The sequence below is a fragment of the Stegodyphus dumicola genome, chromosome X1, assembly GCF_044657685.1.
Source record: "Stegodyphus dumicola isolate Sdum_Otavi_A_Nest chromosome X1, ASM4465768v1".
Lineage (NCBI taxonomy): Eukaryota > Metazoa > Arthropoda > Arachnida > Araneae > Eresidae > Stegodyphus > Stegodyphus dumicola.
In genome coordinates, this window is record NC_140780.1 from 217051752 (window position 1) to 217539338 (window position 487587).

At 32.9% G+C, this 487587-nt stretch overlaps 1 protein-coding gene across 2 annotated transcripts; it reads left to right on the forward strand.

Annotated features, from left to right (window-relative positions):
- Positions 1 to 64342: 64342 nt before the first annotated feature.
- On the forward strand, positions 64343 to 481949 carry LOC118188321 (neuropeptide F receptor-like). 2 transcript variants are annotated; one of them, XM_085808476.1, is made up of 6 exons: positions 64343 to 64445; positions 229546 to 229642; positions 389323 to 389374; positions 421149 to 421218; positions 421698 to 421767; positions 474532 to 481949. In XM_085808476.1, the coding sequence occupies exon 6, from the start codon at positions 474534 to 474536 to the stop codon at positions 475788 to 475790; it is 1257 nt and encodes a 418-aa protein (XP_085664602.1). In that variant the 5' UTR covers positions 64343 to 64445; positions 229546 to 229642; positions 389323 to 389374; positions 421149 to 421218; positions 421698 to 421767; positions 474532 to 474533; the 3' UTR covers positions 475791 to 481949. The 2 variants fall into 2 exon arrangements, with proteins under 2 accessions (XP_085664602.1, XP_085664603.1); XM_085808477.1 differs by lacking the exon at positions 389323 to 389374.
- Positions 481950 to 487587: the final 5638 nt, after the last annotated feature.

The following is a 487587-nucleotide window of genomic DNA, read 5'->3' on the forward strand; positions in this document are numbered from 1 at the left end:
CATATTCCAGCGCCAGGATTTCTTCTGGGCGAGCTTCTGAAGTTGTAATATATTTTTATAGCGTTTTGGTAAGTCCCTTAGTAATAGTGCTGCAATAGGTCTGTCCTTTCTATTTTCATGGATTACTCTCTATTCGGCTACGATCGCGAGCGTTTTCTTGGCGTGCTAAATTAAGCATTTTTTTGGTTTTCTACTTTTAACGTATATGCCTATCTGAGACGATAACTTTCGCTGGATAGAAGTTTCTACTTTCGTGAATTTTCTTTAATTCTTTCCACATTTCCTAAGTTGTTGTTTTGCTTGTTACATTTTCTATCTTGTTGTCTTCTACGAGTAAAATGGTGACAGCTAGTGCTCATTCGTTTGTTTTTACCCACTTAGCAGTGATTTTGTTTGGTGCATCATTGTTGTGGAACTTTTTGTTTTCAAATTTAAGCGATAAGAAGTTTAATTTAAAGTTTTTTTTTTTTTGCTCGCTAATGTAAATGCTAAGGATTTATTTTACAAATTTAAGTTGTAATTGTAAAAGTGAAATTTAATTGTGTAATTTTTAACGTTTGATTTTTTTAAAAACATTTAAGTAGAAGATTAATTTTTATTAAGTCTACGTGTTTTAAAATTAAACGCGCGTTTGGTAAGAGGGAATTACTTCCTCCATTATTATTCAGCGGTATTTATTTGATTTCTTGCACTCAAGTATTGTCCATTATTGCACTCCAGTAATGAATCAATTAAATTTTTTTTTGAATTTTTAAATTTATTTAATTTTGCTTAAGGTTTGGTAAATCGTTTTTTAAACTCGTTACTCCCCTCCTTGTGTATTTTTTTTAAGATAAGGCGTTTTTGCCTCCGACAAATAGCTCAAAATTATACTTTTTATCATTACTAAGCATAGTGTTATTCAGAATTTACCTACTATTACTTAAATAGTTCTATAACAGAAAGCATTCAAAACATTAAATTTTTTAATTATTTAAAGTTTTTCTAATAAAGTATTTTTACACTTTCATATGCTTCATATAATAATTACTTTGTGAACATTACAGTTTTATGATCTGTTACGGCTGGATTAGGATTAAATTTCTTCCTCACAAATTAGTGATTAAATTCTGATTAAATGTAAGTAAGGTATTAAACATCTTGAAAATGCAAAAAGATTTGATAAAATAGATGCTTGTTTTCAACTGCATCCGGCACCTTATTTTCTAATGAGTTTACAAGCCAATGCGTTTAAATTAAGAATGCACTCCAATAGTCAAGTCGTCAAAACTTATTGATAATTAATATTGCTGAAATGCTTTACCTATAAAATGAGCATAAGGGGATAAGTTAAACTGCTTAAACATCTGTATTCATATTACTTATAATATGCTTAATACAGCTGATTGAATTAGTTTGGCGTGATGCGTAATGTAAAACCAAACAAATAAATATTAAAAATTGGAAAATGAATATATACGCAGAGCCGGATTAACACAGATTAGTGACTATGCATAGCGATCTTCCAAGAGGCTCAGTTTCTTACTTTCGTTATTTTGAAGAGAGGAAATCAAGCTTATGAACAGTAAAATGTTTTATGTTAATTAACCAATCATTATGATTTTATCCTTTATTATCCTTTCTCCTTTTCACAGTCCTGAGAAGAATACGAATTAATTGCTTTGTGTATTTAAGGTTTTGAATGTTTAAATTAGAGTTTCTAGCAGCCGCGTCTTGCTATTAAATATAATCGTCAGTTCTGTCTGAATTGTTTCTCAGCTTGCGAGCGTCTTTCTAACTTTCCAAAATGCGCATCGTTAAATACCTGAGGCAGATTAAGTAAATTTTCTTGTGTTTCTAGTCTCAGACTACGTTACCTACATTTGAATTTAACGTTAGCTCATGTTAACTGAAATACCCGCATGTAGCGGGAATTCATCTGTCGCAAGAACTGTACCTTCCTGTTCATTTAAGACTTAAATAAAAAGGTTCATGTTTTAAACTTCTTTGAGACTTTGTGATTTGTTTCAGACTACGCCGTATAGTCCTGAAGAACCTTCAATCCAGAAGGTTCTTCAGGACTTTGAAACAAATTTCTAGATACAGTAGAACATTACAAAGTGTTTACAGGATGATTTTGTCGCCCTCAAAATCTGGACTCTAAACTCAGGTTTTGTGGTCTTAAGCGACAATCAGGCTTTATGCAATCGGCACAAACTGTTTTGTATTTTCCGCGTTCTGCCTCAAACCGAAATCACGCTAATTCGTTACTAAGAAATATTGTTTAATGCGTGTGAGCACAGTTTCGGAACTCAATGCATTTCTCATTGTTTATATTTCAGAGTAAAACAAATTTTTTTTTCTTTGGCTCAAACAATCAGAAAGTATTTTTAATCAAAAGCACATTTTTAAGTTGATTTCCACACAACATGATTTATGGCATGCGCTATAAGATTTAAACAATGAAATATGTATTAACAGTTCCGAAGTTTAATGGTTCAGAGAAAAAAAAGTGATCATGTCATGTTTTGTTTGTAGAAAGCAAAAGGATGTTTGATTACCTTGCAGTGTTACATATAGCAAATTTCAACATATCAGAATAAGCCATTTTTTCCGAATGGAGCTTACAATAATTTTTAACATGTCAGCAGTCTGAGTATAAGCATTAAAGTTAAACAAAAACAAAAACAAAAACAAAGGTACTTTTACTTCACATGCTGTAAAATTTAACATTTAATGCATGCAAGAACTTGTCAATGTATTGCTTACATATCTGTCCTTTTTCTCGCGAATATAATCATTGAAAATTTAAAACACGAAGCACATTTTTTTACTTCACTAGTCTTTATTCTTCTTATCTGGTGACCCGGGAATATTCTTTACTTTAGGGTGCAAAAATATAAAATGCGGTGATGAATTATTCGTTCAAAATTTTGTCATGAGAATTCCCATTTTGTTAAAGGGAGGTGTCGATTATTCAGCGGCTTTGACATTATTTCTAACCCCAAACCAGGAAAAGGACAAGCAAAAATAAAATATCAAATATAATGCTGAAATTCTTAGTTCCTATTGCTTAGATACACTAGCTACTAGAATCAGTAAGTTTGGATTTATTCCACAATCAAGAAATAGTCCAAAATATTTAGCGGATGTTGCTAGACTATTAATTTTTTCTTAACTTAAAGATATGCTCAATTTTCTACACCTGCATGTATATAAACTCAATTTCGTAGATGGCTAAATGTTTTGCTTTAAAAGAGCTTGTTAGCTTGTTCCACTGAAGGTAATACAAGTTCAAAAATTAGTATAACTCTCCCTTTGTAGCTGTCTTTTGCATGTTTCTTCTACTTAAATTTTATTCATAACTGTGTGTATGTGACAGCGGACTGGTATGCATATATATAGACATAAAATTGATTTCAAATTAAAGTAATATAAATCATTTAAGTCGCGCGAAAATAATCAAGAAAAAATAATTAAATCAAAATTAGATTATTAAAGATAGAGAGCCCTTCAACAGAAAGTACACATATCAAAATTAAAATGCAAAAAATTCAATATAATTAATAAAGAAAATTCAATAACGTTAATAAAACATAAGAAAAGTTTTGATAATTCTTTGGTCTTTTACAAGGAGCGTCCAAAGAATTTTTAACAAACACAATATTGAATTATATCTAAACGATTGCTAATAGTGGAAACATTTAAATATAAAAATTAAAGAAAATGCCAATAAAATAATTTAATTAAAATAAAATAATAAAAGTGCTTTAAAAGTCCAACAAAATAAGTTATAAAAATTTTTATAATTTAATTAATCATCAAGATGTAACCTGCTCCTACGTAATCCCAAAATAAAAATTATAAATATTTCAAAATGATAACAAAAATATTTCTCGAGTAAGTAACCAGAATGATCATGGATAAATCAAAGGCAGTGTGTTAATCAAATATTAATAGAAAAGATTATTAAATGAATCACGATTGTTTAGAACATTGCGTTTGATTGGGTACATCAAACGCAATGTTCTAAACAAATATTAATTACATTTGGCGATAAATATTTGGTGACTGGGTCTTCTAATTCCCAGTCACCCTTTAAAAGGGAATAAAGGTGTTTTCTCCCTACTTTACCTTCGTGGTATAACTGGAAGCACGCTAAACGTTTTGGCTGTTAAACCAAAAGATGCTTTTATACAAACGTAGTGTTATGTATTAAAAACGCAATGGATATAGAACTTTTTTCATCAATGCCCATGTGGAGAAACTCATATTTTAGAAGTGGGGAGAATTTTCCTCGTTCCAATAAGAATCGTCTTTCTTTCTTTTTTTTTTTTTTTTTTTTTTTCACAAGATCGCAGGAGCAGAGTAATTTGAAGGGCGATTTTTTATTATGACGGTATCTAACATTTTTTAATTTGCTTATCAACAATCCTTTGTTCCTCAAAAACACTGTATGGGACTGTTATACAGGTATATCATCTGGTAATGTACACTTATAACTGGAAAGCAGATATATTTTCCGCGGTTTATTTAATTAAACAGAAAACAGAGTTGCGAAATTCTGTGCTCGCGATGTGAGATAAATCTCCTGCTCCCCACCTACTGAAATAAAATACAAAACGTTCTCAGAGTAGGGAACTAAGCTCATAAATCTGCTTAGAGACGAGCTTGGAGTCAACACGCATGTGACTGACAGATCTACTTCTCAGTGATTCGAAACATTTTGCTTGGATTATTCCTTTATGTACAGAGTTCGGGCATATCGCCGCTTTAAGGTCGACCTGCTTTTCATCTACAATAATTGTAAAAGCAAAAAACGTCTGACTTGTAATACTCCCGAAGAAGGTTTGCTTGGAAAAAGGGATTCTTTCTGATTTATTAACTCTCATCCCGAATTCTTTAAACATCTAATATTTTTTTCATCGACAAATAAATCAATGTATTCAAAGCACCTCAAGTTTAATTAGCACACAGTGTTTAAATAGAATATGTGAGAGATGCTGAACGGGTTTTTTTTATAAGATTTGTTCGCTTCTACTTTATTTGCATATTCTGTATGCAAATTCTTGCACAGCAAATTTTTTTGTGTTCAGTAGCGTAGATTTACCACAAATAGTTACACCTAGTGGTACTGTAATTTGTACAGCGTACTTTTTACAATTATCCTCATTGTTTATTTTAAAATAAGCAAATATTTTAGAATTGGAAAAGTATAACTTAAATAAAAATAAATAAACTTGCGGAGAATATGCATCTCTATTGTATAGATCTCCAGTAACAAGTTTTAGCATATCTTATATTATACAACTTATTTTAAGTGAAACAATAATCTAATTTATTTAAATGGAAAAGATTAAGTACGAAGGAATCAAAGGAAAATGTTTAAAAGATGAATAACGAAATTTCTAACAGTCTTCTGAGAAAAGATTAATTATGCTGGCCTCATCCAAAACAGCATTTCAGTTCACGCTATCAAGGCTCCGTTAAATTCTTGTGTATTATCTGAATTCATCTAGAGGTAGATATGACGTTCATAAGTTTTCAAAGGAAAGTGTTCTTTCACTGTACAAAACATTCCTTTAAAATCTAATTTTTTAAAATCCTTTCAGTGCAAATTAAAATTTTCGCCCTCATTTCTGCATGCCTTCGTGGTGTAACGGTAGCACACTCGGCGCATATTCTAGAGCTTCCGGTTTGAGTCCTGGAGAGGGCATTGCTCATTTTTCATGTACTCCTACTTCAAAATAATGTAATGACTCTACACTGACGCCCGACGATAAAAGACCTAAATGATAACTATTTCCTTCAGGTTTTTAGAGTAGTCAAATCAGTGATTTTTTTTCCTGGCCAACGTTAAACATTTATTCGGGCGAACGCTGATACGTGTCAATTACAGTAATTCCTTGACTTATGTAACACGTGTCTTACTTAAATCACTATTTCGTAAGTGTACAAAAGCTTTAACTTTCAATCTAAAATATACAAAACAAAAATATAGACTCCGTAAACAATTCCTCCTTTTACCAATTAGCATTTCTTTAATTTAAATAATACTCATGTGTATAGTTTAGACATTTGTCTTTGTTGTTTATTTACCCTTAAAATTAATTCGAAGCGCAAAACTGAATGCTTTAGGAAGAAATTTAAAAATAAAAGTGTAAAATTACTTTAGGAAAAAAATTAAATAATTCAGCTGAACAGAGACGCAGCAATTAAATCAAAATTAGCTCGATATATAAAACGACCTATTTCTATGATGAATGCCATAGTGAAGGATAAGTATGCATTGTTAAGATATAAAATATCGTTCAGAGTACAATCATTACCAAGAACTAGCTGGATCTAATTTCAGAGATGCAGAAATTGCTGTCATACTGGATGGGGGATCATACACAGAAGCGGATACTATTGAGTTTTCTGTTTATCTCGGGGGAAGGTTCTTCACTTTGCGTCACACAGTGCTCCTCATTTCGTTTACAGTCGTTTGAGACTTCGGACCACATTTCTTATCTAAATTTTTCTCTCTCAGGCGAACCGGATAAAAATCGTTGGAACAAAATATCAATCAGAAAAAAAATGGTGAAAGTTCAACAAGAATTTTCTAATGACCATTCTGATTCAGAAATAAATTCTCATGAAAAATCCAATTGAAAATTTCATTCTATTTTAATCGATTATGATGGGATAATTCCATTTATAACAAGTGAATTAGATTCATCAAATGACGGTTATTTTACTCCTTTAGTTGGAAGTTCGAAAACATTTCGCCTTCTGGTTACGAAGAAACAACTTCATCAGTTCCTTATCGCTTCGATTACAAATATTAAATTCTAATGAAACGACGTTAGCCTTGAAAGAGACTTTAAGGAGGAAGAGGGAGTAGCTGTGTTCCAGAAAGAAAGCAAAGACGTGCAGCAAGCCTTTATCCAATAAAGAAAACGAAGACAAATTAGATGATTTGAAAATGAAGAAAATCAATCAAAAAACGAAAAATGGCAAAAGATAGTACAGTGTGGAAAAAAGGAAATTAGTTAAATAAATTCACTAAATAGTCTTTACTTTCAAAATATTTTACGAGAAGTAAGAGGACCAACTATTTTTGATGACAGAAAAGCACCCGATAAGAAAATGAGTAGCCCAAGGAGTCGTTTTGTCAATGAAAAAATATTGCGTCATATTCAGAAGCCGAGGAGTGTTAAATGTCGGGAAATCTAAATTGGAGCTGGTCACTTGATGAGCTGGACGCTTTTCGTGTTCTATGTATATGCCGTGGTGCTTCAGAATGTTTTTTCTGAATATTGCAGCAGAAATACTAACGAAAAGTTCTTCAAATTGGAAATAATATCCTTTAGTTCAGCATAGCCAAACTAAAGGAATTATAATCCCTATTTCGTTCAAGAGTACGAAAAATGAACTTCTAGCAAAATTCTCAAGCATGATAATATGCCTCATAAGCCATACCAGGAAAAAGAACAAAAGTGTCATTTATGAGTTCAATTCATTCAGCGCTGAAATTTGCAACAAATCAGGCTAAAACAAATTTCCGAGGTTGCAAGTTTTTGAAATGTAAACAAATTTAGAAAATACAAGTATATTATAGATCAAATAAACAGAAAATATTTCGTCAAGTCTTCAAGCCGACATAGGCCAGTACATGTGCTTTTCACTATCCTTGATCTGCCTAAGATAAATCCATATATCATCTATAAGAAGACTATTGGCAATGAAAATATTGATTGTCATGGTTTTCATTTAGATATGGCAGAGCAGCTATGGACAAATTATATTTGATCAAAGAATGGGAAGCCTAAAAGATGTTCCATCTACAAATAAGCATAAAAAATATAATATTAACCAATGTAAAAAAATAAAACTGCAAATATATATGCAAGGTGAAGTAAATATGCATTTGAAACTTGCATAGGCAGATTTATTGTATTAAACAACTGCACAAACCGCAAAGACGAATAATATAAGTAATCTATTTCTTTAGTTATTCTCTATATACTTGTATTAATTTTTTAAATTAATAAACAAGGTTTATAGAATCACAGTTTTGACCGTAAATCTTTAATTCACGAAAGGGGTTTTCTTACTAAGTAATAGAAGGTTTGAGTTTTGTATCTATTACAAAGGGTGAATTTTATATCATGAGCAACTGAAAGGTATGGGATGCTTAACAAAGCAGATGGATCTCTTTAAGGATTCGTCTGCAAAATTTTTTTAGCCACTCCTGGCTTTGCAAGCTATTCCAGACTAAAGTAGCCATTTAAGAAGATATGAGGGTCATTTTAGAAGATGTTCGCTGTGCTATATAAAAGATTGAATTTCCTCCAGACATAATAACTTTCACCGCATTTTATAACTTCCACTCATCTTAGAAATAATGTTTTTTTAAAAATTTATTTTTTTGATGGTTATATATATCTTATGCAACTCACTCCTATAATTCATAATTTGCTAAAATCTATATCATACCGCTCTTTGGCACGTTTTACTGAAATATTTCAGATGCTTATGTGTTTAATATAGCTGAAAACCCTTTAAAATAAGCTTTTTTCCTAACAAAGACAGAGCACGATATTGCAATCACTAGTTTATACTTCAAACTCTATACTGTTGCACTGCTCTTTTAGAAGAAAGGCTTTTGCAAACCTTATACCGAAACACTTGAGGAATAGACAAAAATTGAATCCAAAAGTAAATTTTAATATATTTTAAAACCGTCAAACTAACGAAGGCAATGATATCCAAGTAACTGAGGAGCATCCGTTGTGTCTTAGTATAGGCTATCTTATTACAGGGCTTGGTTTGGTTATTTGTGATTAAGCACTTGAGGGCTATCTGTCTATGGGAAGGATGTCCTCGTGGAGGACTGTCAAAGGGAAAGTGGCTCGTATACACGTTGCACTTGGGTAAAACCACGAAAATGCACTAGTAGCCAGCTCGTTCACTAGGATTTGAAGCCCAACCCGAACTACCAGTGTTCAGCCACTTTATCGTTTGACCGCAGCTCGGTCTTTTATTCGAGGGAGAGAAGATTTATTTACATTCTTAGCAAGAGAATTTGCTCTTTTTAGTTGCTGAAAAACAGAGCTATGTCTTAGGTTTTAGGATACTTTATTATTAATTAATTTCCTTATGTTTCCATTGCAAGAGTAATCAAGTTTAGTAAAATTAATATCTTTCAGAATATGTAAAGGAGCATAAAAGATACCATAATTAAAATACTAATCAAAATAAGTACATTGTAATTTTTGTCTAGTTTTATTAATTCGCACTCCCGTAACTTCCCGTATTAACACTTCCCGTATGAACGCGATTCTGCCCATGAAAGTTTTTATGTCCGCAAAGATTAAATTTTTGAACTTCTCCTCTTTTTTTTTTTTTTTTTTTTTTTTTTTAAATAATAATTTTAGTAGTTTGGAAAAAATCACTGATTTGGCTGTTTTAAAAACCTGAAATAAATAGCTATCATTTAGGTCTTTAATTTATGGAAAATCTTTATTTAGAAATTACGAGATTTGTTAAACGCACTGACTTTTATTAGGATTATCAAAGCTTAACTAAGGAATACAAACAGCTTAATGAATAAATTTCATGAAAGGAGGTTCCACATAATATACTAGGACTTCATATAGCAAACACGCATAGTTTTTACGCATTTAAGATTTATCGTTCTTTCTGAATTTCTTGAAATTCTAAATCTAAAATAAAAAATTACGAATATCATTTAGAAAAAATATTGGTTTGAAGAGCAGATTTAGTACAGTTTATACAAAAACTTCTAAGGCGGTGAAAAGTATTTCAATGTAGTATTTTTATTTCATTGGAACAGGGCCTTATTACATACCTAAAATATATTGCAAATATTTTTGAGCATTTTTATCAGAAATATTGTGAATAAAATTATAAAGCTTATAAAACCTATTTAGATATAATTTGCTAAAATGTTTGACTATTTATAATTTGCTTTGAAGGAGTTTAAACAAAATTACAGTTTTATCGGAATTTTTTGTTTACTGAAAGAACTGTTTCCTTTGAAAAATTATATACGTTATAGCCACCACTTGATGAATTCGGATAAGACGCAGGAATTCAAGGGAGTCTTGATTGAGTGAACTGAAATGCTGATTTACACGTGGCCAGAATGATGACTCTTTTCTAAGAAGATTAATAGAAATTCCGTTATTCAACTTATAAACATTTTCCCTTGATTTATTCGTGTATACTCATTTTCCATTTAAATAAATTAGCATGTTGTTTCACTTAACATAAGTTAAACTTCAAACATATTGCTGGAGAACTGTACAATAGAGATGCATATTTTATACAGTTTTATTTATTTTTATTTAAGCTATACTTCTCCGATTTGAAAATGTTTACTTACTGTAAAATAAACGATAAGGATAATTGCTTATTTTACAGTGATAATAATTGCTTCCATATTAGAAACATCTGCCTATGTAGTTTGAAGACAATTCAGCCAAGATTTAAAGGGATTCAAAAGGAGTTAATAGTGAACCGCACTTACATTAAATGGGCCCACTAGTAGCTGAGTGGTTGAAATCACTGAATACTAGCAGTTTCGGCCTCGCTCGGGTCCAAATCCAGGCATAAGGGCTGGCTGCATAGCTGGATTTAGTAGTTTTCTCCATGCGCGATGTGAATTCCCGTAGAAAGTTTCCCTCTGAAAGTCATTCACGTGCCCAGATGTTGATGCCAAACACTCAACTGCACATCTTTGGTTCGGAAGGTCTATCAATATTGATACTATCAACTACCAAAGGTAGAAGTTTTTTTTACCCTTCGCCATCTTCTATCCTGTCCTCCTGGACTTAGTGTGTTGCGCTCATTTTACTTGAAACGCCCTTCTCTGGGACACGAAGTTCTGACAGCCGGAACACAGCATGAACTTTTCATTCTAATCTCGGTATACAGCGGAAGTTGGAGTTATTGATAATATTCAACCCTTGATTAGGTAATTAACTTGTTGCAATCGTTTGCGAGATTGAGTCCTTGTGAACCAGAGATGTGCATTTGAGTGTTTACCATCAAAAGTCAGAGCTCGAATTAACACTCGAGCCAAGTTTTCGGTTTTATCCGTTTCGTGCACTCTCTGTGAATTTTCCCACTTAACCGATTGCGCAACTTTTGGCCTCGTTCATTCGCTCTCCCAACACTTGTAAGTTCAGGTTGAAATTCTAATATTCCTCTTTTCTTTCTTTTTGTTTTCTCAGAGTTGAATGCGACCCTATGTTCCATGGTAATTATTGGTCATCTGGATAAGTACTATTACCCCTCTTAATTTGTAAAAACAATTTAGAATCATCCTGTATATATATATATATATATATATGTTCTGTGTGTAAAATATAAAAAGTACGATGGCTTTGCTTTACGCGAACACGCAACCTTTAATTAACTTTCTGCAATTTAGGATCTTTCCCCTAGACCAGTACCTTCTAGAATATGCTAGCCTATTACTTAACCGCTACTATAAATACTGAGTACGATCCTGAGACACCAGTGCAGAGAACACACTGATTAGCTCAAGAGGATAGCCCTATTGATGGATACGTTTGTTACGTTTGTTTAGAAGTATTGCGAGGCCTTCCAGTTTGGTAAAATCTGGAATTGCAAATGAAATATAATAACGGTGAAACCATAATTTCTGAAACTGTTACTCGTATAATATTTATGGTGTTAAAATATAATTTATCAATATGGAAATCAGTATAATAAATATTTATGTGCATTACATTTAATTATAAGTAATGATTATGTAAAAGTTTTATTTTGTGATATTCTGTGATAACAATAACCTTCCTTGAAGAATTATGATTATGTGAACTCTCAAATGAAAAGAGTTTTAGAATGAAATGCTGAAAAATTCAATAGGACTCTAAAAATTAAAAATTTATTTTAAAAATTTGATATTTATAAATTATGCTTTACAGGATCAAAATTTTATGATTTATGTTTTTTTCATTTACTAGTGCTTTAACGCTTTCTCTTTAATAAGGCTTCTCTGTTGCTACGTCTTTTTCTTCTTAAAGAGAGGGATATGTAAGGAAAATAAAGAATATATAAAAGATTAAATTAGCGACGTAAATTTCCCTTCTCTATTTTAAAAATAGTAATCCCTCTCTCTGCACTGCGTCATTTCGAAGCTATTCTATGTCATATGATTCTTACGTAATTATGATGATGTAAATAGAACTAAAACTCAACCAGCCAATCGTAATTTTACAGCAATATTAACTGTCTAATCAAAATGGTTTGAAAACCAAAACTAACTCAGTTTGACTTAAGATTTCATCCTGAACATTACGCACTTGCTTGCTATGCTTTGGCCTGGCCGCATTACAGTCTGTCTGCTCTTTCGTTCTTATTCCAAATTTATCTAAAATGTACAATCTCTTGGAATAGGCACAATTAATGTACCCATTTGATTGTGGCCGCAACATGTTTGCTAAAATAAAAAATTAAGATTGCTTCTAAGTTTGTTTTTATTACATATGTACATACATGTGTATGAGTGCGTGTCCACAAAAAGAATCAATTTTGCGTATATTACATAAAAGTGTGAGTGATAATGGTCTTTTGTCACACGGCCACAGATTCCGTTTGACGTTCATTTGGTTTCACTACTTGGTTTAGATGTCATAACTGAAAAATAGTCTCCCAGAATGTCACAAACACCAATAAAAGATTTCTTTCCATTTGGAAATAAAAAGGCATTGCTGACATGTGATCGAGAAACCTTTTCTCCTTATTTCAAGAAAGAAAACATGTTATAAATGTATTTGTACTTGACAACTTTCCATTACAAAACAAAAAAAAATTCTTATACCTTAAGGAGTGTGACATAAAAAGATAAAATGTGAGGAAGGAGATAGCCTCAAAAGCACATTAGGGGAGGGGACAACACTACATATCTCAGCTTAGCAGTTAAAGCTAGTGAATAAATGCCTCATACACTTCAGATTAAATTTGCTACAGCGTTGACTCGGGATTCCCTCTTTCGATAAGCGTGGACTCAAACCCTAAACCTTACATAAAAAAAAGTTTGTCATCCTCGTCATTTACATTCACTCTTGTTAAATTACACTTTCCTCAGGCATCGTGTCCTCTATGAACTATAACAGGACACTTAGAGAATTACCCTCACTAAAACCAATTCTGAATATGACTGATAGGACGATTAGTAGTCCATATGATGAAATATGAGGATTCTCAGATGAAATATGCAAATGTACCTTGTAAAATTATTTTTGGTTCTGGCTTTAAGATGCTCAGACTGGGTTTCCTATTTAGCAGCTATTATGATGATGTTATTAATAGCCTAATAACAGCTCTGCGTGAGATGATTAAAAATGGTATTACCCAAGTTCAGTGGCGATCTCACCATTATTCGAAAGTATGGTTCTTTGTGTTTAATATAGGTAAATGCCCTAAAAGCAACCAGTTTCTCAGAATATTTATGACATTAATGACAAAAACTTTATCTTTCAAAACGATAAGGGAAATGCATCTCACTTCGCATTATTGTAGATTGAAAAATGTAAAGAGATCTTTATGATGCGTAATTTTCAAAAGTAACTCAACGAAATTACAGTTCTCAGTTTCATCACTACTGACATAAAACAGCTTCAAATTTATGGTTTTCATTTTCATAACAATGACGACATATGTTTAATTTATGCTATATCAAATTTTAGGCCATCTTCAAGGAATTTAGTTGCTAATAGACATAAAATAAGCCACAGTATTGTAATTGGTTTTAGAGAGAATAAACATAACGTACTTTGCTAATGTAATTATCATTAATTTTTTCAATCCTGTTAAAATTATACTCTATTAACTTTTATGCCATTTTCAAAGCCCCCAGTTTCTAAAGGCTTAATAGAAACTGCAGTTAGTTTCTGGTGAAGAGTGACCTGTTTTGAAAATGTAAACCTGTGTCAGATTTCCAGTCCTAGTAGATAAAAATTATTACGTCTGAGTGCGATGGAAAACATAAATTATTATCAGGAACTGAAATAATAAATATGACGACCGAAACCTAGATGAAATCATCATAAGGTATTTCCTCTCTCTTTTCTGAATACCTTCGTGGTGTAACGGTAGCACACTCGACGCGTATTCCAGAGGTCCAGGTTCGAGTCCCGGTGATGGCATTGCTCATTTTTCGTGTATCCTACTTTAAAAATCCTAGTGACTCGACAGAGGCACCCGAATTAAAAGGTAGTGGATGGTGATTCTTCACCACCAGGAATTGGCGATTGGGTCCATCAATCCCCAGTCGCGCTTTAAAAGGGGAGTATATAAAGAGAGAGAGGTCCAAGTTCGAGTCCCGGCGAGGGTTCGGGTTCCATACTTCAAAAATTCTAATGACTCTACACCCTAAGATGAAAACCCAGTGTTAAGGAAAAGATTTGCTATTCCTTGTAGAATACTGCTTTTTTCAATGGTTTCGATAATCGCTAAAAAAAATCCCTCTTTCAGAAAACAAAAACGCACTCTTTACTGTGATTGTTTCAACCTGGGAAAGCGTTTGAGGTGTGGTGTGGACTAGTGAATGATGTAAAATTTTTCACTCGTATTCGATCAGTAGATACATAGCAACTTTCTCTCGTACGAGTCAGCATTAACGTTCAGTATGCTCACCTTTAAGCATCTCTTCTCAAATCGGGTGGTTTTTGTGCACTTTTCTTTGCAATTTTTGTAATAACTTGCAATAAGATGCATTAATCACAAATTTTTTGACTGAAACTCTATCTCTCGGAATAATTTCGTAATTGAATAATTTTGATTTAGTTCAGTTTTATTCTAACTCATTTTAGAAATTTTGGTTTACAAAATTTAAAATATTTATTGGCTGAAGTGTTATGTAAATACGTATGTGTCAGCATCACGTAAGAATTATGTGAGAAGGATACATAATGATGCAGTTAAGGGCTACTTGTTATAAGCATCTACTATTTTCAGGATGAAAACGGAAAGTAACTCAGTAAAAGGAAGAGTTATAGGGATATTGCAAATTGAAGTTTGCATTTTATTCTGTCTATTTTTAGCTTGCGTAACCAATATACAAATGTAAGGTAGGTAATAGCTTCCGTCCAAAAAATACATAGCGAGTTTTTAGTGCGTAAGCATCAACTGGGCTCCACAGAAGGCGTTTTAATATTTTTAGAATGATGTCCGTGTGATGATTAAATTATCCATGATAATGCTTATATAAAGCTTCCAATAATTTCCATTTTTCGTATTTAAGCTTTCGGCATTCATATAAAGATTTGGTAAGATTTTGCGTAAAACTGGACAATCGGAAGTGGTTCTTTACATGAAGCTTATATAAGTTTTTAATGAAAAATAAAATTAAAATGTATTCCAAAACTTCCATTAGTCTTTAAGATATTTGTATCGATGGGAAAAATATATTTAAATTTGGCTTAAATTAATAAACTGGGACTTACTTTAACCTCTGAACACATTTTGTGAAAAACTATATTAAGAGATTATCAAATCTTTTCAAATCTGATATTGAAAGTGAATTTGATACGAGGTTTTAAACTAAATAAGATTTAAATAATTCTAGAGTATAAATTCAGACTATTATATTTTTGAAAATTTTAAAAAAGGTTTTCTTTTCTATATTAAATATAAATTAAAATAAATTAAAGAACTCTTTTTTAGTTATACGTAACTATCAAAAGTTCTGTTAGTTTGGAAACGCTTATAACTTATTGTTTAAAAACGATAACTTAATAATTTGCACATTTATTTGAACTGATTTTGCATTTATAAACCCTGTGGGCTTTATATGATGATTTAGACGCTGATGCTTAAATAAAATATCAGTCATTGTGGCCAGTTTAAAACTTCAGTTAATTATTGATATTGTCGACATTGTAATTTTTATGCAGTTACAGTTAACGTGACGTAAATGTGTGTCGTTCCTTGAATAAATACACTAATATCTTTACTCTTTCGGGAATATTTGAAGAAAGAAGGGGCAGCAGGAGGTAGCACTCATGCCAGTCAAAGAAGCGAGAGAAGAATGCGTATTTTTCAAATAAAGATTTGTTCAAGTGACCGTCCTACTTATTTTATTTTTGTTAGTTAATTTGGATTATATATAAGGTATTTTAACCGCTTTCCTAGCGTGTCACTTTGTGGTGTAGTGGTTCTGCACGCTGGACCGATATTCCAGAAGTCTGTGGTCCTATTCTCGGCGAAGGCGTTGCAAAGTTTTCATCTCTTCTGTTCCAAAAACATCCTAATGTCTCTACAGTGGCGCCCGAACTAAAAGGGTGTTGGATGAGGTTTCTCCATACCAGGATTTGGCGATTGGTCCCCTGAAAACCCCAGTCGCCCTTTAAAACCGGGAGTATATAAGGCATTTCTCCCATTTTCTTAGCGTCTCTTCGGGGTGTAGAGGTCAGCACGCTGAGCCGGTATTCCAGACGTCCGTGGTTCGATTTCCGGCGAAGGCGTTGCTAATTTTTCATCTCTTCTGCTTCCAAAAATATCCTAATGTCTCTACATACAGTTGGCAAAATGAAATAAAAAAGTAATTAGCTGAAATTTTATTAAAGTGCCCACATATTAACGTTATGTAAGAATCGTGTGAAAGGATTTGCTTTGAAGTTACACAGTATAGAGCAATAAATTATGTGCATGTACTATTTTTAGGACAGACAGGGAAGAAAATAACAAAATTCAAAGCGTGAATTAAGGATCTATTGAAGATTAAAGACAGTATTTTATTTTATCTATTTTTACTACAAATAATAATAATATTTATGTAAATTATAACAATATATTATATTTATCCTGGTGTTATCGGAAGCATACTCGAGGCGTATATGAGAGTTCTAGGATTCGAGTCCCGGCGAGGACAGTGCATATTTTTCATGTCTCCTGCTTCAAGGGAAAATTTTAATGACTCTACAGGTGGCGTCCGAATTAAAAGGTGGTAGACGATAATTCGCCAACACCAGAATCAGGCAATTAGGTCTCCTAATCCTTAGTCGCCCTTTAAAAGGGGGAGTATATAAAGTAGTTTCTACATCCTTTCCGCCTGCCTTCGTGGTAAAATTGGAAGCATATTCTACGCGTATTCATGAGATCCAGTGCTAAAGTCCGAGCGAGAGCACCGCATATTTTTCGCGTCTTTCAAAAATCTTAATGAACCTACACAGTAATAATTTTTATATAATATTATATATATATATATATATATATACTCTTATACTACAATAATAATTTACATATATTATAATAACGTTTATATATAATAGAATTTAAAGTAAATGCTTCTCTTCCTAGGAGGCAGACAGAAGTTTTTTACACCTTTCATAGAATACAACATTTGAATCCGCTGGGAAAGGAATTGTAATAAAGCTAGAAATTTAGAAAGCAACCCATAATCTCATCTCAATGCTCCTGAATAAGTAAGAGAAGTCTAGCTGCTTTCCCGCCGGTCTTAAAAGGGTAATTTGTCTTTTTAACGGAAAATTGTAAAAAGCTTTTGATCTCGCTATTTTACAGCCAGTTTAACTTCTGTCATCTCTGGATAACCTATTTTGCAATCTGATTAAAGGAAGTCTAATTAATGCAAGGTTACTACAACACAAGGTTTTCTTTTCCCGTTCAAGATCAACTAGTGTGACAACGTCGACGTTCTTCTCCAAAGAAAGGTTCCTTCTACTTCTATATGCCATCCAGAGCTCGAATTCTGGCAAACGGGTTGCTGTATGGCGGTTTCTTTATTTTTCCTGTGTGTAACGTAACTCCGGATGACAAGAAAAAAAAATAAAAATAAAAATAAAAAAGGTATTCTTTATTGCGATAAATCCCTATTTAGTATCTAAATATAAGATAACGGAGACAAATTATAATTAATATTAACACGGAAGTTCAAGTTCTACAGAGATGGATGTTTAAAATTGACAAATTAACCTAAGAGAAAAGGTACTTTTTGTTATGGAATTTCCAAAAGCACTAATTCTTATTTATGTTATGCATAAATAAGAATTACGACCACTACAAGAATTCATCCTTAAAGTATCGCAGATATCGGGCCACAGGGAAACGCAGTTTTTGGCGTCTTTAGCTACTTATTCACTGGTGAACCTGTAGGGCAAAAGAAAAGATACCAAAAGTAACTTACATCTGCAAATATTTGCTGCAGGTAAAGATTCATTTTCTTCCCATTTAATATAATGATGCCTTTAAAAACTAAGCACAGATTTTCCTTCTATTTTTACAAACTTTATGTTTTCTCTTTACTTCCATTCGCATTAAATTCATTCGAGAATTCTCTAAATAAAAATATATGGGAAAGCCAAATAATAATGAAAGTTCTTGATTGGTATTAGTTTTTATTGAATTTAGTAATGAAAGCACTTTAAGAGCAACTACAAATAAAGTGGCTTTATTGTCATTTAACAATGTCAAAAGTATGATTACGTGTCGATTTAGCTAATAAATGTAAGAAAAGTAATTAAATAATTACTTTTCTTACTTTTACTGAATAATAGGATGTTCGGACGCATTAACGATAACGATGTGAATAGACTAAAATGCATCTTTAAAATGATGCTTAGTGATGTTACAATATCAGCATATTTTCCTCCAACAGCCAAACAGGACAATCTCAAATGATAAGGGTATGGCAACTTGAAATATTAATGGATATTGAAATAGCCCATACACAGTGTTTCATAAACGTATCTGTAATGTGGAAGCATTCAACAGGAAAGCAAAATTTGATGTAAAATTAAAACTGTGAAATTAGTTACCTTCAGTTAGTTATAAGGATTTTCTCCTTCCTCAAAGTGTGACTTCCTGGCAAAATTGGAAACACATACGGCTAGCATTCGGAGAGTCCTGAATTCAAATTCTGTGGAGGAGTATATTTTCCTATATCCTGCTCCGATAAATAATACCTAATGGCTCTACAGTGACGCCAGACTGAAACATGCAACCAACAATTCGTTATCACCTTTATTTAGCAACCCGGATCACCTTCTTCCTAACCCACTTTCGGAAGGGGAAGAATGCAATGAGATTTCTCCTTTCTCATGGTATACCTTGCTGGTGTAATTAGAAGCACGTAGACTAGCAATTGGCAAGCCGAATTCGAACAAGGACAAGGTTTATTTCCGTGTTTCGACATCTAATTAATCGCTATCTATAATTAATATGTAATATCGAGATAAAGAATTTTATTTTATTTGTGCAACACCAAGCAGCAGTTAGGAGTGGAATGCTTGATGCAGCTATTATAAAGTTTTGGTATCATTACTTTCAGACCAATTTCGATAGACATGCTGTAGAGACATTAGGTTATTTCTAAGAAGAAGACATGAAAGATGAGCAATCCCACGCCCACACTCGAACCACTGATCTTTAGAATACGTGCCGAGTGTGCTGGCCATTACACCATGAAGGCATGCTAAGAAGGCGGGAGAAAAATCTTATAATGCTTAGTAATTCAACGAACACGGAAAAAGGAAACACATCGCTTTAATACTGTGATTCAAGATTTAATACAAACTCGCATCTATCCAAATAATGCCCCTATTGAAGGTAAAGAGAAATAAGAGGATACCATAGTATCAATATTGTGTGTGGATTATGTACTCAGATTTGGAATACGGTACAGGAATTCTATATGAATCTTATGGCACTTAAAATAAACTTAATTATCACTCTTTCAACACTTAGCATAAAAATCAACACACAATTCAAAATTAAAATGCACCCTTCATCTTTTAGAAAACTGCTAAGATAAATTGAAAATAAGAATCATATTGTTCAATTATAAAATAATGTTTCTTTAATTTAGTTAAAGGAAAATTATTATATATTTATTATTGGTAACATATGTGATAATAGCAAAATATGTGAACATGATGGCAATGCGTTTTATAATAACATGGAGTTTCATAGGCAGATTAATAGAACTAATAAAAAAAGTTGAAAGTTTTATGATACATGCATTAGTTTTGCCTCTTAATGCTTCGAAAGAACGTGTAAGGCACTTAGTAACATTTTTGTTTTAAAAATATATGTTTGCTAGAAGGTAAATGGCATGTATTTCTTATTGGAGAACATTCACTTAGAAAGAATATATGATGTCAAATTTCTTGCGCTTTGACGAAGATAGATTAATTTGCAGGGAATCTCGTCCTGAAAAATGAGCAAATAATAGGGTATATTGAACTTAGAAGTTATTGAATCATAAGATAAGATAATATAACCAACATGAATGATTATGCCTCCAAAATGAATGATGCTCTTAGAAAGCCAGGTTTAATTGTGATCGATTGTATGTTAGTAAGAAGACGAATAAGTTGACTTTACAAAACGTATCTAAACGTGCATAAAAAATTAAATGATCAATCACAAGTGATAGAGATAATTGAAACAGATAATTCATCACTTTGAATTATATTAAAACATATACTAGTTGAACAAAATGCTTGAAGAAATAATTTATTACATGCCTTAGTAAAGAGCAGAGAATGCAGTAAATATACGCAAGAAAAACATTAAAAAGTATTTAAAATGAATGTAATGCATTTGAGAATAAAGACTGCTTTACAGATGTGACACTAAGCTATACTTATGTGTTAATACATATGTTGTACCACACATACGCGCAAACATATATATATATAATAATCATTAATGTCGATTATCTCATTAAGTGGCTAGTAAAACTATTACAGTTTGGATACTTATACAAAGTTTATTCCCTAGGGAAATGAATTTAAACTATGGAAATAAAACTTGTCAAAGCTGCGTTTGAATTATAAAAAATTTAGAGAGGGAAAATAAAAATTAAAAAAATAATTATGGTTAATTCGATGGTAAAAGGCGGACTTTTTAAGGGGAATTAGTACTTCTCAATAAAAATCACCAATAATCAGCAAATCTGATTGCTTTTCGCCTCTTTCATATATGTGAATGAAACCTTATTCAAATGCAGTTCAAAAACGCTAATAAATATTTAAATTTAATTTTAACTTAATTTATTTTCAAATACACAAAAGAATTTCTCCGACGCGGTCTGACATAAAGAAATTAAAAAGATCAGATTGCTAGGCAAAACACTAATAATTACTGATCGTTAGAAACTAAGTCGGTAAAATATTAAACCATAAAATATATAAATATCGTTTAATGTAGACTAGAGTTTTTGTGATCCACGGTAACCTGAGGCTCCATGAAGATCACTCAAGGGTTCCGCGAAACTTATGTGCTTTTATCATTAAATATAAGAAAGTAGCTTAGAAAAAGCAATAAATATTATTGTCTCTATTAAATAAATTTTAGAACTAACCTTCGCTTACACTTACTAATCTGAATAGTCGATGCAGATGCGACAACCCAACGTCGTTAACTGTAAAGGGGCCGTTGGCCTAATTTTTAGTATTCCACAGCAGGCACACGCTAGGAAATCCTCCAATCGGTGATTTCCCAGATCATTTCTTTGTTGATCGCTACACAATCCCACAGATCTAGAAATACAGGGAATCCCCCAGCTTTAAAAATGCAGAGGGATAAGGTATACTTGAATATAAAAGGGTGCTGGGATTAATTTGGATAATAGTCGCTTGGCTATATATGGCTTATAATATACAAATTGATTAAAAGTTTTTAATTTAGTTTTTTGTTTATTGATAAACTTTATTGGTTATTATAACATCACATCACATATTCTCTTGCATAAGATTAGAAGTTAAAAAACACTGCATCTCGATAACTTAAATGAAAATTATAAAGAAATCCAAGCAGAATAACAGAAAAACATTTATTGTTCGATAATTACACGCGCAGATACCACGGGACTCACAGCGGGACCACATATAGTTACCATGCACAATATTGTACCGATGGAGCAAAGTCCTTGAGAAGCGTAATTAACGGGCTATACAGCTTATTAAAACTATCGCCAAAACCTGTTCTAATAAGCACTGCATGACGCACTGTTAGGCAAATACTGCAAAAACATTATCACTAATTTATATGATTTTTCTTGATGAGTCGTCAAAGTCATTAATTTCATACAATATCGGCCGCTGAATAATAATTCAAAATACTTTTTTTTATGTGGGGGCATGGGGGTGTACATAGTCTTCTTTATATACTGAAGCCAAATGGTTATCTCTATGAAAAATATTAACTCGTACTTTTTAGCTAAGGTACGAGGTGTGTGCTTTTTTTCAGAACACAATTTATAATTGAAAAATCGATTATTTCATAGAAATTGACTGCTTTAAACTGTCTATTTAAGAGGCATTTTTACAAAGCGGAGTGAACATCTCATTAGAATTTAAAGCGTTAACTTCATGAAAAATAAGTAAATGTATTTTTTGCGCACGCAACAATTCTTGCCTTCAGGAAAAAGAATTTTGAACATTTTGTCTGCGTTGTAACGACTTTGATTGCTTATCAACAGTAAAAGGTTTTTCAGAAGAGAAAGGAGTTGAAATAAGAAAGGATGAAGAAATTATTCATCACCTGAGAAGTTTTGAGTGAAGCTCTTAATCAGTATTTTCAAAATGAGCCGCAGATTGAATATCCAAGTGAATTACAATTAAAAACCCTTTTACTTGAGCTATTTCAGGTGTTAAGCAATCATCAGGTGCAGGTGTTATTAATCATATTGCAGGTGTTATGAATCAGTGCAATATTCATAAATTTGCAGGACTAGTTTTGAAAGTTTAAACATAGAAACTACTTCTTCAGCCGCAGAGGTGCATTTTGCACTGAAAGTTCTATGTTTAAACCATCTAAACTATTTCTGCAAATTTAAGAATATTACACTGATTCTTATTGCTTCTTGAACACCGGCAAGAAACCATTTATCGTCAATGCAAGATTTTCTACCATGTCAGCAGAAGGATGCGCAAGTTTGGAGTTGTAAAGAAAACTTTGGAGTTTTAGACAAATAATTTTAAATTAATTTTTGGGGAATAGTCAAGGAAATAGAAAGTAGGGAGAGTTCCAGTCAAAACTCTTAACTGGAAATCTCTGCTTTTGAGACTCTATGAATAATACATAGTACACCAATTTAGTAGATTAAACTCAAAATATACAAATTGTCAACTAGTAAGAAATTCTGCGTTGCCCTCCTCTCGGTTTCGGATAATGTGATTATAACATATAGTTTAAAGTTTAAATTAGAAAGTTAAAGCCAGATTTTTTAAAAAAAAGAATTATAAATTGGGTAGGAAATTTTATATTTCATAATAGTTTTCATAAGTAAAATTAGTTCATATTTTAAGTAATCTATTTCAGTACATTTTTTTAAATTCTAGTAATTAAGTATTATCTTACCAATAGCTTTTCTTGATAAATCGGTGTGTCACTTAATTAGTTTAATAGTTGTGAGCTTAAAATCTCTTCTTTTATCAAAAGGTTTAATTTTATTTCAGTTAATGACTTGCAGATCTAGATAATTCATTTGTTTTTTTACCTATATTTATCTTATTAAGAACGTCGTAAATAAGAAATTTCACGCTTATATAATCTAATATACTCTCGAAAATTTCCTAAATGCGGCTCCAATTGTCCTAAAGTTTGGCCACTCCTAGATATACCGAGTTTACTCGCGTAATATTCGCACGTTTTTTGCCAATTTTTCATCTTAAAAGTCTAGGTGAGACAATTATGAGGGGAAATTCAGTACAAATACTTGTCACTTTCGACGATTTTTTTTCTGCTTTAAAACGAGTGTGCGACTATTACGCGAGGGCGACTGTTATGTGAGTAAACATGGTATACGTATACAATGACTTCCTTCAAAAAGCGCACTTAAGATCATTCTTTATTATAGATAATTTGGCATTTTAACATACAAATATCTAAGAACAAGTTAACAAATGTTATCGACTGGCTTAAAATGTACATTTAAAGAGCTATACATGGAAATGCACACGGAAAGAGATAAATGAATTTATTGCTCTGCTCGAGCTACCGGCAAATAGCTGTTTAAAATCTTCCCTTGGACTTTTCATCATGAAAAATCTCTTTGGTTGATTAGTTAATTCATATCATATAATTTAAAATATCTACAAATCTTCAAAGACAGTTGTGATGATTATATTGAAGTTTTGTGCCATATTACCTTTGATTCCTATCGCCGTTATTTGCTCAGATTAACAATGTTAACCCAACAGGTTACACTGTACTATTTATGTTTGAGTTTTTGTTAGTAAAATGTTATTTAATTTACACGTTTCTTTTCTTCCTGCTTTCGACCCGCTGATTCCAGAATTTATACCGATCGGAGCGATAAGAAGATTTACTACGAAGTTAAAAAATTACGAATAAGTTATAAGGTATTTTTCTCGCCTTCTTAGTATGCCTTCGTGGTGTAATGGTCAGCACCCTCAGCGCGTATTCGACAGGTCCGAGGTTCAAAACCCAACGAGGGCATTGCTCATTTCTTTAGATTCCTCGCATTGAAAAATTGTAAGTTACTCTACAGTGGCGCCTGAAGATAAAAAGGTGGTGGATAATGATTCTCTACCACCAGTTTCTGGCGACTGGGTCCCCTAATCCCCAGTAGCCCTTTAGAAGGGGGAGTATATAAGGTAGTCCTACCACCTTCATAGCATGCCTTCCTGGTGTAATGGTCAGCACACTCGGCGCGTATTCGAGAGGTCCAAGGTTCGAGCCCGGCGAGGGCACTGCTTAGTTTTCATAGTTTTCATTACTCCTGCTTGAAAAAATCCTAATGTCTCTACAATGGCGCCCGAACTAAAACAAAAGGTGGTGGATGATCATTCTCCACCACCAGCATTTGGCGACTGGATCCCCTAATTCCCAGTCGCCCTTTAAAAGGGGGAGTATATAAGGTATTTTTCCTGCCTTCGTGGTGTAATGGTCAGCACGCTCAGTACGTATTCGAGAGGTCCGAGGTTCAAGTCCCGGCGAGGGCATTGCTCATTTTTCATGTCTCGTGCTTCGAAAAATCCTAATGCCTCTACAAAATGTATATGAGAGTTTTGGCATGTTAGCAGCAACTGCCTTTTCGAGTAAAGTTTTGCTCTTTTGGTGACTTCAACGTTAGTCTTGAATTGAATATTACAGGCTAAACATAGATTTGTGTGGGTAAGCGTACGTTACAAATGTCATTCGTTATCGAGACTGTGTTCTATGCAGTTGTGAGGGCATCATGTCGGAGATAAATAAATTAGAAAGTGGGCTAACTGTTGAGTCTGGTCCGGTGGGTGCTTCAGTAACCACGGTAGCTGAAGTGTTTGATGTGGCTCAGAATTTAAGATTTTGAACTCTACCTATTTTTTAATCTATGATTTTTAACATACAGGATAACGGCATCCGCTAAACCACAGCTCGGATGAAAAAGTGTGTTGAGTGGTCATAACAGACGATCATTGAAGAAGATTGTGAGTAGAATTTAGAGGACTAGAGCAGCAAAAGTGACTGCTTAACTGAGTGTCTCACTCATAAACCCTGTCTGCACTAAAACATTATGAAGGCAGCTCTACAAGAAGAGAATATTTGGACGAGCTGCAATTCAAAAGTCATTCATAAGTGATCAAAATGCCTGTAAGAAGCATGGAGGTAGGAAAGGGAGGAGGGGCCATTCCGCGCTAGAAGTGAAGCACTGCTTTGAAGCTTGGGTCACCAGACGGGGTGTTCTTTGTTTACATTCAGAAGCTCGCTTGACAAGATTCTGATAGTATTTCGACACACGACAGTTCCATAGAAATCGAAAAAGGGACACTCTCGCATGAAAGAAACATTCATAGTGTAATGGATAATAGCAATTTGTATAGTTTATTGACATTTACGCAAAAATCACATCTTGGTTATTTTTCGATAACTAACAACAGCGATTTGGATATGAATTTGTTTTATAAAATTCTAAGCTGTTCCACTACAAAAATATAGATTTTAAGAAAATTGCTAAAAGAGATCTGCCAAAATTTATTTTCTAGAAGATTTGAAAAGTTTGAAACTTGATGGCTAAATGTAAATATAAAATTATGTATGTTAAAATATTTGTAATTAGGCACATAGGTCAGATTAAGTTTTTATTAAATAGAGTAACGCATGCAAGGGCTATCTGCCTAAAGAGAGAGATGCCATCGTGGAGGAATTTTGAAGAAAAACTAACCTTTGAGTGGGTATTAAAAATAATACTTATAATTTTCATTCAAATTATATTCATATATATTTTTTATGTAAAACTTTCGGGTGTATGCTAAATTAGTGTAAATTACTTTACACGAAAAATATAGTGAATGCACAGAAATTAAAGATTTGCACATGCCGGAAATGATAAATAGGAAATATGTATGGGTATTTATGCTTGTGCTTGCAAAAAGCATGTATTTGCCTTTGACAAAATACTTAAATATTCATTAAATTATTTATAAATGTATTTGAAATGAAGAATTTATTCACTTATAAACAACTGTGAAAGAACTGTGAAGAAATCAAATGATTAAATGTATCTAATTTATAATGATTATAAATGTTATCTAAATATATAATAACCTTAATATTGAATTGTAAACATAAATTGAAATCCTGTTGACAAATACGTTATAAAACTATTTAAGCAAGAATTGTTCGTATTGGAAAGCAATCTGTTAAAAGGTATTGTAAAGCAAATGCTATGAGATGCGCACTTAAGAACGTAATAAAGAGTTTTGGAATATGTATTGTTGAAATGAAGGGTAAAAAAAATCTGATAAGTATAATTAAAAGAACATTACATTTTATAATAACTCAGTTACAAGTTTTAAATAATACTTCAAAAAAAAAAACTTATTTTATTCCCTTTCAGAAATGTTCAGAGAAAGTCAAATACTATTTAATACCTATTTAATTATTAGGAATTAGCGAAATACTTATTTAAAGTATTTCGCTAATTACTAATAATTCTCTAGTTTAAAATGAACCGAATAGAGCATTAATTATAAATTGACTTACATTTTTCGATTTAAAAGAAGCCAAAAACTCATGTCATATTTAAGAAAGTATTTTAGGAAGAAGCTCTATAAATAGAAAAGAAATAATGCATAATTTTAATATTAATAATACAATGAACTTTGATCTTAATTTTTGTACCTTAACCGAATAAAATCGAATTACCTTAATTTTTTTTTCTAATGTAATTAACGAAAACTTGTGAAAATATTTCATTCAAATTAAACCATTCTGAGAAAACTGTCCTGTGAAAAGTATAGCATTTAATTCCGTTCAGAATGAAATGTTGTTTAAAAATATGTTGTTTTCACATACTTAAGACTCTGAAGTGTTATAGAAAAAGAAAATATATACATTTATATGTATATTTGCGACGTAATTACAAAATATTTACACCCGAACGCGTCAAATCCCATAGAACTCAATGGTAAATGACCCAATGTTTTGGTCACCACGTAGGGATCGCCGGTGCTTCAGAGTAGGGTACGGAGAAACTTGTTTAGGGCGACTCCATCTTACTTCCTACCTCCATGGTAAGAAGAGCAAGTGGCGCCAGAGTCATAAAACCTGGACTGTGGTGCAATAAAAAACCGTCATTTGGTCGGATGAGTCTTGCGTCACACTGTTCCCGATTTCTGGCCGAGTTCTGGTCTGGCAAGCGCCGTCCTAAGGGTATGCTAGAGACTATTTGCTGCCGAGAATGAAATATGGCAGGCATCCACTTCGTGGTATTCCATGGGTCCCATCATTACTGTGCAAGATCACATTACTGCCAAGGATTATGTGACCCATTTTGAACACGTCTATCCCACAGTACAAATTTTGTTCCCCAATAGTGATGCCGTGTTCCAAGACGACAGAGATCCGGCGCATTCAGCTTTCAGTCCAAAATTGTTTTTCTGGGCCAGAGGGTGAACGTTTACACCTACCATGGCCACCACAGTTACTAGGTATCAATATTATCGAGTCAGTATAATATGATCAATTTTCACAGTAAATTCCAATTAAATATTTATGTTGCTACATTTGATAAAAACAACGAAGTCCAATAAGACATAGACGGTATACTTCCTAATCGTCAAACGTCCAGAAGATTCATTGGTTAGTCATTAGTACAGCTTACGAGAACACAGAGGTACTTACGATTTTTTTATTATTGATAAGGCTAGAAATAACATAATGGAAAATAAGTTTCTGATGAAACAAAAGCTACCACTAATTCGACTGTGTATCATGATTTACACACGATCTATTTCAAGCCTGTAAGTTTAACAACCTTTAATTTGAATTCTGTAAATAAGCAAACTGAAGATTAACTTTAAAAAAAAAGTTTAATTCACTCAGTCTGAATGCTGTTATAAGATACTTGTGGTGACCAAAAAAATAATAAACTAAGATTTCCAGTAGTCCTAAAACAAATTGAAACTGATATTCGTTTCTTTCGCTGAAGTTATCTTAGACATATTGACAGAGTTTCTTTTAATTAGTAACTCTGTAGACGTTGAGAGAGCCTTTCTATCATATTGGTGTAAACAAAAAGTTGTATATTAATGACTATGTAAACTCCAGATATTGTTAAATATCATTTGGTTTGTACGAGTCTTCCTTGCATACAGGTTTATAAATTCTGATCTTTGACCTTTAATAAGAAGTGACATTGTATTACCTTTTTGAACAATGTCTTCGTACTATAAATTATACCAGAAAAATTAGATAAACCTGTAAAAGAATTCTATGACTGCTTAAGTCATTAATTTGATAACGTGAATTAGGCAAAATGTAACATTTGAAACATGGCGCTAAGGTCATGTAGTTTAAGCCGATTACCCTATAGTCAAGTTTGCTTTCTTCATCAAATAGCGATGGAAAGGATGACACTGATGATGGAAGTTAGAGTGTTCTAATTTCAATATTGGTCATTTTTCTCTTACTGTTACCCCATGCATAACCTGAGCACATTTACCTTAAAACACTAACGAAATTTCAAATGGTATCTTCCTTTAAAAAGCGTCTTTCTTCAGATGAGGATCTTCCAAGCTCACGACTCGAGAAGCTACGGACCTTCCATTCATCAAACTACAATCTTGGATAACTTATAAAATAAGATACGAAATCAAACATAGATAATATGACATATTTTGTTTTCTTTTTCCTTTTTTTAAGCCGTAAAACCAACAAATAAAGATAAAAAATGTTCGCGATGTGAAGTAAGTTGTTCCAGCAAATCACTTGAGTATTGTGAAGGGGAAGCCATTACTAATTAATTTTTAAACATTTAATTTAAAATTACAGAAAACTGTTTCACAATTAAATAGACAAACAGATTTATAAATATTATGCCTATGTAAATTTTTTAGAACAACTTTGTCGCCATCACTATGCTTGTGTAAACGCAACGCATTGATTTGATTTTAAATATGTTTTCTCCGAGTGGCAACGAAAGGATATATTTTCATATAATAAATATAAAGGATATAAGGCGATTTGGACGGTAATGTTGTTTTGAAGTCCGCATAGTAATTTTGAATTTTCAGTTGTATCGTCTCAGTGATATGTAAGTAATGCGAGAATAAAGATTTATTAGGATAAGGGAAGAATATTTCTTAAAGAAAGTAAGTTTAACACTTATACAAATACAAGTATTTTAGTTTGCAGCTCTAAATAAAACACTGAAGTCATTGTTGAATGTCAAATGAAATGATTTCATTTCATTTGCGGTTTTGCAGCTGAAGATGATGGTTCGGTAAAACCATCGAAACTAGTCTGAAAATTTTGTAGGTATAACGCTGATTTTTGTTGTTTGACTTCTGAATTAGAGATGTTTTAGTATATAATTTTATAGAAGTAACTGGTATTCATGTTACAGAGGAGAAATTCCGTGAAAACATTCAAGCATATCTTCTGGGAGTTGAGGAGGGTTTATTTTAATTAATAAGTTATTTCTTATGTTGAAATATGCACTGAACCGCTACTGATTCGTCTATTCCAACAGAATACGTAAATAGATGAATTTTAAATGAGAGACTAACAAGTTTGGGAGCGTAGTTTGGCGAAGTCCGTTTGTTACAGAGAAAATCCTTTGTCCTACTGTGTCTGCCTACTGTTTCCACTAGCTGGTGAGTTTGTCTTTCATTGAAAATAAGTTACTGTCGTGGAAAAGTAGAAAATATTAATTTTTAGATTTAAGTTATGTCTTGCAATTTGAAATCTGGATTTCAATTTACAAGCAGATTTTAGCAATAGTGATGTGAAACAGGGAGATTTGTTAAGAACTGTTTATAAAAGATATTTACTATATTATATTACGATATTTACTACGTATTCATGTTTTTTCAAATAAAAAAATAGCATTATATATTTAAGTCAACAAAGTTAAAGAAACATGCATTTAAGTATATAGAGTTTTAACTGTTTTTCCTACATTTGTTAGGCCCACCAGCGGCCGAGCGGTAAAGACGCTGAACACTGGTAGTTCGGTCCGAGGTTCGAATCCCGCGAACGGGCTGGCTGCATGGGCGTTTTCGTGGTTTTCCCCATGTGTAACGTGTATACGAGCCAGTTTCCCTTAGAAAGTCCTCCACGAAAGGCATCCCTCCCCTTAGGCAGATAGCCCTAGTGTGCTTTGCAAAAATTAAATACACCACACCACCTACATTTGTTATTAGGCAGATATTCCTCGTGTACATTGCTATAATCAAATAAACCTTGCATTTCTTACATTTTAAACTAATGTTTTATTATTTATCTAGCTAATTTTGTTACCACATAAATAAAAACCAATATTTCAAAAAAATTAAATACAGTTTTTCAGAATTCTAGTCAGATAAAATTAGCGTGAATTATAGGAACATATTGAATCTTACCTTAAACAAATTAAATATTTCCTTTCTTTATTTATGAAGCATATTAGTTACACTAGTGAAAAGCATAATTTTCCAATTTTAAGAAAAATTAAACCTGCATTGGTACTGCTAGTAATCTAAAGTATTTCAGAAAGTAAGGGTCTATTTTTAAATTTGTCAAATGCCAATGAGATGAAATCTCATTGGCATTTGAAGTAATAAATTATAATAAAGTTTAAGACATGGTTATAAAACATACAAAATTACAGGGACTGTGGATTCTAAGGAAAGTGCTATTACAGTAAAACACCGCTACAATGAATCTGGTTTATAACGAGCCTCCGGATATAACGGGTTTAGTCCCGTTAAGTTCACTATACTCTTCATGTTATTTTATGCTGTTATTGCGAATCTCCAACACTATGAAAATCGGATGTGCCGAGCAGTATGTATGTCGTCGGTTGAAACATTTCCTTCAAGCTTAAATGAAAAAATTATTAGTCTTTAAAATCGTTAAGGACTAGGATATTAGGATCCGCATTTCATCTATAAAGGAGCACACATTTATTTCATTTTCCTTTTATCTTCACTATCCAGTTTTCCTTATGTTCTAAACACAGGCTATGCGATACAGGTGTGACATCCAGTCTAGGGGAAAATAGGCATATCTGATGACACCCTCTTTTGTAGATCAATATTAAACGAGAAACGTAGTCCTCGGATTCCATTCAAATTCTTTCATCGAGATGCCAGATATAACTAGCATCTCATTGAAAGAATTTGAATGGAAAGGCTGATACTATTATTTCTAAATTTTTGTTATTTAGGGAAAGAGGAAATAGGGAATGTTATGAGCTTCCTCATTTACAGTCGATTCTTCTAGGAAATAAAAATTTTGATCCTTACCGGTGCAATTTTTTAGTATAAATTATCTCCACGTTTTAGCTCTTGAATAGATCTTTCACAAGACGTAAGTTATTCTTTGTAAAGTTAGTGAATTCTTGTGTTGCAACCATAGATAGCTTGGGGTAAATGAATGATTGCTTAAAGAACATTAGAGAAGACATGCGAATGACGAAATTATCTTCCTTATCATATTTTCCCGAAGAGCAAAACTCTCACATATTCTTTGGCAAAATGGTCTTTACTTTGATTTCGTATCAAAAATTCATTTCCATGGTGACCTGTAAACATAGAGTTTCTGCACTCAAGATAAGTTTAATGTATAGAATCATGAAGAATGAAGAAGAATACGTGAAAAATATGCAGTACACTCGCCGAAACCCGAAACCTGGATCTCGAATACGCGTCGAGTATGCTTCTAATTACATCACTAAGGCATGCGGAAAGGAGGGAGAAAATACCTTATGTACTCCATACGCCCACTTGTTGTACCTTATATATTCCCCCTTTTAAAGAACAACTGGGGATTGGGGGATCCAATCGCCAAATCCTGGTGGTGACGAATTATAGTCCTCCACCTTTTAGTTCGGTGCCACTATAGAGAAATAAGCTTATTTTGAAGCAGTTGACGTGTAAAATGTGTAATGTGCTCGCCGTGACTACAACCCTGGCCCTTTCGATACGCACTGAGTGTGCTACGTTACACCACGAAGCCATGCTAGAAGAAAGAAGAAAATGATTTATAAATACTATTTGAAATTTACAAAATGGATGCAGCCAAACTAACACCTACCAGAAATATAGTTTATCCAAATCTGAAATTCTTACGATAAGAAAAAATATAACTCTGCTTATGAAATACGAATTGGGTATGAGAAACTGTTTAGAAAAGTGAAGGATAAAATGTTAAAGAATACTAGATACTCCAGAAACTGATAGATTGCGGCCTTCTTAAACGGCGAAATATGCTTCGCCGTTTAAAAAAGCCGCAATCTACCAGTTTCTGGAGAAATGTTTCAGATACTTTGTAGAGAGTAAGGAGAAATAGGAAATTGAATAATTGTGCATAATAATAATCGCAATTAATTTTTAATTAGATTTAATATTAACTTCTTTTGTGAGTGGTGGCAATCATTTTTTTATTCATCATTCACTTTTTACACGTTTTTGTGAGATAATCCGTTTCTTTTATTCGGATTGGATATAGTTCCGGTCTGCTGAATTTTGTTGAAACGGGGTTCTACTGTATTCTAAAATTTTCCGCTGTTCTTATCTTCTACATTCAAGAATTTTCTGAAATAATCTCTACAATGAATTAAAAAAATTAATATTGTGTGGACAGAAATACAAGTTAATTTTTTTTTCAGAAATCTAGATTTGCTAAAGAAATTGGATTCAAATTTCTGATGTCATTGTGTATGATGAAAAAGGTGAAAGAACTATCTAGCTTAGAAATTTCTGATAAGTAGAACATATGTCATGTGTTACAAAATTGCAAGAAATGAAATCTGTAAATTCGGCTGAGAATCCTTTCGAACGGGAGAAATAGAATCTTCGGCTGGAGTTATAAGTGACATAAAGCTTGGAGATCAAGGATCAATAAAAAAATGCGTAAAGCGGTCTCCGTGCCTGTTTATTAGTTAAATGCACTCAAAATAAACTGCCTTTTATTAAGATAAGAGGCAACCTGAAATTTAAACGAATAAAGCTAACGGTTGTCATGTATCTGAAAAATGATTTAAATAAGAAATTCACAAAATTGAAGAAGAAACCTGAGGTGGCGTTAACGCATGAACAAGTAAGTTAAGTAAGTTCTCTTTTTCTAAAAAAAAAAAAAAAAAAAAAAAAAAAAAAAAAAAAAAAAAACGAAAAACCCGGTTCTTTGAATTCTGATGGAGAAAAACTTTCCTAAATGAACCAGATGGGTTTCTTTCATGCTTCTATGACTTGATGTTCGTCCAAGGACGTCTAATGAACACTAGAATGGCGAAAAAATGTGCTGCACGTAGAACCGCAACAGCTGTCACTTTGACCGCCATGCGAAAACTTTTATTTTTTGTTTAAAAAATGGGAAGATTCCTTCAAATCGTTCTTAAATGATGCCCTAAGAAGAAAAAGGATGAAAAGGGTATTTAAGAACAAAACTGGTTTATAATTAATTAAATAAAATTATTAATATGGTTATACTTAATTAAAATGGGTGTTTAAAATTATTTAATTGATTTCATATGTATGGTTTAATACATTTGTGTGTATACATATATATATATATATAAATTATTTCCTAAACAGTATTGATTTATTGATTATATTATCTCCTAAGTTTAATTAAAATAGAATTATTTTAAAAGTGTGCATCCATACTGGTAAGTTATATTTTGAAAGATGTTTTGAAGTAATTCGCACTAAATGGATTTAAGTTCATACAACATTTTATATATATATATATATATATATATATAAACCTAAACGTACAATGGATAAGTAGTTGAAAATGTAATTAATTGTTCTAAGTGTTTAAATAAAGGCTTTAAAATAATATAAAAATGGCATGAAAAGAAAATACGTAAAATACATATGACGAAAACATGCGATATTATCGGTAAAAAATGAAGCAGTATTTTTTAAGTTTTGGAAAGAGAAAGTACCTTTAACCGAAGACCTTTTTATAAAAATGTCAGTTTTTAAATTATAAAAATGCTGCATTATCTTGAGATATATTCTTTTTCTGAAATGAAATTTTACAACTGTTCCTTTTTAAATTTCTGAATGATGCTTTCAATAAATGAATGTAAGCGCAAGAATATTTTAGCTTAAAACATATGAGCTTTAAAACATTGATGCATATTTTTGTCTAAGATATGTATGATTATCTATCTCAATTGTTTGAAAAATCAAAGTTAGTATATAACAATTTTTGCGTAATGAAGAATTCTAAGTTTAAAATGATCCAATTAATATCTTCTACATCATTACCGAGTATAATTATTGCATATACATATCTGTTCTGAAGTGTATCTACTACAATAATGTTAAGCAGTCTTTTTGCTCTATTTTCTTTTCTTTTTTTTATTTTCGTGCTAACGTTTCAATAGCATTTATTGCTGCAATTTTATATTGAGTAACCGTTCCTGTAAATAATCTTTTATTTATTGCAGCAAGACGAAAATCACTGTAACATACATGATCAGCGAACTAAAAATCCTTATCGCGTTCTGAAACATTTAAAATGCACTTGTTCCTGGAATATATTTTAGATGTCCGTTATACTTTCATTTGAATGTAAGTTGATGAGAATAATACATAATATTCCTTAATATATTATCAATGTTGTATCAGTATTTTTCATAATGCTCAGTATATGAAAGGCAACTCCAGAACATTTTGCCACAGTTAGTATTTCCCTTCTGAAAAGAATAATAGTTGGAGTTAAGGTTCTTTATTTAGATTTATCATCAGTTCTGTTACGTATTGCTTTAATTAGAAAATGATTTGTTTGTTTCATAACAACTTCGGTTAAACTTTGTAACAATGCCGGTTGTTCTTTATTGCGACTGCTGCTTAAAATGATTTGTTACTGCGGATTGTTGCTTAACATGGCTTGAGAGTTGTAGTAGTCGCGAAGAAGTTAAACATCCAGTAAATATTAAATCAATTATTTTTTAATGTTCATAACATATGTTTACAGTGAATTATCAGCATGGAAAATTAAATTTATTACTGTTTACGGTGAATTACTTTTGCATCTATATAAGATACAGAAAATATTATTTTAAAATATATTTGACAAAGCAAGCCTTTCTCGCTGGTTAAAATTGCAGCTGAACAAAATCTTTAGCTGCATTGAATGGAAAATGTAACTGAGGATTCTAAGTATTGCTTCTTCTGAGATTTTATAAATCAAGACACACAGAAAGAAAAGAAACTGTTGCTTTCTTTTAACTTAATTTCTATAAACCTTTTGAAATGGCTTGAGTTTTAAGATAAAGGTTAAGGGAAATTAAAAGCTGAGACCCCATGTTTGAGAAGAATATTGCAATAAAACACGAAAAGAGTTCTAGACCAGAGAAAAAAACAGGGGGAAGAAAGGAAACCTGTTTGCTCGTCCGTCATTGATAAATACGTGATGCTATAATAAAGTTTGGAGTAATGTTTCGATTTCTAGTAATAAAGGCGATTAAACAAGATTTATATCCCCATTTGCTAAAGAATGTTAGTGCTCTTTCGGTATTAAAACATTTTGTTTCCTTCGGTACGTAAGCAATCTTTTGGGAAGTCAAAATTGTATCCTATTTATAAATTACACTGTAAAAAAAAATCTGTAAAGTTACTAAGAAAAGTCGTGGAAACTGGGATGCCATGGATTATTTGAGTAATCAAAACAGGAATTTTCTTAGTAACTTTACAGAGATTATACCTGTAATGGTTACAGATGTTTGACATGTAATGTTACAGGAAGTTATTCTGTAGGCATAACAAAGTTTTTGTATGTTGATTACCGAAGCATATGCCTGTAAAGGTTACAGATCTTTGATCTGTAATGTTACAGGAAATTATCGTGTAAGTATAACATGTTTTTCATATGTGATTTACCAATGTAAACATCTGTAAAGATTACAGGAAATAATAGTGTAAGTAGATCGTAATTTTTGAATGTGAATTACTAAAGGGAATATTTGTAGATTACTAGTGTTCTGCTTGTAAGGTTATTGCAAGTGATTATGTAAGAACATGTATTTTCATGTGAAATTTTAAAGGATATATATGTAAAAGTTGCAGATAATTTACTTAAAAGTTCTTCCAAATAATTATGCATATAGAACATATTTGTCTTATACAAAATACAAAAATGATGTATTCCTAAATATTAAATATTTTGATTGTAATATTGCTATAAATAATTACACATGTAGAACATATGTTTTATGTGAAATGTCTACAGCTACTGCTTGTAACAAAATATGCTGCATTTATTTATTTGTGGGGAAAGGGAAGTTATGTAACTTTAAATATTAAGTTTTTTTTTAAGGAAAAATACCTTAGATTTTCTAAAAGATATACATTTTCTTTCAAAATATTTTCAATGTTAAAAAGAAGCTCAAATTTTATGTTTTTCTTACATCTGCATTACTTTCCTTTATTGAATTTTAAGACATCTCAAAGTTACATATGCATCACGAAATAGCTGGAAAAAAACTTGTGTATTAGACTTAATGGTTTTTTGGCAATAAATTAGTAATGTTCTAGAATTCCCCCGCTGAACACTGGTAGTTCGGTCCGAGGTTCAAATCCCGCGAATGGGCTGGTTGTATGGGTATTTTCATGGTTTTCTCCATGTGTAACATGTATATAAGTCAGTTTCCCTTTGAAAGTCCTCCACAAAGGCATTTCTCCACTTAGGTAGATAGTCCTAGTGTGCTTTGCCATACTTAAGTAAACTAAACCAAATCATTCTCCTTATACCCAACAGTGTAATCTAAAGAGACTGCAATTGGATATGATTACAGTAAAGAAATATTTTAATGAAATTGTTTCAATAAACAATTCTAAATATTTTTTCAAATTCTAAAAAAAATTACTTATGTAACTCAACAATGAACTTAAATTCAGTTATCACAAGTTATCCAAAATTATTTTCATGCTTAATTGCATTATTCATTTTAATTACAACATATAATTCTTTTAGGCATAAATGCTTTTAATCTCTTCTGCTACTGACCATTAATTGAAATAATAGATTAATTAATCGGACAGTTGTACAGGTATTTTCCCAGATTTAAAACTTTATTAATAAATTACATTCTTCTCATTGAATACAAAATTGAAGAATTAGTTAGTCCTAAATTTAATTTTTCAAGTATTCCTTCTACTAAAACATTTATTGCCTACAGGCAGCCAGACAGTAAGCTGAACACTAGCATTTGGCTCTAGATTCAAATCCTAGAGAATGGGCTGCCTGTGTAAATGTTTGTGTAACATGAAGTTTTCCTTAAAATATTCCTTTCCTTGGACAGATGGCCCTCTCTTGCTTTGTCATATTTCAAATAATCAATTCAAGCATTTAATGTAGGTATGACTTCACAACTTCGTCCCAAATTCTAACTGAAAAATTGAACAGAATCCCCTGATACTGTGTCTATAATACATGATGAATATAGAATGATCTTAAAAATTTAAGGAAGAAAATATAATGTATTTGGAAATGCCTTGATCCTATAATTATATTTTTCTCTGCTATGCCTAGAAAATTAAGAAAAGAATGTAAAAACTGAAGATAAAGAATTCAGCATTAATAATTGATATGATAGTAGTAATAAACTAAAAATTTTTTAATGAAAAATTGATAATGCATAATGGCTCCTTAAAATTTTAATTTTCTATCCTACTATTAATGGAACTAATTTATCACTATAATCAAAATGACTCAGATTTTCTTTCTTTAACTGATGTCAAAAATACGATGATTATTTCAAAATTCCTGTGGATGATTTAATTGTTCTCAAAATGTTCTATTCATTTATTAAATGGTTCAGATTAATGTTTTTGTTATCATTATTTCAAACGACTTTTTAAATCTTCGGGAAAAATGTTTAAATCTTCATTCAACAAAATTATATTTTTAGATAGATTTTTATGGAATAAAAAATTCTGTAAGATAATATTCATTCACACAAGATATTAACTTAGTATTTGCTCATTACTTTACAAGTATTCGATGAAGCCTTTTAGTGTAACATACAGGTTACATAAGGAACCATTTCATTTTAACGTAATATTCCATAATCATATATTTTATTTAAAAAAATATCATATTTTGAAAATATTGGATATTGCAATGGATTTCGACTCTTTATTCCAATACACAGAATATAGAAACAAAAATAGGTTTATTTTTATTTGAAAACTATCCAAAAGGAAAATAAAATAAAAAATAGGTAAAATTTATATTATTGTTATTTTTAATTAACTAGTTGTGAAGGTTCAGTCCTCTTCTTCTTAGGATTCAAAGCATGGCTCCTAAATAAAGAAAAAATCACATTCGTTAGAAGTACATAACATATTCTAAATTTGTTATGTGACATATTAATTTAGAATCTCTTCATAATAATTGCATGCACTTGCACATATTCCAAATGATTTAAATCTTTTTTTAAATTAAATAATTAAATTGCAAACAAGATTCCTTTTGGCCCTTTCATGAAATCATAAATTGTATCATCCATTTTTGAAGCAAAAACAGTACAAATTTAAATAATTCATTTTGCAGAAAATAATTTGAAGTTTATTAGATATTTACTATATTTATTTGTAATATAAAATAAATCTGTAAAGTAGTTTTAATAATGATCAGATTTTTTTTAAGATTAATTTCTCTAGAAATTGAAATGTATTAAGGTAGCACTTCTCAATCTGTGGATCATACAGCTTGCCCTCATGGTCCTCCGAAGTTTCCAAAGGAGACAAAAAAATTTAGTTGAAAAATCTCAGAGTTTAAAAAGTTACATATGACAATCATCTATCACCTTTTCTCGTAAGATAGACATTTTATGAAATTTATTATTGGTTACTCTACTTACAGACTTCCCACTCAGTCTCAGCAGTAAAAGATGGATTTAAAGCATTATAACTGTGGTACTTACCACCATATATCCAAATATACTATCATATATCCACTAAGACTGTGGTCTAACCATCATATATCCAAATATAGAAGAGCCATGCAAGAATTACAAATCATCCTTCTCATTAATAATCTTGAAATATTAGAAATATAACTTTTCTTCAATGGACTTAATTATGAAATATAACGGATTTTAATTATATATTAAAATATAAGTGTACTAGTAGTAATATATGCTAAAAAATTGCTTTCGAAGGGAACAGCAGCAAGGTGATTCACAAATTATGATAATTCACATAATCTCTATTCGAAAAAAGTTTGAGAAACGCTGAAACAGGAGAATAATTAAATGATGGTTAATACTGGTAATTTCAGCCATATGCTTTAAGCTTGATGATCAACATAAAAAAATTCTCAGAAAGTGTTAGATCAAAAACTACTTTTCCACATAATATGAACTTATACGTAACAGCATTTAATACTTAGCTCACTGGCAAAATATACAAAATTTTGAAATGCAAGTATATATATATAAGGCCAATAATATAGTTATCAACAATTAATGCATGAACTTCAATACTTACACAATTAACAAACACATGAACAATGATGTTACATGCATTCATCCTCTGAATTAACTAGTCAGTTTGGGTATTTTCTATCTTAGATGTCGCAAAAATTGATCGTGGATTTAATATTTTAAATGTTCCTCTCATAGACACTTTAATACTTGTATTTTTTACATAGAGTGTCATCTTTAGTTTTACAGATATTCATTTGTTCACTTATTACGATTAAGTTTTACAGACAGAACAGATGATACCTGATTACATTAAGTGGTATTTAAGACAAACTTACTTACTGGTACTTAACACAGTTGCTAGAAAAATATTACATAGTGAAAGACAGGGTACAAAGTCAGAATCTGAAAACTTATTGACTTACACTAAGCTATTTAATGCTTGAAATATTTATGATTAGATAATATCTTTTACATCATCAATATCTAACAGTGATATGATATACTTTAAGTATACAGTAAAACCACTCTATAACTTTTCCATAATTTTGTACAATTTTGATATTTAATGGAGGTGGTTACTTCAAAAAGCATGATTCTCAGTGATAATTAATATCAATGTTTGTATCACCAGAATACTTGACATAATCACTTAAAGAGGTATAGTTGCTAAGGAAGGTTTTTCTATACTTCAAACAATGGTTTACATATTTTAAAAAGTATATTTTTCTGACACTGTTATTTAAAAAGTGTATAACTCCTTCTACTCTTAAGCATAAAAATTTAAAATTTTTATGCTTAAGAGTCATTCATTTAGTTGTAACTTACAGGAAGATATCTTAAATGCCTAAAATGTTTTAATTTATGAAAAACAGCAGTTAGAGTATATTGAAGGGTGCTCCCTGTATTATCAAGGGAGCGCAAGTTTGTGCAATTATCTGATGTTTTCTTAAGTGAAAATAGGTCGATGTGTACATGGATAATGTCAAGGGAGTGCGCGATGCCAAGTTTGTACAATTCACAGATTTTTTTAAGTGAAAATAGGTCGATGTGTACATGGATACCGAGTATGTGCAATCTGTCTTCGTGTAGCGGCGGTTTTTGGCACACAAATCGTCGCTACACAAGCCAAAATAACGTGGTCAAAGAATCGCACAAACTCGGTATCCATGTACTGCCAAAAATCGCCAAATTTTGCCAAGGGGCACCCATAAATATGCTTTTACCAAAACAAGCTTTAAGGCATACTGGCATACTGTCAATTACATTTTAAATTCCAGTGATTTTTCAACACTAGTTCAAATACTCTAAGCATATGTTTGCATAAGTTACATAACTTTTGCATCAGCAAAATTTATAACTTAGCAAATATGAACTATGAAAAAAAATATTTGAGCTTACCTTGACCCTTGGATTTACTAAATCTATGACACTTTTAACGCCAAAGAAATTCGATGACCGAAAATACGCGATGATTTATTTAATCTGGTTTTAAAATGGGTCATTTTAAGTTTGGCTATATCAACAACATATTACTCAGTATTGTTGGATAGTGAATTTGTAATTCTTTTTCATTCTTGAAATATATACACATGACAGAATTGGAATAAAAATTTTAGGTTTTTCAGATGAACTCATAGATTGAACTAATTTGTTGAATTTTATCAAGTAGTTCTTAAAAATACAACCAACGATTAATTAAAACCAACTGCAATTCAAATGGATACTCTTTGTCAAAAAGGAGCAGTAGAACTTATTTTAAACATTCAGCAATAAATAGTTTTCTGAATATATTTTTTAACGTAACGGCAGTTTCAAACATAATAAAGAGAACAACATTCATTCTAATGAGGATAATTTTGAAAATAATTCATATTAAAATATATCTGAAAGAGATTTTTAAATGAAAAGATGACACAAAATAATTATTTTCAAAAAATACATGTTATCTCAGATATAGAAGAAATTTGGCATTGAGCTGAGTATTGAAATTAATATATGCAACTGACATATCATTACTAATATTTCCATGATTTGATATTGAATGCTATAGCTATTAAATATTAGCAAATGCATTTTATAATGAACTTTGCACCAAAATTTATAGTAAATTTATATGTAAATTTACATTGTAAGTACTAGAATGAATGTTGTACCATTTTATTAATATTTTACTTTTCAACAAGCATAAAGGAAAAAATAGAATTTTTTTTCTTTAATGTTCCTAGTATGTTACATCATAGTTAAAAATATGTCAAAGTCACGGCATTTCGATTGCCTTTTGTAAATGTTGGTTATAATGTAACTTAATAGATGCTTTATAAGTTGGTAAAGACTGTCCTGGATTAAAACTATCTTTAGCACAAAAAATAATATACATTGAATACTTTTACAAATATGTAATTGCTATCCGACTATATAATCTTTTAAGGCGAACTTATCGCATGTATTAATGAAATGATATTCCATTTTTAATGTATGTTAAGTTATTTTGTAGAATTTTTTAAATATATTACATTTATTTTTTCTTTTTCGTTGAGATTAATAATAACATACATAGTGTAATAATGCTCTGAAAAATATTCTAAAGCAGTTCACGCTGGGATTAATGATAACATGTATGGAATAATAATGTTACATCTGTCAACAAAATGAAAAATATGAATATTCTAACGCGATATGTTTTAAAAGATACATAAATATTTAACATGAGAAATTATTTGACTATAGATAGAACATTAATATTAAGCTTATTTGTTTTTAAACTAACATATTAACAAATTTGTTTCTGTTTATAAATATGAGCAGTTTAACTGCAGACACCTGCAGATGTAACGAATAAAAGTTGTTATTTTACTAAATGGAACACAAGCTCTGTGATTTGAACTCTAACAATAATTCAACACTATTTCGAACTTACCTCGACCATAGCAAAAATAATGGCTAACATGGCGACTATCGTTGAACTCTCCCGCTAAGACGCTGTTTTTCCACCTTCTTCCTGATTGGTTCTTCTCTCTCAGCCGTTTTAAGCCACGTGATCACACGCTACGGACAAAATCCAAGCAAAACGTCTTGAAAAACTCCTGTAGAGTTTACAGTTTCGTTTGGTTCTGTGTTCGTTACAGGTATTTCCTTCGTAATTGTTCGCATTTCTGTAACTATACAAGACTTTTGTCTGTAAACTTCGAGGTTTTTTTTTACAGTGTAGGTTTGATTCGGTGCTTTCATTCTGTAGTGAGAGTTGATTACTGATTACCGGAGTTTCTAATGATTATGTCAAATAGTCTGCACTGATTAAATAACTTGTAAGGAATTTAAAGTACTCCTCTCTGCTGTTGTAGTTTAGATGTCTGCATATCATTCTAGTAATCTGAAGACTCAGTTTTATCTCCGTGTAAAATCACCATGAGTGTTACAAGATATCCCTCTTCTTAGTTTTTCATGTCTTAAAGTATCAAAATTGTGCAGAGTATGAGGAGTCAGGAAATAGGAAACCCAAAAAATGAACTGTCCTCTGGCCCACAGTCGAACAAACAGGGATCTCCGAACAACAGTCTGGATACTGTAACCGCTGAACCACAAAAGCTCATGGAAAGAATAAGTGTAATTCCTAACATTTCATTTAAATGAGATTGAGAAAGCAAGTTAATTTCCAGCTGAGTAATCCGAGTTGGTGAAAGATTTCCCTCGTACTTTAGTATAGGTATCGTATGTAGGGCTCTCCGAATAATTGTAATGAAGTTCTAATAGTTGTACCAAAATAGCACAAGGAGCGAATTAATCTTTTATACGTTTTTGTCTCTAATTACTGTCTCTAATTTTTAGATTTATTAAGCTGAGAAATGGCTACTTCAGTGCTTATATTATAACGATAAAAAAAAAAAAAAAGGTTTCAGATTTTAAATTACGTCCAAAGGGGCGTTTCTTAAAGTTTTGTGTGTTACCTTTATTTATTAAATATCATGTTTTTTGCACTTAAACCATAAAATTCAGTACAATAGCAATGTCGCAAAATAATTTTAAAATGAGCATATCTTTAGAATTTCCGCTACACAGTTCCGCGCGCTGGAGATAAAAAGAAATAGAGTGTTGCCATTGCTCGCTTTTAAATCGTTCAATTTGTTGCTCAAAAATTCGTTAAAGTTTTACAAAATATGAAATCGATCATAAAACAAATTCCAAATTTCAAATTTGGTCTTCCAATGCCCATATTTGTAGGAGGATTACGTCATTCAAAATTCGATGGCTCTGTGTACTGTTATTTTATCACAATGCGAGAAATATACATATATTTATACAAATTTTCATTACTTAATTTCTTCAAATATAATGCAGGATTCTAACGTTTGGTGGCAACATTTTGAAAAGTGAAACGGACATTTATAGTGAACCAACGCAAAATCGCAAAACGAAAACAATAGTCCTTCTAGGACAAACGCCCTTTGGATTAAAAACAGTAAAAATAAAACCGGACATTCATACATACGTACATACTTAGAAACCTCAACTTAAGAACCTCGAAGAAAAATATAACTATTCTCTGTTTCAGAAATTTATTTCTAGCCCTAAATTTCTAAATTCCTTTTTCGCGGTTTCTTACTTTTATGTAAAATATATATGCTCATAGAAATTACTGTTATTATCCTAGGATGGCGCTTCACTGCCTAATTAAAGGACGTAAAATTATATGTGCGAAAGCTTATATATTCGACAAATTAGGATGGTAAGAAAAAGAAAGAAAATCTGCAAATGTATGCTTGAAAATAATCTGATGGGTTTGGTTTTGGTTTATTCAATAATGGCAAAGCACTCGAGGGCTAGTTGTCTAAGAGGAGTATTTTCTAAGGGGATGAGGTTCGTATACATGTTACCCGCAGGGAAAACCACGAAAACGCCCATGTAAACCAACTCGTTTGCCTGGATTCGGATCTACTAGTGTTCAGCGACTTTACCGCTTGGCCTCTGCTGGGTGGATCGTATGGGAGTATGGTTTAAATAGGAAACAAATATGGCGTACAAAATCAAGTTTATGTAGCTAAAACTTTATCATCTAAGCTCAGAATTTTAAAACGTGAAATTTAATAATTTTCTTCAAAATTTGCTTGAGAAATGATGTTTGATATACAAACTTATCAGGTTCAATGTTCCGTCTTACCTTCTTCGGGAACATGCAAGGACCTGACTCGGAACAGAGAGCTTACTAAAGCTATGTTCAATAATTGTGGGAAGTAGACAGGATACACAAGAAGGGTATACAAAACCCTTTATTTTTCTCTATTTACAATAACTTCCGTACTTCGGAAATACACAGACCCGCTACTTGGGGTCAAAACGTAAAAGTATAAAAATAAAACTAAACTCTAATTTAACTTTAAAATAATAAACGTGGAAGATTGGCCTTATATTAACAGGAAGCCGTATGTAGTACAGAGAACTGTGAACACTACAATACGTTTAAAAATTATCAAGAGGATTAAAACCTCTGGCCTGGAAGGCAACCAGCAACTGAGTAAAACTTCTAAGGGAAGCGGCCTACTTCGATTAACTGCTTCCTCTCTCTCTCTTGGCAAAAAGCCACAACTTAAATACTTGGCGTTCGCCAGACAAACTTTGCATAAATACATTAACGCTTATAATTCTGGCCGGAAGTAGAAAATAAGAAGTGATAGTAAAGATTTAAAATAAAATAAACGTTAGTAAAACTTAAGATCCTTACATACTTATCCTAATAAATTTTAAAGCTGTAATGCTTTTATTGTATCGGTGTATAATACGAGTATATCAAATGTAGAAAAGCATATGTTTGAAAAAAATGACCACTATTTTTATTTACGGAGAGAAGAATTATTTTTCTCTAAAAGACTCTTTGGGTATTAAAATTAAGTAAATATATAAAAATGTAGTTGCTCATAAATTATATAAAAAATTGGAATGAATTTTGAAGAATAGTAACTACTGAAAAGCATTAAAAGTCATTTTAATGCTAACACAAATTATCAAAGTAACACAAACACAAATTATCATTTAGAAAGCATTATAAAGTTGTCCGAAAAAATAAGAGTCTCTGCGTTGTCAGCAGTTTGTTAAATATCAAGAAAAATTTTATTTTCCTATGAAAGTGGTGTCCGTGTGAGCATAACTATTTGTAACCAACACTTACGTCCACAGAGCTATGTTAAAAATATAAGAAATAGCTAAGATGTTCTTTCTGCAAAGATAGTTCTCTCTCCAAAGATTACAAAGACAAGTACTCGATTAATATTTTATCATGAAAAATATGAAAACAGAAGCATACCTACAAAAATTTGTTCTTCTCATACATGAATTTAAAAAGTACCGCGGAATTCTGTAATGTCATAAATTATTATTTCTTTAGCGTGATGGTCTGCTGGTCGGAGCAAATATAATAAATAGCATCTGAGCAGATATGCCATAGGTCTGAGCAAACATAATGAAATGCGAAGAGGTTCGGATGCGTGAAGATGAGCTTTTTGGTCACTGTTAGCCTATTCAAGAGAGTTACCAGCGTGGACAACGATAGATGACCCATATGGACTCATATGGCCATTGATCGTTATTAAATTTGTAAGATATATTAAATATAGTGCCTAACTAGATCATATTGTCAAAGGAAGTACCACCTCTATCTATTATAATATTATTATAATATCGCGTACAGTGCTTTATAGAAGAGATTTAATCATTTCTCTCAATCAAGTCCAGGGATTCAGCTTAACTTTCATGAAAGGGAGATGCTAATAGCAAGATTTCGTTAATAGCTTCACGAAGGTTATGAAAAATTTCTATCGTATTTTGGCGACTACGAGATGAACATCACTTTTGCCACCAGTTCACTTTTACTTTCACGTTTTTAGGAGGCTAGGAATATTCTTTTACTCGCAATTGAATAACTGATGGGGAATTATATAATTGAGGTATCAATTTTATTCAATTTAGTACTTGCATCCAGAAAGGTTGTAGATTGACTTTTTCCCAGGTAATTTCTTTACAAATGGTTTGACTTCTAAATGAATTATAAGTATCCTATTTTCATGATACATGGAGGAATGATTTGTACATGAAAAAAGTTTCGGGTGGTCTTGTGAATTAATAAAAGATTATGATTTGTAGAAGTTATGACTTTAAATGCTAGTTATGCGCAATCGAAAGAAATGCGAATGTGAAATGCATAATAAGAAGTAATAGAGAAAAGGCAAATCAATAGCGAGAGTTAAGAATAAAGCTAAAAATATATTAAGACACATGTTCAAGAGATGATGAAAGTTATTGTCTTTGCATACTGATTGCCTAGAATTATAATGCAATAAGGGAGTCCTCTCAACATTAAGAAATCTCTCTCAGATTGTTAGAGTTAAGTACATCCAGTTTAGAGCGTTATGCTACTGCTTTCTTATGCGACGTTTGACACCACCCACAGCAGGAGTCTATGGATGGTGCTCGTCAGTAATCGGCTAGATCGTACACGAGACACACAAGGGTACACGGAATAAAGTATATATTTTTTGTTTTTCTGTGATAAGCGTTTATAATTTAGTTCTCAAAATCCTTTATAAGAAAATAGTACTTAAGGCTGATTACTTGGACTGAGTATATAGTACACATACAAAAAACAGTAATACACGCTTTAATTCTATTTTAAAACAGAAGTTCGTAATTCTATATATGATTAATGATCTTAATTAGATTTTCAACAAAAAATTCCTCCCTGGTGAGAAGTTCATAAGATTAGACTTCCCGAATAGTACGGTGCTTAGAGTATAGTTAGCAACATAATTAATGCATAGTTTGGTTTGATATGCGTTATTTTATTATGGCAAAGCGCGCTAGGGCTGTCTGCCTAAAGGGAGGGATGCCCTTGTGTTGAACTTTCTAAGCGAAACAAGCTTTATAAATGTTACATGGCTTATAGTTTGGGCTCATGGAATAATAGCCACTGTATAATCTGGGACATAGTCCTATAGTTTATCGTGTTCAAAGACCGTGAGACCATGGCACGAAATTCGAATTGTGAGATTCAGAATACCATAAAGTTGTTTAGAATTGATCATACGTTTTTATGACTAGTGGTCAAAAGGTGTGTTTTAATCAGAAAACCTGGAAAAATTACGAAGGTGAGATTACTTACATAATATGGAATTAAAATGATACCATATAGACTGGGAAGACCTCAAATGTGATATATACTTTGTAAGATTCCAACCTGTGTATCTTTAAGTTACAGTTTAAGTGAGCAACCTTAAGAATTGATAAACGAATAATCGCTTGTGTTCTCTGTTTTGTTCTCTGTCTCTCATGAGAAGGGTTAAATACCCTTTATTATTCCAAATAAAGTTTAAAAGATGACTCCTTTCTTGGAGTTACAATAAAGCCTCCACTCGGGCTTGAACTCAGGAAACTAAGAACTAAAACTTAACTAATCTAACTAAAAAGATATAAGCTATCAAGATTCTAACAGGAGTCGGCCCCTTAAAGCTAATTAACGGCGAAGCTATCGAGGGCCTAAAGTACGACCGATCATAATAATAGCTTAAGAGAGAGAATAGCCTAAAAAGGCGAACGCGCGCTAGTCAGAATCTGTGGCTCTCTAACGAAGTCAGTAGAACTTCACAGAAATAGTACTTCTCATTTGCATTCAAACGTGATTCTGAAAATACGCTCTGCCCGGAAGTTGTAAGCTGAAATTCAGGAAAATAGGAAAGTAACTTTTAAATAAAAAAATTAACTGTTATAAAAATTAACATAAACCTTACAACTTAGAAATTAAACTCTGCGGTCCTTCAGATTAGGCAAGTGCTGCAGTTGATCCGTACATGTTGTAGACAGACTGTCTTTTACAACATCTTACGTTGCAATGTCTTACGTTGGAAGCCAGGCTTAGAAACCAACTCAGAAAAGAGATATGTACGAAAATAAACTATGATCTCTTCTAGATTCGAACATCGAATCTTCTTTTATTATCTGATAATGGCAAAACATTACTGGCTACATGCCTTAAGAGGGATACATATTTCACAGAACTATTTTAAAGGGAACTGTCTCGTATTCCTGTTGCATATGAACAAAATAGCGAATATGCCAATACCTCCAGCACGTTTCGTAGAACTGGAATCCGGCTAGAAGTGCCAGCACATAGCAAAACGTTCAGACAGTAGGGAGATCTTCGGTATGCTAGACCGATATGCTGATCCTTCTAATAAAAAGGCACGTGAGGAAAATATCTTCAGGTTCTTCTAATCCATTTTATTTCTTTCAGTCTTTCTTAATATTACAGACGCAATTGCTTGCAATTTATAAAGTCAAGAAGGCCCCCAAAATATAACTTATTTGAAACTACAAATTCATATGTTTTCTCTAAACTTATTTATTGAATCAGTTGTTGTTTATTGAATCAATTATTGATTAATAGGAAAATAAAAATGCCTTCATTTGCTTGTATACGATGAAAATTTAAAATTTTAGCACATTAAAAATCATAAGGTTTCGTTATTATGCAAGAGATCCGTAAATTAAATTGTAGAGTATAGATTTAGTTTTACTAACCAGTTATTTTATATTAATTTGCTTTCCTGTCCTTTTCGTTTCCCCTTTTCCTGCTAGAATGTAAATTTCTAGCTCGCGTGTATTCAGATATCGTAGAAAGCATATAGTATTTAAAGGAATGTTTCATAGGGTAGAATCAGAGCGTGTTCTGCCAGCTAAATGCCACTTTGCTAATTTGATTGTTTGAGAGCAGCATTTTGTGGCGTTATGTTATTCTCGTCATTAGGCTTGTCACGCAGACTTTAGGTCAGAACCAATTTGTACATTACTATAATTGTGCAGCCGTTAGGCTAATTTACATTACTTATTTAAGTAAAATTCATTACCTTTGATTTAACCCGTCAGCACATGCACATCACTACGCTACGTTAGTACACGCGCAGGACAAATTTTACCCCAGTGTTTGTTTTTCGGAGTTTACCCCCCCAAACGTATAAATAAATTAATTTTCTTTGTTTAAAATGAATGTATAAATGACTAATAGCTTTATGAATTCTGTTAAACCTTTTTTTCCAGTTTTAATTCGAGATAATCTTACTTTAAGTTATACAAACATTTCCATACTGGTTACCTAAAGTAAACCATAAAAATCGAAATTTATGCAAAATTACTGACTTATATAAGATACATATATGATTTCTTATATTAGAAAAATCAGTTTTCATATGTACATATTTTTTAAACATAAGTGTTTATTATAAAGAGTGGTTTGATAAAGCGAGAGGAATATGAAAAGGATGCATTCTTATTAGCTTTTTTCCTTAAAACTCAATATAATGTCATACATATTATTCATATCAAACAATAGATTCTAAATACGAATATTATAAAATATAAATAATACATAGGTTTTCCGACTCCCCTACCTGAGTTTATTATTCAAATAATCTCGTTTTGAATAATCCTCACATATTGCGACAACATATTTTTACAAACAATTTCTTAGGATGAAGGTCTGCTGCATCTTCTATTCCTGCCAACCTTTTTACTCCAATTTTGAGTTTTTCAAGAGAGATAGAATTGCAACCCTTTTTTAGGACATGTTTTTTTACAAGCTCTAATGCTAAATCTTTGAGAAAAGCTCTTCGGTTCATATTCGCTTGGTCATTATTTGATCGATGAATAATAAAAGCATTTATAAGCGCAATGTTCATTAGACCGAGAAATACCGTTAGAGGCCAGCAGCGGCATTTTCTTGAAACAGACTAAGTTCCACATAACTCATCAACAGGATAAACATCACCTTTTGTAGAGTTGCAAAAAGTTATCATTTCGAGCTTAAGCTGCTCTTTAGACAATGGATCGGTTTGATTACATCATGCATGGATGATAGAACAAGAACCGATTTATTTCGCAGAAATTCTTCTGGAATTTCACTCTTATCTTTTCGAAGTGTCCCAAAACATGTCAATTCGTGCTTTTTCAATAATTCGTTGGCCAAAGGAATGCTCATCTACCAATTGTCCATAGGTTATATTTCTTTCAGTGCCACTTATGGGTGTAATAAGTCTTTGTACAACATCCAATGCCACATTTGATTGTCTATATAGTCCGACAGGCTGCTGTCGGAAATATTAATGCACTCAGAGTCAGAATCTTCAATTTCGCTATCAGTTTCAACACTAGCGAGAAGAACCCGCAGTCGTTACTGTTCTCGCTCGTACGCACTCATCTCAATGAAAGTCTCCCTAGAAGTGAAACGTTAGTACACGCGCGGGGTACCTACAATTCCATTGCACATTCATTCCCCGAAAGCACAAAATCCCAAGGACAGGAGAAAAATTCCTCTGGACGACCCCTTCCTAACCTTGATCTTGAAAGTTACATGAAGTACTAGAAAGGTAACGTACGACCTTCCCTTATTTTCTAAGAAAAGACTATACGTGGGGTGGATTTTACCCCAGCGCGTGTGCTGACGGGTAATAATACTGGCTTCTGTAAGCAAGAGTGGTGCCTTCTCTTTTATTTGAGTTAAATAAAAGTGTCCTTTACACCCTTTCTGCAGTTTCTATGGTACTTTGCAAGACATAAAAATAATTCACTTAAAGTCTTAAAAGTTTCGTAAATTTAATGCTATCAAAGAACATGAGACTTTATAAAATAAGCATTTAAAAAGCGATACCATAGATATCTGGCTTTGATGTGCCATTAATAAGCTGTCAGTGAACGTCCTCAAGATGAGTAGTTTATATTTTGATAAATATTTTGATAAATATTTCAAAAACATTTCTAACAAGTGCAAGTCTAGCCGTCATCTTTCGCTCTGCTCGTAAATTTATGTCATCAAACCTAATACACCTCAACGGGAAGTGGAATCGGTTGATAGACATTGTTATTTGAAAAATAGTTATTCCGCTTCCGTCAGCTGACCACAAATCTTTGCTTTGAGAAGTGCTGCTCTCAGCACTCCAGCGCAATATGATAGGAAAAACAACGCCTTCAATTCAGCTACGTTTGTCTCTTGTGCATCACGTTCTGTAGAGAATTTGTTTCTTATTGATGAAATGTAAATGTTTGTTGATTTCACCAAATCTTCCATTATTTTTTCATAAAAAATTTGCAATAAACACTCAGTTGGATTTTTCAAATTTCTAAAGCTTTCTTTGATACCAGGTAAATGTGTCACTATATTATGCGGCCGTGTCCGAACGTTTTTCGAGAGTAATTTTTTACTTCAAATTGTTCCATCTTTTCAAACATAAAAATCATCTGAGGTCAAAGAAGATATGCTCCCTAAATCATGTGAATCATAATATTACAGGTCAGAATCAGTTTCGTAAGCACATTCGGAAATATTAATGCACTCAGAGTCAGAATCTTCAATTTCGCTATCAGTTTCAACACTAGCGAGAAGAACCCGCAGTCGTTACTGTTCTCGCTCGTACGCACTCATCTCAATGAAAGTCTCCCTAGAAGTGAAACGTTAGTACACGCGCGGGGTACCTACAATCCCATTGCACATTCATTCCCCGAAAGCACAAAATCCCAAGGACAGGAGAAAAATTCCTCTGGACGACCTCTTCCTAACCTTGATCTTGAAAGGTACATGAAGTACTAGAAAGGTAACGTACGACCTTCCCTTATTTTCTAAGAAAAGACTATACGTGGGGTGGATTTTACCCCAGCGCGTGTGCTGACGGGTAATAATGCTGGCTTCTGTAAGCAAGAGTGGTGCCTTCTCTTTTATTTGAGTTAAATAAAAGTGTCCTTTACACCCTTTCTGCAGTTTCTATGGTACTTTGCAAGACATAAAAATAATTCACTTAAAGTCTTAAAAGTTTCGTAAATTTAATGCTATCAAAGAACATGAGACTTTATAAAATAAGCATTTAAAAAGCGATACCATAGATATCTGGCTTTGATGTGCCATTAATGAGCTGTCAGTGAACGTCCTCAAGATGAGTAGTTTTCTCGAAATCCTACATGATCAAAATTTTAATTAAAGAATTTTTCATGTTGTTTCAAGGAACATAAAAAAACAATATATCTAGAGATATGCACTGGAGAAGTGAATTATGTTTGTAAATGAATTATGTAATGAATGCAATAAGTAGTTAAATTTAAGATTGCTATAAAATGAATAACGAAAAAAAAATAACGATTATTACTTGAGCTGAGAAAACAAAAAACGAAACAGTGCTAGTGTTAGAAAACTTGTAAAAAATTAAGTCTCGATATTTTTGCTTTGAATTAGCGGTGCCTTCCGCACATCGCATTTTTTCAGAAAAAGCACATCGCATTTTTTTCAGAAAAACGGTAAAGCTGGATAGATCTGGAAACTAAAATATAATGAATTTCTAGAGAGCATTTTCAAAATACTTTTATTAATGAATTATACTTTAGGATATGATAGGCAATTTCCGCTTTATTATCGCTATATGTAACATTTAAATTTCATAAGAAAACGTTTTTGAAGAAAAGTAACGATTGTAATCATATTACAGGGGGAGGTAATTTATGTTTAAGAGCTAAATTAAATAAATTCTTTGTTTTGTATTGTTAAATTGTTTCCGTAAAGATTTGTCGTTATTATTCTCATAAAAGATATTGAAATTTTCATGTTCATTGAATATTTTAAGCTAAGTATTAATGTTCTTCTATCTTGTGATGGTAAAAATAATATACACATTTATCTGAAAATATCCTTGAAGGCAAGTATATTAGGCTGCAGGAAACTGATTCGCCCCTCTGAGCATTGCTGCTATACTAGCCACCTGTATTACTAAGACAATAGTCCGATCATTTATCCTTCTAGGTATCTACAATGTAGCTGTTGATCATTTGTCTCTCTTCTGCGAGAGTTTATCGATTCAACAGCTGGCACATATTGTACACCGCTATTTAACCAGTTCTACAGATTTCTTTGAGCTAATGATCCTTGTTCTTAAAAATTACTAATATAAAAGCTGTAATATAATTGATGCAAGCTAAAAATGTCAGCAAAAATAAGTACAATTGCATTGCTATTACAAAGCAATAATTTTACAAACAGCTTCCCGATATTATTCACACCGAAATCATTCACGATCTGCTTATTGTGGTTTCATTAATAGTAATTTGTCTGCATTAATCTCAATTTGTAACAACGAAGAAAAGTTTCTTGCTGATCCTCTAATGAGTTATATAAAAAGTTGAATTAAAATTTATTTGTTTATGCTTAACCGAATACTTAGAAAGCAAAGGACTATGTACTACAAACAGGAAGAGTTTGGTTGAAATTAAGTTGATGAAAAATCGGTCTTTACGTTTCTTGCTACATTGTTCACATAACTAAAGAAAGCAATGCTATTATATTCGAAATAAACAGCGCCAAAATTTTAAACTAAAATGTTGAATTTATTTCGCATCTAATAGTGTTCACTTTTACCCCATTCCGCGCTATTGAAAAAGTCAAAAAAAGAAGTACTCATAAATGCCTTACATTTTGGATTCTATCCGGGAAACGAATCGGTGTTCGCGTGCTTTTTTAGTTTATTTCTGGTTTCATCCGTATTTTAAGTTTTCTATTGAAAATCTGCAGTGACTACGTTTGATTGCATTTATATGACTTTCCAAAGTTTCTTCTTCATTATTGATTTACTACGTATACTTCAACATCTATATATGCTTCATTCCCAGATTATCTCGTTTAATAAAAGTCGACAGATTTAGAACCTGTGCTTGGAAACTCCAATGGATTTCGTCACCTTCAAAGGGACGTTTTTTAACCTCCGTAAAAAAGCCAGCGGCCGAGAGTTAAAGTCTCTGAACACTGGTAGTTCGGTCTGAGGTATAATTCGGTGAACGGTCTGGCTGCATTGGCGTTTTCGTGCTTTTCCGCATGTATAATGTGTATACGGCCGTCCAGTCGGTATGGTGGTCAGGAAAGCTGACTGCGATGCCGAAGGCCCTGGGTTCGAATCCCAAAGAAGGCATAGTTGTAACTGTCCGTTCCTTCATAGGAAAGGCGATGGTGGCCCATCTATTAGGTGCCTCCATAATAAAGAAACCACCACATACAGCCTTGTATAGATTAATGGACTGGGTTTCATTTGTAATTGTTCACAATCTGCTATTGGAAAACAAAAATGCGTATACGAGCCATTTCCCTTAGAACGTCTTGTACGAAGGCATCTCTTCCCTTAAGCAGATAGCCCTCGAGGCTTTGCCATAATCACATAAACTAAAAAAAAAACATAAACTCTCCGTAAAAAGAAGTAAAATCTCTCTTACACAGAGTCACAGTCACAGAGTAAAGTTTCTCATCAGCTGTGATATGTATATAATGTTTTATATACGATTAATCAAAAGAAAAGACTTGAAAATATTCGTTAATTAAAAGATATATATACAACCATTCATTCAAAATCTGGCAATAACCAGCAATTCAGATATGAGGGATATTTTAAATAGTAATGATTTTTTTTTTAATTTTATCTTGTAATCGTTTCTTCATAAAAGAAAGACTGACTTTACGGTTTCTGTCCACTAGCGGCCGAGAGGTAAAAGCCGCTGAATACTGGTAGCTTATCTAGAGGGGGGCGGAGAAAAACGAAAACGCCCATGCAGCCAAAGGGCTGGCTGGATGGGCGTTTTCGTTTTTTTCCCCATGTGCAACGTGGATACGAGCCAGTTTCCCTTAAAAAGTCCTTCACGGGCATTCCTTCTTTCCGTGAAGTGCCTAATGGCGGAATACGAGGACACGAATTCTTTATTTATTTTCCTGTCATTCTGGAAAATTCTAGATGCAAAAACAACACAAGAGAAGTAAAATAAAAGAAGAAATAAAATTTCGAAATATTAAATCATTAAGTAATTCATTATGACTTCCATCATATTGGATGACTTTAAGTTTCGTCATTTAAATTCTATTCCCTACGTCTGGAAATAAATAGATGATATAAAGGTTTCCCTAAGTAAAATTTAATGAGCAATATTTTAATGAGCACTTAATACACATTATTCTTTCTTGCGATCAATAATACTTTTAATCATTGTTGCTCCCTTCTTGTAACAAAATCAATAAGGGAAAAAATGTATCTATTGTTTTCAATTTCGCAAGATCAAAACTTCAGAATTATTATCCGTATTCTTACCTTGAAACATATGTACGAATATTCTGGAAGTAGAAGTGCATCTAAAAAAAACGAAAGTGAATGATAAAAGTTTTGCTTCAGTTTGCAAGAAATTTGTACTAAAAATCAGATTTAGATTTTCTTATTTAATAAAAGGACGCACTATGAGACCAAGTTTCTATCAACAATGCAATCCTAGAGAAATAAAATGAAAAACAAACTTCAAGGGAAGTTACATTAAGGTTTTCGTTCTTTAGAAAACGACTGATGGCTTTTTTCATATTCAGACTGATGTCATTTAGAAAACCGTTGCACTGAAAAGTAGGCAGATAAAGCTGCGAGCACCTTATTCTAAGCTAAAATTTACTTTGTGTGGCGTCTTAAAATGATATTATGTATGAAATGTCTCGTAAATATTAAATATTGTCGCCAAGAATATGCATCTAAATACGTGTGAAGATGATATCATCAGCATTGTAAAAGTAATTTAACGAAAAATGTTTTGCAGATGAAGTCAATTTCTAAATTTTATTGTTTTAAAGCGTGGATTTTTTTGGCATCATATCGTTGTCAGATGTTATTCTTGAATATTTTCTAGATGCATTTCCTCAGTATTGAAAAAAGTATAGTTTAGTCATGTTTAGCCTTGAAAAACATATAGTTTGAAACACGTACAATATCTGGCTGGAACTTACTTATCATAATACGTTCTGCTGCTTTGAAATGTTTTATCTCACCCTTTCCCAATTATTTATATAGATCTTAAAGTATATAATTAATTTTTTCCCTTGAATTATGTATTAATTTATGTACAGCTTTACAGATTCCCTTATAGTTTTGTATATTAATAACAGTCAAGTTACTTAGATCCTGCTTGTTAAAAATTTGTTACGAATGAAAGCACGGAATTTGTTAAAAATTTTCGCACAATGCGAAACGGAATTTCAGAAGACAGTTTTGCTTTTAGAATAGTTATATACATAGCAATTTGTACTTTATAGAAAAATGTGTTTTCAGTAGAATCTTTACCTTCTACATCGTAAAATGCCACTGACTTAAGAGGCAATGATCTTACATGAAAATTTCTCTTTTATTAAAGATCCTATAAACGGTTTGTTCCTTAAATATTTTCAAGCGAAACAGTTATGATATTATACAAAGTTTTATAAACTCATTAATTTCTCCAATCGCTTTGCTTTTCTTGAAATCACTGAATTAGCACTATGAAAGATAAGTAGTAAATTTTCTTTCGTAAATATATTATTTTTGTTTACATTCTATTTTATTCTTTAGATCCCCCCCGGGGGTCGACGTAGAGAACTCTGCGAAGCTACTGGTTAGGATCTGTATCTAGGCAGTCTCGGCCACGGGGGTATAAAATTTATGAACTTGGTGGTTCTGAAGGCTCTGGGAAAGGTCACTTATTGGCCGGCCCCGGAGTCTGGCACGTCCTAGCGCGGCGTGGTTCTAGTAACCCGGGGGTCTCCCCCGGGGTCGCTGGGTAATGTCCCGCTGCGACGGGCTCGCCCAAGCGACTGGTAGGAGCATTAGACGACCGGTGCTGCCTGGGGTGCGTCCCCAGGTGGTGCGCTGCTCTCCTGGAGGGTAATAGTGGAGGTTGAACCACCATGATGTGCCCAAAGGGGGAGTGGACACGGAATGAGATTGAGTTCTCGATACGGGGAATGCCCTAATCTTCTTCTTCTTCTTCTTTATTCTTTAGTATTTCGCAGCTCTGATAACTTAAAATAAACTTGCACTTCTCGAGACTCTTGAGGATTCTGAATCAGGAAAAAAAAACTTTATTATTATATTAATTATTCACGGCTGCCAAGAGCGCTTTATTTCCAGTGCTTAATAAAATTTTATTTTAGACGTGCTAGAGAGGAGGAAGCTGTTCCGGACTTGTTTTTTCATATAAATCCAGAGAATATATGGCCGTTTGTCTTTAAAATCACAAGCAAATTTAATATATAGGCTAGAAGGAGAGAAAAAAGTCCCTCCCTTTTTTTTCTTGATTTAGATAACTCATTTAAAGGAACGGGTACTTCTCTGGGAGACATTTTAAGGGTAGCTGGTTCGTATCCATGTTGCACACTATGAAAAGACTGAAACTCCCATGCAACCAGTTGTTTTGCCTATATCTGAGCCTGGTTGAACTGTCCTGGGTCAAGGACTTAACAGCTTAGTCACTGGTGAACCACCCCAGTTCTATTTTGCCTTTTACTTTGACGGACTTTGGTAGATTCAAAATTCGGAGTTTAGCAGGTTTTTCATGACACTCTTTCATTCAAATGTCCTACAAGTCTGGTTAAATTCTGCTGAGTTAAACCTGCAAACCGTAACCGTGTTGTTCTATATTATGTATAGAACAATATTCAAAATAACCATTTCAACCTAAACCATAAAATTCTGGTGAAACTGACAATAAGTCATGTGTTCAATATTGAATTTGGTAAATGTGACAAATATGCTCAATATCAGTATAACATTTCTCAGAGAGTATTTCATGATAGTATAACATGCAAGAAATGAGGTGTGCTACAAAGCATATAACAATTCAAAATTTCAAATACAAAATATCTAGTGTCTGCGTTGTGTTGTTAACAATAAGGCAAAAGCCAATTCTTAAATTCTATGGTCCAGTTGCCTAAAATTTATAAAATTAAAACAATGCAAATAGGTAAGAAAAACAATCTAACGTTTATTTTGGTGACTTTGCTATGAAGTTACATTATGGTTAGTGACATGACAGTATTACACTTACAACCTTAGGTGGTGGCTGGTCAACTATGTTACAGAAATTAGCTGGATTAACAACTATAAAAAATACCTTTAAAATTATATAAAATTTCACAATTCGAGGATAGGGCCTTCCTATAATAAAATTTTTGTTTAACTGGATACTGGTTTACAATCATGGCTGGTAACAGGTATCAGGAGAAAATTTAACTTCTCTATGTTTCTGTAAGAAGAAAAGAAAGCATGAGATTAAATTAGTTGAAAGCAACTGCTTTGGAGGCCAGGCTCTCCTCCTTTCTGCCGCTTCCATCCAGCAGGCCCCCGGTCTTCTCAGTCCCTCAGGTTAATTTTTTTTCTGGATACACGCATCGGTTAGAATCAGAACTCCTTCCTCCTGGCTGTATCCACGTCGCAGGTTACTGGCTGAAGCTCCTCAGCTGTATTCTAGCTCTGGGCCTCCAAACCATCTCACTTCTCATGAATTTACTTTGCAGGCTAAATTAAGTTCGGTCTCGGTCCCGCCTCGAAGCTCTGATTTCGCTGTCGCCTCGAAGTTTTGATCTCGTCGCAGCTCTCTTCCTCCAACTAGTATGCAGCAACCGCTTTTGTCCATTGGCGAGATCTTGAATAATTGGCGAAGAACGGTGATGTAAAAGTCGCCGTGCACGGCAGCCCTACAGAAAGAAACAGTGAAATCTTCAAGGGAAAGACTTCTCCGGCTACTAGATGTTGGCACACAACGCTGTCCAGCAGTGCAGCCTCCAAGCCCACTGCGCGAGGTCAAAAAGCTCTTCACAGAAAGGATGGGGGGAAAACTAGCGTCTTATCGGGGTCTCGATCTGGCAATTGGAAAGGCGTAATAACGGTCACAATTTTTCTCACCCCCTTAAGAAATCCCCCGTATAACATTTCTGTGATGGAGAACCCTGAGCAAAAGGGTGCAGAATATGCTAAACAGCACACGTGGTGAAGTAACTGGCAAAGGAATTCGGGGCGCAACATTCCCCAAATAATGTCAAACGTCAATAGTATTGCATTATATAGTGGTCTTATGTGTCATGATGGATATGGAATTTCCATATGCTTTATAATATCTTGAAACATAATGCTGCGAAATGGCATTGCTTTGAATTCGTCCAGCAGCACTGAGCCTACAAACTGAAGATTAAAATTAAAATTCTCTCTTCATTTCTAAAAAGGAGGTCTTTATTTTGAAAAGACCTTTCCGTCAGGAACTATTTAATGTCTGTAATGAGTTTAAAATTAACAACTGGCATTAGTTGACTTATAGAAAGTTCTCATCCTTGATTTTCCCATTTCATATGACCTGATTTCACACATGCACATTAACTATGGCTAGATTTCAGGAGTTAATTATCATTTCAATGAAATGTAATAAAATTACAGCAAATACATAGGATTGTAGAGACATTAGATTATTTTTTAAAGCGGAAGTGATGAAAAATGAGCAACGCCCCCGCCGGGAATAGAACCACAGACCTCTGGAATACACGCCCAGCGTGCCGACCACTACACTACGAAGGCATGCTAGGAAGACGCGAGAAATACAGTATATACTCTCCCTTTTAAAGGGAGACTGGGGTTTTTAGGGGACCCAATCGCCAAATCCTGGGTGTGGAGAAACATCATCCACCCCCTTTTAGTTCGGACGCCACTGTAGAGACATTAGGTATTTTTTTTGGAAGCAGGAGCGATGAAAAATGAGCAGCGCCCTCTCCGGGAATCGAACCGCGGACTTCTGATAATGTAGGGCGTGCAGAACGCTACATTACGAAGGCATGCGAAGAAGGCGGGAGAAATACCTTATAAGATCAAATATAAGAATTACGGCAGTCGATAGTCTGAAAAGAAAGCCAGAGTTTCTTCTCTCTTTATTTCTCCCACTTTTAATTTTTTTTTCATTTTTGCTAAACTAGCAAGACATTTAAGAATTTTTCCTTAAACTTCTTCGTATGTTAACAAGCTATAAATGAAGTCGCAAATATGGTTACGAAAGTTATTTTTTCTGTTTTATTTATTTAAATTTTTCTTTAAAAATTGCATTTCCCGCTAGCTTGGTTACATTAAGCTGCAGACATCCAACCTAAAATAGCTGTCCTTTTGTTCCACAGGCAGTAACAGTATAGTATAATAATATATCTGATAAAAGGATAATCAGTTTATCTTGCCATCATGCAAGGATATCTGTGAAGACTAGTTTAACTTTTCTCGGAAATGTCTAGCTAGTTGGGACAAGATAACTTTTAACAGCTTTCTGAAAACAGCAAAATAAAATTTTTAATTTTATTGAAACTTATTTTATTAAAATTCCGGTGTTGTGTCCCAAGATTTTATTGATTGTTTCATGAAAAATATTAATAGATATGGAAATAGAAATGCAATGCGCAGATATGTGAAAGTTTGCATGATGTGCTTATTCATATTTGCAGCCTAGTAAAAAGAGGCAGGACAAGTCTGGAAAAATGGAAGGATACCAAAACTGCTCTAAATGATCTCACAAGTATAGCAGCACCAAACTAGCTGTACAATCCCAATCTAATTCTAATGGGTCAAACTCTAGAAACCGGATATGAAGTTCTCCACCCCTCTTTTCCTAGAACCAAACCCCTTGAGAGCGGTTTGTGTTTTAGGCGTCCCCATACAGTACAGACACTGTACACATACAAACAAACATATCTTCTTCGAAATTAAACCCAGTACGATACGATAACAATACGGCAGCCAGCATTGTTAACCACTATATCGATGAGGGCGGCGCGTAAATATTGTAGCTTTTTCTTACCTTCTGATCTTATGAGTATACATATTCACTAGCGAATTATATAATTAACATTATTAGCATGCTTAAAATAACAGAGAAGGATAACGTCGCCATCCTATAAATTTCGTTTCATTTGGGATCTAAATATCAAGTGTCTGTAAACAAATGTTTTCCTGACGTAGACTTCAGAATTCTAAAAAACTGCGGTCATTAGTAACTTTGCGAATACTTTCGAAAATTCTGTGCAGATTTTAAATGACATTGTAAAACATTATTTCCCAAATCGGGTATTTGAAGAGTAAATTAGTTGCAGCATATTTGACCTCAGCGAGTTTCTTTTCCCTTTCAATTTACTCGTATATTTAAACACAGTGCTTTTCTTCATTAGTACCACGCATTTCACTGCTTTTTGGACTCATTCCCGAAACCGTGAAGGAATTCCTATTTTTATAAATCGATAAAATCCTTAATGTCGTGCAAAAAAAAAAAAAAAAAAAAAAAAACACGCTACCTTCAAAATAATGCATCCGTTTTGATTTTATCGATAAGTGCGTTAGCATAGAATTCCACTTACATATTCAATAGAGGTATAGCCACCTTAATTATCGGGATTCGCAGCTCCATTTAACTGCCTTTTTGAAATTTTATTCCACGTTTTCCACCTTCATGTAAGTCAAAGAAAGCTCGACTTAAGGATAATAAGTATACTTTAACCTAAGAAATAAAAAGAAAACACAATTTCTGCGTCCCAGTTGTCTTAATGTCCCAATAACTGAAGGCAGTATAAGGCTTTTGCATTAATTTACTTAATGAGTTCATATTATTTATGAGCAGATCGAAACCTAATATTTCTAAAAGTACACCGCAGATTAAAAATTGGTGTTAAGTTAAAAATAAATATTCATTAATGTTTACAGAAATTAATCTTATTTAGAGAATAGACGTTTTCATAATGTAAGATAATCTGGTAAGAAGGTGGTGACTTAAATGTTGATAATGCAGGAGAACAATGTATAATTACGACCTAGGATAGATACTCGTAAAAGTGTATAGAAAGGAGATCTTTAATTTTTCATTTTTGGTGCTTACAAAATCATCCTTTAGTGCTGAATACAAAGCTCACTTTGCTAATAGGTTGACTGGGACTGAAACTGAATTTTCAGTTTTTATTGCAAGAAACGAATCCCTTTCTGATTCTTAGTATGCCATTAATGAATGAGCTAGATACATATCTTCAAATTAACAGTTAAACCAAATAAGTTTTTGAATTTTAATTTTGATAGAATATCATGTAGGTACAAAACGAATTGCATAATACGCTAACAGTTTTATTACATCTCTTAAGGTATCTAACTATTATCAGTGGAGGAATGGGAAGGAAATGGTAGTCATTCTTTTCAATTTTTGTCGAGCAAATGCTAATAATTGAATCTCAGAAATTCTTAATAGCTTATAAAACATGTGATAATAAAATAGCGTAGTATTTATGGTACGAAAATGAGTTTACAATCATCAGTGATTATGAAAAAGTTTTACATTTTAATTGTGACCTTCAAGTACATTTAATATATGCATACATTAGATTTTTCGAATTCCTTCTTCTAGTTTATAAAATTAAAATGTAAAAAAATGACAAAAAGCAAGATGTTTCGATTTTTTATAGTTTTACTTTCTGTGCAAAGAAAGCATTTTTCTGAATGAATATTTCACGACTAAAGATATATTCCATTACTTGTCTCTCACATAAATGAAATGCAAAGAACTTCCGTTAATTCTAATTCGGATAGTTGGAATTTCCTGTGTTTCAGAGAAAACTTGAAATACCAAAAATCAGAAGAAGATAAATTTTTCAAAATGCTTTAAACATTATATTCTTATAAGTTTAAACTGCCCAGCGACCCCAAAATTTATGCATATAAATTTGATTTGTCATTTCATTTGCAAAAGTAATATTCCGATTCAAATTAAAACCTTGAATTTCTGTTTTAGAAGCTTGGTAGTTGTACATGTTTCATACCACTGGACTGCGCATCAAGTTCTGAACTATAGGTATCTTTAATGATATTATCTCGTGGGTTGCCTTCACCATATTCTCTTAGTATGTCAGTAAGTAATCTTTTATAGTTTTATACCAATTATTCTGAGATTAATTAAAAATCGTATTATGTATGTTAATCAATTTTTTCTAAATTTACTTCAGAGAAGAAAATTGCTTAACTTTCTGAAGAATATAATAATATTGCTTAAGCTTTTGGTTTTGAAAGCGTATGCTACCAGTTTCAGAAGCAATCACACATAAAACACGATCCATGATTTCCTAACCAGCATGTCTGATTTTAATAATTAATATTCATAGCAATAAGAAGGGAATTCGGATTCATAATAATAAGAAGGGCGACATACATTAAAAAGCTATTGTGTTAAATACTGGTAGAATATGTCACCATAATTAAGTTACTTGAAGGAGAACAACTTAGTATGTGTAAACTTCATATTTAAACTTCTACATAAAAACAAAAACTAGTTCTCGTAACATATTTACCAATAATATATAGCTGTGGAAACTTATATTTTCCACAAAAGTTCTGAATTAATCAATACTTAAGAATTCAAAATGAGATGTAAGGATCTGAAAACTAACACTTTCCGAATTAAGCTACGAACTTCGATCATCTTCCTCATTCGCGTCTTGAATATCCCATCCGCACTAAAGATTGCTGACGAATATAAATGTACAAAGCAAGAGATGGTTGGACTTTTCATGGGAAGAATGGGGTATAAAGTGTTGGAAAGAGAGGGGGCGCTTGCATCGCAAGGGGAGGAGCGCAGTTTTAAAGCATCACCCGGAGGCTCTAGAGCCACACCGCGGTCTCAGGACTCTCACTTTCGGACTCGTCTCTCTTCCTACTGCGCCGAACGAAGTTCAAGAGCGACCAGTTCGCGCCAAGTAAGTCACAGGTTTCTTCGAATGCTGAAATTATTTCAAAAATATCATTGCCAGGTAAAACTACTGAGTTAGAATGAAAAGTCTTTCCTTTCTGAAAGTTTTAGCAGTTACTGACATAATTGCTTGCCTTCAGGATAAATTTCAGAAATGGAGTTTCGGAAGCGCAATTAAAGGAAAAACTTTCAGCAACAAGTGCACCATGTACTGAATATTATACTGTTCGTTTTCTGCATTATTTTAGTTTAATTTAAAAGCTGGCATTAAGACTGCAGAGATTTTACTTTAGATTTTTATTTTTTGATAAATGTAGCTACTTTATAACTCCTATTTCAATTAGTAATATTGATAAATTAAATCTTATTTCTTTGAAAATATTTCTCACTTAAAATATATTCAGAAACGTACTTTACATGATTCCTTACATTACCCTGTATGCAAATTTTATATTGTCTAATTTTAAGTAAAATTATAATGTGAATTCTTTTAAAGTAGATTAATCGGTCCCGGCAGATTTAATATGACATATTTAAATTAATAGCTTTATATGCTTAAATATTTAATCTCATATCATAACTTTCCTCAAAATAAAACGGGCTATATCATCTTGTGAAACTAATCACGTTCTGTTTTATTAATGCGTGACTGAATTTAAGTTAAGTGATTTTAATATCTGAGTTATTAATATCTGAGCCCATATGTTAGAACTTAGATTGCTATAAGCATCAACTGTACTCAGCATTTTGTTTATATTAATATATTAAAATTTTCATCTTGTTTAAAACATAATACTTCATTAGAAAATTATTCAGTCGGTTTCTATAAGGTAACACATGCATAAAATTGGCATTTATGATTTTACTAGGACTTGTGACCTAGCACGTTATTTGGAAACTCTTTTCTGACTTCTATTTTTTAATAGCGTCAATAAGTTTGAGCATTTACAAAGGAGGGCTAAAAATGTGTGAGCTTAAAGTTTTCTAGATGACACATTGGAAATTCCATTAATCTAGACAGAAGGTTCCACAATCATGTTCCTTAAATCTAATACTATTATACCTTGTACCCGCCGCAAAGAGGACGTGTAGTGGTATTGAAACATAAAGTGTCCAAGATTGTCATGTAAAAAATATTTCTTTCCAATACTGGATTCGATTTCACCTGTTTTACAACTACGTATGCATGGGGAGTATTTCAAGACTAACTGACATATGGAACATACTTCGTTTTCATAGAGCAGAGTTTTAAGAACTTATAATATTTCTTTAAACACGCATAACTTTCCTATGTTTTAGAAATAAGAAGATTTAAAAACCTCTTTTAGGAACTTTTCATATCTTTAATTGTATATCACGTGATTCACGATAATTACAAACTAAACATGAGATTTGACTACATTTAAGGTTTAATTTATTCGAATAAATCTTGTTAACGCTTACTGTGAAAAATTGTGCCTTGTATTTTAAAAATGTTTGTTTAAGGTGTCACTTTGAAACTTTGTTAAATTCAAACTCAAAAGAGGAAGACCGATTTGGTGCAAATTTAAGATTAAATTTAGATTTCTCTATCACATCTAATAACAATATAGTTTCGTTTGTGTGAAAAAAAATCTATAGATAAATTGATGCCATTGTTTTAATTAAACACGTAACTGTCTAATAAAATTTTCCTTTCAAATATAGTAAAATGGAGTGTTATCTAATATTTTTAAATTTTAATGATGGGATAATAAGTGAGGAAAACGAATAAATACAATAAGTATGCTTTTCTTTTCACAAACGAATAAGTATGCTTTTCTTCACAAAATCATAATATTAAACCAAAACGATGAGATTATTTTCATCAAAATTAAAAATACTAGTGTTTTTCACTCAACTGATTATTGCGATTTATACACCATTTTCTCAGAAATTGATTTGACGAATTAATTTAGGCAAAGCATACGAATTTTTTAAAAATTCTTATTATAAAATTTAGACTTTTTTGCAACCATAAAGGGTAACCAAACTTTACACAAACTGGCAGCGAATTATCGATAAAGTCTAAAATATCAACTGAATCTTGAAAAGAGTGTAAAAGACCTTCTATTAAAACTAAAGAAGACCAGAAGGCCCACTTGGTGCTTACAACTCAGCCAGCACTTATAGCGAGATAACTTAAAGCAACAGTCAAATGCTAAAATTTAAATTCAAATAAACTAGCAACTGAAGGCAATTGTAACGCAAGGCTTAAATACATGCGAGCTAATATGCGTTCTGGAGTAGGAATAGAAAGAAAAAGTGACAGTAAATGTCTAAATCATAATAACTGATTAATTAACGTAACAAAATGTTACAATATAAAGAGTTTATTAGAATTTGTATAAAACTGGGCAATCGCAAGTGGTACTTTCTAGGAAGCAAGTGATAGTTTTTAATTGAAAACTGGAAGTGCTACTTAACTTGAAGCCAATAAATAATAATTTTTCAGTTTTAGTATATTTAAGACTTTTATATCAGTGGGAGGAACACATTCCATTTTGACTAAAATTGATAACCTGGAAATGATATTTTACTTGAAGTTCTGAACAGCCTTTCATAAAATAAACACATTATGAAATAATACAAAACTTCCCAATCTTTAAATTTGTTTCCATTTCTCTTTTTTTGTCGAATCTCTTTTCATGTAAAAGGACGCTGCCCCGAAATGTTAGCTCTATGTATTATTTTCAAAGAAATAATATAGAGTACAACTACATTATATATATATATATATATATATATTTTATGTATATATATATATACATAAAATAAATATAACTATATAAAATATAAGACGAATACTAAAGAAATGAACGACACTGTAACGGAAACTTAACACTAGGTCAGGAATTCTAAAGTTATGCTGCTTTTAAAACTTTTGTGGCTGTTAAGACATTTATTTGTGAATCTGAAAGACTTTCCTTCCAAAGGATATTTTATGATCAATACGATAGTTTGAAATCATAGCATTAGAACAGATGTGTACATGAGCAGGTATTGTTATCATTGTCCATTGTATGGGAGAATAGAATAATACAATAAAAGACAGTGTTTCTAATTAAAATTGGGCCATTAATTTTATAAATAAATCATATTTTATATGTGGAGTTAAAGCAACAAGAATCAAGATAATATTCATGCAAATATCATTTGCACTTCTGCAGCTGAAGAAGAGGGTTCTGTATTTGAGCCTCTGAAACTAGTTCTTATTGCTTTAACGTCTCCAACAATTGTTATTCGGCGTGTTATTTTAACTCAAATTAGATTTACAAGAGATCAACCAAAATTGATAATTTACTTGAAGCACATAAGCAATGTGCTTCAAGTAAAATGTCTTAAGATGGAACTGGCGGAAAGTCTTTTGCTGGACATATCAGCTTTTTAAAATTTTTCTCTTTAAATGAAGCTAAGAGAATTTTTCGCAACTTTTAAATTCTAAATTTTTAATTAGATTTTAATTATTTTATCAAATGTAAATTCCTAAACAACAAATTAAATGCACTTGCGTATACAACAGATTTAAGTAACAAAAGTTGATATGAAGCAACATAATATGATGCTTCTTCCTAGTGACTGGTAGTGACTTGATAAATGTGTATAAAAAGAGCTTACATCTAAAACTCACTAGTTATTTATGAGCAGCAAAATAATCGATGCTATCAAATTGTGTTTCACAACATATCAAATGTTCATAATTATGTAAACGAAAGTTTCTAAAGATTAAAAAGTAAGTTTGTAATATTCATGAACAGATGTTTTCGTTAACTCACGGTGAGATGGAAATGGAATGCTTAGTTACAAAGTAACCCCACGAAGCTGTTGCTTTGTTTCTTTAATTAATGCATAAAGAAAGTAAACCGAAAAATTTGGGCTTCGGTAACCTTATTTGACTAAGACATGGAAATAAAAACTAATGGAATCCAAAAGAGCAGTGTTTGTAACAGATATGAAGAAATAAACGAAAAGATAGATTTTTGCGTGTTTATATATATATATACGGAAAATCTATCTCATATATATAAACATACATATTTAGTTTTTGCGAGTCTTGTAGCTACGCAAATCAAACTCTGAAGAAATTCTGCATATTGACTAGAAATTACATAAAGCTATCAACGTCACTAATCAGAAAAATTGTTGCGATTCACAAAATCTGTTCTGAATCGCAAAATTGAATTTTTAGCCTGACGGGAACAATGTACATGAATAAGCATAAGAAGGGATAACATCATGTTAGAAATTTCATGCAAAAGCGGATTTAACCTTGAAAAATCTTAAACATTTTATGTAACTTTAGACAATTTTCTCAATCACCCTTATGTCTGCAAACAGTCTTCATTGTTTTTAAGCTTTATATCTCAACAATCTATGAAACCTTTAATTCGCTGTCAAGTAGAAGCTTCGTACGAAATTCAGAAGGCTCTGTATCAATATCAAGTCGTTACATTTTCTTGAAATCTAACCGTACGGGACAAGTATTATGTATGCTACAAAACTATGCTTTATCAAAAATAATTATATAAAAAAACTAGCTAATTTTGTTACATTAACAATTTTAGTCAGCCATTTTACATAGCTTAATCCGTGTCCATTTGGTACAAGACTTGAGAGAATCTTGTGTGGAGAATGAGTGTATATGCCATTGGTCACTATTCTCTCTGATTATTTCGAAGCATTTAAAAGACAACTGAGGTTTCTTTGAAAAATCACTTTCTTAGTAAAAAAGAAGTTTTTTTGGTATTAATGATTACAGTAGTATTGTTCTCGTGAAATACTTTAAGATTTTTGCTTTTAATTCAGCCATATTTAAGTAGCCTGTCAGTATTTGAACATTTTGAAAGCTGTTATACTACTGAACAGCAATCTGAATATTCTTCGGTACAGTTGTTAGCGATGCTTGTTGCCGTATTCTTGGTATCATCCTCAATTCCCGGAGATGGAAAACATATTTGCAAGAGCATCTTGTGTGTACTGCTTGAGGTTACATAAAATACTGGCCAGCCGAAAGTAATAGGAGATGTAGGGTGGAAGACTCTCGAATCCTCTCCCCAAGGTATTCTCCATCAAAATTGATGCGGAGCTCCGCATTTAAATACAGTCGGCTCATACCTATATGCTATTTATACCTATACCGGTGGGTGTCTGCCGATAACATCGCGGCAAAAACATCGCGGACGAAAACGTCGCGGAGTAATATAATTTTATCAAAACTTTATAAAAATGATTTATTAATGGCCTTTGTTAGTTAACTATGTCGGTTTAAAATTGTATTAAGTGCTATAAGTTGCATTAATTTTCTATGCTTAAGTTTCCTTCTTATTTTCTCAGCAAAAATTTATTAGCTAATAAAAAATATGAAAGTAAAAATTATCCTTCTTTCCATCTTGACTTCACAAATCATTATGGGAATATCCATTTACAGTTATTAAAGCCTGAAAATATATGTCTGCGATGTTATTGTTATGCGATGATTTGTAGATACTTTATTTTTTAACCACGATGTTTTCGACGGCGATGTTTTTAAACTGCGAAGTTTTTGAACCGCTTTATTTTCGACGACGATGTTTTGTACCGCGATGTTTTAGAATTGCGATGTTTTCTCCCACGATGTTTTGTAGCACGACGTTTTTGCCTTGCGTTGTTTTCTCCGCGACGTTTTCGTCGGCGATGTTTTTGCCGCGATCTTTTCGGCTGTAACCATACCGGTGAGCCTATACCTGTGGTGAAATTCTTGGTACCTTGTCGTCTTCTACATATGTCTCATATGCAAAACCATATGAAGCACAAAATAGGTCACTCACAAGTAGGGCAAGGGGCTCCTATCTGTTTACTTCAGGTAAATGGTAATAGATGACCCCTACATTTCTATGTAACATAAGATCACTAATTACCTGATAAGTGAATACATATAATAAATAGCCAGACTTGAGTTGGTAAAGTATCAACAATGTAATGTATCATAGAACGTAATTCATGTAAATTAATTATTGTAAAAATATGTACTTGCATACAATGCACTGACAAATATAAGTTGGCAATGTATCAACATATGTATTGCAGATATATCTAAAAGTACGTAGTACGCATAAGTATGCAGATGAAGCTCTTTTTTTCTTTTGTTTTCAGATTTATTTATGTCTTTTTTATTATTTTATATTCTTCTCAAATTTTGACAGCTGTTTGTAAAAAAAAAAAAATTGTAAACAACTCATGATTGTAGGCATGATCTATACACTAGAAATAAGTTGCTTCTAGCCACCACAATTCATAATGTCATGATCAATTTTTACATGCAGATAACTTGTACTGCTAGACAATAATATAATTTCTGAAAATCAATTAACATAAAAACGTACGTTAAAACAAATAATGAATCGTCAAAATTGAGCTGTTAAAGTTTCAGCACAAATTTACAACAGTACTTATATGTAAGCTTTGTAAACAATTTTATAGTTCTTAATTAATTCTGATAGTAAACAGATCATGTTTACAAAAATGATTTGTAACGTGGAAACAACATGCCTGTTTGTAATGCAATATATAATGTCCTGAAATATGTTGCCCGTACCCACTACAATAGATAACATCTTGAAATATGAACCTGCACAAATATCTATATCGCAATGTATATCATGTAATTTAATCCCTTACTTGAGCTAATTTAACGCTGAAAGGAGTACCGTTGATGCCGCCGGTGACAATACTTTTAGTGCTCACTGGAGTCACAATTTCCATCACGACGAATGATGCCAGAATGTTGTTAGTTTTCTAGTTAGTGTGTTACTTAGGGTAAATACCTGCTTACTTAGGGTAAATATTAGGTGGCCCCCTCACTTCTTCATAACATAACATAACATAGCATATGTCTCATCAGCAGTCTATATTGCAATATTTTTTTTTTTTTTTTTTTCATTTCTGAAATTTAGCAAAACGTAATCTTAAAATTTCGCAAAAATAAAAAGAAAATAAAGTTTTAATATGTCTTCTCACTTTTAAACTATTTGGATTAAGCTATCAATTTTAATGTTTTATACAAGTATAACAGCATACCATGTACTCGATGATGAAAACCATCTAAATCGAATATAGAAAAATCTAAATCACTCTGAGATTTGGGAAATTTTACTCCAATTTTGATAAGTACAGAAAGATCATCACTGCGTTAACGAAAAAAGGAAATTTAAACGGCTTAATTTTCTTCAAAAATTTGTTCTTTTTTATACATAAATTACAAGCAGCTATTTGACAATAATTTAAACGAGCTGAATGGAATCAGCAGTTAACATCGCAAGAAATAAAAGTCTGATTTTTATATAAGAAGTATAAAGCTAAAATGAAAGTAACATTTGGCAGTCCTTTGTCTTACCAACACAAGGAAATTGAAAGAAGACATGATAACAAGGAATCCAGGAAAATAAAAGCTAGTTTCTTTGATGCATTTCGAAAGCTCCAGGTAATATTGCGAAACATAGAAATTTTAACAAGTTTCTGCAAACTCAGTTATAATGGATATAATATATGAATTTAAGACTACAACAGACTTTGAATATAAAGCATTTTTAACGGTATTATATTCTAAAAGTATACCTCAGAGTATACCAGTGCGTGTGAATTTTGGAATGTGCGCTAATTAGTTATAATGAGAGCTCGGGCTGTTTCTAATATCCTGAGGCTGTAGTTCCTGGAGGTGGAGCTGCTGGTACTTCAACTCAGAGATGGAAATTTAATACGAAATTTCTCATTTCCATATCATTTATTCAAAGACTTTGAATTCATTCAATAAATTTAAATGTTAACACAGCTAGCCAGTGTTCTTAAAAATGATAGGCATAATATCTGAATTGTAAGATTGCTACCATATAATCACCGGCAAATTATTTTCTACTTTTTCTTTCAATTGAGAGAAAAAATAAATTTAAAATCTAATTAAATATAGAGAAAACTTAAACCGAAGGTTCTCTCTTGATTTTTTTTAAATGCAGTTGTCTTAAAAATAGGAAAGGTCAAATGTAAAACTTTGTCAAAAATCAGAAGTGCAAGTTTCGGAAGCAAAAATTTGGATTATCAGCATTGCTCGTATATGGAGTTCCAGTGTACTCCAGAAATATATTTTATCATGCACTACGTATCATTCATAAATTTAATTTTAAGGTTTCAAAATTCCAGAACGAAATATTTTCGAGATAGAAATTTTATTTCACGGCCCTAAAAGACTGCATGCACTTCTTCTCCCTTGCAAATAGTAAGCACTATTCACTGGAAATGAAAAACTCGCGACTTAAAATGAATCGTTCCGAATATACATTCAAATGAAGTTTTACGATATTATCGAAATAAGCTATATTTAATCATTCAAATAGGAAGAACATATGAACCTCTAAAAATTAGTATTCAGATATGTATATAAAGTATTTTTACATAAATTTTAAATTAACTAAAAAAAGAATTTGCTTCAAGAAATCGAAGATTTGCTTGTAGATATAATGCTTAAGGTATTTCTCCCGCCTGCTTAGCATGCCTTCGTGGTGTAGTGGTCAGTACACTCGGCGCTTATTCCAGAGGTCCGTGGTTCGAGTCCCGGCGAGAGCATGGCTCATTTTTCATATCTCCTGCTAGAAATAACCCTCATTTCTCTGAAGTTTCTAAGTGAAACTTTGTAAAGCTTATTATACATTTAGATATGAAACAGGAAACATTAGTGTGCTTTCATTAACATTCGAACCTCGGTTCTCTCAGTTTGGTAAAGCCGCGTAAAGACACTTCTGCTTTTAATATTACTGTGTATAAGAAACTTTTCTCAGTTGTACCCCATCATATACATGCCATAACTTTTCATTCTGCTGAACGAACACTGCTGAACGAAAGTTAGCTTCGGTTTATTCTTTTGTTTTCAATGCACTCAAGGTTTTCTTCTTTAAGTAAGCCCTTGATCAGGAACTGGAATATTGCAGTCGATAATTCTTGGATAAAACTATTGAGTACCATTTAAAGTATTTTCATGTCCTAAAAACCTTATATATTCCACCTTTCAAAGGGAGAATGGGCATTAGAGGCTCAGTCGTTAAATCCCGGTAATGACGAATTATTGTCCACCACCTTTTAGTACGGGCGCCACTGCAGAATCACAATTTTTTTATGCGAAAAAAATGTGCAGTGCCCTCGAACCTGGACCTTCCGAATACGCGCCAAGTATGCTACCTTTATGCGATTCTGCTCCGACCAATGCTAATAATGTAGTTGTTATACACATGAGATATAAAATTATCTTATCACTATGAGATATAAAATTGCACATGTTTTACAGAAATGCCCCTTTTCTGTTACTTTTCTTTCCTGTGAATGAAATGCACAGTTCTGTCCTTAAAGACCTTATTTTTGTCACAAAATGTTTGGGAATTTATAATCTATAGCTTTCTTAGTCCTTTCTTAGCTTGAACTACATTAAACAAGCAAAGCGAGGTTTACAAATCTGACATCAAGTAGCATGAGTCTTATATTCTAATAAAAAGAAACGAATAAATCTTTTGTTGTCTAGCACTGATGACTGCAAACCGTAAATTCAATTTTGCTTTTGAGAAAATCCTACAAAAACTCTCTTCAATAGTGAACTGGATTTACTCGAGGATTTCTATAACCACAATAATTTTTCTAGTTCGATCAAAGGCTCAGATTCTAACCAGTTTTCTACACATATCATATATTATCAGAAGTGTTTTAATAAAGTTTTCCATTTTATTAATTTCTGATTGCGTTTTTCCATTCCTAGTAGACTCATCTTTTCTTGATTTCTTGATCTTTTCTTGATTTTCAGTTTTCTTCTCCATTATAAAGGGCATTGGGATTAGATATTAATATGTTCTCTAAAATTCGTCAACCTGTCTGTTTTCTGTCTTTTGTTGTTTTTCTGTTTTGAAACTGACTTTAATTTAGGTGCAATTAAAGAAATCGAAATAAAATCTACGTCAATCAAAGTTGCACTTCCTTAGTCTTCATTTTACTTACATTCAATTATATAAAGATAATTTCAAAATGATACACTGAATATCAAAAGATTACGCCTCCCTCAATCCAGAATCACGATTTGCACTTAGGGAGCACACGCTGTTAAGATTGTTGCTGCTAATTTCCCAGCTGCTGTCATAATGTTAAAATATTCTTCGCTTTGTTTCGTTCTCATAATTGGGTTACATACCATATAATACTGGCAATATTAATACACGATATGCATTTTAAATAAACTGTCAAAATTTCTGATAACCTTAATTCTAAATGGTGACATATTAACAAAACAGACGGCTGCTCTATTCAAAAATCAGCTGGTTAAATAGCCTAGGTGTAAGACTTATCATAGGTTAAATAATATAAATTACTGTCACATAATCATCGAGCAAGCATTTTGACTAATCAAAATTTTGTAATCAAATAATAATTAGGAATAATTAAAATAATAATTTTAACCTCATCTCGTATTGCATTTATCTCCGTTAGGAGATAAACAGAAAAGCAAAATTTAGACAATAGTATTTTCAAATTCTATTATTTTAGGAAGCTTCCTGTCGTAATTTATATCCGCCTAGTTTAAAGTTTAACAGATAATATTGGTAAATTGCATTCACTCGCATATATATATATGAAAAAAATGGATCACTTTAAAATTAATTAATTTGAAAATTTATTCAAAAGGACTAAAAAGTAAAATTCTGCGCATTTGCTGCAAAGGTATAAATTAATTCAATAAAGTTACACAGAAACTAAAGGAAATTATACCCTAGGAAATTCAAAGTGAAATTTAGAATGCAAATGTGCACTACTGTGGTAAAAGTTTAGAAAGTGAATGTGCAATATTTTGGAAATAATAATTAATTGGAATAAATAAAGGTACAGTTGTGTCAATTAAAATACAGAACAGAAGAATAAAACTGGAGAACTATTGCCGACTTCATAAAAAGGCCTTGGCTTATCAAGGGAAATTGGAATCTCTCCATAAAATTATAAAAATCGCGTTTTATCTTTTCGCAAATCCAAAAGAAAGTCACATTTAATTTTCACATTTTAACATAGCCTAACTTCTTCTTTTGTTTCGGACCGCAACATAATTTCCCGACACACGGACAGATTATTGAAAAGAATAAAATTCAAAAACAAACAAAGCAAAAATAAACATATGAAAATAGAAAAAACTGAAATAAAAAGCAAACGTAAGGAGAGAACCAATTGATTATAAGTACAGTTAAAAATTTATAGTATATATATATCTTAAATTTTTGTAGCGTGTATGACGATATATATATATATCAGTTTAACTTTAAATCTGAAGGAAGGACGAGAGTTATTTGAATATTTCACAGGAGCTGAAATATCCTACTGAAATGAGCTGGATATATCGAAGTCTATTACTGATCTGAGAGATGCGGTGAATACTTAATTTAATCAGAAATGTCAATATGGTGCATATCATAAGATATGCGAGGTATTGGGATTTTACAGGAAGTTCTAATGCATTTCTATGGAAATGTGAAAAGTGCAAGCGTGTAACTTAACTGATAGAAAGTTTAAGAGAACAAATATTATCCAATCCGCTATTACCTATGCATATGATGCAGTTTTAACAAACTTCATTTCTTTTGTGTAAAGCGTGCCACAGAACATAAGATAGTAATGTTAAATATGTCTGAGGAGTTTTTAGTAGGAGGAAGATTCTTTTAAACGCTTAACACTGGTACTAAGTGCTCGATCCTGATTCATATTGAATTACAAGTCAGGATTTTGTTTTATATAACGATTTGGTTGGCTATTACTAAATTAAACACCTAGATAATTTACCACTCAAGAATTTTTTTTACTTTATACTCAACAGTTCAGCTACTATGAATAAGTTAATACAGTGGTGGCCAAAATTGTGGACACTTTTGGAAATTTTTATGTATTTGAACTTTGTATGCTTATAGAAAATGTTACGTTTCGCAAAATGCAAACTTGTATATATTAAGAATTTTAAAGAGAATTTATTACTGAATTCAATACAAAACACAAAATTCAATTATTTGCAATACAAAAAAAGTTGTATGTACTTTAATATAAATAAAAAACACAATTATGAAGTGGTTTGTAATGTCTACCTTTCCTGGCCAATTACTGTTCTTGTTCTGAGAACCAATCAAATGTTAGTAACTGCCAGTAGAAGCTGACATCATGTTTACATTTGAAACAATTCATTATTTTGCTTTGTTCTGTAGAAGGAGGACCTGTTTCTTATACACTGCAATTACAAGTAGGAATTTTTGTAAAAATTTTTAATATTTAGTCAAGGAGCAATGGCATCAAATAAAAGAGTAGATTGGACACCTAGAAAGAGATGTAATATTATTGTGTTACGAGAAAGTGGTTTTTCCTATGCTGAAATTGCAAGACAGGTGGGTGGCTCAGTGACTACATCTGGAGTCCGAAAGTTTTGTTTACGATATCAGGAGACAAATTCAATAAAAAACAAAGGAGAAGGCTGAAAAAGGTTCACCAAATCTATTGATGACAGAAGAATAAAAATACTATGTCTGCAAGATAGAAAAATGTCATTAGCGGCCATCAGAATAGATCTGAATGATGCTGGTGTTTCTGTCAGTTCAAGAACAATCAGGAGAAGATTAACAGATGTTGGACTGAGAGGTAGAATTCCACGGAAAAAGCCTTATCTTAATTTTCAGCAAAAACAAAAACAAAAAAAAAAAAAAAAAAAAAAAAAGACTACAGTGGCCAAAGGAACACATTAATTGGACAGATGATCAGTGGTCACAAGTTATATGGAGTGATGAAACTAAGATATCGTTATTCGGTAGTGATGGGCGAAAATATCTAAGACGTAGAATAGGGGAAAAGCTACATCCTGACTGCATTCAAGCAACTGTGAAGAACCCAGGTAGTGTTATGATTTGGTCATGCATGTCAGCAGATGGTATTGATCGCCTTCATGTCATCGATGGGACACTGAATGCCAGAAAATACATTGACACTATTCTAGAACCAAAACTTCTACCTTCCATCAGAGATCTCTTTCCCAACAATGCTTCGTTTATTTTTCAGCAGGATTCTGCTCCGTTGCCACATATCCAAAATATCGAAAGAGTGGTTTCGTACAAAGAGCATTAAATTGTTGTCATGGCCAGGAAACAGTCCTGACCTCCATCCTATCGAAAATTTGTGGCTCAGTTTGAAAACTCTTGTCCGAATGAGGCGCCCATCAAATAAAAGGGAACTAATTGAGGCTATATTGTTTCCTGGCATCATGTAATAACGAAAGAAGAGCTTAAAACTCTTGTCAGCTCAATGAAACATCGAAACGTCGATGTGAAGCTGTAATCAAAAATAAAGGGTACCCTACAAAGTACTGATAACTCACTGCAATCATCACTATCTAATGTATAACGATAACTATTATCGTTTAACTTTTTTTGTATTGCAAATAATTGAATTTTGTGTTTTGTATTGAATTCAGTAATAAATTCTCTTTAAAATGATATATACAAGTTTGCGTTTTGTGAAAGGTAATGTTTTCTATAAGCATACAAAGTTCAAAAACATAAAAATTTCCAAAAGTGTCCACAATTTTGGCCACCACTGTATGTCTCCCATGGGCAATAGGTATCACGAGTCGCATACAAAGCACAAGTAAAGCTAAACACTGGATGGATTATTGTTAATGCAGTTAATTAATCCTATTCATTCCTCTTCCGTATCTAATTAATTTAATCTGTGTTTTAATATTCAGTTTCTATATAAAGGTAAAAGAACTAAAATTAAAGTACGATAAAACATAATAAAAATAAAAAAAAGAAGATTAAAAATAATTTCTTACATTCTTTACAAAACCGCAAAAATATTCTTTAGCGGATGTCAGTCTCTTTCCATACATTTAAAAAACTTGACCTTATACTGTGGAGGCCCACCCACCAGCGGCCGAACGGTAAAGTCGCTGAACACTGGTAGTTCGGTCCGAGGTTCGAATCCCGCGAACGACCTGGCTCCATGGGCGTTTTCGTGGTTTCCCCCATGTGTAATGTGTATACGAGCCAGTTTCCCTTAGAAAGTCCTCCACGAAGGCATCCCTCCCTTTAGGCAGATAGCCCTCGAGGCTTTGCCAGAATCACACACGCACACCTTATAGTGAGGCCACCTCGTAGAGTCTATTTAGGCGTTTTAAAGCAGGCAATAAAAATCTGGCATACCCTCACTGAGATTCAAACTCCAGACTGTTACCTGGATTTATTTCCAATTACACCCCGAAGGCACTCGGGGAGAGATGAGGAAATTTCTTACTCTGTCTTTCGCTTAAACGGCAGCTCAGGATTACAGAAATTTACTTTCCAAATCCAGATGGTGATGAATTATCATTTACCACATTTTAGACTAGAGCCGTTGCATTTTAGAATTTCTTTGCTGCCGGAAAATGTGAAGAATGAGCTATGATTACGAAAGGATTCGAAGTCTTGACCTTCGGGCTGTTAGCTGGATGTATTTTATTGCACCAGGAAGGTATAAGGTGAAGAAGAGAAAGTTCCGTATGGCTTATTATAGCAATGTATTAGCTACATCTATTACCGTTTCAATATTATCATTTTCCTAAATTTTTCATTTACACAACCAGAATTTATTTAACTCATGCGTAATTTCTATAGTTTTAGAGTATTTCTGATTCTCCCTAGGAAGAGTGGTGGTTTAAGAGCAATTATAAATCTCCCTAAAGAACATCCATATGTTGAGTAGAATTTAAATCAAGAAGCTGTGCTAGTCACTCCATAGCTCCAACAGTAATTTCTTGATTATATATTCTTACTATTTGAGTTTAGCATGTGCGGGAAGTATCTTGCAACATTAATGGTTAACCTTTTGAAACTGTGAAAGACATGAATAAAGATTCTACATATGATAGATGAATTTTCCCCCACTCGTTTAACTGTTGGCATGCAGACGTCTGGGCGTCCATCTAAAGGACTGCCTCTTTAATTAAGCACACACCGTTCAATGATACCTTATTATTGACATAGATTACTAAGATAAAACATGATACCTCATATTACTCAAGTCAAATGCACACGAAAATTTTCTGCAGTCACTATCGCAGTTCATCCATAAACAGCGCACGGCTTCCATTGGTCATTCAGTCCAGAGCATACGCTTACATGCCCATTTCATCCGCTCTTAAATTGTGATGGGAAGTTAGTGAGCATTTATTTCCATACATCTTGTAATTTTATGTCTAGAGCGGATGCGCCGAATGCGAAGCATTCTATTTTCAGTAGAAGCTAATGCAATACTCTAACTGATTGAAATGATAGAAAACTGTAGTCAAGTGCAAGCATACAGCCTGCCTGACCTTAAAATCAAATTGTTATTCTTGTTACTCTTATACATAAGCAAATCTGACACGGAAGCTCACCAAGAGGAAGATTTTAGTTTTGGTTCGGAAGTATTCACTTCTCGAAATTCTGAGTTTAGATTCGGAATCAGCAAAGTCACAAGTCATGCAAGCCATGCAACCTAAGCAAGCCATGCAAGATGTGTTGATCTGGAAATGACGCAGTGCGAAGAAGTTATTACGATTTTTAGAATAGAGAGAAAGAATCAAGGGGTTACCCGTTAGTTTAAATCATAATTTTGATTTGCACATTTTTTATCATATTTTGATTTACATATATATATATAATCTCCACACTAGCAATATATTTATATATATTTCTAGTGTGAGGATTATAATACATAAATTGCTAATGCAGATACAATTACATACCGTGTGACCGGTACACCTTCATTCAGGTGGATTGCATGCCCGTAGGCCAGATTTGTATGTCATTGACTTCTCGAAATTATAGGGTTAAAATAAACTGTGCTAAAGAAAGCTGCAGTTGGAGATCTGGTGAATAGAGACAGGTTCGTTTTTCTGATTAATCTAAATTAAGCGTACAACCGGATAATCCACAACTTTTAATCTGTATAGAAAATGGTACCTCATGCAGTTCATCTCATTCAAAGAAAGATCGTGTTTTGATTAAGAATATGAGCGTTTTTATCAAAGAACAGCTTAGGCATATGGACCTATGTTTTATTCGGAATAGGTGCCTGACTGTTAAAAGGCACTGAAGTAAGCTTTCTAGACACTTGATTGTGTCTAATTGAAGATTTAGTGCTTTTTTTATGCATGGAAATGTCCGACTTCATAAACCACTGAATCAAATACTTGAAAAAAAAAGCAATAGAATATTCGGATTAGCCGGCTTATTACCTGCATCTGAATCTGATACAGTATTCTTGAGATGCTTTAAGTAGACGCTTTACTGCTAGACCACAACTTCAGTTGACGCCTTTTCTGGAAAAAAAGGCTCTTTCTGAAGAGTAGAAAAGTCCTCTTTCAAACCTTATCCATTACCTCATCAATTTAATCCATCTAATATAATTTTAAAAAACAAAGTTTGCCAATTCGAATAGTTATTTTACTTGAAATGCGTAATGTCTAAATTTGAAATCTATCTTCGGAAATGCAGCCTATTTAGTGAAGTAATGAAATGCCACGAGAAAGAAAACTGATCTACAAGTAAGTTTCCAATTTCCTGAGAATTTTCCTCGCAGTGTCTTTTAAGGACCCTTCATTTGGCTTATTTTTCCTAGGATTTAAAGTGTTAGAATCGAAGAAGGGAAACGACGGCAATTCTCACCGAATTTAGTACGGAGCATTTTAGTCTTAACTAAAACTGACTTTTACGTACTGAAAAGTTCGGAAGTTGTCAGCTTAAGACCAACTGAGAAAAAGACACTTACATTTTTATTTTAAATCAAATTAGTTTATCGTTATTAACTTTTTATTTTGCAAAGATAATATTATTTTAATTTAAAAACAATAATAAAGCTGCCAATTTAGTTTGAAAGTAATCTTTTAACTTTTCGATTCATAGTTAACTAGCATAAATCCAAAATTTATTAACATAAGAACACTTCATACATTTTAACTAAAAAATATTCTTTTGGTTTTCTGGTAGATATATGCGCGAATTTTAGAATAAATTAATTTGGTTTTTTAAGAGAAAATATATGATGTGAAGTTTCTTTGCGATCCAACACTGAACATACAGATTATTGATGCCAAGGTAAAAATGTCTTTGTCTAATATACTCACAAATTTGAAAACCAGTAGAATATCTAAACATATTTCTAGAAATATTATTATTATAGAATGTTTATGAGCATGGTATCAACTATAAAATAAGAGAAAATAATTTGCTTGCGAAATCAGAGTTAAACAATACTTTTGTGTTTTCTGTATGATGTTTCCTTTATTAAGCGACAGCGTAATTTGAGCGTCTTTGAGTCAATGTATTTACACTAAAAGCAGAATTTCATGTTTAAATATTCATTCATAAATTAAAATTTTATGTCACAATAAATTCAACTTTATCATAAGTACCAATTTTCCAAGCTATCAAGAAGATATGCCAAATTTGTAATTATGCTAACCTTTTGAATAAATAAAAATGCTAGTGATTTATATTTTGTATTTTCAGTAGTATTAAAAGTTAAGATTTGGTTTGCACACAACTAGAACTAAAACGGAAGATAAAGCTTTGTATCCAAATAAATGAATTAATATTCGTTAACATAAATGAAATCTGAACGCCTACCGCAGATATTTAATGTAAAACGTCGGAGAATTTTTAATCCTGAATCCTCGCTGTATAGAAGAAATTTCTCTCTTTTCAAGATCTCGCTTCAACTTATTCTTAGCCTTTATAACTCGAAACATGCTTATGTAATTTAGTACATATAAACAGGTGTTTGTAAATTAGAATCCTGAGCTATTTATATGAGAATTTGTTTCTAAATACTTTAATCTGTCTGTAAAGTAAACTATCTTAATAATAATGATTTGCTATTCTTGCGTTTAAACTGTGGATCGGATTTAAATTCTGAGTTTCTGAAATATTATAGAGAGAACCTGAGAAAGATCATTTCAGGGAAAAAATTTCAAATCCGGCTTTACCATTAGATAAACGGTATTTTTTTCGGTAGCCCTGGAAGTGTTTCCTCAATAGTTTCGATACAGGAAGTTCCAAAAGCAAGTAAGTAAAAAGAACGCCATTTCTTTCTGGTGCGAAAATGCCGTAAAATTCCTTTGCCTTATTTGATAGTCCTAAATGGCTTGTAAATGAATAAATTTCCCGGGCCAAGAAGAACAGAGGACAGAGAACTGGAAGGAAACATCAGAAAGAACATAGGACGGAGGAAGAAAGCCAAGAAGTGGGTTGATGGCAAGAGGATCATTTATCAGAGGATTGCATAGTGTGAGCAGTTAGATTCCAGAAATGGAGAAACCCTATGCAAGGGAAAGATGAAAGGTAGTCGGCATTTTGGGGATTTTGTACCCCTTGGTGGTCAAGGTAACAATCAGTGCGAGGACTGGAACACCAAGCCGCTTAAATGAATTAACTTAGTCAGGTAACTAATGTTTTCAGTCGGTACCAAAATAAATATTTCTTACGTAACACATACGGCATGAAAGCTCTTTGTTTAGACAAAGAATTTGTCAAATATGAACAGTATCAAATATAACGTTATGTATACGTCAGTTAGGGACAAGAAACGCCCTGACTAGGTAACATACACTCACGCCATAGAAACATTATTCTGTTGATAAGCATTATAATAAAATTTGGAAATCTAGAAGGATGCCAGATTAAAAATACAACTTATTTCAGCTTATCAAATGCACTCCAGGATTTCAGGTTTGTTGTTTGAAATCATGAAAATATTTTAGACGGTAAAAAACTTATTCATCATTTTAACATAACACAAAAATAAATACGCGTTCTCAAAAATAAAAATACGAAAAGCTCTTCCATTTTCCAAGCTACTAAACTGCTGAAAATGCGCAGCAGGTTGTAAAAAGATATTAATTGCAATCACAAAAAATTCTTCAAAATATTTTGTCACTGTTTGCTGCAATGGACGAAATCTAGCTTTGCGATCGAAATGTTGGATATTCCTGGCTTATAAAAAACGAGTAAAAAGCCGCGGGGAGATCTATCGTATCATAATTGCCGTCATCTACTGCTGAGTAAATATTATTTACAACAAGATTGACTTGATATTTTTTCTAATCGTCTACCAAATATCGACTATTTCTCGTCACATTAAAGTGCGTTTTGATAATTTGCTCCTAGTTCACAAACGCAGTTTTATACTCTACACAACTTTTGTTTATTTGACTTAGCAGGATTAATTCAGAGTATGTCAGAATTGATAAATTCAGACTATTAACTTAACATTAAATTAATTAAATAATATTAACTTAACAACAAGATTATGATACTTCATGAAGTAACCAACTAAAGGAATTTATTTTCTCTCATAGTGATCAAATTGCAAGAGTGTTATCTAGTATAAATAACGGTTTTATGGTACGGATTTATTATTTTGAGGAATTTGGCAAATGGAAACCTATAGTTCATTTATAAATTTAGGTAAATCTTTAGGGAAGTGGAAAAATGTTTGAATGTTTAAAGGAAATAAGCTCTGCCCTAACTCTGAAACTGTATCAGGGAAGCCGAGATAAAGTCGTAAAAGGGGAAAAAAATCTCTCTGCACTTTACGCGTAATATATTGACACATTCTTTAGTAGCTACAATAAAGCTGTATATATTTAAATTTATACCAGTTAGATATATTATTAAAAGTAAAAAAAAAATAATAATAAAACTAAATAAAATAAAATGAAAATAAAAGATCCGTACGGATAAGGAAATAATAAATGCAATTTTTTGCTATTAAAAATTTGCTGATACGTTATTAAAATTAAAACAAAAATCCAGAATAAGAAATGCGTTTTTTGCTGCTGAAAGTTTGCTGTTTTGCTGCTTGTATAGCAGCTAGAGATGGAATGAGTTCGAAATATAAATTAAGCATCTGGTTTTTTTATGAATGATCGCATCCTGAGAGCTGATAAAATCGAAGGCCAGAGGGACAATAAATTATACTTTGAGGAGTGGCCAATACTTGCTAGAGCAAGGAATGTCATATTCATAGTAGCGTAACGTAACATAATATATCTGCCCAAAAATTTTGAAAACACTTAGCTAAGGATCCAGTTAACACCAGTAACTGCTTGCCATTCAGGTTTCTTTATATAACTGTCCATTGCAGTTAAGTTTGTTTAGAGAATTTGGTCACCACTTAATCTGCTGACATTGCGGCAAACCGTACGGAGATATCTAACTGTACGAAAACTACCTTTATATTGCGAAACGGAAAGTTTATCTTTTATTTACATCATAAATAGTGCTAAACTGGAAAGGACTGGAGTCTGTCGCAATGGGCCTGTTTCTTCTTATTGAGGAGTCCACGTTCAATTTAAAATTTGTCATAAACATGACATCTAGAAAGGGTCAGTTGTAGAAAACATTCCCTAACTTTTGGGGAATATGACGTTTATGGCGGTGTAATGAAGCCTTAGAATTGTAAACAACTCTTTATAGATATGAGTATGGATTACACTTCCATCCACAGTATGCACCTACATCCAGTAAACCTTTTTGACGAACGAAATGCAGAGTGAATAATTTGGCTACGCAGATATGTTCATTTGAATCCCACAGTGTATTGATGCAACGCTCTTGTAAGGGCTGCCGCTTATTCATATCCTCTATTACTGTGTCTTGAAGCCTATACTGATGTAGGAAAGAAAACAAATCTCCAAACTCGAACTGGTCATCTTATTGAAAGTTCCAAATCGCATTGACACAATAGTGGCCGAGTGATAAAATTATAAAAGACTAGTATTTTTACCCCCTTTAAAACCAGCCGACGAACTTTTTGTTTTTTTGCAGGTGTAACTTGGGTACTGACATGGCATGTTTAACTTGAAAATTGTTTCATGAAAGTATCCCTCCCCGGAGGCAGATAGCTTTCGAGTACATTACGATAATCTAAATAATTCAGTCGAAATTAAATCGCGTTGTGATATTGTACGTACGAGTTACTGGTGATCATATTTCCTAATAATTTCGAAAGTCTGCATTTATTTAGGAGATACTCAGTTTTTCTTAAAATTTCGGCATCATATTTCAGTTTGATTTATTTCATACTAGACATTGTTATTATATGCATACAATTTTGCATTTTCAGTTTGTATTTATGTGTTACAATACTATGCATGATAAGTAAACTAATTCAATTTTATTCAACCGGTTTTGAGAAATTATTACGTCTTTTATGCATATAAATATTTTTTGAACACCCAAGTGTGTGAAAAGTATAGTTGTAAATTTCTGTTCCATTTTTAAAATGCTTACAAGGCATTAAAAACGTAAATTGAACAAAGAGTTATTATACAGATTACAGTGTCGAAAACGTTATAGGTAGTAATATTTATTTACTGTCTTGTTAAAAATTCCTTGCATATGCAAGTAAATATTGCTTAATAACGTATAAATCTGTTTAGAATATGAGAATTCAAAGAAAAAGAGGCAGGGAAAATGCCACTTACATTAACGTCAATATGCACTTTACAGGCCTCCGAGAAAATCTTTTTCTCAGTACGCGACGTTAGCTTAGAAATGTGTTATTTCTTAAAGATGATACAAAATATTTATAAATTCATTGCTTATAGTAGGAAAACAATGTCATGTGAAGCAAGTCAGTTTGTTGCCTGAGCTTCTTTCAAGTTTATTTCAGATCCTAAGAGCCTTGCCGACAATATTCACTTCCTGACAAGCAATATGCAAGGATTTACATGCAATAGCTACCGTAGATTCATGTCGATTCTTCCTCGAATAAGACACTAACGGAAGATTAACAATTTTTTTAACATGGTAAGCAGTGATAAATATACATGACTATGCATTTTTCCTTACATCCTTCAGGTCTTGTCAGAGACAGTCTGCTCCTTCTTGTCATTACATATCTTTTATAGTTTCTTATACTTCTTTATTAACATGTTTTGCTCCTTCGGCGTACCTGCCTAGCGATGCGTGTCGTACGAGCAGTATATCAGCTAGACATTCAAGGAGAAACCGAAAGATGCAAAGATTCTTTACCGGACAGCGCATTTAGCAATAAAATTATTGGTTGAATAAAATGATATAGCATTTTCATTTTATTCATAAATATTAAAACTCATTTTATTCATAAGTATATTTATTCATAAATATCGCGGTGACCTCGATGTCATGCACCTTTCGATAGAAACAGTTGAGATGTATAGTAAAGTTATTCTAGCATGTTTAAAATGTAAAACTTAGCAATCTACTCAAATTTTTCTCATGTAATGAAATTTTGTTTCATATAATGAAATTCTGTTCCCAGGACTAGCCACAATTGATATTTAAAACAAACTGGAGTAATTAACCACTACGACGCGTTTCAAAAATTCTAATTTTATTCGATGTTTATATCTTGTGTGACGATGCTTATATCTTGTGTGACTATGTTAATATCTGTATAATTTAAACGAAACAATGTATAAAAAGAAATTTTCAGAACCATAAAAGACTGTCGCACGATTTAATTTCTAGGCATTTTATTAAAGCCTGAAGTCTCATAAAACAACAACATGAATTATAAATTTAAATGAGCAAAATATTAATGTCTAGATAAACAACTGAAAAACTAATTTCAAGAGAGATGTGTTTAAAATTTTTACAGCATTTTTAATATGACTCTAATTATACTTTCACATTATCCTCATATCGGATTTTATAAAAAAATAATTTATTTTTCCTCTTAGGGAAATGATTCTTACAAAATGATTATCTTACCAAATATCCACATAACCGTTTGTTACAAGTTCCATCTAAGAGATTCTATACCCTTTAAAAACGCTTTTGATTTAGTACAAACCCAAATTAGCAATTTCGAATAACTTGGAATTAATTCTGAGACTTATGAGAACCTTTTAACGCTTATACTAATAAAATAATTACCTCCAAATTTAACTTTTGAGTTTAATAAACAAACTGGAAATTCCGATTATGATTTAAAGAAGATCACTGAGTTTTTATATAAGCAACTAAATGCAACAGAAAGATCTCGTTTGAATAGTTCTGTTGAGAACAAAGTAAACAATTGTTGCCTCCTGTGAGACTGCCTGAGACTATGAGTGACACAAACTGAAGCTTTCGGCGGAAGAAAATCCAAAAACTAAATAAAAATGTTTCTATTGTGACAATTCTGACAACCGTTGAAAAGAAAGACTCTCGTGTATATTTTGTAATAAATTAACACCCATATCATCATCATGTACATTTGTTTCTCACCAGCGCCTTTGCAAAAAAGAAAAGATCATTCAATGAAAAAGGGTTGTTACTGTTTTTTTGTTGTGTAAGGCTAGCTAATCATTTATCCATAGCATCTAGAGCCCAAATAGTTTGTAAAGTTTGTTCAGCATTTCATTCTGACATTCTGTATTATGCAATTAAAAATAAAATTGCTGAAAGTAAATCTTGAAGTAGTAATATTAAGATGCTGATGATGTTGGGAATAGCGTACTTCCTAACAATTCCTTTTCAAAACAAATGTTTTTGTAAACTTTGGTTGCATGTGGTAGTGTAAATAGTTTTGATTATTGCACTAGAATAATAATCAAAAGTGGATCTGTAAAATTTTGTATCAGTTAAGTTCTTTGCGACTGCCTTAAAATTAGAATGTTTAGTAGAAGAAACTGTTTTCATGAAATATTTGGCGGAATTGAGAAGAAGGAAGGTCACAAGAAATATCGCATTAATATAAGTAATACTGATAAGCGTTTTGCTTGCAAATTAGATGGTATTAAGTTATATCAAGTAAAATATTTGCTTTTCTATACCCAAAATCAGTAATTCTGGCATTATTAATAAGATCATGCAATCTGATATTTTAGTAAATGCGCTTTCCGTTAACGGAAATAATTGTATGAATGGAAAAGATCCGTTGCAGGAAGATTGTTCAAAGGTAAAATCAAGCATTCACTTGCTCACAGGTAAAATCAAGGGACTGATTGCCATGCGTACATGTTTAGGATGGACGCTGAAGGAAGTATCTGGGAAAAACAACCTAGAAGGTTCCAGACTCTTCGGAGCTCTTTCTCCATATGAGCGATTTGAGTGTACCAGAATTATGGCAATATGCATTCGAGATTATAGCGAAAATTGATCTAAAAAAGAATTAAAAAGGCAGCAAAATTGCATTTCCTGAAATGTTAAAAGAGATCAGGAATGCCGTTATATGGTAAATTGAACTTGGATGAAAGATCGATCTACTCTTACCAGCTGCAAAAGGATGGCTGAAAAAAAGACTTGTAAATTGTGCCAAATCATTAGAAAGAATCGGAAAATTCCACGACTGCGAAGAAGTATTTAATGAATAGGTCAAAGAAGGTATAATTGATAATGTTGAATCTAGTCAAGAAATCGCCAAAGAACATTATTTAGCGCGCAGGCAATAATTTAAGTAAAATTCAACAACTAATGTTTGCCCTGTATTTGATGGGTCTGCAAAGGGAAAAAAATCCATCTAGCAATGAATGTATGGTAAAAATAAACAAATGTCATTGAAATTATACACTCTGTAATAAATAGGTCTTGATACGTAGGTTTAGAGTGCTTGCAAATATAAGGAAAGTTTTCATACATATTTAGCTTCAAAAATGAGATAAGCCATGTTTGAGACTTCTTTTGTCGAAAAGGTGAAAAAACGAAAACTCAGTTGTCTAACACAAAAGAAAGAGTAGTTATTCAGGATTTTTATCATCTATCCCATTTCTTCTAGAGGCCACTTTAGAATTTCACATAAAGAATGTTCCAGGACATCATAGGGAAACCACGCATACCTTCTTAGAGTAATTTTTATGTAGGCAATCTGGTGTGCATTATCAACAGCAAACAACAACTGAATAAACTAATTGTTAAATTTTTCACATGATAAATTCGAACTCTGAAGGTGGGAGAACATTCCGACATCCTCCTAGATACTTACGGGAAACCAAAGATTTTTTCCCGTCTAGGGATTAAACTGGAAACTGATTGAAGATTTCCTGACTATCAACCTAAACTCTTCGCCGATGAAGAACGAATTATAACCGAGAAGAATATTCTCTCAGCTGTCCATTGAACTTTCGACCCAACAAGGTTTTCTTTTCCTGTCACGCTGCTACCTAAGATACTTTTGCAAGAATGTTGGAAAAATTAACATAGGATACGGAATTTCTCAGATCGAATAAGAAAATGTTCGAACGATGGTTATATGAGTTGATAAGCTTTTCGAAACTTGAAATACCAAGGTGTCTTCTAACGGGTTCTCATCAAGAAGATGACCTATACTTGCACGCGTTTTGAGATACTAGTAAATCAAAGTTTGCTTAGATATTAGATTATAATGTATTTCTCTCGCCTTCCTACCGTGCCTTCGTGGTGTAGTGGTTCTGAACGCTGAGCCGGTATTCCAGAGGTCTGTGGTTCGATTCCCGGCGAAGGCGATTGCTCATTTTTCATCTTGCCTGCTTCCAAAAAATACCTAATGTCTCTACAAGATTTCTTCTTCTTTCATCGCAACCTGCGTTTTCTTAAGATTTAAAAAGGATAAGGGTACAGCATGCCAGTTAGCTGAGATGAAGAGTAGCCCCACTAAAGCAGCTGGTGTATCTGTAGATTGGAGCTTTTAACATGTTAGATTGGGAATATATTAGCTTATGCTGTTAAAAGTGATATGGATCTTGAGAACATAACTACGACTTATTCGACAGACTCTATAAACTCATTGTGTCGGATAACCAAAAATGACAACTAGTCCACATTTGTTTATAATCGAGTTCGTGAAATCAGACAGCTAACTAAATCTGAAAATTAACGACATAGAGTTGCAACTCGAATCCAGCAGACATTCATTTAAGGGGATGTAGTACAGAAGATATATTGAAATCTCGCTTGTGGCGGGGACCGTGTTCATAGTCCCCTGAAGAATGGCCAGTATCTGAAGTTGTTAATTCTGAATAAAGGAAGACTGTCATATAAATAAATTTATAAATAAATTTAATTTCGTTGAACATATGTCCTTTGATAAAATTACAGGAATCACTGCCTATATAGTATTACGATTTCGTAGACATTCAAAGAGAGGTCAGAACATTCAAAAAGTTCTTCAAGAGTCAGAAAAATTAATTTTCAAAGAAATAGAATTAGGAAGTTTCTGTGAAGCAACAGACATAAATTTCTTCATTGACATTCAGAAAATTCATGACATTCAGATTTCTGATGCCAAGTAAATAACATAGTCAGAAAGTTAATTATGGAAAACGCATAGAACTTAAGCATGTCAGAATCCGCATATTAATGCCAAATCTCACAGAACATTACTAGATTATCAAGAGTAGAAAAATAATTCGTCAGGTAATTAGAAGGTGCATAAAATGTAAGAGGTTTTCGGTTCGTCTTTTTATAAACTCTCAGTATTCCTCTTCCGAAAGTTTCTGTGAGAGGTACAGCAGTCGTCCAAACGGTATAGTGGTTAGGGGAGGTAAACAGCTGAGTTGGCTTCCGACACAGGTATAGATATATCCATGCAGAATTGGTTACCAACTCGGCGGGGGGGGAGTCAACCACTAGCTACCAGGTCACATCTCTGGGCAGCCCCGGCTGAGCAGACGACATTTATAAAATGAAAAAAAAAAGATGTACATGTGCATACAAGGCACTTGAAGAAGAGTACAACAATGTACAAAGAAATATATACATGTTCATACAAGGCACTTGAAGAAGAGTACAATCAAAATATATGTATATACATATAAATACAAACTCATATACAGATATATACACACTCACATACATATATATTCCGAAACAAATAAAAGTATACATACTCTCATTCATATTGATATATACACCCATACATATACGTTATCATGATAGTTGACGTATACAAGAAACATGCCATTGAGGTACGCGTGATCCTTCGTATAAATTAGCTACCATAAATAAAAGATATAAACATGTACAGATACACACTACAGCATTCAGATACAGTACGAACTTTATGTATGAGAACCTGGCAAAGCATAAATAAAAAACTACATATTGAACATACATATCACATATACTGTTGCTGACATATTGAACTAGCTCATATAGACTTTTATGATTACTATCTTCCAGTGTCAGAACAGTAATTGCTAGTACAGTAGTCAATTATTGCTTTCAGTTTCCGCTGGGCAACTCTGTTACTTTGCATATTCTGGAACCAATTTGGCCAGAATCTGGCTCCTGGTTGCTTGAGGCTGTTAAGTGCTGTGTGTGGGCAGGAAAACACAAAATGATCTGGATGACCCTCATCCCCACATTCACAGTTACCATTCTGTCTCAAGCCAAAGCGGCAGAGGTACGAAGGAAAGGGCCCATGACCAGTGAGGAAATACGTCATGTAATTGCTATCAGTTTGGATTGTTGTCTTGATCTTGAGAATGAGATTGTAAACAAGTCTTCCTGTGGAGGCTTGTTCCCAACGTTCTTACCATATTCTAAGGAGCTGATGGAATGTCCGACTCTTTAGGTCCGAGACTGGACTAAGGGTCGAGACTTCTCGCAAAGTGGATGAATCCGCAGCTTCCTTTGCGACAACATCTGCTCTCTCATTTTCTTCTATTACCGTATGAGCGGGCACCCAGATGAGTGAGGGTCTTTGCGAAGCAGGCATATGGGTTAGAATATCTCTAATGCTGCTGACGATAGGACTGCGAGAACGAATTCCAGCTATCGCAGCGAGGCTTGAGGCTGAGTCTGTGTAGATGATATTGGGCACTGTGGGATTATTCTTCAGGTGGAGAAGAGCTGCTCTGATTGCTATGAGCTCCGCCTGAAAGACAGAGTTTTCAGAAGCGAGCTTTCTTTTCCAGTAATACGCTAAAGCTCCTCCAGAAAGTATACAGAATCCGCTTCCTGTGCCCCCTGGAGTTTTAGAGCTGTAAATGTATAGTGTCGATGCGGCATGGCGGCACTCTAAATATGCGGCGAGCCGAAATTCCTCTCGTGTGGATTGGTGGGGGATGAGAGAGGTGGCAAATCCCCCGGATCCCCCGGATACTGCAGTACTGAAGGACCCAGGTTCGATTACCGGTGAAGGCATGAATGTAACTCTCCGTCCCTTCATAGAAAGCAACGGTGGTCGCCTATGAGACGCATCCACAATAAAATGGCCAAAACTTCTGACCCTAGGTGTGGTCAGTGTTGAATAGGCAAGTGCCCGCCATTAAATAAAAAAAAGGTTCAGGTGGAGAATTTCTAAAGGAATTTTATTTGGATTACTTCAGTGATTTAATTTTATTACATTTAACAGTTTTCACGTTTAAAAGCCTAGTGTGAGATTTTAATTTCATACACTGGGCATAGTTTGAAGCTTAATTTACTATGCAGAGTAATAAGAAAAGAAGTATGGATGTTCAGCAACAGGCTTCTCTCTCTCTAGGCAGATAGCATTAATTTGCTTAAACGTAAACCAGATAATCCAGTTAAGCACCCCGACTGGACATGCTTATTCGGCAATCATTGTTTTTTAAGGTATGAAATTTAATAAACTCCTTTTTTCCATTCCAAAATTAGCAAATTAAGCCCAAATTTAATTATTTGAGATTATAGGACATTTAAAGAAGACAAATGCAGATTAATTACTTTTGTTTCCTGTATTAACACCGTAGCTTTTGGCTAAATATGAAGTGACTGGTATTGAAAAGTTCAACTCTTTTTGCAGTAAAATTTCTGCGTAGTGTGCGCTAAATAAAACTGACATTCTGTAGATGATTACTGTTTAAATGTCTAAACAATAAAAAATGTATAATTCTACCGAAATTTAACTTTATCTGCAGAAGTATTATTATTGAACTTAGTATTATTATTATTAAACTTAGTATTATTATTATTAAGCTTAGTATTATTATTATTAAACTTGGTATTATTAGAAGTATTACTTTAAAACCAAATGCGTTATGATAAGAAAAACAAGATTCACGTAATATCATTTTATATGAAGAAATAATGGCTTAAATAAATTTACTTAAAGTTGTTTTTGTATTCATTCTTAAATCTGATTTGATTAGATTAATTTGGAAATATATGGAAGAAATATAATTTAAACACCTTAAGGATATTTTCAACAAATTGTTTTTTTTTTTTTTTTTTTTTTTTTTTTCGGGAATATAACATGGAAGACTGAAGTAAAAGTTTACTTCCTTTGTAAATGTGAGAAAAGTAACAAAATTTCGCTGTGAAGTGGAGCTTCTAGGAAATGAGTAAATTGTTTAGAATGTAAATTTTACAAAATTTTCTTGACGAGTGATCAAGTTTAAAACGGATTTTCTCTCATTATGTTTTTAAATGAAAATTAAAAATGTGGAGATAAATTGGATACATATATTTGAATAAATGCTGAAAGAATCTAATAATTAATTTTTAATAAGGTACTGCTAAATAACTTCATTTTTATACGTAATTTCGCACAAAGAGATGAAAGGAGTTACTGAATAATAATAAAGGATGCTCTTCTCAATGAAATGATTAAATAAATTGTTATTTACATGTATTGCCCCACTGAAACTGCAAATGATAATTTGTTTCAGAAGATTAACATCAGTAAGCTCATTAATTGAGTCAGATAGCTATAAGGTTAAACCTGAAGCAGGTAAAAATGGTGCTCATACTCAAAAATCGGTAATGTTTATAGAAACAGTAAAACATGAGATAGCGCTTTCCAAATAATAAGAGGATTTATTTCGAGTTCTGCACACAAATTATTTTTGTCTGCGTTCATAAAATTTCTTTTATAAAACATTTGTTTCGAATTCCGATTTATAGAAATATTTAACAATTTCTAAGGAAAGCACAGTCAGTGAAAAAAACCTGCAATTGAACTATTGTAATTTTATGGCATTTACTTCGGTGTCTTAGTAGAATTCGTAACTTTAATTAACGGATATTTTTCCACTTAAGACTATTTTTTATGAGATCGACTTTTTTATTGTGAAATCTGCGTGAAACTGTATAAATAGTCAAACATTTATTATGAAAACTACATGATTAACTTTCAATAGCTGAAAATACGAAAGTATATCTAAAGATGTATGCCTTTACTCAGGTTTATTTAATTTGAAAGAACTACTTATTACGAAGCATTATTTGCAAGGTTTAAGTTAATTGGTAGAATTATGAGAAGATTCGTTTCTCGAAATAAACCGAAAGTGCTATTTCTGAGATTAACGCGGATCAAGTAATGTATAACCTTACTTAGCTTGATTATAATATAATTTGATTACGGTTTAAGGAATACAATAGCTGAAATGAAGCTACAGATAAAGAAAAATTTCTGAACGAGTTGCACAGTGTCATTTGGAAACTGATATAACACCTGTTGTATATTTTTTTTTATTCCTTCTTCGCTTTCTCGTAATATTTCTAAGTACCAGCAGACCGAGTTTAAGCACAAATTTCTTTCATTTGACCTATATAAGCCCGAAACTACTTTGAGCCTAGAGCAAACGTTTTCAAAAGCGGGGATGTACTAATCTATTTAGCATACTCCAGTTTTCCTCCTCATCATAACTGCAGATTGTCTCAGCAGAATAAAATGCATAAACTACTTTTCTAATTCAACATTAGAAGCCAAATTACATAGACCAAAAACATGCCAGAACGAGGATAAATGCATTTTTCTTTCTAATATACTTACATTAACAGCTGGTTGGCCACAGGAATGTTAGTAAGCTTCCTTAATTTTCCATTTATAGTCTGTTACTCTTTGCCACTTACAAACGCGCTTTTCTGAGAGGACAATGCGCTTTTTGATATGATGTTACTTTTTTATTTATTAATGTTTCATATATTGAAATAAAGTGAAAAAAAGCTTTGAAATAAGCTTATACGGTTACGTCATTGTTTAAATTGCCAAATCACACAAAGTAATCGTACAGACTATTAGATGATCATTTTATCCCGTGTACTTTCTAACGAAAGGTATCACAAATAAAATAAAAGGCTAAAAAACTGATTTATTAACATGTCGACCTAATGGTTACAAAGATATAAACATTAACAAAAAGGGAACTCCACTAGCCGCCCAGAAGGTATAGTGGTTAGGAAAATCTATTGTGGTACCGAAGGCCCTGGGTTTGAATCCCAGAGAAGGCCTGTATATTTTTAAATGTATAGTGTCTTCACGGCATTTGGGGCACTTAAATATAAGGCAAGCCGAAAGTCATCTCGTGTGGTTTGGTAGTAGGGGAAAGGGGTGGGAGACACTCGGACCATCCGCCGGGGTGCTCTTCCTCAAAATTGGGGTGGGAATAAAAGTCCAACCTCCTTGAGGTTCTGGCAACCATTCTCCCATGAAATGCCTGCACAAGACAACAACAACAACAGAACCCCACTAGCTTACGAGTAACCAAATGCATTTTGAAATTAAATCCAATCCGGAGTGCAAAATTAACACACTTAAATTAACACACCTAGCTCCCCCTAACTAAATGTTCGCAAAACAGTTGCGGCTAGAGCGAACTTACGCCGAAAATTAAATTGCTGCAAGAAAAGAAGTTATAACAGAGTGAAGTCAAGATTGTGCTCCCAAGCCCTATTATTGTCGGAAATAGTTTGAAATATCTTTATTAAAACTGTATCTTCAAAAATATTTTCTATATTCCCAATTTATGCATTCTCAAATCCCTGAGCTCTCAGATTCATACTCGCAATGTTATTTTGATGTTATTCTCAAATGATTTGACCCCGTGCACACCTATTTATTATTAGTAGTACATTGTAGTATAATATTGTAATATTGTATTCTCAGTAATTATTATATTTATCTCCCAAAGTATATCTGTTATTTTTGTAACATCAAAACAAGTGTTCTCAATTTAATCTGAGAATTTCAAATTATATTGTAATCTTTTTATGTCCTAACTGACTATTTTTAATAACTAGTACATGCGGGGCGTGCGGTAGGATTGCACTATGTACCGTAATAGGTAAAATATAGATCCTTTGGACAGCTTCAGTTGCTCATCTCCACCTTTGTTTACAAATTTTTATAAAGCTTGCAACGTTTTAAGGGTTAGTTAGTATAGGAAGGCTTCCAGTTGATCTATGGAACATCATTTTTGTCCCCCATACTTTTACCTGTACCTGCATTAAGCGGAATGTATGCGACTGCTCAACTTTATGCCTTGCAGCCGCATAGCTTTAAGAAATCTGGACCAAGTATTCTCTCCGAAGGAGAAATCGGAGGAAAAACTGGAGAGAATAAAGCCCGTAGGCTGCAAGTAGAAAAAATCTACATGACCAATCAGACAAGTCAGCCTTTGACAGACGTTCTGGAAATCCTTAAAAAATGTAAGTAATTTTTATGCTTGAATTAATCTGTTATCTCAGGGAAGTTGACGAAATTAGAAGTTAAAGTGAAAATAATTATATAACTGAATTAAAAAATACTTTTCACAAGATTATTCCTTTAGTGAAAGGCAAAGTAATCATCTACAGCTTAATATGCATACTATTTTAACAGGTAATTCTGCATTATCATTTTCAACTTAATCTGCATATGAAGCAAAATATCTTGGTCTTTAAGGGGACCTTAAAACCCATAAGATGTTCGAATAGGTGACTGTTGCAAGAATTGGGATAACTTATTTATTTTATAAGCAATTACTACCAACTTTTTACAGCTGACAATATAATATAGCTACTTTCTGAAATGGTAATCAGAAAGTTTGTGTTGCCACAAATATTTTTATAATTTAATTCGCTTTGTGACAACATTTTTCGTCATGTTTCCAACTTGCGCGCACAGATTAAAACATTCTGTTTCATAATTTAATTCCATATTTAATATACAGCTTTTATAACATTTGGAAACTACTGTGAACCTAAAATTCTGAACATTTCATGTTAAATTTTTATTTTATTTTGAGATGAGTTTATAAAATATATTTTATTAACAAAATTTGTAATGTTTTCGTCCATAAAATTTTTCAATATTAAAATATTCATCAGAGTTTTGGTTCAGTTAGAAAATAGTGCCCATATAAAGAATTTCATCAAATTTCAAGTATGTACCATTAGCCATTTTTAAAGTATCATGCGCGCAAGGTGGAAACATGGCGAAAAATGTTGTCACAAAGCGGATTAAATTATAAAAATATTTGTGGCAACACAAACTTTCTGATTACTATTTCGGAAAGCAGCTATATTATGTAGTCAGCTGTAAAAAGTTGAAAGTAATTGCTTTTAAAATAAGTAAAATATCCCAATTCTTGTAACAGTCACATATTCGAAGATCATGAGGGTTTAAGGTGTATGAGTCCCCTTAAGGAAGATTGCTGGATTCTTCGATGGATTAAAGTATAAAGCAGTTTTTTGATTAAATGAAACTGAAATTACCAGTCGAGTCCTGCAAGCTACAGTTAAATTATCTGTAAAAAATATAAAAGAAATTTAAATTTGAATAGCTGTTTTATTTTTTTGAAATGGGTGAGACAATTCCGATTATTATCAGAATTAGAAATTAACCAAGTACGATTTATCAACAAATATTAAATTGCCATAGTAAACCTAAATAAGTTTTGTAATATATATATATATATATATATATATACATATATATGTGTAAGATTACCTTTACTAAGGACATAGTAGAGCACGACTTAAGCATAACTAAACTGCTTTATTTTAATGATATGAAATAAAATGAATGAAAAGATAAATTAAGTAAAAATGAATGTTACAGGTAATCTCACAATTGAAGTAAGTCCAAACAGAATTCGATTCATGTAATAATGACTCATACACTATTAGTCCTCACTAAATGTACATTCAAAAGGCATCTCTGCCCTCATATGGCTAGCTCGATGTAAGTAAGCATTTCAGCTTGGCTACATCTGCCTCTGCGCGTATAGAACACGTCTTGTTCTTAGCCTTTCCAGCGGTCGTCTGCCGCTGTGATGACGTCACGCATTGCTGAGTAGAAGTAAAGGGAGTTGAAGAATCTACTTCCACATATATATTTTTTAATATATATGAGATGTGCTGAATATTTTGAGATAATTTATATTTTATCTTGGTGCTTGCAAATATTGTTCGAGAACTTAAAATACGCTTGCTGAGTTACTAAATATGAATGAATGAATGATCGCCTTTAAGAATCAAAACATAATTACATTTTTATACAGCTGCTGGATTTTTTAATCGTATAATTTTCTTACTTCTGCGACATGTATGAAGCAGAAATTTTGCATAATAAATATTCATTAATTATTATTGAAAAGATTATGTCAAACTGCAGCTTGTTTCATTTAAAAAATATTTTCATTCACGAAATGATGAAACGCATAAAAAATAATTTAAAATCTCATTTCTGAGAAGGGAATTTCAGGAACAGAGTAAAATTCTAAAGTATAATAAAAGACTAAGAGTTTCAGTAAATAAATCTGAGGAAATCCTTTTAAGAAAAATTCAGAACTGAATTTTTGTTCACGGGAATATGACCAGAATGATGTAGAACATACTTTTCCTTTTCTCCTTACTTGAATGACATTTACACAATTATTTTGTGAAATAGTTTAACTTAAATATTGGTGTATTTTGGGGAGGGAAAATGCGATATTTTATAGTGGTATATATACTAGTCGAACATTTTCGAAGTCAATCAAGATTTACGTCTCCACATTTAGGTCTCCTAACAATCCTTCGTCTCAGGAGCCATTCATAAAAATAGTGATAGCAATTACATTTGTGTAAAAAGTGACAATAAATATCAGAAAAATAATTAGTATATTTATTAATTTTACAGACAGTTTAACTGTTTAAATGTGATGTAATATTTATACTATTTTCTATTGAAAGTAGTATCATAACATGTTTTTGGATATAGGGTAGCAATATGTATTTTATTATAATAACGAGAATTTGACTGTAAATAACGTAACACTAATATATTACTGAATCAAATAAAAATATTCTTCCTTATAAAACTTGAAGCTTCACATAGTATTAGACCATAAATTACAAAATCCTGTAATGGCTGTTTTTTTATATGTTTGATAATTGATTCTTATGTACTTTTAGCGCTGATAACGAAAATATAGTTTCATTCTTTATCATAGCGTCATTACGTTTTTTGAAAATCGCAAATTTCAAAAGCATTAAAAAGTTAAAAATTTGTTAAAATAAGTCTTTAAAATAGGCATAAAATATTTTTATTATAATTTTTTGTTCTTTTTTTGGCTCATAGTAAGCATACTTATAGCATAAAAGTTGATGGGTCTGATGGAGGGAGGGGATCCACTGACTTCCGTTTCTTAATGAAAATTGCTTTAAATGTGCCTAATTTTCTACTTTATTGCATTTTTCGTTTATTTCCGTTATTTTTCAAAATTCTCAAGAAGTAAATTGGGCCCTTGAAACCTACCCCCTCCCACTTCTTTCCCCTCAATTAAGGAAACTACAATTTTTTTTGAGTTGAAGATGAAAAGCCTGAAACCACAAATATATTCCGAAAAGCTCTCATAAACCCAAATAAAGTTCTCCTTCCACATCTGCATATAAAATTTGGCTTCATGAAGTAATCTGTCAAAGCCTTACCAAACGAGGTCAATGTTTTGGGTACATCAATGCAAAATTTCCAGCCTTATCAGCCTCCAAACTATAAAAGGTGCCTTCTCTCTTTCTGGCATAAAAACATTTCTCAAAGAAGGCAGTTTTGATAAATAAATTAAAGTTGCAGAAAAAGAAGGGGACTTTAACCAATGTAATAACAAAGTTTCAAATCAATATGAAGATAGAAACTTTAACTTAATAGCTGAGAACATATTGCTAAAGTACAAAAATGTAGGCTGTTTAATGCTTAAAGGTTTATTTCTTAAGTTCATATCTGGAATATTTCCCTGAAATTCTGCGTGCCGTTAGCGAAGAAATGGGTGAGAGATTTCATCAAAACATAAAAGAAATGGAAAAGTGGTATCAAGGAAAATGGACTACTTCGATGATATCTGATTACTGTTGGATGTTACACCGGGAAGAACCCCATTAAGAAACATAAAAGGAAAACCTTTCCGCGGAACTTCGACACACATAAAACAAATTTGTGTATTTTTCCTACGTTGCCTAACTATAAATTAGGGAAAGAAAGAAATCCTAAGAAAAACGCTTTAAATTAATTTTAATGTCTCATAATTTCGCAGTTTTTCGACTCAGAGCTAACGAAAGCTAAAATTCGTGACGCAAACCGAATTTTGCGTACTTGTATTACGCGTAAATCGATGCTAATCATATGTTATTAAGACTGTTTTAATAAAAAACTTTTCAAAGTACATATATGTTGCTAGCTTGTAAAAGAGTGGTTTCACTAACGGTTCCTTTTATGTCAAAAGCAAAATTCTGAAATATTGAGAACTGTAATTTATATACTCGGAATAGAACACTCCATAAGAATGCCAGCACCTTTATGTAAATACGCCGCTTCATAAACGTCCAACGGTATAAGGGTGCTCGCTGTTGTGAAGAGCACTTTCTGAATCGAAAAACGTAAACCTACAAGTCGATTTTCGTTTATATTTTTAATTATTTAATTAGGTAGGGGTGAAATAATTATTTGACACCTATAAGGTTGTCTGCACCTTTTAATGTAGGTAGGCCACCGTATAAAGTTCCCTCCGATTTAAGGGTGTTCGTTCTCATGAAAATCAATTCCTAGCTTGAAAAAGTATCTTCATAAATGTGCGGACACTTTTAGACAAGTCCAGGTTTCGTTTACATTACTAATTAATTAAGTAAGCAAAGAATGAAATAAATTTTTGACACATATGAAAAACGTGGGTTTTATATTAAGCGTGTCTGTATCTTTACAGAAAACCATGAAATGGAAGGAATGTCTTCGCAAAGAACGTTCTAAGGGAAACTAGCTCGTATCCACATTATACATGGGAAACACCGCGAAAGCTTCCTTGCACTAAGGCTTTTAAGCTGGAACCGAAACCAAGTCGAATTTCCAGTATTTAGTGAATTTACCTCTCTGCCGCTGGTTGACCTCAGATTCTTTATGATTTATGCTGAATTGTTACAAAGGTGTCGACGAACTCTTTTGAATGCAGACTGCTGTTGACCATGAAAATTTTCGTTTCATATTTAGAGTGCATTATTATAGTTTCATTTATTCCTCAAATTATTTTTTTATAAATATTTTTGTTTATTTTGTACATTTTATTAACTGTTACGTATTTATTTTTTCTGTTCTTTATGAACTCGATTGGCTTTCCTGAAGGCTTCAGTACTTCTGATTTAAAAAAAAGACATTAAGCATATATTAAGGCTGGAATAATTAGACATAAAAGCACTGATCAGATTTAATATCAGTAGCAGTCTCGTGTTAGAATTTCGGGAAACTGAAGAGCTACAAATATATTTGTCAAAACCAACTTAACAGTATTTATTATATTTTCAAATTAAAAAGGTGATTTAGTATTGTAGGGTTTCCCTTATTTTGCATAACAATTTTATTTTAAGTTTGATATCTTTACTGAACTTCTCAACTTCTCCTCCCATTCTCTCGCCAAGATGTAAATTTAAAGTTAAGTGAAGTGCCTATTTAAACGGGTAAATCTCTGAGTTTATTCAGAGCGTGTTTTCGCTAGCCAGCGCACGCTTCGTTGTTGTTTCGCTGTTACGCTAGTCAGCCTCTTTGCCATTCGGATAATCATCCGTCTGTCTGGTTTTTATGAGTCAACCTGTTAGGCTTACCTTACGTGCTATCCAGCACTATTTATTTTAGATTTTTGACTTGAATTATGTTTTACGTTTTTTGTTTTACCGCAAGTTTGACGGTGCCATTTATAACGCACGAAGATCGTGCTTTTCTTTTAATTATTTGAATTTAATAAAGTCTTACTTTCACCCATCTTCTGCACTGGTATTTATTCATACCTGTGCGAGAATTCGTCAGGTTCATTGTAGGATCTAATTTAGTTTATGTGAAAAAAAAGAAAACGACTCTACAGTATAACTGTGACGATCTAATTCTTTTTGCTCTTGCGCTGCATTCAAGAACATACTCATGTCTCTATGACACGCAAATTTAAAATTTTGTACAAAGTGATGGAAATCCTGTTCTTTAAACAGAAATTCAAGCTATTTGCTATTTTAATGCTTCTTCAATCCCCCCGGATGTAATTGTTAGTCGATTTTAGTAAGAGTAAATTGAAAGAGTATGTCTTCCTTTTCATTCGAATGAAAAAAAAAATGTGATTTTTCTTCATTTCTAACTCTAAAACAAGTATGAACAGAGAGCTCTGTAAAGAAATTTCAAATCTGATAAATGAAAATTGCTTAAAACATATTTTCAACTTGGTAGAGATTTTGCATAAAAATAATTTAGTTTGCTTATGCAATTAACGTGAGAACAGTATACAGCGAAGAAAACTGAACCCAAGTCCTTTAATTATTTCATTAAATGGAAATTAGGTTATTAAAAATGTGTCTTTTCTCCAATTCAAGATGCAGCTTAACAGATTATTTAGACAGATTCGAAGTCCATTCATCAAACTTGCGTTTTTCTAAAATATTTGTCTTTTCCATTGTCCATAGACTGTTTTACATACATATGTAGTTATTTTCGTGATATTCTGCTACTAGGCTGTTTAGAGCCAATTTCCTTTATGAAACGTTTATCGACGACATATTTTCTTAGGTAAATAAGTACTGAATGTGTTCCCTTAATTAAACCAATCAGCCCGTCTCCCTTTATGCGGCATTTTTGAGTAATGAAAGAATATGAAAATACGTTTTTTGTAGTTTTATATATTCATATGCGGTATGCCCGGATTTAGCAGTTTCCTCACACAACTCTAAAAATTTTAATCTCAATTTAGTCGGCGTTCCCAACACTATGTATTAACATAAAACATGAGGAGTTTATGGCTTTCCACATTGTGTTCTTTATTCTAAAATAATCGAGAGATTTGTTCTAGATTGTCTTCGCCTTTAACCTTTCTTATTGATCAAATTTTAACAGCAGTCTTTTCTCCCTTGTTTTTCATAAGCATTCGGTTTTACGATACTATACCGCCTGTGCTGGGACCTTTTCAAACACGTCATAGAAAAAATTACGGAGACTATAAAAATCCAAACAAGATAAAATGTCCTAACTTATGAAAGACTTTATATTGAATAGTGTCCGTAAAAATTTAAACAAGCAGTGAGTTTTGCAATCTACAAATTTTGTTGGAAACATTCTTATAAGTTTAGATGATGAAATAATTGAGCTGTTAAACCATGCTTATGTAAAGGGGATGATGCAAAAACTGTTGTAAAAAGGGTAAAATTAATTATTTTAAAAGATGTTCGTAAAATTTAACCGCCCCTCTAATGATATATAATTATATGCTATATAAAGAAACTTAAGATTATGCATTGGATAAAAGTTTAGCTACTGTTGCTGATAAACTGAATTTTCAAATCAGAAAAATCTTCTATACATTCAAGGCTGTTCTATTTTATTCATTAACAGAAAGCATAGAAGCCATGATTATTCTAGACAAATATTTGGTGATTTTTTAAAATTTATTTGTGGTCACAGAAGGTAGGCTGAACACTATAAATCGAAAGTATAATTAATTTGTTTAAAGAGAATGAAGAATGGTTTGGTGACGAAACTTTGAAATAGTGTTTTATCCAATAGTGACTAGCTTTACAGTATTCATTCGCATAGAATGTCAACAACTTAGTTAACGATTGATAAGGCCATGCAGTTGATTAAACGAGTGATCGCGTACTGGTTGGTTAATATACTGTTGTATAATGTGACAAAAAATTTGAATGAATAGCCCTGAAATGGGAAACCAGCATTTTTGGTAAGACTTATATGTTAGACACACTTTAATTAGAGCTTTTTTAATCTGAGGCTGCTTAAGTTTGCCTCCCTTCTCCCTTCACATCAAAATTGCTGTATAACTTCAAAATTATGAATAAGGAAATAAACTAAAACACGGTGTTAAATTCGATTGGTACATGGTAATACTTGGTAGTATCATACGACAAATTCCGTCGAATCGTATTCCCTTTTTCTAGAAGCGAACTACTTAAGAGGTCGCTCGATGGGGGCTCGATGCTAAAGAAGAGGGCAGTAAGGAGTGCCGCAACCTCAGAATGATAATGAAATATGAAATACGTCCAGAATATACATGATATACTAAAATGTTATTTATTTATGCTTTACTTTCAGAGGAATCATCTAAATTATTCCTCAAATCTTGCATTATTTTATTATTCTGTAAAGAGTATGGTAAGATTTCATTAATGCAACTCATTTGTCAATTTTAGGTAATTTTTATTCGTTTTTAGTCACAAAACTCTCCTTATAACTGTTAACTTAAAGCGAATGTGAGAAAAATTCTCAGTTGTATTAAGAGTTTGTAGAGACATTAGGATTTTTGGAAGGAGGAGACATGAAAAATGAGCAATGCCCTCGCCAGGACTCTAACCACGGACTTCTCGAATACGCGAGGAGCGTGCTGCTCAATACACTACGAAGTCATGCTAGGAAAACTGGAGAAATACCTTATATACTCCTTCGCTTAAAGACGACTGGGGTTTTAAGGGACCCAATCACCAAATCCTGGTGGTGAAAAATCATCATTCACCACCTTTTAGTTCGGGCCCCACTGTAGAGACATTAGGTTATTTGGAAGCAGGAGACAGATGACAGGGGACGGAGAACTGGGGCACCTGGCGTCTACCAGAGGGTAAGCAAGTGTAACCCCTTGTACACGAAAAATTAGCAATGTCCTCGCCGGAAATCGAACCACGGATCTCTCGAATACGCGTCGAGCGTGCTGACTACTACACCATGAAGGTATGCTAAGAGAGTGAGAGAAATACCTTATAAGTTCACTTCTAGGAATTGTATTATAGAGTAAAGTGCGAACGTTCCTTCCATGCCTTTATTTCTTCTTCCTTAGCAGTAACAGAAGTAAAATTCTTTAGACTTAAAATAAAGACTTTTTCTCTCAATGAGGAACTAGTATATTTAGGCAAATTCACAGAAAGTGTAAAAATTTTAACATTTGATAGCGTATTGAAGTTTTGGTATAAAACATTATGTTTACGATCTGTCTAAGTTCATTCAAGAGCAAAAGAATAAAAGTTAATTTTTTAAAAAAAAGGAAAGATGTGCATTCTTTGCACCCTCCATGTGCATAGCAGTTTGAAATAAGATTGAAAAAAAGATTTAATTTAGGTCTTTGCAGAATTTCTTTTCTCCTTATGTTGAGGGACCTGCACCTGTTCGCTCTCAGAATCGATAAAGTCTTGATTAAAATATACGCCAAATAAAAGGTTGTTGCTTTACCTAATTTTAAGGTATAATTTATTAAGATACATGATCGTCCGAAAAGGACAGCCTGAAAATTGTTCTTGTTGATAAAAATGGTGCCACTTTTAATGACAGACTACCGCGTTGCATAAAGCTGCAAGCACGTTTATGACACTTCAGCTTTTCCTAAAAATGCCGAAGATTTACTTCATTCCCTGCTTAATTTATTACTCAAGTATGAAATTTAAAATCGAACTTGCATAAGGATATTCCGGCCGTTATGAAAGCTGTGTTGTTCAAGTTAGAAACTGATCTTGATTAGAGTGCGAGCACCTTTATACCGGGCTCTATTATGAAGGTTTTTTGTCTTTTCGAACAATGACCGACCTGAATAATGGTGCAAGCGCTCTTTAAAACGGTCCTTTCCAAACCTGGTTTCCAGTAGAAATGGCTGAGTACACATATAAATCTCTCTCTCTCTCATTTTTTTAAAGTTTCTCGGAATGCAACCCCGAACAGAAATCACTCCACGCTGGAGGGGTGTACCTAAGTATGTGAATCTGTCATATATTTCCTACCATCGTACATAAACATTATTTTTCTGCATCCACATTATCTTTCTACAATAATGATCAAATTCATTCCTTTGTTAAGTACAATGATCTTCTGAACTGCTTTCTTACACGTTGATTTGTGTTCTCTATATGATTGATCATTAATTCAATGATTGTTTTCTGCAACTGTAAGGAAATCTTAAACCACAAAGGCTCACTGGGGATCTGACACTCTAAAATATTCATCACATTTTAAATACAGTTAAGTAGGTGTATATTAAGTTTTGTGTAAATGAAACTGGAAAGCTTAAATTTTAGCAACTTTACATAATTTTTATAAGCAGCATATAAAACCTACTCAGATACTGCAGATTATATATAGATCCATGAGAAATGTTTATAATTATTTCTTCTTTTCTCTATTTTTTAAACCAGTTATAAATGTGTAGAGCAGTTTTAGTCATGAACTCAAATGAAGGGGGCAATCGGGGCTTATATTTTTAAATTCAAATGAATTGCCGATGTCTGTGCTTTGTGTATGGATTTTAAAAGCTTGTGATCTAAGGGCTTAGGCAAACACTAGTTCCGAAATAGAATGAAGAAGAAGGCTAAGTAATCCTTTCATTAACTGAAACCACATTAAGCAAAGGAAAGTAAGTTACTATGGGCTACTTTTTAGATGTTCTGGACAGAGACACTCTGATGCCATTTTATTGAAAATATATACTACTCCTTTCGTCACGATGTAAAATGAGATGACTTCAAACTTTCCGAGGATTTTTGTTGATCTGTCGATTTTATTATCTTTGCGCATAGTCGGACAGTACAAATCTTTTCTTTTTTCTTCTGTGTGTGAGGAGCTACTGCTGTTTACGTTCGAAAGCAGAAAACATAAGAACGCACTTTCCTTTTCTTCGATACGGCATATTCGTGAGAATATTTCCTTTATAACAAGATTTCGAGTGTTAGAATGTTATTTTTCAGAAATTCCTTGTATAGTTCGCATCCCTAAAAGCAAAAATTCATATTACAGTTTGTGGGAAGAATAATATAATAGTTTCATCACACACTTCACAATAATATGAGCTATTCTAACGTAAAATTTATTCCCTTTGCCAAGAAGTAAAATCTATGGAACACTCTGGTAGTTAGAGTCGAGTTCGAATACTAATGTAAGGCATCTGCATGAGTTTTTTGTGCTCTTCCCTATGTATAAAGCAAATACAAGCGAGTTTCTCTTAGAAAACCCTCCACGAAAATATATTTAAAAAATATCTTCCATGAGCTTTGCCGTATTCTAACAACAAACAAATTAAATCTCGGTCATTGACCAACTTACATTCATAAATTTCCAATTTTTACAAGCAAAACGCTCTGGAATCTATCAGTGGTATCCGAGATATGAGTCTGAAAACGTGTTTTCCTGTTCTACTGAGTAATAGTATTTCCGTTCAAGGCATGTGATTCTAAATTGAACAAGATAAGGCTTCGTAGATTTACAGAGCAAGAGGCGTGAGGCGTACAGTAGGGAATCTGGTCTTGAATAGGATATATATGCTCGCTAATTAACTGAATACTTCAAACTTGCTGATTGTCTGCATATCGCTATTAAAATGTAAAGAATTAAACAGCCATCCCTTGTATTCTTGTGTTGAAGCAGCTAGCACATCGACCAAATTATTTAAGATTCTGAATTCGATTCCAGACAAGAGATCAGCTTGATTTCAATTATTTTTCACTCTTAGAAACCCCAGGAGCACACCTACAAATATTAAATGATAATGGATCATTAATGTAAATGGGTAGACTGGAGAATAGTCCCGTCATCTCTACCATAGTTTTGCGTCATTCGAAATTCCAGTATTTGATTTCGTGAATAGTAATAATTGCTTGCTTAGATTTCAGGATTATATCTCTGTTGTAAAAACGCCTTTGTCATTTTACTGCTCGCTCCACACAGTTATTGAGATGCTTTACAACCTTAAGGTTTACAAAAGTTAATTAAGTGCGCAGTTCTATTTTTCTGTTATATATTTAGCTGGTATAGCTAAAAAATATTCAGGATTCTGATAATCTACAAAGTGAGAATATTGTTCTTGTCTGAAAACGTATTCCTAAAGCCATTTTACCCAATGAGAAATGGGTTTGAATAACTATAATAAAGCAGCATTTACTTGAGCATAATTTAAAAATTTTCTGCATTTTGCGAATGCTTTATTAATTCCTCTAGAAAGTCCTCATGAAGGCATCCCTTCCTTACGCAGAGAGCCCTTGATTCTTTGCAGTAATCAAATGAACCAAATGAGCTTTTAATTTTTATATTTTAGCGATCATCAGCTTGCCTGCAAGGAAAAATGTTGCTAACAGCGTGCCCTCTCATTTGTGTTTCTTTTTTTTTTATATGATATTGATAGCGGTGTGTTTTTCATGAAAAGTACATATATATAATGCAATACAAAACAAAGCATAAAGAATTTAATTATTTAGACTTTTTTTTTTGTAATTTGATACAAAGACTTTGCTTCGAAAGACAGACTGAAACGTTCGCAGGGCAACATTGGGTGGGAATATTTTCTTGTTCCAAGACTATAAGAAGAAAAGAATTTTTAAAGCTGGGCAAATCTCTACAAAAAGTTTGCTTTGGTAAATAAAACGTTTTTGTTTGTTTATTTTATTTCATCCACAGGAATTTATCTGTTACAACAGCTTTCTTTCTAAAGGCGTGGAATTTATTGTATTATTTTCTTCAAATCGGCTTAAAAGAGTTCAGAATGTACAGATTGTAATTTTACTGAAAACCTGAGCAGGAGTATTCGATAAAAAAATTTAAATTATTGAAAATAAAGCAATGCACAAAATAGCTAAAAATGGGTTTATTCCCATTTAGAAGCAAATAATGTTGTAAGGTTCTACTGCTAAATGAATGGATATATGAAAATGCAAAGTCTAACTTTATTTCCCGACGGTTTCGTGAAATTTTGAACATCCGTTGAAAAATTCGTTATTTGTGATAAAACATGTCAGAAAGTTCACGAATTGCAGATGAAAAATCACATACCTAGCAATTTATTTTGAACTTTCTTTAAAATACTAGAATTAGCAGCTAATTCTTTTACAATTGCGTGTGTTTTTGGTAAGTAAACTCACGAGAAAAATTAAGAGTTCAAGGTGTGAAGACCGCCCTTGTCAGATGCATATGGAATGATTTGTAACCAAATCTCTAACTATGGTTTTTAATCTCATTGTTACTCATGTAATGAATTTTCTCTAAAATACATAAAATTATATCATGTTACTCATGTAATGAATTTCCTCTAAAATACATAAATAACATCGTAGAGTTTTTAAGAACTTTTGCAGCGAGAAACATGATAAATCTGCGATGCCCTATGTCGGAATTCGAAATTCGGATATCCCGAATGCCAGGTTGACGTGCTACAATTACACAGCGAAGGCATTCGTAAAGGAATGAGAAAATTTCTTATAACATGCTTCCATTAGACTACCAGTAAATGCTTTAAGAAAATTCGGATATATGTAATAAGATCTAAGAGGTTATTATCTGCCCCTTTCTCACAGGACTGTGCAGAATACTGTAGAAGTCTGTTCAATACCCGCAGCTTATTAGACTCATTGTTTACAAACTCAAATTTTAAGCTTATTACGTTCATATTTCAAGAAGCTATAATAAATATATAGAAATCAATAGGAAAACCGCCCGAATGAAACTCAAACTGGCTAAAGACCGTTCTCCAAATTAAAAAAAAGTGTTCCTGGCTGATAAAGCTGTTTGTAGATCATTCATTTATCTCTCAGTTATGGGGTGCTTCAAATAAAATTGGTTTAGCAGAAATTTCGGCCAGTGTAGTTAGAACCAAGGCCCCCTGAGGTACTCTTCCCTAGTTTCTGTCAGACTCTGTTTGTAAATCTCTTTGTCCGAACTAGAACTGAGAGTAACAAAAGCAGGCCTTTTGACGCATTGGAAACAAGATCTTTGATTGTAAACGAGTGAGTGTTTTCCAGGATTAAAGAAAAAGTGATGCTAAAGTGAGCACTGGTTTCCTTTCTCGAACATCAGTTGATAGGAGAGGGAAGTGTGTACACATATTAAGCTTGCAGGGTGTTCTCAGGAAATATCGTGAAATGCTTCCTTGCATTATCGTACATTATCGGTCTTTGATTGCAAAAGGAGAGTGATCGCTGTCAGCTGAAGGAAAAAGAAGTATCGATTACGCCTATAATAACCATAAAGTGGCAAGCCGAAATGCCGGATAAACTGCAATGTTCCTGCTGGCTGGAAACGGTAATTTTGGATTTGAAAAAAATCACTGGAAGAAACATTTTTTTATTTGTTCAGTGCGTGACTGGTAACATGTCGAAAATGACAAAATGAAATGATATAAGCCTGAAAGGAAAGGAAAAATTTCTGTAAGATTATGATACATTTATTAAATGCAAAGAAAGAGAAGCAAGATTTAAAATAGAAATTTCCCAAATTGCATTGGGCAGTTTACTTAAACAAAGAAATCGGATTTAGAAAGAACTAGTAAAACATGCAAATGTGTCAAAGGAATGGAAAACCGAGAGACATTGAAACCGCACTTCTAGAATTGTTTCAATCTATGAGACTGAAAACTGTTCCAACTTTCAGAGCTCCTTTAACCACAAAAGCTCTAATATCCGCTAAAATGCTTGGATAAAATATTGTGCTAACTGAAGGATGGCTCATAAGGTGAAAAGAAAAACATAACATTGTTTATCGGAAACTATGTGGTAAGAAGCAAGGGGCTGATCATAATTGAACTAAAAAATGGATATGAGAAGTTTAACTGGGCTTCTAAATCTTTTAGAAATGTAAATCTTGAAACAGATATATAAGATACAGGCTTCTAAATCTTAAAAGGATGTACAGGCTTCTAAATCTTAAAAGGATGTACAGGCTTCTAAATCTTACAAGGATATACAGGCTTCTAAAACTTGAAACAGAAATTGGTTTTAACAAACTTGTGTTTTATGTTTTATAACGAGTATAAAATTTTTCTAAATGCTGGGTAAAATGTGTAAAATATAAGATATGGCATTAAGCAGGGTTACCACATTTGGCGATAAATACCCCATTTGGCGACAAAATTGAAGATATACCATGGACGGTTGGAGAATCTTCTGGAACGAATTCTCACCGGTTTAGCCCAGAATGTTCTCGAACACAGGCCGAAAGCTATATAAACCCTGCTGTCCGCAGTCAGTGTGTGTGTGTGCCTCGTTCAGCGAGCTGATAGTCAGTCATTGAGCGAGTGTCTAGCGCCGAGTTGGTCGTCGGGTGCATCGAGAGAGTCTTTTAGTGTATCGCGAGTTAGTGCATCGTCGAGTTTTGTCTTAGACTGTGCTGAGTCGAGAGCTATAATCTTGTGCATCGGAGAGTGCATTGCGAGTTGTAGCGTGGAGAGTCTAGAGAGTACATGGAGTTCCGAGAAAGACCAAGTAGAGTCGGGAGCTGTACTCTCGTGCTTTGCAGTGAAGCTGTCTTCACCGTGATAGCCTGATAACCTGAAGGCTGTGTCGCTGATCGTGCCAGCGTGTTTCTAGTAGACCTTCGACGACTGTAAAACTTGACTTTGGAGCTGTCCTGGTCAGTATTGGCTAAATAAAGTGAGTTTCGATACTTTATCAAGTGTCGTCGTTATTCACTCCGAATCACGAACCTCGTACGAAGGTGAAGGAAGAAAATAACGTAACAACTGGTGTCAGAAGAAAAAAAAAGTAACAATATATATATATATATATTTGTAATTTGAAAATGGCAAAACATGAATCTTTGCCTCAATTGCAAAATTTTGTAATTGGAAAAATATATCTACGACCAACTGTTGCGAAAATTAAGACAACTTTTGCGCACACGCTGAATGTAATCTATATATACCAAAATATAGAAATTTGAAAATTAAGATTATAAAAAATTAAAAATTAAGGTTAAAAATTAAGATATAAATTAAGAGATATTATTTCTAAAGTATTATTAAAGAGTTATTATACATTTTTATTGTTACTGAAGACCAAAGAACTTTGAACTATTTCTTTAACTGTATTATTTTATTATTACACTATTTTTTTTTTGTTCTAGCCTTCTGAATTATTGCATCTTGATTTTATACATATAAATTTCACTTTTTAACTTTCTTTGTTCCACTGAATGTTTTCTTCACCACCATATAGAAAAAGCTCTTAACTTCAATAACACTCAAAAGCGGTAACACTTAAGCTTCGTTAGACATCGATTTTAGATGCAATTTAAAATTAACAAATAGTAGCGTACTTGTGAGGTTTCAGTAACTCAATTGCATAATTATTTAAATTAGTAAGCATAGAATCTAATTTAGCTTACATAACTCGGCTCTTGTAATGGGGTATTTCTAACTGGCTAAACAGATGCAAAATTCCCTCACCAATCCACAGTTCGGCTAAGAGGGGCCAATCAACGGCCGATCAGTAAAGTTTTCAGTTAGAAAGCCCTCTACGAAGGTATCTTACCTCTTAGGCAAATAGCCATTGCCATTATAAAAAAAAAATCACTAAACCACTGTCATATGAAAGTTCCTAATTACCGCGAATAATTGAAGTTATGCTGTAGTTAATGCATATTGAAGGTGCTACACGAACCATCGCCTTTTTATTAAATAATGTTAAATGCGAAAGGAAATAAATCTACATTTAGAAAGATAGTTTTGTAATGTGCAATTATATTTAGGAATTAAACAGCATTATTTATTTAAAATTTTTCCATCTCTAGGGAAGACGATGCCCTCCACTTAGCGCGATCTCATTATTAAAAAATTCGTAATTCTTTAACAGAATTGGAAACGATATTCATTATTAATTATAAAATAGTTCATTAATGTCTCTATATTAATTTGAAATGCATTTCAATGATTAGTGAATGTTGAAACTGCTGAAAAGTTAACGCAAATGTTGGAAAGCTTTATAATTTTACAGAAAATGAATTCAAATACATACTGGCTTAAATACCTATCAACGAATTAATAATCCAGGTTACAGAGCCTTTTTTTATTTATGCTTTTGTCTTTCTTTCGAAGAAACATTGAGGAACTTTCATTGATCTTTGATTCGTGATATCCAAAATCGAACGTCACTATAAAGATTACTTGCGAAAAAGTTCTCTTATCTTCCGAAAAATTCCAAGTTTCATTCGTAAATCTTCATTAGAACAGTACGTTTAAATGAACTCTTATCTAAGGAAAAAGTTTGGATTCTTTTAATACGCTTACATTAAATCTTATGACTAGTCATATGCAACTTTAAATCTAATCCAGCTTATTTATCTTTGTGACCGATCTCTTCATACCACGCTGTGAAATCTTCTTTTGCATTGCGCGTATGATATGCCTCAGGGATTAAGGATCTTAAAAATGGGGCTTAGGTTGCTCTTCGTAATGCCTTTTCGTTTAATGGCTGATAATCAAATGACGCCGAAATACGAGTGCAAAGTTTCATTTTGTTGCAACTTTTATAGATTCAATTACTTCTACTTCATACAAATTACAAATCGTAATAATATAATAGTCAAAGTATCACTACAAAAGCATATAATACTATAGTATTGTAATATAATTCAGTTCAAAATAAATATTAAAATAGTTTTACATGCTCTAGGGTCTAAATTCCATGGCCACGACAATGCTAATTCCTGTTGCCAAAGCAAGGCTATTAATAGATGCAAATTAATTACGTGTGAAAGTAAAAGTATTCCTACCTTATTCAAGTTCAATCCTAATACACAAGCAGAAGATAAATTTTTGCCGTAAGCTTTTTCAAGACAGCGGTCTTAGCTTTGACTGTGGCTAGACGAACTAATTTGTCTTTTCCAGGATGGACGGCGACGACAAGTGCTACAGCCCAGTTTAAAGGATGGAGATCCATCTTTGACGATAAGAACCACAGGATCGATCTTTAAGATTGGTTTCGTGTGTTGCTACCAGGATCGCTTTTGAAGAGAAATCAAATATTCATTTTTTTCAGGGATCCCAGAATCCACTTCGAATGTTTTGAATAAGTTCCTACCTAGAACTCATTGTACAAGTAGCTAGATGTGGGTCTTGAACAGAAGTATCTCCTGTTATAAAATGAGGTATAGTTAAAACATTAATTAATAGACTCAATTCCTAATTTCGACGCTAATTTAAAATAGCCTCGATCTGAGCGCAATTCGTAGGTCAAAAATATCTTACGATTCTCTTCCGAGATGAAATACACGCTGAGCGAATGCAAGTTTACCATATTCCTCCGAAGTGTGGTGAAGCCGGCGGCATAAAATGGCATTAAAAATAATTGTGTTAGTTTTCGTAGCACTGATTCCGTTGCATACAAAGAAAACCAAATTTGGTTCAGTTCATGAAGTTTACGGCTTGCTTCCACAGATTTGGTATCGCTACGTTAAATGAAGCATCTAAATATAGCAATGGCATCACATCACTGACTGCTTCTATATGCACAGCTTCATTTGACAAGCAAAGAAACTATATAACTTTTTGTGGTTTTAGAACCACGACTGTTATTGAATTTAAGGGTTGTAGGACAAGCACAGTCCAAACCAGATGCATAAAAAGGTCACGCAAAAGTCACACGATGTTTAGGTAAATTACCCGTCAGTTTCGGAGTTGCTCAGCTTTCAGTCGATGACATATTAAGCAGAGGTTACCACAAATACGTATCATCCGTTCTCTCCAGTTTTCCAGTAGGATTTCCTAATGAGGTGGGAAACTCCCTGGGGGTCGACGTAGAGAACTCTGCGAAGCCACTGGCTAGGATCTGTACCTAGGCAGTCTCGGCCACGGGAATATAAAATTTATGAGCTTGGCGGTTCTGAAGGCTCCGGGAAAGGTCACTCATTGGCCGGCCCCGGGGTCTGGCATATCCTGAGCGGTACAGCTCTGAAAGCCGGGGGGTGGCCCCTGGTTTGCTGGGAAATGATCCACTGCGCCGGGCTCGCCCGAGCGACTGGCAGGTAGCAAATCAAACGACCAGTGCCGCCTGGCGAGGCCAGGTGGTGCGCCCTCTCCTGGAGGGGTAATAGCGGAGGTCGAACCTCCGCGACGTGCTCCAAAGGGAGAGGTGGACCGGTAATGCTGTTAAGTTTAGCGAAGACCGGGAATGCCCAAATTGCTAGTTAATGAGGTGCGATAATAAAGAAGACCAGTATGAAGGTTAAGTAATATGACGTTCTTTCACTAATAATTCACTAAATTTGTTTTGACTAGGAAGTATTAGAGGGTGCTTGGCGTTAAATGCTAAAGAGGAATTTTGAAGACATCATCCTACCCGTAAAAGACTGCCTTTGAATGGATTTCTTACCCTTCTAACATTTGAAATCGCCTTAGTAATAAAGATTCTGAAACCAACCAAAAAGGATCTTTTCCGCTGCTCGAATCTCTAAAAATGCTAGTGGCGTCAGGCAGCTGGAAGAAATACCACTATTCTAAATATTATGAATATTAATATGCGTCTTCCAATTAGTAATGAATCGCTGATATTAAGCCATTACAAAGAGATGAATAATGTTCGAATAAAATAAATAAATTATCCGATTCACGCATATGAGAAATAAAAATAGGATCAGAACTTTGTTCAGTCTTTACTTCAGTATAATCTTCAGAAATTAATTCATATTTAGGATGGTTTTTTAGGATCCTGATGGAACCATGGTAGACATGTCAACACAAGGTGCATGTGGCAGTTAAGAATTCTGCAGAATCTGATTTCCAGTTCCTCAAATCAAAACTGCATGCATGTAAAATCGAAGATGTATTCTTGCTGCTATTAACTGATACTGCATCATTAACTACATTTGCATATGATAATAAGTCGTCCATACACAAATCCTCCTACAATACATGCGATATACCTGGTTCCTACTTGGAAGTTACAGCTGTCTGCTTGAGCCATCGAGTTGCTAAAAATGAAGTTGAGGAAAAACCACATGTAACAGTTTTCAACTTGTACATGAATATTTCTTCATTGCCATTGTATCGCTGTAGTATCAATTGATAATTCTGATCATCAGGGGGGCTACTATCATCTGACGATACGTATTCTGCACATCGGCTGTGGAGCAATTATAGGAAATTGAAAATAGGTCAAAATCTAAAAAAAAACTGTTTGCAATGTGAAATTTGCAAATGCCCCTTAAATGTGAAGCCATCGATATACCATTTTCAGATTTACAGATCGATGCATAAAAAACTTATTTTCATTTTGTCACTGTGCTTAAAGGTTTAATGACTGTGTGATGCCGAAGATAAATTTTTTCTGCATCCGAAATGTTAGACAAATTGTCACCAACCACAGTCATATCATGTAACTGTTCACATTCATAGATTAAATATTTATACCATTTTTCTAATTCCGGATAATCTTCGAATTCAACGCAACCTAGAAATTGATGTAGGTTTCGAATCATCCAGATTCAGATTCGTTTTTCAGCCATCTGAATTAAAGAACAGATGTTTTGAAAATGTGATTAATAAAATTCTTACTCATGTATCATACCTTAATTCTTCCTAACCTTGGTAACTTCCTCCATTTTTTAAAAAAGCTGAAGTTCGTAAAATGTAAATTACCTTCCAGCTTTATGAGGTGTTAATTAAGCCTTTTTTGGAACTTCCGTATCACTTTCAACTTTTCCAGCAATTACTCAACCTAAAATAATATTTTGAGCTGCAGGTTCATTTTTAGTACTATATATCTGACCAAACGAAAGAACAATCAGGTCCCAAAATCAAGCCAATTTATTTGGGTTAAGCAAACTTTGGACCCGCTAACGGAATAGATTTAATACATTTTATATGCTTTACATAAAACACTTCTGGCAAAGGCAACCTATCCAAAAATGCATGCGCTAACATCAATTATTTCGCTATTTAACCTTGATCTAATTTGTAAACTGATTAAGCCACGAATCTTGGTGACTGGAACGCCGTCAGTCCCAGGATGAACCGCCGGTTTCTTCGTTTTAATCCAAATTTTTGAACAGCTCATTCAGATATAAATGACAATTCGCTCTTCGTGTCCCATAACGATTTAATTTTGAGTTTCTCCGCTAGAGGAAAATTCAAGTGTGAGAACAGTGGGTAGAATCTCTGAATTGCAATTTTGAACTATATTACTCACAAGATTACCTTGACTCTGGCATGATTCATCCAAATTCCTCTTCGAAGTGCTTTCTTTCTCATTGCTATACTTATGCTAGACGTAGAGAAACCCTTCTACAGCGTCTGATATGACGGACTTGTAGCTAAGCTGATTAATCTGGATTTCACAAGAACACTTATCTTAGTGGTTCTCTCTTTTATCACTAACTAAAATTTCAGTTTCCATGGGTGATGATCTCTCTACGGAAAGCATTACGAAAATTGACGTCCCAAAGGGCTCGGTTATTGGCCAGTGCTCTATTTATTTTATGTTGTAAACTTTCCTAATATACAATATTATAATTGTTCCGTGTTGGCTTGCTTCGCAGCTGATATTGCCTTGGCGGTGAAATCTTCAAATAGCAACCAGCAATTAGAAAGCCCCCCCCAAAAAAATTTACCAATCATTGAGGATTGGTGCAAAAGCTGAAAAGTTTGCATCATTGCCCAAAAGTCCCAGAGTTTAATCAAAGAAAGGAAAAAATGAAATACTCAAGACCAACCTGAAACTATTTAACGACTTTGTGTGCGTGGTTAAAGAAGCAAAGTACTTAAGAGTTATCTTGAATCATAAATTGACCTGGACCTCCCCCATCCTGCATGTTCGCAACAAAGCCTTAAAAGTTTTTAAGTGTCTACCCTATTATTGGAAAATAATAGGGTAGTGACACTTATCATATAACGTTGCGCGCCTCTAACTTGCACGCAACCAAGAGGTGACTGTGAAAGCTTGTATAAACCACAGAGTCTTCTAAAGGGTTTAAGTCCCTTTTTATTCAACGTAATAAATTACAATGGCGTCCTCTTGACGCTTACAGACTGTGCCCACTAGGCAGTCAAATAAAAATAATAACCTGAAAAAGAAAGTAAAGACAAGATTCTAACTACGAGGCTCTCTAAAATAACTAACTCACCGCGTTTTACAAATACCGCAGCTACTTCAGCAGACTTGAAGCTCACTGGAACAATTGCAACTACTTCCCGCCAAGCACATAGGCCGCAACGCGGGGTTCTTCAATTCTCGATAACTACCTCCGCGCTCGCTAAGTAAGAATAACTCTCACCGAACTCGTTTCCTTCTATTTAAATCATACTACTTCCGCTGATAATTTGAATGCTTGCGCGTTCTACTCAAATTTACATATTCTGGCATTGGCAGTTCCAGGGGAAAGTAAGGCTTGACAGGAAAGATAGTTTAAACTTAAAATAAATGTTAGTTAAAATAAATATAAACCCTACAATCAAACAAAATCTGACTTATCAAAACAAAAAAGAGAGACTTATTTATCTATCTACAGTTCTTCCCATCATATCCTATGTTTTACCTACTAGGCTACTGTTACCAATTCGACATACAAAATTACAAGTACTGCAAAACAGATTCCTACGAATTATTACTAACTCTCACATTTTAGTTCGAAACAACCTGTCGCATGATGATTTAAAAATTGAGTCAATGAAGAAACTCCTGAAAAAGACTAACGGAAATTTCTTAACCAGTACGCAAGACTGTGAAGACCTCAAATATTTTAACACTTTCTAATTAATCGTTAGTCGTTAATGTGGATCAATATGTACGACCACGTGCAGCATATCAACTTTGTGCTGATCAAAATTTCCCCATCTAGCTTTATCTCGTAATGTGTGAAAATTGCATCTGCGGTATCTGAACTGCATATTAGATGGACTAGCCTGGTTTCTTCAAACTCAAGCAACAATTCTCAGAGCTCAGATTTGAGTGGGTGACCACCTCATTTGAAATTCTTTCTGTATATTACATCTATTCAGTCTTTCTACCGAACTCTGTACACTGTATATATGTAATATACTTATTCGTTTCTCTTCCTTACACTGATTTCTCTGTATTGTTTTCCTGAAATTCTAAATATATGCCGAAACTCGAGAAAGGCTGCACACGTTTGCCAAAACTCAAGCAGCATTATACGGAGTATCCACTTGGGTGGGTGACCATTACGTGACTCACATGACTACGTACTTCTCAAATTTTCGACTTTATTACTCATTTTTTCTAGAATTCGATTGATGAATTTATTTAAATAACTTTGAAGACATGTTCCTGCACTATTAGTACTGAAAATGTACTTTTTACTTCGCATTTGTGTAATTTTGTAAATTTCAGGAAATCTTCCTGAAAGCTACTCAAGCAAACCGATGTCTTCTAATGCACAGGTGACAATTAGTCACGCTTCCTTACCCGCCTATCATGCTGTCCTCCTTGATCCACTGTTCTGTATTCCCGTCTGCCTGAAGCGCCCATCGAAGACTCACTACTTTACGACCGCAGGAACAAAGCATGCAAAATGCATGTTATTCACGGCTATCTGCGGAAGTTTTAGTTTATTTCTCAGTTCATGTGTTTAAAGCGTTGTCCGCTTTGTACGTTGTTAGCTTAAGATTTTTCTGCAACAAACTGTTATGCGTTTTTTTATTACACAAATTACATTTTAACTGAGAATTAAAATTTATGGTGAGATGCGAAATTAAACCTAAAGAACGCAACCCTTCCTTTTTCACAAGATGTTTCCTGGTAGCAATATCAAACTTCTTAAATTTACACATTTATATAAAGCATGAACTTCATTGCAATTTGGGCATTTAGTACGTTTGATGTATTAGACGTTTTAGAACTAATATTACTATTTTAATAAATTACATTAGCTTCCGATTCTTTATTTATAATTATCTCGAGAGAAGAACACCTTAACTACAAAAATTTAGAAAGCGATTCCAATGTAGGACAATCTTCTTCCGCACTTTTCTGCGCCCATAATTTAGAGTTTCGGAATCTATCTTTTAATGCAGCAAAAATATTCAACATGGATCCCTAAAGATTGCCTTGTTAACAAGACCTCTATAAACTTCATTGGAAGTATCATGTATTTCTGGAAATTAACATTAACTATGAACTATATTTTTGATGCAGAAATGTTATTATTAACAATTTATTTCTTTTTATCATACCAAGAGAGCCAAATCTTTCACATCTCTTCATAAAAATCAATTGATAACGGAATATTGTAAATTATAGAAGCCAATTCATCAACAAGTGATCCAATCAAATCCTGAAATTTATGAATATTCCATAAAAACGTGTTATGTACTGTTGCAACAAATAAATCTTTAAAATCCATCCAATGACTAAGGTTATACATAAAAATAGGAATCTTCAACTTCAAGTTACTATTACTGGAATTTTCTAGAACATTTGGCGTACTCATAACCGTATTTAATAAATGTAAAAAGTTTCGATACTAAAGATTCAAATTAAAATATTTCGATTCAAAACTTTTTAACTTCTGACTATTCCTGTGATAAATGGGTGTCAAATTTATCAAAATCTGTATTACTCATTTTTAGATAAATCGGAAGCAACACTCTTCTGAAGCTTTAAAGAAACCGCTTTTATTCTGTCACACAGTTTAATTACAGTAGTTTGATCCAGAAGGGGAAATCGAGGTATTCAATTCAGAATGAAAGTAGTATAAAAAGGTATATATAAAATTCTAAAATAAAAGTTAGATGAAAAATCGAAAATAAAATTGCACTTATCTGTCTTTTAACTTCTGACGATTTCCCTATCTCGCAGCTAAGCCTCCAAATATTAAATGACAGGTAATCAAATGGCGCCGAAGTAAGAGTGCGAAGTTTTGTTTTGCTTTAATTTAATGGATTCAACTAATATATAAATATAATCACAAATAAATACAAAAATACAATATAAATCACAAATCGTAAACATACAATTGTTAAAGCATCCATAAAAAGCATCTAATAATATAATCCAATAACATAGTTCAATTTAAAATAAATATTAAACATTTATAGGTCAGGTTCGTTCTATCACGTTCTAGTGACTGAATTCCATGGTGACAACAACGCTAATCCCTCTTGCCAATGCAGGGCAATGAATTCATGTAAATTATTTACAAGAGGTGTGAAAGCAGGCACATTTTTTGTGACGTTCTTAAGCTTCTCCCGCTTTCACCCAGCTAGTATTGAAATATTTCATTCTCAGAACAGCTTTGTACCCAAATATCATTGTTTAAATATCAAGCGAAAGTACTCAATAACCTAAAAATGATACATATACTCAGTTTTCCTTTAATTACATGAAACAAAGTTATCGAAATGCACTTCTGACCACAAAAGTTTACACATAATTATTTTAAGTGAATAACCACAGTTTTTGGAGACCAATATTATAAGCTGACACATGCACTTGAAGTTGCTTCATTGATAGTGTTCTTCTGGGTGCTGTGGAGTGGTAATTTGGATTGTGGACGATGCTCTTCAAGCTAATATTAGTAGAGAATTTTTTTTTCTTTTGCTATTGTGGTGCAATGAATAATTCATCGGTCCAGATATCCGAAGATGTTGCCTTTAGCTTTGAAGGGAATTAAGTATTAAAGCATTCCTCCCATCCTGTGTTTTTTTCAGTGAATACCACATAGAGCCAGTAATGCGAAAATCTCGAATTTGAACCCAGATAAAAAATCTCTCTCTCTCTCAGCTGATTCGTTTCTCCCTAATGTTTATTAATAACAATCGAAGTATATTTTCTATTCTTATATATGTTTGTTTTTCTGCATGGCAGTAGCATTTATGAATTTTTTATAGCCTTGTGTTTAAATTATAGTAAAATAATAAGGTATAATTTACCGTGTTTAGATATAATAAAATTACAATATCTGTGATGAGGTGTCAAGACAATCACTGAATTAAGCGAAATGTAAATTTTATTGATTTTGCATTAATATCAATGCAGTTTTAAAAGGTGTATCCTAAATAAGAAAATCATACCATTTGTTGGTTAAAATATAAAGAACCTTTCATTTGAAATTAATGTCAAACAAAACTGATTTTATTTTATAAAGCATTAAAGCAACATTTATGTTGTTTGCAATAGATGCATTTCGTAACCTAATATTTGAGAATTTGAAAGCCTTTTCTAACATGAAGTCTGGAATTATAGCAGTCAAATAACAACTATGCTTACACTGTATAACTCCTCTCTAAAAAATAATCGGCGATGGATTTATTCTTAAATGAAGCTGAAGAACGAAAATTTTCTTCCCGGTATAAACTTAACTCACTGTGCTAGTGTTCCTTCCGGAAAACTCATGCAACATAAATTTCATATGGATGAGAAATAATAATTTTTACCTACAAGACTCTGCCCCGGAGAGTTTCATCATTTTAATAATAATAATACCATTTCTCTCCAGGCGTTAAATTCGACGTCATATTAAGCATCCGTAACAGTAAAACGTTTTAATCAAATCTAATTGATGAAAATTAATTCAATTATACTGTTAAAACACAACTATTAAGCAATTAATGTCTTTTTTGAGAAATCGGGTTGCCGTTTCTTGTAACAGTGTATGAAGTAAATCAATCTACCCGATATTCGGACCACTGGTTTTACAAAACATGTTTACTCTTTCAGAAACGTGCTGAAATATATTTCTGGATCCTCTTGAGTAAAGTTAATGATTTATGTGTTTTTAAACAGCAGATGTTAAACATTTGTAGTCTGTCTTGCATACATGTATTTAGACGAATGGAGTGTTCTATGAATGAAAAAATCTTTTCAAATTCCCCGTAAAATTGTGCTTCTGGGACTGATGCTTCTATGCAGACCTTTAAAATTCCAAAACACTTTACAGAGCTACCGTGATCGAGCTCTGAATGGCTGTAAAGACGGCACACATTATGACAGGCTTATGCATGAAGTTTATTTTAATTCAAAAATCTCTAGCTTTATAATATATATGCTTTCATGCATGAATTGACAGTTTTACATTATTTGTTATAATTAATTGCCTATAAATATATTAAGTTAATTAATTGACTATAAATATATTAAGTGTAGAAAGATGAATGACAATTAGAAAAATGTTTATTACTATATTCGTATTAAAGTTTTACAGTAATCCAAACGTATAGTTGAACTTCTTTCTAATTTTATCCTAAAATTGTGAGCTATATTGCCTACAAAGTAGTAGTCAATGTTTCAGTGCATACGCATCAGAAATTAAGATTGTCTCTATTGTAAGCCTATCTGTCAGACTTTCTCAGCTCTTTCGTTCCAGCTGGCTTATTCCATATCGAACGTAAATATGATCTAATTATCCGTAGAAAATTCCTCCTAAAATCATTTCTTCCAAGCCAGATAATCCTTGACCTTAAATAAATAACTAATCAACCAAAGCAACCAGTGGCCGGATAAGACAGTAAAAGACTGAATATTTAGTGATTGCACTTTACTTTGATTCTCAGCTACAGAATAAACTACTGCCCGGGATTTCATGTAACTTTCTTTATTTATGGCATAAATAATTTAAAATAATTATTTAGAAAATCATCCATGAAGGCGTTTCCCTTCTCGTGTATTTGCTCAATTTTAACTATACTAAATCATCAATCTTTTACCATATTTTATATTAAGCTATTTTCGCATCTTTGCATAATAGTATGGCTTTTGATAAAAATTCATATACATTCACGGGTGCCCTGCAATAGTAATTTTATAAATGGAAAACGTTTATGTCTGAATTAATTAGTGATGACGCAGAGAATACTATGAAACTTTCTAGTTACACCACCCTCGATTTAAATGAGATTTTTTTATGAAGTAAATCTGCAATCTTTCGTTAATTATTATTTTAGAATCTCGTATAAAGAAAAACGTTCATGATTGAAATTGCCTTCAAATTATCACTATCAACACCGACTTCTTTGTTTTCATCAAAAAACACGTTTCTCTTTTATCGACTGCGAGTTTGTTCCTCTTCCACGTTACATGATAAATCAGTTGCTTCTTTTTTCAACTTTTTCATATTCTTCTCGGTAATTACTGATGACTTCAGTAGGATAGATTCTTTGAATAGTTCGCACTCTACTTATTGCAGTGAGTTACTAGTAGCATTTATTCTTCGCAAAATTATATTCGAAATCACTGTCATTAGGATGGTTTGATATTTGTCTCTATTCTTATGACTTGAATTCTGGCAATACCGAAATCCCTTCCTTCAACTCCACAAACTATGCACACAAATATCTGAGAAAAAACAATTTTATTCAAGATATGGTGCTAATACACAGCATTCGCAATAACTGTCGTTAAGCTCTTTGCTTACGCTGGGAAAGGCAAAACCGTTTTGTCTATATTTTTATCAGCCATTGTGAAGGACTTGTATTTTTAGATTAAAAGTAAAATTTATATAACACAATCTCTGTGTTGCACATATTGTGAAGTCAAAGAATTTGACACTTAAAACAAGTATAGTTTGCAGCTAAAAATAGCAAAAGCTAAATTAATTTTATAGCAATTAAATAGCAATGTCTAAATTCACCTTTTAAGTGAAAAATATTTTGCCTTTCTCTTTCCTTAACAAACAGGAAAGAATGTATTGGCCTGAATGAAAGATGGTTTCATTTTGGTACTTCTAAAAATCGCACTTGTTTAAATTCACAGCAAAGTATTAAAAATATATGAATCTAATTTATCAGTTATACCTTATATTTTAAGTTAAAAGAAAGCTTATTTACCAATCAAGACGAGGGCGTAGGATATATCGATTTCATCCAAACTCTACTACAAAGGATAACATAACTACAAAGGATCACAAAGTGAACGTGTTTGCAAAAGCTTAGCTCACATCTCTAAGAAATAAGCCAAAAATGAAAGCTAAATATATCAGTAACGTTCATATTACGTAAATTCCTCTGCTTGAAATAATTCATTTTGCTATGTTTGGTAGTATATAATTATGCAAACAAACTGTCTTTTGCTTTAATTTTCTCGGTGAAAGCTTTCTTTTTTATCAATAACAATACCTGATTCATTCGCGGGTGCTCCATTTCAAAACTTATGGTCTATTAATATTAATAACTCATCAAAGTCATTTTAAACTGATTTTATTTTTAAAGCAAGTTTATTCATGAAAAATAGCTTTTAAGGAAATAATACAAAATATAAATAATACAAAAGAATGAAAATACAATTTTTTGCTATTCTATTTTGTCATGATTACAAGTTTTCCAAACTTTCCAAACTATATATAAGCACTTCAAAAATTTGAAAGTTCAGATTTGCGCAATGTTACTTTCGACATTCAAAAATAGTTTGGTTAGGTTATCCATAATCAAGAAATATCTCTTGCTCATACATATCAATATTAATTAAAATAAAATAAAGTTAACATCTTAAGTAAAAAGCGGCTAATTTTATTTTATTTTATTATTTAAAAAAATCGCTTTTGCTAGTTAATTTCGGAACGTTCAAAAACATTGTTCGTATTTCTTTGACACTGGAACCGTGGTAATTGTTTTTAATTCTGTCCATTTTCTTGCAAAAAGAACATAATTAAGACAACCATATTCTATTCCAAGTTTTTAGCTCTTTAACTTGTCGATTGAATTTCAGAATCTTAAGATTTTCATTTACTTTTTTTAAATTATTATAAATTACTGTAATTTGCATTTGCCACTTCCAGCATAACTTGTAGAGACATTAGAGATATATTTTTAGAAGCAGGCAAGATGAAAAATGAGCAAACGCCTTCGCCGGGAATCGAACCACGGACCTCTAGAATACCGGCCCAGCGTGCAGAACCACTACACCACGAAGGCACGCTAAGAAGGTTGAAGAAATACCTTATAAACTTACCATTATTTATTCATATTTTATTCCTGCTTATAGAAAGTAAGGTAATTTAAAGCATTATTTTTAAATGTTTACCTTTTTAATTATTGCTACGTGTGCTCATGTGCTCATAACTAGCAATTATTCTTTATAGAATGGTAAGTTATAAAAAACTTAGGTTTTACTAAACTAAAAATTATAATGTTACATATATAAATCGGTAGGTAGGCAGATTATTATTATAATAAATATTGCAGTTTCTTACAAAGCTACACTTAAGGAATTTCACCTTTGACCTTCGGAAAACTGAAGTTAGGAAAAGGTTTACGGAACGCAGTTCTTGCGTAACTTACAAGGTTACTGTATCAGTATTAGGAAAGTAATTTTACTACGCCTACAAATAATTGCTAATAAATCTTACAATCATGTAGTTAAACAATTCTACTGTTTACCAAAATATTTATTATGTACATCTCAAATTCTCAAAAATTAAAAAAGTGCATATCATCTTTCATACATTCCATAAAGTACTGAATATTTGCACAACTTATAATTTTATTGGTACACTACATCATTGCGCATCATACCATATCTGCACATGTCAACTATTTTCTATGATATCGATCCAAATTATTTCTAAAAAAATGAATGAAAACTGTCATTATCGACGTGTTTTAGGAATTCTCGCAAGAGATTTCACTCTGTGCTACAGAGTAAAATTCCACATATTATTAGAGTAGCTAAGATAAAAAAAATACTAAAAGAAAGACACATAAAACGAAATCCATGTTAGGTGTTGAAAGTAAATCAAAAACCAACGTTAAGATAAAAAATAACATTTTATTCGAAATGTAGAAGTTTTAATGCGTTTTTCCAGAAACAGTGTTAATTGCATATCGGGAGTAAAAATGTGTAAACTAATCCGGTTTTCAGACCTTTTGTTCCCATCATTTCAAAACTTATCCTTTTTTTATTTCCATCATTTGAAAATTTATGGCATAGCAGATGTGAAACTTTTGCCGCTTTTGCTCAGTATTTATATTCAAAACGAATTAAATAATCTAGGTTTTTCCACAAGTACGTGAGATTTGATCATTCAAGAGTTGCGTGAGATTTGATCATTCCTACTTTTCCCATTTCTATATAACACCTTTATACTTAAGCAAAACGGACTTCAAAATATTCACCATAAACTCAGCCTAGAAGATTCATCTCCAAGTGGTAAAATCTAAGGTTTTTTTAAGAAAAAATTCGCGCACATACTCTTTTTTCACTTTGAAACACTAGGCTTGCATTGCATTAATTTACGTCGTATATTTTCCTCTTAATATGTAATAAGAAAATGAAAATGATTGCTTATTAATAAATACTGAAACAATGGACGCTATTCGCAATTTCAAATATGTTTGAGTTAGCCAAATATGTCACTATTCCATTTAAGTCTTCACAAGAACGGGGCATGAAAATCCCTGTTTGTATCTGAACTTCTCTTATATATTGACTTAAGCGAAATTTTTCAGCAATTGAATAAACATGTAATCATTATTAAGAAAAGAAGCATTATTTACTTAAAGCTTTTATAAATTAAGTTAATTTCGGACTGTGACTACATGCGAAGTTCCACGATATTAGATAAAATACTATGCATATTTTGTATTCCAGTATTTCAAGGAAAAGGCAACACAAAAGAGAAAGCTAAAGTCGAGATGTAATATATTCTTGTGGCTGTGTGGTTCAAGCTTGGAAAACATATACTAAGTTTAGATACGAGAAAACTTATCAGAAATCCCAGATACAGGAGAAGCTTTGAAAAAAAAATGAATCTGAAGAAATATAACATTTTATAAATATTTTTATATGTGTACTAGAACACAACTTCTTTTAGGCAGAAAAGGAACTTTGACAAAGGGTACATTTAACACAGGAACTGAACAAAAGCAGGAAAAGCAATCTGCATTGTGATTTATATAGCGTGAATCTTGTGCAGCCAGAGGCTAAAGCTCAGTTTTTGTAAAGAATGTGTCTGCAGTTTTCTTCTTAATCAGATATGAAATCTTCCGGCATAATAATTTCAGTTTCTACATAAGGTTGCATAATGCAATGAAATATGAAGAAATTTATTAGATGTATTAGATGTACTAATGGTCTATAGTCTTTTCTGTCGAAAATCCAGAAAAATAAATTGATGAAAACCAGAGAGTAATATAAAAAATCAAGGAATATTACAATTAATCTGCCATAGGTTTATAAGAAATATTTCCTTTACTGGTCTCTTTAAATTATTTTACGTTTTATTTTGCATTTCATTCGATTATCTTCTATTTTATTCTGTTAATTTAGAATTACATGAACATTAGGAAATTAAGTTAAAATTAATTCTGGTATGAATTTCATGATGAAACTAACATCATATTTTTGTAATCAGTAAAAGCTGGAATACTAAATACAGCACAATATTTGAAGGCTTCAGACAATGGTTTTAAGGAGAAAAATCTTTGTGTATTTCCTAATTTCAGAAAACTCAGGAATTTCAACGACCAAAATGCATAACATAACATAACTAAATCAACTGTTTCTTCCGTAGTTTGCTTACTTTTGCACTTTTCATTAACAGTGAAGCTCGAAATGACAGTGGCTTATTTTTGATGTTTTAATGAGGAGTGATTAAATATATACCTGAAAGTGAATACTGATTTTGAACAGAACAAATATCTCTTTACACAGTTTTATTTATCATGTTCAGTCCCGGGCAGAGTGATCATAACGAGTACTGTTATGCTAAATCTAAAACCTAAACTAAACTCGGCGGCACAAACAGCCCTTAGAGAGCCATGGTGGGCAGTGCCCTCATACCTGCTTTCTAGACCATAGGCCACGGGCTGCTTTATCACTTTGCATGGAAAAGTGGTAAAGCTTGTCGCTGGACCGCCAGTGTTTAGTCCCCAAGCGAACTTAACACTCATTTTATCGACCCTCTCAAGGGACGAAAGACTGAGTGAACGCTGCCCAGCCCTGAGATCGAACCCGGACCTGTGGTGCTGTTGTACGACGCGTTAGCCACTGCGCCAACGGGCCTCTACGCTAAATCCAGCGCCTTTTTTTAAACATTATTCATTCCGAATAATAAAAACATGAGAGTTAAACATATGAATCCGATATACTAACTTCGAGTGTAGTAGAAGATGATATAGAATAAGCGAAGCCAGATATAAATTTTGCTGAAAAATCTTTTAATAATTTAATCTTTTATAATTTTTTGGCTTTAATGTTCATCTAGTAGTATTCACTGAGTAGTAAATTTAAATTCGGGTTTCTAAGGATAATGAGCGCCGACGTCGCCATTTCAGTTTTATAGTAGAGGATAAAACGAAAACAATCAGGAAATACTTTACGAAATCCCAGTGTGCTTCAAAGGGCCAACTGAAAAGATAGCAGTGGTCGGTTTCCTGACATAGAAGCTTCATCGTTTTAGCGAAAGTTTGTGCTAATCTAAAACAAGCCTTGATAATAGAGAAATTTAAAAGGAAAAGATAACTCAGTTAAAGGTGAAATGTTTGTAATTCTGTGTCTAGTTCTTGCCATTTGCGATGTCAGTAGTGTCAAGCTAGAACATATAGGAGAATGGAGTGGAGATCTGTTGTGTTTTCTGATGAAGGCTGGTTCTGCCTTTATGCCCTTGATGGCCGTGTGTAGGTTAGAAGGAGGTCAGGTGAGCTCCTGCAACCAACCTGTCTGCGGCCTAGACACACTGTAACTAACCCTAGAGTTATGGTTTGGGGAGCAATTTGGTATGACAACAGGAACACTCTCCTGGTTATACTATTCACCTTGACTGCAAATTTGTACGTCAGTCTGGTGATTCTGCTGCCATTTACGAACTGCATTTAAGGAGGTGTTTTACAACAGAATAACGCTCGTCTCCATACCGCTGTTGTAACCCAAAATGGTCTACAGAGTATCGACAAAAATTGTACATACGTTGTGACAAAACGTGTACCTACAGATATGAAAAATAAGGAATATAATTAAATCATTAATTAAAATTGGCAAATATTTTTAAAATGTGAAAGATTTTTGACGTTATGCGGTTAATTGATCAATAGTTTCTTATATATCAAAGCAGAGTGAAACGAAACTGAAAGAATGCTTAAATGACTAGCAGCTGTTAGAACCAAATACAGTAGAATATTAATTTCGGCCTCCGTTTAATGCAAGAATTTTGTCCTTTCTTCAAAATTTCAAAACTCTCATCAAAACTTTGACCATTTTAGACAATCGCTGTTGCAGGGAATATTACAAACATGCTGGTAAGACATGGTTGATAATAAACATCGTGAAGAGTTTTGCGTTTATTTTTCTTTCTACTTTAACATTATTCGTACTTCTTTAAAATATATGCAAATTATATGCAGGGTTTTAACTTAAAATAATACATTTTTACAAATATTTGTTAGCCCCTTAGCAATATTTGTTACAAATTCACAAGATTTCCGAAATTCGCACAAAATTTCACCGTCACAAATAATCAACGTAGTACCTTCCACAATATAATAAACTGTCATGTATTTAATAATATCATTTATTTAATTTTTGCATAAAGGGATACTGGATCTAAAATCAAGCATTTAATTTAAAGTAGGAAACGTTAAACTGAATGTTAACTTTGAACCTGGAATCCTTTTTTAGAAAGCAATTTAATTTTCTGAAGTCACAGAACATTAAATGTAAAGAAGCTTCAAGTAATTATTACACTTCCAGTTTCATGTCTTTGTGTATTTGACTTACTCACAAATTTTAACCAACGTACCGCCTTTATTTTCGACGAAAGTAATTAATCCAAGTAGCCAATTTTAACTCTTTCGTATTCTAATTAAAGCGCTTTTAGAATCTTCTGCTTTGTGTTGAGTTTATCGCGTTGCATATAATTTGAAATGAGTTTGCTACTGCTAATTCATTCTATAAGAAATCAGATTTTAGTTGATTAAATTACTTCCTTGCAGGTGATTTTGATTTTCTTGCTTTAAATAAACTTCAATTTTCCTTTCTCTTCTTTTTTTCTTCAATTAGTGTACATAAAACGTATTTGTTAGGATTTGGATTTTAATTTTTATCGACCAATTCCTTCTCCATGCATTTATGCACTTAACGGTGAGTATCCCACTTAATTTTCAGTAGATGACAAAATTAGTGAAAAGGTTTGAAATAAAAGTGCCGAGATCCCTTTCAAGGATAATTTGATTTAAGCACTAACTCCGTTTACGTGATTTCAATTATACAGATTCTATTTTTGCATTTTAAACACTTGGCGGTAATTAATTAAACCCAGTATGTTTACTGGATGAAACTGATTTACTGATGTTTATACACAAATAACACTCAAATTAATTAAATACATGTACCTAGAATAGCAATTTATTGAAACTCATTAGTTACTCTAAATTAATTAAATTGTACTCCATTTTTAAAGGCATTTGGATCATGCGCAAGTTAAATGTTGTGATAGAGTGTTCATCAGACACTTAATGTTACAAACATATTCCTTTTTCAATTTGGCATTTGGTCTGAATACTGTATGAACGTATTATAAAGAGATGAATTCTGAAAAATTTAGTTACATGAATTTCAACTGTAACATTATGATATTTTCCATGCTAGTGTTAAAATATCTGGTATAAATTAGCAACTTAGCTTCTTTACACCACCATTAATATTATTTTACCTTGCTTATCTGTAAAGCAAATTATTCGGTGCGTTTACAATAATGAAGCGCTCTATTAATCTAATTATCTATACATATATTTCTGTTTGTATACCTATTTGTGTACATAATCAGTTTTAGATGCCAGCAATTTAAAATTTTGGGGAAACAGGGTGCTCTAAACATATGATACAAAAATAATTATTGAGAGCACACAAATGGAGTAATCTGAGAGCATCCTACGAAAAATATTTCTTTTCAGAACATTGAAAAACCTACCACTTGTATAGGAAATCATCACTAATACCAATCGAGTTATTACTAAACTACGATTTATTTACATGAATTTAAAATGATAAGAAAAAAAAAAAAAGATTTATCATCACATCACACGTCTTCGGTCGTCACAGTAGTTTTCACTTGTCTGCGCACTCATATAGATGGCGCATTATTGTTATAGTTACAGTTCCCTGGCCATTTCCTACGATCACAACAAATACTTCTGCTGGAATATTCAAACACATTCCTCTCAGAATCGGGTAAGATTTTATTTTGTACGAAACAAAATAAGATATATTGCTGTTAAATTCATAAAACGAAAGCTATTTAATTGTTCTATTCCAAAACTTAAAAATAACGTGTAGCCACTCAAAAAAATGAGACAGAGCAAAGAAAAATGGAACAGTTCTGCATTTCCAGTTCTATAGGCCCCATTGACGAAACTGTGAGCGCGACTTAGAATATATATTAGATTTATATATAGTATTGTTCTAACCTATCTATGTATTTTGAGATAAAATCGGCCTTTTTGAGAAACGACATGAAAACACTTCTCCATATTTATATTATACGACTCAAATTATATTTAAATACCAACTTTTGTAAATTTGGTGAGAAAATGAGAAATCCGAAAGTTTATCTTAACGCACTTTTTTCAGTTTGCTCCAAGAATAATTCACTTTGCGAAAATCATAATTTATGGTAACCTATTTCCCTTTCTCCTTCATTGTGCACTAGCGGAAAAAGAGGTGCATCGTTTTTTTCTTTCAAATATTTTTCTTTAAATTATGTTTTTTCAATCACAGTTTATTAATATTAGATTTTTTCGTTTTTAAAATTTCGTTTTAAATTGTTCGAGTTATTGGTTGAATTATATTTCTTCAAAGTATTATTTTAAAATTTTTATTTATTCAGTCAAACTGTTTACTGAAGTATATTTATTAACGAACATTTTCGAGTATTTGATTTCAATTATTTGAATCGCATTTGTTTCCAAAGGATACTTTATGACCCAGACTACGATGAATGTAAAAACTGTATACATTGTAAAGGAAAATACAATAAAGCGCAGTTAAGGCGGCTATCAGTGGATAGTTCAAGAAGATATATTATCCTTTGAAGGGCATTTATATATAAAATATACTGTAAGTTTGTCAATATTTTAAACATGATAATTTTTTTTTTTCACCAAAAGCTGTAATCTTGAGTGTCTAGTGTTTCCTTTTGATTCTAAATGGCAGGATTACCCTATGCATCGTTAACTCTGAGAGACACCCAGAATACTGCGAAAATGAAAAGAGGTGATTGATGACTAATTTGTTATGTTTTCTCCACAGCTGGGTTGTATCAAGCTCACAAATGGAAGCTCACTTACAAACACGCGAAATAGGAATGCACTTCAATAGCCAATTCCACTGGTATTGGGATAGAACAATTGCTCATTTGAACACATGCTTTTAGGGGATCCTCTTTGTTAATTTTCAGGTAAGAAAGTAAGAAATACAAAAGGAAATTTTTCTTCTAGGTGAGGATATAAGTAGGCGGTTTTCGAACTAGGTCTTCACAATTAAGACACAATAACACGCCGAATAAATACTAATTCAGAAGTCAAATAACAAAAAACATTGTTGGTCCGAAAATCACACTTTCAATTTTTCTGCTGTCAAAATTATTCAAAAAACATCTTCCATTGGAGAACTGGATTTTCTAGAGGCATTTCACATTCATAAAAATCTTTCTGTTCTAGTTAACGATCCTAATTCCAATCCAAATTTGCCTTCGGCTTTTAGAGAAATTATGTTTTAGTTCTGGTTTCGCCAACAGATGGCGCCACTTGCTTATTCTTGTCCAGGCTTTCTTATCTTATCTAATCATTATTTCCTATCTTGTTCTTTTGCGGTTTTGCAGCTGAAGATGATGGTTCGGTAAAACCATCGAAACTAGTCCTGTGAAAATTTTTGTTGTTTGACTTCTGAATTAGGTCTTCACAGTTGGTGAAAGGGGAGATAAATACTTCTGAGACCAGTTTTAGATGCAGAAATTTTATCTTTAGAAGAAAAGAAAAGTAAATATTTAAGTTTTGTAAGATTGTAAAATGGTAATAAGAAAATGTCTAAAATAGGACTTTCTACGGATGGAACACTTATTTTTCTTGAAGACCTCCTTCTGATGGAACGTATCTTTCCATATCTAATACTTCTGGTGAAAAATAGTATTCACAAAAAAATAAAGAAAGAAGGGGAGTATATATGATATGAGACAGACTCGGTTGTGCTGAGGATATCCAAGAGTCAGGCCCTTCTCATGCTGTAAAAATAACGTGGCAAGACATATCCTTCCTGAGCATAGTCATATATTGCCACCTTATTCATGGAAAAATTTAAAAGGTAACACTAGGGGACGCAAGATGGTGAAAACCGAGAAAAAAAAGAACTTTGAGCTATATTAGGTATGAAATCGTTTAACCGCTTTATTTCCGGAACAAAATGATATATTACACCCTATATTTACAAAACAAATTAAAAAGGCCCCTTACGGACCCTGATAATCGAAAGTGTGCGGGAGGCTGTTCTTGGTATCATAGAAAGAAGCATTCTCCTTTTATATATTATCTAAAACATAAAATATAATAGTTTCAAAAAAGTAAGTTTCCATTTTTCAGCTGAGTTACGTTTCCTTGTAATACTATTATGCTCATTCAGTTACAGCATGCTACAGTTTACTCATGCAGTGTTATATTTGTTAAATGTATTGATAAAATAATAATATAAGTTAAATCACTTCAAAAGCGTTTTTTACATATGTTGCATAAGTAGTTCTTCAACTGAGTGGCATCATCCAAATGATAAAAATGTAAATTTCATTTCTAAAATTTTAAATTGCTTCAGAAATTTTAGAACTTTTTGACTCCAAGTACTAAGTTTGACTAAGTAAGTACATACTAACTACTACTCAAAAATAACTACATTGAAGCACCCATTTATAGATACATCAAAAGTATGGAAAAATAAACAAAAACCAAAATTAAAGTTGGAAGCTTCGTGGGAAAAAATGTCTTACAAGAATGGTAGTATAAAATATAAACCGGCTCTCAGAATTTAGGATTTCCTTGTAGATTTTTTTAAGCCTCAGTTTCGCGTTCTTATCGCCTATATGTTACGATTTATGTGCATACCATGGATAGGATTTTCACTTTTACGGAAAAAGCTAATAATTAGTTCAAACACAGTCAAGTTTCAGTTAACCAAAACTGAAGGAAATTCCCCTCTCCCCGTTAAAAAAAGGATAATGAAAATTCCACTTTGAACTAACCCGATATTAGAAATTACATGCCTTGAAAATCATTTATATTTGAATTCTTAGTTCCGACAACTATTTCTTCGAAAATTTCTACTAACCGAACTTTTAGTGTTCCATTAAATTAAATTATAAATAATTAAAATTTCATTTGTCCTTAAAATTTTACTTGGAAATTTAAGGTTAAAAATAACTGCGGCAATTCATTCAAGATTGTAAAAAAATCCGTAAATTACATTTGGTGTTATTATGGCTTAAAACGAAGATGCTGAATTTCAGAACGTCTCAATATTTAAATACATGTATATCTTAGAAAATTGTCAATAGAAAACTGTATTTTTTGCAGGTATGCTTAGAAATGCATCTGCTTGTGATTGTAAAAGTACTACTTCAGGATGATGGTAGGCTATAATTCGAAACGTTTTTTGAAAAATCTATAAAAATTCCTAAAATAATACAAATTTAATAAATAAATCAGAAAGAATGTGCAAAATTTATTTAGACTGAACATACGTTTCTAATTGTTACAGATGGTATCAAGTAAGTTCAATATAAAAAAAGATATTAATAAATGTATACCAAATTGTATTAACAGTGAGGAGCTAAAATGTTTAGAACTATTTTTTTTAAAGTATTCTTGCGAATATTTCCAAAATTTTCCCCATGGCATAATTTGAGATGAAGAATCGAAATGTGGAAAAACAACGATATGTCATTTTAAGAAACAGTCTGATTTTGCGCCAAAATACCTATGTTAGAGTAACGTTGTATATAAATCTAATATAAATTTCAAGACGCACTTTCTAACATAAAAGACGTTAGTTTCGTCAATCAGCCCAGTAGAAAGAGAGATATAGAAATGTCCCACCGTGTTTATATATATATATATATATATTATATATATATATATATATATATATTATATATATATTATATATATATATATATATAAACTCAAAACTATATATATATATATATATATTATATATAAACTCAAAACTATATATATATATATATATATATATATAGTTTTGAGTGGCTGTAAATCTGAATTATTGCTTCATTTAATGTGCAAACTAAATATCCTCTGTTTTCTTAATATTGATTCACTTGAGAATCTTTATGTGAAATAAAATTCATTTATGTTTCAGCTAATGGAAGCACAGATCATTGCATATGCGATAAGCTACTTTGTAGGCAAAAAGAAATATATAACGTTAAGAAAAATTAGTGTACATTAGTAAATTATTACTCTTTGCGTAACTGAGTGAAATATTCTTTTGTGTTATTTAAGTATAAACCAGCTGTCTCAGCATCAATGATGCTAAATTAGAGGCAGCAATAGGCAGCTACAGCTGACTGTGATGTTTTGGTATAGCATATTTCATCTACGTTCAGTCAAGAAAAGGAAAAAAAAATAGCTTCATACTCCAAATGCTCTGTAGGAGGAATAAGTAAGTGTATCGTAATAACGTAATCATCGAAAAACGTGTTGAGTGAAAGGTGCTTAGAAGAAGATCAATCAGCACGTGTCTTCAACATCTAGTTCTTCTATCAAACAAGATCAGCGTTTAATATAGGATTAGTTGAATTTTTCAAAATACGTAGTTAGATTTAAGGATATAATCTTGAAAACCGTAACTTTGTATCTATAAGAACAAACTATGAATAATGAAAATTCTTAAAATTCGTATATAGCTATTTTGAATCAAATAAGGCAAAGTTAATAAAAACAGAAATGAGATATGTTTAGTCTTCCGCGTTTCTACATCAAACAAACATGTTAGTTCAGAAGTCAAACAACAAAAATCAGCGTTATATATTCAAAAATATAAACGTTATTTTACAAACAACAACAAAAATCAGCGTTATAATATATAACGCTTTGATTTTTGTTGTTTGACTTCTGAATTAGTATTTATTCGGCGTGTTATTGTGTCTCAAACATGTTAGTTTAATCAGTTTTATTTGAACACAATTCTTTTCTTTTCCCTCTTTATTTGTACATGCATTTGTGAGTATTTTTTAATGGTTAAACAAAATCAAAAGTGAAAGCATATTCTTTTTAATAAAAATTAATTAAAAATAAGGAAATAGACACAAATTAATTATTATCATTAGACAGACATTCACGATTATCTAGTTGACTGATGCTCAGTTTTATCTAATTGATTGATTAGCACGATGTAAATGGAGCAGAAATGAGTTTTCCTTGCCGAGTTCATTATCCGGAAGATAAAAGTACTCTCATCATGCCATTGAAAAAATAACTTCTCAAGGGCTTCGCCTTAGTAATCTCATCTTGACATTCGAATTTAGTAACTTTAATAACCTTGTAAGGATCCTAAGTTTTACTAACGTTTATTTTATTTTAAATCTTTACTATCACTTCTTATTTTCTACTTCCGGCCAGAATTAAAAGCTTTAACTTATTTATGCAAATTTGTCTTGCTAACGCCAAGTACTTAGGTTGTGGCTTTTTGCCAAGCAAGAGAGAGGAAGGAGTTATTAGAAGCAGGCCGCTGGCCATAGTAGTTTTACTCGGTTGCTGGTTGCCTTCAAGGCCAGAGGTTTAATCCTCGTGATAATTTTAAACGTATCGTAGTTTTAGAAGCTCTCTGTACTACATACGGCTTTTTGTTAATTCACGGCCAATCTTGGAGTTAGGCACTTGTTTATTAATCCAAAGTTAGTTTAGTTAGAGTTTTAGTTAATATTTTTATATTCTTACATTCAGACCACAAGTGGTTGGTCTCTGTATTCCGAAGTCCGGAAATCTCTGTAAAGATAGAAAAATAAAGGGTTTCGTATACCCTTCCTGTGTGTATTGTCTACTTCACAATTTATCGAACATAGCTTGAGTAAGCTCCCTGTTCCGAGTCAGGACAGTTAATGTTTCCAAAGCAAGTAAAGAGTAATACCAATCCTGATAACCTAATCGAAGAACCGACTTTGCCCGTCTCTAGATTGCGGGATCTATACAGTTATATTCCCGTTATACTTAAAGGATAGGTTTAAAATTTCAGTCGAAGTATGTTTCTTTTATACGAAAAATAAAGCATATTTTGATTTTTTCACCAAGGGAAATATTTGAAATATTTTGCCAGCGTAATCATTTCCCAAGTAGTGTTCTGACTTCACATCGTTGCTTTGCATGTACCATTCCACCGCTAATTTTACTGTGAATGTTAGTACTAAATTGTATGATTGAACTTACGTATTCCTCGATTATTTCTAACACATGCAGTAACTACTACTGTTAAACATTTTTCCCCGCTATAAGGAAAAGGAAGAACAATAAGAAATAATGCATTAGTAAACTTTACATTACGTTTTGCTACCGAATCCTGTTAGCGGTTATTACCACAGAGCGGTATCATTATCGTACCGTATTTGTTTCTTAGGGCATGTTTTCAGACTTTGCAGCTCACTATGTAAGGCATCATTATAGTGTCAATTGCTTCGCATTGCTGTAAAAATATCTAATATTCTATTACAACACCATGAAAAATGATTTGGAAACATATTTTGTTTATGTCCCAATTTGTTTAAAAGGTAACTTTCTTGCGGTTAAAAAAAATTATCAGTTTATTGTTTATGTGATAAAAGCACCGCCCTCTGATGCAACTAAATTTTGGTTGAATCGAAAAGATATACTTAGTAATTGTGTATGGAATTAGATGTGTAGTGCTTACTTCCCTCAGTTTGTTTCATAATTGGAATTGAAAAAATGTGAAACTTTCTTGCGGTTAAAAAAAGTTATCAGTTTATTGTTTATGTGATAAAAGCACCGCCTTCTGATGCAACTAAATTTTGGTTGAATCGAAAAGATATACTTAGTAATTGTGTATGGAATTAGATGTGTAGTGCTTACTTCCCTCAGTTTGTTTCATAATTGGAATTGAAAAAATGTGAAACTTTCTTGCGGTTAAAAAAATTATCAGTTTATTGTTTATGTGATAAAAGCACCGCCTTCTGATGCAACTAAATTTTGGTTGAATCGAAAAGATATACCTAGTAATTGTGTATGGAATTAGATGTGTAGTGCTTACTTCCCTCAGTTTGTTTCATAATTGGAATTGAAAAAATGTGATTTTTTTTCTTTTACGGCTACGAGTATTTTAGAATAGGACTAATACTTGCAAGCTTAAATTTTTTGCTGAAGCTAATTGATACATAATATGCATTTCGTTTAACAATGTTTAATATAAATACATTTTCAATATATCTACAAAAAGGCAGGGATTACTAAGCGTTTTGATTTTCAAGGCTATTAAGAGATAAACCTTAAGAAAAAAGAAACTATCAAATAACTTATTTTGCACCGGCAATCAATCTTAGTTATGTCTTATGGATATAAAATATTTTAATCTTTCCAACTTCTCGTTTCCAGCGACTTACACCTAAAGTGAAACTTATTTCAATTGGAATTCGTAAAAACATTCATTCAGAAAACGCGTTGATACTGAAGACATATTATCAGAAAAAAAAGCGGGTCATAGAAATAACCCGCTTAGTGTAATAGTTGATAAAATATAATAATAGTATAAATAGTACTTAAATAGCATAAATAGTTTTTTTTTTATAAATAAACTGTTTTATTACTATGTTATATACATTTCAAAGCGGGAGAAATACCTTATAAGGCATTTTCTTCATAATTTTTTGCATGCCTTCATGGCGTAACGGTAGCACACACGTCGCGTATTCGAGAGGTCCTAGGTTCGAATCCCGGTGAGGGCATTGCTCATTTTTCATGTCTCCTATTTCGAAATAACCTAATGAATCTACAGGGGTGCCCGAAATAAAAGGTGGTGGATTATGTTTCTTCACCACTGGGATTTAGCGACTGAATTCCCAAATCCCCAGTCGTCCTTTAAAAGGGGGATTATATAAGGTATTTTCTCCGTGCTTTTTGCATGCCCTCATGGTGTAACGGTAGCACACTCGGCGTGTATTCGAGAAGTCCAGGTGCGAGTCCTAGCAAGAGCATTGCTCATTTTTCGTTTCAAAAATCCTAATGACTCTACAAACTAAGGATTACGTTCATAATCTTAGAAAAAATTTCGCGATTAACTTGGTAGCTTCAGAAGAAATAAGAAACTTTAGTTCAAAGGGATAAACACTAATATGTTTTCTTGTGCATTAAGTTTTCTAGCGTTCCTTTGTGGTGTAGTGGTCTGCACTCTAGACAGGTATCCAAAGGTCCGTAGTTCGCTTCCTGGCGAAGGCGTTTGATCATTCTTGATTTTGCCTGCTTCCAAAAAATACCTAATGTCTCTACAGTGGCGCCCGAACTAAAAGGGTGTTGGTTGATAATTCTCCTCACCCAGGAATTGGCGTTTGGGTCCCCTAAAAAACTCAGTCTCCCTTTAAAAGGGGGAGTATATAAGGTATTTCTCCCGACTTCTTAGCGAGCCTTCATGGTGTAGTGGTCAGCACATTCAGCGCGTAATTGAGAGGTCCGCGGTTGGATTCCCGGCGAAGGCGTTGCTAATTTTTCATCTCTCTGGCTTCGGAAAAAATCCTAATGTCTCTACAAAGTTTTAATCGGATGACAAATGTACAAATCAATTTGCATTTCGCTACCTGTAAAAGTAACCTTTACTAAGATGATAGCAAAGTGAACATCTACAACTACCTTGCGGGAAAAACTATATACGAAATGATTATAAGCTTGTAGAGTTGCGCGCCTCCAAGTTGCACGCAACCAAGAGGTGACTGTGGAAACTGGAAAAATGACAGAGTCTTGCTAAGGGTTTAAGTCCCTTTTTATTCAACTTAAGAAGTTACAATTGCGTGCTCTTGACGCTCACAAACTCCGCCGACCCGGCGGTAAAATAAAAATAAGAACCTGAAAAGAAATAATAACAAGACTCTAATTACGAGGCTCTCTAAAAGTAACTAACCTCACCGCGTTTTAAAATACCGCTGCTAATTCAGCAAACTTTGAATATCACTATGAACGATTAACAATTCTCCTAGGCAAGCACACAGGCCGAAACGCGGGGTTCTTCAATTTCTGTCTAACTACCTCCGCGCTCGTGAAGTACGAACAGCACACCTCGAACTCGTTTCCTTTCTATTTAACTCAGAATACTTCCGCTGATAATTTGAATCCTTGCGCGTTCTACTAAAATTTACATACTCTGGCATTGGCAGTTCCAGGGGAAAGTAAGGCTTGACAGGAAAGATAGTTTAAACTTAAAATAAATGTTAGTTAAAATAAATATAAACCCTACAAGCTAGTGGATTACTAGTTTATATTCTTTGATAAATCAAAGGCTAGAGAAGCTCGTTTGAAACAGAAGCGTCTGCACATGAATCGGAAAGCTAATTAATGGCCTACCGTATTAATCACGCACGTGCAAAAACTTGCGCTGCAATCCTATAATCAAAAAGTGATTATTTAGGGGGAAGGAGAAATGTGGAAGAAACCTTGTAATATCATTAAGTGGCACGCCTTCAGTAACCGTAATGGCGTGTTGCTTTGAGCTAACGCAGAGACTTGCAATTTGTCGAAGGAAATATGACGGCTCACACGTATCTTAATGAAATCTTAACTTCACCATAAGACGTTAACGCTGTAGCAATCGATGTGATTTATACTTAAGCATTTTGCTGCAAAGCAAGCCTAACTAGTGATCCAGTGCTGCCGCTGAATGCTGGTAGTTCAACCTAAGTTCCAGCACAGGCGAACAGGCTGAACGCATGTTTAGTTTTCGTGGTTTCATCCGTGCGTAACATGAGTATGGATCAGTTTCTCTGAGAAAAGCTTCCATGAAGTCATCCTTGATAGTCAAATAGTACTTGTATACATTGCCATATTCAAAATAACGTAAAACTCTCTGTAAAATATTGTATTGCTTGCAATGGGTGACCACTCCAACTAGTCTGAAGTGCTGGAAATTACTCTAACAGAGAACCAGTAATTACTGACCTCTGGTGCTTTTGATCAATTAACTGAAGTTAAGAGAAATCACAGAACTTTTCTGAAGGTTCACAGGTGAACACCTCTCTTATTAAAGTGAATTTCGGTTTTAGGCAGAACTTGCAAATTTCAGTTTCGAATGCACGGACTATGATACACTTATAGAAATTATTACAAATATATATATTTCAGTTTTGAATGCACAGACTATAATGCACTTATAGAAATTATTACAAAAGCCATATCATCAATATACACTCACTTCCAAAAGTTAAGCACGGAAAGAAAAATGCTAATTTCCGGAAGCCAACCAGAATTGAAGTGGATTGAATTCGCTGCAGAGGTGGATGGAAGTATGCAAATATGTTAGGTAACAGCCAATCGCGCTTTCATGTCAAGAAATATGCAAAAACGGCGGTCTTGTAAGAAGCCAGCTTTGTGAAGGGTTACAGAAGTTGATTGTAAGTGCTGATAGAAGGTGTTTAAAACTTTCGTACAATTTGTTTTCAAGACATACGTGTTTCTATAACTTTCAGAAGACGAATGGAAGATTCTGAGCGCTGGCGTGCTGTTTGGCGCATTGAAGCAAGACAGTCGATCACAGATGTTGCTCTTTTCTTCGGCGTTCATCATTCTGTAATTTCACGTTTGTGGAAACAATTCCAAACCACACAGACAGTTGTCCGAAGGCCCGTAGCCGGTCGCCCAAGTATTACAACCCCCGAGGAAGATCGATATATTGCTATTGTAGTCAAGCGGAATCGCAGAGCGACCTCCACACATGTGACATCTATGGTTACAGCATCCATTGGTAAGGCGATATCTGCAGCTACTGTACGCCGAAGATTACATATGAGTAGACTGTACGCCCGGGTCCCTCGAGTTTGTGTTCCTCTATCCGTCCAATAAAGACGGGCACGATTACAGTGGTGCCGGGAACATGTCAATTGGAATGTGTCTGACTGGGGCAATGTTATGTTTACTGATGAGTAAAGATTTGCTCTGGAGCCAGATGACAAGAGTATAAGGATATGGCGTGAACAACGAACACGCAATCAGTCCCAAAACATCACCGAACATCACGCATTCCGAGCTGGAAGCATTATGGTGTGAGCAGGTATTTCATTAGGATACCGCACCGACCTGCACATCTTTAAACGGGGTTCTTTAACGGCTGTCCGGTATCGAGATGAAGTCCTAGAACCCATTGTGAGATTGTACGCTGCAGCAGTTGGCCCTACTTTTGTTTTAATGGACGATAACAAACGTTCCCATAAAACTGACATCGTCGATGACTACCTGGAAAGTGAAGGGATTGCGCGTATGGCGTGGCCAGCATATTCGCCTGACCTTAATCCCATTGAAAATCTTTGGGATGCTCTCGACCGTGCTGTATCTTGACGTTTCCCACCTCCAGCTACACTTATTGAGCTGGAAACTGCTCTACAAGAAGAAAGACGATTGCTTAATTCTACGGTGGTTGACCACCTAATTGAAAGCATGGTCACAAGGTGTAAACTTTGTATACAGATGAGAGGGGAGTTTATACCCTATTAATGTCTCTTTTTCCATTTTATGCTGTTTATTTTCACTTTATACTTAATGCTGTTTAAGTCTCCAGTATGTCATTATCTGATAACTTACAAAACATTAATATTCTTTTCATTTCTGTATATAATTATTGATTTTATTTTATGCATAAATATATATGCTTCTTACTTGCCGAAATTTGTGTCAATCAAAGCAGTATTTGTTGATTTTTTTGCATTTTACATTTTCGTGCTTAACTTTTGGAAGTGAGTGTATCTAGTCATTGAGATATAACTGAATTTTTTACATAATAAGTTATTTCTATTGTCTTCTTAGCATGCCTTCAGGGTGTAGTGGTCAGCTCTACGCGTATTGGAAAGGTCCATGGTTCGAATCCCGGCTAGGGCATTGCTCATTTTTCATCTCTTCTGCTTCGAAATAACCTAACGACTCTACAACTTTAATGTCAAATTTTAAGTCAATCAAAGCATAACTATATTAGTTGCATTGAGTTCGTTGTGGCATGTAATTTTAAATATTTGTAAATAACGTTTTACGAAGAAGGTTCCATTTAGTGAATTGCTCTTTATGTAGTTAAAAATTTTTAAGGTAAAAAGGAAAGTGATGTCCGTAATACAATATCGGTCACTAAAGTATCAGCCATAAATCTAATGATTAAACCTAAATCACTTTCCCTAAAAGAAAAGAATATCCATTACTATTAACGGGATTTCATGAAATGAAAAATTCTGAACTTTAGGATTTCTAAAATGATAACCTGAAATTAATAGTTCTAAGCGGATGCGTTTCTAATGAAAAACGTGTCTCTTAGAACCTAACACTCGGAAACACTGCATAAATATTGCATTTGAATAATAGTTTCCAAAATTTTGATAAAAGATAGTTTGGTAAAGTTGATCTCATGAAGAATTTCACTTGAGTAGTTCGGTTGTGGAAAAAATATTTTCATTTACATTTTCTTCTACCATATAAAAATTAAATTTCTCATATTTTTACTAAAAAGCATTGCGAAATCAAATTTTCGTAACCTGAAGGGCCTACCTTATTTGTCTTTTTTCTTCAGCGGGAAACAATCATTCAGGCGATATTCAGTATCTTGAAACACCCGAGTAGTAAATGAAAAATGTAAAATATATATCAAAACAACATCCTTGGGCAAAATCTGTGGTTTTATGTAGTTTAGGAGGATGAAAACAACCAAAACTGAATTAGTGTGAAACATGCTTCTTGGAGAGATGCCTTGCTATATACACCTGGTTCGAAGGTGTGGAGGATTGAGAGGACCAAGTATTTACCTCCAAATGCTTCGTACTTGCTAAAAGGCGTATTTCCTGTACTCGAGTTTGCACGAATGTCTTCTTCGTTTAGAACTATTTCAGCGATACTAAAAGCAATTACATGCAGTTGTAGCTGTAGAGATTTCAAATCTGACAATAGCTGTCTCCTTTTTGCCACAAGGGAGGAACTTTACACCCAGCCTAAAGTAACTGAATTTCAACTAATTTGGTTTACTATATCTTAACACAAATATATATGTGTATGAAACTACATATACAACCTCTAGATGGTTTTCAGAGCTTTTGCTACACGAAAACTCAAAGCATGACTTCCTTAGAAGCTTTAAAAATATGTGATTTGAAACTTTAAAATCGTAAGAAAGATTAAACATTATCCTTTGTTACACAGAAGTACTTTTAGAGCACGTGTATTCAGACGAGCAAGCAAGAAACTCTGTGTATATGCATTCCATAAGTTTTAAAGTTTTGTAGCCAACTTAGCATAAACGTCAAATAATGATCAAAATCGTAAAAACAACCTTGTATTTAGCGTAAGTATATTGAAACACTCAATCGATTTCGAGAGCAGCTAAAGGTCCCTCCTCATCAGAAGAAAGAAATACCTAGAAAGAAGAAAAATAAAGGGGAAGGAGTCTCAGAAACACGTGGTCCTTATCAGCACTGCACGTGGTTATAACCGGATTTTTAATCAGAGTTACACTGGCCGCCTACTTTTACTGAGCTTTGGCGTTACCTGCTCGCGTTTGGTACTACCAGAGGGTATAAAAATCCGTTCAGTGTTGCTTTCCATTACTCGAAGATCAGATTTTGAGCGTGAAGGTGCAGTTGCCCCTCGCTCCCTATTTTTAACTTTGCCATTTTTCTTGTCCTTTGGGGTTACATGTTTGATCAGATAGCCTAGCTCAGTAAAAGTAGGCGGCCAGTGTAACTCTGATTAAAAATCCGGTTATAACCACGTGCAGTGCTGATAAGGACCACGTGTTTCTGAGACTCCTTCCTCTTTATTTTTCTTCTTTCTAGGTATTTCTTTCTTCTGATGAGGAGGGACCTTTAGCTGCCCTCGAAATCGATTGAGTGTTTCAATATACTTACGCTAAATACAAGGTTGTTCTTACGATTTTGATTGTCACATTAGCGTGTTTCTCTTCTAGTCTAGTCAAATAATGCTTTAGGATTGGAATACAAAAACGCTTTTGTACATTGTTTGTTTTTTTAGAGAAAACTATCCACATACAGGGAAATTCAATTTTTAGTCTCAGTTATTTATAATATGAAAGAATAATAAATGCAGCTGAATAACATATATAGCATGATGAATAATGAATATAGTCTTTTGATCTATATTTATTTTTCGTCGTCAGAATTTATGTCCTTCTCAGCATTTTGACAACCGAATAGCTGGTGCAGAGATAGAGAATATTAATTCCACATATTTTTCTCTGTGAAGTTTTCTACTTTGGTTTTATTTAATATAATATTCAACACAATACAAAGCAAGATGCTTAGAAGCTCTGTATATTACTCTTGGGAAATACGATTACATGGTTCTATAGCATAATATAGAAAGGAATTCGTTAAGAAACCGTATAAGTGTAACTTTGCAGAGTCATTAATATCCAAAACCTTTCTATGCTTCTATGTAATGTACGTACCTATTTTGAAACGAGAATGTTTCAACGATGTGTGGCTTGAAATTCCATTTTAGATGATAAATGAGGTTACGAAAATTTCATCAAACTACTGCCTGCTGGTTTTAAACAAACGTTAGCAAAAATGTAGAACAACCTCTCATAAACGTTGCTTCGTCTTCTCTCGTCTTGTTTCTTATTTGAAGCACGGTAGAAAAAAATGTTAAAAGGAAATGGATTTTGAGACATAAAGGAAAAGCATAGAAATGAGGAAATAGTATTTTAATATTTTTTTTCAATGGAACAGAATTTCTTGCTTATGTTAACTAGTTATAACTATGGCACTAGCATTTATTTATACATAACACACTGAAATATATATTTATTAATTATTTATTAATTGTTATTCACTTTTACAATTATCATGAGTCTTATAGTTCTCTAGCCTTACAAAGTATTAGTCAATTTTGTTTTAAGTTGCTTAGAATTATCACTACTGTTCGTTGCTTTATGTCGCTTTCTTTCAAACACTCTGATTGCATAATTGCATTCTGCTCTCTTCAGTTTTAGCATTTGTTTACTCTCTGTATTGCGGAAATGTATTTTACAAACTCAGCGTTTTTCAAAATTACGTTTTAACGGATTTACTGAAGGTGTTGCACTCGGTTAAAAATTGCCTTATATTCAAATCCCCAAGCATTCGTAATGCAATACATGTGTAACACTTTTTCATCTGAGCTAAAGGAACTGGTAGTTATCATTTCCTAATTTCCTTTCATGTTTCAGTATGTGCTAGATTTTTAACATTATATGCTTATTTATTTATTCTGAAGGTACATTTAGTTTTATTTCCTGTTTTGCAAAGACAGTACCTTCTCACGTTATTAGATTATTTGAGTGATATCATGTTACATAATTTTCCCTTCTTTTTCAAGGTGTAGCGTTGCGCGCCTCCAACTTGCACGCAACCAAGAGGTGACTGTTGAAACTGGATAAATGACAGAGTCTTGTTAAGGGTTTAAGTCCCTTTTTATTCAACGTAATAAATTACAAGTGCGTGCTCTTGACGCTCACAAACTACGCCAACTCGGCGGTAAAATAAAAATAATAACCTGAAAAGAAACTACTACGAGGCTCTTTAAAAGTAACTAACTTCACCGCGTTTTACAATACCGCTGCTAATTCAGCAAACTTGAAGATCACTTGAACGATTAACAATTCTTCCAGGCAAGCACACAGGCCGAAACGCGGGGTTCTTCAATTTCTGGCTAACTACCTCCGCGTTCGTGAAGTAAGAACAGCACACCTCGAACTCGTTTCCTTTCTATTTAACTCTGAATACTTCCGCTGATAATTTGAATCCTTGCGCGTTCTACTAAAATTTACATACTCTGGCATTGGCAGTTCCAGGGGAAAGTAAGGCTTGACAGGAAAGATAGTTTAAACTTAAAATAAATGTTAGTTAAAATAAATATAAACCCTACATTTGCTGCTGCCCGAATTTGGAAAACTTGGACGCAGGTCATACAAACAACCTGTTGTAAGTTTCTATAATTCTGAACTAACTCTCGAGAACCTCGTTTACACACAAAAAAAAAATCTTATGTAACAAATTGTATACTAAATTTCTGTTGATACTTATAACTCTCTCTTCTTACAGCAACTTTTCCTGGACTTCATCAATCAATCTTGTGCTTTTCCTTCCAGCATCTGGAAGGAATAAGTATCAGTATCTTTCTAAATACATTATAATTTACATTTTCTTGACACAATAAATTTTTGTTTTTAAACGATTCGTTTTCCTTAGTTATTGTTTAATTCACATTCATTCAATTTTTCAAGCATTAATTTAACTTTACCCTGGCTCTCCACCATGTGTGGTGTCAAACGGGAATATTCGTCTTTTAGTCTTACAACACTTTTCCTAACCACCATGATTTGTTAGAATTCAACGACCAAATAGACACACCTTACTCGACATTCTACAACTCGATGAGCTACTTTAACATTCTTAAAAATTCAAGTGTAGGTGGAGAACCCTACAAAACACATTCATTCTAACTTCCCCCTCATTCATCTTTAAACATGCAGGCTTTCGCTCTAAAGAATGATTTTATCTACAGTTTAATACTTAAATTCGAATTCATTGCTTTTAAGCATTCACTTTTAGCATCTAAAATTTTATGCTTCTAGACTAAATTCTACTTTTACATACCTTTCAAGTATTTACGTACATTTACAAAATTTTAATACATATAATTTTTACAATTTACCATAAAATGAATAAGAGAAAATAAATTTTTACTTTACTCATTCTTCGCCAAGCTGGCGGCACTGAAACTAAAATTCTTATTAATACAAGAATACGAAGTTATTTTTGTCTTCGGCCACATTTTTAGCTTTAACATAACAGAATTAGTTTTCGACCAACAGAAAATGCTTGTTCTTAGCTTTTATACTTAAAGAAAATAATACTTTTGCCTTAGCTAAATAAAGTAAAACAAAACTAAGTCTCAACCGAGACATATTGACTTTCGTCAAAACATAGAACTTCGTACTTATGCATAACATTTCGGAACAAAAGAGAAAAAAAAATTATAGAAGATTTTAACTTATCTTTGAGTTTTCGATGATTGAAACTCCGTCATTCTTTTCTGGCAATATTGTTCCCAAGTTATAGGTTTCATGAACGTTAATCTTCTCCTTACTGACCTCCGAGTGTCGTCCATATTAGTTTTTCTTTTGCGTCCTCTGCATGCTGGCCTCTTGGCGGAGTAATCGTCGGGTTGTTGTCGTTTCCGTTTTTCCATGGGACGGCTGGTCTTGGCGTCCTCCGGTCTGGAGTCCTTCTTGAATTTCTTCTGTTGTTCCTGGTATTTTTGTTCCTCTTGCTGCCGTTTCAGTTTCCGGAACGGCGGCCTTGCTGGCACCTGACTCTCTGGCCCTGGGAGCGTTCTCCTTGATGTATAATTTCTCCTGCGATACGTTGTAGGTGGTGTTTTGCTCCTTACCACGGTTTCTTTACGCGGTGCATCTGCCTTCTTGTTTTTCTTGAATGCTGGAGTTTGAAAGTTTTTCTTTTTTCTTTTTGGTACCGTCGTCCGGGTTGTAGAAGGGCTAGGTCTCTCTTCAGTTCTCTGCTTCTTGGGTGGTGGAACAGTTGTTGTTATTTCTGGACCTTCTACTTCGTTTAGACTTGAGTCCTGCAAGAAACTTTTAAGGATTTCAAAATCATTTGGATTATAGTATTTTTTCATCTGGTCGGGACTTGCTTTACAGATCTCCCCTCTCTCGTTCTTAAGATATAATACGACTCCTTTGATTTCCTGAATTACATAGGGGCCTTCAAATTTTGGAGCTAGCTTTGCCGTAAAATTGTCTGGGGCACTTGATAAAGAAAATTTCCGCTTCAATACTTTATCCCCAACTTTAAAATCTGCTTCACGGCCTTTTCTATCGTAATACCCTTTTTGCTTATTTCTTGCTGTATCCGAGCTTTTAAGCGCTGATCAATAAGTTTTTGCACATCTTTCTGTTTAAACTCTTGCTCTCTTTGTTGCACAAAGAATAATTTATCTAAAGGCGTAATTAACTTTCTGCCTAAAAATAATTCTGCTGGAGTTTTTCCCGTAGTATCGTGATTTGCCGTTCTTAAAGCATAAGCTAATTCATTTATGTAGCCATCCCAGCGCTTGTGATGTGTGCTCACGTAACTGCGAATTATTTTTACTATGTTTTTATTCACTCTTTCTGCTATGTTTGCCTGTGGTCTATACGGAACCATTTTGATATGGCGTATGCCAAGTCCATTGCATATGTTTTCAAATATTTGACTAATGAATTGTTTTCTGTTATCGCTAATGACTTTTATCGGTGCACCGTATTTTAAAATGTATCTGTGTAAGAATGCGTCTGCGACTGTTTTGGCTGACGCGCGTTTAAGTGGAACAAATTCTGTCCATTTTGAAAAATGATCTACTATTACTAAAAGAAAACGATTTCACTGGATGTCTATTTGTTATATGAATTTGCCGTCTCATAACAGATCCAATGAATGTCACTGCATGAGTTAAGTGTATTTTTTTAAAGTTAATTAATTTTAATCGAAGCCGAGTTATTATTACTAATATTTTCCAGAGTGTAATCAATCCACTTGCACTCGGTTTAGGATTCTTCCTCCAGCTCCACTTTATTTGTAACAGAATGTTGCAAAAGAATGTAGTCTTCATATTTACTCTTTGTTCCGCGAAGGACTTTTTCGCCTCAAAAGAAATAGCTTTATTAGTAGGAGAAGAAGGACCCTCGGTAAACTGCTGCAAATTTCCTGAGAAGTCTGACAGATTTTCTTTATTTATGAAAACGAATCTAAAAACGTCGATTTGAGTAGCATGTTTGGTAAACCATAAAATTAATGAAACTCATTATAGACAGAATGAACAAAGTTAATTTCTTTATCTAAGGTACTAATTATATGATATTCGAAATAAGTTTATTAAATAAACTAGAGCTAATGTTGATAAAAACTCGTTGCTATTGATCTGCATGAGAATATTATTAAGGAGCATTTTAAATAACTCATTTTGTTACATTTTTGATGAGAAATATACTGAAACATAACGGAAAATAAAACAAGCTTCTTACGACTCGGGAAATAGAAACAAGCCAATCACTGATTAAGACCGTTATTACAAAAACCTGTGTGACAGCGTAGCTTAATGTAATGCATTGTGACGTGTAAATTGAAGGGTGTTAGCATTTCTAACATCAGGCCCATCCGCCACACACAAATTCCATTTCCAAGAATCGAATCCCATTTACCTAGGTCTTACTAAACGGACACTAATAGATTCCCGCTGAAAATAAATATTATTCAAATATGTAAATATATAAATGTAAAAATAAATAGACATTTTTAAAATATTTTGTTTCATAATGGTCACAGTTTAGCATCATCCAAAGCTATACACCTTTGTAAATTTCCCATTTTAAGGGAAAAAAATTATATATATATATAGTTTTCTTAGCAAAATTCCATTTGAATGTAATATATATTAAAACTGTTGGGAAATACGCAGAACGTTCTTTACTTTTGTTCTTAATGCGATATTTTATGTAGACATTAAAACGTAAGGAGTTAAAATAATCATCACAGAATGAACAATTAGCATAAATTCTCAATGACTTGAAAGCATATAATGTAAAGAGTTAGATTATTCATTATGGAAAACATTAAGGATTGTCCGCTTTTATAAGGACATTATAAAGCCAAATGGCGTAAGGTAGATAAAAGTTTTAAATAAACATTTCTAGAAGAAAACAGTATTCCTTGTTCATGAGAAGTTCAGACGTCTAAAAATGTCCATCCTATAAGCCACGTTTTGATACTTACAGTTTTCATTTTTAAGTGGCTGATGAATGTCTTAGATTCTATATAATAATTAAGCTAATGATAGGCGGAAAGACATGCGCGTACAGTATAAATTCAATAAGAATGAAATACAGCAATTACATGGTGCTGTTCCTTTAAAAGTAATTATTCATGCACATTGTTTTTTATTCAGTTTGGACAATATTACTTACTGCAAGAAGGTTGATAATCAAGAGATATTCAGTTCACTTGCCCTATTATCCTTATTGTTAAAAACTGACAATAAAATAATTCTATATTTAAAACGAAGGCACCAATTATTTAAATTTACTCTACTATGCATATTTGTTTGAAAGTCATAAATATAAATATATGAGATATTTAGAAAGAGTATATGTTTAAATTACGATTGACTATTAAACATACCTTCCGGTGTTATTTTATTCCGAGAATGAACAGAATAATAGTAATAATAATACATCACTAATGTTTCGTTTTGTAAATAAATTTGTGCATATTTGAAATTTCTCGATTTATGAAATCTATGGATTACTGTAAAATTAAAAAAAAATTTAATGACTTTGGACCGAAGTGAAAAAATCCTCATAACTTATGAAAATATAAAATAGATTATTTTCTGCTTTATATGACAGTTTAAGTTGCTTTATATATCATTTTAGTTTCCTCCGAAAGTTAGTTTTTCCTGTTAGTAGCTAATTCATTACTTTTATCCGGATATTCATTCGTTGGGCTTTTCAGTACGCCAGAACTTGAAATGAATCTCCACACATTTGTTATTAATTCTTATAGTATGTAAAGGTGTTGCTTTAGAACGCAAAACATACATTTTAATAAAATTCTTAAAAAATTTAGATTTTTGAATCAAGTCGATTCAAAAGCAATGATGAATGTATTCCTACAGTTCAAACGATATTTCTTTCGTCAGGAAAAAATGTCATAATAGAATGGAGCTTTCCCAATTACTTCTGCTCTGATTAGGGAGCCACCCACCAGGGGCCGAGCGGTAAAGTCGCTGAACACTGGTAGTTCGGTCCGAGGTTCGAATCCCGCAAACGGGCTGGCTGCATGGGTGTTTTCGTGGTTTTCCCCATGTGTAATGTGTATACGAGCCAGTTGCCCTTAGAACGTCCTCCACGAAGGCATCCCTCCCATTAGGCAGATAGCCTTAGTGTGCTTTTCCATAATTAAATACACCAATACCACCTGATTAGGGAGAATTTTAACTGCTCATATCAATACACCAAGGTTCTTCATAAACGAAATAATCGTTAAAGGAAAGCTAAATTTTGATATTTGTCACAATTTAAAAAGCATTTATGTTTCTTCCCTTTATTAATTGCGATATTAGCTTTACATACGATGTCCTACATTTACAAAACAGAATTTTGTTTTTACTCATTATGCAGGAAATTATGCAAAGCATTTTTTAGAAGTGAGTTTCAGAAATTGTAATGCAGGAGTATTTTATGACAGATATTTATTCCAGCGCAAATAATATTTTTTTCTTGTAAATAATTATCGGGATGAAATTATAGAAATAAAATTTATTTCATAATGTTCTTTAAAAAAATTGCTTTTACTAGGCACTATTTTTTGAGGATGAGCATTTCAAAAGATATTTGTATTAATGAAAAAAATTATTTACAGTTACCTTTAAGAACTCTTTTACTGTTTATCATCAACTTAGGTATCGTAAATATATAAATGAAAATTCTTTATTTTATGCTCAGGCATGTTTCTGTAAGTATAGGAAAAATATAAACTAAACTACAATTTTTATTTTCAAAATCTAAAAGGTATTTAAAACAATTTTGGACAAAATAATTACTTTTACTTCAGTATTTTTAAATCATTATGTTTATTATTAAGAATGCGAGTTCAAGATTTACGTCGGACATTTATGAACAAAATAGGTTTTTAGCCCTTCTATTGCGTAACTTTAATTGTTAAAAACTGAATTGCTATTAGTTTTCCCGAAAACTACGGAAAGCATTCGAAAGCAATTTGAAAGAGTGAATAATATTTTGCGTAGATGCTTAAATTAGAATTTTTTTAACTCATATATCTCATTCAGAAGTCAAACAACAAAAATCAGCGTTATATTTACAAAATTTTCACAGACTAGTTTCGATGGTTTTACCGAACCACCATCTTCAGCTGCAAAACCGCAAATGGACAATATAGGAAATAATGATTAGATAAGATAAGAAAGCCTGGACAAGAATAAGCAAGTGGCGCCATCTGTTGGCGAAACCAGAACTAAAACATAATTTCTCTAAAAGCCGAAGGCAAATTTGGATTGGAATTAGGATCGTTAACTAGAACAAAAAGATTTTTATGAATGTGAAATGCCTCTAGAAAATCCAGTTCTCCAATGGAAGATGTTTTTTGAATAATTTTAGCAGCAGAAAAATTAAAAGTGTGATTTTCGGACCAACAATGTTGAGCAACAGAAGACTTCTGTGTTTCCTTTTTTCTAATATATGCCTCATGTTCTTTGACGCGAAATTTTAAGGCTCTCTTCCAAATTTGCCTTCGGCTTTTAGAGAAATTATGTTTTTAGTTCTGGTTTCGCCAACAGATAGCGCCACTTGCTTATTCTTGTCCAGGCTTTCTTATCTTATCTAATCATTATTTCCTATCTTGTTCATTTGCGGTTTTGCAGCTGAAGATGGTGGTTCGGTAAAACCATCGACACTAGTCCTGTGAAAATTTTGTAAATATAACGCTGATTTTTGTTGTTTGACTTCTGAATTTAGTATTTATTCGGCGTGTTATTGTGTCTTAATCATATATGTACGGAGTTCAGCACGTCGCGGACAGTTTTAAAAATGCATCTTCAGTCTATTTCATGAAACAATTACACTATTCTACTTTTTATTTTTCTGCTACCTAGAGAAATAATCTTTTCCTTGCCTATGTTTCCCTTTCTGAATATGAATATACACTTTACACCTAAAACTGATACTTATTTATAAGCTATAGAAAATTCCTAGTACATTTTAAGCAATGTTAGTCTCGTATTTTCAGGATGCTACAAATTCCAAATAAAGAAATAGAATTTACTTTTATTTGCTAAATGGTACCACCTGAACATAAATGCGATACATTCTTTATATTTTAAGATTGACTCTTGGTTAGAAGTTAGAGCAAAGTCTAAATATCAATATTTTTCTTGATGAAACAATTATAACGTACAGGAAAACGCAATCAACAATAGCAGAACTCTAATAAATGCTTGAACATAACTCTATGAATGCTTAAAGCTTTGAAAATGCCTCGCCTTTATATCTAAATGTTTGTAGCTAACTTGTTCCCCATCATTTCTAATTCTTCAACAGAAATCGCCTAACATTTCTACACGCGACGTTTTGAAATTTGCTGATGAACACATTATCAATGCTCATTACTACAGTAGTCAGTAAATATATTCAAGTGAGAATAAATGACATGTATTTTCAGGGTCATTCTGTGCCCATTTGTTTCATACGATGAAACAAGATTCGCCGTGCTTCTGGTCCCCATAATAGCCTAACACAGAGTTTCTTAAACTGTGGTTCGTGATCCCCCTGGGGGTCGCCAAAAATTTTGCAGGTTTGATATTTCTTTAACTTATTACAATAATTTTACAATTACCAAATATTTTTACACAATGTACCTGAAAATAGATAAAGATAAGACAATACAGACAAAGAAAAAACGAAAACGTTTCGACGCATACTTTTCATAATATAAACGTTCATTTTACTTGCTTTGCATTTCGTCTGTTACTTATTTAAAATTTTCACATTGTTCTATGTCTTAAAATTAGAAATTAAAGTTAATGACTTAAAACTGCAATAGTATATTACAGTACAAGTGAAAAAATTGACAGTTTCAATCACGTGTGTGTCGTATTTGCGCAATGCTTATGTGGGGCCCGCAAAATGTTCGTAAATATTATGGGGTCCTGGAGTCGCGAAAAAAATCTCACTGATAAAAAGGGGTCGCGACTGAAAACGTTTAAGAAACCCTGCCCTAACACTCTTTCCTAAATGCATTTTATGCCGTTTGTTCACCATCCTCCAGAAGTGAAAGGAATTATCGCCCTCCTTACTTCGCGCTTTCGTTGTGTATGTTGTCAAGCCCGTTTGGCTAGCGATCGAAAAGTCCGGAGTTTGAATCCTGGCGATGGCACTGAACATTTTTCATGCTCCCTGCTTCGAAAATTCTATGGACTCTACAGAGGCAACATAACTGAAAACTCTGTGGATGATAATTCGTCAGAGAGAAGGAAGTGTCTTTTCTCCCTCCTCGCAATGTATCTGTAATTAGAAACACGTTCAACTAGCATTTAGGAGGTCCGGAGTTTGAATGTTGACAAGAGCACTGTGCATTTTCACATCTCATGCTCCGAAATAAAATGCCTAATGATCCCTAGAAACTAAGAATCACGTAAAAAAATTCCATACCTTACGTCCAAAAGGTATATCGTTCTTTATTTTGTCTAAACTTAAAAGTAGAAATTTTCTGCATACGGATACAGATGCCTTATCACCTTTCTATAATGCCTTCATAGCTTTTTCAATCCCAATATGACAGAGTGGAGAAGGCGATATCTTCTTTAAATCTACAACAATAACATATATCCGAATAATATATCATATTCCAAGTACTGAAGAATTTCTTTCATGCTCTCGCATGTTTCTTAAGATGAATTGCATAGACAACATGCATTAAAGAAAGAACTTTACCGGTATGCAGCAAAACCATTTCCGGAGAAAACTTGAAACAGTCGATAAAATGTCTCTAGTTTTCTTTCTTCTGTAATATATTGATCAATTCGAAAAGGATTCCGATGTCATGGCACACACTCAGTTCCCCTTTTGTTTGACAAAGAAGCGAGACATCTTTTTGGCTGTATTGAGAAGCTGTTACTTTCACTTAACCTGCCAAGTAATTCCGTTGTAGTAGGCGTAACAATTCAACTTTACATTTTGAAAGTTCTAATTGCCTGATTAATTCATTTATTCAAACTGTGTTATTTCATGTGGTTCGAGGATAGTTAATAGTAGATAAAGCTCGAGTCTTGAGATGGCAACGGCTGCTGTATATTCTCTGTATCATTTTCTTTGTATGTGTCTAAGCTGGAATGTTCTAGGGACGCTGTTGCAGATGCATAGGGACTATGTATAATCGGGTTTCTGACTGACAGTAGATCCGGTTACACCAAAGATCTCTTTTCCGTTCTTAAAATTCCTTGCAGATGGGTGGGGTTAAATAGAAATAGTAGTTCGTTGGATGCGCGGCAGGTTGCCTCTATAACATAAGCACTCCATATGACGACCCTTTTCAATACGCCTTTGCGAGAAGGGTAAAGGAACACGTGGTCCAGCCCAGATGAAGAGCCCAAAATCCATCCTGTCTCAACTTTATAAGAAGTACAAGAAGTACAGAAAGCAAGCATTTGTCGTTTCAAGAGCACGCTTTCTAGACGCTTTCACACAAGCACGCTTTCTAGACGCTTTCACGGAAGCACGCTTTCTAGACGCTTTCACGCAAGCACGCTTTCTAGACGCTTTCACGCAAGCACGCTTTCTAGATGCTTTCACGTAAGCACGCTTTTTAGACGCAAGCATGCTTTCTAGACTTTCTAGACTAGACGCAAATTTCCCGCACATATAGCAAAATATGTTTGGATTATTTACGTACGTATCCAGCATGGATTTTATTAATATCTCAGCACAATAATATTACCACACAAACAGCGCAGAAATCGTGCTCCCAAAGTAAAACAGGTTAAGTAACATAAGATACTTTTGACAGGTACACTCTGCACAAAAAAGGGACAGTTCTATATCTCTCGTGGGTCCACTGAGGAATTTTACTTGCTTTTTTCATGTCTCGAAAACGTGACTTAGACTATATATTAGATTTATACATAGCTGTTCTGACATAGGTATTTGGACACAAAATCGAAATATTGCTGAAAATATGTATCTGGAGTTTTCCATATTTCGATTTTACGACCACAAATTATGCCTAAATATTAAATTTTGTAAAATTTGGTGAGAAAAAATTAAAACATTTATCTTTGCGCACTTTTTCTTTTTTCATTGTGCATGAGCAGGAAAAAAATGGTCCATCGTTCATTCTTTCAAATAATTTTAACAAAGTACTTAAACTACATTTGGCATTATTATCGGTTATCACATGAATGCTAAATTTCATAACGCAATATATGATTGCACGTATATCTTAAGAAATTTTAAATAAAAAACTCTATCGTTTAGCAGGTATGCCTAGAAAAACATCTACTTTAAAATGATGGTAAACATTTTATAACTTATAATTTAAATTGCTTTCGAAAAAATATATAAAAATTTTTAAATATAAATTTTAAAAACAAATGAAAAATATCTGCAAATTTTATTTGGATTGAACCCAAATTGCGAACTGTGAAAGAACGAATCAAGTAAGCTTAATAAAACAGCATATATTAATAAATATACATCAAATTCAATTAACATTGAAAAGCTAAAATTTTCAGAGCTAATCTAAATTCATCCACGAAAGCATCTCTACCTTTAGGCAGATAACCCTCGAGTGCTTTGCTATAAGAAAATTCCATAACATTTCAGAGCTAATTTTTTAAAAATTCGCGTGCGATTTTTTCAAAACTTGGTAATTTCCATAATTTGAATCGTAGAATCAAAATATGCAAATTAATAGCTACATCATTCAAGAAAATATCAAATTTTGTGTCAGAACACCTTTGTTAAAACAATGCTTTGGAAAACTTAAGTTAAATTTCGTCAATCGGCCCAGTAAAACAGGAGATATATAACTTTGTTGTTGTTGTTGTGTTTGTGTATGTGTGCAATGTGTATTTATAGAAGCTCACGTGCGTGACTGACTGAGTTTCTTATCAGCAGCATAGGGAGCAACACAGGAGAACTCTGTGTCGCTTCTGTGCCTAGAAGTGGTGAAATGAATGATTGTGCATATGCTACGCAGCCAGCCTTCGTCTGGCTTTTAAATGTACCAGAAAAATGCCTAAAGGGAACACCAAACATTAAATTTAAAAGCTGCTCAGAATTTTACTCTGGAGAACAACTTTGTCAAAAAAGATCCATAAAAATGTATTATATATATATATATAAATTACAATGAAATAAGCAATATTCCTTAATTAATCTTATGAATTCAAATGTATAAAGGAAGTTAATAAATTTGTTTCCTAAAATATCATGCAAAACTTTTTATATTGTAGGATTCCCCACTGTCTAATTCTAAGTTACTGTTGGAAGTGAAGAATCTTAAGAACTAATAAGCGAATAATCGCTTGAGTTCGTGTGACAGGAAACAGCAAGATAGAAGAGTAAAACAACCCTTTATTATTCCAATTAATGTTTAACAAAACTCCGTCTTGGAGTTGTACAATAAAGCCAACACTTGGGCTTCAACTTAAGAAACTAAGAATTAAACTAATTTAATCTTAACTAAATAGATATAGCCGAAGCTATCAAAATTGTAACAGAGTTGGCCACTTAACTCTAATTGACTGCGAAGCTCTCAAGGGCCTGAAGTACGTCCGAGCGTAATAATAGCTTAAGAGAGAGTAGCCTAAAAAGGCGGACGCGTGCAGCCAGAATTTCTGGTATCTCTCTCACTAAGACTGTAGAACTTCGCGGTTATATACCGCTCTTCCTCATTAACATTCAGACGTGATTCTAAAACTACATTCTGGCCGGAATTGGTAAGTTGAAGTAAGATTCGATAGGAAAGGAAGTTTAACTCAAAATTTAACTGTTAATAAAATTAACATAATCCTTACTTAGCTCCCGACCAGACGTTAAATAGTCGTAACCTAAAGGTCTTTAAACGACATTGATTAAGACTTTAAAGTCTAAAAAATTTCCAGCGTTAAACTATACACTTCTAACTTTTAATTAACTAGATTCACTTAAACTTCTGTTGTTAGAGCGAACTTTACAGCAATTAGTTTAGCGAACTTTACAGCAATTAGTTTTGTACTTTACAAAGATTTCCGTCTTCCTTACAATTACTTCTTTGTTGCCTCATTTGGCCCTCATACACTTTCACTCATACTTAAACTTCTGTTTCTCCCGTGCTCTCCGGTAATTTGTTTTGAAATGTACTTAGGGTACTTATGTTGTGTTACCGCGAACAAAACTACCGCTACACAATATCTAGCTTGTTAAATTTGACATACTATACGTCACAAGACACCCTACACGCCAACACTTTCCTAATGTGCTAAGCGAAAGCTTAAATTTACTTTAAAAGTGTTAACTGGAGAGCATAACATTAAACACACACACACACATATATATATTGTAAAACATTCAATTCTTTCAGAAATTCATTTACACGGAGGCAAAATTTTATCTGTTGTACAAGTTTACGACACTTTAACACAGAAATAAAACATTTCTACTTTAAATAAACATTTAGACATTTACACATCACTTTTAAATTGACTTTACATCAAAAGTCATAGTTCCTTAGTTACAATCTACCATCTTTACACGAAATCTTAACTTTAAGTTAAAAGATTTCAGTATTCAAAGAGTCTTTCCGACTAAACATATTCACAATTTAATTCTCGCAACTTGCGAGTTCTTAGAAATATTTACTGCTAGTAGCTTTTCGCTAAATTGCTAACATAAAAATCTATGATTACAGCTATTTACAACTAAGTTCTCGCTATCTGCAATTTAAATTTTCTAAACATCGTTAGCAACTTAGAACAAGATGATGTAAATTGAAATATGTTTTCAAAGTAAAATAAGCAAAGAAATTTTCAGTTATCTTTTTCTGTACTCCTCCATTCTGATCTGGCAGAATTGTTCAAATGTTGGGTACTTCAGAACCCCCAACCTTCTTCTAGAACTTTGATGCCCCGTGCCGTTTGAATCACTTCTTTTCCTCTTCTGCCCCTTATCTACGACCCTCGGGCTTTCGCGTGACGGCTGCGGGTTTAAGAACTTCAGTCTCCTCTTGAGCTCTGGTGGGGCCATCCGTTCTTCAGGATCTTTGAACTTGCGCTTGGACCTTCTAACTTCTTGGTCAGCCACGGGTGTATCGGCTGGTCTTTTATCTCTTTTGATCCTCAATTCTGGACCTCATTGGGCCTCCGTCATAGTTGTTGCCACTGGGAAACGTGGCTTACGTCTTCTTGATTCTGCACGTCGTTGAAATTTCTGTTTCGCTGGAGCCTCTTCAGCAGGCCTCCCTCTCTTAGCCGGGGGTACTGGTGTTTTTGTTGAATCATCGGTTCTGGCTCGTTGGTCTGTCGCCGTTACCTTCCTCCGTTCACTTGGTCGGTGATTGATCCCGCTGTTCCCTTTTTTCTGTTGGCGGAAATCCAGCTGGGCTTTTGAGCTTGGCGAAATTCTTTCCTCCCTTCCAGGATCCTGTAATAAATCCTGTAAAATTTGAAAGTCATTACGGCTGTATTAAGGCTTGATTTGGTCAATATTTGCAACCAGTTGTTGTCCATTTTTGGCCTTTAAATAAAAAGTGGCTTCCCTTATTCTATCAACAATGTACGAGTCTTCAAACCTGGGCTCAAATTTTGCGACCCTGTTTTCGGGTGCGGATGATAATGAACGTTTCATCTTGAGTACTTTCTACCCCACTTTATATTCCACTTCCATTCTATTTCTATCATAATACAACTTTTGTTTTGCTACCAGAGATCTTAATTGTTTCATCGATAATTCTCTGTATGTCTTTTAACTTGAATTTTTCTTGCCTTTGCTGTACAAAGAACAGCTTATCCAAATTCGTTAGGATTTTTCTTTCTAAAAATAACTCCGCGAAGGTCTTCTGTGTAGTATCGTGCTTTTCTGTTCTCAAGTCAAAACCTAACTCATTGACACAGCTGTCCCAGCGGTCATGGTAATTTTTATCGTATACCCTGATAATTTTTACAATATTCTTATTTTCGCGTTCCACAATATTCGATTGCGGTCTATATGGTACCATTTTTAGATGGCGTATGCCAAGTCCTGTGCACATATACATATACAGCTAACAAAATATACTGCTAGCAAACTGTTTTCCATTATCTGATATTACTTTTAGTGAGGCCTCGTATTTTAAAATATACTTATTTAAAAAAGAATCTGCGACAATTTTAACTGAAGCTCGTTTACGCAGGACTATTTCTACCCATTTTGAAAAATGATCAACAATTTTTAACAACTATCTATTTTTATTTATTTTTATTCTAGGGAGGGCCCAAGAAAATCTATGCCAACCATTTCATTTGGGAAAGTGGTCTTTATGTTTTTAAATACCCGGCCGGGCTGTAATTAACATTATTTATTAACTGGCACATATGGCAATACTTAACATACGCCGTAACTACTCTTTGTGACTGCGGAAAATAAACCGCTTCGTGTACCCGCTATATGGTTTTTCGAATTCCAAAATGACCAGAGGACGGCAGATCATGCAATTCTGCTAAAATATTTAAACGTAGACTCGCTGGGATCACTGGCCGGTATTCCGGATTATCATTTGTTACTTTCGTATAGAATAACAGTTTGTCGATTATTTCGTAATGCTGCGCCCTATTGCGAATAGCTATTAAATCTGTACGTTCAAACTTTTCGGGGTCTTCGAGATATGCGTAAATATCTTTGAATTCTGGATCCTTTCTTAATTCTTCAACTATTGATTCACGGGACTCGATAACTTTTGAAGTGAGCATAGCACACTTAACTGTATTCCCTTCCTCATCGATTTTTGTTCTTGAAAGGGCATCGGCAACAAATATTAATTATCCTAATAAATAAATTAACCAACTTCCTGTTGCAAAATCTTAAGAATTTTAACGGTATAAAGGAAGTCTTTGTGTTTGTTCGCTAATAACTCAGTGACTACTATAGCTACCGTTACCAAACTTTCTATAATTCTTCTCTGGGTCCTGGAAAAGGTTTACGTCCAAGTTTTTACAAAAAAGCAAAATAGCTAAAATCAGAGATATTATTAAAAACTCTTTAAACGCTAATTTTCGCGCTCATTTTTCGAGTGGCAACAATGCTGATAGCAGCAACAATGACAACAGTGATATATCAGCAACAATGGCTGGGTGCCTTTCTTGCTGATATAATGAGAGAGAATTATCGATTTGATGCAGTTTCATCAAAAAACATAAAATAAAAAAAAACTCATTCGAATTTTGAAAAATCGCTTCGAGGTGCACCGGATCTTGTCTAGATGCACCAAATGTACCAAATTTCGTATTCCTAGGTCTAGTAGCTTAACACGCAGCACGAACAAAAGACACACACGCAGACAGACGTTTCCTTTTATTATATGCAGAGATTCTGGAATAAGGCGAAATTTTCGTAACTTTATGGAACGATTCAATGATTTTCTTGTTATGCTGCACAGAACTCGAAAGTTTGTTTGTCTTGCTGTAACTTTCGTATGGTGAGGACTGACGTTTCCAGCTCCTTTGATAAAACTTAGTAATGCATATATAGGCCTAACTTCAATTAAATCAGCCTCGTAACCGGATAGCAGTGCTCCGCCTTGCGCAGAGAGTAAAATTTTTTATCGTTTTGCCCTTATCTTCTGTTTCAGTGCAATTTTGCATGCGTTGGTTAAGATCTACAGCGCGGTGGATGGACGTTGTTATGTTGGTGCTAGTTAGGCATCTGGCTGAAACGACCTTTCTACTCTTATCGAAAAATCACTTTGCGAGCATTTCGACAAATGTTGCTATAATAATATGGCATTACAAAGCGCTGAACAGTTTTCCCTTATATAGGCAGATTTTGATAGTTAAACCCCCACCTCCTAGTTTATTCGCTGAAACTAGAGCCAATCGAACTTTTTTAACGTCATTTTCGTGATTAACGTCTCAAATTGTTACAGCTTGGACATTTTTACCTTTATAACACACATATATGTAGAGCAGTGTTACAGTTTAGTAAAATATGTGTTTGATGAAGTATCATGCAAGAACTTTGAGAATACAGAACATTTGAGAAAATATGAAATAAAAGGGACCTATTCGTATTTAGAATTAAAGTAATAAGACTGAGATAATTTAAATTCTCTATATGAAACATAATGTTTTGAAACTGTCGTTAAATATATGTTATTGAAAGTAATAATCTTAGTTTAATATATGTTTGAATTGGTTTTGTAGTTTTGTTTTTGTAATTTTAAAAGGCAAAGCTTCTATCGGAGATTTAAAGAAATGGTTTTAAAAGATAAATTATTTTCTTCGGAGAACAATTACTGTCTTAGATATAAATTTAGTTACAAAGAAAGAATTCTTTAGTCCATTATTAAGCTACTGAACTAGAATTTTACTCCCAGTCATTCTAATGTCGCTAAGTAATATCATTTTCCTTACTTATTTCTTTTTACTGACTCTTTTAAAAGCAAATATCTCTACTTTAAGGAAAATAACGACTTTATGTCATCAGTCTGATGTAATAATCGCAAACAGAAAATGTCATTTGCTTTATTAATACAATAAACTTTCAGTGTCACTAATTTATTTTAATTAAGCACTTATTGCCTCGGAGACTGTGTTGAGTCTTTTATTCTGTTAAGAAATACAATTTCTGCACAGCTTGATTATCCAAACGAAAACGCATTTAATATCATTAATCCCACCACATTACATGATGACAAGTTTCCTCATCACCTTCTTAAACGTTCACACACGTTTCAATTTCGTAGCCTTATTAGCATTATTAACTTCCAGACTTCTTCCATTTAGATCTCATTAGTGATCCTTTTATTGTAAAATATTAAAGTAATTATTGATTTGTGTTTCTATAAAAAATACATTGTTAAATACATCAAAGGTCGATTATTTCCTCCCCCCATTCATAAATAAAACTTGACCTTTTTAACAGTTTAAATGGAGATTATAAAGCATAGAGTCACTAGGTTTTGTTTCAAGGAGGACACGTTAAAAATGAGCAACGCCCTCGCCGGGACTCGAACCTGGACTTCTGGAGTACGCATCGAGTTACTACCTTTACACCACAAAGGTATGCTGGAAAGTAGGGAGAAAATACCTTATATACTCCCACTTTTTAACTGCGATTAGGGATTAGAGGATCCAATCGCTAAATCCTGATGTTGATGAATTTATTGTCCACCAAGTTTTAGTTCGAGCGCCGCTGTAGATTTATTGTTTTTTTTTAAGTAAGAGACGTAAAAAATGAGCAGCGCCCTCGCCGAGACTCGAACCTGGGCCTCTCCAATATGCACCAAGTGTGATACCTTTACACCACTAAGGCATGCTGAAAAGAAGGAGAAATACCTTATAAACTATTTTGTCGCTTAGATGGAGATTTCTAAAATGCATTTATACCGAAATAGTTCTGCTTTCTACTGTGCACCCAGGAAACAATATAGAAATACAATAAAATATAAATTTTCTAATAAAAAAAGAAGATTAGCATCAAAATAAAAGCACTAAGTTTCGAATTGCGAAAAATCATTTTTCTCTAATTAGATTGCATATGCAGTATCCCAGTTGCAAGACATTTTTACCTTAATCCCTGCGTGCTCTTGCGTTGAAACTAATAGCGCATATGCCTAGCAAACAGAAGATCAGGAGTTCAAATCTGGAAAGAGCTTAGAATAAATTTTCGTTTTCCTGACTCGAAAAGTATGATAGACTCTTCAGCAGGTACCTAATTAAAAATATGATGAACAATAATTCGTTACTACTAGGATTTGTCATCTAGTTCTCCTACTTTCCTTCCCAGTCGCCCATTAAATGCAGGGAAATATAAAGAGTATTAGCTTTCGAGTTCTCACGATGATTCTAGTAGTGCATCCGTCTAGCAGTCGCAAGATGAGAGTTTGAATCAAGGCAAGGACACATGTTAATTTTTCCCTTCGAGAAGTCTGATAGATACCATACAGTTATGTTTTCATTACAATATATTCAATTACATAACATTAATTCTTTTCTCAAGACACAATATAAATTTTCCTATTTATTTGTATATTTTAACTTAAAACATATATCAAATTTGGCTGAAATATGTTGATAAATACAAAAAATTCCTTTTCATTAGTACTTCTGAAATGTAATTCATAATTTATAAATTGATGGCATAAAATAAAGATAGCTATGTATTACGGAAATCCCAAAACAAGAATTTAAATCTATTTCTTAGGTACGGATTGCAGCTACAGATAATGTGATAAACGAAAAAACTCTTATATCCACCTAGGCATGCTAATCATGAAAGATACATACTATTTTTCACACAGTTTTCTTACACCCTCATCATATATATATATATATATATATATATATATATTGTTACGAATTTTGCATTTAGGTAGCTAATTTTAATAGAATTATAATTAAAATTGTTTTATTTTCCAGCCCTCTAGATTGCTTAGTTTTCTCTCGAGATTGAAAATAAACTCGTGCGTAAATTTGTATCTTGTATAAATACCGGCGGTATTTGTAATGCGATAATTGAAACTAAAAAAGGAATAATCACTGCTATTGACAGCATCAGTATTAATTAATCGATTTTTATCAGGTACTAAGATGAAAAAATAATTGTTTAACATAATTAATTTACTGATTAGACTAGGAAATGTATTATAATATAATGTGTATTAATCAAGCAAAACTGAATTATAACATGAAAGGATGTAAATTCTTTGCAAACCTTACGTGAAAAAATTTCCATTTCAGGCCTTAATTTTGGAGAGTTTAAAATGTTTTCTACATTTCATTATTTTATATTCTATGCAGCATTTTAACAACATATAAATATGCATATACTACAAGCATCTTTAAAGGAATGTAAATATAATGTAATTCCATTCATTAATATTTTTATTTTTTTATTTTTTATTTTTATTATTTCGTGTTCAGCATCATGCCCTTTTTGTAAATTCAAGGTATCCTACTGCCAATGATTCTTTCAAACATACCTCAAGAGCCAAAACAAGCGTAAATTATGAATTTTGGTAAAAATAACGTTTCTCTTGCTACTTTATTGTTGAATTTTTAAACAATGTATCATGATGATTACCTGAAAGCAGACTATGACCAGAAAGGATGTAGGTTATGATCATAATACCGCCATTAATTTTGTCTTTATTAATATAACTATGCTAAGCATAGAGACATAAAATATCCTAGGTAGCCAGACGTATAAATAATTACCCCAAAAAGTTCTGTGTTCGTTATTAAATTTCAGAGTATCTTCTGGAAAATATTTGCTATCATTATACAAAGTATAACAACTGATCGTAATTATTTTCATTTTTAATCTGAGGTACCTGTAAATTTCTTTTTATTTTTTACTAAAATAATTTAATGCTTGTTACATTTATATCCTTTATGTATACATATTACACATATTTTTTATAAATTACGTTTATAGATTTTTATTATATTACTTTATATATTTTAACACCTTATTAGAATACTTCCATACATTTAAAATACTTTCATGCTACATTTTTCGAATATTTCGGCATATGCATAACATGATATACAGATAATTATGAATATGTAACTATTAAAATAATTTCATTAAGTGACTGAAACACATGGACACAGTTTTTCATTTCCCTACACGCTGATCCTAATTATGTAGTCTAAAGTTTTCTAAGAATAAGGTAGAAGTATTTATGAAAACAGTTCCAGCTTGGAGATAGAATGGCTTCGGAAATACGAAAGTGAACTGCTTTTTTATTTTTAAAATAACGTTTCTTAGAACATAAAATTCATTCTGTAAATTGCTAGCACTTATCAGAAAGGTTGTTTTTTCTTTGTCTTTCTCGGTTTCTGGGCATTTCTTAAGAGAATTAAATAAACATATATGTATGGTTTTTCAAGCGTCGCAGTTTTAGGAAATCAGTATTGTTTTTAATAAAATGTTACTATGTAATTTTTTTACATGTAGTTTACTAGTAGTTCTTACGAGTGTGACGCCCTTGTGAAGTGGAATCTGACAGAATTAACATGTTTCGCTTACAGTTTTCTAATTTGCTATCACTTCTTGCATCGGATAATTGGATTGGGTTATTTAATTATGGCAAAGCACACGAGGGCTATCTGCCTAAAGGGAGGGATGCCTTCGTGGAGGACTTTCTAAGGAAAACTGGCTCGTATACACATTACACATGGAGAAAACCACGAAAACGCCCATGCAGCCAGCCTGTTCGCGGGATTTAAACCTCGGACCGAACTACCAGTGTTCAGCGTCTTTACCGCTCGGCCGCTGGTGGGCCTTGCATCGGATAACTTATATACATAAATTTCCTTATATATTTCCTCATCTTCTACAGAAAACACCTTCGTGCTCGCCATTTTAACATATAATAACATGCATTTTAACATATTACAAAATTACTAAAATTGCTATCTGAAAAGCAAAACTGCGCAGTAGGTTCAACCAACAAGTTGATATACAGGTATACCAACAGGTATAACTAATGGTTGCAAGAAATAAAACCAGTACGCTTAAAAATGAAAAAATAACGCAGCGTAAAAAACATTCAAGCAAAAATGTAATTCAGAGTGTCCCGCCCTAGGAATTCATAGTGTGAAAAGTAAATTTACGTGAACCGTTCCATTAAGTGTTAATTTAAAAAATGTTTCATAATTTTACTTTGTAAATGAGTGATATGTGAACACTATCACTGTGCTAGCTAGGCAGTTAATAATTAGTGCTGTTTCATCCAGGCCGAAAACATTAATGTCCACTGTGAGGTACTTTCCTTTCGAAAATTTACGGAAATTTTTTAACAATTATTAGAATTAATTTAGTTTTAGTAGAATATGTGCTTTAAAAAGTAATCTAAAATCTAATTAAACATATATGTGTTTCATATTATCTTCGGGATCTTTTACAAATAAAATGTGGAAACATAGGATTTTACGTCTTAGAGTTAAATCCTATGTTTTAACATTTTATTTGTATTTTATTTGTATTTATAATAGGATTTAACGTCTTATAAAAAATACATTTCATTATCTGAATATTTTGCTTGATGGGATCCGTATATCCGAGTTAAATTTTGTATTTCAATACCCTTCCGTTCCAGTGCTTAGTATATTCTTATGTACTTTATTTTGGGAACTTCGCAAATGGAAACACGCACTTAGAATCAAAATTTAAGGAAATAAAGCATGGAGTTAGGTTTTCTGAGCGGCCTGTACAATTTCCTTAAACCATTATCACAAAAAGAAAATCTGCGTTTGTAGTTTGTGGTTAATGAGTGTTTATTTCTTCGTTATAAAGTTTTAAATAAAAATACTGAGTTCCTTGAAACGCTTTATTAAAATTTCACGGAAAAGCCATTTTTTCTTAAAACATTAATACTATTACATTCAAAGTTCAATACAAATTACTAACTAACGAATCAAAATTTTTCATGCCATTTTAGTTTCTTTGCTAAACGTGAAGATGATACTTTTGTTTCCAATGTTTGCTGGGTGTTTAAAAATTGTCCATTTCAACATTATTCTAGTGCTGTTTTAACGAAGTAAAAATTGACTTTCGGAAAACTTTATAGTCGGCGTTATCACTTTAACTACTGTCCGTTGAATATTTTATGAATTAAGTTAAATATATTTCCTATTTTAAGAAATGTAAAGTTTTCTAATTGTGAAATCTTTCTATCTCTTATAATATTCATGTATTTTATATTTAGCTCTTTAAACTAATCTTACATTGTCTAAACCATTTGAACATTGACTACAATTACATTAATGTTCCTATGCATTATCAGTTTCGATTATTAAATATGCATGAGAGTGAGAATGTTACAAGTTCCGTTTGTCCTACGAATCCGTTCGTACGTTAATTTGGCAGTTAGTAGATTTACCTCGCTGGCAGACAGGAATTCTGAAAGTGTTAAATAGGAAAGCTGTATACTAGAGACTTAAACTAGTTACTAAACCATGTGCTCGTGATTATATTATCTAATACCATACTTATGGATGAAGTTATTCAGTGTCATTTATTATAGTTACGAATGTGCCACACTTTCCATTAATATAAATTAACTTCAGTGAATGAGCATGGTTAGTTTCTTCAGGCATTTATAATGTTCCCGATTCCAAGTATGAATAAGTGAAAAGGAGCCGACCAGATATGAAAAGGTTATAGCAATATTGCATTATGTTTAAATTCAGATATTCTTGTCTTCTTTTGATATCGTTTGTAGATTCATAGCTATATCGAAGAAACAGGTAAATTTAGCTACAGCCTTGCTGGCATGACAAGGTGGACGGGCTTTCTAATAACTCCACGAAGGCAAGCGGAAAGAAAGGAAAAATTCCTCAATTATTTCCTCACTTAAAGGGTGACTTTGGGAGGTGGGAATTCAATCGCCAAATGCTGCAGGTGACGCGTTATGGTTTACTGCACTTTTAAGTTCATTTAGAATTAATGTTTAAGTCAGAAACATGAATAACTGCATTCGCCGAAATCCAAACCTGCTGATATATTTCATGTATGACTTATGATCCTGATACATGGTCAGTTTGTGTCATACGGATGTCAAATGTTTCATATTTTATTTAGCTAAATAATACTCGTACTACTGGTACGTTTATCGTACAATAGTAAGGCTTATTTTAATTGAGCAGCCTTTATTGATCTGTGGAGCCATTCTACCTTGCCGTTGCACTGCTGTAGTGTGTGAAAGGTTAATGCCGCCGATTTCTTGACAGGGTTTGAAATATTTCAAAAGAAAATTGAGTTCCTCGATTAGTTATTAGATGCACGCGTATTCCAAATCTTGCTATCCAATTGCTATAGAAAGCTTTCGCTACAGTTTCTGCAGAGATGTTATCGAGCGAAATAGCTTCCATCCAGTTTGTGTATCTATCTATACATGTTAGACCGTAGGTGTTGGTAATGGACCAACAAAATCAATGTGCACTTCTCGAAATATTTTTGATGGCTTTTGATAATCGCCAATTATTGATTTAATATGCCGCGGTATTTTAGATTTTTGGCATGGAATGTAAGATTTCGTCCAATACTGAACTTCTTTTTTGATATTTGAACAATTAAATTTTGAAGAGATTAAGTTTACTGTTGATTTGATTCCAGGATGGAATAATCCGGGAAACCGATGAAATATTTTGATACGATAACTCTTGGGTATATAGGGTCTAATATGCTGTGTTGAAGTATCACACCATAATTTTTCCCCAGATGGAAGAAAAACCTGTTTAAAAGTAAAATTTGTAGATTTCTGCAATGTCTTAAATTCATCATCTCGCTCTTGTTCTTCGACAATTTCGTCATAAAAAAAGCAATTTCTTGTATTCTGTATAACGTATACGCTACTAAGTTATCATCTCCTGTAATGTATCTAATATCTGTTGTATATTCTGAAATATATTGGAGTTGCTTAATTTGTCTTAGAGATGCTCTATCTGGTTTGGGGGAAAATGTATAGATTAAGGGTTTGCAGTCAGCATACACTATGAATTTTCGTCCTTTTAATAAACGTTTGAAATATTGAATGGAAAGATAAATTGCGAGAAGTTCACGATCATATGTTCTGTAATTTTGGTGTGTAACTTTACGTTTCTTAGAAACAAATGCTATTGATTTCAAACTACCATTTTCAAATTGTTGTAAAGCTGAATCAACTGCCGAATCCCAAGCATATGTGCACAACGAAAAATGTAAGTCAGGGTCGGGGTGAGAGAGAAGAGCAACATTTGATATAGGTTGTTACATTTTTCAAATTTCTCAATGGACTCATCCGTCCAAGTTATTTTCCGATTATCTCTTTTCTTTGCGCCTTGTAAGTAGTCCTGTAAAACATCTTGAGTACTGGCGGGATTTCTTAAAAAAACGACGGTAGAAATTAACCATTCCGAGAAAGGTTCGTAGTTGATGAACAGTGTCAGGCAATTTAACATTCAGAATAGCTTTAACCTTGTCAGGAAGAGGTTTTAATCTCTCAGGTGTAAATTAGAAAGCCTAAAACTTCCAATTCATTAACTCCAAGAACAGATTTAGAGATATTGAGTCTCAATCCATATTTTTGTAATCTGTCAAAAACCAATTTTAAATGTTTTTCGTGTTCTTTTTCACTATTTGACGCAATCAAAATATCATCCAAATATAGGAAAGTAAAATTTAGTTCTCTAAATACCTCATTAATAAATCTCTGAAAGGTAGAAGGTGCCTTACTCAACCTGAAACTCATGATGTTAAATTCATGTAGACCGAAAGCGGTTATAATGGCAGTTTTTGATTTATAATTTTCATTAATAGGAATCTGAAAACATGCTTTATGCAAATTAATTTTAGAAATTATTTGAGTATTTTTTAAGATCTGGTTCAAATCTTCTAATAGAGGTATAGGATAACGATCTTGTATTCTTCGTGCATTCCAAACGTCGATAATCCCCGTATGGTCAGAAGCAGTGTTGCCAGGTCGTGCGATTTTGCTCAAGTTTGCGACTTTGGACAAACTTGTGCTACTAAAATTTTAGAATTTGCGGTGTTGCGACATTCATCATTTTCTTATGCTATTTTTTGAGACTTCAAATATTTTTTTTAATATATCGTAAAATGCTTTTATTTTAAAATAATTTATCAATTAACCATAATTTATATTAAAAAATAGTTTATTTAGGCTTAAGTAGAAGTTGACATCTGACAATCTGATTTAGATGTGGGCTTTCCTTTTCAAGGCTGCACAGCCTGACGCCGGTATAACGAGAAAGGGATAAGGGAAGTTAAAAAAGTAAAAAGAAAAAAAAAATGCTTCGGAACTTCTCCCCACCCTCCTCCCGTCCAGTTCTATAGCGATAATGAATCGAACAAAAGAACTTTCAGCTTGCGCGCCATATATTGGGTACCCAAACAGAGAAATAAATTAAATTGATATTCCTGATTATAATGTTGCTGAGAACTAAGCAATGGAAATGAATTGAAAATCAAAGCAACGGCATTTTTTTAAATAACAACAAAGATAAATTTAACAGTGAAAGAACAAAGCCTTTCTTAAGTAATCTGAATCTGAAACAGATCCATCACACAGAACGGAAAACTCACTGAAAAGCATTCCTCAATTAAGCAAAAAACAAGGAATTAAAAAATTAACTGCCAACTCAAACAATTTAATACAAAAGAGCTAACAGTCTAAACGTGAGGAATCTCTTAAGAATGGATATCAGCAAAATAATTTAAAAATTGAAACCTAAATTAAATGAGAATTTATTAAAAGAGAAATTTATATTTGAAAAATTGAAAATGATTAATATAGTTTTAAAATTTTTCATTAAAGCTAAAATGCGTAATTAAAAAGACTAAGAATAGAATACAGTAACTTACAGAACCAATAGATGGTAAATTTCTGATGACGTCATAGGTCATGTGAGCCTGTGTACATGGGCCTTATAAGAAGCCTGCGTAGCAATGACGTCACAAAAATCACGTGATCTCTGACATCATTTGCGACTTTTTTAGTCTTCTTTTGCTACTTTAGTTGAAACTTTTCTGGCAACACTGGTCGGAAGGAGCCATCTTTCTTTGGAACCATATGAAGCGGACTAGCCCATTGGGATTTAGAAGGACGAATAATATCATTTTCTAACATATATTGAAACTCCTGTTTTGCTATTTGTAATCGCTTTGGAACTTTTACCTAGCTCTGGTATAAATAGGGTGTCCTCTAACTGTAATATAATGCTCAACACACTGCTTAAATGTTATACTGATAAATTCGGTTTTGTTAAATCTGGATATTGTAACAAATTAGCATATTTAGAATTGTTATCTAGAGTACTAATAGCATAATCAAAAAACACTGTTGTTGCATTACTTCGAACAAATAGGTTAGTTATTCCATCAATTAATTTCTTATTATGAATGTCAACTAAAATTTTAAATTTGTTTAGAAAATCAGCTCCTATAACAGCTTAATCAACTTTAGGTAATACAAATGTTAATTGGAATTCTCTTCTAAGTCCTAAATTTAAAGTTAAAATTTTACTTCCACAAGTAGGAATTTCTGTTCCATTCGCTTCGTATAATTTAAAATCGTCTACTTTTGTATTATAATTAGTCGCAGGAATGAGACTAACATCAGCACCTGAATCTACTTAGAAGCAAAGTCCTGTGATTTTTGCCCTTCACAAATAAACGAAACTTGCGGCTATCGTTGATACCAGCAACCGTAAGTAGCCTCTAATACTGTTCTAGTATGGAGTTTTCAGACTTCTGTCGCCAAGCGCATGACGAATAAATTTCTCAGGTCGACAGCGATCACCAAATTTAAATGAAAAAAAAAAAAAAAAAAAAAAAAAAGAATATTTACCTTTCGTAGTAAATCTCCTTTTCGAACGGTTACTACTTCGAGATGTATTTCGGCGATGATAGCTATATCTTGGTCTAGTACGATCATTTATTTGCATTGAATCAATTTTTTTGTTCTAAGGCAGCTAATCTTGCAAATAAAGCATCATTAAAGTTTGGCGAAACAGCATAAATTTCTTTTCCAGATTTCATCTCATGAATTTTGTCAGCCGTCGTGGCCAATTTCTCTAAATTTTCTTCACTGACGAGAAGAATATTCTTAATAAAATCAGGCATCTTATCCAACTATAAAGAATTTTGCACTTTTTCCAGAAAATCGTCTGCGGCTAGACTTTTCATTTGCTGCAAAAGCTGACTTGGTTTATAATTTCCGAGGTCTAATCCAGTAACCAGACGCTTAATTTGCTTATTTTCACTTTCTTTGAAAACATTTAAAAGTTTTTCTTTCGCGATTGAATATTTATTATGCTTAGTGTCTTTAATAATATCCCATATATTTTCAACATACTTCGGTTCAAGCTGGGATATCAAATAATTGAATTTAGTCTCTTCAGTCGTGGTTTTATTTATCTGAAATCGAGCTTCCACTTGGTAAAACCAAATGTCGAGTTTTTCACGCTAAAATTATGGAATTTGAATGCTTACGTTATTCGCTTCGGCATCTATTAACGTGGTTATTTCTGTTATGGTTTCCGTAGTCATGCTAAATAAACAAGTCGAACACTGTCGGTCAAATATAAGTACACCTGTTATGAATCCTCAGTTGATAAAACGTAATAAGATGCACACAAAATTTTACTATTCCAAAGATGTTTGACTGAACTACTAAAAAAATAAAAAGATTACCGTATTAACACCAAATATAATTTTATTTACCAACTCAGTAGTCAAAAACTCATCTTCTGTTATTTTTAACAAATTGGATTCTAAAGATAAAAAAACTGTTGCCAAAACCAATAATACAATAATATGCAAAGTAAACATTTATAATTATTAAAATATTTGTGAGTAACTTTCAAGCAAATTATTTACATTTTATGCCGTTACATTTAATCCCCTTCCAGTAACGAACGTTAAGTTAGAAAAACTGGAAGAAGTAATAGTGCTTATCATCAAAATAATGTATAAATAAAATATCAGTTTTTTAATCACAACAGTCTCTCTTTACATTTTAGGCCGTTACAGTTCACCTCCGTGGTCGGAAGCCATCAAGCGATGCGCTCACTCACTCACTCGTATTTTATTTTTTATAAACAGTGTAACATTTTACTAAATATAAATATAGGGATCACGGAGCGTATAAAAAGTTTTCTTTCGTTATTTTTACAAAATTTAATTTTAATTTTAAAACCAAAAACCACCATGTATGACTAAAAACAAATATAAAAAAATACTTATATAAAAATCGTCTAACTAAAAACATTTGTTAACATAAAATATATATCTGTGACCAACGGTTGTGAAAATAAGTGCCATTTGATAACTTTTATAAAAAGGTGGATATGAATAAAACATTAAAATACATTTATTTATAAAAGACATTTGCAGGAGACCCTATGTAACAGGATAATCACAGATAGCTATATAACCGGAGCAAAGCTTTTGTTAATCAAGTCTATTTCATCTTAGAATTCGTTAAATGTGGATCAATTTGCACCACTAAAAGGAAGATTATCTACCAAATTCGAAATAGAAACTTCTACAAGCAAGATAATTTGCTTGTCGTGCAACAAAGTCAAGGAGAATAGATGCTTGTGCGAACGAACAGGCCAGTTGGGATCGTTTATCGAGGTTTGAAGTCTGCCAAGTTAACAAAAGTATGCATATAAAGCACATGTAAATTACACAAGAAATGTAGGCAGTTTATTTGTGTACTAATATGCAACTTTTTGCTCGATTTGTCACAGATATTCCGTAAATTTTCAAAATACCGAAAAATACTTTTTTTAAAAAAAAGAGCATAATTTAAATAATTATGATTTCAGAACAAAATGTTCGTCTAGGTGTCACTTTCAGACGTTTTAAATATTTCCTATTAAAATAAACACGTTTTCTATATTTTGCCTATATTAATATAAATTAATTTTAGTTTATGCATTGGCAGATTACGCCCTAGAAAGTTACGAATAACAAAACGAAAACTTTCCAATTTGCACAAAGCTCATAATGATTAGCAGCATAAAACGCTATGCTTTCCCAGAACTTCATTTTAGAATATTCAGCTGTTTCAGTGTATAAACTTCAGATGATTAATTAATATATTACACTTTTTTTTACAATTTTGTCAAATTCTGATTATTACTGATTATTACAATTTTGTCAAATTCTGATGGCTTGGCAATATTCCGAGCAAAATAAAAAGAACAAAATAGCAAATACACTTACAAATTGCACCGTCAAAATGTTTCTTCTTAAGAAAGAGAATCATTTAAATATTTTTTACCATTTAATTTTGAAAGATTTCTAAGATAATAAAATAAATAATGTTTCTATTTCAGTGATCATTAGGTAAACGTGTATGCTAAAAATTAGCGATTCGTTCAAAATCATGCATTCGCAATTTGCAAAGACAATGTAACTGCAATTGCGTCAAATTATAATTTAAGTGCAATTGCTATCATATTGTTGTTCCATCAATTTAAGTCCATCTGCATTAACTGAGTAGTTCCAATTAAACTATAATTGCAATGTAATTGCATTTTAATCCTAATATATTTGCATTTGCATTCTAACTGAATTATATCGTAGCTGCGGCAACTCTGAATGACGTTTTAAAATTATTCTACTTTAGTACCTTTAACTATGATTAACTATAGTGCAATTGAATTACATTTTAATAGGAACTGATATGTAATTAAATTAACTATAATTACAATTATTTATTAACTGTAACAGCAATTAATTGATTAATTCAGTATTTAACACAGCTGCAATTACATTGGAACTGAATTAATCGTAATAGCAACTGAATTTTAATTTAATTATTAATCATATGGCTTTTAGCAATATAGCTCCTTTAAAATATTTCCCCATATGCTGCGTTACCTGAATTTAATATTTTAAAATGTAATTCGGCGCAATATCATGAAACCGAGACTTTACTGCTACTTGAAACTTTATCAACGCGTAGGCTCTTGGAAAGTATGGTTATGTTACTGCTGGTAAATGCTTACAACTAACTATGTTAACATATTAGTTGAATGCTTTCCCGATTTGAAATTTGAATCAATCTGTTTATAAAAGACTTTTAAGAAAGCCACAAGTAAGAAAATCGAGATATTTGCATACATGTAAAAATAAATAATGTAGTTAGATTATTTTTGAATGAAGCACCAAAGCCTATATAGTAATATATTAAGATTTAAACAGGAGAAGGTTCCAGAACGAATTTATTTTGCATGGTAGGCAGGAAATAAGTCATTTAAATAAGCGAAAATTATATAATAATAGAAAAAAGTAAATACTATTAGTAGTTCATTACATCGACCAAAACATCTGGCTAAGGAATTGAAAATCGCAAACTAAAATTCATTCTATTGCTAAAATTAAATTGCTAAAATTCGCATTATTAACATAATTCAATAATTATCATCTCATTAATTAAAATTGACAGAACTCGATGAATATGCAAAATTATAAAAAATTATGATTTAGCCAAATGAGGAAGTTTCAAGGGTCCTTTTACAGAAAGTAGTGTTAATGGAATGATTACATAAAAAGCAATGGTCAACTTCGGAAGTTTTATAGGTTTCTCATTTTTTTAAGATTTCTTAGTTTGTTTAAAGGGTTTTAAATTTGTGTTTTAAACGTGTGTTGAAAAATATTATAAAATTTGCAGGAATCTAAAGCAGATTTTGAGTATTAAATTTTTCAACAAAAAATGTGATTAGTAAGGGAAACAATGCTTAAAATTTGCGTTCATAGAGAATATTTTAGCTAGAAATTTGGAATAAACACAAAGGGAAACAATGATAACAAGATTATTTTTATTGCTTTTACTAGCATTTTTATTTTTACTGGCATAAACATAAGATCATTTTTAAAATCTTTATCTGAACAGAAAATGAAAACCTTGTGAATAGGAACAGCGCGTAAAATCGTGAAATAAAAAACTGATTGCCTATCCTGATCTAACTCTAAAGATAATTCAACTTCTAACATTTAAAGTCCCTCTAAATAAATAATCCGTGTTCTTTCAAACTATACAGACCTTCAAATTACCTTATGTTCTCCTAAACCATCTACAACGAGCGTTAAACAGTCTCAATATTCCTAATCAAACCAGAAATGTATCACTAATTTCATCTAGTGTTAAATCTGTTGGACTCTCGCTTTCCTCAATGTTCACAAAAGTGATATTCCTTTTTACATTATTTTTTCTAATTTCAGCATTATTTCAAATTTCTTAGCCAAATATTTATTCACTAAATTTTCTACATTAAATTTCGAATAATACGTACACTGAAAATTCATTTGGAAAGGTTAACAATTTCATGAATATTCCTTTCGATAATTCAATTATGATAGCTTCGTATATTAAATCGCTGTCTAATATTATTCCAGTTAAAGAAGTTCTAAAATATCTAGCAACCAAATTTTGAAAATTCCAGTTCTCTCAAACTAAACGCAGAGGAACTGATCTCGCTTCCCAAAGTTTCCAAAAGCCTTAGTTTCCTTTCTCTAATACTTGCTAATTTTGTGCCTGTTTAAATAACGAAATTTCAGTCTACACAGCAGAAAATGTTTTCAGAACATACATGGATTTTGCATTTTTGTTTCAACGTCCGTTGAAATTTATTATAAAACTGGCTTCAATTAAATACGAGGTTTCTTGAAGTCATCTACGCACCGCTCATTAACTCATTTTACTATTAGTGTTACTATATATTAATTTAGTTGAATGGTTATGGTGAATAGTTAATTTATCTGATCCATTAATTACCTGTAAATACAAGCTGGCAGATCCAAATTCTAATCAAAATTTTCTTTCAGCATTTTATGTTTTAATGCCAATGACAATAATTAAAAGTTACGGAGTGCCTATGGTTCAAAACCATGTACATCCACATCAGAAAAATATCTAAGTAGTGTGCAGAAATAGGAAAATTGCATAATTGGTTATCATGATGAACACTAGAGGGAGCTACATTAGCTCGAGAAAGTTTAGGGATAGGAAAAATCAAGTTTTGATTTTTTTGGAAGTTTTATGATTTTAAACTTTATTGTATTTTTTAATTTTATATATTTTTTGGTATTTTTTTAACATTTGTTATCACATAAACTTTAAATTTACCAGCTGATTTAAATTAAGCTAAATAGATAAAAGATTCGCTTTAAAGTATAACACATATTAAGCAGAAAACATTTCTCAGAAATGTAAAAAATTCCTCTGTTACAAATTTACTCCTGTGCTAACATACAACAGATGCTCGTACCCGCTTTTCTACTAACTTCAAATATCCAGTAAATGTGAATGGCAGTTTTAACTATAGTAATAAACAGGAATAAAATAAAACCTGATTTGCATGTCAGAGATATTGTCATAAAAATAATTTGTTATAAAATACTTACCTCTAATTGTATTTAAGAAGAAGACAGCTTTATTAAAGAGCTGTTGCTTTTAAATCATTTCTCAAATTCTTCTACATTATTTAATATTAGGAAATTTTGTAGGAAAAAGTTTCGTTTCGTTTTCCCTGAATTATAAATAATAGAGTTTTATAATTAATAAAATGCATGAAAAAATTATGTACTTTATTTAGGTAATGAAAGGTTTAAACTGTTTGTAATGCAAAGGAACATTTCAATCATACATTTTAGTTACTACTCAAAGGTAGTTTTTGTTGGGAATATGAATGACAAATACTTTGAATTAGAGCCCGTGAGTACATTTTAAGCTGCTCCAGCATTATCCGAAAATTTCGCTTCACATTGTATTTGCTGTTCACAGAAGATAGATTTATGTCATACATAAGAGAAAATAAAAAAAAAAAAAAAAAAAAAAAGAGGTCAGCATATTTATGTACACTGAGCTCGAAACCAGGTACCAAAGCAGATTTTCGTATTAAACAGGTTATAAGAATAAAACAGAAGTATAGGCACTGAAAATGATAGAAATAGCAAGAATGACTCTTCATGTATTATAAACGGTGTTTGTGAAGTTCATCTTACTTCATTGCTAAGGCAAGCAAATAGGCGTGACAAGCTCCGTTCATAGTTTGTAGATTCAGAAAAAGTGTCTTCAAAATTACTGCAAAATTTTAAAAATAAAATATGCTGAAAAGTAAATTTTATAGATCTAATCTTTGGAGAGTAAATTCAGTAAACAAATTTGTTGGAGAATGAGAAAGGTAAGTAGTGATTCTTTTTAAAGTTTTTGCGGAATTCTTGTGTCTTTTGCTCTTCCTAGAGTAATGCTACTATTAATTTATTAATATTGTTCTTTGACACAAATGCACATGTATTTATGTTTACATATGTATATATGCATAAGTTTGTTACAATTTTTTAGTTATTATTTTCTGTCTTACAGCTAAACAGTTTATGTAAACTGTCTGCTATAAAGTCTATTTTTTAAACTATTTTTAAATGTTTTTAACTAGCTTATTGATAACTAGCTTATTGATTACGATACATATATTTAGTAGATTTAAATTGTTGTGAATAATTAGTGTGACATTTCAGTAGTAAGAAGAATAAATTTTATCGTTTTTATATAAACCGGAAACATTACACGGGTAAGAAATAACCCTCCGAAAACGTTTATCGGAAAGCATCGTGATGGAAATATAAAAAGGTACGAAATAAATTATTACACACTTTAAATCTAATAAAAGTGCCTACCTCCCACTTCTGCAACATTTTTGCAAACGTTTCGAGTACTGAAATTTATTAAAATACTCTTATATCCTCTCCTAGAATGTTTCTTTTTCAACTAAAACTACTGAAACGTAATTTTGCACTTTTAAGATTAAAATATGGAAATATCATTTCGAACTAATAAATTTCCCCACTTTTTAAGAAAAGTTTTCCCTACAGATACGCTTTCTTTTGAAAGAAATAATAAAACTTCAAGAGGATTTTACTGAAAGATTACTTTTACGTTGTATTTTCATAACGTATCATACATAGGAATATTTTTAAGGAGCATTTGGTTTCAGATGAAGGGAAACAGAATAACGTTTTTGCAGCAAGTGAATTAGAGTACTTTCTTTTCCTTATACTAAACAAAATATTTTGAAGGAAGTTTATTCAAAAGTATACATAATTCTAGTATTCTGCAGTAAACTTTGCTTTTTATGATAAAAAAGGGATGCGAGTTGGGACAGATTACCTAGTGATTTTACATGAAATCATAATTTATTTTTGAACCAGTACGGATGACATTAAAACTACTAAAAAGGAAAAAACACGTTCAGCAATAAAATCTTATTCACGTTTTTTGTGCGTTTATTATTTACAACGAAACTCCCGACGGATGCTTATAGGGAAAAAAGAATTCGTGGAGAATTTTCTCAGATAAACTGGCTTATTTTTACCAGATAATAGTTTGTAATTAGATTTGAAAAAGACACGTTACTATTTAATGAATAAATATGTAAACATAATGAGGCATTTTCTTATTAGCAAACTCCATCTTAAAAAAAATATGTGAAACCACAGAAAATCGGTATGTAGTTATCACTCGAAAAAGAAAAGTTACCAACAGTTGGAAACAAATACCGCTTAAAGTGTTAAACAATGATTAAAAGACCAAATATTAAGCAGAATTTTTTATCACGTTTTTAAGGTAGTCACAGATACGAATGTCATTGCAATTAACCGGAAAAGGGGAATGTGTCCAATAACTAAATGTTTCTTTCTAGCACATTTCTATTTGGTCCATTACGTGATTAGATAAGGCACTGGAGAGTTATCTTCTTATTGGAATATATCCTTTCGTGGAAGAATTTGTAATAATAGATGTCTCGTACTTACGCATTTAAGCGTTTTATAATTGGCTTTTATAAATAAAGCCAGCATATAAAACTATTATGTTTCATATATGTTACATCTGAATTCCAGATGCTAGCTAAATCTTTCCTTCTATATTTAAATAAATTAGTTTGAAAATTGTAAAGAAAAATGGAAAGGTCATTTACTACAAAATCCTTATGAATACATTTTACTATGCATTTAATAGAAGTATTATGGCTAAATACAGTCTCTTCGTTGATTAGGAGTAATAGGGTAATAAAGGATATTAGAGCTAAGAACAAAATTATTTCTATCAGTTATAAATATAAATACGTACCTCTACACACTTGATTTCATCTTATTCTCGTATATTGATCGTAGTTTGCTCTGATTGCAGTGACCTGATTAGGTAATTCCGCGAAGCAGCTATACTTCGCTGTGTGCTCAGTTTCCGCAAGGCCCTCAATATAGGAAAACAAAGTGACACAAAGGGTTTCGTAGCTTTCCCTGTACGTAAATATGTGTCAGGGTTTCTCACAAAAGTCCTCCTCGAAGGCAACCCTTCTAAGTCAAATAGACCTGAAGTGTTTTGTCTAATAAGTGGCCTAATCTAGTCACTGAAATATTGCAAAGCACACATGGACTATTTGCCGACGGGGAAGGATGCTCGTTTTTAGGACTTTCAAAGGAAAACTGGCTCGCATTCATGTTACACATAGGTAAAACCCCGAAAATCGGCCATGAAGCCAAACCATTCGCTTTTGGACGAACCCGCGTCGTTTTACAGTATTCAGCTGTCTTAACCACTAAGCCACTTGTGGAATTTAAATAGCCTAACACAGGTATATCAAAATCACCTTTGACACTGTATTTTTTCTACTTTTTAATATGCAAAGCTTTTTCATAGAGAAGTATTCGTTTTTGAACATTCTGTTTGAGGCATATCATTTCTTCAGTTAAAAATACTTAAATTATTTGAGATTTATATGCATAATTATATTTTAGAAGAAAACAAAACTGGTTTAGCACTATGTTAAAGCAACACTGGGTTTCAGACACCAAGGTGCAACTTTTTGAGCTTCTCTCTATAAAGGCATATACTATTTTTTAGATTATATTTTTCTGAGATTTTGCTTGATGTTTTCATTATGTTCTTCAAAACAAGAAGCATGCTGAATCAATATGACCTGTGAACTTATCTAAATTAATTATTCTGTTTACAGATATAATGTCTGGTTTAAGTTCTTTAACCAGTTATTTTATGTTAAAAACTGCTTTCCTATCTTCCTTATTTCCATTTCCTATCAAAATGTAAATTACTAGCTCGGGTTACATTCAAATGAGGTAGGAAGAAGAGAGTCATTGTGTTATTTCTCGCCATTAGATTTGTTATGCCTACCCTAGGTCACAGCCAGCTTGCCTTTTATTCTATTTGTGCAGCCGGTAGACTAACTTACTCTTCTTAGTTTGAGTTAATCCATTATCTTGGATTTAAGCCATAATTATTGGCTTTTGTAAGCATGAGGGGTGCCTTTTGTTAACTTTATTTGAGTTATAAGGTATTTCTCCCGTCTTCCTAGTGTGCCTTCGTGATGTACGATGTCTGCACGCTGGGCCGGTATTTCAAAGGTACGTGGTTCGATTCCCGTTGAAGGCGATTGCTCATTTTTCATCTCTCCGGCCTCCAAAAACATCCTAATGTCTCTACAGAGTGAAATAAAAGGAACCTTTATACGCTTTCCCTGTCTCTATGTTACTTACAAGACATAGCGATAATTCGCTTTTAGCCTCAAGAGTTCTCTTACATTTTATGGTTACCAAATAATATCATACTCTATACAGTACTCGCAAAGGCCATTATTCTTTGGTAGATTAAACAATAAATTTGCACTTTAATGAGAATTATTTAATTGTGATATAATTAGCAAAACATTATAATCAGACTTTTAATTTATCTTTAGTCATTTCGCATTCTTTTCTTATGTTCTGTCCAGTTATAGATAAACTAGTTTAGTGCTTCGTCTATTTACATTTTCATCTATGTGTAGTCGAAAAATAATGATGCAATAAACCGCGTACCGTACTGAGCTGTTAAAACACTATGGAAGGTTTTACCTTTCAGTCGTTACTGAGTTATGAAACTCCCAGGCTTTTTGCCGTCGAATCAAAACTTGTACATTACCATCAGCAGTCACAGCGGAGTAGACGAAGGACTGCATTCTTCTATAGCATTTATCAGTATATGAAAACTGCATTCTTGTATTTCATTTATCAGTAGACGAAAAATTGCATTTTTCTATTGCATTTGTCTCTACTTTTCGTTTCCTCACTCACTGTTTAGCAAAATTAATATGAACGAGCATTCATCCTTTTAATAACATTTTTAGACTGTCTAATAAGCAGATATTTATTTTGTTTTATCAAACTTCAGAGGGCGAATGGTTAAATTTTAAGAGGATAAAGATAGTTTTGATAATTAATATAACTGAATAAAGCAATTTAAATCTAAATTAATATAATGCCAAAATAATTATATTGCTTCATTTTCAAACGATTGACATTAGCATATTTATACTTTTACCTATTTAGGAAGTAAAACTAGCGATGTCAAAAAAAATTATAAAGCAAAATATATTAAAAATTTCCTTTTTGTAACAAAAATTTTGTCTGATGGATTATCAGCTTCAGTTTTGATTACAATATTCAAGTTCACTACTATTTTTGATGTACTGAGAATTTTCATAAATTCTGATCGTACTTTATTTATGTATGGTAGTATTAAATTAGTAATGAGCTGAAAAAATTCCTAATTTACTCATAGCTTGCATTTTTACCTCAACTATTTCACATTTTTGAAATAATTCCCATTTAGGGACAATATACAGGGTGATTATAATTAAAGTTTAAGTTTCAAAACGCTATAAAAAAAGAACCACTCATGAAAATGACGTCAAATTTGAAAGGAATGTTATTGAAGAAAGCGGAAAGCGTATGGCAGAAGAAAAAATTAGTTTCAAAAGTTAGCAACAGATGGCGCTGCAAGCGGAAGAAGACGTAAATTAAAATGTTAGTTAAATTTCAGTGTTATAAAGCCGCCAGGTACCAGGCTGTTCCTCATTTCGCGTCTCAGACGTTCGCCATGGGTGTTTCATTGCAGGACCGCGCTCTGCTGGTAAAGCTGTATTACAAGAATGATGATTGTGCATGAGTAGCTCTGCAAAAATTCAGGACTCTGAAGGGTATAAAAGAAGGCGTTGGTCCAATGAGTGTCATAGGTCTAAAGAAAATGATGCAAAAATTCGAAACGACAGGTTCGTTTGATGTGCAATCTGGAAGAGGGAGAAAGCGAGTGCATTCGACGGTAGTTGAAGAAGTGGCCACAGCATTACAGGCAGGGTCGGCCGGTGGTGTGCAACCGTGCAGTGCACGAGGAATTGCCCGAACATTGGACAGGCCTACGAGCACGGTGCTGAAAATTGTACGAAACATCCTGCAATGCTATCCGTACAAAATTGGCCATGTGCAGGAGTTGCTTCCGTCTGACCTGACAGCTAGGGAGACGTTTGCGTTAGAATTCCTGGCTCGCATGGAAGTGGATAATGAATGGCCGTGGAAAATTTTGTGGACAGATGAAGCCCATTTCCATCTGGCAGAATACATGAATACCCAGAATTGTCGAATATGGGCAACAGAAAATCCACTGGCAAAGCACCCCGTACCACTTCATCCTGAAAAGGTCACGCTATGTTGTGGCTTTACGGCATCATTCATCATACAACCATATTTTTTCGAGCAGACGAGTGCTTCCGGTCCTGTTACCGCAACCGTCACTGGTCAGAGGTATGCGTCTCTTTTGCGCAACCACGCGATTCCAGCTCTGCAACAGCGTGGATGTGTGGATGAAATAATTTTTATGCAAGATGGCGCTCCTCCGCACATTGCACATCCCGTGAAGCAGCTGCTGAGGCGCCATTTCGGAAATGCTCGAATTATCAGCCGTCATTTCCCTACAGCCTGGCCGTCCCGATCGCCTGATCTTACTCCGTGTGATTTCTGGCTGTAGGGATATCTGAAGGATGTTGTGTTCCATGCTCCAATTGCAAATTTAGCGGAATTAAAGGCACGCATTTCGCAACACATTCTTAACAACACCCCGGAGACACTGCGATCCGTTGTGGAACATGCTGTTTGTCACTTTCAACTTGTTGCACACAACGGTGGACACCATATTGAACATGTTTTGCGCCAGTCTCGCTACAGTTCCGAACTTCTTTGATGAATGGTTCTTATGCGGTATGTCGCCGCAAAACTCTTGAAACCGATTTGTCCCTTTCGATGTGATATGTACAGTCATGCAAATAAAATTATTCAACAATTCTAATTTGTCAATGCGTTTTTATGTGTAACTTCCATCTTAGCCGTTGTTTTACGAATCATTTCTCGTTTCTCGTCGTGATTCTGCCGCTTACAGCGCCATCTGTTGCTAACTTTTGAAACTAAATTTTTTCTTCTGCCATACGCTTTCCGCCTTCTTCAATAACATTCCTTTCAAATTTCACATCATTTTCATCAGTGGTTTTTTTTTATAGCGTTTTGAAACTTAAACTTTAATTATAATCACCCTGTATACTAATTAAATTGTGCAGAAAAACCTGGAGCTTCAAGGAACCCTATTACATTGAGAGTTCTCCATCAATATAATATACAATTATAAAATGTATAATGCATGTAGAAGTTTACTGACATAGGAAGTATTCACTTCGACTTTTCTAACGCAGTGTTTTGCAAAGTATAAAATTTTCAGTTTAGTTCTTAATTCATTATTGGAAGTTAGTGACATCAAATTTTTCATTTTGTTTATTCCTTTCATTTAAATGTAGGTCTGCAAATTGTATCTTTGCATTCTCAGTTAAACATTCCCATTGGATTTTGAGCGTTACGATAATACGGAAAACTGCCGTAATACGGAGAAAAACCAAAATCTTGTCAATGAACGTTATTATACGAAGCATTTATTACACTCGCATACATGAATGCGCGAGCGTGTGTGTTATAATTTATATATATATATATATGTATGTATGTATAAGAAAGAGATAAATTAAATAGAATAAATATTTTCCTCTAGTGGTAAACGTACTAGCAAGAAATCAAAGAGAATTATTAATTATTTTTTTCAAAATGATCTGTAAGCATATATATATATGCTCGTACACAAAATTAAGTAAATTTTCACATTATGTCGAATTCCTGAAAAAGTAATGAAACGTGCTTTAGTGAAATTCTGTATGAATAGTAATTTAAGATCAGAAGATCTGTCTGGCCAATCCATGCGGCAAATATCTTCAAATTCAACGCAATCTTCGACCAGTTTAGCTCTATGTGGACGAGCACTGAGTTCCATTAACAAGAACCCACGACCAACTAAGCCACTCAAAATTCGAACATAGGGCTCAGTGTCTTGAAACTGATTTCACAATTTGTAGACGACACTGGGCATTTTATTAAGCTTTGCAGCCACCTGCGCTTGTGATTGGCCTGCCTCCAACGGACGGACAATTCTTCATCTCTTTCCGTTATCCATATTATTCATTGCTACTCATTCTAGGTAACTTATAAAATTTACTCAAATCTTGCGAGAAACACGGCAAATGTTGTGAAGAAATCCCCGAAAACTATTCTTGCGCTTATATCTCCTCCAACAATCACAGCTCCACACATGTACGCTTATGCATTCGACTCTGAATATTTGCCTAATTTTTTCCCGGCATAATTAGTGCTTTTGGTTCAATATTTTTCCTGAATATAGACATAATTTGCAAATGCTATTAATTTTGGCCACGAGCGTATATAGCCTCGTTTCATATTTTGTTTCACAAAGTTTTCTGCAAATTATGTTAGAAGGTTATTATTTTATGTAAACGTAATTTACATTTATTCAAAATATGTTATTTAAAAAAAACATCAAAACTCATTTCCTACTGAGTTAGTATTTACACTCTTTTCTTTGGAACTTGTAATTTGTTGCCAAAACTCTTCATCGACAAGAAAGCGAGCAAAACTTATATTGAAATCATCTTCATCCCTGCGAACAAGCGCCGAAATGAAAAATTATTTCTTTCAAGAAATGATTAACAGAAAAAATTTCTTTTGGTATATAATATTCATCCAAGTAAATCCTAATGTAAATATTGCCTAACGTAAAACATTTAGCAAATTCTCCTAGTTCTATGATATTAATGCTATCACTACTTTTATTCAGCAAAATGAAGTGGCTTCTAATCTCCTCCGATTATCTGTCATCAACTCAAAATTTTAAATGTCTATTGTGCAGAAATGGAATTTTTTTATATAAAAAGCAAATTATGATTAAACGATAAAACGAAGGGAAAAAACTATTCTTATTTGGAAATATTGTTTTTCGTGAGCTTCAGGAATTTTCAGAAGTCGTTCGGCGAATAACAAGCTATCTTTTCCTATTAGGTGAATAATACTTATTCATCTAATTTTTACCTTGCAAAAAATTACTTTAGGTTTTGCTTTTCAGCAGTTATATGCAATATTTCAGAAAATCATTGCTGATTGCAAACCAATAATACAAAATAATTGAGCATAACTTTAACTGTTTTAATTTGCGAATTAAAGACAACAAATATTTCAGTTTGCAATGTTTTATTTCTGAATAATTTTGAAATTTCATTTTAAACATCTAAATAGTTTTTTATTTCTGATTTTATATAGAAAAACTTTCATTTTAAAATATTACGTAAGAAGAAGTGCAATTTAGCAGACATATGTACAAAAACAACGAGTTAACTGTGGCTCATATATATGTGAAAATATGCTAGTGTAAAAATTAATATCGGCAAAAAAACTGGCTTAATTTGGTTTAGCTGCTGAATAAAGTCTATCGATCCGTACGGCGATCTTACCTAGGTCTATCTTTTTCGAGAGACACAATAAAAGCCAAATGTTGGAGCAATAACTGTAAAACTGGAACAATAACTGTTTGCTCAGACGAGCATATTTAGTTGTCTGAGCAAAGATAAAAAAAATGTAACTGCATGTGCCATGAAAACAGTCAGGAAACATTTATAAACTAAGATATTTGAAAGCTTTGAAAAAACCTTTATTGTAAATGGTTAACCAACTAAACAACATTTTTGCATAATTTTAACAGAATTCATATTAAAATTGTGACTGAGCAACAATGAGTATTGAAAAGTCAAACAACAAGAATCATCTTTATATCTGTAAATTTTGCAGGAATAGTTTCGATGGTTTAACTATAGAACCATTTTCCTCACCTGCCGAAGTGCAAAAAAAATGAGAAAGATGGTTCTGCAATTAAACCATCGAAACTAGTCCTGCAAAATTTACAAATATAACGCTGATTCTCGTTGTTTGATTTCTCCAATAATCATTATTCGGCTTGTTATTTTAATATCAACAATGATTAATTATCAGCATTTTTTTTAAGTTTCTCCGTTCCGAATATAGGATTTGTGATCTTAGTACAATGTTTGAAGAAATTTTAGTTTGATCATTTGTATGGCAAATCCAAAGTCTGGCTTCAAACCATTTAGATGTTTCATTAACTGAAATATTAATAAAAACTGATTTAGAATTAAATGAAGCTATAGTTAAGCGCTAAGGAGACATATCTTTAGCTTTATTGACAAAAAGAAAATTTTACGATGCAAGTATTGTTAGAAAGTAAATGGAGTAATGAAAACTGAATATTTATTAAGAGTCTGTCCTGAAGCCAGAAATTATGGAGTGTAAAAAATTCCAATTTTATGAACTCAGGAAAGAAGGTATAACCTAGCATAGATTTTAAATTAGGTGGAGCAAGCAATTTATTTCATAGAAGTTTGAACTGCATTAATTTAGTAACAACGGTTTTTAATTTTCAAATATTCAGAAGTTTAATAATCTTTCGATATTCGCGAAACAAATAATGGCTTCTTTTCACTCTTAAGCATATCGCGCTGTCAGGTTTTATTCATTAGAATATTTTTCCTCATAAAACTGCCACTGGCATGGAAATTTCTCCCGTGATTATTGATAAAGGTCATTGAAATATTTTATAAAACATTGCTATCATGAAAGATATTCTGCTATTAAATAATAAAAATAATATCATAAAAACATTCTTCAAATTAAATACCATAACCTTACTGTGATCATATTTTATCCTTCTGTCATCGTATGCAAAATTTCTCGGATTCAACTTTAGTTAAACTTCCTGGTCATCATATCATATATGAGTAAAATTTATTCTTTGATTCTAAATATTTCATTTTTACTTTCAATTCTTTGATAATTTATATCATTTCTTGACAATGGGATTTGATACGTATCAGCCAAGTTAAAGGAGCGTGTAAAATTCTGCCTCAAAGAACAATTCCACTTTTCAAAAAGAAATATAAATAAATCTTAGGGGGCTAATCATAATTGGCAATTTAACTGCAGTTTTAGCTGATTTTGCCCCAATGTTTTGCAAATTATTTGAACTGGATTTTTTGAAGTATTTCACTGGCAGAAAGAATTTACTTTCTTTAACTGATGACTTTGATTCCAATCAAATTCTCTTTAACGCTTTCAGAAGGCTAATATGTTATTTTTTCCCCATTTTTCATTTCTGTTTCCCTTGACAGATGGGGCTACATTCATTTCAATTTGACTTTTCTATAAATTTGCTGCAGCTTTGTTCATTTTATGGCTCCTGAAGACGGAAACAGAAACATATGTGAGAGGCCCTCAAAATCGATAAAGTTTTATTTAAAACGTGCTGCTCTTTTTAAAATATCTTGCATAAATTGCTTTTTCTTCACCTGGTTGCAATTTATATGACTGTCATTATTCCAAAAAAATACCTAATGTCTCTACAGGGGCGCCCGAACTAAAAGGACGGTGGATGATGATTCTCCATATCCAGAATTTGGCGACTGGGTCCCCTAAAAATCCCAGTCGCACTATAAAAAGGGGATATATAAGGCATTTCTCCCGCCTTCTCGGCATGCCTTCTTGGTGTGGTGATCTGCACGCTGGGTGCGTATTCCAGAGGTCCGTGGTTCGATTACCGGAGAAGGCGTTGCTAATTTTTCATCTTGCCTGCTTCTAAAATATCCTAATGTCTCCATATGGTTAGCACAAAGTCTTTGATGTTTTCATGCGTAATGGGAATTTCTTATACATTTTTTTACGCTGAATTTTTTAATTTTAAATAAAAATTTAAGAAGTGCTAAATTTATAAAAAAGCAGTATCTTTCATATTTATTTAATTCAAAATTAAAAACGTTCAGTAATCTAAGGTTAAGAAAGTTGTCTTGCATCTAAAGTATGTTGAAACATTTATCAAAAAGCAAAAAGTAAATAGTGCTTTCTATGGTTTTCAAAATACTAAACTTTTTTATTCTTTAAGTGTTCACTGCATTTGTATTCATGACATATATTAGTTTAGCTTTTCTAATTCATTCTAACATTTGATATTGTTGTTGATTTAACATTCATCTTTTCTGCTGAAATGGAATTATTTTTCGACGTTTTTAATTTCGACATAAATTTTCAAAAATCTTTGCAGATGAGACATGTGTCAAATTTTTGCGTGTTCGTTTTACTTATTGAATTTCTATTAAGGCTGCTCAAGTGAAATCATTTTTAACTTTAAAAAAGCTTCAATATCAGGAAGAAAAATATTATGCTAGCCTTAGCTTTCCTTAGAAATTGAGGATTTTTCAATCATGTTTTTTTTTTTCTATTTTTGAGTTATATAAAATTTTATCGCTACTTTATTTTCCCACGTCATATACAAAAACGTACCCATCAAAATAAATTATATTTACGAGAGCAAAATTTCTTCCAACAGTCTAATATTTGTAACGCTATTTTCTGCATTTATTAAACTAAAAGCAGACTGTTTTTTTGTTGCAGTTTCGTGTATTTTGCGCTAGAAAAAAAGGTTTTACATTATTGAGTATCACATGCTTTAATGCTACTTTCGGTTATGCATTGTTTTGCAACAAACGGTAACATATAATTCTTTTATATTTATTTGTTATAGTTTCGGATTTCCTGGCAAAAGTAGTGTCTTTCTTAACGTCAGTATTTTTTGTGAAATGTAAATTCAGAATAAATGTTTTGAGTACTGTAATTACGTTGCACAGTCATTGCGTTTCATTGAATTATTGTTGCATTGGAACCTTGGTTTACAAACGCTCTGGATTACGAAAATTCAATTGACAAACAAATGTTTCAAGCAAAAGAGGGCTTGGATGACGAACGATGTCATTGGATACGAATAGGTAACCCGCAACAAATGATAATCCAAAATGCAGTCAATGCAGTAGAGGAAATGTTTGCAAAAGTAGAAGGAGGAGGAGAGGATAGTTATTTGATCAGCGAAATTTGTGCAAAATAGGGGAAAATGCAAATGTTAAGAGACCATTGTCACCCTGATAAAGCAATAGTAATCTGTAGCATAAAAAATTTGCAATGATAATGCCATATCTTGTTTTAGGAACATTTTAAAGCACAGACAGAAAAAATCACAGACGGAAAATTTTTAATAGGGCAAAGCTCAGCGATTTTTAAGTAGGATAACGATGTCAAGAGAAGTCGAAAAAAAATAATACCCCCAAAAAGACAGGAGCTACTTTTTTTTTAGAATAGAATTCCCTTCTTAAACAATAACGTTTTGCACCTTTGTCTTCTTCACTGTTTTCTGCTTACGTTTTCAATATTCCTTTGTAGAAGTACCGTAAAATTTAATAAAACGTTCGATATTTTTTGTGTTTATAATTGTGTTAAATATTGTGTATATGTTAGATTTAATGAATTTTGCTGATTTTAAGTTACGAACTTGTATACAAATCAATCTTTCCTAAGCAATCATTTGGAATCCTAGAATGCAATAATTCATTTAACATTAATTGTTAAGAGAAAATTGTTTTCGTCTTACAAATATTTCGTAACTACGAGTATCTTCAGGAACGAATTATGTTCGTGAACAGAGGTTTCACTGCATTACGTATGCACAGTTGTGCTTTTATATCAGAACTCCTGAATTATTTCTCTTATGAGATCTGAATGTGTTTTATATTTGTCTTTCAGTGCATTCTGAGGGGGATTTATTGCAATAGTTCTTGTTGATTACAAATTTCATTTTTCGTGATTATTCGAAATTATATTAAATTTTGAAAAACGTGTCTTTATAGTGCTATATTTTTGCGTATTTTATGAGCCCAGTATTGTTTAAGGAAGTACAATGTGAGTACTGAAAATGGCCTTAATATTACTTCAGTAGATGACGAGGTTTAGTGAATATTGCTCATTTGCCTTAAAAGACATAATAGTAATATTTATAAAAAATATCTATTCAATTTAGCTTGGAAACTGAAAGTTTGTGAGCATGTTTGCTTCGTTGGAAACTATAAATAAGCGAATGCATTTATAAATAATGTCTCCGTCAGTCACTAAACTTATCATAGGCATACGTTACATTTTAATGAAATAAAGTGAGTTCGTACCTCTTTAGTGGTCCGTTAAGAATACAAAAGATATTCATTTATTATTATTATTTTTTACATATCAAAGTAAACTCGTTTTAGACTTCCAATGCTTGACATTAAGTACGAGAGTATTTTCAGTACCTTCACAGATATTCTTGCGATTAAAATGTGAAGCGCAATCAAATCATTACTTCTTTGTTTGCAGAAATAAATTTATAAATAATTTACATCAGCATCTAAGACTATAATGTTCTAAATTAAGAATGCGTTTATTCTGAAATATAGCTTAATTTCAGGAAAAATAATTACAATATCTTAAGTTCAGTTATCTCTAAAAGATCATATTTAGTTTCCTTTCAATACAATAATTTAAGAATTCGACTTTCACAGTAAGCAAAAAGTACGTTGTACGTATTCCTTAGAAGTTAAAAAAATATTAGATATGAAAATTTAGGTATAAGAACTTTTGTAGCAACTTACAATCCTGTCCTAGAGAAATGTTTAATGAAGGCAATGAAAGACTTTTGAAAGCATTTTTGTGAAAGGCATTCTAAAAATTAATGAATTTAATTTAAGTATTCATATTTAAAATAAAATCCTTAAAATTAATTAAAGTTGAAATACTAAGCAATTTAATTCAAAAGCAGAAGCAGGAAAACAAATAACAAAGATTTTACGTTTACTCTCAAAACCGTACAAATTACATAACTCTTGTGCTTGAAATGTAATTGCACTCTAATACAGGCAATTAATTTAATATGGTAGATCATGTCTCTGTGCCTCTAATAAATTAAAACCAAATAACATATTTATTCTGAAGACTGCAAACGTTTCTTAAAATCGAAAAAGAAATACCTAAGATATATAGCTTAGAACACATGTACAGTACAAAGTCCGAAATCCGGACTCGTCGGAACTTCGGCGATTCCGGATTTGGGATTTTCCCGGATATTACATCATCAGTTTAAATCTAGTAAGATAGCATGTAGAATTTATAAAACTAAAAATGTGAAATCGTGATTTACGAAATAATGAAGTATTTATGATCTAAAGGGTATCAAAATTTACAAAAAAAGCCTAATATTGATTTGTTTACCTTATTAAACATTTCTTTGAATGTAAGTTGATTACGTTGTTTCTTTTTTTGGGCTAATACTTTCTTTATAATTCTTTAGACAGACATAAGTTACGTTGTTGAAGTCCTGTAACTGCTGTGTCGAGAATTCCGACTAACTTGTCAATCGAATTGTTTTCGTTTTCAGTAACTTCTCTGTCACTATCGGTAGCGGTATTTTCTGGATCTAGAACCATACTACAGATTTCGCCATTCATTAATTGATTGATGATTGTGAAGCATTGTCATCACAATGAAAAACTCCTTTTATATCAACTTCATTTATTACCGCTTCTCCGCATTTCTTTACAAAATCAGTTAATTGAAATTTTCATCTTAATTCACTTTTGCGATATACGAAAACCTTTGAAATTAGCGGCTATCATCATCAAATTTAGCTATTCTTCACTATACATATTTGACTATGTTTCATGAGCTTGGCGACTAATGACAAGTTGTTCCGTTAAATGTTATCTTGCTCATCGCGCACTCAGACAATTAAGCATGAATTGCATTAGTTTAGTTATTTATTATACGTATATCTATTTCTTGCACATGCTTAAGGCTTATCAGAGTTCTGAATAAATAAATTCCCACATATACTTATTGAGGGCTAGCGCTAGATATCTTATCGCCTGATGCAATATCTGTGGGTCCTAATTTCTGCGACTCGGTGCGGCCATACGAACCCTAGTGCTGATCTATTTTTAGCATATGAAAAGAAATTTTTGTTAAATTTTTCGTCTTCAACACTTTTTTAGCACATTTAACTTAAATCTGTAATCATCGTCAAGCGTAATGTCAACATAAAAGGTTAAATACTCCTTTATTATTCAATTACTAACATAAAAAATTGTTTAGGCATCGCTACATGAGTCATTACTCAAGCTGTCATGTTTTGATAAACATGCGGTGAGGAAAGGAAAGCATAATAAATAATGATTCACCAGGTTAGATCAACGATCAACCATCAACGATGTATCTATGTGGAATGTTTCGGTTTGAGATTTGTGCGAAAGCAGATACGCAACAACAGAGCCAAATTACTGATGGTATAAATTTATGCTAAAATGATTTTTTCTTCAATAACAAGGTATTTTATTTAGTGTCGAAGTGAAATTAAGAATCGGGACTCTCCAGACGTTTTATTATGCGCGGAGGGGGGGGGGAATCAAATGCGCATGCATAAAGCCTACGAGAAAAACGTTGTTGGGAGTTTTGAGGTCCGGACTTTAGATCATTCCGGATATTGGACGTCCGGATTTAGAACTTTGCACTGTAGTATTAAGACAACATATGGTCATCATACATGAACGCAATGAAACTCAAGTCGCAGTGTGATTTTAGCCGTATGTATTTAGCCGTATATTAGGAAGCCGTATGTAATATGTGCTATTAAGGCTATATTGGCTTGTGTCAGAAAATTATTCAGGGTTCTACATTCTTCTCCACTTGTAGAACAAGTCAAATCAGTTATCCTTATAATGAAATGCACGAACAGACTGCCAAGAATATTCGCACAAGCATTCACAATAAGTGTAAAATTTATTTATTCGTATAGATCCCCCAAAGGTTGTTTATTAAAAGGAAGCGCTATGTTTCGCACTTTATCTCTGACTGGTTCTTTGCATAAAAGGAAACGGACGCAGAAATTCCTAGCAACTCGAATGAAGATCAAACCGTGAAACAGACTAAGTCTTCCTTGGATGTCGATAATCGCAAGGAATATGTTTCTCATACGAAGCTTTTTTTTTATACCCCATAAAGGATTTTCTTTACCTATTTTAATAAACTATACCCATTTTAATAAAATAATTTTAATAAAATATTGTTAACTTTGTCACTGTCAGATAAAATAAGCACGAACAGACTGCCAAGAATATTCGCACAAGCATTCACAATAAGTGTAAAATTTATTTATTCGTATAGATCCCCCTGAGGTTCTTTATTAAAAGGAAGCGCTATGTTTCGTCCTCCATTTCTGACTGGTTCTTTGCATAAAAGGAAACGGACGCAGAAATTCCTAGCAACTCGAATGAAGATCAAACCGTAAAACAGACTAAGTCTTCCTTGGATGTCGATAATCGCAAGGAATATGTTTCTCATACGAAGCTTTTTTTTATACCCCATAAAGGATTTTCTTTACCTCTTTTAATAAACTATACCCATTTTAATAAAATAATTTATTAAAATATTGTTAACTTTGTCACTGTCAGATAAAATAAATAAACAGAAGCTATAAATCCTTGACCATCTCAATCAGCATTCTTTACGATTTTGAATCTTATTAACACTTGTTATGCTTTATAATTTCCTGACTGAAAGTTCTTCATTTACAGATAAACCTGAAAATATATTAGATATTTCACAATTTGTTTACAAAAATGTTTCTTTTACCTCAAATTTCTTGTCATAAATGGTCCCATTTCATATTTCCGCAAATGAAATAAGATTTAATAATTACGTCAAATACAATTTTAATACTTTTCGTGGTTATAAACTGAAAAAAAGATATGCTATGCTGGTTATGATTACCGGAATTTCAAAGGGTTACTTTTTAATTTTCTATTTTTTATGAGTTTTAAAGTCTTTCACTATTGTAAAATGTGACTAACCTTTTGGTAGGCTGTAAGCGAATTGTCGCTATAACAATTAAGTACAGAGCCTTATAGATGGGTGTAAAAGACAGTTTTATTTTAATCTCCAGGTAGAAGAACAGAAGACACTCCTGGCGCTTAAGAAATCCTCAAGCACTTATGGCCATAAATTCAAAGTACAAATTCAAATGTAAAGCTAAATTTAAATAATTAATAACCAAAGACTACACAGAGCATTTTAATAGCGAAGTTTGCTCGGAATTAACCGGTGTGAATTTAACTATCGACAAGTAGCAAAGCCGAACACCGGAACTCTTACCTAGCCTAGCACAGCTAGTAACGTGGTCTTCAGAAGGCAGAACAAGTACAGACATAACAGTCTCCCACCCTCACTTAAATGCACGCAACTAATTTGCATTCTGGCTGGAAAACGGAAAGAGAGAAGCGATAATGAAATTTTTAAACATAAAATAATTGGTTAAACAAATTAAATAAACCTCATATTTTTATCATCGGTATTTCTTTATGCTACTATAGAAGCCAAAGCCTTACATAATATATTTTGAGATAAAACATCAGCAGTATGATGTCAGGTTTAATGTTTATAAATTTTGCTCTCTTTAAAGTGATGTGAGAACAAGTTTTCAGGGCGCGATTCAGATAATACGGGATTTTAAACACAGTATAATTTTTCGCTTTCTCCAATTGTCAGGAACAAAAAAATGTTAGAAGGACCATGGGCTACCTAAACTTTATCACTAGGTACTTTATCACGGGCTTTGCGGGTTTAGGCAGGAAAGGGATCTCAGTTTTTGTCGAATTCGATCCTATTTTGCATACAAAGCACATTTTTTGTTGCTTTGATTTCATTTTGGTGCTTTGTAAAGAAACTAGTACGCACAAGGAGGAATTAATGAGTTAAAATAAAAAAAACTTATATTAATTTACAGATTTATTATTGAAACTTCAAAAGGTATGCTGTAAAAGTTTCGAAAATTAGTTACATGGGGTACCCATTCCATGAAGATTTGTAAGATTCATTTTGATACTTTGCATTTCGCTTTTATTTTAATGTTTTTCTTTTAAATAAGAAAATATGTTTACCACAGGAATACAATCTATATAAGAAGCAAAACTTACTTCTGAGAAGAACAAAGAATTCAGCTTCTGCATTCTATTATACTGCTGAAAATCAATTCAATAAAATATTCCATATTGATCTTATTTGAAAAGTGTTCTTTACTATCAACAGAGCTAAGCTGAAGAATTTCAATGTGCTTCTCCTGATCAGGAAAAATTTGCTTTCTGACAAGTAAAATTGCATAAATTTAATCTTTTCAGTTAAACTATTTTCGAAACTGTTATTCAACTTAAAATTTATATAATCTAACACAACGTAAATTTTTTGTAAGTTCTCCTTTATCACTTCATCGTTTTAGTTTACCATCATTCTACCTTGAATGTTAATTTGAAAATTAGTTCAGATTTCATTAAGAGCATTAACAACATAAAAGAAAACATTTAATTATTTAAAAAGCCCTTATGAAATGAATCTGCGACAGCTAAAGATGATGCTCGAGAACGCATACAGTAAGTACTAATTTAAGTACTTATTTGCTACATTTAGAATCCGTACGCACGGAGAAAAAGTATTTGCGCAAGATAAACGATAACTATAAAGAAAGCGTGTGCAATCTATAAGTAAGCCTTCTGCTAGCAGTTCGGATAAATTAGACTACACATAAATCGTACTTCAGGTCAGGGGACGCTTAAATCAAAGCTATCCTAAAAAGAATGTTCTCGCTTTCAAAATGGCTTTGGGACAAACTTACGGAAAAAGTGAAGTGACGACGAAATAGTTTCCACTTAAATAGTAAGTGCAGTGCAAAATTGAATAAGGTTGAAGCGAAAAAGCATTTAGTACTGGCGTACTGGCATCTATACTAGGGATACTGGTGCCCCTCAGACGGGAAAGTGGTGAGTGACGTTGACTGCCGTCCCGAAGGGCACGGGTTCGAATCACGGAGAAGGCGGAGATGCATGATTTTACAGGTAAAATTTTTCATTACAATTTGCAGTTGTGCTTACTTTAATCGAGGCTCACCATCGGCCGAGTAGTAAAGTTGCTGAACACTGCTAGTTCGGTCTGTGGTTCTAATCCCAACAAACGGACTGACTGCATGAGTGCTTTCCTGGTTTTCTCCATGTGTAAAGTGTATATAAGCCAGTTTTTCTTAGAAAGTCATCCACGATGGCATCCCTCCCGTTAGGCAGATAGCCCTCGTGTGCTTTGCTGTAATCAACTAGACCCAACCAAGCCTTATTTCAATTGATTCTAGATGATTTCACAGTTTTCAAAGGAGATGAGGTTAAGGAAATTGGCAATGAATCTAGTCTCAAGAATCAATATAAAATTAATAACGAAAATGAAGGAAAGATTTCTGGAAAAATGCAGATTTTCAATATAACTTGAGGGTATGACGTCTTTGAAGTTACAATAGTTATCAGAAAGGTAAAACTTCTTATCTCAATAATAGTTTGTATTCTGCCTGCGAACTATGAACATGTAACTTGCATTCCCGTTGTTCCAATATGTGTACTTCCAGCTTTCGAATAGTTATCTGGAAAATAAAGATGCTGTAATAAATGGTCACCGGTCACACGAAGCAGTCCGCTATAAAATGTCAGAGGCTTGCTGCATCATCCTGGCCTTTAGCTTGTAAACATTATGCTAATTTTATTAACAGTTACATTTTGAGTTAAAGTTCCTTTCCCATCACTTCTTAATTTCAACTTACCACTTCCGGCCAGAACGTAGTTTTAGAATCACGTCTGAATGCTTATGAGGAAGAGTGATATTTAACCGCGAAGTTCTACTATCTTAGTGAGAGAGATATCAGACATTCTGGCTAGCACGCGTCCACCTTTTCAGGCTACTCTCTCGTAAGCTATTATTACGCTCGGCCGTAATTTAGGCCCTTGATAGTTTCGCAGTCAATTAGCGTTAAGGGACCAAATCTGTTAGAATGTTGATAGCTTCGGCTATATCTTTTTAGTTAAGATTATTTTAGTTTATTTCTTAGTCTCTTAAGTTGAAGCCCAAATGTCGGCTTTATTGTACACTCCAAGACGGAGTTTTGTTAAACTTTAGTTGGAATAATAAAGGGTATCACTTGTTGTTTTCTACCTCGCGAACACAAACGATTATTCGCTTACTATTTCTTAAGATTCTTCACATTCAACTGTAACTTAGAAGTACACAGTGGAGAATCCTACATTTAAAAGCCGGACGCGTGCTAACCAGACGGGTAATTAGCATTCAGACGGGATTCTAAAACTACGTTCTGTCCGGAAGTGGTAAGTTGGAATTAAGAAGCGATATGAAAGGAACTCAAAATTTAACTGTAAATAAAATTAACATAATCCTTATAAAATTAACATAATCCTTAACTTCAGGCAAATCAATAAGCCTGAAAAAAATCTTTCAAAAATTCCCGCATTCAAAAGTCTCTAGTGCACAGATTTCCAGAAGGCGTTAAACTGAGCTTTTGATAAATATCGAAAGGTGACAGGAACATTAGTGAAATGGGAATAATACATTTCTTGCTTTTGTGAACAAGTATGAAGAACTGCTCCATTTTACTTAGTGTAAAATGATCTCCAAGCTCACCAGCTTTTTTTTAAATTAGAGATTATATGTTGTCAAGATGCTGACTGACTGTACTTGTATCATCAAGAATCACGGCTTACCTGTACCACATGCAGATTCGAGAACTCCACATGCGACAGTACTGCTAATTGATCATCTCCAGTATTTTAATTTGTGTTTTCTTCATACGCGGTATATTCAAAGGCGTCATTAACATCTCTCTTCTCCAAACAAAGACGAGAAAGATTGGCAAGGTAATACGGTTTAAATGTTCCACTATATGGATGTGCGGATAAGGCGTTAAACCGAAACAATACCTTTCTAATCACTGATCAGACGATTCATGTATCACCTTTCAAGCATCTGCCAGAGAATTTCCCGGCGTGTGTATTTCTGTGAGACTAAGCAAAAGGAATCCATTTCATCAATGAATTCGGGGGGATATTGGTGGCCATTTTCGACCTGGTGGCATATCCAAGTTTTCAATTTCTTCGGATACCTTGGCTTTTTTTTCTCATTCGTCTACATTAACCTTTTCGAAATCTCACGGTAGACTTGGGAACGCAAGAAGTGGCTCCCTCTCAGGGTGTTAGCTATATGGAATTTGTTACCAACTCGACAGGTAGCCTTTACAGGCTACCTGTCGAGTTGGTACAGTAGCCTGTAAAGGCTACTGTGCAAAAACCAAATAGAGTAACTGTTAAGTGGCTTAGTGCTACTGGCTTAGTTGTGCCATAGCTTTGCAAATTATTGTATGCTTAGAAGGAACTTTTCGCTGTTCTATAGTATTACCAGTATTGTCTATTATATGCGTAATTAATTGCGACAGATAATCAGAAATATTTGAGATATAAAAATGCTTAATTGAAGGTGCCATTGAGGTACTTATGCAGCAGCACCTTACACAGTGTATTAACGTTGCCAAACTAAAATGTCCTAAACTTTCCCATTACAATATTCTCTCCAAAATTTTAATAATTCTCTTTCATTCGCAGTCTCCAATAATTTTTCTCGAAGAAAGGTTTACGTGATCCCGGGTATGTAAATCCATGAGTGTATGAAATGACTATCCAAATAAAACGTTAACTAATAATACAGACGTTTCATTTCAAACAGTGCTTTGATATAATTGTAATTTAACCCCTCTTAGAATTTAATAAAAAAAAAGGAAATTTGTGCTTATTTATTTTTCAGAAACGTTTTTAATTTTTGACAGAACATTAAATATTGCAGGAAGAGAGACGTCTTCAACCTTCTTCAGGTATAATTGATGCTTTGATTTTTAATCATGAAAATGTTGCTACACAAAAATTTTTATCCAAACCACATATTGTACTTAGAGCTCCACGCCAAAACCCATTTAAATATTTCTTTTTTTTTCATTCATAAAAACATGTACGATGCTATACCCATACTTGTTTCTCTATCACATTTCTTTCGCTCAAAGATTTTATTTGTAAGAATTTGTTTACTTAATTAATTGTGCATCTAAAACGTTTTAATTATTATGATTTTAATCTTACTGAAATTTGTACAGATTTAAAGGTGAGTACTTCCAATTTTGTACTAGGGTTTTTACTATTTTACAACACCATTATTAGCTGCAAAGTGTGAAACATCTGCCTAAGTCTCAAAAACATACACCACACGTATAACCGGTTACAGCCGAAAACATCGCGGCAAAAACATCGCAGACGAAAATGTCGCGGAGAAAACAACGCAAGGCGAAAACGTCGTGCTACAAAACATCGTCGTCGAAAATAAAGCGGTTCAAAAACATCGCAGTTTAAAAACATCGTCATTGAAAATATCGTGGTAAAAAATAAAGCATCTACAAATCATCGCACGACGATAACATCGCAGACATGCTTTTTTCAGGCATGCTTTAATAAGTGTAAATGGATATTCCCATAATGATTTGTGAGCGCAAGATGGAAAGAAGGATAATTTTTACTTTCATATTTTTTATTAATTAATAAATTTTTGCTGAGAAAATAAAAAGGAAACTTAAGCATAAAAAATTAATGCAACTTATAGCACTTAATAGAATTTTAAACCGACATAGTTAACTAACAAAGGCCATTAATAAATCATTTTTATAAAGTTTTTACTGGTAATATTTCATGAAAAGTATAATTTATAAGTTACATTTAATTTTCTATGCTTAAGTTTCCTTCTTACGTTTTTAGCAAAAATTTATTAGTTAATAAAATATGTGAAAGTAAAATTTATCCTTCTTTACACCTTGCGCTCACAAATCATTATGGAAATATCCATTTACAATTATTAAAACCTGAAAAAAGCATGTCTGCGATGTTATCGTCATGCGATGATTTGTAGATACTTTATTTTTTACCACGATATTTTCGACGACGATGTTTTTAAACTGCGATGTTTTTGAACCGCTTTATTTTCGACGACGATGTTTTATACGACGATGTTTTAGAAGTGCGATGTTTTCTCTTTGCGATGTTTTCTCCCACGATGTTTTGTAGCACGACGTTTTCACCTTGCTTTGTTTTCTCCGCGACGTTTTCGTCCACGATGTTTTTGCCGCGATGTTATCGGCGGACACCCGTATAACCACCATAACTAACACGTGCCATTATTTACAATATTAAAGTAAAAAAAAAGTATATTCTTTTGAAACGAAAATTGCAACCAACGAAAATTAAGTCATTATTGAAACTAGCTAAACACTGTGCTGTTATTTAACTATGCTATCCTTGCGTGCATTTTGTTTACTTTTTGCCATCAGCTGGCCGTAAATAACAGATTCAACAATTACGAGTGAGACAATTTAAACTTTTTGTAACTTCGTTATTTTGTCATTTAAAAAATTCAATTGATTTATTAAAATAGCTACTAATAAAAAAGGATTGAAGGGAAAATATTAAATATAAAATACCTTTAGAAAACTGATTCTTGAAATGTATCCTATTAAATGGATTATTTTGGCGCAGTAATTTTTAGGATGTCCATTTGGATATCAATACAATAGACACATCTCCAGACGTCTCTTACTCCTCCTAAAATTAAAGTAGGAAATAAATCTGAAATGTAAAATGAAGATTTCAATTTTCCAAAAACTATCTTTGAAAAGGAAATTTAATAGGATAGGTCAAATGTTTGCGAAAATTTTCCGCAATATAGCTGGAATAGTAGTAAAGTAAATGATAATGAAATACATTTTCGTTATTAAAAAGCTTATTTATAGAGGAAATATTTCCAAAATATATAGCGAACAATTTCCGGATAAGACGAAACTGCTCCAGCTGGAACTCGTTTTTCAAAGATACAAAATTGCTTGAAGTTTCGATGGAGAAATATTTAAAGAGTTTTGCTTTTGGATCTTGGCCTTTGTTTCATTATAGGGATGGATTAAAAAAATTAAATAATTGCTCAATATTATTAGTGTAAGTATCAGTTTTGTTTTAATATATTTCAAGCTAGATCCTAAATAATTAAGAAATATTCCTTAAAATTTCTTGATCCAAAAAAATATTACTTTTGAGTCAAATTTACGTTTTAGTAATTGAATTCCTAACGTACTGAAAACTTAAGTCAGTAAACTAACAGCTATTACTCCCTTAAGTAACTACTAAGCGTGTACTAGGACATCAAAAATTTTAATTCTCTTTTAGTTTAAAAGGGCACAAATACCTTTTAGCTTCTATTACTGTCTTTATAAAGGTGAAAAATGCTAATAACAAAAGCATACATTATTTCGTATTTTAAATAGTTTGAGTAAATCGTAAACTGTTTTGTAAGATCTAGATTGCTGTATTACTAATACACCGCGAAGATCATTTAATCGAATGGCTGATATTATTCTTTGTTTTAAACTGTGAAAGTAGTATTTAATATATATTTATTTACATTACGAGAATAAATAATGTAAAAAGGAAATACGAACTTGTATATTTCCTTATATTGTAAGAATTAACAGTATCTTAAGTTAATTAAATCTTAAGTTATTTAAACCGTTATCCTTTCTATATGAACTGTAGTGCCATTTCTAATTTTCTTCTGCTCTCACCAAAATGTAAGATACAATTGTTTAAAAACAGAATTCTTGGTAGTTATACAGAGTGCTTTTGTAAATGACACTGATCTTAGTATTATCGCTTCGCTCTGCGATCTAAATTATCTGGCGTCAGCCATTTTTTTAACTGAATTCAGTCGCGCCTTTAGCTAAAATTATACCCAATGTTTCTTAGGCGTGCACTGTACATCTCTAGCATCAAATTATTTTAAACTTTAAGTTAAAAGTAATTTCAAACTTCTGTTACTTAAAATCTCGGAAGCTGCGGAGATTTGAATTTGATTTAAGCACAAGCCGTGATTTGTTCACTTTAAAATTTTAAATAAAAAAGTTGTTTAAACCTTCTTCTGCCTCAATTGCTCTTTTCACAAATGGGGCGATAACTCCCCTGACTCTCCTACTAGTGTTTAAGAAATTTCAGTTAATTAATGAAAAAAACTCTGAAAATTAATGCAAAAAGGAAACACGAACTTGTACTTTAAACCTTTGGAGAGTGAATAAACAAGAAGTTTGTATATTGTGCATTCTGATAGTATGTTTGAAACATCAATGAATTAGAACTTTCTTTCTCCAAGTCTAATTTCTACGGTTTAATCCCACATTTTTCTAATACATCATTGATGCGTAGTTGTTTCATATAAATGTAGTACCAAACGAATTCATAAAGGTAAGCAGGTTCATACCCATAATAAATTATATGGATAACTATTATAAGCATACTGCACTGATTTATGCCAAGTAAATAATTTCAAATGATATAAATCAGAGAGAATTTAGGGTTTGATTTATTGTCAAACAAGAGAAAGTCCAGAATGCAAAGCAGTTGTCAGGTGTTGTTAGGATTGAATCGAGAAAAGGTACAGAAAAAGGGCAATGGGCAGATAGAAGTTAAAAAAAAATCTGAAAATTTTCAGATTTTAAATTAAGTCCAAAGGGGAGTTTTATTAACATTTTGTCTGTTACCTTAATTTATTAAATATCACGTCCTTCGCACTTAAACTATAAAATTCCGTTCAAGAGCAATATCGCAAAATAGTTTTAAATTGAGCATATCTTTAAAATTTCCGATACAGAGTCTCGGAGATAAAAATGGTTTTTTCTGTACAACGTTGCCATTACTCGCTTTGAAATCCTCGAGTTTGTTAATAAAAAATTCGTTAAAGTTTTACAAAATATGAAATCTATAATAAAACAAATTCCAAATTTCAAATTTAGGCTTCCACATGCCCATATTCGCAGTAAGATTGCGTCATTCAAAATTCGATAGCTCTATGTACCGTTGTTTTATCACAATGCGAGAAATATACATACATTTATACAGATTTTTCATTATTTAATTTCTTCAAATATGATGCAGGATTCTAACATTTAATGGCAATAGTTTTAAAAGTGAAAAGGGCATTTATAGAGAACCAACACAAAATCGCAAAACCAAAAAAATAGTCCTTCAGGGACAAAGCCCCTTTGGACTTTGCACTTTTGGTGTGTAAATTTAATTAGTTTTTGTTTAATGCTTATCACACTTTCTGGTAAATTTATGAACCCATATTTTCTGACTCTGGTGGCAATTTCGATTTAGGTGTCGAAGAAACGTAATTTTTAGAAATGGTTACTCGTCCGAATAATTGCATAACTATAGTATTTCAATAGGGTAAAGAAAACCATTTTTTGTATTTGATTGAATTGAAACGTCAGGTACTAGATTTAATATTCAGTACCTAAAATTTGTCTAATTGTAATGGAAGTTATGCAATAGAATTAATCCAGTGCTTGTGTTGAAATGGAAATGTTTCCCATAATTTGTTAAAACTCTTTCTTCTTATCTCTAGTAAACACGTTTCCCTCCTTTTGAAGGTGACTTCTTTTGCCAAATGTTTGGCCATCTGGAAAATTTGCATATTCTGCACCTTCACTCGCAGGGTACCTTACATGGTTTTGTGTTGCTGGGGTTTGCTTGAGAGGGGTGGAATTTGTGGCCATGCAGCGTATCCGTGTGTTAAAGTTGGACCCTGCTGTTTTTTAGGCAGCTCTTGTTGACGTCGTTATTCGGCGGAGGGATGTTTGACCTCTCAGAATAGCCTAGAAGTGTTAGCCAACTTCTGAAATCCGGATGAAACACTCCTTCCTACAGAGTATCAGGTTCGCACCCCGATTTTTGGGTTGCTGGATTTGGGCGACCGTTTCTTCCTCACTCATCGCCGAGTTCCCGCCAAATGAAGAAAATCAGACGGAAAGCAGCTGAAACGGGAAGGTGGAGACTCAATTCCGTTGACTGCCACGACAAACATGGAGAAAAACACGTAACCGATATTCCAACAGAATAGAATGGCCAGCGGAATCATGGAAAATTGGTACCCTTCTGAGGGAAGCAAGAGAAAGACTGTCACGGGCGGAAAATTGCGTCGAGAGCTTTGCCTCAGACACTGACACTTTTTAGTCTAATATAACTGTTTAGACATTTCTTTTGATTTTCACTGATATACATTATCCTGGCGGGATGGTTATGTTTTTTAACACCTCCCCCCGCGAAGTATTTTTAGCACCGCGTGCATCTCGAAACGTGTGAAAATTGTTTAAGAACTTAAAATTATTAATGTGGTGAGACTAAAGCACTCTTGTTGAATTATAAATAATTCAGTCAGGTATGTTTTTTTGTTGTTGTTATTTCTTCAGTTTTAAAACTTAGTCAAGCCACCATAAGTTGTAAACTACAATGCAACTTCTATAACAACTCTTATGTTTTACTCACAATACATGTTTGAGATTTACTTTAAATTAATTTGCCTATTTTAATTATTTAAAACACTGAACTTATTGTAAATTCTATACTGGGTTTATGTTGTCCTTAGATTCACAAAGCAAAATTTTGAAAATGATTTCTTAATTATTGTTATAGTATATTTGAAATGATATATGTGCCTACACTTTACACCATTTATTGAGTATATATTTCATTTGACCCGATTAACATTAATCATAAATTCTAGTTATATTCAATGCGTAGTTTTTACATTTATTGATGATGCCAGTAAATTTCATAAGTAACTTAATATTTAACAGTTTCTGATTTAATTATCTCTGCAATTTTATTTTAAAAAATTTATATCATCTTCTGCAATAATTTAATATATACGCCATTACACAAACACTATAGAATAAAACCTAAAAAAATGTGACACTTAAGAAATATATATAAATAGTATTTATAAATACTTCGCCCAATGACGCATCATGTCATGAATCAGATATAGCTACCCTCGACCTTTGCAGGAAAACGTAGACTGTAAGGATCTTAAGTTTTACTAACGTTTATTTTATTTTAAATCTTTACTATCACTTCTTATTTTCTACTTCCGGCCAGAATTATAAGCGTGAAGGAGTTTATGCAAAGTTGTCTGGCGAACGCCAAGTATTTAAGTGTGGCCTTTTTGCCAAGCAGGAGAGAGGAAGCCGTGAGTTCGAAGCAGGCCGCTTACCTTAGAAGTTACGCAGTTGCTACTTTGCCTTCCAGGCTAGAGGTTTTAATCCTCTTGATAAATTAAACGTATTGTAGTGTTCACAGTCTCTGTGCTACATACGCTTCCTGTTATTATAAGGCCAATCTTATTCTAAAGTTAAATTAGAGTTTAGTTTTATTTTGATATCTTTTAAGTTAGACCCCGAGTGGAGGGTCATTGTATTCCGAAGTACGGAAGTCATTGTATATAAAGAAAAAAAAAATAAAGGGTTTTGTATACCCTTCGTCTGTATCCTGTCTACTTACTACAATTAGTGAACATAGCTTTAGTAAGCTCTCTGTTCTAGTCAGGTCATTGTATGTTTCCGAAGAAGGTTAGAAGAAACATTGAACCTGATAAGACTATTAATGAAGTGTTTAGACAAAGCAATAAGCTTGTAGGGACATTAGGTATTTTTTGAAAGCAGGAGAGATGAAAAATGAGCAATGTTTTCGTCGGGACTCGAAACACGGACCTCTGAAATACGCGCCGAGTGTGCTGAACGCTACACCACGAAGGCAAGCTAAGAAGGCGGAAGAAATACCTTATATACTCCCCTTTTAAAGGGCAACTGCGTATTAGGGGACCGAATTGCCAAGTCCTGGTGGTAGGCAATCATCATCTACCACCTTTTTTAGTTCGGGTGCCACTGTAGAAACATTAGGTATTTTTGGAAAGCAGGAGGGATAAAAATGAGCAGTGCCCTCACTGAGACTCGAACCACGGATCTCTCGAATACGCGCCGAGTGTGCTGACCACTGAACCACGAAGGCATTCTTAGAGAGCGGGAGAAATACCTTATAATCTCAGAGAAAATAAAGAATGGATAGTTGCAAGTTGCCTTCTTAAACTAAAAGATCTAGTCATCTATCATATAATTTTATTAAAATCCAGCGCTGATCTGTCTGACTGTCAGGAACAAATTGACAATAATTTTGCTGATAATATAGATGAGATTTTCGAGAGAGAGCGTGTTGTAGAATTGAATTCTACAGGAGATAGCTAAGTAATTACTCTAATAGAAGAATAAGATTTTAACCCAAACTGTAACACTTGATGTTACTGGAGGACTTGGCTAATGTGCTCCATTATTTACAGGGTGACATTCAAACTAAATTTCAGTTAACATTAAGGAAAGTGAACGGTGATACTTCTCTGAATATAATTTAGCGTAATTCTGCAGGTCATCAATTTATCCCTAAGTCGGTCCATTTGAAGTTTAATTGGCAAATTCTGGCCGGTCGTTAAACAAAATTATAATGCAAACCATTAGAGCATTGTATCTTTGAGAGTTGCTTGACAGGTTGCGACTAATTTTAAAGTGACTGAAAGAACGGCGATGCGTATGAATGGCAAATAGTTCTGATAATAATATTAATTCCGTTTGCTGCAAAATAAGTCAATGTTCCATCATACCTCTGTTTGGGCCTCCCTGACCTCAGGACAACCATCTAATCATCAGATTCCCTTAACAAAACACTTAGCCGCCGTTCACGAGCACTGCATTTATGTAATCAACGCACTCTGTTGTAAGATGAATTAGTCTCATTAACTTTACTAAACATACTGTGAGATAACTTTTAAACCCACCTGGATCGTCATAAAAGCATTATTGTAATATTTTCAGCTAACTGCAAAATAATGCTTTTGTACACTGCACCGATAAATAGTTAAACTGAGCATTGTTTTATTCAAAATATGCTTATCTCAATGCTCTACGCTTATCTCAAAATATAAATATGCTTATCTCAAAATATGCTTATCTCAATTAATGTTCTACGCCCTTCAAGAAACCACATACAAATTTTGACATTCAGCATATTTTTCAGCTTCGTAGGCGTAAGCGAAACATAAAATATCTCACTATAATTTGGGTTATTAAAATGATGAAAGCTCCTAATTTTTTTCGGAATTTGTAGCACTTTCAGATTAGATAGTTTTGCCTAGAAAAGGAAAAGAAACCAAATTTAAAACTTTAGACTTCTTATTAACTAGTATTGAAACTATTAACTCTACCATATAAATGATTTGTTGTAGATCTTCTCGATATCTTTCCTGGATTCAGAAAAGAATACATTGGCATTACGTTCACGAATAAATTAAGGTTTTCTTTCCTGAAAAATTCACCAGAGACACTAATGTTAGAAGTGAGTGTGACATCGTTTCTCAAGTAATTCAAAAAAGCGATATTCTGAAAGTTGAAATATCTTGTCCTAAGTAGTGTTATTATTAAAGCATTCTTCTCTAAACGAACTAATTTGCCTAAATTCTAGTACACAAGAGATCCATATGTAAGATAAAAATAAAGGTTTGGAAGTGTATATTTTTTAAATTACACCCCCCCCCCAAGTGGAAAAGAGGACAAAATAAAGTAAGATGTATCAAAACGATTATTCATGAAAGCAAAGAATACCCACTGCAGGAATTAATACAGGAAGAAGAAATTAAGCGTATGCCAAAATTAAGCAGTAAAATTAACCGATCTAAAAATTTACGGAAATGTTGGCATATAAATACAAGGTGTGAAACAAAAAAAACGAGACTGGTCCAATAAATCATTATACTTACAGTATCAGTTCTGCGTGACATTATCATCTTCAAAGTAGTTCCCTTCAGCATTCACACACTTCTTCATTTAGGTAATTCCATTGCTGGTAACTGTTCTTTAACGAGGCTTTTGAAGGCCTTTCAGGAGATTCTCAGTTTCTCCCTGAACTTCTTCAGCTGAGGTAAAATGAGTTTCCTTTCAGTAAGATTTAACTTACTGAAAGGAAACTCATTAATGAGTTTCTTTTCAGTAAGATTAAGAAGGATTGTTAGGAATTTACATGATTTGGAAAAAATAATCTACTCTTTCATGTTGCGAGAAGAAAGGATAGGAAAGAACTTCCTTTTTTTACCATGTAACAATACATGCTTCGTCATCTGAAGCTGGTATATGAAAAGCATGTACTGCAGAGTTATGGAAAATACAGTTAGAATGTAACTCATTTTGTTTTAAATTTAGGATTCTAAATGAAACGGATCTGTTCCATATCATTTAGAATTAGAATTAGAAGACATTAAAATTATTTAGAATTAGAATCCAATCTGCATATTTAAAATAATTTATAAGTATTTTATTATATGATAAAGTTAAAAAATGTGCCTTTGTTGTATTTTTCCATGGTATTGAAACTGATTACAAAACGTTTACTTTAAAACCAAGAAATTCAGTTTATCAAGCAGAATTGTGGCAATTAAAATGGCTTTACCCTGGATCAAGAAATTATCCGTGGGGTATTACATTAATTTATACTCAGATGCCTTATCTGCTCTTATGGCGTTCTCCCATCCCTTTCAAAAGAATAATATTTTTAATGAAATTAAGCATATATATTTAGAACTACGAAATAAGTGTATTTTGAATTTACATTGGATAAAAGCTCACGCTGGTCATTATGGGAATGAGAGAGCGGATGCTCTAGCGAAAGAAGCCGCCCTGGGGGTTGGTATCGTAAAGGTTTTTATTCAAGATTCGGAAATGAAGATATGTACTATAATATATGACAAGCTTATTAGAGACTGGAAACATTTATGGGATCTCTCTGAAAGAAACAAAAAACTAACTATCTAAAATGTTTAAAAATTAACAAAAAGTGGGAATTTTAGGAGATGCAGATGTCACTCAAATTCTCACTGCACATGGAAGGTACCCTGCTTACTTAAAAAGGTTCCACTTCCAAAATGATATATCTAAAGTTTGTAATAAATCCGGCGATTCAAAGCATTTCGTCGAGGACTGTTGCCTGACTGGAAGTGTGAGAGAAAAATATAAATTTGCGAAGTTTGAGGATTTATTTAGTAACTATAAATTGTTTAGAAAATCTGCAAGAGATATTATGCAAACTGTGAATGAGAATAAGGAGAATATTGGTATCGAAATATAACAAAGCAGAAAATCATACTGAAAACAGAAATAATTGAGGCAACTTATAAATTTAAGATGAATTTTGATAATGTAAAGAAGATTTGAATAATAATAACTAATTGAAAGTAAAACTTATAAAGATTTTAAACTTAGGAATAAACACGGAAATGGAAACTACACATTTATATACCATTTCACCGAGAGTGTTTGGAATGTATGTATCTCCTTTACTTTTTTTTTCTTTGCTTTGTTATGCTTTGTGGCTTGGCCTGTTCCCTCATGGCCATATGGCAGGTTTCGCCTGCTAGGTGGGCTGGGGGCCAGTGCTTAGAACTAACTAACCTCTCGAGTGTGCTAACCGTTACGCCACAAAGGCATACTGGAAGGAGGGAGAAAATACCTTTTCGAAATAGAGGCTTTCTGTTTACCTGCGTTTCAAATGTGAGGCCTATGGTAGACGCAGCTAGCATATGTTGAGAAACAGTTGGGATAGTATTTAAATATGTTTAGTTATGCTCTAAAATGTCTGGTATAAAATTTCGTGTAAATGAAGCTACACAACAAGATGATATGCATCTCACTACAACATTTAAGTTTAAAGATGATATTCGTATTTCATTCAAAATTACTGAAGCTTCAGAAATTTTAGAAGTTCTTTTTTAGAAATTTAATTAATTCTAAATTTCTTGATATTTATGCACTTAAACTTGCTTTTGAGCTCGCCATGCCCATCGTATTGTCTGCATTGAGTTTATTAGGAAATTACCTAATTAAATGCGAAAGTATGAATAATTTCTTTACGGTTTATTTCACAGCTGTATTTAAATTTATTTCTGAATGAACATAATTAACTTCAAGGAATGAGGAACTCAACAGTGCCGTTTGGGAAAAACCTGTTTTAAGGAAAATCAAGCAGATCTTGTTAATGCCCAAGCTAAATATTCGCGCACGACTGATCATAAGTCTTTTTGAAAATTAAAAACTTTTGGTGATAATTAATTAAATAATTATATTTATCGGAATATTTTCTTTCTAGAATTCCTAATCGAGACGTTAGAACTTATTCTTAAAAGCTGGCCTTTGCATTTTCAAAAGAAAGGAAATTATCTCATTAATTTTCTGTTTCATTATTTTTTATTCTATCCATACTTCTAGAAGTGTGAAGTAAATTTTCATAGTCATTATTCAGTTATAATTTAATACAAAGTAATGAATACGTTTCCTCCACTATCAGCTGATAAAAGAAAATTTTGAACACGAAGAAAAAAAGCATTTCAAACAACGCCCTTCTATTCAATGTATGTTTACGGAATAAGAACATCTGCATTATGCTTGACCTAAATTATTCAAATTATGATGAACCTTCTTTTCTGTCTAATTTATTAACTAAAGAAAAGATAATTTGTTCTTCATGCGATTTTTGTTTGTGTTTTTAATTTCTGTTGCAAATAACAAATTCGTGATAGCTGCCGTTCCTTACTGTGTTAGTAGAGAACAAATCTGAAGAAGCAATATTCTTTACTGTCGTGGAAATTCTGTAAAATCTTCGGGAAACTGAAAGAATGAGATTGTATTTCTGTAAAGGACAAGCACTTTTTTCTTATTTATTATTTTAAGCTCTCCGTTTAATTCCCATATATTTACTTTATTTGAATTTTATCGGAAAATAATATTGACTTTACTATATTTAATTTGATATAATTAATAGTTCTTTACAAGTACTGTAAGTGTAAAATGTGTAGTAATGCAAACAAAAAGCATTAGGCAAATCAGTATTGCCTCTTTAACTTCGTTCTGTTCTAGATCTATTAAATTATGAAATTTTAATTCACTGAAATTTTACATTTAAACCTATTTAAGGAATAAATATCGCAGCTTCAGTGGCAACACGGAAAAAAAACGGACATATTTTGCATGCACTTTTACTGTTGATCGTAATATCATAAGAGCAAATGCCTGCCAACAGAAAGACTTTAAAAGGAAATTTAATGTAAGTAACATTTCCGTTTCGATGAAAGACTTTCGTAATTAAGAGCAAAATTAGAAGTGCTCTTAATTTGCAATGTGTGTTCTACAAGTCAAACTGAAATGCAGTCTCACATCAAAAAACTTGAAGACCCATTATTATTAATAAACTTGACATAATGTTTTTTCTCAGTTGCCGAGTATACTCAGTATTCCTTTCAACAGGATGACAAACAAATTAGGTAGCAGAAATTTCCGTCATGGGTCAATTACTTCAATAAAAGCAATCACTGAATTTTTGCTATTGAAGAGTACTTTTCAGATATTATATTTGCACAACGCGCATTTCTCTGTCCTCTTTTCAGTTTTAATAACCTAGTTTCTTTTATCAAATTTCTCTCCATTAATAACATTATTTCCGCTACTTTAACAATACAATAGAATATCTTTAGAAATCAAATGGACCACTTTTGTTAGGCAAGGTTCAAATTTATTTTGCATTGCAAAGCGTGTCTTCAGTAGACTATTTAAATCAAAATAATTGTGATTCCACTTTGACTAAGAAATTTTTAAGCTGGGAGTACAGAGAAAAATATCAGAGTAATAATGCTGCAAATTGTACTTTCTAACTTCGCATAAGTGAAATTAAAGAAATAATGTAATCGCTCAGCATCGTATTATATTCAAAGTGTTCCCAAACGCTAATAATTGCATTATAAAGGATGTAATTCCGTTAGCATTCCTTTCGACGAAAATTCGAGTTCACGGGGGGAGTGCAGAAACAGAGCATGTAATCTAAGCCATTCGGGTGGCCGTACGTCATTGGAATGGTGTTGGTGTATTTAATTATGGCAAAGCACACTAGGGCTATCTGCCTAAGGGGAGGGATGTCTTCGTGGAGGAATTTCTAAGGGAAACTGGCTCGTATACACGTTACACATGGGGAAAACCACGAAAACACCCATGCAGCCAGCCCTTTCGCGGGATTCGAACCTCCGTCATTGGAATGAAAAGCCTTCTTTGGAGCTTTGGTGATGAAAGAGTTAAAATATCGGCCAACCGAAAACTATCTCAAGAGGTTTCCCGTCTATTTCTTCTTGTCCTGTTTTGTTTTGGCGGCAGTTTTTAGCTTTTTCTGGTAATATTTATGCTTAGAAATGGTGCATCATTTAGAATCAGTTTGATAGATAAACAAGCATTTATTTCAGTTTTTTTTTATTCTAATACCCCAAAGGAATTGTGAATAAGTTGTCCCACTTTTACATGTATCTACAAATCGTAATGTCATAAATATTCATTTTAGTTTTATTCGTAGTCGGAACCATAGGAAAGTTAAACTAGTAGTGAGTTAATGCTTAATTAGGTTTAACCTCACACACTCGTCTGACAGTTAGTCATCTCATTATCAATAACTTTCTTCAAGTTGTACCAAAGGAAGTGACCAGTATCTCACCTACAGGTAGGGAGGACACTATGCATACAACCGAGCCTTATACGAAAGGTCAAACCATGTACCTAGGTTTGGGGTTAGAAGTCATCCTAGTTTAAACGTTATTTCTTCTAATACGGCTCCCGATGAATGTGTAGTGCTCATTTCAATCTGTATGCAATGTAATTTCTTTAACAGTTGTAGCCTGTATTTGATTGGAAGTAAAATATGTTAACAAGAAATCTAAAGCATGTAAACTGAACATCATGTTTAAGTTACACAGTATTATTTAATGAAGCGATTTCAACATATACTCATAAGCTTATTGACTAGTTTCGTGGGAGGGGGAGAACTTTTAAAATATTTCTAGCAAGCAAAAAGACTGCTGGAAGCTAATAAAATTAAATTTTAAATAGTAGAATTACGAAAGCAGTTATTTTGACAACAAATAAATTTAAATTGTGCGTATTTTTAAAATTTTCTACTTAAATATTTTGAAACATTTTGACTCTTCCTAAATGTATACCAAGATGACAAAGTGATACATTTTTTTTTGTTTTAAATGATTATTTTTGTACATATGCCTAGAATTAAGGCTAGCGGTAATTTTGACTGTTTTTCTTCCCTATTTAGTAAAAGTCTAGTTGGACTTTCTGTAGCAGCGTCTTGACGCCATTTGGGTTTTCATTTTCAAGCCAGATGTTATTCAACAGCTGATCGGAAGTGATGCTCCCCCTATCCAAAGTGTTATTGTCCCGAATGGATTTCATGTATCTTGTCTGAATGTTTATCAAGTTCTTATCCTTGTTCTGTGTCATATTCGTTTTTCGCTTGCCGTTTTTTGAGTCTTCTGATCACTTGTTGTTCTACCAATAATGTCGCGTAGAACGCTTGGAAGAAAATATTATACTGGAAAAAACTTGCTAAAAGTTTTATAAGAATTATCAGATGATAAATATGATTAAGGAATTAGTTTTTATGAGATATCTAATATAGAAATTGTGTCTATTTCATCTTATGAATATTGGATTTTTCCACCTACAGCAAGTAAATCCGGTACATTAAATCACGTTTCTATTAGTATTTCAAAAGTGAACTGTCATAATATTTCCTCATCTGATTCTGAGAAAGAGCAATATATTCTTTCATTATTTCCTTATTATGCCCATTTGAAAAAATAAACTTTTACCTAAAGGCAGTTGCAGATATTAAGGATTTAGCAATGAACTAGAATTTAGTCCAGAACAAGAAAGTAGTCATGGTCTAAAAAGGCGTGGACCAAGCCATAATCCAACAAGAGAACGAAGGATAATTAGATGTTTTGAAAATGAAGAAAATCAATCAAAATATAAAGAAACAGCAAATCGTAAACAGTGTGGAAAAAATTATCTCAGCAAATTTGCTTGAAAGACTTCCTTTTCAAAATAATTTGCGAGAAACAGCTGGGCCAACTGCTTTTGCTATGAGAAAAGTAACTGTAAAAACATAAGCTGGGCATGAAAGCTTTTTATCTATTAAAAATATAGCATTATTTACAGAAATGCACTTAAGTCAAAGAATGTTAAAAGTCGGAAGTCTAAACTAACACACTTAATGATTTAGACGCTTTTATTGCTTTACTATATGCCTGTGGCTCTTTGGCTGCCAAAGGATTTTCTGTTTTGAGTTTGTGGTCCAAATCCTAGGGCCCAAAATACGTTAATGAAAGAATGCTTAGGGACCAGAATCTAGGAAATAAGGAAAAATATGCGCTGGCTATTGTGTTACAAAGCATATGACAATATTACTATTGATGAACAATTATCACTTCAATGTCAAGATGTCGCTTTATTCATTATATGCCATAAAAACCTGATAAATTTGGCAGAAAATTTTGGCTTTTAACTGATGTGAAAGCAAAATATTTTGTAAATAGATATCGTTATTTGGGAAAGATGAAAGCAAATCATTTGAAGAAATTGTTGGGAAGCATCAAATTTACCGATTGGTTGAGCACTTTTATAACATCAAAAGAAATTTTTCTATACATATTTTCTTTATTTCTTTGAATTAATAAAAAAAGGAAGGAATAAAATAAATACTTATGTTGGCACACTCTTTCGTCCCTAAAATGTTTTTTCAGGGTATAATGTTAATAGTAGTTGTTTATGCTGTAAAAGAGAAATTGTTGTCATGTAATTCTGTAAAATAAAAAATAAATTAAAAATATTTTTTTCAAAAATCTCAATCCTGTAACAAAAATAAATTTAATAAACTAAATTATAACATATTTTATTAAAAGAACTTTCAAATGCCAGATTGGTTTCCTTTAACTCAGTCAGAATGACCGAGTAGAGAAATTAGAGGGTCGCTGCAAACTGGCTGAGGTTTAAAACCCGGCGAACGGCTGGCCGCATGGTCGTTTTCCTTCTTTTCCCAGTATGTAACATGTATACGAGCCAGATTGTCTTAGAAAGTCCTCTACGAAGGCAATCCATTCCTTTAGGCAGACAGCCCTTGAGTGATTTACATAATCAAATAAACCAAACTAAATAAAACAACCGTAATTAGAAGTAAACAGAAAATGCCATAATGCCTATAATGCACTTTATGTTACGGCAGAGAGTCCACTAATATATACGTTTTAAAAGCATTCATTTTAATTCAAACTATCATATTCAATTATTTTCAGTCAAATTAATTTTAATCTATTAATCGGGAATTAGTATATTCTTTTAAGCAAAGAATATTATATCCTTACTTTCTTCGCCAATTTAAAGTAAATTTGCACCCAATTTGCATAATGAAGTTTATATTTTTTGCTCAAAAACTTCAGTCTATTTTCTATCAACGTAAAATAAAAAATAGGCTTCTCTTTAAAACAATGTCCACGAAATTTAATTTTGCTTTAGTAAGTCTGCAGTGAACCATTTTTTTTTTTCATTTGCTGCTTAAAAACCTCCAGATTAATTCTGGAATTTCAATAAAAAAATTAATATTGAACTTTTTACATAACACAACGGATAAATATAATAACATTAGAAATATTAAGTGCTATTTTATTTTATAAATTTGAATTTCTCTTCTTTTCACATCCATTAACATACTTATTTGCAAAATGTAAGAAATGTTTTGTGTCTAGTAACTTCAAACATTTTTGTCATCTCAGCACTTATATTGTCACTTTCTATGATCAAACTGGCAAATCCGTTTAAATCGCTGACAGGCAAAGAAATTGGATTAAGTAAAACTAAAAGTATTGCCCTTTTATTTCCTATACGAGACTGAAGTATTAAATATTACAAATGATTTCATTTACATTTTATAATTATAAATACTTGACCAAATATATTAATTACAAATACTTACACACATGTATATATATATTACGTAATTATTTTAAACATAAATCGGTTCCCAAAAGTTTGTACCTAAAGATAGCGCTGAAAGTAGTGCAGTTTTCAAGATAATAAGTAGAAACATAATTGTAGTTCTTTGTTATTCTGGCTTTACCAGAAATACAAATTGTTCCAAAATTTCGATTTCACTTTTTACTTTAAGTTATTAATTATTTTTAGCTAAGCAAATTACCGGTTCATTTTCTACCAAGCTGAAAAAAGAGGCTTGGTTACTGGATTTTTTTTAATTATTTAACTATTGTGCTTTATTTCAAGATTTAAATTGGCTGCAATGTTTCAATTATTTTAGTTCTTCGGAAGACAATTGTATTTTATAATTTTAAGAATGGATTTTAAACGAGCGCTACGATTACTCTTCTTCTGATAGTCTTGCAGGGACTGTGTCAATTAATCAATATGGTTATATTTTATTTAAATTATTAAGTTTTATTTAACATTTACTTTTGTTCTTCGTAAATTTTTTGTTTATGGACTCAGAAAGAAGGCTGTGGTTGCAATTATCTTAGCATAAACCCGCTAAAGAAAACCACATTCTTCGGGGGTGGGAGAGGATATTCTTTTTCTGTTCTATTTTATTCACTCACGTGCATTTTATTTTCTCCAGTAACAATTCACTTTTCAGTGTTATTTTTGTTTTTAGATTCTGATGTAATTTTACTCTACAATAGGTTATTTTTTCTATTCGGAAGGATTGTGTTTCAAAGACCGAATATTACAGTTTTTTTTTCTATCTATACATATATAATAAAGATATAAATCTACATCTATAACTATCTATCTATCTATCTATGTATATATAACCAAGAGATATCAATTAAATCAAAAGTATGTGGTCCACAATCTAACAGGAAGAACACAAATCAGAACTGGAGCAAAAACAAAAGAGCTCAATAATGTAATATGAAAGTAATATTATAATATTACAAACAATTGAAAATTGTTTGGCCTTTTTCAAAGAACACCTATAAAATTTTCAACAAAGCCACGTTTTAGAATTATATCAGGATAATTATAAAAAGCGAATAAAATTTAAACAAAATTAAATTAAACAGAAAGGTAGGTAAAAAAAAGTGTAGGGTAACAAACGTTTCTTAAAATAATTTTTTTAAATGTTATAGTTCAAAATAAACTTTAAAAAATTTTTATTCAGCCATCAAGATATAATCTGCTGTTCGGTGACTATAAAGAAACAATAAAGTACAAAAATTAAACAGTATAAAAACAAAACGCTCATGATAGAAACCAGTAAAACAAATGAGCTAATAGAAATAATTTGGCAAATTAAATATTCAGTTAAGAAATGTTAACCTAAGAATTGACAAAACTCATAAAGGACTATCGTAAAATACCGTTTATATCCATAATCTTCGTCCAACGCTGAATAACCTTATATTCTGTCCCTATTTTGGATTCTGCTTTATTCTAATTTACCAGACTTCTTTTCATTTTATAGCATGATAAAGTGCATAATAATTTGGAAGTAAAGTAATTATGTTTTCAATTGCTTCTTGGCAACTATTCTGATATTAATACTTCATTATTATTCCAAAGCTCTTATAATAAATGTATTACGTTCAACATTAGATACAAATGGTAATATCAGGACTTTTCTATTTCACTATGTTAACATATTTTCTGCGAGGAACCAGAAAATTTATTAACATCGTGAAAACGAAAGAATGAATTTTTAAAACTGTAATTTCCTAAGTATACTCAAACACTGATCATGTGTCCATCGGCATATAAATTATCATCTATCATGTAAGGTATATAACTGAAAAGTACCCCTTCTTTTTAAAGGAGCGTATTATTTCACTAAATGTGTTTACTTTACATTTCGAACAGAAATTAACTTTCTAAAAATAATGTTAAATGCTTATCTAATTATTCAAGTATGATCCTTAAAATTGCTACTTAATACAGCCTGAAGAGTAACAATTTTATTCATTGCTGAAATATGAAACATGAAATCATATGGCATTTTTCAGGGAAACGTGTCAGCTCATTAAATATCATATGCGTAATATTCTGCTAATCCCAAAACCGTAATTAGGTTCTGGGTTTCTACATTTATGGCCAAACCGCCAACATATCCGCATTGCTTATAAGAAGAGTAAATATAAATATATACGTTTTACTGTCAAATATATTTTAATTTGTTAATATCACGATGCATTTTGAAAATGGAGAGATTTTAGGAATGCTAAATTAGAAAACTTCTTTTCAGAACAATTGTGATGTTCACAGAACTCGAAAAATGTTTATAACAATAATAATAATAATAATAAATTTCATCAATAAATAGTTTACAACTGAATCAGTTGTTTCATACTCGTGACTCATTTTCTGTTGGAAAGACACTTCTATTCTAGTTCAGGTATTCACAGATCAAGGTATTCACAGATCTTGAGTGATCCTAAGATTCCATATGTCTTGAAATCCTAAAACGGATTGTTGTTCCTTAGATGATATGTAATATAAGCATTTAAAAAAATCAAATAAAAATTCTCTGGGAACAAATTTAACGAATTTAAATTAGTATTAATAAATTAAGTCCATTTCAGGTTTTTTTTAACTGCAATTTTCAAAATAAATATGCTCTTTCCAGTACCTTTTCCTCTTAACCTTTTAAAGAATTTACATTCGATTCTTTTTCAGAATAAATAGTTTTTCATAATTTTTCATATTTTTTGTTGTGTTTCCGCTAATTAGACAAAAAACTATATGTTGCTAGATCTCATCTTTATTTACATGCTATTAACTTAGTTCAGGGACTTATCTAAATCTCGGTAACGTGTTTAACTTCCTTTTTTTCTCAAATCTTTAGCTTTGTCTTTTGAAATTAAAAGTTTTAAAGAAAACTGCTTTATATGTTATTTATTCTACCTATTGATCTGATGTTAGTTCTGTTAACGTTTCTTGTTGAAATCGAAAAGAAAAGTTATTTTATTAACTTTATATTTGCTTTTGCATATTCATTAGTAGGAAACTCAATTTCATATTCCGTTTGTTCCTGACTGAGAAATTCTTGTTGAGATTCAAGACAATAAAAATATTCAAAGAACTGTAAACAATATTAGTCATCGAATAACAGAAAGCAACTTCAGATATCTTTTAATAATTTTATATTTGCTTCTGTGCGAGAATCTGCTAGATGCTAAATTTTAATTTTCCCTTCATATCGAGAAGGAACAATTACGAAATTTTTTTAGTCTCTTTAAGTTTCTAAAGAAATAACACTCTTATTTCCTACATGTTGAAGTTTAAGACTTACATTCTGAAAGCGTTACATTCTGAAAGCGGTCTATTTGAAGAGGAAAAATAAAATTCTCTGAATACTTCATTTTTATCATGTAGTTACTTTGCTCTTGTTGAAGACATTTTGAATAAGTAGTTTATATGATACAGTTAGGCTAAGCTTTAATTTAAAGTTATCAGAGTGTAAAATTTTCAGAATCATCGGAACAACGTCGACAGATTTACTAAAAAAAAGGGCATGATTATTGGCATTCGGGGCAAGGGTGGAAGCATTTCCGAAACGGCTAATTTTGTAAACTGTTCGCGTGTCGCCGTGGTAAGGGTGTATACCGTGCAAGGTGAAATATTACTATCCAAAATCAGCGACGTGGCGAATGCGGTGCACCACGAGCCATAGATGACAAAAGTGAACGACGGCTACGGAGATGCGTTCGAGCAACTGACCGCTCAGATGAACCAAGAAGTGACGGAATTCATCGTTGGCGAAGATTGTAATTTGCATGCCAGTATAGCAACTGGATGTCCGGTGAGTGGCCACGTGGCCACTCACCAGGGAATCACGTTTCATGCTCCATCGGGCAGATGGACGCTGGCGTATATGGCGTGAAACGTCGGAAAGCAAACACCTTGCTACAATTACCGGAAGGGTCCAAGCTGAAGAGGAAGCATTATGATCTGGGGAATGTTTTCGTGGCATTCTCTATGTGCACTCGTCATTTTGGAAGGCACAATGGATCGTTGATCTATTGTGCCTTCAACTTCATCTGTCCTTGTGGACCATGTACATCCCTACATGCAAACTGTCTTTCCTCAACGATGGCATCTACCAGTAGGACAATGCGACGTATCATACAGCTCGCAAAGCACCAGGATGAATTTACTGTGCTCCCCCATGGCCAGACTTAAGCCCAAACGAGGAGCTTTAGGACCATCTTGATCACTGCTGGCCACTGCAGAAGTCGGCATGGGTCAACATCCCAGTCCCTTCCCTTCATGAATCTAACTGACTCTCCTCCTGCACGTCTTGCAGTGGTCCACTCTGCGAAATGTGGTTATTCTGGCTTTTGACAGGTGGTTACATTAATGTGATTAGACTGTGTATATACTGTTCAATAATATGAATCTAAAAGATAGGAAAAAAACAAATACTATTTAGTGGTTAGTTTTTAATTTATCTTACCGATATGCAATTTTCTAACCAAGCATTATTAATAAATGTTTTGAATAAGGCAAAAAAGCAACTTAATTTAAAACAGAAATTTTTCAAAATCTAAACTAAATTAAGGCTAATTTTTTGGCTAAATTTAAATTTTACACTAACCCGTTTCTCTTCCACTTGATTACTACCAATCTGATGAGTTTAATGCTCAACTGAATTGATAATGTAATCCACTAGCACGTCCAGAATAAAAATCGCTTGTACAATATATCATACTAGGTATTTGTAATTCCAAATATTCAAAGGCGGCTTTTTTAAAAATTTCTTAAGATGAAGAACCATTTTAAGTACTGAAAGCCTTTAAGATAACGATCTATTTATCTAATCCGATAAATATATATACTAATATGTGCAATAAAATATTTATATCATTGATGCAGACTTTTGAATTCAGTTTTCATTGAAAACATTTATATGTTGTCATGAATTCGGGAAGTTTTGCATTTAAATATTATAAGAATGACATGCATTTATTTACTTGCATTTTAATTTCGTTCTATCATATGAAAGAAGAAATGTCATAGCGTACCCATTCATATTTTAAAGCACTGAGAAATGACAGATGCATGAATAGGAAAAACGCAATAACAACGATATTGCATGCTTGAGCGAGTATTATGTTGGGTTTTTCAAACCATTTTTAAATGCTGCCTCTGGAATAGAAATGTTATTAAAAAAGCGCGTTGTAGAGTTTCAAACCACATTCTATGGAGAAGCGGAACTTCCGATCTTTGCATGTATTTATTTCGATTTCTGCTCAATGAATTTGAGCACCAGAATGTTAGAAACTGCTGTATTGATGTAAAAAAGGTAAATAAAGAAGGATTCCAGATCGTTTACTTCACTTGCTTCGAAATGTCAGTTTTGTTTCAGGTGGTTATTCATGAATGGAATTTAACATTACTTACTGAGAAATGCACTGAAATTTTTACAGAATATGTTTACACATTTTAAGGCGATTTCGGGGACATTTGATTAATGTTTAAAATGTAAAGAGTATTTTTAAACCTTGGATCTGATAGCATTTTTTCTGGATTATATGTCTACATCGTGATTTTCACGATAGAATGAATTTTATAAAATTTCCAGGCGTGTTGATTTCTATTCCTGTCTTACTACTTTCCAAATTCCATTAATCGTGGTGGGTTTGCGCTTAAAAAGAGCCCTTTTCAAGAGACTAAAAGCACAGTACTCCATACGTGAAATGTCAAGGGACTTCGTAGGAATACGTTGAAACGGTATCTACGTAATATCAATAAAAGTCATCAGTTTCTCATGGAACGCAGTTATACGTTTCGAAGTAGGACTTGTTGCTTTGTAATGGTGATATTTCGGTTTTTGGAAGTCATTGGGATAGAGGCATTGAATTTCTTCTTTAAATAGCGCACGTAAAATATTCTTTTGATCGTACTTCGAGTTGATTTTAGCATTTTTTCCACTCTCTATGCTTTTAATTTCCTGTTGTAAGACAATCCTGCGACAATCATAAACCCCTTACAAAAACTTCCTTTGCAATGACTGAACGAAGTTTATATATTTTTCCTCTTCGTTTCTGATAATAAATAAGAAAGAATTGTTGAAATCATTTAAATAAATCATAATTTATAAAGGGTCACATTTGCCGCCAAACCGGTATAGTGGTTACTGTCTCTGATTGCCGTGCCGAAGGGCCCTAGTTCGAATCCCGGAGGTGGCATAGATGTTTGTAAATGTATAATGTACGTGCGGTACTCTAAATATGCGGCGAGCCGAAACTCCTTTTGGGAGGTTGATGTTACGGAAAGAGGGAAGGGGGACCCTCGGACCCGTCTTCCCGGAATGCTGTCCATCAAAAATTGGGGACGGAACTGAGCTAAATCGCACTGTCACCTGTAAGGTGCTCAAGGCTGTTACCAACGACAGGCGTAATCTTGCGCTCCTTTCCACGAGGAATTTCGTCGGCTTGGGCTGACTATATGTTAGAGAAGTGAGCATTAGTCAACAACAACAACAAGGGTCACATTCACATTCTGCTAAATAGTTTTAATGCAGGGTTCTAGAAGTTGATCTGCGTTGAATCACATACGATGGCAGAAGCTAGTGAACATTATATAATTTCCAGATATTTTAAGAAGTAAATCTTGGTTTATTATTTTATATATTACTGCTACAAATGTATGTAAAGATTTTGCAATTTATTTCTGGGTCTGCTTTTTTTTAAAAATTTTTTTATTGTTTATCAAAGATTTAACTTAAGGAATATTTGAAACAGTACGTAACGTTTTGGAGTATTCATTTGGAGTCTTCCTTCCATGCAGAAGTAACGATTGACGGTTTTTTCTTTTCATTGCTTATTAAATATTTCAATACTTTCCATAATTTTACAATGTTTTTGAAGTACGGAGTAACATTATTTTTCTTCCGAAAGCATAAATACATGTGCTTCTATCTCGAGCTTGTATACATGCGACATTTTGAAAGAAGGAAGAAATGAAAAGTTACAGACTATATCTATCATTTCAAATAATGAGCTGTTGGCAGAAATTTTCATTCCAAATCATTTGCTTTTTTTTAATTCCTTATCGCGATCGTTCTAAAAAATGTTAAGCAAAATATATTGATTATGCAGAAGATATTGATCTCTTATGTTCTGATTGTTGTTATATAACTTTGTGTTACCTTTAATAAGAGTGCAGATGGGAAAGCTGTGGAAAAAATTCTAAACGGTCATGAGTCACCCCTGTATAATTAACCAAAGGTTTTTATTCGGAAAACGAGCGGAGAGAGTGAAGAGGTGTGGTCAAGGAGAAATGGGTTAAAAGAGAGTTAAGCGTTTAAACGATGATAGTGTAATTCTAAACAATTCCGTAAATGTCTGTAAATTTGTCTGATTCATTAAGTAGTATTAGAAGGAAAAAAAGAGTGTTTATTTGAGTTTAACATAACATCAAGAATCATCGATGTATTAGTCATCGGATTATTCTCACCAGTAACTGCAATATCACTTGCTAATCCAACCATTTTATCTCAAATTAATTTATATGTATCTATAACAGTTTTTAATTTTTTATGAACTTGAAATATTATTTTTAAATCCTTAATTTTTTTAAATTTTATCACTCAATTCTTGATTTATTTCTTGACTTTATTCTCATAATCATCCAAATATAAAAAAAGTAGCTGTGTTGAAACTTTATAGCTGCTTCTTGACGGAAACTAAAGAAATTTCACCTGTTTGTTATTTTTTTATATAAAAACAAACATATGTTATTTTGTTTTTGTTCCAATTTTGATTCTTCCGGTTATTTAGTTTGTTACGACATTAGGTATTTTTTGAAAGCAGGAGCGATGAAAAATCAGCAATGTCCTCGCCGGAATTCGAACCACGGACCTCTCGAATATGCGTCGAGCGTGCTGACCGCTACACCAGGAAGTCACGCTAGAAAGGCGGGAGAACTACCTTATATATTCACCCTTTTATAGGGCGACTAGGGTTTTAGGGTCCCCAATCTCCAGATTCTTGTGGTGAAGAATCATCAGTCACCACATTTTTCTTAGTTCGGGCGCCACTGTTAGTTTGTGAACATTATTTTGGAAGCTGGAGAGATGAAAAATGAGCAATGCCCTCGCCGGGACTCGAACCACGGACCACTCGAATACGCGTCGAAAGTGCTGACCACTAAGGCATGCTAAGAAGTCGGGAGAAATACCTTATATACTCCCCCTTTTAAAGAACGACTAGAGATTAGGAGCCTCAATCGCCGATCTTAACCCAGACATTGCAGCGAAAAAGAAAATAATAATAAAAAAAATTTGAAAAATTAAACAAAAATACAATACAATAAATCACGAAACAAAAGAATTATACAACTATCCTAAAACAAGGTAAAGAGTCAAGCATTTTAGAAAAAGCAAGCCAATTATAATGAAATACGTATCACATTTTGCAAGTTGGATAGTACATTTTGTTTTTAATTTTTATGATAATCCGTTTCTGTTAGAAATTTGGTATAGAGGTCCTGCTGATCAGTGAATTTTTTTATGTCCCTGTATTAAATATACCACACATATATACGCACATGAACATAGAGAGTGAAGGTGGCAGGAGAAGAGACAAATCTACAGATTTTCATTCAAGTTATTCGTGGGGAAATTCGAGTAAGCAAATTGTAAGAAATGTTCTCCTTCTTTTATTGTCATGCCTTCTTCGCGTAGCTGGAAGTACTGGTGTTTGAATACCGGGTGGAGGCATAATTGAATTATTTCACTTTTCAAAAAAGTCTAAATTGCTCTACATGTGCACCAGCTAGACGATAATTTGTCACCACCGGGATTTGGAGAATGGGTTCCGGTCTCTCTAATTGTCCTTTAAAGGAGTAGAATGTAAGGTTTTTCTCCCTTCTTACCGCGTGTCTTCGTGGTAAAACTGGAAAACATGTCTTGCTAGCAGTCGGGAAGTCCAGTGTTCGGTTCCCGGCAAGGACACTGCATATGTTTCTCTTTTTCTGTTTTCACTAACCTAATAATCCTACAAATGGTATCTGAACTAAAAGGTGGTGGGCGATAATTCTTCAATACCAGTGTTGTTAAGGGTAATGTGAGGATATTCTCCCTCCTTACCGTGTGCCTTCGTGCTTTAACTGGAAAACATGTCCGGCTTGCTAGCATCGGAAGGTCATGGAATTCATTTGACTAATCCGTAACTAAAGCTGTAAATTTTATGCAAGATTTTACGTGTATTTTATGCAAGATTTTATGTATTGTTCAAAGCGCACTAAAACTACCGAATAATTTTCTTGTAACACTGTATTTTGTCTTCGGTAAGTGGATTTTATTTTAGAAATGGATTAATATTTCAGCATTATAAAATATTTTATTTACTGCTGTTAGATTTGTGCATGTATTGTAATGGATTGTTTCCTTTTCTGTGAAATATCAAGGACTTTATAAAAATTAACAGGAGGCAAGTTGCAGCTATTTCTCACACGCATATAAAACACGCATATAAAACACATTTTAACTCTCACGCATATAAAACACATTTTAACGCTCGAGAGTTTATATATTGAATTTTTAAGAAATGCCTCGAACTTAAATTTTTTCTCAGAATATTCGAAAAAAATGATGCGTCAGTCTTTTGACAATGTGAAAATGGCTAATTTTACAGCCAGAAATAAGTTTCAGATAAATTCAGTTTTAAAAAATGTGTAAAGAACGGGATTCATTTTAAATAAGAGAGCAGAATTCCACTGGTAAAAGCCATGTACGAATCTCTGGAAACAGCTCTAGTTTGTTAATATTTTTAAAGTATTTTGATAAAAATCGAACTAATGAAATAGGTTTTACATGTTGTTCCCAAAGCATTAGTGACAGAGTTACTCATATCTTTCAGATTGTGGTTCCTACTTTCAACTTTCTCAAAGGAAACTTGGAAGATAGAAAGATAAGATTATTGGAGAAAATAATATCAAGTTGGTTATAAAGTAAAGGTAAGATTTTTTGAGTTAATTCTGACAATGCTACTGACTCATAAACTAATTAATGTGCAGAACACATCGATCTTGTGCAATTTTATTTCGAGCAGCGCTAAAAATATTTACGATGTCTTTAAGACATGATATTCCTGTAGAAAAAACATTTATCATATAAAATATATCTTGAAATTGGCTTTAAATATAAAGAATGTGTAAAACACCAGAGAAAGTAAAGCATCAGTATCACGTAGAAAGCATCAGATTTCCCTTTATCAAGAATGAGAAGAACGAAAGGTTATGTGTCTTCTGTCTTAAAAATATTACTGCAATTAACTGTCACACACACACATTCTAATTTCAATGTAATGACAAGAAACGTAGTAACATATCCTAATTTCTGAAGGAACACTTTCTGTAATTTTAAACTAATTTCAGGAAGTAGGACAAGTCAGCAGACGTATGCTTTTCAACTGAATTTTAGTATCTCAAAGTAGATGAATTTAAAACTCAGATTACAGCAGATATGTTGGAGAGTTACGGAAGACAGTTGAAGTACTAAGGCTGCAGTTACTTATAAATATTTAAATTTTTGTATTTGGTCAGTAATTTATATTTCTGACTAAATATCCCGTTTTATTTATATTCAGCTAATTTTATTATATTCAGTTACATTTATTATATTCAGTCAGTAATTTATATTATTGCCTTCTTATATTTCTGTAAATATTTCAGTTCATTTTATTGCGTTCGGGATTTTGTGTATTGTTAAAACGTTTTATGCTTTTTATCTATTTTTTGTTTCAGTTGGTAAAGTATCAACAATGTAATGTATCATAGTATGTAATTCATGTAACCTAATTATTGTAAAAACACACGTAATTGCATACAATGAACTGAAAAAAATAAGTTGGCAATGTATTAGCAAATGTATGCAGATATATCTAAAAGTACGTAGTACGCATAAGTATGCAGATGAAGCTATTTTTTTCCTTTTGTTTTCAGACTTATTTATTTATGTCTTTTTTATTATTTTCTATTTTCTATTTTTGACAGCTGTTTGTAAAAAAAAATTATGTAAACAAGTCATGATTGTAGGCATGATCTATATACTAGAAATAAGTTGCTTTTAGCCACCTCAATTTATAATGTCATGATAAATTTTTATATGCAAATAACAATGTACTGCTAGACAATAATGTAATTTCTGAAAATCAATTGACACAAAAACATGCGTTACAGCACATAATGAATCATCAAAATTGAGCTGTTAAAGTTTCAGCACAACTTTACAACAGTACTTAAATGTAAGCTTTGTAAACAATTTTATAGTTCTTAATTAGTTCTGATAGTAAACAGATCATGTTTACAAAAATTATTTGAAACATGGGAACATCCCGCCTGTTTCTAATGCAATATATAATGTCCTGAAACATGTTGCCTGTACCAACTACAATAGATAACATTTTCAAAATATGTACCTAGACAACTATGTATTTCGCAATCACATAATTCAATCCCTTATACTTGAGCTAATTTAACGCTGAAAGGTAGGAGTACTGTTGATGCTGCCGCCGGTGGCAGTGCTTATAGCGCTCACGACTTTCCATCACGACTCGAGGAAATGATGGCAGAATGTTGTTAGTTTTCTAGTTAGTGTGTGGGGCTAATACCTCCTTACTTAGGGTAAATATTAGGTGGTCCCTTCACTTCTACATAACATCTATTTTTTGTTAGCTATATTTGAAGTAAAACTTTTAGGGTGTAGTTTTGTGCTATCGTGTTTGTGGCTACTTATTTGCATGTACATGTAAAAATATCGCGTAGAATTTTAGATCCAATGATTCCGAATACGCCCATGTGAATGGCCTTAAGTGGTACAAATCATCTATCCGTACACATCCCGCGATATTCGCGGTAAATAGCGGTTTCTGGACTTGGAGTAACCAGTCAATTGCTATTTTAGTTATAAGTAACTTTAAAGAGATTGCGGTTCGAAAAATTAGGTTTATTGCGTTTCAGGGTTTACTTTGTGAAAGTGATGTCGGTAATCTGCAATCCTTCTCCTGTGCTGAGAATTTTCATTTGCAGCTGCCATTTTTGCTGTGTAATCTTAGTATATATATATATATATATATATATAATAGGTAGAAAAATTGCAGCGAGCTATATATATATAGAGAGAGAGAGATAGATAGATAGATAGATAGATAAATAACAAATTGTCAGTTTCTTCCTAATAAAAAGGAGAAAATACTTCAAGAGTCCTTCGTAAACCAATAAGGTGTAGTAATATATACTTCTGAAACAGTATACACGTTACACATGGGGAAAACCACGAAAAAACCCATGCAGCCAGCCCGTTCGCGAGATTAGAACCTCGGACCGAACTACCAGTGTTCAGCTACTTTACCGCTCGGCCGCTGGTAGGCTAATTTTTATTACACATGCTTCGTACCGTCCAGACCAAATATTTACACCCATTACTTGAAACGGTACACTTAATTTTATTTTTTCTTTGCACACTTATACCGTTATTGATTGTACTTGTTTTATGTAAGGATAATGATAGGTTAATAATAATTTCAAATAAATTTGCATTTTTAAACAGGGAATTTCATACGAAAAACCACTTTAAAGTTTGGCAGAGGAATAGAGAACATAAGAAAGATACTTAATATAACAATAATTAGAGATAATACTAATTAGAAAGGAAATAAACAAGTATACTCAACGTACTGCAGTTTTACACTTGTGATAATGCATTTATTGTTCATATATATTAAAGTCCTTCCTCAGTACTTAACACGGGTTGGGCAATTAAAACCATGAAACAGTGGTTTATAGTTCCGGATTCTAGTGCCGAAAACGGAAAGGATTAGCTGCAGTGTTTTGTTTCCTGAGTAACATAAATACAGGCCAGTTAGTTTCCTTTCTAAAGTCCTTCCCAGGAGCATTTTTTCCGGACAGGCAATAATAGTTGCAACTGTTGATGAAATCAAATAATCCAATTCAGGCGTAAATATTTTTTAAAGTTTTATTTAGTAGCCTCTATCTGTGAAATTTTCATAACAAACGATCACAGAAATATAGTAAAGTTCTTGTGATCATTATAACAACATGATGATATTTTAATTACAATAATATGAAGCTAAGAGCAAAAGGCGCGGTGTAAACACGGTATTGTTCATTATATTCTGTCCTGTGCTGTGTAAAGGTTCTGTCTTTTTTGCTGGTTTTCTGCTTCCTGAATTAAATATCTTACACACTTAAAGGATATAATCACATGATATCTATCTATCTATCTATATATATATATATATATATAATAATTCCATCAAATTTCCTGAACTTCTTCAGATTTACTTTCCTAGATTTAAAATCCATTATAATCTTCACTTTTGACTTTATGTGTCGCCTTATCTTCAGTCTTTAAAAATTTCTTTATGGTTGTTTCGTAACATAAGAGACAGCTACAAACCTTCCTACCTTTATCAAAGGAAATATAATATCAAAATATGAAAGATTTGCAGATAAATTTTGAAACAAGCAAAATGGGTTCATTTTGCTTTGGAAATTTGTAGAAAATTCTTTTATTTGGACCTCTATTTTTCTACGTCTCCGTTTTAACATAAAAACAGCCGACATCTTCTTTGCCTTTCACATCTAAAGTATTACGTTTTCGAGCCAATACTTAAGCTATTTCTAATTCATGTTGTAACACTTAAGCTAGGAATAGCCTACAAATGATGGCTCAAATTACATTTTTTCTTTTCCTTTTCCTTACATCGCATGCATGTTACTACTTAAGTTTACTTCAGCTGTTAAGTGTTCCTGTAAATCTCCAAACTTCTTTCCACCTCAACAGCTGTGCTGCTAAGTGATGAAATCAATTTCAGATTAATATTCAAAATGTTTTAAAGAATAATTTAGGGAACTGTAGTCAGCATTTAAATACAAACTTTCATCCAAAATGAATTTTTACAGAAACAAAACTATTTATACTCTCATGCTAAAGAATCGATGTTCGTATGGAGAACTGCTGATACATATAGTTCGTGCCATCAACTTAACCTTTTTCTTAAACAATGTTAAAATCTAAATCAATATATTTTATAATTTTTGTTTTTTTTCTGTACATTATGTAAATTTCAGATTTTAATATACATTCTCTAATTTTCTTTTTTCCTTTGCTTTTTTCCAGAGGCAATGTGCTTTTATACTTGATGAGCAACGCGCTTTGTGAATTTTTATGTAGTACATTAATTAGATATTCATGATTCGAATCTCAAAAAACGTTGCGAACTCTTTGGTGTCTTTTACTAACAATTTTTATTTAATTTACTGAATAAATTTACACGAATCCTTCATAATATTTAGAAAGAGTTTTTAGATTAATTGTAGATAAAATAAACACTTAAAAGTACATGTTCACAAACAAAGAAAAGAATACTTATGCTCTGTCTAATCGCGTACAGGCGGAGCATTTTCGATTTTTAAAAATAACATATTTTGCGCTAAGAACAACGAAAATGCAAATAACTCTTTTACACTAGCTCTTTCGCTATACTTTTCTGTATACCTACATGCTACCTAGACTTTACTACTGTGCTTTGCGCAAATTTTGAGAGGTTATTTGTGAGCCACTATGTCTGCCAAATGAATTTGAAATATTTAGTACTGACAGGATAGGGTCATTGCCGACACATTGCCATCCCAGGTCACATCATTTAGAGTTTCGGCACCACTAAATGGATTCACAAACCTAAGTGCCCCAAATTTCTTCGTTTCACGTAGAGGAGGTATTTGCAACTATAGTGAGAAGTGTGGAGAATCTGAAGGAACGAATTGAAGGAAGCAGGGACGAAATTGAGTATATAAATTCGATGTCTTTGACCGTGTCATGCAAAGTGTTCAGAATCATCTTCTGCTAAATAAGGCATTTGGCAAACATAGTGTTCCACAAATAACTGTAGCAAATGCACGAAACGTGCAGTAGTAACGTCAATGTGTCAAATATGTAAATGGACAATGGTAGCAAAAACGGTGCTATATTATAATTGGAGTTCCGTTGTCTCTAGGAACGAGTGTATTGTTTTCAAACTGGATTGGTTATAAGGTATTTTCACCCTTCTTACCTTATTTTCTTCCTTTCATTTTCTTGCCTTCGTGGTGTAACTGGACAAATCGTACGGCTAACATCGGGAAGTTCAGTGTCCAAATCCTGAAGAGAGTATTCTATATTTTTTCATGTCTCCAGCTTCAGAAAAATTTTATGAATCCACAAGTGGCGCTCGAAATAAAGAGGTTGTAGACGGTAATCGTCACCAGCAGGATTTGGCAGTTGGGTCCTCTCATGCACATTCGCGATTTAAAAGTTAAAATGTATAAGGTATTTTCTCCGTTCTTACCTTGAGCCTTCGCGGTATAACTAGATAGCACATCCGGTTGGCGTCGGGAGGTCCGGTGTCCGAATCAATGCACAATTTTTGTGTCTCCTGATACAAAAGTCTACAGGGTAATGAAATTTACTCCCCTTTCTCGAATCAAGGAAAGTTAAAATTTAAGCTTTCTCCCACAATATTTCTTCATAAAACTAAACATTTAAACACACACTCTTCTTTGGTTGCATGAAATTCTAAAAGAAATTGATATGCTCTGATACTGTAGGTGTAGCTCTAAGGAACGTTTTGGAAGTGGGGGGACATTTAGGGAAAATACAAAATGCTCTTAACTATTTCGGTACTTAATATGAAATTAAAACAATCATATAACAAGAGAAATGCAACTTGATATGTTTGAAAGGATGCAAATAATTACACAATAATTGCCAACGGCGATCTTATATTAAAATTTTCGTATTGTAGTGTAGAGTTCTATTCTACTATTTCTAGTTTAAATGTCGAAGAACCTAGTGAACTGTTAAGAGACTTATCGCTGAAATCAAATAACAAAAATCGTAGACTCAAAAAGGTTAACTACCCTTTATTTCACTCAAAATAAGACGAACAATCGGTCCTTTTTCGTCTTACACGAAGCCTTCACTCGGGCTTGAAGTCAAAATAAGAAATAAGAACTAATTTAGAACTAACTAAAAGAGACTTAGCCGAAGCAAACACAAATCTAACGTAGTTGTTATTAATTTAAACTAGCCGGCGAATATCAAAAGGCACGTAATATGCGGCCCAGCGTAACAGCTTCTAGAGAGACTTAGCCCGCAGTCTCTCTCACTTGCATTCCACGCGATTTGAAAACCTCATTCTGGTTGGAAGTTGTAAGTTGAAACAATAATCGATAGGAAAGTGCATTAAAATTAAAATAACTGTTACAAAATTACAATATACCTTACAGTAGAATTATGTTAATGTATTTATAGTTTCACTACTGAAGTGTTGTCAATATACATTCCGAATTACGTATAACCTTGGGCAACATATACAGTATTTCCTTGTACTATATTTGTGTCAGAATTTAACGAGTACAAAAACTGGTTTTGTTTGAAAACTATAATTTTTCTTACCATTGAGGTTAAGTTTTTAAAATTTTGTCTTCCATTCAAATTAAAGGTAAGATTTTGAGCTTACAAAGCATTTCAATTATTTTCTAGAAAATTTGCGAAATAATATAAGAGGCAACGAAGGAAAGGTAGCAGTTGCTTCTGTATTACTTTGTAAACAGCTAACAAATTGCGCACAATGTTGTTATACCACAAAATATAGTTTTTGACAGATTCAGGCACATAATTAAAAACGGTAGCTTTGTCGTTCTCAGTTATGCTTGTGTATTCTTTGTGGAATGATTTGTTTCTCTCATCTCGGGAAGTTTTATATGCTAGTCCTGCAATGCATTCATACTGTACAGTTTCACAAGCCTTCAGTTGCAGATCTTTTTTATTCATGAAATGAAGCCAAGGAGGCAGTTTTGAGAAATAAATATTTTCTTTATTATATAACGTAGCTATTTCAAATACATACATACATGCTAAAAAGAAACACACTGAAAAATGGGCACATGTCCAAGCTAGATTTTTAAGATGTCAGATGTACATTTGTGTATGCGTTATAATCAGAGAAAGAAGAAAACATTCTACTAACAGCAACTTACGTCTGAGCATTTCCCATATTTCTCTCGGATGGAGATACTTTCTATTCATTGCTAGTATTTATCTTAAGGTTTCGATTTTAAAATTATTAAGGATATTCAAACCTTTACAATTTTATTTTATTAAATATTCATAGATAAATATTTTGATGATAGTCAGCTGCGAGCTATATCGATTCATACATACGTTATACTGGAAAACATGCCTTTGTTCCAATTTTCGCATCAAAACTTCGTTTCATACCACAACTTAAAATAATCAAAATGCATATCGGCATTTAAATGAAGAAAGAAGTGTTGCTTAAATACTCATAATATCGTTATTTTGTATTTTAAATATTGCAATATTCATATAAAGTTTGTTTTAATAATTCAAAGGAGATTTTAGCAAAGGATTTACGACTGGGCTAGTTTCTTCTACTTTGCAGTTGAAAAACGTGCTGAAATAAAATAGCTGTGCTATCAAAATAATGTTTACTATTCTGCTAAGCTTATGTCTTACTACGTCCGATATCGTTAAATATGCATTGAGTAATAAAATAAATAATAATAGATTACATTTAAAAATTAATTGAAAAAACAAATGGACAAATTTTAATACTTTATCATCAGCATTATTATTCTGTATGACATTTCCAATCAAAGGTTAAAGATCTTAATTAATCTCCACTCCCACTTGGCACCTTAAAATTTTAGCTCCATTCCTCTAAATGCTTTATTACAATCACAATACGAAACGAGTAAAGCAGCCACGTATACAAGTATATAACTTAATTCAGTTTTCTAGATTTTAAATTAATTTTTTCATTTCCTCACCTTTTTAAAATGATCAAAAGAATTAACAGATGAAAGCAAAAAGAAATTAAATTTTCTCAGCAGAACATTTTCAGTCCGAAAGTGCTACTTTTGAATGCTTTCAGCTTTATTTTTCAATATCAATTTGTAGAATCATCAGGGTTTTTTTTTTTTTTTTTTTTAAATCTCAAGCAGGAAACGTAAAAATGTGTAATAGCCTCGCCGTATCTCGAATCTGGATCTCTCAAATATGCCCTGAGTGTGCTTTTATTTACGCCACGAAGGCATAAAGAAAGGAGGAAGAAAATACCTTATGTTCTCCACCTTTTAAAGAGTGATTATGAATTAGGGAACTCAATCGCCAAATCATGATAGTGACGAATTATCTCCTCCCACCCTTTAGTTCGGGCGCCACTGTAGAGTAATTAGGTTTTATTTCGGAGGAGGAGACTTGAAAAATATGCAATGCCGTCTCCGAGGCTCGAACCTGAACCTCTCGAATGCGCGCCGACTATGCTTCTAATTACACCATGAATACATGCGGAAAGGAGGGAGAAAATACCTCATAAATTAAAAGTGAGACTTTAGAACTAGGCATGGACATTAAAAGGAAACAAAATTTGAATTTTCATACTGTGAAATGATATATAGGAAATGAATGAAATACAGAATTTCAACTTAGTATTAACGAGCGCAAAAACACTCCTGTTGGAGTGGTAACCATTTTAAATACCGAATGTGCTGTTCAGAAAAGTCTTATTTAAAAAATAAATCACACCGTCAGTAGGTTATTCTACTTGAATTTATTTCAAAGGGTCTTAGTGCTGACCTTTCATAGATTACTTTGTAAGAAATGTTTTGCCAGTACATTTGAAAAAGATCATTGAGCGCAATTGGTTCAAGCCCAAGTTTAAATTTTAATTCATTCGCAGGCTACAAACAATGCTACAAACAACTTAGCTTGCATACTTACTAGAAATTTGCCAAGTCACAAAGGACAAACGCAAAAACGCTGGCATTTTTGCTAATAAAGTTGATGAATTATTCTTCTTAAATAATTTTTTTAAACTTCAGGGGCATTTGTTTTCACCCAGTCTAAGTGCCATTCAGTACTTAACATACCGGGCATATATGAAATGAAAACTGAAATGGTATTACAAAGTTCATCGCCTATCGTTTTATTTACATTATACTCGTATATTATATGGGATAACAAGAAACATTTCTTTTTAACATAGTTGATAAGCAAAGGGGCGAACATATATGTTACATTTAAAATAGCTAAAATAGCTTAATATACATTTTTAGTAATGCACGGTGATTGATGTTAAGAGATTTTTCAAGCAACATAATTCTATCAGGACTTCCTTATATGATTTGTTTTATTGTGTCAAAGGGCAATTCTTATAGGATAATTTACAGTCTCTATTTCTTGATGATATCCTAAGATTGCAGGCTTACAGGTTCGTAACTGAATTACTTTTTTAAAATGCAACAATATCCGAATTTGGATACATATGTAATTTGTTATGCATTAACTCTTCTTGGAGATAATGAATAAAAAGAGCAATTATCTAATCTTCTCGAGTGTCATAATATTCGTTTTAGGTTTGTTATGCAATTTGAAAAGGTCAAACCATTCGTTACTTTTAGTCTACATTATTAATCAAAGTATGACTTCAATAGCTGTAAATATTTGTTCACTATGTCTCGTGACCAAAGCAATATATCATGTCCTGTAACATTAGCATTCTTAAATTTCAGTAGTAAACCAGCTAAGAGTTGTTCCGCTAAAATTGTTTTACTATCGTATTGCACTTATATTCATCTATTTGAACAAGAGAATGCTTACACACTTTGCAATGGCAGAGTGTGTCAAGTATTGTGTGGCTGTACGTTATCATATTGGAAAACGCCGTTTGGAATGCCCTGAACATACAGAAGAAAATAATTCATTAACAGTGTGGCCTCTCGTTAATCTGCTCGTATTGTGAGCTATAGATAAATGGGTATTGGCACTAATGGCATTCTTCCCCATTATTCTACCCTGGCGGCTCTTAATTTGCTCGGATTCGATCGGTAGCCACGTCGCCTCCACACCTTCAAACGTCGCTTATTATTTGCGAAGCAGAAAAGCGATCGTAGCTTAAGACTACACTGTCTCATTAACGCTCTCTATTGCGACACCATCGCAAACGTTCTAGGAGATCAACGGACTGTTAACGGAAATCTTTATAAAGGACAGCAAACTTGCATCAGACAATTGTCGGCAAATTACTCCCGTCGATATTCGGGTAGTGGACTGTATTCTTCTTAAAACGTCTATAGTTATGGACCACAAGTCAGATGTGGTATGGCGTCGTACGTGGAAATTCGTACAATCATGCCCATCTACTTCATATTAAATTTCTATGATACTACACATTTCGTTACAGAGTCTACTGTCGCCAAGCGGCAAAAATCTATAGTTCTTACTCAGTATGGTGTGAGGACAACCAGGCTGTACGGAGGCCTAAATTGAAGGCCCTCGTGAGCTTGTCCGCTTCCTGATACTGAGCTTAAGATGATATCTTTAAAAGTCCAACTAATCCAAACAATTTTTTACGGGCTTTATCACTAAAAAAGGGATATTCGGTTTTTATTCCCTTCCACAAAATTTTTCACTTTGTACACTTTCTCCCAATTTACTATCAGCATCAATTTAAAAATCGTGAAGTAGTTCTTAGTTGAATAGTAGTTCTCTAAATGTTATTGTGTTAAAATTGTTATGAAAAATAGCTATAGAATTGAACTGAGTTAAAATTTTTGGTGAATCGCTTTTCTCCCGGGAGTTTAGTGGGTTACAATTGTAATTGGCTAATTATGTAATCATGTTTAACCGCATAAAAATATAAATTCTGATTTATTTTAAGGAATAATATGTATGTTTGTTATTTGGTTTGCCGAATTCACTTTCCATGATTTTTACCGACTATAATCACAGAGCTGTTTTAGGGTTATTACAACGTAATAACATACCTATTCTTGCATTAAGATTTAATATGAGTTTGTCTAATTTAACTTGTTTTGGTGCAGCTGCTAAACTAATAAGTACCGAACACACGTGACAAAGCACAAAAATTGCAGTAAAAAGTTATTTCAGCTGCAATGTTACAACTTTTACTACTGTGCTACACTATCTTCTGTGTTCACCAGACTCAAGAAAAAGAACTCGAGTATTACAGCCGTGACTATACCGGGAACTGATGAAATCGTGCATTGTTTGGATGCTGACATTCCACTAGTAATCGTTTGATTAGCTTGAAAACCTAATTGCATAACTTGTACTACTCACTTCCACAGAATAAGGTAGCAGATGCATTGCATGACCATGCTTTTCTTACCTTAAGGTGAGGCTTTTTTTCTATCAGACAATATAACTATCATTTTAGTTAGTATATTACATATGAAACATGTTCTGCGTTTGGTTTCAACATTAGGAAATTCGTGACGAAGATAAAATAAGTATTTTGTTTTGTGTTAACATTCTTGAAATACTTCCCTTTTTAAGTCCTTGATGAAACTTGAGGTAAATAAACGCATTTCTAGATAACATCCTTTAACAGGAAACGAAAATATTACTGTCTTAGATCTGTGCATTATCCTTAAATTAGGTAAAAGAGACTTTGTTATATACTACTGATTGTACCTCAGTGACCTTTATATAAAACTAAATAGAAGTTTCTGAAAAAAAATATTCACGCGAAAAAGGCTTTAAGCATAAAACTTATCTTTTTTAATGTAAAATGTGAAAATGTTTTGTTGCTTTAAATACTGAGCTTTTAGTTGTATATGTGTCTTATGTTCAACTCATTACGCTTCTACATATAGTTTGTAGTTACATCCGAATATGCCATGTAAATTATTACAAGTGTACGCAAATTAATAAAAGGCCGAAGCTTGCAAGTTGAATGCAGATTTTTTTCATTAACGTTCTGCCTTCTGCATGGAATCAAGGGAATGCATAAAGCATTTATACATATATATATATATATATATATGTGTGTGTGTGTGTGTGTGTGTGTGTGTTATGTATTACAGGACGTATTCGTAAAAAATATCATGTTTTAAAACTTATTAAAATTCCTAAAATGAATTATATGCATATAAAATGAATTAATGCATATATATATGATCAAATGTCTTAGTTATTATAACCTTATTATAGTACTTTGATCTAATTAGTTAGACACGTACTTCTCCATATTAAAAAAAAAAGATATGTACGCCTAAAGTACACTAACTTGCCGTTTTGGATCTTCCATTAAATATTCTTTGAAGAGAACACCATAAATCAGTCCCAATTAGCAGATATCCCGCTATCTATTACAAATTAAAGAGCTTAAAAGCGACCTTTACTCCAATTTCGAACAAGAAACTCAATCAAATTGCTGACGTAGCTTCGCTCTCCGGCAGCCATTAGTTCTGCAGGACTAATTAGTTCCTCCGTAACATATCGAATTTGATCTAAGAAATTATTTACGGAAACTGCAAATGAATAAGTTAATTCTGCATTTGTGTTCATTTAGGATGAAGGACAGGATGTCATTTCAAATATTCACTTTCTTTTATTTTGGCATGTAATCCTGAAATAATAAGCAAACTCTGATCAAGTGAAAAAAAAGAGGATTGCGTTTTTACAGCTAGACGATTTTGGCAGTGAATGTTCTGGGTAGGATTTCAAAAAAAGTGACTGTAGAGTTTTGTTTCTTTAAATAGTGTACTTAATGCATACTTTCTGTGAAAAGGTCTCTCCAAATAAGGTAAGGAAGTTTTAATGACACTCTATTTTATGAAAATTAATATTTCATATGATCCCTGGAAAGTAACATTCCTAGTTAAGAAAATACTTACTACGCATTTATGAATTAAAATGAAAAATATTTCATACCTTTGAATGTGGAATTCCAAGTGTAATTAATACATTTTGGGCTTTTGGACCAAACTTAGGTATGTTGTGCTGTTTTGTCCAACAAGAAAACCATTAAACCCGAAACTGCAAAATTTGTTTTCTTAATTCTGATCAAACAGTCTCAAATGTTAGACAATAATAGGCACTGGAAAATAAGAAAATTAAGAAGTTCCGAAAGAGTCAATAATTCCATCTGGAATAGCTCACCGAATTTTGCTCTTGAATATATGGAACGTTTTTATTTTACGTTCTTAAGCATAATTCATGTTTTACTGAGTATAACTTATGTTATACAAAGATCCTGTAAAACGATTTTTGTTTTCAGAACCATCCCATCCAGCAGTTTTTTTCATTGAATTCTCTGTTTTATCTTGAAACAGTTTGTGATTAGAAGTGCATGTTTAGGAAGAATATTTAAACTTAACTGGAACAAACTGACAATAGACCTATAAATTTCTAATTTCCAATTAAATCACAACCCTCTTCACAACATCTGCTCCTTTCCTGCAGTATGTGCATTGTTGGAGACTACCCAATCGCTGCTTATGACTAAAACAAAGAGTTTCCGAGCTTTTATAAAGACTACTTCAATTACTACGCATCACCTTTTCGCTGCTGCTATTAAGGAGAATCAAGTCTCTTCTCTAAGCTTCTTTGCTTAGTATTTACGATGTAAGCTCCATACATAAAAATTGTGGGAAGCGTTTAGCTCCATAATGCTCCATCAATTAAAGAAAAACGAAACGTATGTCTGAAAAGCTGTTCCTGTTCAAAAGACAAAAATGACATTTTTTACTATCAAACCAGTTGTGATTTTCCCTCTATTCATTATTTGCACAGCAGTTTCTCAAACATGACTGAAAATTGATTAATTTCAACGTTGTATCGACGAACCAATGAAATTATATATATATATATAATAATTTCATTACTATATATATATTCATAATATTATATATATATATATATGCACATACATACGTACATCGAGCCCATAACTGTCCTTACGTGACTTTTATTTTTGGATTCATTATTTGATTCACTCAAGAACAAAAAAGAAATACTTCCCGATTAAAGACGTTCAACTTTAGGGTAGAACTATCATGCATCGTATATAAATTTGACTTTCTGATATGGTTGACTAAATGGCCGGAGTTGTTAATAACTGCATTTTCGTTTCATTGCAGTTTGATGAATCCAGGAACATAGCTGATATTTCTCAGCTTTGCACTTTTATAAGAATGGATTTTAAGCATATGAATGGGAAAGAAACATTATTAAAAATATTACTTCTAAGGAAGAAAGCACGAAGTAAAGATGTTTACCTTGCTTTGAAAACTTTATAGGAGAAAAAAAATCCAATTAATAACCTTGCATCGAAATCGGATGATGGGCCTCCGTCAATGACCGGACCGATTGGTGACCGAAAGATTTTGAGCTATGTGCTGTAAAGATTATATTTATTTAGCAAACAGTTAAATTTTGAGTTAAACGTCTTGTCCTATCGCTTCTTAATTTCAGCTTACCACTTACGGCCAGAACGTAGTTTTAGAATCACGTTTGAATTAAATTGAGGAAGAGTGGTACTTAACCGCGAAGTTCTACTGTCTTGGTGAGAGAGACACCAGCTATTCTGGCTAGCACGCGTCCGCCTTTTTAGGCTACTCTCTCTTAAGCTATTATTACGCTCGGCGTTACTTTAGGCCCTTGATGGCTTCGCAGTCAATTAGCGTTATGGAACCAACTCCGTTAGAAGTTTGATAGCTTCGGCTATTTCTCTTTTGTTAAGATGAGTTAAGTTTAGTTCTTAGTCTCTTAAGTTCAAGCCCCAGTGTCGGCTTTATTGTACAACTCCAAGACGGAGTTCTGTTACACCTGATTGAAATAATAAAGGGTTATTTCACCCTTCTATCTTGTTATTTTCTGTCACACGAACTCAAGCAACTATTCGCTTATCAGTTCTTATGATTCTTCACATTCAACTGTAACAATACAGAATCTTTACAGTGAATCAGATCCGATGACTTGAAAATTTCCCTTATTAATTATTCACCAGCAGACCGTCTGTTTAAAAACTTTGAACTTGAATCATGTTATAGAAAATTAGCATGAAAATTGTGAACTCAGTTCAAGAAAGAATTCTCCGGTGAAGAATGCTTCGGGTTCAGCTACAAGAAAAATAATCCGAATAGAAAAATGAAGCGTTTCGTTGAACTTGGTGAGGACTGGATTTATCTTTTGTTGTTGACATAACAAGCAATCTTAACGAACTGACAATTGCAAGCAAAAAATCAAACTGATAATTTCAGAAACAAGTTAAAGTCAATAGCTTCGCAGCTGATGAAGAACGAACTAAAAATTTTCAAAACGATTTTTTTAGTTCTGTTTGAAAGCGGAGGTACATTCACTAAAGGGATATATTATGGGGAAATTATAATTAATATATAATAGACGTTTCCAAGAATTTACTAGAATAGAGACAAATGTTACTTTTATGTTTTATCCATTTGGCAGTTTTGTTGTTGAAGAACTAATTAAAATATAAATAATACATCCTGAGAATATCTGAGAAAAAATCTTTATCTCCTGAGGAAAGTGAAATTCTTCAAAATAACATAATTTTAAAAGTACACAGTTCAGAAGCAAAAAAAATAATTTTTGGAATTTAATGGACTAGGTTAAGTACAAAAATATTTTTTTAAAAAGTTTGAATTTCATTAAACACTTATTTTTTCTACACCTACCTATGCGAATCTGCATTTTCTGCAATGAATATAGATAAATCAAAATATCACTCGCGTCTCACAGACGACCACGCAGAGTCCAATGCAATTACAATAGTAATTATATATCGAAACATACAAGATTAGACGACAGTATGCAGCCTAAGTCTTCTACTAACTATAACTTCAAGAACTAAATTCAGATGAACATGTTTCACTTATTTTTATAATTTGCAATAATTTTTAAATTATGTAGTTATTATATGTAAGGTTAGTATTGTTATTTTTGTATCTTTCTACCCTCGTGTTTTTTGACGTGCTTTGCTTACCGGACGCCTTAAAAAAGGAAAGCACAGGTAAGTTTTCCCTCTTTTAATTGTGTAGGTAAGTGATTAATCTCTATTTATTATTTATTGGTCATTAGTATCTGAATTACCACGACACTGAGAACATTTGAAGTAACGTATGCCCTGGAAAGGTCTGCTAACTACTAGCTTAAAGTTATATTTCACAAAATGCAAATGTTTGCATACCGAATGAAATAAAACTCATAATTGAAATGAAAATAGGAATAATGACATATAGGATTCAAATATCTTCAGTACAAGAAAAATTACTCTTAACTAAATATGTTGAGCTAAGAGAACAAATAGCGTTTACTGCCCAAACGAGTCCTTGATCAGAGAACCAACCTTTTGGCAGAAACTGCGATGCATTATGATTCAAGTATTAGAGAGTCCGGTTTGCTGTTTGTTCTGCCGAAAAAGCTATTGCTAGTTTAACCGAAGCGCAACTGGAGGATGAGTGAAGGTTTTATCGTTTGATCAAATTTAAATGAAATAGAGGAATGCTATGAAATAAAGGAGTTAACTTCACATCTATGCAAACAAGCTGGATTTTTTGAGTACGTAAGTATGGTCAGTCTTACATTAAAAGCACAAGGTAAGCAGAAGTAATAGTGATTGTACCCAGAGTATAAAATTTTTATTTACATTGTAAGGAAACAAGAAGCTCAGAAATCAAGCAAAGTTTTTGGAATAGGTTGACAAATTGATGACAAAATACGAGTTCGTATAAAATCGTATAAAAAGTTTTGCAACTTAAAGACAGAAGAATTTCACCCTCAGTCTTTGGAGTTGAATTTAAGGGCTATAGTTCTTTTGTAAGGTTACATAACAGTCCAAATAGTTTGCTTCCACCGATCTATTCATTCAGCCCGCCCACTTGCTCACTGTAGTCATTTTTTGTGCTACAATTGATTAACATGGGGTTTTTTCTAATCTAAATGTTATTTTTCAATTCCACTTTACTTTTGTAAATCTTGTACTTGAATCTTTTGAATGACTTTACTCTTCTTGAATCTGCATTATATCTATTGGTACTGCATCCTCTATTAAAGCGTCAAAGAAAGATATTCTTTCTTTAAACTGCAGAACAATGCATTCTTCTGCCTTCAAACGTTCAAATCATTCGCATGCTTTTCTGTAGTACTTTTAGTTACATCATCTTATTATACATAAAAAAACATGCAAAGTGACATTTCCCAGCTTGGAAAAGATGTAATGGGCATAGCAACTCTTTAAAGGTTTTATGTATAATTTTGCATTAAATCCTTCCCCAAATGATATATTGTTGCGAGCATTCGTGTTCGTAATAGATTGAATGCCCAAGTCCGATAATAGGTTAATAAAATTTTTATTTTTATCAAAAGAAATATTTCAGAACTCTGGAATTTTCGACAGAAATATTAGTACAGGAGATCACAGTATCACACAGTATAATCTAAACTACTAATAACGTTAAACACAACGCAATGCAAAGCGCATTTAAAGAGAAAACTAAATCTGATTTATCTCAGTTCACCCAGAACTACAACTCGCACAACAGTAAATAAGCAAATGAGAGCAGATAATCTCTCTTCGGGCTTAAATAGTTTTCAACCGATCGCTGGGATATTTCTAGTACTTACTCTTTCTCTAATTGCTGGAAAGCAATACAAGGGTGGAATTACGGTTACAGGTAGCTGGTCAATTACATTTATTCAGTTGCAATGCTTATTACGGTGATACAGGGAGCGTACCAAAATAGACGTCAGATTTGGCGACATTTTCGATTTCTCGCCAAATTTGGCGAAAGAAGAAGTTGCTTAAGCCGTTGTCAGCTTGTCGATATCTCGCCAAATTACTGGGATACCCATTTACACAATGTTAAATGCACTTACCGCTGTATTCTAACTTTTCCGGCATAGCTTTCTTTTAAAATTTGTCTCGCGCTACATTACACAAAAAATACAACAATTTTACTAATAATTCTACATAAATTATCTATCTTAGTACAAAATTCATAACATTATAAACATTTACATTTATTGAACCGTAACAGGTCCTATAATAATGCAAATTTTAAACGAAGGCAAAAAATTAAAATGTCCAGAATTTTAATCACAATTTTTTGTCAACTATTTACTTCATAGTATTCAAAAAATCAAAATAAAATGTTTTCAAAATATTCTGCTAAAATAAATATGAAATCTAGTTGTAAATTACAGAAATACAATATCATCATACTTTCATATGTTTCACTATCAAAATTTATTAGATTTTAACAGCCCCCCTCATATTTTATAGGTATTTAGTGCAACAAAAATGATAAATTATGCCAAAAATAATTAAAAACTCACTCGATTCCTGTGAGTAAATTTAACGCTGTTTTAAAGAAGAAATTTATTTGTAGTTGTTGGTACATCAATAAATGAGAGTTCGATAAGATTGCGTTCGCATTTTGTCGTCCTAGCTTCTGCAAAAGAAATAAATTCTAGGGATAAAATAAATTACAAAGTCTGTAGGCATTAGTGCTATATTTAGTTGACCGATTTCTCAAAGTAATTGCAGAATCCTGATCCTTGGGCGATCGCAAACTTTCCCAAGATCTCTCATTTGTTACAAATAAGAAAGGCGATGAGAATTCCTTTCCCAGAGAAATTTGAGATAATAGGTTAGAGCTAAAACGGAATTTCCTTTCTCCTGTGACGTATATATCGGTCGCTATATATGTAACTTGAGAAAGACAGGAAGTCAATATTTATTTGAAACTGTTTGTGCGTTTCTTCCCGTCTCTCACTGTGTGGATATACATATTCTCTGAATCTTGGGCCGTTTAAATTTGATGCGATATTGCTCATTTTAATAAATACGGATTATCCATTTTCGCTTTTTTGGGCAGTTTAAGAGAACATAAGTTTTTTGTTACAGCATTATGCATTGGTAATTCTGTTAGTAGATGCATTTCTTTGAAAATAATAAAATGGAGCGAAATTCAGAGTACAGTGTAACATTTGTTCTGCATAACATTTTGAATAAAATCTCGGCTTTTAATTTCGAAAATTATTTTAAAATCATTACACATATAAAAATGGACATATGTGCTAATCGGGATTGTAATTAAATGCTAACTCTGCTTCGCCAGTTTATGATCTTACTATTTCTGAAAATAATAAATAAAGGAAAGTCTTTGAATTGTTGAATCAGATTCTCAAAATATACTTCATGTGTCCCATTTTTTTGTATTGCCACATTATGTATGTCGTTATTTTTGCCTACATCCAAATCTTGATATTCGCAGGTGAAATTAAAGGCAACATTTTAATAGCAATCAGATAGAGAGAGAAAGAACTGATAGGATTCAGATATGAACGTCACACCAGAGGGTTAGTTAAAGTTTCTTAAGCTCTCGCTGACCATTGCAGGTTACCAGTCTTCTCTTGAACTCATTCATGCTAACACTATTTCTTTGTCGTGTTAGCTTTATTATTAAGCGTTGCTTTCTTCGCACTTATGCACATGCAATTCTACAGGAAAATCGCAAATCTTTTAACACATTTAATTAAAGCAACATAGTAGCATATGTTTGCAATTTGCGGTAGAGTATTAAGTGTTGGCATACATATTTTCTATTTTTTTTCAGTCTTTTCTCAGTTTATCACACCAATGTTCAGTTTTCATACTAATATGACTCACAAAACGTTTTATATATTTTTATTAATAATTTTTGTAAGTTTAATTTTTTAATTTAATATCGTGTTCTTAATACGAACGGCAGATAATATTAAATAGCAAAATCAGAGAACATCTTTAGAACAAACACATAATATTAAAAAGCAAAATCAGAGCACGTCTTTAGAATTCTGGATTTAAGGAAATTAATTATCATAAAAGTTTATATAATGGTTTTAATGAAAATAGTTAATACATCTGATTAGATATTAATTTAGAAGTCAAACAACAAAAATCAGCGTTATATTTTCAAATTTTCATAGGACTAGTTTCGATGGCTTTACCGAACCATCATCTTCAGCTGCAAAAGCGCAAATGAACGAGATAAGCTTCCAGGTCAAGTAGTTCAAAAAATGTTCCCATTGTAAACATTAAGCCAATAGTTAATATTTCTAATGTTAGTTTATCAGAACAAGAGAGAATTCTAAAATATAATTTTAACTTCTCACAAACCTCTAAACCCTCGATTCCAAGGATTTTTGTATCCTATCGAAAAAGCTTTCAAGTTCAGTAAAGTTTCAGATTCACAGAAAGAAATGATTAGGCATGTTATCGCTCATAATGTGAATTTCAATAATAAACCTTTGAAAACAAATCTAACCGCAAGAGAAAGAGCTACAATGCGCAAAATTCATTCTGACCCGGATATTATCATTTCAAAGGCCGACAAAGGTGGCCAGATAGTCGTCATGGATAAGAACACTTACATCGATGGTGTCACTAAACTCTTAAACGAAGGACCATACAATCCGATCCCTAAAGCTCCTTCACCTTCGGACCTGTCAAAAATAAAAACTGTGATCAAATCTTCACAAATCCTTTCAAGCAACTTAAAACATTCGCTTATTCCATCTGTTGCAAATTGTGCCAGATTATATGCTCTTCCCAAAATTCATAAAAGTGGTATTCTTTCTGCCCTATTGTGTCAAATTTAGGTACTGCCTCGTATCCATTAAATAAATATTTTGTCTCTAGATTTTCAACTCTATTAGACAATAACATTTACACCATAAAAATTCAATAGAGTTTGTAAAAAAGGTTAAAAACATTTCTCCTAGTAATTTACTCATGGTTTCTTTTGATGTAAATTCATTATTCACCAATGTTCCAGTGGAGGGTGTATTAAGATGTCTAAAAAGCAGACTTCGCGAATTTTATTTCTCTTGCATCGAAATTGATGAGCTAATTTCTCTCTTTATTCTGTTTGAAACAAACACATTTTGTTTCGCAAAATAAATATTACAAGAAAACTGAGGGATTAGGCATGGGAAGCCCCCTCTGTCTCATCCTGGCTGATATCTACATGCATTATTATGAATCAAAATTGTTTGAAACTTTAAACTTCCCGGCATGGTTCCGCTACGTAGACGATACTTTTACTCTGTTTGAAGGTAATAAAGATGATTTAAATAAAGTTCTTTCAACAATGAATTCTATTGATCCTGCTATTCAGTTCACTTTTGAACTTGAGACTTGCAATTCTCTTCCGTTTCTCGACATTCTGGTCACACGTAACACATCCAACTTCAGTACTACGGTTTACCGTAAACTTTCATCGGTTTGCCTTCCACCACACTTCAAATCATATCATCCGACTAAACAAAATTAGCTTCATTTTATTCCTAAGTTTTCCGTGCCCTTCAAGTTTGCTCCTCCAAACTATCCCTTGATGAAGAACTAAATTATTTAAACGCAATAGCTATTGACAGGGCGTTTTTACCCAACATAATTAATCAAGCAGTTAAAAAATTCTCATCGCAACACACCAAAAGGTTAGGATATTAAAAAAAAATGTTTTAGAAGATTATAAAAATGCTGTTGTCATTCCCTTCTTTCCATCAATTAAAGTTGCACGTATTTTACAGAAATTTAACTTTCCGGTAGTTTATTCTCCCATCAATAAAATTCCGAGTTCCTTACTCAAGGAACCCATTCCGGATATGAATTCCTACGGTATTTACACGATTCCTTGCCAGTGTGGTTTAATTTACATTGGCCAAACTAAGAGAGCCTTAAAATTTCGCGTTAAGGAAATGAGGCATATGTTAGAAAAAAGAAACACAAAAGTCTTCTGTTGCCCAACATTGTTGGTCCGAAAATCCCACTTTCAATTTTTCTGCTGCCAAAATTATTCAAAAAACGTCTTCCATTGGTGAACTTGATTTTCTAGAGGCATTTCAGATTAAAAAAAAAAATCTTTCTGTTCTAGTTAACGACCCTAATTCTAACTCATCTTTGCCTTCAGCCTATAAAGAAATTGTGTTTTAGTTCTGGTTCCATCAACATATGGCGCCAATAGCTTACCTCCTATCCAGGATTTCTTATCTTATCTAATCATTATATCTTATCTCACTTATTTGCGCTTTTGCAGCTGAGGATGATGGTTTGGTAAAACCATCGAAACTAGTCCTGTGAAAATTTGAAAATATAATGCTGATTTTTGTTGTTTGGCTTCTAAATTAATATTTGTTCCGCGTGTTATTGTTTCTTAATTTGATTAGATATTTCATGATTTTAATGAATTTTTATTTCAATCAAATTTAGTGAGTTTATTGCTTTTAAATCGTTTACTGTTATCTGAAAGTTAAGTATTTCAGATTTTACTTAAATGGCAACACATTGCTGAAGGGTGGTAAATAAAAGTATTTTATTTACTTTTATTTACCAAATTATGTTAATTAAATTATGTTAATTAAAATTGAAAGATAAGTATCTTATATTCTGCCTAATGGCAACAGTCTGGTAATACAAAAATTTTATTTCAAGCAGTGTTGCCACTTCTTACTTTAAAATCACTGAGTTTGTTAATCAGAAATGCATAAATTTATAAAAATAGGAAATAAATTAAAAAAACAAATTCGGGCTTCGAGATGCACATGTTCAGGTGGAGGACTACGTTTATGAAATTTAGGTAATTCTAGGTGCTGTCGTTTGTCCACAATACGAGGAACATATATACATACATACATACAGATTTTGCATTATTTATTTTTTTAAATAATACGTAGGGATAACGTTTGGTGGCAAAAATTTGAAAAGCGATTCGGGCACAAATAACATTTGAGATTAATAGTACCTCTGGTACTAAAAATAAAAAATTAATAAAGAAAAGAAGATATAGATAGTAATTTATGCAAAATTAAAATTAGAAAAAGGTAACTGAGAAACAAATAATAGCCATTAAGTAAAATAATAAAATGAGTATAATAGCAATGAAAGTATAAAAAGCTTCGATTTTTAAGTTAAGAGAAATATAATAATTTTACAATATTTCGTTTAGAAGAATAAAATATATTTTAATTCGAATAGTTCATGAAAAGTCTTCATTTGCAAAGATTAAAGCAATCCCCCTTGAATGCTTCATTTGGAGTAAATAGTTAGCGTCTAGAAAACATTGGATGATCCATGCGTCTAATCCCGAGGAGGGTAAAGTTGAAATTTTATGTTCCTTGCTCCAAAAAGTTTTAAACGATCTTTAAACCTTCTCTTTAATACATATGTAATAAACGTAGGTACATTGCAAATGTTTACATTTGGGTAATATTAATCTGAAGAATTTCGGTACAAAACATAAAATAAGGCTCTTGTTAAATAGAACGACTTAAATGCAGATTAGAAACAAGATTTCACTGACTTGTTATGGACATTAAAGTAGCTCTGAGAAAATTTCCTAAATTTGAATTTTCATTAGTTATTTGTCAAAAAGCTCTTTTAAACTTTTATTATTATTAATAACGAATTTTGTTTTTTAATTTTAAAATTAAATAGATTCCGAAGCTTAGTTTATCACTGTTTCACAGAACACCATATAAAATTAAGCACAACTTCATTAACTACATAAGCTTAAATTCATGTATGAAATGTAAGATTTTATGCTGGAATTATAACGCAAGACATGTAAAATCTGCGAAAATTCTAAGCATAAACATTATATAAGTGAACGTACCGAAAAGTACCGTTTGAAAAAAATTAGCATTTAAATGAACTTCAAATAGGGCTGTAGAGACATTAAGTCATTTCGAAGCAGGAGACATGAAAAATGAGCAATGCCCTCGTAGATACTCGAACCTCGGACCTTTCGAGTACGCGCCGAGTCTACTGACAATTACATCACGAAGGCATGCTAAGAAGACGGGAGAACTACCTTAGAGGACAATATTAATTTTAAAATATTTTATGTTAAATTTGTATCTTTATGTCGGCCAAAGTGTTTTAATTTGAAAGAAAATATGCAGTGTGCTTTACTATAAACGAATAAGGCTATAGTTTTTTGTTTACAAGTGTTTGTACTAGAAATGCCACATTGATCTGTTTAACCGCTATGTCAGTAAAACTGAAATTTTGCAGAAGAGATTCTTTATCATACATAACTTTCGTATAAAGGAAGGAAAACAAAACTTTTATGAATGCATCGATGGTTAATATAAAATACAACTGTCGTTAAAATGTTATGATTTTTACAGGACATAAGCTTTCAGTACGTATTTTGCGAGAAGGCATATATGTAAATATAACTTTTGTTTGTCACTCCCACTACGAAAAACTCATAAAAAATTTAAACTTCCGATAAATCTTACTATAAAAATTTCATAATCTTTATGCGGTTCCAAATTTATAAAAGCACTTATGAAATTCGAATTTATACCCAATGATTCAAAAATTATAAAAAGCATATCGACTTAAATTTTTAAATAAATATAAAAAACCGTAATCGCATAGCAAATAGTAATAATAAACTACAATATAATTCCTAAATTAATTAAAAAAATAAAAAAGTTATAAGGCGATTAAAAATAACTGCACTAATAATATCAACACATAGGATTTTGAAAGCTTTTACATCTCTTTTCCATTAAATGAAATCAATAACACTCTTATTTCACTTTACGACGTCTTTCCGGAACTTAATAGCATCTTTAACTGTGAAAAATGGATTATATCTCTCTACTGTTCACTTTTCAATAATTTTATTAGGTTTTGAAATAAAATATAAAAACAGATTAATGGAATACCTTAAGTATAAATTAGTCTACTTAAATTTGCAATCTCATCCTTTTTACACAAGAATTCAGTTTCATGCACAGCTGTGAATGAACTAAAAAATTTAATTTTACCCTTAGATGCATTGTTGATATTATCACATTCAATAATTTTAGTTTAGTTGAAAATGACACTATCTACTCACAATGCTTAAAATTTAAAAAAAAGTAACGAATTTGATTATCTTGACATTAGATTCTTATCTGTAAATGTACTTATACAAAATATGAAAGCAAACTTTTAAATTTAATTGGCTATAACCTCTTTTATGTTTTATTCAAATTGGGGATTTCCTCTCTCTATCTTAAAAAGATAGCTTTATAAGTCTAAATTGCGCCATTCAAATTAATCATGCGATCCTACGTAGCATTTAATGTAGATAACTCTTGCCCAATCAAATAACTGTAAACCAAAGTTTTTCTAAACAAAATGTAGTATATAAAAATTTTTAATGCAGTTACATTTATTAGAAAATTAAATATAAGAAAAAGAGATCTAAAACTAGTAATTTTAGATGATTATTTAGTAATTTTAGGTGATTTTGTACATTAAACAACAGTAGTTAAAGCCCCCTTATATGAATGAGAACATATCTATTTAAGTATTATACAATATATCGATAAATTGAAGTATAACAAAAATGTGTGTTTTCAAATAACTGGTTGTTTAAAAAAATAATAGTAATAATATTATTTTAAAATAATTTTTAAAAAAATTTATGATTGTTTTTCTTTAAGACTAATAATTTGTCTACGTCAGTATATCGAAATTTACTTGGAATTACACTCTTGTCATGGACTTCGACACTTACTGTTAGCGCTTTCACTAGAACTTGTGTCGTGCCGATATAACTTGCAATACAGAATGCGTCAAGTCAACCTTAGCGAGGACAACTAGCTTTTGTTTAATCTCCGACAATAGATGGGTACATTTATGTTGCCGAAGGGCGAACGTGGACTATGCCAACAAATCTCTTGAACGCACACATAGTTAGAATGTAGGGCCTGAGGTCTGCGAAACTATGAACAATGGCAACCGGACCTCCTTTGCTGTCTATTGAGAAAAATTTTGCTGCCTGCCCGGTATTTTCACGAGATGTAAACAATACCGTGTTTCATTGAACATTATTTACGTAACATGTCAGATTAATAACTACCAATTACTACTATACTACCGTGGTTTGCCAATTTCCATACTGTTACTTGCTGAAAATATGTGAGATATTATTGGATGTGATATGCAGGCTCAACCAGATGCTCCACAATCAACAGAAAATAGTTTTTAGTGGGTGGAGCAAGTACAGCATGTAATACTGCAAGACACTATTCGTCACTTGCTTTCAATGCCACTTCACTAGCTTGGTGTTGTACTTTTTTTTTACTTTATAATCTACGTATAGTTCATAACTGGATATAAATACAAATTTGCTATATTTTCTGATGAAGAGGCTTCTCTGCGTTAATGATGAGGCGCAGTTCAATAAAATTTTGTCTAAAATGGTTAAATTGTTTACAGATTCAGAGATTTTAGATTTCTGTTTCATCAAAATTGGTGTCTAACAGAAATCAAGATGATATACAAAATGTTCTGTTTGTTCACAAAGTATACAAGCAATGGACTTTTACATGTACATGCACTAAAGTAGTTTACTTAGTTTCTTTCTTTAAATTTCAAATTATAACCAGGAAATGAATCTAGAATAAGTTATCGTTATACTTACGGTTTAATCAATACGTGCTTTAGTATTTTGTAACTTACATATGTAAAAACTAATCAGTGATTTACTCTGAAGTTTTTAAGAACTATAAAGTTTGAAATTTCTAACGTAGCTTCAGAAAATGAAGAGAAGAGCTTTATTGCACAGCTCATAATGATATTCTATGCGTATTTTGTTTTCCAAATTTCTGTTACAGTAGACTGCGTAACATATTCCAGCTTGGTAATGGCTTCAAAAAGAAAACAAGATGTGAGAAACCTTGTATTCCGTGAACCATTTATTCATCTGAAACAGCTGAGCTTCCGATAAATCTACATATGCATTTAGGAAAAAACTTAATAAATCAAAAGAAAGTAAGTAACAGAAAAATGCTAAAATGTAGAAACTCTCTTTTTCAATTCGCTGTAAAGCTGTAAATTTTCATCTGTAATATAAACTAATATCTGTAAATATAAATCTGCTGTAAATATAATTCACATATATTTTGAAATACTTATAAAGCACAAGTTGGGAGATGCGCGCAGTAAGAAACGTATTAAATATTGCTTAAAAACCTAAACAATTACGTACGATAAAATAAAACAAATCAATAATAATAAAAATAAAACACAGCATTTTTAATTAGATGCAGAGAAGCTCAGTTTCATGTTCTTCAAAGTATTTTTTGCAAACTTATGTAAATCAAAAAGTACTTTGAAGTGTTATAAATAATTTTCGTCAAACATGCACTAAGAATTGCAATAGATTCATAGCAGCTAGTGTACGTACTGTTTTAAAATGAAATTATATATAAAATGTAATTTAACATGCAAAATATATTAATTGAGAGAATAATCCAGAAACATACAACAGGTACTTGTAGACGGTACGTGGTGTTAATAATTCATATTTTTTACAACTTTTAACTTTAATTGTACCATTCTGTCACCTTACAAAATTTAATTTAAATTTCGATTAGTCCAACACGTTTACTCGGCTTGAATCTGACCATTGTAATTTTTTATTCATATTATTAATTCCAAAAAGTCACGAAAATTTACCCAGAGTGAAAAAGAACAGACATAAATAAATTCAAATATAAAATTAGCAATATTAATTCAATCTGATGATCATTTAGAATCAAAAATGCACCTTTCCTACCTGTCCTTCAGATTTTATAGATATAATTTTTGTTTTTATGTTCGTAATGATTTAAAAATCAACTATTATTTTCTTGAAAGATAATCTTGACAATATATTTATTACTGCTCGTAATACATCAAAATATAATTAATGAGCAAAATTGTATTTTTGTTACTTCCGGTTAGACCGTTGACCCTTACTCGACTTTATTTATAACTTAATCATTATCTCTTAATTATTAATTATACTTATATATGAAATCATCCAAATACATATATGTAATATCAAGGTACCTATACATTATACATTTATAAAAAGTCATGCACGCACATTTAGTGTAAAATTAATCCTTTATGAAAAACTTTCTTAGAAGCTTATGAAATTTCTATTTACAAATTTTGTACTATTGAGATCATTCGCAAGTCATCTCATGTATGGAATCTCACCTTATGGAATAATTGCTTACGGATCCAAATCTGAATGTTAGCTCTTATTAGTTCAAAAGGATTGAAATGCGTGTTGTTTAAAATGAATGGAAAACTGCCTGTCATTTGCTTCAAGTAAATCTTCAAAATATTTACATTATTTGATTATAATGTCTCACCTCATTTCAGTGCGTATTTTTGTCAATAAATCTATTCGAAATATTCCAGAGTTGCAACAATATATATATATATATATATATATATATATATATATATATTATATGAAGTCATCGAAATCATCCGAAGAGTCATATATTACTTAAACGTACCTGTAATTTATACATATTTATATAGAAGGGCTTTAAGATTCTTTCAAGCATATATCTTCAAATTCATGCTGAAATAAGCCTTTTAATACAAGAATAAGATTTATTTCCAGTAACTTACCCGTGTAATATTTCAAAACGAATCGCCTTTTCGTAAATTCTATAAAATGAGCCTTGAATTCCTAGAAATCCTTAGCAAACGAAAATGGACCTGGTCATAAAGTTTTATGGATGGTAGATGTTTTACTCAATATAAATCTTGCTATGTATCAGAGAGTAATTCTGAAGTAACGCTGAGAATTCGATACAGTTTAAGCGCACTGTAAAATAAAAGCAGAGATATTTAATAAAATTTGACAAATACCGTAAAATGAAGCCATAAAATGAAGTTATTAATAGCAAGTGTTTAAATATAACTAAAATTCATTTCGACTAAATAATGAATTTGCAGATGTAAAACCCTGATTTGCCAATTTTTAAGTAATAAATGCAGGCAAGCATGTGAAAAATTTCCATTTCTTTAGTTTGTTGAAAGAAGTTTAGTTGGCTCTTCAGTTCTTTCTTAGTTTAAAAGAATTGTTTTCCTCATTTAATAGTAGTGTCATTTAAAAACATTCCTAGTCTCAGTACACGCTTCTTTGCATATTAATCGAAACCACGAAATTAAAAATATAATTTCCTCAGTAACAAATTTAGTTATAGACCAGAGTTTGAGAACATATTTAATTATGGACCAATTTATAGGACCTTAGACATAAATTGCAGCAGTGATAAAATATAATTTTTTCATTTATTTAGTAATGTACTATTATATGTTTACTAAGTTCTTTTTATTATTCGTTATGCAATTGTTAAGTTCTTATTATTACTCGTATTCTTCCTTATGTGATAGTTATGTTCTAGTATAGTTTTAAAATTTCATGGATAAAGTAGTGTTATTGTAAGTGTTAAAATGTAAATGCTTACACCATATGTGTGTTTCCAGGGTAATTATGTTTAGAATTAGTGTTCTGACACCTATATTTATTGAAGTATATGAACTCATTTCATACAGATTTGCTCCTGTCCATCCAAATTTAAATACAGCAGCTTTCAATAAACCTGCAAAATTTTGTATAATTCTTAACATAAAATACTTTCTGAAGTTTAACTGCTATCTTTTCGAAATACCAACATTATAATATAGCACATAATATAGGTTTCTTGGAACTACTCTACAATTAAGATACAATAACACGCCGAACAAATATTAATTTAGAAGTCAAGCAACAAAAATCAGCGTTATATTTTCAAATTTTCACAGGACTAGTTTCGATGGTTTTACCGAACCATCATCCTCAGCTGCAAAAGCGCTACTTCTAATTTAATTTACTGCTTTACAATGTTTAATAATGAGAAATTTTTGCGATATGATTTACAACTGCTTTTATTTCGTTAAACAACTATAAGCCTTTAAACCTTGTCTTTGATAATTCCATAGTCAAATGAACAGATTATTATCCACATAAACAAACGTAAATTTGAAATACTTTAATACCTCACTGAAAAGAATTTATGAACATCAGATTTCTCAAGGTAAATTTTATTAGAAATAATAAAAATACTGGACAAAAAAGTATATGTTATATCTGCATTAAAACTCATATATCTGATAAATATTAATTCATATGTATCGTGTTCACTGAAACTAATTTTATTTAAAAGTCTATGGTTGTTTTAATTATCAAATCTTTTCAAAATATGTATTTTATTATTAAGCTTACAAAAATTTTGATTTTCAAATGCATAATAATATTTAGCTACCCAAATTCTATAATCTTATACAAAACCTATAATTGGAACATAATACAACTATCTGATATTTATTTAAGCCTCTCTAGGGATTATTTAAATTTTCTAATAGTTATTTTTAATTTTGAAATCTTTTCCACCCACATTTCCCAGCCAAAATGAGATTTCCGTATCGCGTTTTGTGTAAACGAAGTAGAACTAGTATTTAATAGGAAGTTCAGTCACTTCCTAGAAGAGCTCAGAAAGTCTCAGTAGAGCGTGTTCTGCCTTCGGGCCACTGCGTTACATTAAGACATTAAGCCTATCTTATTTCTTTCGGCCGTAGTCTTACGTGCCTGTTAGCATTCACCGGTGAGATTTAATTACGGGCGAACTCGGTTAGTTATCATTGTACAGTTTAGGCTAAAGTTTAGCTAGTTAGAATTAGTTTAGTTTCTTATTTTCTATCTTATGCTAAAATGAAAGTCGAGGCTTTCCTGTAAGCTCGAGAGAGGCTAATAAAAAGTGTATTTTAACCCTTCTTTGAACTTAGATTTTATAGCCGTAAGAAGATCAGGGATTAGTCCCTAGATTCCTTAAGGTTCTAGTAGCCAAGGACATATAAATTAACTAGAACTTTACACCTTGTCTTAGAAAAAGAAGTAAATCATCTTTTGCTGAAAAGAAAGTAAATTTTAGTTTAAAATCAAACAGAACTCAACCTTAAAGTGATGTCGATTTTACGAAAAATCTTCGAATATTTTGGTAGTGTCAGATACGAGGCCCCTATTCTTCTAAGAAGTAAAAGTACTTAGGAATAAGTCGTAAAATGTATCATTTAAATATTGTGCTTAAAAATTTATTGTTGTATTCTGATCAAGTAATGACTGTTATTTGCTCCTGAAAACATTTAAAGAGCTTTGCTTAATTATTTGCAAACAGAATTGAGTTCTTTTCAGTTTTACACGAATTTATGTCTAATTTTAATCATTGCGAACACTTGTCATGACAAAATTCAACAGTATAATTGACCGATATCCGCAGTACGTGACCGAGCATCACTTCTTCAGTTTCTTTAACTTCGAGCTTTATAGTTTGCCATTCGTCATCACTAGAACTTTCTAACCGCTTAAACATTGCACAATCGAAATTTCTTCCACTCTAGAAAAGGTGAGGAAATTCTGTCATCCTGGGAAATTTATTTGCAAAAACTAATGCTAATGCCCAATATATATTTGTGACAACTGCAGCTGTGCAAGGGGGAAAGAAAAATCTATTCTCTTTTTTTATCTCGTATGAGCACGATACTTCATTTATCCCATTTGATGAGATTGTTTCTAGGTGGGTTAACCATTTGAGATTTCGATATGCAGAATCAAAATAAATTCGCAGTTATCCTGTCTACAGTCTTTCGGAAAAACCATTTCTTCACCATATTCCTGTTCTCATTCTTGCGCTCATATTTGTTTTCATAAACTTCGATAGTGCTTCGAGACTGAGCTTTCTGGAGTACGAAAGATTTCTTTTAAGGAAACCAAGGCTGGCAGCACAAAGTGCATTCCTATCACATTGTCCCGAGAGAAATTCAGCTAGTTAATTCATAACCACGAGAGAATGTAACCACAAATCATTAAATAAATAATGTTCTTTAATGAGCGCATCCTTGAAAGAACTAATGCACATCATGTTTGAATGAAGTGAATATTTATTTTTGAACTAATTTCATTAAAGAATCTTATTAAAAGTCTCACTGCACTCCAAATGATAAAAATTTGTAAGTACTGCAAACGAAATATGATAACATTATCAGCCACAGTTTTTTTCTCATATCTATTCTCATGATGGCAAGAAAGTGGGACGAAATTTGAAGTTCTGTAATCATTTGTCTTAATTAACAGAAAGCTGTTGGGAGCTTTACACATAATATAAAGTTTAATAAAATGATAATTTTGTTAAGAACTTACATATAAGACTATTAGTTAAAATTTCTGTGTATTCTGTAGAAGGATATCAACATTTCATCACAGGAGAAGGACATTTTTACCTGAAACCTTTAAGCATTTGCCTCGGATCAGAATTTTTTCCCCGCTGACAATTCATTGAATATCTGAGAACTAATATCACATAATTTGGGAAAACGTTACTTTTTTAACTACCTTCTTCAAAATAACTATTCATTTTTCCTATTTTTGAATTCTGAGTAAACATGAGCAATGGATTCAATTTTATTCAAGATTCAAGAAAACGAGTATAATAACATGGTTTCTTTCTCAGTACCATATATGATCTACAAAACATTAAAGGGAACGAAATTAGTTACATTTCATACTATGTACAAATTATGACGAACAGTTGAAACATTATGAATGAAATGTATTTAATTGAGAAAATAGGGATACATTAAACAAATTAGCTTATACTCTGCAGATAAATGAAAAATTCTTCATATGATAAGAAGCAACGAAATGGTAAAGTAGATATATCGTTAGCCTAATATGCATTTGTATCTGGTCGTTCCAAATGATGATCAGTCTTTATTTTTTATTTTTAGTCAAAAATACCGTGAATATAATCATTAGAATACATTTTTGAATAAAAACACTCTTATAATTTCGTGTAAATCTAATTTTTCATTGTTATGAAGGTGGTGGAAAAAGGCTGAACTCGATTGTTTTTGAATAAGAAAAGTTCCTCAGTGGCATATACAACAACGACTATGCCTTTAAGAATATCTTCTGGAAATATTAATGATGCTGAAGTAAAGGAATAAATGACCAAGGCTGGTTGCCTTTAAATTTTAATTTCATGGTAAGAATTTCTTCAGAGGGAGAAAAAGAAACAGAAGTATTTTGCAGTAACTAAATAATATAGTTTATAAGTGTCAGTTCATGATTTGTAATTGAATGATTACAATTAAAATTTTAATTAAATTAGTGCGATCTTGTTTCCATGATTCTAAGAGTTCGAGTACTTTTTTTAAATGTTTTAAGAAATGATGCGAAATAAATGTGAAAGACGAAAATTTTAAAACAGTCTTGCATTCTTCTTTTTATATTTAAAAACAATAAGCAAACGGTATAATATAAATTCATAGCTTTACTGTTAAAAGACTACTTTACTGTACAGACGAATTGCTAAACAAATTTGATTTTCTAAATATATCAGATTTACTAAACCACTTAGCTGATTAATTTGTTTTCTTACTTCCCTTCACACTGAAATCTTGCTTCAGACATATCCAAGTATTCTTTATGGTTTAGAAATATTAAGGTAAACATTCAAATCAAAAATATGTTTTTTATGTCTTTTGAGTACCATTTTTTTTGGCTCATCTTTTATTATGTTACGATTAAAAATGGCAAATACTATTTTTATTTCACACTGTAAGAAATAAATATGATGTCGAAAATTATCAAACTATTACGAAATGATTGTTTGTCCAGTATTAAGAAATGATTATTTATCTACAGAGCATGTTTCCATATTTTCAGAAGGATTTCGATAAAGAATTAAAAAAAAACGGATGTTCCCAACAGCGGGCACAAGTCTTCATATAGACGTTGGCCATTACTAAGGCCAGAAACGGTGGTGACTTTATTATGGAGGCACCATTGCCTCCGATGACGGGACAGACAATTTATATCAACTTCTGCGGGATTCAAATCAGGGACCTTTAGTATTGCAGTAGGTTCCCACTATACCGTCTGGGCGGCAGAAAACAGATGTCTTGGAATATAATTTCTGACACAAGCTTATTATTTGAAATGTATCATCTGCTGCTTATATGTATATATATTTAATGTCACATATAAACAAACTGTGGATTGAAAGGTATGTGTTTGCACTTTCCGAAGAGGAACGTTCCTATTCCACAATTAAAAAACGTTGTTAGTGTAAAATAAGCGACATTTTTAATCGGAAAGAGAAAACCGTCAGTCATTATTTCTATACTGAGAGAAGTCTCCAAATACCCGAAAATGATACGTATCCATTTTAATGTTTTTAAAGTGAAATAATTAGTAGCAAAATAAAATTCGCCAACATAGAAATTAATCGCAAAGCCTTTAAATAGACCTGTATCAATATTGTTATGTCGTGGAGCAAAAACAATTTTACTTTACACCTGACTGCCACTGGCTCAGACATAGCAATGTGAATACTCTACATCTAAAATTTTAGAACACCATTCCAGAATTTTAAATGTTTATTTGATAGAATAAACATTTAAATATTTCATATATTTATATATTTGCGAGTTATACACTATAAACACATATATTCATATATTTGCGAGTTATACACTATAAACACAATAACAAAATTGGAACTTATCTGCACCAGCGTGAATAAGCCTGGCATAATATTCTGAACTCGACACAACTTTAGCAGGAAAAATACCGCAAATTCAAACACAAAGTTTCATCCTTTCCAACGCAGCTAATTTTCTAAATATATTTTACTAATATTCGCAGCGGAACAGCGGATTCATTTCATTCACCCAAAACTCAAATGTTTTAACGCAATAATATCGCAAAGGAAACATAGACTCAAAATCAAAATATTAAAATCTATAGAATATCATCCGCTGTTGCCATTCCAGCACTGCCAAGTTTTTCTTCCTGCAGCTGTTGCCAGACTTATCCTCGCTGTATGATGAGAGGTACAACATCCTCCCACCCTGATTTTCTCAAAATCAGACATTGCACAAAATTTTCTTACATTACGATTAAAAGAAAACAGTACTATGTATTAGTTTAGAAAACACATAAAAGAAACTCGGTTAACATACAATATATATGACAGATCATACAAAAATGAGATCAATAAAGAATAAACTTCTAATTAAAGTCATTGCTAAAGAAAAGAGGATATAAGTCCAAAATGTCTATATTGTACATTATGTCTAAGAGCATGTCCTTGGTTTTAAGAGTCTACCGTAGCTAGATCTGTTTTCAGTTGCCAGAGTTAGCACAGGATCACTGGTAGTTGAAACTTCTAGTGGATACAGTTTTTTGATTGGTCTTACCAAATATCCACTGCTTGTTTTTACCTGTACCACTCTGGTAGCCCCATCTCTGCTACTGAATATTTTTACAATTTTGCCCATTGGCCACATTACACGTTTTTTATTGTCTAGTTCTATGAGGAATACATCCCCCACCTTTAGGTTTTGACATGAAGCGCTTGCCTTCTGCACTAGTTGAGCCAGATATTCCTTGCGGAAGCGACTTCTCAGTTCTTGTCTCAACGTATTGCAGTAATTTACACGCACATTCAGTTTCTGGGAATCGATGTAATCCAAATCTGTTACCCCCACTTGTTTTATGTCTTGCAAAAACAGGGAAGGTGTCAGAGGTACGAGCTCTTCCGAATCATCATAGATGTATGTTAAAGGACGGTTGTTTAATGTGGATTCAAAATCACACAGGACGGTTAGTAACTCCTCGAAATTCACCGACGATCTCCCTAGAATTCGTACGAGAAGAGTCTTGGTGGAACGAACTAAGCGCTCCCACCATCTCCCCCACCACGCAGCCGTAGGCGTGGTGAATTTCCATTTTATTGGAAAACACTCGTTTTCTGTGATTTTTCTCCAATCCAGGCATCTCAGAGCATTGTCTGCTCCGGTAAAATTGGTTCCGTTATCTGAACACATTGTCGCAGAACGGCCTCGTCTGGCAGTGAACAGTCTCAGAACCTGTAGAAACGTTTCGGTACTCAGAGAGGTGACAGGCTCCAGGTGAATTGCCCGGTATACGGCGCAGGTGAACAAGACGATCCAAGCTTTACTCTTTGGTCTCAGAAGTAAAGGTCCACAAAGATCGACTCCAGTTGTTTCAAAGACTGCCGAATCTCTTATTCTGTCAAGGGGTATCTGGATCGGAGGGATACATAAAGCCTTAGCGGTAAATCTCCTACATACTACACATCGACTTACGCAAGATCTTATATTACGTTTCGACGAAATGATCCAGTATCGCTCTCTTAACTTAGCAGCTAATATCTGCACTCCCGTATGACAGTTCTTTTCATGATACTCTCTTATGAGGCATTCAGTTAAATAATGCTTGGACGGAAGCAACAGGGGATAAAGGAAGCAGAATTCATCATCAGGTTCAATGATTTTAGTTTTGACTCTGAGGACTCCGTCGTTTTCTCTTACTACCACTAATCCATGGACGGAATCTCCTTTCTCTTGAAAGTGCTTCCTTTGCTCTAAATTCCACAAAAATGTTTCGGCGTTAGTTTTTTCTTCTACTGTTAAGGTATCCGAAGAATACGAGGGCTTCTTTAGGAGTTTATTAGTAAAGCGTAGAACCCAGCAGAATACTCGAACTATTTTAGAAAAACTCGAAAAACGTTTGTACCACTCAGAATCTTCTAATTTTATACTCAAATTGACAATCACTCCCTTCTTAATTTCTGCTGCAACAGAATTTTCGTCTGGAGTAAACTCAAAGTCTTCTTTGAATGACTCAAAGTCATTCTTCGGAGAGCTTTTCAGAAATTCGGAGCCCTCCCACCAATTGCATTGCCGCAAATGTTCAGGCGTACAGCCACGAGATGCCACATCTGCTGGATTCAATTTCCCAGGGATATGTCTCCAACATTCCTGCATCGAGAGTTTCCGAATCTCCTTTACTCTATTATTCACAAATACTCCCCAGTTTTCCTCTCGTTGTATCCAGCTAAGAGCCACAGTAGCGTCTGTCCAGTAATATATCGGGACATTGACTAAGCACATGCGACATGCGACGGGGGACGTGGGCACCACCCCTTTACCGTCGGTTAATTGGTGTAGCGCCACGTCCACCAATATCTAGAGTTGAACCTTGAGTCTTTCAAAAGAGCAATTACATGGTCATACAAGGGCTGTTAATATTTAGTATTACATTCTTGTTTGCTGGTTAACATATTCTATGGATAACGTGATTTACAGAGTTACATACTGACTTTGTCTCTCATTTCCGGCATACAATGCATATGCATTACCTGAATTACATTAATCTTACATTGCGTTGGATTACTTTTGTGTACAGTTACAGTTTTTAGCTGTACATTTCAATAAATATACCTACATTACTTGTAGATTGCATATAAATACAGTTTGCATGTACAGTTACATATGCCAATATTACATGTGCCTTGCGTTACATTATTTTTATATACATACATAGTCAGGCACGCCTGCTTCACATATTACTTAATTTTACCTACACTGCTTAAACTTAGGTTACATATACTTGCAGTTGCATATAGATACATGCAGATACATTCTGATTAATTTTTTAGATACAAATATTTACAAACATAATAGTCTTACAGGTTACTTACATTACATGTTATTTGGGTACTTATTGCATAATTTTCCAGTACATGAAATAGACATTCCAATACATACATTGCTTTGCGTTAGACATCCTATATCCCTTATTCATAATACAAAACATATATGTTACCCATGCATTTTTATTAGACATTTCTGCATTTATATTGCATTACTTTAAATTGCATAACTTACTTATACATAGCTTACTGATACACAAAAATATTTACATATATTACACTCCCTTACATTACTTTGCTTACAGATATATGCACTTTCATACATTCGTTATGCCTACATTATATATCGGTTCATTATATATGGTCTTACGGTATAATTTGCCGAAATTTATTTACACAGTACATGCACATTGTTAAATGCAACTGACTTTCCAGGTATGAATACAGGCAGTCTTTATACTGTGAGTTTCTAGTCTACATTATAGTTTCTTACAATTCACTTGAATGACAGTTTTCCTACATTGCAATACATGTCCTTTTTAAAATGCTTAAGTTGTTTTTACATGCTGGGTTGTTCTATGGATGACACAAGTCTGTATCTAAGTCGGACAGTCTGTCCATCAACTGTACCAGCTTTTTAATAAAGTGCCGCTGTTTTATCATATATTTACAGAACGGCTGGCGATTTGTTTCAGGGAGATTGATATGCAGTCCTTCTGTTAATGGGCATGACGTTAGATAGTGCTCTGGTGAGCCTGAGTCGCCGCATGCACATTGACTTGTGTGACTTATGCCACGCTTGAAGAAATATTCCGGGTAGGGCCCATGCCCGGAAATGAACCTTACCAACTGTGCGTTCGCTACATTTCGGCTAGTGTCCACATAGCCGATGAAGTAGTGGGTCCTTCTCCCTGTGGTGCTTTGGTCCCATTCGTTCTGCCACATGCCAGTAGCCCTTAGGCGTAGTGTCTTCTTTAAATACGAATGCGGCCATGGGATGATAATTGGTGCATCAGGCGGGTCAGTTGTTGCCTCTTTGGCGAGTTGGTCGGCAAGTTCATTGCCATAGTGGCCAACATGAGCCTTTATCCACTCTAATTTTGTGCGGTACTGGGGGTTACTTCTAAGATCTCTCTGGATTCCCTGTATAATCTCCGAGGGATGATCTGCATTCCAAATGGCATATAACGATGATAAGCTGTCCGTTTTAATGGTGACATGGCTATGCTGGTGCGAGTGCAGGTAGCGAATCGCTTGTGCAATTGCCACTGCTTCGCTTTGAAAGACACTGTTATGTTGTCTTAACCATCGACTAAGCACAGGGTTTCAACAGTATACCTTGCCAAGCGTGCACCTAGAACACAGGCTAGCAACTCCAAACGCGGAATAGTTATTTTCTTTAAGGGCGATACCCGTGATTTTGCTATGACGAATTTCACGAAAACATTGTCTTCTTCCTTACTTCGTAAGTAAATGACAGTTGCATAAGCAGCTTGAATGGCATCACAAAAGACGTGTAGAGTCCATGAATCCTTAATTCCATGTTCCATGCGACGAGGTAATTTAAGGCTGGAAAGACTAGGCAACCTTTCGTACCATCTCTCAAATCTTGTTTGAAGTTCATCCGGTAATGGCTTATCCCAGGTCGATTTTGTTGCCCAAGCCTCTTGAAGAATTAATTTCGCAGGTAATATGACGGGCACAAAGAAACCTAGCGGGTCAAAAACAGCATGGATTAAAGACAATAGTCTCCTTTTTGATAAGTCTCTTTTAACGATTTCTCTTTGGACGGATATTGTAAGGCTGTCATCTCGTCGGTCCCACTGCAAGCCTAGAACTGCGGAGACTGGATCACTATCTTCAGCTGCTAGATCTTGATCATCATATTTATTAAAAGTCCACATTCGAAGATCCATTTAGGCTTCTGCCATAATAGTAATCGACTGGCTCATAAAAACCTTTAGCTCTTCGTTATCATCGACTGACGTGACACAATTGTCAACATAAAATGATTTGGCAAGTTTATTCGCAACAGCTTTGAATTCAGGTGAAACGTGGGACAAATGAAATGAAATCACAGCTGCTAATAAATAGGGGCTACTCGTTAACCCAAAAACAACCCTCTTGTGACGAAACACTTCAATTCTATTATTTACCCACCACAAAAACTTCATCCTCACGCTCTACACAACAACTTAATCCTCACGCTCTACCTCAATCTGTAAAAAACCCGCCTAATATCGGATGTTACACCAATTGCCTTTTCCCTAAACCGCATTAGAATGGCTGAGATTTCTTCTACAAGGTTTGGACCTTTTATCAAGCAATCATTTAGCGAAAGCGAACCAACGACTTTGCTCGACGCATCGAATGCAGGCCTAATCTTGGTAGTGAGGCTACCTAATTTTATTACTGGATGGTGTGGTAAATAATGCCCTCCGTCATTCTTTACTGATTTTGGGACAATTTCTATGACATCTTCCGCTAGCCATTCGTTAAATACTGTACTATACTCATCAAATTTATTTAATTTTCTCAATTTTCTCGTAGTAGCAAAGAGTCTCTTTTCTGCAATATGCCAGTTAGAGGGAATATCAGGAGGGAATTTTAGAGCCCAAGGTAAACTCACGCAATATCTACCATCTCCGGTTCTGCGAAGGCCCCTAAGAAACTGCTCTTTCGCTGCTTGATCTTCTGCGACCCTGGAAATGCTTTGCGCATCATCTGCAATGCCGATAGTTTCTAACTTCCACATAAAGGAAGGTTCAATGTCTTGAATAAGAAGATTGTTTACTAACATAGATGGGGTACCCTTAAAACTTTGGATAATCGTTCCTTTAAGCTCATCGATCGAGCTGTAAAACATTCTTTGCTTTCGTGAGACAAAAAACACAGTTTTTTTCTTTGGCAGCAACTAGACTTGCTGCGCTAACGATTGGTTTTTTGGTCTTAACTTTTACATCTTTAGAATGTTCACTGCGCGAAGTAGAAGAAATTTCAAATCCAGACCTGGCTAGTTTAACTCTCTGCTCTCCTTCGATCTCTTTTCGCAAAAATTCCAAGAGATTTGTGAGACGTGATCCTTCTTTACTAAACAAAACGCTTCTCTGCCATACTCGAAGCATCTCAGCAGACAGACAAGACTCGACCATGGGATATAACCAGGAAACATTAATATCCAGGGCTAAGCCTAAAGACTCTAGAGCTCTGAGATAGGATTCGATTTTATCAAACAGTGACACTAGCGGCAAACGATCCTTCTCTTAATCATTGAATCTAGTATTTCTGAATCGCAAGATCTCAACTCAGCAATTATCATCTGCAACTTCAAAATTTTGTCTTTCAATATATCTCTATCCGCTTGAACATCTTTACAATGTTCGGTTTCTAGAATCTTAGCCGTCCTAGTAAAGGCACTGCGTGCCGTTGCACGCTTTTTCTTCAACATATCAACATCCATTTTTATCTTTAAATGCAGACCCACTTAAAACTCAAAATCTGTAATGTTATCATCAATCCGACAAATCCTCAAAAACGTCTTTACTCAGCAATTCCAAAAATATAACTCAATATAATAAAAATGAATAACAATATGTTATAACATTCATAATACAGCAAAACAAAATTATTTTGAATATCACAAAAGAAGATTTAACGTATAACCTTTTCTACGTTTACACTGCAGACGATTTAACGCATAGCACTTCGATTGAAAATTGAAACTAATTCGAATACAAATACGAAATTCAACATTGCAGACGATAAAACGCATTACGTTTCCAAATAACACTTAAATTAATATTTGCTTCTACAATAATATAATATAGCAAACACAATACTTTCTCAACTATATTAATATAATAATCCCAACACATTCGAGTCGATCCAGGATCGCAATCCTGGCTGGCTCGCCATTTTGTTATGTCGTGGAGCAAAAACAATTTTACTTTACACCTGACTGCCACTGGCTCAAACATAGCAATGTGAATACTCTACATCTAAAATTTTAGAACACCATTCCAGAATTTTAAATGTTTATTTAATAGAATTCTATTTATATATTTGCGAGTTATACACTATAAACACAATAACAAAATTGGAACTTATCTGCACCAGCGTGAATAAGCCTGGCATAATATTCTGAACTCGACACAACTTTAGCAGGAAAAATACCGCAAATTCAAACACAAAGTTTCATCCTTTCCAACGCAGCTAATTTTCTAAATATATTTTACTAATATTCGCAGCGGAACAGCGGATTCATTTCATTCACCCAAAACTCAAATGTTTTAACGCAATAATATCGCAAAGGAAACAGACTCAAAATCAAAATATTAAAATCTATAGAATATCATCCGCTGTTGCCATTCCAGCACTGCCAAGTTTTTCTTCCTGCAGCTGTTGCCAGACTTATCCTCGCTGTATGATGAGAGGTACAACATCCTCCCACCCTGATTTTCTCAAAATCAGACATTGCACAAAATTTTCTTACATTACGATTAAAAGAAAACAGTACTATGTATTAGTTTAGAAAACACATAAAAGAAACTCGGTTAACATACAATATATATGACAGATCATACAAAAATGAGATCAATAAAGAATAAACTTCTAATTAAAGTCATTGCTAAAGAAAAGAGGATATAAGTCCAAAATGTCTATATTGTACATTATGTCTAAGAGCATGTCCTTGGTTTTAAGAGTCTACCGTAGCTAGATCTGTTTTCAGTTGCCAGAGTTAGCACAGGATCACTGGTAGTTGAAACTTCTAGTGGATACAGTTTTTTGATTGGTCTTACCAAATATCCACTGCTTGTTTTTACCTGTACCACTCTGGTAGCCCCATCTCTGCTACTGAATATTTTTACAATTTTGCCCATTGGCCACATTACACGTTTTTTATTGTCTAGTTCTATGAGGAATACATCCCCCACCTTTAGGTTTTGACATGAAGCGCTTGCCTTCTGCACTAGTTGAGCCAGATATTCCTTGCGGAAGCGACTTCTCAGTTCTTGTCTCAACGTATTGCAGTAATTTACACGCACATTCAGTTTCTGGGAATCGATGTAATCCAAATCTGTTACCCCCACTTGTTTTATGTCTTGCAAAAACAGGGAAGGTGTCAGAGGTACGAGCTCTTCCGAATCATCATAGATGTATGTTAAAGGACGGTTGTTTAATGTGGATTCAAAATCACACAGGACGGTTAGTAACTCCTCGAAATTCACCGACGATCTCCCTAGAATTCGTACGAGAAGAGTCTTGGTGGAACGAACTAAGCGCTCCCACCATCTCCCCCACCACGCAGCCGTAGGCGTGGTGAATTTCCATTTTATTGGAAAACACTCGTTTTCTGTGATTTTTCTCCAATCCAGGCATCTCAGAGCATTGTCTGCTCCGGTAAAATTGGTTCCGTTATCTGAACACATTGTCGCAGGACGGCCTCGTCTGGCAGTGAACAGTCTCAGAACCTGTAGAAACGTTTCGGTACTCAGAGAGGTGACAGGCTCCAGGTGAATTGCCCGGTATACGGCGCAGGTGAACAAGACGATCCAAGCTTTACTCTTTGGTCTCAGAAGTAAAGGTCCACAAAGATCGACTCCAGTTGTTTCAAAGACTGCCGAATCTCTTATTCTGTCAAGGGGTATCTGGATCGGAGGGATACATAAAGCCTTAGAGGTAAATCTCCTACATACTACACATCGACTTACGCAAGATCTTATATTACGTTTCGACGAAATGATCCAGTATCGCTCTCTTAACTTAGCAGCTAATATCTGCACTCCCGTATGACAGTTCTTTTCATGATACTCTCTTATGAGGCATTCAGTTAAATAATGCTTGGACGGAAGCAACAGGGGATAAAGGAAGCAGAATTCATCATCAGGTTCAATGATTTTAGTTTTGACTCTGAGGACTCCGTCGTTTTCTCTTACTACCACTAATCCATGGACGGAATCTCCTTTCTCTTGAAAGTGCTTCCTTTGCTCTAAATTCCACAAAAATGTTTCGGCGTTAGTTTTTTCTTCTACTGTTAAGGTATCCGAAGAATACGAGGGCTTCTTTAGGAGTTTATTAGTAAAGCGTAGAACCCAGCAGAATACTCGAACTATTTTAGAAAAACTCGAAAAACGTTTGTACCACTCAGAATCTTCTAATTTTATACTCAAATTGACAATCACTCCCTTCTTAATTTCTGCTGCAACAGAATTTTCGTCTGGAGTAAACTCAAAGTCTTCTTTGAATGACTCAAAGTCATTCTTCGGAGAGCTTTTCAGAAATTCGGAGCCCTCCCACCAATTGCATTGCCGCAAATGTTCAGGCGTACAGCCACGAGATGCCACATCTGCTGGATTCAATTTCCCAGGGATATGTCTCCAACATTCCTGCATCGAGAGTTTCCGAATCTCCTTTACTCTATTATTCACAAATACTCCCCAGTTTTCCTCTCGTTGTATCCAGCTAAGAGCCACAGTAGCGTCTGTCCAGTAATATATCGGGACATCGACTAAGCACATGCGACATGCGACGGGGGACGTGGGCACCACCCCTTTACCGTCGGTTAATTGGTGTAGCGCCACGTCCACCAATATCTAGAGTTGAACCTTGAGTCTTTCAAAAGAGCAATTACATGGTCATACAAGGGCTGTTAATATTTAGTATTACATTCTTGTTTGCTGGTTAACATATTCTATGGATAACGTGATTTACAGAGTTACATACTGACTTTGTCTCTCATTTCCGGCATACAATGCATATGCATTACCTGAATTACATTAATCTTACATTGCGTTGGATTACTTTTGTGTACAGTTACAGTTTTTAGCTGTACATTTCAATAAATATACCTACATTACTTGTAGATTGCATATAAATACAGTTTGCATGTACAGTTACATATGCCAATATTACATGTGCCTTGCGTTACATTATTTTTATATACATACATAGTCAGGCACGCCTGCTTCACATATTACTTAATTTTACCTACACTGCTTAAACTTAGGTTACATATACTTGCAGTTGCATATAGATACATGCAGATACATTCTGATTAATTTTTTAGATACAAATATTTACAAACATAATAGTCTTACAGGTTACTTACATTACATGTTATTTGGGTACTTATTGCATAATTTTCCAGTACATGAAATAGACATTCCAATACATACATTGCTTTGCGTTAGACATCCTATATCCCTTATTCATAATACAAAACATATATGTTACCCATGCATTTTTATTAGACATTTCTGCATTTATATTGCATTACTTTAAATTGCATAACTTACTTATACATAGCTTACTGATACACAAAAATATTTACATATATTACACTCCCTTACATTACTTTGCTTACAGATATATGCACTTTCATACATTCGTTATGCCTACATTATATATCGGTTCATTATATATGGTCTTACGGTATAATTTGCCGAAATTTATTTACACAGTACATGCACATTGTTAAATGCAACTGACTTTCCAGGTATGAATACAGGCAGTCTTTATACTGTGAGTTTCTAGTCTACATTATAGTTTCTTACAATTCACTTGAATGACAGTTTTCCTACATTGCAATACATGTCCTTTTTAAAATGCTTAAGTTGTTTTTACATGCTGGGTTGTTCTATGGATGACACAAGTCTGTATCTAAGTCGGACAGTCTGTCCATCAACTGTACCAGCTTTTTAATAAAGTGCCGCTGTTTTATCATATATTTACAGAACGGCTGGCGATTTGTTTCAGGGAGATTGATATGCAGTCCTTCTGTTAATGGGCATGACGTTAGATAGTGCTCTGGTGAGCCTGAGTCGCCGCATGCACATTGACTTGTGTGACTTATGCCACGCTTGAAGAAATATTCCGGGTAGGGCCCATGCCCGGAAATGAACCTTACCAACTGTGCGTTCGCTACATTTCGGCTAGTGTCCACATAGCCGATGAAGTAGTGGGTCCTTCTCCCTGTGGTGCTTTGGTCCCATTCGTTCTGCCACATGCCAGTAGCCCTTAGGCGTAGTGTCTTCTTTAAATACGAATGCGGCCATGGGATGATAATTGGTGCATCAGGCGGGTCAGTTGTTGCCTCTTTGGCGAGTTGGTCGGCAAGTTCATTGCCATAGTGGCCAACATGAGCCTTTATCCACTCTAATTTTGTGCGGTACTGGGGGTTACTTCTAAGATCTCTCTGGATTCCCTGTATAATCTCCGAGAGATGATCTGCATTCCAAATGGCATATAACGATGATAAGCTGTCCGTTTTAATGGTGACATGGCTATGCTGGTGCGAGTGCAGGTAGCGAATCGCTTGTGCAATTGCCACTGCTTCGCTTTGAAAGACACTGTTATGTTGTCTTAACCATCGACTAAGCACAGGGTTTCAACAGTATACCTTGCCAAGCGTGCACCTAGAACACAGGCTAGCAACTCCAAACGCGGAATAGTTATTTTCTTTAAGGGCGATACCCGTGATTTTGCTATGACGAATTTCACGAAAACATTGTCTTCTTCCTTACTTCGTAAGTAAATGACAGTTGCATAAGCAGCTTGAATGGCATCACAAAAGACGTGTAGAGTCCATGAATCCTTAATTCCATGTTCCATGCGACGAGGTAATTTAAGGCTGGAAAGACTAGGCAACCTTTCGTACCATCTCTCAAATCTTGTTTGAAGTTCATCCGGTAATGGCTTATCCCAGGTCGATTTTGTTGCCCAAGCCTCTTGAAGAATTAATTTCGCAGGTAATATGACGGGCACAAAGAAACCTAGCGGGTCAAAAACAGCATGGATTAAAGACAATAGTCTCCTTTTTGATAAGTCTCTTTTAACGATTTCTCTTTGGACGGATATTGTAAGGCTGTCATCTCGTCGGTCCCACTGCAAGCCTAGAACTGCGGAGACTGGATCACTATCTTCAGCTGCTAGATCTTGATCATCATATTTATTAAAAGTCCACATTCGAAGATCCATTTAGGCTTCTGCCATAATAGTAATCGACTGGCTCATAAAAACCTTTAGCTCTTCGTTATCATCGACTGACGTGACACAATTGTCAACATAAAATGATTTGGCAAGTTTATTCGCAACAGCTTTGAATTCAGGTGAAACGTGGGACAAATGAAATGAAATCACAGCTGCTAATAAATAGGGGCTACTCGTTAACCCAAAAACAACCCTCTTGTGACGAAACACTTCAATTCTATTATTTACCCACCACAAAAACTTCATCCTCACGCTCTACACAACAACTTAATCCTCACGCTCTACCTCAATCTGTAAAAAACCCGCCTAATATCGGATGTTACACCAATTGCCTTTTCCCTAAACCGCATTAGAATGGCTGAGATTTCTTCTACAAGGTTTGGACCTTTTATCAAGCAATCATTTAGCGAAAGCGAACCAACGACTTTGCTCGACGCATCGAATGCAGGCCTAATCTTGGTAGTGAGGCTACCTAATTTTATTACTGGATGGTGTGGTAAATAATGCCCTCCGTCATTCTTTACTGATTTTGGGACAATTTCTATGACATCTTCCGCTAGCCATTCGTTAAATACTGTACTATACTCATCAAATTTATTTAATTTTCTCAATTTTCTCGTAGTAGCAAAGAGTCTCTTTTCTGCAATATGCCAGTTAGAGGGAATATCAGGAGGGAATTTTAGAGCCCAAGGTAAACTCACGCAATATCTACCATCTCCGGTTCTGCGAAGGCCCCTAAGAAACTGCTCTTTCGCTGCTTGATCTTCTGCGACCCTGGAAATGCTTTGCGCATCATCTACAATGCCGATAGTTTCTAACTTCCACATAAAGGAAGGTTCCATGTCTTGAATAAGAAGATTGTTTACTAACATAGATGGGGTACCCTTAAAACTTTGGATAATCGTTCCTTTAAGCTCATCGATCGAGCTGTAAAACATTCTTTGCTTTCGTGAGACAAAAAACACAGTTTTTTTCTTTGGCAGCAACTAGACTTGCTGCGCTAACGATTGGTTTTTTGGTCTTAACTTTTACATCTTTAGAATGTTCACTGCGCGAAGTAGAAGAAATTTCAAATCCAGACCTGGCTAGTTTAACTCTCTGCTCTCCTTCGATCTCTTTTCGCAAAAATTCCAAGAGATTTGTGAGACGTGATCCTTCTTTACTAAACAAAACGCTTCTCTGCCATACTCGAAGCATCTCAGCAGACAGACAAGACTCGACCATGGGATATAACCAGGAAACATTAATATCCAGGGCTAAGCCTAAAGACTCTAGAGCTCTGAGATAGGATTCGATTTTATCAAACAGTGACACTAGCGGCAAACGATCCTTCTCTTAATCATTGAATCTAGTATTTCTGAATCGCAAGATCTCAACTCAGCAATTATCATCTGCAACTTCAAAATTTTGTCTTTCAATATATCTCTATCCGCTTGAACATCTTTACAATGTTCGGTTTCTAGAATCTTAGCCGTCCTAGTAAAGGCACTGCGTGCCGTTGCACGCTTTTTCTTCAACATATCAACATCCATTTTTATCTTTAAATGCAGACCCACTTAAAACTCAAAATCTGTAATGTTATCATCAATCCGACAAATCCTCAAAAACGTCTTTACTCAGCAATTCCAAAAATATAACTCAATATAATAAAAATGAATAACAATATGTTATAACATTCATAATACAGCAAAACAAAATTATTTTGAATATCACAAAAGAAGATTTAACGTATAACCTTTTCTACGTTTACACTGCAGACGATTTAACGCATAGCACTTCGATTGAAAATTGAAACTAATTCGAATACAAATACGAAATTCAACATTGCAGACGATAAAACGCATTACGTTTCCAAATAACACTTAAATTAATATTTGCTTCTACAATAATATAATATAGCAAACACAATACTTTCTCAACTATATTAATATAATAATCCCAACACATTCGAGTCGATCCAGGATCGCAATCCTGGCTGGCTCGCCATTTTGTTATGTCGTGGAGCAAAAACAATTTTACTTTACACCTGACTGCCACTGGCTCAAACATAGCAATGTGAATACTCTACATCTAAAATTTTAGAACACCATTCCAGAATTTTAAATGTTTATTTAATAGAATTCTATTTATATATTTGCGAGTTATACACTATAAACACAATAACAAAATTGGAACTTATCTGCACCAGCGTGAATAAGCCTGGCATAATATTCTGAACTCGACACAACTTTAGCAGGAAAAATACCGCAAATTCAAACACAAAGTTTCATCCTTTCCAACGCAGCTAATTTTCTAAATATATTTTACTAATATTCGCAGCGGAACAGCGGATTCATTTCATTCACCCAAAACTCAAATGTTTTAACGCAATAATATCGCAAAGGAAACATAGACTCAAAATCAAAATATTAAAATCTATAGAATATCATCCGCTGTTGCCATTCCAGCACTGCCAAGTTTTTCTTCCTGCAGCTGTTGCCAGACTTATACTCGCTGTATGATGAGAGGTACAACAAATATAAACAAAATAAAAGAATAATGAACAACATAATGTTCACCTGCTTTTTCCGAAGCATGTGGCTCAACGAAGAACGATTTGTAGAATTTGTATGAAAACTATTTAGCAGGCGATAAATGGAAATACATTGTGACCCTTGATGAAGCATGGGTTTACTTAAATGCTGCACCAAAAATTTGATGATACTTCATGCATTAATAGTTTTTTTCAAAGGTTATGTAAATGTTTATATAAAATTCAAAATGCAAAAGTTGCAAACGTCTTCATAAAATAGATCAGAATTTTATTTTTTTCTCTAAGCCGGAGATTTGAAAGAATATTCATAAAAATACTCATTTCATTAAAAGCTTTATAAATGATGACACAAATCTCCAGTCTCATGAAAGAAATTACAACCAATACTTTTCTTAGAAAAGTACTGTATCATTTAATAGTTGACTAAACCCTCATATGAAAAAAGGTAATTAATTTTATATCATTCACGTAAAAAACATTCTAACAATAATTAAGAAACTTTAATACACACAATTACATCATTTTACTTTCTCTAATACGTATATGTTTCAAATAAATGAACATTTTAATGCTTTTTCTGCTTGCCGGTGCTAACGTGAATTTAATTCGCGCAGTGCCGCAGAACAATTTGTCATTTAGCATCATTAACTTAAAAATCCTGATATGAATAGTAGCCAATTCATTATTTTTACTTTAAACAAAATACATACTTTTTGTATTCTAGTGTTTGCTTCATTAATAATGAGCTTTTAAAATATCAAAATATTAAATCTATTTTATTTTCAAAACTAAAATCATGTAATATACTTGCAGCCTATGAAGAAAGGTTAGGATATTTGGGCACAGTAAAACAGAAAGGACTATTTGATTAAGGTGTAAAACGCCTTCTTGGATGACTTCCTAGGGCTAAACTCCCTCGTGTTCACGCTACACACGAGGAAAGTACTACAACTAGACATTCAGGATCCCGTTTACGAGATTGAATGCTGGTCGAAGTACCTGTATTTATAGGTCTTTATCCACTCGGCCATTTGTGAAACGCAACCAACTTGAAAGAAGCATTCCTGAATAATAAAGTACTGGTATAAATTTATAATCAAAAGACACTAAATTTTAACACCATAGATGAAATGGTATAATAACAACAGTAACTACACTCATACAAATTTTAATGTTGAAACATTTACCAAATTTCACCCTTCAAAAGTTTGTAGTGATTGCTAAGATATAATGGTAAATAAAATTACAGATCTGTTTTATTTTTCAGCAACTGGGTAATAAAAAGATATATTTTCTTAATTAAATAATAAAGTGATGAATTTATTTTTGGTTAAAAAATTTAGAATAGTTTTAATATTATGGACCAAACTGAGAGTTAAAAAATTATAATCAATAAATAAATTATTTGCATTTTAAAGTAAATTTAAATCTCAAGTTTATTCATCAAACCTTTTGCTTTTATTTTCACTAAAATAGACTATATTTAGTGTTTGCTTCTTTGCCCTTAGTATAATATTACAAGTTTCGTTCCCTAAGAATAAAAATTAATAGATAAAAGGCATACGTACAATGATATACAACATGAAGTTAATTTGAATGAAGAAGAAATTTAGTTACTAAATTGTCAGTGCGTGTTCCGAAGAGGACCATAACATCTTCTCTTGTAGTAAACAAATGAGATCTAGATCACACGTGAACAGAATCATAGATGTAGAATATTCTAGAAGGTTCTGGAACATAGCCATACTAAAATGACGCGAAACAAAATAAACAAGACTACACAAATGCTTAAAAAAAAGAAAAGAACAAACTAAAAATAATAAAACAGTTTAGTGTTTGAAAAGTAAAGCAGGAATATAGTTAGGATGATTTTATAAATTAGAAAGTCATGGAAAGCCTTCGAAAGCCTTATTCATTAACTGAAGAAGCTTCCAGCAGATCTCTGGAAGGAAATGTTCATGAGGTCAGAGTCTCATTTTATAGCTTAATTTCATTTTTTAACTATCACCAAACCTTAAGAGCTTTCTCCTTATGGAAAGGATGATTTTGAAAAGGAAATTCCTTCGCAAATTTCTCGACGCTTGAAAAGAAATTAGTAAAACAAAACACCAGTTTCCAGGTTTTATTTGATTTTTGCTAGTTTAGTAAATTTTTATTAGGTGTTTAAGCTTTTTCCCTGTAGTAAGCTTTGCGATGCTGAAACTTGAAAAACGTACAGTGCCTCTTCGGGAACCGAACTCCGGACCTCCCGAATACGCGTCGGACGTGCTCCCAGTTGCACCACAAAGGCACGCAGAAGGACGCATTTTGTTTGATTGTTATTATTATTAGTGTTTTCGGCCAACTGCACGGTATGAAAAGTAAGCAAGCCCCTGTATACAGCACTAGTTTTTGGTAATTAAGCAATATGAGAATAAGCTATATGACAAAAATACTAGAAGGGGCTCAAAGATTCTGAAGTGGGAAATTAGGGGATACTACACATTACTATTGGTTAAAGTTTAAATATGCCTATACTCTATACAGTATCCTCGCTGTACAAGATACTATACTTACTATTGGTTAGCGGTCAAATACTTACGTACTCTGTTTCAAGCAATAATCACTACCATTATACCCTTAACTTCCGCTAAGAACGCACCTGCCACACCTTGGCCGTGTAAATCAAAGATATATTATATTCATTAGTCTATGGATGCAAGCGCCTCATTTTAAGCTCTGCCCTGATTGCAAGGTGCCCTATTTTTACCTATAGTTTTGTCTAAAATCTTGGTCACTTCCCTGAATATTTTCATTTAAAAAAGCCGTTGGCAAATCTGATAGCTTTTCTTATTAGCCCAGGTTTAATGTGTAACATATATAACGTAACAGAAAAAACTCATCTTTTTATCATTCTCAGTAAACCATTAGGAGTAAATGATTTATTTCTCAATACTTTAATACTCGATAGTCTAACATAATCGTTGCTTTACTATAGCACTGATAAGAGCATTTCATAAGTAAAGCTTTATCTTTTAAAGGCAGTGTCACTGTTGCTTTGCAATAATAATGCGATGCTTTGACTGTAGAAAATAATTTTCTGGTTCATGTATTTCCTTCCGGCAACTCATTCAAATTAAATTTTTCATAAAACAGTCTTAACGTGATAAGACGACAGTTTGTCAGTTTTTTCAGTTTTTCTCTTCCCAGTAGAAGGAATTTACGCGGCTTCCTCATGCCACTGTCAAGAACATTTTGCAAGTATCGGATAACACTGTGGAAAAAGGATGCTGGTTAACTAATCTTAAGTGCAGCACCATTTTTTGAATTGATGATAATCAAATTAATTTTGTTTCAAAAATTAAAATTCCATGATTTCTTTTATTACGTAACTAAATTAACTTTAGTCGGGATCAACGAGCATATTGATTGACTATGAATCCTTGATGATCTTAAAACTATATGCTCCGTAATCATTTAGTAATTTTTATGTGTAAAATGCAACTATATGCATAAAGCTAAAAAGGGTAGTTTCGAAAAAAACATAAATATGTATTGATATGTAAATTACTTACATAAACATGTATTAATTTAATACTTATAATTTTCTTATTTATTTTAATTAATACTTATTTTCATATTATTTACTTACTTTAAATAACACTTACATGTGAACTTAAAAGGAATTTTTCGATTTGAACACAGTCAGCACGTTCAGAACATGTCTTCCACACAAAGCTATTAAATGCAGTTAACGGTATTAACGATGTTATTCGTATATTTCTCCTTTTGTTTTTCTGCTTTAGCATTTTTAATACTAGATTTTATGAATGCGTTCAGTGTTAGATTTTAGTAATTTCAGTTTTTTTTTAGATTTGAATTTATTAATTTATAGCTTAATTTTTATATTAAAAAAGCTTCCCCTTGCATATGAATGACCAGTTTCTTGGTCCTTCAAAAAGGAAATGGCCTGCGCACAACGATTAAGGGGAAATACGTCTCTAGAAGTTTAGTTATTACTAACGTGAACTCTTGTTAAGCATATCTGCAATCCAGGAAATGATTGCCATGATGTTTTGAATAAATGCGTAAGATAAGAATATTGGTAAGACATCTTTATATTCCATGGAAATCCCTACGTGAATACGGAAATTAGATGCCATATGCTGTTGCAATGTCTTCCTTCTTGTTATTCTTATTCAGATATTTACTATCTATGAACACCAAAAACATTCTATATAAATTTCGCCTTCCTTAGATACGTTTGAAATTTTTGTTACAGACTCTTACCAATGAGAAGAGTTTTCAGATTTAATATCCGTAGCATAACAAGAAATTTCCTTTTTACCCTGTAAGGGTTTACTTAATTTTTCTAATATTTATTTTTACTTTAAGACAAGCCTTTACTGTACGCTGTCATTTTTCTATCTACGTTTTCCCATCAGAATGAGGTTTCAATAATACGCTTTATGCAAATAAGGTAGAAAGGAGTACATAAGCTGAGATATGAGTTACTTGAGTTAGGAAACCGTGTTCTGCCGGTTATTACTCTCATGTCCATAAATTAAGGATAATGCAAAATCAGGCAAAGGAAAAGTTAGAAGCAAAACAAATTTGACTTATTTGTAAAGCTTATTTATTAAACAAAAGGTAAAGAGCAAAAAAAAATGCTATATGTTTCATATTATTAAAAAAATTAGCGATTTTTTCTCCCTGGAGAAAATTACAAAGAAAACCTATTTACAAAAAAAAACAATTTTACATGGTTGGTATGATTGTTAATACATTGTATGTCTCACAGACGATGCAATACAGTCCGTACAACGCCTAGGCATGCTGAGTATCAAATTATCGATCTGATCTTGGGGGATATTACACCACTCAAAAAGCAATGCTCTCCGAAGTTCCGGTAGACATGTAGGAGGAGGTTGACGGGCTGCAACTCGTCGGCCAAGCATATCCCACACGTGCTCTACTGGATTCAAGTCCGGTGAGAATGCTGGCCAGTCCATACGGGTGATATCCTCCGATTGAAGGCATTCGCTTACGATGTTTGCACGGTGAGGACGGGCGTTGTCATCCATAAACATAAATTGTGCGCCCATGGCACCCCGAATCAAACGTACATGTTGTTCCAGAATGACGTCCCGATAGATTTGGCTTATCATGGTTCCAATTTGAACATGCAGGTTAGTTCTGGAACCCAGAATAATTCCACCCCAAACGAGCACTCCTGCACAACAGTAACGGTGTCGATCAATGATATTTTCTTGGTGGTAACGAGCACCTGGAGCTCTCCATATGAAAGTCCGGCGAGAATCAGACACCAAGCTAAACCTGGACTCGTCGGAAAACATCACACAAGCCCACTGTTGCGGTGTCCACAATGCGGTGTCTCTACTCCAGGCTAACCGCAGGCGACAGTGAGTTTCAGTAAGTGGAACGCATCTGACAGGTCTACGAGCATATAGACCAATCTGCCCTAAGCGTCTGTACACGGTCTGCCTTGAAATTGTCGTACCAGTGGCTGAAGAGGGCTGATGAGACAGATCTGAGGCTGTGCTCCGCCTGTTTCTTTTTGCAGTAACTGCCAAATATCGGTCCTCATTCCGCGTTGTAACTCTGGGGCGACCTGTGCTGTAACGTCTACTCACATTACCATCATCTTGGAATCGTTGCCAAAGCCTGGAGATGACACTCTGGGCAATTCCAAGTTCGTCTGATACTTCCAGTTGGGTACGCCCACATTCCAGACGGCCGATTATTCTACCACGTAAAAAATCATCCAAATGCGTCCTTTGTATCATAACTATTCGGTTATTGCACTGAAATGCTTATAAAGCGCCTGCTAACAATTTTACTTCTTTGCCTGTATTCCTTATATATCACTCTCTTACACTCTCGTGATTGTGACGAACCATCGGTGTCATCTGGTTACTTCCTGAAATTTGCATATGATTCTTGAAGATGTGTGTAGTGATTTTACAGGTGATATATTTATTTTAGAGTTCGATTTCTGCGTGACTCCGAATTATCCTTAATTTATGGACATGAGTGTAGTTAAAGCTTGCTGTTCTACAGCCGTAATTATTACGTGCTTGTTAGCTTACACCTGTGATTCTTAGTTAATGATCAACTACGCAAGACTGATTCTGTTCAGCTTCGGTTGATTAAATCTATTTAGAATCATTTCGTTTTATATTTTATATTTTGAGTTAATGCCCAAGTTCAGGCTTCTTGTACGCACGAGAGGGGTTGAAGGTTAGTCTATTTTTGAGTTAGAATAAAAGGGTATTTTAACCCTTCTCTGGAGTTGTTACTTATGCAACAAGAGTTCAGCGAATAGTCGCTACATAATTCTTATGTATTCTAGCTTTCAAAGAACTTTATTTTAGGTAAGATATTACAACCCTTATTTCAAGGAATCGGTAGCATTTTACAACGTGGTCAGAGATAATATATGACTGAAAATAATAATTAATAGCAAACATCTGTACGCATATTTATATATGCTTTTATAAGATTTTTTTTTCAATTCGTTGTCAAAGCAACTGTGGCGTCTATTTCTGTGGAAATGAGGTAAGATAGTATTGAAGACAATAATTAGCAACGACATTAGCATGTCTATTCACAAATGCCTTTTAATCGTACATGGAAATTTCTCCTTTCACCGAAAATAAAATATACTATGTGGAGTTATTACACAATTTACTCCTCTGGTTTCTTGGGTAAAATTAGTGATAGGCTAGATATTTGAGTAAATATGGTAAATGATGTATAGAGACCACTAAATGGCCAGATATTTCAATTTAATGCATTTCTCGGAAATGACAGGACCAGTCTGCATTTTAGCCGCCTTATTACTGATTTATGATAAAAAAACCACCACTTTAAAATAAACCAAGACTTTTTATCTTGAACTTTCGGTTTCTCTTTCGTTCTCTAGCATTTATGGTCGCGATGTTTATTTAGTTCCCTATGGAGATGAAAATCTGAAAAGTTCGTGTTAGAGAGAGAAAACGAAAGATCTCTTGGGTAACATAACTGGTAAAGTTCTCGCTTGCTGCTAAAAGATAATGCGTTTACCTTCCGATCCAGGTGACTGATGCACAAAACATTATTATGTTCAAAGTACCCATGGTCAGGGGTCAGAGGTTTTATGGAGATTCTTTCTCTTGCTGTGATTGCAGATTCTATGAAATAAAAAAGGAATTGTAGAGTTTTCTGGGATCTAGCAGCTGTGTTGAATGAACACCGTTTAAATGCTACTGAAGTGTGTACGTAATGAGCCATAGTAACTCACTCTCAACTAATTCTACGCACTGTTGTTAACTAGAAAAAAAACTGATAAAAAATACGATTTTTTAAAAATATTCATAGTTTTTGAATACAGTTTACTTTTCGCGAAGACTACCAAATAACTTTTATTTGCAAGATCACGTAGGGGAAATAAGTTTCAGTATCAATGTGTCTTAAATGAATGCTCGTGCTCTTCAGCTTTTGATCGGGTATTTTAGATCCTGAGTCGACTGAACCATTATTACACATTTTATCGGCTCGCATGAAAATTTCGCATTTTCATTGTGTCTCAATATGTCGCTTTTAGATATAAGTTTATGCTTTTTACTTTTCTCATTATATTTTCTATATTACTTTCATTTAGCTTATTTAAATAAACATTCGGACTTATTTAAAAACATTTTCTACACATTTATTTCATTATATTCTTCAGTTATGCAGTCTTATGTTAATGTAAGAGTAAAGCAGAAGTTAGAATAACATCAGATTTGTATTAAGAAATAAAATTAAAAACTCCCTGTCGAATGTTCTTTATATTATACATCTTTAGATTTGTCAACCTTCTCAAACACACTTCTACAGATGTTGAGAGACTGACTTTAAATTACTCTAAGAAATGATTTTTTTCACTGACTATGCATGCATTATTGTTTCCGCTCTCATAAGAAGTATGAATTCAAAATCATCTTATGCATTTACGATTTTCATTGATCCCGCAATTTGGCTGACTATTGAACTTCTGTGGCTTTAATTTTGTCCCTTTCCGGTAGTTTCGCGTTTCGATTTGAATCAAACTTCATTTTTTCTGAGTATCCGAAACCGTCTTTTATTTGCCTTGCTGATATTTTAATTTTTCTAAAGAAATTGAAATTTCTTTTAATTTCTCATCTGTTTGTCATTCAGCATTGGTTCTTTGAAATCTGAACCTTTGTTTTGAATTTAATGAAAAGAAATCCCCTTGCGAATACTTTTTTTAACCAATTACTTTAAAAATACCAATTTATTTTTTTGTTTGCTACAGCAACGTATAGATTTCATATACATTTAATATAAATAATAAGTTTTCTTCTAATAATAAAGTTTTCATCTTTATTCTTGTAGACATATTCCAAGTTCTCAGACTGTGAAATTTAACGCGTATCTTGCTAGTGTAGTTTATCTAAAAGACACTGGATTGGATTATGTATATGATGACAAAGCAATGAGGGCGCTCTGCCTCAGAACAAAGATACTTGGTGGAGGACCTTTTATGGGAAACTGGCTCGTATTCTCATTACACAAGGAAGGAACTATGATAACTTCCACGCATCTAGCTTTTTCACCAGGAATTGAATCCGAGGTGAGGCACTAGTTTTCAGCGTGTAGTGCGCTGCAGGCCTTGTAACTGAAATTAAGGGAGTTTCAAAACTGCATGCTTCAGACATGTTAAGTCTCTTGTCGCGTTTAGAGATACTTTAGTGTCAAAGTAAATTTGTATTATAAATATTCTTTAGAGACTTATAGTATGTTTCTCATACCTTTATCTTGACTTTGTTTATATACTTTTTGTCTCATTTGCATATTTTTTGCCTTTCCTGCAGTCACATAAATGGCAAGCATAAACAGAAATATTACTTTATCTTTTGTACATGATCTTATGATATATTATAAATTTATCTGTGTTATCGTTACTTATTTCGCGGAATGATGAACCAGTAATACTTGTAAATGATGTTAGGAAGACTTCCTTGTAAATTATTTCTTATATTAAAGCTACTCATCGAGATACGAACGTAAGCTTATGTCTTAAGAAAGTAAACAAATATACTTTTAAAGGGCTAAGTTAAGTCCCTTTCTTGGCTAAAAACATAAATTATGAATATTAAAATATAAACATAGATTATGAATCTATGGACTGAATGAAATGCATGGTAGAGTATTATTTTAGATTTGATAAATTATGTTCAATTTGTAAAAGGCACCTTTGACATTTTAGGCTATTAAAGCACATAACAAAAGTTTCACAGGGAATTTACGTTGAAGTCAAACTGAAAATTTCAGAAAAGTAAACTTAAATTTGCTCACATAGTCAGTCAAACAATAAGTGCCACTTATAAGATGACAAATTTGTGCACATTGTGGAATTAAGCAGTAATACAAAAGATCGAAATTGCCTCTGTACCATAGAAGGATATTATCTGGGTCTCTATTTCTAAAGCTCAGTAACATATTAAAATTTATTCCTGGCTAAATAGCCTTTGATATCTAATTTAACACGGAATCAGGGGTCTCTTATTGTACAGCAAGGTAATCAAAAGAAGATTAAGTCTATAATGCTGGCAACAATTTCTAATGTACTTTAAAATTCCCTATTCATTTGCATTTTACTTGGAAAAGCGGATATTAAATTGACAGAATGTATGATAGAGCAATATTCCTCAAACGGAGGGATCATGAAATCTTAAATTAGTAAACTTTGGTACCTCTAGCAAGAAGCTATTACTCTGGCATCCGTGAGAATGAAAAATGTAGAGCAAGCATGATATAAGAGTAGAAAATCTATACAGATTAGTTTCCCTGCTAAAATAGTCAGATTGTAAGGCTCCTAAGTTTTACTAACGTTTATTTTATTTTAAATCTTTACTATCACTTCTTATTTTCTACTTCCGGCCAGAATTAAAAGCTTTAACTTATTTATGCAAATTTATCTTGCTAACGCCAAGTACTTAAGTTGTGGCTTTTTGCCAAGCAAGAGAGAGGAAGGAGTTATTGGAAGCAAGCCGCTTGTCATAGTAGTTTTACGCGGTTGCTGGTTGCCTTCAAGGCCAGAGGTTTAGTCCTCTTTGATAATTTCAAACGTATCGTAGTTTTAGCAGCTCTCCGTACTACATACGGACTTTTGTTAAAGTTTAATACGGACTAACTTTTGTTAAAGTTTTGTTAATACTGACTGGAAAGCAACACAAAAGTCATAAAACTGGTTGATTCCCCAAAAGCTTTGCCGAGAGAGATGAAAAACCGACGAGTGATGCCAAACTAGAAATATTTCACTATCTGAAAACCTACTATCAGCTTCGCTGGTAAAAAGTATGTTCTTTAACAATTAAAAAAACCGGAGCATTTGACAGAATTCAGTGAGACTAAATTCAGTGGGTATTTTAAAGGCAATGACAATGATTTGGGCTTAGAGAAAAATCCATTTCATCTTACAGTTGAAAATGTTTTGCACTGAATATCAAGATAAGCTTCCAAAGCTGAAGACTGTTTCAGGAGCAAGATGTACTATGTTCTAACCGAAATCAGTCAATTACTTTAGTCTTTAAATGTGCCAACCTTATAAAACATGATAAAAAAAACTTACCAATGCATTATCACCACTCGGTTTGACGTATCTTGGGGAGTCAGATTCTTTATTATAAATGAAAATGAAGCAGGAAAATAGATTGGAGTTTAAGAATGATTTGCGTTATGACCTTGCAAATACTTTTCGTGTACACTTTCAGATTTTATGAAGAGAACACAATCACAGGTTTCTGATTGAGTGGGATCTTCATTAAAGTTAAGTCAGAATCAAAATATTATTATTGTTTTGAAAGTTTTATTCCTTGATTTAGTTTGCTAAACAATTTATTTGAAAGTTACTTTAGTTGAAAATTTTAATTAAGGATTAACAATAATTAAATTTTTCCCAAATATTATTTAAACGATGTAAATTTTTATGCAGCTTCTTAGTACACTAAAATGAAAAAAAAATAACTTTCATACATTATATAATTTGAAATGCCCCTTGGGTTCAAAAGACTTTTACAAAGAAAGATGACATTCTGGCATATGTAAAAATGGGGGATAAAATAAAAGAATAAATTAAAGTAGTACACTAAGTACACTAAGACAAAGTAAATTAAAGTAAAACTTGATTGGTAAAATTAGATAAGACTTACACCAATTTAGTTTTACTTTAATTTTTACTATTGTACAATGATTGTCCAACTAATCTCAGAGATGTGCCTTGATTAATAAAATTTGGTTTCTCAATAAATTGAATTTATAAAGTTATTGTTTTAAAAGCCTAACCTCTCAAGGAGATTTTTTTAAAATTTTATCCTGGAATTTTGCTTCATGTTTAAATATAGCAAAAAGTTAAGTAACGAAATACTTAATGAAGTATGCAAAAATAATATGAAATCATACAAGAAAAGTTTCAAGCAAAGCTACCAGTAATTGATAATATTGCATAAATGAACATTGTATCTCGGAATGCAACTAGACCCGTTCTAAGGAGAAGAGGCATAAAATATATGGAAGATATTTTCATGTCTTTCTGTTCAGAATCCCACTTAACCACAGACTATTGTCTGGTTTTGGTGGTTAAATGGTCAATGGATGCCATAGCAACGCTTGTAATAAGATCCTAGATGCTTTTGTATCTGCCAAACCTTTTGTGTATTGGAAAGATCCATCCGAAAAAAAAAAATAAAAGCTACTATCTACGCTTTTGAAAACTTCACTATGATAAGAGAATAGGTTATTCAGAAATGTTTAGATATAACATAGTCACGCAAATGGAAAAGATCAGGCCGTTGATTTTTCTATTCTTGAATGTTTACCTTGGTAGTTTTTTAATAAAGCAAACTTTTTGTTGCAGAAGCCAACGACTAAAGCACCAGGTTCAGTTTGCTCTTCAGTATTAGAAACAACGTATTTTTGTAATATTTTGCTGGTGTAATGTACTCGTAATACGGAACTAAACAACTCTTTCTAAACAGCCTATTAATAAACAATTCTTAAGCTCAGGTAACTCCCAAACCAAAATAATTTAAAAAGTATTACATATAATGAATAGCTTACATTAATAAATATTACGTATAAATGCATGTTGATCCTTGTAGATGAGCTAATTGAGAGACTGCTTGTCTTATCAGTGTGCACATCAACTCCGAAGCCATGCGATAACTAATAAGTATTGAGAGTTAAAGATTGCTACCTTTTTCTGAGAGTAGCAGTCTCATATAAACTGGCGAAAATTATTTTAACGCAGCTTTATGAATGAGAATTAAAGCATAAGTACGAGAGTCGGATGTGAAGTAATGTTAGAAATTTATATATGAGGTCAAAGAGTGAGTTAGAAGAGAAAAATTACTATATATGAGGTAAAAAGCAAATTCTATAAACGAGAGATACTATATCATAGTTTTCTTTTCCATTTCAAGTAAAATTGTGTTATGTTAATGACTGCAACAGAGCACATAAAGTATATTCTTTTCGGAAATGTTGCATTTACAGATTAAAGTTTAATGAAAACTAACTAACAGTTGATTTATATAAGAAGTAAATCATGAAACTTTCCACGTAGATAGGCTTTTCATTAGATCCTTGATCAAATTCCTCTGATGCAAGGCAAAATAAAGTAAAAGAGTTACTATATCATGAAGTGAAAAGAAGAAGAATGAAAGTATAATTTATCGATATTTTTTGCAAATTTTAGTGACAGAATGGCTGAATGTTTCTGCTAAGGAAAATTGCACTGATATAAAATAGATGTTCTTTGCGGTCGTATATCTGCTGTCAGCCATCAAAGCTTTTCTGCCACTAGAGTCGTATATATTCTGTTAATCACCATATGTTCGTTCATAGAAAATTAATTCCGATCAGTATTATGCGTATGTATAAACTAAATACAGCCGCAAAGGATTTAATGATGTTCTGAATGCTATGAAAAAACTCAAGACGACAAAGTGAACTAAAATTTAAAAACCTCTACTGATATACTATAAAGACGCACACACTGTACAACCGAGTCAACTTAATTTCCTAACACTAAGCAAAATAATTATTGCATCCAGTTTTTGCCTAACACCATCAGCCTGTTTAACATCATTTATCTAGTGAAACAACTCGTTGTTTGGAACTACATATAAGATTGAACAAATACATTACATCAAAAATAACTCCTTTAGTAATAGAAAATTGTTGTGTGCAAATACTGGCATTTTGCAAATTTATATTTGATCATAGAATGCAAGCAAAATTTTGCATTTTTATTTTCATTCCGGTTTTTATTATTTTATTAAAAATTTAAAAGGAAAACATAATTAGAATTTACAAAAATATATAACTTTCAACACACAGCGGGGTTTCGAACAAAATTTTTTATATAGAAAGGTTAGTCATTTTTAAATGGGCCAACCAGTGGCCGAGCGGTAAAATCGCTGAATACTGGTAGTTCGGTCCAAGGTACGAATCCCGCGAACGGGATGGCTGCATGGGCGCCTTCAGAGCCTTCTCTATGTGTAACATGTATACGAGCCAGGTTCCCTTAGAAAGCCCTCCACGAAGGCATCCCTCCCCTTAAGCAGTAGCGCTAGTGTGCTTTGCCGTATTTTCAATACACGCACACTATTTTAAATGAGTTATTCAGTCTTCGTTTTATGGAGAAACGTACCAAATTTTGAGCATTATAGGCACCAACAAACATAGTCTTCTACATGAGCATGTGCACCTTGAAGCCCGAATTTTCAATTTCGAATGTGTTTTATTTTTTACATATTTTGTGTAAGTTTAATGAACTTTTTATTAGAAAAATCAAAGTTTTAATAGCAATGTATTTAATTTGAAAAAAAGGACGATATTTATGTTTCAAATTTAATCAGAAATCTCAGAGATTTAAAAGGTGTTGCCTCGCGGCAAAGCGGAAGATATTTGTCTTTCATATTTAATTAGCAAACTCATCGATTTCAAAGAAATGTGCTGCTATTGAATGAAATAAAATATTTTTTCTTCCACACGCGAGTGCGGTACCGTTCGGCAAAGCCTTAGTATTTAAATACGGTTTCAGATTTATTCTGCTTGTTATTGATTTTGATTAACGAACTAGACGATTCAAAACAATAAATACTGTCTACTGTTATTAACTACTAGCTGGACCAGAGAAATTACATTAGCTAAATTCATTAAAATCATTACATCTATATATTTTCATTCCGTTTTTTATATATATGTTACATCCAAACAAAACGAGTTGGAGATATTCCTTCCCAGCCAAACCCATAGAAATAAAATTGGTTATTTCTAATCCCATGTTAAAAATAAAATGTAAAGATAAATTTTTTCAAAAGTATTTTCAACAAAAACTTGATTCGAAAACACTTTCCAGGAAAAGCAGAACAAAACATTTCCCTTCTGTTCTAAAAATATGTAAACGAGAGAGAATCATTACGTTCTGGTGCTTCTGGCAAAGAAATATTTTTGTAACCTTTTCATGAAATAACTTTGTTTTTCTTAAAAACCTATTTGCACAGTTTTGAAAGTGAAGACTGTGGATTTGTGAGGTCTTCAAATAAAATTTGTTATATAACAAGGCGGTTTCTCGTAAATGGTTATAAATGTGTAAATACGTTCGTTTATGTATGCATCATCTGCGCTTGATAAGTGAAGCAAATTTATGTTTGCTTTTTATTTATTATATATATATTTATAATATGTTTTATAGTGGTGAATACAAAACAGTATTAGTTCTTTTCTGAATTAAAATGAAGTATCTGGAAAATAAAATCGTAGAAAAAAAGAAAAGATCAGCTAGAAAAATATCTATTTCTATAATTCTATATTCTAATTTGTGTTATATACCTATTTCTTGTCATATAACACAAATTATTATAACAGCTTTATAATCAAGACATGACCAAGCTTTTTATAGTTGGAAACATAAAGTAAGTACAGTTTCATTGCATAAAACATCTTTATTGTTCAGCGTAGTTATTCTAAAGGCGTGCATATATTCTGTGAAATATGTAGCATGGTCGAACTTCATCTTAAACTCGAAACCCAGATAAAAAAGTAACAGATTTTCCCAAACTGCTATTCAGAGCAGTTTCTAGTATTTTCTATCAGAGGTTATGTTTATTTCAAAGTTTAGTCTTTCATTGGGCTATTCAAAGAACCTAATAATTAGAGCTCAGAGCAAAGAGTCAGAATAATTTTTCAGAAATATGTCTGCCCACAATAAGTACTAAATTATGCAATGAGGAAACTAAATAGTTTTTCTAATATGCATATATGTATACATAAAATACTGACATGTATATATGTATATATTATAACCACCATCCTAATTTTCTATTTTTTGTAGCTTTCTCTAGAAAACTGAGTTCGATTTATGCATTTATTTTAAAGCATTTCACGAGATATTTTCACACTGCGATATTTCTTTCTCTCGCTTTTAGTGCAATATGGTTTTGTTCCGTGCGTGCGGGTTTGTAATGGCTTGAATATACTCAGAACCAGAGATAGCTTGATAAACTCCTTTTTCCCTAAAGAAATACAATTCTGGAACTTTTCACAAAAGTACCCATACAGCTATTCTCAGTATGACACAGCACAGATAGTAGTTACCACTATAACTACGAAGAACGTTAAAGGTTAATAAAAGGCCTCAAATGAGAGAACTCACGCAGTGATCTCTCAATACTCTGAGCTAAATTCTGAACTTAACTCAGAACTAAACTTTTAGCTGATGCTCTGTCCGTTCTAACATAGTCTTCCGCCTTCCGCCGAGAAATTTCCAGTACGTTTGATTTTTCGAAAATGCTGGGAGGCGTAAACAGTTAGAGTAAAATAGGAGCGGATACAGTTACAGTTAAATAGGGATCGGACTAGTTACAGGTGCACAGGTATGTGATTAAAATGTCACCAGATGGTCACGAGGTTTCACGACATTTGGCTGTTTCTTGCATATAATGTCACTAAAATTATTTTATATATCTGCAAAATTCATAACAATATCTTCGGTGATTGCTTCACTTTCGTTTTACTTTGCAGCTGCTTCACGATTTTTGATTTATTTACCGCGTTCTTTGTGCGGCATTATTTTGATTCTTTAAGAGAGTACTAAAAATTAATTATTCAGATATTTGTTAATTTTACATTAGCAGTTTCTTGAAATCCTTGAATTTACTTCGTTTAATAAGTTTGTGATACATGAATGGTCGATTAGAAAGTCGTTATTCTTCTGTATATAAAAAAATAAGCCCTTGTTTATATAGGCGATGAAAGTCACTCCCGAGACCAATACACATACTGACATTCTGGATGTACTTTTTTAAAACTCCCTTCAGTACGTTTCCGCTCGAATATACTTCTGTGCATTCTTAAATGCAGATTCTGGTTCAATAAATGAGCAGTTCTCCTAAAACATATTGCTTTTATCTGCACACCATAGAAAACATCCAGAAGGAAAACTTTCAGGCCAGATGGAACTTAGTCTCATTCAGTTCCTGAAAATATCGTGCTGTGTTCTTACTTTGCGAGGTTCTGCCTTCTTGTAAGTAAACCAATGAATTCTTTTATGTTAATTGAACAATAGTAGCTCAAACGTATGGTACTATTCTTCTGAGTTCAATTTATAAGTGTAAAAAAGTGGCACAACAATGAGGTCATTGCTTAAGATCCATACTGGCTTTTTGATCTTCTGTGTAATTACAAAGCTCTTTTGCACTGTAAATTAAAATAATATAAGGAGCTCTTTTAGTTTACTTAAATGTTATATTAAACGTAAATTTTAGTAACATTGTAGGTTTGTTGCAGTTGTTTTAATTTCGACTAAGCTCTGAGTTGCGCACTGTCCTATCGCTTCCTGGATCCCAAGAATTGATCTCAAATAGAAGACAGTCTGAATTTAAATTATGCGCAAGTGGGGTTAAATATGATATGGCATTGTGAAAGCAAGTATTCAAACTTAAATTGAAATTAATTAATCTACATCGAGGCACAAGTTCGTAAATTCTTTGAATGAGCAGGTTTTTCCCCCGTTTCTTTCGATGGCCTGCTACAAGGGGAAGAAGGCTTCGGCCTCACTCTCCCCGCTATGACTTTTCGCGCTATGTCTGCAGTGATGGTATAGTGAAACTCATCAACTTGCGAAATTTGGCTGATCTGATAAAGAGAACTGTGGTCTCAAAACAACAGAGAATGGTTCAGTTAGCTTCATTTTAAAGCAAGTACCTTGATTCATCAAAGAACGACGTTTTTCGGTTAAAAGTTCATCCTGCAGTTGTATACTCTTGCTATGGGCCTGTCGTCTAAAAATAAATTATGCAGAAGTTCGAGTGGCTTCTTTATACTTACAACATAATTTGCAGAGATACAAGAGCAAATCAGGAGCAGTGATTTTCCAGTCTTTAGTATTACGTTGACAGTTTATTTAGCACGGCAGTTTATTTGGCATCCTGCTATGCATAACCACGTAACGTGCAGCAATGTATTTTACGCCGAAATGTGTTTATTTCGATGGCATTTACTAAAACTTAAATTTGATCCATCACTGTGTAATAAAAATATCCTGTGTAACTCTGTGTTTTGAAACACTCTGTGTAATTAAAACATCCTGTGTAACTCTGTGTTTTGAAACACCCTGTGTAATTAAAACATCCTGTGTAACTCTGTGTTTTGAAATCCCCTGTATAATTAAAAATGCAGGTTTATCCTCAAACGCTTAACAGAGAAGGAATTCTACGCGCATTCTCATTTATCAGGCCCCAAATAATAAAATCAATTAATAGATTAGAATTCCCGCTGAGTAAATTATCATTCGTTTTGAAGCACTTATTGAAGAATATAGCCATCGACGTTTAAAAAAAAAATCGTACCGTTATTGAACACATTAAACTTTTATAAAGTGACTAGGTTTATAGATGGAAGTCGACGCTTTTCTCCTAAAGGAAAATGAATATTTATGTGCTCCTTTATAAAATATTAGGAGTTATTCGAAATAAAAATGGTAGTTTGAAATATCTGCTAGGTATTACTGGCTTATCGTCAAGAGAGTAAAGCTTCTGTCATAATCTTAAAGTGTATCATGAATTCTACTTCAAACTTCGCACAATTTATTTTCTTTTCAAACTTACTAGATAGAAAAGGTAAATAAATTTAAAGAAGCATTTATTTAACTTCGTCCGGAGTGGATATCTGAAATTGTTATCTATATTAGACGCTTGGCGCTAGAGAGAAGAATTTTATTATTAGTAGTGAAGACTGATATCTCAAAATATGAGTACACAAGATTTTATTTGGCTTACAGAAAGAAATTGTAGTTTTCATAGATAATAGAGAACAAATTATTTTTTCATGCCACCTTTGATTGCCCACACCTCACTAATAAAAGAACGTTGTTCTGTTTTTCCTTTCTACCTTCCACCAACCAATGTTTATAGGTAAGGGAGGTAATACTTTCAGTCTAAAAATTCGATAATGTATTTTCAGTGATTAAGTGGAATTTATAGTTCCCACAAAGCATTTTTCCAGTTTTTAGAATGATTTCTGAGAATGTGAGGAGTAACGAACAATAACACTTATATGAACCTTCCAAAAATTTCATTTTTCTATATTTAAGCTTTCTGCATCTATATAAAGAGTTGATTCGATTTTGGGTAAAATTGAACAACCGGATATTGTACTTTACATAACGATCATAACATTTTTAATGGATAGCAGGAAAGAGTATGTTACTCGAAGTCCATAACATTTTTTAATGAAACTCAGTATTAAAACATAATTCAAATCTTTTCAATTTTAGTATTTAAGAATTCTGGTGGATGGAAGCAATATTAGATTTCGGCTTAAATTGGTAAAAAGAAAATGATATTTTACTTGAAGCTCTGAATAGATTTTCTGGAAAATAAAGTATTATAAGATAATCCAAAAATTTTCAAATTCAAATATGTATGTGATTGACAACAGCTTATTACATTTATAAGCGCTAAATGTAAACTTGGAATTATACCAAAGGCAACAAGAGTAAAATCACAACAAAGACAAGCTCTCATTAAGAAGCAATTAAATGCAATAGTCTGAGCTCCACATTTTGCGACCGGTTCAAACTCTTGCGTCGATACAATTTTCAATTAAAAGGATGCTGTCACCAAATATTATTCCTAAGTATTACTTTTAAAAAGAAATAACATAAAAAATATAAATAGTATAGCGAATACTAATTCAGAAGTCAAACAACAAAAATCAGCGTTATATTTACCAAATTTTCACAGGACTAGTTTCGATGGTTTTACCGAACCACCATCTTCAGCTGCAAAACCGCAAATGAACCAGATAGGAAATAATGATTAGATAAGATAAGAAAGCCTGGACAAGAATAAGCAAGTGGCGCCATCTGTTGGTAAAACCAGAACTAAAACATAATTTCTTTAAAGGCCGAAGGCAAATTTGGATTGGAATTAGGATCGTTAACTAGAACAGAAAGATTTTTATGAATGTGAAATGCCTCTAGAAAATCCAGTTCTCCAATGGAAGATGTTTTTTGAATAATTTTGGCAGCAGAAAAACTGAAAGTGTGGTTTTCGGACCAACAATGTTGAGCAACAGAAGACTTCTGTGTTTCCTCTTTTCTAACATATGCCTCATGTTCCTTGACGCGAAATTTTAAGGCTCTCTTAGTTTGGCCAATGTAAATTAAACCACACTGGCAAGGAATCCTATAAATACCCCAGGAATTCATATCCGGAATGGGGTCCTTGAGTCTGGAACTCGGAATTTTATTGATGGGACAACAAACAACCCGAAAGTTAAATTTCTGCAAAATATGTGCAAATTTATAGCTAATTGATGGAAAGAAGGGAATGACAACAGAATTTTTATGCTCTCCTAAAACAAGAGTGTGCCTTTTAGTGTGTTGAGATGAGAATTTTTTAACTACTTGATTAATAATGTTGGGTGGAAAGCACCTGTCAATAGCTATTGCTTTTAAAGAATTTAGTTATTTACTAGTCCTGTGAAAATTTGGTAAATATAACGCTGATTTTTGTTGTTTGACTTCTGAATTAGTATTTATTCGGCGTGTTATTGTGTCTTAATTATAGAAGCCCCAAACAGGCTTATTTTTTGCTTTCTTTTTTGCACGTGGTGTGGCCGCCATTTTGTGATTGCATGAGTTTCGGTAAGTATTTTTTTGCAATTTTCAAGTTATGTTTATATTTTGTATATTTGGATATTGTGCTTTGCTTGTCTGATTTCATGCATTTTGCTTACGTTTTGTTTTCTATTAATTTCAGTGAGGGATTTTTCTGCTGTTTTGTGTGTGCTTTATTATTGTTTAGTTAATTTAGTTTGATTTTCTGTATTGTTTATCATGCTTTCATCCGTTAATCGTTTCACTAAATTACGCCTGAAACGGCAAAAATTCCTGAATCATCTTGACTTTTTACTTAAATCTAAATGTAAAAAATTGATCCCAAATTTTATTCAAATCAAATCTAATCAAAAACCTTCGAGTCGCGTTTCAAGAATTCTGTTAAATTGCAAGCTTGCCTTACTTCGGTCCGTCATAAGGGATACACGTCAACAATTGTCCAAAATTGAACGTGAACTCTATAAGCTTCATCTGGAACTCGCTAAATCATATCCAAAATTCACTGCCCTTGAAAAAAAGTCTTGGTCTAGAACGGAGAATGCAGTTAACCGTCAAAAAAACACCCTTGCAGTTAAATTCGAAAAACTTCTTTTACAATCTTCCAGTTCAAGTAGTTCAAAAAATCTTCCCATTGTAAACCTCAAGCCAATAGTTAATATTTCTAATGTTATTTCTAATGTTAGTGAGAAGAACAAGAGAGAATTCTAAAATATAATTTTAACTTCTCACAAACCTGTAAACCCTCGATTCCAAAGATTTTGGCTCCTATCGAAAAAGCTTTCAAGTTCAGTAAAGTTTCAGATTCACAGAAAGAAATGATTAGGCATCTTATCGCTCATAATGTGAAATTCAATAATAAACCTTTGAAACCAAATCTAACTGCGAAAGAAAGAGCTACATTGCGTGAAATTCATTCTAACCGGGATATTATTATTTCAAAGGCCGACAAAGGTGGCCAGATAGTCGTCATGGATAGGAACACTTACATCGATGGTGTCACTAAACTCTTAAACGAAGGACCATATAATCCGATCCCTAAAGATCCTTCACCTTCGGACTTGTCAAAAATAAAAACTGCGATCAAATCTTCGCAAATCATTTCAGGCAACTTAAAACATTCACTTATCCCATCTGTTGCGAATTGTGCCAGATTATATGCTCTTCCCAAAATTCATAAAAGTGGTATTCCTTTCCGTCCTATTGTATCAAATTTAGGTACTGCCTCGTATCCATTAGCTAAATATTTAGTTTCTAGATTTTCAACTCTTTTAGACAATAACATTTACACCATAAAAAATTCAATAGAGTTTGTAAAAAAAGTTAAAAACATTTCTCCTAGTAATTTACTCATGGTTTCTTTTGATGTAAAATCATTATTCACCAATGTCCCAGTGGAGGGTGCATTAAGATGTCTAGAAACCAGACTTCGCGAATTTCATTTCTCTTGCATCGAAATTGATGAGCTAATTTCTCTCACTCAACTATGTTTGAAACAAACACATTTTGTTTTCCAAAATAAATATTACAAGCAAACTGAGGGATTAGCCATGGGAAGCCCCCTCAGTCCCATCCTGGCTGATATCTACATGCATTATTATGAATCAAAATTGTTTGAAACTTTAAACTTCCCGGCATAGTTCCGCTACGTAGACGATACTTTTACTCTGTTTGAAGGTAATAAAGATGATTTAAATAAAGTTCTTTCAACAATGAATTCTATTGATCCTGCTATTCAGTTCACTTTTGAACTTGAGACTTGCAATTCTCTTCCGTTTCTCGACATTCTGGTCACACGTAACACATCCAACTTCAGTACTACGGTTTACCGTAAACCTTAATCGGTTTGCCTTCCACCACACTTTAAATCATGTCATCCGACTAAACAAAAGTTAGCTTCATTTTATTCCTATGTTTTCTGTGCTCTTCAAGTTTGCTCCTCCAAACTAGCCCTTGATGAAGAACTAAATTATTTAAAAGCAATAGCTATTGACAGGGGCTTTCCACCCAACATTATTAATCAAGCAGTTAAAAAATTCTCATCTCAACACACTAAAAGGCACACTCTTGTTTTAGGAGATTATAAAAATTCTGCTGCCATTCCCTTCTTTCCATCAATTAGCTATAAAGTTGCACATATTTTGCAGAAATTTAACTTTCGGGTTGTTTATTCTCCCATCAATAAAATTCCGAGTTCCATACTCAAGGACCCCATTCCGGATATGAATTCCTGGGGTATTTATAGGATTCCTTGCCAGTGTGGTTTAATTTACATTGGCCAAACTAAGAGAGCCTTAAAATTTCGCGTCAAGGAACATGAGGCATATGTTAGAAAAAAGGAAACACAGAAGTCTTCTGTTGCTCAACATTGTTCGTCCGAAAACCACACTTTCAGTTTTTCTGCTGCCAAAATTATTCAAAAAACATCTTCCATTGGAGAACTGGATTTTCTAGAGGCACTTCACATTCATAAAAATCTTTCTGTTCTAGTTAACGATCCTAATTCCAATCCAAATTTGCCTTCGGCCTTTAAAGAAATTATGTTTTAGTTCTGGTTTTACCAACAGATGGCGCCACTTGCTTATTCTTGTCCAGGCTTTCTTATCTTATCTAATCATTATTTCCTATCTGGTTCATTTGCGGTTTTCCAGCTGAAAATGGTGGTTCGGTAAAACCATCGAAACTAGTCCTGTGAAAATTTGGTAAATATAACGCTGATTTTTGTTGTTTGACTTCTGAATTAGTATTTATTCGGCGTGTTATTGTGTCTTAATTATAGAAGCCCCAAACAGGCTTATTTTTTGCTTTCTTTTTTGCACGTGGTGTGGCCGCCATTTTGTGATTGCATGAGTTTCGGTAAGTACTTTTTTGCAATTTTCAAGTTATGTTTATATTTTGTATATTTGGATATTGTGCTTTGCTTGTCTGATTTCATGCATTTTGCTTACGTTTTGTTTTCTATTAATTTCAGTGAGGGATTTTTCTGCTGTTTTGTGTGTGCTTTATTATTGTTTAGTTAATTTAGTTTGATTTTCTGTATTGTTTATCATGCTTTCATCCGTTAATCGTTTCACTAAATTACGCCTGAAACGGCAAAAATTCCTGAATCATCTTGACTTTTTACTTAAATCTAAATGTAAAAAATTGATCCCAAATTTTATTCAAATCAAATCTAATCAAAAACCTTCGAGTCGCGTTTCAAGAATTCTGTTAAATTGCAAGCTTGCCTTACTTCGGTCCGTCATAAGGGATACACGTCAACAATTGTCCAAAATTGAACGTGAACTCTATAAGCTTCATCTGGAACTCGCTAAATCATATCCAAAATTCACTGCCCTTGAAAAAAAGTCTTGGTCTAGAACGGAGAATGCAGTTAACCGTCATAAAAACACCCTTGCAGTTAAATTCGAAAAACTTCTTTTACAATCTTCCAGTTCAAGTAGTTCAAAAAATCTTCCCATTGTAAACCTCAAGCCAATAGTTAATATTTCTAATGTTATTTCTAATGTTAGTCAGAAGAACAAGAGAGAATTCTAAAATATAATTTTAACTTCTCACAAACCTGTAAACCCTCGATTCCAAAGATTTTGGCTCCTATCGAAAAAGCTTTCAAGTTCAGTAAAGTTTCAGATTCACAGAAAGAAATGATTAGGCATCTTATCGCTCATAATGTGAAATTCAATAATAAACCTTTGAAACCAAATCTAACTGCGAAAGAAAGAGCTACATTGCGTGAAATTCATTCTAACCAGGATATTATTATTTCAAAGGCCGACAAAGGTGGCCAGATAGTCGTCATGGATAGGAACACTTACATCGATGGTGTCACTAAACTCTTAAACGTAGGACCATATAATCCGATCCCTAAAGATCCTTCACCTTCGGACTTGTCAAAAATAAAAACTGCGATCAAATCTTCGCAAATCATTTCAGGCAACTTAAAACATTCACTTATCCCATCTGTTGCGAATTGTGCCAGATTATATGCTCTTCCCAAAATTCATAAAAGTGGTATTCCTTTCCGTCCTATTGTATCAAATTTAGGTACTGCCTCGTATCCATTAACTAAATATTTAGTTTCTAGATTTTCAACTCTATTAGACAATAACATTTACACCATAAAAAATTCAATAGAGTTTGTAAAAAAAGTTAAAAACATTTCTCCTAGTAATTTACTCATGGTTTCTTTCGATGTAAAATCATTATTCACCAATGTCCCAGTGGAGGGTGCATTAAGATGTCTAGAAACCAGACTTCGCGAATTTCATTTCTCTTGCATCGAAATTGATGAGCTAATTTCTCTCACTCAACTCTGTTTGAAACAAACACATTTTGTTTTCCAAAATAAATATTACAAGCAAACTGAGGGATTAGCCATGGGAAGCCCCCTCAGTCCCATCCTGGCTGATATCTACATGCATTATTATGAATCAAAATTGTTTGAAACTTTAAACTTCCCGGCATGGTTCCGCTACGTAGACGATACTTTTACTCTGTTTGAAGGTAATAAAGATGATTTAAATAAAGTTCTTTCAACAATGAATTCTATTGATCCTGCTATTCAGTTCACTTTTGAACTTGAGACTTGCAATTCTCTTCCGTTTCTCGACATTCTGGTCACACGTAACACATCCAACTTCAGTACTACGGTTTACCGTAAACCTTCATCGGTTTGCCTTCCACCACACTTTAAATCATGTCATCCGACTAAACAAAAGTTAGCTTCATTTTATTCCTATGTTTTCCGTGCTCTTCAAGTTTGCTCCTCCAAACTAGCCCTTGATGAAGAACTAAATTATTTAAAAGCAATAGCTATTGACAGGGGCTTTCCACCCAACATTATTAATCAAGCAGTTAAAAAATTCTCATCTCAACACACTAAAAGGCACACTCTTGTTTTAGGGGATTATAAAAATTCTGTTGTCATTCCCTTCTTTCCATCAATTAGCTATAAAGTTGCACATATTTTGCAGAAATTTAACTTTCGGGTTGTTTATTCTCCCATCAATAAAATTCCGAGTTCCATACTCAAGGACCCCATTCCGGATATGAATTCCTGGGGTATTTATAGGATTCCTTGCCAGTGTGGTTTAATTTACATTGGCCAAACTAAGAGAGCCTTAAAATTTCGCGTCAAGGAACATGAGGCATATGTTAGAAAAAAGGAAACACAGAAGTCTTCTGTTGCTCAACATTGTTGGTCCGAAAACCACACTTTCAGTTTTTCTGCTGCCAAAATTATTCAAAAAACATCTTCCATTGGAGAACTGGATTTTCTAGAGGCATTTCACATTCATAAAAATCTTTCTGTTCTAGTTAACGATCCTAATTCCAATCCAAATTTGCCTTCGGCCTTTAAAGAAATTATGTTTTAGTTCTGGTTTTACCAACAGATGGCGCCACTTGCTTATTCTTGTCCAGGCTTTCTTATCTTATCTAATCATTATTTCCTATCTTGTTAATTTGCGGTTTTGCAGCTGAGGATGGTGGTTCGGTAAAACCATCGAAACTAGTCCTGTGAAAATTTGTTAAATATAACGCTGATTTTTGTTGTTTGACTTCTGAATTAGTATTTATTCGGCGTGTTATTGTGTCTTAAGTATAGCGAATCTAAAAAAAAATTGGCAACACTTAACGTTCTATTTGGAATTTTAAGAATATGCTTCTCTTAAAGATTTTGTGATTTTCTTATTATATTTCATATAGCGAAGTGCGAAGGAAGGGATGTTTAGTAAACAAAACTAAAAGATCAAATGAAAAAGGTGCCATTTTATTTAGAAAATTGAACTTTGACATCATGAACTGAGAAAAGACTATGAAAAACCAAGGTATGACGAAACTTAGCACTCTATCGGAAATTCTAAAAATATATATTACGTGTTTTGAGATTGTTCAGGCATTGAGTTTTGAATTCGGAACGCTATATGACCAGAGGATGTACTGCGATCGATGACATAGTGTCTAATGAAAGCATGAAAACTGATGAGTACATTGTAGTTACCATTGTTCATTCTATGTGAGAACAGAAATATAAAATATGGGTAAATTTCATAAGATATTTCTTCCGCCTTCTTAGCTTCGAAATAACCTATGTCTCTGCAAGTTTATACTTAATGTTGAGCAATAAAATTTGTAAATATATTAGATTTTATTTACAACCGATTACCCACTTCCATATTTTAATCCGTAACCAGATTCAACTAAAGTGTCACTTGATGTATTTTACTTAAAGCTCCTTGTTATTTGTAATATAGAAATGGCGGGAGGTAGTGCACTAGTTGCATTAGATTTTTTTTCTCTTGTACTGTTCCTGTACTCTTGTAAAGTTTTAGTTTGCATAGATGATAGAGGACAAATCATTTTTTTCATTTTCATCTTTAATAGCCCACACTTCACTAATAAAACAAACAGTGTTTGTTTTTCGTTTTCTACCTTCCACTAACCTATGCATATAAGCAAGGGGATAAAGTTTTCGGTCTAAAAATTCGATAATGTACTTTCAGTGAATAATTTTTATAATTTAAAAGTAAATATTCTTTATAATTTATAATTTTTCTAACGCACATTTATTTATTATGATATTTTCTAACAAGTACGGCCAAAAAATTCCCGAATTAAATTTTTAATTTATAGTTACATACCACGCCAAAAGTTATATTAATATTTTATAAAATGTTAAATAGAAACATGGAAAATGCATGGAGAGAATTATAAACTCTCATTCAGAGATTTTATAATGCAGCTTATTTAATATGAGCACTAATAGTTTTCGCTCATGTCAAAAGAAGTACTCGCATAACATTTACATATTAGGTAGGATATTTTATGCTCATATCTAAGAGATTTCTCGACACTGAATGCATTTTAATTAATTTTGCTTACGTGAGTGATTTCTTCTTTCCCGCATTTTATATATTTTATCTATTTTGTTTTCATTCAAAAGATACAGATACTCAAAAAGCGAATTTAGTAGTAAAAGTGGGAAAAATATGAGAACATTAAAATACAGTAAATAAATGTCTTACACTTTTCAAGGGTCTAATGCATACTAACTAAGCAACTGAAACTGAATTAAACTTTTTCCGCCGTTTAATTCGAAAGGAATTTAACATATTTCTCAAAGAAATTTAAATCTATCTTTGTAGCATTTTCTTTACTCATGCAGAAAAACCGAAATGCTAACTTTTTAATATTAGAACAGTGAATGTGCGAAAAGATTCCTTCTGCAAAGAAGGAATGACTAAAAAAAATGTTAAATTAATAGTTTGATAATTTTGAGTGGAAACATCTTAATTCAAGTTAAATAAAGAAATACAACAGAATCTTGCTCATAGTTATTTATTTTTTATTTTTTGTTATTAAAAATATTTTAACCCCATTTTTAACTAAAACACACGCCATTGTGAACAAACAGAAAGAAACAAAATAAAAACAAGCGTGATATAAATATGCTAACGGTGAAGCTACTGAAGATATTGCAGATGAGAGAGTGAAAATATAATAAGAGGAGCTAATAATAGTGCGTAATAGACAAATCATGTGAAAAATCAATAATGAAACTAAAACATAAACAGAAGAGACATGATGGCAAGAATGTTACCTCAGTGACGTTTGACACAAGACAGAGAATACGCGAGGGCATAAAGAAATACATGAATGGACCATAAAGAAATACATGAATGGCAAGGTAAGGAAATTAATTACATGTATAGAATTCAGAATATATTCATGTTCATTTGTGCTATAACCAAAACAGTCTTATAACATAGCGAAAGGAGTTCGTATTTAGAAGAGATTGCATGCAGCTTGACATGGCTCAATAAAGCTACGTTTCCACTAGTGCGCTTCGTACTATGTGCTGTTTGATTGTGAGGAAAACTGCGCAAAGCATATACAGGAAATCGACAGTTTACAATACAATGCTGTGATATGTTTGCTTTTATGCACATTCCGAAATCATTTGCATGTGCTACCACCAGATATCCTTCTATTAATTGATGATATACTTCAGATATTTGAATTCGATTTCTATTTACTTTTTTCTGATTATGAGTTCTGAAAATAATGTAAAAACATATTAATAATTTCTAGGTTAGTAAATTTAGAATGTTCATTATGCATCCTGTGATCTGTTAATTTATTTTTAAAATAATTTAGAATGATGTATGATTGACACTGAAGTATACTAATAATTTAAAACAAATAATTTAATCGAGCCAGTGATTTAAAAATAGTTGATAATTTAAATATACGCAGAAATTACGATGAAAGGCTCCATATAGTTTACACACTCTGCTATGTTCTATAATCTATGCGATTGCGAAGACTGTTTTAAAAATATGCCTTAATTTTGTCTATAGCATACAATTTTATCATCGATTTATTAAACCTAAAACGTATATTGTAATATTGAGATCAAATGATACTAAACATAACATTTTAGCATAACATAGCTGAACATGGCTTGAAATTTTATTACAAGTTTCATTTACGTTTTAACATGGGGATACCCAGTTATTTCTGTGCATAAAGAATAAATTATAATTTTTAATTTATACATTTTTAGTCCATGAAAGAAATTCAGTTTTCATTGGTTAAAGTTTATTACGTCTTCCCCTTTTCTTTACGAATCACTCGGGCAATATAAATTTAAGCAGGTTTTTACTGTGACTTAGACTTTACTTTAGAATATCTATTCCTAAGACGTAAAATAAAGGGAACTCAAAGTAATTCCACATATACGTGCTTTCCTTTAAAAGTAAATCGAAGGCATAGTAGGTATTAGGAATTAAATTCGCATTATGTTATAATTCTCAAACGTTTCATAAATTTTCATAAAGAAAAATTAAGGGGAATGAATAAATAAAAATACCACTGAGCAAGAGAGAACGAAATGACACCGTCGTCAGCGTTTGGGAGCCAGCCTTTTTTTTTTTTTTTTTTTGTCTCTTTCCAAGGCACTGAATTCTGGTTCTGCTAATATCTTTACCTCTAGGCTACCAATATATTCGTCTAGATTATTTAAATTTCATATGGCAATTAAGAAAATAAATTTTTTAGACTCATTTAAATCTGTGATCACTTAAAATATATCACATTTTATTACCAAGGTTCTAATGTCTTTCCCAACAAAGTAAAAAATAATATTAAAAAAATAATAAATAAATAAAACAGAAGATTAGTAAAAAATCTGAAAGGTTTCAGATTTTAAATTACGTCCGAAAGGGGCGTTTTTTAACGTTTTGTGTGTTACCTTTATTTATTAAATATCATGTTCTTTGCACTTAAACCAAAAAAAAAAAAAAATCAGTTCAATAGCAATGCCGCAAAATAATTTTAAAATGAGCATATCTTTAGAATTTCCGATACACAGTTCCATGCACTGGAGATAAAAAGGTTTTTTCCTCCGCAGAGTGTTGTCATTGCTGGCTTTTAAATCGTTGAGTTTGTTGCTCAAAAATTCGTTAAAGATTTTCAAAATATGAAATCGATAATAAAACAAATTCCAAATTTCAAATTTTCTCTTCCACATGCCCATATTTGTAGGATGATTACGTCATTCAAAAGTCGATGGCTCTATGTACCGTTGTTTTATCACAATGCGAGAAATGTACATACATTTATGCAGACTTTTCATAATTTAATTTCTTCAAATATAATGCAGGACTCTAACATTTGGTGGCAACAGTTTGAAAAGTGATTCGCCGTTTATAGTGATTCAACGAAAAATCGCAAAAACGAAAACAATAGTCCTTCAGGGACAAAGCCCCTTTTGACTAATAATAATAGTTAAAGAGTATTAGGATTGCAAAAAGCATTCCTAAACTAAAACTAAAAGATACAAGTAGCAAAAGGATGTAAGTAAAGATGCAAAACAACATTCTTAAACTAAAAGATGTAGGTAGAAATTATAAATGTAACCTATTGTTTAATGAAATAGAGTGTTTAAAAAGCTATCAAATTAAATGCCTAAGTTCGTTATTAAGTTTTACATGATTCAAGAAAATTCTACTAACGCCATATGGAATTTGCCACGACATTTTGAAATAATCAAAAATTTCCCACTCTGAAAGAAAACGTGTGTACAGAACTAAGAGGCACTCGTTATGCAAACGTTTACAGATCCATAGATAGAAATTATAATATTTACACCTGAATTTCTTAACACTGATAATTTCTCCATGCCAATAACTAGCGCTGCATGAGTATTTATCTCAATTTAGTAAATTTAAAGTGCTTGCTGTCTTTCTGAAAGTGTAGATCTTTTGCTATGATGATATATTTCTGATTTTCAGAAATAAAAAGGATCATCGTTATTTGTGTTCCCATGATTTTTTGTTCGACAGAACTAATGCAGTTCTTTACAATTACGTCCCTAACCACTAAGTGTACATATATCATGCATCTTGGTAATGGTAAATTAAAGGTCTTGGTTTAGTAGTAGTTAATCCTCAGTGATAAAAGAATTTCGTTATCACGAGGTCTATATTTCTTTTAAAAATCCAAACAAGAACTAGTGAAACTGGCTATTGAAAGTAAAAGACTGAAGATGCAATACCAACTATGGACGCCTATTACCAGCTTGAGCAATGAATTTTTTTTTTTTTTTTTTTTTGTCTTTTAAATGCTTGAACAAGTTGGTGTAAATAGAAAGACTTCCAATAGTAACATTGCTTATTATATACTCCTTTACGTCTAAGGAAAATGGTTCATGTTGCTTGCATCATTGTCATGTGGCAGCATCATTTTCATGTGGCGTGTATCTAAAGGGTTTTAATAGTCGAATCTTACTCCAGAAGCCTGGCCTCTTCAATTTTTTTCGGTGACGGACTAATGGCATGCTCTATTCTTTATACACCACGTAAGATGTAGAGTTTTAACAAACTGACTGGTTCGCCTCGCAACCTGCCCGGAGGATGGAAGAAAAAACCCGGTTCATGCCTAGTATGTCCCCAGAGCCAGGACTATCGGAGTAAAGATCTCAACCATTATAATAAACGACCCTTGGGGAATGAATAAATGGTATTTTAAGTTAAATTTTCCACTCTTGTGAAGAAATATTTTTTATCACCGTCTAATAACTCCTCTTTCTCTATGTGGCCCCAAAGCTTCGCAACAGTACGGGCAGAAATTTAACACGGTTCAACTTCCTGCGCCCCGTACTCGTTCGCTGCATAACAAATGCTAATCAAAGTCTATTCACCCGCTGGTTGAAGAAACGCTTACGCAGTGCATACGGAAACATAGCTGAATAAACCTTACGACATACAGAACTACTATGCTTATTATTAGTAGCTCCTGCTAACTAATTTGTAGAAGCTATTTTTAGCCCAGGTTTTAATTTGAATTTGCTAAAAATATAATTAATCTAATAAATTTGAATCTGCTAACAATTTTAATTTGAATACTAATGAATAAATTATTTCAGTTTCAGTTGTGTTATTGCGCTAGTATGAACCTCACTTACATTATATAAGAATCATATTATTTCCATTAATTTTGAATTAAGGTTGGTTCAGAAGGATTCGTCATAAATATGTTACTACTTTTAAGGCAGGAAGAAGAAAGAACTAAATGAAAAAAGATACTTTATCAGATATTTATTCATACTTCAGGTTTTTATAAATACGAAAAACTGGCTTGACAATTAAACATATGTGTTAGGAACTTTTAGAAGCGTTAGAAATATTTCGATTTTGTTTATTAGAAAGTTTGCTCTTAGAATATAGGTATAATACGCCAATATAACGTGCTAATATAGCCTTATGTTAAACGAAAATTGTACTTTTCATAGATATCTGTAGAACAGAAAATAAAAATTTTCATAAAATTGTTTATCTTCTTCTTCGAAAGAAAAAATAGAATAAAGTAGTTCCTTAGTTACAATATTCTCTGAAAACAAGTGGTCTATATTTGCGTTGCCTGCAGAGAAATGTTAAAAAAGGCCTAAGAAATCCTAAAATAACTTAACGATATCTATTGCAAATATAATGACAGTGAAATAAAAATTATTTTATTACCTCACAATCTATCATAAACAAATAAGTATTTTTTAATTAATTAAGCGAAACCACTTGAGGCATAAATACTGATTAATAGATGCTTCATAGAACAATTTTAAAATAAAACTGGTTCATACTCGTTTTGCATACAAGAGAAATCACTAAATCTCGGTGATGGTTGTAAATGCTGGTGTCACTAAAACCCGATGCTCGTCATTTGCTGGTTATAGATTCCGAGTAAACTATCAGTGGTGAGCGAACTTTAGCCATTCCATTCGGCAAACAAACAGAGCTTAGAATAACTGAGAAAGAGAATTCTTTAAAATATGTAGCAGAAAAGTATTGCTCATTAGAATACGAACCATATCTAGGTAGATTTCTTTACGGATAACAATATTTTTGCTGTAATTGCATAATATTCATAAAAGCATTTCATCAAACCTTAAAATAACTCGGGGAATGGTACGAAATAGAAGATGAAATACAGAAAATCAGAAATTCTTCATCTAAAATAAAATTTCTTGAACAAGCTCTGCGAATAAAAATCTACAAAATTGAGATAGTTTAACGAGTTTTCTCACATCTTTCATACGTACAACGAATTTTCTACACACAAAATCAAAGAATCATAAAATGATATTCATGTTTAAAAATTCGAAGTAATTACTGATATACGAAGAATAAAACTCTATTATAATAAGAAAATGATAATGGAACATTAGGTTGCTCACGTTTGGCTGCTTCTGAAGGTTTAATAGAAGAGCTGGGCTACGAAAAAACTTGTTTCAAAATTCCATAATAATAAATTAGAAAGCTCGAATATCGATAACGACCTGATTCGAAGAATGTATGGCTGAAAAGTAGCTACTGAATAGTCAGAAATTTTGTTAAAATAACTTAAATAAAATTTGTAAATTAAAATCTTCAAAAATCAGTTCTGTATTTAACTTCTGTGTTGCAAAATTTAATTTCATGGCATAAAATAACGATAGAAAAATGGTCTTACTTCAACTACTTAAAACTACTTCTAACAAATCTATGAAAAATAAACAAACAAAACACATTGTGTCTTTAAATGTGACTTAAACATTGTTATAATTTTTAGCGAATTTAAATAATGTAAATTAAATGAATTTTTAAGAGGCTTAATGCACATTTTCTACATTCCGTTAATTATATTTTTTATTCTTTTAATCTGAAACTTTTATTTTAATACGTTAATGCTTTTTTCAGATTCACAGGACATTTGAAACTTATTTTGCAGAAAATATTTTCTTCGAGAAAATTTTTCTGAAGCATTTCTAAAACAACTACATAAAAAAAATCAAATTAATTCCTACTAATTCGACGTATTGAGTTTTAGATTATTTACAGTAATAAAAGTGTAGATTATTTTCCACGCCTTTTGGTTGGTACAACACAACGTTAATTAACTGGCCCTACGTCCAATTCTGCTTCCGTCACTTTCCATTGTAATGCAAATTAGATAAAGTATAAACAACGCAGTATTCTTGAGCTGAGATACAGTTTTCGGCAACATAAGCCGGCCGGCAATCTGCTCCCCTTCTCTCTCTGCTAAATTTAATTTCTCTTCTTAAGCTTCGGCAAGCCGCTTTTGTTACGGAACATTTAGGAGCGAAAACGTTTTAATAGGAAGAAATGAATTCGCATTTCAGATTCAAGTTAAATTTGAACGCATGATCTGAAATGCCTGCAAATAGTGGAGTTTTATTTTCGTTATACGTTTTAGTTTGAGAACTATCAGATTAAGTAGTTAGTAAATAGCTTGAATGTTAAGCCTTACATTTGAGTAGTGATCCCTTTAGTTAGAAGTCGTCTGACAGCCTTTATGATTGTTTTGAGGAGATCTGACACTTTAATGTCTTAAAGGATCGTATAAATAAAATTTAAACAATGGATAAAAGACTCAAAGCGGCTACTTAGAAGTTATTCTATAAAACTGAAAATTGTTTGATTTATAAATGGCCCATAATGTTTTAAAATACTTTTTTTAAAATAAAGTCGATTTTCTCTATCTTGATTCTTACACGCTTTTATTTTGTTGCTTAACACATTTCCTTTGGTACTGAAATTTCATTACCAGTTCCTGGATGACTGCGTTTATTATACTGATAGTTTTGCCCCTTTCCGCACATATATTAATTATAAATATAAATCTTTCCTCTCAGAGGCCTCATGAAAACAATCCGACCATGGTAAATAGTCCGTGACATAACCAAAACCAAATAACGTATTGCTATCACAACACATCTCTGCTACGTCACCAGATATATAGCTTCATGTTTCCGGAGATCTGTTGCTTTATTGTTTGCCAAACAGTTTGCCAAAACAGGAAGCATGAAAGGGCCTTTGCCGAGATTCGAACTCCGGACCAACAGATTGCTAGCCGAATGTGATTTCAATTACATCACGAAAGCACGCGGTAAGGAGAGAGACAATACCTTAGAAGTTTAGTCTTAGGTTTTTTTTAAGCGAGCGTAGTTTGAAATGATAGTTCTCACTTTAATCATGCGCGTGGAAACGAAACTACTTTTCTAAATATCTAGTGAGAAATTAAGGAAAATCTTTTCAATTTCATAAAATAAATAACAAAGGCAAATTAATTTTTTTCAATTTCTTAAGGTTTCTTTGCATACGTTGCATTTATCACGATTTTATTTATGTAGAACATTTATGAAATTCATATTTTAAGAATACATAAATAGAATATATTAATATATTGGAACAGAATTAAATTCATATTTTAAGAAAACTATTGATTAATAGATAACATATTTTCAGACAAGAGGCAACAGAATGCATTGCATAATCGATTAACAGCCTTTACAACCTTATGACTTTGTGTATTAGGAAAACAGGTAATCCTGATCTTCCTCGCACGGAGTTGTATGCAAGCAATTTCGCCGATGCAATACCTGAATTTCCCACTAAGTATTAAATTAGTTTTCAGACGTCTCATGTGTATACTACATTTCAGGTTTTAGAGAAGCATTCGTAAGCTAACTAATGAAAAGCATTTTTTAAAGAGCTTGACATATGTAAACATGCTTTTAAACTCTATTAAAACTTGGTAAATGGGGTGTTACATTATTTATCCTTTTCATTATTTCATGCACTGTGTTTGAAGCACCGCTAAAGGTTATCAAATGTTAGTAGCGGCTAGCGAAATTTAATCATATAAACTACTTTTAAATCAGTCATACAAACATCTAAGAATCAAACGAATATTTTTTTCAATAAAGTGCTGCTAGCGATAATTCTAGGAGAATTTTAAAGGACTTAAATGAATTGCAATCGAAATTTTCTTATTAAACGATTGGAAAGGAAGATTTTCCACCTTAGAAAGGAAACAGGTAATATCTGTGTTATTTCTGCGTACGTTCAATAAGTATCCATTATCCGTTCAATAAGTATTATTCTATTCTAGTCAAGTATCCATTACTTCAAGATGATTACACAACTTCCATGACACCGTTCATTTGTAATAATATGAGAATGTTAGAATTATTTCTGGTTCGCTGTAAGTATTTAAGCACGGCATTAAAAGCTTCGAAAAGAAAGGCTTTTACTATAATTTCACTGTTATGGCAGTATCCCCGCCTACGAATAACAGTCTTGTGATATGAAAATCCTCCATCACGTGGGCTGATAATTCGCCCCCGTTGGAGATCTGCAGTTTGCTGATACAGTAAGTACCCTTTGATAACGATAATCTATAATAACTTCAACACTACAGTTGGCCTGCTGATGACGGTACAGCACATGCCTACTTCATCAACATCCCGTTTTTGCATGTCTAATCGTTAAGAATACACCTAAAATTTTTACGTTTAATCGTTCAGAATTCATCTAAACCACGAGTTCGCAACCTTATGCCCACGGGCAGCTTGGCACCCGCCGATCGTTCGACGTGTGCTCACCGCTGTGCGATGACAATAAAAATATCTTAGTTTTCAATAAAATCCTACGTGAGAGTTTTCTCATTTTAAAGGAAATAGAAATTGCGTCCAACGCAGATAGCAGCACAAAGCGAAATGTGACCGATCTCGTTTTCTTATGTGAATGTATTATTAACTCTGTTAAACTATAAATTTACCTTGAAAACGTAAATGATACCCTCCGTCCAACAATTATTCTAGAATGTGCTTTTAGGAACAAAAGGCTTGAAGACCCCTAATCTAAACTGCAAACGCTTAACTATGATCTCACCTAACCAGGAAGCTGAGCCTTAAGATGAACCATTCTCTCTTCGCTTCGAACCATTTGCATATCATCCCTTCTTTCCATCTCCCCTAAATTTTATTCTGTGACATCGATTCCTTTATTTCAATTGATTTTTCGGCAAATTTGATAAATATTAATGGACTTATTTAGTTAAAATGAATGATAAGTAATTCGGCAATAAATTGTTTTCCAGGCATAATCCCTTTTTGAACATATAAATCGTTTATTGGAAATTGTCCTGGTCCCATTTATTTAGCTGTTACATATTGTTTCTTAGCAATTCAAAAAACTCATCAACACACTTATTGATAATATATTATACATCAGAGACGCAAAACAAACGCTAAAAAAGAAATCCATTAGGAAGATGGTCTAATTTAAGCCGGTACCATTTTTATTTACAAATTAGCATAGTACTTATTGAAAAATTGCTGATTTATACCAGATCATACAATGTCCATTGCAGAGATAATTTTTCGCATCAAAGCGCGGGATACTTCTGTATATTATGAGACCTACAAATCTCAAATGCCGATCTTGCAGCTTTGATATTTTTTTTTTATTTTAAACCCACATTTCAGCGATAGGTAAAAACTGTGAAACATTCCTATAGCTATATGCTGCTGATCTACAAAGCTTTTAATTCCTGGGGCTTCTGGAGTTTCAGATCGTGTCGACAGAAAGTCGAACATTAAAACTGGCAATTAAGTGGTGCGAGTATATTATCAATTTATATTTCTCAAAAAAATTCTTATAAAAAGTAAAGGGAAAGTGGAAAAGCAAAAATTAAAAGCAGTTCGGGCAATAATAACGCTGTTGTAGTGGTTGGGGTGGCTAGTCCTCTTAGTGTACAGTAAAATATTTTGAGTCATATGTGCATACTCATCATTATTAATACGGTCACACCAAGATTCTACGATAAATACAAAAGTTTTATTCATTTGCTTTTAACTCCAAATTATTCTAAATTAATCTTTGCATGCTAAAACTACCCATAATGTCATTTTGTATAAGTGCTGCCTGCATTAGACAAATCAGTTGAACTAATTAGGTTCGTATTTTTCGTATGTAATATCTCCCTGTTTTGAGTTTCCAGAAACGTTTACTCCCAAAGCCACATTGTTCCAAGTACTGTTTAATACCATGAAAGCGAGGAGTGCTTGGAGTAAGTTAATGTTAATTATATGCTCTGTTACACTACCAAGCACTTTTTCATATTTTTTCGATTATCTAGGTAGAGGGAAACTGGTTCAACATCCAAAAATATATACCATTTTCTTGGAGAAAAATTAAGACTTTAATTTGTTGCTTTTAAATCTGATTTGTTTTGTGTTTTACTGAATTTTTCGCAAAAAGGAATTATAGAAGGAACCAGCTAGGTATTGCTAGATTTGCAGTTTCACGAATTCCTTTTTCCCATATGAAATTCTAGACAAACTTGTTTGGGTTTCGTTTTTGTTGTGGTTTTTATTTAACATCTGCAATTAAATATTTGTTTTACTTTTCTTAATAATTTTATAATGATGTAGGTGATATATAATTACAATAACTGATTAAATATTATACAATTTTTAAACTAGTTTTAAACATCTTAATCTCTAAAGTATAGCGCTTCTATCTTTTGAAGTATGATAAATTTATTTACTGTTTATGTTTTAATCATAGACGTTACTTAAAAGCAGTCATGAAATATGTATGCTATTTCAAGTTATCTAAAATAATATCATAATTAAATGCATGTAGCCAAAGTTACTGTGACTAAATAAATATCAATTGCATATAATCCTGAGCTTCTTAAAGAGATGCAATAAAAATAACGTTTCTTTGCACGTATTATATACATAAGCTATAAAAATGCTCTACCCCTTGCTTAGCCGTCCTGGAGAAGTTGCACAACCTACGCGTCTACACGGGGCGAGCTCGTCCAAGAGTGTTCACTTTGATATGCTTTTAATTCTGCATTCTTTTCCAGTTTTACTTCAAGGAACTAAACGCTATTTCGCTTAACGCGAATTAGAAGAGAAAGGATATAATATATAATATGCTCCTGAAAAAGGAGATATTGATCGTTTTTCTATCAAAATGCACTGAGACTTTTCACTCGAAATTTCTGATAAGCACAGAATGCATCTTCCTGTTTAATATTCAAATTGTCCAAATGCTCTTGTATTAGTAATAAATAAGCTTGTTAGGTTCTTGATTATTATTTAGCAGATTTCATTTTCCTTATTAATTAATTCAATCGCTATTAGGGTATTAACGCCATTATATATTAACCTTTTAGATAATCCGGACTGATTATTCATGACATTGTATCAGATAGTTGTCAGCCCAAAGGGAGAATAATGATTTATATTGGATTTTGCAAGGGATTGTAGCTTGCACTTGCATTACATGTTAGAAAACAAGGAAAACTCCAACTACCAGTTTGTTCAGCCTGGAAGAAACATCATAATTCGGCTATAAGAGTTGGCACTAAATATATTTTTTAATTATCGTCTTAGAAACTTTGGCAGATTAATAAATAAATAAAAATAATTAAAAAAAGAGTTTGAGATAATCTTAAAATTTATCGGTATAACTACCTTGTAGAAATTTCCTAATTTGCTTCTCCTTGGGTAAATAATTTAATGACAACCGTTCTTTTTTCACTTTTAGGGAACTGCTATTTTATACTTTAAGAATATTCAAACTGAAACCTGCTTATTATTTATCACATTTCGGAACAAAATTTATATCAGATAAAAGAATAACTCAGGCTTAAATGAAAACGTTATGCAGATTGAAGCTATTGTAAGAGTATTTAATGTATTGATAAAGCTTCAGATAATTCTGAGGAAAATATGAGTGTAACAACAAAACAAAGAAACAAATGCAAGTTGCCTCTTACAGACATTCAGATCTAGAAAAGTGCTGCAATACGTACTAACAAGTGATCTTAAAAGATTTACTGCTGACACGAAAGAGAGTGCTGAATGACAAAAGCTTATTTAGAGCCTATATTTAATGCCTAACAAGTATAATAACGATATAAGCATTCACCAATTCTCTTCCTACACTTCATTTAAGCTCGGGATTATTGATTGATTTTTTCCCTCTCCTATTACATTTTTGAATATTCTGCTTTTCAAATTAACGTCTACATACTTTCACCACTTTTTTACGAATTCGTGCAAAGCAGCTGCAATGAAACGAAACGTATAGGATGGTTGATGAATAATAGAATATAATTAGCATTAATAAGTAAAAAAATGTTGCAATTGTCAAGAATGCCACAGAAATTCACCCAAGGCTGAATTGAAAACATATTTTTCCTTTATAGATAAAAAAATGAAGGTTGGCACCGCATGCTGGGGATAATACTATTTAAAACAAGAAAATTTGTTTAATTCGCAAATATGTTTTAATTGTGTTATTTCTCAAATTAATATTTGCGCCCCTTTTTTGACTAAATAAATTTTCATAAATTTGTAATGTGGTAATTTAATTGTCATTAAAATAATTGCACAGATTGGTAGCTGACTTACTTTTGATTTAGAATTTAATTAAAAAGATTACATTCTCGATTGCGTTGTCTCTTTATTAATAATTGCTTTTTTTCTTTTTGCTGTCCTGTTGATGTGGACTTTTAACTAATTATTAAATGCGATGTGTTCCCTAGGGATATCATTGCATTCTTGGTTTTGAAATTACACATCAATTTATAGTACTGAATTATTATTTCTATCACTGTGCCATAAAATTAGATGCATGAATAAAGCAAATGTAAAGCGACGGAATTAAAGAACAAGTGCATTTCAAAAACAGCTTTACCAAGAACGTCGCAATCACATATTAGAAGACAAAAATTCAAAATAGTAAAACCTTCTATAGTTTTTTCATGATTAATCCGAGGAGAATGTTTAAGATTCCAAAAATTATATAAGACATTGGTGGATGAATTAACAGACCTTAGGATTAAAGTTCATTCCGAAGATATTTGTTTCATGCAATGATTATAGCTATTGTTTTCAAAATTTATGGAATCTGCATTTTCTTTTTCCTTTTAATTGTTTTAATTATGGCCTATTACGGGATTCTGGCTGCCGTATCTTTGGCCCAGGGTTTGAATCCCGGAAAAGGCATGGAGTTTTGTAAATGTATAGAATATGTTTGGCATGGGGGCATTCAAAATACTGCAAGAGAAAAGTCGTCACAAATAGCTTATTGGTGGGGGAAGAGAGGTGGTTGACCCTTGAATCCGTCCCTCGGGGTACTCTCCACCAGGTATTCCGATCTTCACGTTAGTGAATGACACTTGCTGTCAGCTTTTGCATCAACGCCTGGTTTTCTAGGATTGTTTAACAATCCAAAATGAAATTTTATTTAGGCAGCTCTACATTTAGAGTCCTGAAGTACGTAATGCTCTAAAGAAAGTGGCATGATTCGAAGAATATGAATTCGTACGACAATACTTTTAATAATTCAGTAACGTTAATTCATGATGCTATATTTAAATACTGGCATTTTGATATAAGCAAACTTATAAATTATTTTGATTAATTTTAATGCAACGATAAATTACAGAGACATGAGTTTGACTGATCTATTCGTTGCTTTATCTTAGTTCTTTATATTTTTAAATTTACGTGATTTAAGGATGCAATTAAAATAAAGAAAAACTAAATTTATTTGCTCATTTTGTTGGGCTCAACAAGAATCAACATGTACTATTTCCAGCAAGATTCTGCGCTGAATAACTGGTATAAAAGCAAACAGTATCCTAGGAGTACTAACACATGTCCGTTCAGCTGCATCGAAAAGTTAATTTGCTCGCATATCAAAGGCAAAATGAGGAAAACAAAGAAGTCGGAAAAGCTGTTACTGCTTCCTGAACGTTTGCATTTTTCTCAATGGGATCATGAGTTCTTAATTACCATCAAATATTCTTTACTTAAGCATTGATTTTAAATGACGAGAGAGAAAAAGAACATACATATGCACATAAGTACAGAAATGTTCAAATAAATAAAATTTAATGATTTAATTACAACATATTTTAGCAATCGATACGTATTTTTCTATTATTTGGTCATGATATGGTTACTTTAAAAACCACGCATTCACAGATTAGAATTTATTAAAGTCCCTTTTATATTAGCATCTCACTGATACAATAATTATGCAGAAGATAACTAACAAGCTAGCATATGAATCATAAAATAAATTATCAATTATTATTATTATATTTTAAAAAACAATCATTATTTCAAATAACGTTTATTAATACGGCTCTTGCAAGAGAATATCAATCGCAGCGATGAGTATGTTTTATGCTTCAAACATTTATTAAATAAAGATATAAGATTTTTTAATAATTCTATTAAATTCTATAAAAATATACTATATATATTTTTAATAATTCTATTAATATTATTATATTAAACAATAATAATTCTATTTTAATAATTCTATTAAAATAGGATTATTATTGTTAACAACCTGTTGTTAAACATTAGAAGATTTGTAACATTTTATGTTTATCAATAACATTTCCCAAAACTATAGCGAAGGGAATTTTGCTGGCTGGAATTGTTTGCATGTGATAAGTATTTTCTTTCTATAAAAACCTCAGCATCATGCATTTATGGGCTCTCGAAATGAGAATTACGAGCTCTTATAGAAGAGAAAGTATAGGTGTCTGTGTTAAAAAACAACCCATCTTTGATTTTGTTCACAGACTGAGTTGGTAAAGCTTAAGAATAAAAATGTGATGAATCAGGCTCGAAAGCTCAATATTTTATTATTCTTTTTTAAATGTGAGTTCTTTGCGATGTAGAAAACATTTCATCGGAAGGTTGACAACAAGGCACAATTTCTCATACATTTTTAACCGTCAGGCCGTTGTCATTTTTTAACCGTCAGGCCTTCAGGTTTTGGGCAGTCAGTTTGCCACGTAATCACAAAAAACTCTGTAAATACTTTAGAAGCTTTTTAAGTAAAACTCCAAGAATTCGCGTGTATTCATGATTATTCTTATTCTTGGTAAACTTATAAGCTCTTCTGTTGGTCACCATTAATGCTTCTTTCTCTATTTCTGTAATACATTGTTTAATAGAAAATTGTGTCCCGTTTTTGTATAAAATAGCTACGTATTTCACGTAGATATTTCGATAATATATTTTAAAAGCTTTATATATCCAGGCTGTTGCAATATTCTTAAATGTTACTGCCTGATTATGGTTATAGCAAATGGCTATTATGGTAATAGCAATTTTCAAATGATAGATTATAAATACTACTTTAATTTACAAATACAAATATGTACATTTAATTAATGATCAAGTATGAAGTTTAATCCACAGCACACATAAATTTTTACATGTATTTAAATTAGCGTACAATTTATCACGTTCATATATGTATATAAATTTTATCACATTCTATAATGTAATCACTTAAGAATGGGTTAGTGAAATAGAATTATTCTACCAAAAGATTCTTATGTAATTACCTTTTAATTTTAAAATTCAGCTTTATAGGTTAAAAGGTTTATTTTACTTTTAAGAAGTATGAAACAAGTAAAAGATTCTGAAGTAATATTTATGTTAGTTCATTTATTTTGTATTTTAAAATATGTATTGTAACAGTTTAAGATCCGAATAATATTATTGCTTGTTGGCTATTTGTAACGTGTACCTTTAATTAGGAGCATCTTAAATTTGCTACTGATGTACTCAGGTGTTATGAAGAAGAATCACTTAAGTATAAAATATAAATAAAATATAGGTATCACTTTTATTTTGACCAGAGACACATATAAAATTATTTAATGAATATGATAAACACATGAAATTAAACCAAAGAATTATAATCGGCATTATTATAAGCAAAGACTTGTTGCACATTATAAATTTTATACTTTACAAAACTTTCTTTATCCCTTCTTCACAATTGTTTTTTGCTTGCTGGAATTTGATTAAGAATAATGAATGATACAAACCATCAAATGTAATTGCGTTTATCTACCGAAAGAATAATATTAACCAGAGCGTTTGTCTGAAAACTAGAATGAATTATCAATAACATAGAAAGCATATTTGACTTTATTTAATAAAACAGAATTATCTCCTGGCATTCATGTTGAACGATTTAAGCAGTATATCCTTTTTGAATCCGAATTCTGCGCCTGGTTAGTTTGAAAGCGCTGTACGTATGTAATGAACTCGTACATGTGTTAAAAATGTTTTTTCAAAATGAGAGAAGTATTGAAGAATGATTTCATTTTATTGTTCTAATACATTATTACTTCATATGTTTTTCTCCGAGTTTTAATGCAATACTAATCTTGTTTTATGAAAGTATTTGATTATTTTATAATACTTGAAAGCGATATTTCTGCTACAGATTCCAAATAAATTTGCTTATACTAGTCTACTGCTCCATAAATGATAGGTATTGATACATTCAGGGATTTGATATGACGTCCTGTTATAAGCATGGAATAGAATCACTTAAATCATTCTGATGGGATGTCAAAATCTTTCAGCTTTCATCATTAAAACATGATATTTTAAAACTTATTTTGCTGTGTTGTATTGCGTTATTCAATAAATAATGCTGTTTTTAGAGCCAGATTTTGAAAGTAAGAAAAAAATTAAGCTTCATAATAGTGGCAATTACCAATATTACTTGCAGTTTGTACCGTCTTATTTTTAAATTTTCGCTTAAAGTAAGAGGTCTTAGTATTTTAATCTGATTAATGAGGATAAATTTCGAATTCAAAAATTACATATTAGGGTGACTCCTAAAGTGGTAGCCATCTGATTCTGCTATGTCAGAAGAATATAATGAAAGAGTCATAATTGCCACATTATCTTAATTTGTCTTGTTATTCAAATTTTCTTAATTTTTTCACCTTTTCGTGCACGGTGTATTTCCCTTAGAAGACGTTCCCGAAGGAATATAGCTAAGGCAGCTAATTCTCTCGTACTTTGAAATAACACATTAACTACCTAATTAACTGCGCGGTGAGAAGGCATGCGTTGTCATGATGAAAACATGCTACCTTTATGAAAATTTTATGAAAGCTTTTTTTTTTCTCTTTTTTCCCCATCAGTAACTTGTTTTCGCTGTGTTAGTTTTTCACAGTGGAGCTCTTAAAGTTTCAGGAAGCAGCTCATAAAAGATAATTTATTCCATACTTCACCTTATCGGTAGTATTACCGTCTTTTCCTGATAGCCTCCTTTTAGTGTCGCAGAAGGTATCTGGTCTCTATCAACGTACTGTTTATTTTGCATTTTGTCATTTTTTAACCGTCAGGCCGTTTGTTTGTCAGGTAGTAAAATGAAAGCTCTTATACATTCATACCAAGAATGTCTTCAAAATTCATTATTCTGCTTAAATATTTACTCATCATTTAAGCTGTTGTTTTGCCTATGCTGTGTTATCTTTATAAACTGCATTTAAACATCCGAATTTCAAGATAAAGTGGACCATAATAATCTGTAAAATTTTTAAGCTTGGATGAAAAAGATTATGGTTGATAACAAAAGAAACATTTTGATACATGTTGAAGACATTTATTCCTCTTCTAAAGTTTTTGATGTTCTATAAAGCTGAAATTTTAATAAATCCTTATGTTTACAAACTTAAGATTTTGTGACTGCGTGATGCATTTTATGAAATATGATCATATTTTATACTAAATAAAATCTTATTTAATACATTTAAGATACGAACATCCTAGGAAGGATGGATTTCAAATACTGTAATCTGCTACTATATGACATTTGTTTTTTCTCTAATGCAAACCTTACACGTCCATTATATTTCTAGCCATTAAATTTACATAATCTTGTTATGATACCCTTTTAATATGGCTGAGAGAACAAATTTGATCTTATGAAATTCATCGAGACATGGTGACTTCAGAAGAGTAAGGCTGAATATATAATAAAGGAAAACTTGACATTATGAATAGCCTCAGAACGTTGCAATTTTATTATTGGAAGTAATAATGGTTGCTATATCGATTTGCATAATAAAAGAAGACATTTGTCTAATGACATATTTCTCTTAAGCAATTTTATAGCCGGTTATAACACTTGTCATCACAATTATTGTAGTTATGCGAAGAGATAACGGAGGTTTATTTCTTAGAATGAAGTTGGGAGTTCCGTTCAATTGAAGCGTCAGGACCGACTAACTTATAAAAATGAATGTCTGTCCACCACTGATGCTGAATAAAAAATTAGTGCCTTGGTTTGTTTGCAGAGAAAGGGAAATAATATGCAAGTTTAACTTTTAAAACCAATAAAAGTCTTCTTATAACATAAAATCTATATATACCATAATTTACACAACATATTATACGAACGGCGTACAAATGTCTTCGTGGAGGATATTCGAAGAAAACTGGCTCGTATACCCGTTATTCATGGGGAAAGCCACGACAACGCCAACGCAGCCAACCCGTTCCCCGGATTCCAACCACGGCCCGAAATGCTAGTATTTAGAGACTTGACCCCTTGGCCGCTGATCGGCTTGTAAAACTGTTCGAAATAAAACGTTTTGATCTCCAGCGCGCCAGATGGTTGCCATTTGGCACAACGTAAGATAATCTTTCAATTTTAATCTATAAATTCGGCTATTTGAAAGTAATTCGTTGCCACTGCCAGAAAAAAATACATTTATTTTCCTCGCCCAAACGTGTTTTCGCCCAGTTAAGCCTAAGGTATTTAATTTTCCGATATAATTTTTTTTTTTTCCTCGCCCGAAGTTTTCCTTCAATAATATTTAACATTTCGAAATAAAATACTTTTATTTTTCTTGCCCGAACGTGTTTTTATTCAGTGAAGCCTAAGATATTTAAATTTTATATTTAGTTTCGAAAGTTACTGAGCAACAAACTGGGCAATTTAAAAGCAAAAAACACAATTTAAAGACCGTTTTTTCCACTTTTTAACCTGATTGACTTGAATAAAATGCCTTTAAATCATTAGACGTCTATTTAGAAGTATTAGATAATTTTGTAAAATGACACCAACTGGAGTCATTAATATATATATATATATATATATGTTATAATAAGAGCAAAGGAAAAAAGACGGAGCACTGTAGATGCGTAGTTATCCTATATTGAAGAGGATGTAGATGCGTAGTTATCCTATATTGAAGAGGAAGTAATCTGATTGCGTCGTAAGCTAATGTGTTGACTTCGTAAATAAAACTTGGCAGTAGAAGCGATTTTAATTCCATTTTTATTTCCAATTGATATTTGTGACCACAATCACTTGGCACTCTAGTCGTGCCTTTCCACAGAAGATTTACATTTTTGATATTGTTGGGATCGAAAGTAAGCCAGCGAAATTACATCTTAGCAGAGCAGAGGGCAAAAGCTGAAGTGCTTAGTTATGAAAGATGGAAGCACGCGAAGAGAAAAGTTTTGGAAGAAATTAGAAAGAGAAAAATTAGAAAACTTAATGAACAAGAATTTCAGATTTTCTCAAAACAAATTTCAGAAATTTTAACCAAAGTTGAAATGAAAACTATAGAATTCGCAACATATTAAATGATTTAGTTCCTGAGTTAGAGTCACACGAATGTAACAATTTTTGAGCTGTTGAAAAAGCGGAAGTGCAAATAATTTTCTGTCGCACATACTTGCAAACACTAACTCAGATCGACCTTGAACTTGCTGTAATGCTTAATTCCTAAACGGTAATTCACTGATGATTTCCTTTTCACTAGGCATTCAAACTTCTCAATTTATCGAGATATTACTTTCAATCTGTAAACACTACGCGTGATTATTTTTTTGAAGCACTTGTAAAACACCACAGCAGAAGAATAATCTGTTATTTTTTAAACACTGAAAAAACAAACTTGATGATTCACTTCTTTCACATTATCTTGGATTTATCACAAAACGATGATTTGAAGAGCTGAATTAAATTTTCCATTGAGGTTTCAGGCTGCAGGAAACTATCCTACCGGCTTAATTGTTATAATAAGAGCAAAGGAAAAAAGACGGAGCACTGTAGATGCGTAGTTATCCTATATTGAAGAGGATGTAGATGCGTAGTTATCCTATATTGAAGAGGAAGTAATCTGATTGCGTCGTAAGCTAATGTGTTGACTTCGTAAATAAAACTTGGCAGTAGAAGCGATTTTAATTCCATTTTTATTTCCAATTGATATTTGTGACCACAATCACTTGGCACTCTAGTCGTGCCTTTCCACAGAAGATTTACATTTTTGATATTGTTGGGATCGAAAGCAAGCCAGCGAAATTACATCTTAGCAGAGCAGAGGGCAAAAGCTGAAGTGCTTAGTTATGAAAGATGGAAGCACGCGAAGAGAAAAGTTTTGGTTTACAATTCGGTGATTAGTTGTTAAGAGGCATCTGGTATTAACGGTTACGTAAGATCGCATAATTAATTTGAATGACGCAATGCAGACATGTTATTACGATTTTAGAATAGAGAGGAAGAATTAATGTTTATAGTTATATTATAATTCTGATTCATACATTTTTATCTTACATATTAGAGCCCCATTAACAAATTTACTTAAGAAAGATACTCCTTATAATTGGACTGATGAATGTCAAAAAGCTTTTCAAAAATTAAAAGATGCATTGATTTCTAGACCTATTTTAACTTTGTTTAATCCTAAATATCCCTGTCATGTATTTGTTGATGCGTCCAAAGAAGCTGTTGGTGCTGTTTTAAAACAAGAACATCCTGATGGTAGTTTACATCCAATTGCTTTTCATTCTAGAAAAATGTAGAAAACTTATGACGCAGCATTTATATGAGGAGGTTATGTAATAGGCGTGAATGTTCTAGCAGGTACTGGGTTAGGGGACGATCCTGAATTGCAGAAAAGTAATTAAAGGTTGCTGGTTCGCAAAGAGCAAAGCCATCGTATTTTTTTTTATTATTATTTTACATCTTTATATATATATATATATATATATATATATATTATTTAAAAAAATTTTGGCAATCCTTAACCCTTATAAAGTTTTATTCACTCAAAGAAATATTTGACAGATGACCCCTCTCGGTCTTACAGGAAAGCCACCACTTGGGCTTAAAGATAGAAAACAAGGAACTAAACTAATTCTAACTAAAATTTAGCCGTAGCTATACAGAAATAACTATCCGAGTTGTTCCGTTATAAACCTTACCGGCGAGTACTAACAGGCACGTAAGACTATGGTCAAACATAATAAGATAGGCTTAAAGCAACGACGTGGCCCAAAGGCAGAACACGCTGTACTGAGGTCTTCTGAGCTCTTTTAAGGAAGTGACTGAACTTCCTATTAAATACTGGTACTATCTTATTTTCATTGTACAGTCATTAGGTTATTTTGAAGCAGAAGACATGAAAAATGAGCAATGCCCTAGCCGGGACACGAACCTGGGCCCCTCGAAGACGCGCCGAGTGTGCTACCGTTACGCCAAGAAGGCATGCAGAAAGGAGGGAGAAATTTCCCCCTTTTAAAGGGCGACTGGGGGTTAGGGGACCCACTCGCCGAATCCTGATGGTGAAGAATCAGTATCCACCACCTATTAGTTCGGGCGCCACTGTAGAGTCATTAGGACTTTTTAATGTTGGAGACGGAAAAATGAGCAGTGCCTGTGTCGGGACTCGAACTTGAACCTCTCCAACACGCGCCAAATGTGCTAACCGTTACACTACGAGGGCATCAGAAAAGAGGGAGAAAAACACTTTATAACATAAAACGCGATACTGACAGCTCATTCTGTCAGGGAATTGTAGGTGAGAAACAAGAATTTAAAGAAGGGATATCAAAATTAAAAACAACTATTTGAAAATTAAAATAATCCCTACACAATCTCCGGAAATCTGATGGTGTCTGTGTTTAAATATTTTGAGATTTTTGTCTGAATTTTATGTGGCGTAAGAGCAAAGAAATAAGTGCTAAAAAAACAACAAAGTTTTATTAGCAGAAGTGAGTTCAAGAGCAGATTTGTGAATTAGAATGCTCAGCGAGAGCTTTAAAAACTTTAATAAATCATCTGGTGCGACGTTAAGATCCGTTCAAAATTTCTTTCTTTTTTATTTCATAAATATGGTTCTATAACAGAGATTGCTATAAATTTAATTAAACGACATTGAAATTTAGAGAGAATATTCGATAGCATTGAATTCCATTATTGGTTTAATGGCTCATACGTCACTAGAGAATAATGTGTTTGCATATCATTTAAAGTAAACGTTTCATTTCACAATATATCACCTATTTATTTGTGAGCACTTATTGTTACACAGTAAGTGTAGGTAACAGTACTTTACCCAATTTCAAGCTCAAGGAACATACGTCTGGGAAATTTTCAGTACAACCATACTTTAAGCTTCATTCACAATGAAAGATAATTTATGGCAGCAAACCGTATGCCATCTGCCAAAAAAACAAGTTGGAGAAAACATCTTAATGACACGTAGAATCTTGTCACATTCAGTCATTTGTCAGCGGGAAGGGGGAAGTCTCCCTCTGATCTCTGGAAAAAGCGAGGTAATCGATTAATCTGTTCTTAAGGTTTTACGTGTGATAGATGCAATACTGTATTTATTACTTTCCGGAGGGAATTTATTCATCCCTAAGGGAATCACTTGTTTTTCAGAGGTTAATGTATCATGAAAAAAGAAGCAAAGTTAAGGAATCTTGACGACGTAAGCCGCAGTAATATAATCTTCTGTGTCTCGTTTCTAACCGCATTTTCTGAGACTAATATTATAAAAGTTTAATCAATTTCTTAGAAAGGCATAATTATCATCCTAACACGTAAAATTAACATGAAAACGCAAATGATACTTGAACTTTAACTTGGTTATCTGTGAGATTGTGCTAGATTTTGGTCAAAGATGCTAATCCATGGTTATAACTGATCTTCAGAGGTTTCATAGGTTATAACTTCCACTTTGCAATTTAACTTTAAAGTATGGATATATATGCTATTCAGATCTAAATACATGGAAAAGATTCTCATTGTTTTCCTACGCAGCTAGACTTCGTGTCAGTTAAGCATATGAAGGGACAATTCCTTCCTAAGACTTCTGCTGTTATAAGGCTGAGAATAAGAAAATAAAAACAAGATTATAACAATTATTTATTTTTTAAATTTTCTGAAAGAAAGTAAAATGAAATGTCGCAAATTTTTATTGAATATAGTTGCCGCTAGTAGCAAGATTTGTATCAAGAACAGTTGAGATGAAGCTAGGTAATTTATATTTAATTTTTAATTAGTTGAATTTGTAAAAGAAACGTTGATATGAGACAAAAATTCTGCTGTTTCTTATAAAGATCAAAGAAGTCAAGTTTTACGATATGTTACGATCAGTGAAAGTAAAATGAAGCCTATGGTACGATTTGTTGATTTCATGGAAACAGTTTTAGCTGTGATTTTTATCTGGGAATATTAAAGCTGTCATTTTGCACAAACTATTGAACGAAAAGCTCATACGTAGTCTCATAGAACTAAGCACAGCTTTTCAAACTTGCTGAATTTAGCGGCTGTACATCAGGCCAGAGGCTAACCTGAGCAGCTGCACCTGGGAGCAGAATATAAAGGCGATAAATTTTTAGAATTTAGATATGCATTGGGCGGCAGAATTTAAAATCCGCAGAAGTTGTACTGAGCGGCATAAACACTGATGTATGCACATGTTTTGTAGTTGGGAATCATCTTACCTGTTTGATAACTGGGAAGTAGAGACGTGGAGAGGTATGTTTTCACCTGGCGCAAACAAGTAAATGCGTGCTGATATATATGATACAGTTAACCGCACCTGTAAACATTTATACTCAACAAAGACATCGATGCTAAATCATAACATAGCTATTATAATCAATTTTAAGTTCTTTTAAATTTCTTTCACCAAAACAGTAGTAAATGGCAATGTTAAAAACATTCTTAATCCAGTTTCGGAATTTAGCTACGACAGCATTAAACAATATTCTTGAATCGTCTTTAAAAGATCTCATCTTGCTTTAGCGATGAGGGTTATTGAAATAGCGTGGTTCAAAATTAAATCTCTCTGATGGAATATCTTATTATTTAATATTTAAGTACTAAGCTGCTTTTCAAAAAAATTTAAATCCATTGACATTAATTTTTAGAAATTGGATATCGGAAGCTATCTCATCAAAAATTGCCTGTCTCCATTTTAGTTGTGAGTTTAAAATAGTTACACAGTCTTACACTTATACTATCAATAATTATTTTTTGAAAAATTAGTTCTTATATCACGTCAATTCTTTGTTGATGATATCTCATTTATTAAATTTCCTCTTTACGTTCTCTTCACAGATATATTTATTTCTAAAAGTAAATTTTCGCAGTTCTCATAGACACCCCTCATTTCCTGTTTAAAACGTAAAGAGAAAGATAAATTATTTTCAACTTTGTGTTTAATTCAGTATGACAAAGCAAGACTATGACTATTTGCGTAAGGATAGGGATTTCTTCGTACAGAATTTTCTAAAGGAAAGTGGCTGTTGTTAAGGTACCATGGAAAGACCCTTGTGGCCAATGGATTGGATGGAATTCGATATTAGATTAAGCGCTCTATTAAACTTGCAGCTTTGTGTTCAATTAAAGTTTGTGACTGCAAGACTTTGTTTAGCTTTCCTGTTACTTGCAGTATTAAATTCGGCATAAAATTTAAACTGATTTTCTTAAAGAGAGGTTGTTAATTTCAACAGATTGCAATGATTTATCATTTGATACTTTACATAAATTTGAGAGATTATTTTTAAATATAAAGCAATAATAGCGAGCGGAAAATTATATATCGTACCTGATATTCAATTTTCTATCTTGTTTTAAATATTAAATCATTAATCTCTTGATTTGATTTTTTTAACTGATTAAGTAAAAACACGCTAGTGCATGAGTATTCAAGAATATAGCTCACTTTTTATCGCTTTTACGACACTTTAGTGCTGTACTTTTCGGTAGTTTTGAAATTGAATATCTACAATAATAATTTATTTTTTAATGCATTTGTAAAATGTTGCAGCTAATTTGGCTCCTCTTCTAGCTGTTCACCTAAGGCAAGTGCCTCATTTATCTCACTCTTGTCTCGGCTCTGCCAGGAGCTATTTGTTTACTTTTATTTTTTCCCTTCATTTCTGGAATATTTTGAATTCAGTTACTGGTCAAAGAATCAAGTACATAATGGAGGGCACTAGGAAATGCAGTTGAGTATTACAGAAAGAGAATTGTCTCCAAACTAAATGCTTAATAGTAAAGACGAAAATTCCAGGTACGTTTTGAGGCTTTAAAAGCACTTTAAGTCTTCACTAAGAGGGGATTAAATAAGTAATATTTTAGTAGCATACACGGAAGAAACTGAGGACTTCTCTTACTAAACTATGTTAAAGAGACTTTTTTTTTTCACTGAACAGAGCTATCTAAGAAATCCCCACCAGATTTCTACAACGGCTTTTTTTGCTCTGCCTGCTTAACTCAGCAAATCTTTTGAATGATAAATACGAATGTTAGCTTACTTATGCTTACGATAATATGAATGAGGAAGAGGTTTTTTTTTTTTTTTTTTTTTTTTGAGAGGGAGGGAGTTAAGAGTTTTATTTATGCTGTTGCAAATGGAAGACTGAACAAAGACTTCAAACCTTAGTCCCAAATTGTATTATAGTTGCGAATAAAATTTTATTGTGAGCATTGAAAAGTGTGTTGAACGCAGGAATTGCCCTGAGCGGAAAAGTCTCTGCTTTCTGCGTACACCATTGAATGCGAGGGTCTATCAGTTTGTGGAAGTCTTTTTTAATTTTGCAAAGTCAATGAGGAGTTTCGCAATATTTAATTTCAGTTGCATGTTACTTAAATTTGCTTGCTTACTTTAGACTTGATTATATTTCTTTAATTTGTCATAATTATTTGAGTAAATTGTATTTATTTGAATCTTCATAGCTGTCGCGTAATTTCTGCCGAAAACAATCGACTCTATATTAGTAAAGTAAGCTAAATAAGGGAATTAAAAATATCTGACAAAAAGGAAATGGAAGGTAAAGGGGACTGGAATATATGTGTGGAGATAACGCGCTGGGGTGGCATAATGCACTGTTGAGAGGTAGGTTAAAAGCGCTTCTTTGGCGTAAATTATCCTCACTCGTGTGGATTTCGAGCAGTGAGCATCGCAACACGAAAGTGGAACTCGCCGAAACGTATTTTAATACGTAGTGTAGAGCTGCGGATGGAAAACGGAGATCTGCTCAAACAAGACACTCGAGCATAGTTCTATTTACCTCTTTTGAATACCGTTTTAACCACAGCCCCATAGATAAAATGCACTTCGACTCTATGTTCGTGCGCCAATGCAGACCGCTTGAAATGCGCAAGAAGAATGGCGAGATTTGCGCAAAAAATAACGCCATTTCTACACACAGATTATAATACAAAATTTACTTTTTTTTATTTTTTTTACCAGCCTTTACATTTTAGCCAGGAACTTTTTAATCAACTTGTATAAGCAAATGTAATTAATGAAAATGCTTACGTGGTCGTTTTAGTAATGTATTAGAATAAGATCTTGAATGGCATGCATATTCTCATCGAAGTTTATTTACTTAAACTATTCTGTGCATTCAGTTTTCAATATATTTTATTATTTCAAAGCTTAGATGTCATTCTGCTTTAGTTCCGCTGAGAGAAGCACATTAAAATGATGTCCTTACCTTATTTCTGTCACTTCATTTGTTTTCTGATTTATGCTGAGCACATGTTCGTTAAATATTTCACCCTCATTCATTTCATACTCCTGCATGCATACTGTATCTTTTTTCACTTATTTTGCATCCCGAAAATTGACGAGGCTCACCAGTGGCCGAGCGGTAAAGTCGGTGATAGTTCAGTCCGGGGTTCGAATCCCGGCAAAAGAGTTCCACAGGCGTTTTCGGGGTTTTCCCCATGTGTAACGTGCGTACGAGCTAGATAGGAAGTCTCCTTGAAGGCATCCCTACTTTTAAGCAGATAGCGTCTGTGCTAGAGTACTATATCCTAATTAATTGTAACCAAACTGGACTCATAAATCGACATGAGAAAGTTGCACGTTGAGGAGATTTCTGAAGGAAGAGTTAAAGAAAGCACATACAAGTGCAATGAACAGCATATATGAATAGATTTACTACTAGTTATTATTGCATCCTGTACTTTAAAGACGTCAGTAACAATGATTACCTTCAATACTGTTCTCTTTACTTAAGAACATAATGTTACTATTTATCCATAGTTTGTACATTGTTACAATAAAACAGAAGATTCTGAAACATATTTCTGAAAACATTAGGAAGAAAATAAGCCACGACTAAAGGAGAACCAAGCGTATTAATAACGGTATTTACTTTTTAACGGTCGAATTTCTATTTATGTTTCAAGTTCCAATAAAGCTCGTTATATCGTTATATGGAAAAGGAGCGTTACTGAATAGACATTTAATATTTTGTAAGCGTATATTTTAATTAAATTTCGATAAATTTAAATAATGTTGTGAAAATGTATCTTATTGTGCTTCACAGACATACGAATCAGATCTAATATTTGATTAAAGCTAATTTCATGGAGCTCTTCCACAAATAAAATATTTAAGTTTCTAATTTCTACTGAGAAAAAGAGGTTTTGCACTAAGAAATTGTGTTTTTAAAAGTTTAAATTCACTTTTATAACCCGGAATCGTTTAAGAATTCAACAGCAGTATTAAAGTATGCTCATATTAAATAGTAAACAAATAAAGCAAAATGCAATAAAATAGAATGTTTCTCTCGATTACTTTAAGTTTATCCAGAATATTTCGTACAGTTTATTAATCTTTAATTTCGTTCGTTTCGCAATAAAATTAGTAAGAATGGGCCTAATTCAACGGAAATGATTGCTACTTAATATGCTTATCTAAATAAGGTTAAAATATGCCTAAAAGATTAAATCCGAGTGGAATTATTTTATTTTTCGTGTAGCAGAAAGTCAAAATAAATAAAACTTTAATGACTATCGCATAATTTGATTAGTACATTTTCAGTTTAATTTCCTGAATCTTTCTGCATTTCCATATAATTTTTAAGTCTACGAATGGAAAATGGCAGTAAATATACACAAAATTTAAATGCATGTTATGCTACGCAGTTCCTGTTTCCTAAAGATCTTGGTATATGCGTAAACAATTTGCTTAGGAAGTTAATTTATTGTTAGATTCAAATCAGAAAATATGAGGTCGGTCACTCTCATAACGTCATAGCTTCAGTCTTATTAATTATGCATGATGATTACGAGTTTATTTAGATGCTCACATCTATTTATACATCTATTTATAGATCCTTCAATAAGACTGTCACATTATAGTTGGCTATTTTTTATTTTGGGTGATTTTATCTATTTCAGGCATGAAATAAATATTTCTTCTGTAACAAAAATTCTTTGACCACAGTGTTTCAGTAACATACTGAAAATGGTTTATTTAACTGTTTAAAATTAAGAAGTAAATGCATTATATATTTTTTTTAATTTCCCAAGTTAAGTGTTTTCAGTTATTTTAATAAACTAAATTTTCGATCTTAATAATTTTAATCGTTATTGTTGATCTAAATACCGAAGACACTTGCACCAACTTAATACATTCATAGTAGGTGGCCAAAATCTATCGGTCATTTAGGTGCATTATTTTCGAGAATTTTGCCCAAGGTTGGCTAATGAATTTAACCAGTAGAAAGGGATATCTCCGTCCTCATTCTGCTGGATAACGCCCCGAAAGTTGGATATGCTGGTCTTCTTACCTCTCCCCTACCATAAATCTGTCGAGATTATTAAAACTTGTTAGCATTTTGAGTGCTCCTGTTCTGCAAAGCCACTACACTCTTATAAACATTCATGCCTTATTCAATATTAGAACCGTGGTTCAGGTTATGGTAGACGGCTTCACAGCCAAACTGACAAATCAGTGGCAGTTTGTACATATTTCAGTTTTTTGTACATAATTCACATATGTTATACATATTTCAGTTTTTTGTACATAATTCACATATGTTATACATATTTCAGTTTTTTGTACATAATTCACATATGTTATACATATTTCAGTTTTTTGTACATAATTCACATATGTTATACATAGTTCAGTTGTACATTCATAATATGTTTATATATAATTCAGTTAATTGCATCAGTTTGTACATAATTTCTATGTGTATCAGTTCATACATAATTCATCTTACAAAGTCTTCTCCCAAAGTTGTTTAAAACCGTAGTTAATTCTCTTTTCTCTGATCTTTATTTTATAATTTTTAAAATTTAGAGATAAAAGGGAATTAGACATATTTCTGGGCTTAAATATACTCTAGTGAGTTGTGACGTTAAAAAAAAGTTTAAATGAATTTCGGATAGGTCAAGTTAGTTAGAGTCTCGGCACAGCTCGGCTCGCTTAGTGAACATAAATTCACTCCATAGCCAGAAATGGCCTGCCCACGCAAAAGACACTAGGGCAACACAAAAGGAAAGAAGAGAGAAAATAAAGAATACTAAAACAAAATAAGACATGTTATGAAATAAAATAAAGAGAAAACATAATCGCAAGCATGCAAACATTACACCCACCCACATAAACAAAAAAACAAAAAAATATAAAGTCCCGTAATCTTGATTCCGATTATATCCCCATTAGTGTTTATAATTTTCGTAATATTCTGGGCGATTTTTATATTTCTGTTGGAATAATAATCACGTTCACTGTTAATTTTAAAAACTTCCCTAAGACCAACAGTTAATTCACCTGATTCCATAGAACACACATTTATTACATTATAAATTTTACAGCATCGATTGTTCTGGACATAATATCTTGATAAATATCGTGGGAAGCCGCCATAGCCTGTAACAGTTTGATTGAAGTCGATATTGTTCATGATTTTGATTTTCTCTTTAATTTTTTTTAAAAAAGTAAGAAATTGTTTTTTCATTAGACGCCCTCCAACGTAAATATCAGTAATTCAGTATAACATAACAAAAATGGCCTTTTTTCGCGAACCCGGAACATCGGCCTCATAATCACCCAAGCCATGAGTGGCCACCTTGGCTAAAGCATCCGCCTTCTTTTTGACCTGGGACTGACCCATGAAAAAAACAATATCATCAAGTTCTTTTGATTTTACAAAAAAGTCCTAATGACACTGAGGGCTTCATTATAGTTATCCGGGCAGCAGAGAGCCTGAAGCACAGAAAGACAACCATAGTACTATTTAAAAATTGTGTGTCCACTTTTCAAGTTTCTGTTTATCTATCTCAGGGCATAGAAAATGATTCGAACTTCAACCTGAAATAGTGAATTATGCATTTGCAATTTAATCCTTGATTGTTTATCTCTACACCTTAAAAGCAGACAACAAAAGCGGCACATCAGTGTAAATGTCGAATTCATGAATCTCTGGGACAATCTCAACAGATGAAATTGATATTTTGTGAATAGAATAACCAAGTTTAAAATAAATGTCTGGAAGGCATCTCTTGTTACTAAAGAGCCTCCTTACACTTTCAAAATAACAATAATTTCCTGTAGTTCTAGTCTTAGTTTTCTCTTGATTCGCAGATTTGAACTCAATAATAAAAGCTTTTCATTACGTGATGGTCATGATACTCACATTCATTCTAGTGCATTAAAGAAAAAAATTAACAATGCATTACGTAACGAAAGTGATAGTGACACATTCAACCGTTATCAAGGGAACATCATTATGGATGAAGACATATTGCTTCACATTAAACCGTTTTCAAGGGAACATCATTATGGATAAAGACATATTGCTTATATTTATTAAAGAGAATGTAATCTGCAAATTGAATTGTAATTCTCTGAATATTTCTGAGAACAAAATCTTGAGATTATTCTCAGCAATTTCTGTTAAATGTGAAAAGTGCAGTTTACAAATTGAATTTAATAATTCACAGTTGGTTGGGAATACAAAAATGTTCCTGCATTGAATAGACGAATTCTGTATGCTATGCGTTGCATTGGTTAGGGTCCTCTGGAAACATTTCATATAGAGTAATGGATCTAGGTAAACCCGTGACTCAGAATGCGTATGATTAAATCTGCAAGCATGCAAATGCAACATAAAAAACTGTCACCGTTGAAAGCATGAAAAATGCTGCGGAAGAACAGGCAAGCAGAACTGGTTCAAATTCTTTTACCGGAAGTGGGAATGTAAGATAGAAAATGAGAGAATATATTTAGTATATAAAAATGTGTATTATAATTAATGCATTAACAGGTAAAAATTTAGATGTTGAAGTTTTCTCCTTCACTCGTAAAGGATGTGATAAGTGGAAGGGAAAACGATCTGAAAAACTTTCAAAGAGTGGTGGATGAAACATTTACCAAATTGTCAGAAAATTACGTCAGCTCTTCTAGAAAAATGAAAGTCGACGATGTTTTGGAGTCTTACTCTTTTTGGGAGCATAAAATGTAGACTCTGCTGAAGACGAGATAATGTCTTTCAAAAAACCGTTAACTGCTGACGAAAGTCATAACAACCTTTTAATTTTAACTAAACGTAACAGAACATGCATACACTCGGTGCTTACTACTAACCACCACTTGTGGCTGAGTAACTTAACACAAATAGTACGTACAATCAGAATGAACTAAATTTTAATTACTCGACTGGCTCTTACTTCAATCTAAATCCGCTTTATCGGCTGCAGACAGGAAAGTCGAGTCTAGAATATCAATGTACTCTAAATTAAGTGGCTAGCACAAATATTCAGCTACAGAGCTACTTGTAAATACAAGGCATAACTCGTTCTTGACGTCACCCGCTCTCCTGCAACTAACTCTTCTACGGCGAGCTCTTAAATTCTGCTACTTAAATACTGTTTCCGAACTTATTGAGATTTGCATATACGTGACTTAAATTTTCATTCTGGCAGAAAATTGAAATCAGAAGGGAAAGGAAAGTTTTTAAAATAGAAAATAATTGATTAGTACAAAATAAGATCTTTACAATGTGATAAAACTTTTCAAAAATCAGAAGTTGAAAGAGGTTTTAAATATATATCAATTATATCTGTGATGGTGGCTCTAAAACCTTCTCTGCCATTCATGATAGCAAACCATATGGTGATGAAATTGTTTCAAAACATAAAAGAGAAGGAGAATTCGACTGAACGAGAATATATATCTAAAAGGATAGAGGACGGTAAACCTTTATCAGGCAAAGGACGACTAACAGAAAACGGGATAAATAAGCTGACACAATATTATAGAAATGCAGTTCGTTCAAATTCTTCGGTAGTTAATGAAATAAGTAAGAGTATTTAGGCGGTTTATTTTCATACCAGGTCGCCTGATGCTGAGCATACATTTTGTGCTACTGGCACAGAATCATGGTGTAAATACCAACAGGAATTTCAAATGGATCAGTATTTAATTTTCATCATAAGGTTAACTATGCCATCTACAGTCACCAATGTGATAACACCAGTTTTTAAAGCTTTATCTTGTCCAGTTTTTAAAGCTTTATTGAAACGATGTCTTGGTAGCAGCTTTATTCAGAATCCGAATGAATCTTTTGAATCCTTCATACAGCAAAGATGTCCAAAAAATTCTGGATCGGGGAAACGAATTTGCAGATATTGTTCATATGAAGAAATAGTTTTATTTAACATGGGTAAAAAGGGCAGGATAGCTGTCATGAGGCATTTCAATATACATTTGAGTATAAATGCAATAAAATCTCAACTTCCTAGCGATATCAAACGTGTAAATACTGCTAAAAAGGGAGCAAATCGAAACACCGCAGAAACACGAAAGCAAGAAGAAAAAACAAAAACAAGTTTAGAACATCAACGAATGGATCAAGAAAGAATATTATATGAGGAGGTTTTTAATTTGTGTATATGAATATTAATAACAGTGACATAGAGTTTTAGTAAAATATTCAAGATATGTGTGTCAACAAAAGTTTAAGCGTCTTGTTCAGGAAACTCTATTCTGAATATAATTAGCATTGTATATTCGAACTTTATTCGAAGCACAAGCAAAAGCTTAAAATACAAGATATGTGCAAACAAGCATGAGTTTGAATCATAAAATCAGAGTGTTACTGGTTTTTTTAACGTGGTAAATTTTAAATGTCTTTACATCAAAAGGTGTTTTCAAACTCTTTTTAATATATCTTTTTAAAATTTATAACAAAATATGTTGCTCCAAACTAACTAAATTGGAATTGTGGTATTTTATTGAAATATTTTGATTTTATGAGTTAAGTAATTATCAAAATATAACAAAATTTTTAATATAATATATGTATTACCAAAAACTTTAAAACTACATTATTTGTCTAATAATTTTAGTTAAATTATATTCCTAAGCATTCTTCTAAATAAAAACGTCAAGGTAAAATTTTGATGTAAAATATTTGTTGTATGTGTGAGATAAATGTGCATACGAATTAACTGAGTGCGAAAAAACAATCTTATGATTCAACATTCATTTTTAATACTTATTATTATATTTTCAGAATTTCAAATACATTGAATTAAATTATAGACATTAAAGTAATGGAGGAAAAGTACTACGTACTTTTAGCAAGAATTATAAAAGTTGTATAAGCTCGAAAGGAGGTAAAAAAATTTATCTTGGGACTCTTTCAAGGGTAGTATCCCCTTAAGCTTTTGCACTTTTCCTTATAACTCGAATTCCTATTTTGTAACCCTTAAGAGATAGATGTCACTAATGAATTTATTTCATATTACCTTTTTGAGTTTTAGATACTTATTAATAGCATTTAAAAGGATAATTACAAATCCTTGAGCCAAATTTTTTACATCATGTTTGGATTCTGTAGAGCGTAATCTTTTCCAGAGCTTCTTATGTTAATACCAATTTTCTGAGATATTCTATTTATACTGAAAAAAACCTGTTTGAGTATATGACTTAAACATTTACAAAATATTTCATATCCTTACATTTTAAGAGCAAATAGATATGGTCATTCAAAGAGTGCAGCTCCAAGATATTCATTTAAAGAGAATTCAAGCCAAATCTAGCAGAGCATATAACTAAATCAGTGTAGCCCACCCTCCATAGAGGATGAGAAAACTGACAGTGAATTGAGTCTGTTTCATAAAATCAAGTTACGGTCAAATTCTTATCCACAAAATTTTGGATTAAAAGTTTCCTATAACTCTTAAAAAAACCTCCTAATTCACATGTTTTCCATTAAAATTTAGAACAACAATAATATTTGTATAATAGTTCAAAACATTTTGCAGCCTTAGCGAGTGGGCCTGAAGAATTACTTCTGCGAAAACATAAACTGTAATAATGCCTAGAAGCTTTGTCTGTTTATTTAGTGAAATAGTGATAATCGTATCAGAACAATAATACACTATACAGTCTGTAGATTCAAGCGAAATGGCAATCGCTGTCTCTCTCCCCTCCCTCTCCAAGGATTGTTTATGTAAGCAATTTTTGTCTTCTAGACAATATGGTTTCTGAACTGTAATAACCTCAGGAGTCTGCATCAAAACATTATCAAAAGCAGAGAGTTGTTGGAGTGCTGCTGTTTTTCAGTGATTTAAATTAATTCACTATAAATTCATATCATCAGCTCCCAATCATGATTCCACGTAAATAAAACTCTAAATCTTAACATTTAAATCATGTTGTTGTATAAAGCTCGTCAACTCGACTAAAACATCAATTTTATTATCACATTGTCCCAAAAGCTTAGGATATAAAGAGACAGTCAGCATCAAAGCAAAATCTTGTCCACCTCGTTAGCCTTAACTACACTATGTGCAAAACACTCTAAAATCTTAAAACATACATCGTGCAGTTAAGTTTGAACGATAAGTATACAAAACAAAACAGTACAGTTAATGTTTTCAAAACAGTAACAATTTACAAAAAGCACGGCATATTTACCAAGTACACAACATTTTTAAGATCACTCTCCGAAGTATCGTATACCTTTCGATGTATGAATTAATAAAAACATAAATTAAGCTGACTGCTTAAAATTGTTTCTCGACTTTTTATATACTGTAGTCAAAAAATAGACAACGCACTTCGGTTTATAATTTGCGTCATTCAAAGAGATGACAAATATATTACTGCAATTAATTAATCTTGATTAACCGTTTAATCTTTTTAACCGGATATTAACTGTCAGTGAAATGATAAATAGCCACTTCATTAACAATTAAAGAATTCCTTCGGGAAAGAGTGGATATGAAGTAGATTTTCTTAAGTAATGGAATGCCAGAAAAAAGTACTAAAATTTTTCACTTAATTAAATAATTGTACTTTTACTTTGCTATGAGGTAATAGATTTTACTAAAATTATAATTGTAATTCAGTCAGCGGGTAATTATTTTACGGCAGCTTAAAAAATACAGATAATTCTTAGTAAAAATGAAAATTACATTAAATTTGCTGAAATTTATAATATTTCTAGAAATAATTTGGCAAATACTTTGTGGGGGTACTATAATTTGACTTGTGACACTTTGCTTGAAAGAAGAGGAGGTTTATCATCTGTGACAGGTAATTTAATGGAACTTTGAATTCTTGGCTTTATTTCGCTCTTGTACTTTCATTTCGCCTGAACTGATTTGATCATTTCTCCGTATTCATTGTAATGAAATATCATAGCATCATTTTTAAAAAAGTCTATTAGACAGCTCAGTAATATGAGATAATACTTGTGGCCACATACTATAATACATATAATATTAAAGTAATCAGTGTCTTACAATATCAAGCTTTACAAGCAATATGACAATGAGTTTGTAGCTGATCTATTTTTGCAGTTATTTATAGGCTGTTATTTTTATTGCTTCAACTCAACGCCTCTAGAAGATTCATTCTGAAGTAGCGAGCACATTTAGAAATTAGAGAGAGAGAAGTTGCGAATTCCTGAGCTGATCTTCTCAGCTGTCACCAGACACTTAGGGGCGCATCTCTTTAACTCTTTATATCTGTTTTAGCCTATTGGCTTTTGCCCACTTTGGTAGTTAACACTTGTCTCCTCCTGCCTAATCCGGAGTGAGATAACGGAGTGTTTTAGAAGCGTGGATTCAAACTCACTTACTGACAGCAAACGTTGCAAACCACCGCAGTTGCTTTCAGTAGCAGGAGCGGTTATAAGAGTTTGTTGTTGTAACTCTTTATATTTCTTTAGCATCTCTCTTAGCATTAAGCTTTTTGCATTAAACTATGACATTTTATTAACTTGTTTCTTAAGCCTTTGATAATTCGTGATTTAAATCTGTGCTTACAGGCTATAGTTTAACAGAGCGAAAGCAAGACATTTCTTTGGCCTTGATTTTTCTTTTTCTTGAGTTATTTCTCTCGCGTAACGCAGAGAAGTTTTCTTTATCTCTTGTTTATCATTTACAAAACACTAGTGTTCAATAAATACCTTTTATAGTTAAGGAGAAGCTCTTTAATTATTCATTTAAACTAATAGAAGTTAGAGAACGGTGAAAACCTCCTGAAAATTTATTTATAGTTTTGGAAGCATTCGTTTAATTGTCTCGGTACAAAGCCTTGCAGTGTAACAGAACATTTTCAGTAATGCATATAACATAAGATCCCTAGATCAACCGCTATCTTTGTGACGCTGTGATTTCCATGATTTAAACAGTCTTACCAACATTATTAAATGGCGGCATCTTTTCGATCCGTACGAAGATCGGTTCTTTAATATGACTACCCTTCTGACTAGGCTGACCATGTCCGCTCTAAATTGGTATAACATATGCTCATAGTGCGCTCGAAGATCTTACGAGATATTCGTACAGTTATAATTAGTAGATGAAATCAAATTCAGACTAATGATCTTGAAATGGAGATTACCATCCAGTTCTAGATTATAATTCTGCTATTCATTCATTTAGCATCAAAATTTAATTATTTTCTTGTTGGCTGGAAAGGTACTCACATATGAAATTTCTTTACAACCGGATAACTTCCATATGGTGCATAATTTATTCTTTTCCTTCTTCTTAAAGCGTATATATGCTGAGTTATCTAGGGCTTAAAATAAATTGTAATATTGAACATTTAAATCGATTTTTAAGACACTCTAAAAGTATGTCTACGTCAGGGAATATTAATATTAGAATAAAGATCAACAGGAGCATGCACATTTGGATGCCGTAACCCGTGCAACTCATCGAAAGCTTCCTTCATGCGGAGTACTGTCTTTCTTTCTCCCTTTATTTTTCATTGTTACGTATTTGCTAGAATTCAGATTAGTGGGTAACATTCAACACTGATTTTATTTATTAAATATACGTAGCATGCATGTGTATGCGCACATATGCATCTGGAATAACAAAATTTGCTTCAAGTGCCCTTCCTTTGATTCCTTCTTTGCATCCCATCTTGAACAACTACGTAATATTTTCCGTCTTGTTCACTGAAAACTCATAGTTGAATAAAAGTGCAAAATTTTAAATCTAAGCATAACTAAAACATTCCACTGCAGTATCGCTTATTTTCTAATACCCAATAATTGTTAAACGACACTGCAGACATCAAGAGATCACTGTTAAAATAAAATCTGCTGAATTAATCATACCATGGCTGCTTTCATCTCCAGATAGCAAAAATACAGAACGCTGCGCTTTAGCGTCGACGAACTTTCTTTCCTTTAAACCTTTACATTTCCATGATTGCCCTTTTAAACAACGTAACTATGCGCATTAGAGCAAAATCCATTTATAAATAAATCAGCTTATCATTACAGTAATTTCATTTATTTCTAATTGCCTATAATTTACAATGTCTAATGACATTTTACTTGAAAGTGACATGATAAATATTTGGATTCCGATGTTTAGAAAAGACATTTCTATACCGATTGTTTGTAAGGTCTATGAAACTTCATTATAGTAAAACTTTTAAAACATGTAAGTGATTATAAATTAAGCTCGCTTTTATCTCAACAAATTGCAATAAGTCTTACCTGCATTAACCGTTTGCATAAATCATCATAAATCTTCTCTTCATTTCTAATAAGGAGGTGCAGAACTGAAACCTACGCTTTATATAATGAGATTATAGAATGAAAAGATTCTTATTACCCTGGGTTTAGTCTTTGCGTGATTACGTCATTGCATATTGTATTTTTAAGATATACACAGTTTACCTGTATGTATGCACATGGAATTCAAGACGTCTGTCTTAGCTGCGAAAATAGATTTCTTTGGTGTTAAGACTAAAGTGGACATGGAGTTTTAGAGTGAAAGAGATTCTTCAACTAGGGATTCTTCAACTAACAGAAGGAGAAAGACAATTTAATCTTTCGTGTTCGAAGATAGGAAAGGGAGTTAATGAGGCACCGGCAAAACCTTTAGGGAGCAATTAAAACGGATATTGATGACCAATACAGTAATAGAGTTTGTGATTGACAAAAGAAAAACAATTCATTTCATTTCCCAGAACAAACTAAACGGGCCCTTAAATAAATAGTTTGAAATATTTAAGCTATTTTAGAAGGCATACGATCTCCAATTGAACAGTTATTTGTGTATATGTGATTATAGTATATGCAAAAGTGGTATATAAAATATAGAATTATGTGGTGGCTATTAATAAATAATTATGTTATTATTATTCACCAACACACTTATGTTATTATGAATGATAATTAAACCTGCTTTTCAAAACAGTTTTATCTTGTTCTAAAAGTAATAAAATAAGTTATTTTATAATAGAATAATTAATAATAAATGTCATAAAATATTAAATGTATAAATGCAATAAAAAGCTATTTTAGAGTTATGTGTGGTATTTTAAAGTGTATTCTAAAATATTTATCTTAGAGGTACAATTTTTCCTTCGTAGTAACATTAGACGCGCAAGCTTCAAAAGAAGCAAAGTTTCTGACAGCAAAATAATACAAGAATTGCTTAATGCTGAAATAGATGTATATGTTCAAACGATAATAAAAATTCAGCCACAGCAGAATAAAAATCGTAAATTTAAAGTATTCATTATTTATCCAGAACATTAACACAGGTTTTGAAGAAAAGATTAAAAAAGAGCTTAGTAAATTCAAACCTTATTTATATACTTACAATCTGTCCTAAAGTAAATATACAAGTTGTAACTTTTTCTGAACCGTGCTTTGCACCAACTAACCAGTCAAATATAACTTGCCTTCTGCAAGGTGTCTCTGCAAAGGAATTAAGTAGGTATAACACAGAAAAGTATTCAGAAGGTAAGGTTGTTTATACTGTACTTTGATGTGGGTATACAAAAAGCAACTGTATAAAAAATTTTCGGTATGACAACTGCTACTTTAAAGCACAGATCTGCACGAATTTCTGGTGGAAATTCTCACTTAGCCAAACTCTTGCCACACATTTCTTTGAAATTAAAATTATTAATTCTCAGGAACTCACTTATCTATTGCGGAATCTACCATCTGGAATCTGAAATTCATTTTCTAAAACTATAAAGTGAGCAGTAAGTGAAAACAAATAATAATAAATCACATACCTACAGAAATAAATCACACCTTCACTGTCCTTTTAGTAGAACTCAATTTCTGTATGTCTAAAGCAAATGCAAATCTTGAAAATAACATCAAGAGAAAAGAAAACAAAAAACAAATTCAATATTATTTAACCATCTAAAATTTAGTTCTGAAAATTTTTTAATTACGTATATAAAAATAAATCTTTACACCAAATATTTTAACAAATTCAAATCGCACAAATATTGAGCTTTTAACTAAAATGAGTAAATGTGACTTGAAATTTGTGAAATTCATAAGTTTTTAACTAATTGTAATAGTTAAGGTCATTTATATGTAATTTATGTAATTTTTACTATATTTGGATTTTAGGTTCATTGAGTTATTTCATAAAATTGCTCCTGAAAATAAAAAATAATTAAATTAAAAAAATATTTTAGATTACCGCTTTTTGTCCCACTTCTGCGATCAATTTTCAGCAATTATACTTAGTTTACGATTGTTCTTTTGGGAGAACATTTCATACGTAGCTGTAGGCGATGCAAGTGACAGAATGAAATAGGGACACATAACTTTGCTCAAAGATTATTCTTGCGCAAAGATTGTTTTATTAAACCATGTGTTTCTGTTATCTATTTCATGCACCACGTAATCCGGAAATGAAGTGAGAGGAAATATTTTCTAGAGTGCCGTAAATTACGCTTTATTTTGAATTTATTTATAGTATTTTAATGTTACTAGAATTGCACTTTCTTGCACTATACCCCCCTTAAGTGTAATTTTCATCCTTGTACGATTCGAAACTGTTGGAAAGGATGATGTTACTACTTTCTTTACTTATTAACTTTATAAATTGTTGTGAAATAAGCTTTCAAGGATTTTATCTGTGGTTTTTATGGATGTCAATCGTGAATACAAGTACAACACCTAATTGCTTCAATCAGATAATATATCATATTCAGAATAATATTATAATGCACTCAGAGGTCTAGGGCTTGTTGCGCTGTCTCCTTTCAGTGCACTCCACTAATTTCGACTTGCACCGCATATGCATGAAAATCAATGCATTACTGATTTAAGAAATTCCAAATCCAAAATCACATTCTCTTGCAGATTCTTAAGAACATAAAGAAAATACGATGCCTTTCAATCGTAACATGCACTTTGAATCTTTTATGCTTACAACTTTAAACAACTTGTACTTCCTAAAGCATTTGTTAAAAATGTTTGCTCCAGAAAGAAACTTTGCGCTTTTGTATCCAATAACGCTACTAATGGAATTCTATTTAATACCACTCTCGCAAGAGGAAGCTCGATATTTTTAGCAACACTGTGTTCAGTTGTATTTAAGAAGGTTTCTATTAATCCTGGGGTGACAGACAACCCACAGCACTCCTTCCTAATTTAAACTACAAGCTTTATTGTTTTCAACGCATACTTTTTTTCCCTTTTAATAAAAAATCTTTTTCATTGGACCTTGCTGATCGCCACTTTATTCAGCCAGTTATTCTGCAGGTACCCAGCGCTTGTCCTCCCACTGATTTACTGCAGATTATTTCACAAGATCTATCACTATAGCTACCGGAATCATCTAATAAAGTATTTGCGATATTTCTGTATCAACTCAAGGCCTGATCTTTCAAAATGGACGGTGGTGTGGCAACCTTCATTTGCCCGCCTCCTGGTTACTATAGAAATGGTTTTCCACAAACTTCCCTGGAGTGCTTTCTCGAAACTTCTATGGCATCTACGAGATACACGAAACCTTCCAGTGTATATTTGTCTGTAGTCCTCCAAATATGGCTAAATTAAGAATTTTATATGGGCTAAATTAAAAACTGCTGAGTTTTTAGGCATGCATAATACATAATAATTCCAGTAGGACGTCAATATGAGAAACCTGTTTACCACAATTTTAATTTCTGTCTCCGTGTAGACAGTAAGGTTACTTATAGTCACTTCTTAATATTCCCCTGAAAATAATTCCAAACTTGAAGAATAATAAAAGTAAACTTTATCACCAGAACTTCCATTTAGAAACTCATACGAATCGCGTAATTAAGAGGACAACTCACGGATTCTTGCGGTATTTAAAAGAACATAAATGTCGAGGTAAAACTTAACCAAATAAAGACAACAGAGTTCTGCTGTATATTTTTGTTCAGAACCTCTAATCACGAGAATAAAGACAAAAATAGTAAGACATTGGGTTAACAAAATCAAAACCGCTAGGTAACAATAAAATAAAAAAGACTGTAAGATTTAATTCCCTGTGAAGGTAACTGATGTCGTTGGCATAGTTGATGATAACTAATTAGAACGAAAAAGAATAGAAATTGATTTCAGTTTTAATTTGTTTCGCGCGGTGAACAAACACCTTTATTAAAAGATATATTTTTAAAGTATCAAAGTATCTCTGTCTTATGTAGCAAATATTGCGGAGAAACGTTTCTCGAACGTAATTTTAAATTTATCTAAGTATTTAATGTACAGTGCTCAACCTTAATATTCGTTTAATAATTTGTTCTTCTAAAGCATAATCCACATTGATTCTAAATCGCAGTTCAAATATAAAATAGCGTATTTTCTCCTATTTCATATTTACGAAATTCGTATCTCCACATAAGGAAAAAATACATGTCTAAGTCAAAAATTAAACTAAATAAAATTTTGAACATCCATTGATTTGATTTAATATAAACTTACTCAGGACAGAGTTTTCTGTTAAACTAGTAATGACACGATGCTGAATGAAACTAGCAATAACACGATGCCTAATTTTATTTTCTGCCTTGAAGGTTTTAGAGGAATTATTCACATCATTTGAAAATTGAAGAATTGATAATTTTTGTAATTATAATTTATTGTATATTTTTACAAAATAGTGATATTTGCCTCTAATCGTCTACGAATCGTGTCTGCAAAAATGTGACACATAGGTTTCGTTATATGCAGTTCACTTTAACTGTGAATGTTATTTCTCATTGTTTGTAGTCATTCTCCTGTCAGTTCAAGCAGCATTACACTGAAAAACATATATATTCCGAAAAGAAGGAACTTGAAAAGCAAGCATCGAATGTATCTCTCTCTTCCCCAGAGAATCCGAAAGTATGAAATAACTTACGAGAGAGAGATGCCATATTACTACAGTTTTCTATTCGAAATGAAATCAGGTCATGAGAGAAAGTGTATTAATATACCTCTAATGGAAGTGTCTATTTTTAACTTAATCTACGCATAGCTCTGCTCTTGACAGTTAATGCTCTATAAAATCCTCTTTTAACATTTGGGTCCAATGTAATTTGATCACATCCCAGATAATAATATATTTCAAAATAATTGACAGCATAGAATATTCTAAAGTTTATATTTCCCGAGGTATTTCAGAGAAATATCTCCTAGAGCGCATTTGTTTTCTATATAAGTGTTTATTAATACACATAAAAATGAAACATAAAATTATTTAAAAGTGTTTAGTTAGCACTTTTCAGAACATATGTAAATTCAGGTCACGGAACCATGATTAATATTTATAGAAATGCCAGCTTCCCACTTTTCTATTTCTTCCACGTGTTTAAGAGTTCATTATAAAAATGTTTAAATTACTGAAATAATTGTGTTAAGTTATGAATTTGCATTTTTGCAAAAGAATATTTTTTATCACTTTGCAAAAAGCTTAGAAAACATTTTATACTCTTACATGACAACAGGAAATTTAATAATATGTTTAATAACTCTTCGTGCAAAAGTAGGTGTGTAATAAACGTGAGTGCATATTATTAGATATCTATGCCCATATGCACCGAGGCTGTATTAATATTAGAATAGAGTACAATAACCCTAAAAATCAGAAATTAGAAAGAAACGTTTTTACTTCACTTATTTATCTTGTTATTCCATAATTTTTCCTTGGAGTTCTAATTTTATGCAAAATAAAACAAGGCTTAATAAATTACCTTATTTTAAGCATTCGATACTATCCTCGTGATAAATATTTACGAAAAACACGCAAATACAATTTAACGTACTTTCACGTTTCTGCTTTCTCTTTTCTGATGCAGGAGAATTACTATGTTTTTTTTAACTTCATATAATAATTAATGGAATGATAAAAAAAGACCTTCCATAGCCTGTCGCTGTTCTCAGCAGTCGATAGTTCACAAAAAGAGATTTAAGAGTCATTACGAAATTGTACCTGATTAAGTACTTTACACAAAAACTAAAATTCATCTTAGCTGAAATAATATTGTATTCACAAATTAAGAAAAAAGATCCAGTTAATTTATGAATTTTGTGAAGACATTGTTTCTACTGTTACTTTACGTTACGCAACGTATGTTAAATTTAATTTTTAAATAATCTACAGACCACAAGGTAATGTGAAATAAATTTAACTGAAAACAGGTTTGGATATAACAAGAGTAACGCTCGCCATTGAATGAAATAAAATTTAAATCTAGGCATAAACGACATACTAATTTTGACTGGAAACTGAGAAAGAATTAAACTATAAGAAAATTATTTGACTTCTGAGTTTCTAGTTTGTCATTGGAAAGATATCCGTATAATGCAATCATAATTTATAGACTGTAAATTAAAAAAACAGCTGGTAAACATGAGATACATTTCACTTTAGATGATAGATTTAATTACAGGATATTCGTAAATTATTTCAAAGAAATAAATGGGACGCTATTATCCGGCAAGACGGATATGGAGTATGCCTTCAAAAGAATTTTAGCAACTCTTCTTGCAGATACGCTACCAGACACCAATTCAATACAATCATCAGTTCAACCCTGATTGGCAGGAGATCCGAGCCACTATCTGTCCACTTGCTATCCACTCGCAGAGAGAGTGCCAAACATCATCTTAGGCAACCAGTAGCAAACCACATCAATGCATGGGCCTAAGCTACTTCGAAAAATCCCAATACATTGAAACACATATGCGATTGCATAAATATTGTACGCAAAATCTCAGACTGGCTGGAGTAATTCTCAGCTGCCATCCTCGTCACCAGCACAGCCCCCGTATACTCTGTACCTTTAATGAGTTAATTTTATCTTAAGTTAGCTTTTTCTGTTTTTCTTATTCCCTGTATATACTTATCTCCTTGAACTGTAAACCCTGAATTAGGAACCTTGATTTATGTATTTTGCCTTATTTTATGTATTGTTTTCCCTGTTTTATTTTATGCATTATTTCACTTTTTAGTATTTTACCTCTTATTATTTTTAGTATTGCTACTTAGTATTTATCCCTATTTTAGATGTTATTTTTACTGTTTTATCAGTCAGTCTGTTAATTGCTCATATATTGCACTGTACTCATTTATTGTTCACGTTGTGGATGCCTTTTGTAACCACCTATCCATAACTCTGTAAATATGTAACAGAAATTGTTCTTCTCACCCACAATGCACCCTTCTTCCATCACTGCACTATCGTCTCGTTCAGCATTTGTTTGCACTTCCCACAGTAGTCGTCTTGAGCACAATATGTACCAAAGCGTGTTATGCTGATCAAGTTATTTCCGTCAGCGGGGCTATCTGGCCGATATGCTAACTGCCCCAGTGGACCAGCTGTCTCGCTGTAGGTGGAAAGAAAGAAAGAAAGTTCAACCTTGATGGTTTTCACAATGCAGTATGTAATTGTGTAAAAAAAACCCACATCATCTCTTCACATGTGGAATGTGAATTTCTTAAAAGGAAATGGTTCTCCGCCAGCTAGAGCTTTTTATGTGTATAATCGAGGTAACAACATATAGCCCGCAGTTTTCTGCATTAGAGTTATTCAGTGATGAGTCCTATTTTATATAGAAAAGCAATTTTTAAACTCGTAACGAACACGCCAAAGTTGAAAACATATCTAGGTGATTGACTCTTGCAAACACCAGTACAGATTTGCCTTGAACATCAGAGCTTGTGTCCTTGGTGACTGCCTGTTTTGTCCTCATTTGCTGTCAAACTGCTTGTCCAGCGTCGCCTCCCGTGGGGTAAGTGTTTCCTAGTTTTTTACAATATGTTCAGCTCAAAGAGGCATATGCTTTACGCATGATGGAGACCCATCACGCTTTAACGCACTGGTTTGACACTTTTGAATGCGATATATCTTGTAACATATAATGGACTTGAGGCTTTGCTTCCACGCTGACTGAACTTAAATATAATGGACTTCTACTGCAGGCACATGAAATCATTCGCACATGAGACACATGTGGACTCCATGGAAGATGTCGTGAAAATCGTATTTTCAGGGAATAAGATAAACTCGATAAAACTCGATAAAAATAATCTTAGGTGTATCTGTCTTCTTTCTTCTTTAGGTAAATGTTTTGAAAAACTAATTACTAACAGAAATACTTGGCATCTACATAAAGAAAATATTCTTAGCGCTGACCAATATGGTTTCATTGCTCAAAAATGTGCTGAGGATGCACTTCTGCGTCTTAGCAATTGTACAGAGCATTGTACAGAGGGGCAAGATGAGAGGTTTGTACGCTATTTTAATTTTTTTTATATTGAAGGAGCTTTTGATAATGCATGGTGGCCTGCTATTCTTAATTTACTAAAAGAAATGAAGATACCTCAAAATGTGTTTAATGCTGTTTCTGATTTGCTGAAAGACAGGACGGTCGAGCTTTCTTTGGGTGGCACCTCAAGTGTTCGACGACCTCAAAGAGGATGTCCACAAGGTTCTGTTTCCGGTCCCAAGCTTTGGATTATTATTATGAATGATCTCTTACAAAAACTTTCTGATCTCTTCAGTTGTGAAGTCATTGCCTTTGCAGATGATTTGTTGATTTGTATTCAAGGAAAAGAAATGCAAAAAGCTTTTCGTCTCGCCTAAGATGTTTTCGATTTCATTTATCATTGGTCAATAGATTTTAAGTTAAACTTTAACCATGCAAAATCTAAGACCATGTTTATTGATAGAAAAAGTACTACTTATGAAGGATATCAATTGCTTTTTAATGACAATCCCCTTGAGAGGGTGAATGAAATTAAATATCTAGGTGTTTTGTTGAACAGCAAATTTAAATGGAAAAAGCATATTTCCTACATTTCTACTAATAAATGTGAGAGACTTCAGCGTGGGCTGAATCGAATTGCATGTAATAGTTTTGGTATTAAATCGAATGTTAGCGCAATTATTTATAAACAAAGCATTGTACCCTTTATTTCATATGGATGTAGAGCTTGGGGATTGTCTCTAAAAAAGAAAATTAACTCTAAACGCCTGCTTCGTGTTCAAAGACGAATTTTGCTGCGAGTTATAAGCGGTTACCGAACTATTAGTTACAATGCTGTTTTCTCTCTTGCCGGATTTCCACCACTGGATTTGTTTATTCTGACCTTTATAGATTACAAGAATAGTCTTGAAAATTACTCCAATTCTCACTTTGATCGTTTATTGCCCTTGTCTGTTCTACCACATCCTTCTGTAAGACAACCAGTACAGATTCTGGATAGTACGGACACTGATGTAAATTCATTCTCATTTGTGTTGTATACGGATGGTAGTAGGATTGATGATAAAGTTGGTTTTGCTTATGTTATTTTTGAAGATGATATTGAAATTGAGTGTCACCAATTTCGCATTAGAAATGAATGTATTGTATATATTTCTGAGCTTCTGTGTATTAATTTTGCAATCAAGTGGATAATTAGCCAGAATGGACGTGGTTCCAGCTACTTAATCTGTACGGATTCACTCTTTTCCCTGGAATCTCTTAAAAATACCTCTTTATGTAATGATATTATTGTCAATATACAGCAGTCTCTCGGAGATCTGGAGAAAAGGGGTATTTCAGTGTTTTTTACATTTGTCCGTGGTCATTCGGGTAATTATGGAAACGAGAGAGCTGATTGGCTTGCTAAGAATGCAACTAAAAATAATATTAACGTTGATGTAAATATTCCAAAATCTTATTTAAAAAAACATTCAAAGCTAAAATGATTGAGCGGTGGAACTGTGATTATATCTCTTCTGATAAGGAATCTGTTACAAAAACATTTTTCCCAACTGTTTTTGAAAGACTGAAAAGTAAGGACTTGTTGCTCAATTTTAAAGTTACGCAATTTTTGTCTGAACATAGTAAGTTTAATGTTTATCTTGAACGATTTAAGCTGACATTTTCCAATTTGTGTAATTGCAATCTTAGCGTTCAGCAAAGTGTTTTCCACCTGCTTTTTGATTGCCCACTGCTTGATAAAGCAAGAAATCTTTTGAAATGTAGATTGAAATTCATTGGAATTCATTGGCCGCCGAAATGTTATGATTTTGTATCCTCGACTTCGGCCTACCGAGCTTTCAATGATTTTGTTGACTTTTATTTTAAACACTGTTAATGATTTCTTTATACATTTTTATACTTTTGTGTTTACTTGTGTTTTTTTTCCTTGTTATGATTTCATTGTATTGTTGAAAACTGATGATATTACTTCTATTTTGCCTTTTTTACTTACGATTTGTAAGTCTCGTGTGATACTTTGTGGTGCACGAGGATTTCCTTTTCTTTAAATAAAAAAAAAGAAGATAAACTCGAAACTAAAAGTCTGCGAGAATCTACTCTTAGATTCACCTGCTTGAACTGTGCAACGGGATATTTGGAAGCTAGTTTGAACATTTACTCGGAGTACATCTGTGGTCTGAATGGGGTTATGTAACTTATGATTTCGTTTATTTTCTTTCTTTCATAATTGAAAGATCAACTTGTACATTTAACTTTACATTGTTGTGATATTCTAAAGTAAATTCCACTCTAGATTTCATGGTAAATATTGTTCGTCTTCATGTCGATTATTACGCCTACACTTTTTATCCTCAATGCTCACGAAGGATTTTAAAAATATTCTTTGTCATTTTTTTAAAGAAAACTATCACGGAAAGTCGCATTTATTCATAAATTATTCTTAAAAATTGTGAGTCAACGCCTACAATGTTTCGTTCAGTGACACACATGGACGAATGTATGGAATGTCATCATCGTTTAGGATGAATCCTGCTTTTGCTTACAGCACCATAATGGCCATGTGTTGTATCCGTTTGTGAAGGCACTGAATGTTAAAAGTCTGCATTCGTATTCGTCATAACGGCTTAGCAGCTGCTTTAATCATGCGAGCTGCCATTAGGTGCACATTCTATTCAGCTCTAGACTCATATCATTACAGAAGATAAACTCTTGGCATATAAATGAAACCGCATGAACTACAATACTCTCATTTGCCTTCCAAAGTCTGTTCGACTCCCTGACCAATATAATAGCATTTTCTACTATTCGTATGGTAGTATAGCATTTTCTACTGATTTCGGCATGTTGTATACCTCACATTTGCCTGATGTTTAGCATTTATTTACCCCTTGTTATATAGTTTGAAAATAAATATGATTACGATAAATGTTTTTCTTCACGGTGTAGCAGTTTTAGTGGTTACCAGTATATTTCATATTCATATTTAAGTTCCTCTGCTGCGAGCATAATCTAGGAACTCCTTAAGTGATGTGATGTAAATTATTTTGAACATGAATAATTATAGATTAAATCTCTCATACGCATTCTCTATTCACATTTTCATACTGCATGCTTTGCAGAATTTATTCTGCAATATGAAAATCATAACTTTTAAGTTATCATTAAAGTTTTGAAAATCATAACATTTAAGTTAATTATAAATCATAACTTTTTAGTTATGATTTAATAAATTTACCGAAAATTTATGCACAAGATTAACAGAGAGGGAAACGTAAAATATCAGTTGTGCTCTTGACTAGAATCATACAATAGCACTTCCAGTTGTTACCTGAATGTGATGTCTAACTATTACATCACAAGCGCACAATTGAGAGGAGCCTCCTCTTTATTTTACTTTTCTTCTTAAAAGGAGAATACAGAGAAACAGGCCACTCAATATGCCAAATCCAGGTGGTGAAGATTTACAATTTAATTTGGACAACACCGTACAAAGTATCAACATTTTTGGAGCAGGAAACGTCAGAAAATATTTGCACCTTCCACAGAAAACGAATCATATATCTTTTATTTGCTAGTTGAAGTGTTAACCACTGCACGAGAAAGGCTTGCAAGAAGAAATTCCAAACTTAACTTAAAAACAAGTTAGATTGTTTAACTTAAGCAAAGTTTCATTGAACGTAACATTTCACAACTACTGTATATATTAAATATTCAATATTTTTGCGAATGAAATAAACAGTTCTAAAGCTGAAAGTGCTTTAAATGACCTACGGATTGTAATTTAAATACAATTGTTTTGTTTTAGATGCAAAACTTTGAAAAATTCATCTGCTATTAATTACAAAAAAAAATTTTGTATTTATTAGAAAGCAATTTTTGTCTAGTTACATAAAATTGGATTTAGATATTTAATGCTTTCTCTAAATATACTTATTTAAATAAGAAGATACATGTATATATATTAAGTGATGTTTTGAATCCTAAATATTAGAGATATTTAATTGTTAACTCATAAATTTTAAGTGAATTCTATCATCAAACCTCAATTACACTTTCAGAACAAATTTTGCTCAAATAAATTAAATCGAAACTCCAGCATTTAAATTTTACTGAACACAAAAGAAAAAGTACGCAAATGCAAGATTTGTGCTTATTCAATAATTTTAAAAGTATAAACGAACATCTCATAATGAATAGATTTCCGAAAGTATTTGAATTCTAATTATGAAAAAAATGAGAAGTATTAACTCTGTTAAATATTTCAGTTTTTATTATGCATGTTATTTGAAATTAAAAATTTTTAATGCATGGTTACATAATAAAAGGTTTCCCAGAAGCTCACTTGGGATTACCTACATTCCTCCGTGACCTACGTCGTCCTGACGTCAGGACAGTGTAAGTCACGGAGATTATGCTGACTGGCTTTAAATAAATACTTCATTTGACGTTCAATATGCATGAACGACCGAACCGTAAAGTCTCTGAAAACTGGTATTTCGGTCTACGTTTCGAATCCCGTCGAACGGTCTGACTGCATGAGGATTTTCGTGGTCTTCCGAATGAGCCAGCTTCCTTTAGAAAATCCTTCGCGAAAACATGCCTCCTCTAAGGTCTGGATGCCAGGTAGGTCTCGAGTGCTTTGCCGTTATCAAATTAACCAAACCAATTATTTGAGATTCACTTGCGGGATCATTTAATGTCTTGGGTTATAATTAATTTAATTTCTTGGGTTATAATTAATCATTTAATGTCTTGGGTTACGACATATATTATGTATACACACACATATATATATATATGTTAAAATTTTCAGAGAATTTAAGGATTTTATATTGATGGCATTTTCAATTCAGAAAGTGACGTGTTGAGAGGAAGTTGTAACTCAAATTCCATAGGAGGAATTTTTCATTCTGTAATTTGTTTCATTCTGTAATTGTGCCTCTCCGAGTTAATTCAATTTATACTTCATGCCTAAATAACATAAAGTAATAAATAATTTAAAAGTTTTACTTTCTTGCTTTTCGAAACATATATTTAACTCATACTTCAATTATTAAGGTTTGAAAAATAGTAACAGAAATAAAAAATTCGTGCGTATCCGATGAATTTAAAAGATAGTTTTATGTGTAACAATGAAACTAAAAATTAAAACACGTTTCCCATTTAAATGTAAATATTTTCCAGTTCAAGAGTAAATAAATGAGCAGAAAAAGACACCGTTTTTTCCCATGTCATTAAAGCTGAGGCAAGTTATTAAATATTGAAACATTTCGTACTTTTCTCTCTTGCAATCACAAACTTATTTATCTATGCTTCAGAGGAAGAATTTAATGATTGTAATAGAATTTTAGTTGTTTAGGCTTTCTGTGAGCAATATTAATTATTATATTATGATTTTAGTTTTCATCTTATAGCATTTATGGCTATAATATTTATTCATATGCTCTGTTTTTGTTAAATAACAGTATTTACTCTGATTCATAACATCTCATAAAATGCTATTCGAATATCACCTATAAAAAGAAGACATAAATATAAATCCTAATTTTGTAAATGCATTTTTCTTTCCACTACGTTTTGCTAATATGCTCAATTTTATCAGCAAAGCTATAAAAAAAATAAAAGAGGGTCGCGTATGAAATCGCATAATTTACTTTAGATTAAGGTATTACAAGGAAATATATTCATAAAGCTATATTTTTCACTGAACTAAAGATGATACTGATCTTAAAGAACATTGCATTAACTAAGCTTGACTTAAGGATGAAGATACGTTTTTGATAAACTCAATTACTTTGAGCTAATTAAGGATCTCGAAGTCTGGATAAATTTGTTATTTTGATTTTAATATGATGCGAGCTTTGAACTATTAAACATTACTGTGAACAGCATAAGAAACAAAAACTATTTATTAATTCATGGTCTTTATATCAGATTCTTTTTTATCACTTTTTTTCTTATAGTCGAGGACGTAGAAGCAAATATTTAATATTTTTCCTCTGAGCTGCATGACCGACTTTAATCTGGTCATGAGATTTTTGTCACTTTGCACATATTAGCTTATAATTTAAGATACTTTGCTTACTTTCTTTAATAATATAAGTGTTGTCTTAATGAATGTAAGTTTATGAACGTAGAGACAAAAACGTAATTATACAAATTTATCTAATAAATTATGTTTAAATACAGGTTTTCATGTCAGATCCAAAATTCCGCGCCATTCAGAGGGTTTAGTTGCTCACTGAAAACCAGTAACTGCCAAAGGTCTGCCAGTCCGTGCAATATTTTTCCTCAATAAAATGTTAGATGTTATTAGATTCAAGGAGAAAAGAAAAATGTATAAAATGAGGTTTACGAAACTGAATTTATAGTTTTTCAAAGTAATACAGTTTAAGTTCAAAGTGATCATTTACAGATACAAAATAGCCAGAGAGAAAGAAAAAAAATTTACGTTCAAACTGTCCTGTTTATCCCCAGTGTCTCCACTATTAAATGCAATTAAATCATTTCCGAAGACGATGTGGATATTAATGATGAAAGCCGACCATAAAGAGATATTTGTAAATTGATATAATTTTTTTAAAATCATTATCATTATCAAAATAAACAAATAGTTAAATTCTACATTTTTCAAACTAATGAAGATAGTTCGAAGATTTTATAGAATAATACCAACAAACTGCATTAATAATGAGCTTTAAAACTAAAAAATAAATAAATAAAAAATAACTGAGTAATTTCGTCTACATAATGTTAATTCTGCTATAAAGTTCTGACAGTTTTCAAGTACTTATTTAAAAAGTTTATACTTCTTTTGAATACATTTAAAACACAATATTCCACTTAAAATCTTCCAATCCATTATTCAATTTAAAAAGACTTTAAGTGCATTATTTAATTTAGAGCGAATTAAAATGTATTAAGAATGAATTCAAGTCAAGAAAATATAGAAATAAAGCAATTACCCCGGCTTTTCTCCACTGAAGATTAGTATCGGTTAGTTTCCTGGTAATATAAGAAACTAATGCAAGAAAATGCATATACGAAACTTTAGCAAGTTCAACACTAATTGGACCCCGTCTTCATATTCAGGGCAAGATTCCCCTCTGGATAGCTCTAGAGGGAATGGGCAGTGGGATGTAAGGAAGATCAATGAGGTGATGCTGACGAGAATGGATCGGCTGTCAGGAACTGAGGTGTTACGATCTTTGAATTTTGATAATTACGAGGACCAGGGAAAACTAGATGAATTAATTATTTGTCACTTTTGTTCACAGTTTAATTACAGTTTTTTTTAAAAAATATTGTTAAAAGTGTTTAATGAGTACTAACATAGGAAATTTGAGCAAATTTAGTGAATATGTTATATGTTCTTTAATAAAATACTTCCACTTTTCGTAGTATTGAAGATATCTTCTCAGCTAGGAAATCCTGTTTTTACAGAAAGAGACACTGCATTACTTTTTAGAATCAGTTCTCATTAAGATTATGAATCTTATTCGTCTGCTTGAACTACTTGTGTATGGAAATATTTACTTAAAAAAGACAAACACTTTTAAATATTGTCTTGTTCAAACTATTACCCCCAACGAATAAAACAAATTACCCTTCCGAACACCACAATGAAGAGCCCCTATAAGTTTTTTTTTTTTTTTTTTTTTTTTTTTTTTCAGACTGCGAGCACTATTGTCTTTTTCCGACACTGGCCACTCCTAAGGCCGGAAGTGGTAGCCATTTTATTGTAGAGGCTTCCCTAACCACTTTATGATCTGAGCGGTGCCCCCAAGAAGTATAATAGCAAGTGAAACAGAAAACGCTTCCTCTCAATATAACATCATTGATTTCGAATTAAAGAGCTTTTAAAGACTCTAAGTTACATTAGTATTAAACTTATTAATAAAGTGCTTTGATGAAGGTAAAATAACATGCCGAACGAATATTAATTGAGAAGCCAAACAGCAAAAATTAGCGTAATATTTGAAAATGTTCACAGGACTAATTTCGATGGTTTTACCGAACCACCAGCCTCAGCTGTCAAAGTGCAAATGAACTGACAGTACTGGACAGGATTTAAGCTACTGGCTCCATTTACTGACGAAACAAAAACCTCTAGAAAATCTCATTAACCAATGTAAGATGTTTTTTGAATAAATTTGGATGCAGAAAAATGGAAGGTGTGGTTTGCGGACCAACGAAATCTGGGCAACAGAGGACATCTGTGTTTCCTTCTTTCTAACATATGCCTCATATTCCTTAAAGCGAAACTTTAAGGCTCTCTTAGTTTGACCAATCTAAATTAAACCACACTGGCAAAGAATCCTGTAAATACTCGAGGAATTCATAATCGAAATGGGTTCCTTAAGTATGGACCTTGGAATTTTATTGATAAGAGAATAAACGACCCGAAAGTTAAATTTCTGTAAATAGCGTGCAATTTTATAGCTAATTGATGAACAACAGAGGAAGGAATAACAACAGAGTTCTTATAATCTCCTGAAACAAGAGTGCGCCTTTTGGTGCGTTGAGAATTTTTTAGCTGCTTGTTTAATAACGTTGGTTGAAAAGCCCCTGCCAATAGCTACTGCTTTTAAATAATTTAGTTCTTGATCAAGAGCCAATTTAGATGCGCAAACTTGAAGTACGCGGAAAACAAAGGAATAAAATGAAGCTAAATTTTGGTTGGTCGGATAACATGATTAAGTGTGGTGGAAGGCAAACCTATTATGGTTTACGGTAAACCGTAGTACTGACGTTGGATGTGTTACGTGTGACCAAAATGTCAAAGAACGGAAGAGAATTACATGTCTCAAGTTCAAAGGTGAACTGAATAGCATGATCAATAAAATTCATTATTGAAAGAACTTCATTTAAATAATCTTTATTGCCGTCAAACAGGGTAAGCGTATCATTTACATAGCTGAACCATACCGGGAAGTTTAAAGTTACAAATGATTTTGATTCATAATAATGCATGTAGATATCAGCCAGGAGGAGTTTTGAGGTTTGTGAGAGGTTAAAATTATATATTTCAGGATTCTCTCTTTTTCTTCTAATAAACTAACAGTAGATATTTGCAATGGAAGATTTTTTGAACTACTTAAACTGAAAGACTGTAAAAGAAGTTTTAGGAATTTAAATGCAAGAGTGTTTTTATGACGGTAAGCTACATTCTCAGTTCTAGACCAAGATTTTGTTCAATGGAAATGAATATGAATTAACGAGATCCAGATGAAGCAATCAAATCTAATAAAAAATCTTCCAATCATGTTTCAAAAATTTTTTAACTTCAAGTTTGCTTTGCTTCGGCCAAAATTGGGAGTGGAAAAATAGAAATCCAACCTCTTTTCGGAGTAGGCTCTGGCAATCATTGTTCCATGTAATATGGATAAAACAACAACAACAAAAAAGCAGTTAAGGTCAGTAACTTTATAATTAATTCTAGTAACTACAGATACTTTCATATACATCAATTAACTATAATCTTGTGTCAAGTTTGTGTTAGAGCTGACGCGTAGTTTTTTTCTTCCTTTACTTTGATAATTAAAGGCACTACTAAAGCTTAATATTAAGCAGTTTTTGCACTCAAAATAATTTATTTTCATTCTGTTTATTTTCTTAATTCCCTTATTATTCAATTCGTCGTCACAACGCGTTAATGAGATAACATTGTTTCTTGATTTGTTTCGATCACATTGTTTTCTGTGAAATTTCTGCTATATTTCATTTGCTAACAATTCCTCAGATTTGCTTATTGTGGGTATCAAAACAATCACAGTTTATTATATATTATTAAAACATTGGGGTGACTTTCTACATTTCCCGGAGAAGATAAAATTTTGTGTCTTTTATTAGTATTAAAAGGAGCAGTAGCAATTTAACCTTCCAACTGGAAAGATTTTTAGAGATAAAAATTATATTAGCAGTTAATTGCCTCACTCCGAACATGGAAAATATAAAATATTCTGATATCTAAAAGACCGAAAAATTTGCATTTCAGTTCCAATTTATTATTTCAAGAAACATTTGTGTGCTTAATTAAAAAAACTAACATATATATATAGGGTCATCCAAACATGGAGTTCGAGATAAGTGCAAACTAATTTACTTTATTTATGAATTTACTAAAATGGAAAGAAGAGATCATAAAAGATGAAATGAACATTATAGCTCGTAAGAGATGAAATTGACATAAACTAAGTAATTATTTAGTTTTCCTAAACTAAGTGATGATTTAGTTTGATTCCTACAAGGATTTGGAAGTTCATAACAATTTGCATAATACTGAGTAATTCTAGCACACTGTCAGTTCTACAGACAAATACTCTCATGCCTCGAAAGAATCCGTCTGTTCTCCTCCATGGACCCGTAACCAATGCCTCCAAGGAACCCGTCTGTTTCCGAGCAGGTCTGATACTCGTCTGAATCTGAGAGTTGTCTCCACATCTCCATGCTCTGCTAGCTACGCTGTGCTGGTGGTAGATTACATGTTGGATGGCTCAGCGTCGGTCGTCGATGAGTATACTTCCCACATCTCAGCCATTCTGGTGGATATCCGCCCTCGGTGTCTGTTGGTAAACATCACTGTCACCATGGGGTAACCTGCAAAGAAAATTTTTAAAAAATGAGTATCAGATCCTTAAATTTGAGAATGACACAATCATCAATTGCTTGACCATGACACTTGACCAGCGTCGGTCGTCGATGAGAGTATTTCCCACATATATATATGCTGTAAAGTGATACGTTATTTCGAAACTCTGTAAAGATAATTTTTGGGTTGTTTACGTTTACTTAAACGTGATATAAGTTAAAATTAACATACATACATAATACATTGTTTACAATGTTTTAATAACATACATAATAAACATGCCATAAGTTAAAATTAATTTTGGATTTCTGAATTTAAACTATATACGAGTAGAAATGAATTGAAATTGTTGTGAGAGCTGATATTAATTCAACAGCAGTTAGCTGTATCTCGAGAAAGCAGATAGACTTCCAGTATTTTTCCTTATATAATGTATAGAAAATTTCCATTTCCTTTCGGCAATGTATAATATTCGGCAATATGTAAGTATTAGGTTGAGTGAAAAAGTTCTAAATTAAATGGGTAATATAAATTTTAATACATATATTATTTATTGCTTCATAACTGATATCAGGTTGCCGGCTTTTACTTAAAAGAAGTGCTAAAAATATTTGTTAGAGTAGATAGAGGAGAGTTTACATTGTATGTATAGTGTACAATATTGAATAAAGAGAAAAAATTATGTAAAATGATTTTAAAAAATATTTACATTTGAATTTAACAATGATTAACTTCCTCGGGTAAGGAAGGCATATAATTTTACTTCTAATGTTATTAATTCCCTTGCTTAACTGAATTTCAATTTTTCTAAAAGCTTATGCTATGTATCAGGTAGCCCAAGATAAACCGAACCCTGTTTTAAGCTAAATAAGACAAATTTGTTTGAAATTTGAGAACTACGTTATTTTTTTTCAAGTTTTAAAAATCTAGTTATTTTCCAGAATGATGATACTAACCGTCTTTGAGGAAGTTTTGATTGCGAAGGATGTTATCATGAAATTTTAGGCTGAGAAATTTCCCGGACCATCGAATTAGACGCAATTGATACTCAATACTGGAATTTCTCGGAATCGAAATTTTCAAACTGTATGCACATCGTTACATCAACTAAGGTCCGCATCTAACCAAGCAACTGTCGAGTTTGCAATAGAAACATGGTTTATCTTGGAAAAGCATTTGCATAAGATTTTGCGATATTAGCTCATATAGTAATGCTTGCGGTTATGAAAGTGGAATTAAAAGCTTTATGTGCTCTTGCAATAATCCTAGGACATTCGAATTTAGAGAAATATGTATAACAATTATAATTGGCCAAATAGTATTAATCGCATCCCTAATTTAAGTGATTTTGGATAGTCTTCAGGCAATGTTTTTGATGCGTCTGAAACATTTCAGAGAAAACGTAAAATGTTTTAACTGTTTTCAAAATCTAATAAATAAATAAATAATTTCCTCACTAAATAATTTGTTAAAAATGTTTTAAATAAAATTTTTTTCTCTATTTTTAAAATTAATTTATAGAAGCATTTCTGCAGAAGGTATAAGTGAATCTGAATCTGCAAAGCTTCTGGTTACTTTTGTATGTTTCGATTACGTTGTCTTTTACAAAAACGTACTTGTTAGATAACTTTTATTCCATTCTTCTATTTTTACACTGTACATAAAGTAGATTCCCTTTATGACAGTTTAGATGCTTCTGACAAATTTTATCTATTGCCACTTAAAATATTTTAGGGTACTTGAAACGTTAATAGAAATTCAAGACATGGCTCTTGAGCTGCATCCAGTTAGGAAATCTGAGTTTTACTGTCAATATACTTGGCAATTAATAGCTGAAAATTTCAAATTTCAAGCATATATTTTATTAAAAGTGCTGTATTTCCTCTAATGTTAGCCGTTTGTATTTTCAATTAAAATTCTCGGTTAACTCTCTATCATTAGCGTAGCAATTTTTTTATTGATAAACATGCTCTAAATTAAACTGACACATTAAATAGTTTTGAATGTCTTTCCAAAATTTTCAGCTGATTTCAATTAACACCAGCTTAATTAAATACAGCTGTAGTATTTCTTAAATAATTCCTTTCCTGAAACCTCAGAGAATGTAAAGCAAAATTTGAGAATTATTTATTTTACTGTCTAGAGCAAAATTTGAGAATTATGTATTTTGCAGTCTACTTAGTGTACTGTCTTTTTTAATTAAAGTTCATCTGAGATATCTTAAGCACTGTTTCTTGTGCCCATCTACATCTCTTCCGTCTATTTGAAACTAACTATGTATCAACTGTGCAAACTTTAATAAAGCTACATCTGTACATCTAAAATCTGCATAATAATATCAAGAATTAAATTTGTATCTGTATATATTAAACAGGCACTCTGCATTTGTTTGTACTATATTTGCACACATTTGTTTCTACTCATATGTTCATTTACTTTGTCTCCAATATATATTTATTGTTTTTTGTGCATGCTAAAGACTTTACGCACATAAAAGATTTAATAGCTTTTCCTTTATTTTTTTAGAAGGACAAATTATTGAGCCTACTAACAATGGCCTACTTTAACATGCTAATGCCTCTTATGAAAACATTTTCCAATAATATTCGACAAAAACCATAGCATCTGGATGAATAAATGTTCTGTTCTCGAATTGATAAATGAATGGAGAGAAATCATGCAGATATATTTTAGCCTGAATTTGTTTACGTATTGATTTGTATATGTATTGACTGAATTTCTATTTGATATATGTATTGCTGGAAAACTTGAAAGCTAACACAAAGGCCTCCAAGTCTCTCACAGGTGGTTTCTTGACATTCAAAGAGTACATATATATCTATATATCTCTCTCTATATATATATAGATATAGATATAGATATAGATATATGTATGGTAAAAATATGTAAATCAAAATTATAATTTAAATTAACGGTAAAACTTTTAATTCTTCCTCTCTGCTCTAAAATTCGTAATAACTTCTCTCGATTGCGTCATTTCTAGATTCTTCCATTTTGAATGGCCTTCATAACGCTTGTGACGTAATAATTGTAAACTGAAACTTTTCAACTCAAAGCAAACCTTTTCTCTTCGGGTTCTTCCATCTTGCATAACTACGCATTTCGGCTTCGCTCTCTACCCTGCTAGTATGTAACTTCACTGTCTTGCTTGCTTTTGCAATAATATCAAAAATGTAAATGTTCTGTAAAAATGCAGGACTAGTGCCAAGTTATTGTGGCCACAATTCTCAACTGCAAAATAAAATGGAATTAAAACCGTCTCGACTGCCAAGTTCTTTAGATATTACCAAGTCAACATGTTAGCGTACTACGCAATCGGAATTCTTCCCCTTCAATATGGATCGACTATCTATCCTATCTGGGTATTACGTATCAACTGTACTCCGGCATTTCCTTTCTTTGTGCTTTTATTATATAATATACGTGTGTGTATGTTTATACACATTCCATTTTCAATAAAATGTCCAGTTGCTTCCATAATAGCAGCAAATCAATATCACGCTTATCATAAAATTAAAGGATCTCAAAATTTGCGAGAATCTACTCAGATTTATCGCTAGTTGAAAATTTTCCTATCCGGTGTTTATCTATCTGGTCTCACAGGACTGTTAGATTTAAGCGATCAGCAGTTTTCCCTAAAATAACAGACTCTGAAATTTCTTTAAAATAACAGACATTTTACATCTTTAATTTCAATTAAGTATATTGAAAAGGCGTCTTTTTGAAGTGTAAACTCTTTTTTTACTCTCTATATTACTGATTAGTGACATATCTAGTTAAAACATGTGTTTGATTATCGCCAAGCCACATTAAAAATGAAAGATGCTTTGGTCGAGACATATTTACTAGAAAACGGCTCATATTCACGTTATACATGGTGAAAACTATAGGAACGTTACTGAAAGATGCTCGTAGCAGAGATTTAAAATCTGGTTCGAAATATACATATTCATTAGTATTGCCCATTCGGTCTCTGGTAGGCCCTGAATAAAATATAATTGTGAAAAACATTTCCAGTCTTTCCTGCGTTATCAGCTTTACTTGATTCTCCAGTTTTATACCTGGTAGCCGAATAATAATATTTTACTCTTTTCTTAACTATTTTATTAGGCGTCTTCTTTCAGTACAGTAAATAAAATATTTCATTTTGTTTCATCTGTGGTAGAATAATTTTGTTCTGTATAGAAATTTGTGTAAAAGCTGTATAGAATATTTATTAAAATTATTTTCGTCTGTTTCGAACCTGCTTATTCTGAATGCAAATCCTACAAACTTTTTTCTGAATAATCGCTAAAACTATTACTATTACCATCATCATCATACAAACGAAGTTAGTCGATTGTTATTTAAATCAAATTTTCCTTTGGAAGACTTTATTTTAATTGTGGATATCAGGATTCTGAAAATTTCACGAACCAGGTGCGATATATTTGACAGATATACAACAATAAAGTAAATAGAAATATTTTGAAAGTAAATAAAAAATAATATTATTGCGACAAAACTTTCCTTTCTCATTATAATTTTAGTGTTTCGATAAAATTACAGTAACTTACGGACTAAATGAGGCTTATCTGACAAATTAAAAACGCAGATAAAGGCATATATAAACATATTATCATAATAAGTTTATTTTTCGTAGTACTACTGCAACACTTAAGAAGACAGAAATATATATATGAGGCTACAACATTAAAGTTATATTTATATATAGGATATTATCATTTATGAAATGCATGCATGAATGATAAGGTCTTTAATTTAAATATGATTTTGCATTAGCATGTTATGAATATATTAAAAAATATCACATATGTATGCAATTCAGAATCATTATATTTATGATTTTACTATACAAAAATAAAATTTTTAAAATATTCTGTACTCCCTAAAATTAACACCCACAGCTGCGCTTTGTGGAATAGCATTTGATAATAATTTTCAGATGCAAAAAATTAAAATAATTTGGGCGTGGCAGGATTGTCATTCTATCTTGAGATTTCAATAAATCCGTACTTGTTTCAGGATATTGTTGTGTAGCTCAAATTTTGAATAATTACAAATTAAAATTTTGATTTTTATGAATCACTTAATTAAATTAAATTCGCTACAATATTCCAATTTAATTTTTGTTGACATTAAAACTTGTTTAAACTGATGTTATATGTATTATTAGAACATTTAACATTTGTCGAACTAGTACATTTTATGCCTATAAATCACCTTTACTTCTGTAATATCTCTAATTAATTTATTACACATTTTATAATTCCTACTTAAATACGTAATAAACATGCAATCCGAATTTTGATCTGATTTTAAAGAAAAGCATTACATCGATAGTAATAAATTAACCTAATTTATAAGGTTAAATTTCCAAAAAGTCATTTTTTTTTATCTCTCACGGGGACTTTTCTACTTTTCACGGAGACTTTCTGTATGAGTACTTTAGAAAAGTCTCAACTTTTCTAAAGTACTCATACAGAAATGTATACATCTACAAATGCATCACAGTAAAAAAATATCTGCTAAATCCTATACAGAATCCAATATATTCTCAAATATGCAGTTTCCGAGAAAATTTGCTGAAGTCACCAAAATAGTGTTACATATCGAAATACAGTTAGATTTCCATATTATCAGTTTCCAATTTATAGCAATGTAGTAATGAATTTTTTTAAGGTTATGTACGTTTGAATGAACACAAGCGTTTTGAGGTTTGATGTGTATTGCTTTTTTTGATGAGTATTGCCAAAACAAGAAAAAAAATATTTCTAATATTTTTTTGAATTCTTTTTTTGAAAATGCATGTATAGTATTTCAAATAAAACTGCAATCTGCACTTACTTGAACTTTCAGCTCATAGCATATGGAGAATAGAGTTGATTCTACGCACTCACAACAAGGCTGTTTTTTTATTTATTACGTGCTTTGCCCTTAGACACTACACGGAAAGGGTGGGATGTCCCGTGGAGGACTTTTTAAGGGAAACTAGCTGGTATCCACATTACATATGGAGAAAATCATGCAAACACCCATGCAGCCAGCCCGTTCGCAGGGACTCAAACCCCGGACTGAACTGCCAGTGTTCAGCAGCTTTTACCTCTCGACCTTACTCCGCTGGTTAGCTAAACAAGACTATTAGCTTAAAATTAACTGTTAATCACTATACATGGAAGAAAAGAAAGAAATTAAAAATTTTAGTTACCGAAGATAAACTTTTTCTCATGGTTAAGAAATCCCTTCATACTATAGTCTTGAGTCAAATAATAATCGTCCCAAACTTCTGCTTACCAAACACTGCAGTCTGTCTTCTGAAATATAGTATATTCAAAAATTTAGAATACACTTCCTTTCCAGCAATTTGAATTTAATTTCACAAATTTCCAGCGAAAGAAAAAAATATATAAATTTTATGATCATGAAGGTATCTGAATGTCTATTTATTTAAAAGTAAAAATATTAGATTTAAAATGTGTTCATTTATGAAATTCAGGAACCCTATTATACAAATTTTGAGATTAATAAGCTCTGAAAAAATATGTTTAATTACCCTTTTTTTAAAAAAGCTGCATACTTAGCCATAAATTCGTATCACGATTTCGTAAACCATTTTTTATTCCTTGACACTGTTTGTCTGTTGAACTTTAATCTGAGATTTTAGAAGATAATATAAAGCTATGAAGAGAAACCAGTACTGATGTGAGAAATCCGGTTTTAAAGTTATCCAAGAATGGTAAACCTTATCGTGAAATTATAGGACGAATCCCACGTCTGTCAAAAAAAATTGGAAAGCATAAAAGACGGGGAATGGTGGAAGAAAAAGGTAGAAGAGGACGAAAAGAAATTCTGGAACGCAGTTCTAACAAGAAAAGAGCTGAAAGAAATCAAGTTGGATTCCAGAGTAAATGCCCAGCAAACGTGTTGCAGAAACTTTTGCAATCGCTGGTAGGTGTATTTGTGCCCAGACCGTACAAAATGTCAGCAGAAAAAGTAGTTACAACGAAGGTCCTTAACGTGACTAACCTTGTGTTAAAACGGGTAGAGTAACAAGAAAGAAACATTTTATATGTTTTCAAAATCAGAGATAACGTTTAAAATTTGCTACATCACATCAATTAAAGGCACCAAATATATTGGATAAAAGTCAGTTTGAGCAATGAATGTAACTTTAATATATTTGATTATGTTTATTGTAACATTAATTGCTAAAAGTCAAATGCTGTTATTAATTTTATAAAATTATGTTCAATTATAAAATATATGGAGGTGAACCTGTTAGGTCATGGGATTTGGTTCCTTTCCTTTGATGGTATTATGAACCACCTATTTCATTTAGATATTCTCGAAAGGAATCTAACGGAAAACGCTAAAGCTTGGGTGGAGATTTCATATTTCAGCAAGACAATAATCCCGAACATATAGCGCCCATAATGATGAAATATGATGTCTTTATCACTGTTAACAGTACTGACATACTCCTACCCAGTCCGTAGACATCATTATCATTGAAACTCCGTGGTCCATGCTCGATACGTAAGCGCATAAACCTAAAATAACAAGCAAACATCATTCAAAACGTGTTCTAAAATCTGGATGTGACAAATTATCGTCAGATATAACTAAAAACTTAATTAAATCTGTGCCTGGATATTTGGAAGCAATAATAAAGACAAAAGTCGTTCAACAAAATATTGACACATCCATATTTATTAAAAACAAGGGAATATTTTTAGAATATTTCAACTTCTTTAACAAACATTTGCTAATGTTTAGTTTAAATACTACATGCAGTCTATTTTTCCGAGGAACTTCCTTTCGGTTTTCTGTATTATTATCAGAAATGAAATTATTCAGTTCAAATATATTTGCAATTATCAGTAATTATTTATTTGCTTTGAAAATTACCCTTACGCCAAAAAAGTGGGGATATCCTCAGTTTTTGGAGTCAATGATAATTATAATAAAATTATTTAAGTTTAATTTATGTTACTTTATATAGACTCTTATCAATGCAAATTACTTCACGTTTTTTCAATCTGCGTAAGCTGTAAATGACTTTATTTTCATTTGCGGTCAGTTTGATTCCCAAAGTCTAAGAATAGACAGGATTAAAATTTTAATTCTAATTTTAATTCTTTATTAGGTAGGATAAACACATTAGAACCTTTTCGGGTGCCTCATTTGAAACACACATACTTTAAATAAACCCACCTGCAATTTTAAAATACATGAAAATATAACAAGAATTATCCTTTATATAGAAACAGAAAATATCGTCATGTCATCAAATGAAGAGACTGAATCAGGTACCAAATTTTAAAATGAGTTTACAGATGCTTATCAAACAATAGAGAGAAATCAAAATGTGAATCAATTGAGTCACAACGAGAAAGCAATAAAATTATGGCGCACTTTAAGGCGAGGAATGTGGGAGGGGCGAAATTCGCTTGAAAAGTATACAAAATAAATTTAGTTGTAGGGTTTATATTTATTTTAACTAACATTTATTTTAAGTTTAAACTATCTTTCCTGTCAATCCTTACTTTCCCCTGGAACTGCCAATGCCAGAGTATGTAAATTTTAGTAGAACGCGCAAGAATTCAAATTATCAGCGGAAGTATTCTGAGTTAACTAGAAAGGAAACGAGTTCGAGGTGTGCTGTTCTTACTTCACGAGCGCGGAGGTAGTTAGCCAGAAATAGAAATTGAAGAACCCCGCGTTTCGGCCTGTGTGCTTGCCTTGGAGAATTGTTAATCGTTCATAGGGATATTCAAAGTTGCTGAATTAGCAGCGGTATTGTAAAACGCGGTGAGGTTAGTTACTTTTAGAGAGCCTCGTAGTTAGAGTCTTGTCATTAGTTTCTTTTCAGGTTCTTAGTTTTATTTTACCGCCGAGTTGGCGTAGTTTGTGAGCGTCAAGAGCACGCACTTGTAATTTATTACGTTGAATAAAAAGGGACTTAAACCCTTAGCAAGACTCTGTCATTTATCCAGTTTCAACAGTCACCTCTAGGTTGCGTGCAAGTTGGAGGCGCGCAACTCTACATTGGCGCCCGAGCACTTATCGAACTGAAATGGCCGAAAATCGGATGGAAGCCGCTGGACAACACCAAGAAATGGCAAGCCAGTTGGAAGGATTTGGATACCTGGTCCAGACTTTGAGAGCGTCAATCAAGCCAAACGTCAATTTCGACGGAAAACATTCGGTGGCGATATTTCTAGAAGGCCTAGAAAATCACTTTCAGCTGTACCCTGTGCCTGAAAGACAAAAAGTTGCCATCGCCACATCTTCACTAAAAGGACAGGCCGCGCTATGGTGGAAGAATATAGGCAAATTTTTATTAGGGGAATTTGGAAGCCAGACATATACATTTGAAAATTTCAAAAAATCGTTAGTAAAGGCCTTCCCCATAGTGAAAGATCGAGCATGGCTGGAAGCCGAACTATATAGCTTCTATCAACGGGATATAGAAGAGTTGACGGGCTTTATTCTACGAAAAATTAAGCTGACGGATATGCTGTATGGGAAGAAACCCGATGCGGAGATTATTGAAATAATCTTACCAAGATTGTTACCCGCTGTTCAAGACTACTTCGAAATTAGAAACCCAAGCACATTGCAGGAGCTCTTCGAATTGGCGGTGAAGTTTCAAAATCGCAGAATAGTGGAAAAAGCTAGAGGGGCAACGTATTCTCAAACTACCCGAAGGAAATCTTCAAATGAGGAAACCAGAAATGCAAATCGCTCTTATGGGGGAAAGAGCTATCAAGCTAACTCATTGAACCTCGAAGGTCAAGGCCCAAAAAGAAAATTCGAAAATAAACATCCGCGTACCCAGAAGGCACAAATTGAAAGGAAAGCTTTAAACGAGTAGAGGGGCCTGTGAAAGGGAGGGTCCAAACCCCGGAAGTTTTAAAAAAACCCTCAAAAAGACATTTAAATACGGTCATCGTAAAAAACTCACATCTACCAATTGTACAAGTCCTGGTTGGTGATGTACCAGTAGAAGCCCTCATCGATACAGGAGCAGAAGGAAATTTTATGAGCGAAAATTTCTTCAAAAAGAATTTTTATAGGGTACGATTATTTAAAACCAAAAATACGGAAATTATAGCGGCGCAAGGAAAAACAAGTCACTGCATCGGGAAATTATCATTAAACATACAGGTAAAAGAGGAAAGCCTCAAAGTATTAATTTTTGTAGTGAAGAATCTGCAAAATCCTCTTATTTTAGGTATGGACTTTTTAAGGGCCGCGAGGGCCAAGCTGAATTTTCAAGACAGTTCCGTGGTCCTGGAGATGGACCAGAGGGTGGTGGAACCTGTGGAGAAACCGCAAGTGGACCTTAGCCATCTGAATGACCATGAAAGGCAAGCCATCCAGCAAGTGGTGAGTAATTTTTCTAACTTGTTTTCAGGAAAGCCGGGTAGTTGTCAAATAGTTACGCATAAGATACAATTAACAGCCGAAAAACCTTGTAAGACTAAACCTTATCGTTACGGCAAACAAAAAGACGTAATCATCGAAGAACATATTCAGGAGATGTTAAAGAATTAAATAATAACGCCCATAAATAGTGAGTACGCGAGTCCAGTTGTACTATGTAGGAAAAAGAACGAGTTTCCTCCTTCGGATAAAAGGGCTTGGAGGTTTGCTATCGATTACAGAAAACTAAATAGTATTACTAAATTCCCAGTTTACCCTTTGCCGGTTATAGAGGAAATTATTAGACAGATCAAATCGACAAGATACATGTCTACTTTGGACTTAACGTCTGGCTACTATCAAATAGCTATGAGACCCCAAGACATACATAAAACCGCGTTTATAAAAAATCGGGCACTTATGCATTTTTACGCATGCCCTTTGGGTTGTGTGGGGCCCCATCAACATTCCAGAGAGCTATGGACATTGTTCTAAAGCTTGTCCTAGAAAAATCAACTTTAATTTATCTAGATGATATAATTATAACGAATAGTACGTTGGAACAACACATCAATGATCTAGAACAAGTTTTTAAATTATTAAAAGAGGCCGGTCTTACAATTAACGACTCAAAATGCAAGTTCGCAACTAAAGAACTTAAATATCTCGGTTATAAAATTTCGCAAAAGGGTATAGAAACGCAAGATTCAAAAATAAAAGCCATCAAGAATTTCCCACCGCCCAACACCGCCAAGAAACCTTTTTCTTTCCTTGGGTTATGTTCTTACTATCGGTCTTTCATAAAAGATTTCGCTAATATTGTTGAACCACTCTTAGTAATCAAAAGAAAGAGAGGTAAATGTACGTGGACAGCGGAAGCAAATACAGCATTTGAAAGATTAAAAGAAGCGCTCATCAGTGCCCCTGTTTTGGAATTCCCGGAGGACGAAAACCTGGAAATTGCAGCAGATGCGTCAGACTATGCGGTGGGGCGGTTCTTATGCAAAATACCCATCCTCTGGCATTTTTTAGTAAAACGTTGAATCAGACACACAGGAATTATACAGCTACAGAGAGAGAAACATTAGCCGTATTAATGGCTGTACACAAATTTCGAGTTTATTTCGGCAAAGCGCCAGTAACAGTCTTTTCGTATCATGCGGCTGTTGGTAGACTTTACTCGGGGAAATACCTAACGCCCAGGTTAATAAGATGGGCTTTAAAACTCCAAGAATATAATCTCAGAATAAAATATAAACCGGGTAAGGAAAACAATGTAGCTGACGCACTTTCTCGTATAAAACTGGACGATGAAGGAAATGAACTTAAATGCGCTGTGTTGACTTCAAAAATTTTAGATTCTAGAGATACGATTATCACTGAACTGAAAGCTGATCCTGAATTTGGAATATCTATGCATATTTGAAAGACCCAGAAAGCTTTGAGCACACAGATATCGATGTGATAAGAAATAGAGCAGAAAACAATGAAATAATAGATAATTTATTATTTTATACGAAAACAACAAACGAAAATCTTGAGTACAAACCAGTCATCCCAGCCTCGCTTCGATTAAGCATTTTGAAGGAATTACACGACGCGAAAACAGCGGGTCATTTAGGGGTCAGAAAGACTTTAAAAAGGGTACGCGAGGCGGTATATTTCCCGCAATTATACAAAATAGTAACTGCGTATGTCAGGTCCTGCAATCAATGTCAGTTAATAAATGATATTAATTACAGCCCGGCCGGGTACTTAAATAGCATTCGCGCTACATTTCCGAATGAAATTTTAGGCATAGATCTTCTTGGTCCCTTCCCCCAGAGCGAGTTAAATAAAAATCGTTTTCTTTTAGTAATAGTAGATCATTTTTCAAAATGGACAGAAATTGTTCCACTTAAACGCGCGTCAGCCAAAACAGTCGCAGATGCATTCTTACACAGATACATTTTAAAATACGGTGCACCGATAAAAGTCATTAGCGATAACGGTAAACAATTCATTAGTCAAATATTTGAAAACATATATTCACTGGACTTGGCATACGCCATATCAAAATGGTTCCGTATAGACCACAGGCAAACATAGCAGAAAGAGTGAATAAAAACATAGTAAAAATAATTCGCAGTTACGTGAGCACACATCACAAGCGCTGGGATGGCTACATAAATGAATTAGCTTATGCTTTAAGAACGGCAAATCACGATACTACGGGAAAAACCCCAGCAGAATTATTTTTAGGCCGAAAGTTAATTACGCCTTTAGATAAATTATTCTTTGTGCAACAAAGAGAGCAAGAGTTTAAACAGAAAGATGTGCAAAAACTTATTGATCAGGCGCTTAAAAGCTCGGATACGGCAAGAAATAAGCAAAAAGCGTATTATGATAGAAAACGCCGTGAAGCAGATTTTAAAGTTGGGGATAAAGTATTGAAGCGGAAATTTTCTTTATCAAGTGCCCCAGACAATTTTACGGCAAAGCTAGCTCCAAAATTTGAAGGCCCCTATGTAATTCAGGAAATCAAAGGAGTCGTATTATACCTTAAGAACGAGAGAGGGGAGATCTGTAAAGCAAGTCCCGACCAGGTGAAAAAATACTATAATCCAAATGATTTTGAAATCCTTAAAAGTTTCTTCCAGGACTCAAGTCTAAACGAAGTAGAAGGTCCAGAAATAACAACAACTGTTCCACCACCCAAGAAGCAGAGAACTGAAGAGAGACCTAGCCCTTCTACAACCCGGACGACGGTACCAAAAAGAAAAAATAAAAACTTTCAAACTCCAGCATTTAAGAAAAACAAGAATGCAGATGCACCGCGTAAAGAAACCGTGGTAAAGAGGAAAACAACACCTACAACGTATCGCAGGAGAAATTATACTTCAAGGAGGACGCTCCCAGGGCCAGAGAGTCAGGTGCCAGCAAGGCCGCCGTTCCGGAAACTGAAACGGCAACAGGAGGAACGAAAATACCAGGAACAACAGAAGAAATTCAAGAAGGACGTCAAGACCAGCTGTCCAATGGAAAAACGGAAACTACAACAACCCGACGATTACTCCGCCAAGAGGCCAGCATGCAGAGAACGCAAAAGAAAAACTAATGTGGACGATACTCGGAGGTCAGTAAGGAGAAGATTGACGTCCATGAAACCTATAACTTGGGAACAATATTGCCAGAAAAGAATGACGGAGTTTCAATCATCGAAAAGTCAAAGATAAGTTAAAATCTTCTATAAATTCTTTTTTCTCTTTTGTTCCGAAATGTTATGCATAAGTACGAAGTTCTATGTTTTGACGAAAGTCAATATGTCTCGGTTGAGACTTAGTTTTGTTTTACTTTATTTAGCTAAGGCAAAAGTATTATATTCTTTAAGTATAAAAGCTAAGAACAAGCATTTTCTGTTGGTCGAAAGACTAATTCTGTTATGTTAAAGCCAAAAATGTGGCCGAAGATAAAAATAACTTCGTATTCTTGTATTAATAAGAATTTTAGTTTCAGTGCCGCCAGCTTGGCGAAGAATGAGTAAAGTAAAAATTTATTTTCTCTTATTCATTTTATGGTAAATTGTAAAAATCATATGTACGTAAATACTTGAATGTTATGTAAAAGTAGAATTTAGTCTAGAAGCATAAAATTTTAGATGCTAAAAGTAAATGCTTAAAAGCAATGAATTCAAAATTTAAGTATTAAACTGTAGATAAAGTCATGCTTTAGAGCGAAAGCCTGCATGTTTAAAGATGAATGAGGGGGAAGATAGAATGAATGTGTTTTGTAGGGTTCTCCACCTACACTTGAATTTTTAAGAATGTTAAAGTAGCTCATCGAGTTGTAGAATGTCGAGTAAGGTGTGTCTATTTGGTCGTTGAATTCTAACAAATCATGGTGGTTAGGGGAAGTGTTGTAAGACTAAAACACGAATATTCTCGTTTGACACCACACATGGTGGAGAGCCAGGGTAAAGTTAAATTAATGTTTGAAAAATTGAATGAATGTGAATTAAGCAATAACTAAGGAAAACGAATCGTTTAAAAACAAAAATTTATTCAGTGTCAAGAAAGTGTAAATTATAATGTATTTAGTATAATGTATACTGATACTTATTCCTTCCAGATGCTGGAAGGAAAAGAACAAGATTGATTGATGAAGTCCAGGAAAAGTTGCTGTAAGAAGAGAGATTTATAAGTATCGACAGAAATTTAGTATACAAGTTGTTACATAAGATTTTTTGTGTGTGAACGAGGCTCTCGGGAGTTAGTTCAGAATTATAGAAACTTACAACAGGTCGTTTGTAGGACCTGCTTCCAAGTTTTCCAAATTCTGGCAGCGGCAAATGTAGGGTTTATATTTATTTTAACTAACATTTATTTTAAGTTTAAACTATCTTTCCTGTCAAGCCTTACTTTCCCCTGGAACTGCCAATGCCAGAGTATGTAAATTTTAGTAGAACGCGCAAGGATTCAAATTATCAGCGGAAGTATTCTGAGTTAACTAGAAAGGAAACGAGTTCGAGGTGTGCTGTTCTTACTTCACGAGCGCGGAGGTAGTTAGCCAGAAATAGAAATTGAAGAACCCCGCGTTTCGGCCTGTGTGCTTGCCTTGGAGAATTGTTAATCGTTCATAGGGATATTCAAAGTTGCTGAATTAGCAGCGGTATTGTAAAACGCGGTGAGGTTAGTTACTTTTAGAGAGCCTCTTAGTTAGAGCCTTGTTATTAGTTTCTTTTCAAGTTCTTATTTTTATATTACCGCCGAGTTGGCGTAGTTTGTGAGCGTCAAGAGCACGCACTTGTAATTTATTACGTTGAATAAGAAGGGACTTAAACCCTTAGCAAGACTCTGTCATTTATCCAGTTTCAACAGTCACCTCTGGGTTGCGTGCAAGTTGGAGGCGCGCAACTCTACATAGTGATACGTAAAATATGCAGCATTTTTTTATTATTGGGGGAAAGAGTTAGTAAAATCTGATGATCATGAAAACGATTTAAAAGAAGCTGCAGATATTTATACGGAACAGTGTCTGGTTAAACACAAAACATATGGTGAAAAGCAAAAAGTCTGCAGACATTCCGTTCGCTAGGATGTGAACCCGGACTGTTGCTGGTAATTGCCACTGATTAGCTTACATTTCTGAAACTTGTAATTCAATTCATTTGGTTAATTGCTTCTGGTGTAAAATAAATTATCGCATTGATTACTTTTCTTGCTCCTCATCTTTTGTTATACTCTTTCAGTATGTAGGTAGCGTTCTTATTACCGCGTATAGTATACTATTTAATTGTAACGCTCTTATTGCAGCAAGAGACATCTCTCTAGACTATGATGCATTATCTTCTAGGATTCTTTTTGCACTCTGGCTTTTTTTCCAAATATCTGATTTCATTAGTTTTCTTCTTTCTTTTGCATAAAAGTTAGCGCGCATTGATAGCCCAACTACGTCCCTTTCGTCTTTTATCTTTTAATCTAGCATTTTATATTTTTGGAGAGAGAACTGCTCAACTTGGAAGTTTTCTGAATTTTCAACACTAAGTTTTAAACATTATGAAAAGTCACGTAAAACGCTTTTTCGCGAAAATTCGTTAATTTTTATAATTTTTAATTGTCTAATTATAGAATACTAGCAAATAAATTTTCTTTAATATGCATTTCTAGGCGACCAAATTCATTTATATATGTAATATATATGTATAAATTTTATAAGTAAGAGGAATGTATCAAAGCTAATGCTAAAAAATACATTTGGCACTATTGTTCCTTAGCAAAAATGTAAAATCATGTAACAACTAGAAACAATATTAAAGTAGTAAAAGCTATCTCATAAAAACTAAATGTAAAAATTACAAATCGAGATTACTTCAAAATTAAAAAGGGGTGAGAAAAATTTAAGAAATTTTAACGCACAAATAATTTTAAAAAAACTCTTGTAAAAATTAAATACATTTCAAATACACAGTAAATATGTACAATTGATAAAGAATGCTATAAAATAAAGTTCATTTTTTCATTTTTTAATTAATCACCATAATGCAATCTGCTCCAGTGTGACTCCAAACAAACAATATTCTACGAAATTCACAGAACAAAATAAGTTTTTCCTAATTAAAACGCAGAAAAAATAACTGGGTAAATCAATATTTTTTCTAATAAATGTGGAACCTAAGAAATGGCAAAAATTTCCACAATTGTTTTTCTGGTTTTCTAATTTTGAGAACCCTTATTTTGTTCTGTTTGAATTATGCACAGTATTGATTGTTTGGGATCATGTAGGAGCAAATTGTATCTAGATTATTAATCAGAAGAAAATTGTAAAAACTTGCAAAAACCTTCTAAACTTTATTTTATAACATTTCTTATTAATATAATAAAAACTTTGATGTCCTTGCATTTTTATTTTAAATTGCATAAAATCTTTTTAAATTACATTAAAAGGTTTTGCCGTTTGAATTATCTATTAATTTGTTCTTATGATCATCCAGATATAAGTCAGAAACTTTACGCGTTGAAAGCGTTTTAGACGCCTGCTTGAAAAAAGCCAAAACATTTCCACCTGTTTGTTGCATTTTTATTATATTACATTTTAAGTTTATTCAGATGTTTTGCTTTTCTTTCAGTTTTGATTTGTATTCTTCCTCTTAGGTAGCAACACTTTCTGATTTAATTCTCTTTGAAGCATATAGTGCGACATTAATAATTAGTAATCCTCTGAAATTTCTAAACTCTTGTTTTATATAAGGATACGAATAAGAATTAAAATGATTAAAATTCCATATAAAGCCAATTATAGGCCTGGAATAAATAATTTTTTATATCTTACTAATATTTATTATTATTCCGCCTGCTTCACCCCTCAATGGGCACTACAGGACAGTCATGTTATTCTGATCGTTGCTACAGCAACCTATTTTGGTTGTTCATTTTTTCAACCTTATTATAGATAAACAGATTTAACAATATTTATTACTTTTGTTGGGTGCTCCAACTTACAATTTTTTGGAAATGTTAGTATAAAATTAGCAAAAAGGGTTAGTTAGCTTAGAGATATTTACATATATAACATGAATTGAGGCTTGCTGCCTTTACATTTCGTCAGGTGATTAGACCTGGTTATCTGCTATGATTATGTTTCTCTTAGATTAGACATACTCTATGATAGTTCTAATGCCCCGCTGTCCGTAGTAATCCTGAAGAAGATCTTTGAGATTATGTGATCCCTGAAGCTGAGGAAGGAAGGCTCTGATGGGAGAAGTGAGTGGACAGTCGTGGATGTAATGTGAAACGTCTGCTGAAGAAGCTGAAGCACCGCAGGTGCATTTTACGTTTTGATGGCAGAACCTGCTGAGGTACGCGGGAAATCTTCCGTGATTTGTGAAAGCTTGTTTAGATAGAAATCTGTTTTCAGCCTTTTGGTGGATACCACGGGATATATTTTACTAATATGAACTTTTCGTACTATATATTTAACTCGACAAACACTTTAGTCACAAAGAATGGAAGTTTATTATGATAATTTTCGAAGCTGCAAATCGAAAATTAAAAAAAAATGAGTGAAAATCGTTCCCTAACTCTAACGATATATTTTGTAATATCGTTTTTAAATTCCTAAATAAGTTTATCTCCCTGTATTCAGAATGAAACTGTAATTAAATTACTAGTGAGAGATAGTTAAAACACTTTGAGATTATGTTCTTTTCAAAAATTAATTTAATTTCAGAAATTTTAACTTGGAAAAGTAGGGTACCGCATCACATATTACTAAAATATTATCATTCTGTAAAAAAATATAAGGCTAATCCTATTAAAATATAATCAAATTATTGAGACATCATTCATTAGGATAGTGTGTTAAGACATGTGTTAAACTGCATTTATCCGCGAGCGATGTAAAGACTTTCATAGAATTTTTATAGATGCGAATTGTGCTACATGTAGCTATATATTATCAAATGTTTAACTTTTATGTATACATATAACCAAATAAAGTAATATAAATTAATTCGAATAAACATTAATTTTGTTTGAAAAGATATTATTCTTAATTTGGATTCTTTCCAAATTGGATCAGAATGCATCAACATGGAATTTACTGACTGGTAACATTTGTATTTTATCTCCTTGTTCATTTAGCTAAGTGTGCTGAAGAACACGAAATTTGTCCCACTAAGGGAAGGGATGTCTTCGTGGAGGACTTTCTAAAAATCGATTTTGTTCACGTTATATACGGGAAAAACCTCAAAAAATGGTCATGAAGCTTGCCCGTTTATCAGGATTTAAAATAACGGCATTCATCAGTCTTATTCACTCAGCCACAAGAGAATCTAAATTACCAGCGAAAGCTCTGACTGCATGGGTGCTTTCTTAATTTCCTTCATGTGAAGACCAGCCACTTTCTTTCAGAAAGGCCTTCATGAAGGCATCCCTTCCTTAAATAGTCATTCTGCGTTTTACTGCATTCATTTTTTTTAAGAAGGAAACCCAAGATGGATCACGAACAAATTTGACGAAGGTGAAATGAGTTTATTTAAATCAAACCCAAACTGATCTTATCAGTTAATGGACAGCAATTAAGAACAGATTTTATATCAAAATAGACAATATACAGCCTAAAAACGAAAATAGCTTACGATATTTTCTTCTACGCGTCACTAGCAGGAACTGAGGCCAGCGCACTTCGTTGTCAGGATTTTTTACCACTTAAATAAAATGCATTCGGATACAATTTTTACTTTTAGAAGATTAAATTTCACTATACATGTAAGGCTCACGAGGAAAACCACGAAATCATCCATGCAGCTAGTCTGCAATTTGACTTTTAAACCCAGGGTGATCATAAGTTAATTATGTGAAAACTACAATTTTCGGATGAGTGGTGCTAAATAAATCTAATAATCGAGGTGAAGAATGCTTTAATAAAATTTTATTCATAAAAAGTTATGTTTTCCTGTTAAATATATGTTCCCAGTTTCTATAATTTTCCCTCTTTTTTCTGTACATTTTAAGTGAAAGAAAATTCCAGGTCTAAATCACAGTATGTCAGTAACGTATAATGTCATTTCTCCCGTCCAAGTTCGAGTCCCGGTGGGGGCACGGCTCATTTTTCACGTTCCTTCTTCAAAAAATCTAATGACTCTATAGATGTTATCGAAAAGAATCTCTCAGCATTACACAATTAAGTTAGTTATTTGTAAATGTATGTAACTCAGCTAACTAAAGGCCTGCCTCTAGAATACATTGTTTGTTATATGAGCTACTTACTATTTAAATCTTAGTATGGTTTTAATATAATATTTGTCTTACTTCATTTATTTTTTTCGTAAGTTCCAGTAGCTGGAAGCGTTGACTGTAATTAGGAACAAGAAAATGTGTCGTCAATAATACTGAGTTTCCCAGCTTTAGACTATTTCATTCCTTTACACCAAATAAAATAGTTTTGCTTTAGCAATATGTAAAACTCGAACTTCTTGTACAAATGTTATGGACTCACTGAAGTATTTTCTTTCACTATATAATGGGCATAAAAAATTTCTGAATGAAATACGTTTAAAATAAAATCTTTTGAAAAGCCGATTTGAGGATAAGAAGTGAATGAAAAACATGCGTTATTCTAGACGACTGAACAAATCTGGATATGTCATTTCAATGCATTGCTGAAAATTCCGTTAACCATGTCGCCGAAATGAAGCATATTGCTTACAAAAGGTTTATTGCTTTCGTAAGTCAGGCATATTTTTGCTCATTAAAATATCCTTATTATTTCCAAAAATAAGCTTATGTTCCATTTCAATCCGATTCGCTTTTTGTAGGTCTCCCAGATGGTACATTCAGGGACAACCAAAGCTCTGTTTTATTATTCCATCTATCAAATAGATCGGAATTGGATTATTTTTTATTGAAACTGATTAGATAGAATTTGCTGTTTTAATGGAAGCAATAAAATTTGAAGAAACGCAGTTTCTTATGAAGTTGTCCATTTTATCATTGTTATCATTCTTATCATTGTTATTGTCCATTTTATCATCAAATCCTTAACGTTTTTTTAAATCCAGAGTAAATAAGACACTGAATATGGAAAATTTATCCCGAATTCAGTTGTCAACAAACGGATTGGTTGCATACTTTTGAGGTCTTTTCAAAGTGTAAGCCAGTTCTCCTTGAGTAGTCTTCCAAGAGGGCATAAAGCAGGTAGACCTTGTATTCTGCACTCTGTACATATCAACTATGTAGACTACCAATATTTAATATTTTATATCTCCAATCGATTGACTTTTAAAATGTCTGATTAAATATTACAAGAAAACTTCCTTTTTCAGGTGAAAATTTTCATCGGAAGAAATAAGTTTAGTGCTAATTTAATAACATTTTCGTGATGTACTTAATTAAAGATTTGGTGAATGTACTAAATATTTTATTCGAATAAATCATTTCTGATGGCCGCTTTTTTAACAGTTATTGGTTGGGTAATGGAAAGTGTAAAATTTGGCACAATAGTGTTGCATGAATGAACTGTATCGTAAACAGAGCTAAAATCAAAGCCTTGTGTAACTTTTATGACATACATTGTTGTTTTTCAATAATTCTTTAAAGTAAAGAATTAAGTACGGTACAGTGCTCAAAATGTGGTGTTTGAAGCATATGAAATTTAATCTTTATTTCGTACTTTCTTATCTTTTGAATTTGCTATCACTAATTAAAAAAATATCATATGTATGGTTAGTACTTGACAAGTATCCGTTCAAAACAAATAGTCTGTATGTTTTATTCGAAATACAGCAAATTATGTTATCTCTTCTATACATTACGTCATTTTCCTGGGCTAAAACTTCCATTTATTAATTGTGCAATCAGTATTTAGTACTTGGTCTGCACTCTGTGCGAGTATTTCAGAGGTCGTGGTTCGATTCCTAGCGAGGGCGTTGCTTCTTTTTCAAGGCTCCGGCTTCGAAACAACCTAATGTCTCTGCAGTGGCACCCGAACTAAAAGAATGCCGGATGATTCTCCACACCCAGGATTAGGCGATTGGGTCCCCTAAACCACTAGTGGCCCTTTAAAAAGGGGAGTATATAAGGTATTTCTCCGGCCTTCTTAGCATGCCTTCGTAATCTAGTGATCTGCACGCTGGGCGCATATTCCAGAGGTCCGTCGTTCGATTCCTGGCGAGGAATTTGCTCCTTTTGCAAGTCTCCGGCTTCGAAACAACCTAATGTCTCTACACTATGAATGTTCTTGCACTGAGTGCTTTTTATTTCTGTTCCTGTTAGAAGTTTGCCACTGTGTATGGTATGATCTCGGTTTATTATCTTTTGATTATATACACACATGCGCGTGCGTTCATCTGCGTAGTTACGTTTATGTTGCCATGGTTTTCCCAATTTGTTGTAAAAATACCAGCAATTTACTCTTAAAAACCTCTATAAAAGCAGCATTTCCTTTAGCAAATAGCCCTCACCTGCTTTGCTGTAATCTAAATAATTAAATCTAATATAAACCTTAAATAGTCTAAAACTCTTTTTAAATTTAAAACAAGTTGAGTCCGTCTTATCTTTTACCATATGCAATTATGTAACCCCGTAATTAATAAAATTGAAATAAAGGCACAAAAGTAAGTATTTTTGAAAACCAAATATACCAAATTTCATTTCTCAACTAAGAATGATTAGAAGATGAGCCTAATAATCTCAAAATAAATTACAGGTTTTTTTTTCCATTATTTCATTTTATAGGTACACTCTGAAGGAATGAATCGAAAATAATTAGCAGTCACTTAAGTGTGGCTTGAATTGCATTCATTTAAACGTTACTAAAGAAAGATACATGTATGCTCCTATGACCTTTTACTTCGCAATCATACAGCAAATTAAGATCTGATAGTCAAATAATGTTCTGATCTTTCCAGACACCGACTGTTTTCCAAGTATAGTTAAGAAATGGAGCCGAATCCAAAGAAAAATATTTATTTTTCCAAATTAAACAGTACCAATATGTCACGTTAATTGTGAAAACGTTAAAAGGGATTTGCAGTATTAAGAAGAACTTAGAAGTACTTAGAAGGAAAATCTTGAAAGGAAATGAATATTCATGCAATGGGAATAGTAAGGAATAAAATACCTCTTTAAATGATGTTCTTAAAGTAGAATGCTTCCTTTTAAACGGAAGAACAAAGTAGTATAATATATTCTGTCAGAAATGTAAGCAAAAGTATTAAAAATCAAATTAATTAATCAGAGATGTCTGATATGATTATGTATGAATACTTTATGAAACAAATTATTTTCTGTAAAGTCTTACCTGGTCAGGTTTAGTTTCCCTGAATACGACATCATAAATGAATCATGCGAAATATTTCATTAACATCTCCAAATCACACGTTCTAAATTTAGCAAGTTTTAGTTTACAAAAGAGATACAATAAATACCTTAAGTTTCAGTAGCCAAAATTATTATTTTCTTTTTCTTTTTAAGCTTCATGCTCCATTCAGTTTCAAATATTATATCGTTTTCAATTTTCATAGCAATAAATATTTGGTCGCCAAGCTTGTTATTACATGCTAAGCTTGTTATTAAATTGGTTTCATGAACCTTATCCTCTTCTGATTATATTAAAAATGCATAAAATGCATAAAATTTAATTTCTCGGCAGGTTTTATTTTTTATTTGTCATAATTAATTTACAAATTAATTTTTTAAATTACAACAAATCTAAAATTAAAATTATACACACACACATAGATACATATAATGTAAAAACGCATTTCAAAACATAATCTATTTGCAAGCTGAAAGCAGCAGCTAGTGGTAATAATACAAATACAAAATAAATTTAAAAAATCCCAAAGCACAGGGGTAAATTTAATGAAAGGGGCAAAAAATGTTAAAACAAAAAACAAAAAAGGAAGATGTAAATTACTCTTTTACTGTTTCATTTTCGGTTTTATCATTTTTGCACCTTTCACGTATTTTACCGTTCTGCTTGTGTTTTTTTTTATTTTTGCATATGGTTTGTTCCGAATTGACTAAGGAATGGATTTTAAACGTATTAATTTAATTTAATTTATATATATATGTGGACCAAGTTTTGTGAATACGCTGCATATAAAATATCTATCTTTCAAATAATAAATTAATAATAGCTCTTTAATTCCCGTTTTCATTCTAAATAACAAAGCAATAAATTTTTTAACTAAACCTCCCCGCAATTCAGATGCTAACTTGCCGATGAAATCTGAACCCAGCATGTGGACATTAAACTGATGTGATCCGAAATGTAATCCGATATAAAAGGTCAATCGCGTCGCAACTCTCTCTCTCTTTGCTCTTTACCTGTGCTTCTTTTCGCTGGGTCGCCTTGCCTCTAGTTTTACTTTTCTAATTTCGTCCATTCTTTAAGATGTAAGCAATACAAAATTGGGGCGTGGGGTACATAGCGCACCCACAGTGATGATGTGCATTATCAAGGAATAAAAATATTTGTTGAGTTAACCGTTATGTGTGTTCTTCGAGTGTCATCTTTCTAACGACGCAGTAAAATCTCTTCAAGTTATAACGCAGAAAACCGACGTCAGTCCATTGCAAGTCTCTCACCAAGTCATCTCATTACAATAATGACGCAGTCTTATTACATTAACGTCGTAATCATATTACACATACACACACACACACACACACACATATATATATATATATATATACAGGGTGATTCTAAATTTTTTATTATCTAAATTATTAAGAGGAAATTATCTGTTTGGGGGAAAATTGCTGCTCAAGGTAGAAGTTTTTTTCCCCTTCGTCATCTTCTATCCTGTCTTCCTGGAATTATTATGCTGCGCTCATTCTACCTGAAGCACACTTCTATGTGAGACGAAGTTCTGACAGCCGGAACACGGTATGAACTTTTCATGCTAATCTCGGCATACAGCGGAATTTGTAATTTGTTAATAATACTCAGCCCTTGATTAGATAATTACTTGTTGCAATGCTGAAAGGTGATCAAAAAAAGTATAGACGAAAAGTAAGATATTTAGAACCAATTTACACAAAATGCGAAAAGAAGTGAAATTCAATGCAAATAAATTTCAAACTATCCTATAAATATATAAAATAAGAATTAAAGAAATGTAAAACTAAAACATAAAAATTATAAAACCTCAAAAAATACACCAAATCAGAAAACTTGTAAAAGCAGAGGAATTCAGTCAAAGCTGATACAGCGTTATCAAGAAGAGCATACATCAGATCTATTACAATCCTTCCTCTACTTGAAAAACACTGCGTTTCTGTATCCAAAATTAACTTATGGACTATTCTAAAGTATTTATCGTAATTATAACAGATCCTCCGAAAATTTTGAGACCGTCTTCGACGCAGGATAAAACTTCCAATGTCAAATGAAGCAAAAGAATTAAATATTTAACTGAATTTAAAGTTGAAATAAATTAGAAATACAAAAATTAAAATACCAAAGAATAACAAACTGAGATTATGAATTTTAAACTTACTCAGAGGACGAAGATCAATCCGGTAGCGGAAAAAAAAAATTAAACACATCCAAATGAAAAAAGAAACCATATTTGATTAAAATAAAAAAAAAAAATTAAGTATGTTTTTTCATCTAATGTAAGATTAAAATTAGAAAAAATTTTAATTAAAATGTAGAAATATAAAATCTAGTAGAAATTAAACGAGAACACTGTAATCAAACTACAAATTTCGAAACAAAGAACAGAAACGTTAGATTCAAATCTGACTCTAAGGGTTGCTAGTTTGGGCGATTGGTATTGAATATCACTTCTTTTGGGTCTCTCTGTAAAACTAGTTCTAAATTTCGGACTTTCTGTACATATATATTCAACGTATCCACAAAAATCCTTACCCGGCCTATATTTTCGCAACTGCTGATCGTAGACGTATATTTCCAGTTACCAATATGTTTCTAATAACGAAAGGATCCATATGTGCTTTGTTAAAATCATAAAATTAAATTTATTTTTATGAGGTCTAAGTGAGAAAAGTAGCTTATAGTATGCATTTGGAAGACTTTCAAGAGAGGGTTTTGAGTGTTCCATCACTTAAGCTATCACCAGTTAGGAACGTCCCATCACTTGAGCTACATAAACCACTGGATTATTCTTTTTCAACGTTCCGTCCTCAATACTAGCAATATTCGGCACTATAATTTTAATACTAAACATACAAAATCCGATTTGTCTTATCGGTTAATCGCCAAACTACAGTAGCAAACTATAGCAAAATAAAAATCGCGCACCCACAAGGAAAGAGATTGATCATGAAGAAAATGGGTCAGAGATATGGGAAGACCATGAAGAAAACTTGAAATCCGTTAAAGAAATTATAACATCATGTAATGCAGCAAGAGCAATCTAGAGCCTTACAGAATAATATGGAATAGGTCCACAATGGACACCGATGCATGCAGAAATACGGCAGGGCATTGGATGCATACAAAAGTCTAAACTTTTCCTGAAAGATACCTCGCCACAGTCGGTTAACTGCGTAACTAGCTCAGACATCTTTCCCGATGGCTGAAGCATGCGCTAACCATATGCCAAACGTGTTTAACAGCTATCGAATTACCAGGACGTCCATAGGAGTACTGTCACGTTGCGGATGAAGCCCACCAAAATATGCCATTCATTTGGCGGCATCAGCTCTGCGCACTGATGAGCATTATATTGAAAAATAACCCAGATATATTGCAATAAGTCACAGGATACTGTCGAAGTAATGTTGGCCGGTCAAATAGAAGATGGCTGAAAATTTTTAACTCATATTATATTCATTTAAATGTTATTTTTATTTACAGTGCTAACTATTCAGTAATTTAAAAAAAAAACTTAGCTGCTGAATAGAAGTTACAACTATGCACAACTTTTAGTTTCGTTTCCGACAAATAAAAAGTATTACATATTATGGAACATATTACAGTTGATAAAATATGCACCTTTTTTTGTTAATAAATTTTCTAACAGACGGACATTTTGTACTATAAAAAAGAATGCATTAAATCATTTGTTTTTTAGTCTTCGGAATCCCTAATTTGTAAAGTAGATTCATAATACTTATTTATTTTAGAGTGAAAAAGGATTTAATCACCAGTATTTAACTGATTGGTAGAACAGTCAAAAGTTACTTTAAAACAATTCAAATAAGAATATATTTATCATTTCCTCGCTAGGAATAATATAATACGGAAAAACATTAAGATGCAGAAATAAAAAAAAAGTCAACTTAAAATTTGGTCATTATTTGACGCTAGGAAACTAATCAAACATTGCACAGTGTATTCGTCGCAATCGATGTTAAAGACAGCGACAATAATTATAGTTTGTCAAAATCATATATTAAATAATCATTAATAAACCAAAATACATAATACGTTATCTTTAAAAAAAGAGTTATAACACTATGTTTAATTTTTCAGATCCCACTTTTATGATCTGGAAGCAACCAAAAAGTAGACTGCCATTCATCTGGTGAGTACAGCTGTCCACATTCATAAAGTACTGCATATAGATTGAAACTATCACTTCGATATAATTATGTAATAAATATTACATTTAACGCATCTTTTAACTCATATTACAACAACGCAATTGGAGGCATCAGGTCCAAGTCATTCTCATCCTAAAATTCCCTGAAAATCGATAAAACTATAAGTTTGATTTCTTAAAAATGGCTTAAAATTAGTTATTTCCTGCACTTTTGAACAAAATTTTGTGCACGGGGAAAAGAATTTTGGAAACAAGGAGGAGTGGGTTCATATACGTGTAAAACATTAGAGTTGAAATGTTCTGAAATACGTTTAAAGGAATAACGAACTTTGCACAAAGAGCGCTTTTCTTCATATATATCTATAATCATCTTCATCTACTTATGCAACAGGTATGAATTTCTAGGCTATTTACACGATTCCTTGCCAGTGTGGTTTAATTTACATTGGCCAAACTAAGAGAGCCTTAAAATTTCGCGTCAAGAAACATGAGGCATATGTTAGAAAAAAGGAAACACAGAAGTCTTCTGTTGCTCAACATTGTTGGTCCGAAAACCACACTTTCAATTCTTCTGCTGCCAAAATTATTCAAAAAAACATCTTCCATTGGAGAACTGGATTTTCTAGAGGCATTTCACATTCATTTCTGTTCTAGTTAACGATCCTAATTCCAATCCAAATTTGCCTTCGGCCTTTAAAGAAATTATGTTTTAGTTCTGGTTTCACCAACAGATGGCGCCACTTGCTTATTCTTGTCCAGGCTTTCTTATCTTATCTAATCATTATTTCCTATCTTGTTAATTTGCGGTTTTGCAGCTGAGGATGGTGGTTCGGTAAAACCATCAAAACTAGTCCTGTGAAAATTTTGTAAATATAACGCTGATTTTTGTTGTTTGACTTCTGAATTAGTACTCAACTAAATATTTTACATTTAAAGGGAATAGAAAAGGTCTATGATTTGGAAAAAATTAAAGCGACTAATAATAGTTAAACGCATTAGGATTAACACCAAATACATGAGGATTAAAATACAAGCTATATTAATTATATTTACAAGTCATTACATAACAACTTTTTAAAGCCTAGTTGTTTGTGATAGGTTTTGAAATAAATATCATGTCATGTTCTCTCTCATACATAATGTATACTAGAATGCGCTTCATCATCACGGCTAAGTTTCAGATTGATGATTAATAAACTTTGCTTGCTGATTAGCGTAAATGACTATCTTCAATATGTAGATATTTGAACAATATTACAAAACGTCAGTTATTATAAAATACGTGTATATAACTGTAATGGAAACTAAAAAAAATTTTTAAATTTTAGATGTCTAGGACTTTAATTTGATGTTAATTAAATAGCTTAATTTAAGAAATTAGTAATTTGCGTTATGCTCAAAAACTTCTGGTTTGCGTACTATGTACTTCATGTTGGTTTTTATTTTGAAAGCATATTTAAGGTTTTTAAAAATATATATATATATATATGTAATGACGTAGGAAAGTGTTGATAGCAGAGATGTTGATCCATAATTTAACAACTGTGGCATCCGAAGCAGATGAAATATTAATTTTTATTTCAATTGACATTTGTGTATACAATTCATTTAGATTTCTAATTATTCCTATTTCCAGAAAATTTCCATTTTTATATTGTTGTGTAGAAAAAAGCAGTGAGCAACGTCTTAGCGGCAATCGAGGTAGAATCAAAGTGCTTAGTTATCCAATATAGAAGCTTATCAAGATAAAGGTTTCGGTTCGGAAAATTTTGAATTTATTCTTTGAATTTGCTATGTCATAATCGCTATGTAGAAGTCATATTAATCTAGAAATGAAGCAGTCCAGAAAATGCTATTAAGCAATTGCTATTTTTTAATAGAGAGGGGAAATACCCGAGTTAAAATGAAGAATTATGGGGCTATGGCTAATTTAACTTGCAATTTTCATTTGCATATTTCATCTGATATACATATATTCCTTAATATATCTGTCAAACTAGGCTTTATGCGTTGCACCTGTTTAGCTTTTTGCTTGAGCTTTCATAAAGCAATCCGTACTGTGAAATGAGAGTGGAATATTTCTATTTTGTCTTCCATGCTCTTATTTAATAAAAATTCCCATGCAGCCAGGTAATACAAGTCATTAAGCAAAATTAGGAGCTCATGTGAAGTAATTTTAAGGACTCCAATAAATATGCGCGTTATTTCATAATATAAAACTATTTACTTATTCAAGTAATTGAAATAAATGAGACTCTAAATAAAGAGCTGTTTTAAGTTTTAGTAGTCTATAAAATGAATCACATAAACTCTTTTAAAGGAAGCTAAGCATGTATAACATATCTGAAAAAATGTAGCATTCAAAATACGATTCGTATAATCTGCAGGCGCATGAATCTGGAAAGCATATTTTTATGCTAATGTTTGCTTATTATAATATGTTTTCAAATTGCATATTATAAGGAAATGAAGTGAAGTAAGTTAATTCGCTTACTTTCACATAAAGGCTTATTTTCAAACGAATGAGTATCTGTTGAATATATGTTCGGATTATTAGAGGTTATAATCACCAAGATGATTCAGATATAAAACGCTCTATGCAAATTTGCTTCACATGATTCATAATGCATGAATAAACAAACATCTCTGCCATTACAAATTCAAACATTTCTGTATTAAAATTTCGAAGTGATACGCATCACCGGATGCATTAAATGTGATAGAATTTAAGATTCCTATAACTTAATAAAAATTAAATGAAGCAAATGAAAAAAATAGCAACGCGTATGTATTCAAATTATAATTATTTCACTGATGATTGCAGATGAAAATTAAGAGCATTTTATAAAATACGTAGTAAGTTCTTTTACAATCTCTACTGCACTCAAGAATCTCTTTACCTTTTAAGATTGAAAGCATTTCATTCATAAAGAAGAGAGGGGGAATTATCACATATTATGATTTGCTCTTACGAAGAAAATATATAATACTTCAACACTCAATTCTTCTCAAAATAGATGTATGATTGATTCATCTTGAAATATATAAAGTGGAAACATTAGCTGCTAATTTTCTATAGGCAATCAAAAAGCTTTACTCATTACGGGCTTTTCGATCGCCCATGCTGAGCTTCGAAGAATTTTTGCAGTTTTCTAAATTTTTGCAATATCTCGATAGAGCTGCATCTCCAAATACAATTAACGCCACAAACGGCCGAGTAGGTAAGACCGCTCAATGCTCGGAGTTCGGTCGAGACTTGATCGCAGGCGAGCGGCTACATGTTTGGTTTTTATGTTTTTCCTATATTTAATGTGAGTACGACTCCCTTAGAAAGCCCTGCTCGCAAACATACCTCTGCTTAGGTAGGTAGCTCTCGTGTGTTTGATCGAGATAATTTAGATATGCATATTTTCATCTTCCTACTCACATCTATTCAGCAATTAATTTTTTAGCTCTTTGTATTTTTCAATACGGATTTGCAGCTTTCAATCTATTGCTTTATTTTCAATATTCTATCGAAAGCGCTTTTGAATTTTCTAGCAAAACTACAAACTGCACTTAAAGGATTTTAAACGGTTTCGGAAAGAAAATACAATTGATTTTATCTACTCAGACAAAAAGCTATTAAGTTGAAATTAACTTCAAAGTTCCTTTTGATGTAATTTCCTGCAATTATGCTATGATGAAAGAAATTCACGCATTTTGTACTGTCAGCACCGCTGAGATCCCGGGAAACGTCTCTTAAGAAAATTATCAGCTGGTCTTTAATTTCCATTCGCAGGTACTAGCCAATACAGGCGTCGGCCTTTATTAAGGCCGGAAGCTGTGGTCACTTTTTAATAGAGCCACTTAATAGGTGGGCCTATATAAACCTATAAACAGACAGAAAATTCATATCAGTGAGTTCTCCGGGATTCGAACCCGGGCTCTTCGGTACGGCAGTCAGAGTCACTAACTACTCTCCCGCCTTGGCAGGCGATAAGAGCCTAGCAGATAACTGTTTGCCGTTTGCTTCCGCTACACTCCAATAGTTATTTAAACAATAAAATGACGACACGCTCCAAATCACGCCTTTTCTCAAAGCTACCACAATTGTCGACTTCCTAAAACGAATTTATTTGTATTATGCTTTTTCATTTTCCCTAGTTCCTTTGGATATTTTGGCAATCAAGCGCAAGGCATCTTTCTTAAATTTTAACTTTCTTTCAAATACCATGTCCGTTTCCTTTCAACCAGCATCCCGCAACTCGAAACACTTTAGCTTGTTAAGGCAACAGAAAGTATTTTCTCTCTCCACAGAAAGCGAAAATATTCTTTATTCGCAACCTGTTTGTTTATCTTTCCACCGGCGTCTGAAGTTTACCACTCGTGCCCCAATTACTCAATTATCCTGCCCAGAAATTGCATAATTAACCCTAAAGATAGATCTCTACATAACAGAATTATGATTGTTCAGTTGTTCTACCTATCGGCTGATGAAAAGGCTGCACTTTTTACTTAAAATTTACATGTCGGTTCAGCTCACTAATTGTAGCTGATGTAAAGGAGAATACTGTTTTGTTTATTTTCTAACATTACTTCACCTGCACTATTCATTTATTTATCAGTGTATGTATTATCGCGTAGCTACCTTTGTAATGGGCTGAAGTAATTAAAAAGAATGAGATATCGTTTTCCATTCATTAAAGTTACATGACATCCAGGACTTGTATTTCTCTCTAAATTATTCCAAGATCGGTTTCTGGCATCCGTTTATTACAAGTTATTGAGCATTGAAAACCAAAATATGTATCTTTTACCTTTTATCCTTCCATTTATATAGTTTAGTATTTTCATTACATATATCAAACAGATTCGCAACTTTCCAGACTTTCAAAACGGCGTTTATCACAGCGATTGAGTATATAGAATATTAGCACCTACATTTTTCATTATTATATACTTCTAAATTAATAGATTCAAGCATATATTTTTTAAAAAAAGAATTCAGTGTTGGGAGATTTTCTTGATTGATGTAATAATTTTTTTAAAATCTCACATGAAGTTTTAAAACAAGATAATCCTGAATTTAAATTCGATAGATTAAAAGTATTTTAAGCTTGCTTAGCATTGTATATGAAGTGATATTCAATTTATAGGAGTGATTGAAAGCTAAAAATAACTTCCGAGGTCATAAAATGAAGAATACCTCTGCGAAGGACTTATCTAGTCTGATTACGCGGCTAATTTATAGATCACTTTCTATGAAGGCAGCTTCAATTCTGATATTAAATGAGAAAATAAAACCGTGTGGAGACAACCTTCATGCGTCATAGATTGGATTTCTCATTTAAACAAGGTTGAATTCTGCAATATTCAGTACCATGCCAGCCTACTTTGAGAAGCACTACGTTTCCTGGGCTAAAGTAATAAATCTAAGAGTAATAAGTCTAAGAGTCATAAATCTGCAAAAAAGGTAATAAATTTCAGCTTTTAAACTGAAATGCCTTTTTAAATTTCAGCTTGATAAAATTCTACTTTTCAAAATATTTACTGAAGCTGAACTCAAATTAGTACTAACTTCATATCGAGTAATAATAGTTGATATAATCATATAATAGTAGTGCAAGACAATTTTGCTCAAACAGATTAATTGATTTCTCAGCAAAAAGCTCTCTGAGCGAAATCGTTTTCATTAAATGAGTAAATAAAAGGTGTGATTGCAATCCACGTATTAGTTAAAAACATATGATGTCCCCTGGTTTATAAGAAATCTAGCCAAATCTCTCCATTTTTTACATATAATATTCCTGCTTTCTACCTTATTAAATGTATTTCGTTTCCTGAGTGAATAACTCAAACTCTAGTGATATCTAAAATATTCGGAAATGCGATGAATTCACCAATGAAGCTTTGAAACAGCTTAAGACCATATTTCTCAATGAAAATTTTAATCCTTCTTTCTTCTAAGCCTATCATCCTTTTAGCACCAGAGTCATCAGGTTTTCAGCTATATTTCTTGTCATTGCCCACATAGACTCAGGGCTCTAATTTTCCAGATTCATGCAGGTTCCTGCAACATATTGTCCTGCTACTGCAGTATACTTCGCATTTTGTTTCGCAAACGCATTATGACATGTTTTATAAAGCTAAAACAGTCGGGGGTCCACCCTCGATCGAGCGGTAAAGTAGGTGAGCATTGGTAGTTCGGTCCGGCGAACCGGCAGGCTGCTTGGGCGTTTTCGTGGTTTTCCCTATGTGTAACGTTTATATGACTCAGGTTTCCTTAGAATGTCCTTCGTGAAGGCATCTTTTCCTTTAAACAGAGCCCTCGCGTACTTTGCCATAACCAAATAAATATGTCCAAGAAGCCACTATGCTCCACGGTGGAATTTATGAGTGAAGGAGAATTGATCATCTGATGGGAAAAGATTAGACTTTTGTCAGACCGCCATACGACAGCACAGGGACTTTGTGCAGATAACAATGTCGGACTGCATAGCAAAATCGAGAATAATATCGCAAGAATTAGGATTGCATTACAACATACGTCAACTGTGTAGTTGCTGCTCAAAAAACTATCTGAACATGTACCACTGCATGCTATCTTCTTGTAAGATTTATCTCCCTCCTTACTACGTGCCTTTGTGGGTGGAAAGCACGTCCGGCTAGCAAATTGAGTTTGAGTCTCAGAGGTTTTGCACATTTCTGGCGTCTCCAGATCCAAAATAAAATCCCTAATGGTCTCTAGATGCTAGGTCTGGGAATGCTTACAGGGCACCAATTGCTGCTACAGCTGTTGATTTGTCTTCACTGGTCCGTGCGGCTGCAGTGCTGCTTTGAAGGAACGGCACCACATTGTCTTTTCTGATGAAAGCGGATTTTACCCACAACACCACGATGATCGTATCTAAGACTGATGGCCGTATGATGACAGATAGCATTGCCCTAGCATTCGCATAGTCATATTACTCAGTTTTATTGCTTAGGATTCCAAAGCATATTACTCTGGCAATACGCATTTTCCACACATTTAAAAATCCTTTTTGCTACATCTATGAAGTTTTACTCATTATTTTTCTCCTTTAACCTCAAGACTTGTCTTCAGCCTGATTTCAAATGGATAATGGGCTACCATACGTGATACGCAACCTTCGATAATTCGTCATTGCCCACCATGATGCACTGGTGCCTCAGACCGCCCATTTTTCCCAATAATCCAACATCATCACCTAAAACACATCTGAACGAAGCTTGACAAAATAGTCAGTATTGCAGCGGCTTCAGCTGATGAACTTTGGCAATATATGCAAAAAGTACGGACTTATATATCCGAAGAACACAACCATAGATACTTCTTTTCAATGCCAGGGCATGTTGCAATAGTTTTTTCTTATTTGTGGGCAGCAATGGAATTAAATAAAAGGATTTTAACATTGCTTGGTTATTTCTACGTTTCAAGAAGTTTGCTTAGATGTTAGTTGCTTTATTTAGATTTCAGCAAACTTCGAAGTTTCTATTTTCTTCCTAAAGAAAGATCAACATTAGTAATCACTTTCATAGCAAACATGTTCAGTATAATTACAAATCACCCCAGGTTCCTCAGCAGTTAGTTTAGCTTCTGATTTGGTTTCAGGATTCAAGTTCTTGACCAAATAAGGTTTGAAATTCGATCGAGAATTTAAATAAGAATTTATTTTACCTGAACAGGAAAGAATCCCACTTATGAGAACCCGAGCATGACAGTATCATGGAAAGCTGACGGCATAAGCAGCCGTAAAACGGACACAAGACAGCAACGTAATTGTTCGAGAAATGAGCTGCCTGTTTTGACTATAGCATTCGTAATACGGAGAATAGATTTAAAAACTTCTAGTGAGAATTAATTCAATTTTGGTTCCTCTTAAATTAAAAATATAAGAATATATATTTTCTACTTGAATCTATTTAATTAAAAGTGCTACAATTTCCTTTTAACATAAATTTTCCCCAGTTTAGATGAAAAAGTAATTTTCATATGAAAATGAATAGCATTCTAACAAGCGTATTATCAATATTATGTAGTATATTTAATAATGATGTTATTTCACGCTGCAGAACAAACATAAACGACTAAAAAGAAATAAACTTATTCCGAAATTAGAAATTATGTGATTAGAACGTCATTCTCTATGCTTTATTTTGCCAAGACGTAAAATAATGATAAATAACATGAAAAATTTTAGGTGTTTCAATTTCATTTGATTAAAATTCGTTATGTGATTAATAATCATTTTATTTACATATAATATTATCTCACCAAGTAGAGTAAACATAAAAAATCAACTCATTCCAAAATTAAAATCCTTTGATTATTAAGTCGTGTTCCGTAGTATTTGACGAATACCTTTGAAGGTGGAAAATAACATTAACATTTTTATGTCTTTTATTAGGACTTTAATAAATAACCCACAACTTAAAACTGTTGACTATGCGTAGGGGGGTTACATATTAAAAGGTGATGTAGTACCTAATTAGCAGACAAAAGTATTTGCATATGTGAGAACGTCAGTAGAAAATGTTGGTCTTTTATATTAGAATTATTGCAAAGAGAACTAAATGCGCACAAGTAAATATCTTCACATTTACATTACATTTAAAAATATATTGTTTAAATTCATGATAATAAAATTATCAATAAAAATACTTTAATTTTTTAAGGCTTTCTTCTTTAAACAGAGGTCATATAAAGAATCAAATGAAACCTAAGTGTCGGAGACTTGTTTATCCAATCTCGAAACTCTCTCTTTGAAATGAATCCCAAATCCCTACAGATTACCTGATTATTGCATTACTCTAGCGAAGCATGCAGATTAGCATAAATTTACTTTAATAGCATCGTTTGGGCAGAGACTATCTAAACTCAGGAGAACCTCAATATAAAATAAGTCCTCGATTAGGTGGATTTTTTCGCATTTGAAGAGCAAAATCTCATTCTTAGTTCACACTAATCAGCACTCTGCAGCTCTGAAGCAGTTTTCAGTCAAATTGATTTCTTAATGAAGGAAGACCAAACATTTTTTTAGAGATAGTGACACTTGAAAATTGTGTTTTTAAACTTACTTTCCCAAGTTTTTTAATTTTGTGTGAAGCACTGTTAATTAAATTACATTTGCTTTAGAGAATAGCACATAATTCACTAAATCTAAAACCTTTGTATTAATCTAAAGTATTTGTATAACTTTCTAGGAGCTTTAGTTTTATTCAGTTTACTATTACGAATTTTGGTTAATTGGGAGTTTTTATATTTTTTCTTAATTAGATTGAAAGTTCTAGTTTGTGTCTAAAATACAAATTTAAGTTAATGGATTTCACTTGCGTTTTGTCTATTTTCTACACAATATTCATTTTAATAAGGCATAAGTAAACAAATATCAAAGTGAAAAACAAACTAATACGTTTTGTTTGGTTTTCTAACTCTTAAAAAATCCTAAATATGAAATATTTAGAACTTATATCCACAGAGATTTTTCAGGTCCATAAGACCATTACAATGTATGCCTTTTTGGTGTAATTGGAAGCCCATTCGGCGCGAATTCGAGAGGTTCAAGTTTGAGTCCCGACAAAAGTATCACACATTTTTGACATCTTTTGCATAAAAATAAAACTTAATGACTCTACACCATCATACAGTTTAGCTTAACTCAAAAGGACTAACTGGGCTCAATTAAACTTATTGAAAGGCTTACTGCGCATACAGTACTTACCGAGTTTAAAATCTCTTATCCAGAAAACATTTTAATTTTAATTATCTTGAAAGAGGCCGGGTTTAATTAAACGATATTTTCTTCGAAGCAAAAGGCAGCAGCCCTCAGCACCAGTCATCAGAGATGAATTTTTATAAAAATATATTAAACGTTAGAAAGATATTCCTCTAGTATATCGTTTTAACAGCAACAAGGGCTCACAAAGGGCGTGTCTCGTTCTTTTCTTTTATTTTTACAGTCTTTATAAATAGACTTTTTTAAAAAGATAAGTAAAGGTATACCTTCTTAAAGTCTTCTTTCCTTTTTTTATTGCTTCATGCATCTGCTTAAATATTCAAGTAATTTATATCACCTGTTTAGGATGGTGTTGAAACAGAAGGAATTAAAAAAATGGCAAGCAATTTAGTTAAATTAAACCCTTGCAGTATATTTAAAGGGAAAAAAATGAAATCGATAAAAGTAACTAAAATTTTTCCAAAGCTGTAATTGAATTTTTAGAAATAAAATTTTAGATTATGTTCTTAGCACTTGAAAACGTATTGTGGTATTAAAACTTATTCTGCATATCTTCGAATGTTAAAGAGAAAGTTATTAAAATATTAAGGAAGGAGCTGAATTGGACTAACATTTTAAGAAATATTAAATGCAAGACCTTTGATAAGCCTATAAGTTAATGCAAAAGCCTATAACTTATCTTATGCTTTACTACACACATTTCTTCACAAGAAAACTTTTGTTGAAATTATTCTCAAAATGAGAGTGATACTGTCATGCGCTCTTCTTTAACCTGAAAGCATTCTCATTTACCCTAAATGCATGATTGACATGTGTTCTTCGTATCTCTATTTACTTTGCTCAGGAGTTGATGTTATCCCCTTCAGGAGAAAGTAAAGAGTACTTATTTTCCATATTTTGTTCTGTTTTATTTACTGATCAAGATAAAAGATGAAGGGGAAAGGATAAATTCATACATATGTTCACTTAAGGCTAATTAACTAATTATTAACAAGAGGGAAACAAATTCTTATCATATTGTTGATCAGATCTGTAGTTCAGTATGTTTTTCGCCTATAAGAAACTTGATAACTAGACATTTATTCATGAATGATAATCCTTTGTATCAAAAATTGCTCACTGAACGAACATACAGTTTCACGCGTTAATTAGCAATTTTGTTATTGTAATTATAACTTTTTTGGGCTTTATGAATAATCCGACCGAAAAGTATCTAAATTATAATTTTTGAAAGCTGAAAGTAAACCTTTAAAATTTTCTTTTCCTAGGTTCCTTGTAATATTGTGTACATTGTTTCCTTCGAATCATGATGTAATGATATCGAAATTGTTAAGCGAATCTAAGCTCACCTTTAAATAAAATTGAATAACACCTTTCACTATTGTGAGTTACGTTCTACTAGAAATTAATCCCTCTTCCTCAAATGATACTATAACTAGAGCAAAAAACAATATATTATCTTGCATAAAGCCTTTCGATATAAAAATGAATGTAAACACATCAGCTATTAATATGTAAATAAGTATAAGAAAATGAATCTATTATTGAGCATTACTGCTGAGCTATTTGTTGGCTACAAATTTATTTTTATTGTTAATACAGTATGCGCCAAAATATACAGTACTGAAACTCACGCATCTTGAACATATGTGTGCGTTTCTTCGATGAGGAAATCCATAGTTCAGTCCATTTTACAAACCATCACCCAGACCAAATCCAAAGAAAATGTCAATATACACAGAACTTATTCAAGAATCCTCCCATGCCTCCTTCAAACTAAAATCAACCATCAACTAAACAAAAGCTAACTGGTGGACCAAAGAAGTGCGTGCAGCTCGCCAAAACTCACAACGGAGGAAAACGCATTCATAGTTGAGCACTATTTCCGCTCATACGGAAGCGGTCATGCAAATTGGGTCCACCTTCACGAAAAAGGCGGCAAAACATTTCCTAGAAGAGTTTAATAAGATGGCTCGAACTAACACAGTTATGCTGTCTGTTGTTACGCAATTCCGCCGTTCTGATAGTGTACCTTGTTAACGAAGGGGAAGTCTGGTCGACCAGTAACTGTTTCGACAAATGAGAATCCCGCAGGTGTTGCATTCGCTCCGGCGAAGTGCACGACGAACGGCCTTGAAACTGAACATCAGCAGTACGTCCGTACGCAAAGTGTTTAAGAACATAGGCGGAATTCCGTACCGGACACAGACTGGACAAAGCTTGACAGAGCCAAATATGCGAGCCAGGGTGCTCTGTTGTGGGATGTTTTTGGCCATGGTGTACCAGGATCCAGAATTCTTGAAGAATGTGTGGTTCTCCGACGAAAGTCACATTCATTTGGACGCTATATCAATCGCCAGACAACTCGCTTCCTTGGTTTTGAGCAGCCAGATGTTATCATCCAGAAACCGCTACATAGTGCACGTGTGACGATATGGTGTGCCATCTCAGCACAATGGTTTATTATGGCCCTATTTCGTTGAAGATGAGGAAGGATATGCTCTTATTGTAACCCAAGAACGCTACAGCGGTTTAGTGATCGAACCATTTCTTAAGCACTTGAGAAGGGTCCGACGTGCAGGGAACATTCAGATGAATAGACAGTAGTATTAATAGGACGGAGAAACCAGCCATACCTTTCGACAATCTCTAGCCATGCTTCAGGAAAACTTTTCAAACTTTCTTCAGGAAATCATTTCACGTTGTACTGATTTCCCATATACGTCCCATTCCCCCGATCTTACACCACCCTGATGCCTACTTGTGGGAAATATTAAAGGAGAGTGTGTTCAACTAATAAAAGATTCACCAATAACTGTGCCTGCATTGCGTGAGTAAATCATCTCCTTTTGCATGAGTCTGCAGAAACCTTGTAAGAATCTTAAGTTTTACTAACGTTTAATTTATTTTAAAAATGTACTGTCCTCTCTTATTTTCTACTTCCGGCCAGAATAAACGCGTTAACTTGTATGGAAATTGTACTTACTAACGCCCAAGTATGTAAGTTGTGGCTTTTCGCAAAGAACAGAGTTAGATGGAAAGAAAGTGAGCCGCCTTACCACTGTATTTGACGCGATCTTGCCGTCAGTTGCTGTCCGCCTTTAAGACCAGAGGTTTTATTCTTCTCGTAAGCTAAAGACGTACTGTAGTTTTCCGCAGTTTGCGTACTACATACGTAGTAATCTAAAAGGCCAGTCTTAGGGTTAGTGATTTGTGCAAAGTATTCAAATTTAGCTTTTATTTAAATTTTAGTTAGTCAGTAGTTTTTATATTTTTACGTTCAGACCACAAGTTGTTGGTCTTTGTATCCCAAAGAGCGGGAACACCTGTAATATCTTGGAAAATAAAGTGTAACTTAACCCTTCTTATCCTGTCATCCTTGTTATACTCCACAAGATATAATTTGTAGTGAAACTTACTGTCGAATCAGGACACGTCATGTTTGCCAAACAGATTAAAAGAAATACAAGTCCTGAAAACCTTTGTTTCAGGATATGTTTGAGAATCTGCGTGAACGATATGAACACTGTCTACAGCGAGGCAGTGCAAACTTTTAACACTTACATTACGCATACCGTGGTAAATCAACACACTAATGGTATGCGTATGTATGAATCTAGTGTGTATGTTAACTTCTTTCAGGAGAAATAAATTTACAGATGACAATAATGTAATTTTGTTCATCTTTTCATTTCAATACTGTACATTTTGGCGCATATTATACTTTCACATGCTTAAGTTTTTTATTTCGTGTTTAATGTATATATATATATATATGATGTAATAAAACTGCTCTATTATTGTGGTAAAACTGAATTATTGATTAGAGATGATTTAGTGATGAGGAAAGTTGCAACGGATTGGCGGCGGTTTTGTGCGTCATAACTTGAAGACTTTGCTGCGTAGTTGGAACGATGAATGAATAAACCAAAAAAACTTGCGGACATGGCCTAAAATCCACATATAATTTTATTTCTGGATGATGCACATTATTACTGTGGGTGCGCTATGCATCTCGTAATTTTATACAGTCCACATTTCTTAAAGAAAGGACGAAATTTAGAATAGGAATCTACGTGGCTAGCGGCAAAGCAAAGCAGTGAAATGAAACAAGAGAAAAGAGGAAGGAGAGGGAGTTGTGGCGCAATTGACCTTTCATACGAATTCCATTTCAGATCACATGACAGTTTAATGCCCAGACGTTGAGTTCAGATTTCATGGATAAGTGCGCATCAGAACTGCAGGGAATTTAGTTAGAAAACTTATTTTTCTGTTATTTTTATAATGTAGACGGAAGTTAAACGGCTATTTTTAATTGATTATTTGAAAGATTTTGAAAGACAGATATTTTATATTTTACATATCCCCCCACCTTCAAGAAAAAAGTAGCTAGTTGAGAGTAAAGCTTTCTTAATATTTTAAGTGGGCAGTAGGAATCCGATACTTTGGAGTTCTGGCTGTAGTCACGGCTTAGTTGGGAAAGGCAGGAATAAGACGTTTTACTTATGTAATAATTTTGATGCGTAGTCGTGATGGCAGAGTGGCAAGACGAGACGAAGATGACGAAACTGGATTCCGAAAAAAATCCCCAATCTTTATTTTCAACCATATCACATCATTTCTTAGTAGATAAGATATTTCTAGATCATAAGCAATAACAATATTTCTTATATGCACGTTATATCATGTTAGAATAAGAACAAAGGAGGGCATAGCAGCATAGAGATGTTTGCAAGACGGAAGTTAGGAAAAGGAATGATGTAGTTCATTTACAAGAGGTAGTTATTCTAAGTATACATGCAGAAAGTACTCTAAGCTATGTTTGGTTGATTTTAAGTTGTTATAGAATCATGAAAGGATCTCTAATTTGGGATAACAGATGAATTTATGGGAAGAGCACCAAATCTGTAATCGTTAATTTTGAGATCGCAAGTTATTTTTCAAGCAGCCATCGTATTTTCTTATATCTTACATGTTCCTTCTTCAAAAGAAAGGTCGGGAGAGCAGGGAGGCAGAAAAGCATTAGTGAATGAACTAAACAAGAGAAAGTTTATTATATGAGGAAAGACATGTGGAAGAATCAAGGACATAGCCTGCAGGTTTTCCTATGCCCCTTCATTATTCCTAAACTTTTTCATATACAAATTACGAAACACTTAACATATAATTTACAAATACTGTAATTTCTCAAGAAATTAAACAATAAATTAATACAAATATAATTTTTAAAGTCCTCAATTTGCTAAAATGTCAACTTTTTAATGTCCAATGAATTTTTTTTTTTTTTTGTAAAGTCTCTTGATGAAAAAAGTTCCACCAGATAATGTTCGAATGTTTTTTACAAAGCAAATGTTCACCAAAACGTCTTTCGGATTTTCGTTGATGAACGTATTTCCATTATAATACAGATTGATCTGGGAACTCTCATGTGTAAATATAATACTCAATTCAAATAAGCTCTCCATATTGTGGATACACATATTTAACACAACAGAAAATTCAATATTAAAACTTAATAACATGATGCTTTGACGTAATAATATGATACTTTGAGAAACAATCGGCATGTCTTCTCCAACAAAATCTGTGTACTATGATGCTGATGGTTTGGGGGGGGGGTTGTTTAAGTAGAATATATCAAAAAACCTCCGTTCCTCCGAAAAGGTAACTGATTTTTAATTTTGTACAATTGTATAAGTTTTTTGTTCCTAAAATCTTGCATCTTAATTAATAAAATACGATGTTATACAAAATTAAAACTGAAATTTAAGACAAATAACTTGTATAATCAAGTTAAAGCCTTATAAGATATTTCTCCCGCTTTCCTAGAGTGCCTTCGTGCTGTAGTGGTTCTGCACGCTGGGCCGGTATTCCAGAGATCCGTGGTTTGATTCCTGGCGAAGGTGCTTGCTTATTTTTCAAATCTCTTGCTTCCAAAAAATCCTAATGTCTCTAAAGTAGCGCTCGAAAGGGTGTTGGATGAAGATTCTCCACACCCAGGATTTGGCGATTGGGTACCCTAAAAACCCCAGTCGCCCTTTAAAAAGGGGAGTATATAGGGTATTTCTCCCGCTTTCCTAGAATGCCTTCGTGGTGTAGTGGTTCTGCACGCTGGGCTGGTATTCCAGAGGTCCGTGGTTCGATTCCTGGCGAGGGCGTTTGCTTATTTTTCAAATCTCTTGCTTCCAAAAAATCCTAATGTCTTTTGAATTTTGTAAAAATATAATTAAATGTTACCCTACAATAAGAAGAAAGAAAAAAGAAAACATTTGTGTACGTGTGTGTGTGTGGTAGTACTTCTGAGCTAAACTACGGTCAGAGGATCGTGAGTGGTAAAGAAAATAGAAAAACCCAAATCAGTCTCATGGCCATAGTTGTATCATCCTAACAAATAAAAGAAGAAAAAAAATAGGGGGTGTTAGGAGTGTTCCTAGGGGATCAGTGGGCGTGTGCTATCACGTCTTTGATCCTCCCTAAAGAGAGGATGTAAGAAGTAATACACTTAGTGGGAAAACTCATGTCGGAGGAAAAATAAAAACATTGAATGAAAATCTGAATACATATTGTTGTTTCTTCTTGTATTGGGCTAAAACTATAGTATTGTTTTATGAAAAATTGTATTAGAAATTTAAATTCTAATAATTTAGTAAAGTAAGCATAGAATTGTCAGATTTTAAATTATTCCTGGGGAAGGCTGTTAAGATAAATAATTATAGTTTTAATTTGTGTTGAAACTTTTGAATAAGAATTTTATAATATTTCTAAAAATGAAGTGTATATAAAAAATAAGTGAAATTAGTAAACATAAGTAACATGAAATTGTGGTAAATGCATGTTAAAATTTATGAATGACTGTATGTTAATTATAGAGCATTTTTAGAGAGTACTGGCTCCGAAACAGAGGCCCGTTATTACTTCTGTACAGTTCTTCCTTTTACCCTCTTCATGTAAGATAACGTTGGAGGCTCTCATTTTATGATTGAGTGTAATTTTTATATATTATTATTATTATATTTTTTATTATGGAATGTATTAGGGCAAGTCACAAAGGCCAGTTGCTTTATGCAAGGAACGAAGGCCTTTTCAAGTAACTGCCTAGGCCCCTGAGTTACTAGGGCAGAAACACACTGGTTAGCTCAAGAGCATAATCCTACTGATGGAAATGTTAGTTTCGAAGTATTGCGAGGCCTTCCAGTTTGGCAAAATCAGAAATTACAAATGAAAGATAATAATGGTGAAACCTTAATTTCTGAAAATATTACTCCTATTATATTTATGGTGTTAAAATATAATTTAACAATATGGAAATTAGTACCATAAATATTTATGTGTGTTACATTTAAGTATAAGTAATTATTATGTAAAAGCTTTTATTTGTTATACTCTATGGTAACAAGAGCCTTCCCTAAAGAATTATGGTTATGTGAACTCTCAAACAAAAGGGCTTTTGGACTGAAATACTGAAAAATTTAAAAGGTCTCTAAAAATTAAATTTATTTAAAAAAATTGACATTCATAATTTATATTTTATAATTTAATTAATTATACTGATCAAAATTTTATGATTTACATTTTCTTCAATTGCTACTGCTTAACACTTTTTCTTTAAAAAAGCTTCACTGTCGCTGCGCCTTTTTCTCTTTGAAGGGGAGGGATATGTAAGATATAATAAAATACGATGGCTATGCATCCAAATGATTGGCAACTTCAAAATTGACACTTCTAAGTTTTATGTTCTCTCCGTAAGTTCATCCTTTCTCCCAAATTCGAGATCATTCAAAATTGCATAACACTGCTTGAAAAAGGAAACTAAAATTGACCAGTCACGACTTATATTCACATATACACCTATGCAGTATAAATACGGCTTCGCACGGAACTACGTTCCTCTCTTTCTGACTTCTGCCATGCAAACATCTTCACGCTGCTTATGCTTTCCTGCTTATGTCGTACTTTTAAATTCGGTCTACATAAAAATTTATTATATTCAACGATGATTGAAAAGTAATCTGTCTTCCAAAAAGATGATTTGAAATGTGTAAAAATAAAGATGGTAATTCTTTATAGAATATGGGGTTTCAAACCACATTTAGTGGGTGAAAATCGCAAAAATAGACGTAGGAAGGACAGTGGGCCTGACGAAGAGCGAGGCACTGTAGTCGCTCTTCGATAGTAGTTTAAGAGTACTGTAGTCGAGAAGACGAAACCTTTTCGTATGCAAATACCCACTGCGTATGGCGATAATAAAAGCAGCAGTTAAGAAGAAGGAGCCTTCTCGTATAGAAATTTCCTATGCGTGAGGGAAAACGAAAAGCAGTGAGCAAGTAAGGAAAAGCACCTAACCTAGTGGTCCAGCTGGGGGTTCCGTCGATGGCGAATAGTAAGAAAAGAAAGTGAGCAACTATTCATTACTGGGCGATTGCAGAATTCGCGGGTGTTAAACTTCATTTGGAAAAAAAACATGTCAGGATACAAGAGAGAGGAATATGCAGATATACATCTGATTTACGGACGATCAGATGGCAATGGATACCTAACATAGAGCATGTACCAAGAGCAATATTCGAGGAGCGAATTATCCGCACAATACCACCTTCACGAACATCGAACCACGGCTGCGGAAGACATGATCCTTTCAAATAACAAGGAGTAATGCAGGACAAGAACGCAGTTTGCGCGCACCTGACACAGAAAACCGAGTGTTGCAACGGCAAACCGCGTTTCCAACGTTTATAAAACTGTCTCGTATCTCCTTTCTGACTGAACTGTGTTGCACTATTATCCTGTTTTATGTCGAATAGATGTTTTTCTTCATATTATTGGCCTCTTTTGTTCCATTCGATGTTACACCCTTCATATAATTATTTTTGCAATTTTCTCCAACTGAACGTCGTTTGCGACCCCATGTTCTATGATAATTTTTCATCCTCGCCTACAATCTTCCCTCTGAATTTACTGTCTGATTCAGAAACACCCTATATATATATATATATACCAAAGCGTAGAAACATAAATTTAGCGAAAAGAACATGATACATTTTTAAAGAAATAAGCTCATTTTGTTTCAGTAAAAAAAGAAACATATTTTAACTTTCTGTTACGAAAGCAAAATTTGAAACTAGTAATTTTGATGTTAACTGCGTGGAAAACCTTGAACCGGTATCCAAAAAATTTCGGAAGTGGATGGTGGGGTGTATTTAATTATGGCAAAGCACACTAGGGCTATCTGCCTAAGAGGAGGGATGCCTTTCGTTGAGGACTATCTAAGGGAAACTGGCTCGTATACATGTTACACATCGGGAAAACCACGAAAACGCCCATGCAGCCAGCCCGTTCGCGGGATTCGAACCTCGGACCGAACTACCAGTGTTCAGCGACTTTACCGCTCGGCCGCTGGTGGGCGCTCGGAAGTGGAACATGCTTCCGATGCGAAAAGTGTGAAATCAACGTTATGTAATTTCTGTATATCTTTTATTTATTTATATAGTTTTATACTCTCTCATAAAACCTCTGTTTGAGTATATTATATTTAAATGGTGCTATATGTAGTAATATAACACATTTAAAAAGGTGAAATCGTTAGCATTTAGCTTAAATATGGGAACACAAATTATCAAAGTACTTTTGACTTTTTTTATAATCTTACCAGTACAGTATGAGATGTGTGTTCCACGAAACTCAGATTTAATATTTAATGGTGTCCTGAATCATATGCATTCTCCTGGTTTTAGAAGTTCATCCAACTGTACTCGTATTTTTAATCCAGTACATTTTTCTGTAGCGTACTTTGATTTATTTATCTTACCTGCAAAGAGATGCATTATCTGGTGGAAATTCTAACGATAAAAGCATCCAGGAAAATTGCTCTCAACAAGTATCTGAGAAGTTTCAGTAGGGAAAACGATAGAGAAAAATAAAATTGGGTATCTGGACAAACCGGTGATTGATTGTTTTTTCTTGACGTTGCGTATTGGCCCAGAAAGGTAATTGATAACCTATGGTAGCCTCAAACGAGGAAGAATGCAAGCAACTTCTTAAAATTAAGTGAAAATCCGGAAGTGGAATGAAACACATAATTTTAATTAGTGATAGAAAGAAAGGCTTATTTAAAATACAATATTTTGTATTCCTTAATAATAAAAATATAAAGAGTATTTATCAGAAACAATAACAGTAAGTTTCTCTATATTTTAATTTAAACGTAGGAAATTTAATTCGACTCATAAAACTAATTAAAAAATACAGAGTTATATGCTGAACATTGCTCGTAAAATATAATTGAAGAAATACATAATGTTTTAGATATTTCGAATTATATTACGAGATTTTTTCAGTGGGACAATTATATAACATATGATTTTGTAAATGCTGCGAAGCACAAACAGCTTGATACTCCACAGTACTATCTCTTTAACAGGGAAGATGAATTTTTTTTATAAATATTCCCCATTAAATACACAAATAGCAAATGCAGTGTTATAATTCGTTTGGAAATAATGTGTAGGTTACTTTTGAAGAGAATTAAATATTTTTGAAATTCTTATGATTGCATGTTCTGATTTTATATTAATAATGTAACATGATTTAAAAGGTTTCTGTGTTGCAGGACGGTAAAACAATCTATACCTTCTATCTAACATGCTATGCCCGTAAATTCATTCATTACGTTTCTCTTGTTCATTTAATATTGACACAATGAAATTTCAGTGCTAAGGTAGTGTTGAACACTGAACCATGTGTCACCACATTATGGATGCTGCCTTTAAATCGTTTTTTGAGTTATCATTAGTCTGACATGAAATGTGAATTATACATTTAAATTCAGTTGTAGCATTCGAGTTAAACCTAAGGTAATCTGAACAAACATGGGCAACTGAAGTACAATTTTCTACCATAGCCAATTAAAATCATCGCCTAATTTTTCACCAGTGGTATATTGATATACATGTTGAAACTCTTACTTTTAAACAGTTTGTTCTAAAGAAATTTATTCTCTTCTGAAATTACTTCTATAGGAAGGAAGTATTATATTAGTTAAGACAATTTCACAGTAAAATTGTTATATCCTGTTAAAATATGTCTGCATCTCGCAATATATTATATTCCTTGGTACCTAGTTGTGCAGCATGCAACTTATAAACAGGAAAGTTAGTCTAAAGGTAGTAAACATTTCAGTTCTTATATAAATATTAAAAATTCGTATTAAATAATGCCATAAACAATCTGTTTATATATTTCAAAAACATTTCTTTCTGTTTCTAAGTTAAAAGCATCCTGAAATAAAAGTTTTCTCTTTGTAAAATAGAAATCTATTATAAACAAATATACAGTAATTATACTTATAAGAATTCCTATTTTCAGACTTAATCTTCAAAGTGATATTCTATCAACTTTTAAAGAAATGAGTAAAAACAAGAGCACCTCGAAATCAATTTAGCAATTTATTTTATTATTATGTTAAAAGAACAAAAATTCAAAAGCGGTAGTAAAGATGTCTCACCTACTGGCAGTTCTGGAAGGATGAAAGTTTAATCACGTTAACGAATAACCGGCCACAATGTAAATATAAAAATTTTTCATTCGTATTTTTCCGACGCTCTTCGCCTTAGGTTTATTTTTCGCAGTAATGCTGCCATTTATACGACTACATGTTCCATTATTGTATTTTTAAATTCTTAATGAATATTTCTAAATTTAACTTATTAAAAGATACTCAGCGTATCTCATTTCACGTTTAAACTTCTGCAGTTAATGCAAGTTTAAAATTTTGTGTATGATATCTGTAGTTTTTTTTTTTTTGTGTCGTTTTGTGTGTAAAACAAAATCCATACTTGAGAGAAGATGCATTCTTCTTCATTTTTAAAACTTTTGATCTAGTATAAGCTTTACTTATGACCTCTAAGTCTTAAACGCTTATTGTTGGATGGGCAAAACTTTACTGCAGGTGTCATATTTAGATTTATTATTAACTTACAGCTCACTTTTCGTATTTCTTAATCTTTTAAAACTGGTCTAGATAACAAGTTTTTCTTCGAGAGGGGCATGATTCTAATTTAGAACTGATAAATATAGGGTATAAGACTGTAGTTTATAGTTAAGAGATAACGGTTCCATGATATGAAATATTTAAAGATAAACAAAAGCAGAACTTAAATAAATTAATGAAAATGACATCAGTACAGAGCTCCATGAGTTATTTAGATGTAATATAATTATCCTAATTTTTTGTAGTTGAAACTTCCTTGTTCCATTTTCTGAGAAATTCAGTATTCAAATGTTCATTACCCAGGCCCTGAAACGCACATCACTGAACTCTATATCACAGGAATTTAGATTATACCAAAAGCTCTTGTTGTAAAGGTTTTAAGGTAAATTCTACTTTTATATCAGTTATTTTAATTTAGTTCACATTTACTATTTCTTCTAGCTTCAGCTTACAATTCCTTACCAGAATGAGTTTTTAGTATCGCGTTAAATGCAAATGAGAAGTAGAAAGTATTAAAAAGTTCCGCTGACTTCAAGAGAGATAGTTAGGATTCCTGAATAGCGCGCGTTCGCCTTTTGGCTACGTCTCTCTAACTATTACTACGCTCGGCCGTATTATGTGCCTTTTGATAGCTTAGCTGTCTAATTTAAATATTACGGGCGAACCAGTTTAGAACTGTGTTAATTTCCGCTAAATCTCTTTAGTTAGTCATTAGCTCTTATTTCTTACAATTTAAGCCCTAGTGGAGGCTTTTTTGTACTCCCTGAGAAAGGGGCCAAATGTAAATCTTTATGTTGAGCAAATAAAGGGTATGTAACCCTTCTTAAGTTTACGTTTTTGTTCTTAGACCTTAAACGATTATTTGCTTAGTAGTTCACTAGGTTCATCAACACTTAGTTTTGCAAGATAAGGTAAGGAACCCTACATTGACGCCCGAAGTATTTTGACGAACCATGTCGTTAAAAAGTGGAAACTTTAAACTGACCCCTCCTACCTTTGAAATCCTCCAGCTACCAGCAGACCCTATGGAGGGATTTGGTTTCATAGTGGTAGAAACCATGCGGGCAGCTATGAGTCCAGCCGCGATGTTTCATGGCAAAAGTTTAGTAATGACCTTCCTGGAACAGCTGGAGCTGCATTTCACATTACATCCCGTAAACCAACTGCAAAAAGGCACAATTTCTACGGCTAACTTAAAAGGCCAAGGCTTGAGTTGGTTTAAGGGTACTGAAAAATTCATGTTGGGGAATCCGGGTTTCGGAACCTACATCTGGCAAAATTTTAAAACCGCTTTATTAAAAGTGTTTCCCGTAGTCAAATACCGTGCGAAGCTGGAAGCAGAGTTCTTTAGTAAATGTCACGACGAAGATTTGACTGACTGTATTTTGGATGAACGACGAAGATTTGACTGACTGTATTTTGGAAAGGTCAAATATTCAATCTATTGTACAGAAAGAGTCCGGATAGTAAAATAATCGAAGTAATTTTGCCTCGTCTACTTCCATCGATTCAAGACTTTCTGGATGTAAGAAACCCACAGACATTGGAAAATCTATTTTAGATTATCGTGAAGTTCCAGAGCAGACGAACAGCTGAAATTGCTCGTTCAACAAATTTCCGCCTGTATTCCAGGGTTTCGCCTCAACAGAAAGTTATCGGCTATCGGGGAAGATTGAAAAAGGAGATAACTAAAGGACGGGTCATTCGAAAGCATTTGGAGATCGCAACAAGAAGCAGCAGAAGCAAGGGAAGGAAAAAAAGGATTTTAATTGATCAGGGTGGTTGAGAAGAAGGGCGGGTCATTTCCTTTGAAGGGAACGTCCCTCGAAAATGAAATTAAATACGGTTGTCGTAAAAAGATTATCATTACCGGAAATTCACATTTTATTGAACAACATCCCTACTACCACCTTACTCGACACAAGGGCACAATGCAGTTTTTATCGCAAGATTGTTTTTTAAAGAATTTTCACCGTTACAGCCTATTTAAAATCACAGGACAGAGGGTAATTGCTGCCCAAGGAAAACAGTGTGTCTGCATTGGAAAAGTAGGGCTGCATGTGCAAATAAATATGAGACAAAAAAAGTGAATTTTCTTGTAGTTAAGGATCTACTGACTTTGGTTATCTTGGGGGTCGATTTTTTACGAGCAGCAAGCGCGAAGTTAAATTTTAAGAACTCTACCTTACAGGTTCAGATCGATGCTGTAGTAGAAGAAGGGGCCATTCCAGACATTGATCTGAACATCCTCCACTAAGAGGAGAAAAAAAATATAAAATTTGGTAAGAAATTTTTGTAACTTATTTAATGAGAAGCTCAGTTTCTGCCAAGTGGTGCAACATGAAATTAACATCAGAAATGCCCCTCCCCCCAGTTCGGTTTAAGCCGTATAGTTATGACCAGGTGAAGGAAGAAATTTTGGAACAGCATATTAAACAAATGCTGGCAAAGAAAATAATTATTCCGAGTAATAGCCCCTTACACAAGCCCGGTAGTTTTATGCAAAACGAAAAACGGCCTCCCTCCGTCAGATCCGAATTCGCTGAGATTCGCCGTTGATTATCGTAAACTGAATAGTATAACTAAATATCCTACTTACCTCCTGCCGATAATTGATGGGATAATCAGGTATGATGAGATAAGCAGATAATTTATTTGTAATAATAAGCAGGGGTGGTTTTATATTTACGATTTTCTAAACTAAGAAGCTTAAGTTTTCAAAGAATTGTCAATTTACTAAGTCAGACACTTAAAAATAAAACAGTAATTCAGCGTGATAGCATGATTCGAACACATAATAGAGTTTAGACTTTCCCTAATTTGAAAACATTTGAAAAATATCGGCTTCAAATTTTTGGTATATATTTTTAGGTGTTAATACTGATATATATAATATAAGTACTAATATTATAATCGTCCAATAAATTATTATTTTTCTCTTGACTTAAATTAAAATTCAAAATTTAAAAAGAATAATTTTAATTCACTTTTAGAAATAAGAGTAAACTTTGATGCATACATGTGAAATGCTGCTGTTTTTTTCTCTTCCATTTAGTGGTAACTAATTACATTTAAAATTTTTCTCTTCATAGAACAATTTAAACAATTTCTGAATACACAATGCGACCTTAGCAGCAAGAAAAATATTCAAAGAAGTTTTGATAAATTATTGTATTTAAAATATTCAGTTATTACTTAAGCTTACTTTTTATATCTTCAAATTTTTATTCTTACCTTCGTGTCCTGGTATTATAAGGAGTTTGATGCTTGTAAATTTATAACGAGTAATTCTAAAGAAAATTAAAACATCTTTGTATGCCAAAATAAGAAGGAAATGAAAATCAAAGCTGTTTCTAAAAAGGAACGAATCGTGTTGTAAATATAGCACATTCTGACAGAGAAAGTCTCTCTTTCGAGATTTACCTTTAAACACATAATACAGCAACATGGATTTGCTACTATGTTTACTACTATCAATGGTTTAATGAAGCAAAGTGCGCCCTCTACAGATTGAACTTTGATAGATACTTATTTTTCAACTAAATATTTGGTATGGCGTAACCAACTTCTCTTTTAAGAATTCAAAAACAGGCTGTAAAATATTAATATAATTTAGCAATTATGGCAATGCTAAATGTAACTGAGTAATTATGGCAATGAAATTAAAGAAAGAAATAAACCAAGAAATTTGTAAAAAGTTACCTGTTAAAAAGTTAAAAACCTGTTAAAAAGTCTGCATAATGGATTTTTATTAGTAACTTGCACAAAAATGTAATAATGAGAAGTTTGATATATAGCAACAATGGCATTTTCCAGTCAACTTTATTCTAATTCAAGAAAGGAAAGAAACTAAGCTATTTTTTAAAAAGGAGGGGTTTCAAGCAAGGATAGTTCCACTGTAAACTTTAACTTGTTTTCTCAACTTTCAAACTTGCTTAATATCTAGTTAACTACACAGTAATGAAACTGCAAAACGTTATCATTGAAGAATTTTCAGAAGCCACTTATATCAATTTCGTTTATTTCTTAACAGTTAATTTCTTGTACTTTATTACGCTTTTTAGCTTTCGTCGTAATAATACATCCAGATATAAAGTTTTATGCAAATCTCGACTTTTTAAGCTTAAACAAAAATATTTTTCTTAGCTGCAACATTTGCATAGTCCTAATGAGATTTACCTTCTGCTCGAAAATGTGCTCATCATTTTTTTGGAGATTGTTCGTGAGCAGTTTACTGACCAGGAACTGAATGTCCCTTGGTGAGTTGTAGTTGAAATCTGAATCTTTTATTGAAAAAATAATAAAATCTAGATATCTAGTTGATTTAGAAATTTTAATTGTAAATTAGTAGCGGTTTTAGGTTAGAAGTTGAAATTTGTTCAAGCGTTAGTTAGTTCTTTACTTTTAATCTTGTAGATTATTCTTATTTGTAATCACAAGCTGGGATTCACTAAAAGTACATTTGAGTCACAAGCTGTGATTCAAATGTACTTTTAATGAACCGCACAGTCGATATAGTGGCTAGTGAAGCTGGATGCTATATGGATGGACCCGGGCTTGAATCTCGGATAATGCATTGCTGTTTGTAAGCGTATAGTGTCTGTGTGGTAAAAAGGCACTCAATAAACACAACGAACCGAAAGTCCTCTCGAGAGGTTGTGGTTGAGGAAAACGATTGTAAAAACCTCGGACCCCCCTTCCCCGTGAGATGTTCTCCATCAAAACTGCAACAGAACTGCATAGTTAGTGCGGCGGGACTATACTTGTACGATCAACGGTGAATTTCGTGTGTCTCGCACACTTCTAACTATACCTGTACTTTTAGTGATTCATTATGCAATTAATTTTAGTTTCCTGTAATAGCGGTAACTTACCTTGATATTTATGTAGCCATACAGTAAGCTGTTAGCTCAAAGTTAATCTGACAAGCAGAATTTCAGCCAGAGCTAGACATTTGCCCAGTTCACCTAAGTTGACAAATACTATCTGCATAAAATATTCATCATGAATGAAACCGCAGTTATATGGGAAATATTTTAAAGGAGTAGATGGGAAAAGTAAATTCATCAAGCTTTATTCAGCTGAGCTAAATAACGTTTAAGAATATAACCAAGAGACTTATAAACAAACTGGTATTGTAAATGTAAAACGTCCCAGCTTAGTGCAATAATATATGAGTTTCGAGAAAGATTAGCTTCTAATTTAAGAAATAAGAGTGTTACGATTTATCCCTAAATACAGGACTTCCGATATTCTGTCATAAAATCTGTTTTATAGATTACTTCAAAATACCATAATATATACCATATACTGGCATTTTACCTATAAAATTTAAATGCAGTCGAATTTAAGCAGAATGGATTAGACTGGAATAATGATACAATTCTTTAAATCGTGTTTATGCATTAAATCGGGGTACTAAACTAGACATCCGAGTATGCGATAAAACAACAAAAAGGATGTATTTAACTTTATTATCAACATAATAATAAATTGAATGCATGAGTGATATTATTATGCATAAACAATTATGATGAAATGTTTAAACATTTATCTTTCGTTACACATTACTGCTTAGAAAAGAAATATGATGATTCAACTCTGTGAAATTTCATTTTATTGTCCGACGGTGTCTGCTTCATAATGTTAAAGGGCAAAAGATAGATTCCAAGCCATTAAACATCTTAAACAAACGGGGATTTCGAAACACCCATACATTAATATGGTTCCGCTCACGTTCGATTATTTTCTATTTGGATATTTGAGACTTGATTCACTATCACGACTGAGACGTTGAGTTATTAAATCCTTTTTATTCTATTAGACCATGAAATGGATAGTTTGGGTGCTAGCCGCATTCAAGAACGCTGATGACTATATCTCTGATTTTAACAAAGAAAACCAGGCATAAGCAGCTTGGATGATCAAAGAATAAAATAAGTTTCTGAAAACTATCTGCAACAATGTTACTGAATGTTGCTATAACTGTAACAAGCTTTCTAAAGGAAGCCAGGACAAGACTTGCATTATTAGGATTGACAGAGCTGCTCCAAACGATGAATTCACTGTTCGTAGTAGGAAGAAGTTTAACCTTATGATGAACAAATCCCTAGTTGTTCAGATACTCAGAAAGTACCCAGATAAAGTTTATGCCAAATATATAACTTTTAAATTAATAAAATAAAAAGAATGTGATGATAATACGCATATTGATTTCCTGAAGCAAAGAACAGAAATTTATTTTCAATTTTCGGACGTAGACCTCAGCTATTTTGGATTGATATGAAAGAGCTATTTGCCTAACAATTCGTCGATGTATCTAAAGAGTTGCTCAAATAGGACTTTATTTTTTATATTAAAATATTCGCTAGTGATTAATAATGCTAACGCTTGGCTGAGAAATTCTAGTGTGCAGTTCAACAACTTCAAATTTAGAAGGTATAGTCTCATAAAACTGTTACTGGTAATTTTAGAAAAGTACTTATTATATTTTTAAACATATAGTGACTAATCATTTAATAAGAAAACGAATTTAAGTCGCAAGCAGGTTTGCCAAAAATTTAAACATTTAACTTTAACCATTTTTTGTCAAAACTAAATCTGAAATCTTTGTGTAAGCCCTGTAAGTTCGGTTTAACATTTATTGGAATATTTAAAGTTAAAAAATTACAATACATTTTGACGCAAATTAATTCATTTATCACATCAATGTAGAGAAATTTTCACTGCCTAGCAACAAAGCCTCTTTTGGCGCACTTTGTTTATTTCTCATACTCAGTTCCGATTAACTTCTGTGAACAACTACGTAGATATCCAACAGAATATAAATCTTAAGTTTAGGAAAGCGAATTCTGCCATTATCGGGAAGTTTTCTTAGAGTCGAGGATGCAGAGTAGTGTTTTTAATGACACTAGATCGATAGTACATTAAATAGATATTTAGTCTGATTAGATTTAGAATAACTTAAATTATTATAAAACCTACTCTCATAATTAATACTATTAATTAAAAATTTTCATATTCCAAATTTCGATAAACGGTAAAAATTTGTCCAACAATTCAAAGTTTACATTTGATTAACACATGTAAAGATTGTCGTGCAATATTTCAAATTCAAAGCAGTTTCCTTAGTTATCCTTCATAATAACTTATAACATGTTAACAAATATTTTTAAAGCCTGAACGTTTATTGGACAAGTTTCACACATTAAAAGAATTTCATGTTTTAAATCTCATTTGTTCTTATTTTATATGTGGTCTGATGAAAATTTAAATTATGATTTCATATTTGTCTGGAACATATCGTATATTTGTCTGGAACGTATCACCCAATACGATATATGTATATATCGCATTGGGCATTTTTTTAAATCAAAATATTAATAATTAAATACTACTTCTATATAGCCAATTTAAGCATATAACATATACATGTGTGTATATGCATGCGCGTGTGTTATGTATATAAATATATAAGTGTATGTACATATGTATAAAAAGGATTATGAGTTCGCATAGATAAAAAAATAAATATAGTTTATAATTCAAACCTTGTAGCAATTATTTTAACATTAGTGATAACATACGTCTGCTCAGAGAAATAAAATTGAAAGTTCTTAGTTTATTTTACTATTATTCATTAACTTTAGAAGTTACAGAAGTATTTATTCCATTTAATCAGTGTTTCGTAAACATTTTTCAAATGGAAACCACTTTCGTAAATTAGAATATTTTGAGGACCACCTTACTCCTGCCATTTGCGAAAAAAAGTTTTTAAGATATATTACTAGCGGTAAACTTCTATTTTTTAAATTACGTATCGGTGCTAAGTTATTATGTCAATAGAAGAAATATATATTTGTTTTTAATCATTCAAGGCTATTAGTTAGAGTTTGCATAATATTCATCTTATTAACTAAAAATTAAATAAATGTTGGTACTTAAGTTAATGAGATGGATTTACATGTCAGCTCGTTCATGGCTGTTCTGTTTTTGAATTCATGCTTGTAAGATCACATGTCATAATGCTTTAAATCTTCTTTTTGTTTAAGGCTAGCGAAGAAGGATTGTCGGTAGATTAAGGAATACTAAATTTCAGAGAATATTATTCTTGGGAAAAACAACATAGACGATTTCCATATTTAATTTCTAGACTGTCAGATTTTCAGCTACAGGCTCATACAGCGATATGCGGTTCATTTGAAACTGCTGTTTTAGAAATCCAGTAGGAAGAATAAAAGTACCGATGTTGGAGACCACTTCTGGTCTGCGGGTCACAGACTGGGGAAACTGCATCAAATACACTCATGTCCATAAATTAAGGATAATGCAAAATCAGGCAAAGGAAGAGTTAGAAGGAAAACATATTTGGTTTATTTGTAAAGCTTATTTATTAAACAAAAGGTAAAGAGCAAAAAAAGATGCTATATGTTTGATATTATTAAAAAAATTAGCGATTTTTTTCTCTCTGGAGCAAATTACCAAAAAAACCTATTTACAAAAAACCAATATTACATGGTTGGTATGATTGTTAATACATTGTATGTCTCCCAGACGATGCAATACAGTCCGTACAACGCCCAGGCATGCTGAGTATCAAATTATCGATCTGATCTTGGGGGATATTACACCACTCAAAAAGCAATGCTCTCCGAAGTTCCGGTAGACATGTAGGAGGAGGTTGACGGGCTGCAACTCGTCGGCCAAGCATATCCCACACGTGCTCTACTGGATTCAAGTCCGGTGAGAATGCTGGCCAGTCCATACGGGTGATATCCTCCGATTGAAGGCATTCGCTTACGATGTTTGCACGGTGAGGACGAGCGTTTTCATCCATAAACACAAACTGTGCGCCCATGGCGTCCCTAAACAAACGTACATGTTGTTCCAGAATGATCATGTTGTCCCGATAGATTTGGCTTGTCATGGTTCCAATTTGAACATGCAGGTCAGTTCTGGAACCCAGAATAATTCCTCCCCAAACGAGCACTCCTGCACCACCGTAACGGTGTCGTTCTATGATGTTTTCTTGGTGGTAAAGGGTACCTGGAGCTCTCCATATGAAAGTCTGGCGAGAATCAGACTGCAAGCTAAACCTGGACTCGTCGGAAAACATCACACAAGCCCACTGTTGCGGTGTCCACAATGCATGCTCTCTACTCCAGGCTAACCGCAGGCGACAGTGAGTTGCAGTAAGTGGAACGCATCTGACAGGTCTACGAGCATATAGACCAATCTGCCCCAAGCGTCTGTACACGGTCTGCCTTGAAATTGTCGTACCAGTGGCTGAAGAGAGCTGACGAGACAGGTCTGAGTCTGTGCTCCGCCTGTTTCTTTTGGCAATAACTCCCAAATACCGGTCCTCATGCGGCGTTGTAACTCTGGGGCGACCTGTGCTGTAACGTCTACTCACATTACCATCATCTTGGAATCGTTGCCAAAGCCTGGAGATGACACTCTGGGCAATTCCAACTTCGTCTGATACTTCCAGTTGGGTACGCCCACATTCCAGACGGCCGATAATTCTAACACGTAAAAAATCCTCCAAATGTGTCCTTTGTGTCATAACTATTCGGTTATTGCACTGAAATGTTTATAAAGCGCCTGCGAATAATTTTACTTCTTTGCCTGTATTCCTTATATATCACTCTCTTACACTCTCGTGATTGTGACGTACCATTGGTGTCATCTGGTTACTTCTTGAAATTTGCATATGATACTTGAAGATGTGTGTAGTGATTTTACAGGTGATATATTTATTTTAGAGTTCGATTTCCGCGTGACTCCGAATAATCCTTAATTTATGGACATGAGTGTAATTTCAGTATTTATTTCCAGTTGAAGGGTTTCTTCAGTTGAGTTCTAATTTCTTTTTCTTCGTTATAATTTTTGGGCTATGAAATGAATTGATTTTTTTGTTAAATAACAGGAGAGGTTATCGAACGCCTAAAAATATCTATTATAAAACATTGTAAAGAAAACTGAAGGTAAGTAAAAGAAGATATCAAAGAATATAATTATTTTCTTCCAGATAAAGTCGTCGAACTCTCCTATCTGACCTTTCAAATCCACATTCCTATCAAGCCAGACTCTAATTTCAGGTAAGTAATTTTCTATTTTCTGATGTTTTTTTTATGTGTGAGAACAAGTGTTAAGTATAAGATTGTGTACATATGTATAAAAAGGATTTTCTGTATGCATTTGTGAAAATAACTGAATATTTGTTGTAATACAAAATTTATAGCAAGTATTTTAAAATGAGTGTTACAATACGAAGGCTCAGCGAAAAAAAATTAAAAATTCCCCCCTCTTTTTTTCTATTGTTGATTTACTTTAGAAATTAAAAGAAGTATTTATTCCATTAAATCATTTCAATATTTGTTTTCAGTTGAACTTTTCTGCGGATGAGTTGTAGTTTCCGTTTTTCATTTTAATCTTGAAACTAGAATTAAATTTTTCACTGAATAACAAGATATGTTATGAAATGCCGAAAAATAATAATTATAAAAAATTCTTATCAGAAAATTTTCAAGGTAAGTCAAGGTAGATGTCAAAAAAAAGTATAATCATTTTCTTCCAGATAAAATCGTCGAATCCATTGGTCTGACTTTCCAAATTCACATTCCTCAGAAGCCGGACCCAAATTTAAGGTGAGTGATTTCCTTTTTCATATAAATTTTTATGTGTAAGAACATGTGGTATAAGAGCTCAAAGCCTCAAGGAGATCTGCTATTTTATAAATATTTGCATGAAACTGAAACAAAAGTAGTTCTTAAAACTAAGTCTTATCTTTACAAATATTTATATTTGCCTTTAGATCGTGGAGAATATTTTGATAGAACCGCAAAAAATAGTAAGGGCAAATCCCTAGAGAAATATAAAAAGTATTAAATATTAAATTTCCTTTTGTTTTCTTGTAAAATTTATTTATACGCAAAAGTAAACCAGTAAACCACAATGATATTCGTACGTTTAAACTATTATACGAATATGAAAATTACAAAACTGTAATAAATTCCCTTTCGGTGGTGTGGTGTATTTAATTATGGCAAAGCACACGAGGGCTATCTGCCTAAGGGGAGGGATGCCTTTCGTGGAGGACTTTCTAAGGGAAACTGGCTCGTATGCACGTTACACATGGGGAAAACCACGAAAACACCCATGCAGCCAGCCCGTTCGCGGGATTCGAACCTCGGACCGAACTACCAGTGTTCAGCGACTTGACCGCTCGGCCGCTGGTGGGCCCCAAATTCCCTTTCGTTTTCTTGAAAAAAAGTATTTATGTATAAAAGTAAACCACAAAAATAGTCATAGTTTGATTATTCTTAAAACATTTTGATATAAAAAAAAATATCATCGTAACAAAATGCTTAATCAAGCAAAATGAGATAATGTAATGTATTGGAGCAATAAATTATAAATATCTGCTAATCGCATAACTTTTTTTCTATCCTCAGAGGACAATTATTTCATTCGCTTATAGCACTAATAAGTCACTGATATAATTGTTAATACTTTTCGGATTTCGCAACTACACATAGTTCTTTGAATTTGCAGTAGGAGTAATGCGAAAGATGTTAAGAAATTTGCAAGAACGCTAAATAAAAACCGTTATTCGTGTTATTTTTATTTTATTTACTTATTTCATTATTATTATTATTATTAAATGACTGAACTTTGTTTCCGGTTTCTTTCTTTATTTTTTAATTCTTATCCCTTTTCACTTATGCATACGAACGTTACGAATAAACTTATGAATTTATAGTTCAGAAACCGGTGAATCAGATATTTTAATCCGTAAATATAGCGTTATAGCATAAAAATTGTAAACAACATATAAAATTTTCACATCTTTAAAATAAGTATGAAATTTAAGCTTCGTTTCCCTGAACCAAAACGCTGAACCGGGTTGAGCTAATGTGAGTCACTGAGGGACTGATGCCACAACAAAAGATTCAACAGATTTCCCTTCAATAATTCATAATGCGGTACATCAGCCATTATCAGGAGTAACATCAATCATGTGTCTGTATTATATATCATCTTCTTCGTCCCCAACTCAATCCAGTAAGTCATATAAAGACAGTAAGCACGCAGTACATTGTCTTGGCCTTAGTCGTTGTTGGCAGTTCAAGAAAAGAGGGCCTGTTTTCTTAAGAATAATGAAAGTATAATTTAAAATGAGAATAAAACTTTTTTTATTTGTTACGCAGAATTACTAATAATCTCTAACAGTATCTCTAATAATCTCTCTTTAAAGTAAGGATTTTGAATGGTTAATATTTCTTTTTCATTTGATAACTATTATACGAATTATACTCTGAAATATATACTCTGAAAACACGAGGTTTCCTTAGAAAATTTTTAAGTTATATTCCTTTATTCGAAGTTACATTTTTATGCTAAAAATATAAAATATATTGTGTTTCTGAACTATAAATTCATAAGTTTATTCGTAACGTTCGTATGCATAAGTGAAAAGGGATAAGAATTAAAAAATAAAGAAAGAAACGGGAAACAAAGTTCAGTCATTTAATAATAATAATAATAATGAAATAAGTAAATAAAATAAAAATAACACGAATAACGGTTTTTATTTAGCGTTCTTGCAAATTTCTTAACATCTTTCGCATTACTCCTACTGCAAATTCAAAGAACTATGTGTAGTTGCGAAATCCGAAAAGTATTAACAATTATATCAGTGACTTATTAGTGCTATAAGCGAATGAAATAATTGTCCTCTGAGGATAGAAAAAAAGTTATGCGATTAGCAGATATTTATAATTTATTGCTCCAATACATTACATTATCTCATTTTGCTTGATTAAGCATTTTGTTACGATGATATTTTTTTAAACTCAAAAGGATCACTTCGCTAGTAACTACGCAAAGTGGTTTTAGATTTGATGAAAGAGCTGTGTCGTTTTCCTGCATATCGTGATTTCCAAGTTCGTTTCTGTTTACCGTGTTCAGCTCTGACGTTTCTGTGTTACTGCCATGCATTTCTGATGATGATGAAATTCAACCTAAGAATATTCTTCATTATAATATTATTATTTTTCAATGAAAATAGAGAAATAGTAATATGTATGAATTCTTATAATGATGTCTTTATAAATATCTGCTGAAAAAAAGCAGAGGAAAAACTAAAAAATAATTATTTAATTAAACGTCTAACTTCATCATTGCTGGACCTCGAGAGGAATTCGGCAACGTCACCTAGCTTGAGTTCCGCAACATTTCGCGAAAGCTTACAATTTTCGCATCGAACCAGCTTTTTTAAATTATTTAAATGCTATCATTAATAGATATTACATTATTTAAAGATAAATTTACAATTAATTCAAATATTTTTAGCAGCAAAACATTATTGTAAACATTGCGCGTGAAAAGAAAAGAAGCCACAGTAAGGAAAGTAAACTAGGGGATTTTAAATGGTTAATATTTCTTTTTCATCAAATCGATACTCTGGAAACACGAGTTTTCCACAAAAAATTTCCTCTTTATTGCAAGTTACATGGATATATGTATAAAGATAATATAGTTTTTTTTATAATTTTTGTATTTTTGTAAACTACAAATAAATTTTTAATTCGAGACAAAATAATTAGGTAAAATTACAAATTATCAATAATTTTATATGACTGAACTAATTTTAAACTAATTTGAAGTTATATGATTTGTTAATATTTAATTTTAAAATCCTTGTCTTAATGCACATCGGCTGAGCATACTGCTCACAAATTTGTAAAGATCATTCATAACACATCATTCATTGTATGAGATAACAGAATGAAATGAGCGATTCAGTTATCTTATTATATTAAATTACTAAATTATGTCTCTTCCGATTACTGATTGTATTAATTAAACTGACTTTCTCTTTCAATATCATCCAATTTTTTTCAACTGGATTGAGATCTGGAAAATATTACCGTTTTTGAATTCATTTAGGAGGTAGCTTTATTTTTGCTTTAGCGCAGTGGTTCTGAAGTGGTGTGGTGTATTTAATTATGGCAAAGCACACTAGGGCTATCTGCCTAAGGGGAGGGATGCCTTTCGTGGAGGACTTTCTAAGGGAAACTGGCTCGTATACACGTTACACATGGGGAAAACCACGAAAACGCCCATGCAGCCAGCCCGTTCGCGGGATTCGAACCTCGGACCGAACTACCAGTGTTCAGCGACTTTACCGCTCGGCCGCTGGTGGGCCGTGGTTCTGAAGGTTTCTTGTTCCATGCAACACTTTCAGAACTGTTAAGCGATCATCCCCCTTCCCTTTTCAAAACTCAAAAATTACATATACGTTTATTTAAATTTATACTATTTCAATATATTTTATAAATTAAAGAAGAAAATGTTTATAAATTGTTGATAAATACCTAAATTTGAATCAAACTAGATTTTTATATTTATAAACTAAAACTTAATAATTAATAGATAAACAAAAGTTTGACCACATACCTATCTTGAAACTATGAAATGTACCCTGGTTGAGAATCCCTACAAAAAGATTTAGCAATCCGACAGCAATCACCCTGCAGCGTCATAAGTTTAGCATGGGTAACTACTTTGCTTTCAAATGACTTTCTTTAAACTAACATAAAAACTTTACTTTCTTTAAACTAACATAAAAACTTTACTTTCTTTAAACTAACATAAAAAAATTTAAAACTTCATTAGCTTTTAGCAACTTAAACTTTAAACCAATGAATAATCATTCGTTTATAGGCAGAATTCGGACGGAAAAGGAAGAGGTGGTTTGAAAAGGCATTTTAAATTTTTATTAGTTAATTGTTTAATTAGGAGCCATTCTTTCTTTTATAAATTTTTAAACATTCGTATTATTTTAAGATAATGAACAGTTTTTAGTTTTCTATAAAACTTTTTAAAAACTATATATAAGTTATTAAATTTGGAACTGAAGTTAATTTTTAAAATATGATTACATGATCAGAATACATATTTTCAAGATGCGTTGTAGAATATTGGCACCAAATTTTACTTCAGACAACTTTCATAAAAAAATTGTTTCGATTAAAAAGAAATTCCAAATAAATTTCAGAATAATCTGTGGTTGCAATAAATGAGATAAAATTATCAAGACCTTGCATTAATTGCCTTCCCCTATACATAGCTGTTAATTCGATGGTAAGAGGTAGCATTATCTTTTAAAGACATTAAAAGTTTTAGTTCGGAATTCGTAAAAAATTCGCTGTGATTTTATTGAGAACTGAATCCACTATTTCAGCTTCATACCACAAACATCACTATACCACATACATCACTATACCACAAAAAGGAAGTAGGATATTCAATTATTAATTACAATCTAATAACATGATTTTAGATAATATTTTAGCAAATTGCATCTTAATGTTCTACATCATTAGATTTTAAGCAAATGATTCAGATTCGCATGCTAATTGACAGTTAGTTTTTCTTTAACAATATTTTTCTTAATTTTTATGCATGCTTTCATAAATATCTAGTGACTAAAATTTAAACTGTCTCCAAATTTTTCTTTTTGTTAAAAAAATAATTCTAGCCCGTCATCTCCTTTTAGATCGCGCATCTGGCCCACATGCAATTTGAGTTTGAGACCACCAATTTAGCCAACAAGTTGTGCTGGTGTTCTATATCCCGAATACCTAGCATTAATAAACTACACTATGTAAATCATAAATATGCAAAAGTGCTCAATTATTATATGGAAAAGTAAAGTAAATATTCATTTTTAATTTTGTTATCAATAATAAATTCTCTCTCAGATTGATGAAATAATTTTCGGTAATTTTTAAAGATATTTATTTTTCATACTTTTACTACAATGATGCGTTTTGTATGAAACAGCATTTGAGGCAGATTATTATATTATGCAATAAATTCCAACAGCAAAGCGAATTATTGTTTCTCTAGGTAACTGCTACTTCCCTCATCTCGAAAGAGGGTGTTTTCACTTTTTAAAGAATTTTCTGCGTTTCAAGGAACACTACATATATTGAAAATAATACAAAGCAATTTTATTTGAGTTTGCCTTGTCAAATATTTGAAATTCAGGGTCAACAATGTTTCCCCAAATGGCTGGACATTTGTTTCTCAAATATATGTGGGATATGCCCGAAGTGAACTCTCATTTAGCCATCTCATCATTGAATGTCTTTCCAGGGTGCACCACAGGGGCTAGAACGATAGTACACAATACCCCTATGCCTCCGCAGGTAACACTGCTATTCACTTCCGTCTTTGAGGGAATGGATACCGCACCCCGAAGTTTGAAATCTCAGTCAGCTGTAGTAACAGCTGTTCAAATTGTGTCGGATTTAAATATACGTGTACGTTGTGAAAAACATATGTCTATGTTGTTATTTTTAAATATATATAAAATATTTAGATACTGGACATAAGTTATCTACATACTTAAAGGTAATATAAAGGAAGGCATAATATAAATATTTTTACCTTCCCCCGAATTCTTCGGAAGCAGGGCTCATCTTGGCTGTCATGAAGTGTCGAGGTTTTCTCCAGAACAGTGAGGTATGAAACATTTTTCTAAATGAAAAGATCTGGCTTGCTCTACGAAATTCCACGTTTTATTAAATAATGCAGCTATAGGATAAGAGATAAATATTTAGGTAGCAGAAAAAATTGAAACCGATAGGCGGAGGATTACGTTGTCAGTTTTAGAATGTGTAGCTGTACTTATTTTCTGAAGGCATGTTGAAAATTCTGAGGAAATTTTTAACTGTTATTATTACGCGCAAGAATTGGATACGTTGGAAGGACTGTTTGAATGTACTAAAAGAACTCCTAACTAAAACTTATCAACGTCCAAGTCTATTAAATCACATAGCTTTTCGTACTAAGATAAATTCATCAGATAATGTACTGAAAAAAAAGTTTGTAATATAATATCCTAGAAGAATAAAATACACATAAATGTTTTTAGTAATGTGAAAATTCTTTTAAAACGTTTTGTCATAAAAACATATTTCAAAATCTTTGTTATTGAGAAAACATATTTTGGCTACTCTAAACGCATTCTGTTTTAATATATTGAAATCTTTACCCTCCTTCCAAAAACAAAATGTGTCAAACGTATTTCATAATACTTCAATTTCGAAGGAGCTCAAGTTTTCAATATCTAATCTTTACAAAATCAGCAACTAAGATTAGACTAAGATAAAAGAAAAATTATAAAAGATATGGATTATAAAGATTGGAACTTGAATCATCATTAAAAACGACAGATACTGATTTGAGATGAAAAGTTAAAAAAGTGTCTAATTCGCCAACTAAATAAGTTATTTGTTTACCTTTCACAGACGTAAACTGAACTTAATGATCAAGATCCGAACACTGTTATGTAATAATGTATTAACTGTTTATCGTTTTAGAAATTTATTTTATTTTCTTTTACTTGAGTCTTTCTCAGTTAAGACAATATTTTATAAACTCCCAAAGCTTAACGGTAATAATTTGTTTTTAAGCAATCCCTTTTCCTAGTGCTAACATATATGGAATATAATAATTAATTCATGTACCTGATAAACGATTACGTATGCTATGTATTTTATTTCTAATGCATCAAAATGCGGGGATATATTCAACGTTTTAGTTAATAATTTTATAACTTCCTTATTTTTAAATTACATGTATTATAGTAAGCCTAGAACAGCCATGTGTGTAAATCTTTAAAACTTCAATAAATTAAATACATATTATAGTTCCATATGCGAGTTCTAAACTATATCATTAGGAAACCAGGTTTCTACCTCGAGGGTAGAAGAGGCATCTTAAAAAAACTTTCTGCACGTTTGAACAATTTAAGTATGAAAATTTTCTATCTACTTTTTATAGAAAGATAACTAAATTTTCCTTTCCTACAGGTGTATTGTTAATAAAAATTCGATACGTTTGCATAATTGTTTTTCCCTGATGTATTATTACACAGTAAGGAAGCACATCACGAAACAATTTCAAATGACCATTCCTCATTCAATTATAAGTATAACCGAAGTAGAGGGAAAATTTTGAAATTTGACGATAAAAATCCCTTTTGTTTCGATGTCAATTTTTACCGCTATTTAAGCAAAGCACCCTAGTATTCTAAACTGCGTTAAAAATATCTCTATTCTCTTGCCAATAAACTGGAAAAATATCATACACATCAAAGAATTGGTCAGAAGAAATTATAGTTGGTTTACTGCGAAAACAATGCTATCAACACAATTTTGCAGAATGAAGGCTGTCCATAGATTTGTCTACACAAAGCTTCAAAACAGCATTTCTGCATAAACACGAAACCACTAATAACAGCGAATGTCTGTGTCTGTAATTTGATTTGATTCATTATAAATAAGAACCTTTCAAGAGAAGATCATTACTAGATTACTGAGATTACAAGGAAGATTTAGAAAATATTGTTTTCCTCTTTTGTGAAACGCCCACCAGCGGCCGAGCGGTAAAGACGCTGAACAATGGTAGTTCGGTCTGAGGTTCGAATCCCGCGAACGGGCATGGCTGCATGGGCGTTTTCGTGGTTTTCCCCATGTGTAACGTGTATACGAGCCAGTTTCCCTTAGAAAGTCCTCCACGAAAGGCATCCCTCCCCTTAGGCAGATAGCCATCGTGTGCTTTGCCATAACTGAATAATCCAATCCAATCCAATCCAATCTTTTGTGAAACAGTAGGGCAACACTAGATGATAAACACTGCATTGTAAAAGACTGACCATCATGAAAATCACTATACTAAGACAACATAATGATAGACAAGTTCCGCTAGTAAATTCAGATAAGAACTGCTACACTTCTAAATATAAAACTAAGTTTAATGAAGAACTTTGTTAGATTATTAACAAAAATAGAGAAGGGTTAGCTCATTAGTTTCCAGACTCAGTGAACACACTGTATACACAATGCATAATAAATAATTTACAGTATTAAGCATTATTTACATGGGTTTTAAAAGCTTAGCATTAATTTTACATTAACATGCCATCTTAATTAGTTGAAATCTAGAAAATACCTAAACGAAATACACCTTTCCTTTTCATGTTTAAAATATTTTTTCTGATATTTTTACGATTAATGATGTGGTTCATTCAAACTGATAGCACCCGAAATTTAACGGTTGAAACACATTTTTGGCATTCAACAATGTACGTTACTATGAAAGATTTCCATATATATGTTAATTTATTTAACATATTATTTTTTAAGCAGGACTCATTTATGTTTGCATCTTTTATTTTATCCTACGATATTTGCTTGCAAGATTAAAGCACTTTTCTCTTTTTAATTATCGTATAGAATGAGATTAAAATTCATATAACTAAAAATGACACAGCATATTTATTTCATTTTAGTATATATATATGCATACTAAAATGAAAATCCTTATAAAGATAAATTTCGAATACACTGAATTGTTTTTAAATCGTAGTAAGTCCATGCGTTAAAACATCTTGCTTCTTGCATACGTATTAAAAATTAATGTGTGATTTTTATTTCTGTTACGTTTAAAACTAATAAACATAAGTAAAACATTGTTTTTTTTTATTATGCCTATTATTAAGCAAATGTTTCACAAAGAAATGATCTTTTCAATAGATAGAAATATGTTTTAAACATCATACATAATTTTTCATTTATCTAGTGTAAAGTGTAGACATCAATGATTAATATCATGATTTTCTTCCGCGAATACAATCACAAGAAGGATGTCGTGAATCATTATTTTCTGAGTTTGTTTCTTGCCCATTTATCATCGTTTGTCCGCACTCTCTGCAACCACTAATCAATCTGTCTCAGAACCATTGAAATACAAATCGCTGATGGCTATTTTCTTTCCCGTTCATTTTTGTTTACTTATTTTTTTCTTTTAGCCATTTTTCCTATTTTATTACCGTATTACTTCTCTTCACTGCTCCTTAAGTTAAATATTCACCATAGCATCTTGGTCGTTAGTTTCTACCATAAATGCGTCCAGTTTGATATGTAAGCCCGTATCTTTTTATTGCCACTTTACTTTTGTCTTCTTATGTATTTTCTAATTGAGTAAATATAAAAGCATTCCGTATGGATCGTAATAGTCATCGATCGTGTTTCTATGTAGTGCTAGCTGTGATTTTTTATAACTGGCAAAATTAATTTATAAATTTACGTTTTCACCAATTTATATAAAACTTCTTGGACTACTTAAAATTATTATCTCTAGAAGTTTTCCAATTAATATCATTCATTTAGAAATAAATTAGTATCCATTCTTCATTGCAAAGTCGGGCATCTTCATAAATATTGTAATCGAAACATTACTTTTAACCCTTTAACTGTCAAGTTATTTTGATGATTTGGGTACACAAATTGTCTTAACTTTTCCCGAGATACAGTCGGATTTGACAAAGAGATGAAGCTGAAATAAACGTCTCCCGATATATATTCGGGTATAACAATACGATGCACTCAAAAAAAAATTACCCCGAATAATACTCGGGCATGACAGTTAAAAGGTTAAGAACAGGAGCATAGAACTTATTAGGAGCATAAAACCAAATTAGCTTTTCATAGTTTTATATAGATGCAGTACTAGTTACAGTTAAAAAAATTTGATTCTGCTTCATTAATTCTATGGTTAAAAGAGTATTTTAACGAGAAAACTCATAAATTATTTTTAAAAATAAGTATCTTGAGTAATTTGGAATTTTTAAAATACCTGCTTTTCTACAGTTTTCTATCAAAACGGGAGAAAACAATGATAGTAATTTCATTACTTCATTGTAATTGTAATAATATGTATGACATTTGGTTAAGAGAATCTGAATTACTGAACCGAGACAGTAAACTACAAAGTTTTGCTTATAATACTACAGAGTTTTACCAGAACAATTTCGGCACAGAGGATATAAGGGTTTTAAAATGAAAATTAAATCTAAAAGTAAAAATTTAAAAAATACTGGCCTCATAAAGGAAAAAAAAACGAATACTTGTTATGGTTTAAGTTAAGTTAAATGCAAAATATTTTTACTTTGTTAACCAAAGTCGTATTTTATATATATATATCTCAAAACATTTTCTGCTGCTCTAGGTGATTTCATGATTTTGCGTAAGTAATGTCCATAAACATTAAAAAGCAATGGATCCAAATACTTTTTTCAAAATTCTTATATGAGGTTAATTCTTTACTGCAGGTATTTTCCCTTATTATTCATCCTTTGTTTGAATTATGCTTTTGATGATTTCTAAATAAGATTTCACCCGGGGTAGCAACAGCATTAAATGAAGTTGTTTAAAAACGCGTTTAACTCTGCGTTGACATAAATTCTATTCACTGAAATTAACTATCAGAACCATAAAATGGCATGAAGGTCTCAAGGTCTTGTAAAAATGAAAACTTTGAAACTTCTACACAAATGAGAGGGTAGTTGCTATAACGGGATAAATAAAACGAACTTAAAGTTTCTGAACATAATTTAGATAATCTATAATACATATTCGTAATACTTTTTGTGGCACGACCTCTTACGTACATTTTTTTAAATGCAAAGGACAATTCTATAGTTAAATATTAACTTGCAATGTGATAATATTCAAGCATTGAAACAAAACTGATACTTATTTCGGTATTTATTTTATATCTGCATCATAGGAAAATTGAAACCAAACTCTGAACACAAATAAGAAAGAAACTGACAAAAACCTGATGAAAAATCAATGATCCGTGTCCGGCTTTTGTCTAAGACTATAAATGTGTCGGAGCATTACTGGGCAATAAAATTTATATCTCACACAATAAATGTGGTCTGGGTATTATTGAGCAATAAAATTTGTATCTCGCACAATAAATGTATCTGATATTGCAATTCGCAAATTATGTGCTAAAGACACTACAAATAAGCAAAATGTACAGTTGGCTTTAATGTACAGTGCAGATAAAAATTCTGATTCGCATAAATAAATCGTTATAAATGGCATCAAAACGCAATGACTGATAATTAAGAATTTCTTGTTGCCATTTTATCCAAAATTCTGAAACATCATTTCTTATAAATTCTGGCTTAAGCGTAAAATGCAACCTATTGCCTATTAATTTAATTTCGTAGCAGACAAGCAACATGGGCAATATGTAAATTATTTGAAAATGGTGTTCGTAATTAATCATGTTTGGTTGGAATTAGAATTTTTCCAACTGAATTGACTGCAATGCCCTAATTTTATGTTCATTGTTTGTTTTTTGTGTGTAGCGTAAGCTGGGCGCAGCCCCTTTGTGTCATAAGACGAGCTTCGCGCGTCAAGCGGGCCGGAATGCGTCCTAAATAAACTATGACTTAATGTTTGTCAATATGATTTGTGTTCCGTTGCTTAATGAAAATATTTTTTTAATTTTAATTAATTTGTTTTAACTTCTTTTGGTACTGAATGGTATTTTCTAAGCAAAATCATGCAAATGTATAAACATGTCTGTATTTCCTTATTCAAAATTAAAACTTATTGCAAATTGATTTTCTGTGAAGGATTGTATCTTGGTTTTGTTTCATTAGATTACGGCAAAGCACTCGAGGGCTATCTGCCTTAAGGGAGAGGTGCCTTCGTGGAGGACTTTCTAAGGGAAACTTGCTCGTATACACGTTACACATGGGGAAAACCGCGGAAACGCCCATGCAGCCAGCCCGTCCGCGGGATTCGAACCTCGGACCGAACTACCAGTTTTCAGCGACGTTACCGCTCGGCCACTGGTGGGCCTATTGTATCCTGGTGTTTAGTGTTAACACTCCTTTAAAAAATAAAATGTAAATATAAAAATTGATGAGACTTTAAAACATCCAGTTTTCGTCATGGAACTAAACTGAGAGTTTCTTCTAGTCATTAATCAATGAAAAAATATTAAAGCTTGTCCCTTAATTTCTCAGCTTTTTTTAACTTTTATTAAACATTTACTATATCCCTGCTTATTAGAATTGTTTGAATATCCTGTCCCCAGCAGTGTGTTCCAGTCCTCATAAATGCAATTTTCCTGAATTTCTACAGACCATTTACCGCTAAAAAAGGCTTCTATTACCTAGCGGATTCATTTAACCAGACCAACGGGAGACCTATTTAACAGAATACTTTTCGAGACATTGGTTAAATTTTTAAGAAGAGTTACCCTACTCTTTTCGTTTTATGAGACCGGTTTAAATTTCATTTAAATTATTAAGCTATCTGAAATAAACTACGTATCGCATGCTTTAATGATGGCACCTAAAACAGTGTGGGCAGAAATACTGCTGTTTGATTTATCATAATTTTGAATAGGTTTTCTATCATTTGACAGGTATACGTGTTTTATATTTAATTCAAAATATCCCAAACTCTGATCAAATAATGTTTCCATTTGTAATTTGTAATTTTTTCACCTTTAATTTACTTTGTCTTAAGTGCACACTGTTAACCCTTAGCATTAAACTACAAAAAAGACAGTATAAAAATTATCCTTTAGAAAAAATTCTGTAAATATCTACCATGTTCTTTAATACAAGATTTCGCACAACTACGTATGCTTTTTATCGTTTTCCTCAACGTGCTGAGGGCGATACTATGCAGAGTTGTTATGATGTTGTTTCGCATAACTTTCAAGATCCTAAAATTATTCTGGTTAATTTTATTCTTCAAATGGCTTCATTATGGAAATCTAATAGACTCAAATTAGGCGATCGAGATGACGTATAGAGGTTAACTGATCATCTAAGAATTACATGAGCATATCCATTGCTGATAAGGTTTTGTAGAAACGCCCAATGAACCATGAAAACGCCCATGCAGCCAACCCGTTCGCTGGAAAGCTGGGAATGAAACCCCTGCCCGAAGTACCAGTACTCAACGACTTTACCGCTGGGTCCTTGGAACTGGAATTCGTTGCCAGTCTAATTTCTATTTGATTCTTCTTTCAATTTGGCTCATCAGCGACAGAGCAGTGAAGTCGCAGAACGCTGGTAATTCGGGCCGAGTGCGAATCCCGACGAACGGGTACTGGCTGGATGGGCTTTTTTGTGGTTTTTCCTATGTGTAACATGGATACAAGCTAGTTTCCCTTAGAATGACCACCACAAAGGCATCCCTCCCCTTAGCTAGGTAGCCCTCGAGTGCTTTGTCATAATTAAATAAATCAAACCAATTTTCTTTCGCTGTTTATGACTAAAATGATTCAAGAAAATGTAGACTTTAGAATAGCACAAAGCTTACATGCCTACCTCCCATTAAAATTAAAACGATTGTTGCTTAAATATTCATATCCGTGTCAGAAACATTGTTTAATCGTATATTTTGTAATGTATATTGTCAATCGCTTAAAACATAAGAAACAATTCGCATTCAGAATCTATACAGAATGATAATCATCCTACCAGAATTCTTACATAGTGATATGTCAGGATCAGTTGTTATTTATTAAAACATTTGTGATAAATGATAAAATAGCGTTTATAATTCGGATAACAAACATTGCTACAAAACTATCTTATCTAACTCCAGTACAAAAATAAAGCAGTGCAGAAAATTCTACTTTTTCAAGCAGTAGAAGTTCAGAATTAATTGCTTGTTTCGAAGAGCCTATTAAAAGATGAATAGCCGTAAATCATTTTCCTAAAGTAATAAAAAATAAAAAATGAAAAGTATATTCTTTAGGCTTCAACTTAAACAGATGCATTCAGTAGGCGTTTGAGGAATTCCGCCATTCAAAACAGATCCTCTGTTTGATATTTCATTGAAGTTGAGAATGATTAGCTTTTGTAAGAAGCATGCTAAGCGCAATTCTTTTAATTATCTTAGGTTATAAAATAACATATGAATCATATTATATTTAACATACCATCTGGGAAATGCTCATTAGGTTATATACAAATGTCAGAACGTTATTTTAATGAAAGATGACAATGTTAAACGAAATTAGCAGTTATATTCGCAAATATGAAAATGTTTAAACCTTTTCTTTGTTTTAATGCTTAAAATAGTATTATTTTATAAATTATCAGATTTTGGAAGGGACCTAATGAAAACATTGTCAGCTCGCAAATGATTTTTTCCATCAAAGGAGGTACGCAATTTAGCCCCAAAATAACGAAATTTGTTAATCGTTCTCTAAGTGTGATATAGTTTTACAAAACCTTTCCTTATTTTGCTATAAACACTCTATTAAATAAAAAAAAAGTTTATTTCTATACTCTCCGTACCTTACAGCACTTTTACATGAAATGCCAAAATTTCTTTAAATTATGCTTTTAAAACTGTTTATATCTCGTTGTTATAATAATTTTCATGTCCCTTTTTGCATTCAAAACAAGTCGAGATCTTTCATATTGTGTAGTTGGTTTTTGTTATAACCTGCTGTCATAATGTTAGCATCGCTTGCAAAATGTGAATTTGCTTTCTACTTCTCCAAGGAACTCCTTTAAGAAATCTCACCATAACTGAAGTCTTCCGAAAGAAAGAGAAGTTAATTGACTGATCTGATTTTCTCGAACTGTACAGAGGATTCTAACAGCGGGTTCCATTGAGTAAACAGAGGATTCTAAAAGGCTCGACCTGATTTAATGCACTGAAAGAAAAGTGAAGTAAGCTTTAGTTGCCTAGATCATTTCTCCTAACAAAGAAATTGACTCGTCCTTCAGTAGAGAAAGAAGGAATAAAACAACAAGAGATATAAAAGAGGAACATTTTTTGGATTTTGAACATATATGAAAGAGTTTTGATATATCTTTCAATGCCAAACATTCTGTGTGAAAAGCTTAGCAATAAACAGGAAAATGGGCGATAGAAAAAATAATAAAATATATTTATATGTCCTCGAATCTTCTTTGCTAAGAATAAATTGCAAATTTTTCAAACTATGATCTTTCAGATTTCTTTCAGTTTCCTTTTCCCTTTCCGACAGCTTTCTTTGAATGTGCAGTTCTGAAACTTCCTACGCTTTTAGTTGAATTCCAGCTATCACATTCGAGCCATATATAATAACAACAGATACATATTTCTTTCAACTCTTTTCCTTCATTTTATTTCTCTTTGAAGAAAGTAATCGGAATATATTTCATTGGAAGGCTCTAAAATCTCTTTCTGGAGGAAATCTTAAATTTTTATAGTGATCAGAATACTAAGCAAGTTAAGAATGACTTTTAAAAGGTTTTTTTTTGTGACAGTTTCCATAATATTGTAAAAACTTCTATTAAATGTCTCCGTTCATATAAATCTCGGAACGATTTAAATTGTCGAAATTTCGATTGCAGGAATGTTGCAAGTACTTAAGTAAAACGGCAGCAGCACAGGATATACTGTAAAAATTTCATTAATAATTAATTGAGAAATAATTTATTTTAAATGAATATATATTTTATTATTCTTCACATTTACCATGCTAGGCGTTACTTCCAACAATTATTTCTCATTTCAGTAACACTCCCCATACTTCAAAATTTAACGAAGTCAAAATTCTGTGCTTAGTTAAATTGAGAAGTTACGAAAACATTAGTTTAAAGAGAAATGTAGATGTGCTCCTTGTGATACAGGAATTTTAAAAGAAAAAAATTGTGTTATATACTGAAATGCCAGAAAATGTTTAATATTTCTTTGAATAGTTAACAACCAACTTATCTCACGAAAGTGAGCAGATGACAGTATGTTTATTAAGAACTCCCAACTTACCGAGCATATGTCCCCCAACTTACCGAGCATATGGGAAGATTTTGGGCTGATCCTTGTATAACAGTAATTGGTCTGATCCCTTCCTATATGTAGGAGAAACTTTACTTTCCTTCAAGCAATTTCGAAAAATGAAGGTATTGGAAATTTCTCTGTAGGAGGAAGAAAACTGTATAAGACAGAAGAAGGCATGTTTTAGTTTTTAAATCAGAGTTGATTTTGGAGTACTGAGAGATCTCCGTTCGAACTTCGCTCATATGCTTTGCATTGCACTCTGTCATACTCAGAACAGCTGTACGGTACTTTCCTGAAAAGTTCCAAAATTGTAAAGTGTTCTGTTGGAAAAAATAAATTTCATTAAGCTAACATTGATTCAGTGTGATTTCAATCTATTACCGAACCTTAGGCATGCAAAAATTGTCGGTTTCAGAAGTTAGATTGAATGCCTGTGACAAGAGCGAGGAGAACAACTAAGAAAGCTGGTGACAGGCTATGTTGCATTCTAAAAACAGAGGGCCATTAAGTCCATTAAAGGAAAATGATAGCGGGCGAACAGCGCATGAGAGCTAGTCAAGAAGACATGAAAGGGGGAGTCAAATCCTTTAATTAAGAGATGAAATCAAAACAAAAAAGATGCGAGGGCTGTCGAAACAGTTCAAGAAAGATGGAGGCGGCTCAAAAAAGATTGAAGCAAGTTAGGAGAAGATGAAAAGAGAAACTACTGCCATAATAGAAGACATATCCAAGACACAATGGCGTACATATGGGCACATTTGAAGATAAATTTGAATAAATTAAGGAAAGTTTTTTTGCTGTCGAACAACAAATCGAAGAGCAAGTTTGCACTGTACAACAACAAATGAAAGAAAGGGTTTCTACTGTCGAATAGAAAATTATTGATAGAGCTTCTGCTGCTGTTACCAAGGAAGTTTACAGCTTCAAAAAATCCATAGCAACAGCTGCACAGAATTCTGACGCCCTTAAATCAGAACCCATGTCTTCTGGTCCCTTTCTAAATCTTTCCACGTATAATGGAGAAACCTCCTGGTAAGTGTACAAGTACAAGTTCTCTATACTTGAGGACATAAATGGATGAGATTCCCAAGCCAAGGCCTGACATCTCGTCTGTTCTCTGACAGCAGACGCAGCGGATATTCTTGAGGGGGAGTTTGAAAGATATCCAGGCACTAGACTTCGAAGTTTTATCCGGCCCGTTGGAGCTTCGTTTTAACGAGTGGAGGCTATACTAGGCTTCAGTTAAAATCTCGCCAACAGAAGTCCACAGAAATGCATCAGGAGTTCAATACGGATGTTGAAATGCTGTTTCAAATCACCTCTTCGAACTGCCCAACAGACACAAAGGAAATCCTATCCCTACGGTACTTAATAAATGGCATCCATGATCCTGACATGCAATATAGATGGAACTAACCGGCCCCAAGACTAAAGTTGGCCCTATCATCGGTGAAAGAATGTGGCCCTCACACCGACCTGAACCGACAAGTTGACCTTATTACGAGCATCGCCTGCCAAAAGAGAACGCCCACTACCGAGCACTGTTTGTGAATGATAATCATATTTACCACCAAAACCTGCGCAGCTCATTGGCAGGTCCGTTAGCCGCACGCCCTTTGTAGGACGTTGCCGCCCCTTCACTACGCAGAGGTGGACCCTCAGAAGGATGATTCTGACATACAAAAAGCTCCGTATTGGCAGATGTCACGGATAAAAAAAACTGCTTTAATGTACGCAATGAAATTCGAGGCAGTTCAGCAAGCAAGCCGTAGAGACCGCCCCCCCCCAGTTAGATCTGGTCATGTTTTAAAACCATTGGATCATTTGAATGCTCTTTTAGACGATTTAACTACGCGGCTCAATGTCTTGTCAAATCAACAGTCATGAACTTGCCGTAACAAACTAGAGGAAGTCTATTTATACAGGAGAGAAATTACTGTGTTACTAGGAAAGTTACAACTTATACATGGTGTGACCCAGGCGCATGGAGTGACGAAGAAGTCAGGATAGACCAGTTGGAAGATGGCGATATTAAACCCATAATTGACTTAATGGTGTCTTGAAATACAAAACATACGTGACACTGCATATCGATCTATAGTCCTACAAAAAGACAATGGTAGGATCTCCGGGAATCACTGCATATTCTAAACAACGTGTTGTACCGCAATTTAGAATCAGATGATGAAAAAATATTCTGATAGCAAGTAGTTCTTCGAAGACGTCGGTTTTCGAAGGTCCTTAAAGAACAACTTAGCAGTCCAAAAAAGGCCAGTTCAAAGTAATAAATACTTTGTATATAATTCGAAAGCGCTTTTACTGGAGCAATGCAAGGGCTGACGTGCAGAGCGGGGCCAATTTTGCGATAAATTTGAGTGCCGGAAAGGACTGAATACATGCAGCTGACTAAAGCTGCAACGTTGCAACGTAAGAGCGCCTTTGACATTCTGGGACCTCTGTCATGAACTGCTGGATATCAACAAATACATCTGATTCATTCTAATGCGGATATTATCATTTCAAAGGCCGACAAAGGCGGCCAGATAGTCGTCATGGATAAGAACACTAACATCGATGGTGTCACTAAACTCTTAAACGAAGGACCATATAATCCGATCCCTAAAGATCCTTCACCTTCGGACTTATCCAAAGTAAAAACTGCGATCAAATCTTCGCAAATCATTTCAAGCAACTTAAAACATTCGCTTATCCCATCTGTTGCGAATTGTGCCAGATTATATGCTCTTCCCAAAATTCATAAAAGTGGTATTCCTTTCCGCCCTATTGTATCAAATTTAGGTACTGCCTCGTATCCTTTAGCTAAATATTTAGTTTCTAGATTTTCCACTCTATTAGACAATAACATTTACACCATAAAAAATTCAATAGAGTTTGTAAAAAAGGTTAAAAACATTTCTCCTAGTAATTTACTCATGGTTTCTTTTGATGTAAAATCATTATTCACCAATGTCCCAGTGGAGGGTGCATTAAGATGTCTAGAAACCGGACTTCGCGAATTTCATTTCTCTTGCATCGAAATTGAGGAGCTAATTTCTCTCACTCAACTCTGTTTGAAACAAACACATTTTGTTTTCCAAAATAAATATTACAAACAAACTGAGGGATTAGCCATGGGAAGCCCCCTCAGTCCCATCCTGGCTGATAGCTACATGCATTATTATGAATCAAAATTGTTTGCAACTTTAAACTTCCCGGCATGGTTCCGCTACGTAGACGATACTTTTACCCTGTTTGAAGGTAATAAAGATGATTTAAATAAAGTTCTTTCAACAATGAATTCTATTGATCCTGCTATTCAGTTCACTTTTGAACTTGAGACTTGCAATTCTCTTCCGTTTCTCGACATTCTGGTCACACGTAACACATCCAACTTCAGTACTACAGTTTACCGTAAACCTTCATCGGTTTGCCTTCCACCACACTTTAAATCATGTCATCCGACTAAACAAAAGTTAGCTTCATTTTATTCCTATGTTTTCCGTGCTCTTCAAGTTTGCTCCTCCAAATTAGCCCTTGATGAAGAACTAAATTATTTAAAAGCAATAGCTATTGACAGGGGCTTTTCACCCAACATTATTAATCAAGCAGTTAAAAAATTCTCATCTGAACACACTAAAAGCCACACTCTTATTTTAGGAGATTATAAAAATTCTGTTGTCATTCCCTTCTTTCCATCAATTAGCTATAAAGTTGCACATATTTTGCAGAAATTTAACTTTCGGGTTGTTTATTCTCCCATCAATAAAATTCCAACTTCTATACTCAAGGACCCCATTCCGGATATGAATTCCTGGGGTATTTATAGGATTCCTTGCCAGTGTGGTTTAATTTACATTGGCCAAACTAAGAGAGCCTTAAAATTTCGCGTCAAAGAACATGAGGCATATGTTAGAAAAAAGGAAACACAGAAGTCTTCTGTTGCTCAACATTGTTGGTCCGAAAATCACACTTTCAATTTTTCTGCTGCCAAAATTATTCAAAAAACATCTTCAATTGGAGAACTGGATTTTCTAGAGGCATTTCACATTCATAAAAATCTTTCTGTTCTAGTTAACGATCCTAATTCCAATCCAAATTTGCCTTCGGCTTTTAGAGAAATTATGTTTTAGTTCTGGTTTCGCCAACAGATGGCGCCACCTCCTTATTCTTGTCCAGGCTTTCTTATCTTATCTAATCATTATTTCCTATCTTGTTCATTTGCGGTTTTGCAGCTGAAGATGATGGTTCGGTAAAACCATCGAAACTAGTCCTGTGAAAATTTTGTAGGTATAACGCTGATTTTTGTTGTTTGACTTCTGAATTAAATACATCTGCTTTAACACTGATTACTTTACAAAGTTGCCTGAAAAGTATCCTATCCCGATTCAAGAGGCTGTCACGGTAGCAGAGCTGATAATATAGTATTGGGTTTTCAGATTTGAAATAATAGCCTCTTCAGTTACATTCCTACAAAGGCAGGAACTTTTGTCTCTGCTACAATTAAAGAATTATTTAATTTGTCTCTGCTACAAAGTCTGTGCAAACTACTCGGTACACAAAATCCAAACGACATTTTTACATCCACAGTCAGATCATACTTACTGCTGATTTAAATTTCAGAGTCGGTTCTATATGCTGTATTTTCTTTTCATATAATACATGCTATTGTTAACATTTATCATTTCCTATTATATTTTAAGGAAGCTGACAACTAATTAAGAAAATAATATTCAAGATCAAGGGGATATAAAAATAAACCGATTTATTAATTTTTCTTATTAAACTGAGCTTTTAATAGAAATAACTATTCCATCAATTTTGCATGGATTTGTTCGTCATGGAACGCTTCTGGAAGAATCTGATTACCCTAAACTAAAAACCAAATGTAAGAAAAAACGTATTCATAGTATTCATAGTACCGTAGATACACTGCAAAATGTTCACCATTTATACCATCTCTCAGAAGGAATTAAAGCTAGAAGATTAAAGCTGTCAACTTCGAAAGAAATAAAACTCTTAGACGCTATGTTTCCCAATTTGTGATGCAGATCATGAATGTGGCACGTTCAGTTGAATGGCTAATGTTTATTTGAGATTTCGGATTATATGAAATATTTATGGATTCTTTTTGCGGTAGATAAATCATTAGATAGTTTAAAAGAAGGTCCAATTCTTGCTACTATACAAAAGGGAACAGAACAGATTTATATGATTGTAAAAGGTGTAAAAGATTACTTCATTGGCTTAGACAGATAACGTTTTCCTAAAAACTGTGTATTTTACATTATAAAGGGTATAATGTCTCGTTTAGTTCTTGAACCAGTTATTTTATGTTAAACTGCTTTCCTATACTCCTAAATTCCATTTTCTTGCCAGAATGTAAATTTCTAGCTCGCATGATATTCAAATGAGGTAGAAAAAAAACAGTACTAAAAGGAAGGTTTTAAGAGAGTAGAATCAGAGCGTGTTCTTTGTACTATTCCCATGCTACTAATTTCGATTCTCAAAATTAGGCTTGTCATACCAAACTTTGGATCGCAGACAACTTTCGCGTTACTTAAATTGCGTAGCCGTTCGGCTAACTCAATATTACATAGATAAATCAAATTATTTATCTTTGATATACTCCATACTTGCTGGCTACATTATTAAGCACGAATGGGGCCGTCTATTAACATTTGCATGAGTTAAATCAAGGGTCGTTTACACCCTTTCACATTCTCTGTGGTATCTTACAAAATGAATTGTCACACCCAACACATGCTGTTGAGAAGCGGGGATATCCACAGAATGGATTGGCCAGATTGATCCTCTTATTTAAATCCCATTGAAAATGTGTTGGATACTTTAGGAGACGCTTGGCGGCACGATCTTACCCTCCGAAAAACACCAAACAACTGAAGCATATGCTCTTTGGGATGAAGATTGGCAACTCTTACTCTAGGAACTGTTAGAAAATTTGATGTTGAGTATCGACATGCTGTACAACGCAACCACTGCATTTAAAGGAAGTCATATAGCTTACTAAGGCTCTTAGATTTGTTGTTCTACCTCTTATCTAGACATATTTTTTGTTCCAACCCCATTCTATAATTAAAGCCTTTTTCTACCCGTTCCACACTGTATGCGTCCTATTCATGTTTTTCTTGGTACTATACTTTCCTCATCCTTTAGGTAATAGATTGTGTCTCTGTAGCATGAATTTCATGTCTCCCAGATGATTTTACAGCAGAAATCTGAAACGTTCCGTAAGTTTTGCGCACCAACGTATACACAAGGAGACAGGGATAAACTATTCAGCGTAAGCGTGGAGTGCCAATTAAAGTGCTCATAGCCGAAATCGCGAAGCTCTTATTGGGTAAATAAGAACTGTGGCTAAATATACTAATAGACTGAGATTAAAAATAGGAAAACAAAATTTTAATCTTTACAAAATTTATGAATATTTACTTCATGATTGAAACTTCTTTTTAGATGAAGCTCTTTAAACAAAAATTCAAGCACGTAATTTCGTAACAGATTTTTTGCATAACCTTGCGTTATAACCAGCAAACCGCTGACAGAGAAGCGGAAAAGTGAACAATATTTAATTAACAACTGTGGCACTATACTGAAACTGAATAGAAAACTGATTGCAATATGTCTCAAAAAATACTGAAGAATTATATTTTCCATCGCCTCCACAAATGTTTATTTATAGTTCTCGCTGAAGTGTGAAATTTCTACTCGTGTATTTAAGAACTTAGTAAACATATAGGCAGTGGTTTAATTTGCTCTCAAATAAACATTTGCTCATATTTTCGTAATCCAAATAAATTATTAAGACATATAAAACGCGTCTCTTATCAAACGTTTTGCACTCTCCTTAAATGTAGCAATAGAGAGAGGTATGTGTGTAATAATATTCTAGAAATGCGTAAATGATTTTCTATAAATTTTTAAAGCATGTACTAGAACAAATAAATAAATAGACAATAAACAAATAGTCTTATAACCTATATATCCATTTAACAGGGAAAATGAGACTGAATTCAAATGTTAGAGTATTCTCCTTTTCTTCTCTTTTATGAGTAAAGGCTAGATAACGTCAAATCTGCTAGTTTGGTTACAAACTTTTAGGGAAGTTAAATTAATCTTCAGTACCGAACAAAATGATTGTTTTCAAGCTTTCAGTGGACGAGATTTACATAATAAGCTCGGTTAAAAAAGATCTTTTTTCTCATTTAAAAAAGCCTAAAGGGATAATTTAAGTAATTGCAATGATACTTAATTGCTCAACTTTGAACTTCTTAACGTTGTATTCTTCTGTTTCATTCTATTAATGAACATTCTAATGCCTCTGAAATGTTAATAAAAGAGAGTGAAATAAATAAAAAAATAGAGAAGCATTTCAAACACGTATTAAAAGTAATAAACAACTTGTAAAAGCGTTTAAAGGGCAAAGGGCTTGATATTTATATGTGATTCGGTTTAATAGCTTTACATCAATAAAGCGATAGGATTCGGTGATAAATAAAATACTTATTTATTACCGAATACTATCGCTTCACTTTTATAACGTGAATTTTCTACTGTGTCTTCAAAACATACATTTTCCGTATCAGTGTTTTACTTCTTCTGGTGCTTGAATCGGGGAGTGTAGCACGTTACGTTACTGTTTGCAGAGTAATCGCATCAACTAAATCTGGATTCGAAGCGACATGACTTTTCACTTTGACTCCTTTCAAAGACTATCAGAAGTTGAGAGTCTCCATTCACCTCACGTGCCCATCATTTTTATCGCACATCTACGAACAGTGCAGATCAAAAGCTTTTCATTCAGGATTGGAAGTTACGCCGTTTGAAAACTGATAATTACACTGCCAATCTTGATTTCATGGAGATTAGAGTTTCAATAGAATACATCACCCACTATATCGATGAGATTTTATCATGGTAGAAATCTTCTTTAAGATAGAAATGATAATTTTTGATAATAGTGTTCTTAACGAAACATTTATCTGTATCTTCACTGATCAAATAAAAGCTAAAGCAGTTGTTGATAAAATGGCCATATAATATTATACTGATGAATATTTCCCAATTATAGTTAGTTAAAACCTATATCTCAACTCCCAAAATGAAATTTCCTACACTATTATTTGTAGTCTTACTGTTAATTAAGAGCTTTAAAGTAACATACTATTTAGTTGCATAATCTTACAACTTTTATTGTAATATATATATATATATATATGTGTGTGTGTGTGTGATGTACCAGCTTTTGTCCAGAATAAAAGATTGGTGAAGAATCATAAATGTAGTCGTAACTTAAATTATCAGACGATAAGTTTAAAAAACAAGGATCCATTTATTATTATTCAGGAGAAATAGCAGTTACAAAATCAGATATCCGGAGTAAATAAAAAGAATTACTAATAACTTTTTGTATGAAGTTTACTGCATCGTGACATTTAAGAAAAAGCCCGATATTCTTTTGCGAGTCCTTTTATAGCCTCTGGAAAGGCGGAGCTTCCAAGAAATGACGTCAGCCTCGTCAGTCAATCCAGTTCGCTTTAAATATTTCCAGAATATTCTATAACTGTACGTGTACAAAAGGCGGGAAAAAACAACTTGACTACGGGGCTGTGGATTTAATTCCACGTACTTTTAAATAAGGGACCGTCGCCATTAAAAATGAAATGAATATACAGTTAGAATTTTAAGTGTATTCTTGACTATGGAATTTTATTATTACATATATATATATAATTTATTTCCTAAACAATATTGATTAATTGGTTATATTATCTCCTAAGTTTAATTAAAGTAGAATTATTTTAAAAGAGTGAAATCATACTGGTAATATATATATATTACAATAACTTATATATTACATACTTGTAATTGAGAAAGAAAATAAATCTCTAGCAAGAAAATTCTTTGCTGTACAAAATAAAATTTCGTATTGTTTCTCTCGTGCTGTTTATATTTTTAATAAACTTCAATAAAATATTATTCTTTTAAATAAATGATGGAAATTTATGGGCTTTCAGCAGTAAGAATGTTACTTATTTTAAAACTAGATACATTATGTGTTATTAACTTCATGATTGATTCCTGTATTATTTACTAATAAAGCAGTGTTGACCAGTTTCTTTCGATGTAAATTATATTTTCATTCTTTTCCCTATTTCACTCTTATTGGAAGTATAACATGAAATGTGAGATATTAAAAATTTCGGATTATGTTACCGCCAAAAGTGAAAATTTCAGAAAATTCAGAAATTGAAAAAGACAGATTCAGAGAATTAATTTCAGAAAATTCAAAAAGCAAAATCAGAATTTAAATGATGTTGAAGAAATAAACACTTAATTCTTGATTTAATATACTCTCTTTGTCAGCTAGTGCAATACTCTAAATTTTAATTTTACTTTATTGAAGCTCATCAACTTGAACAAAGAATCATGACTACATAGACCTACTTTTAAGTACACTGCCCTCCAAAAGTTAAGGAACAGCATTTTTTTTCAAAGCTCACCATTACAAAAATGTCAGTAACGTTTAAATTCACAGTTCATATGCATGGCAGTACGAAATGACAGTAATTAAAGAAAATATATGCAAAAACAATAGCTACCACTTTTATTTTACAGAAATAAATACTTATATAGGAGTTGGCGAAAAAAAATACAAAAACTGTAATTTTTATTTACAAGTGTTGATCTTCAGTTGTTATTATAGTTTTGTGGACAACATCCCGAACAGTCTATCAATGTCTAGGAGAAGTCGTTTGCCCGATTCGTTGAGGTAGCGGGCGATCGTATGGATGGAAATGAGGATGTCACAAGCTGATGCTGCTAGACGTCTCAATGTCTCTCGTAGTTTGGTCCACCGACTATGGAATCAGTTTCTATCAAACGATTATGTGTCTATAAAACATGTTCCAGGCAAGCCTAGAGTTACAATACCTGCGGGAGACCGTTATTTATCTCATTCGCCTCGGAGTAGAAGTAACATTACTGTGCCTCAGCTCATAGCATATCATTTAGTTTCAACAGAAACAAGAATCTCAGCTACTACACTGCGCAAACGCCTGCACATTACAGGTCTGTATGCAAGACGACCGGTTGTTTGTATTCCCTTGACCCGAGAACTGAGTGGGGCGTATTTATGCTGGACAAGAGAACACGTCTCCTGCACCAGTCAACAATGGGCGTTTGCTCTTTTCACAGAGAGTCCCGTTTCACATTGGAGAGAGATTCAGTTCGTCAGCTGATATAGAGGTGAAACATCAAACACTGTGATACCTCAAAACACTGTGATATACTGTTTCTCCAAGACTAGATTTTTCTGCTAAGAGTGCAATTTTTTGTTGTAATTCATGTTTGTTTTGAACTTTTGAAACATTCTATGTTGCGTTCAGAAGTGTTAAATGAACATGTCCTGTAAATGTTTTGTTTCTATTGTAACCTCCGTACGGGTTCGTAATAGATTGAATGTAGAAGTCCGATAAAAGGTTAATAAAATTTATTCTTATCACAAGAGAAATAATAAAACGCCGGAGTTTCTCAGAGATATTGTACAAATGTTCCCAATATCAGGCAGCAATAACCAGTAGAATGCAAATACGTTAAATACAATACAATTCACGGTGAATTTAAAGAGAAAGCTAACGATCTCAGCCCGAATTAGCAGCAAAAATGACAGCAGCTAACTAGACAACTGAGCCGAGATGTCTCTTTGAGGCTTTAAATAGTTTTTAACCGGTCGCGCAAGAAAATTCTCGAGATTTCTGGAAAGCAATAATAGGATGAAATTACGGTTACAGCTAACACAGTAGTCAATTGCATTTATTCAATTCCAATAAATTTAAAGAGGTATAACTACCTATTAAAATGTTAAATGCACGTGCTCCTGCATTTTTACTTTTCCTACATAGCTTTCTCTATAAAATATCTGTCTCGCGCTGCGTTGCACGGGGAAATACACAAATTTTAATTATAACTCTTCTAAAAATAGCTAACTAAATACAAAATTCGTAACACTAATGTTGCTTCATTCTCGAATTAAATGCTGTTCATTAAATTTTGGAGGGCAGTGTATTTATAATTCGACAGCTCTGAAAGTGAGTTTGAGACTAACCTTCATATAAAAGCACTTTTCAGAAGATTAAATTACATTTTTCTACCCGAGCCTTTTTTTCTCACGGGCGAATCAGTAACTCGAGAAGATTTCGGCTATATTAGCGATGAGCCAATATGGCCGAAATATTAGGAAGAGCTAATATAGCTTTAGCTTTAATTTTTTTAAAGCTTAAAGCTAGATTTCTTCTTTTTTCAAGAGAATTCTATGTTGAGACTAACTAAATTAAGCTAAGATTTGGCTAATAGCGCTAGTCGAGCCTGATCCACCAAATTGCTTCAGGTAAGAATTAGCTTATAGCACCTAGTAAATAAACAAATCGAGCTCCAAAACGTACGGCGCGGCTCAAGTGGACGCTTTAAATCGGCCATAGCAGCGCCGCTGGAGCGGACGTTTCAAACCTCCCGGGCGCCCTAGCGGCGCCGCTAGAGTGCAAAAGGTTAAATACATTTGACAGTGAAAGCTAACTGTTAATCTCTGCTCTTTTCTAGCGTATGCAATCTAATTCACAGGCTATGTTCTCATTTGGTTATGAAATATCTCAGAAAATTATTCAGTATTCAGCAACTATGTTTTGTAATTGGTGACACAAGTTTTCGAAAATTAAAAACTTGTCTGCTCAACTATTGGAACTATTAACTTGTGCGTTTAGCTTTTAACTATAGAAATGGCTAGCATGCGGATAAGTTCATTCTTATTTTGGGGCACATAAAATCCCCCTTTCCAAACAAAAACGTTGTCTTTGTTTACATTTTTCCCATTGATTACCCAATGAAACTTTAAAATACTAAACCCTGTATTATTTCTGTAAACGTTTAAAACGTTTAATGCTTATAAGTTTAAAAATGCATAAATTAATAAATTAAAAACAAGGAATGAACATAGATGGTTTTATCAACACAAAAAAATTGTATAAAATTATAGTAAAATTTTTAATGACAAAAATTACGTTTAATTATATTGCTTATAACGACTTTAACTCTTCTTCTCATTTCATAGGCTCATGAGTTCTTTGATGAAATATGAAAAACAGTGCCTTATTTAAGTCAGTAGAACTAAATTAAAACATGATCCAAAGTCGTGCTTATCAAACTTTCAAAAATTGTGGAAATTCCAGCATGCATATTAATGGCAAAATTGTTTCAATGAATGACATCCGTATACTGTTGCAAGTAACGTACCTCTTAAAATTTTAGTTGCAGTTAATGCTGCTGTCTTTAAAAACCATTTGTTTGGTATAAGGGGGAAATGAGTCTTTCCTAAATTAAAGAATTTTTATGATTGCGTATTACTTCTTGCGGAAAAATTATTGAAGCGTTTAATGAGACTATTCCAAATATTCACGAACTAAAAAAAGGCAATGAATTTTCATTTGGACCCGATTTCGAGAGATTCAAAGCGTTCATCAGAAGTAATGAATTGGAAGCATTTTTAAACTACCTGCACGTCAAAACTTATGTGCAGTAAATTACTAACTTAGCTAAAGAAAACACAGTTAAAATATTTTTTTACGATGGCGGGCTCTAGCCATTTATAAGCGTTGGTCACTAGGAATGCCGGAAGCGGTGGTCTCTATTATGCAGGTACCCAAAATGAGGGCCACCGTTGCCTTCTATTAAGGCACGGACAAATTGCAGCCATGCTTTTTCCAGGATTCGAATCCAGGCCTTTCATTACAGCAGTCACCAGTTTCCCGTCTGAGAGGCGCACAGCTAAAATACATCATATTAAATAAATTAGATATCTACAAAACCTTAAAACAACCATATTTGTATCATAGTAGATAGTTATAGAAACTTTGTTTTCTCCGATTTAACAGAATGGAGGAAATTATCAGAAACTTACTCTACTTTCTACTGGATTCCTACGAATTTTGTTTCTTATAATTTCCTATTGTGTTGAAGAGACAATTGTTTCCATATAGAAAATTTTAAATGAAGTATTTAAATCTAAGGTGTTAAAAGAGTAATCCATATATCTTAATTTGCATTAAGAATTGAATAATCTTTCTTTTCAAGTGCTAAATACCACACCATATCTGCACCATATCTGTTATCTGACATATCTATAGTGATATATCTGCAAACTAAATGCATTTTGTAATTTACTTTAAAATACTTTTTTAAGTCTGTTGAAAGTCTATTGGCGTACCTTCGCCCATTTTATTACTGTAAACTTTTTTGTCACAGATTCTCATCAAGAAATGTTTCACGAATTGATCTTGTTTCTTTAAGAAAAATAAGGCTAAACTTCCTTTTCGTGTTTCTCGCGTTAATGAAACAAAGTTCTAAGAGCTTACCGTTCAATTGCAATTCTAGTTTTTTTTCCCCTTTCCGAACTTTTTCTCCAACTCGATTAATTATGCCGTTCACTTTACTACTTGGATAGTGTTTTATTAGAACGTTAAGGTTGAAATAAAGCTGTCACATGATAGATTTCTTGCTCAAACCTCGACAAACGGATGGAGGAAGTAATTAAAGTTCTAACTGTATTCTAAAATGCTTTCAAATAAATTTAAGAACATTTATGTGTATACAAAGCCTTTTACAGGCACGTAAGACATTACTATTGATCAATGTTACCACTCGCAAATGTGATATATTTGCATGACATTTTCTACTCTCTTTAAAATAAGAACAAAAAAAATATGAATGCTCTACATCTTGAAAAAACGAACATCATATTTTTTCGCCATCTTTGTAGTAGCTGGAAAACTCTTTTTATGAAAAGGTCATTAGGTTTTTCGTAAAGAAGTTATCGAGGTGTTGTTTCAGTCTCCAAAGAAGTGAACTTCTGTCCGTTCAGGGAATTTTGAAGTAACCTAAAAAGACGAAGCGCCCTCTAACGTCGAAACAAAAATCTTTTGTGGGATTTTTCAACACTCACCACCAGATAAATTTGCAAACATAACACTATTTCAGCATAAGAAAGAATTAAAACGTAAGAAAGCAACTTACATATCAGTATCAAGTACATTTACCGGATGTAAACATAAACAGCAAAAGGTAAATTCTATAAAATTAACAAACATAGTTAACAGCATACAATTCAAATGTTACTCAATAACTAAATATCAACTTGAATTACAAACAGTAAATTATTAGTAATAACTAAACTAATTAAATAAGATTAATGTTAGTGAACATGAAATATAAGAATAAAAACAAAAATTACGAAATTAGCTCATTTTCAGTCTGATAGTTCAAGAGGGTACATCAATTGCACAGGACTCTTTAAGTCCCCTTTTTTAGTTTTTCCCTACATGATCGTAAAAGACCATCACCTTCGAATAAAAATATATGACCAATTTAAGATTTTACTTAGTTTCTGGTGTACGGAAGAAATGAGCATTTCTTAAATCAAGAAGATACTGACTTTCCCATTTTTTTCAGAACTGTTTTATAAGTATTGTCTCATATTCTTTTAGTTTTATTAAATTTTCTCTTATTAGAGAGCTATTCAGGATCTCAAAAGTTGCTAGAAAATTTGGAAAGACTGTTCCTTTAATTATGCCGTAAAATACTGTAAATCTTTGGCAGCATATCGCATTGTCTGAATAAAAAGTACGACAGTGTCCTCTACTCGAGAATAAACGTCTGAGAGCCAAAATGAATTTATTTGCAGACATTGGAAATGAGTTCTAGATGTAACGCTCGTGTAGCAGCGCACAGAAACAATACGGTGTATGATTTCTGAAAGTCATTTCCAGCCTTGATGTAAACCGTACCTGTGAAGTCCACATAACATAGAAACATGTAACATAGAAAAGTAGAGTTTCAAGAATTCAGTCTTTAGCTATCATTTGCTTCGCTGGTTTTATTGCATATTTTTGGCATATTAAACAGTTCCCTAAGACTTTCTTCACCAACTGGGCGGCCCTTGGGAATCCAAAATTTATGTCGTAGTTTGGCTAAAGTTACTGCAATTCCTGCGTGTAGAGCGTTATTACGTTCCCTTTTTACAATTAATTCAGTAAATTTGGAATTTTTAGGAAGAAGGGAACTGGATGTATTTCGTCAACTGTATACTCAGTTTCTTCTAGTCTTCCCTTAATTCGAAGAGTTTCATTTTGATCAAGAAATGGTGCTAAGCTGAATATAATAGAGCTTGGAGAAACTGACTTGTTAGATTGAAGAGCCTTAATTTCAGGTGTGAAGCAATGCATTTGAGCTTTACGAACACAAAATATTTCAGCTTTTTGACTTTCAGAAGCACATAATGTGTCACTATTAGCAAACAGTTTTCTTGCCTTAGCAACGAAAAGTGAAATCCATGCCGCAAATGTGAGAAATTTCCACATATTACTGAATTTTGTTATATCTAATAGTTAATCATCTGTTTTCACGACAATGTCATAAACAGATACTTTATTACAGCGTTCCAGTTGTTCATCGTTTCCGATGTCAAATTTCTTTTGAACTAGCCAGTTTATATACTGAGTTTGTAACCATTCTGGTCCAAACCACCAAGTGAACGAGTCTTCAGAGAATTTACGCTTAAACAGAGAATTGCGCTCTTCAGAGAATTACGCTTAATAAATCAGCGGGATTTTTCTTACAGTTACAATATTTCCAGTTATTGGGATTTTTCAAGGCTTCAATTTCTGTAACCATATTTGAGACAAAACGTTTCCAGTTGCTAGAAGATCCTTAGATCCAGTGTAATACGATTTGCGAATCTGTCCATCTCTTGATAAATATGATTAAATAATTTAGTTAGATATTTTGCAAGTCCAGGTGCTGTAACTGCTCCCAACAATTCCAATCGGGTTAATGATTATTAAGTTTTTAAGAGAAGCTACTGTGGTCCTTGATAAAATGAAACTCGCTTTGATTTCACTAAACTTATTTGTATATCTGAAATATGATACACATCCGTATGTGATATTAGTTGCATCGCAAGAATATCTGTAAGGAAATGTCACTATTTTGCTTATCAACATTTTGAAAGTATTTTTTATTTATCGCTATTTCTGGTAAATGAATTATTTCTGCAAGCCACTTCTTAAATTCAGTTTCAATATAGTTTGGAAGCTGTTAGTCTTAATCAAGACCTTTTACCCATATCTGCGGTAGTAGGATTTTAATTCTAATCTCGAATATGGGTATAAATCCAGTTGGGTCATAAATTTTAGCATCAACTTGTAACACTCTTCTTTCAGTGTATATCACACAGCTAGTTGAAGATGATTCTAAAGATTTTAAATCTAGTTTAGTAGTGTCGTTTTTTGTATCCCAATCAAGACCTAAAATTTTACCTTGCGCAAAGGAATCATTCGTTGATAAACCGTTTTTTAACCATACGTCTTTAAACTCCTTAGGATTAGAATTAAATTTACGTAGATTCTTACTAGTGTGCTTTAAAATTACAACTGCGTCAGATGACAGTTGCTGTGCCTTTTCTACTGTACTCGTTCCATAATGCAAAATAACTTTATTGTAGCTGCTAGAATCAATGGACTGGTAGTAATACCAAATGGTAAGCGTGTCATGTTCATAATTTTGAACGATTCACTGTTGTCATTCCAAAAGCAACGAAATTTTAAATATTTGCGATCTTCCTCGGCAATACTTATCCTTAGAAATGCCTTTTCTATATCAGCGGAAAAAGCGATATTGTGTTCTCAAAATTTTATAATGACATCTAATATATTAGGATTTAAATTAGGTCCAGCCTGTAACAAATCATTTAAGAATTTAGAATTTTCTTCTTTACATGGCGCATCGAAAACAATTCTAAACACGAGAAGTTTCTTTATCTGGTCTTATCACTGTTCTATGGGCATATAATAACCTGGTTCGAGATCTTTATACATATACTTCAACAATACCGTCATTGAAGTGTTCTTCAATTTATTTTGTGTATTCCTTACGTATTTCTGCATCCTTGTCCAGTCTATCTCTCAAAATCTCGAAACGCTTCTTTGAAATATGAAAATTATTATTTAATTCATCAGGGTTAGATTTCCAAAGCATATTATTTTGATATCGACCCCTATCAAAGGATAAAGAGTTTTCAAATTGATCAATTGTTTGTTTACATTTAACAGAGAAGTATACGCTTTTTTCTGAAATACCAATTGAGTCTAATTCCCAAAACACTCTTGGGTCATTCACTATCGCATTGTTCATAACGGTAATATTTTGTAAACGAGCTTTCGCTTATCCAAATTTTTAACCTGTAATTACCCATTCAAAGACAGTTTTTAATGAACCTAAATGTTTATTGTTGCGGTTTTTTCCTCTAAGATAAATTTCCAAAATATATAGGATCCTATTAAGATTTCAGCATCCAAATATTTACCTTCACAGCATGAGTCAACGAGCTGTAATTTATGACTAACTCTGACACTTCTTTATATGGAGGGAAAACTATGGCTCCAGTAATATTTGGGATAACGAGAGTTAAGATTTTAATTGACGACTGCGTATTATTTCCAGCTTTGATGTTAAATTCTACGTCTGGGTACTTCACTGCAGCGTTTTGCATTCCAAAGGAATAAACCGAGAGTATTTCATAGCGAATAGGTTTTAACTTAAACATATTCGCTAAATGTTCACTGCAGAAACTTCTTTCACTTCCATCATCGAGTAGAAGCCTAGTCATTCTAGCATTAAATTCTGAATTTGCAGCAACTGCACATGTTTTGTCAATAAACATTTTTGAAACATGTCATACTTACATTACACGGTGAAACTGAACTGACAGTTTCAGAATTAGAATTATTTAACACTTGAATATCTTTAGCATTACAATTTGAATTCAATGATTCTTTACATTTATCTTTAGTATTATTCGTTTCATTAATTGTTGCAGTATTATTATTTCATTTATTCCACAGACAAATGGAATTATGATGACTTTCGCTTTTGCACTTGAAACAAGGAAGTTTATAAGAACAACATGTTTTACTAATGTGATACATTTTGAAACATTTGAAACAACGTTTAGTATCTTTTGAATTTCTAATTTATTTTGTGGCGTTAAAATGTCGCCACAAAATAAATTAGAAGAATAATTTAAATAAATTATTCATAAATTAACTAATAAATTAAAATTAATTAGTCATAAATTAACAAAATAAATTGGAATTTAAATGAATTATGTGGTGCAGAACAGAAAATGCATATAGACTGCGTCATATTGAATGCCATTGCTGACGATGTACTTTTATGGATTCCTTTCACGAAAGTGTTTCGGTTTGGAAGCTTTGAAGTTTATCCTAATGGTGTCTGAAATTTTGTTTCGTGTTCATTTGAATATTTGTTGTGTGTCAAAAATAAGGTTTCTTTTCTCTACTTTCAACTTCTGTTTTAAAATATTAATTATTTTTGAGACCTTCCAATCTTTGTCTATTCCGCATTTTTAATGATCTCTAGAACAATATCTTGGGGTATTAATTTAATCAATATGGGAAATAATAAAGAACCATAAGTTTCTGAATTCATCCCTTTCTAAATTGCGAACTTCTGTCTGACAAGTATCTAACAATTCTCTAGGCGGAGAGACGTCTGTTGATTTCCTAACAGGTTTTAGATTCAACAGATTATTCAAGTGAAAATTAACGACCAAAGGGTTTTGCCCAAATCTTTCCTTTAAGGTTTCTATTGCTGCTTCGTAATTTTTATTTGTCAGTGTAATTCCTTTAATTGCATTTGCGGCTACTCCAGTTAAATATGAGTGTAAGTAATTAAATTAGTCTACGTTAGATAAATCTTCATTTCTGAGTATCAAAGATTCAAACTGATTCCAGAATCTTTGTCAATCGGCATGATCCCCATCGGATCTTCTTATTGTTAATAACGGTAATTTAACGAATTGTTGTTCTAATTTTAGCAAGCTAATAGGTTGTTGTTGTGTTCTTTGTATACTTCGTTTACGTTTACTAATAGCAGCTTTCAACTTACATGAGCAATTAATGAATTTTTCATGATACTCATCACATTTACTAAATTCTGTTTCAATTTCGTTAACATCCGTAATTTGACTTTGAATTTCAGAATCTATTTCTTTTAATTGTTTAAATTAAAAATTTCTCTGATCTGAAAAGTTCTTTTAACTCTTCTTCTCCTGTTTCATTTTCTAAAATGTTAGCTTCGATTTTAGAAACTAATCTTGTTGTAAGAGATCTAAAGAGTAGTTCGTTTAGCCTTTGCGATTTCCATTTCAGAATCACTTTTAGCAATTCTTTCAAATTAACTTGATATCCTCATTTAACTAAATTTCTCTTTTGATTTTAATTACATAAAGAAGGAATTAGCAGTCATTTGCAATATAAAAAACCGTTCAGACATCAGTTCAGTCAAAGCGGAAGCAATTTGCAATATAAAATTCATTTTATACAAAAAAAGAATAATTAATCTTATCTTTAATTATCTAGCTTATTAATCTTACTTAGAAATCCTTAGCCGAAAGGCATCCAAATGTAGCAGCACATATTTAATCCAGAGTTAGCAACACATATTTAATCCAGAGTTAGCAACACATATTTAATATAAATTTAGCAACACTTTTACATTACCATTTTCTTTATTCGAAGCAGAAACAGTATATTCCCGGATATATATATATATATATGTGTGTGTATTTACTTCTTGAGAGAAAGTTGGTCATACTTAGTACTAATAGAAGCAAAAACTTCAACGTTTTAGAAAAATAAGCTTTTTATTTACAAAACCAAAGCCGGAATTCATACGTGCTTCTTTTTCTTCTACATCGTAAATTGAACTAACATTCTTTTTAAAAAACAGAAGCGCCCTCTAACGGCGATATAAAAATCATTTGTGGGATTTTTCAACAAACGTGGAGTCGAATATTATCATAATGAATAACAACTCGATGATTGGTCTGATCTGGGCGCTTCGCCTTAGTTTCTGATTTTTGAACCTTTCACTTGTGTACAGTATTTTTCCGAATTCATTACCATATTTGGTGACAATAGCATACAACTCTTTTGAAGTCCCACTTTTCATAAAGCTTTACTTTTTTTGAGATGGGGTCACCCTTTCAATATTACTAAATGATGTTAATTTCGCATACCCCATGAAATTTTTTTCTTTGTCTTACTAACATCGTTGTATAGTATTCACTTCTCATCTCCAGTGATGGCTTCAGCAAAGAATCACATGCAGAAATTCGATAAAGACATTCGTATCCAGTGTTCTTGAAATGATCACGTACTGTATTTTAAGGATATTTATTCTGTCTATCCTGATTTTCAGGATATTTAGACTCTGAATTGAGTATCGTTTATTTTCGAAGACAGCTTCTTTTAATAGGTGCCTATTTACAGAGGTTGGTCGTCCAAAACTGGCATTATCTTCGATGTTGAAAATTGCGCTCATAGACTTCTCAAACCACCTGCGAATTGTATCAGAAACAGGACTTTTCCATGAAAGGCACAAATTTTACTAAAAGCTTGACTAGCACTTTTTTTAATATACTATGATATATGAAGGAAATGAATGTTAATAATTAATTTTCAGTACAGAAGAGCGAAGAACTTTTAGTTCAAGTTCTCCGCTCTTCGCACTGCACTGAAGAAACCATTACGCCGCAAAACATGCGAGAATTATGTAAAGTGAACAGAGAAAACCGTATTTAAATATTTGTCTTGATGGAGATCTTTCCTTATCAGTAGAACTAATTATGAGCATATGGCATAACATGTTGCCTCGTTAGATTAGGGTAAAAGCTATAACTGAACATTCTATGATTTTGTAATGTTTTTGAGAGTTAACCTATCCCGACAAAAGGAAAAGCATTATTTTTAAAAAATTTCTTACTTCCAGACTCTTAAAAAACTTTAAAAATCCTTACTTCTTCCCTCCCCCCCCCCAATTAAAATAATGTTTTCCTAACAGCATTTTTTAAAAAAAATTATGATGTACAGGCAAAAGCATTTTCTTTTCTTTTTTCTAGTTTCAGAGTACTAGAAGAATGACTTCAAAGCAAATTTGCATTAAACCAATAACAGCGAGAATAATTACAAGAAGCAGTGAAGTAATTAATCGTATATAGTGAAATGCAGATATGGTTAAATCGATTAGTAGTTCGAAAATTGCGATATAATTAAAAGTGATTGAAATTGTTCTCTCATGCAGGATATGAAATCTTCGTTAATTTTATTATCGGTAGACTAAACAAAGCATGTTATTTTACGGATGCTTTGATCATCTGATATAAAGAGGCATTAATTTTATTTTTTATTTGCTTTTCTGGCAATAAGAAAATCATAATCATGAATGAATGCATAATATTCTTAGTATGACATTAATGTTATTTTTCTATTACGTAATTCTCGAATTTAATTTCCATGAAAGAATTTGTTATTTTCAGCATCTTGGTAAGGATGCTTAAAAGCAAGAAAAAAAAAATCATAATGAAATCAAATACATTTTGAATTAAAATATAGCCTTTAGTTTAAAGAGAAGTAAACATAAAGAAAATTCAGCGGAATTTATAACATTTGTTGAGAGATATGTTTTCAGTTTTTCAAGCAGGGCTATATAAAATCTTCCGCAACGTTTATTTGCCTAGAACATTTGGACAAAGAAACTAAAATACAATGATAAGGAGCTATATCAATTAAATTTGATCGAATCAGATTCAAGAAATCTTACTACTAAATTAAATATTTGTTTCAGGCGAGACACGCAGTGAGTAAAATTTGCTATGGAACTGCAGTAAACCTGTTTTATCAACGCCCGAGCGATAAAGTCGCTGAAAACTGGTTTTTCGACCCATTCTAGTTGCGTATTCGTTTTTGTGTTTTCTACTTGTCTAACGTGAATACTAATCAGTCTTCCTTAGAATGTATTATCTGGGGAATTATTAAAATTATTATTAACAAACAGCATGAAAACGGAATATATGGACAGTAAAATTTCCTTTAATACATAAATGTAGAACGAGAGACATAACGAACAAAACCCATGCGAAATATATTGAGCAATTTTTGAGTCTATCTTAAAATAGCAAATAAGTAGGAAGGTAAATAAGAAGTGATGTTCAATATAGTTTGATATGTGTTAATTTTCCTGACGGTGATTCGTATAATCGCATCGCTAAGAATTTAAATATTTCCGATGTAAGGCTATAGTTTTCCTTTGCATCTAAAGCGTGCCTTTATTCTGGTTAAAGAATATGAATCAGATTTTATACCCTTTCAATAGAATTTTGTTCGGGGATCATTTAAAACGTGTCTGATAGTTACAAACTCGTGGTATATGCTACAGATCGGTTCACCGTCTCTAATCATTAGATGCTGATGAGTTCACCTACGGTGACAGATCCTCAAGCGAGTCAAAATAACTGCCTCTTTGCCATTTTTTATGCAACCTCAAATTATCCATTTGGAGTTTGACGTTTTTCGATTTACTGACTGTCCCATATACTTTGCCGTTTTATGATTATTTTATATGTCCCATAATTGTTTGTAACTTGTAACAGAGCAGATAGGCTGGACTATTCAACAGAAGCCTACGCAACCTGGTACCCAGCAATACAATATTAAAACTCCTCTCTTCCATAGGTTACGATTCAGTTTGATGAATGCGCTAAGTAACGGATGATAATTTTCAAAAAATGATTCCGGAGCCTTAACAGCATTAAGTGTGTCGAAGTATTTTGTATAGTTCATTCCTTTGAGTTTCAAGATGAACGGGAAGGCAAACAAAACGGTAACAACGTCTGCGGTAAATGCAAATACTGAACAACTTGACGCAATTCTACGCCTTCGATTTTCCATTCCAAACAATAGCTGCTCCAACATAGTCGCAAGATTTATAAAAGTATATGGGACCCATCTTCATAACCCGGGCAATACCCATAAAACTCTTGGTGATGTTCATAGAAAAATTGCCTATGTACGGCATCACTGGTGTTACACTTATCGCAGTTTACATAAATGTTCAGAAGTTGACTTTTTGCACAATTCCATGAGAAGGTTTCTACAGGTTTTAGTGCTAGGACTTTCAAATCAGAGAGACCACACTGTTCAATGAGGGATCGCACACGTATGCCATATGTAAGGAATAGAGAACGTCCTACCTGATATATAAGATCATGTTGATTATCAAGCATTGCAGGTGGCAATGGATTTTCTGGGTGGCACATTACGTTAAAACATTAATAAAAAGACATCTGCTGACTCTTAACTGAAGTGATGGCTCTAAGCTTTTTAGGTATGGGCTGTGCACAGGGGATGTTCTGTAAGCTTTAGAACAAATGCGAAAAGTTTGGTTATGAAAAGAATCAAGTTCAGGCAAAAGCGAAGACCGAATAAATTCATGAATAACTGATTAAAGCTCTGAACGATCTAAGTTTGGAGCGATCTAAGTTCGGATCTAAGTTTGGAGCGAACTAAAGCTTGGAACGAACAAATGCTCTATAAATCCGAAACAGCAAACATCGATCATTTTCCTACAAGTATCCAGAGGGCTTACAAGAGATTTAATGTCTTCAGGCATCTGATTTTAAGATCTAAAATGTGAGATAGGAAGGAACGTTTCCAGTCATTAATATCTCTACGAATTTTGACTTTATCTGAACTATCAAGAATGCGTGTAAGTTCAGGATGGAGACTACGTTTGCGGCAGGAGTACACAGTAACTTTCTTTTGATTTGCGAACTTAAATCCGTTCGACTCCTGGCTTTTAATGTCTGAACCTCAGAAACATAACTGCAGAACATCAACAGATAAATTTCCGGAAACAGACTTTTAAAGTAGTATTTATTCTAAAACTCAACACGAAACTGTTTGGCACACCCTCTTCTTGACAAAAATACTTAGATAGCCCAGAGCCTATTTTCGCTTGGAAATATCCTTCTTACAGAATATTTTGGATAGAGATTGGTAAACTTCCATACAAACCACTACTGTAAACATCACGGATAATTCTATACACCCAAGTTTGCTCGTACACTACTTCCATGTTTCTCTTTTGGTCTGCTTTCCGGAAACCGGAAGCGTGAAGCATTTTTTCTGGTCCTTTCGAAGTTTCACTATCGGGATCCAAAACAGTATTTCGCCAGGCAGAAGGAGAAGCATGCTCCTTCCACACTTCGTTAAAGAGAGTGAGAAGGGAGGGCAGCAGTTTAGTGGACAAATGCTAAAGCATAACATAAGTAATGCCATCAGTACCAGTGCTAGTCTTAATGGTCTGAGCCAAATTTCAATAATCTCTTCTTCAATAATTTCATTAATCTTTCCAATTTAAGCATTGTGAAATCTTCTTTATATGCTTTCGGAATGGTTTAGTTAAAATTAATATTGGGCCTTTTCTAACTGTTCCTTAACATAGAGAAATGAATATGGTAATTGGTACGGTAGCAAACATCTTTTCAATGACATTAGCAATATCTTTTCTGTTGTCGAATATTTTTATGTTTTTTCCCAAGTTGGGAATACAATGTTCAATGTAAATACCTAAAGCTTTACGTACACTTTCTCACACCCATTTGCTCGAAGTTGTTGATGTAATAGAGCCACCCAGAAGGGACAGTGTTATCGTCTCTAAAGTTCGTAATCGCATAGTGTCTGTGCGCAAGGAACACTCAAAATGCACTGTGAGATCAAATCGTCTCGAAGGGTTCATGGTGCGGAAACAACATCAACAAAATATCTACGTGCTCCTGCAACTGAATGCAAATACACGGAATGGAGTCCCAGATGAACCCCCCTGTCAGGCCAGGGATGGTAGTCCAACTAAAAATCACCTGGGATATAACATCAATTCACTTGCCGCGCATACCGGGTTCAACGGACTACTTAAAACTATCCCTAACCTCACCTTCGAACCGGATCCGAGGTTTCATTACTCTCTGTTCTCGGTGTTACCTGTGAGGCGTGTCCTATTCGGCTGCAAGTCTCACTGGTCTTCAACTTGCTCCCACCAGTACCACGCGGGCATCCCGTCACCAAGGCCATTAGCCAGATCACCCGCCCCATCGAGCTACTGGTGCCGTTCTAGGACTTAGACCAATTCTCCAGATCTGACCTTAATGGAACGATCGTCTCAGGCTTCTGAAGCCACCAGGCTCGTGCTTGTGTTTACATAACACCATGGCAGAGACTGCTTAGGTACAGATCCTAGCCAGTAGCTTTACAGGATTTCCTGAGTAGACCGCTGGGGGAGACATGGTAGGGAAACTGGTTTATGTATTAGCTGGTACCACGATCAAAGGTAGACGTACAACCAACCCCGATCCGAACTTTAGACCTCCGAATTGGGCGGGAGGTTGATCTGTCAGGGAAATTTACCTCTATCGAAAGCCTAATAAAATTCATAACACTGCCGCCCATCCCACACTTGCAGGCGATAGACCCAAAACGAACTGTCAAAACTTATGGCTGAACTTTTCGATCGGGGTCACCACTTCTGGCGAAGAGAGATCACCATGAGTTGAGGCACTATTGGCCCGAAGATTTAACTGTTGGTAAAATTGCCCCAGCAGTAATACCGAGTAGCCCCATTCTGAAGGATTGACACCGAATACAGTTTGTACAACGGACTGACCGTCGCACCGCTACCGATACCGTGGCATTATACGGAATACAGGTCAAGTGACATACCACGCCGCTACCGAGATCACCAGATTGGGGACTTACAGGCAACCCCTCTTGGTCCAACAGTATAGAATAAACTTCCTTCGGGGTTCTGCAACCGCCAGGTTCGTAATTTATGTTCCCCTAGAGTGCTATTGCCATGATAAAATACCACGTCATTGTGAACACCCCAGGGGGTATGGTAAGGAAAGAGGTGTGGGAGACCCTCGGACCACACACGATGTGTTCTTTCTCAAAATTCTATCCAGAAGAATTTTTTTAGCAGTTAGCAAGCCTCGGCAATACCTAATATGCACAAATGTAGGCCTTGCTTTAACCTATACATTGTAAGAATTATGTTAATTTTATTAACAGTTAAATTTTAAGTTAAACTCCTTACCTGACAAGTTCTTAACTTCAACTTACTACTTCCGGCCAGAACGTAGTTTTAGAATCACGTTTGAATACATAATGAGGAAGAGCGGTATTTAAACGCGAAGTTCTACTTGCTGAGTTAGAAAGAGTTTCTGATTAGTGCGCGTCCGCCTTTTTGGCTACTCTCTCTCAAAGCTGTTATTACGCTCGGCCGTACTCAGGAATTTGATAGCTTCGCAGTTAATTAGCGTTAATAGGCCAACTCGGTTAGAATCTTGATAGCTTCGGCTATATCTTTTTAATTTAGATTAGTTTTAGTTTATTTCTTAGCCTCTTAAGTTCAAGCCCAAGTGTCGGCTTTTATTGTACACTCCAAGACGGAATTCTCTTAAATCTTATTTGAATAATAAAAGATTATTTACCCTTTCATCTTGTTGTTTCTTGTCACACGAACTTAGCAATTATTCGCTTAGCAGTTCTTAAGATTCTTCACGTTCAACTGTAAATTAGCATTTACAAAGTGAGGCACTCTACAACCTATTGATGTATCAGTATCAGTATCAGTAGTGAGCGCAGCCCGATCCGCCTAACCAAACAATTTGGTCTTATGGTCGTGACAGGCTACGCCCATTTCAACAAAGGAAAAAATGAAACATAAAATATCTAAATGAAAATAATCATGTGTTAATAATAATTATAAACATAAAATGAAGAAAAAGAACAAATACAAACATTTAGACAAGAGCAGGCATCAAAGACAAAAAAAAAAAAAAAAACCCACGAACAACAAACACAAACAATGGTATAAACAAATTAGTAAAATAGACCAAATAGTGATGGCAATAAAAAGCAAAAATCATACACTGATTCCCACTGTCCGGCGCTCACCGTTAATAATTTTCATCACAGATTTACATAATTGTGCAATATCTTTATAACATAAAAAGGAATTTTCAAAATCAATATTTTTATTGTTTCTTAAGCTATTAAATTAGGGACAGACATCGAGGAAATGCTTAGCATCACCAAACAGACCACATATTTTACATTTATCGTCGTTCTCTACATTAAACCTAGCGAAGTGTCCCGGGAAAGACTCATGCCTGGTCAGGTTAGTTAACTTCAAAATCATTGAAGATAATATACTTTTTCTTAGTGAGTTCTGTTTCAAATATCGAGTTTTCCTTTAAGAAGTATTCCATTGTAACTGTCATTGCTTAAAATAATACGAATAAATAACTTTTGTTCCTATTTTTGTTAACCCTGAACATAGGGCGTCCCCGAAACACTCCCTAAGGCAGCCTTTTTTGCGAGCACATCCGCTCTCTCATTACCAAATATTCCGATATGAGTTTTAACCCAGCGAAACTTAATATTAAAGCATAAGGATAGTTTAGGAAAAGATCTTTAATATCGATAATCAAACCATTATTATTTTCTGCATTATGAAGTGCATTTAAGCAAGACATGCAATCTGTAAAAATATAAAAGTTATAATTTCTTGCAAAATTACTTTTCAGTATCAATTTAAGGGCATATAGGACGGCGATGAGCTCGGCTTGGTAAACAGAATTATATTTTTCAAGGCCAAATTTATAGTGATAGATCTCAGTATCAAAATAATATACAACAAAAGCCGAACCCACCCCGCCCTCATAACCCGATTTATCAGTAAAAATTTGGTATTCCATTAAACAAGGATCATAAATATTATAATTGATAGAAATACGCTTTGCCGGATGAATCAAATGTAAATTAAAGACAGAAAGTGAAAAACTGGGATTTCATCATAGTTGAAAAAGTCCGAAATATTATTTCTTAATCATAATAAAACTTGTAGATTATCGAGAGAGGCGGAGTGCTTGCCAAGACGCAAAGCACCTCACTCGAGACTGTATGGAAACAGCTTGGTTAAAGTAGTGAAATGTCGAAATGTACTCCCAAGCCTTTCTCTGCTTTCCCTGAAATTCTTGACACTTGCGGTTTCACCACGTTTTTGAAAAATTTGCAAAATCTTACTGATGCCATAAGAATAGAGATTTTAGCTGCATAAGATATGACATCTGTGACAGCTTTCAAAATGTCATTGATCGGCACATTTTAACCATTTCATCGCCTTGAATGCCAAACGTTCCCAGTATGCAATTTCAAACAAAGATCGAGGGGTCTGAAAATCTGCATCTCTCCAGTTCCTGTGAAAGTGATAAAAATTGGGAACTAATCACGGTATAGAATGCTTTCTACACTGAATGTGTAAAAAGGCTAACTTAGTGGCGAGCACAGTAGTAGACCCTCGGCAGCAGAATGTCACTGTGGGCCCAGAAAGACATTGTTAATCCGGCCATCTAGTGTAGATTCCGTTTACCTGTCTGGGTATGGTAAATAACAAGTGGTCTCTGCACTTATAACCTAACCTAACCTACACACTACGGAGTCAAACGAAGGAACACACGTTCCTGAACCAGGCCTAAACGCAAAGTGAAGCCTCTGAGTTCCAGCTTTTTCAAAAGCTCATCCCCAAGCTACTGATACATGATCTAATTACCAGCTGATTCGCATTATCGGGGACAACTATATACCTTCCATTGTGACTAAAGCAGTAGACCAAGCCAGCATGTCGGCTACAATGTCAACCCCTGAACTATCACTACGATCCTTCCCAGCCGTACGTAACCCCACGCATGGCAGACGCAAAGGCAATCATCTTCCTATGGTAAACCAGAGAGGAAAGATTTGTTACAGCGTCTCACAGCGAGCCTCATCCTTCGAAGAGGAAACCGCAAGGAAGAAAGGAAACTAGTGAAGAGGAGCGAAAGAGGAAAAGGGGAAAAGTCACTACAGCTCCGAGATCGTTACACCCGTATCACAAAGATGGTGCTCTCACGAAGAAATATCGTGTCTTGGGATTGAAACACCCGTACTCACAGTATGAGCCCCTGGTGGTTGCTTCTAGTATAATGTTCTTAAATTTATTAATTTAGAATAACGTTCTTCAATTCACTTTCGAAACATCCATAGGCTTTTAATATAGACACACATTTCCGTGTGTAATACTCATGGAAGTCTGAAACAGAGGTTTAAGAAGACAAAAAAGAAGTGGTTTAATAGGGGTATGGTCCCCTCTTACAGCCATACAGGCCACGCAACGTTATGTCATACTGGAAATGAGGCAGTTTATCAGTGCCTGTAGTAATTGGTCCCACTCATTCAGCAGCGCTGTTTTCAGTTCCTAGATAGTTCTCGGAGGGGGGTTGCGAGTTGCAATTGCCCTCTCCAGAGCGCCCCAGACATGCTATATATGGTTGAGGTCTAGAGACCTGGCTGACCTATCCATCCGGCGAATATCCTCATTCTCCAGAAATTCGTTGACCAGAAGAGCTCTATGTGGCCTCGCGTTATCGTCCTGTAAGATGAACTCGGGGCCCACTGCACCCCGGAAAAGGGTGCGAGATGTGTGCGGCTATGCAACATCATATCTGCCCAGATCATTACACCGCCACCGCCATAATTGTTGATTTCGCGGACATTCGAGTGTAGGTAGCGGGTCCCTGGCTCTCTCCATATGAAAGTGACGCGAGAATCGGTGTTTAAGCTAAAACGGGACTCATCGGTGAACAGAACGGTCGCCCATTGCTCCGTACTCCAATCACTATGCTGCCTGCACCATGCTAATCGGACGCTCCTGTCCGTAGACGTAAACAGCCGGTCTTGTGGCAAACAGTCATTCAGTCTTTTGGAAACAGTCACCCTTGTTACACGGCTTCCTGTGGCTGCATACAGATCCCGAGAGAGCTGAAAAGCTGTAGCCCCTCTGTTACACCTCGCTAAAATGAACAAATAACAATCTTCTCTGGCCGTCGTGGCTCTTGGACTAGGATCCAGTATCCTGGAACGGTTTCCATAGGTTACACACGACGCTGGACGTTATATTAAACTCTCTGCATATCTGGACTTGCGATTGGCCTGCCTCTAGCCTTCCCACAATTCGCCACCTCATTCCATCACCTAAACGTTGGTGGTTACTCATTTTTAGTGTTCCGATGTGAATTTAACCGATTGCTGCAACATAACACAAAGAAATTTGCCGAGGTGTACTAGCGAACGCAATTCGTCTTACCCTCCACGCGCTTATGAAGTCTGTTTTTCTGCTGGCTTTGCCTACACACACGTGTACGCTTACATATTTGCCGTACAAGATTTGCATTTTTATCTAGAAGCAGTGGTTTTCCCTTCAGTTCAGTTCTTTTCATGCAATTCGATAAAATATGCAAATTCTCTTAATTTATTACAATAGTGTATTTAAAGAGCGCTGAGGCAAGTTCTAACTCATAAGACCTTTCGCCTTATGAACTGATAGCAATGGTAATATAGTCGTTGAAGTTTGGAGTGTGAAATTAGCGTTTGTAGTGCATTTAGGATGAATATTTCAAAATCAATTTTTCCAACACTCAAAAGACAACGGTGGAAAAGGATTTTTAATCATATAAAACATCATTTGTATTTTGTTTTCCTTGTGTTATATGGTAACATTACTGTATATATAGTGATTTTTACAGGTTGTTGAAATATTGACCACAAAATTTTTATAAGTTTCCTTAAACTGCGTATGTTTTCTCAGTCTCTTTTATTTTTTCGTTAGTACAAAATGTTTAGCCTTAATTTTCATTGTTTATAATGAATGTTAAAATGAATTTAAAGGAGTTTAATAATCTTCTACAATAATACTTTTTACATTATTTTATTTTCAAATTTGTTACGAGTCAAATATTTAGTTAGTTTAAATTCTATGATTAAACTGAGCGCTGTATTTTCAATGTAAATTGATCTGTTTTTACTAGATTTTCTATTTAATTACATGTAATGTTTTTATAGAAATTTTATTTCTAAATCTATGTATTAGAGATTTACATGTGCGAGACTTTATCACGCCGGGTTAATCGCATGATTTATTTGAGCATGAGATGTAAATAATGTATATATTTTTCATTCTCCATTTCAATTTTCATTTCAAAAGGAATGATAAGCAAACAATAAATACACAATTATTAACTGATACGTAAACAATACATACACAATTATTTTATTGTGTATTTTATTTTTATATTTAAATGCTTAAAAGGTCATGCGGACGAAGCGTGATACAGTTCTCTTGGATTATTCAGATTTTGATATTTCAGATTATTACCCGTTGAGAAATCAGTCTGGAATATAAAACTGTGAATAATCTATCATGCATTATAAATTTTATATGATTGATATTTCCCCTTTAAATAAAGTATAGGAAAATTCAAAAATGGTAAGGGTTCGCCTTTAATTTTGTTTCATAATTTAAGTACCATAGGTTTCTTTACACAATTTTAGCATTTTCCTGGGATGGTTTGATATACTTCTAATAAATTATTAATTTTATGTTACAGTGCAACTGTAATTATAAATGATACAATAACAATGTAAGTGTAATTGCAATTAATTCAGTTGCAATGTAACTGTAATTTCAGGATTTATATTACATTGCAATTTCAAAAATAATCTAATTATAACCTCAACTATGAACATGCTCAATGTGTATTAACGATAATTACAGTGTAATTATGATTAAAATTGTTAGCACTTGCAGTTCGTTACGGCTTGACGGAGCTGCAATATTTTGACTTTATATATAAAATATTGTTCTCAGCAAATTCAAACTGAAGACATGATTATGTCTTGAAAATTTACTGAAAAAAATAGTCAAGAAGCAGATCTCGACAGATGTTGCCACTCCGCGAAATATGAAAAAGATGAACTTCACAGATCTTCCACGTGTTCTCGCGAATATCGAATTGTCAGAATATTACTAAGGCGTAAGGCATTTAACATATCTTGTTTGCGCCCTCGCGCATAACGATTTCTCGATATGTTGCCATTCGACGAAGCATGAGATCAATAATTTTATCTTTCAGATTTAAGCAATATGTTACTGATTTAATAGAGCTTATAACTACTTTGGAATTACTTTGTAAATAAAGCTACCGTTAGTGCAGATATAATTAGACGACATTTAGCGTTATAATATGACTGAAAACACAATTAAGTTTGGGCACAGCAATGGCCGAACTGACAAGAATCTGGGTATTTTCTCGCGTTCCTTATGTGCAACATGAAAACAGCGATTATTTCCCTTAGAAAGTCTTCCACGAAGATACCCGTCCCGTTAGACGTTTTCATACATTCAATTAAACTAACTGTTCACCCATACATTGCTCAACAAATTTCACAGTTTTTAATTTTATTCGAAATAGTTTCTCCTCAGGGACTTTTGACAGAAAACTTACTTAAATTTTATACAGGGTGAATCCCAAAAAGTGGGCAAGACTTAACGTGGTGATAGAACGCAGCTATACGAGCAATATTCATCATAGAAGGCATGTTCCGAACACAAACGGTGAGATGTTAAAAAGTATAAAATGAAACAGGCAAATCGACAACCTTGTATTCGGCTTAGATTTTATAAAATCCCAGTCAATTTCTAGGGCAAAATCGGATTCTCCTTCATCAGGAGCGAAATCTTCTGGAGGGAAAAATAAAGTGGGACCCGTTTTTGCCCTCGAAATCAATTGGGATTTTACAAAATCTACTACGAATACAACTTTGTCGATTTTGCCTGTTTTATTTACCTCGTCGGCGTATTTCTCTTGCGTCTTGATGTTAAAGGTAGTTTTCCACTGACACAGTTAAAGAATTAACATAAGAGTAGATACTTCAGAAAACAGGTATGTCATTTTATTAAAAGGTATGTCATTGATGTACGTGCTCAAAAGACCTTCCGCCAGCTGTAATGCAGGCTTCACACCTGTAGGATAGAGCTTGACGCACATTTTCGAACACACAATTAATTTCCTGAATATCTCTGCCAAGAGCGGCAATCCTGGCGACTAGTTCCATATTGGTTTCAACACGACGCTCGTATGTTAGACTTTTTATATGACCATATAGGAAAACGTTCAAACACGAGAAAGCCTGTGATCTTAGTTATGGGATCGCCTCGTCCTATCCATCTCCCTGGAAGTTTGGCAGTTCGTATAACCAGCCATCCTCTCTACAATCCACAGTAGAAAATACCGTTGGATGTGAGAAAGCTCCTTTTTTTATGCTATTTACAATGCCAGCTAGCGTCTCGCCGTTTGCGTTTTGTCCAAACTTTCTATGACGAATTTTCCTTGTATAGCTGCGTTCTAACACTTCGTAAAGTTTTATCCACTTTTTCAGATTCATCCTGTATTGCAAATCTGAATTGTATTAAATAGAAGGCTAATTAATAACTAGTACCATTACAGTAATTTAACAGGATGAGCTTGGATGAAAAAATTAGGCATTTTTCTAGTGCATGCATTGTATTTAATATTATGCTTGTATCTTTCTACCTGAAACTATGAAAAATACTTCCTGCAGCGTAAGAAACGCCAGCCAGCGGGTGAGCGGTAACTTCTTTAAGCACTGATAGTTCGACCTGGGTCCAATTCCAGGCGAACGGGATGGCTGCATGGGCGTTTTCTTAGCTTTCTTGATATCTTACGACGATACGAGTCAATTTCCCATAGAAAGTTTTCTACGAATGCATCTTTATAATAAAATAAACCAAACCAATGACTTTTAACTGTTCATTGGAAATATTTGTCTTACTAATTCAGAAGTCAAACAACAAAAATCAGCGTTAATTTAAAAAATTTTCACAGGACTAGTTTCGATGGTTTTACCGAACCATCATCTTCAGCTGCAAAACCGCAAATGAACAAGATAGGAAATAATGTTTAGATAAGATAAGAAAGCCTGGACAAGAATAAGCAAGTGGCGCCATCTGTTGGCGAAACCAGAACTAAAACATAATTTCTCTAAAAGCCGAAGGCAAATTTGGATTGGAATTAGGATCGTTAACTAGAACAGAAAGATTTTTATGAATGTGAAATGCCTCTAGAAAATCCAGTTCTCCAATGGAAGATGTTTTTTGAATAATTTTGGCAGCAGAAAAATCGAAAGTGTGATTTTCGGACCAACAATGCTGAGCAACAGAAGACTTCTGTGTTTCCTTTTTTCTAACATATGCCTCATGTTCTTTGACGCGAAATTAATAATGTTGGGTGAAAAAAAAAAGTAAAAGCAATAGCTATTGACAGGGGCTTTTCACCCAACATTATTAATCAAGCAGTTAAAAAATTCTCATCTCAACACACTAAAAGCCACACTCTTATTTTAGGAGATTATAAAAATTCTGTTGTCATTCCCTTCTTTCCATCAATTAGCTATAAAGTTGCACATATTTTGCAGAAATTTAACTTTCGGGTTGTTTACTCTCCCATCAATAAAATTCCAACTTCTATACTCAAGGACCCCATTCCGAATACGAATTCCTGGGGTATTTATAGGATTCCTTGCCAGTGTGGTTTAATTTACATTGGCCAAACTAAGAGAGCCTTAAAATTTCGCGTCAAAGAACATGAGGCATATGTTAGAAAAAAGGAAACACAGAAGTCTTCTGTTGCTCAGCATTGTTGGTCCGAAAATCACACTTTCGATTTTTCTGCTGCCAAAATTATTCAAAAAACATCTTCCATTGGAGAACTGGATTTTCTAGAGGCATTTCACATTCATAAAAATCTTTCTGTTCTAGTTAACGATCCTAATTCCAATCCAAATTTGCCTTCGGCTTTTAGAGAAATTATGTTTTAGTTCTGGTTTCGCCAACAGATGGCGCACTTGCTTATTCTTGTCCAGGCTTTCTTATCTTATCTAAACATTATTTCCTATCTTGTTCATTTGCGGTTTTGCAGCTGAAGATGATGGTTCGGTAAAACCATCGAAACTAGTCCTGTGAAAATTTTTTAAATTAACGCTGATTTTTGTTGTTTGACTTCTGAATTAGTATTTATTCGGCGTGTTATTGTGTCTTAATTTGTCTTACTAGTTCGTAATCAATACTATTGTTGAAATTTTTAATACGAGTAGCAATATTATGCACTACGTATGGATGTAAATCAGAGTATGTTCTACTAAGGCCACTCAAGACTTTATTTGATAAGATTGAGACCGTATAAGTTAGTTAACATTATGATCGGTTATTTTGTCTAAGATTAGGATCCCTTTGTATTACTTAGAAACTTGTTAAATAAAATAGCTAACCATTTTAGAAATATTGGGTATTGTTGTAATTTTTTATAATGATCATGATTACTAACGCTTTGTAGTTTTAACTGTCATGGGCAATTACTTTATGAATTATTTTATTATAATTATGTACTGAAATTACAACTGTAGTTCTAATAGAAATAGAGTTGTACGTAGAACCTTGTTTCCGAAACCTTTGTTGAAATGGAAAAGATAAATTAAATTTTCATGACTTATCTGTTGTTTAATATAAAATAAGGCCCGTTTCTTTTAAGAAAATCTTCGCAGAATCCCCATTACATAGGTTTAGATTCTTTATGCGATTTGCTTTAATCAAATCCACATACCTTTCGGGGGAAACACCGTAAACACATATATTTGTTTAACAAAATTACGCGTATTTATGTATGTGCTGAACTAAATTAGTTACAGTGAATCATTTCTGCTTTAACTGTATTTCTTTTATTTATTTACTGAAAATGTGTGTAATGTTTAATAAAGGATCAGTTTATATTTTATGTCAATACTACAAATTGCAATACATGCAAAAGTTAAGAAGGATGATTCCAGATGTTAAATATGAATATTTCTTTTAAAAGCGATCATCGTTTTGCATTATTTAGCAACTTGTTGCACAAAATAGCTAACTCTTTCAAATACACTGTATTTTATTGAAATTTTTAATTATGATTATGATTATTTAAGGCTTTGTAATTGTAGCTTCAATGGGCAATTACTTACTTAATTATTTCATCATAATTACATACTGCAATTTTAGTTAACTTATTAACGTTAATTATAACTGTAATTACACTGGTGTGCAAAAATTAAGGACGAAGTCGAAAAATTAGCATATCAGCTGAACGAAGAGGCAGAGCGGACAGAAAGACCAATCAGGAGATTAAGTAAGGTGATGTACGGTAGCACATGCGCAGATATGCAGGTAGACGTAATGGGGGAGTGTCTGAGTAGTATAAAGCATGTTGTCGGTGTAAGATCAGTATTTCTGGCAAAGAGATTGCACGCCGTATAGCAGTTAAAATCACACCGAGTTGCTGCCTCAGCGAGAAATGGCGAATAATCAATCTGTTAGACGACATCTGGATGCTTTTACCCGAGGTCGAATCATTGGGAAGTTGGAGGAAGGCCGCAGTGTGACAAGTGTGGCTGCAGAGTTCAGAATTGCTCATAGCATCGTTTCACGACTTTGGAGACAATTTCAAACTACAGGAACAATGACATTAAAAATAAAATAATCATATAAAAGAGAAAAATGATAGAAATTAATGTTTAAAACGTAATCTGAATCCCATCAATAGTGTCATTAAATCTAAGGTATCTTATTATTATTAAGTTATATATGGTATCACATATTTAATAACATTAATATCTGTGAGGTTACAAGTATGTGAATGCCAAAAAATATCTTACACGCTTTATGAAAAATCAATGTATTAATGATTAAAATTCTGTTATCGAAGTATTTTTTCGGATATTTATGTGAACATCTTCATCTAAGTTTTACCTCTCTTTTTTTCAGGAATGGAGTCTGTTCCCCGGTTTGGTGATGAAATTCCTGATGCAGATATATTCTCTACTTTTGATTTCATTTCCGAGAATTCAACTGGAAGTCGTTTATTCTTATCTAACGTTGGAAATGATACAGAAAATATTACACAAAGTAATCTGATCAAGCGTCTTCAACCGTACATGAACAACAGGGCTATTGATGACAATGCCCTGATAGCTCTTCTTATAGCATATGTAATCCTTATAATTACTGGAGCTAGTGGAAATGGATTAGTTTGCATGGCTGTAGCAAGAAAACCTGCTATGCGTACAGCTCGGAATGTTTTCATCATCAATCTCGCTATATCGGACTTGATTTTATGTCTTTTTACAATGCCATTTTCTCTTGTTGAGATAATGATGAAATTTTGGCCCCTTGGCGTTTTGACCTGCAAATTAGTGGCTGGGTTGCAGGCTACTAGTATATTTGTTAGCACCATAAGCATAACAGCAATTGCTCTGGATCGATACAAAGTAATCGTTTACCCTACCCAAGATACTTGCCGTCCACTGCGTGCTTTCTTAACCCTATCTTGTATATGGATTATAGCACTGCTATTATCTACGCCATTATTCCTGTTTAGAACAGTCGTACATTTTCCAGTAAAACTTCCTTTTCTGGAGTCTGTGAATTACTGTATTGAGCGATGGCCGATTCAGCATGGCAGAGGCTTTTATTCTGCCTTTTCCATGTTTTTCCAGTACTTGCTTCCAATATTCATTGTTAGTCTAGCATATGCTCGAATATGCAAGAAGCTCAAATACAGAATGGTTGCGAAGGGTACAAAACTTCAAGACAAACAAGCTCGGGATAAAAAGCGCGTTAAGAAGACTAACATCCTTTTAATTTCAATAGCTCTTATCTTCGGACTGAGCTGGATGCCCCTGAATATCCTGAATGTCGTGGCTGATTTCTTTTATCCCTTCTCTGATACATCCACCTTTCGCATTGTGTTTGCTTGCTGTCATATGGCTGGTATGAGCTCTGCATGCTCAAATCCTCTGCTCTATGGATGGCTGAACGAAAATTTCAGAAAGGAATTTAAGGAGATCTTTGCTAGTTGTGTCAAACCATCTCCCCCAAGAGTCAAAATTACTGCGGGAAACGAGGGTACTGAATCTTTTGTGTTATGCACTAAAAACCAAACAAACCAAACTACTATTCCTAATAATCAGCCTCCTGCGGATACTACAGTAATCGATGGTGTGGGGGTGCGTGCAATAAAATGACTAAAGAAGTACCATGACTCCCCGGAATCCGATTTCGTTTAGTTAAAATTTGCAAGAAGAATTCTTTAGTTTTAAACTTTCAGTTTCCTCGAGATACAAATTACCAGTGGCTGAACCTAGCTAAAATTTCCATGTGATATACATGTTCTATTGGTTTTCTTCATTTATTGCACTAAATTTTAAAGCTAATTTTCTAGCATAAAAACAATTGTTTAAAAAATTTTTAAGAAGTAAAATGACTTAAATAATGTTTAAAAAAACCCAATTAAATATATATTTCTTTATTGCCTGGAAAACTGAAGAATGGAATGACCATTTTTAAAAAAAGTGATTTCCGTAAGTATGTGTTAAGAAAATGCATTAATACCCTGAAATTATTATATTAGAGCGCATATTATGCGTGATTCTGAACTTTATATCCTATTTTCCTAAATTTATAGCTGACAAAACATATCGGTAGTATATGTACTGTTTTATCCGTCTTCTCACATTTTAGTTCGGAACATTAGGTCGTTAGGTGAGATTTTCGTAACAGATTTCCTCTTTTAACTCTTTCAATCTCTATTATGCTGTAAAATGTTTTAATGCAGTAAAATGAGCATTCGCTAAGTAAAATATCTTTATGCTCATTCTTCTGTATTACATTTAAGAGAAAGAAAAATAACAGCGTGTTTCAAAAAACAAGGTGTAGTGTTCAAAAAACACTGTTAGTATTTGAATCTTCTATTCATATATAAACATTATTATAAATGTGATGTACAGTTAATTTTGGTTAATCGGGCAACTATTTATGAAAGGACAAATCTTGAAAAACGTTACAATTCTGTAAAATAGCTGAGGCGTCCGATGATAGTTTCGAAGAACATGTTGCTTGGTTTGAACATACCCAAGCTGAATGATTTGGTGACTTAAGTGCATGAAAAATAGAAAAACTAGAGGAATAATTGATCTTAATTACATGTTTAAAAAGCTTAAAAGAAACTTATTTTATGACTTTTTGCAGAGGTTTTTCTTAACAGTTTCATCAGAAATTGATGACGACGCATCTGCAATTGGACTGATCGACCGATAAATATGTCATGCAGAAAGACAATGAGGACATTTTAAATGACTTCTCGGTATTATTTTATGAATTAGATATTCGTGATTTCACAGTTAGTCAAATTGCACAGCAAATTTATTTTATAAAAATTTTTTGTGCAAAAACCTCTTCGAGAATACAGCAGAATGCACATATATATTTTCTGCATGCGATAATTACTACAAAATAAGACACTTTTTATGCTATATTTTTGTTCTAAACTCTTGTAGTCGGGTATTATCTGGTATTTCGTTTAAAACAAGTATTTTTCTCAGTAAATCTCGGATATTTTTAGCTCGGAGATTTGATTTAAATAAAAGGCCAGAATGAGAAAAAAAGAGTTTAATTATCATAAACACACTGTTTAAATACTAAACAAACCACACAAGTAACTGCAATATCTGCAAACTGCATAGCTACCGCTAATTATATGTGACATCTAATTTAGCACTTTCAGTTCAGGCTTACATAGGCATTTTAGGCAGCGTAAGGACGCTGCCTAAAAGTATATTTGTATGCCTAAAAATAAATAGATACCAATGTATCGTTGATTTTTTCATAAAGTTTCTTTCTATGTCGTACTGAAGTACTATGTTTATTTAGGTAGCCTCTTATTATTCTAATCAGACACAAATTAAATCTAATCAGAACCGTATGCTAAAAATATCTAAAACGTGTATACACCTAAAAGTTATTTTTACAAACGCATTAGATTCTAAACAACACAGCATTAAATACTTTTCACGAGAGTATGCACAGATATTATCTGCAACACGTGCAATTGCAGAACACGTTTTACCTATCGTAATCTCGTAACCAACATTACAATTATTCTTGATGTTATTGCTGTGCTTTAACTACGTGAGTTTTCATAATACAACTTCAAGTTTGCCTTCCTGTTTCATTTATATTTTATACTGATATTATCAGAAAAATGCTGGGGGAAAACGACATTTATTTTCTAATTTTCAGTAAACACTATTGCGTTTAGTTTTCTGCAAGTATCCTTGCACAGTTTCTTAATTAATTTAATTTTTATCTTTCTTTTCCAAGTTTAAAGAGCTCTAGACAGCTCTCTGTGGTTCAAACTTTTGCGTTTTTTCAGATAATGAGTGACATTTGTAATACATTTTAAATACCGTATGTGATATTTGATTATGTTTTACATTTCATAACTACTTTTTATCATTTGTAAATATTTCAAGAATTAAAATTATTCTTGAAATATTTGTATTACAGATTTTTCAATTTAATTAACTTTTTTGGCTTTCAAATATGTCATTTAGTTCTTAATAAGTCCAATGTGTTTAGCGCACCCCGAACATTAAAAAACTATATTTATCAACTTATATAAATGTTTTGATACTTTTTATCTCTTGTGTTATCTCTATGTACGATTTTTGATAGATCTTTTCCCTTGATCATGTAATGTATTTATAAAGTAGTCATTCATAATGAGAATTACATGGCATCACTTCCAGTTATATAACAGGAGAGTAATATTTCGATAAAAAATATGAATATGAATGAATTTTATAATAAAGTTGAAGATTAATGTAAATAATCACATCTTATTAAGAGGAATAAATGTCAAAACTGAGCGTTGTACAAAGTAGTTAAAGTTATTAGCATAAAATCTTAAAATTCTATATGCTGTTAGTGATGTCAGAATTTTTTCAGTCATCTTTAAAAACTGAGTAATCTGTTAGAAACCAAGCTTGTTTTATATAAACTTAGATGTATAAATAATATGTGTGTAAACTGTATTTGTGAAATACGAATAAGTATGAAAATTTCAAATGTAATTTCGAGCTGCTCTTGTATATGCAGTGTGTTATATAATAATGTTATAATATTTATTGTAAGGTGATATGCGTGCTTTCTAAGTGTAATATAATATTGCATGTGTTACTAATGAAGTAGTATAAAGCATACTGGTTCCTTGAAACTTATTCGTTTTGTCATGAACCATAATGTAAGACTGGCTCATCCTGCATATTATAAAAGTACCTCACAAATAAGTAAGAGTTTCGTTGTAAGAATGACTCACATGTAAGAGTATGGCATGTTTTACATAAAAAATAATTAAATGGCCTATGAACTATATCTTGAGATGAAATTAAATGATCACGTCTGCCTTGAATGAAATAAATAATAGAAAAATTTAAAACGCTATTTATATGCATTTGACTGTTAGGCTTGCATATGAGAAGGGCATAGTTTTCAGAGAAAGAAAGCATTTAAATGAAAAGTATAGTTTTATATTAGGTCAAATCAAATATATTCGTTCTTTTTTTAATCTTTAATAGTTAGTAATTTAAAATTTTAGTGTATAGCTATATAATACAAAAGCATAAAAATAAATTAAACCGAAATTAACATATAAAAGGTAAAGGAAAACACAAGTGATTAATTCTAAAAACGACAAAATTTTTAAGAATATTAAGAAATTTTAATTAAAACTTAGTCTGTATTAATAACAATAAATCAAGGTAAGAAATATGTCTCCATGAGCTCCCAAAAGTTTGCAATTACTGTGTTTATGCTTCAAAAGTCTTAAATTCTTTCAAATAAAATTTGATGTAGAAAAGGCTAAATTAAATATGAACAGTTCAGTTTTTGAGAAACACTTTATTTTGCGAAAAGCTTGCGCAGATCTGAAACGTTTAATATATGCATCAGAATTAATGTGAAATTCTTATTTTACGGTTGCAATATTAGTTAACGATATCTAGGTATGCAACAGGTTAACATCGTATTACCTCAATTATTAAGAACTGAGGCATATTTCTTTTGAGGTAACTATCTACACCGTCTGCAAAAGTGCTTACCTTAAAACTCTAGAGGAACTTGTTCTATATTACAGTGGATCAAAGGCTTTCTATTTTTAAGCGGTTTCAAGGCAGCAAAAATTTGCCTTCCAACTAACAAACCATGTTAACACGCATTAAAAGTTAATTTTTCCTGTGTTTAGAGAATAAATTTTATTTTAAAAAATTGTGCAATAAAATAAAATTTTAAATATAAGAAATTGATTAAAACAAGTGTATTATTTACTTAAAAATACCTTCTGCAGCAGTTATGCCAATCCTGATCAGATCATTATAAGCTGAAAAAAATATACCACAACAATGTAAGCGCATGCCAGGTATGCCGCTAAATCTAGTCGCAATTAGGTAATATAGTGCTATATAACAATAAAATTTTACAAAATAAAGATGAAATGCATGCGGAACGCAACATTAGTGTGCTCCCATTAAATTCGAACGACAAAATATTCATATGGTAGGTTATTTTTATTTTATTAAAGGGAGTCGGAAATTTGCGTATACTTGGTATTATATACAAATAATGAAAACAAAACAGATGCATCCTTCTTATGCATTCATGTAGAAAATGAAACAGATTTATAAACTTCTTTTAGATATGAGTTAAGCTGATATACCAATTTTAAAACCATCCTTAAAAGCGTTCTTCTGAAACTTACTAAATTTTTATGCGCCAAACCATGCCACGTGGGCGAAATACGTAGAGCTATAAAGCAAAATTTTATCAAATATATTCACTGCACTTGTTTATATATTTCAGTTTGTAGTGCATTCATGGAATAATTCTAAACCGGCTCTAAAAGCAGTCGGTCATGTATGGCTTGTTGAAACGCTTTAATTTAATTAGAAACACAAATATGACTCATTGCAGATTCATTATCTAAACAAAAAGAAGTTTCAAAATCCAAGACCATTTCTAAAACGATCTGATTTCTAATATTTCAGTCAAAAGAAACAAATCGCATCTTTGATGTCCAATACTTAGATGTAGATTTCAGTCTTTAAAATTCAGATTTCTAAACTTATATGGGAGTTACAGGAGTGGAGAAATAAAGAAATTAGTGTTTTGTCAGAAGGTCTCGTTTTATTAAAACTTGTTGAGTGAATGCGTTTTAGAAATTTAATACTTTTGCAGCAAAAGAAATGCAACAGCAGAATAAAAGTACAAGCTCTAAATAACGTAAAGGAGATTCTCCTTGAATAGTGATGGGGAAAACGGAGTAAGTTATACGGATAAATAAGAAATATTTTAAGATTTTAAAGTAACATTATAAATGTAATGATATGATGTCGAAGTAATGCCTGAAGGATACTGGCGTACTTATACTTATTTTCATGATTTTATGTCATATTGTTAACTTACCAATAAGCTTTTATAAATACATAGATAAGTAACTGAGATATTTTTAGATTTTAAAGTAGCGTGAGAAGTGTAGTGATATGATATCGAAGTAATGCCTGAAGGATACTGGCGTAGCTATACATATTTTCATGATCTTATGTCATGTTATTAATTTAACAATAAATTTTTAATAAATACATTGTAATAAAACGTGTTCTGAGTACAAGGCGATATCTACATATCTACAATAACACCTAAGTTAACAAACAATGAAAGAATTTTATATGACCGTGCTACAATTTTAATAAGTGCTTCAAGGCAAGTGCTTCAAAGCAAGTCCCTCTAACAATATAATCAGGTACGTAAATTACAATAAATAACACAACATTTCATCCACTATTAATATTTGAAAATGCATAATTTGGAAGATAAGGAATTTTTAACGTGAAAATTATTTTTAATGTAAAGCTTTCAGAAAGACGTAGGTAGTTAACAAGAAGTTTCAATAACTCATAATCTTTCATGTTTTGTCATGATTTGTTCAGTTGTTGTTTGATTAATTTCAAACATTAATATATGTATATATAAATTTAATGTTGTATGAATTTTATGCATCTGCATTCGCTTCTTGCATTATATGAACTTTTAATAATGGTTTGCCATTGAAGTGAAAAACAGTGGTCGTTTTGTGTTGCGCTCAATGTTTGCATGATATTTTAAGCAAAGAGAAAAATATATGATACTGTGACGGTGCAAGTGTTGTAATCCTAAGTGTATACTAATAAGTAGAAATATCTGAATGTCTAGATGGGAATATTGTGTGTACATTTTTCTGTCATAAATCTGTATGTAAAATTTGAAATTAAACTGTATTATTTTCTGGTCAAATAAATGCTAATATAAAATAGCGCCTTTTGCTGTTCTGTACTTTTATTGATAAGTTATTTGCCTACTTCCTTGCATCTTATAAATAACCACCTCAGCTGAATTATTAAGAGAAAAACTCATTAGGTATCCGAAGTTGTCAGGACTTCTCTTTCTTCTAATACTCTTTGGAAACATCACGGGAGACCTGAGTAGAAACAGAGAGTTTACTTAAAACTATGTTCGTTGACTGGGAGGGGGGTCGAAGATATGACAAAAATGGAAAGGGTTAAATTACCCTTTATTTCTCACAGCGTACAGCCGATCCCGGTCTTCGGGATACAAAGACAAGCACTTATGGTCTGAAACTTAAACAATAAGAAGAAACTAGGTTAATTAAATAAGAACTAAATTCAGATATTTTACAAAGACTAGTAACGGGAAGACTGGCCTTTTAAACTCTACGTTATGTAGTGAGCAAAATGCGAGAAACTACAATACGTCTTCAAGTATCAAAGAGAACTAAGTTCTGGTTTTAAAGGCAGACAGGAACAGAGCGAAAAGCGCGCGGAGGGGGGGGGGAGTAAGGCAGCGAGAAATCTATCTCTCTAACCCTCCCTTGGCTGAAAGGCCATGTCTTAAATACTTAACAATTTGCAAGAGCAATTTGCATAACCAAATCTGTTCGCGTTTATTCTGGCCAGAATGGAAAATAAGAGAAGCTAGCAAAATTTTAAAATAAAATAAACGTTAGTAAAACTTAAAATCCTTACATACATCCTGCTAGAATTGAATAGTTCGGAAATAAGGTCTAAATGACCTTAATTTATTTCACTTCTAAATTCTAACCCTAACGCGAGACCTGTTCTTACAAGCATTCTAACCTAGGACTATTATTTCTAACCTAGAAACTATCTACGTAATGTTTACCTGAAGGCATGCTGTGGATACAAAGATTCTTCATCTATACTTCAATCTAAAATACAATTTTTCTTCTGATTTATCTGGCTCCTTCCAGAGACCTGAAAGACAAACTAATTTAGTATTTTGGTACAGCATTTTAGATGGCAAATAGCATGAACACGTTTCTTTTAAAAGGGCGCTATTCTCAATTATCTGTTTCATTCATACTTTTATTTAATTATCTCCCCGTACTCTCTGACATATGTTGTAAACAAAGAAATATCAAACACGGGCGTATATATGTACAGGTGTTATACACTACCGCCTACAATCAAAACACTAACGTGTTAAAATTCGACATAACAAGACCTGAGAACACGCTTTACAATCAGCTCGAAACCCTGAAATACTACTCTAAAGAGGTGAGCTAACCTACATTCATTCATTCAATATTTAGCACACATTTACAATGCATAGGGCTATTTTCAGTCATACTATTATATGTTAATTCATAAGTTTACTATTACTATTCATAAGTTTACTATTATATGTTAATTCATAAACTTTAGCATTTATATAATACTTTTACTTTTAACATATCAAAGTACTTCTAAATTTTAAGAGAACAGTTCACATTTACATAAGAACACATTAACATCTCCTTACTTTTAAAAATTTCCAAAACATACAGTAGTAACGAAATGTTTTGTTAATTGTCTTCTCTTCAAGGCAAGTGCTCTTTTTTACATTTAAATAGTACATTTCATTTTTATAGAAGTCCTTCAGACTAAAATGCAAAAAAACGAAAGAAGAAGAAAGAAGAGTTTTATTGAAATGTTCTAGTAAAAATCATTTCTCGCCTATTTGGCTCAAAACGTGACCTCACTTGAGGTAAAGCTTCTCGCTAAGTCTGCCACTTGCAGTTAGGAACAAAAAATTAACTCACTAAAGTAACAAAAAGTTTTACTTACCTTTTCTGATATTCAGCCATGCGTGTTGCCGCCCATTCCTGAAACGTTGCGAAGACAGTGGTCTGCTTCAATGGACGATTATTATTTATTTTGAAATTATGATTTAATGCTATTTAAAACCCGGGCGGGCGGAAATTAACACAATTAACTAATTAGCATATTGGGTAGGACTGGACACACGCCTTTATTAACTTTTGCAATTCAGGAAAATAAACTGCTTCGCGTACTCGTTGGACAGTTTCTCGAATGCCCAAATGGTCTGACATAGGCAAATCATGTAACTCCTTAAATATATATTTAATACAAGACTAGCTGGGATAACACGTCGAAACTCGTGGTTATTATTCGTAGTCTTCGTATAAAATAACAAACCATCTATCAGTTCGTAATGAGCCACCCTCTTTCTTACTGCCACAAAATCTTGGTGACTAAAGTTTTTGGGATCTCTTAAATAATCATATATATTTTATAATTCAGAATCGTTGCCATGTTCGGCTAATACGGTTTTTATAGAGTCTATTATTTTTTATGTGAGCATTGCCACTTTAACTGTGAACCGCTAACAGTACCGCAAGTGTTTCTCTATCAGTGGCCGAATAATTCTTTTGAGTATCATTTAATGTACGACTAAAGAATGCCACGGCCTGCCCATTTTGGGAAAGCACTGTCCCTACTGCGTAAGCCAACGCGTCTGCCGCAGTCTCTACATTTTCCTCATTTTCGGGGAATCTCAAAACAGGGACTTGTGTTAACGCTTGTTTTAATTTTTCAAAAGAAATATTAGCTTCGGCTGTCCAAGAGAATCTTGCCTTCTTTAATTTCAATAGTAATTCGGCAATAATTGCGAAATCCTTTATAAAAGATCTGTAGTAGGAACACATTCCTAACTTCAGATAAGAACACTTCTAGATAAGAAGATATTTTTTTCGCAGTATTTGGCGGCTGGTAATTCTGAATGGCAATTATTTTTGATTTATTTGTTTCAATTTCGTTCTGGGGAATTTTATACCCCAAATAATGTAATTCTTTTGCTGCAATTTTACGCTTATCATCATTAACTTTCAGAACGGCCTCATTTAACAACGAAAACACCTCTCTTAAGTCTTTAATTATGTTGTTCAAATTATCACTGCTGACAATGATATCATCCTAATATATAAAGTGCTCTTCCCTAGGATGGGTCTTAAAACAATGTCCATAAAACGCTGAAATGTTGCTGGTGCGCCCGACAGGTCAAACGGCATACGCAAAAATGCGTAAGTGCCAGAACTTAGTTATGAACGCAGTGTTTGGTACATCAGGCTTTACGCCTACTTAAAAATAACCAGATGTTAAATCTAGTGTAGTCATATATCTAGTGGAAGTTATATTTCTCAAGATTTCCTGAATAATGAGTAATGGGTACACTGGATATTTTGCGACGTTGTTTAGTTTGCGATAGTCTATTGCAAAACGTCACCTTTTTCGGGTGTGTAACCAGGTATTCATTATTTTTTTTACGTAGAATAACCGGACAATGGGAGTGATGATCTTTTTACTTAGCATAGCTTCGATATGCCACTCAATAACTTTTTTTTAGATTTATCGTAACGATACGGCCTTATGTCTAACCGTTTGTGAGTCTCCAGTATCTATTCAGTGCTGCGTCACTTGTGTAAAAGCGCGATTGTCACGGAACAAAGTCGAAAACCCACTTACCACTTGTCGCAGCTTTTCTTGTTCTTCGCATGGCAAGTGCTGAAAATTTAATGTGGCAAAATCACCTGGATTATTTCAGGATCCGGCCGGCTTCCATATAGCAGTTTAAATACTTGTATTTTTCTCGATATGAAATTGGAAAGCTCCTCAATTCTTCGCTGGTATATGCTAAAGAGTTCCGCCTCCAACTTGGCTCGATTTCTTACTACCGAGAGGGTCTTTACTAAAGCAGCACAATTATCATGCACTGTTTTTTCATGAAACTTATAGTTTTAAAGACATATTTCTCAGAACATTGCCAAGCGAGGAACATCACTAGGGAGAACTTAAGCAGTATTTACAGGATACCATACATATTTGTTCATTAACTAGAATTTGTAGTGCCTGGTCAAAAATATCAGTCCTGCTAATTCACTAGCGAAGACCGTGAGAAAGAGAAAACAAAATTTAAACGTCTTGAAAAAGTATAAATATTTATCACATATAATATCTATCACAATAGCAATAATTACAGACGTTTTAACATTTTCAACTGAAACAAGTACATAAGATTAGTCTTAATGTAGATTTTTAAATTTAAAGATAGTATAGCTTTTCGTCCACAGCCTAAGGCAACAATCAATTACTTTTGTTTTCGGCGCCTGCTGCTCGCCATTTGAATTTAAGACACTGAATTTTTGCATTACATAAAAGTCACGTGAAGTGTAACGAGTCAATTTATACATAGACAAGAAGTATAAAGCAGTAAGTTTTCAGTCTCAAATATCCAAAGTATTTTCCTTTGGCACGAATAGAAGAACAGCCTTTCTACCTATTGCAATAATAATTTAAAAAAGGAGTATTCAAAACCCTTCTTTGAAAACATGCCAAGTTCAATAGCATATTCATTAGCACAGTACATAGTTCACTAACTTTTGCAAAAGAATAAAGTATATAAGTTATAAGGCGTAGTTTTCCTACATCAGTACAGAATGCAGATATCACTCAACGCAAACCAGCCGACAGCCAGCGGATACGGAGTAGATATTATACAGAGACTACAAAAACTGTGCAATCGTTTTATCTTTCTTCGCTGATCTGTTAACCAAGCGAATCAAGGAGCGCAGGGCGTTATCTTGATTCAAAATGCAATCAAAGTTCGTATTTCTCAGCATTTCCAAGAAAATACATCTTTAAAAGACATTTCGGCATCCTCTTCAACAACCATTTGCGAAATTCTAGTAATAGTGCCTCTTTAATTAAAAGCATAAACATCGAAAGCCTGCTCGATATTCAACTTCTTCTAGAAACTTCTTACCGTTCACAGATTTTTTTCGCCCTTGAGACTGCTGTTCTCTGCTTTTGTTCGCTTTATTTATGCATGTAATTTTTAATGTTTATTTATACATGTAACCTTTAATGTTCTAATGAACTTACTTCTGTAAGCCCCGTGTTGTACATATGTGGTGCACGGGGAGTCTGTATGTTCTCAAAGGAAAAAAAATACGCTGGATAAAACATATTTCTTACAGGATGCTTTAATCATTTTGTATTTTGCTGAAAATATGCACAATTTTATATCTACGCTTTTCTCTTCTTTGAAATCAAAGCTGGTTGACAGAAATACATTTGAACTGTATGTCAATCGTGCCAAGTGGTTGAATGCATTGTTATGCGTATGCATCTTCACACGACTTAAATTACCTATGTAATCCTTCATTCACACAAACTCATTTTTCAAATTAAATCCCAAGCTCATTCTTAACCACTCTATCTTACCTTTACTTTTTGATTTACTGGGAAATTAATTGCATTCCTTTTTTAAGCAGCATAAGATTATGTAATACCCGTAAAATAAACGGAAAAATATTTTTGACGAAAAGTATGTTGTCAGTTGTAGGCAGACAATAATGAATAGGAACATAAATATGCAACCAGAATTGCTCTAGATAAGAGTAGAAACAGATTTCAAACACTAAAATCTATACTCGGGATTAAAAAATAAATTCCAGTAACATGGTCTTCTTTTCTTCTGAGACAATTACATTAATTAAATTTATTAACGTCAATAAAGTTTTTTTAATTTCATAATTAACACATTTTTCTAATAAAATATTAATCTCTTAATTAA

Coding starts and splice junctions, on each gene's coding strand:
- LOC118188321 (XM_085808476.1), top strand. CDS start 474,534: ATGGAGTCTGTTCCCCGGTTTGGTGATGAAATTCCTGATGCAGATATA.